General features: G+C 40.8%; 3 protein-coding genes and 1 long non-coding RNA gene across 9 annotated transcripts; 2 read left to right on the top strand and 2 right to left on the bottom strand.

The window, feature by feature from the left end:
* Window positions 1-55,534: 55,534 nt before the first annotated feature.
* On the bottom strand, window positions 55,535-62,740 carry NPS (neuropeptide S). Its single transcript, XM_083439782.1, has 3 exons — window positions 62,638-62,740; window positions 62,433-62,514; window positions 55,535-55,719 (listed from the first exon to the last, which is right to left on the bottom strand). The coding sequence occupies exons 1-3, from the start codon at window positions 62,643-62,645 to the stop codon at window positions 55,540-55,542; spliced, it is 270 nt and encodes an 89-aa protein (XP_083295908.1). The 5' UTR covers window positions 62,646-62,740; the 3' UTR covers window positions 55,535-55,539.
* A 60,426-nt stretch (window positions 62,741-123,166) lies between these two features.
* DOCK1 (dedicator of cytokinesis 1) lies at window positions 123,167-482,991 on the bottom strand. 4 transcript variants are annotated; one of them, XM_083439577.1, is made up of 52 exons: window positions 482,895-482,991; window positions 430,179-430,262; window positions 422,653-422,693; window positions 420,299-420,354; window positions 416,395-416,491; window positions 415,684-415,832; window positions 413,643-413,778; window positions 412,768-412,925; window positions 411,847-411,928; window positions 409,932-410,067; window positions 407,043-407,115; window positions 404,513-404,655; window positions 402,892-403,017; window positions 400,575-400,699; window positions 399,218-399,316; window positions 394,865-394,937; window positions 391,794-391,897; window positions 391,100-391,283; window positions 387,598-387,695; window positions 386,745-386,834; window positions 384,110-384,210; window positions 381,770-381,895; window positions 381,052-381,160; window positions 372,785-372,855; window positions 370,726-370,832; window positions 365,533-365,660; window positions 361,575-361,670; window positions 267,991-268,092; window positions 260,020-260,114; window positions 223,501-223,579; window positions 220,495-220,595; window positions 217,011-217,069; window positions 206,155-206,309; window positions 191,485-191,570; window positions 191,139-191,295; window positions 188,937-188,977; window positions 187,270-187,360; window positions 182,369-182,488; window positions 173,445-173,534; window positions 171,301-171,405; window positions 168,775-168,916; window positions 168,528-168,606; window positions 166,768-166,852; window positions 165,127-165,213; window positions 160,292-160,468; window positions 159,051-159,134; window positions 154,084-154,221; window positions 150,091-150,236; window positions 148,417-148,615; window positions 145,125-145,275; window positions 139,652-139,797; window positions 123,167-124,335 (listed from the first exon to the last, which is right to left on the bottom strand). In XM_083439577.1, the coding sequence occupies exons 1-52, from the start codon at window positions 482,986-482,988 to the stop codon at window positions 124,240-124,242; spliced, it is 5,697 nt and encodes a 1,898-aa protein (XP_083295703.1). In that variant the 5' UTR covers window positions 482,989-482,991; the 3' UTR covers window positions 123,167-124,239. The 4 variants fall into 4 exon arrangements, with proteins under 4 accessions (XP_083295703.1, XP_083295705.1, XP_083295706.1 ...); XM_083439579.1 differs by having other exon boundaries at window positions 404,513-404,592; XM_083439580.1 differs by lacking the exon at window positions 482,895-482,991 and adding an exon at window positions 467,183-467,393 and having other exon boundaries at window positions 404,513-404,592.
* Window positions 294,772-353,911, top strand: INSYN2A (inhibitory synaptic factor 2A). Of its 3 annotated transcripts, XM_083439699.1 has the most exons (7): window positions 294,772-295,578; window positions 295,974-296,091; window positions 310,530-310,611; window positions 317,052-318,252; window positions 326,746-326,838; window positions 339,020-339,091; window positions 349,645-351,419. In XM_083439699.1, the coding sequence occupies exons 3-7, from the start codon at window positions 310,542-310,544 to the stop codon at window positions 349,826-349,828; spliced, it is 1,620 nt and encodes a 539-aa protein (XP_083295825.1). In that variant the 5' UTR covers window positions 294,772-295,578; window positions 295,974-296,091; window positions 310,530-310,541; the 3' UTR covers window positions 349,829-351,419. The 3 variants fall into 3 exon arrangements, with proteins under 3 accessions (XP_083295825.1, XP_083295824.1, XP_083295826.1); XM_083439698.1 differs by having other exon boundaries at window positions 294,772-296,091; window positions 349,645-353,911; XM_083439700.1 differs by lacking the exon at window positions 326,746-326,838 and having other exon boundaries at window positions 294,772-296,091; window positions 349,645-353,911.
* Window positions 467,452-474,747, top strand: LOC310677210. Its single transcript, XR_014510989.1, has 2 exons — window positions 467,452-467,592; window positions 473,991-474,747. It is a non-coding gene; the product is annotated as an uncharacterized lncRNA (long non-coding RNA).
* Window positions 482,992-505,481: the final 22,490 nt, after the last annotated feature.

Raw genomic sequence — 505,481 nt, 5'->3', positions numbered from 1 at the left:
TACTGCAATGAGTTATAAGTGGGGCTGCCTCCGAAGACTGCTTGGAAACTTCAGCTGATGCAGAAATCAATGGCTAGGTTGTTCACTGGGGCAAGAGAGTGTGAGCATAATGAATCCTGGCCTGACTGCAGTGGCTGCCGGTTAATTTCTGGGCCCAATTCAAAGTGCTGGTTTTGACCCATAAAACCTTAAACGGCTCAGGACCACAATAATTCCAGGACTGCCTCTCCCCATATGAACTAACCTGATCTCCTATTCTGAGGTGGCTCTCCATTTGTGGAATACTCTCCCTGGCATCTTTGTTACATATTTTTAGGCACCAGGCAGAAACATTCCTCTTCTCCCAGGCCTTTGGCTAATTTAAGAATCTATGGTCTTTAAACTGTGTGTGTGTGGGGGGGTGTTAATTGTTTTTGTTTGTTATTATGCTATACAGTTATTATGCTATATGCGCATGCGCAGAAGTGGTGAATCACGACCCGCACATGTACAAATGCACAGACGCGGGTTGTGTTTTGCTCATGTTGCAAACGGGCCCCCAGAATTAATCCCGTTCGCAACCAGAGGTACCACTGTACCATATATTTTTGTGTTAAGTTGACACACTGGAGCAGAGCTTTCTTTTCAGTTGGAACTCACAGGACCTCGGTTCCGGCACCTCTCAGGTGGGCACCATTGCCATTCTAAGAGAACAGGGGAGACGTTCATGGTGAGTTCCGGCAACTCTTTCCCTTGAAAAATAGCACTGCACTGGAGTGGGGGAAACAAAGTCCATACGAAATTGAATTCACCATGCATTAGCAGATGTGTGTTTGTCTCTCTATGTGTGTGTATATACCCTACTTTTTGCAGGCTTCAAGTGCACTGGCCAGTTTCCCTGAACCAAACAAAATGGAACTCAATTCTGCTTTTTGTGGCTGTGTCACTGCTACTTGCCACACACCTGATGTAACATATGATGCCAAGTGTGCAGCAGGAAGGTGTGGTTTGGGGAGTCAGGTGTGGCCTGTGGGTCACTTTTCACACCCCTGGTGTACACAGTGCTGATCTGGATGAACCAATGGACTGACTTGTTCCTGTGTTGCATGTTCCACATCAAGCCTGTTTCTCCCAAATGGAATTTATTGTCTCCTTTGCAACTATGAGTGCCAAAGCCCTTTGCGCCCATTAGTAGCCATTTCCCCAAACAGCCACTGCTTTTGCCTTCCTTCCATTGTCAGCCCGCCTTCCTTTTCCACCATTCTCCTTCTTCCAGCCCAGCTGCCTTTCCTTCCCCAGTGGGAGCCTTTCATTGAGAAAGAGTGCCAAGCACACCATTTACCAAGTTGCACTTTACTCCATGGTCACTTTTGCATCCCAATAGTTGGTGATGCTTTTCATAGGCATCTGCTTGGTCATTGTGAGGATAAGATGGTGAGCTGGATGGGCCTTTGGTCTGACCCATCAGGACTCTTGTTACAGTTCACAATCCCATTCTTTTTCTACTTGGAGGAGGAAGATTTGCTTCTGCAGACAAGCAGGGTTCTGCTATATCTTTCCTCCCAAGAAAAGCAAAACACAGACTGCTCTTTTAACACCTCACCAAAAGGAAACAATTGCTAATATAAGCCACATTCACACCATACATTTAAAGCACAATGATACTACCTTAAACAGGCATGGCTTTCCTCAAAGAATTGTGGAAGCTGCAGTTTGTTAAGGGTGGTAAGAGTTGTTGAGAGACCCTTATTCTCCCAACAGAGCTACAATGATCAGGGTGCTTTAAAAATCAACCCCTCTTCCTATCCCTCTATCAGCTTTGCTTGGCCACTGCCATTATTGCTGTCAATTTTGGTTTCTTACATTTTCAGTTTTAAATCCAGTTTTCCACATTTCCACATCAGTGATGAATATTTAGCAGCAGTTTCGTGCAAATTTCTCCGAATATATACATCGCTCTAGTATATGCATTTTTGTATGCATTGCTTGGCTTGAGAACTGCATTGCAAAATTTGGAAAAGTGCAAATTCTGAAGGGTGGCTGTGTTTCTGATCACATCTTGTTTTAGAAAGTGTACATTAGGTAGGCTTGCCTTTAAATGCAAACTGAGCTTAATTCCTCTGCCCTCCTTGCACGACACGATCTGTGCATAATCTTCTGCACAATCTGTGCAGAATTGTCACTGTAGGGAGGTCACCAGAAGTATGAACTGGTGCTGAAGTATGGATTCCGTTCACCAATTTCTCAGAAGGCTGCTTCTCCTGCAAAAGAGGCTTCTGTTTTTCTTCTTCATTTGAGTTTTTCAAAATTAAAGTAAGAAGTAAATCTTCAGTCTTATACATGTCCTCTGTGTGTGTGTGTGTGGAGAGAGAGGGGGAAATGAAGGCATTAAAATTTCCTGGAATTAAAGTTTCAATGCTATGCTTGATTATCTTTGAGTAAGCCTAGTAGGACTTATTTTCATGTACACAGGGGAATTTCTAGGAATTTAAAAGATGCAGGACACAGTCCTACAACACAAATTTGCATTTTTAATCTTTGAATACAAATTTAGTCTCCAGGTAAGTTAAGCTGATAGGTAGCCAGGTCTGAGCAGCATGCCCCCGAGTCCTGGAATAATAATAATAATAATAATAATAATAATAATAATAATAATAATAAATAAAGTGGAAAGTAGAGGGTAGAGGAGGCAAAACATCCAGAGCTTCATTTCCTGCTATGCATTTGCAGGTATGTGGGCAACCTCATCTAAGGGCTTTCCTCCATAGAAGGACTACAGCTAAATCATTAAATTTTTCATTGGCATGTATGTGGATTTACAGGGTGCATCAGAGGGCAGGGAACATAATCATATGAGCTAATACCCTGCTTTTCATAAAAGAGAAGGCTTTGTGTCTACTGTGCCTGTCCCTGTAATTCAAATCACTCATTTGGGTGTGCCCCAGTGATAGAAGTGAATGAAAATCTACATCAGGAACGGGGAGGGTGGTGGTGAAATCAAATCAACATTAGCAGACGGTTGAAGTGGGAATCAAAGGCCATTGCAATGGTGAGGTGACACTCGCTGAATCTTGCCGGGCAGGTGCAGACCTCCGGAGACCCCAGAGGCAGCCCCTGCCATTTCCTGGAGTACCTGGAGTACTGTGTTCACCTGGAGTACTGTGTCCAGTTCTGGGCACCACAGTTCAAGAAGGACACTGACAAACTGGAACGTGTCCAGAGGAGGGCAACCAAAATGGTCAAAGGCCTGGAAACGATGCCTTATGAGGAACGGCTAAGGGAGCTGGGCATGTTTAGCCTGGAGAAGAGGAGGTTAAGGGGTGATATGATAGCCATGTTCAAATATATAAAAGGATGTCACATAGAGGAGGGAGAAAGGTTGTTTTCTGCTGCTCCAGAGAAGCGGACACGGAACAATGGATCCAAACTACAAGAAAGAAGATTCCACCTAAACATTAGGAAGAACTTCCTGACAGTAAGAGCTGTTCGACAGTGGAATTTGCTGCCAAGGAGTGTGGTGGAGTCTCCTTCTTTGGAGGTCTTTAAGCAGAGGCTTGACAACCATATGTCAGGAGTGCTCTGATGGTGTTTCCTGCTTGGCAGGCGGTTGGACTTGATGGCCCTTGTGGTCTATTCCAACTCTATGATTCTATGATTCTATGATTCTATCCTCCCTAGGAGTGGGGGGAGACCAGCAGCACCTCCTCTTTACCAAAAGGCCACATGGCGAGGGGCTGCTGAGGAGATGGAAGATCTCTGTCTTTGAGATGTCTCTGTTCCTAGATGTGGCCTTCCATCTAATGAAGTTTGGAAATGTCTAATAATGCCAGTCACATAAGGAAAATATGTAGGAGCTGGCTTTGTGATGCAGCTGCCAGAAGTTTCAGTTCACCTCATGGGGTTTTTCTTCCTTCTTTTCTAAATAACCAACCATTTATTAATTATGCTTTGCAATGAGGCCAGTGCACTACTCACATGTGACGATGTTCCCGTGGCAATGAACATGAATGACATGTGCAAAAGTCCTCAAAATGCACCAACTTCTTATGTGAAGAAGAGACTTTAGGGTGTGATTCTATACCCACTAACCTGCTAACAAGCCTGCTTAACTCAATGTGCCTTAATTCTGAGTTGACATGTATAGGATTGCGGTATTAGTCCCCCTTGAGAACCTTTTCTTTGAACACCACAGAACAGTGGAAAGAAAGGTATATTCTTTGTTCAACTTTGATACTGGATATTTCCAACCAGATGTCAAATGAATCTTCACATTCCTTTCTGTGTTTACTCTGGCTGTGCAGTCATTTGTCTTTACTTTTAAAAAACAGAATGGTGGGGGTAAATCCCTGCCCACACGATCCTGGAACATTTGAGAATATCGTTCTTGATCACTGTCCTTTGTTAGACAATTTATGCATGTCAAAGGATGCCTTGGGTGAACCAAATACCTTTATGTATGTGTCAATGAAAGAAAGATCAGGAGCCGGGTATATTGTCGAATACTTTTGTATATGCATTTCTTTAGAGTGCCATCTGCTGGTACAAAAATATGTAACATGAGTAGCGATCAAATCTTAACATTTGTGGAGTTAAATGAGACTATTTTATGCTCAAAATGCATGTGTTGAGGCTCCTGTCTTGCCCAGCTCTTACACTCCCATTTCTGAAAAGAGAAAGATAATTGAGAAGGAAAGGCTAACACAGATGACAGCTATTTATTTTATTCATTAAGTTTATATACAGTGGTACCTCGGGTTACATACGCTTCAGGTTACAGACTCCGCTAACCCAGAAATAGTACCTCGGGTTAAGAACTTTGCTTCTGTTTCTGTTCTATTAAGAACAGAAATAGTGCGGCAGCGGCGCAGCGGCAGCAGGAGGCCCCATTAGCTAAAGTGGTGCTTCAGATTAAGAACAGTTTCAGGTTAAGAACGGACCTCCGGAACAAATTAAGTACATAACCAGAGGTACCACTGTACTGCCCTTCATCTGAAGATCACAAGGAAGTTCACAGCATCAAAATACAAAGCACCTCTGATGCTTGAGGCAATGTGTCTCTGTGTGGCAGTTTCTGGGAATCACAAAAGGGAAGAGTGCTGCTACTGCTGCCTACTTGTGGGCTTCCCAAGGGCACCTAGTTGACCGCTGTGAGGACTAGATGGCGGAACAGATGGGCCACTGACCCAGTCCAGCAGGACTCTTCTACACAGGCAGCAGCAGGCACTGCTCCTGTGGCCCAACAATGGGATCAGAGCAGTGGCAGAGTTTGGGCTTTCAAATTCCAGCAAAGTCTTGTGCAATGCCAACATTTGGCACCCGCCTCCTCTTCCCTTCCATTCTACATTACTGTTGTGATGCCCCCTGCAGCGCCTGTTCGGCTTGATGTCCAGTGTGGGCAAACCAGCCATTTCCCCCTAAATCTGCCTCTGGTCAGAGTCTCCCACCTGCTGCTTCTAAATCTGTTTGGCTGGATATGTTTCCTAAGCACTATGGGTCACTCCTTTGAAAAACACCAATAATGAGTCAAAAAGTGCCATGCTGTGCACAAAATGTGCTATTATGTCTTTATTTTGAGTCTGTAGAATGATCCCCAACTCTGTAGTTTTCAGTTTGATTCTTAGGTTTGCTGGTGGACACCTATTCCCTGTTTTGTTTTGGTTAAGGCAATATGATTGCTGCTGTTTGCTTTTTGCATTTTATTTGTCAGAATACTTTACAGGAATATCTATATTTATTTATCTATATCTAGCTATCATCTATCATCTATCATCTATCATCATCTATCTATCTATCTATCCATCTATCATCTATCAGATTTTATGTTTTAAAAGAGTACCGGGCACCTATGTGGGAGGAAACCAGCCATATTTTCTCTAATTGTTTGATTAGGCTGCCACCTAGTGGACTTTGCATTAGTCAAGATTAATTTAACACAGTAGCCGGAATCCCAGAAAAAAAAAAAATTAGTCCTGCCCACTCAGAAGGCTTCAGACTAGTGTGTTTCAAACAGCAGCCCCTATGCAATCTGGAAAGGCACCTTTCAAAAGGAGTTTGGACACTGCATGGCTCTGTCATTCAAAGCAGAGGGAGAGGAGCTCTTGCAGGGTACTCCAGTGCTCTTAAGGTTTCTAAAAGAGAGACAGAAAAGACACATACTTTTCTAACCTAAAAAAGTCTTTAATATATTTTTTTGCTTAAGGGTTTCTACAATTTGTGGGACCTGAGCTGTACAGGTACTATTCTTCCCATTTTGTTTGTGAGAACTTAGCCTGTTTTCATATTTCCAGTGTTTTGTTCTGCTCAGCCCCACTTAGAGGCCTATGGATGGGAGTTGTAGTCCAACAACTTCAGGAGGCCAAACGTTCCCCACACCTGAGGCTAGCTTGTTGGGAGACTGTTCTTTAGGCTGCAGTACGCATACATATATTATTATTCTTATTAGTTACAAATTTGTCTCATTCACAGACCAAAACTACAACAGAGGGGTTTTAAGGAGTGCTGAACAGAAAGCTAAGTGACCAAGAGGGTAGGATGGAAAGGAGAATGAAATGAGAGAGCGAGGAAGCAAAGGGGAGCAGCCGAGTTGGGTTGGGCCATTGAGAACGTCAGGTGTCGTAGCAATCAGGAGATTGAGAGCTTGGAAGAGAGAGAGAGAGTGGGGTGACAGAATAAAGAGAGAGAATAAAGTACAAATTGCAAGAGAAGGTACACACAAGTGAAATGGATCCTCTTGAAACTACTGTACATAGATTTTCAGCAAACACAGGTCCAAACACAATCAAATTGCAGATTACATCTGTCTCTAATGACTTAATTATAAAAACCATGGCTCTGGTGCCCAGCTATGCCATGGCTCAGAAACATGGATCTGACACACAGATTTATATCCTCATACATTTTAAAGGGATCCCTGCAAACCCACCAACACAGAACAAATCTGCCCTGTGTTCACAGAGGTGTTTTTGTTGTTGAAGAGCATTTTTTTTTTTGGGCAGTGTTGGCAAGCCCTGGGTCTGTGATTTTTACGTACAATCTGCCACTGTAAGCTGTACTTTTGAGAGGCGGGAACCCCATGCAAAATCATGCAAAATCATGCAAATTCAAGAAGATCTTCAGATGAAGGGTGGCATAGAAATTTAAATAATTATAATGATAATTTTAATTCTCTTGGATTTGACCTTTTGGAAAAGCAAAATGTATGTTAATGCTTTCTAGCTTTCTGTCTGTCTGGGAGTGGAAGAGTGACCCATTAGAGGACAGGAAAAAAACCACTGGGAGTGGTGCCCATGGGACTCTCTTAAAATTACAAATGGGTCCCTGGGCCCAAAAAGGTTACTGGTCCCCATTTAATTTAGCTTTCAAATGGTAGCTCCTTAATTTACTTCAGTTAATTGTCTTTCTAAATCTGTTTCTCTAATAATTATTTTTGAGGCTTTTCTTAAAATCTACAACACTTAAATATACTTCTTTCTCAAAACTGTGAGGAATTTGAACAACATTCCATGTTTAATTTGAATATTTTAGTCAACCAATGTATCTATTGCCCACAGATAAGCAGCAGGGACTGGAACAGGGATCTGAAGTAAGCAATTAACTAACCCCCCCTCCATCTTAGACAATTTCCCTCCCTAACCTAAGTTAATTACAGAAAGTTTGAGTAGGAGCTGGTAACAAATGATAAACCATGGTCCAATTATTTGAGCACATGTAAGTAATTAAAGATATTTTATGGAGCAATAATTGTAACCAGGAAAGCCTTTCCTAGGGATGGCTCCTTGTAGTTCATCAGGAGTGAGCTTTAAATCAAAGGCCGTCCAGCATCTGCAGTCTTGAGGATTGTTTTACAAGATTAAATAACAAGGGAATCATTTGTGTAAAAGCAAAATATGTGTTCAGCCAAGTATCTGTGACAGACTGCTAGAAGGTGCTGTAATTCTCAGGCACTGGAGTGTCATCAGAAGTGGGAATGCGAAGAAAAATAATCTCCCTAGTGAGGTGAGAGCTTTTGCAAAAGCTTCCCAAGGTAATGCTGCTGGAGGGCAAAGAAAGAGAGAAAAAATGAACTGACACCTTCTCTGCCTTGAGGGATCAGGTGGGACAACTTACTGAGCTCTTGGCGAAACCAAGCAGCTGAAGAATAATGCAAGCGATAAAGGACATCTTGCATAAAGGGACAGAAGTCTTGTGGCATGCGGCTCTCTCCATCACGGTGTAACTCTATCTTCCAGCCCCTGTAATTGATCAAACATTTGGTCTGAGCCAGGAAAGGGTGTCAACACTTTGCAAAGTTCAAACACACGGATGCTCCTAACAACCACAGTTGGCTGACAGGATTTCTGTCAGTTCTGAGACTGTGGGGTATCACATTGTTATGATTAATCACCTGGGCTGCTAAAGAAGGAAACAAGAAGCTCAATTAAGCTAAAGACGAGGAAAATGATATCGCTATTCCCAACAATTATGTCAGTAAGCATGCCACAAATAAGTTCCAGTTCGAAGCCTGTGAACCTGTGCTACAACAGAGGAATCCAGGGCTAGCTACAAGAACAAAACATTACTCTTGAACCCTTGTCCTAAGCTAAGCATGTGTTTGACCGATATTCAAACCCACCACCAAACTCCCATCTAGATCCAGAAATTCAGGTGTGTGGTGCTGGTGGTATAAAGGGGAAACCAAGTTCTGTGGTGCAGCAAGGTTTAGAACAGATATTTCGAAGTGAACACAGGTTAAGTAAGGCCTACGTGGAGATAAATTCCATTGAATCAATAATAATAATAATAATAATAATAATAATAATAATATTTATACCCCGCCCATCTGGCTGGGTTTCCCCAGCCACTCTGAGCGGCTCCCAACCAAATGTTAAAAACACAATACAGCATTAAACATTAAAAACTTCCCTAACCAGGGCTGCCTTCAGATGTATTTTAAAAGTAAGATAGTTGCTTATTTCCTTGACATCCACAGGGCAGGTGTCACTACTGAGAAGGCCCTCTGCCTGGTACCCTGTAACTTCATTTCTCACAGTGAGGGAACCGCCAGAAGGCCCTCGGCGCTGGACCTCAGTGTAATAACAGCATCAGGGAAGATGGGACAGTCCATTATTTGCATCAAGTAATCACAGCAGGAGCAAAAGATGAACTGCAGCAAGAGCTGTCACTTTGTGGCCCTCTGTCTTGGATGCTTTACTTGAGATTCCTACATTGCAGAGGATTGGACTAGATGACCCTTGGGATCCCTTCTGACTCTCTGTTTCTACGATTTTATGTTCACACACCTGATCCAAAGTGGTCACCCCTGTGACTGCTTGCACCCACCCACCTACCAGAAGTAAAGACATTGGGAACTGCAGTTACCTGCTTGGTCATGTGTGGTTTGGCCCTTGTTACATTATAAATTGTAGAATAATTTTCTCCTCCTAGAGATTCCTCAACAGTTTCTTGACAGGAGCAGTGGTAATGCAAACACACCAGGCTGTTACCAGCCATACCCTAGTCAGCTGGGTCAGAAAGAGCTGTCTCCACCTCCCAAAACATGTATTGCACATCCAAATCCTGTGGCTTCTCTCCACTCCTGATACAGAACCACAAAAAGTGCACAATTTCCTGCAGCAACAAGTATGTTAAGCCCTACACATAAATTAGCATTTATTTCAGATTAGCTGGTACTGATTCAAAAAGTAATGCTCTCATAGCAAAATCGATACGGTGTGATCCCTGCTCAAGAAATCATTGACTTATTTTTTTTTTATTTTAAAAAAGCATTTCCAGATATTACTGCTAGCATTTTAGGCCTATGAATCTATAAACCTAGGCAGGCTTGTTTTGCAAAATGAGAGTAAAAGTCAAATTGTAGGAAAGAGATCTGTTTTACGAGACTCATAAAAATGAAAGAAAATGGCTTTTATCAGTGTAATCTCTTATTGAGGCAGCTGTGAGTTATGATATGCTAGAATTTGAAAGAAACAGTATAGTGCAAAAATATATGGGGTACCTTATGAATTCTGCATATCATATCCACAGCCAAAAGCTTCAGCCCCATTACTGAATTTAATGTAAACCTCTCTCTCTTCTGAACATTGTGGAATTCTCTCTCTAGGGAGACTCTCCTGTTGCTGTCTTTGCCATCCTTCCTGTGTGAGACAAAAATGTTTTTATTCTTCCAGGCATTCGGGCAGCACTAATAGTTTGGCTTTTGGCTGGGGTGGTTATTTTATGCTGCTAGGTGATTTCTGAGGATGCCCACTTTTGGTATACAGTATATGTTTTATTTCAATGGATTTCTATTATATGTTTCCCTTTGTAAATCACGTTGAGACTCCTTTTGTGTGAAGTGATTCATCAATGGAATAAATCTGACTCTGTCAGATGTAGATGAGACCTTCCTGCAGAGCCAGCCCAAGATATTTTGCTGCCAAAGGCAAAGGACAAGATGGTACTCCCCTCTCCCGATGGGTAGAAAGGCAGCTGAATATTCCTTTGGTGCTGGTGATGGGGTAGCATCCTTCCTCATACATTAGGGCAGCAGGCCAGTTTAGGGCTGCAGGACTAGTGATGTGGCAAACAAAGCTCTGTCCTCTAAAGAGGAGATTAGTCAGGGGACTAGTGTCTGCCACATGAGGCAGTCGCCTCACTTTGCCTAATGGTAGAGCCAGCCTTGTGTGCCTGCAAACATCATCTCAAAATTGGTATATCAGCCTGTGTTCAGTAATGTTTTGTGGGTGTATCAGTTACAAAACACCCATTTTAAGCATGTAAGAGCCAGCTCTCACGTTATTCCAGCAGCGTGAAAGCCATTGAATGCCACTTGTTCCTGTACCACCAAGATAACACAGGAAGCCTGGGACCACATTGAAGGAATACTGCTTCTCCACCCCACACCAGCACCAGATGTCTAGAAACTGGGGTAATGTTGGGGGTGCTTCCATATGGAGTATTTACTCCACAATAGCCACACTTCAATCACCCACTTTTATGTTATCTACATGACAGTGTCTTAAATAAGTTGTCATCCTGTGATTTTCCCATGTTTCTTCTGCCTCTTTTTAAATCACAGAAAATTCAACTTCTTTGGAAAAAATGCAACCAACTATTAGTCTGAACACTAGAAATGTGATGGACCATACCCTGCCCCTAAAAAGTGCCGGGATAATTTTTCCAGGTATAAAGTAGCTTTGAATCCCCAGGTCAGCTTCCACAGAATAAAAATATTAGCATACAGTATCTGTCTGGATTTTGGTATTCTCTTTCTCGTTACGTACATGCCTTCTAAGAACAATCTCTTCAAAATATATATATATGCAACACACAAAAGACACTTTCGTTATCTCTTTCCAGGCACAATGTTTCAGTAATGCCATTGCAAAGTTCACAGCATTCCTGCAGGTCCTCAGTATGCTGATTTCTTGGAGCAGGTTTTTGAAAATGACATATTCCTGAAGGCTACACCATGAAATCCTGCCAGCTCTCTCCATTGTGCATGTTCTTTGACTGAGCCATCCTATTTAAATACAGCACTCTCTTTTATAAATTTGCTTTCAAACAGAAATCCTGGTTTTCCTGTTGTAGTCAGATGAATTTGGGCAGCTGTTAAGACCGCTCTGGCTTCCATTACAAGCTGTTCTGCAACCATACTGCTATCACCATGGCACAAAGCCACTGTCCCCTCAATTCTGATGTCCTTCATTGACCACTATCGCCTCCAACATTCCAAAGAGGAGAGATGCTGGGAACACCCCTATTTTTATACAGAAGGTCACTTTGTGACCCTTACTCCTTTTGCAACTGTAAATTGCTGAAGGCTGCATCTTGCATGCTGTGTTCATTTAGTCTGCAACAGTCTGCTCCACTAAAATAAAAATGAAGATGGTGTTTGTTCTTTTGGTTAAAGAGAGAAAACCCCCCCTGATAATTCTTCTACATATTTATTTATTTATTTGAATACATATGGCCCACACTTTCACAATATATAATGAGGTGGCTTACAACATAAATTCAATAAAATCAATCAATATCTGTATAACATAATGAGAAACATCAACAGAAAAGAAAATAGATACTGGTTGGCTGAGGGGGGGAAAATGCATATTGTAAAGGCCTGTCTAAAAACGTGTAAGAGATGTCTGAAAGAAGGCATAGATGGTTCCTGCCAAACCTCCACAAGCAGGGAGTTCCACAGGGCATATGTTATGTTAGCAACAGTTCCCTTGGCAGGTGAAATATACTCAGAGTTTCAAAGTGAATCCATGCTCTTTATTCAGCTCATAGTGGTGAGGAGGAATGAATGAAAGTCCCCTCACAGTATCTGCTTTATATACATTATTTACACAACGGGCTGCACATGATTGGCTAATTCCGGAATTCTACTGTAAGCCAATCAGGTTGTGGATTCACTTCTATCTGGAGCATGATTGGGTGGTCCCTGCCAACCAATCATACTGCTGCATTGTTCTAGGACCAATCAGACTGCTGCATTCTGAATCCTATTGTTCTAGGACCAATCAGACTGCTGCATTTTGGATCCTATTGTTCTAGGACCAATCAGACTGCTGCAGTTTGGATCCTATTCAACTCAGTACATAACAGTAGGCATCTGCAGTGTTGAATGTGGCAGATTGTGCACTGCTTGGTGTGGAGAAGGCGGGGGTGTTTAGGAAAGCCCCTCACGCCCCTTTTTCTTGTTCAACTGCTGCACAACAGCCATGCAGTGCTGCCAGCTGGGCCTTACGATCCACTAGTTGCTGCTACCACCCTCCCACTCACGCTTGCAGCCCAAATGGAAGGAGCCCTGGTATGCACCAAAGCAATTACTTAGAAAAAGAAAAGGCTCTGAGGCAGTGCACCTTGAAGCAGGGCCAGCTCCCAGCTGCCTTATCCCACCCTCAACATCAAAGCAGCATGCTCATTTCCCTGGCAGACCCACCCTCACCTTACTAAAGAATGGGAACTCTGAGACAAACACACCCAGGTTCCCTAGACAGTTTCCTATGGCGTGCTTGGAGTGTGAAGGCAGCCCACACTCCCCAGGTCTTTCCCAGAGCTCAGAAGAATGTGCTGGTCTCTTATGACTCTGATCTTAAATTTTTAGTATGAATTACCAGCATATGGATATTCTAGAATCCTGATGTTGGCAATTGCAGACACTTCCATGGTCAAATCATGAAGCTTCATGAGGAATAGAGGGTAAGGGGAAAGCAGGCAGAATACAAAATAAACCAGAGCACTGTGCCTCCATTATTGGTTCCATCTCATAGGGAACCTCCCTATTTCCCTATACCTGTCTTAAGATATACCTGTTTTGAGAAGCAAATTGGTTGTGTTTTTTTGGGGGGCAGTCACCTCTTGGTTTTCCTGCACCCAGGTATGAGAGTTCCTTGGCACAAAGCTTTCTTAAGCACCCTCTCCTTCATAGGACAGCTTATCTGGCAATGGGAGCGGTGGTCGAATGAGTGCCAGGATGCCTTGGAGCTGTCATTTAAATGTCTGACATGGCCATGAGTGCCCCCCCTCCCCAACATAGCATGGCCCCATAGCATTGTGGGAAATCAAACTGCTGGTCCCACACTGAAATGCTACCATTTTGAATTTCCCGCAATACCCTGGAGTGATGCTACACCAGGGCCATTATGGAGCATTGTAGAAAATGTAAATGGTGGCTCTATGATGCTCATAGACTAAAAAAAAAAAATGGGCGTGTGTGTGTGTGTGTGCATCTAGGGAAGGCATGAGCAGTGGGTCCTGCTAAGACTGGAGCCTGGGGATGTCAGGGGTTGACTTTAGCCCTGCCTTTTCCCCGCAGATTTCCTCATACACTCTTTTGTGCTTTTTTTTTTTTTGGTTATTTGAGATTACACCACGGTTGACTTTACAGACTACATTTTGCAATGAGTGTGGTTATCAAACTAATTTCTTGTCTTTTTATTGTTCATTACACTAAGTATTTTGTAACTTCCCATTTCCCTATAAAATCAATAAAATAAATCTAAAACTTGTTCCAACATTAAGTCTCAAGGCTTCTCATTAGATACTTCACTGTGAAACATATATAACCCAGTTTGAGATAGCACTTTAATTTGATGCATCTTGCAATTTGCAATTCTCACCATGAACACTGCAATACAGAATGAACTTGAAAACTTATCTCACACATTCACCGAGTACATGAATTGATGTTGAAGCATATGCTGCTTAGCTCATATATTACGGAATACTGTAGTCAGTAGCAAGCTTTTAGACTGGTGAGATACTATGCAGGGGGAGAAAAAGACTCAAATGCATTGCTTCCCAGAAAGAAAGAAAGAAAAACACACAGCAAAATATATTTTGGACGAGACTTCAATCCTGGTGTTTCAAGGAACAAAACAATTCTTTAGGGAACTGAAAGATTAACCCACCTCTCTAAAGAATCATTTCGTTCCTTTAAAACAACACAAATCATGTGCCACATTTTCCTCCCTAAAACCACATTCTTTCTATCAGAATTTGTGCTCATATTATTCGTACAAATGTGTTAGGTCATATCATGCTTGAATAATTTGTTCCTTGAGGGGAAAACCTGTCACTGGAGTGGCTTTCAGCATAGAGTAAAGTAGATTCAGACTTGGAAAGAGGAAGTCCCACTTCGATCCCTAGATTTGTGTGAAAAGAAGAAAATAATCTTTTAAGAATCATGAGCCATTGCAAAAAGAACCTCAGTTACCACCCTTTATTCTTTCTACTGTTGTGGTAATATTTATTTTTTTATCTGTTGCATTTGTATCCCAACTTCCCTCCCATGAGCTCAGGGAAAGCTGATCCTGAGGTGAAGGACAGAATGGGCCCACCTCTCGTTCCATGTCAGGAACCTGCCCCAAAGGGCAGTTATGTTGTGTGGTATATGATGCGCAAAAGGAGATGGACTGCAGCCGTTGCTCTTCCCATGACTCAGTGGGTGGGATTTCTGTTGAATGTGTGTTTCAGCCTCAGAGCCCATTCATCATCTTTCCCTCTGCCATACTTGAAGCATCATCCATCAGTTGCTTCAGACTTCTTGTAAAGACATATCTTCTTTGCCCAGGCTTTCCTTGACTAGAGACGACCAAATCTGTCAGTTTGGTTTCTTTCAGTTTCTCTCTCTTTTTTCCCAGTCAAGTTCAGATGGCAACATTTCTGAAGCAGTTTGTGATTTCTTGGTTGTTGTTTTTTAAAGTCTTCATGAAAACCATTCCGCATTTTAGTGCAAATGTCTCCTAATATATATATATTTATATGCAGTTTCACCTGATACATACTTTTTCACAATGAATATATATATATGTATGCATCCAGTGCTTTTTTCTGGGGGTATGAAAGGGTACGCATACCCCTAAACATTTTGTGAAACTAATGGGAGAAGAAACTAAAAAGATTAAATTTTTTAGTTTCTTCTCTAGCACAGTGAATCGTCAGTTCCTTTGCTACCCCCCATGGTGGCCTCATTTCCTGTCACGGTGTTTTCTGAGTCTCAGATGGAAGCAAGTGTTTAATGTGTGAAGCAGTGTGGCATGTGGATGTGTGGTGTTTTACTGATGAAAGTTTGGCCTCATTGAGGGGCAGTATTTCAGTATGAGTAATGTATGTTCAGGGATGCGGGTGGTGCTGTGGTGTAAACCACTGAGCCTTGGACTTGCTGATCGGAAGGTCGGCAGTTCGAATCCCCGCAACGGGGTGAGCTCCCCTTGCTCGGTCCCAACTCCTGCCAACCTAGCAGTTCAAAAGCACATCAAAGTGCAAGTAGATAAATAGGTACTGCTCCGGCAGGAAGGTAAATGGCGTTTCTGTGCACTGCTCTGGTTTGCCAGAAGCGGCTTAGTCATGCTGGCCACATGACCCGGAAAAACTGTCTGTGTACAAACATTGGCTCCCTCGGCCAATAAAGTGAGATGAGCGCTGCAACCCCAGAGTCGTTTGTGACTTCGCTTAACTGTCAGGGGTCCTTTACCTTTTTTAAAAAATGTATGTTCTTTGTACTTTTGTCCATTTACTGTATTTATTTTCCCCTGATTTGAACTATAAAATGATGATTTTCTTGAGTCAAAATGAGAGTACCCCTAAACACTTTTTTAATTGTAAAAAGCACTGTGTGTATCTATGTATGTATACTTTTTCCCCTAAAGAAAAAGTGCCAGAACACACCTCCCTCAGAAGAGCTACCCCAGAGGCCAAAGACGATCTCTTCAGGCTGCAGGGGAGTGTCTCCTCATGAGCCAGAGACTTCTAGAGACTCCTCAGCTGAGGCTTGGAGAGGCTTAATGAGCCCCACCCCCCTCCTGCAAGCCAGGTCAGTGTGGGCCTTGCTCAGCTGAGGTGTGGCTTTCCTGCATGCCAGCTGTTAGCTGGGAGGCTGAAAAGCCTCCGTAAAGCCCCACTCTGCCTCTGGCTGGGGAGGAGCCCATAGAAGATGTTCCCTTCAGGCACAGCGGGGCTCTGCTGAAGCTGGTCAAGTTTCTCCCCACACTTCCGGGGCCAGCTGAGAGGTGTCAGAACACAGTTCTGGAGAGTTCTGTTCTCCTTATACAACACACTTCATATTCACGAGTATAGGCGTTTTTATGCAGACTCATTCTTGATAAGTCCATTTTTGTACATGTTGTCTGGTTGGAGAACTGCGACTTTTGAAGGATAGCTGTGTTTCAGTTCAGATTTTGTTCCAGAAAGTGCAAATCAGGTAGCTTCACCTTAAAATCCCATCCATGCTTTGTTATTTGGCAGCCAACCATGTGAGGTACTAAAACAAAGACCTGTTGTTTTTGTTAAAGAGGAAAACTTATAGCCATGGTTTTCTATCAAAATAATAGCTGAAATAGTTTATAAAGTAAATAAAGATACAATAGCCAAGAACTATGGGAAGAAGAAAAAATGAACAGGAAATTGCTGTAAGCGAGTTGCATCCGAGCTCTGAGTAATGTGCACTCAGGGCTGCCCTCCGTTTTTTTGGTGTGTTACCTCAGACTTACCTGGCAATGGCAGCAGCACCCTAAAAGGTAGCCGAGAGCTTCCAGTTTAATTTCCCACAATGCCCTGGAGTGTCTGACATAGTGTCACTGCAGAGCATTGTGAGAAATTATTACGATGGCTTACATACCCAGCTTCCCGATGTGGAAAGCCTGGGGAAGGTTTTAGTGGTTGGCCCCAAGAAGGTACTGGAGCCCAACAACCGCTCTGGGATGCCAGCTATTGAGGCCAGACCTGAGCAGCACTGATTTACTAACTACCAGAGGTCAGTTGCTTTCCGTCCAAGCACTTAGGTCTCCAATATTCCCCTTCACTATAGCACCTGTCTCTTGCCTATTGATATGATTTTGATTTCTACCTCATTCTGCAGCTAATCATTTTAGGCCTCCTGAAATATCTTTTCACCTTAGTGTTTTGTTTTATTGGTTTTTAAACTCACATTTTAAATTTTACTTGATGATTGATCGAATGTACTTCTGCACTCTACACCTGAAGGAGGGTGGGAGGGGAAAGAAAGGAATGTTTTTCTGCACTGATATTCCCCCCCCCTTTTTTTTTTAATGTTCAGGCAAAAGAAATGAAGGCAATTTATTAAGTAGTGGGTGGACATAGCAGACGACACAGAGATTTCTCCAAGTAGTTCTTTATAAGTAGCTGGAACTGAACTGAACTGAACAGCAAACAGCTCAGCCGGCCTGCTTTTATAGGCAGCCGGCTATCAACATTGCAACAACAGCCCAGGGTTTCCCGCCTAAATTAACTTATGTGAAAACTATATGTATTTAAACCTCGGGTTACATACACTTCAGGTTACATATGCTTCAGGTGACAGACTCCGCTAACCCAGAAATAGTGCTTCAGGTTAAGAACCGTGCTCCAGGGGCGCGGCGGCATCAGGAGGCCCCATTAGCTAAAGTGGGGCTTCAGGTTAAGAACAGTTTCAGGTTAAGAACGGACCTTTGGAATGAATTAAGTACTTAACCTGAGGTACCACTGCATACACAATACCCCCTGGTGGCCAGGGTGAGAACTTCAATACATAACACAATCCTAGAAACTCTCAATAGGAATTGAATGCTACCTTATGATGCCTGACTGTTCGCAATACGTTTCATCCATGGAGGAAGTATAACATATTCTCCCTCAAATTCTTGGTCAAACATGGAAGGTGGCTTGTACTGTAAAACGGGGGAGACAGCTACACAGCTGCAAATATAACGTTTTAAGTGCATTAAACAAATGCCATTAGATGGCGATGGTGAGCGAATGTCAAATTCAATATATCTTTTAAAATATTTTTAAAAGCATTTTTCACAGCATTTTTATATATGTTTCATCATTTTTATTTATGTCTAGATTCAGTCCTGCTGTAAAATCAGTTTTTGATACATGCAGTTATTCAACACTTGCCCTTTTCCAAATATTATCTTACATTCTTAAGCAGCTGTGCAAAGCTCAGGATTGGATTTTAATAATGGGCATTGGTTCCTATTTAATCCATTAAAAAAAAAAATAACAACAACAAGCCTGAATTTTGAATGCTGGATATGACAGGCTTCCTCAACCTCGGCCCTCCAGATGTTTTGAGACTACAATTCCCATCATCCCTGACCACTGGTCCTGCTAGCTAGGGATCATGGGAGTTGTAGGGCAAAAACATCTGGAGGGCCAAGGTTGAGGAAGCCTGGGATAGGAGGTTTCTTAGAAGGTGCTTGGCTAACACCTGGAGATCATCTGTGATCCCTGAACGAGGGACTGTCTCTGGAGTAAATAGGAATTTGACCTTGGTTCATGTTCTTTAATACAGACCTACCTCTACGCCTTTGAGTGACTTGAGAATATCCGTAGCGCTGCCATTAGCACCAGTGCTGAAAGTCTGCTGGTCGTACAACCCCCAGTTCAACATTTAGCAAGGCTTGCTGCATCAGTGCTGCACATCAGACAATGCAAGGTCAGTGTGGTGTTACATTTTCATTACCACTGATTAATCTCATTCTGCCAATGCACTTGTAGTTTTGACCAGATCTCAGTGCAACTGGGTTAAGCATAAAGGGGAGAGAGCTTAGACTAGTACTGGTCCCTCACATAAGAGAAGCATAGGAAGAGGTTGTAGCTCAATCCCTGGGATCCCCAGATTGGGCTGGAAGAGACTGCTGCCCTGGATGCTGAAGAGCTGCTGCTAGTCAGTACTGAGCTATGTGGACCCAATGGTCTGACTCATTATAAGTTAACTGCACAAGTTCATATTCTGTTGGTGGGGGAAAAGCTGCGGTGGAACATTCATTCATGTGGGTTCCACTTTGCGGGCAATTGCTTTGGACAAGTCACCATGTTGTCTATGCAATGACTTCACATGCTTTCCCTGCCCTGAAGCATAAGATAATAAGGGCTTAATACTAGGCGACATATTTCTTAGCATTAACCACTTCTGAGATGGGCATAACAGAGAGAAATGATAAAGGAGAATTGTTTGTGTGAGAGTCACAGCTAGAAGCTGCTCTTATCTAGTTTGTCTCTTGACCAATGACCCAGTCTGTTTCTGTAGAAGAATAACAGCGTAGCCTCTTGCAACCGAAGTGAAACAGTACTGAAAATTTGTCATCCTATTGTCACAAAAACCATTTTAGGCAAGCAGCTGCCATTATGCTGTGTGTATTGGCTGACTTTATTTCCAGTAAAAGTCAGCCAACGGCTTGTAATTATGCTGAATAGTTTCCTGGAACCTTACTTCCATAAATGGTGCCATATTTTCAGCAATATATCATCAGTGTGCCTTGCTCAGATTATTACACTAATATATCATTAGAGCAACAGCTAACTGTAGTGATGGATTAGTCTAATACAACTTTAGAGCAACAGCTCCCTCCGATAAATCTAGGATGCCCACCCCAATCTTGTGTATAATAAGTACTGTGCAACATTGTATTGCAAAGGAGTCTTCTGGGGAGATAGCTCTCAGTCAGTCTGAGGGTTTCCCAGCCTTGTGAAGGCTGTGACAGAATATAATTCTGACTTTGCGTGCAAATGACCACTGGCTAATATTGACTGAAAATGTATTTGCAGGCCATAATCTATGAATGCAAACAATCAAACCTGAAATAAACAATAATGGGTGGTGTAGGCTATGTACAAAGAATCATGGGAACTGTAGTTTACCCCTTACAGAGCTACTATTTCTGGCATCCTTAACAAACCACAGTTCCCAAGATTCTTTGTGGAGGGGTGGGCTTTAAATGTATGGTGTGTGTGCAGCTCTAGAATGCACTACCTAGAAACAATTCCATACAATGGAGAGATGTGTCGCTATTTCATTATTATCACAAGACCTAATAACATCAGGGACTCATTCACCTGCTCATCTTCTAAGGTAATCAATGCCAGCATTGCTTCTCTGCTTTCTATAAAGACTAAACTTTATGCATGGAATGAATAGAAACAAATCTGATATCAGAAAGGGCAATATTAAAAAAACCTGAGGGCGAACATTTCAGTCTCTCATGATAACATTTTCTGTAGCTATCCTGAAAGTTACCAATCTGTAACTGAGGAATTTAAAAGCAGACTTCAGAGTGGAATGCCAGAGTTAGAAATTACAAAGTTGACTCTGGTTATTTGGGCTTGAACAAAAACAGTGATTTGTTTTCCCACTATAGGCATTAATTTCCTTATAGCAATCCTAAAATGATTCCGTTATTATCACCAGTTACTGCAGTTATAAATAGTCACCATGCTTCTTTTGCAAACATGTAAGCTCTGCTTCATGAAATAACAGTTTAATTGGTCTTCAATAATTTGTTCTGTGGCATGTCACTGCAGGCCGCAGCTAAGGTTCGTAACTGGTATGTGTGTGCATGTGAGAGAGAGAGAGTTCTGGCAGCCTGGTTTCAAAGGGCATGTTGCATCCTGCTAAAACACTGACAACATAAAAATCTGTTTAAAAAAGAGAGGGGGGAAGCTTGAGAGCAAAGTTTCTGCAGATTATGGGCTAGATATCTGATACCAAATCTAGCTGCTGCTATATGTGGGCTGATGCACAGTGGTGGTTTGAGATATAGAAGCAGCAAAAATGACATGATGTGTCTGTGCAAATTACTATACCTGTAGACTAAATTGTCACCACCGTTCTGAGTTTCGTAACACTTCATTAATACTTTTCCAGCACCACATGTTGACATCTACTCCCTCCAAAGCTAGCTTTGGCAAGTTTAAATTACATCTTGTTCAGAAGGCACAGGCAAATTCTGTGGCTAAAGAGCCAATTACAATGCAACATTGCTCTCTGTGTCCACTGGAGTGAATTAAAACTCCAGAATCCCACCACAACATCATGGTTGTGGCTGACCCGTGCTTTCTTAAATTGCATACAGAATGCTTCCCCTGACCCAAATCAGGCTGTAGTTATTTTTTAGAGACCAGGACCACTTCATATGTTACATGATGAAAAGCGGAAGATCAAATTTAAAGAAATAAACTTTGAATGAATAAATAAACAAATCCCAAACTAATGACAAAATATGGAGCTCTAAACTTCATATTGGAAAGATGAGAAACTGAAACGAACAGACTCAAATATCTCTAGAACCCCTACAAATGAAAGTGGTACTCAGGGAGCCTAAACCTCTGTTCTAATAGATGATGTCCTTTTATTTTTCTCCCTCTGTGTTGCCTGTTGCTGTACAGTTACGCTGGTGCTACCTGCTAGCCCTAAGCGGATAGCTGTGATTCCGTCAACCTAGCTTGCTTTCTGCTTGGTTCGATCTTGTGCCCGAGGCTGCCACTTAAATCAAATTCTCCTTTCTTGCTGAAACGGATGCTAAGACACCCCTCCTATTCCTGTGGTTAGGTTTAAAATAACCTTAATCCCATATCGTGTTCCAGAAATTTCCCTCTACAGGCAAGGACACAATGAGCTGCTGCTGTTTGATGCCTTCTCAGGAGGGAAAGAGAGGCAATGCCACTCTGACCTAAAATGACCTCCTTCTCCTCTCCAACCTCTTAGGCTAGGGTTGGGGGGAAGAAAAAGTGCTACACTGTTCTGCTAAGAATTGGGGAAGAGCTGGCAGCTTTGAATTTTCTTAAAAATGAATCTGATTTTACAATTTTTCATGCCACGTTCTTCTAAGGAGCCTCTGACCCTAACTTTGTCCTCACTGTCACCTTGCAAAGTAGGCTGGGTCAGTAGGTTGTGATTGTCCCAAGGCCACCCAATGAGCTTCATGGCTGAGTGGGGATTCAAACTCAGTCCTAGTCCCAGTTCCCAACCTCTACACTACATTGTCTCACATAGTAAATAGCAAGTATAGCTTTGTGTATGATATAGCTGCTAACAAACTGACACAGAACCTCTTGGTGCATATTGTTTTTATGTTACAGGTAGGTAGCCGTGTTGGTCTGCCATAGTTGAAACAAACAAACAAAATTCCTTCCAGTAGCACCTTAGAGACAAACTAAGTTTGTTATTGGTATGAGCTTTCGTGTGCATGCACACTTTATGTGTGCATGTACAATTTTACCAATGGTGAATCTTAAAGTGTAATGCGTGCAAGAGATACATACACACACATGTTTTAAAATTATTGTTGGGGTACACACACCTGAGAGCTGCAATGGACTGCAGTGCCTTGTCAGGTTTCCACTCAGCTGTCAACCCAAGTCTGTAACCCAGTAATGTGTGAAATGGAATGTGAAAAGGAGAGTAAATTGAAATAAGCTGGATTCCAGCAGAACGGGCTTCAGTAGAAAGGAATTAGAGGTCAATTAAAGAACAAGCAATAGTATCGAACTGCTCTACAATATAATTAGAAAGGGAAATAAGATACAAATATCCGTGAGATACACATCTCAGCAGCAAGCTAACCCCTCTGCAGATTGTAAGGCAGGATTAGTATTGATTCTCACAACAGGCTCTTTTTGAACACTTATGCAACTGATCTCCACCCCACAAAGACAAAGCTAAGTATGAAATGGCTAAGTAAAAGTCAAGGGGTTGGATTCAAACTTAGTCATGCTTAGAGGAGACCCATTGGAATCAATGGGATTTACATTAGTCATGATCGAATCTGGATCCAATCCAAGAGGGACAATCAATCAACCAATATGAAGTTGATATTTCAAAATGCTGTTTGCTCATTGTGTGCCCTTGTGAATGACTAAGGGAATATAATGCAAGGCTTTGGGTTTCAGTTACTTGTTGAGAATCATCAGATTCTCAGTGATGTGACTGTAATTTTCAAGGGACAGTATTCATCCTTTAGTAGCAAAGTCCCATGCATGTTCATTCACAAGTTAGTCCACCTATGTGTTTTGTAGGGCATACACCCAGGCAATAATGTATATGATTGCATGCAATTCTAATCACAATTAGTTGGGAGTCAGCCCTCTTGAACATAGCGACAGTAAAATTTACTTCTGAGTAACCATGCATACCATTGTGATAATGGTAATTTTGGGGTCTTTCAAATAGCTTCCCATTTCTCCCCCACTCTTAACAATGTGACATCTCTTTGCCAGATGGCATATGCTACTTGTTTATCTGTGTGCTATGGTGATATGCTAAGGCAATTCCATTTCATTTTATACCAGTATAATTGAGGCTGAGCTAAGTAATCTCAGTGTGAGATTTCATGAGGAACCCCTCCCCTTTCCTTCTTCCACACTCATAAATTATTTCTTAACAGTGATTAGAAGTTTGTTTATATAGTGCTATCATTTTTGCATAACAATTATTCACGTATGATACCTAATAGAAAAGAAATTGATTGCATATTTGGGGATAAAAAGGTAGAGAGTTTATTAACGTTATGAATTATGAATCCAGCTAATATAGGATAATATGTGTGTGATGCATTGTAGAAGTATTTGAGCAATCACTATCCTGTTTTCCCCCTAATATTCTGTAGTTATTAGAAAATATAGGGCTACATAAATCTTCTTTGGCCTTCTTCCACAACTTCACATTGTTTTAAAATAACTTGCCGAGAATCTCAATGCAATGACCAAAATCCATCAGCAATTACAAATTACAATAAATAAAACAAACATCATACTGAGACAATAATCCTTCTCTTCTCACTATGAAAGAACCTTCAGGCTTGAGGGAAGGAAATTCATCTAGAGCAATATAAATATCTACAAAGTCAATTTATTCCTGCTGAAAATTCTAAATGTCACCGCTTAGTGCTGTGCAAGGGATTTCACATCCAAATGATTATTAATAACAATAAACTTACCTTTTTTACAGCACTTTTTTATGGGAAGGCTTAGGAGTACATTCAAGCGATTGCTCCATCATGTCACAGAAAATGGATGTGAAGTAATATCCTCCAATGTGCACCAGGGATGCGAGTGTGCCACAAGACGTTGGCTTATATGCCACAATAAATAAAGAGTGCATGGCTATCAGTGGAAGTTAATGGGCCTGTTATCCTGTGATGTGTGCTAGTGAGGACAATGTCGTGTCTTTGTGGCCTTCTAGTTGTGCTTTGTATGTGGGCTAAGGTTAAGGTGATGTCATTGAGGTGTTTCATTGTTACTATGTGTGGATTGGCTCCTTCTGCACATGGCTAATATACGATCATTGCTGGCATTTCAACCCCATGATTGGTGGGCTCTGCAGTTGTATAGATCAGGGGTTGGCAAGGTCTACCTTGCCTGGGTCGGTTCACTCCAGCGGAGATCCCTCTGTGGGGTGGATTGTATGCGTGCGTGAGCATGCACCTGTGATTTCCAGCATCTGCATCTGCGCAGACGTGATTTCCGACACCGCGGAAGTGAGTCCCTGCACCGCACTATGCTGGTTTAACACAGTGCAAGGGGACTCTCCGAGCAGATGGGTCGGTTCGGGGGCAGCTTGTGGGACGCTTAAATGACCCCTGTGGATCACTTGTGGCCCATGAGCCTTAGGTTGCCTGCCTTGGTATAGATGCCTACCCTGGTATAGATGCTATGAGTCTGTCTGTTAGTGTTGCTATGTTATCTCCTGTTTCTAGTGGCATTGTTTTGCTGCTGGCATTTCTGCCAGGAGTACATTAGTCGCTTGGCATAGCAGAACCATTAGATTAGACTGCCTAAGTTATTGTCAGTAACGTAACTACTGATTTTTGAAGGAAGTGTGTTGAAGCTTCTGTGTTGAAATCCAGCTTTCAAATCACAATGCAGCTATCTAAGTCATGTTTTATTAGGCATCATCTCTAAACATAATTCTAAAGAGGGTTTGCTATATGTTAATTTGAAAATATATAGTTTTAGTTACATAGGAAGGATGGAAGAGCCATGTGGTGTAGTGGTTAAGAGCAGTAGACTCATAATCTGGGGAACCGGGTTCGCGTCTCCACTCCTCCACATGCAGCTGCTGGGTGACCTTGGGCTAGTCACACTTCTCTGAAGTCTCTCAGCCTCACTCACCTCACAGAGTGTTTGTTGTGGGGGAGGAAGGAAAAGGAGAATGTTAGCCGCTTTGAGACTCCTTAGGGTAGTGATAAAGCGGGATATCAAATCCAAACTCCTCTTCTTCTTCTGCCTGTATACTGAGCTACTCTGAAATGCTCAGTTTATTCTGCTCTTCTTAAGGAATGCAAAATAAAATGTTTCAGGTCCCTAAAAACTTATGCAAGCCAGGTCCATATGGTATTTAAATAACTAAACAGCTAACATTCTTAATTTTTAAAAAGGACAACTGTGCATGCAAAGCAACTTCCTGAAACGCTCTCCCTGCCCCCCACCCCCGCCACCGCCATGAACAGATTGTCTGGTGTCATAGAGCAATGTTTTAATACTATCCAACTATGTAATTACTAGTCACAAATGTTATTTGTAAATCCATATCAGACAATATCAGCTGACACCCTCTTTCTGTCCTGGTGTCATATGAGATACAGGCAATTCATCCAGGCTTTTAACCATTCCAGCTAAGTTGCCCCTTATTTGATGACTTGATAACCTATATGTGCTAGTGGCATCTTGGGATAGAATTCAAAGCAGGCCGTAGTAACTCCTGGAATGGTGGACTCAGAACTGTCCCAATGCCTATTTTTATTTCAGTAATCACGTTTTCAGACCAAGGTAATCTCAGTAACCTAGAAATACTTGATGGTGGACAGTAGTCCACGAAAGCTTATGCCACAACCACAAGATGTTTATTAGTCTTTAAGGTGTCACAAAACTCTTCGTTGATTTTCCTGCAACACTGTCCTGTCCTGTCTCCAATCCCACTTCCCTTACAGTGACCATTTTATTTCATCCATTCAACCATTTATCAAATTGTATGGTGAATGGATACATGATGGGTCAAATGAGAGTTAAAGTGGACGAACAGTAATTTTGAGTCAAGGAATCCAGTAGTTTGCCAAGTGAGTGCTGTAGTGAACAAACAGTATTAGACAGAGAATCAAAAGAGTGAAAGTAAAGTCAGAAATATTTCATTGTCTTCATTGTGCATACCCCCAACCCTTTTGGTTTCAGGAGTCACTCAGCAAAGAGTGACAAGAATCCATTCAATTTCGTCTGAAATATTTTTTTACTTTATTAAACCACATCCCCCCCCTCCATGGGTTGCTAATTGCAAAAGGTCTTGGGTCCAGCCGTTATCCACAACCGTGATCAGAACAAACATCAGTGATCTCAAACAGCCTGCAACAAGATTACACATGGTCACAATCACTAATTTTTGAAAACAGCATTACTTATGCTAAGGACAATTATTAACACCATCTGGTGAGCATTTTTGTTTTATTTATAATTTATTTGTTTTACTTAGGAATTCCTGATTCCCAACCTCTTCCTCCTCCTCCTCCTCCTTATTTTGCTTCCCACATTGATTTCGGAGGACTCAATAATACACAGTCTGAGATCCTCTGAATTAATCTGTTCAGAGTTGAAGATATTTGACAGTAGAGATGAAGAATGACTGTCATATGACAGAAAGCCCCACCCCCAGCTTTCAATTATCAGAAATAAATAAGAAAATGAAGAATGAATCCTTTTGTGGTTGTGGGTGGAACAACATGAGCATTGTTAAATGATCTAAATACCACAATGAATTAGACATTCTGATTCAGGGCCTTCTGAAGTGTAATAAACAGATTGTTAAAATTCACTCTGAAATTGATGTATTCAGAAGATTTTCTTGTCAGCAGGCAGCTAACGGACAGTTCCAGACATGTGGAACAAAAGCTTTTAAGCACTAGTGTAATTATTTTTCTTCTAGGTAGGAAAACATCCTGGCTTTCTTCTTCTTCACATGTTTTATTTTGATGCCAAGAGAAATATAAGACAAAAAAGAAGGGGTGGCTCATGGCGAGTTTTAAAAAACTAGCTGTTGAATAGACACCAAGTAATTTTCTCTCCATGGCATGTACTTCTGTTGAGGAACAATAGACCTATGCTGTTTAGCATGGAGTCTTTTTTAAAAAGAAAATTTTTCTTATTTTGTGATGGGAAAAAACCCAAAACCCAAAACTATACTATGCCTGAAAAAGAATATTTGGGGTGTGTGTTTCCGCAAAACAGAAGTTTCTAGTCACTTCAGTTTTTAAAACCCACCAGAAAATGAAGTGATCTTCATTACAAAATGACACCTCAATTCTTGGATTGAGGAACAGTGTAGACTAAGTGGGCTTGAAAAATCATTTGAGAAGTAATCTAATTAATTAATTAATTAATTAATGTCATAAAATTAAGGTACTGCTTGAATGTTAAAAAACAACAACACCCCACCTCAAAGTGGTTGGAGGGACACATCTGAGGAGGCAGGTGAGAAGGAAAGTTCAAAGGGGATATTTTCTTGGACTGAGCAATCAAAACCACAGGAAGCCATCATAATTTACCTCTGGATAAATTAATGCCAGGGGTAACATCCCTATTCCAAATCCCATTCAGCAGCCACTGGGAGGGGCTAATGCAGAGGTGGAGCTAACTGCTTCGGCACCCGGAGTGGCGCACATGCTGTGCACTTGGGGGCAGGGCTAACTGCCCACGGGGGTGGGGTGAGCATCCCAGGGGGGCAGCGTGGCGATGTCACACCCCCCCCCAGGGATGACACCCACCACACTCCCCCTTACTCTGCCAGTGGGCTAATGTCAGCTGAGGTAGCCTCAACCTGGCAGAGGGAAAATAAGCAGTTAAAGCCGTGAGTCAGCTAAAGGACCCTTTCAAGAATGAGAGTAGCCCAACAGGTTATGTGCCTTCCTGCTGGTAGTGTACTTTCAGTTTTCTTACTGTTTTATAACTGCCCAAATTTAGCACCAGCTCTGCAGCAGGTGTTTCCTTTCGGCATCTACCTGGGTTGTACTGTTCAGTCACTTAATTATTTTGCTTAATGTACACATTTTTGCAAAGCAATGTCCCCTTAACATTTGAATGCATTTCTATAAGTTGTTTTCATTAACATACACATTTTCATGCACTCTGCTAGGTCCCTTTTTATACTCCTTACTTGACAGGAAAACTTCATTGCAAAATCCAGATAATTCAGAGACTTTCAAAGGATGGCTGTGTTTCTGTTCATGCATTATTCTGGAAAGTGCAGATTTGGTAGATTCACCTTTAAACACAAACCGAATCAAATTTCTCCCTAATTCCTTGTTTACAGCAGCTTTACTTCTTTGGGGAAAGATACATAATGCTTTTCATTGTGCAGCATTGTGAGAGCTAGGTTTTCTGTTCACTCCCTTCTCTCTCTCTCTCTCTCTCTCTCTCTCTCTCTTCCTCCCTCCTTCCACCAAAAAGAAACTGAACTTTTGCAGCTTCTTTTTTTGGTACAAAATCTTCACATAAAATCTGTAAAGAGCAAGGCATACAGGGAATCACACCACTTTATTGTCCACACTAATGCATCTTCTTCCATTGTCAGAATAATGATGGCAAGAGAAAGATTTGGAGAAGTAATTGACTCACTTGTTTTTCCCTCTCCTTTCTATATCTAAGATATCAACGGAAAGTGCTCACTCTCAAAGAGCGCTAGAGAAAAGATTGACTTGTAAAAGCAACACAAAAGGCACCGGTTATGTTTGAAGGTGCCTTCGATAGCAGATTCACAAGTGAGTCATGTTTTGTCTTTTTGTGCTTCTCTAGGTAATATGGGGTGCTTTCAGACAGGGGGCTAGCAGAGCATGAAATATCACAAATGGAGCATTGGCATTTTTTTAACTTATTGGATTTCCGCTGGAAATCCAGACTGAATGGTGGTGGGGGAATACAGCCTAGCATTGGCTAACAGTGACTTTGTATGGATGTGGCAAAAAAACAAACTTGCATGAATGAGGAGCACCAGTCCCACAGTAAGTTCCTAGTTGGAAGCAGCCATGGAAATGCTGAAAAATGAACAGCAGATATGTATGCGGACTTCATACAGCTTGGCACAGGGGAATTGCAAATTCAGCTTGCACAAATACGGTTGCCTTTTGCAACAAACCCACTTTCCCAAAATACTTGACTTTTTACCATAAGTAAAGTGTTGTAGTCACAAACCAGATGCAGAGGGTGGATATTGTTGTTGCAAGTCTGTTAAAACTTAAAATGGCAGATACAGCTCTGATACGCATTTGAATTCCTTAGACAAGCTTCATTGACTGTTGGAATCTTCAGACAACAGGAATAGAGTCAGATCAATTCTATGGGTCCCATTGGCCCATTGGCTACTTTCAGTGCTTTCACTGGCATTGCACCATTGCATGCCCTGCAGCAAATTCATGTCAAATCTGGCCCATTAATGCTCCCAAACTTGACATGTGCTGGAGCGTTCAAGAGACTCCATAATCTTATGATACTATTCTATTTTTACATGGCTGGGTTCTATGCATTTCTTTCAAATGGTTGCATGGCTGTGTCTTCTATAAAAATCCCACCACCTCCTGAGAACAAACCTCTCCCTTAGTGCAGTCATAAATACATCTCAGTACATTTGTGCTGCAGTTCCTTGTTACAGCTTGGCCTTTTTCTTATGCTAATGCAGGCCTACCATTACTTCAAAATGAGTAATGCTAATTTGGCACATAGTGTCCTCCCCTGGAAGTTAAAAAAAAACCCACAAAAATAATAGAAACTAATGTTATGCTGACCTCAGCAGCTGAATACATTCATGCTAGCTCTTATACAGAATTGTCCAAATAGCATTGGTTTCCCCTGCCCCAGCAAAAGGCATTTAAATACAGCATGAGCAGGTTTGCATTTTGGATATATGCCAGGAACAGGGGAGGTGGAATGAATCCAAAATGCTAACGCAGATCACAAGCAGCAGGAGCCTATGGTGATGTATCAGCTCCTTTGGCAACCTGTGACAAGCAAGGAGGTCAGAGCAGTGTGACTCTTACTGCCTCAAAGCTCACTCTCTCGCTTTATCATGTCTCCAGATTGCCAGGAAGAGTGGTAACTGACAAGAAAGGAAGAAACACAAATAGCTTGGTTGCCAAGCTCCTTGACTGCTAGAATCCTAGAGTTGGGAGGGACTGTGAGGACCATCTACTCCAACCCCCTGCAATGCAGGAATATGCAGCTGTCCCTTCTGGGGACCAAACCTGCAGCCTTGGTGTTATCAGCACCACGCTCTAACCAGATGAGCTGTCCAGACAAGAAAGGCTTCCCCAGCCAGCTTTCCTAGCCTCATTTATTCATGTATGTGTTAACTGTTCAAATAAGGGACGCGGGTGGCACTGTGGGTTAAACCACAGAGCCTAGGACTTGCCAATCAGAGGGTCGGCGGTTTGAATCCCTGTGATGGGGGGAGCTCCCATTGCTCGGTCCCTGCTCCTGCCAACCTAGCAGTACGAAAGCATGTCAAAGTGCAAGTAGATAAATAGGTAGTGCAAGTAGATAAATCTGGTGGGAAGGTAAACGGCATTTCCGTGTGCTGCTCTGGTTTCGCCAAAAGCGGCTTAGTCATGCTGGCCACATGACCCGGAAGCTGTCTGCGGACAAACGCCGGCTCCCTCGGCCTATAGAGCGAGATGAGTGCACAACCCCAGAGTTGGTCATAACTGGACCTAATGGTCAGGGGTCCCTTTACCTTTACCTAACTGTTCAAAAAACAAAACACACACCACCTGTACAGGTCACTCCCAGGTCAACCTGGACTAGGGACTTTCTGCATGCACCTGACTGGTCTAGATGGTTTTCATTATTATATATATTTCGTGAAGTTCTAACTGCAGTTCTGTAGGAAAACTTACTTTCATTTATGCATATCCAAGATAGAAACATACTGAATGCATGACACAAAAGGCCAGGTAAATTCTAGTTATTTTGCAGAGTTTATTTAAAAGCCTGCTTTGTTTATACGGCAACAAAGGGTGGTGATTGAGTCAATAGTCAGGGTTTTTTCTTCTCCTTAAGAAATGGCTTGTGCAATCCAGTGAAAATCAATCAGCTGTCAGAGTATTTATTCTAGAATTCCCAGATATCTATTGTAAAATTAATGCAGGTGCCTTGTTTGCAGACGGCTTTGTACTGCAGTAGTTGCTGAACACTAGTGCTGCCTTCATCTAACAGAAATATTCTTGCCAACATTGATATTTGCTAATTTTTATGAAATTAGCTGGGCTATTTTTAAAAACATTCTACTAGTATTTCAGCAAGTGGAGTGTGTTTGTGTGCTGTGCCCTGTTATCCAGCGCTGTAATGACTGACTTTCTCTTCAATCCTTCGTGAATCTGCTAACAAAGCTATAAACATGCCAACTTATATATATTTTGCATCGCTAACCTTGACAAGGGCTTCATAACGCTGTGATGATGTATGTAAATATTTTTTAAAGAGACGGCTTCATCTTTTATTCCATTAATTCGCTTATCAAAGGGGAATGAGAAATGTAGGCTTATTTACACCAGCTCATAAAAGGATCCCCGTTCTTTACAGCCCTCCTTAGCAGAAATCTGCCAGATAGATTACAGTTAGCAACAGCCACTCTGAAATGTGTGCAGAATAAAACAAAAACAAAAACAAGATCAGAATGAGGGAGAGAAAATATGAGAAAGAGGGAAGAGGAGTCATGCTATGCGAGGAGAGAGATGTGAGCTGCACTTCTCTCTTTGTACTTCTGGTATTATATGTGAAAGGGCACCAATGAAATATTTCTCTAGCAGGAGCTACTGACCACTGCAGTGGTGTATTTGAAGAGGGATGGAATTTCTTATAATTGCTACAAGTATGTGGCATTACCTGACGCAGTCAACCCAAGGCTTCATAGAAATATAAAAAGCTGACACCAACAGGGGGCAGCACCTTAATACTATAACAGCCTCTCTGTCTGTAATGAAGAGTTCAATCAGGTATTCATGTAGCTGCCTAGCACGGCCATGTAGTTAACTGGGTGTACAATACTAGGGCTACTAATGTACATATTAGTACTCTCCCTGCCCCTCCACAGGCACACACCCTATTGTTCAATCAGTGTTTCAAAAAGACTCGTGTTGGAGAGGATAATGCATACGTTTCTCCGCCAACCACACTTGTGAATAACAACACTTTGGGAAGGGATCAGCAGTTCACAGGCTTAGTTTTGAACCACATGTCCATATTACTCATTCTGAAAAAAGCATTTTCCTAGGCTGGTTCAGACCCTTCAACTCCGGTGCTGGAAACAGCCCTTAAACCTGTGGTGCATCTGAAGTTTCATTTAGGGATGGAAATCGATTACGGTATTTCTGGTGAATGTATTTGGAAAGATAACCCCCCTGATTTCAGGAGTTACTTGTGAGAAATGCTTAATGGTCTAGCCACCTTGATTGCACTGAGATGTACTGCTGGGATTTCTGGACTACAGACGGTCATAGTAGGGTCAAAATGCATATAGTGCAAGAGATCTGGAATCCCCTCTCCCAATGCCTTTCTTAAGGCACAAAATCAGCTGTAGGGCAGTGAAAGAGAAGGTTTTTTAACACTTTACTTCTGCACCATTTCCCAGTTCAAAGTAGGCACTGTCCAAGAGTCCAGTGGGGGGAGGGGAGACAAGTACCAGCATTGCATGTTTTAATTCCCCCCAGCAGGGATAATAGCAGCCTTTAGATTTAGCCTGAGGAAATGGTTTAACCTCAGAAAGGATTGCAGACCCCCTTTCTCTAGCACTGCTTCCTCAGTCAGATTAGGAGCACCCCTCCCAATAAAATGAATCAAAGGAAATCTGGGAGATTTGGTTTCTGTTCTTCTGGTTCATGTGTAGGATGGAAAATGAGTAAATCAGGAGTGAAGTACTTTTGAGCAAACAAACAAAAATCTTGACTCACTGCATACCCAAAGTTTCAGCCTGGAGCAACAATTATATCGCAGTTATAAGTATAGATTTTACTGCCAACACAGAACAACAAAACCCTACCGCGGTAGATAAGAACAAAAACATGCTAAATGTTTGTAAGGTCAATGAAAGAAATGGTTTTAATTTTCACATGCTGTAAGGTCCAGCGTCCAATGTTGTTTTATGAAAAATTAGTTTCCAAAAAGGCTCCAAGCTCGGCAAAGTGATCTCTGGTGGGGGAAACAATATTTTAGTGTTTCTTAATGAGCTGAGAGACTATTAGAGGATTGCTAGCATTCCAGGTAGAACAAGAGCAATTAATTTAATGTTGAACGATATACAGATTTCTATAGTGCTACAAGAGCCGCTTCCTCTGGAGTGCTTCTGAGGCACAAAGCCCGATACAGTATTTGTGGCTTAATGAAGGTGATACTATCTGTGGAGAAAAAAACTTGTTGACGCCGTTTTCCTTATGCAGCTACTTCCCCAGATCCCATGCCAGCAGCAGAGGTGCTGAAATTTACTAAATCACAATGGGTGCTGTGGAATTGTAGTATTTTTTAAAATTTTAACTTCTTTTTTTGCCTGCAATCTTTCACATTTTCCTACTTATTCTGATGATAAATTGCTCACTGGGTGACATGCCACAATAATTTTAATCTTTTGTTTCCATGAGGTCTATGATATCTATTCTAGAGTATCAGTGAGCAGACATGTCTGTGTCTCCAGGTTCGAAGATCAGCCAAAACCCACTCACACACAGTCCCTTGGCCTAATGTTTTCCAGCCTAGTATGAAATGGCATCCATCCAAGTGTGGTGGGAAAGGCCCACCTATTTGTCTCTATGGCTGCCTTTTTGGACTTAACTGGCCAACCAAGGCCATTATTACGTCAATAAAAAGCCTAATTGGACTGGTTTCCTCTTACAGATTCTAGCCTCACATATACAGGATCACAGCTCTGGAAACAACCCATGGCCATCATCCAGACTGACCTCCCCAAACCCACAACACTATTTAATAATTTTACTGTAAGCTACCTTAAGAAGAACTCTGCCTTGTTGGATCAGGCCAAAGGTCCAGCTAAAAGAGCATTGAAGCAGATGCCTTGGGAAGTCCAAAAGTAGGACCTTTGTGGGGTCAGCAACAGCACTTGGGGCACTCTGGGGCAGACTGCCTCCAACTGTGAAAATAGTACGTAGCTATCATGACTAGTAGCCAGTTGTGCTTTTATCTTGTATTTTTATCTTGTGAACAGTTCTGAGATCTTTGGATGAAGGGAGGTATATTAATTTAATTAATATTAATAATCATAATTATTTATAACCTTATCCTCCGCAAATTTGTCTAAATCCCATATACGTAAAGCCAATCAAATTGGTGACCATAAACTACCTCTTGTGACAATGTACTCCATAGTTCAGCTAATTAACACCTTACGGCCTTATGGTGGCCTAACTGGATTGTTGGGGGGGGGGGAGAGAAAGAGAAGAGAAAAGAAACAAAGCTATTTTAATCTCAGAATGCACGGCCCCTCAGCCTGTTTTGCAATTCTAGTTAAAGAAACAAATGACTTGTTAACGTGCCAACAACCTCAACAGGTAGAGGGGCCTGCAATCCCCCAACTGAGAAGCCTCTCCCATGCATTGATCTGTCTTTGGCCTGGTTTGCGCATCACAGGAAGCCCGAGTATCACCCATCACGACTGTGCAAAAATGCTAACTCATGGAAGGAAGATCACAGCCACTTTGCTCCTCTCTGGGCTTTCTAAGGCAGCAGACACACCAACTAAGTCCAGTTTTTTTTATTTAGTGCATTTTTCAAATCTAGGACCAGGCTTAAGTTTTCCACACTACTACAGGCAACAGGTGAACAACCACACTTTTCTCTCCTATGTATATAGAAGCATATAACTGGCTGGTCTACAACCTTTCTTCCCCACATGCTAATTTTCATGTGCAGGGTTTTTCTTTTTCTACAGGGCAAAGTGTGCAATTGTGGTATGTCCTTCCTGCATCCTGAAGTGGTGCAGTCCACTCTTCCAGCTCTTCATTCTACGGCAAGTGTAGACCACATATTGGAGTTCTGCAGCTGGCAGAGGCAAGGAGGCTCAGATTCTTTCAATAGGAGAGCAACAAATCTGCTAAGTGGACCTCTTAGAACTTAGCATTGTGTCCTTGTTCAGATGTATGTGAAGGAAGAGAGAGCTTCATAGCCCTAATCTCCATTGACTTCTGGCCTTATTATCAATCAGCCCCACAGCACTTTCGTTGTGAAAAGCAGCACTTCATCATTCATATAGCATTAATTCTTGTGTAGGGGGGGACCATCCTTCTATGATTATGGGTTGCTTTTGCAGATTTGGAGCAGTTACAGCCTCTTGTCTGGGCCATGATAGAACCAATTTCATTTCTAGTGTCCTTGTTAAGGCCTCTGTAATCTACAGAAGAATGACAAGAATGACTTGAGTGAAGCCTCTGAGACAGGAAAATATCTGTTAAGCAGAGAACGTTTATCTACTTTGCCTTTCCTCCCCTACTTGCAGAATTGTGGAAGATCTCACTGCATAGCAAAGCTGACTAGAAAAGACACAGGGGATAGGAAAGTTCATCTGAATTTATCAGTGACCGGGTTTCACACCTGCCTGATATAATCTTTCCTCAGGGATGCCTTGCCAAGGCTGATCTCACGCATTTCAGCTAGAGCTGCTCAGAATGGTGCGCTAACATTCGTTCTGTGTGTGCTACCAGCCCTCCTTCTCTGAAGCAAGTAAACGCCGATTATCCTTTTTGAGGTGGTGGTGGGGGTATCTATTATATAAGTTTAATGCAGCATCTCTTTCCCAGAATACATCTTGGTGTAGAAGAAAGCATTTTCCTTTAACATTTAGAACTGCACTCTCTCTCTTTCTCTCTGTAAATCTGCTCAGTGGACTATATTGAAAATGTTATAGGCAGGAAAATAAACTAAAAGCTAGAGGCAGCACTGAGTGGCCATTTAAGCAATATGAAAGATTAAAGGTACCTATGAGAAAAGAAAACTTCAGCATAACTAAAGTAAATGGAGTCAGTGCCAGTTTGCTTCACTGCAGCCTGTCTCTTGAGCTTTGTCTACCACCAGAATTTCCTAGCTAAGGAAACTGACTATACAGTTCCACCCTACAAATAAAGAGGAGCTGGAGGGGGAAGGGGTGTTGAGAGCTCAGAAAGAAGCACATCCGGAGGACCACAATTTGAGTAAAAGTAGAATGCATAACTTAAAAGAGTCTCCCACACTTTCATCTGCTGCCCATGCATTCTCCACTTTTTCTCAAAATTGGCAGTCTCAGTCTGAATCAGGTTTGGGGGGAGCTTGCCCATCTCTATTTCAAATTGCTCTGGATAATTTATTAATGATTTCAGTAGCACAAGTCCCAAAGCACTGCTTCCTCCCTCCCTCCAATGTGGAAACTCTTCTTTTATTTCTACTTCAATTTCCTATTCTTTAACCAGCTACTGATCCATAAAAGGCCTGTCCTCTTCTACCATCATGACTCAGGACTTTTTAGCAAGGAACACTGTTGAAAGCTTTTTGGAAGCCGAAGCCCAACAAGTCTACCAGATCAGCCCAGTCTTCTAAAAGCCAAGCTGCTTCTTTCTTAGCAAGGCTTGTTCTTCCACCCTTCAATTGTTGGCATCCGTCTGCCTTGGGAAACAATGGAGGAATGGACCTTTGGGGGTGAAGTTAAACTGTTGGAAGGTTGCAGTGCCTGCTGTTGCTGCATCTGTAATAATTTCAGATTTAATCATGTTTCCACTGGAACAGATGCTAGATAGTCTGTTATTTCCATTAGTCCTCCCTCATCTTTCTCTTAATTATCTTATACTGAGTACCTACCGGTTCTCCAGTAGAGAGTCTGATTTTAGTGACAAGCTCCATATTTTTGTTAGACGATCAACAATATCACACTTACGTTCTTTAGGCACTCTTAGACATCAAATATTGCAGTCTTTTTAAAACATGAAGCTGCTAAGTTCTTGTCACATTGCTCTGTGTCAGTTGTCTTTCTGATTAATTAGCTTAATTATCCACACTAAGTGGCTTTGCTTCCGCAGGATCAGATAGGAACAGTGTACATGATCAGTTACATATGGCCTCTGGAGTGGGATCAGCAACCTTAGCGGACACTGCTCTGAAATGTGTTGGTATTTCAGAACTAATCTGTTAGGGTTTTAAAGATGATTAATTAAACCGTACATATAATGCTGTTATTTTGATAACTTCTGTCATTGTTTTAAATCCAATCACTTGAATTGCTGATCTCGCAAACAGCTCCACAGGCATGAAATCCAAGAATTTCTTAAGGTCCAAAAGGACAATTGAATTTAAACAGGGCTTCTGAGTAGACATGGTTAAGATTGTGCTGTAATGCACTGCAACAGACACAGTGCCTATATGTGATGGAGCCTGCAATATTATGCTCATTTTGTTGTATGTAAGTTCATGGAACACAGTGGGTAAGGCTGCAGCAATATCTATGAAGGAAGTTTCTTCCTGTGAATTCTTTCCTACAACAAATCAACTGGTCTTATATAGGCAGTATCACTCATATGTGAGAAGGACCCTGCATGTTGAAGTATGCAGATTCTTTCTGTCACAATTTTTCTGTCTGTCTCATTTACCGCATGACCCTTTGGCTGAGGAATTCCAATAGATGATGTGATTCCTGAGATCTAGATGAATTTCACATTCCAGTCCTAACAAGACCTAAGCTCAGAAGCTGTCAGTTTGCCCAGTCCTTTAATCTTCCTTTCACATCCTAGAGCTGTCCCAGAACATTTCAGCACAAAGTAAGTTGATCCGAAACCCAGACCATTGTGTTCCCCCCCTCTAAACTCAAGCTAGGGGTGGGGAACTTGGCCCACCAGGGATTTTAATTTGGCCCATGAGGCTGTTTCCTTCAACCAGGCACACCTGCTCATATGTGATGTCAGGTGTGGGACAGGTAAACTGTTCACTGGCAAGGGAAAGCCTACTTTGGTTCTACCACCCGTCAGCTGCAGAAGCATCTAAATGTTGTGGATTCTTCCGGAAATCATTGTGAACAGAACCCATTTACCTGTCAGGAATTTGACAGTCAGTTAGACTCATCACTAGTTTATACTAAACCCAAAGGTAAAGGTAAAGGTACCCCTGACCGTTAGGTCCAGTTGCGGATGACTCTGGGGTTGCACACTCATTTCATTCTATAAGCCAAGGGAGCCAGCGTTTGTCCGCAGACAGCTTCCAGGTCATGTGGCCAGCATGACTAAGTTGCTTCTGGCAAACCAGAGCAGCGCACGGAAACGCCGTTTACCTTCCCACCGGAGCAGTACCTATTTATCTATTTGCACTTTGACGTGCTTTCGAATTGCTAGGTGGGCAGGAGCTGGCACTAAACAACGGGAGCTCACCCCATCACAGGGATTCGAATCGCCAACCTTCTGATTAGCAAGCCCTAGGCTTTGGTTTAGACCACAGCGCCAGCCACGTTCCTATACTAAACCTAGAGCCAGGCAAATATGTCGTGCACTGGCTTTGCTTTTGGCTGTTTTGGAAGCTGTTATGAACATAAGATGTTGCTTCATACTCAAGTCAGATCACTGGTCCAACCAGCTCAGTATTGTCTACACTGACTAGTGACAGATTTTAACAGGGATCTATTCCCAGCCCTACCTGAAGGCACTGGGGATTGAACCTGGGTCCGTCTTCTTGCAAGGCAGATGCTTTGCCACTGAGCTACAGCTCTTCTCCAGCTATGGCCCTTTCGAACGTATTATGTCTCCCCCACAAACTTCCAACAAGGAGTGGGGAGCACTTCCAGGCAGGTGACTTTAGGTTCCACTGGCCTCATCGCAAGACAGTTTTAAAAAATGGATTTAACATACAAAAGCACAGTCTTAAGTGGCTGTGCTACATTCCCGATTCACTCTCCCAGTTAATTATTTACATCTTTTGAGGCTGCTCTGCTATTCCAGGGGCCAGAAGTTGTGGCACAGAGGAGGAGGTGGGAACCATTAGCTGCATGGCGTATGCAGCCTTGTGTTGCAAAGAGACTGGCCAAAACGTTTAATTGATTTTCCCTCTGCATGCTTGGGTTCAGAAAACCTGATAAATGACAAATACAAATGTTTATCGCAATGTGCCGGGTATTCACAAAGTAAATTCAAACCCCCTAAAGAAGGAAAAAATATTTATCACAGCCAAGTAGCCATTCATAAAATGTAACTTTGCTGAAACAAGGAAGACTCTTGTAGCACCTCAAAGCCTAACACAATTATTATAGGATCAGCTTTCATGTATCTGTTGAAGTGGGTTCTAATCCACGCAAGTTTATGCCGTAATAAATGTGTCAGCCTTTAAGGTGCCACAAGACACATTTGTTTTTGTTGCAAGGGACCAACACAGCAGCTTCCATGTGAATTTCCAGTCAAAGCTATTTATTAACCAGCTGGTGGCAGTGTTTTCTTTAGGAAAAGTTTTTTTTATATAGAATATTGCCTTCATTCCTCTCATAACAGCTTCTGAACATTTTAAAGTGAAAGGATCTCTCCGTTCTTTTATTCCTCCTCCCTGAAATTCCAGGCAAATTCTTACAAGGAGCAAAAGCTTCTCTCCCTCCCGCCCCCATTTGTAAGACTGCCACTGTTTTGAAGAGTTATATAATGCCGGGAAAGGGAACTGAGAAAATAGGCTATTTCTTCCAAGCTGGGGTGTCCTTGTTTTCCGTTGTTTGTTCTGACAGGATGCTGCCTGATTGGAAGGATCCTTAGTCTGCCTGTGTAAGCTAGTTTAGATTTGGAAGAGAGACGTTAAAAGCAATATAAAAGCATGACAGATTTAATACAGTTTTCCATCCACTATTGTGCACTGAGTTTTAGGGGGGAGGAATTTGCTGTTTCGGGGGGGTTGGATGCACTGGAACACTTACTTCTCATTCCCACACATTCACAATGGTGTGCTTCCATTACCTACCTAACTCACATAATGAGAATAAAATGAAAGGCAATGGCAGAGAGAGAGAAAGGGGGAGGGGAGGCGATGCTTTATTTATGGTATCGAATAAGGAAGAATGGCAGTTCTAGGCATTCATCACAAATTATTAAAAGAGCCAATCCAAAATACATTAATAAAACTGTCTCACAATGTAATCCTCACTCATTCCTGAACAACAACACATGAACCTCCTGCTAGGCTGCAGAAGAAAGAAACCTGAAAAACATTTTGATCTCTTTATTGGAGACCATCCTACACTTGCTACGAAGCAAGAAACGAATAGCCATACCATCTGCATCCTCCTCTTCTGGGAATCTTTTGCTTAGATGTAGGATTCTGCTTTGATGCCCATTATTGCCGACTATACTTGCCCTGGCTCATCAACACAGAAATGTCACCACAGCTGAAGAGGACAATGAAGTGCTTGGACTACGTTAGCCTAGTCCTGCTTGAAATGCCCAGATGGGTTCCTCTAACAAAAATGTTGTATAGCAGCCGTATCCAACCAGACTACAACTCCCACCATCCCTGACCACTGGGGTTGATAAGGTCACAATCCAAATATCTGCATAGCACCAGGTTGGGAAACACTGATTTATCGGTTCCCTTCTTTCCCCAGCAAGGACTAATAATTTGTTCTAGGTCTTGGCTTCCCCTCTTTTCAACCAGTGTCAGATACCATGCTGCAAAAGCACCTGTGAATTTGGGCACAATTTATGGAACTTACCTGGTAATTGCTTGCTTGCAACACCTTTCTTTCTACCTTCCCTTCTGTCTTGTTGCTGCTTTGATTGTAAGCCTTCAGGAAACGTCTTTTTTATTCTCTCTCACGCATGAAGTAAATTAGTAGTACCTTTTCTACAGTCACTGATATGATACAGACATCAGTGCTGCTCATACACATTCATCTCCGCTGTTTGAAAATGAACCATAAATTGGATAAAAGGAATCTTCAACCCCACCTAAGAGCAGAAAACTCAGGTCCATCTCCTTCAGATGTGGGGTGTGGACAGGGTCAGCCCAAGACATTTTGCTGCCTGAAGCAAAGGGCAAATGGTACCTTTCCATTTCATGCACAGAAACCAATCAGGTTGACAGTTAAACCTTACTTCAACACTGATGAAGGGACAGTGGAGAGGGAAGCACAGCTGAGACCTAGCACCTTATCATTGCTCCCTGCCTCACAGCAACTACCTAATGGCAGGGCTGGCCTTTAGCCAGGACACTATTAACAACTATGTCACCTGGTTCACATGCCGCATCTTGTTTGTGCAAAACTACTCCACCTGAGGTACATTGAGGACAAATAGCCTTTTTTGTCCATAGATGTGTGAACTGGTTGTCTCCACTTCAGTGCTATATTAATGAAATCTCTCCAAAACCATTTGATTCTTCAGTCCACTGATGAGCAGTACAGAAGCCTGGTGAGAAACCAATCTGATTTTCTGTCTCTCTGTGCAGAAGATGCACCACAAGATTTGGTGATGGCCATTAACTTTGATGCCTTCAACGAGAAGAAGAGATACATTTATGGAGCATAAATCTGTCAACAGCTATTAGCCACCAGTGCAGTTTCCATGTTTAGGGAACATAAGACCAGGTCAAGCTACTTACCCATGCAGCCCAGCACTGCCAGACCTGACTGGCGGCAGCTGTCTGGTGTCACCAGCAAATGTTTGTCCCATGCTTTTTTAATTGATACTTTTAAAACTGTAGAGACCAAGGACTGAACCTAGGACCTTCTACAAGCAAAGCATGTGCACTATGACTGTCTTTGGCCCCTCCCTTATGCGGCAGTGTACCAGTTGTTGGGGCCAAACACAGAAAAGTTCTTGCCTTCATGGCCTGCTTGTAAGTTTACCAGAAGGATCTGACTGGTCATCACTGAAAACAATACTAGACCAGATGCCAGGGCCGGCCCACCCATAAGACAAGATAAGGAGACAGCTTCAGGCGACAGGATCCACAGGGACAGCAGATCCCAATGTCACTCTTCCTCCCTCGTTCATGATGTAGATCTTCACTCACCCCTTCTTCCATGGTAGGGAGTGAGAGTGCCGTTGTTTGGATTGCCTCAGGTGCCAAAATGTCTTGGGCCAGCCCTGCTAGATGGACATTAGATCTGATCTAGATTGGCAAGGATATTTACATGCTCTTTACAAAGTCAATCTCAGTATCTGCTTTCTTATTTTATTTATTTATTGCTACATTTAGATTCCACCTTATTCTCTAGGGAGTTGAAGGAGCTCTACATGTGTCTCCCACTTAATTCTCAAAACAACCCAGTGAGGTAGGTTAAGCTAAGAGACAGTGACTGGTCAGCCAGTGAGATTCACAAATGAGCAAGGATTTGAACCCTAGTTTCCCAGGTCCTAATCCAATGCTCTAACCACTACACCACAGTGGTTCAAGTTACCGATCTCTTCAGAGGATCCTATTTTCCTCATGGTATTCTTGTACTCTGCCCTGTCACTCTCTTTTTAGAGTGTGACGGACAACCCTCTTGTTCACCTCTATTCACATGCTTTGTTTGCTCTGCACATGTAAATTGGAAGCTTTGTCTTTCACGGTGGTGCAACTCCCACTACAATTTATTGTTGTCCTCTGTCAGATTATTAGACACCCTGAAGAAAATTATTGCTCGGTACAAAATCAGTGCATTTTCTGGGCATGTTTTGCAACAGTTTCTGAACATGATAATTACGCATTCAGAACCCCCCTATCACTCGCTTCATGGACTCAGCGTGTTCAGTTTCTGCTGCTTGGAAAGATCTGGATACAATCCTGCCAACTTGTTCCTGCTGGACTTTTCTCTGAAAACCTAGTTACTGAGTAGACACCATAATTACGAAGAGATTCTTTCCTTCCCTTCAAGTTCCACTTACTGAAGAATACTTACTTGGAGGTCAGAAACAGGTTAATAATTCTGGCTTGCTGCTGACCTCCTTCTTCCTGTGGAAATACATCCACTGGATTCAAGAGTATTTCATCCGGCAATGACCTTGAAACAGCAGCACATGCAATTATCATGCCATGAAGCTTGATTACTGTAATTCCCCTTTAGCACTGCCTTTTCGTCTAATGCAGTTTGTTCAAACTGCTGCAGTAGTATCAGCTGCTGCTACTGCCACAAAATTTTGTGTTCAGGCTTGAGCTGACGCTATCATCTTGATCCCGCTCAGCAGGATGCCCATATAATAAAACCCCAGGTCTTGTTGTGTTCCTACAGGATACTTTATTATCACTTTCCCTGCCACCAGTTGCCTCAAATCCCCCCGGAAAAGAATCATTCCCCAATGCACCCCTTGTGAACCAGGAGCAATTATATTTGGGAATTCTAAGCTGGTACTGAATTAGGAACAATTTGGAGGACTGAAATCAGGAAAACTGGAGCAGGGAGGAGTGGGTGGATGTAGCACATTATAGAATCATAAAGTTGGGAGGGACCTCTAAGGTTCAACCCCCACCAATGCAAGAAATCTGACACTACAGGAACCCTGATAGGTAGCTAATTCTATCGATTAGAACAGATTTGATGAAAACTTTGCAAGATTCAAACTGCTGTGTAAGCTATGGTACAAAAATGTTATGTAAACTCTGGCACCATCAATTACCTTTATTCTAGAATAAATTGTTATAACTTCAGTCTCTTGCCTGAGTGAGTGAGTACTCACTCAATCATGAGTGAGTACTGTTGGACTCGTCTTGCTTGTGAGCTTCCTGTAGGCTCTTCACTGTGTGAACAACACGCTGAGCTAGATGGGCCTTTGGTCCGGGCAAGCAGAGCTTTCCTTATGTTCTTATATGCATGTATACACACGTCTTTCTGAGCTCACAATGGAAGGTGAGGAAGCCATGAATAGTGAGGGGAGGGATATGAGAAAAAAATTGACTGGGCAAAGTGGGAATGTCCTGAATGAGCGGAGTCTGACATTATCAGTCTGTTGAATGGCTATTGGTGTTGTTTATTCCGCTCCATGTTTTATCCTCCTACACTAGTTTCCAAAGCCTCATTTGACTGTGTTGATATGATTACAATTAAGACCAGCAATAAAATGTCACAGTGTGGATTGCTTCAGCCAAAGTGCCATTTCCAGGAAAAACTTTCCTGCAAATGGAAAACTATTCCATTCACCCTCCTGAATTCTGCTATTTCTACCTAGTTCTCAGTGGGCTGTTTTGGGGTCCCTTGTTTCTTAGTGTCCCCCCTAAATATTTTTTGCACCTCTACAAATCTAGGAGTTCATACCAGCTTTCTTATGCATGGATGCTTAGAAATCAACATTTGGAGAACAAATATAGGTTTTTATAATGCAGTCTTATTTTTGATTACTGTACTTCCAAACATAAATGAATAATCCAAGGGCTAAGACAGGTGGGACACACAGTTCGAGTAAATCAATGTAATGTTATTTGAAAGATGTTATGCAGGTATATATCCTACAAATGTTTCCTAGACCATTTTTTCCTCAAGAACACAAAGGGTTATTTAAAGATTCCGACATAAAATGTGGTGAATTAATGCAATGTGGATCTTTTGTTCCATTGCAGAATATTAAACTAGACTTGTCTCTAAAGGTGAGCAGCCTGTGTTTAGCTGTGTGATGGTTTTTCCAAAAACCTAAACTTCAAAAAAAAAAAAAAAAATCTAGGGAGAGAGAAGGGGGAAAATGAATTCCAAAACAGAAAGCTGAAATATCTGCAGGTAAAAAAAAAAAAAGTGTTCCTGAGTCAGAGACTGTCTCATAGCTATAAAAGACATAAACCATCTATAATCCCATTCCAACATTCAAAGGAGTAATATTCATATATCAAGGTGCTGAGGCGCTTTTAGCATTCTACTTTTTTTTTTTTTAAGGAAGGCATTCATCTTTATGACAAAAATAATTGTGGAATACTAAACCGCAGTGACTTCAGCCTTCCTCAGGAAAAAAAATGCACAAAATTTTAAAGAACTATGGCCTTGTTCCGGAAAATTAAGGAAGTGCAAAAAATTATATATCTTTAGGTCAGCATGTTAGGAACAGAAACCATGCACTACTAACCAGCCTCTCTCATGTCTGAAGCTTTCACACATGCTCTGTATCCCCACCCCACCCCACCCCCTGGGTATGAACATCTTCATAAATAGTGGCACAGCCTAAACTACTTCCTATACTGAACAGGGGCATTGTACGAAACCATAGTGATCAACAGCTCAATTGTGTCTAGATTGGCATAACAAAGATTGTTTAGGCTGTGGCTAGGCTGGCATAACTCACAGTGAGATTCTGGTCTTCTATGCCAGACTCTCATGCTACAAAGAGTGATGGGTGGGGGACAATTTGAAACAGATTAACAAACTGAAGTTGAGTCCCAACGTAGATGCCAATAAACATCTGCAGAGACAGATGGTTCGAAGGAAACAAGTGAAAATACATGCTAAGTACTGAACAGTTGGCCCAGAATCTGCCACACTTGGCCAGGCTGAATAGTACCTTTAAAATATTCTCACTGGTGTCTTTGGGACAGATTAATAGCGTTGCAGCAAACGCAGAGGAACTATAATTCTGCAGTCCAAGAGGTGTGGTTTATTTGAACATCTCTCCACATACTAAAGTTCATTCACTTCCTAGGTCAGTATATCAGTGAAATTAATAGTTCCTCCGCAGTATCTTATCATGTCAAGTGAGGCATCTCAGCCCATCATAAAAGTCAACAAATGCAGCAGACTTTCCATATCTTTGAATGCAGAAGTGTGCTCTTTTCTGAAATTGTTCTCGCAACGGAGGCAAGGATGAAAACCAAGGGATATTGTAGGCAATAATGTTCAAGTAAGGCGGGGGCGGGGTGGGGGGAAGAACCTTCTGAATTCCTCCTCCCGTATGGAGTTTAATCCCATAAGACCATTGTCCATTGATCGGTACTGTGCGCCGGAAAGCAATACAGTATTTGAAGGCTGCTCTCTGAGGAAAAGAGATAGCAACCTGTACTGTGTTATACACTTGATTTCATTCTGACATCCTAGTGAAGATAAATGTAGTTCATTTCCCAAGTAAAGTATATAAATAACACCTTAATTACTGATCATAGGGAGTGATTTGCAGGGGCTGGAATGCCCAAACATCTCAACTGCTACAATACATTGTAAGGGAAGAGAAGGGAGCAATCTATTCTTAAGTGAAGCTGAGCCATACTCAACCTGCAGTAAGCCTCCGCTTTCCATACCCCTCTCTGCTTGGCTTTGAATAATGCATTGTACGATGATCTGACAATAGTGCATCACTCAGCATCCTAATGCAATAGCAGCTATTTTGCAGCACTTGTGGTTGGTGTTTGGGCTTTTTAAAAGGAAACTTGAAAGAAAATACAAACACATACTGTATGAGATACATGAGAAAACACACACACAGTAATAAATCATTGAAAGGATGAGTTCGGTTCATGTTTGTATTTAAGGAAGTAGCTGAATCATATATTACAAGGCATAGGCAATGGTATTCTGGCATCAGAGTGGGTATGAATAAACCATACAATCAAAAGTAAAGATTCTCTAATTATTATTTTTTAAACCCACAACCTCCATCTTATACTGTACCAAATAAAGGAAGTCACAAACCACCTTCCTAATTCCTTCAAACTCAGTACCTTCCATGGTACACACACACACACACACACACACACACCTTTCATGTTTCAGACCACATCTTTTGTTTTCCAGGAACACCTGTATTTATCATTCAATTAACACCAACAAAAACCCTTTCAGTTTAACATGTTATGTTAACAGCTTTCCATGTTCATTCAAGCTCCAAAATGACAGGAAATTACAGTACTTAAAGACCATGCACTTAAAAGACAAGTTGTTTAGGCTATGTGGATATAGTACAGTACCCTATTCTGTGATCAGTTTCAACTTCACCACTACTTTAGAGCAGGATAGTTGTTAGTGGCAAAAGTGACGGACCAAAGTCCCTGATTTCTCTGTTTGCTGGAAGAGACTTATAGAGTACAAGCAACTGTCTGAAACTATCTTACAACTGCAGAACCTCATTCCATTACAAGTACCCAACTGGCAACCAATACCACCCACTAAGCCACAGCATTTTATTCTAGAATCAATGCAAGCTGAGTACTTGTATTTCCACATAGTCTGCCCCAAAGCTAGATCTATTGCACATTCCTTGCCCCTGAAAAGTGCTTATTGACAATCTGGTTGCGTTTCAAAAACCAAAGCGCATTCCACAGAGTGATTCCACTTTAACCCTCAGTGTGTCCATTGGAAAACAGATGTAGGAGGTTCCAGCAATGCAGGGAGCAATCCATACATGCCCAGTAACATTGTGGGTGAATGTATACCAAGATTACAATCACCATTTCCTTCTCCATTCTCCTGCAGGGAGGAAAAAGCATGGATCAAGTGACCAGAGCCACCCTTGTGGATGGCAGGATATAGGACTCAATTTAGATTGAAAGCAGCATGTTGAGGGCAAGCATGAATGATTCTGGTCTGCACTTTAGTACAAATGATTTAGTAGGTACACAACTATATAATGGTAGTTTGGGGCCAATAATGGCAGGAGGCAATTCAGCCAACTCACCCTTAGCATGGAATCACAAATTACTGTAGGCTATAAAAGCTAAGCACAATAAATGCTTGTCAAATCCACTGATGCTTTGTTTGGGGGTGGGGAGGGAAATTAATATTGAGTATACAGTAGTTTAGAACTGACTTTCTAACCTTCCTGTTAATTTTACCTCAATTACTTTAATAGGGCGTGGGGGTAGGTGCTGGTCTCCAGTACTAATGCCTGAACTTGTTACTATCCCCTGACTGTTAGCCTCCACCTGTTCCATATCCCTCATAACTACACACTGGGCACCATGCTGCAGGGGGCGCCACAACAATACTGTAGAATGGAGCATGAGAGGCGCCAAGTGCAAATTTTAGTGTCGCTCAGGGCGCTAATGGAATTTGAGAGCCCAAAGCCCTCCTCTGACGGTTTTGCACCAAAGCAAAGTTGCCGCTTTACCATAGCTAAACATTTATATCTTTTGCATGCAAAAGCTCTCAGTTTCAGTTTCCAGCACTTCCAGTAAGAGTTGGGAAATTCTTTTAATAAAAAAGCAAAATATGTGAAAGCAAAAAAGAACAGGAAAGAAAGAAAGAAAGAAAGAAAGAAAGAAAGAAAGAAAGAAAGAAAGAAAGGAAGGCAAGGGGGAAAGGCCATGTAGCCAGCAAAGAAAGAAATCAAACATTGTCTTCCCAGCCCCCCTCTCTTTCTGACTGTTCTTTTGTTTCATTGCATAGTCGACTCTCTGCCAATTCCTGTCTAATTATGTGACTGACTTAACGCTCTTATTGACATGCTGTGTCTAGCACAACACAAATGTTGCCATATTTTTGAGCATGAAAATGAACCTAAAACTGTGAAACATAAAGTAGCAGGTCGCAGGATACACTTTTTGGGCATCGTTGAACAATAGTTAAAATATGCTTGTGAATGCAGTGCTTTCATCGCCCAAGAAACTAACAAGATTCATTTTGCCAGGAGAGTGGAATAGCTTGTACAGCAAGCTAAAACGAACAAACAAAGCAAAGGAGGCCAAAAGGAAAAGCCTGTTAAAACACTTCACTTGTCATAACACTGGAGAGCTGCTTATTAAGGCAGATAGAACAGAGGAGGACCTCTCAGTCCAATTGGCTGTAATGGTGACAAGAGGAAATAATACTTTGTGGTCAAAGAGGTATAAAGGACCAGCAATATTGTTAAATCTAAAAAGGTTGCACAACACTTTATTGAATGTATAGTCTGCTGTTGGGGATCCTGAGTTTGCTTGACAAGGCTACTGCCATTTTATAAAAGGCACAATTGGCCAATGCCTTTATGAGGAGGACCAATCAACATTTTACAAAATCATGGCATGCTTGCAGGTTCTCCAGAAGTCTTCATTGGGCAAGATATTACACAAAGTTGGGTGAATGAGGAACACACACTTTCTCATCCTCTGTTTCTTTCTTTACTGTAAAGGTAAAGGGACCCCTGACCATTAGGTCCAGTCATGGCCGAGTCTGGGGTTGCAGGGCTCATCTTGCTTTATTGGCTGAGGGAGCTTCCAGGTCATGACTAAGCCACTTCTGGTGAACCAGAGCAGTGCACGGAAACACCGTTTACCTTCCCACCGGAGCAGTACCTATTTATCTACTTGCACTTTGACGTGCTTTCGAACTGCTAGGTTGGCAGGAGCAGGGACCAAGCAACTGTACAAAGTACAAAAGTATAAAGCATAAAACAAAGGACTGTGGATGTCGTAACCATAGGGTCAGCTTGTAGACTCTATTCCCAGATGGATTTTGCAGGTAGAAGCCTGTACTAGGTGTTAAAGGTTACATACCTTGTGTTGTAAGCAAGACCTGTATCATGTCTTATATAAAACTCACCCATTCCAGTTTAGACAGAAAGTAAAAAAGAAACATGGCAGCTCTGGGTTACAAACCAGGTTTATGCCCCCAAAATACGGCAGCTATTGTTTCTTTACACCAGACATCTGTAACACCTAAAAGACTAAACACTTATCCACACTTGCCTTTCCAGGTTCAGTCCACGCTTTAAAGCTCCAGGTCTGAGTGCCCCCCCCTTTTTTGCTTTGGAGCTTTCCCCACGAAAGCCAACTCTTTAAAACTTAATCTGCAACAAACCTGAATTGGCGTTTGCTCTGACAGAGAGCTAAAGAGCGTGGGTTTGTTTTTTTGCAGGGATAAAGTTCTGAGGCCCCAAAAACACACACAAACACTTGGACATGGAGCTTTTGAGAATGGACCTGTGTCTAGAAAGAGCAGGGCAAAAGGTTTATTTAGTCTGCACTCTCCACTGCAAAACATCCACATTTCTGCTTGCCCTGTGCTTTCTAGGCCACAGGTCTGAGTTGCTTTTTGTTTGCCTCACTTTCCTGGGGAAAACCTACTGTTTACCACTGAATCAATGCTCAGAAAACCCAATTGACATTTGTTCTGATTCAGCAATAACCATCAGGTTTCCCTGGAGGAAAGCTGTGGAATAAGCAGAAGTGTGGATGAGCCCCAAGTCTACAAGCTGACTTTCTGGCTAATTTCTCCTACTTGTCCACTTGCCTGATGCCTGTTATAGAGTTCTGCAGAATTCAATCCATTTATGACATTTTGGCCAGTCCTAATAAACATATTGCCTGACTGTCTATTGGAGGCCCCCCCCCCTTATGGACCAACATTACCTTTGCTTTCTATGTGCCATTTTGCATGGTCCAGACTGCATTCTGAAGGAGTGTACAGTGTTTGAAGCTTGTCTGTACACGTATGACTGCACCCAATATTAACCATCCTCAAAGCAGACCCACTGGGACCAATGCACTTGTCAAACAAATCCATTGTTTCAGGGGTCTATGCTGACAGAGCAGGACCCCACAGCCAGAGAACAGAGGAGGCCACCGTGGCTAGAGCCACACATTATTACTTCTTTTGCTGCTGTCATCTTTTGTGTCATATTGTACTGCAGGCTTCAGTCTTCTGGGTTCCACATGCCACTAGTGGGCAGGGGCAGGGGCAAAAGTAGGTGGAGCAATTGATGTTAATATTATCATTGTACAGTAGGCTAGTTTCTACAAAGCAGGGCTGGTGAGGGTGCTCCACTGGGTTTTCCATCATCTGAACATCTTGTGGCAAGCCAGGGGAAGAACCTTCGCTGCTGTGGCACCCAGCTTTTGGAACCAACGTCACCCTGAAGTACAACAGACACCAATCTTAGTTGTGTTCTAGGTTGAAAGCCTATTTATTCTGCCAAGCACCTGCTGGTTTTTTAATACATAGCTTTAAGTGGTTTGTTTTAATTGATATGTTTTCTGCTGTGGATTGTTGTATTTATTATTTTAGTTTATTGTTGTGTTAATGCCTCTTGTAGACTACCCTGGAATTATACAATGATGGGTGGTGTATAATTTTTTAAAATAAATGTATGTTCGCGACACAGATCTTGATGTTTTGCAGCTGAGATTCCTGCCATACATTGCATTAACAGTGAAGAAGATAGGGCATTAAATCTAGTGAGTGAAAAAGCTAACCTAAGTAAAGATTAGGGCATGTATAGTGAGGCCCTCATGTGGGGTGTGTGTGTGTGTGTGTGTGTTGGCCAGTACCTTTGTCCTCAACCTTTTTTGCATGAACTATTTCTTTTCCAAGGGTGAGCAAGAAAAAAGATTACTTTCGACCTGCAGTCTAAACTAGTACAGCCCACTCTTATCACCTCTTTCTGTTGCATGCGTAGACAAGGCTTCATGCACAGATAAGGCATTGATGCCTACAAGTCAGCCCTACTGACTTCTGCAACAGACTTAATTCCCAGATCATATCCATAGGATCAGGTTGCATGTGACGTGGAAACCAATTCTGGGGATTAAATGGGATTTACTTCTAGCAACTGTCCTTAGAACTGAGGTTCTAGCAGTTTATCCATCATCTAATTCCCACATGACACTTCATGTAAACATTTCGCTTTAAAAAGCTCATGCGTCTAAGTCCTGGAATACACAGGGGGTTAGCAGTGGGGTGGGGTGTGTTGATTTGCTTTGTAATATATGTGCCAGTTTCCTTCCATGCAGTGATTTTTATTTGTATTTTATTGTGCTAATAATAACTAATATACCCTTTTCACATCTGTCTTGTTCTTTCCTGCAATCAAAATGACGTTTAGATCTAAAAGTGGCAGGAGGCTCTTTCCTATTATGCTTACAGTGGTTTGTGATACTAAATTACCCATATATATGCAAATAAAAGCAAATTACCATATCGAAACAGAAAGAACCTCCTTTTCAAAATGTGCATGGCAATAATCAAATTGCTGTATGCCATTACAATAACTAAATTTCAATCTTGTAAGTTAAATAATGTGCTTTATATATCTAGTTATCTAACCGCCTATTTTGCCTGTAAGCTGCAAACAGTAAAAATGTTCCCTTTCCCCATTTCTCATGTTGTTTCAGAGGTTTTATATTCGGGCTTGGTGTTCTCTCACACATGCACACAAAAAACACATAAGTTGCAATTTGAAACACTACTGTGAACAAGAGGCTATTTGGATTGAGGCATTGATGCAGGTTATGACAGGGCAAGGTCATTCAATATTGGGCAACGCTGTAATTTGTATCATTACTTGCAGGGAAATTGTTAGAGGAGTGGCTGACAAGAACCCAGCCTCTAAAGTCTGACCCAGAGGGAACTGCTAAGAGAAGCAGATCAATCGCTCGCAGCAGCAATCTCATGCCCAGAAGAGACCGGTATGATTAATCCCCTCTTGGAGTCTGATTCACCGACCTTGGCTGCATACTAGACTTCTCTGCTCATAACCATCCTGTCATGCTTCGAGTCAAAGTGGTGAAGCAGTAATAAAAAGAAACAAAAAGCTGGACATTTCCCAGTCACATCACTGCATGATTATGGGTTGACTAGAGTTTTTCTAAACCACATTAGGGCCAGTTCTTAAGATACAGGAGAACTGCTGCTCCCATATGGATACATTCCATGCTACTCCAAAACATTAGAACTACAAAACATCTGGGAGTATTCAGCAAAGTAGTGTCCCCTCCCCACTCTGCAACAGAGAAGGACAACACTGGCTTATAAAGCCATCCTGCTCCTTGGCATCTCCCATGTGATCTCACTATTTAAATATTATAGGAATGAATATAGGAAAATAGGAAGGACACTCCTTCTGGGTGGCAAAAATTAATGATTCTGTGTACAGAACCATGGATTGTAATTATTCAATATGTACCTAAATACTAACCTGATCTCAATATAGATAGTTAGGATGATGGCTCATAGCCTTTTCTGAAATAGTAGAATTTGGCCCAACCCAAACCAGCCATCTGAGCAGTTTACTATAAGTAAAGATTGCAATTCAGCTGATAGTGAGGGATGAATGTGAAAAGATTATTATAGGCTGGATGGCATTTGGGAATATAATAAACCATCCAGGCAATTATGATCTCAAGTCTGCTCAAGCTGACATGAAGAAAGAAAGAAAGAAAGAAAGAAAGAAAGAAAGAAAGAAAGAAAGGTAACCAAGTGATATTCTAGGCTTCCATTTGAATCACCCCAACAATTTTCTGTGCTTGTCTATTGCTGTGTATGGAAGCCACTCTGAAGACAGACTTCTAAATCAATTGTTGCAATTGGTTTCAGGCGTGCCTGGTTTCTAGTGTAATCCAATGGGTAAAAGCTCACAGTCTTCCCTTTCTCTGTGTTGTAAATGTCCCCATTCCTGTCTGGTCCCCAAAGTTGCTTTGTGTTTACATCCCAATATTGGCCTCAGGGACTCCCATGCAGAGTTGGCAACATTGGGTGCATGCTGAGGCCCATTTGCAATCTGTGCATCCAACTCCTGGCCCTGCTGCTCTTCCTTCTCATTGATGTTTGCTGTTCACTTGCCCTCTCCAAGCAAGCACTGAGAGAAGCGAGGAGAAGGCTCTGCACAGTAATCTCAGCACACCTTGTCCCCTGTCTTGAAGGGTACTGTTAAATGACACCGGAGGGAGAAGCAAAGGTATGTGCAAAGCAGCAGAGTAAGGAAGAAGAGAATGTGTGCCCACTGAGGGAAGAGGCCCACTGGTAGCATCTTGCTTACCCCCCCCCCCCCAGTTTGAATTAGCACTGTTCCCCTGCTGACATGGGGATTCTCCATACATAAAAAGGCTCTTAGTAGTGTATGTACTTCTATGCTACCAGTATATTGTACTTCCCAACCACTGGTATCCAAAGATTTGGGAGCAAAAGAACAACATTATGTGCATTTTTTGTTGGTAGTATTGTTTGATGCAGTGTACATAATTCTGGCTAACATAGGTTAGTTGGAGTGCCCACACTCCCCCCCCCCATAGACCACTTGAAATTTGTTGAGGGTCTTGGTTGACCACAATGCCTGATGTAGCTATTTTGATGTGCTGTGCTACATCCTAATGATTTTTTAAATTATATTTTTATGGACACACCTTGGACCACGTGAATGAAGCTCACAGATCTTTGGTGGTCCATGGACCAGTTTGGGAACCCCTGCATTGGAAGGAAGTCTGCATTCTAAAATATACCAAAGATGCTCCTCCCAAGTGGCTTCAGATAAATCAGAAATCTCCAACTCTTGTTGACAATTTGTGCCACAAAAAATGTCCACCCTTCAGCTTGTACATAGTTTTTATTCATATGAAAACAATGATAGATGATGCTGTTTCTTTTTATGCACTTAAGACAACTCAAATTTATTATTCAGATTTTACATCTGCTTTTACAAATGTAATTATTACTGTTGAAAAGCTTAAATGGAAGTTTTGAATTTACCTTATACAATGATTAACATGTTTGCTTTGCTTTCAGAATGCAGCTAATCGAATGCCTTCATAACATCTTTATGCCAGCATGCAGAAATTCTTACATCACTTCTCTGAGGAAATGGCCACAAGGTAAAAGTCACACAAATAATGTAACTCAGCAGATGACCTTTTCTTGTTGACAAAATCTACAATGTTTTGAGACTGCACAGCTAACCAGGTCTATTTTTGTACAGCAGAGGAATAAACGCATAGACATAAAGAGGAAACTAGACTAGTTTCTGTTATAGCACACCCATTAGTTGATAGTTGGCTCATCTGAATATATGATTCTGTACATAGAGGATAATCTATATAATGATTAGGGGAAGAATATGTCATGCACATTAATCTACTTTCACTGGCGTCAATACTGGGACTAAAAACTTAACTTGTCCAAAATATAGTTCAAAACACTTTCTTGTAGAACCTGTATTGAAGAACGCTTGGTTTCCTGACACCCCTGCAGATTGAATTTGGCTTTCTGTTCCATGCAACTTCCATTTATCCAAATACCCAGTGCTTTCTATGAATGAGATTGTACTAAAATGGTTTCATGTAAATGAGCATTGTGTCAGCAAAATTACAAAACAGCGCTTCTGTGTACTAGAGATGAGCACATTCAGATTATTAAATTGGTTTCTTCACAACAGGTTCCAAATGGTTCATAACAAAACACAAGGCCCATATTTGTGTTAAGACATCTGTTAACAGGTGGAATGAAACCAAAAACACTTTTTATATCAACGCAAAAATGTATGCTGTTATTTTTTATTTTTTTAAAGAAATGCCTTTGAACAATCACATTTGCTTCACTTGGCTTGTACCATTTCAAATAAACATCTGTTTACATTATGAACACGCTGATACATTTGTCTCTGTTGGCTCCATTTCTCATCAAAAAAATGCAGTACAAACAATTTTAAAGCACATTCAGTTTAACTTTATACATTCTGATTTGTAGGTATTTCCTCCAGCACTTGCTTATGACTTGGCTCTTTGATAGGAATTTTTTTTAATTCCTGAGCCAACCCCATTCCGGAAGGACCTCTTAATATAAGACTTCTCCAGAAAAGGCTTTAACAATGCTAGTTCTTCGGACCCATCCACCTTGGCTAGGCAACTATTGAGCAGGAGGAGACAGTAATCAGAGTTCCCAGACAGCTGGCAATTCAAAGAAAAAGGATTATTTTGGTTTGTTTGTCTGTTTTTTTAAAAAAATAACAGATAAGGAAAAGCCATGTTATGGATTTATATGCTTGTGACAGGGGCACATACGTACGTATACACACAAACTCATTTAGGCTTAAAAAGACATGGATGAATTTGTATTAGCTGTAGATTAAGGGTATAGAATGTCAGGTTTTCATAAGGTCCATGGATATGAAAGCACAGCTTACCTGGAAGAATTGTTAGTATTGTAGACTGTGCTCAGAAGCGAGCCATTTTACTGTATCATTAATGATGTTCTATTGTTCTGGCTTTCTTTTAAGATAGGGCTACTTTTCCTGTCGCTGATTTTTGTGTGCGTGACTAATCATCTAACCGTATATGCTGACAGGGAAAAAAATACCTTTATATAGTCAAACTTCAGAGTGCACGGCTGATGCTTTTTAATGAGGCTTTGAGGTATTATCTTTCCCCAACCTTGTCTTAAGGGCTCAGGGAGACACCCAATAACACCCTTTTGACATGTAACCCTTACTAGCACCCTTTGAACTCAGGTAGGCCGACAAATTTTTGTGCCCTGTGAAATTGCTGACCAGGGCTTGGAACCTGGGTCTTCTCCCTTTAAAGGCAGCCATATGCTTTGTCCACCACAGCTTTGAGGGTTAAGATGCTATACGCCTTAGCTGACCAGGCCCTCAGACATGCTTCAGCAATGAATGCGTGGCAGCACTTGTGAATGGCCCCTAAGCTTCCATTCAAAAGTGGCACTGCTGTCCACTGCTGAACTCACCATAGCCAGTGAATGGTGTCATGGTCAGGTGAGGCTGCTAAGTAGCCCTTCCAAGCCATGGGACCAGTGGATAGGGTCTGACCTGGTAGACTGCTGGCCCCAGGCCTGACTCCTTGCCCTATCACATAGTTCACACAATCTGGCCCCTCCTCAAAACCAGCATGTGGAAAACAAAAACAGTGGCTCTCATGGCAAGGTAGGACATGGGAGATTTGTGGCAATGCAGCTGCCAGTGACAGGTACTCATGGGAGACTCAATGAGCCCCAAAGCAGCACAAGCTGTTTGTGGGGAGGAAATTTAAATACTCTGACCAGCAGACCTTGCCATTTTCTATCCACTATTTAAATTTCCTACGATGTCCCAGAGCAACACTGTGTTGCAGGCAATGTTGGAAATTTAAGTGGATTCTAGGTTAAGTCACCCAGTGCTACCCAAAGGACAGGACTAGTAAAATCATCTAAAGGAGGTAGGCTGGCATCATTAATGGGCCGAGGCAGTGAGGTCCTGCAGCTGGCCAAGGGTGCTGAGTGCCTAAGCCCAGCCTGATGACTTCATTTTAGCTGAGACGCATGAGCCGCCTGCACCTCCAGGCTCGGGCTGGACTAGGTAGATCTAGTTTTGGACTCATGGGTTAAAAATTAAGTTGTACCCCCAGTGGGGTCCTGGGATCCCCCAAATCCTGGAGATTTCTAATCATAGAGCTAAAAATCTCAAGGGAGATGGCCAAACCATCTGTGGGCTTTCCTCGCTTTCCAGAAATACCCAACACTTACAACATGCTTAATGCAAAAGCTTTTGAATTTCCAGAGGTATAATAATAACCACACAGGGTTTGGAATATTTTATAATATATTTTAAAGGCAAATAGAAAATGAATATGGTGTGTGCGTGTGCGTAATGAAACCATTAATGCATTTAATGATTCATATTCTCGCAATGAGATCCATTAAGAATGCTATTAAAAATGGATGACCTCTAATCAATATCCTGGCCAAACAAAAAACAAAAAAACCCCAACAACAAACCTCATAATTATTGCACAGAAACAGAAGCTTATTGATATTTAATTGAAATTCAATACAAGGGGCAGACTAATGGGTCCCTCTTATACAGGCAATGCATTTTATTAATTAAAAGGTGATTGCATAACTGTAATATGAAACTACTTTTAGTTTACAGCTCTATAAATATAAGCACAGAGCAATCCAAACTCCCACCTGTTGAAGGTGGAGGGTTAGGATGTGCCAGATGTTTTGCACAACCTTTTTTTTTTTTTTGGCTAGGCTACATGATAGAGCCCCTCTGCTCTCCCTCTTGGCAGAAGTGGCTGTTAACAGACCACCTCTTGCTTCTGTTGTACTGACTAGAGTTGGCACAGCAGAAAAATGGGGGGGGGGGGGACTGTGTTCATCATCTGCCCTGGCCAGTTTGAGCAGAAGGACTTTGGATGGAGCAGGGTTCCACCACTGACCACCCCAGTTGGGAGTTAAGTTTGGTAGCTAAGTCTCTTTGAATTCATTGAGTCTTATTTTTGAATGTATAGGATTGCACTGTTACATCCATTTTGATTCTCAGGTTGTCTATAAATCCAGAAATGGCCCTGGTCATTCCATATAAGGTGTGTGTGTGATGGAGAACACTCATATTGAAAGATGCTATCTGTCCCAAGTTGGATCCAATTTATCCTTGCAATTAATGTTTTAGTGCTGGCTCTGTAAAAAACACCATCGATGCAGAGACGGATTATATCATTTAGAAGCATATTTACTCATTTCATTTCCTCAAAAGCTTGTCTTCATTTGTTTTAACGATAAAGCTAACTTTTCTAATTACATGCTCTAGACTCAAGCTCTGCGATACCCACCTATATACAGAGTATATTACTTGTCTGAACAGGAAGAAGTTCACTGGACACTGAAATGAACACTCCCAAGTTAGGTGGAGTTACGAACCTGGACCATTTGTCCATCCTGCCCAGTGTTTGCTGCTTTACTGACTGGCGATGACACTGCACAGTTTCAAGGCCAAACTAGTTGCAAAATTAAATGTGTATTTGCATTGATGGCAATGGGGCATTTCCTCCTTATGCAAATAGCAACTTCAGAGGATGAAGTTTCCTCAGGATTGGAGCTGGGGAGGAAATGGTTACATTCCTTCCCCATACCTGCTGAGATGCTGCTAATGATCAGATCCCTGCTCCATGGGTGCTATTTGCATATATATAGCCATTTTAAATGCACATTTAACATCATGTCTTCCTGGAGATGCTAGGACTTGAACCTGGGATCTTTTGCAAGCAAAGTGTGTGCTGGACCACTAAGGTATGGTGGGTCTTCCTTCCTCCTAAGCCATCTTTCAGAGGCATGCCACAACTTGGGAGGAGAAGGTACTGGAAGAAGCACTGTAACACTATGGTAAAGTCTAGTGGAGGAAGCTTCAGTCAGATTACATACGACCCAGTGTAAAATGAGTGGCCAAATTCCCGCAGGTGGTGGTTTCCTGACAATATTACACATAGCTAGAAGAAGAAAAGTGGAGAATGAAGAATTCTACAAGATATTTTTACAGCTGTGGGATATACAGAAACACGGGACTTAATTACTGTAATAAAACTACAGTCTAATTGAGTATTACAAAGCATCGATGATCATCCTGGACAATATATCTGCTTTTTCAGTAGTAATTTATTTTGATTCGCAGAAAATTAATTTATCTCACTTGTCATTTGGCTTTGGTCCAAAGAAACTTAGGAGCAGCAGGATCTTTCAGCGCACGGTGTGTTTGGAGATAAACCGCATCTTGTATGTGAGGATTGGGCACAAGGGGACCCTCTGGTGCTAATGAATGCAGTTGCTCATGGTCTTACTCTACAGCTGGCTGTGATGCTGTTCCCTCCTGCCCTGTAGGTATTGCAAATCCACACAATCTGTTTCATTCCATGTATTCTTATGGATCTTGAGGATGCTAGTGACTACAACAAAAGGAAGCCCTTTTGGTTGCGCCACATGCTGCAGATGTTCCTCACGACTCCTGTGGTGATGCCTACCTTGTGGGTCTCCTGGAAACCCTTTGGGGAAGAGAGCACTGTCAGATTATGGGAAGGGAAATGAGTCGCTACCTGGGGTAGCCAAGCATGATTCGGAGGGGAAAGTGGGTCTGGTGCTCTTTCCCAGGACAAGGCAATACCTCCTAGAAAGGAAGGAGTCCCATCCACCTAGACGTAGTGCCCACTTGCAGGCTAGACATTCCCACTGGAATAGAGATTCACACCCCACCTTTGCTTAAAAGTTTGTCACTGATCCTGGACCCGTGAATCATAGCTCTTTCTTCTAGATCAGGTTGTTCTGCCTTGTGGGCTGTATTTACTCTTTTCCTGTTGCCAAGTCTGTACCATTCTCCTGCTTTAATAAAAATCTCCCCCTTACATACAAGTCAGAGCATCTGCTGTCATGTTTTGGGATGGGAGCAAGGACAACATATCCCACCCCACCCCTAAAGGTAAAGGGACCCCTGACCATTAGGTCCAGTCGTGGCCGACTCTGGGGTTGTGGCACTCATCTCGCTTTATTGGCTGAGGGAGCCGGCGTACAGCTTTCCGGGTCATGTGGCCAGCATGACTAAGCCGCTTCTGGTGAACCAGAGCAGCGCACGGAAATGCCGTTTACTTTCCCGCTGGAGTGGTACCTATTTATCTACTTGAAGTTTGACATGTTTTCGAACTGCTAGGTTGGCAGGAGCAGGGACCGAGCAACAGGAGCTCACCCCGTCACGGGGATTCGAACCGCCAACCTTCTGATCGGCAAGTCCTGGGCTCTGTGTTTAACCCACAGCACCACCCGCGTCCCCCACCCCAGCCCTAGTCATGCTTTAAAAAATATATGGCAAGTTGCAGTTATGTTGAAATCACTTTTGTACCACTTTAACAGCCATGACTTTCCCCAAAGAATCCTGGAAACTGTAGTTTGTTAAGGATGCTGAGAGTTGATAGGAAAGCCCTCACAGAGCTACAATTGCCAGCTCTGTTAACAAACTACAGTTCCCAGGACTCTTTGCTGGAAGTTGTCATAAGTGTTAAATTAGTGTAGGAAAGGCTTTAGCAGTATGGTGTGGATGTGACCATAGTATGGAAGGAGATGCTCACCGCATCCCCTTCAAAAGCAATGTGACTAGAAGGTCACCTTTACTTGAAATTGGAGCCCTGGCAAAACTACACATGGTGTGGTGCAATGTGTGTGCCTGGATCTACTAATGTCTTCGTCCTTTTCCAAAAGCAGATGCTGATGGGGCAGTTTTGATTGGAGTAAAGACCCAAATTGCTTTGCCAGCCTAATTCCCCAATACAACTCATTTCCCAGAAGCTGCTGTTCACCACAGGTCCAATCCAACTGCATTTATGTTTTCTTCTGTTCAGCTAATAGCAGCTGAGTGGTGATGATTTATACTAGAAAATCAGCACCAGCAAAAAGGCTCTCAGTTGTAGGGAGATGGATACAATGGCTTTTATCCAACCATTTCCTTCATCTGACAGAGCCTTTTGTGAAGGAGTTCTTCTGACAGTCTAAGACTTTCCTTCCAGGGCAGGGAACCTTTTAATGCAGTCCATTTAGTATGGGAACCCCCATTCAGATCCCTTCACAACCCCAGGAAAATCTCTGGCTGTTCCTTCAGAGAGTTGTGGAGAATATAAAATATAAATTGCACGACACAGCGTGCAATATTAAATATACCGTTTCCCCAAAGTCATAAATAATCCCAGTGAAGCTTTTGAGAATGAATTCCCAGAATTAAGCAAGTGCTGAAATATCATCTTTAGTTTCCTATCGGAATGTTGTGGTGTTTTAATGAGATGTTTTTTTAAAGGCTCAGGTGTGGAGTAACAAGAAATAATAATAAATGTTTTTATTATTACAAATAATGGAGCAGCTGCCCACGTGTATGGAAGTGATTTCCCCACCCTCCAACAATATTTTGTCTAACACTGAGATTGTACTGTTAGTTTTGAATGTACAAACAACACATTTAAAACATATTCAAAGCACACACACACACCCGCCAAGAATCCTTAGATGCTGGGGGGGGGGGGAGTATGTTAAAGGTGCTGCGCATTGTAGTTCTGTGTGAGGTAAACTACTTCCCAGGAATCATGAGTGGGATGCTTTGCATTATTATTCAAATATCTGCTAAATGAGTTTTGCACCTGTGTATCTTAAGCTTTGAGAAATAATTGGTTTAGCACTCTCTCTTCTTACCCAAGTTGAGTCTTTCGCTGTTAGATACAGCTTTAACTTTCAGAAAATATTAGTACTGTGCTCATTTGTTAAAATGTGATCCCCCACCCGCACCTCCACCCCACCTAAACATTAAAACCATTCTGTTCTCTTCAAATCTATAACTGGTCTCCATTATAGAATCACTGTTTTAAGTTAATAAAGATATAAGTAGTGCAATCCTATACAGGTCCTACACACACTGATCTGGGGGAAACTCCCATGGAATCCAAGGAGACTTAAGAAATAAATATAAGTCAGATTGCACTGCTAGATAGATATATTGGACAAAAGTGATTGGGCGGGGGGGGGGGGGGAGAAGAAGCCATACTAAATCAAGTTTATAGCATCGAACACATTAATTCTCAGTTTCACGCTTCAATCACTGGAACAGCATCCCTCACATAAAGTGACTAAAGTCTGGATTCATGGAAATCAATAAGTGGAAGGTTGTTACAGCTTTTGTAGGTGCACAAAAATGCTTAACAGAACAAGTCCTATGTAATGCCATAGCTAGACTTCCATAAAGGGCATTTGACAGAATTAAGTTGAGTATGTTTAATAATGTTGGTGCTTAAAGGAGTTTTATATGATATTTTAAAAATTAATTACATAGTATATCTCTAGCTAAGTAAGGTTTATTGCTTACCGTAGAAGGGACAAGAGGGTAACATCTCCACATCTGCATTGCCGAGATCCAGAGAATTAATAGAACATTTAGCCTGAGGAGACTGGATAAAAAACACCCAAAACGGAAAAACCACCATGTATTAGTTTAACACCCATTCAGAAGACAAATGGCATTTTATACACGATGCTATAATTTTCCCCAAACATATATCTGATATATTTACCTGGTCATTTCTTCTATTCTATTTTATGAAACTTTCAGCTGCAAGTAGAAATCCACAGCTGTATAAGCACTCCCCTTATCTTACTCCTAAACAACCATTTTATACCAAAGGTTCAGGAGCAAAAATGTCACCAAATCGCATTTATGTCTGACTAATTGGTCACCGGTTGGCCTTTATTCTTGTTAAATGGGGGTGGGGAGATGCAAGGAGGCAGCTTCACTCCCAGCATGGAGATACCAAGTGACTAAACTGACAACATTGCCATTAAAACCATGGCATTTTAACGAGGCATTTAAAATCATTCACACCTGGCCTTTGTCTCTGTGGGACAAATTGTCCAATGTCTACACTGTTTTATAAAGGTGTACACTGTATGCTAAATTAGTTGTACCTGTTGTATATAAGGCTTGGGAGGGGGAAAAGGGGGGGATCCCCACACCAATTTATTAAGCAAGAATATTTTAAAGAATTTTTATTCCAGGTTGTATTTTTAAAATTTGTACATTATATTTGCACAGCACTTTGCCTACTTCCCTAGTGCACAATTTTTAATAGGAATGGGACTAAATCTGGTCAGATCTTAGATGGTCAGCTTAGCAGGTGTGTCATGGACCAATCTGAGGTAATCCTACAGTAATGGCATTCTCACAGATGTGGATGGAAGCATGTAGCTCAAGTGACAGAGCACCCACCTTACATGCAAAAGATTCCAGGTTCATCCCAGGGGCCTCTCCCAGCCTTGCCATGTGTGTGTGCGCACACACACCAACCCTATTTCTTTCTTCACCCTGGCCTGGCCACAGAAGATGCTCACAGGTTGCAGTGTCAAACTAGTCAAGGGAAGGAGAGGAATTTTGCTGCTTGGCTTCATTGGCACAAAATTTGCTGTTACACACATAGTCACCTAGACAGCATCTTAAAAAGTAGAGACATCACCTTGCCAACAAAGGTCCGTATAGTAAAAGCTATGGTTTTCCCAATAGTGATGTATGGAAGTGAGAGCTGGACCATAAAGAAGGCTGATCGCCGAAGAATTGATGCTTTTGAATTATGGTGCTGGAGGAGGCTCTTGAGAGTCCCATGGATTGCAAGAAGATCAAACCTATCCATTCTTAAGGAAATCAGCCCTGAGTTTTCACTGGAAGGACAGATCATGAAGCTGAGGCTCCAATACTTTGGCCACCTCATGAGAAGAGAAGACTCCCTGGAAAAAACCCTGATGTTGGGAAAGATGGAGGGCACAAGGAGAAGGGGATGACAGAGGACGAGATGGTTGGATAGTGTTCTCGAAGCTACCAGCATGAGTTTGACCAAACTGCGGGAGGCAGTGGAAGACAGAAGTGCCTGGCGTGCTCTGGTCCATGGGGTCACGAAGAGTTGGACACGACTAAACAACTAAACAACAGCAACACATAGTCACATAAAGGACACAGAGCCCTTGGAAAGAAGGGATTGGTTCACCAAAGGTTAAACAATCTGCCATGTTCCTACTATAAAGCTCTGCACTCGCTTCTGCTAATCACGAGCATTCGGCCAGCTCTTGGTTAGAACGAAGCTTCTCCTTCTGTTTCTCAAATTGTCTTTCTCTGTTGTTTCTGTATCTTGCTGGGATTTCCATTATCACAGAATGAGAATCAGAACTGCAACTTGCCAGTGGTGGCTCATTTTCCAGTTTGCACCTTGTGATGGCCTGAAGCCAAACAAATCGATCAACAAATTCCAGAAAACTAGTAAGCAAGCTTGTCTTTATGCCAACTTGGCACAGTGAAAGCCAATGCAATATTTATACAGAGATACTCAGTAATTCCAACCAAATGTTGGAAGACAAATGTCGCTGTGTGGTGAGATGACCCACATCAGTTTGTTTGTTTTTTAGTAGAGCAAAGGTTATATGTGCTCTGGCTGTGGACAAATTCAGAAGAAAGCCAAACAGACAAGCTCTTGCTCATGACTAGAAACTCTACAGACTTGGCACAGCTTATTATGTGGGTGAGCCAATTGCAGGGAACCCCTCCATGCAAGCAGGAGCTCATGGGGCTTCTTCTCACACAGCTGTATCACTTCACTGATAAATAAACTTTGTGGGGGTAGGACAAAAGTGCAGCCCACCTGTTCACTCTATACTAGAAGTGGGTAACCTCCAGCCTATGGTACCCAGCAGGGATTCTCAGTTGACCATGGGGCCATTTCCCCCAAATTATGCCCACCTGCACCACCCCAACATCACAGGTTCTGCGAGGTCTGGGGCACATGACTAGAAAGGAAAAATCAGGATTGTCCTGGTTATTCCTTAGCAAGTGAGCCTTGCATTTGGTGCCAAATTCAACCCCTGCAGGAATCAGCGGCATTGTTGTGTTCCTAGTAAACAACCCCAAGTGCAGCCAATCTCTGTTGCAAGCACTAATCAGCAGATTGGGACTGATCGTTGTGCCCACACCTGCCCTACTCACTCCTGCCCTGCATATGCCATATTCAAAGGGCTATTTACAAACCAGACTCCAGGTGATCCTTCAGTGACTAAGTTGCAGATAGACATTTCAATAAATACTGAAGTTGTTGGAAAGCAAATGTCAAGAACACCAGTCTTTAATATCAAAATAAACCTAGTGGGGTTTTTTCCTGTTATGCACTTTGATGTGCTCCTATTTTGGTTTCCTGCCAGCCATGCATTCCTCAAGGAGTACAGCATTCCTTTTGCCCTTTCCCTAGTTTTCTTCCTTTGCAATATTTTGGAATCTGAGCTCACTGGGCATGCTCAGTTCTCATCATGTCTCCTCCCCACCTACATGACTGTGTTTTCCACCAGCAAATATATTTTGTACCTTTGAAAAAGTTAACCCAGTCCTGCTGATAAAGATAGGTAATTGGGGAGTGATTTTGCTATGATTAGTATATATCAGGAGTGGGGAACTTGTGACCAATCAGATGTTGCTGTATTCCAACTCACCTCACCCCTCACCATTAGCCATGTTGAGTGCAGCTGATGGGACTCAGAGTTTCAGAACTTCTGGACTCTTCACCCCCTAGAGAGCCAGTGCGGTATAGTGGTTAAGAGTGGTAGACTCTTAATCTGGTGAACCAGGTTCATGTCTCCGCTCCTCCACCTGCAGCTGGTGGGTGACCTTGGGCTAGTCACACTTCTTTAAAGTCTCTCAGCCCCAGTCACCTCACAGAGTGTTTGTTGAGGGGGAGGAAGGGAGAGGAGAATGTTAGCCACTTTGAGACTTCTTTGGGTAGTGATAAAGCGGGATATCAAATCCAAACTCTTCTTCTTCTAGAATACTGAGCAGCCTTTCTCCCAAACAGGTGCCTTCCAGCCAGCTTGGACTACAACTCCCATCAGCTGCAACTGGATGCTGATACAGAATACAGTGCTGGAGCAATGGAGGATTTCGCAACATGTAGCTAAGGTCACTTTCTATTACCTCTTTCCTTTGCTTTTAAACTGGCTGTTAGATTCAGAGTGCTAGCTAGGTGTTAATTTTGTGACCAGCAATTAAAAACAGATATCTTTAGGAGACAATTAGCTTAAACCACTTCAGTGGAACGTCTTCTAGCTTTTACTAGCTGATGGGTTAAGAATGTCTCCTCGATAATGTTTCAAGCACCATCTGTTTATTTGTCCATGAATAAGGTCTAATAAAATAAGTAAAGCTTAAATGGATGCACAGAATGGGTAGGGGAGAAGCAACAACATGTATTTTAAAAGATGAGAGTAAATTGCTTTAGAGGAAATGTAAGGAATAAAAGAAACATTGACAAAGCCTTTTTTTTTTTAGTTTGACTATTGGAACTTTAGAAAATACAGGTGTCACAGTAATAGATTGTCCTTGAGACTTCAGTGCTGATAATGTTAAAACAACAACAAAAATCCCCCCCAATCCATAGTTCTAAGGTTTGTACTTGAGTGTCTTGGATCATTACGTTTTAAGAGCTCTACACACAGTTCATAGCCATGGAAGCTTTTTGTTCCCATGTTTTGATATTTTTTCATTGCAGGAATCTAGGATCTAGAGTGACTTTGCATTGGGAATGCAAAGGAAAAGCATAAGTCAACAACAGGTTCTGCCCCGTGAGAGAATAACAATAAGAGATGAAAAAGAGTCAGATACAGAAATGGGGGGGGGGGGGGCAGGGACAGATAATGTGATGGACTATTTAATAACATAAATATGGATCAGGCCATTGGCCCATCTAGTCCAGTATCCTGTTCTCACAGTGGCCAAACACTACCTATGGGAAACCTGCAAGTGGAACGTAAGTGCAACAACACTTCCCTTCCTCCAACTTTCTTCTCTTTAAAAACTTCTAACCACAATAAACAAAACAGAAAAAGGTGGTCTTGCTGATGCATCAAACTTAAGTCAAGGCACGACTCACTTGTGGAAGATCAGTGTGGTAGCAGGTACACACAGAAAGCATTGTTGACTGTAGTGTGCACTGCTCTGAAATCTGACATGGGCAAGGGTGGTGGAGGATGAGGTGTGCGGGAGGAGCGCACTGCCCCCGGCAGCGCAATCCTGGTGGGGTGCCATCACAGCTGCCCCCTCCCCACCTACGGGCGGTGCACCATGCCCCCAGGATGCATGCCATGCCCCTATGGGCAGCACACCATACCTCCAGGACGCGTGCCAGCCCCGCCCCCGCCTGCTGCCCCCCCCGGTGCTGGAGCACGAAGCTCCGCCACTATGCATAAGTGCTTAAAATACATAACGAAGTGGCTGGGAGCCATTACAAAGAAGGCTTAAAATGGACAATGGTGCTGCAGTTAGTTCAAGGATGGGGAAACCTTTTGAGACAGAAGGCCACATGGCCATATTTCTTTCTTGACAACCTTCAGGAGGGCCAAACGCCAGTGGTGGATGGCATCAGAGGCTAAAGTGGGTGGAATGATGAAAACCTGTGCACAGTAGGCAAGTTTACACACACACACACACACACACACACACACACACACCTATCTCTTTATCCTCTATCCAGACAAGCGAGAGGCATTATTAGAGTCCAAGGACACGTCTCAGCCAGGCAAAAACATTCATAGCACATAGCAGGGTGTGGAATGGGAAAAGTTCTGCGGGCCACAGGCAGGACCCAGGAAGGCTGCATTCAGACCCTGGGACTGAGGACCTCCACCCCTGTGTTCATCTATTAAGACAGAATAGGGTGGCAAAGGAAAGTGTGGAGAGAAGAAAAGGAGGAACAAGTCATGTGGTCACCTGCTTGTTCAGACCAGAGTACTGACTCAGTGTTGCAAGCTGGAACCAATTGGATAAGTGTTTGTGCATGACCTATCAAGAACAGTTTCTGAATAGCTGCAGTGCCAGCAGATTTTTGACAGCTGGCCAGCACTGAGCTGTGTCAGGAGGATTGCGCTATCTGTATCATAAATCTACAGGCCCTTGCTCAGGACTTTTGGAGGACATGGATCATGGGATGTAAGGGATTCACAGATGCCTTCGGAAATGGGAACGGAACCCATGGTGAAGTGCACACAACTGAGTCTGTGACACTTTCCTGCTGTTTGATCCCTCAAGTCCTTGCTAGAGCTGAGTTCATGAAGAGGATATCAACCTTAATTTGCATGAAAATGGAGCTCAGTAAACGCAGATACAATTAAAACCAAGGCTAAACTTTATTAAAGAAGGCTCAAACCTATACAACTTTTCACTGTACCAGAACCATCCAGTTAATCCGCTTATCTCTTAGGGCTGAACGTAGTGTACCTGCCGAGGCTTCAAATGACAGGATTTACTCTCTGAACAAGGCTTGATTTGCTGAATATGTAAATAGTCAAATATTCTCCTGACAGTTTGCATGACTGAAGTTACTTGTCAATGCTCGTAAGAAGCATAGTATTAAAAATGCATATATTCAATTGCATATATATATATATATTTGTCTTGAGATTGTTCAGATCGATAAGACTCTTGCAGTTCAATCCTGTGCATGCTTACTCAGAAGTAAACCTAACAAAATTGGATGGGCTGTACTTCCAGGTTAAAAGCACAGGATTAAAACTGCTGCTGTAATTTAGAACCACTTTACAGTGGTACCTCGGGTTATGAACTTAATTTGTTCCGGAGGTCCGTTCTTAACCCGAAACCGTTCTTAATCTGAGGTGCGCTTTTGCTAATGAGGCCTCCCGCTGCTGCCATGCCACTGGCGCACGATTTCTGTTCTCATCCTGGGGCAAAGTTTGCAAGCCGAGGTACTACTTCCGGGTTGGCGGAGTTTGTAACCCAAAGTGTTTGTAACCTGAAGCGTTTATAACCCGAGGTACCACTGTACTTAGGTTGTGTGCAAATTAGACATTTAAACTACAGTTCCCACAATTCTCTGGGGGGCGCCTTACATGTATGGTGTGTACGCATTCTAAGAGAAAGGAGTCAGCTACATATTTCATGGTGTGAAATTCAAAAAATAAAATATAATCTGGTAATACCCAAGGACAAGAGAAAATTCATTTCTGCGCTAGCACTGCAGCTGTTAGTACAATATCCATTACAATAGTAATAGCCTATTTATTATGAATCATCCCCAGTGAGTACAGTATATCCCCTTTTAGTCTGTCAATGATAAAAAAACCAGTGATAGTTTAAAGCAATGCCCCCAGCAGGATAAGCTTCCTTAACATCAGAAAAGGCTTGCCTAAACAAATAGGTTTTCAACAGATGTTTGAAGCACCCAATGCATATAGAGCTTCCCAAACCAGTCTAGTAAGGCATTACAGAGGTTGGTGCTATAGCTGGAAAGGCCCATTCTTGTGTGGTTTCTAAACAGCAATCCAATGGCTATGGTACGGCCAGCAGTCCCTCATCTGAGGAACATGAAGATCAGCAGTTCCACTTAGCTGATTGCAGTCTCTGGGAGCTTGTGACCAAGAGCTTGTGACCAGGACTTGTAAACAGGGGCGTGGGATTGGTGGAAGAGACTAAGAACAGTCTTTTGGATGAAGGCTGGTTGCTTGTCTGAGCTGTTTGGAGGCTTGATTGTGCATTTGTTTGTGGATGTGACCATGTACTCTGCTAGCACCAGGTTGGGGGAGGATGATCTCAACATGTACCAGTGGTGTTCAGTCTCCCCATGGTGTCTTCTAAAACTAGCCCTTTGGGAGTTTTATCATATCTAAGGTATAAATATATCCTCTTGCACAGGAGGTTGCAAGACAGTGGTGTTGCCTATAGTCAGACATTTCAACAATTTGCCGCAAAATAATAATAATGTTCCATTGTCAACAACTGACAGCAAAGGCAGAACATCTTGCTCCTAAATTATAACCAGGCAAGTAGTACACCCCATGACATGACTGTTTTTACCAAAGTATCTGCTCTGAGAATGACAGAAATATAAATTACTTGTCCAGGTACGTTTTGTGGCTCCAGCCTTAAGAAGATGCAAAAATACTGTTTAATGTGTCTCAGTCATAGTTCTCTATTTATAAACGTAATTCCTAATATGTAAGTATATTTTTCTTTCCATCTCCTTCCCCATCCCATTATACTTTAAATATTCAGGAAGAGTGTGGGAAGAAGACGTATATGCTCTTTTGCATAATTCTCACAATACGAGTCAAGTCTGCCTTTGCTCTGTCTCTGGGCAGAAACTGCTAATTATGTCCATTGCACCCAATCCATGACTGACATAAACATTAAGAGATGCATCTTCTGCATCTTCTGATTCTTTTTGCAAAAAGAGACAATTTCCTCAGGGACATTGGTGGAAGCAACCAAACCTGTATTCATAACGTTTCGCACACAGCAAGAATAACCTATTTTCTTAAAATGAAATAAAAATCTTAACCACAACCAAGCATTTCAACCCCCAAATGCTATCAATATTTTCAGCATTCCAACGGACAAGGAAAGTTTCTACTTGATTTGAACACCACAGAAGCAAAATATGATCTGGGGTTTGGGTGCATTTTTATTATTTGTTTATTTCTGGAATTCCAAAAATGCCGGTACTTTTTTATCTGATATAATAAAGTATCATTTTAATATGGAAGACAACACAGGCAGCAAGAGGCACACAACAAATCTGAGAGCCATAGAGAAAAGCGATTAGCATATCTGCTTGGTTCTCCTCCCCCCTCCCTTCCCCGCCCGCGTGTCAATATAAATTAGACTTGGTGAAGCTTCTCATATGGATTACTAAGGGAACTGCCACCTTGGAAGGAGATATCAGCCTCCAGTTGAAGACACCTGTCAATGCTGAAACTTAATTTAGGGTCAGGCGGGAATAGATGTCCCATCGGTCATCTGTGAAATGATGGCAAACAGTTTTGAATGGAACAGCAAAGATGAGTACCCATACAATGACAAGAAAATTCGGCATAGCACAACCATGAAAATCAATATTTCAAGCAGTGGCAGAAAAAACTGCTGTCATACTGGCAGAAGGAAGCAAAATGAGATCCCAGTACAGCCGAATCTACAGACTAGTTAAGCCAAAATGCCAGGGCTGAAGCCAATCCTGTTCCTACTGAAGGCATGGGTGCTAAATCAACTTAAATCCAAGTACTTCAGCTAAACCGGATTGAACTACAACAAAAAAAGCAATAAAAAGCATCTATTAAAACTGTGCTGGAGAAGGCCTAAATAACAACTTGGGTAAATACGTTCAAAGTAAAGCTTATTACGAAAGCAAGCATTGCTACATGCTGGATTACATCCTGTCCCCATCTGTTCCAAGGCAAATGTTGAGTAACTCCTTGGCTCCAAACAGATTTATACTGAAAATGAAAGTCTCAACCCAGTGGGAAATTAGTCTAGCATCAGTAACACTGCCACCTGGAGCAGGGTGGGGTTACCTAGGGGGGTGTTAAGAGGCAAGCAGGTAAAGGGCGGCAATGGAGGTGTAAATGAATATCAGACTTTGAAAAGCACTGGTTCATCAACTTTGTTGAATCAATTAAACTAAATAGTTTTAAGTGGATTTTGAATAAATGTGCAATTAATTGTTACTGTTTTGAATTTTATTTTACCATCTTCCTTGGTAGCTTGTGCAAACCGCTATTCTGAAGGATGTTTTATTGCAGAGTAAGGAAGGAGGAATGAGGAAGAGTTTATGGAATCAAGGGAGGGGGCATAGTCCAAAAAGGTTTGGGAACCACTGCTCTATTTCATTGCATCCCCCCACCCCAAACCTTTGAGCTGTGCAAGATTCCAGAGGTTCCAGGCGCTTACCCAGGGTTTTGGAAATAAGGCACAGCGGAGACTATGATGTCTTTATGATATATGGTTTGTTTGCACATATATATCATATACGTTTGATTTTGCTTGAATCCGAGGCTGTGGATATGGGACAAGCAAGGCCCTCTTGGGTGTTAATGCTGTGAACCCCTCCATTGTAGGCTCAGCTTGCATATATGTGTAAATAAACCATATATCATAAAGATACCACAGTCTCTGCTGTCCCTCATTCCAAAGTAAACACAAACCCTGGGTAAACACCTGAAACCCACTGAATCTCACACTGCTTGGGGTTTGGGGGTGGTGTGCAACAATATGTTTCTCAGGCTATTGCATGGGTAGGCAAACTAAGCCCTGGGGGCCTGATCCAGCCCAATCGCCTTCTAAATCCGGCCCGTGGACGGTCCAAGAATCAGCATGCTTTTACATGAGTAGAATGTGTGCTTTTATTTAAAATGCATCTTTGGGTTATTTGTGCGGCATAGGAATTCGTTCTCCCCCCTCCCCTTCAAAATATAGTCCGGCCCCGCACAAGGTCTGAGGGACAGTGGACTAGCCCCCTGCTGAAAAAGTTTGTTGACCCCCTGGACTATTGGTTTCAGCACAACTACATCCTGCTTTTTCACTCAGTAGAATGGCCTGTGTGGTTGTGGATTTGGCTGCCTGTCTGAGCTGCAAATGTCACTTCTGCCCATTTCCTTAGCTTCAGGCCACCTGTAGTTAATTTGGCCCTGCCCCTGCAAGGGCTCAGATACCGCTGAAACACTTGGTTAATGTGTCCCTTTGTCTCTTTGGAGGCACAATGAAATAGTTTGGCAGAGTCTCCAATTTGCGAAGGAGGGTGATAAAGAAATGGAAAAGCTCCCTCGAGTCTTGAGAATGTCAACAGCAGCATCCCTTTCAGTCTGCATGGATCCTTTCAGCCTCTCACTTAACACAGCAGGCCAACTGCTAGCCAACGCTGCCACTTAGAGACCCCCTACCCAAGTCAGCGCAAAAGCACCTGGAGCTATTTTTCCCCAAAGAGATGGAAAGGGTGCAGCAAGCATGAAAGGTTCAGAATGCCTCTGAGGAGTTTCAAGTGCCCACTTAATATCAAGGAAAGTTTCCCGGCGAGCAGAGGGAAGGCATTTAAAATATATATTTCTGCTGAAAATGTGGAAATCAAATCCTTCATCGGCCTTGGCACGTTTCAAGCGGGAGACGGAACACCAAAAACTGGTGCGTGAGGAAGGAAAGAGTGAAAGCAGGTAACACAAAGCCTACACATTTCCAGTCGTCACTTATCAGATGCTACCCTTTGTTAAATTGATGAGTGACAGCCAGGAGCTTTACTACAGCTAGAAATGTCAGCACCAGATCATTATTTGATGACTATCATTGCTAGTATAAAGGTCCTCGTGTAGAATAAAGCTAATGTTGCTGTCGTACAATTCAGTGCCCAGCCTGACATGCCTTTTGTCTGAATATAAGCCACAGAGCCTCATCCAATGAAAAGGCTCAGCCAAGAATATCATATACCAAGGGATGTTAAGATTTTTCCTTTCTCCTTTACACTTGTCAAAGGTGATGGAATGCTATCTTGTTGTATGATGTGTACATCTTTCAGCAAATAATGACTACGAGAGAGAGCTGCGGCTCAGTGGAATTTCCCAGGTTCAGCAAGTTGGCAGAATTAACCCCTTAAGATGCAAACTGAATGATCCTTGGTGCAGCAGCTGCAGCACTTCTAACACTTCCCCTGCCTAAATTAGACTGCTGAAAATGAAGTGAGTTAACCAAGACTAGGCTTCAGTCTGAAAGGATTGTCAGCTCAGCTCTACTACTGAAAGCTCAGAAATAATAATAATAATAATAATAATAATAATAATAATAATAATAATAATTTCTACCACGCCCATGTGGATAGGTTTCCCCAGCCACTCTGGGCGACTTTCAACAGAATAAAAATAACAGAAGTGGATTTAAACTTCAAACATTAAAAACTTCCCTAAAAAGGGCTGCTTTCAGATGTCTTCTAAAAGTCAGATAGTTGTTTATTTCCTTGACATCTGAGGGGACTGCATTCCACAGGGCAGGCGCCACTACCGAGAAGGCCCTCTGCCTGGTCTGCACTTTGTTTGGAGCTTCTCTCTCTCTTTCTCTCTTTCTTACCTCTTGTAAATCTCTCTCTCTCTTTATTTCTTTCTTACCTCTGGTAAATTTGACTGGTAAATTTGAGGTCTAAGTAAAAACGAAGTAGATCTGAGAAGCCAACCCCTGAAAGGTCTGCCTATCACTCATGCAGACATTACTGAGCTTAGATGGACCAATGGTCTAACTCTGTGTAAGGCCACTTCCTATGCTCCTAAAATCATAGAATCATAGAGTTGGAAGAGACCACAAGGGCCATCGAGTCCAACCCCCTGCCAAGCAGGAAACACCATCAAAGCACTCCTGACATATGGTTGTCAAGCCTCTGCTTAAAGACCTCCAAAGAAGGGGACTCCACCACACTCCTTGGCAGCAAATTCCACTGTTGAACAGCAGAATCCTTACTCTGCTGTTTTCACATATTAGTGCCACTTATTTAATAAGGGCCCCTTCACCCACTATCTGTTATATAACTTTGTTCTTATTCTTTGTTATCATTTCTATTCTCCTTAATGCTGATGTAAAGCTTGAGAGTATTTAGATGATGCCAAAATGTAACATTTACTACAATGCATGTATATTGCATTTTGTGATGTTGCACTGGTGCAGTGATTGAAATGCCACATGCTCGGCACTTCTGTGCTGATGTAAAGTAAAGGGACCCCTGACCATTAGGTCCAGTCGTGGCCGACTCTGGGGTTGCGGTGCTCATTTTGCTTTACTGGCCGAGGGAGCCAGCGTACAGCTTCTGGGTCATGTGGCCAGCATGACTAAGCCACTTCTGGCGAACCAGAGCAGCACACGGAAACGCCGTTTACCTTCCCGCCAGAGTGGTACATATTTATCTACTTGCACTTTGATGTGCTTTCGAACTGCTATGTAGCACATCTTTAGACCAGGCTGCTAGTCAGAAGAGTGAAACATCATTACACGGCTTCTGTATGCAAGATAATATAATATAAATAGGACAGAGCCAATATAAAATGTCACAGTCATTTCAGAAACAAACATAGATAAGAACTTCATAATCCGCTCAGAAGCATTTTGTCGACAAAGATAAAGGTGTTATTGGACAAATCATTTGTTTGCTCTTAATTATCCATCCCATGCTCTACACTCATTTTCCCCACAACTCTCTAGGATGAAATCGCTTGTAAATCTTATTTTTCATGTTGGAGATACCAGATTAAAGTCTAAAGATGGAAACAAGGATGGAAACAAATGTCCCAGAAAATCTACTCATTCTGCTACTTGAAGGGTCACAGCAGAACTAAGATGCCTATAAAACTACACCTGAACCTGAAATCGTTATAATGGGGAGCATATTACGGTTGATAGAAGTGCTCTGCTTTTTTTTTGTTTTCTTGTTTTTTACAGTCAAACATCATTAGTACTACTGGCACACCTCTTCTTTATGTCAAGGGGCGATGGCAACTTTAATACAAAAGAATCTTCCAGTCAGGTGTCTAGATTTGAAAAGAATCGTACCTGCAAGACGCAACCATATTTCTCTATTAAACCGAGTGATTACCGTATTTTTTGCTCTATAAGACTCACTTTTTCCCTCCTGAAAAGTAAGGGGAAATGTGTGTGCGTCTTATGGAGCGAATGCAGGCTGCGCAGCTATCCCAGAAGCCAGAACAGCAAGAGGGATTGCTGCTTTCGCTGCACAGTGATCCCTCTTGCTGTTCTGGCTTCTGGGATTCAGAATATTTCTTTTTCTTGTTTTCCTCCTCCAAAAACTAGGTGCGTCTTATGGTCTGGTGCATCTTATAGAGCGAAAAATACGGTATAAGTGGTGCTTGGATAAATACCCACCCACACCCACCCACAAAATGTGGGGGATTATTCAGTGACTTCGGGGGGGGGGATGTGAATTTATTTAAAGGGGGGAGCTTATATTTGTGATTCCCAATTTTTGGGAGAGAGTTGCTGCACTCAGTTATTGCTTGTGGGCTTCCCATCGATATCTGGCTGACCACTGCAAGGGTGGCAAATCTGCTGTTTCTAACATTACATATTTTATCGGCTATACTAATTTTAGAAGGCCTTGTACATGCTGGCCCAAGCCATCAGACTAAATTAATTCACATGACACTTGAGAAATGATGATGTGTGGCTGTTGTCCTGCACAGGGAAGATCTTTACAAAGGGGGGGGGGGGACTCCACATGTGAAGTGGAGTGTGCAGTCAGCCCTACACATTATCACTCAGAACTGAGTTCGGTAGAACTTATTCCCCAATAACAGTTCACATTTTAGCATCATTTTGGAAAGCAGTGTCTGGGCAAGAGCTACATATTTGCTGTTTAGGTCTGACCACATTACTGTGGAGTTACATCTATCTGTCTATCTATCTATCTATCTATCTATCTATCTATCTATCTATCATCTATCTATCTATCATCTATCTATCTATCTATCTATCTATCATCTATCTGTCATCTATCTATCTATCTATCTATCTATTGGAATATGTAAACCACAGTCAGAAAAAGTGGTGCAGTGCTGTTTTCCCTAATTGCTTTGCTCTTTTAAGCCCCATTGCAACAAGCCAAGATTTCCTTTAGGTTTGAGCAGAGCAAAGTCTAAGTGATGGGATCAGGCAAGCTCCTCTACCACCAACAAAAGTAAGACATTCATTTCCATGTTATGCCAGCAAGAAGGTAGCAGCTCCCTAAATATGAAGATGTTTCTGTTGCCTGGGAAACTTCCCCCTTTTGTCTGCAGTATTACAAATGACATATTGTGTATATTTGTCTTCAGTTACAAGATTATCATGTTGCCTATATACTGTATGCCGTAACTGAAGGAGGCACCCTTCCAGAGTGAAATCCACTCAAAAACATAGTGTAATAATAAGTACATAAAACAAACAAATAAGTTATTAGATGATCAGGCATGGCAACAGATATGTAAGCCAAAGGACTGGCTAATTTGAAAGGAAATGTTAATTCTTAAGGAGGTTGGATGGCCGTCCATCATGGATGCTTTAGCTGAGATTCCTGCATTTCAGGGGATTGGACTAGATGACCCTTGGGGTCCCTTCCAATTCTACAATTCTATTATTCTTGACTGTGAATGAAATGTTCACCAAATAGGATTCATTAGAAGCATCAATTCACCATACTGGGAAATCACCTTCTCCAAAAGCTAAGCCAACAGCAGTGCTCTCTGCTCACCCTCCAAACACCATCTTGATTTACCTTTAAATGTCAAGCAAATTCTGACCTAAGTGGCTCCTCAAAGGCTGAATGCTTGTTGTGTACAGTGGTACCTCTGGATGCGAACGGCATCCGTTCCGGAGCCCCGTCCACATCCTGAAGCGAACGTAACACGCGACTGCGCGTCTGTGCGTGCGCAGGTTGTGTTTTGCCGCTACCGCGCATGCGCGTGACGTCATTTTGAGCATCTGTGCATGCGCGAGCGGGGAAACTCTGGGTCGCTGCGGAGCGCAACCTGAAAATGCTTATCCTGAAGTGTATTCATCTTGAGATATGACTGTACCAGTTTTAATAGCAGTTGGGTTTAATAGCAGTTGGGTTAGTGTGAGGATTCAGAATGGTGTTGTGGAAACTCAATCAAAATACGGTATCAGAGTGAGAGATGTCAGCTGACATTTTGGACATTCCAGTTTCAGAGGAACAAATATAGCAGCTGTCATTGTCCAAGGAGCAGCTGATACTTCTTTCTCCAAATAAAGGGTGCAAAATGTTGCACTCACTGCTCATAAAAATAGGCTAATATGTATTCTCCTGTGCATTGGAAGTTAAGGGTTGCATCTCTAGAAACTACCTTTCTTCTACCAGGTACATTGATGATGTGGTTGATTGTGTACCTCCACCCTTTGAAAATCCCTCTCATTATATATCAGACAAGTACCATCTCTATGGTCTTTTATGTGCTAGTTTCCACGTGCACCAAGACTTCTAAGTAGAGGCTGTTATCCCAGTTGGTATCTGCATTGGATTTGAAGTGGATTACACACACACACACACACACACACACACACTAGGTTGTTCCTTTTAAAATTGTTTTATATGTAATGTTTAGCTCTTTTTTATATCTGCAATTATTTTAACTGTTTTTATTTTCTTGTAAATTGTTTTGAGATGCCTCATAGGAAGCAATTCATAAATGAAGTAAGTAATAAAAATAGACAATAAAGAACATGGCACTTTTGAGCTGCTACATATTATACCCAAAACCAACATTAAATGGAGGAGCCATTCCTTAAAGCCTAAATCTCCAGTATGGTTCCTACTTGGGGTTTCTTAAGGGAATGGAGGGGGAAAGGCTCTTCCATTGACTACTTAATACAATAGCTGTGGGCAGGGTACTGTGGTATACTATCTCCTTGAGCATTTGAAATTTTTGAGGATGGCTTCCTCCTCTGATTGGCCCCAAATGGCATAGTTCTGGGATGGATCAAGCACAAAGTGGCAGTAATGGTTCCCTCTCATAACTCTCTTCCTAGTCATGAGGGATGATATCATTTAGCATTGCCACACTTCCTGGCATAATGCACATAAACACACCGGAATGGAGTAAGGGAGGATTTTGATCTGAGTTATTTTAGGGTAGCCTGCTTCACCCTTTCGGAACCATGCCACAGGATGGGTCAAGCATCGTTATTAAAAGAAAAATAAACGGAGAGGCTCTGTGAAATCACTTTTCACCCTGCCTGCTTTTGACTCTGCACAACCACCCCGACGGCTTCTGCATACTGATAAATGTGTTTTGCAGGGTGACCAGCGAGCTGGTATTTTCTGAGCTACAATGAGTGCCTTCTGAAAGAGTCTGGACATTGTGAATGCAGGCATGGAACAGCTTAGCTCCAGACACACATATTTTGATGACAAGGAATGAAAGGAAATGCAATAAAAGGTAGATAGAATTTTATTCAGCAACTGACACCAGTTTCTGCCTTTGGCATTCATTGGTAGCTTTAGCTGGCTGCAGTGGGAATTGCATACGCTCATCCTGCGAACAAAAATCAGCTGTGTGTCTTATGCCCTACATATAATGAGCATACAGTAGGGAATTTTCAAAGCACTGGGAAAGGCTATGGAAGCAGAAGCAGCTTGTGGAAAAAATATATACATAGCAAGTAAGGAAGAGAGATCATCTTGCTTCCACCAAAAGCACAACACAAGATTTCAAAATGTTTCCAGAGTGTATCATTGGGCTCCTTACAATTCGGATATATGTCTCCATTTTATCTCAAGCATAGAATTTAGGAATAGAGAGAAAGAATAAAACCTAATATATCACACCTTATGGCTTTGTATCAGTCTCATGGCCCACCCTGGAACACTGCATTGGTGCAGAGGCGTGCAATTGGATGAGGAGGAGGCATGCAACGACATTATAGAAAACTAAAATAGTGGGGAAAGGGTTTGACAGGTGGCAGGGTGGCAGAATTGACCCACCTGGCACGTCAGCCGCTCTGCAGCTGGCGAAATTGGTGCATTCCAGCATGCCTGCTGTACTGTGCTAAGATGCCTTAAGAGGGGATGCAACGAACAGGCAGTTTTGGCTTGCATATCACAAGCAGGAGGCCACATTAAATGCCATAAAAGATTCTCTGTCACATTGGATGTATTTCCTTGGCTTGGTATATGAAGCTAGGTAATTCACATGCTCACCTTCAATATGAGGCAATCAATAGCATTACAACTCTGGAGCTCTTTCTCCAGTTCAGATTTTAATCCAAGCCAGAGAAGAACAACCCCTACCCTCCCACCATCTGCTTTAGGAAGAGAAGTAAGAAGGCAGATTTTTCTCTCCTGCCAACAGTCTGCTGGTGCTTAGGGAGCTTCTATAGCAGGCTCTTAGGCTCCAGTATAGAAAATATGGTTTCTCCAGGGCTACTGATGTTGATAGGAATGTTCTGCAAACTCCCGCCCTGGGGACATTACATTTCCTGGATCATCAGGTGCCCAAGGGGAAAGGGCATGACCATAGCAGAGATTCTCTGACTCCCTCCCTCTTCTGTCCTGCTAGGGCAGAAGCCAGAGAAGCAAGTGAGAGACTAGGAAGTGAGTTTGGAGGCTGACAACTGAGTGGCCAAAAACAGATATGGAGGCTCTTAGTTGAGTTGAGAAAGGGATCAAAGATATGCATACTCCCAGTTATGTCAGCTGGTGTTTCCAATAGCTGTAGGTCTCCCCCAGGTATTTACCCCCAGCAACTGGTATTCAGAGATAAGCTGGGTGTCATTAAACTAACTTTTTGTGCTAGCTCAAGAATTAGCACTAGCGCATGGGGAGTCCACCGTGCATGCCCATGCCATCTCCAAATCTTCTAAGGTGGGTTGGCAGGAAACCCAGAACAGATTCAGGAGGAATTTGTAGAGAAGGGAGGGGAGGAAGAACATTCTGTCATTCACCTTAGCGCTATGTTGAATATAATGCACCATCTCTGTGCATGGAGATTCCAAGTATCCTATATAGGTAAAAGATAAAGGACCTCTGGACGGTTAAGTCCAGTCAAAGGTGACTATGGGGTTGCGGCACACATTTTGCTTTCAGGCCAAGGGAGCTGGTGTTTGTCCCCAGACAGTTTCCTGGGTCATGTGGCCAGCATGACTAAACCGCTACTGGCACATGGAGGACCGTGACGAGTGCCAGAGCGCAGGGATCACCATTTACCTTCCCACCGCAGCAGTACCTATTTATCTACTTGTACTGGCATGCTTTCGAACTGCTAGGTTGGCAGGAGCTGGGGCAGAGCAATGGGAGCTCACCCTGTTGTGGGGATTAGAACTGCTGACCACAGCGCCACTTGCATTCCTTTATCTTTTACCTTTTCCTTTATAGCAGTGGTGGGCAGCCCTTTTCAGCCAGAGGGACACATTTTCTTTCACAAAGCTTTTAAGCGGTGGGGTTGGGGTGGCGATGGCTGTGGCTATTGAGGCCAGAGGTAAAACTAGGTACTGTAAATCAAATAAATCAACAAATGTAAATTTCCCCATTGTACAGTGGGGAACACACACACACATCCATCCTCCACCCAGGGAAGCAAGAGGCATTTGTGCCCCCCACCCTGTGCTTAGGGTCCCCCCTGCCTGATTTATGGCAACGTTGATTCCTAGGGCCAAAATGCAGGCTTCTGCTTGGCACTCTGCATTCTGTAAGCTTGTCTCTGTAACAGTTACCATGTTGGAACACATTGAATTTCACATCTTACATAAGATTCCCAACCTAGCTACATATGCTTAGCCCAGCAGCTTGTCTGCTGCTACCGATGTTCTTTGCATCTGGAACCTCCACCTGCCACAACCAGTTATAATTACAAATGTAGGGGTGGGGGAGAGAGAGAGAGAGAGATGATAGGAATAAGACTATAAAATTGGGACTTCCTATGCAATAACTCTGCCATTAATTTGAAGGGTTTCTCTGCTAGCACAGGTCACTTAAGAATCTATTAGGCTTAGCACAGAAAACTTCACACCCTGTAGGCAGCTTAACTGCAGGATAAAAGAGTGCATATTCCTTCGGAGTTGATTGGCAGGAGTCACGAGTGCTCCTCTAGCCTGTATCTCTCTCTCTCCCTCCTCACTTCCTATTGCAAAGCCGTCTCAACAGAACTGCTACAGGAATTATTGGGATCATGCTGTTAGCACCGCTTAAATATGGAGAATAAGATGCTTAAAGGTGTAACATTGATAGGTAATTTGTTTGCCTGTTTGAGGTGCTTTTAGTCCATTTTGTGGGATTTTCATAAGCCGTTCGATGATCTGGCACTCTATAAACCACAAAATATACTTGTGGCATGGGATATATACATCAGTAAATATTATCTACCTACATGCTCCATAAGATAAGTCATTTCCATTTCAGATTCATCCATTTCTCTAGCATATCTCTATATAATTTCACTTGGCTAAGAAGGAGCAGAGAAAGGAGAGGCAAGCATAACCTAAAGAAGGGGCACGTACAGATTTAACCCCCTCCATCACTGCTACTGGGAAGGACAATTTTCTCTGTGTCCTTTTCCAAGAGCACATTGTTTGCACCTTCAGGGCTGCTACCAGTCTTAGAGCCTGACGTCCAGGCCATGAGCTCCTGACAAAATGAACATTTCACTGCTGTCGGTGGGGCTCAGAGCACAAGTGCAAGGACCCTGGTTGGTTCACTGCAAATCTGACAAGGTGAGTGTAGTGGGGTAAAGCATGGAGTAGTTGGCCCAGCCAAATCAATCACAAAAGATGGAACCACTTTCTGGTCCTCTCTAGGGGGAAGCGGTAGAGCACATGCTAGCTATGCAATAGAGCCCAGGTTCAGTCCCCAGCATCTCCAGGTAGGACTGGGAAAGGATTTCTCTTGGAAATCCTGAATAGCTCAGTTGGTTAAAGCATTCTGCTGATAATGCCAAGTTTGCAAGTTTGATCCCCAGCTGCATATCCCTGCATTGCTGGGAATCCCTTCCAACTCTGCAAGTCTATGATCCTGGAGATCCACACCCAAACAATGAAGGTGATGCAGAGATAGGTGGACCAAAGCAGCATCACGTTGGGATTTTATTCCCCGCTGCTCTTAGGGGTTTATGCCCCCCATGACTTGCATTATGGTTCTGGCATGAGGCACTGCAGTATCTTACTCTCTTGGTTTCTCTCCAAGCCATCTTGCTCCTGCTCACCTGGCTATGAAATAACTGTGTCACATTCATACATGTCATCCTCAGCTGCATGTGGAGTGTGGCTCAAGGTTGCTGGAAAGGTATTACTAGCAAGCAAAGGGCAGAGGACAGCAAAACACAAAAAACCCTGCCAATGGCAAGGTTCTGATACTGCATTTTGGGAAGGGTGTTAGGGGAGAAAACCCATCCAGGATAGTTCTGGACTTCTGAGATGGTTCAATGCTGCTGCAGTTAGGTTTGTCTGTGCAGCAAGACTCTGTGGGGCAGATGTATGGAACCCGAAGCCCCAAGGGCACAAGGCCTCTCTGTCCAGCACTCACTGGCTTTGCTCCATGCCCTCCTGGGCTTCTTATGCCTGGCTGGAATGCAGCCTTGCATTGCCTGTTGCTCACTTGGATAGAGAATGGGGAGATGTGTGTGCACATTCATGGGCCGCATTCAACTAAGACCCACAAGCATAAGTTCACACAACGGAGTTCCCCCACTCCTCCCCCATGTGTCCCAGACTCCCCAAATTGGCTCTGGGAAACTCCCAGAACAGTACAAGGCAGGGAGTGGATGGGGGATTGTTCCATCTGGAAAGCTGAAATGCTTGTGGTGAGGGAACAAGTCTCACAGCGCTGCGATAAATTCCTCCCTCTGACTTTTATGTGGCTGGAACACAGTATTCTGCCAGGTGAGAGTTCCATCTGTTGCTATGCCCACTTCTGACCCATCCCTGGCATTCAGGCCCTGGAAAGTTGCCTAAAAGGCAGGATGTGGCCTTCCAGCTGAGAAAGGTTCTCTTCCCCTATTGGAGGAATTGAGGACCAGCTTGCCAAATTCAGGATCCCATTCTGGTTGATTCAGGATTGGACATTTTGAACAAATCATGCTCTCACTTTTATTAATTTCTTGAAGAGTTATAATTATAGGGCTCTCAATAAGACTATCTCTTCTCATCTATCTGAGGGAATGCTAAGTGGAAATTAAGGTAAGCCGTGTGGACAGTTGGAAAACGCATACGTCCAGCGCCATAAAAGGACAAATTAGGCAATGTGGTCTGTGGGCTTTGCTATATTAAATTTAGTCCCAGGTTAGTAATCATGCAAACTTTATTCTCAATTAAATGAGATCTTTTATGTGGGGCACTAAGACTTCTTTTTTCTTAAGCATTTACCATGGTACATTGATTCCGGGTTTTAAATATTTTATCTACGGCTCTTTTTTACCCTGGCTTGATTTAATTGGAATCCTAATACTGGACTGAGTGAAGTGCTCAGAATATAAAAGAGGCCTGGAAATAAATAAAAAAAGATGATTATTTCAAATGACAAGCTAATGCTATAACAAGAGAGGGGATTTTGGAAAGAACAAGCATTTCTTTTATCTAAAGAAAGTTCTTGTTTCAAAAGCTGAAATTAAAGGGAAACAACAAACACAGAACAAGGCTGTGAGACTCAGTTCCAAATCTTGGCACTTCTGGGCAGGGCTAGGATACGAAGAAATCCCTGCCGGAGACCGATGGAGAGCTATTGCTAGACAGAGCAGTGGTCTGAATTGGTCCAAGGCAGATCCCTATGCTCATAAGCCAATGATTGTTATGTTGTTGCCCACAAAATACTTGCCAATACCAGCCCAAGTCATTTTGCTACCCCAGGCAAAGGACAAGATAGCAATGGGACATGGCAGGTTGCATTCACACACACAATACTGCCCACTCCTCACTTTTTAGTATCTGCTACTAGAGGTGGCTGCCTCACTTTGCCTAAAGTTAGCACCACAAAAAATCTACAATTCTGTGAAGAAATGTCCCAGTGAATATGTGGCCAATGTAGCCAATGCTACAGTTCTGCCTGTGCACCAGAATCCCCCCTCCCTTTTACCTGCAACCCCCTGCCAGCTCTCAAAATCTGCTCCAAATTTTTTGGGGAGCAGATAGAGGAGAGGTTGGGGAATTCTTTCATATGAGTGGATTGTCTGTTGTGCAGCAGTGGATGCAGCTCATAGTAAATGGCTGAAATGGTTAAGCTAAGCTAACTATTTCTTTTTCATGAACACAGAAAGCAGACTTTTTTGAAGAAACTGTGTTCTCTTATTAACTGTGGAAGAGAAATAACTACAGACCTTATAGTCTCCATTGCTTCACATTGTGTTCACACTACATCAAAAGTTTAAATATTCAGATTAATTAAAGCAATGTCTTAGACATATACAAGCAGTTGTTTTCATGGGATCTATTGTGGCTACTAGCCATTGTTAAATACTGAGGTTAGGTTGGCTTGTCTGTTGCAGTTTGTACTCAAAGCAGTGTGATATATTAAAAGAACTGGCAGATGTGATCTCAGAACCACTGGCAGTCATCTTTGAGAATTCCTGGAGAAGAGGCAAAGTCCCGGCAGACTGGAGGAGGGCAAACGACTTGGATGATGGACTCAAGGGCATCCTGATCAAATTTGCAGATGACACCAAACTAGGAGGGGTGGCTAACGCCCCAGAGGACAGGATCACACTTCAAAATGACTTTGACAGATTAGAGAACTGGGCCCAAACAAACAAGATGAACTTTAACAGGGAGAAATCTAAAGTATTGCACTTGGGCAAAAAAAATAATGAGAGGCACAAATACAAGATGGGTGACACCTGGCTTGAGAGCAGTACATGTGAAAAGGATCTAGGAGTCTTGGTTGACCACAAACTTGACATGAGCCAACAGTGTGACACGGCAGCTAAAAAAGCCAATGCAATTCTGGGCTGCATCAATAGAGTATTGCATCTAGATCAAGGGAAGTAATAGTGCAACTGTATTCTGCTCTGGTCAGACCTCAACTGCAGTACTGTGTCCAGTTCTGGGCACCACAGTTCAAGAAGGACACTGACAAACTGGAACATGTCCAGAGGAGGGCAACCAAAATGGTCAAAGGCCTGGAAACGATGCCTTATGAGGAACGGCTAAGGGAGCTGGGCATGTTTAGCCTGGAGAAGAGGAGGTTAAGGGGTGATATGATAGCCATGTACAAATATATAAAAGGATGTCATATAGAGGACGGAGGAAGGTTGTTTTCTGCTGCTCCAGAGAAGTGGACACGGAGCAATGGATCTACTACAAGAAAGAAGATTCCACCTAAACATTAGGAAGAACTTCCTGACAGTAAGAGCTGTTCGACAGTGGAATTTGCTGCCAAGGAGTGTGATGGAGTCTCCTTCTTTGGAGGTCTTTAAGCAGAGGCTTGACAACCATATGTCAGGAGTGCTCTGATGGTGTTTCCTGCTTGGCAGGGGGTTGGACTCGATGGCCCTTGTGCTCTCTTCCAACTCTATGATTCTATGATTCTATATGAACAGCATGCCCATGAAATCACCAGTTCTGTGCGTGCTTTATATTTAAATATGTATATCATGCAAAAAGAAAACCCCAGCTATCCCATTGTATTATATCACACAACCAAATCTGGGCATTTTGTTTGTAGTTTGAAACCAGCCTTCTTGCTCTATCTGTTGCTATAGTCTGCCATAAATGATACTTTGTTTGTGTGTTTTCTACTTAGGAATTACCTGCACATGAAAGACACCTGTGGCCTAACAGAATTCTGAACTGGGTAGAATATTGGTCTGAACTTGCAAAGGCTTCAACTCCTTTTGTAAATATGTTAATGATTAAACAGTAAGCCCTAATTAAACATGAATCCGAGTCAGCAGAGAATACTGGAGCTGCCCCTTGCAACCCTTTCCGTATGGCTCATTTGCGACTGAGAGAGGTGGCCCCTATGGGTTGGATAGTAAGTCAGCCTCAAAATCTTTCTACTCGGAGAGATAGATGTTGAATGTCTAATTAGCGCTGTCTGTTGTGTCATGTTGTGACACGGGTGCCACTCCACAAGGCCAGCAAATGACCTTGGATCACGAAGCTCCTCCATTTCATGCAGACAGGATTCAGACTAGCAATCAAGAAGCAACTGAATCAATATCCAATTACTAATTGCACAATGTATCCAGCTTCTCTCAGCTGGCTTCACTTTTAATAGGGGCCAGGCATCATATGACACCCACGAGACAAAGATATACGCATCTCCTCAAAAGGGTTTTGTATTTTGTTAATAAGCTGCCTAAGATCAGGATGGTTTTTTTATTAAAAAAAAATAAACAATGGGCTGCTGTTTTGTTACAGGTGAATGGTTGTTTTTATAGGTACAAATTTTCTGTGACAGTGAGCAATAGCGACTAAATGCTAAAGATGCATACCATCAGGTGTGGTCTAGTGTCAATAAGTGAGACAGTGTCCTCCTTTTCTTCTACTGTCCTTTGAGTATTTTCTATCCCATAACCTGGTTACACAGGGAAACTATTTCACCACCTGAAGGCAATGCGGGGGGCGGGGGGTAAAATCCTTTGTGTAAACTATAATTAGGAGGGTGAATTTGGAATAGGGAGAACTGAGAAACTTAACTTTTCTAGCCCAGAAATCCTGTCCTCAGTGTGAACTGAGCCCAACCTTCCCCTAAAGTTCAGCTCTAATTCACAATGAATTCATCCCCAGCTATCTCATCCTGGCTCTTTGTGAGAGCATTGTCTTTGCAAAGGTGGAGAAAACAGTGACAGAGAAGGCCTGTTGAGGCAGGTGAGCCCTTCTAGACTTGGATGCGGAAGTTTAGGAGGATCATTTCTGCTCAGGTACATGGGAGTTGTGGTTTCCTATGCTTGCCATTTCAATGACGAGCTGGGAGTCAGAAGAAACTACAAATCACTTGGACCCTAACTATCATGAACTGGCAGGACACTGAGAAAGGGAAAGAGGATCCCGGTGAGGTAAATAAAGATGGGGAAGTGGTGGTTGGGGACTCAGGAGGTACTCAAGGGACATCAGAGGATGTTGAAGGGGCATGGGAGTTCATGGGAGCCAGCGGAAATGGACACATCACTAGAACCAGAAATGCCCTCGTCTCCGTGAACATGGCAGGCTCTGAGGCACCGGGAACTGTGGGGTGTGCACTTTAAGAGACTGAGGCAGGAGATAGAACTCAGCCCAGCTTACTAGTTGATCAGGTGAAGATGATGAGAAGTGTTAGGTCTGGGAGGAGTTTTGTGGCCTCTCAGTAGGATTTGGCTCAGGCAGGTGAGGATCACATGCTTCGTTAAGAGGAGAGACCCAGCTACTTGTGGGAACAAGCCCAGGTGTGTCAAGGAAGATTTGGAGGGAAAGCATGAGAAGCGAGACAGAGACTCTGTGTTTGCTCAACTTTTGCTGTTGATGGACGGTGGCTTAGCTGCTTCAGGAACTCCTCTGGGCTGTGCTTTTAGGACTGACTCCCTGCCACCAGTAAGTTCCCTGAAACTTGATAATTCTAAGCCTTTTGGGGGGGTGGGGGGGCAAATTGTGCATCTTTGAACATCTTGTATCTACATCTAGTGACTACACTGGGCCATGTGTGTATGGGTATTTAATAATGTGTGTAGATGCAAATGTAAAATACACTGGGCCTTTTCTGTGGCTGTTTGTGGAATTCTCTCCCTGCTTCTGGAATGTTCTCTCCGTTCATTACATATCTTTAGGTGCCAGGAAGAAGCATTTCTCTTCTCTGATGCCTTTGCCTAATTAGCCAGTCTGTTGCCATTTTAACTATGTGTGTAGTAATATTTTTGTTTGCTACTGAGATATGCATTTTGGTGTCTTTTTATTGTAAACTGCCCTGTGATCCTTGGATGAGGGGTGGTATAGAAATTTTATAAATGCAAATACTCAAACATTATACATTTGTTGAAGGAAAAGCTGGTGTAATATTACTGGATCGCAGCAGCGCACATAATATATGAAGCTGCCTTTATTTTATTAGATCTTTTAGCATTGAAATTTGGGTTGTCTTTTCTAATGATGGACAAGTAAAAGCCTGAAACTCACATTGAACTTCACTTCAAACTTGGAAGTAGATTCAGGATACATTGCAAATTTCCTAGGATGGGGTTTGGCAGGGGAGAGGGATAATAATAATAATAATAATAATAATAATAATAATAATAATTTATTTATACCCCGCCCATCTGGCTGGGTTTCCCCAGCCACTCTGGGTGGCTTCCAACAAAGATTAAAAATACATTTAAAGTTGAGGGGTAATTAACCTCCTGCTGGACACCACCTCTTCCTTCCAAGCAAATTTATTCTTTCAACAGAATGGGGAAACTAGTGTCAGGAAAGGCTCATTGAAGACAGAATCCATTTTGTTTGTGAGAGCAAAGAATCATGGGAAGGGGGGCTAGCTGGCTGGCTGGCAGCAGCTAACTCCATTACAAGCTGGGACTGAACCTGGAGACATCTGGTCCTGCCTTGAAGTGGTGCATGTGAAAGTCTGGACGGGGAAGTTAGTAGTTTGAAACCGCTAGTTCTGATATTGGCTCCATCATCACTAATCTTGTTGGTATGGGGGGAGAAAGATCCGGTGCTGTTATGTATCAGCACTTAAAAGGACTAATTACATCCTTGGGCATGAGCCAACTTCATATTGGATAGTCCTGCTGTAGTAAAATCATTTATCTGGGAGAGATCTACTAAAGTCAGATAACTGAATTAAAGGAGGGGAATTCAAATGGATTTCAAATTGATAGGAAAAGTCCCGAGGGACTAAGAGTTAAATCAGGAAGCTTGTGTAACCAAGTTTCATATAATGGGGCTTTTACATTGCAATCTCTCCTTGCCCTTTCATATTTCCTTTTTGATCTACATGTTGCGTGTGTAGTATGTTCTTATGCACATCAGTGAAATAAAGATAATTTTCTCGCAATATGAAAACTCCATAGTAAGATAAATTTGCTGGAATCAGTAAGTGTGGGAAATGCCAAAATATTGGCAGCCGGTACCACAGAGACTTTCTATAGTATCGGCAGCAACCCCCAATAATGGAATAACATATTTTTGCTGCCTCAGAGGTTGTTCTTTCTCTTATAACAGAGGAGACAGGCAAGAACTGGCAAGACAATAAAACTGAGATTATAACTTCGCATATCAACCTTTATAATATTAATTGGAAAAGTCTGGAGATGTGCAGCCTGATGAAGGTGGAAATGACAGATGCAATTAATGATTGTGTTGCAGAGGCATTATTGGAAGCAGTTAATGCTAAGATCTCGTTCCAGCTAATGACCAAGACAGTGCAAGGAAATTAGAAAGAGTTGAAATCCAGGGGTCATGAAACCACACTGTGATGAATATGATGCAGCACAGTAACCATAAACAGTGCCAGAACTCAAAAGGCATGACTTGGAAAGAGGCAGACCAGCAAGGAATGGAACATTAACAAATTGATGAAAAGCACCAGCAGATCCGGGGGGGGGGGGGGTGTCATTTGGAGGAGATGGATGCTATGATCTGAAACCAGGCAGGATAGGTCTTGTCCAACTGTGGATTTTTCCCCTTATGGATTAATGCAGCTTCGTGTGTGTGTGTGTGTGTGTGTGTGCGCGCCTTTAATTTGCCTCTGAATACAGTACTCATAGGGACGCGGGTGGTGCTGTGGGTTAAATCACAGAGCCTAGGACTTGCCGATCAGAAGTTGGCGGTTCGAATCCCCACAACGGGGTGATCTCCTGTTGCTCGGTCCCTGCTCCTGCCAACCTAGCAGTTCGAAAGCATGTCAAAGTGCAAGTAGATAAATAGGTACCGCTCTGGCGGGAAGGTAAACGGTGTTTCCGTGCGCTGCTCTGGTTCCCCAGAGGTGGCTTAGTCATGCTGGCCACATGACCCAGTAGTTGTATGCCAGCTCCCTCGGCCAATAAAGTGAGATGAGCACCGCAACCCCAGAGTCGGTTACGACTGGACCTAATGGTCAGGGGTCCCTTTACCTTTACCTTTACTGTGCACATTGCCTTCTTAGGCAGTTTTTTTCTTGTTAGGAGAACAAAACCTTAAGATGCTACAGGTTGAACATATACAGCAGATGTGTGATGCTGGATAGAATTGTCCGGGTATCCTTGGAATACATAGTCAGTGCACTTGTTTTTAAAAGTCATAGCAGATCTCATCATAAGAAAACAGATTGTTTCTGTTACAGAGGAGAATGAAATAGTTAATCCTATAGAGCAATGGTGAGAAGCAGTTAAATAGGGTTTGTGGTTTGCTGTTTGTGATTTGTACACCATGGGGGAGAAAGCAAACAAACCTAAACCAGAGTGATAGATTGAGACTGAATTATGGAGTACTGGGCAAAGGAGGAGTTGTTGTTGTTTAGTCGTCTTACTCGTGTTCGACTCTCCATGACCCCATGAACCAGAGCACGCCTTGGAAACTCTCACTATCTTCTCAAAGCTTCTCCTTTTTTATGTCCATGGAGTTTTCTTGGCAAAATACTGGAGTGGTTTGCAAGTTACTTCTCCAAAGGGAGAAGTACTGGGGATTAATTTGTAGTTTCCACTGTGGCTGCTTATGTTGCTGAAGAGGCAGGATACTTTCTGAATTTAAGAGCGACCTGAAAATAGGCTTCCCTCTGCAACAGCTCAAGTGTCTAAAGTGGGGACTGCTTAGAGTCCCTAGCTGTGCTCCCAGTGCTTGCTGTGTTGCTCCTTCTGTTTCCCATCACATCTTCCCACTTCCAACCCATAAGGGTTTGTGAATAATTTTAAAAGCCTATTATATTTGCCATTGGCTGTTGCTGGATCTGTGTTCTTTTATTCAGAGCAATATATAAAGTGCATAACAGTAACTAGCAGTGCATCCCACAAAGCACTTAAAGCAGCATACTTGCTCTTAACAATAAGTCGATTTTGTTGGATTAAGTACACATAATAAGCGGTTTGTTGCTCGCATCTTGCTGCTTCGAGCCCGATTCCTTTTTTAGTAGGGGCTTGACAATTAATTGGGCTGCCTAACACAGTTGAAGGGCTCCAATGACATCATCTAAAAGGATCCCAGCTGAAGCCCAATATTTTCTTTGGATATACTGTGTTTCTCTTACCACAACTCATTCTCAGAAGCATCTGTAGTAAAGCTTTTATAATACAAGTAGGAATCTGTCCTGTAGGGACCATGAGTGAAGACTTTCTTTCTTTCTTTCTTTCTTTCTTTCTTTCTTTCTTTCTCTCTCTCTCTCTCTCTCTCTCTCTCTCTCTCTCTCTCTCTCTCTCATGTGTGTGTTGATAAAAACCTAACATTAGAAAATCCTGAAGGTTCCTTCAAGCAAAGGGAACATATGAAGAAGTCTAATACTAGGCATTGGTGCGCAGAGGTCTATGCCCAGTTCACTCACTAAGCAGATCACCCAAACAGACACTTTTTGCTGCAAAAATCATTAATACAGACAACTTGTTTAACTTGTTTACCTCCATGTGTGGCAGGAACTGGCATGAACCAGCAATGGTTCTAGCAAGGGCTTTGCACTTTGCAAATTGTCTACTCGCATGTGGTTCCCAGCTGGACTAGGGGTTCTACTTTTTTGAAATGTGCATGAAGTCAAGTAAGGATGGTGTACAATACACAGGCTCATAAGGCTGCTGTAAGACCATGCAGTGATGTTAGAAAGTCCTTAAGCAGTTAATATTTTTGCTCCTGGCAAGACTGGGGGAAGGTATTTTTCTCATTCAAATCAGTTAGCAGAACCTTGATAGATTCCAGTGCTGCCGCAGAATGATACTGCAGAAAACTATGCAGGTGGTGTTTTGTCAGTATATAAATGAGAGATTACAGATGCATATTTACTAACTGTGTTCAAAATTGTGTGCTAAATTATGCCAGAAATTTTTACAGGCCTCAACAGCTTGCTAGGCTCCAGTGTTTAAAACAATGGAAACACTATCAGGAAAGCAAAATGAGAATAGTTCATGTATACTAAAACTCCAGAAGGGCATGATCAGCATGGAGAAACTAGCTAATGGTCTTGAATTCCTTAAGAGGATTTAAGACAGTGATAATGACAGCGCATACATAATCGTTTATTTTGATTTGCAGAAAGACATTGATAGACTGTTCCTTCTGACAGGGTCTTACATAAAATGTGAGCTTTTGGAATGAAGCTCCAGAGCATGGAAAATTGATAAAGAGCTGGGTCATATGATAAAACAGATGTTATTTATCTGTGGAAGCCCCTAAATGAAAACTTTGCCATGGAAGCACATCAGAGGAATTGCAAGCATAAAAAATGAATCAAGTGCTATTCAACAGGTTTCAGAGCTCATTAATAAATGGAACAAGTGGCACTAATAAATGTGAAGTGTGGCTCAGACAGAGTATAAAACTAATCAAATGAAACTCCAGTGGAGGGAAAGCTCAGAAAAAATCTTGAAGTATTATTTGTGTGCCTGCAGTGGGAATAGAAAGGAAAGCAACAGACCAACAAAACATAATTGGGGTGAAAACAGGCATCACTCTTTAGTAGTTTGGTAGATGAATGGCAGTGACTTAGGCCTGATGATACCCAGTATGGCCTCTGGGTATTGAAACTGGGAAATAGAAGAAAACGTTCAGCATCGGTCCATCCACAGACCCAGAGCCAACTTCCTGGGCATGGCTCCTTGCTTTTCCTTAGTTATTCAGACCCGCCAATCACCCGGAGTCCTGACTTAAGATGCCCAAAACAACATGCTGCTAAGGGGAAACTCCTAACCAGAGGAAACAAAAGATTCAGTTGAAATGTACTGTTTTGTGTGCGCGCACACACACATTATCTTTGTACCTCTCTGTGCTTGAAACCAGTATTAACCATGAAGTTGAAATATTAAGAGTCAGCAGTTCTGTCATTTCATATCACATTCTTGTTAAACTTTTAGATGAAAGCCACTGGGGTCTGGATATCTATTTCTGCTTAAACTATCAGTTTGCTCTCAATCATCTTCCGAACTCAATAAGTGAAAATTGTGCAGATTTGATACTAAGGCATTGACATAGTTTTATAGCACACACATACATAAAGACGTAGAAGCACCATGGTGTTTTTAATCTAGTGACTGGGAGATTATTGTGCATGGGAAAATATTGATCAAAATGGATGGTTGGATTAATAACGCTGATAAGGTTTGCATGGGGCTAAATGGTTGTATCTTTCAAGCATGACACATGCTCAGTTTAGACAGGAAATATGGATAATGGAGGTATAGATAATGAGATTCTACAGTATAATTAGTGATCTGTACTATTGTAAACATATTAATTGAATTACTTATTTAGAGGCCATTACATGCATCAGGAAACACATCAGGCCTTGACATGGCAAATTTGCCTTATAATAGTTTACAATGAAAATAATTGTTTTAATATTACACAGAAGGTAGCTGTGATAGCAACATTAGATCACATTTCATTTCTGCCTTGGCATGATAATTTGCATAGTCTTGTAAGATTTTTTTAAAAAACCAACGTATAATTTTCAAATATGCATGTGATAGGTACATTAAAATTGTTGGGAAAACTCCATTTAAGCACAGGCTTCCAGTAGTAATGAGAAATAGCAGAGAATGCTTCTGCAGCAACTAGAATCAAACAGACCTTTTTTTTTTCTTTCTGAAGAAATATAATGTGAAGGCATGAGAATATGTTGAGACATAATTGTCTCTCTTGGATGATAAATTCAGGAACCGTGCAGGAATAACAAGGTCAAATGATTCAGGGCGTACAGCTCATTCATAATGATCTATCCAACACTGAGCAGCCGGAGAGCATAATGACTTGAAAAAGCATAAACATTCAGAACAGTGCATTGGCAAACATATAGGCATCATCCAGACTGAGATGAGAACATTGACACTGACATGTAAACCTCCATGCAGAAACACCTAAGAATTGCAGAAGACCTCCTGCAGCCCCACCATACCCTCATTTAAAATTACCTTGCAATGGTCCTATTCCTAGCCACATTTGCTTGGAAACAAGCTCCAACTATATGAGACTGGCATCAGTTAACACAAGTATGTCCATCATGTGATAACTGTAACATTGAGTGATGATTGCCATGTTTTGCAAATTTTCACAATTATCATAATTCAGTTTTTAGGCAGAGAACATTCTCATCACCCAACGTCAGACATAAGACAGCTAATGGTGGCAGTAATAAGTATTATCTACCCTTGGCAATTTTTATTGTACATGTGCAGCCATGGCTGGTTCATGCTGTCAACTAATGGAGCTGGCATCGCTTATATTTATGCACAGTGCTCCCTGTTCACCATGTGTGTACATACATTAAGTTAGAAATGACAACAATGGCCAGCTGCAGTGCTCAGCTGCAACAACAGCAGCAGCAGCAGCTGGAAGGATGAAGAAGGGGAGAACAGCCAGCTCCAAAGACCCAATCCTTTCCCAGAGTGTTCTGGAGCTTAGCAACTTTTGCCACCTCCAAGAAGTAGAAATGCAAACCACCTAAGAATGATTCCAAAATAAGTATCAAGGGCAATTTATGGTAAATGTACCCGAGGCAAAATAGGGGCATGTGAAAATGTTTATCTTTTGCTACGTTCCTTGTGGTTTAAAACAGAGAATCATAATTGGCAATGCCATGTGTGAACAACAAAATAATAAATCTAAACGCTAAAGCAATTAATCTGAACCCAATAAAAATGTAAAGGTTGTACTATGCTGCTTCTCCCTTGGCCTCTCCTAAAATGTAGGTGAATTTGACCTCAAGCTAAGTAATAAGAGCCTTGATTCATTTCACCTTTAACTGGGAAAAGCCACTTCTATGATTCAGCAGAGGGCAAAGCTGCCTCAATTACAAGCTGGTAAAAGTAAATGTCTCAGCGAACTGCAAACTGATTACTTTGTTCCCTTTGGGCATTATGACTGTCACAGAATTACAAAAGGCACAAGGATCTAGGCCAGCCAGATTATCGCCATATTGTCCTTCCAGGGTCTCTGTCATCTTTGTCTAATGATAAAACAGTTTCTAACACCCACTGGCATCAGCTCACCCCACATTCTCTATAATGGATCACTAAACCCAACATAAAACCTTAGTTTGGAAATAGGATGTATGAATGTCAGGGAACATAAAACGCCCAACCTTTGAATTAAAACTCTGCAAGAGAAGTCTCCATAGCTTGTATTCAGTGTCTAAGTGATGGCAAAAAAATTCCAAACACACTTATTCAATACTGGTTTAACTAGGACCTGGATATCTGATAGAGTACCTTCTCCCTTACGGACCCGTCCAAATATTAAGATGTAGCAGGGATGTCCTCTTGATGGTGCCGCACTTGCCTAGGATTTGACATGTGACAACCCAAGAAAGGGCACTCTTGTTGTAGGCATCCTGATTGTGGAACTCTGGGCCTGTTGACATCAAGTCTACCCAGTGCCAACTGAAGACCTACTGAGTCACCTCGGCTTTGGGTTGGATTTGTGTCGTTGTACTGTGTAAATAGTTGTTTGACTGTTGGTGCTCTTGCCTGTTTTGTTGTTTATTGTACGAACTGGAATTATTTTATAATGGAATGCAGGTGATAAATTTTACAAACAAGCAAAAATGCTGGGATAGCTCAGTCAGTAGAGCATGAGACTCTTAATTTTAGGATAATGGGTTCAAGCCTCATGTTGGGCAAAAGATTCCTGAATTGTGGTTCCTTCCAACTCCACAATTCTATGTTTCTGTGAAATATGTTCATTTTGAATAATTCCTTCATTGTACAAAACAGAAGCTATTTGCTGCAATCATTCAGCTAGTTTTGCTAATGAATAAGATGTCTTAACAATAAGCACAAGCCTCATAACCATGTGTGACTCTGTTCATTAGATAGTGCTATACATTGCTGAATTTCCCCCCTTCTCCCCATAAATCTACTATGCACAATGAACTTACAATGTCAGCAGAAATTCAGCTAATCCTATAGCACAGAGAGGGTAATTTCAAAAGGTAATTGATGTCTTTTTAACCTAGAAATGTCAGATTGTATTGAGAATAATGGGGCCTGACAAGTCTAAAGTTAAAAGAGAAATTGCAAAATTGATCCACTTTGGGTTCTGAATTTTTAAACTAAGTTAGCATTGTGCTCCTACCCAAGTATTATTACATGAATATTTCCCTCTAGGTTTTAAGGCTATCTCTGGAATGGCATGTGGCCTGCTGAATGGGAAAATGCAATAAGACTTCTTTTTCTCTCTTGCCGAGCTCTGGAATATTGGCTTAAAGTCCTGCTTTATAGGGTAGACCCTCACTGCTGCTTTTTTGACACCAGGAAGTGATTTTGCTGGGATGGGAAGCTTCAGGGAGAAATTGGCCTTGTTGAAATGTTTTAGGAAGCAGAGATGGCAGCTCTGATGAAAATGTGGCTCTGCTCTCTGATCTGTCCTCTGTAACTCCATGGAACACAGAGACCACCTCCCTTCCCCTCCCTTAAGCCTCCAAAGAGTCACCTCTGCCGCCAGACTCTGATGGATGCTCTACAGCAGGGGGAGGCAACCTAAGGCCTGTGGACCGGATGTGGCCCAATGGTATTCTCAATCTGGCCCACGGATGGTCCGGGAACCAGAGTGTTTTTACATGAGTAGAATGTGTGCTTTTATTTAAAATGCATCTCGGGGTTATTTGTGGGGCATAGGAATTTGTTCATTCCCCCCCCCAAAGAAAAAGCAGTCCGGTCCACCACATGGTCTGAGGGACGGTGGACCAGCCCACGGCTGAAAAAGGTTGCTGACCCCTTCTCTACAGGCGCTTGAGAGATCAAGAGAACTTTTAGGAGAGACCCCACAGCTGGAAACCCCATTACTCCACAGGAGCCACCCCACCCCCAATTGAAAGCACAGAACCAATTGCTCAATTACTGTACTGTTGAATTTTTAGTAAAAATTCTGTCTGAACAGTTAGCCTCTAATACTTGCAATAATACCAGTGTGAATTTTTCCATTCTAAATTATGATCTTCTGGTGGACACTATGAGGACTGCAGACCCTGAAGCAATAAATAAGTTATTTGAGAACAATATACATGTTAAGAGCATTTGTTCAGGTATAGATTGTTTTTGTAGCATCCTTTTTTTCCTTGGTGTCAATTATATATATATATATAAATTTCTCTTCCACAGACATATTTTACAAACTTATGTAATATTCACAGAAAACAGTATTTACGAGTCTACAATCCTATACAATGTCATCAGGTCATATGCATGGTAAATATGCTAAACCCCTAAAGGAACAATGTTTCTGCATATGTAGGGAAGACACAACTGAAGATACACTACACATTATACTGTCCCCTGAAGAATGAATGCTTTTGTTTGAGTTCTTAAACAATATATGGATTTTGAGAGTGCTTCATAACTACTGCACAGTCGAGACAACTTTCCTACTTATAGGCCATCTTTGCCTGCAGTGGCTGTCCATAAAATTATAGACAATCGATTGCAGTGTTGTGCTACCAAGATAACTTCCTATAGTATTTAGTGATTTTTGCACACGTGTTTAGACTGAATAATCAGAAGTAGGTTAGGGGGGCTGTTGTTTGTTTTTGCCCTATGAAACCCACTTGTACCCACATTGCAGAGCTTCAAAATGCCTCTTTCAAATACAGTCTTTTTAAAAAGTGTATGTCCACCAGATAAAATATGGAGTCTTTTTGTAACCACTACATTTATTCGTATGATTCTGCTCCTCCCTTATCTGGATGAAAAGGGCTTATTGTTTGCTCATTTCATATTTCAAGTTACTAATGCTGAACAAGAGAAAGAACAACAGATTGGTTTTGTTGGCAGCAGGGTGTGTGCGTGTGTGTTTTGTTTTGTTGGCAGGAGCTGCAATAAATTCTTATCAAAATTCCTGTTGCTTTTACTTCATTGGGAACAGCAGGGAATTCCAGCAGGGCCAAAAAGGTTAGCCGTAAGGGATCAGGAAACTAATCTGCACCGTAGAGCCCTTCTCATCAGAGCTGGGCGATACTCTGCAAAACAAGTGAGCTTTGCAGTGATGCTGATAAACCACCATTTCTGTCATGTGGGAAAATTCGCAGTAGAAGTAATTAAAGCCCACTACCTCACAGTGGGAATTCAGCTCCACATCAAATATTTGCATAAACCTTCCTAGATGGAGATGTTCTCTAAAATAATTACTTGCCTGGCTGAAGACACGCCCACATCCAGGCTACCTTCAGCAGTTCTGTATTAGCTAGATACCATCTGCTGGTGAAAGTATATGGGGGAAAACACAGGAAGAAAGAAACCATAGGAAGATCTCGCCCTCGAGGCAACAGCTGCATGTGATATACATTTTGAGTTGGGGCCTTCTCCCTTTCATACAATCTGACAAGAAAAATAAAGCTGAATTTACACGTCTCTGTATGGAAGGCCACCAGCCAGAACACAGTGGATGTGCTGGGGACGTGGAACTCAAGCCACAGGTTAAGTGTGAGGCAGGTGAACACAATATGTAGCATGGCAGTCAAATGTTCAGACAATCCAAAGGAGAAATGGCAACTAAAGCCATTTGACTATATTAAGCTGGCTAAAAGGACAGAAACAATTAGGAACAGAACAAGCCAAAAGTTCTCAAAGGAAAGGGAGTGCTATAAAAACTATCTAGAAAAACATTCCTCTGAAATAAAGCCTGTATTATGCTTTGATTAATTTAATTTTTGCAAAAGACAAAACAGTTATTATAACCAAACAAGCTGATACCAATAAATGGAAAACATCTAAAGAAGGGCAGTTAAGGAAGAAGAAAAATTGACTCAAATTGAGGTGGCGGACGGAAGCCAAATCAAAAGATTAGAATGTTTAAGGTTTGATAAATATAATAAGTACAGTGGTACCTTGGGTTACATACGCTTCAGGTTACATACGCTTCAGGTTACAGACTCCGCTAACCCAGAAATAGTGCTTCAGGTTAATAACTTTGCTTCAGGATGAGAACAGAAATCATGCTCTGGTGGTGCGGAGGCAGCGGGAGGCCCCATTAGCTAAAGTGGCGTTTCAGGTTAAGAATAGTTTCAGGTTAAGTAAGGACCTCCGGAACGAATTAAGTACTTAACCTGAGGTACCACTGTATGGGGAACGGGTGGGAAAGATATTTAGTGGCTATGTTATTTTTTTCTTTATTTCTTTTCTTATGTAACTGTTTATTCCTAGGTATAGTTCAAATTAAGGATGGAAAATGTATATGGATGTATGCAAAACGAAAGAAAGAAAGAAAAGATAATCCAAATGAGAAAAGATGTTGAAACAGGAAATAAGGAATGTTATTGGTTCTTAAAATCTCAATCTTTCACCCCAAGATCCATAAAACAGCTACAGTTTACATGAAGACCAGATATTTGTATAGCTTTATACTCATCTGTCTTCTATTCTAATGATTTGCTTTTGTTCCCCGGTTTCTTAATCTGAACCTTGGCTTGCTGCATATCACAATCCTGGCTGTCATTAGTAGATTTCTCCGAAATGGCTTTCTCACTTACAAGCGTTGACAGGGGGTCAGAATCATTTACCAGAAGTCGAGTATTGAGTAGTTCTCTTTAGCTCTCACTACACTATTCTTTAATTTCGCTTGTGTTTGAGTGCAAACCCAATTATTTGTACTGATAGAAAAATATCTTTTTTGGATGGTGAAATGTATTCAGCTGTAGCAATAGATAGAAAAATAGATGGATAAAGATAGACGGACAGACAGATCAATAGATGTGACAACTTAGCATCTAAATCTTTACTCTCTAAACATTCTTCTTACAGTGTAGCAACTGAATGGTCCAGTTAAATGCTGCTTCATCAAGATTTCTAAAGAAGTGGCATAGATATGATGGCATGGCTATGTCCGCAGTTATGTGCTGCCCTACTGACATTATGAGTAATCCCATCAGCTCTTTTACTGATCTAACATGACACTTCTATACAGATGTTAGCAGAGTGTTGCCAGGCTAGACCATTCTACAGGGGTGTGCATATTGGTTGAATTAGTACAGAGGTAGGGAACCTCAGGCTTGGGAGACAAATGTGGCCTTCCAGGCCTTTCTATATGACTTTTGGTACTGTCCTCAGGCCACTTGCTTGCCTCAGGCCACTCTCTTGAGTGGCCCTTCTCTGTGCCCTCCTTGAGTGCTCTTGCCTGGCAGGAATGTGTCCATGAACTGTGCTAGTGCCTCTTGCATCCTGCGTGGAGGGTGGGCAAAGGTGTGCAGGTGTAAGATGTAGAAACATCCGACTTGCATGGTTGGAATGTAGCCCACTGTACAAAGAAGAGAGTCACATCTATTGCTTTCCCCATTTTTCTTCTCCCCACCTCTGGGCAAACTGGCATGCAGCCCTTGAAAGTCTGCCCATAAGAAACGTGGCGATCACGCTAACAAAGATTTTCTATTCCTGAATTGGCCTTCTATTCAAAAACAAAACTTAGAGAGCACTTGCCCAAGAAGTAGTAGTGAAACTCCTTTAAAGGTGTGCAGCGTGGTAGCCTGGCCCTTTAAGTTCTAACCTACTGTACAGTCTTTCTTCCAACTAGTGTATACCAAATAAAACCATTAGTCCATCTAGCTCAGTATTGTCTACACAGACTAGTGGTGGCTTCCTAGTGTTTGAGGCAGGGATCTAAAGAGGCTAGGGATCAAACCTGGGATCCTCAGCATGCAAAGCAGATGTTCCACTATGGAACTCTAGGGCCTTCCTCAATCTAGTTGACACAATGTTGACACCATCTCTAAAATACTGTACTTACTTGAGTCTAATGCACCATCAAATCTAATGCGCACCTCAATTTTCAGAACCTTGAAACCAAAAAAGTATTTGGTGGTGAATGTAAATGTGCCAGCGAATCTAATGCGCACCTTAACTTTCGCAATGTAATTTGGTCAAAAAAAGAGAGCATTCAGGCAAAGAGAACGTCATTGGCAAGAGCCTTCACAATCATAACTTTTTATCTACCTCTGTTTAGCAGTTCTCTGAAACAATTGTTCTAGAGTAAGGTTACCAGACGTCCCAGTTTCTTGGGGACAGTCCCCAGATTTACAAATCAGTCCCCTGACAAAATCCTGTCATTCCAACTCATTTCAATGAAGTGTCCCTGGATTCATTGAAAAAAATCTGGTAACCTTATTCTAGAGAGACTTTAATTTTGAAGGGGGCAGGAATTCCTTTTCTAGTACTTCTTTCTTCCTTTTCTTCCCTTCTCCAGTTCTGGCCACCAGTAGCCATCTTGTGGAGAATAGCAATGCAAGCAGCACTACAAAAACTTCCCCATGTGCCTTTTGGAGCCCCACCAGGACAAATCTTGCATTTGTACCATGATACTGAGATTGCCAGAGCTGCCATTAAACCATGTGAAGTGCCTGGATTTTTTGAATAATGCAACTTTTAGTTCAGTACAAACTTAAGCAATTTAGAAGCTTAATTTGTCCACTAAACACACACATATACACAGCCTTGGTGAAAGGGATCAGATTAAATTTAGTGAGCCTTTATGGCTTACTTTTCAATTAGCATCCCAGAAGGAATTTGTTCAAAAATGCTCCAAGATAAAGAGCCCCATAAACCAAGAGAGTTAATAGAGCTCTGCCTTCTCAACCTGAAAATAATTGAGGTGGTCATCAAGGATGGCTGCATGAGTGCATACTCTGGGGCAGTTTGCTAGTTATGTACCTTTTTTATGTTGCTCTTTTCGAAACATGGCTGTCAAAGCAGTTTACCACAAGAGACAATCTGCGTACACATAATTTTCCCCAAACTACAGTGCGAGCATGTGTTTTATTTTGTTCTCAGCGAGCTTTGCTCTTGGCCGGAGGTGCTTTCTTCTGCTCCGTCATTTTCTTGTAAAATGAAAGGAAGACAGAAGAGGAGGGTGTTCTACTAATAGGTAAATTGCCATATATTATAGGTAGGTGCTTGCCTTTTCCCAGTTGTCCTTACTGTAGAGGTGAAGCACACAATGGACATATTGATTTATTATTTTAACAGTGCAGATGCTGGCTGAAGCCACGACTTCAGCTATTTAAAACATGTTCTCTTGATGTACTCACCTGGTGAACTATTTAAGGAGTTTGAGACAAAAGGTCCATTCTGGACGAGGACTGTCTTCCTATTTAATATGTAATAACAGTATTGTGAGCTCTTTCAAATAGTTGCTAACAACTTTTTTCAATCAGGATAGATATTTTTATCTGGGTAATAATGAATGCACCAAATTTACCAGGGTCCTTCAAATGTTGTTAGACTGCAGCTGCCATTAACCCCAGGCAGCACAGTCAACCATTAGAGGTTATGGATCCTCCAACATCTGAAGGGCTGCAGATTCTCCATCCCTGAAATACATAAAGGATTTGGCTGGCTGGCTATGCTCATAATGTTTTTCTCTTTGACTGTGACTGTGGAACCGATCTGAACCAAATATAAATAAATGTAAAGAGATGCCATCTTAGATGAGTTTTCACCAGGGGGCGAGGTGTTTGTCATGTATGCTATTTTAGAGGCAGAGAAGATATGAGAGGATGGATTTCAGTTCCAGCTCCAATCCAGGAGCCTGAAGGGGCTCCTCATTCAGAATCTAGAATCAATGAAATGTGGTGTGCCTTTGAAAACCCCTTTTAAAGAAATATTCCGCTCTCATTGTCACAGTTTGTCTCTATAGGCTCCCCACTGAGTTGCATTAAGCACAGCACAACACCCCAGCAATAATTGGAAATGCTTGTGGAAAAGCACTGACAAACCCACACTTAGGTTCACTTAAAGGCACAATAAAGAGCGCATTTATTCCTCATGGATGACTGCATACAGCAGCTTTCCCCAACTGGATACCCTTCAGATAGTTTGGATTACAACACACATCAGCTCCAGCAAACATGGCTCTGCAAGCTGGGCAGTGCTATTTTTCTAGAAAAAGAGGTGCCAGAATTCACCATGAACGCTTCCCTTTTTCTCTTACAATGCCAATGGTGCCCACCTGAGAGGTGCCGGAACTGCGTTCTGGTGAATTCCGGCTGAATAAAAGCTGAGGCTGCAGATGAGAGTTGAGGTTCAAAACAACTGGAAGACACCAGGTTGGGGAAGACTTAGAAAAGAAAGTTTAATATCTTTTTGGTCACTTTTCTGTTATATTGTATTTTATTATTGTTGCCACTGTCACAAGTGAAAGATTGCAAAAAAAAAAAGGATATAGCATATAAGCTTTCTTGGAGCATCTGATTCCACCCCCACCCCCTGTAAGTTTGAAATTGGGTGGCTTTGAAATATTTACTTCAGAATAAGCTCAATGAAACTTACTTTATAGTAACCATGCTTATGATTGTACTGTGTGTCAAATCTGAGATGAACAGATTCCACCTCAATGCAGCTTGGAATCAGTTCAGGACACTTGGAATCATAGCCAAAATTTTAATCTGGGCTCCAAATGTAGTCAAGATGAGGCCTGTTCTGGGCCTGTCCAGAAGACTCATGGCCTTATTGCTTGACCATGATATTTGGGCTGCCCGCCCTGGATGCCTCACACCCTTCAGCAACCTTTACTCCATCATCCAAACACTTTGCAAAATCTACCAAAGGCCTAGTATGACTCAATTAATGGCAAGATAGCCACAGTTAGACCTGAGGCCTCCAGCTCTTGGCAGAACAAGAAGATCACTCAGCATAGGAAAAGTTTTTCATGCTATGGAGAAGATGGTAAGACCTATTTGCTCTGTTCCCATTCTCTGTCACCACTGCCAATGTATGTGTACATTGCCAGAAACTTTACACTGGCCCCTTTTACAAAGTAGTAGCAGCCAGCCCAAAGCAGCGTGCAAAGTAGTTTCATGCTGTATTTGTATGATGACCCACTTCTGCATTCCATAATCCTTTGATTTTTGATCTTGAACATGCACCCTTAAATGACAATGTCATGCTCCCTTGCTATAGTTAAAGCCAGCTGAGGTGGGAATGACAGAGACAGATGGAGAAGCATCGTCCTTGCTAACATGATCTTAAAAAGAAACTCCCTCCCACGCAGAATTATTTTTTTTGTGGTCACTGCTCACTTCCAATTATGTTGTACCATTGGCTAATGTCTGTTGTCAGCTAGAAACAAAGAGCACCAGAGGAGAAAAAAAACCCCCACAAGTTCTAAGCAGTGAAATTGTTTCTTTCTGGTACTACAATGGCCTACAGAAAAAGAAAACATTCCTGCTGAAGTTACATAATTATGTGTTAGATAACCCTGTCAGAATCCCAGGGGAGGCCCAGCATTGCGGCTTTATTCCCATTATAGATCAGTGCCCTCCTGTCAATTACCTGCCAACTTGAGGTCACACTGCTCTGGGGACATACCTTTCCTGAACTAAAAGCAAGCCAATATTTGTACTGAAGCTCCTTCTAAATAACAGCCTACAGTCAGTGGGAGAGCAGAAGTGGTAAAATCCCTTTTGCAAAATGCAGCTCAATAGCCAGGCAGACATGCAGGTGACAGAACTGGCTGTTCATAACCTTACAAAGGCACATTCCACTCTATTGGATGAAACAACAAGCCCTTTTTGCCTGTAATTCCAAACAATATGTAAAAGAGGAGGGTCAGACATTGATTTTAACCCCCCCCCCCCCCCCAGGATTCTAATTTGCTGGAAGTCTAAAGAGTTCAAAGCATATTATAAAGAAGATTGTGTGTCCCCCCCCCCCTCCCCGGACAACCTCAATTCTGATTTAAAGCCAATTGGAGCAGAAAATAGTTTGGGGCTAAGAGTCAGAATGTAGGTCTAGATTAAACTGTTGTTAGTTTTATTGATTTGGTTGTTGTGGTTTATGTTGGGCCCCATCCTGGTATTGATGAAGTTATAAGTTAGCTAAACATTATAAGCTATAAGGTATAAATCTAAAAAAAATGATGACCATAGAGTCAGATTCAACTCATCATACAATTGTAACATTTTACCTTGGCTGATTATGGACAGTCCAGTCATTTTGTGTAACAGTGGGACATAACAAGCAGAACTTCCAGGGGCTCTCTTACTGAGACCTCTGTGCCATAATAATGAGTAGCTAAATACATCATTCTGGTGTTTAAAAAGATTGTTGGAAAAAAGCAGGTCAGCAATTGCCAGTCATTATAGGCAGCTTCACAGGCGTGAATGCCCAGTGGAATGAAAGGAGGAGTAAGATACACAGTAGCAAGCATATTCAGTAAATGTGACCATATCCTGCATGTCTACAAGCTCACATTGTCTATACCATGTGTGCAAACAACCCACATGTATAGTTTATATGTTCACACCTTTAAGGAGCAAGCAACAATGCCTGTGTAAGTCTCATCAGCAATAAATCAGATCAGCCTGTAAGTCACACCTCTCATTTCAGGATGATAAAGCAGAACTGCTGAGGGAGAGGTGCAGGCTTCATGAAGAATCAGAAAGAGAAATACTGAGAGAAGTAGGAAAGTGGAGAGAAGGGGAGGGAGCTGTTGGGGCATGTTTCATCTTGCTCAGAGATAAAGAGGGTGGAACTCTCTAACGCAGCATCTAAAGAAAGGTGAGAGGAGAAAGGAGATTTGGAGGCGGGGGGCCCTCACACTTTGAGTAAATAATAGTCAACAAAAACAGATACTGCATTCAGGGTGTGAGACAAAAAGTTCTGGTGGTGAGTCTATAACGAGATTGGTGGGATATTAAAACCAAAAATTAAAATAGGAAGCAAGTTAAAAGATAAAGGACAACTCCAGGGTTCAGTGATGAAAATGGAGTCTGAGTTCTTGTAGCTATGGTCCCACCAGTATACTTTGAAGGAAGAGTATTTCATGTTCTGAGGATCCTCTGGCTGGGAGGTGAAGGATAAAGCTAGAGTGAATCTAATGATACCCAGTGTGGAACTCACATAGATCAGGGTCTTCTACCATGATCCTGCTCCTATATTTATTCACTCTACATGCTTTGAACATGTGAGTACAACTATAATCTTACTATTGTGGTCATATACTCTGCCACACAATAATTTTGCTGCCAAAAAGTAACAGTATTATGTTGTTTCTTTCCTTAAGCAGTGAAGGGCACAAGTCTTCCCAAAAAGACAGGCTCAAAGTGATAGACATAATTCATATGGAATATATTGGTTATGTGTTGGTGGAATTTTTGAACTACCAAAGTAGGAACAGATCTCATCCACAGTATGCCTAGGCTGGATTCATGCTGAAGTGAAATCAGGACCCTGGACAGGAGCAAGAGTACCATGGACAGTGATCCTGCCATTGAAAGCAGGGAAAACAAGTTACCGAACCTTACCTTTGGCTCGCAGCAATTGCCAGAGGTTTATTGTATGGCTTAGGATAAAGACTGAAGGTGTGCCTTCTAAGTGCTACACCTTTCTCCTCCTCCTCCTCCTCCTCCTCCTCCTCCTCCTCCTCCTCCTCCTCCTCCTCCTCCTCCTCAATATGGCTCAAGGCAGCTTACTCTTAAAGGGCTAGAACCCTTTAGTTGGTAGTCAATTGCTCAGAATCCATAGACAAAGATGTGTCCTCAGGAATCTGGTGCCAGCAGATCTACTTCAGCTGGTCCCTGGTTCTGTCTCCTCTTTGGAGTTACTATTGTTTGGGAACTATGGGGCCATGAGAGTATCGCTTTGTTGTACACTTACTTGTTAATTATCAGCACATTGACAGCCACAAGAATTTGTGAAGGGATCAGAATAAAGCTACACAATTTCACACACTCAGATATTAAGGCCAATCTTACAAAATCGTGTCTCTTTTTCTAAAAGGAAAATCAGCAGCCCCAAAACATAACTTGAGGAATTTTCATGACAGCCAAGGGCAAAACAACCACAAGAGTAAAAAAAAAGACACAGCTATTTCATCTGCATAGTGCAATGCAGTTGTGCTTTCAGAGATACACCTTCTTTATGATTTCAAACATTTCAAAAAGCATCTTCATGTTTCAGAGCAGAGATGTGTTTATATTCTGCTATTCTTTGAAATGTTAATTTGCAGGGCCTTGTTTTAAAAAGGAGTTTTTAAATGCCCTTCCTTTAGGAAGAAGTGGAGATGACGGTTGCTTACCATATTATACTGCGGCAAAGGTTTTTTCAGCTGTGTGAACATATGCAGCTGGGAACTACAGCCAGCCCTGGCCCACTGATTCATGCTTAATAAGTACAATTGCATGCATTCATTGAGTGCAAATTGCATGCATGTAATTTTACATGTGTAAAAATGTAACATGTGATGCTAACAGCAATGACTTGAAAATAAAACCAGTGAGACATCCTTTGCAAAAACTTCCAGCAGTTGTTGAACCTTAGAAAGAATTAGTAAGTGTTCCCATTCAAGGTTCCAGCAAGCCATGCCCACTTCCAGGACACTCCAGTTCCCATCCCCATTGGGTTCTACCTGTCTTTCAGTGGCCACTGAGCCATAGCCATGGGCTCCCATGGGGAAGCCCTCCAAATTACTTTGTCCTTCTGCAAACCTTGAGCTTCCTCCAAAGCTGCTGCTATCTCTGTCTTGTGCATGGATGGTGCCATGTTAGCTATATAAGGAGTGGCACTGGGAGAATTGAGTTCGCTGTTAAACAATCTGGAACAAAGAAAGTGATTATGTGAAGAATGGTGATAGTTTTGGTTTGTGGTTGTTTTTTTTAAAAAAAGCTCAACATACACATTGGTCAGAAAGCTTTTACAATCTCCTGCAGCAATGAATAGAAATGTGGTGTGCAATGGGTATTATTATGCTTTTCTAATGGACTTGCAATTGCACTGAAGCGGTAGTCAGTCTGTTTAAAGGATCCATTTACGTTGAATGAATTCTAGCAACCGGAATAACATGCTACTCTTGGCTATAGCTGTGAATGCTGGCTTCCATCAATTAGCGTAGTTGTGCTTCAGGTGATGAGAGCCTAGCTTAGAAAAATAACAGCCTTACTACAAAACTGGCAGGAGAGAAAGGCACTTAAATGTTTACATGCAGTAGAATGACTATGGGTCGTTCCACTTAATAATTATAGGTTCTCCATAGGCAAAGTTGCAAAGCTGGGAACTGACACTGCAAGTTTGGTCGCAGATGTTGAGACCCAGCAGTCATGAGCTTAGGGTCAGACTCTCCCTCTGCAGGGGATGAGCCTGGGGATTCAGAGCAGGACAGGGAACTGCAGTTAGGGGCAGCCCCAGATGTACCTAACCAAGCAGAAGTACCTGCACGAGAAGAACCCTTTGTGCCAGTACTTTTCCAGCCTGGGGATCTTGTGTTTCATGCCTCTGACTTGGCAAAATCCAGCCCTAGCGAGACTGAAGTAGGTTGACCCCTTTTAAAGGAAGAGGTAGCAATGCTGACTTTAGGCTCAGCCTGATGACTGTTGCTGAAGCAATAACTGAGCTCTGCTCTTATAGAGTCTCCAGCCTGAGCCTTGCCCAGGGTATCATTGAAACCTTGCCTCACCTCTGTATTGCTGAGGCATTGCTCAAAGCAGAACAATAGCTGGAAGTAAAAATGGAGCTCATACCACACAGATTGAGGTAGTCTGCATCCAGATAGGCAAGTGGGCAGAGGGAAATTTCTTTGGAAACATCCACTCCTCCAAGCTACTGTGGGATGTTAAAGTGCTAGCCTCCCTAGGAGCACAGGAAGCTGCCTTGTTCCAAATTAGGCCTTTGGTCCATTTAGCTCAGAACTGTCTGCACTGACTGGCAGCACCTCTCCAGGGTTTCAGATGGGGGAATTCTCAGCCATGCCTGGAGACCTGGGGATTGAACATGAAACCTTCTGAATGCAAAACATACGCTTCAACACTGAACTGTGAATGATTCAGTGTCCCTCACAGTTGAGTGCCAGGCTCTATAGTCTTCTTATTAGGAGGTACAAGACTACACACTGCCAGATATGTGGCTTGTTGAGGAAGTGTTATGGTGGTATGAAAGTCCGGGGAATTTGTGTGTGGTGAATGAACTGAAAAAATTCTGTGAATAAATCAGATTTTCTGCAAATACAGCCTTTGATTATCTCTAAGCATCTTATTGGTTACATTCTTTTTTGTGTGTAAAGGTTATTTACCAGTAAGCTATAACAAAAAGCAGTAAGCTATAAACACAGAATTATATTGAGAGAGAGAGAGAATACATATGCTTGGTATGTATTCTTTTGCTTCTATCCTAGTGGATGATTGAAAAGAGTTCTTTTGACTTCTGTTGTTGCATTCAGAAAAAAGGAGTATGTTGGCTTTCCCCCATTAATTAAGTGCAGAGGTTTTGATTGTTCCAAGTTGTGCACCTGCCTTCAAGCAGCTGTGGATGTTGCTCATCCACACATTCATTTTGTAATGTCCACAGCCACTCTTGCATGAAAGGCCCCAGAATGCATAGCAACCCAGGAAAATGCCATATGCTGCTGCATCTAGATCAGAATTATCTGCAATGAGTGGCAGCAACTCTCCAGAGTTTCAGGCTCTACCAGGAGATGCCAGGAATTGAATCAGGGACCTTTTGCATGCAAAGCAGGTGGTTTACTGCTAAGCTGTGACCCTTTGCCTAATTGTGGGTTGTTTCTCTCCATTATGGTGTTAATCGTTTGTGGGAGACATAAGTTGGGTCCATAAATAAAAACATTTACAAATAACAAGAACCCTGCAAATTTCCAACAAATATTTCAGCTAGCTAACTCCCACCTCCCACAGCCAACAAATAAAATAAAATCTCACTTTTCAAGTGAGAACACGGATCAGGATTTATATTATTCACTCCTGCTCTTCTTTCATAACTAATAGCACAAACATTGAGCTAGGAAGTTTCCCTTTCATTTCCCCCTACAATCTATTTCCTTCTATTATGGGCCTCCCTCTGGAGTAGCTATTGCTAAGTGTGAATAATGCGTCTCCCTCTTGGGTTATATTTGTTGCCATCTAAGGTTCAAAAGTGGTTTCTCTCCGACGCCTATTTAAAGTTTTTCCAACATAATGCCCTCAAGTGAGCCAGGACATACTTTCGAGAGACACCAAATGTTAAAAGGCCTTTAAAAATCCACAGCAAAGCCCTCATTTATCTCCGGAAGGTCAGTGAAGTTATTTATGAGAAATTTGACCTTTGGAGCTCCTATTTACATTTTGCTAACATTCCCTTCTGGACACATATATCAATGGCAGAGAAAATGACAGCACACAAACCACTCCTTAGTAATAGACTACATGGCAAATTTAATAAATAACTGCTGTAAAACGTCAGTGGAAGGAAGCAGGATCCATGCTGGCTTCATAGTAACATCACTGCGTGCTGTTTTTGAATGCTTGTCCTACTGGCAAAGTACTTGCTGGTTGTTGGTTTTTTTTAAAGTACTCCATTAATTTCACATAGCTATTCACTTCCAAGCAAGCTGTGTGCATCACCCTTCTGAACATGTACATGCAAAAAGGGTCCAGGAATAAAACCTTGCACCCAGCTCCTGGGTGTTCATGGTATTCTACAACGGGGTGGGCAGAAAAAACAAAGCAGGCACCACAATCTTGAAACATGTCCATTCCAGTTAGAGAACTGTGAGTAGCACCAGCCAAATTAGGTTTAGCATTGTAATCTCAAGCAACATCTTTATTTAGGGTGGGGACAGAATCCAAGCACTCCTTACCTATCTTCTTCCCCCTCAGTGATCAGAGATGTCAAGTGATGACAGTGCTGATCATGTTGTTGTTGTTTAGTCGTTTAGTCGTGTCTGACTCTTTGTGACCCCATGGACCAGAGCACGCCAGGCACTTCTGTCTTCCACTGCCTCCTGCAGTTTAGTCAAACTCATGCTGGTAGCTTTGAGAACACTGTTCAACCATCTCGTCCTCTGTCGTCCCCTTCTCCTTGTGCCCTCAATCTTTCCCAACATCAGGGTCATTTCCAGGGAGTCTTCTCTTCTCATGAGGAGGCCAAAGTATTGGAGCCTCACCTTCACGATCTGTCCTTCCAGTGAGCACTCAGGGCTGATTTCCTTAAGAATGGATGCGTTTTATCTTCTTGAAGTCCATGGGACTCTCAAGAAGAGTCTCCTCCAGCACCATAATTCAAAAGCATCAATTCTTTGGCGATGAGCCTTCTTTATGGTCCAGCTTTCACTTCCATACATCACTACTGGGAAAAGCATAGCTTTTACTATACAGACCTTTGTTGGCAAGGTGATGTTTCTACTTTTTAAGATGCTGTCTAGGTGCTGATCATAGCAGTTGTTTATTGTTGTTGTTGTTGTTGTTGTTGTTTGGGTGGGGAGATCCTCATGTGCAATGCACAGAATGATCTGTGGGTAATAATAATAATATAATAAATGTTTATTTATAACCTGCCCTTCCGCCAGAGGGCGGCTAACACCAGTAAAATTACAATCAATCAATCAATCAATCAATCAATCAATAACCAATTTAAAATACAGGTTAAAATATAATTTAAAATGCAGCCTCATTTTAATAGTAGCCCATAGATCAAAACCATAAGGGTAGGGAAACATAAGGGTCAGACTGAGTCCAAACCAAAGGCCAGGTGGAACAGCTCTGTCTTGTGAGCCCTGCGGAAAGATGTCAAGTCCCGCAGGGCCCTAGTCTCTTGTGACAGAGCGTTCCACCAAGTTGGGGCCAGTACTGAAAAGGCCCTGGCCCTAGTTGATACTAATCTAACCACCTTGTGACTTGGGACCTCCAAGGTGTTGTCATTTGTGGACCTTAAGGTCCTCCGTGGGGCATATCAGGCAAAACGATGCAGTTGGTGCTCTTTTGACATTCCCCAGCTCGTATCTACCCGATGTTATAAAATGTGACATCATACCAGCGCTGAGGGGAAATGTGAGGGTATAATGGAACTTGAGTGTTCAGCATGATCCTAAGACCAATTGCCCCAGCAAAATGTGAAGAATGTCACAGCAAATTTATTGTCAAAGCCATATGTCATACCAAAAGAATTGCAATGTCATAAAACAAGATGCAGTGCAGGTGTCATCAGTCTGTTTTTCTTACCTTAGAATGCAGGTAGACTGCTAAGATGTTTAGGATTGTGGATGCCAGGCTGTTTTTTAAAAAAAGATTTTACAACTGAAAACTTAGCACTCTTAAAAAAATTAATATACTGTTAACATTAATAGAAAAATAAATACTCAGCATTAGCTGATCATAAATAATCTGCAGTGACTTTTTCCTAATACTTTCATTTGAGGTGCTCATAATGTCAAACTACTGAAAATTCTGAATTAAGCTAGTTTAGAAATGCATTCTGAAGCTTTCACGCAGCAGCCAGAAACATTACAAAATGGCTACACTTCTATATTTACAAGGTTTGATTAAATGCAGCAATGCATGCAAAAGTGCCTGAGAATGGTTTTGGTTGCCCATTAATTTCCGCTCATTGTTTTTCAGTCCCATGGTTTTGTCTAAGTGTTTTTAAGTTAGAACAGATCTGGTTGCTCAGTTTTGCTAAGTTCTACACCACTGCTAGCATGATCTGTCATTGTTTGCCAAAATGACGGGAATGGAAAACTTAAATTAAATTGTGATTACAGCGCTCAGTACATAACTGAGAATAGTCATCAAGAAGAAGAATTGCTTTGAAACCAGAGTAATACCCAGGGTGGGAGCCCTGCTGACAGAACAAATATATTCATTAACCAAAAGATGGTGAACCAAGGGAGCCAGATAAACTTATTTAGCTGAAAAAGGCGTGTGTCAAATACCCTCCAGCTAACTTCAGTGCTTCAACAAGACCCTTTCTCTCCTGTAACAACCAGGCTTTGATATCCACTCTACAGACCCAGTAGAGCTTGGAGCTGGTTCCACTGTGGCACAGCTGTATGCTACAGAGCAGACTGGCTAACTCTTTCTATTAGCCAGCAGCTGGATTAGCAAAGGCAAATCATGAACCCAGAAGGCTGGGGTGGGGAGAGATTTGGCCAAATGCCTCACCATGCTGTCCAAAATGTGCTTGGCAACCAGCCAGCCACTGCTGAAGCAGCAGTATCAATTTCTGCTCTGTCCTGTTTCTCAGGCAATGCAGCTGTAAGATTAATCCAGTTCTGGCTAGGTTGGCCAGCAATTCCCAGTTCAGTAATTCTCTTAGATTGGGTGCTTTACTCTCATTCTTTAATTTCACCCAGATTCGAAGGGGAACCTGGTCTGCTCCCAGGGCATCAATTAGAAGGCCATGTGTGGCTTCACTCATCAACATCTGGGCCTATTAAGGTGAAGACCATTCACTTGGGCCAGAAGCATCACAAAGCACATAGTGTTTGTCATGCTGATCAAAATGGTGTACAGGGCCAACTCACTTTTGCCCTTCTTTGGCAGTTCCCCCCAATAGTTGCTTTACATTGCATACTGCTTGCCAATTAACATTCACACTCAATGGGTACAAGATGACCACTAGCAGCACTTTCCCCAAAACATTAATCTAATTAAATATAACTTCATGCATAAAACAGACTCTTTTGCACTTCTAATTGTCACTTTGTATGGGTCTTAGGGAATGTGATGTATGTGACTATCTCATGCATATTGAGGATGGAGGTTAATCTGTGAACAGCAAATCATTTGCCTGAAATGTAATTTCGCTTCCTGGCAACATATCAACATAGGTCCGATTCTAATTTTGAATAGCTTTAGTATTAACATTTATTACATACTAATTGTAAGCTATGTACTATTCATTTTGAACTGTTTGGTTTCCAATCATTTGTTTATTAATTTTATTTATTGCTTACCTTGTCAGGTTTGCAATTAAACAAGTGCTGCTAATGAACATTATTCTCAAATCAACATGTCACCTGCAGAAAAAAAGCCAAGGTTTTTGATCATAGAACCACCATGCAGGGATAATAGCATCCCAATTTTGTGTGGACAAAGCATAGGATTTGTCAGAGAACAGAAAACTTCCAGCAATATAGGAAAAGTGTGATCTGACTGATGGTGCTGGTTATACATATTTTCTCAGCATATACTGCAGCTCCAAAGTTTGGTACTTTGCTGTTTCCTGGTCTAGAAATTGAAGGAAATGTAGCATCCCATTCAGCATGAAATAAATCATGCAAGGATATCATTGGCAGTACTGACATGAAACAATATCAGGGACAGTATGGGCTACCAACATGTTCGCCAGGCCTTGTAGATGCTATAAGATCATTGGACTCTACTGCAAAAGGACAAATCCAACTTCAGTGTATTTATTGTGATAGATGTAAAAAGGTTCTACTGACAAAAGCATCAACATTCAACCTTAACTACTGAGCGATAAACATTGTGAGAGAGTTCAGAGACACCAAAGTCTCACAAAACTGCCATTAGATAGCAATTCATTTGCAGTTGGTGCAGGTTATTCTCTCAAGTGGTCTTACAAAGTTATACAGGTGTGCAACTCCAAGGCCAAACTTTCAGAAAAAGGAACATAATGATAGCGCATTATGTGGTATTGCTCTATTTGTATAGATAGCATGAAAGGTCTGTTTCCAAGTTGTCCAATCTTAGTATATACATAGCTCAATTAAAAGAACTAGGTGCCAACATGTTGAGTCCTGTGATTGAAATATCTAGGATTTTTGATATCTCTGAATGTCCTGGTCCAACCTTTGTGGATTATGCCAGTCACCACAAGCAGAATGGACTCATGGCACAAAATTGTCTAACTGGTGTGAAGAGGGTAATGCCTTTGTTTGAAGAACTGCACAAACCTTTTCTAGAAGACACTGAAGAAGAGAGAGCTCTTCAGGGTGGCAACACTACAAAGACATTCAACGATGTGCAGGATGTTGAATGAGCACAGTTCAGGAAGCTTTGGCAACGCAAGACTTATACACTGAGTGAAATTACTGATACATTCTCAAATAACTATTTGCTGCAGTTTGGAAAGAGTGCTGTGTCCAAACAGAAGAGAGTACTGCTGTGAGAGTTCTGAAGTGAAAACTGTCCATCACTTGCTGGTCACACTCAGATTGCAAATATTTATTCAGACATGGCAGCCAAGCTGCTGGAGAAATCAGGTATGGAACAAAGCAGCAGTTTTTGCAGAAACCTCTAATAACCATCCCAGTGTTAATGCATTGGTAACTGGTGATTTGACTTCATGAATATGCTCAGCACTGGTGTTTCTCAGACCTTTCAGGCCTGACTTGGTGGCTGTTGTTTTTTAACCACATATATCAAATCAGGCTTTGACTTTCAAACAAACCAGGTGCTGTACAGTGCATGGACCACAAAGACAGCCTGCAAATAACTGTGTGAAAGAGGAGGCACAGGTGTGAAACATAGATCAACTGCTGCCAAACTATTGACATCACCTCTAAAAATTGATGAAACCAAGAGTGATCTATTCATGTTTATTGCAGAGATAGCTGCAACAAACTTCTGACCAGCACATGTGGAGAGCATATTATTAACTAGTTATTTCCAATGTCAAGTCTTTCTGACACTAGTAATGTTGCTCCTCTCAACCAGGAAGAGGCAGATTCTAAAATTATACTCAGCATTTGAGATTACACTCAGTTTCCTTCAGAATACTGATCAGGACTGTTGATTCCAATACTGTAGCCCTTGCCATTTCATTTTTCTGCTTATTCTCTTGGAAGCTGGAAGAACTTCACATACCCGATATAGGGAAGACAAATATCTTGCAAACCTTTTATACATTTACTGGTGAAATACTGTTATCACCAGAAAAGGAAAATCAAAGAATGGGCAATCTGGTGAGATTTCAGATGTAGCAGGGAGTTCTATTGTTTAGGCAACTTCAAACAGCATACTGTGCTTATGTATGACTGCAGCAGTGAATGGATATCAGTTAATTAAGAGACAGAAGTGTCCTTTTCAAGTGGACACATTCCACTTACTTGAGATAGCATATAATGCATGTCATTTATTATTATCAATAAAGGGTTGTATTTGGCTAAGTTTTACTCAGAGTAAGCTTACTGAAAGTAGTGAATGTAACTAAATTACATGACCCGGAAGCTGTATGCCGGCTCCCTCGAGATGAGTGCCGCAACCTCAGAGTCAGCCACGACTGGACATAATGGTCAGGGGTCCCTTTACCTTTTTACATGCTTTTATTTCAGTGGATCTCCTCTGAGTTAAAAGTACCATTGTACCTACCTGAAAGGTAGATTTGCTTGTCCAGTGCAGCATCACTGGGTTGTGCTTACTTGCACGTCTACTGGACGAAAGCAGGAACAGGTATTTCAGGAAACGGGATGCCCCCTCCTCCGTTTTGCATATTTGCCAAGCTTGAACAGTCTGGAACTCAGAATAGTGTTAACCTATTTCCTACAACAAGTAAAGACCACAGAGCCAGTGGGTCAATCAGAAGTGGAATCAGTGTTGCAGACCAAGAAAGGTGTGGTTCCAGTGATGTTACAGTGATATTGGGAGGTGAAGCAGACAGGGATGGTAGGATGAACTGAGGTTTAGGATGACTTATGAAACCTGTGGGAGATGCTATTCCGAAGCCATTGGTCTTCGTAGAGTATGACCAAATCTCTATGAATGCTTGCAGAGGTTCCTCCATCCAACTACTGGTGGCGTTGCTGGCAATTTCTAGAGTTCTTTGTGGGCGGGGCAGGTTGGACGAAATGAATTTGTTTCCCTGCTGCCCCTTGAGGGAGAAACTCAGTTTATTCCAACCTTGTTTAGGTTTGCAGTCTCTTGGTCCACCTTCCTATTTGTAGGAACGAAAGGACTGGTTCATCTGGTATGGAGTGCAGCACTTGAAGTAGCAGCGTTCCTCTCAATTGGGTGACAAGCACTTTCTGTTTGTCTTTAGATTCTAGGAGGATATCTTTGAGTGCCTCTTCTCCAAAGAGATTTGAGCCTTGGAGTGACACTGTGGAAAAGTTTGTTTTTGATGCAGTGTCAGCTTCCCACTTTTTCCATTCATAAGGTTTTAATTCATATGGAACATGCAGCAAACTGAGAAGCATCCATGGTGGCATCAGCTATAAAGGATGCTGCTTAAGTAAGGTTTGGCAAGCGCATGGAGGATTCTGTTCTGGTTTCGTAAGGAGATATTTCATCCAGGCATGGAATGCTCTAGCAAACATTGACACTTCAGATGATGAGAGAGGGCTGCTGCTTTGTGAACACGCCTGAAGGCGAAATCAAGGCTCCTATCAGTGTGGTATCTTTAACTGTGCTTCTCTATCCTTTGGTAAAAGATCTTTTGAGGAAAGTGAGTAGACTGATTTGTCCACTAATGGGAACTTCAGGAGGTCCATGAATTCTGTATCCATCATGTAATGTTTATTGGCAAGCTGTACAGACTTTCTAAACGGCATAGCAGTGTTTCACTCTGCTTTAGTAACTTTCTTGATAATTGCAGGAGTGGGAACAAATCTAGGAGTTGGCTGGCGGTCTGCTGAAGAAATAGTGTCAGCAGTTTGCTCTGTTGACTTGGGAGCCAATCCCAGAGTAGCTAGGGTGCAGCATAGCAATGACATAGAGAGTATTTTGGAACATCCTGTCCAGTGGGGGTTCTTTGATTACTGATCCCTCACTCCATCCATCATCATCTTGCTCTGCCAAGGCAAACAAGTCAAGCCCCAAGGATTGGGAGGTTTGAGCATGAATGGAGTCATTCCCATAGTGATGGTTGGGAAAGGTGCTAGGTGAAGATGGAGCTGTAGATTCTCCAGATAATGCTTGCTGCTGGCTGTGATTCTGAATTTTTGCAGATTTAGCAGCTCTGCATGTGGAAGCAGATTGGGGCTGTGAGGGCTGCTGCTGCTTTGGAGTAACGATGCTCACCTGCCTTGATAAGGATCCTATTAATATTTCTTTAATTTACCATAAAATATACTTAGATAATTGGAAGAACTGAGCTGGGGGAAGGGGAGGGAGATCCCTGTTCCTTGGGTGAGTTGTAGAAGGACAAAAGGGATGATCCTCAAAACACAAGAACCCATCTTCCCCAGAGGATGGAGGGGATCTAAAGGCCTGTGCTACAACATGAGCTGGGCTAGCCTCCTGTAGATCACTGGGCTGTGCAGGCCGCGGCTGGGAAGCAGCAGGGGGAGCAAGGTCAGATGGTCTTACCTTGTCTCCACAGTGATGGTCCTGTGTCCTCTTCCAACCAAGACTGCAGTTGCACTGCATTAGCAGTAGGCCTCTGGAGATGCTTGGTACTACATAAGTCCTTAAGGGGTTTCTGAGTCTCAACATTGCTCATCAGGGCCTGATGTGTGCCCAAGAAGGGCATCTCACCCTATAAGGGAGGGCAGAGACTTAGGAGGGATAAAGGGATGCCACATGCAACCACTGTGAGGAAGCAGTGGGTCCAAAGATCTGGCCTGGCCTGCTCATGAACATTGGGCAAACTAGGTCTTGGTGGGAATTGCAAAATATTGCAGTTGGATGAGTGGGGGGAGATCAGCCCATTCCTCTTAGAAGTCCAGAATCAGAGACAGAAGCAGGAGAGGAGGGAGGCAGAGATTGGTCAGGCTTGTGAAGAGGCATGGGTGCTTCCCCCTCCTGTTGTTGCAAGATCCCCTTCTGCTGGTCTCCCAGACCCAAGACAGGCATAAATCGGTAGGAGCAAAGACACATGCAGGTGCAGTCTTTGAGTGCTTGGGGGAAAACCCTGGAGCGGAGGGTATAGCCAGCTGTGGGGAAGTAGGGATCTATAGTCTTGGCAACTGCTTCACGGGGGCCAAGACCTGAGTTGCTGTACTCATTAGACCTGACACTCCTGTGTGGATCCTGTTTTGCTAATAAAGAGTTAACTCAAGATTTCTCTGTGTGATTTACTGCTGGCTTGCTTCTGTCATTAGGATTGTTGTAGACTTGTTTCAGAACTTCTCTGCGCCATGCACTCTCCCTGGTAACCAAGCCCTGTTACCTCTTCAGCTTCTGACACCTCCTCCTCCCAGTCTTCTCCCTCATCTCTCTCTGACCATGCATCATTGTCCCACCTCCAGTCCCTTGGCTCTGAGACTTCTTCCCTTGGGCGGTGCCCCAGCTACTTCCTCCTACCATTCCCATGTCCAACCAGTCTCTGATACCTAAAGCCAAAACTGAGCCTCCACAAAAGTAAATGTAGGATTACAAAACTGTAGAGCTGCAAAGGTCCAAGTTCCAGGGTGGAGGGTGATCACCACCACTGCTTCAATTGGTCTGTGAGGAGCTTCTGGTGTTCCAGCCTGCTGTGGATCACTGCTAAAAATATCCACTGCTGCAATCTGCTGCAGTGATCAAGAGGTTAAATTGGGGAAATGGTAGCTGCTCACGTCTCCCTTCCCGAAGTCAGACAGTAGGGAAGGGAAAGAAGATCTAAAAACTATTTTTTGTTTTGCTTTTTAGAGGCAGAATATAAGAATTAACAAGGGAATGGGAAAAAATGAGAGAGAAAAGAATAGAAACTAAGCCAAGATGAGGAAGAGAAGCAAAAAACTGAGGAGGGGCCAGCCTATTTCATGAAAATCCTACTCCTGCCTTCGTCCACTAGAGGCACAAGTAAGCCCAACCCAGCGCTGCTACACTGGTAAGTGAAATTTTAGTTGAATGCCACCTATTCTTAATAATGGTCATAATATTAACAGATATACTGTTTAATGCCAAAATAAGCTTCCAGGTGGTTTACAAAGCATAAAAACTGATTACACATACATTTAAATATAAATATCCATAATTAAAATACACAGTAAAGCAATCCCATTAACATAACACAGGAGATGCAAGTCAAGGGAATTCAAGAGTGCATTACATAACACTGGTGCTACTAGTAAAAATAAAACTCTGGGTCTGCACAAGGTGATGAATCATTAGGCCATCACAACGCTAACCAGGTCCCGTTTCTAGGTTGCTCATATTTGGGGGGAAATCACTGAAGGAACAAAAATGTAAGAGCAGCTCTTTAGGATAAGACCAGAGGCATATCTAGCTCAGCATCCTGTTACTCGGCGTGGTTGATTTGATGCCTGTAGGGAGTCCAAAAGCAGGACATGAGCAATAGCCAGTTCCCAGCAACTAGTATTCAGGGACACACTGCTCCTGTTCCTGAAGTTGGCATTAAGTCATAATGACAAGTAGCCACTGATAGCCCCTATCCTTCAAGAAAAGCAGCCTTATCATGGGGTTGGAATCTGAGTAACATGGGATAGAAACCATTGCAGGTTACTCTTCCACAGTTTCAGGATTCTTGCTGTGAGCTAATTCACATTGAAACAAGAAAGACAAATCTGGAAAGTCTGTTTGTTAGAAGAATGAATTGCAACTCCATCTTTGCTCAAGGACCTTGTTGCGATCAGATTTTTATTCCACCGCTCCTTCCAAAAGAGCCCAGTAACATGTCATTGACGACAATGAAATTATACTATGTGATGCTGTTATGCATCTTGTTACTTAGTTGTTAATGCTGATAGTACCTTAGGATAGCTCACTTCTATTTGCCAATTTCCATGACAAATTATTTGAAATTCACTTATCACCCAAGCAGCCTAGAAAACAGTTATTACTACCTAAGAAAGCCAAATTTATGTTGGACCTGGATCCGGTATTAATCCACTTAAAAATTATGAATTTGAGCCAAATGCAATCATTCATAGTGTGAGCAATTCTTTTCAAAGGTGACTTGAACAGCAATACTGGTGTGTGTGTGTATGTGTGTATCCATGGTCACATTGAGCCTAGTGAAAGCCATGGCTTATGTCAAGTCAGTCTAAAACTTACAGCATCCAGCATATGTAATTGATGGATAATGTAAGACTTGTGTGTTAGGGGAGGAAAGTTTGAATTAATACAAAATGTGATTCAGTTATTTCTCTTCTTCATGGGCCAACCTCATTAACCATAATTATTTGAGTCTATGTACTGAGATTTTCATTCCACCAAGCTTTTTTGAAAAACTGGGGGAAAGTTAATACTTGCCATCAATGCTATCTCAAGTAGAATAGCTCCCCTATTATTGCAGCTACCATTTATGAAAAGGCTATTTATCCCTAAAGCCCCACTCTCAGGTGTCACATGAGAAATGGCGATTGTAAGTCCAAAACTTAGTTTAAATCCATACACAAAATACAAAATTGGGAAGAAAGGAAATTGAAATGTCAGGGCGACTGGACCTTGCAGATAAAATGCAGCGTATTAGGACTGAAAGTTGAAGATTAGAATGGGGCTGGGGGGGGGGGGAGAAACACCTTTAATATTCTGTCTCCTTTTTATACTTCTGAGGCAAGTTCTCTCTTTTGTGTATGTGGCATAATTTATAGTGTGGCAGAATCCAGTTGGGAAGTGAAGAATGCTTTGCTTGTAAAATTCCATATCCATGGGGTTGGACTGAATGTCACTGCTGCTAGTGAAAAAAACAAAAGCAAAAGTGATCTAGTATTAATCCCCCCCCCCAAGGAATACTTGGGATCAGGAAATAACTGTTGTTTTTGTTTTAGCCACAACAAAATAAGAACCACAAGGTTGCCTTGCTGGAGCAGATCATCTGCACAACTACACTTAAAAATAATGTTGGAAAACACTCAGAAAAAAATTCCTCCTATCGAGGGTACTAACTTTGCTCGTGACTTTTCTGTCAGTGGTGGATATAGCAGCAGGGAAGTAATATCTCCTCTTTCCCCTGATGCTTGGAGCACTCCTGGAATTAAGAGATCAGGAGAACTATAGTTCTTGCCTCACACTGAAGCAAGTATTACAAGTTGCTGAGGTTTCACTTTGGAAGGTTTGCATTCTGTCTCCAGCAGGCACCTGTGCTGAAGTGGACAAATAGGACATAAAGATGATGCTCAACCTTTATTGTGTGCTCTAGCATTGACTGCTCAGAAGTGTAGTCTCTTAACATAGTGGTTCTGTTTACTTATCATGGCTAATAACTAGGTACAGATAATTCTCCATGAATTTGCCCAGTTATTTTTAAAAAGAGACGAAAACTCCCTGTTGATTCTATGCTGTCTCCTCTCATTGAACGAGAAAGAAAATGTGTCTTTTCAGTGATGCTGGTCCTGCTGTAAATTTAACAGCTAATCCTGTTTTGGTGGGTGTTTTTTTTTGTAGTTGGTTTTATCTGCTGCAATTGTCTTTTGTTGTTGTTTGTTTTGTGTTGTGATATACTGTTTTTTAGTTTTTAAGTTATGTAAGCAGCCCTTGGCATTGCGTATATGTGGGATACAAATTTACAAAAAACAAACAAACCCAAAACTTTAAACCTGCAACTTTTCTTTAAAAAAGAGTTTAAATATAGGGAAACTTTCAAAAGTAACTTGGGATATGGCATGGGACTCTGATGTTCAAAGGTTAGAAAAATTCAAGAATCCTATTGGCCATGCAGAAGCGCTTGGGCACATCAGATCTTTGGATTCCAGTCTTAGCCTTTATGACGAGAGGGATCTAACTGAAGAAAGCATTGTAATACATTAACTGACTTTTGTATGCTTCTTCCATTAGCTTGCTGTGAGTTTTGAAACTTGCCTAGTTTTCTGTTATTTCCTTCATTTATACAGCCACCATGTAACAAGAGTTCTCTCCCTCTGAAGCATCTGACACCCCTTTTGGGGTTGCTCATGAATAGGGTGGGCTGTGGCATGGGGTTTTAGAAAGAAAGGGGGAGTCACCCCAAATCAGAAGGGGTCACCTTCCATGAGCAGAGCCAACTTCACAGCCATGCCCCTTCCAGTACTTTTTGGGATCCAAGCCATTACACTAGTGATTTTACAATTATAAAATCAGTATTCTGTGGTTGATGAGAGCCGAAAATACTCTACAGCTGATTACCATAATGAATTAAATAACTGTTAATTCAAACTAACAAGAAGACTTCTTATTTACTTAGAGAAAATATTTTAAAATAATTCTTTATTTCTGAAGAGAGTGAAATATTAAAACTATTGTTAAGGTTATAAAGGTTGTTGATGATAAAAAAGAGGTACATTGACAAGTTTTAAAAAGTTAGTTTTTTTCAGGTCTTCCTCATAATTGCCCAATATTTTCTGAGTTCAGTTACTGGGAATAACACACATGTTAGCAACTTATACATTTTCAGTGGTTACCGACATTTAAAATGCTGTAACACATTTGAAAGTACATAATACCATCATTACTTTAAAAGCAGGCACAGTGAAATGAAACAATTTGCAAGTCCAATAATATATACAAAATGGCTGTACATAATGGCACAACTGTAAATCAAGTACAACTGTTAGGTTTGAATTTTTGTTCCCAAAAGCTGTCCCCTTTCCTATTTTTTTTTTTTTTTTGAAAGCTCAAGATTTCTTCATTTGCATACATGATATTTTCCATAAATTAACAACTTTCCAGGAGCTTAAAACACATTTAACACTAAAATCCACACAAAATCAGGCTCAGCCAGTGGTTGGTCCTTATTCTGTTACAATGGAACTTCAAAAAGCTATTGGCCTATGAGAGTCCAACATTAATGGTAGCCCAGAGCAATTAAAAATACTCTTCACAAATACTTCTGTTTTCCTATTTCCTTGACAAAGAGTAGAAACCTATGATACTAAGGTACACTGCTTACATTAGGCCAATATTTTAAAAAGGCTTGTGAATGCCAGTGCAATGACAGAGTGGACTGTTCCTCTTATTAGTCCCAATGCAACTTCTTAACTATAGTTTTAAGATTAAAATTTCAGAAGCCAGCAGGAATGATTTTTTACATTTTTAAAAAATGGCTGCAATAATATGTTGTCACTTAACAATACACCCAGGCTTTGGAATACAGTTTGGGTTCATAATTTGTGACCTTATGTAGAGCTATCAATCTTGCTCTGAAAATGAGAACTATTGCACTATGTTAGATGCTCTGATGCGGAGTGGTGTTAAAACACTGTGTACATCTTTAGGAAAAATAAATTTTACAAGCTCAGTCTTTGGAGGTATCCGCTCTCTTGTTCACTGGACAATTCCAGAATCCACAGAGGTTTGCTTCCGAGTAGTCTTTGGAGGAGGCGGAGGAGGAGTTTTGCTTGGTAATGGAGGTGGCAATTGCTGGAAGACAAATTTGGAACAAAATAGTTTATTGAGGAATCAATTCTATAGCAACCGGTCATTTCAGATGTAATTTCTTACACACTGCTGTGACGTGCAAGATAAAGAGGTGTACTCATTTAATTCCGTTCCAACTTTGGTCTTATGAACAGTGTTTTGCTGCTTGATGTTAAGTCTAGTGTTTAATACTGACACTAACAGGCTTCACAGGATTTATTAACTAACTTTGTTTCAGAAAGGTCTGCAATATAAGCGGCTAACTTCTGACTTTATTGGTCTTTATTAACCATCTTAGCCCTAAGCATTATCGAGTTGAGAGACCGATGCTGGAATATTTTCTCTTCCCTTCTTTTATGACCAGTTTCAGGTCTGCTCTTTGAGAAATGTCTTTTTTTTTTTTCTGTACGGAAAGGGTGGACTAGCCATCTACTTGCCACCATATAGTAATTAAAGCTTACTAAATGTTAAAATATTTAGCTGCTGTGAATGGCATTATGCTTTGAACTCTAGGAAATGACAGGAGCCACCAGTTGGCTTGATCAAATTAAAGACAGGAGCATAGATTAGACCTGTGATAAATTACTTACTCCCATAAGGATCAAGCTATGTGGCCGATGACAAAAATCTATACTGTCAGGATAATGTCAAGCTATTGCAGAATTGCGCACATGCTGCTTTCAGGTTGATTTTTCAACAGCTTCATTAAGAATGCAGCCAATGTTGCTTCTTTGCTGGAAGGCTGTAGTGATACTGCAGCATCCTATCTAGCAGTTATCTTTCATGCAATCTTAGCCCATCAAGTGAACATAAACTCTCCCTTTACATTTTACTGTCTGACATCTTAATACCACTTTTACTACTTCACCCCCCTCCATTTTTTATGTTTTCTCCCCCTCTTTTGCATTTCACTTTTCATATGGTAAATCCATTCAACACTTTTCTCATATTGCTAGCAAGCCTGCTTCTAAACAGAAAGTTATAAAAAATGTTATCCATGCTACACAATCTCAGTGACTATTTTAGGGATGTATCCAGACACGTAGAGTAGACCCACTGAAGTCAATGTCAATGATTTTAGTGGGTCTGCTCTAAGCATGACTAAGTCTGCATTCAACCCACAATGTTTGCAAAGTTTCTTCATAGACTTGGTACAAAATGTTTGCAGTAGCTGGAAAAATCTTACTGTATCTACTTTTGTCTTGATCTTGATTTTGTCTTTTTAATTCTGAATTCAATATACAAACATTTATAGATCTTTTAATAACAATTCATTAATTATCAGTGCTTTCACTCCCATTTAGTGGATGAAAAGAGTACCTGGAAAGGGAAAATATTAGAGGAGGGGATGTCTTCAGTACTGGGGAATGTTCTTTATATACAATGTATTTCAGACCATTTCCTAGGACTGAGGCGGGTCTGGCAGACCACTGTGTATGTACTGGAGCCCTGCTGAACCGCAGACCATGAACTTCTTAATGCTTCAGTAAAACCTTTGTGAAATGTATCCTGGTTATAGGAACCCAATCATTCAGATAAAGAAATTATATTTATCAAAAATGTGAATTTTGTAAAAAAAATAAATCTGTTTTTAATGAAAGTATCACTATGATACTATCATAGTAAACCAGGTCCCTTGTGGACCCCATCATGTCACCACACAATTCTATCTACTTATCTCGGTCAGAGAAACCTTAGATTACGTGTTCAGTAAATGTACTCACAAATGAAGTTGATCAGTTTATTAAATGAAGCACCGGGTTGGGGGGGGGGAGACAAGGCACAAAATGGCTATTACCTTTCAGGCCAATAGCAAATTGTTTTAGTATAGGAATAATTTCATGCAGAGCCTAGAGAATAGCTGAATAGCTACATCTGCTAGAGGAGGGCCAGGATTAAAAAACAAAACAAAACGTATCTTCCTAGATGCATCTGATTCTTTACTAGTATTTACCTGCATTCTCTGCAAGTCCAGTTTTATTTTCTGTGCTCTAAGTCTAAATCTGAACTGGGTCTGGTTATTGCTCATGGTATTTTATCGGCGTGATAAAAGACCGCATCAAAAAAGCATTATGTACACCTCAAGCATTCGTTCAAATGGTCACACCGTTGTTGTACCATGAAATTCTAGTGCGTAGTGCAATGCAGAAACCCAGAGGTGAAGGTCTTCTTCAATCTAATAGTTTCCTGGGACAAGGTATGTGTGGGGTGTGGAATAGACAGTACAAGGGTTCAGGACACGAAGGGATCCCAGACACAATTTTGACAGAAAGCTACATGTGCTTCATTCCGTGCTAACCAGTGGGTACAAATGTAGTAAGCTTGTTGTTTTAAGCCAGAAAGGGTCAAAAACACATCATTAAAAAGAGGCCCTAATAAGTAGCTCCACACTTACTGCCTTTGTTTGTTGACATCCCTGAATCTGAGAGTAAAAAACAACATACATTTGAAGTCTAAAGTAATGGATGGTAGGCTATTTGCTATATATTTGTTTTCATTTCTAAAAGCCTATTGTATACTATGAATGATACTCTGGTTTTGTTCATTTAAAATTTAAATTGACAAAAGGGCTATTTAGAATCTCAAGAATAATATCACAGGTGCCCGAATCATTTCCGCTCAACAATGTGGCTGAAATGCAAAACCAAATTTCGCTTAACTTTACATTAATTAAATGTCTGTGTTTATGTTTCAGTAGTTTCTAGGGTGCTTTTCAGGTTTTAAGAGATTGCTTTCTCTCTAAAATAATTATAAGAGCCTGCCAGTTCAAATTAAACCCTATTCTAGGCAGACTTCCCTCAGTCACGTGTACCTCAGGGGAAATGGGAACCTCATGTAAAACGCACATCTGCAACATACAAGCAATCTGTCCTTTCCATTTCAAGTACCAAATTGTTCTCATTTGTTTGGCTTCCTTCTGTATTAAAAGAAGCAATTTTGCTTTAAAATGTCTTGTTTCTCTTCATAGTCTTGGCGGAACACAGCACAATAGTTAAGGGGAAAATGTAAAATATAAAAGCAATAATGATTTCTCTCCTTCAGAATAACCCATGGATTAAAATAAAATTTGAGTTGTGCATTGAAACACTGTGAATGATTCCTTCCATGCTATTAGCCGACCAAAATTCTCTATGTCATCAAAAGTTTATTCAAGAGTTACTTGACTTCCTACAGCTAACTATAATATTTATTATGTCCTCAAAGACACACAGGGATATGCAACTCTTTATCCTTACCATCTAAATAATTTCCTTTTCAGTTTTAATGTAGCACAGGGTTTCTACATCACAGAATATATTGAATGCCTTTTGCTTACCCTGAATAATAGTGTAACAGGGGTAGCCAATATCACACCCTCCAGATGTTGCTGATCAACAAGTCCCACTGTTTCTGATCATTGGCCATGCTGGCTGAGGCTGATGGGAACGAGAGTCCAACACCTGGAGGGGGAGCACACTGGCTACCACCTAGTGGGTTTGATAGTATTATGTAACAATGCTCCCAGTAGTTTTCAAAGCAATATAGATCCTGTAAGCACTTGAACTATAATATATATGTGTGCAATAGCTGGGTGCAAAAAAACAGTGATAGCTTTTATTTGAATTCTATATTTCATAATTAATACAGATCACAGAATAATTGTAGAGTTGGAAGGGACTCTGAAAGTCGGTAGTGGCACCCGCCCTGTGGAATGCCCTCCCATCAGATGTCAAAGATATAAACAACTAATGTTCAGAAGACATCTGAAGGCAGCCCTGTTTAGGGAAGTTTTTAATGTCTGATGTTTTAATGTGTTTTTAATCTTTTGTTGGAAGCCGCCCAGAGTGGCTGGGGAAACCCAGTCAGATGGGCAAGGTATAAACCATATATTATTATTATTATTATTATTATTATTATTATTATTATTATGCTCATCCTCTAGTGCAGCCTCTGCATTTGCCAGGGAACCAAGGGCCACTCAGAGGCTGTCCTCCCTGGTTTAATACAACCTGGTTTAATACATCTGCCAAAACAGCAGCAGCTGGAGGGAGCTTGCATCCTTCCCCCCGCTGTGAGAAAGAACTCAAAATAAGAACTAATGTCTTTTTCCTTTCCTCCCTCCAAGTACTTTTTCCTTTTGTGCCATGTCTTTTAGATTATAAGATGGAGGGCAGGGATCGACTTAGTACTGATTGTTGCAAGCCTTTCTTGGGTCCTTTTTCGGGTGAACAGCAGGGTATAAATACTTAAAAACATGTAAAATGAAACTGCAAGCAGGCAAATCTGTCCAGTGTAATTTCTTCACAATAGTAACACCGTATCTGCAAATAATGGAAAAGCAATAGCAGGCACGTTTTCATGATCTAGATCATAAAAATCTTTGAATTAGGACTTCCGGAGGCGGCGCGAAACCGTGATGGCGGACCTCTTCGAGCTCTGAAGAGGGGCACCGCAGAAAAGGGTTGTTTCGCTACGGCGCAGCGGCAACCCATCAAGAAAAACCACGGACAGAGAGAGTCCGTGGCCGTGGGACTCGGCGGGCACCTGGAGCGACCCCAAATTCGCGGAAGGGACCCCGTAAGGGGCTCCGGAGTGAAGGAGGGGGAGCGGTGCTGTGAGTTCATCGCTCTTTCTGCGGAGGCGAAGCCGCGCGGCTGTCACGGATGAGCGCTGACCTTTCTTCCAAAAAATACTACTCTGAAACAGCAAACCCGTGAGTAAGGACTTAAGATTTGTTACAATAACTTGAAGAAATTTGGCTGAAACCGGGAAACGAGAAAGAGGAAGTCCGTCTTCCGGCACTGCTTATAAGATCAAAGCAGACTGTTTAAAGAGCGGAAAGCGCTGTGAACAGGGAAGCTTTAAGGCTTTAAAGTGGGACTTTTCGTGCACACTTGAAATTCTATTCTTAAAGGAAGAAAAAATACAGTTTAAACTGGACTTGGAGCGGTCCCCCATGGGGCGAGGGAAGACTCTAACCCCAAATCTTCGGGTGGCCGGGTGAAGTTGCTTGACTGCGGAACTGTTACAAATTTCCAGATACTTTTGTAACTGAAGTGCAACTTTTGGGCTTACTTAGTTTGAGTGGATACAATTGCAGGCACCTTGTTGGAACATTGTTAAACGTTTTAAAGTGCTCTGCAGGACTTTTTTCTTAGTGTTTTGGAACTAACTTGCTTTTAAAATTGTTTTTGAAAATGGAAACTTTAATGGCGGAAAAGTTACCTTCTTCTTACTAACTTTTGGTGGCACTCCCCCTAGAGGACATTGGATAACAAAGGCCTGGGAAAAGTTTTTTTGCTTACTTTCTTTCTCCAGATTGTTTATAAATTTGGACTTGTCTTTCCCACGGGATTACAACATTTGACCTTGAACATTGACTGATGAGTGGTACAGGAAAGACAAGAGCAGCCAAAGCTAAGGAAGCTAAGGAAAAAGAAAAAGCAAAAAAGCAGGCACAGCTTTTGCAAACAACTTTAACTCAGGGACGTAGACTATCAGTGCCTGCTGTGCTTGCAACACAAAAAGTAGAAAGTGAAAAGTCTGAAAAATCTGAAGAGGAAGATATGGCATCAGGAGGAGCAGAGGCAGCACTGAAACAAGTTTTGGAACAATTGTCAACATTAAATCAAAAAATTGATAACCAATCAACAAAAATTGACCAAGCTACATCCTCGATCCAGAAATTGACAGATCAGGTTTCCCAACACACCCAAGCAATTGAAAAATTGCAAGGAGCAACGGAAGAGAACCGTAAATTGGCAGGGGAAGCCGTTGAAATTGCAACATCAGCTAAAAAAGAGGTTGAGGAAGTTAAAGCAGAAGTCAAGCCTCTGCATAAACAGATAGGGGACCAACAAACCTATCTCTCTTTGGTGGAACTGAAAAACCGGGAGACTAATCTTAGGCTTAGGGCGGTCCCAGAAATCGAACAAGAAGATTTGATTGGATTTTTGACAACAGAATTTTCAAAGTTCTGGGGCTTAAAAGAAGAAAGTGATTTTAAAATAGTATCGGCTTTTCGACTGGGAAGATTGGTAAGAAAAGATAGATCTAGAGACTGTCTAATAGCTTTGAGATCAAGAGAGGAGAGAGACAAAATATTAGGCCTACACTTCAAAAACTCAATTGAGATACAAGAGAAAAGGGTGGAAATCTACCGAGATATTCCTAAACAGCTATTGGATCTGAGAGCCACCTATTCAGAATTGGCTAAGTTGTTGAGACTTAACTCAATCCCTTATAGGTGGGAGTTCCCACAAGGACTATCATTTACTTACAAACAGAAGAAGGTTAAAATAAGATTACCAGAGGATCTACAAAAGTTCCAGCACGACCACGGAGAAGATCTCCAAAAAGAAGCAGCAGCCCTTTGGCCTATACTTAAACCAGGACCCACTCTGCCAGCAGGCGGAGGGACGCCTAAACCCTCGGAATTAGAGGAAAAAGAAGATACACCGCTCTAGGTGTAACAGAATAGTTCAGGATGTCTCTGCAGCTACTCAGTTGGAATATAAATGGCGGAAATTCCCCGGAGAAAAGAAGGAAACTGTTTCATATATTGAAGAAAGAACAATTGGATATTATTTGTTTACAAGAAACCCATGTGACCAGGCTCCACAGGAAAGTTTTGGTCAACAAAAGACTAGGCCAAGAGTTTATTTCCTCAGACAAGGTAAAGAAAAGAGGAGTGGTGATTTATGCTAAGGAGAGCCTGATACCTAAATTTTTATTCAAAGATGAATATGGAAGAATTCTGGCAATTGAAATCCAGACCCAAGGAGAAAAAATATTGATACTAGGAATTTATGCTCCAAACGACGGGAAATCAGAATTTTTCAAGAAGCTGCATGAGACGCTGCTGGACTATCTGGACTATGCTAACATCATAATGATGGGAGACATGAATGGAGTGGTGTCTACACATATGGATAAGTCTTATAACCAAAATCTAACATCAGACGGCAGACTGCCTAAAACTTTTTTTGAAATGACTGACAATCTGGATTTGATTGATATATGGAGGACAAAGAACCCCCTAGGTAAAGAAGGAACTTTCTTCTCTGAGGCCCACCTGTCCTGGTCAAGGATCGACCAAATCTGGACCTCCAGGGGGCTGGCACCCAAGACTAAAAAGGTGGAAATCTGCCCAAAAACATGCTCCGACCACAACGCTCTGAAATTAGATCTCAGACTTACTCAAACCGGTTCCTTCAGATGGAGAATGAATGACACTCTTTTAAGAGATCAAGAGATTGTGAAAAAGGCCCAAAAAACATTAAAGGACTATTTTGAGATAAATTTGAATACTACAGTAGAAAAAAGAACGATCTGGGACGCAAGCAAAGCTGTCATGAGGGGGTTTCTGATACAACAGAATACAATTAAGAAGAAGCTCTGGAATGGAAAGAAAGATAAAATACTGGAGAAAATACATCAAGGAGAGAAAAAATTGAGAACTAAACCAAAGTCAAAGGATCTGTTGAGAGAAATTAAATTCCATCAAGCAGAATATTCAAAATTGATTAATCAGGAGATTGAATGGAAAATAAAACAGATGAAGCAAAGATCCTTTGAATCAGCAAATAAATGTGGAAAGCTGCTAGCTTGGCAGCTGAAAAAAAGACAAAAGTTGAATACAGTTACAAATCTAGAGATCGAAGGAAGAACGGTGCAGAAACCAGAGGAAATTAGGAAGTGCTTCCACAGATATTTTAAAGAACTTTATGTACAGGGGCCTCAGAAAGAATCAGAGATAGATCATTTTTTAAAGACAAATGGACTACCAAAAATAACTCAAGATAAAAGATCAATCTTGAACTCTACAATAACCACCCAGGAAATTGAAAGTGCCATTCAGAACATGCAACTAGGCAAATCTCCAGGCCCGGATGGGCTTACCTCCAAATACTACAAGACTTTGAAAGACTATTTAACACAACCCTTGTTGGAGGTATGCAATCAGATCATGGATGGGAAGAGGGCACCAGAAACGTGGAAAGAAGCGTTCATCACATTGATACCTAAGATAGAATCTGAAAAGACTCAACTCAAGAACTACCGCCCCATCTCACTCCTGAATGTGGATTACAAAATATTTGCAGACATTTTGGCAAGTAGACTTAAAAAAGTTTTAATTGAAGTAATTCACAAAGACCAAGCAGGCTTTCTCCCTGGTAGACATTTATATGAGAATACCAGAAACATCATCGATATTTTGGAACTTTTACAAACTAACAGGAACACAAGGGCGGTGTTAATTTTTGTTGATGCGGAGAAAGCATTTGACAATATATCTTGGATGTTCATGAAGAAAAACTTGGAAGGGATGGGAGTGGGGCGGGGGTTTGAAAATGGGTTACGAGCAATTTATTCAGAGCAAAAGGCCAAATTAATAGTGAACAATGTGGTGACGGAGGAGTTCAAAATTGAAAAAGGGACACGACAAGGGTGCCCTCTATCCCCTCTTTTATTCATTTCAGTCCTGGAGGTGCTATTGAACATGATAAGGGAGGACCGGCTGGTACAAGGGATAGAGGTCGGAGTGAAACAATATAAACTTAAAGCTTTTGCAGATGACCTAGTTTTGACATTGCAGGAGCCAGAATCCAGTACAAAAAGAGTTTTTGAACTTATATCTGAGTTTGGTCAGGTGGCGGGGTTTAAGTTGAACAAACAAAAAACCAAGGTTTTGACCAAGAATTTGACACTTACAGAAACAGAGGGGTTTCAGAGAGAAACAGAATTAAATGTGGTAAAGAAAGTGAAATACCTAGGGATCTATTTGTCTTCCAAAAATTTGAATTTATTTAAGGACAATTATGAAAAATGCTGGTTGGAAGTAAAGAAGGATTTAGAAATTTGGTCAAGATTGAAACTTTCCTTGTTGGGAAGGATTGCAGCAATTAAAATGAATGTATTGCCGAAAATGTTATTCTTGTTTCAAACCCTACAGATCGTGGACAGAGAGGAATGTTTTGGAAAATGGCAGAAGGATATATCTAAGTTTGTCTGGCAGGGCAAAAAGCCCCGAATAAAGTATAAAATATTAACTGATTCAAAAGAAAGAGGGGGGTTTGCCCTGCCGGATTTGAGGTTGTACTATGAAGCTGCAGCCTTCTGCTGGCTGAAAGATTGGTTTTTGCTAGAAAACACCGACGTCCTAGATCTGGAAGGTTTTGATAATGCATTTGGTTGGCATGCATATCTATGGTATGACAAGGTTAAAGTTCACAAATTGTTTAAAAGCCATATTGTCAGAAAAGCGATTTTTGCAGTCTGGATGAAATATAAAGACTTATTAGAGAGTAAAACACCGAGGTGGCTATCACCGGTGGAGGCCAAAGCTCGAAAAAGACCCAATATGGAGGCCTATTGGCCGAAATATTGGGAATTAATTGAAAAAATTGGAGACGGTTGGAAGTTGCAGAGCCAGGACAAATTAAAAAACAAGGTGCGAGATTGGTTACATTATGCTCAAATTCAAGAGGTTTTTAAAATGGATAAAAAGGTTGGTTTCCAGGAGGGGAAATCGAAACTAGAGACAGAATTGTTAGAACCAAAGACCAAGATTTTATCTAGAATGTATAACTTGCTGCTTATGTGGAACACACAGGATGAGACAGTTAAATCTGCTATGATAAAATGGGCACAGGATGTTGGACATAATATTATGTTTGAAGACTGGGAAAGGTTATGGAACACCGGAATGAAATTCACGGCATCTAGTGCCTTGAAGGAAAACATTATGAAAATGATATACCGGTGGTACATGACCCCAGTCAGGCTAGCCAAGATGCATCACCTGTCTGACAACAAATGTTGGAAGTGTAAGGAAGCAGAGGGGACTTTCTTCCATCTCTGGTGGACCTGCCCAAAAGTGAAGGCCTTCTGGGAAATGATTTATAATGAATTGAAAAAGGTATTTAGGTATACCTTTCCTAAGAAACCAGAGGCCTTCCTGTTGGGCATGGTGGACCAGAAAATGTCAAAGAAAGATAGAACTTTGTTTATGTACGCTAGCACAGCAGCAAGAATACTCATTGCAAAGAGTTGGAAGACACAAGATTTGCCCACGCTGGAGGACTGGCAGACGCAGTTGATGGACTACATGGAGATAGCTGAACTGACCGGCAGAATCCGAGATTTGGATAAAGAAACAATTGAGGAGGACTGGGGAAAATTTAAAGATTATCTGAAAAAATATTATAAGCTGTATGAATCCTAAGAAAGTGCATGATTAGGAAACGTTAAGCTTCTGCGAATATGATTAAGTAAATGGTAAAATTAGTGACAAAAGAGAAAAGGAGACAATTTAAATTGAATATGTTATGTTTATTTTAAAGGTATTGAAATTGAGATATAATATATTGTATTTGGATACATAACATTCGAAAGTTACAACAAGGTATGAAATAAGGTAACAAAATGCTGACATTGTTAATGCAAAGAACGCAGAATCGGAAGGGGTGGGGAAGTCCAAGTTTTATTTTGTTTTTGTTGTTAAAAAAGAGAAAATTTGTTTCTTGTAACTACTTTATTTGTTTATAAACTTATAAAATTATGGAAAGAAACGCAATAAAAAAATTTATAAAAAAAAAAATAAAAATCTTTGAATTATAACTTTAAATTAAAGGAAGAGCTTCCAAAGCTTTGTTATATGAAATCTGCCTGTTAGAAAGTCTTGTAAAAGTAACACTGCTGCTTCAATGAAATAATTATGCCACAGTGTTCATTAACCTGCTTTTAAAGAGGGCTGTTCCAGGAAAGTTCATTACTCTCACCCTTCTGTGGACATCAGGTTTGCCTGAACTTTATCCCCATCTCCTTACCTGGAGATTTAGCAGTCTAGAAATTTGCAAAGCTTTTAATGTGCTAGTTTTTTTTGTTTGGTAAAAGAAGGAATGGTATCTCTGTGCAGGATCAAAACCATAATGTGCAGACGGCTCAGAATCAACAGGCAGGCCCTATTCATACAGCTCTAGAATATAATTATTTAATGACCTTACCCTCCAATTGATCAATTGGCGTGAAATAGGTCAAATCCAGACCTGAACTCAGGTGATTTTCACTTGTGTTGGAGGAATGAAACGAGTTTATTTTTCCCAGTTCCTCCTCCCCCCTTTAGCCCTCTTTGTGTCCCCTGAAAAACTGCTCTGTAGGGTTTGGATTGGCATGAGAGGCTGCATAGGACGCAGCAGAGGGAAAAAGAAACCCACCTTGTCCCACCACTTCTTCTAGCAGGGAGTCTCTACTGCCATCCAGATGGAGCCTTTCCATTCATGAACACAACACATTGGGTTGAGGACCATGGTTGTCGTGCCCATCAGAGTTGTGATGCAGTGTTGGAAAAGAGTAGTAAGGCTATTTTTCGTCAATTCCTTATTCCCCCTGCAGCTCCCCATGCCACCTGAAAAGTAGCTCTGTGGGGTTGGGAAACTTTCTGGAGCACCATGAAAGAAAGGATGGGGGCTTCAGGGGGAAAAGGATTCAGCAATGATAGCTTCCTTCAGTGAGGAGTCTCCACTAGATCTTAGTACCTTCCATGGATGGAAGGAGTCTTTTCATTTGCACTGTGATGAAACTGAATACTTTGTATTCTGGGTAATGTACTGGATAGTTGTGAAGATTTGCCTTGAATCTGGAGAAGTAACAGTATTCACAGAATACCAAAAGGATGGGTACACGTGACTATAACTTTTCCAACTTGCAGAACACAGATGCATATATTTGTTCTCCCATAATGTTTGCTATGAGCAGATTTCTCTGATACAGCATAAAGCATTAGAATTGGAGGAAAACTCTTTTTCTTGCCTGTATTAGTTCTCTTATTATGCATTGGGCATTGCTTCCGCTCTATGGCACATTCATCATCAAGCTTTGTATCTACTTTTGGATTGATGGGAATCAAGCCATTATTTGTGTGCTTAGTAAGCGTTAGAGCCAATGTTACAAATTTAAGTGCTCCATTGTCTATTTCCTTTCTCTTCTTGATTTTGAATGCTAACTATGCAGCTGATTTTATATGCAACGATGTGTGTGAGGCTATGAAAGAACAGGGGGGAAAGCCTTTATGTAACAGATCTTCACCAGAAATGAAAGGTCCTATTTTATGCTCGGATATATTTATTAGGAAAACCTTTCAAAAAAGAGATTTTATAATACTATGTTAGATAAGATTGTGTGTGTGCATATCTACCAGTAAAAAGTTTTGAAATGAGAATAGGTAGGGCAAGAATAATAATAATAATAATAATAATAATAATAATAATAATGTGTGAATAAATCATCATAATAAAATGATTTTTCCTCAATGCTTTCAAAATTGGCTAAAATGGAATTCTCATATAATGGGCTGCAATTGCAATTCAAATATTTTGTGATATAGGCTCATTTTTTGGGAAAGTATTTATTGTGCCATCTTTAACTTCAATAACACTGCATTTCCTGCTTCATTCTAATACAGAGCACTCTCTACTTTTGTGTTCCATATCCTTGTTTAATGTGAATAAAATGAGGTTAGCTAATAATTTCAGTGGGTTATCCCCACAGATACTCAGGGTGGGTAACTGAAAGGCAGCCAAGTCTTCATTTGCCAAATCTAACACTGATAGTTATGTGAGATGCGTCTTTGTGTATGTATTTGGGGGAAGCTCAGCCCTAAACTCATTGGGCTGACTATGGGCAAGTTACTGCCTCATAGCTTCTATTAATATGTAAAGTAAGATTAACAATGAGTCCCACCCTCCTATAGGAGTACATTGCATGGGGGTGGGCGGGTGAAGGAGTACTGAAAGCAAAGAAAAATGGCTAAACATTGTCAAGCCACATGATTCCATTAGCATGCTGGTCTAATGCAAGGTGATCAATGCATGAATAAAGTTCCTCACTTGTATCTGGGGTTCTGAAGATGTCAGAGGAATATAGTTGTATGCAATATTTGACACACTTATAGATAATTGCAGCCTCCTTGTACAATTGGCTGACTAACTAGAATTGTATACTATGATATGCTAGAAGATGAATAAAGGAAACACTGTTGAGAGTCAATTTAATTACATTAGGGACTCCAGTCAGCTTCCTATGCAGAAGGCAAACTAGCTCCTGCATACTAAAGCATAAGCTGGATAAAATGAAGGGGAGAAATCCACAGCTAAAGGAAGTGGAAAAGCTCAGAGCTGGAAACAGAGTTTCTCCTCAAGAGCTGTGCTATCAGTCTTTCCTAATACCACTTTTGGCTCTCAAGAACATTAGTGTATCAATATTTTAAATATCTGATATGGGTTAAAAGTATGATTTAAACAAAAATCTACTATATATATATATATATATATACACACACACACACACACACACACACCCCGTATTTTTCACCCTATAGGACGCACTTTTTCCCCTCCAAAAATGAAGGGGAAATGTGTGTGCGTCCTATGGGGCGAATACAGGCTTTCGCTGAAGCCTGGAGATCGAGAGGGGTCGGTGCGCACCGACCCCTGTCGTTCTCCAGGCTTCAGGAAGCTCTGTGCAACCCTCCTGAGCCCCGCACGAAGCCGCGCCGGGCTCCCAAAGGTTGCGCAGAGTGCCCTGCATTCCGAAGGCTCGGGCGTGCTGAAGAGCGCATCCAGGCTTTGCGCAGCTCTCTGCAAGCCTGGGGAGACCAGCGTGGCTCCCTAGGCTTGCGGATAAGAGGATGTTCTGGGGGCTGGGGTCGGGGGAAGCTTGGGCTTCCCCCGTGCCAGCCCCGTGCCTGGGGGGGGGGGAATATATATTTGTTTCTTTATTCCCCCCCCCAAAAAAAAACTAGGTGCGTCCTATAGGGCGGTGCGTCCTATGGGGCGAAAAATACGGTATTCAGACTTACTATTTTCAGACTTACTATTTTGACTGTGTTACAACTTGTTTGCTTAGGTCAAAGGCTGAAGAAATTTTGACAAATGTTTGCGAATGACTTTGATAGGATGTTAGAAACAGAAATCTAAGATTGTTAAACAATAGTTTCTTTTCACCAGCAGCAACAATTTTTGCTCAAATGTTTCAGCAATCCATTACATAGAGTGGCAAAATTGCTTGCCTTTAGGAAACTGGTGAGTGAATGCCTGCAAAACAAACCTCATATATTAAACTTGTCTGAAATATACTTTATTTTCTCTCCTGAAATGAGATAGGAAAAACATAAAATCTAAGTTTCTACTGGGACTCTCCTCAGTCTTTTTAACAGCCTCTATCAGGCTGTTTTACAATACTTTGTTTTTATGTATAGGTTTCACTACCCGATTAATCTGCGTTCACATACAAGTCACCTAGCATTCACTTCTGCCAATGAAAACATTTTCTGTGGCAGTTCACCAGGGATCAGAAAAAGGAAAGCCATGGTCCTGAAAACACCAGTTGCTTTCCTAATCTACAACCCAGAAGCAGATGAAGGGACAAGTGACTGAGGACTTTGGAGAGTGCAGATTAGCTGCTGTTCTGACTCCATCCACCAGCTATGGCTATTCTTGGTCAGGGATAGCCTGGCCCCAATGATTCATGCATTGTTAACCTCACATCTTGATTACTGCAATACAATACACACCGTGTGGGATTGCTATTGGGTCTGGCCAAGAAGCTCCAGTTAGTGCAAAATACTCTGGGTGAGGACAGCCTGCAACCAGCACGTAGCTCTAGCACTTGAAAGCTTGAACTGGCTGCCTATATGCTAGCATATAGTCCTTCACAACTTGGGGGTAGGACACCTTAAAGACCACCTGGTTCCTTATATCCTGGCCCATTCACTAAAGTCTTCTGGGGAGTCACAGCTTATGTCTCAGACAATGTATCTCGTGCACCAGGAGACATGTGTTTAGTCTTGTGAACGTGATTTTGTGGAACTCCCTCCCAGTTGAAATCAGACAGATGCCTTCCCTGTTGAACTTAAGACACCCTGTAAAGTCCTTATTTTATTTCAGCAGGCATTTTAAATATGTTTTATTTTTAACTGATTTTTTTTTAATCCTATTTTTTTAACCTTGCAAGTGCACAGCTTAGAGACTATTGTGTTCAAACTGTGGACTTAAAATCCTCTCTTTTATGTGGACCTCCTAGTGGTTCAGCAATAAAACGGCTAGCACATTTGCAAAGCTAAATAGGATCCAGTATGGTTTCAAACTGGATAGGGGACTGTGCACTGAGATTCCTGCATTGCAAGGCGTTGGATTAGATGACCCCCCCCCCCCCGGATCACTTCCAATGCTACAATTTCTATGATTCTATTATCCTCCATGAAAATAATTACTGACCACAGAAGTACACAGTACATAGACTTGCTTTGAAGAAAGTCACTTCCAGTTATAAAACTTACTCTTTGAGGTACAGGTGGGGATGTGGCAGGGCTAAGAGATTCATGACTTTCCATGATATTTCCATAATCTGCCATGCTGCCTTTCAGAGGCAATGGGGGAGGAATGTCTGCCATTTCCAAGCTATTCATGCCATTTAGTTCCAGATCTGAAAATAAAAACATATCTCACAGTCATTGAAGTCAACCTTCAAATTCCTAGCAAATGTTGCATGCACATCTCATTGTTTTAAAAGCTTAAAATTGTCAGCGGACTTTTTTTTTTTTTTTTCCAGAAACGTATAAAAGGTAAAGGACTCTTGACAGTTAAGTCCAGTCACAGATGACTCTGGGGTTGCGGCGCTGATCTCGTTTTACAGGCCGAGGATGCTGGTGTTTGTCAGCAGTTTTTCCGAGTAATGTGGCCAGCATGACTAAGCAGCTTATGGCGCAATGGAACACCGAAACCAGAGGAGTGCATGGAAATGTCGTTTACCTTCCCGCCGGAGTGGTACCTATTTATCTACTTGCTGGGGTTTTTTTGGCGTGCTTTCGAACTGCTAGGTTGGCAGGAGCTGGGACTGAGAAACGGGAGCTCACCCCGTTGCTGGGATTTGAAACACCAACCTTCTGATCGGCAAGCAGAAAGGTAACTCATTTTAAAATAATATGAAATAATGATTAATACAACAAAATGGAGTGCACAGGTGCACCTACTGATGCAATTTTTGGATTCACATACCAGAAAGAAAGTGTTGTTTGAGAAATAAAAGGGCCATATCATGTCTCATATAATCAAAAGAAGGGAGAGTCATTGTCACAGGACAATGCTAATCAGGGTTTCCAATTGTCAACTGTTTCAGAACACCACTATTTCAGAAAGTGACTTTACTTGTTACTTGCCCGTGCATATTATTAGCAGAAGCATCATTTCTGTTGTAGCTTCTTGGGCATTTTCCTGTAACTATTGCTGAAAATTCAACAATGTTAAACATTTATTTTCCAAAGGTATACTACAATCTAATCAAACAAACCTTTATTTACTCTTCCACACAATCTTTCAGGAATTAAATGCACACATTAGACACATATATTTATTAAAATGTTAGGTAATTAGTGTAATTAAATGAGTCATTCATTGTTTAAATAGCTTGAAATACCGTATTTTTCGCACCATAGGGCGCACCGGCCCATAGGACGCACCAAGTTTTTTTGGGGGGAAATAAAGAAAAAAATTTTTATTTCCCCCCCAGGCACTTGTGGGGCCGGCAGCGGGGAGAAGCGCGCTTCTCCCCGCCGCCCGCATGCAGACCAGGTCCGGGAACAGCGGGAAGACGCGCTGCACCTCCCCGCTGTCCCCGGAGCTTGCGAGGCAGGCAGCGGGGAGAAGCGCTCTTCTCCCCACCGCCTGCCTTCAGACCAGGTCCGGGAACAGCGGGAAGACGCGCTGCGCCTCCCCGCTGTCCCCGGAGCTTGCGGGGCAGGCAGCGGGGAGAAGCGCTCTTCTCCCCACCGCCTGCCTTCAGACCAGGTCCGGGGACAGCGGGAAGACGCGCTGCGCCTCCCCGCTGTCCCCGGAGCTTGCGGGGCAGGCAGCGGGGAGAAGCGCTCTTCTCCCCACCGCCTGCCTTCAGACCAGGTCCGGGGACAGCGGGAAGACGCGCTGCGCCTCCCAGCTGTCCCCGGAGCTTGCGGGGCAGGCAGCGGGGAGAAGCGCTCTTCTCCCCACCGCCTGCCTTCAGACCAGGTCCGGGGACAGCGGGAAGACGCGCTGCGCCTCCCCGCTGTCCCCGGAGCTTGCGGGGCAGGCAGTGGGGAGAAGCGCTCTTCTCCCCACCACCTGCCTTCAGACCAGATCCGGGGACAGCGGGAAGACGCGCTGCGCCTCCCAGCTGTCCCCGGAGCTTGCGGGGCAGGCAGTGGGGAGAAGCGCTCTTCTCCCCGCCGCCAGCCTTCAGATCAGGTCCGGGGACAGCGGGAAGACACGCTGTGCCTCCCCGCTGTCCCTGGAGCTTAAGGGGCTGGCAGCGGGGAGAAGCACGCGTCTCCCCGCCGTCAGCCTCCAAACCACATCGGGAGACAGCAGGATGGCGGCGTTCCGCCTCCCCGCTGTCCCCCGACCTTGTGGGGCTGGCGCTTGGGTTCTCCTGAAGTCTGGAGAGCGAGAGGGGTCGGTGCGCACCAACCCCTCTCACTCTCCAGGCTTCAGCGAAAGCCTGCATTCGCTCCATAGGACGCACACACATTTCCCCTTCATTTTTGGAGGGGAAAAAGTGCGTCCTATGGAGCGAAAAATACGGTACTTACAAAGAGAACAGAAAACAATATTTTCTGAAATTAACTACAAAATAAGCTGACACCTCAGTCTCCTTCAAAAATTGATTGTATCACAGTACCCTTGTTTTAAATCTGTATGTCCACAATGAACACTTAAGAAATTGGATTTTCCTTTACTATACTTCTTGAAATAATTCTGTAACTTTGAATCGCCTCCAAAGTGCAAAATTCTGTCAGAGCAAGAGCAAAATTAGCAACAAATTGTAAATGTTGTGCTTGGTGACTGGTTCAAATCCCTAGTTGACCTTCGGCCATTCACCAACTCTTAGCTGAAGGTCTCATGGTGGGCTATAACAAAAATAAACAACGAAGTAAAATGGTTCACTTTCATTCTTTTCTAGTCTTTTTTTCTTACCTCACAACAAAAAAGTGGACAATTTCAAAGGCTCTCATGTTCTTAGGGTCTCAAGAAGCTCCACTATTGAGATTTGGTGAAATTAAGGAATTACACCAACGGAGTACAGTCTTGATTTATGCCAAATGGATGGTGGAGCTGATGTTCTGGCACAATCAAGATGCACACAGGCATGTTTGTGCAGATTTGAGATGGAAAACTTGTGCCTTTTTGGATAAAGGAACTACCTTCATCTCCCTAGAGAGGCCTTCACATAGTGATTTTGGTGGGTGATTTATTATTATTATTAACAGAGTTGCTATATGCAACCATGTGCCTTCAAAATGTGAAAGTAAATACAGTAAAGGAGGCACTTTTTAGGATGAAAACATTCTCCCTGAGAGAAGCACCATCCTTAAGTCCTTCAGAAGCAGCACAAAAAAGCTTAATTACACTTCTTTGCTATGCTTTAAGACATGTGTAGGAAACTGCAATGCCACCAGCGGCTGAGACCATTTGGGTCCTTTGGGGGTGTGCAGCAAGCCTTAGGGAATAAAGCTGCCGGGGGGGGGTACTCCTGCTTGCTGTGGTTTTTGCTTTTCGTGAACAGAAATTTATTAAATTCATGGAGCAAAAACTTAAGATCCAAGCCCACGAGAAGAAGCCTAAAACATAACAGTCAAGGGAAGGGTTCAGGTGCCCGTAACTTCAGAACAACTTGTACTGAGGAAGGTCCTTTACCATCACAAAGCAGTTTGGAAGGATGTTTGCTGCTGTAGTGAATAAGAACAGGTGGTTGTTCCGTATTCTTTGTTACAGGAGACTTATTGGAAGGCAGTAGTCAGTAAAAGATAATGGTTTAAGAAACAGCATATACTAATTACTTTCTTTAATACTTGTAAAAGGACTTCATTCATTGTTCTGCACTATAGATTTTTATAGTAGCTGGAGGATTTTCCTATAGCCTTTGCAGTATAAAAATATCATATAGCTAACGCAATAAGATGATTCATTAAACACTTATACAAAAAAATATTCATACCCTTTTTGAAAATTATATATAAAATAATCAGCCTGAATATGAAGCAATTGTAGCTCTTCATTTGTTCAGTAAAAACACACAGGCCCTGATCCTGATGTGGAACAGTAAGCTGAATATCTGCTGGTACATTGAATTAATAGCCTGGTTCCCTAAACAAGGAAAGGATCCTTCTAGCAGCGGAGAGAGTGTATAAGTCTATAGCACATGGCTGAGCCTCCAACTAGAGGGTTGGGTCTGAAGACCTATACTCTATTGGCAGAATGCTGTGGCAAAATTAACTAAATAATATTCTAAGTAAATATTTGTATAGGACGTTTATATAAAACTATATGCACTACATGGTGAAATTACTGGATCCCATAGTAAATTTTAAGGAACAAGGGTGGCGCTGTGGGTTAAACCACAGAGCCTAGGGCTTGCCAATCAGAAGGTCGGCAGTTCGAATCCCCACAATGAGGTGAGCTCCTGTTACCGTATTTTTCGCACCGTAGGATGCACCGGACAATAGGACGCACCTTGTTTTAGAGGGGGGAGAACAAGAAAAAAAAATCTCCCCCTCTCTGCCCAGCGCCCCTTCAGCGAAACGGCAGGAGGTGCTGCGCAGAGAGAGGGAGAATTTTCCCCCTCTTGTTTTCCCGCTCTAAAACAAGGTGCCGTTTAAGGTGCGTTCAGGTGGCTACCTTGGAAGCCCGGAGAGCGAGAGGGGTCAGTGCACACCGACCCCTCTTGCTCTCCAGGCTTCAGGTTCCTTTCAATCTGCTCTTTGGTGCTGGCGGGGGGGGGGGAGCCCACCACCAGCCCCAAAGAGCAGGTCAGAGAGCAGCGGAAAGGCGCGGCGGAGAGGTTCCTGCCATAGCCACGCGTCACCTCTCCAGCTGGGAGAGGGTCGCGGGGCTATGGCTTCTTTAGCCCTGCACACGCTCTCCCAGCTGAAGAGGTGGCGCGCGGCTATAGAGGTTCCTGCCATAGCTGCGCGTCACCTCTCCAGCCGGGAGAGGGTCGTGGGGGGGCTGCTTTAGCCCTGCGCGCGCTCTCCCGGCTGGAGAGGTGACTGGCGGCTATAGAGGTTCCTGCCATAGCTGCGCGTCACCTCTCCAGCCGGGAGAGGGTCGTGGGGGGCTGCTTTAGCCCCGCGCGCGCTCTCCCGGCTGGAGAGGTGACGGGCGGCTATAGAGATTCCTGCGCGTCACCTCTCCAGCCGGGAGAGGGTCGCGGGGGGCTGCTTTAGCACATGACCTGGAAAAACTGTCTGCAGACAAACGTCGGCTCCCTCGACCAGTAAAGCGAGATGAGTACCGCAACCCCAGAGTCATCTGTGACTGGACCTAACGGGGGTACCTTTAGTAAATTTCCCCCTTAAAACAGGCCACACAATTATTCTTCACATAAGCCAAGTGTGGGGAACATTGTGGCTCTCTAGATGATGGTGGGTTCCAGCTCCCATCACTGTTGACTGTTGGTCATGGTGGCTAGAACTGATGTGAGCAGGATCATAACAATATATCCTACTCAGCCCTGATGAAAGCAACAGTCGAACGGTGAAAGGAATCCTGATGGACATAGTCTGATTTACTCTCTGGTTAACCTAATTAGCCAGTTGATCATAAAACATTTCAGAGATATCAAGTTCCTGATATGACCTGGCTTGTTCAAGTACATCAGAAAAAAACAAAAGTTTGGTAAATTACTATTTCTTACCTGCCCTTCACCCAACGGTCCCGGGGTGGGGTTATAGCAGTGTTAAAAGATAAGTTAGTGTGATTAATCAGTTAAAGCAGACTTACTGGACTGTAAACTGAATGAAAGCTTGGTCCTTGGAGTGACTGGTGGAGGGATGGTTTGAGAAGGCGGTGATGGGGAAACAGAAAAACGTTTTTCACTCCCCATGATGTTAATAACTTGGCTCTTTGGTCTTTGTGGTCTCAATGGACTGATCTGCATTTGGTTAAAAAAAAAAAAAGCAAGCAAGACTCAATTTGAAGTATATCTTCCAAACATACATCACACAGTCCAAGGATATATAATTTGTTCTTACAGCACAGCTGCTGGAAACAAAGGAGGAAAGATTTCTTAGTGAGCCGTTGACCTTGTGATAAATATGTTCTTAATGTAACAACACAGTGATAAGGAAAAAACGGTTTTTGTCTCAATGCAGTATTCTTCTAAAATATATCCTTGGCTTGTTCTTTCTTAAACACAGTTTTTGTGGCCTTGAATGTACAGTCAATTTTTAAAAACATACTTTTTAGGTGTTTCCAGGTTTTATTTAACAAAATGGCAGCTGGCTATTCCTATGATAGTTACACCTTGTTATAACCTTTAGGAAAACTAAAAGATATACCACTAACACCACTAGGTTTTTGTTTTATATACACTAGATTGTTTTCATGAGAATTCTCTGCTAGAAACATATTACTATATTTAGAGTATTTCTCAAAGCACAGGCCACAGTGCAAAATATGCTTGGTGGAAACATATCTTACCATCATAACACACATGTTTCTTTTTCTTCTTAAAATACTGACTAATATTTCTAGTTGTTGATAGGATTTCTTTATTCTTAGAGATACTGAACTAACTTCCTGTGCCTAGTGAACCATAAAACTCCTCAAAAGTAACTGCAGAGGGGTAATGATCCATACACAATAGAAATGTACTTAGAAGACTCTTGTGGCTTTCATACCGCTGAATATTGTTGCAGATGATTTTGTGTTCTGTCACTTAAAGCCAAGTCACTTTGAGCAGGAAGCACTGTAAGAATGGACTTTTATGGTCTACAGCAGGGATTCTCAAACCTTCTACCCCAAGGGCACACTTTAAAGAGCTGAAAATTATTGAGGCCCACCAGTCACAAAATGGTAGCAAATGAAGACAGAGTTTAGTACAATCAGCTGGCAATGACTAACATCCCTTTCTACTGATCTCTAAACCATCTTTGGAAATTGCTAAATTCTTTGCTGCAGTTTTTCCCTTATGGCAACGAGTGCCATACCTCAGCTTTCCTCAAGCAATTTGTTCTAGAGCTAATGACCCCCCCATTTAGGCAGAATTTACAGATTCTGAGGATGTACCTCAAGAATAATTCTTCATTTAACTTTTTTTCCCTTCCAAGGTCCACATTTCTCAAAGAAATTTTACTGACTAGCTATTGCCTTCTCACATTCAACATGTGCCCTTTTCCTCACCCCTCAAACTGCTTGTTTATTTCATCCCTGCTCCCTGGCGCCTTAACACTTACTTCTTCCTCCTGTAACACCTTTTCTTGCTTATCCCCTTGCTTTTAATTCCCAGTTAACCTTCTGTCTCACTTTCTAAAGGAAGGAGACTTTCCTTCCCTCCTGCTCACCTGAAATTCTCCGTCTCTCGGCCACCTTTACTCAGTATACTAGGAACTGGTGGTACTGGTATTGGCCCAACTAAAAGGTCTGGCTAGGGGTTGGGGCAGTAAAGTGAGAAGGCCGTGGGCAGGCTGTAGCACTGTGGCCTACTGTTTGAGAAACACTGCCTTAGAGGAAATCATCTATTCTATTCTCTTGCCTACACAGTTCAGAGCATTTTAATGTACTTAAGTCTCCAAGCTTGCCTAGGTAGGTCTGCTTTGGTAAAGAAAAACTACAGGAAACTGCTGTTAGCAAAGGAATGTTGGAAAGTACCTTTCACTGCTCCAGGCAGGAAGTTTTTTCTAGCCCTATAAACAAACAAAATTGCTTTCTATTTCAGGACACAGGTTTTAAACCGTTTGTATAATTTTCATGGTTACTTATGTTAATTAATGTTTTTCTACAAAGAGCACTTCCCCAGTTATATAGGAATCTCAGTGAATCCAGAATAAAAATATGATTTTTATTATTTTAGCCTAATTTAAAAAAATACAAGGGGCTAATAATACTACTTGTCCTTGAATCAATGAAATGTTCAGCCAATTACGCTGATGTTTGACACACTTTCTCACAGTCTTCTTTTAATACTTTGAACTAGTCTGAGCCTCAGCCTCTGGAATGAATGAATGAAGAATGAGAGGTCATGTCAAAAAATTTGGTCTGCTATGTAGAAAGGATCTACACAACAAATCCAAAGAACTATTGTTGATAATTGTAAATACTGAAGCATTTAAATAGTCTTTGTAGAACAGATCAGAAGCATGCAAGAACGCTTTAATTACGAACAATTTTCTCTTCATAAAGTTTATATCTTTGTTTTTGATCCCCCAGTTAAATTACCATGGTGATTTACCAAGTGCATAGCTGAGAAAGCTTCCTTATTTTGTATTTCAAGAACTGAGGACTTCTCTAAGATTAAATAAATTGATGACAATTCATTAAAAATACTGATGAAAAACTGGAAGGGTAGATTCTAAGCACTGGCAGACTGTGTCTATAAGTTTACTGTACGGCTGAGAGCTGCTGAGATGAGGAATTTTAGCATGTCAACGGGGCAGCCCAAGACATTTTGCTGCCTGATCCAAGGAAAAGATAACAGCTCTGCCATTCTATATGCAGAAGCTGACCAGACTGACAGCTGCAGCTTATTTCAACCCTAGTTATGGGATAGTACCCTCCTAGTAATCTAGTTAAGAGACTGTAGGGCAGGCGGTGTGGCCCAAGCGCCACTATCGTTTGCCATCTCACTTCCATTCTCTGACCCTGCCCCAGCATCTGAGATGGATGCCTCACCTTTTAATGTATCATTTATAGAAAGTAGTCTTCTTCCAAGTAAAACAATTTAATGAAAGCTGTGTTTTTATCCCTACACTACTTGGCATTATATTACTGATGCCCCTAAAGACATTGAGCATCTGTAAAAGTAGTTTGATTAATTAACCTTTTCAGAGCATTTTCTTTCAGCTACATGTCAGAATAAATCTGCTACCTTTTAACTCCAAAGCATTTAAAGTTCGCCTGAATGTTATGTCGCTTGCCAAACAGACTGCAAGTATTTGAAATGTGGAATTTACTCTTTTAAACTGGATACTGATCCAGCAATAGTGTCAAGCACACCATCATTTCCCTGCAATGTTCGTTGTGTTTAGGTGTATTGAAGCTATTATCATTTTACACATAGGCCAGTTATCATTACCGTTTCTGAAAGTATCACTGCTTCAGACTGTTGCAAAGAGATATCTGTCGACTTGAATTCCTTTTCAAATATCTCTTGGTGCTTGCTGTTTCTCTTTTCTTTCTTCTTCTCCTTCTTTTCTTTATCCGGATCATCCTTGTCCAACTTGTCTTGTGACCGAGAATGCATCTTCTTTGGTAGAAGAGGCTCAAGCACAAACCTGAAGGGTATAAACATTTGCTGTACTAAGTGCATCGCTATATCAGTACCAATCACTACATCTTTAGGTGCAGCACCACTTTAGTGCTCCATCCCTTCATCAACCAATCAAACTTAATGATACTATAACGGGGGTGACAGAACAACTAATTCATTTTGGCTATTGATCAAAAATTTCCGCAAACTATTATGGAACAGCCCCAACAATTCATGTAGTAGACTAACAGTGCAATTCTATAAACATCTACTCAATAGGTAAGTGTCATTGTGTTAAATGAGACTTACATTCCAGTTAAGTATGTATAGGAATGCAGCTTCGGCACTCAATTCAAATTCACAATTCAATACACTTTATGAAGTGAAAAACACCTGTATGGATTTTTTTTTAATACACCTGGAATTTATAACCTCTCAGGGCCAAAGTATATGTTATATTTATTTACACTGTCTGCTTTTCTTTTGGAGAAGCTAGAAGTTGTGGCATCTCTATCTGGAAAGTGATCCCGATTCATAGCAGAGGTGCATGGTCGCTGCCTGCAAGAAACCTCTCACCTACTGCTGTTTGCCACCAGAGTTGCTGTTACCTTCAGGAGCAAACAGCAGCTGGGTTTGGGGGAGTGGTTTCCAGTGGGAAACTGGCAATGGCCCTAATGCGTTAGAAGAATGAACAGGGTCAGTTTTAAGCTTCCCCCACCCTCCCAAAGCTGGTAGTTTGGCTGGTAGAAACCTAAATCTATGAAACTGTGCTTGTGTGAATGTTGAAGTAAAGAACAACGGAAAATATTTGTACAGCCACCATATGTCTTTGTAAATGTGTATCGCATGTCAAAGGTAGCAGACATGTATATGATTGACCAATACAGGGCATGGTTTTCTTTCAACATGCAGGCGTATCTGCATAGTCAACTGTCCCTTCTCTCTGCAAATGGCTATTGGCTGTTGTGTGACCCAAGGGGAAAGGGAGGGGCATGTGGAACGTAATGGAGATATGCTGCTACAGAACCACTTAGGGTTCTGCTCTACGTCTAAGTGCCCTCTCAAGTCACAAGGTATCTCTGCTCTTTGGAATGCCCTCTCTCTCAGCTTTGAAGAGCAACTGCAAAGAATGATAGAAACATTGTGAAGCATTCCAAAGCTTTTTAAAAATTAACACTGCAATTAGCATTGTAAGTGTCAAGAACTGCAGGGATTCTTAATAAGTTGGAGACCAGTGTTCAGTCTCATAAACTGGCCTTGATGAAATCTTAACTTCAATACTTTAAGTAAATAGAAGAGAGTGGTAAATTCTCAGGCTAAGGAATTTTATTGCTAACATCTCAACACAAGATTTTTTTTATAAAAAAACCCTACCTGAAAATTTTAATATATGGATCAAAAAGCCCAAAGAAAATGTGAAGCAGGCATATTTATGAACCTTAGGAGTATGAGCTAGTAGAGAAAATGCTACAGAGTATGCATGCAGTAGACCACACGTACCCATCAGAGCCTGGTCTCGAAGGTGCGCTGTCAGATGAAATGGAGGAAACTGAAGCAACAGACAGTGGCCTTGAAGATGAAGGCATCGTGAATGATCTAACCATGGACCTTGGCCGACTACCTCGTCTGTCATCCACGCTTGAGGGCTACAGAAAGAGCAAGTATAGTTCTTTTGTTGCCAGAACACTTCCAAATACATGAATGTTATAAAAGATGCACTTTTCCTTAGGTGTCATTCATTTCATTCAGAAGAATGAATAGGTTTTTCTTGAGGAAAGTTATTTTGAAAGAAAATTATATTATTCAGGGCCACAGAAATTATAATGCTATCATTCCTTCATATGTATATGTAACCTTTTTATCAGAGTGGCTAGGTTGGTTCAGATGTTGCTGAACTACAACTCTCATCAACTACAGCCAGTGTGGCCAATGATCAGGGATGATGGGAATTGTAGTTCAGCAACATCTGAAGGGCCAAAAGTTGGCCACGTTGCTTTCAACAACTGAAATAGATAAAGATGTTTATTTATTTTATCTAGTTAATTTATATACCACTTTCTATTTCAACAAAACTCTCTAAGTGGTTTATATATTTCAACAAAGAGGAATCAATATAAGAAATACAATATGAATTCTACATTCAAAACAAACAAAAAACCTACTACTCCTATTAAATCCACAACTCTGCCCCCCTACAATACGGATATTTATCTCTTCCTCATCATTAAGCTCTCACCCTGTAGGGAGTCTGGTACACCACCAACACCCAATTCTTACTACCTCACAGGGAGAACCCCAGTCAATCCGGCAAAATAAGTGAAAGCCATCGCCTTTACAGAAGCACACATATTAGTACTGAGGCACACAAATCTAGTTTCACAGATGGAAGAAACAAGAAAGGCAGAATTTACCGTTCTGAATATTTATTCAAGGTTTGTTACCCATTAATAACTAATATATGCACAAAATAATTGAATTCTGCCAACAAAAATAGGAACCCCATGCTGTTTGATCACAGGTAGATTTTCCACCCTGCCAACTAGTAGGAGGCTGGTGCTGCACGAAGACAGACAGAAGTGATAAAACACTATGTGTTCTGACAGAGCTGAGCTGCAGATCTGTGTGAGGCTGAGAAGATAATATCTGGATATAAGCATAGCAGTCAAATACCAGAATATGTTAAAATGTTCTACTGAAACAAGTGACATATAAACAGGGCTTATATCAACGTCTCTCTTCACACGGGGAGCACATTATCATCTAGGGCAGTAATTTTATCTGCTGTCTCGTGGCTTTTCCAATGTTTTCAAGTTGTAAGAAAGAGAGATATTCCAACATAATGTAGGGCTGGCCCAGGACATATTGCCACTTGAGGCAGCCTCCTGCCTCTTCCTTCCCTCCTCTCCACAGCTACCTGGAGATGGCCCGGGTGGGGGGGGGGGGGGAGAAAAGGAGGCCAGAGAGGAGCAGTCACTTCAGATGGCAGCTCCAGGTCTTACTGCTAGCTTTGCTGCCCCCCACCCCGCACCTGTGGCAGGTGGCAGTGGCAGCAAGCACTGCATTGCTCAGACCTGTATCTGCCACCTGAGGTGGCACTCCAAAGGTTATGTAGGTTTTAATAAGATTAAACATTGTTGACTGCTCTGCTCACTATGAATTATGCACAGTAATGAATTAAGCTCTATATTTAAAGAATATGTAATAGAAATGGGTTTTGCAATTTTGATAAGCAGCCCACCCAGCATGGCTGATACCGCTATAAGGGAAGCTGTTTTTCAATTTTCAAAAAAGAAAAGAAACAAAACTATACAATCAAGATGTGTGTAGCAAGACATTAGTGAGACTTAAGCAATTTCTAATTGCATACATGGACACAAATTATACCAATTGTGACGATAACGTATCTCTTAAATGACAGGAGGGTCTCATTATTTTGCCTAGCTTCAGTGTTCATACATGATTTGTGTGGTTAATAAAGCTTGAAAAATCTACTCCTCTGTGTGGGACCAAATACACAACATATGTCACAATGACAAAAGCAGAGAGAGCAATATTGAGCTTGTACACTCAAGATTTACAGTTATACATTTTCTGAGAAATTTTGGAGTGCATATATTTGTTTTATCATAAAGTGTGGAAGGGGGAATAAATTACATGAGCACTTCTATGTTTTGTTTTGTTTTAGTGCATTATAAATTCCATTTCAAATATGCAGCTATTCCAAACAAAACATCCAAGACCAATATAAGGAGTTTTACTTAGTTAACACCCAAAGCATAAAACCAATAAAGCCACTCAAATAGGCCCGATGCAGATATAATGCTAACTCCCTGGGAATGGTATTTCACAAATTTTATTCCTTGACTTCAAAGGGCGGATGCTTCAAAAAGGTGTCAGATACCACCTGAGGATTTAATCTCATGACAAAACTGTAAAAAAATGCATACTGTCTTGATTTTAAACCAAGCAGGTCTCTCACAGTGAACCTGGAAAGTATACTGTAAAATCTAATGTTTCTGGTTACCTCTTAGGGTTTATATTTGGTCACTCTTAAATACTTGAAAATGTTGTTATGTATACTAATCTTTTCACAGAATACTGAACTGTCTCCTGCAAGCACTCCTGACTTCAAACTATACTTCAACGAAGAAACTTCAAAGGAACATTCCAGCATTAAATTGCTTAACCATTATTTATTTATTTGGACCCAGCTGAAATTGGGGTTACCTATCTCACTACAGAATGTAATTGTCCATTTCTTAATGTTATGCTAGCTTCCCAGCAGACAAGTCTCCGGAATGGACATGGATAAGGCAGTGGGAAGGTTGACATGCTCTTGCTCTGACCTTCCTGCAGCCTCCCCATCTCCCTCCGATTAAGCAATAGTTAGCCACCTGTTGGGAGGCTAGCATAACAGCTTCACCCCACACTGTGAGCTGCTTCTGCTCTGAACTTACCCAGGGGAACCTGGGGTCATCAGATGTCAGTGGACAACAACTCCTAGCATCCCTGATGACTGGCCTTGCTGATAGGAGTTGGAGCCAAACAACATTTGAGGGCTACACATTGCCTAACCCTGTTGAATAGATTTGGCTCAGCACAGAAATATGACAAATCTATTGCTTACTATTGGTCTTTTGGTCCCACTATGTATATATTTCTCTTTTGACCCATTTAAGTGTAAATATGTAATATGCAAACATATAAACATATGCATACGCCTGCCAATTAAAGACTTTATCAGACTAAAGACTGTCCTAACCCAGGAACATTTATGCCACAATAAACTGAAAAGATGTTAAGATTTTATGAGCCTCTGTTGTTTTTGCTACAATGGATTATCATGACATGGCTATCGCCAAATCTTTAATTGAGTTGTTTTGATACTCTCAAAATACTAGCATTTAGGCCATCCACTAAAGCTGAATGTTGGAAGATTCAGGAGAAACAAAATAAGTACTTCTTCACACAGTGCAGGAGTTAAACTATGGAATTTGTGGTTGTAGTAATGAGTTTAGACCAATCCACGGAGGGTAAAACTATCAACGGCTTCTAGTCATAAGGGCTGTGTATTGCCTACTTCAGAGGCAGTATGTGCAAGTGGAAGGAAAGCAGTTGTGTTCATGCCCTACTTTCAGGACTCCCATAATCATCTGTCTGGCCACTGGGTGAACAGGATGCTGGACAAAGTCTTTGATCTGATCCATTATGGCTCTGCTTATGTTAAGTACACCTGTATGTAAGCCTGTTCACAACTTCTGTCTTACTTTTATGGATAATTTAATAAAACACAGAATTTCACTTGACTGTATCATTGATTTTCTCATATTAAATAGAAATGGTACTGGGTTTAAAACTGAGCATCCTCTGAGAGGTTCGAGACCTATTCTGCCTCAGAGCCCCTATAATAGTGCAGAATCTACAGGGAAACAAAAGGTTTAACATTATTTACATTTCCCATTCTAAAACCGATATTTTATGAGAACTACTTACAAGACTCCTGACACCATACTGCTTTTCAACTTTTTCTTTCAGTTGCTTAAAACAGGCTTCCATCCTCTCATGAAATGGCCTAAGTGCTTCTGTGACTTTATCTCCATGAATTCGGATACCTTCTGTCAGGAATGGAATCTGAAACAGAAATTTATATTTCCATTAATTTTCTGGTCTCAAAAGAACAAAAAAGGAGCAAAACAGGAATTTCATCTTAACATATAAGGTGCTGTGGAATTGTAACACCTTTGAAAACTATACAAGAACATGCACAATCTCACTTTTGCCTCCAGTGACTCTTAGGGGGAAAATGAGTTTGTGCAAGTCTGTGCAGTTGCTAATGTGGTTAGTCAAAAAACCCCACAAACACCCAGATATTTACAGTTTGGGCATGTTCTTGTTCAGTTCTTTGTCTTTTAAAATAAATGGAGTCATCAAATGTTGAGATGCACAGCTAAATTAATCAGGATGAATAAATATTCCATTTACATTATGCTCAAAAGAATACCAAGGCATACCACGCCTTAAATTAGCATGCTGATGAATGCCGACGCTCAAGCTACACTATTAATGTCAACTCCAACAGATTTCCAGAGAATAAATAGTAAAGAAACAAAGCCTGCTTCTGGTTAACAAATGCTATTTATTACCCTTTGCATCACACTGAAAAACAAAATAAAATACTCTGCTGCATTTTGTGCACATCAGTATTTGTTAATAAAACGTAGAAAACTACGTGTTCAAGGCTAAACCTAAATTTCTAATCGGAAATTGGTTTTCCAATATTTTAGAAGAGGGAGAGATAGAGATGACAAAAGGCAAAATTATTCCTTTTTTATAATTGAAAATAATCATTTATGTGCAGGGCTGCTGTCAAAAAATACCCATGCCAAGGTAAGATTACATAATTAGATGGAGTGTGGAGATGTGACTGACCTTTAAATTGTTTTAAGAGTGATATTTCATTCCCAAAGCTATAGACCTCCTATTAGTCTCCTCTCCCTCAAACTTAAAAGTGGGTGGGGGTTGAAATCTTTTACCAAGATACACAGTTTTGGAGTTTGATATTCTCCACAGCAATCAAGCTAAGAGGTTTCTGCTTAATAATTCATAATTAAACCATAATACTGATTAAAAACAGATTCCTCCCTCCCCCCCCCAACATCGCTGAACATCCATCTAAATTAGAAGATTTACAAGTATGGAAGACAATATAACTGAACTGCATTTTATACAAATTCAATGAATCTTGTCAGGATGAAATCCTGAATAAAATTTGTTTTCTTGACATTTAGCAGCACACAGCTGCTGCTTCTCTTGGCACTTTTGAAGGAAAAGACCAAAGAAGCACAATATTTCAACTGTAGCCACGGGTATTTATAGCCCATATGGATTTGTCCTTGGCAGCGGAAAAAAATAAACATTAAAATTGCCACTTTGATTAGAACTAATGAAGCATATTTTTTGTTAATCACCAAAGAGCAACTTCCAGCTATCTTCCATATGGCAATTAAATACAGGGAACCACAGTTGTGTTATTTTTGACCAGGGAAAGATAAGCCACAAGAGAAGCTAGCTTTCCTAATGTATTTGCTGCAGGGTCATTCCTGACTTTTACGGGTTAAAAATATGATAAATGATAAATATGATAAATGCTCTCTCTAATATGAAGCTTAGGTAAAAATATGAAGCTTATAATAAGGAGAGAACCCTGGCAACACCTCACATTGAGGAGGAGTAGAGGTTTGAAGAAAGGATTGACCTTTTCTTCCTTGGAGATCATGAGATTGAAACAGTGGGGAGAGCCAGTGCTGTCAGTCCTTGACAGGCCCGGTCCATCCATGAGGTAGAGATAAGCAGCTGCCTCAGGTGGAGGAAGCCATTGAGGTAGTGCTGCCAAGGCAGCACCACGATAGACACTGAACTGCACTGGGCTTTCGCCATACCAGATAACCACATCTTTACTTAAGCATTTATTTGAAGTTTTTCCTGCTCAAATGGTTCGCCACGTGGAACACACTCCATGCAGTTGGTGCTGGAAATGGCCATTGCTACACTGCTTGGTTGATTAACTTCCCCTTGCTTTTGGGCAAAGAGTGTGGATGGGAATCATGTGAAGGAATGTATTCATATCTTTGGGGTGGGGTGGGGGGATACCATGGCATTTTGTCACATTTTTGTGAAGCCACCAATTAATTTAATTAGCAATTTAAACTAATTAAATGGCACTTTTTGCCTTCTGGAACAAATGAAATAATTTACAGAAAGGTTTAATTCTGGACACTCTGATGTGGCATTTAAAACTCATCGCCTTGTCTTCCTAGCTGCAGCAATATCAAGGGGGGAAAAGTTTGCTTCTGTTAATCTGGTTGGTTTATGTTTCTTGGCTTTAAGCAAGAAAACATGGAAATGCACAAGAGAGGTGGAAATGATGTGCATCTGTATTAAAATAAATGTGTATTGTTAAATATGCAACCTTGCAATAATATATAAATTTTGCTAGCATGCTAATTCTCTTCTGGGTAAACAGTGTGTCCATGAGCACCATTAAACTTCATTTTTAACATAGTTATTAGGGGCAATGACACAGTGCTGACATTAAGTTAGTCTCCCGGGAACAAATTATTTTTCTCTGTAGGAATGAAAACTCCTAAAATCCAATCTGTTGTAAAAGCTTACCAGGGTGGGGGAATCAATAGAATTTCAGAGGACCACACAAGTTTTTGTTCAGCAATACTTTCATGGTCCATAGAGAATTTCTGAATATTATATCTTAGCTTTCTTCAAAATCTAAAATATAGGCCTCTGGAAATTTAAATTATTCCTCTTATAATAAGGACACAACTGAATATAAAACAACATGAATGTAGCAGTGTTGTTGTTGTTGTTTTTTAAAAAGCAGTCAGTCACATCTGTGAAATGCATCATAAAATTATCCTGAGGCCAAACACACAATATTTGCATATAACTATACAACAGATGCTGGAATGAGCTTTCTAGTTTTCCTCCCTAATACATTCAGCATTTGACAGTAATAACAGCAATCCTTAACAAAAAAAAGACTACTGTACTTGAGCTTCACAATTAAAGAGAGAGATCCAAAAAAGGTAGCGCTGCACAATTTTCTATAATTAATACTATTTTTCTTCATAATCTTGCAAGGTGAACAGTGAATGAGAGGAACATCTTACGGACTCCTCTCCTTTATATACACAATTGAGCAGATGAAAACAGGAGTTTCAGAACTATCCTAGTCTTAATCTAGGTAGGTAATAGGCAGTGCTTTTTCCTTCCCTCTCTTTGTTAGAATCAGTTGTGATGGTTACCAATTCCATTTTCCAGGGACCGACTCAAATAGATACAGATACATGAAAGAAATACCGTATTTTTCGCCCTATAGGACGTACTTTTTCCCCTCCAAAAATGAAGGGGAAATGTGTGTGCGTCCTATGGGGCGAATGCAGGCTTTCGCTGAAGCCTGGAGAGCGAGAGGAGTCGGTGCGCACCTACCCCTCTCGCTCTCCAGGCTTCAGGAGAGCCCCACCGCCAGCCCCACAAACTGGCGGGGGGAGAAGCCTGCTCCTCCCCGTCGCCAGCCCCGCAAACTCAGGGGAAAAGCGGGAGAGGCGCAGCGCTCTGGGTCCCGTTCTGGGAGCTGGGGGAGAGGGAAGCTCGGGCTTCCCCCGCCCCAGCCCCGCGCCTGGGGGGGGATTTCCCCCCCCCTTTATCCCCCCCCCAAATCTAGGTGCGTCCTATGGGCCGGTGCGTCCTATAGGGCGAAAAATACGGTATTGGCTGACTGGGCATCCATGATTCCAGTCTCTGCTTCCCAGAGGTGATTTGGGCACATGTCCTGGCAGGGACGCGGGTGGCGCTGTGAGTAAAATCTCAGCGCCTAGGACTTGCCGATCATCAGGTCGGTGATTCGAATCCCCGCAGCGGGGTGCGCTCCCGTTGCTCGGTCCCAGCGCCTGCCAACCTAGCAGTTCGAAAGCACCCCCGGGTGCAAGTAGATAAATAGGAACTGCTTACTAGCGGGAAGGTAAACGGCGTTTCCGTGTGCTGCGCTGGCTCACCAGATGCAGCTTGTTACGCTGGCCACGTGACCCGGAAGTGTCTCCGGACAGCGCTGGCCCCCGGCCTCTTAAGTGAGATGGGCGCACAACCCTACAGTCGGACATGACGGGCAGGGGTACCTTTACCAGGCTGAAAAAGCCTGACATTGCGTTTATTGAAAATACTGTCTTGAGCAGGGGGTGTAAACGAAGATGCACTGGATTTGAAGTTACTTTATTCACATGGCTGCATCCTAAGGATGCATGTGGAGCAAACTGGCTAAAGTACAACAGAGTGTTTTTTATTAATTTATTTCATAAATACACCACTTGTTTCTAGGAAAAACCTCAAGGCCATACATCTGTCCCACTCCAGCTATCAGTCCCTAATGCTTCAGTCTCCATCCCATAACTCTGTTCTGCATCTAGCACACCCTTGGCATAAAATAAGTATTCAGATTGAATGTGAATCTTTAGTCTGGTCCAGCCTTCCTGCATTGCTCCAGAGTGAATATTTACAGCAGAACTTTTAAGCTACCATACCTATCACTTACCTTTTCTTCTTCTTTTGCCCCTAGAGGTAAATCAGTCCCAGCTGGGAGGAAATGCCACACTGAACTAAACTATACTATGATAGTTTCTAAGCTGAAAGTTCCAGTGCTCTCAGATCTTTAAATTGTGAACTTAACAGCAGGAGATAAAATTGTGGGTTAATAGTGCTAGTCACATTTGGGAGTATAAAATGACAAACTATGTCAGACACAGAAAGATGAACTTTAACTCCTGTTTCAAGGCATTTGAAATGCCATAGAAACATATACACTGGAGTGAATTCTTTGATGCCTGAGTTTTGTCAAAAATGACAGCAGGCTGCCTTTGAATGCCACTTGGTTTCTTGACGACGTGATTTACCTGCCATGCGATTAGGTCCTTCAATTTTTCAATTTTTTCATGATCTTCTGGATGGTCATACACATATTTTTCAGTAAAAAAAGCCTAAGGGAAAAAAAAGTCATTTTACAGAAGAAATAATACATTTGACAATGTTTCACTAATAAAAAGTGAAAATACTTATTTAGCCATTTTCATTAGAATATGAACTTTTCAAACTGGAAGTGATATGCAGAAAAGTAGCATTGTTGAAACAGGCACATAGGTGTGCAAGTGTGTTTTCCGTGCTAACTGGCTTTCACTAGTGTGAGGGAACCAAGGAGCTAAGAAGGGCGTGCCAATACAGTGGTACCTTGGTTCTCAAACTTAATCTGTTCCAGGAGTCCATTCGACTCCTGAAACCATTTGAAAACCAAGGCGCGGCTTCCGATTGGCTGCAGGAGCTTCCTGCATTCAAGCAGAAGCAGCGCCTGATGTTCAGCTTACGAAAAACATTTGCAAGCCAGAACACTTACTTCTGGGTTAGTGGCGTTTGGGAGCCGATTTGTTCGACAAGTAAGCCGTTGAAGAACCAAGGTACCACTGTACAGAATTTTATAGCACGAACAGGAGTGGGGGGAAGTGAAGCCAAAATTTGACACTTCCCCTAGTCCTTATGCTGCCTACTCAAAGCCAGGTAAGCTTTGGCGGTTTCGGACTTTGGGAAGGAGGTGTGAGGCTCTGGCAGGATCCTAGAGCCCCTCAATCTGCTTCGCCCCAAGCTGCTAACTATGCTTTGGGAAGGAGGAGGGAGGACTCTAGGACCCAGTCAGAGCCTTCACACCTCCTTCCCAAAGTACAGCACCTTTATGACCTAGGTTTGAGAAGGCAGAACAAGGGCTGGGAGGGACATCAAATGCTGCTGTGGGCAGCCGAAAAAGGCCTTATGTTGGAACTCAGAAAGCTTGAAGAACAGAAATAAACCACAGATGCTGCCCCAATTGATCCTTATTCAACGTGGGTGGTTGTTGGCCCCCAGCTTCAGCAATTCTCAGAGGAGCAGATTGTCATTCTGTCCCTTCCCTCATAAAGATTGTTACAAGAGGCCTATTTTCAGAAGTATTTGCATTAGTAAAGATTTGGAATGGTTCCTAGAAAAGACAAATATTCTGTGGATCATCCATTAATTTAATAATTAGATACACTTTTAGAATATATAAGTTCTAGGTTCCTCATCGCTGGAGAGCCAACATGGTTACACAGAGAACACTGAATGAACATACCTTTTCATAGTTGGTGAAGCCACCCATAACCGCAGGATCTACAATGCCATTTAGCAGCATTGACAAAGGATTGATAGGCAGGTTTGGATCACTCAAATGTTGCTGAACCATATTGTTGATTTTGTCATTTGTTAATTGCATGGTTTCAATTGCATTTTCAAGTGGGCTGATTTCAACCTGAGACAATAGCACACACACACAAAATCATTAGAAAAATAATTACATATTTCAGCAATGAGAACAAGAACCGACATTCTTATCATTCTTAAAACACCAGAATGAGCACACATTAAGCCTTGATCCACATATAACATTTGCATTTGCTTATGCAGGTATTCACTCAAACAGGCCCTGCCCCAGGCCACCTGGGTCCCCCCACCAGGCACTGGCTGCTTTTTTGCTTGAGTTTATAACTTTATTCTAATAGAACTCTTGCTCCGGGTCTCAGACAAGCTCTGCATGGGCCTGCACTTGAAACAGCAACACCACCCAATTTATTAAGATATACAGCCTGGTCCACCTAAGACTCATGGCAGCTAAAAAGCAAATGCATTACATCAATCTGTTTAATCTTAAATCACATTACAATGCTATTACTTAGCTGAGCCAAATCCCACCATCAGCCTCCAAATGAATGTCTTATGACCCTTGACTACATTCACCTGTTGGCAATGTGACTCTTGTATCTAGAATGCTTGCCATGCCAATAGAGGGTTTTTTAATTTTGCAGCTCCATAGACCTAAGTTGAACCCTGGATGTGTCTATTTCCTCCCCCCTCTAAAGAGCCACAAGGCTGTATTCTTTTCCTATTGAGGTGCATTATGCCAGGTGATGTTTGAAACACTAAAGAATTTCTAAAGTGGATTGCAATGCAGCTGAAAAGCAGGGGAGAAATGATTTGGTCAAGACCCTATTATAAGAATCAAAAGGGGGTTCTGCCCATGTCACCAATGACTGTTTTAAAAAATCAAACAAATACTATGAGAGAATAGAAAAGATAAGGGGTTAATTGGAATGTGTAAAAAAATGCAAGTCTGTATTTGATTACAGTCATTTGCATAAACTTTACATAAGAACACTTCTGTCTACCTATCAGTAACATAACGCATTTCTGAAAGGCACTTATAATCAAATCTTTCTAATTGTCACTCCTACACCTGCACTCTGATTACATCTAACTTGCCTTAATTATCATTTTTTAAAGTGTGTTTTGTGCATTATTTTGGAATGCAAAGTAATATGACAAACAGTTCTGTTGCATTTGCCAATCAAATCTCTGCTCCTCACTGCTGCATCTGACACCGTTGAGTTTTAAATGTGGTCAGTATGGGGCATAAATTGAGTTACAGAATGAGTAAAGCCTTGCACGCTGTCCTTCCAAGTGAATGCTGCTTCTACAGTGCCAAGTAGTGTGGTCAGAACAAAGCTACGTAGATGGACAGACAGATTTTATTTGTCTGCTGCATCTTCAAAAATAACAAAGAAATATGTTACTATATAGATAAAAATGCTGCGGTTAAATACGTTGACTGGACACTGTACATAAACATCAGTCATTGTGCATATTCACAAAACATTGTGTAGAAGGACAAATGAAGAGCATGAACAGAGTATTTCACATAATCCTGGTCAACATCCATTGTTTCCAGTAATACTGGGGCATGTGCACAATTAGAATTCTGACATGTCTCCCAATAAACGCCGCCCAAAGGCTGGTTCTCGCCATTGTCAGGTTCATTACAATGCCTAGTCATGCTAATTGTACATCCATGTAATTAACTCTAATCTAATCCTTTCTCTCACTTCATCAGGTTTTTTAGGAAGACCTATACTGGCAAACCAGAGAGAGGGGAATACGGAATGACTAATGAAAAAGCTGTTCGGACAAAAGGATTAATGAGTTCAATGAATGGTTGGGAGGTAAGGAGGACTGAGCTTGCTGGCCAGCCGCCCCATGCTGCCGACATCTTGCTGGCCATACTTCACAACAGTCATGAGTTTGGCACCTTGACTGGCTTCCTGCTTAAATGGAGGAGCTGTGCATAGCCCCTTCCCCATGTAATATTGAACATGCGGCCATAGCTACTGCATGTGATCCCACCCATGCCTCATGCATTCAGTGTAAATGTGAGGACTCACATCTGAACAGCCCCATAGAATTGATCCTTCTTTGGGGAAGGTCAGTATAGTGTTCCAGGCTTCAACCTGACCTTGAGCTCTCAGGGAGTTCTAGCATAAAGTTGTATCTATCAACAGAAGTGGTTTACGACCAAACGATAACATATGAAGAAAGTAAAATGTTTCCACAGTCATGGCCAAGAAAAATTTGCTGGATTAGATGGGCCTCTGGTCTGATCCAGAAGGGTGATTCTTACATGCTTAAAGGTAAAGGTAAAGGACCCCTGACAGTTAAGTCCAGTCGCAGACGACTCTGCGGTTGCAGCACTCATCTCGCTTTACAGGCCGAGGGAGTCGGTGTTTGTCCGCAGGCAGTTTTTCTGGGCCATGTGGCCAGCGTGACTAAGCCACTTCTGGTGAAACCAGAGCAGCGCAGGGAACGCCGTTTACCTTCCCACCGGAGCAGTACCTATTTATCTACTTGAACTTTGACGTGTTTTCGAATTGCTAGGTGGGCAGGAGCAGGGACCGAACAATGGAAACTCACCCTGTCGCGGGGATTCGAACTGCCAACCTTCCGATCAGCAAGCCCTAGGCTCAGTTGTTTAGACCACAGAGCCACCCTTGTCCCTTAAATTTCACCAATCTGAGCCAGCAGTCTTGGGGGTGCTTACCATCTCCATTAAATTTGCATGATATCCTGGGTTCAAAAGATTTATTAAATGTCCTATACTTATACATTCTCTTGAGCTACAACTTCTTATGTAGCACCAGAACCATCTCTGATTATTGACTTCTGCTGATTTCTTAGCTTCTTTGATCCAGCTCCTCTTTATTGCTCTTGGTTCCCTCTCCTGTGAGTTTTATTCAGTGTAATCCTGCTTGGTTTTGCCAGCTGTTTCTTTCACTCAAAGTCTTCCAGCCCTCTAGAACTCACTGTAGTACTTGCCGTATCACCTTGCCTTATATTGCCTAATTCTGTCAGCACTTCCTGCCCTCCTTCTCGTGACTAAGAGTAATGGATACCTTCTGGAACCAGACAACCTTTTCCAGGTTAGTGGAAAAATATAAAAACTGTCTAAACTCACGTGGTACCTGTGATGAATCACAATACTGTGAATAAAAATATATGTATCTGACCCACCAATGTTCTCTGGATACCTTGTTCTTTTAAATCCACAGACTTTGTTTAACTGTAGTATCATAAGATTTGAGGGATCATTTGGCATTGCAACAGTATTTCTGGGTATTAAATGATCTTATTTAATCTATCAACACAGATATTATAAAGAGATCACACATTTTCAGCCAACTGAAGCTAAGCTGTCTTCTACTTCTTTCTCAAACAGCACATTTCTGAAACGAATGTTTGATATCAAGGAGAAGTCATCTCTGAATCAGACAGTGCTGTCTACGAATGCCATGGCTACAAGTTTAAGAGTGCCTTGGTAAAGACTTCTGGTATTTAATATTTGATTTCCTTACACTAAGCATAGCAAATGGCAAGTTTCTTCTGCTGTTTGCTTATGTCTTGATTTATTACAATGTAAATCTGTCTGTGTTCAAACTTTCAAGTCAATGTTTATCTGAATCCTTACCTCTCTCTTCATTGCAAATGCAAACAAATTAACCTGGACAGCATAATGTGTGTGTAGTCATATGAAATTATATGTTAATACTCCCCACCCCCCTTCTTTGAGCTACAAAGAAATATAGACAGGTGGCTGGTGTCAGGTTGGAATTAGCAGAGTTTTAAATTTAAACATAAAATGCTTGCAGTAAATTATTATAATAACTGACTGCTCAAGATTCTTCCCTCTGCTCCCAACCTACCATCAAGGGAGTTTCCAACTACTCCAACCTTTGCCTTTGGAAGCCATATACCAATCTGCTACAGGAGAGGGACACTGAGCAACATCATGGGAGGGCTGTTTGTAGGTTTAAGGTGAAACTGTGCAGCTCCCTTGTTATTTTTTTGCACTGGATGTTGCATGTTGTTTAAGTAATTTTGTTATATTTATAGTATTGGAATGTCTTTTTTCTGGAAGGTTACTATATTTGTTGTTTAGCTATGTTACTATGAAATTGTTTTAGTAGCGCTTGTTTGAAATACATCCCTGATTCTTTGCTGTAAGCCATGTGACTTAATGCTGCATGGATAAGACGTCGGTGCTGACTTTTTACAACTGCCTAGTTTGTGTTTTTAATTAATAAATTTCTTAAAATAAACATGAACATGCATCTCTAATTAAGGAGACTAAACAAATCACACACAATGCAATAAAATGCATAAAAGGAAGTGCTATATCACACCGGGGTCTCCAAAGCTGAAGCTGAGGAGGACTTTTTTGTGATAATTGTTCAAACTGTGTTGTATGGGACTATTGGTCCTCAGTTGCTAGAAAATAATAGATAGAAAATATTTATGACTTATTTGAAGTTCACTGTTGAACCCACTACAATGAGATTGGATTTGCCATGGTACGAAGAAATTAACCAGTGGTGTCAACCATATTATGGTGATCAGGAGGATCACAATGTACCATGCCAGAGGTTCCTGAAGCAGAAGGGCAGGAACTTAAGCCATAGCATCAACATCAGAAGCAGTATTCATATAATGTAAGATCAGCAAACTGTACACGTTCAGTTTTTAAATAAAAAAATAGCAGCCATGTGATTAAGTGACCTCAGTAAAAATCTTCTGAATTGATCTTACCATAAAAACTGATTTGACTTCAAACCATCTTAAAATCCCAGGTAATTTATATCCTGTCACATAAATGGTTCTCTCAATCCACATAGTCTGCAAATTTAAGAGAAAAGATTTGAAGTAGAAAGTTAGCAGATTGATAGGCTTTATCCTAACCCATCATTTATATCTCCATTATCACAAAAAGCCTAACTGCAAGTATACAGATACTACAAAGTTGGCTTTTTTTAATGCACCAAAAGAAATCTCATGGATTGCCTGTATGAGCTGGAGGAGTACTCTTCCATCTACCATACTAGATCAACTTTATGTTTCTTCCCTGTGAGTCTCTTTATGTGCACACATGTGCTTGCATGCATATGCTAAAAATCTCTCTCCTTTTTTACCCAACCTTGGGTGCATTACAATCTGTTTTTCAATTCTTGTTATCTTGTCACTTTTATTACTTTGGATAAACAGCTGTGTAATTTGATTTGCAGTAAATTACCAAAGATGGGACAGCAGAGCATATTCTGTTCTCCTAACATGGAAGCTGGTAACTGCTGAAAGTTTTCACAACTCCTATCTTCTCCGTAGAAGGTGAACTTCTTAAGTCTCCTTTGGGCTCATCAAGGTCATAGCCCAAAATCATGGGTGGGGAACCTGTTTCCCTTAAGGTGTTGTTGGACTACAACTCCTACCACCCTAACCATTAGCCAATGCTGACTGGGAATGATAGAACCCAGCAAATTGCATCAGGTGAGGCAAGGTTGATAATGAATGGGATCAGAGCTGTCAGCTGACATGGAGAGGAAGTTTAACCTTTTCTTCCCCTACTACAGTCCTGAGGAAAATTCCTCGTCTGAAGGGAGAAAATTTTGGAGAAACACCAACAATGCCAATGGGAATTTATCCCCAAAGCAAATATAATCTTCTGAAGATGGATTTTCCTCAGGACCACAGAAGGGAAGGGTGTTCCCCCCCTCCCCCGCCATGTAAATATGCATTCAAGGCCATCTGCAATTTGGTCCTTAGAAAGCATCAGCTCTAGCGTCTATACACAACACAGCTCAAGATCTCCCTATAATACGGTTCTGGCCTTTAGAAAAACAAAAATTGAAAGTTTAGTGATCATTTAATAACATCTATCATTATGTTTTTTAAAAAAACTTTCAAGATTGTGGATTGTATTCAACATGGTGCTAAGCAGATTTTCTATCAGCACAAGCATTTATTCTTGTGTAATGAAAAAAATCTCCAGTTCTCCTCCCTAAATCTGTTCAAGTAGTCTGGGGGATAGAAATGGGGGAATCTCCTTGCACTAGTGCTAATCCTTGTGTTCATGCAAAAATGTAGTTGAATTCCACCCACTGATATATAGGATTTGAAACATAAAGACTGGCTTCAAAGATCAACCATATGGTTTTGTGAAAATATTATTGCTGCCTAGAAGACAGAAGTTAAATCTGCATGGCTATTAATGAAGTCAACTTTCAGTAACCAAAACCTGTATTTTCTAAGTGGATGTGTTCTTTGTTTCTTATAGTAAGGATATAACATTTTAAGAGACAATACTCACATCCATGAACAAAATTTTGGTCTCCTAAAATATGCATGCATTTATTTCAAGATTACTAATTGGATCTCAGTTTAACATGCAAAAATTACCGCAAATTCGTTGTCCGGGTTTTTCTCTCCTTTCCGAACAGGCCGTGAATACTCAAACCGCTGAACCTCATTCACCCTATAGAAACTGAAAGAAGGAAGATACAAAATTGCATACATATTTTCTTATAACACACATGAACATTAAAATGAGGACTGCAGCACACAATGAACCCACTGTGTGGCTTTAAATCACCAGCCGCTGCATGAAATTGCTCTCCACACAGTGACAGCTGCAGAGTGATTTAAAGTGACCTCTATGCATGCTCCAGTCCTAACTGAATAAAAGGTTATTAAAGTAACTTTTGATTAAAAGGTTGGATACAAATGATAAAAGGCTTAGAATAAGACTTGCAAATAATAACAGAAATATAGGGCCACAAGGAAAATTACCAGCCCCTCTGCTCACACTTATTGATCTTCTGGCACATTCACATATAAATGCTATTTACACATTTGGCTTAAGAAGCACCTTTATATATCTCATTCTGCCCTTATTTCACAAAGGCCAGGGCAGCATGCGTAATTCTCATCTCCTATCTCCACCCAACACTAAGCAATCTGTAAAGCAGATTATATAAAGTGTGTGTGGCTGGCCCAAGGTCACTTACGTGTGCTTCACAGCTACGTGGGAATTTGGAGCCTAGATACTACACCACACTGACTCCTTCAAATAAGTAATAAACACCTTAGTGAAATGTTGCTTTTAAAACATTTTGGGAATGGGATGAAGTAGAGTAGTTGCTTATATCTCCTTGGCTCCAAAGACCCTATGGTTAGAGCCATGACTATGATTATGAACTGCAACTGTTTCCTTCAGTTTGGGCCCTGGTGGCATTTAATTCTTTCGATGGGAGGTTGTCCATCATACTACTTTGGAAACTTTGGGTAGCTCAGATTTCAAGGTCAACCCAGAGAGCATATGAAAAGTTAAGCGAGATCCTGAGCACCCATGCAGTCAGTTTGGGACAGGTATTGCTTTTAACAGGGTAAGGGGAGAGCAGAGAAGAGAAGGGGTCCAGTCCAAAATTCATTTCTTGAACCACATTGAAAAATGTAATGCAGTTGAAAATCAAGCCTTTATCAGGAGAATCTGGCAACTCTCCCAGGCACCCGGCTTGGTCTCTTGTTGACCTCCCTGTCTGCTTTCCCGGCAAGATCCAGGCAGACGTCGCGATAGGCGATCCTTCTCAGCTTGAGAAGAACACCCACCCTCTTTCCTGCCCCCCCGGCCGGGGAAAGAGATAGACAGAAACGTATTTACACGCCTTTATTTCTGTCTTTGCAGAGTTACAAAAAACATGACTGCTCTCTTCAAACTCCAGCAGTTGAGAGAGTAAACACTTCCTGTACAGATCATATTACACTCTGAGCTAATTCCGGTGCCCTCTGTTTCCCACGGACAGTCCCAACATCATGTGATGTTGTTTTCAAGCAAGCAGCTCCCAGCAGCATTGTTTCTATATTGTAACAATGCCTGATTTAATTATATGTCCTTGGTGTATATTTCATCTTTCTGAACAGGATTGGCTCAAGGTGTGGGTATATAGTTTAGCAGGTCATTTATCAAGTTATCTATTTAATCAGGTACAGCCTATTAAGCCATAAACAGTAATTATTTCCAGAGAGGTAACTATGTTATTCCTTTGCAGCAAAATCAACAAAGATTCTTGTGGCATCTTAAAGACTATAATATTTATTACGGAAGAAGCTTTCACAGGTATTTGCTACATGAGGTGCAGTGAAATTCAAGACATTTGTACCTTAAAATCTGCTCTGATACCGGCTTGTGAAATCTTGATGGTAAATCAAGCTTTGGCTTTACAGTGAAGCACTGAATATCTGAATTACAGTGTTAAGAACTGTAATGATAAAACTGTTAAAATTACGTATCTGTAAAATTTAAATATTCATACAGTAGAGTTATCAAAAACGACATAGGAAATGCAGTGGGTCTGTGGATTCTTTGAAGGGACTCCATCACACCAATAGAGCACATTTAAAGGATACATTGCGCTGGAGAGTTTTTAATGTTTTCTCCTGGAGGAGAAGTTGTCTTCATTTTCTCAGCATTAGGAAACTGAGTTAATAACCTGGCTTCAAAATCTTCACGGCGCTCATATTCTTTTCCTCGGTAAATAAAAACTTTGTTCTATCAACAAATATATAATGAAATTTGGGTACATTATAGATTCCATTAGAAAAGCTCACATATATCTTGTTTAAGCATACCTGGTATTTGTTTAAAAACCTATTTCTACAAATGTTGAAACTATACAGTATCCAGAAAACAATTGAAGATAAAATCTGACATAAATTAAAAGCTTAATAAAATAAATTCTGCACGAAGAGCATATTAAATTAGCCTGATTAATTTTCTATTAAAATTTTATTTTTTTAAAGATTTTGAGTTTGGGAACATTGACTTTTAACTCAATACATATATTACATTTGTGATGTGAAAGTGAAAAACAGGTCCTTATGGGAGCCATTCTTTGTGGGAAGTTATTTATGATAAGCAGTTCCCCATACAAGAGCAAACCGCTTAGCATGTGTGTGTGTGTTTAACTATCAAGTAGTATATAAATTTTATTAAATCAAGCAAGTAAAATAAAATGTAACTGCAACCATTCAGCTAAGAATGAAATTCCCTGAAAAAATGGAATGGTCCTTATGTATTTTGGAAACTATTGTGGAAGAAATGTATCGCATGAATCATGACTTCAGAGTGGCTGCAGGATTGACAATTATAGAAATAAAAAATGGCAAAGACACAGGAAATAGTTAACTATTAGGGTTGAGAAGCCAAAGAACAATTGTCATTGCAAGAAAAAAAATGGGGTACCCGTAAAGGCCCACATCTGACTACATAACCCAACCCAACTAGGATCCTTTTTGGCTTAATAGGCCTTGGGATAGGATAGGCTACGAATGAACTATTTTTTAAAATAGAAAAACTATATCCAAGCACTTTAAAGAACCCCCTGCGAAGAGTTCAGTTCAGTATCAACACCAGTGATTAGAACAGAGCTTTTATTTTGCATTCTATTCCTTTGCCTACACAGATTATGCAGAAAATGGAGTATGCTAATTCAGTTCCATTTTAGTAAAATAATTCAGGCCAGCTTTGCTACTTCTCTTGTGTTTCCTAACAATTCTCCAGAGCTGTATTTAGCAACTCTAAATCACTAGCAGATAACTCTGCCCATAGAGAGAAATGTGTACTGTATTGCAAATTAGTCTGCATGTGACAAAATGCTTAATAAATCACAGGCCTTGCTTTTGTAAAGATGGCAGGGAAGTTGATAGATTTCCTTGTCTTGCTTCGAGTTCAAATATGCTCTCACCCCACAACCCCAAAATATGGGGTCCCAGAAGTCTGAGAAAGGTAAGGTCCTGTTGCGCAAGCAGAAGACCATTTCTCACATGCATGGACAGCCCTGGATACAACCTATATCTTTCAAAATTTTACACAGAAACATGTCATCTTCTTCTTCTGCTGCCGCAGCCTTGCTCATATCAGGAGATACAGAAATTTCCCTTGCATTTAGTAAAAAGTGGGGTTGAGTTATCAAACTCTATCCCCCATAGCATGGGAATGCTTTAAAATGAGATACAGCTCTGTGCCAATGATCCAATTCCTATGCACTTCAAAGAGTCTTGAGCATGTCATGCATGAAGCTGTGATTGTTTCTGAACCAGTAGTGAATCGCAGGGAAGCTGTTCACAGTGCGGCACTCATTAAGGCTCACTTCTGTGACCTTCCTTACATTAATGAGTCTGTCTGAGCCTCATGTTTTGGGGACCCACGAAGAAGAGATTGGGTGCTTTCACTTTCGAACAAACCACAGTTCCCAGTGACATCAAAACTCAGAGAACTATAATGTATTAGAATAAGCCAAGTTGTAAGAGGGAAGTGTGCACACTTTGGGCCCATGCAGGCTTATTTGCATACTTCCCCATTATGTCTAAATCAGCAAAATGAGGTGTTCAGAGTCTATAAAATTGTATGGGGGTCATTCTCTCTCAATGTAATTCCATTGTTCAGGTTTTGACATAAAAAGTAGCAAATGGTGGTGATCTCTGTAGCTATTTGATGGATGAATTCACTTGGGGGGGGGGGAAGGAGAGTACATTAACCACTCAATTGTTAGATTTTATTTACTGTTATATCTAATATATCACAAATCAGATTTGGGAGCTTCAATCTGTATGAACAAATGTCACTATATTTTTCATTTTTTATAATTATTATTACATCTGCAAAATCAGTAATTTACATCTAATGCACATTGGTTCCATATCATCCTTTTCAATTATTTGAAAATTATATGATTCGTAAGCAGAGATCTAGAGTAAAGCAAGCTTCTTCTATATAAAATTGTGAAGTCAAAAATAGATATAAAAAGTAATACATCTCGGGGAGAAAAGATCCTAAAATGTATTGGATATTTCATCAACTTAGCACACTGAAAGAAGATGACATTTTCAAGTATAGCATCTATCTGTTACCCATCAAAAGCTGAAAACATTTACCCGTAGAAATGTTGGAAATCCTTGTCCATAGTATCCAACAGCAAAATAATCTGGTTTAGGTCTGATTACTTTCACAATATTTTCATAGAACTGTGCTTGCTTTTTCTGTGTAGAAAAATATATAGTTAAAAAAAATATCTTTCAACAGGAGATGACAGCATTTTCTTGTTAAAACTGCATTTTCCATTTCTTTAGAATCCTAACACATGCACTTCCTGGTTATCTGCAAGTGAACATATTAAAGTATTTCAATCTGGTTTGAGAAGTCACTAGTGCGTGTATGTTAAAAGAAGTTTGACAGATAATACCCTCTCTCCGCTCAAGTACTTGGCAAAAATACAGTGGTACCTCGGGTTACATACGTTTCAGGTTACATACGCTTCAGGTTACAGACTCGGCTAACCCAGAAATAGTGCTTCAGGTTAAGAACTTTGCTTCAGGATGAGAACAGAAATCGTGCTCTGGCGGCGCGGCGGCAGCGGGAGACCCCATTAGCTAAAGTGGTGCTTCAGGTTAAGAATAGTTTCAGGTTAAGTACGGACCTCCAGAACGAATTAAGTACTTAACCCAAGGTACCACTGTACTTTGGTCTGTACCTGGAAGTCTTTATCTCTGGTTCAGCAATTCTCAGAGGTCTCAATTTCCTTTTTGGAACCAATCATATAATAAAATATTCATTATTTGCATATCACTTAAAACACAAGTAAGACACAGGTGATTATATCCAACTAAGTCATACTCAGAGCAGACCCTGTGAAATAAATAGACTTCTGCTACTTAAGCAATTGATTTCAACGAGACTCTGGGTTTTGACTAATGTTGGATATCATCCACTGAATTTAAACTCCACATCTTAACACAATCCAACTGGGAAAGGCAGGAAGGACAGAGATTATAAAAGTACAGTACTTTATAAATTATTTCTACAAATTCTAAAGACAGATACAGTGGTACCTCGGGTTAAGTACTTAATTCGTTCCAGAGGTCCGTTCTTAACCTGAAGCACCACTTTAGCTAATGGGGCCTCCTGCTGCCGCCGCACCGCCGGAGCACAATTTCTGTTCTCATCCTGAAGCAAAGTTCTTAACCCGAGGTAATATTTCTGGGTTAGCGGAGTCTGTAACCTGAAGCGTATGTAACTCGAGGTACCACTGTATTGTTAAAATCAAGAAGAAAGAGATATAGCAGAGAAATGTTTAGGAAGGTAAAGAGTAAAATCTTGAAACTTTTAGAGGAAGAAAGCAAAAAGCGGTGGGGTGGGGTGGGGAATTGATGTGTAGGGAGAAGAAAAAGAAAGTGAAGAAAAATCAGCTAAGTTTGAAAAGCAAGGCAAATGAAACAGAAACAAAACCCCAACACAGTTAAGCTACCTTTGTCTGATCTTAGCTTTCAGAATCCTTTCTTAAATGGAAGAGCAACTTAGAATATATATATATATAGAGAGAGAGAGAGAGAGAGAGAGAGAGAGTGGTTGATGGAAGCCCATAATTGTTTTGTCAAGTACACACAGGGCACACACACTCTTCAGCAAATAGATATGGAGATATCCAAGTGTCTTTCCATCAGCAAAACAAACCGAAAAACCTGCCTTTCCTCTCCTCCCTCATGCAGCCACCCCAATGCAGTCCCACTAAATTAGTTCTTGAGATGTGGGAGATCCTTTGGACAATATTTGAGTGGCTGAAGTGGGGCTTGAGGGCTGGAGGGAAAGAGGACGTTCACTCACTGAATTATTACCCACACATTGTAGGTACAATAGGCTTTATGTATAACAACAAAAGCGTTATTAAGACAATGCCTTTTTTTGTTACCTGTCGGATTCAAAGTATGCATGAAATTAGCTCAACAACAGGGCTGATAGAACATACACAAGGACACGCACTGCAAATTTTTTATGACCTAGTTGTTCAACAAAAGCAATTTGCATCTATGTGTCACATATGCTACTCATGAAACAGACACAAAACACCAGTCCAACTGTGGAAGTCTCTAACACAAATTGTCTTCAGATTCCCATTAGCCTCTCTGGTTGGGAAACTTTTCCAGTGGCCCCAAACAGTTTGAAGTGGTAAAACTTAAAAACAGGAATTCTAGAAACAATCTTATGTTTTTATTAATTCACAATGGACTGAGAAGGAACCTACCAGCAGTTCACTGAGTTGTTCATAATCAAACATTTCGTTTTCGTACTGTTCTGCAAGTTCTTTGCCCAAGGCAATGGCTTCTTCCCACATCTGTTAAAAAAACAGCACACATCTGAACCTCAGTCACAGTTGCAAATCTTTTTTTTAAATCCAAAACCCAGTAATATATGTTGCAATTCATGGTATGTATGTACGTACGTATAGTCTACCTATAAAGCAACAAAACAAGCAATGTAATAATTAAAAAAACCCAATTATTACATTTGAACAGATAACATAGGCAACTTTTCAGATACCTATATTCCTGCTGCCTTCTCTCTTGACCGATAAGCCAAGAGAAAGGAAAAAAATAAGATTAATTTGGTATGGTTGTTGTGAGGTCGTTGCACGAGAGGGCAAATTGGGAAGAGATGCTGGATGCATGGCATGCAAACCTAAACATGAATGAGCACAATGGACTCTATTCCTCCACCAACATACATCACAATGCTATGCATGTCATTCAAGGAAGAGGGGGCTGCAAATACTGTTAATTAATGAATTAATTAATACGGCTTTTTAAATGGCTTCTGAAGGACAGAATCACATTCAGCTTGGCCATATTACCTATTTAACTTAGGCATTTGTAATATAACGTAATATATGGTACCAAACCGCTGGCACAACTAGATGAGAGAAATGATTAGTCCTCAGGTAAATAAACATGTGCATGTGCATGCGCACGCACGCACATGCACACACAAACAATAATAGCAGCGGAGAGGGGAGATTAGATTAGATTGGGTGGCATTCGTGTATGCTTTTTTAACCCTTTCCCCCTTGTGTAATTTCTTGATTTGTAGCTCTAGCAGCTGTTTCCCCCCACAGATACTATATAGGTTCTAAATGCTTTTATGGTATGGGGGTTTGGTTTTCAATCTGTGTAATAATCCACAGCATGTATGAACCTCAATTTTCCTAGTACCCTGGTACAGATCCCAGCATTCTTTTTTATTTATTTTAAAATACAACCATGTGGAATTTGGTATGTATTTATTTAAATATGTAGTTTTGAAATTATTTTACCACAAAATATGGATTTTAAGCATATTTTCTCTCAAACTCCACATCTTCCAAATATATTTTATCCTAAAATATGCACTTCAATATTTTTTGAGCTATGAACTGCATCACAAACTTCACCAGCAAAACCTGAAGGATAACCAATCCACACATTACCCTGGTAGGTGCAGTTCCTATCAGAAGACATGAAAAATAAAATCCTCCAGCATCCCTACAAGTTACCTGCATGTTTTACTATGTTAAAAAGACAAAACCCAGAGATCTAATTACAGATCTTCTGCTATGTCACCCAACTGTGATCTAATATATTTGTTGTTAGAAACAGCTGAAACTTATCAATGCCAAGACTGAAAGACACCGCAGCAAAGGAAAAAAACTCTGGACATTCTGTGTTCCTTTCAGAACAGTGAAGAGTATTTATAGCTTTAAAAGCACACTAAGAATACGCCAAGTTCATCAATTTGAAGAGCCAAAGGCTGATACTTCTCTAAGGCACAGCACCAACTGAACAGAAAATACAATTCTTGAAAGACAACTTTATTTTCTCATTTGCAATACTAAGGCAGGGTTAAGAGTATCTTTAAAGCAGGAGTTTGTCCCCAATATGAATCTTGTTTCGTAATGTAGTAAACAAAAGAAAAGAAAAGCCATTATGCATCTATTCAAGAGATTAACAATCACTTTTCTGTCATAATAGTAATACAATTTATTCTGCTTTCCTGTTAAACAACGTAACTGAGAAGTTTTAATTTCTTGACCATGCCTACACTGGAGTTTTCTCAAGAAAATAATGTGTATATAAGGAATTGTTTGTGTGCATGAAATGTAGAAAACCTATGACCAGGAAATAAAACGATCTTCTCCCTATAAGGCAGGAGAATTGCAGAGTGCTCCTGGCACAAGAGAGTGGTCCCTAGAAATGCGAAACAATAGGTTGGAATCCACATGATGCTTGAGGAGATTGCTGGGAACCACATACAAGGGCCATATTTAATTGTGTCTCTCAACTGAGTGAACCAGACAGAGGCTTTTCATAACCTTTCCCTTTCTCCTGTAATCTCCCTCACTGTCCAATGGGTCTAAAAACCTTCTGGAGAAGATTGGGAGCGAGACCCTGGCAGATGCAGAAGTAAAGGGGAATCGGAAAAACCATCTCTTTCTAGCCCCCTTTTCCACGCAAAAAAGTCTTCACTAGATCAAAGAGCCTTCTGTCAGTGGAAGGACACAACTGTATACAACCACAATAAAAAAATGCCATGCAGCACTGCAAAAAAATTGTACAGCCAATCTTTTTTTAAAAAAGGAAGTTGTCTCTAAAGTCCTGTGAAAACTCTGAATAAGTTTCCCATGTTCACTGCAGCAAATTTATTTGAGAGAGAACAGTGCAATTGTCACAAGAGCCTCTGATAACTGAAATCTATAAATATTCTTGAAGGTCAAAAATGTCCAATCTGCTGCCTCTCAGATTTCCTGCTTTGGAACTTTTCCCAGCTTTGCCTAGGACATGGCAAGTCATCTAGAGAAAAGAGAATCAGTATATAGTGCTTTGTTTGATGTACGTTTTTAAAAAACACACCCTAACAAAGGCACAAGTGAATGACGTTGGGGATACTGCAGTGAAAAAATATGCCTTCCTTTCACTGAAAAGATGAGATGTACGGTCTGTGTCTCAGGGACACAAACATTCAGCAACGCTCTTTTATGGGAATGGGTCAGCTTCCAAAAGGGAGACCTTATTTTTATATGGAGGCAACTATAATTTTAAAAGTTCACATTCAACAGTCACAGTCTTAAAAATGAAATGTGGGGTCTGGTTTCACGTGTGTGTGTTTTTTTTAAAAAAGAGCTCTCAGCAGTAGAAAAGAAGTGTCCTTTTCAGTGCCCCTGAAATGGTTTCAGTGGTACTGAAGTTCTACCCAATGTAATGCTAGGTTAAAATGTTATGTTTCAGAAAAGGAATATTATTTTAGAAGAATGTAAACTCCTGGAAAAAGTCAGGGTTTGAAAGATTACACTGCATGGTTCATATTTTGTCCTGAGTTACAGGGAGCATTACCCTAGGGTTGGGCACCCTGTGAGTGTGCAGAATTTGAAAAGCTTATGGGTGCACATTTGTACATGTTCTGGACATATGTATGGCTTATCCAGTAGCAGAAGAAGAAGAGGAGGAGTTTGGATTACAAGTCTACCGCTCTTAACCACTACACCACACTGGCATAGAGCGCTGCTCTGCTCATGTGACAACACTCTGGCTGTGTCGCTGTTTCATACTGGGATGGAGAGAGCTAAGGGCAAGGTGGTGACTAGGTCCATGTGGCATCAATGTACTGGTAGGAGTGCCAGATTGGCTTCAGTCCGACCTTACTGCCACCTTGCCCTTTGCCCACTCCATCCTAATATGCAGGAACAACTTAGATGCAAGGAGGTCAGATGAGTGGCACAGCCTCAAGCATGCCATCTGCTACTGGCCCTGCCCATGCAATGTATATACCCTACTTTCTCCACGTGGCCCCCTACACATGAAGTTGAGGCACATCTGAATGCATACGACTCCTAAGTATGAACTAGTCCTAAATCTGCACAACACACTAAATATATCTATAGAGAATAAGGCTTACATATTATTTGTTGAATTTAAAGTGGAATTTTAATGCAATTAAGGGCCAAGCTAGATGCGATGTTAACAGTGTTTTTGTGTTTTGTGGCTCACAAATATCAGGATCACAGCAGGTAGAGAATTTAACCCTCTCCTTGCCCTGCTGTGGTCCTGAAATGAACCCCTCCTCTCAAGCTTGTATTTGCATTGAAGGAAATTCTCCATTGGTACCAATGACACAAGGAAATTAGATGAATCTGTTATTTCTCTTATGGTCCATAACTTAGGACTACTTAGGAACATTGGAAGCTGCCTTATGCTGAGTCATATCATTGGGCCCATCGAACCTAGTACTGTCAATCCTGAGTAGCAACAGCTTTCCTGGGTCTGAGCAGAGATCTCTCTCAGCCTTACCAAGAGTTGCCAAGGATTGAATTTAGGACCATCTTCTAGGTGCTCAACCACTGGGCCAAGGACCCACTCAATAAATATGCTCAATAAATTTTTGTTCTGTATTATTTTATTTTTACTGCTTTTGCGATGACAAATTAAATTCTCTTATTTTGTTCTCATTGTTTATCAAGTAATTGGAAATAATGTTAATATGGATAGGCAAATTATCCTGCTACAGTATACTTGTAATTACTTGTTATCCCAGTAAAGTACAAGATGTATTTCAGTTGGTGATTAGAGAATCTCTGTAGATTTCTAATCAACACGAGCAAATGATGGAATGAAGAGCACTCTCAGGAAGTCAGTCTTTTAAACACATCTAATTTAGCTTTCTCATATTATCTATATTTGGATGGAGGATTCTCAATTGGACTTCTCAAGCAAAATGTCTATGTCTCACAAATCTAGCTGGATTTCCTGGATCACCTTCCCCAATGACAACCTCATAAAACAGAAATTAAAGTGGTCTCTCTTGTCTTACTATTTTTATGCTCTCCGACCTAGCTGTTGATAAGTGAGATTTTCTTCCCTCGTTAGAAAAACTTCCTAACATGCCACTCAAATCCTTATACAAGTTTCCACACACACACAAAAATCTGCATATGGTCCATTAACCTTATCTTGCAGGAAAAGTTTTGTTTAATATGCTCCTGACTAGCACTCTCAATCTGATGTTTCGTATGAAACCACTGTCACCATTTAAAGATATTCATTGGCTCCCAGTACGTTTCTGAGCACAATTCAAAGTGTTGGTGCTAACCTTTAAAGCCCAAAATGGCCTCGGTCCTGTATACCTGAAGGAGCGTCTCCACCCCCATCATCCAGCCCAGACACTAAGGTCCAGCGCCGAGGGCCTTCTGGCGGTTCCCTCGCTGCAAGAAGTGAGGTTGCAGGGAACCATGCAGAGGGCCTTTTCGGTAGTGGCACCTGCCCTGTGGAACGCCCTCCCAGCAGATGTCAAGACAATAAACAACTATTTTACTTTTAAAAGACAACTGAAGGCAGCCCTGTTTAGGGAAGTTTTTTATGTCTGACGCTGTATTGTTTTAAATATTTGGTCAGAAGCCACCCAGAGTGGCTGGGGAAACCCAGCCAGATGAGAGGGGTATTAATTAATAAACAACAACAACAACAACAACAACAACATGATCAGTTCCTGGCAATGGGAGTCTTTATACTCAGGCTTAATATGTGAACTGTTCTACTAATCTCTTCCTGTTTTCCTACAGTTCAATTCTTCAGCTTCTTCCTTCCTATACATCTCATTTACAGGGTAACCAAAGCCACATCCAGCATGTTAAGCAGGGATTACAAATGGAAGGTTAATTACTTCTGAATTATCTAGAGTAAAGGTGGTTCGTTGGTGCAAGGCCTGCATATATGTAGTAGCCTTTTAGTAGAGAATGTTGAGTCTTAGTAGGAAAAGAATCACTTAAGGGAGAGCTAATGTATGCTGGAACTACATATCCACCAATACTTTGCTTTGCAGCAGCTGAGGGAGGATGTGTGGGGATGGATACATGGGGTTGCAGGGCTGCTGCCTAGCAGTTTTCCAAGCCATTTCTTCCCAGCTAGGTTCAAGGAAAGACAATAATTCTGGCAGGTGGATAACGGGTTGTTTAGAAAAGGGATAAGAATTAAATATTCCTCCTGTTGTTTGAAGAATGCCCCCTACAAATAAATGTACTTGCCTTGAAAGTTCATTACATGGTTCCAACCCACGTTTAGTTTCATAAGATGGGAAATCAGAAATAATAAACCGGACTATCTACTGTTGGGGCTGCATTTTCAGTGTTAAGAGGCACAGTGTTTTTGCATAGCCACGTCAAGCCTTCCCGAATTTAACATTTTACATGATTTAAGATGATGATATGGTGTGACAGGAGGGTGAAACACTGGGGAAAGGAGCGGCTTGTGGACTGTGGAAGGAGCAGGTGAATGTGAGGGGGGAAATAATTTCTCAATCGCCAGCATGATGTAGCAGTACCTTTAGTGTTAAGTGTTGTTGAGAAATACCTGACTACAGATTGCATTAGTATCTGCGTTTTCAGCAACAGAGGGAATTCAGTAGCCAAACACTGATTAAACTGTGAGAAATTTAAGACTAAAATCCAGGGCATTTTCAAGAAGCACATGGAAACACACACAGAAAAAGAACAGAGGCTGAGTATATCCTGCCCTCTATAGCTAGCAATGCAGCCTTAAATCTTTATTCTCTATTCTACTAGTCCTTTTCTTTTGTCATTAAACTTTGCTTTTAATTCTACACTTGAATTGAGCTCCCCCCGCCACAAGTTCTCTCAGTCTCAAATATATATGGCCTAGATATCAAAGACCTATGAAGACATTTTACTAAAAATACAATGTCACGCCAAGTAGCCAAATGCAGCTTCACCCACAAAGGTTTTCTCCAGTCTTGGTCTGCTCTGCTCTTGCCCGCTAGCTTCCAAGATGTTGCTATAAAGCCAGCAAACAGCTTTGCTATAAGCCAGCAAAAGGATGAGGAAGAGACACCAGCCCATGTGTCTAGTGCCACAGTTTTGGAAGTAAACACGCAGTCATGCCTCAACACTGTATTACCTTGAAAGGAAGGAATTATCTTTCTTGCATCATCAGGACTTTTATTTTCTGGCCATAATCCCAGTGGGGAAGGTATGGTAGTTAAAAAAGAAAACTCCACAGACCAAGTAGTGGCAACTCTTTGAATTGTGCCAGGTAGTGGTTGCTTTTATTTCTGTGTAGCCAAAGGCTGATCTAGGGGAATGCAACCAGTTTGGTCGCACCAGGCGCAGAGTTTCTGGGGTGCCACAACTATGAAGTTCAACAGAAGGTGAAAGGGGGGGGGGCACCAGATTTTGGCATCATCCAGGGTGCCACTGAAATTTGAGACTCCAAGATAGACCACCGGTATGGTTCTTGTACAGGTTTTTGTTTGTTTTTTAAATTAGATTATAAACTGCTTTAAAGTCTATTTTCAGGGTTGTGAAGCAGCTTATTCCTTTTCTTATATATTTAAACTATAAACCCACAAAGTCAATACCTGATATCCCTGAGCAAAGGTGTCCCTGCACATTTAATTTTCTTTTTGGCCCATTTAAAATATACTTGTTTCCATTTACTGCCAATGTTCCCCAGATATGGACTCAGTCTGCACATATTTTTCCTGTGTACTAAGGAACATAGAACGCAAGTCAGATAATGTGAATTTTCAGTTGGAAAATTCGAGAACCTCTGTAAACAATTAGGAGCTCTAAAATTGTTCCTTGAATGCTGACAACACAGATAAGAATAGTACAGATTTTGCTTATCTTTTTAAAATGGAACCGAAAAGGATACAAAGCAAACATTCAGCAGTTCTTTAACAAACCGACATTTACTTTCCGTTTTCCATTAATACCCACAATTGGTGTTAAAACCAAAACCAGATTGTTCTACAAAACAGTGTTTTTGCAAACTGTGAATTTCTCATTTTGTAGAGCCATGCATGGTGAAAGCATCGTAAACAGGTATTTTGCCTGCTGCTCATAAACAGCCAATTAGTGCCATGGTAGCAGAACTGCACAAGTCTGTATTTAAAATAACATGGACTTTGGAGCTGATTTTCCCTTTAAAAGCTGAAGAAACTAGAAACAGAAATGCTGCAAAAATACTGTGGTGTCCTGCTGGTTTCATAACACCCCATCACACAAGCAATGACATATTTCAAATCTGTGCCCCTCCTTTTAGCCTGTTTCATGTCAAGCTTCACATGACACACTGAATACTTCTGCTGTCTCTCAAACCATTTATTGTTTATTATATCCTGTTTGTATCCTGCTTTTCATCTAGAAGTCCAAGGAACTCACAATTACATTACATTAGGGAAAGCCCTAGAATGAGCACTCCATTTCATAACCAGAACCACCCAGTATATTATCTTGAGTGTATAAGGTAGCTTAGACTGGCTCAGGGTCATGTTGTGAGCTTACTGACTGAGAAGGGATCTGACCATAGGTCTGTCCACTTCATGTCGATCTGCTGCACACTAGCCATTAGCAATTCCCCAAGCATATTCACAGACTTGACTTGAGCCCATGCACACTTTAATTAGTCACAAACTAATCTCTGCAAAGTAAATACCTATATGTGTATGTAGGAGTGTGGGGGACACATTCTTCCATATACAAAACTCCTGGCTCTTGTCAGTGAGGCCACCTGAGCATTCTAAACAAAAACTTGAAAAAGCTCCTTCCTCCTCTTCTTCCACCATCTTCCTTGCCCCAAAATGTATCTTGGGACAAGCAGACATGGCTCATCACAACCCTTGAGGCAGAGTTTTTCCCTTTCTGAAAATCACCTCCTGCCCCTCTGTCTGAATCCAAGAGCATTACTTCAGGTTTGGGACATCATTGGACACAGCCCTTTTTTAATTGCTGTGGGAAGTCCTAAAGCTACCAGCTGGATAGAGCAACTATAATAAGGAGCTGCCAATTAGATGGCTAATTGGTCATGCCATCTTACTCTGCCCCCTGCCTTAAACTCTCATTGTTTTTACCAGTATCAGCTTATCATCAATAAATCCCTTTAGAATAAGATGTGCCTTTCCTTCCTGGTAAATTGCACACTAATCTATGCCCTTTCTGTTTATTCAACGTTTTATGTATCTCCTGTCATCGTAATTAGGCTCTAGCTTCCAGTTTCTTTATAAAAAACTTTGCAAATCTCAACTTGAGAGCTCACGGAAGGTCATTTGATGAATTCTTTCTTTGTCATTTTGGCACATTTGTAGCTTGCAATTTTGCAGTAAAAGCAATGGAACATGCTTCCTTATTACCTTGCCCTTGTCAAAATAATGGATAATTTCTTGATAGAGCTGATCTTTTAGTTGTCCTTGTGTGGCCGCCTGGTATCCATCCCTCTGTGTAAGATGCGCTGCGCATGGTTCTTCTGACCACTAAATTAAACCATGGAGAAAAAGAAGGGAATAACAGGTAAATGATGTAGCTATAACTGTGCTCTATTTTAAACAAGCCCATGTGATGGATTCGTAAGTTGTTTTGTGGGTGGGAAATATGACATCAGTGTTGACACCTTGGAGTTATCACCCACTTTTGCAACCAACCAACCAACCACTCTTCATACATTCAGGTTAACTGATCAACCACAGACCAGAAAAGACTTTACCTACCAGAGCAGGGGCTAAATTAAAAGCTCTTTCAAATAAAATGACCTTGCATTCTTGCTCAGTGCACTCAGTTTTACATTGCAAAAGACCCTGCCAGCTGTAAGGCGCAAAAGGAAAAGAGGCAGATGTAATGTGGGCGTATAGGGGAAAGAAAAAAGTTACGGATGGAATTACAGAAGGGGCTCATCAACATGGAACGTTCTTGTCCTCGAGAGCTTTGCAAATGGCTCCGGCCACCACAAGTTGAAAAAACTGTCAAAGGCATAGTGGATAATATATGCCATTCAGTTAATAGAAAAAGACATCACTGACCACAGTTAACAGAATCAAACTTCTATAGACTTCAATAATGGTGTGTTTGTGTTTATGTAATGGGGGGGTGGGAGAGTGGTGGTGCTTTTATCCTACTTGAAAAAGATCCTGCATTATTTTAAAATCAGCAATGGAATAACACTATACCATTTTAAACACAGCAAGCCTGTCTGATTTATAGGTTAGAGCTAATGCTCTTTTTACTTTTTAATTAAGTCTTACATTCAGCAAGGAGAAAGCTGTTATTTTTCCAGGTATCTGACTTCAAGTAATTAACAGCAGCAAATTAAGAAACTTATCTTGATTTTGAAATTTTATAAGGCAGCAGTAGAATCATTATAAAATTGAAATTCATTACGCTTCTATGCATGATAGAGGTATTGTGTTGTAGCCTCAATTAAATAAAGAGAGGAATTCAGGAAGAGAACATGATTTGGCCTAATGTTCTGTGTATGAAATATACTGCTATATTTTAAAACTTGCCATGTCTTACTTTTCAATTCCTCTGCTTGGAAAATGATGTGCTTAACATATCTGGTTTATAATTCAAATTTGTAACGGAAAGCGATTGAAACAGAATAAAGTGACTTTTATTTAATTTTCTGCTATTTGCCTAGAGGTTCCTAACACTGCAATCCTCAAAGCACTGACTTGCCTGCATGTGAGCTATGGGCCAGATTCAACGGGTCAGTACTTGCGTACTAAGCTTTAAATGACCCAAGTGACTGTACCTGCTGTAATCTGGAGGAGAATGTCAACTTGTCCTCATCAGATGGGGAGACAAAGAGGATGGTGACCGAGGACAGGGCACTTTCAGTGGTGGTACCCTGTTTATTGATATCCCACTGGGAGAAATCAGGCAGTCCTCCATTCTGACCATATTGGAGTAGAAAATCAAAACGTTTTTATCTGGCAACCTTTGCACAACTCTTGTACTGTAGGTTTTTAACTGCTGTTGTTTCACATGTGCCTTGATTTCATAGTTTTAAAATGTTTTATTATTTTATGTTCTAATCGATCCTGGGTTTACTCTTGGGAAGAAGGGTGGGATATACATGAGTAGGCAAACAAACAAATTTTGAAATGTGTAGCCAACCAGCCACTTAAAAATAATGAAAGCTTAGCTTGCACAACACTCCTCAAGGTTAATATAAAGAATACAATTCTCTGTAAAGGTGTGTGGGGTCATCATTGGATCCCAATCTTATGGATGCTTAGCTGGGAGTAAACTGTACTAAACTCAGAAGGGACTGAGTTAATATGCAAAGGGTTAGGCTGCCTATCTTCATGATTTCTTTCCCTGCACATTGTACCTCTCATTAGCAATTTAAAAAACTGCACACACTTTTAATAAAAGCTCTTCAGTGACAGCTTTATCCTTTAAGTGTCACCTGAATATCATTGACATTTTCTCTCTCTTTTTTAAATAAAAGACTTACAAATCAATTTCAGAAAATATGAGTATATAAACTTGAAAATGTCTTTGTATAGGTCCTACAAATATGCTCTACACTTTTTCTACTGCTACATTAACAAGCTTTGGCTGCTATCTATTCATCCCCACCCACCATGCATCCTGTTTGCCCTATACTAAATCTTTGTACCTTTAATTTCCCCCCTTAAATATTTTCTTCTAGAAGCATCAAAATAAATCAGTGGCTACCAGTGTTCATACCAGCTATTTTTGAAATGAATTATACAAGGGCATGTTGCACATAACATTATCCCCATCAGAAAATTACTTTCACTACCATCTAGAAATATTGATGAGTTAGAAAGGGGGCTTCTGCTTCATAATTCAATATTCTACAGCACACTCCAATATCGCCAAATGTTTGGTTCTGTTCCGATAGAATGGCTTGCTAATTTCGAGATCCAAGAAACTACTGTGCTGAAGTTATGCATCTACACCTTTAACCTTCTGTTTACAACTATTTTTTTGGAAGGCCTAGTAGTCTGAAAACCTGATCTAATGTTTTGTAGGACAATGTTCCACATCTATACAGTGGTACCTCTGGTTACGTACTTAATTCGTTCCGGAGGTCTGTTCTTAACCTGAAACTGTTCTTAACCTGAAGCACAACTTTAGCTAATGGGGCCTCCCGCTGCTGCCGCGCCGCCGCTGCACGATTTCTGTTCTCATCCTGAAGCAAAGTTCTTAACCCAAGGTAATATTTCTGGGTTAGTGGAGTCTGTAACCTGAAGCGTATGTAACCTGAGGTACCACTGTACTTCTTTGTTACAACTGAATGGCATATGTTTCTATTCCTTTAATTTTCTGTCTAGAACTATTCTTTCGGGAATCAATCAGTTGATCCAAACAAGTAGAAATATGGAATATTGTCTAAAGATGCACAGTATCATTTACTATAGCTTTTCAATACTAGGCAATGCCACCAATGGAGCTTGTTCTGACTCAGCACAGTTTCTTCTCCAATTTTGCAAAAAAAATTCAATGAATATTACGTTTTTCTTTCTTTCTGTTTTCTGCCTTCCAAGGGTCCCAAAATTCCAAAATATGCCAAGGTCAAGCAAACCCTACAACTGCTTATTTCACAACTACCTCATCACGAGATGTCTTTGTTTAACTGGAACCCAACCAAAAGGGATCCTGAGAGATTCACATTCAAAGGGCCAACTGAGCACAGGAACATAGCAAGCTGCCTTACACCTGTCAGACTAGCTCAGTACTGTTGATATTGACTGTCAGTGGCTCACAGACAGCCTTATCAGTCTGAGACTGAACCTAGGACAAGACAGATGTTCTACTAACTGAGCTATGCCATTTGGGAACATAAAGAAACATCATCTTCGATACTGCATTCCAACTACAGTGGTACCTTGGTTTAAGAACAGCTTAAATTTATGAACAACTTGGATTAAGAATGCTGCAAACCCGGAAGTAGGTGTTTTGGTTTGTGAACTTTGCCTTGGAATAAGAACGTGTTTGCTTCCTGTCAAGTGTGTTCCATTTGTAAATTGAGTCCCACGCTACTATGGGAAAGCACGCCTTGGTTTAAGAACACTTTGGTTTAAGAATGGACTTCTGGAACGGATTAAGTTCGTAAACCAAGGTACCACTGTATATGACTTTGTCTGTTTGCTTATTTCTCCATGTCTACATCCTGATCCAGTATTATATGGTATATTATCAAATACAAAACTCTGTGCACATAGGTAATTTATAAGGCTGTGTTAGTTCTGTAAGGCTGTCTTAGTGGTGCTTAGACCACTGGGGCTTTGGAAATCTTCAGAAATCTAGATGGGACAATGTTACACAAAGGCACCTTGCTGTGAAGAAAAATGTCTGAACAAATCTAGTCAAAGTATTATTTGGGCAAGGGAATAACATATACCCACTGTGAATCAATTTTCTGCCTAAGCACATGCAAACTCCTCAGAGCAAAATAGAGATAACTATCACTTCTTTAAAGAACTCAAAATGTATTTACTGGAAAAATCCCCTTATGGAGGAAAAACTTTTTATAAGCAAATTATGCTGTTCAATGTGTTTTTCCCAATTCATTGCATTAAAAAAAAAAAGTGAAAAATAGAAGTGAAAAGAATTTACAGAAATATACTGCTACAACTGAAGCATATTGTGCTTGTCTCATGAATGTACAATGCAAAAAGGATTGGAAAAAGTAATTATTTTGTCTTAACAGAACATATCTAGCTTAACTAGAAACCTCCTCTGGTTCAATACGGCTCCACAAGACATCAGTCAGCAGAATGGAAGAAGGAGAAAATTTCTGGAGATTCTGCAGGCATCTGTACTGCATCAAAATTTGGTTTGGATGGTTGAGGGTCTGTTTAGAGCATCTTTTAGGGAGGAATCTCTGATAATTATTTCGCTCCCCCTTCTGCTGATGAATTCAGTATCAAAAAGATATTGAATTCTCTGAATTAAGCAGTGGATAAGAGAATGGGCTGTTAGAAAAACAGTAAGTTCTCTAGTTCTGAATCTCATCAATACTGAGAACTGTATGGAAAGTTTCTTCACCAACCCAGGCCCTTCAAATGTTATACAGTGCTGGTAGGCGGCAGATGACAAAGCACACATTGACTAACAATCCGCATTCATATTTTGTTTGTCCCACAAAAATGCTGCAATTCTAGACCTAAGCTTTCAATTTTTCTGAATCATTTAGTGCGTTTTACAAGGGAGTGTTTCAGACTCAGCGATCTTGCAGCTTGCAAAACAAATGCTTAAAGACAGTACATCCGAACTATTATACCTTAAGCAGCTTTGCATGCAGCAGTAAAGTGTAGGCAGCTTCAGTGTAGTTATCACATTCTTTGTGCAGGTCACAAAGCTTGTACAAATACCTACAAGTAAAAAATTAAAATAAATTCTCAGTAATGTCATAAAACAAGGTCAAAGGGCTTAGCAGTTAAGATTCCTATGCTCAAATAGAACAACATATAACTGATGTACTTTAAAACTCATATTTTATTTCATCTGATCAGTATGTAGCACACAGCATGTCAAGAAACTCAACAACAAACAATAATGTACTCGTGCATTTTATAAGGTTGTAACTTCAGTGTCTATAAAACTGAAACTCTTTTTTGATAGCTTGGTGTCTGGAGATATGCAACAAAAAAGTTATGATGTTGGTATAAATGTGTGTCTTTCCTAAAATGGACAGTTAATTTGTTGTTTCAAGAAGCCCTCCAAGAAAACCACTGGGGACTCCCTAGCTAAATTGCTACCACAACTAAGGCTACAATCCTATACACTCTTCCCTGGAAATATGTCCCAGTGAACTCAATGAAACTTACTTCTGAGCAGACATGCATAGGATTGTACTGTTAAAGGGGAAAGAAATCTATTTTTAAAAAATCTCTAAAATTTCTCTTAACATATGCATGGTCAAAATGGAAACTACAAATGCATAAAAGGCTTTATCTCAAATATGTTCTATACCTTTCTGAAGATTTGCTCAAAGGAATGTAGTCAGATGGTATAAAAAACCTTTTGGTAATTAGTAGCCTATCCTGGGGATACAAGATTTTGCTACCCACCAGAGAATGGGAGAATGCAGTTGGGACAATAAAAAGTACAATAAAAATTAATGAGCAATCAGTCTAGCTGCAAAGAGGAATCAAGTAATTAAAACACCCCCCTGCACCCCTAAGCAACGAACAGAAACAATTTCAGTGAAGGGGGGGGGACGACAAAATAAAATAAAAGGGCCAGTATGCAAGAAGCAACAGTGCCTATGAAAGAAGAGGAAAAAGAGGAAAAATAGCTACTTAAAAGGCTGGTAGAAGGGAGAAACATAAATTCACGTTTTATCCAGTACAGCTGTGTTTTAATTACAAAAAACCCCAGGTTGGGGCGGGGAAGACAAATAGAATGAGAAGACAAATAGAAAAGACAGGGAAGCAACCAATCACTAGCAATTCTTGGATTCTCTATTAAAAAGTAAGTTTTATTCATAACAGACTTATTGAAAGTAATGGACCTAAGTTATGTCCATCAATTTTAATGGGTCTACTCAAGTATGATTCATGTGGGATACAACCTTAAGCAACAAATGATTCCATTCTGGAGAAAAGTGGTGTGGAAGCAATCCATGAGACTAGACATCTATATATACCTAAAATATACAATATCCTAAATATTTAAACATTTAAAAATCAACCTAATTATAAAAAAACAAGAGGAGCCACACCAATCCTAGCATTTCTCTTAACAGAACACAGACTCAGTTTTGAAGATTGTAAGAACAGTCAGAAATGCAAATTGTATATTGGGCATATGAACGAAAGAACACATTTAATTAATCTTACAGACTCATGTGAGCAGAACAGATTATCTGTTCCTTTTATTAGTGCAATCCCACAGCCCTCTTGCTTTATAAGAAACACAATGTCTAATAAAGTTAGGTTTACAAACCTTATGTACATTTCTTCTCTTTCAATCTCTTTGTAGAAATTCTGGAACAAGAAAAGAAGACATTAGAGATTTGTCAGTGAGCCATACATATATTAGGCATATTTATTATATTAGAAACTCATAGCCACGTAACATTAGCCTCAAACTGTGACATGAAACTTGCTCCTGGTTAAAGGAGCTCATACATTCTTATAACTGTGAAATCTGCAAATAGTACTTTACATTTTACTGCAGAGATTCAGTATTTTCAGGGTAGGGCATTTTCAAGTCATACACCATTAGCTTTTCTCGGCTTTCTAATGTACAAAACAACATAATGTGCTAAAATGAAATTTCAAATTTCAAAGTAGTTTTGGTAATAAATCATACATTCTTGAATATAATACTTTCTTAAGTACTGGATTTTTTAAAAAAAACTTGACAGGACTGTTGTGAGGATTAATGAGAAAGAAAATAACAGAGCACTTTGCATGCTTAATTTGGTAAGGAATAATTCACTTAATAAAAAGAATGCATGTTTCTCCTGCTGTCACACCTTCTAACTTTCAGTATAGCAAGAACTTGATGAACGTTTTCAACCTCGACAGACTGAGATGGAATTTAGAGTGAAATCTGAAAGTGAAGTATACTTTATGCTACAGTAATTCCATCAACAACAGGCTACTGTTATGGAAAATAACGATCCTGAAGGTGGAAACTGCGTTGGAAGAAAACCCCCCAATAGTGTCATTATGAAGTACGTATTTTTTGCTCTATGACTCACTTTTTCCCTCCTAAAAAGTAAGGGGAAATGTGTGTGCGTCTTATGGAGCGAATGCAGGCTGCGCAGCTATCCCAGAAGCCAGAACAGCAAGAGGGATTGCTGCTTTCACAGTGTAGCGATCCTTCTTGCTGTTCTGGCTTCTGAGATTCAGAATATTTTTCTTCTTCTTTTCCTCCTCCAAAAACTAGGTGCGTCTTGTGGTCTGGTGCGTCTTATAGAGCGAAAAATACGTTATCTCTCATTTGAGACACAATTTGCTAACAGACCAACTTAGTAAAGCCTCATGTCCGCCTGCTCGCTGTATCCTTTGCATGCACTGATGTTTCTTCTGCACTGCACATAAGCCTATGAAGATTCCTCTTCCTGTATCTAACAAAGTAGCCTGTGGCTCTAAAAAGCCCGCACACTTTAAAGGTGCCACAGGACTCTTGTCATTTTTTAATAACCAGGCTATTTCACTGAAGTTAGATTTTATCACTGGATCTTCTTTTCCTTGTATTTGTAGTGTACTTAGATGGATTATGACAGCAAACCCATGCTGCAAATGGATTAATACACTTCAGAAGTGAGGATCTGGGGAATTGGAAATAGAGGCAAACACAACAAATACAAGTTATAGAGAAGAGCTAGAAAAATAAACCTCTTAAACTTTTCCGGTTTGATAAATTGCTCTAATTTCCTTTATAACTTTTGAAAAAGTAATGGAAGCAATCCTAGTGCCTTAAAAAAAAAAAAAAAAAATCCTATAAAGTTTCCAACCGGCAGAATCTTGTCACTCTAATTCTACTCAGAAAAGCAGGCAGTCTCTTCTAAAAGCAATCCACATTTCACTCTATGGATCATGATCAATAGCTACTTCCACGGACTCTCTCCCCTCCCCAAATTAAGTAATAGCACTACTACTGACACAAAGGTTAAATAATGAGGCGGATAGCCTCTTAAACGATAGCTCAGTTTACCAACAGTACACTCATGCAGTACAAATACCAATCAGAGATATAGTTTTAAACAGTAAGTTGCATATTCTGCAAGTATTCCTAAGTTTATTAAAGCATCAAGTATGTCGTGACTAAGCCCAATGATCTAAACTTTGATTATCAAACTTTTCTGAACACCTAAGTTCATCTTGCGTCCTCATCCTTAGATAAAAGCTTTCATATTTATCTGAATTTCTGAACATTTGGGCCACACTGATTGTAAAATTGTGCAAATCCGCTTTTGATTTTTTTAAAAAATGATGAATAGCTTTGGTCAAACATCATAACAGTTCTATTTTTCCTATGTGCATCTAATTTCATGACATTTCTCTTTAAAATTGGTTGTGGTTGTTCTTAACTTGCTAAAATAATAAAAGGTATTTTTCCTAGCAAGACCCCACTGTTACATTTACAAATTCAGCAGCCACTCTAAATTCAGCCAGTTTATTTCTTCTCACTCACCAGCACATTGACAGTACAGCTCATGCGGTTTTCCTTGTTTTCATCATGCATAATGGTTCTGTAATCCAGAAGTCTCTCCATCAAGCGAACCACAAGTTTAACAAAATTTTCACCATTTTTGGCAAGGTACTTATGTTTTCTACAGTGTTCCAGGAGACTGAAAGTATAATTACAAAAACATCGTTAATCACACTTGGGAGCAGGCACTTGACTAAGGTGTAATTTTAAATATTTTGTATCATTAACATATTTTAATTATTCCTAGGCTCCAAAGTTCATTATAATCTTATTGGTATCTCTCTCGACTATGTTCTAAGACAAATCTCACTGCTAAACCAACACTTACATTTTGTCAAATAACACTTTATACTGTTCATCTCCTCTGCCTCCTTCTACTTCATGGTCCAGCTTTGTGATGATCTCATTTTCAAACTACAATTAAATAGAACAAGCGTAAATAATCAGCACACAGCAAATATTTCATTTTATTACTGTAGAAATCAATGGGTCATAGATTTGTTAAAGCTCACAACAAGATATATGACCACTGTTTTTCAGCTTGATTGGCTTTTAACAGTTTGAGATCTCTCATATTAGGCCATGTGTAATGATCTGTTGCCCTATGAGGATCTTTCAATTCAGAAAATACTTGGTCATGTTGTTAAATGGGGCTTAGACGATTGCTTTAAGAAAATCTAAATAAGGTATCTGATTAGCCGAATAAGGGGTGGGGAATAACACGCCGAACAGGCACACAATGTCCTTTACAATAATTATAATAGCAACAAATGCAAGCAGTTTGAAGCATCATTACTGATGATATATAACACCTTAGGCAGGACTGCCAATTGCATCATCCAGTTGGATGAGCACCCTAACATCTATTTGAACTAGAGAAGTTGGCTCACCTCAGAACACATCTAATGGATATCTCCAAAGATATTTCATTGGGGGATGGAATTTGTAAGCTGAAGCAGAAAAGAGCTAGTCAGGAGGTTAAAGAGAAGGGTGTAACATGACCATAGGGATGGAAATTTCATTCTGGCAGAAGCATTCTAAATTGGATGGTGGCATTATGACAAGTAACTGAAGCAACAGATTATTATTAATATATTCTTCACGTACATGTATAGTCTTATTTTATTATAATATTAAATCAATAGTTGTACAATTTATCTGACATGCTGCAGCCTCATTTCTAAGAGTTATAAACTAGTGAGTAAGTGTACAGAGAATTGGGCTGTAAATGTGGAAAATGAAGAGTTTTTGAGTTGCAGGTCCATGCTGATGCTGAGAAGTTAAGTGCTTGCTCCGCACTGAAGATTCGGAGTAGAAAGACCACAAATTTTAAAAAATCAGTAGAACGCTTAAAATTCCTAGCAATTATTAACGTAATAATTATTTGTGTGCGAGACTGGACCTAATGGTCAGGGGTCCCTTTACCTTTGTGTGTGCGCACATCACTGGCCAGATGTGATTAATATATGGAGTCGATTCTAATTTTATTTCTCTTGCCTTAACTTTATATAAATGCAATGGTGTTAGGAACAAGTTTTCCTCTCTGTTTCTTCCCCTTCCCCTTTCATGAGGTAACACCCAAACTTCTCCCTGGGTCTTTTTCTATATCATAAAGCTATGGTTGGACATGCATTCAAATAAATGTGCAAACCCATAATCTGGTCTTGATCACATTCTAGCCAGTTCACATGTAGCATGAATCCACGGTTAGCACCAGCAAGGAGTAGTGCCACCTTTTCTTTCTTTCTGCCCATGGCAGCCATTTTCGGCTGACAACCATGACAAGATCTGAATACCAGCACCTCATTTTTCACTCCAAAAAGCTATGGTTAACAATCTGTGCAAGAACTAGAATGATCCAGCATGAAGCATTGTGATTGAGTGCTCCCCCTACCCAACGTGTCATTAAAAGTATGTTGTAATACTTTCAGTTTCAAGGTATCTTAGCTTGTTGTTACATAGGAACCAGAAATTGTGGTTTAAAACAAGCTCTAGTCAGTTTCCAAACAAGTCAGCTTCAAACTAGAGTTTGCTTTAAGACAGAAACTCAGGTTTGTATGTAAAAACAAGTCAGGCTTATTTGGGGTGGGGGGTGGGGAATAGCTGCACAGGAATACCAAAGGAGGGAGGGGGCACTGTGTGAGCCTGAGCCATAGTTTTGTATGTGAACAAGCCTTACGTACAGAAATGAGATTAAAGAAGCACTGTTTAAAAAGCCCCAGATTATCCACATGTTGATAGTTACATAATGAAAAGCAGCTGGGCATGTTTCAATTTGCTGCTGTGTGCCTGGCAGGGCTCTGAATTTTGCAGTTCCCCCACCTTCTGTTCTCCCTCCCCATTTCACAATGCTCAATAAATACCGTATAACTTGGATCTTACTGGTTGCAGTTTAGTATTGGAATTTGCCTAGTGTCTGACTACTATTGCTGGCTGGCTGTGTTTTTGTTCTCTTTGTAGAATTATTGTTTTATATTGGGGTGGCAAGCATGGTGCCCTCCAGATTTTGTTGATGTCTCATCATCCTTGACAGATACTGGTTGGGGCTGATGGGACTTGGAGTCCATCATCACCTGGAGGGCACTGTGTTGGCTATCCCTATTTTACATGTGTACTCCACCCTAAGATAAATTGATATAGGGCTCGTTGGAAATGTTTTAATTAATAGATAAAAATAATTTAATTAGTAGATAAAATAAAAAATAAAGGGCATAAAGACTGCAATCATACACATCTGGGGAGCATCATTATAGTTCAGTGACTAAACTATATATTGACATGCAATGTTAGTGAGGGTGTCAGGGACTGGCTAAACAAAGAATGGTGGGACACACCAGCTGCGGAACCCGCAAGGGAACCTCCAGAGGAAGGCTCAGAGCCTGGGGATTGGCGGTGTGTGGGAGAAGATTGGGAGAAGGGGTTGGATGCTGAAGGGGAGACAGGGTTTAGTGAGCAGGAAGAGCCGGTGACAGAAAGCAGTTCAGACTCTGAATAGAGGAAGGAAGGCAAGTGGCTGCTGAAGAATCCAGGGAATGTCCCCCCTTCTGCTGCGACAAGCTCCCCTCCTGGTCTCCAATAATGCACAGGAAAATGAGGAGAATAGAACAGAGGCCAGAGGTTCGCAGACACAAGGAAGTCTGAGATTCTTTGGGCAACATCCGAGAGAGGAGGAGCCTTAGAAAGAGTGGAAGGCAAGACCTACTGGGAAGGGTTGCTGAGTTGTATGTCGCTTGCTTGAATAAAGAGTTAATTCCACTGAGCCCTGTGACTTTCGTGTTGACCTGTGTCTGACTCCAGCCATGACAGAGTGAGAGAAAGGCAGGCATGGTTATATAGAATCTGTCAACATGTGAGGTAAATGCACTCAAGGCCCAGATACTACAGGGGATCTTGATGTTTATGCTCCTATAACTAGGGTGGTGATTTTTTAATTTATTTATTTTTAGCCCTTGTGTCTTCTAATTCCATTTTGTGCCTTCCAAGTTTCCTCTTACATACACTGATTGCTTCTAAAATCCACTCTGCTTATCCCAACTTTTCATTTATTTCTGCTACTTCTCCTAACTAAAGAGGAAAAAGCCACCTTTGAATTCTAATGAAACCTCAAGTGTTCATATCATAATAAATTATGCAAATAATGTGCATAATTCAAAATGATTACAGGTTTGGGACTTACTTGTCACTAAGATAGTATATACATTAGAGGCATCAATCATTCAAACCGATGTTGCCTAAAAGTAGTCTGGCAATGGAAAATGGCCTCTACCTGGGCATACAACCAAATCTGAAAGGACTTTAAAAGTCCTTTTACAGCACTGGTGTGGTATAAAGGATGACAACACAATCAAGGATGTAAAAATGGTATAGTACAGGGTGTCCAAGCAATTGATTTCTATGGCAAGCATATGCACTCCAACTAGGAGGAACAATATATTTATATATAATAAAACATATATATTTGAGCAACTATATATCAGCGAACGCTTACAAAAATATTTTAAGTCACGTGTAAACTCTAGCTAAATTTTGTTTGCAAAGAGCAGTCAATCCACTTTGGAGGAATGTTCTTGTGAGATGCCACATTTTGGAGAAGAAAATGGAATTACAGTCGTACCTTGGAAGTCAAACAGAATTCGTTCCGGAAGTCCGTTCGACTTCCTAAATGTTCAGGAACCAAGGCATGGCTTCCGATTGGCTGCAGGAAGCTCCTGCAGCCAATTGGAAGCTGCATAAGTCGTGACAGACGTTCAGGTTCCAAAGAATATTCACAAACCAGAACGATCACTTCCAGGTTTGCTGTGTTTGGGAGCCAAAACGTCTGATTTGCAAGGCGTTCAACTTCTAAGGTACGACAGTACATTCCTTGATGCAGCAACACTAACTCACCAAATCAGTGAGGGGGCGGCTCACAAGTAAAAATATGTCAGTTACAAAACCTGACTTACTTAGCTCAACCGAATGAAGTAAACATGTACCTGCCCAAAGCAACTCATGACTCTCCAGACCTTTGAGAAGAGGAATTTATTCTCATTTCAGTTTTGAACAACTGCATAGCTGCAGAGTATTTTTCCAAGGAATTTGAGACATTCATTCTTCAGTCATTACACTGTCACTATGATATACCTGGTATGAACTCTTCCAAAGTACACGAAATGGCAGTTAAGTGTCCATTTGAAACTTAATATGTCATATACCTGCAAGGTGCAAGGACCCTATGAGGATCACAAGCACCTGTGTGGTAAGCACTTGACATACTCATACTACATGGGCACCACTCCAATGAGGGTAGTGTCGCCAATTTTGCAGTAGCTAAGCCACCCCCATCCACACTGCCCCAGTCCTTAATCTACTGCAGGTGGCAACATGGTCCCCTACAGATGTTGTGGGACTCCAACTCCCATCATTCCCCTCAGTTAGCTATGCTGGCTAGGGCTGATGGGAGTTGGGATGAAAACAACATCTGGAGGGCACCACATTGTCTACAGCAATCTAAATCATCTCACCCTACCTCCTGTTTCTTAGTCATATTGTAACGGGGCAAAAACATAATGTTGGGACTAGCTATTTTACATATACAAGTGGAGACCTGAAACAGAAGTTGGAAGTGTGAGAATGTTCCTGCTCAAGGCTCCAGGAGGACTGGAACAGAAGCTTGGATAACACTTGGATAAAGGGTGTGTTCACATCAAGGGTGGCTGGGGGGACATTTCAGAAGGTGGAATTCTCTCCCTTCTGAAACCTGCCCAGCTGCACTATAATCTAACTCATGGTTAGGCAAACTAAGGCCCTGGGGCTGGATCCAGCCCAATCGCCTTCTCAATGTAGTCTGTGGACAGTCCTGGAATCAGGGTGTTTTTACATGAGTAGAATGTGTGCTTTTATTTAAAATGCATCTCTGGGTTATTTGTGGGGCATAGGAATTCATTCTTCTTCTTCTTTTCAAAATATAGTCCGGCCCCCCACAAGGTCTGAGGGACAGTGGACTGGCCCCCTGCTGAAAAAGTTTGCTGACCCCTGAACTAACTAAAAGCTTCCAGATCAAAATATAGCCACTATATTTCTGTATAGAGAGGGGAAGAAAGGTTCAATGTGTGAGAAAGGGAAAATGCAACATTCCCCCCCCCCTCAAATCTCCCTATATAGTAGTGGTTCTTAACCTTTCATGGACCCATTTCAGAATCTGATGGAGGTTATGAATCTTCATGCACAAACCAAGTTCTGCATACAATTTATTGTATTGCATTGGAATTCATTTATCTTTTTTGCACCCGAGTTCATGGACCCATTGAAATTCAACCACAGCTTAATAACTTCCCATATAGTGTAGGGAAGGAAGTGAGCTACATCCACCTAACCTAATCTGCCCCGCCAAAATCCTGTCAACTGTTAGTCGTTCAGGCCTTGCTTTCCGCTCCCACTTCATTCCCCCCCCCCCGACCTACTTACCATTCTCTAAATCTTGGAAGCCTCCTGAACATACATCTCTATCAGACCACTTTGTGTTTTCCTTCCCAAGAAAATAGGGACAGGATCACCCAAGTCTCATATTGGAGGGACTGATGCAGGATTTCCAGAACTTGAGTCTCCAGCTGATTTTGGACTACAATTCCCACCATCCCTGACCACTGGGTCCTGCTAGCTAGGGATAATGGGAGTTGTAATCCCAAAACAGCTGGAGACCCAAGTTTGGCAAATTAAAGGATATTGGCTTTCGGTTCCCAAAGAATTCAAAATTCTCCATGGATCCTCCAAATTTTGTACCTAGGATACATGCAGCTTGAATACACGTGGAGGGGCTTCTCCTTCCCCGCAACCATCACCACAATGTCATCTGACGGACCATTTCCCCCTGAGATGAGTAGAAAAGAGGCAGCAACAGCATCTTTCCTTTCTATTGTAACTTTAAAATAAATAAATCTATGCTTGTTGTTGTAATCATCTTATATAAGCTGCTTTGTGCAATCTGCCTGAAAGGGATATAAAAAAATACTGCAAATAAATAAATAAAGTTAAATTACTTTGCACTATTTTGTTATGTTTCTAGGGCTTCCAAGGAATTTGCAGAAAATGGATAATGATGCATTAGAAGGGCACCCATCTAAGCCATATAAGCTCCCACCTTAAGAGCCATGATTCGGAGTGATTTCTTTCTATCAAGACCACACAGATGTTTTCGTTTGGAAATAGTTGCCAAAGGAGAAGCAAAGGTAGAAGTACAAACCCTTGCAGTTCCACCTCTTGCCAACATTGTCTCAAGTAGCCTTGGCTTTATGACTTTTCAAGCCAGGGGATCCCAGCTTCTGGTGACATTACAAGAAGGCGGGGTGTCAAACGACTGCACAGTGGACACATGGCCATGTTTATGGCGTTCTATACACTCCATATGTATCCTTCTGCTGTTTTAGAAAGTTAAGGCTGGAAAGATATTAAAAAACCGGCGGGGGGGGGGGGACCTCAGTGAAAAAGGATTAAAATGCAACTGCAAGATAAATTGTTATTTGACCTTCTGTGCCCCCAGTAAGGCAATGCAATTCTTTAATGTAATAAATGTACTGGTTCAAGGAAGGAAATTAAAATGAGAGAGAGAGAGAGAGAGGAATAATCCAATCCACTCCTTGCAGTGCAGGCTCAGAGGTGCTTCCCTATAGTGCAAGAGCATGCCAAGTAGTAGTTTAAAGCAATATAGTACAGAAGAGAAGTCACAAATCTTCGCAGATTCTCTAATAGGGTACAAAAATGGAATGGCCTTCTTTGACACTTGCCGCAGAAATTATCCACTGGCTGATTATCTATTCGTATGAGATGGCTGGTATGCGGAGAGGAAAATTATTTGTTATATATATATATATATAAAATCTCTGACATTTTGATGACACTAAAACCATTCCATCATGGGAAACTAAATGCAAATTGCTTCAAGTTCTACTTAAGGAAACTACAGCCATGTTGGTTTCATTTGGGAGACAAGTTTGGTGTACTGTAAACATTGTTTTTACAGCATATTGGCTGTTCTTGAGATGTAAAGATGGGTATATGTGGGTATACAACAGAATCTCCCACCTTTCAACACAGGGCTGATTTGTTCTAGGGCCACATGGCTAGGGCAGCATGTGAAGTGCAACTCTAGGGTTGCAAGTCCCACATTTTCAGCTATAGACCTTCATTCTTCTCCATAGTTAACTTACGGGCTCAGTATGGAAAGGAAAAGATTGTTGAGCTTAAAATTAAATAAAAATGATGGTGCTCCGAAAGGGTTTTTTTCTGCTTTCTGGTAATGGTGCCACAATTTGAAGGTGGCTTTGAAATGCAAACTTTCTCAGCTGAGAAAGCAATCAACAATTATAAGCTGAACTTGAGCATCTTATGCCCTGCTTCTAATTGGTCACTGTGATGTGAGCATTCACTGGTGTCACCAAACCTTATTGTTAAGGCCTGGTTGCTCCTGGATTGTTCTGAGTGTGCTCAAGCCTAAAGTACATAGGCAGAACCAGCAGCAAGAGTTGGGGGTAAGCTCTTCCCAGTTCTTTGAGAAAGCAGTGAAAAATTGAGTTAGCCAGAAGGCAAGCCTGGAGGAGCTCACCCATCACATCTATTATCCAACTTCTACAATGGATAAAGGGTTTTTGGTTTTGTTTTGTTTTTGCTATTTCTACGCAACTGTCTCAAGCAAAGCTTTATGCAACACATCAATGTGCAGCTTAATGACTGCATATCCAGCTAGCAACTGTGTTCATAAATGATGCCTCTCACCTGACATTAAGAGTTCTTATTAATTCTTGAAGCAGCAGGAAGAAAGGGGAATCTGCTTGTTCCCAAGGGCAAAGTCATACCTGCCTCACCAAGGATGAGGTAGGGACTGGTGAAGCAAAGAAACTGAGGCAGCACTTCCTTACGTCTTGGGTTATTTGAATATCTCAGCTGGCCAAGTAGCTGTTTCATGCCATACACACACAGTTCTATGTTTATTATATTATCTCTAAAGCATCAGCTATGGACATTCCCAGGGCTTGACAGCACTTATCAGCACCAGCTTCCAAAGATGGTGTGAGTCAAAGAGAGTTATTTACATAATCTCCAGGGAGGCAAATGCATCCTGTTTTTTTCCTTTGTTTTTTTCTTTCATCTGTCTAATTTCTTTCACTTCGTTCCAGTTGCCTTTCTCTTCTCTCACAGTTTTGCCCTTCCCTGTAGCTATGATTACACTTTGCAGCCCCACTTGGCACCTTCTCGTTAGACTTGTCCTAATATGACCCGTGTGTCTATTTTTTCATTGTTGCCATCCCTTTCTGCTTGCCCCTTTCACATGCTTGGAATTTTCTCCATCCTCATAATCTCTGCGCTTTCCCCCATCTATTAAAAGTCACTTATCTCCTGGTCCCTGGCTTCTTGCATTTGGTGGAAATAAATTTGAATTTATTTATTGGGATATGTATAAGCCACCAAACATTAAAACAAAACACACATATATACATAGGCAACCTCCATCAGTTCTGTAATAGTATAAATTAATTATAACACAGTCTGAATCCACGAGCACTCTGAACCTTTATGCCTAAAGAGTGCCCTAACTGCATTTTTGTATTTGCACAATACTCCTATCAGACTTTACTTTTTAAAAATGTCAGCTGTACTGCACCCAATGCACAGGTCATGAGGGCAGTAGGAGATGTAACACCCCTTCTGTAGTCTATCAAAGTTGCCTTTCTTTTTACATCATGATGGGTGTCTGTCACAGAAGAGGCTGAATGAATAGCCCCCAAAGAAACAGAAAATTACTTAAAACTAAATAAAAGCTTCAGCCAAATAATGGGGCGTGATTGATGGAGGTGGTTAAGACAAATGTGCTGACATTTGCAACTTAAAAAGAAGACAGATGAATGTTCCCATGTTGATCTTGTACAGTAGGGGAGCACATACCCATCAAAGAATGAAAGCAATCAAACAACAACAACACATGCCATTGGAGGTGAAAGTTGTGTCACTCATTGCTAATTACATCACAAAAAGGTCCAAGTAGATTCCTGTGAAACTTGTGGAACCAGTCAGAACCACATTAGTAGCACCACATTAGAACAAAGCTGGCAGTATAATTGCAGAGAGAAAAAACCCTTGGAGTGAAGTATTACACTGTTCAATCCCAAACTACTGTCCCTCAAATATGTATTTTCCCATCTTTTAAAAATCCTATGAAGAATAAAAAATGACATCATGTTGCATTTATTTAGGTGGCAGTTTTGAGGTGGGGTAAGTAAAGACTGGGGTGTTAAACCATAGAGCCTAGGGCTTGCAGATCAGAAGGTCGGCGGTTCGAATCCCTGTGACGGGGTGAGCTCCCGTTGCTCAGTCCCTGCTCCTGCCAACCTAGCAGTTTGAAAGCACGTCAAGGTGCAAGTAGATAAATAGGTACTGCTCCAGCGGGAAGGTAAACGGCATTTCCATGCACTGCTCTGGTTCGCTAGAAGCGGCTTAGTCATGCTAGCCACATGACCTAGAAGCTGTACGACGGCTCCCTTGGCCAATAAAGCAAGATGAATGCTGCAACCCCAGAGTTGTCTGTGACTAGACCTAATAGTCAGAGGTCCCTTTACCTTTAAGTAAAGATTACGATTGCACATAATCACTTGAGAACTTCAAATGCAGTGTCTGATTAGCTATTTCTATAACAGCCAGAAAGCATGAAGGAAAAAGCAAGAAGAAAATGCACCTATCCTCTGATGAGGTAACAGGAGGCTTAGGCTTTCTGTGAGAGTTTGAGGCCAAGGAAGGAAACTTAGAATTTAAACACACATATACACCAACTTTTTGCTGCACACCAATAAATTAATGTAATCTATCAAACTTCTCACAAGCTAGATCTTTGGTATGGCACAACAAGATTGTCCTTAAGATATTTTTGCTTAGTTTTCAAGCCTTCATTTTTCAGATGTTTAGAAGAGCATAAAATACAATGCAAAAAAGCTACCTCTAAATGTATAGAACAACATAACAAAAACATATGAAATTCTTCTGCAAAATAAAATGGGATGGGATTATTGTCATACAATTTGTTTCCCTTTCCTACTTTGAACCCTAGTGGCAGGTCAATAATTTCCATGCTCCATCATAGTTACGGCATTATTGCAGAGTAGCTTACAAAAATCATTATGCTCCATGATTTGATTTAACAGGATGCATCAAAATCTCGCTTTTCCCAGAGCTGTGTATCTAGTGGTGCTGAAATTTTTCTTTGCTAGTGATTTTCAATTTATTTTGTAAATAAAACAACTCAATCAGAAACTATTCACAAGGATACAAATGCTATTGTTTGTCTATTGGCCAATAATCACCGCTAGGACCAAGGGGAGCATTTGTCATAGTCTGCATAGTAGAGGTATACTTATCCTTCACAAACAAAGCTAGAAGTGTTATGCTGAGCTGAGTCTTATTAGAAATTCATGTTAACACCTCTTGGAAGGGAGGCAAAATGTTAGCATCTATAATCCTTTTTAGTCTATCAGATTCAACAAAGTCCATTAATTATGTGGTGCATTTAATTAAGGATAGCTGGATGTCAGACAATGGTAAAAAGACTGATTTGCATGATCATCTTATTTAACCCGTCCTGCAGTTCCCTTAAGACCTGCAACATCATTGCTTTATGACCCCCACCCTTTGCATACCTATTTACATACCGCCCATGTGACTTGGGTTGCAATCCTTTACACACATACCAGGGAGTAAGTCCCACTGAACTAAGCTGGATTTACTTCTGAGTAGATATGTATAAGATTACACAGTTAAGTACTTCATTAGGGTTTCTAAATATTTTATGGTGCTTCCAGGAGCAGTGATATGTACTGCAAACAGCAATTATTAATTTCAAGTCCTGGGGAAATAGAAGTTAAAACATCAACTGACAACTAGATAAGACAGTGCCGCCTCATTGATATTACAATTTATTGTCAACTTCTAGAATTGAATAAAAAGATCTTCTGCTTCTTCTTGCTGACAGTCCCAACCCAATTACCTGCTTTTCATAACAGAACTCTAGCCAGAGGTGCTTTATTTGCATCAGTAGTTTTGTGTTAGCAATCATGTGTATTATCCATTTGTTTATTTTATATCCTTGTGGTTTTTTTACATTTTATTTGGAGGGCTCTGTTTGCTTTATATGACACAAGATGGATATACAAATGGATGTTGCATATTGCTGAAAGATAGATTTGCACAATAATTTTACTTGGTTGCAAGTTCTTTGAGGGCACTTCTCTTAGCTTACTTCTAGGAAGTAAGCTAAGACAGAAAGAAAACATTTGTACACACACACACACACAGAGAGAGAGAGAGAGAGAGAGAGAGAGAGAGAAAGACCGACCACGATTAGATTATTTTAGGGAATAAATTATAACAAAATGGTAACTGCTACTAACTGTTGTGTTTTACACATTAGATGAATTCATTATATTGGCCACGGTAGCTAGAGATTTCATGTTCAGATCTAAATATTGGGAAGGAATAACACGGAAGGCCTTGTCTATTACGGCTTACCTAGGAATATCCATGGGGCACCTGGCTGGTACCTCATTGTGGGTAACAGAACGCTGGACGAGATAGTCTAAAACAGCAGGACTGTTCTTATGTAGTCTCCTGTCAGAAGCCATGGGAATTAAAACTGGGAGCGCTTGGTTCTGTACATGGCTCCCCATGTGGTCAGCCCCCCCCCCCCGAAATGCATTTGGGGGCATCTTTCTACACTGGGAAGTATTCTCAGGCTCGGTATTGGCCCTGTCCACGCAAGTTGGCTAGTGGTCCTCTGAAATAGGAAAGACCTATTAGAGTCTTCCTGCTCAAGTTCTTCTGTGTTTGTTTGCTGATTGGCTCCTGACCTGGTTTCACAGGTGTGGCTCCTGCTTTGGCCTCCTAGCACGATTTCTGACAGCTGCCTATGGCAGATGGATGCAGGCTACAGGCTTGTATGCAAAAACAGTAGGAATACCTACTTGACTTAAGGCTACATCTGGATGATCAGCATGGGGATCGTGACAAACTTTACGTGGCTTCCGGGTATACCAAATCAGTGCACTTGATCCTGTAAAGTACTGCAGCTATTTCTGCCTTTAGGCTTTGGTCTCCTTTGAGGTATGCATCCTGGATATGGAACAGAGCATTGGAGCTACACTAGCCTTGCAAAATGCTCCATGAAAGTAGGAAAGACAAAACCTTTCATTAACATCCCAAATGTGCAAAGCTTTTAGCCTTCCCAGACACTGTGAGTGTGCAGAGTTAAACCTAAAGCTTCTGTGCAGAACATAGGCAGTTAATCATGAGAGACACGGCTTTCACTGTACAACTTTTGCACAGCACAGCTTTGTAGATAACAGCACCAATTCAAGCAAACTTCTTATTTTGACTCCCCCCCCCCCAAAAAAAAATACAGCACTGGTGGAAATATCATCATCTCATGTGCATGATTTTAAATGTATGTGTATGGTAGAAATAATTTGAACAATGAAAATAAGCCAGGTATACCCAATGTGTGATCATCCTCTGTGTGACTGAGGTTCAAAACTCCACACAATTATGTATAGCTTGCTGGGTGATATTGGGCCGATTTCTCAATCAAACCTACCTCACATGAGAAGAGAAGACTCCCTGGAAAAGACCCTGATGTTGGGAAAGATTGAGAGCACAAGGAGAAGGGGACGACAGAGGATGAGATGGTTGGATAGTGTTCTCAAAGCTACCAGCATGAGTTTGACCAAACTGCGGGAGGCAGTGGAAGACAGGAGTGCCTGGCATGCTCTGGTCCATGGGGTCACGAAGAGTCGGACACGACTAAACAAGAACAACGTTTGCTTTTGTGTGTGTGCAATCTTGTAGGCTACCCTGAGCTCCTTGGAGAAAGAGCTTTCCATAAAAATGGAGAAACAGAACAGGGTTTGCCAAACCAAGAGTGACGAAAGATAATTTAGAACAAAAACAATGGCTCACAAAATGGATACTACTTTTCAGGCTTGCTTTCAGATGCCAAAACCACAAAGGATGTGCAAAGAAAGGAGATGAGGTGAAATAAAAGATTAAGATAAAGGACGCAAATTGTGGTGCTTTGATTTCTTCTGACTAGGCTTGTTCCTCCCCTCCCCACCCCACCCCGCCATGAGACTGCTCTCCCTTACATTAGCAGGAGCAGGAACAAACCTGCTAAATCAGTTATTGCTACTTGTGGCTGTTATTCTGCCCGACGACAAAGTGGAGAGAAGCTGTAAAGACGAAGGCAACTCCCATCATAGAAAATCTTTACTTACAAAGTAATTACCTACTCTGGTGCCAAGACTGAGTTCATGTAATCAATTCTCCAAGGAATTGCTACCCGATAGGATTTCCAAGGTTATTTGTTCACACAAACACCTCCCCTCTCCCCAGTTTGGTGAACCTGATATGCACTCTTGTAAAATTTAGCTGTTGAAAAGTAATATTGCCTTACATGTGGTTCTGCCATATATCAGGTGCATTTTGCGCAAGAAACTATGGAAGAATGACATGAACATGTATTTTATTTCCTGCTGGATTAATATTTCCCTAGAAAAACTGATCATGTAAACTCAGTGACAACAGAAAAGGTTTAGCTCTGAGGATTATTAATCTCATGTCATTCTTACAACACACAGTTGAAAGAAAGGAGGAAGGAAGGAAGGAAGGAAGGAAGGAAGGAAGGAAGGAAGGAAGAAAGAAACTGAAATAAGATTATATTTCATGTAACAGTTGTCTGAGAATGATATAGGACTTCATGTTTTCAAATTAAAGTGCTGTGAAATATTCCTCCCTCACACATTGTAGGTCTGCTATAAAAAGGGAGCTAATTTAAACTTTGTTGATATGACTAATAAGGTTAGATAATTGTCTTTCTGGCAGGTAATTTAAACAGCAGGATAGCAATCCCTGTGTGAGTGCCTTTTTGAATGGAAAGAAGACAGTCTAGCCACATTTGTTTCCAGGGCTGCACAGCTGTAACTTGGTGGTAGTGCACATGCAAAAGGTTCTAGGTTCAAAACGCAGGCAAGACTAGGAAAAATCACAGTCTGAAACCCTTGGGAGCTACTGCCAGTGTAGACTTTACTGAGCTAGATCAACCAATAATCGGATGCAGTATAAGGAGCCTTTCAATGCCACTATTAGGGATGAGAAACTGAGAAGGGATGCCAAAGAACTGAATATTCTGGTGGCAAAATCAGGGCTAGACGTATAGCCCACTTTGAGCAGGATGACAATTGAATCTGCTTGCAACATCCCAGCAATGACAGAAGGGAACACCAAGCTTTCTTTGGCAATGTGTTCTGTTCATGGCTCCATTAGTTCCTTATAGGCATGCAGGTGGCAAAACTATAGATGTAGGTCGCAGGTTGTGGGTTTACAAGTTGTGTTGGTCTGCTTCATACAGATAAAATAAAATTTGCTTTGTGAAACTTTCTTGGACAAAAGAAAAGCATAGTTTGGTACTCTGTAAACAAAATGTACTTACCATCTGAAAGCCTCTGGTACTGGTAGAATGAAACTCGCACTGCATCATATCAAAGAATATTGGGATGGTAGCTTTTCTAAGTTCAGTTTCAGGGATCAGTGTCATTTCTAACATAGGCCCCACCATCTCAGGAATGAACTTGATCTTATGTTGGCCTGCAGAGACAAAACCACCTGAATTTAGAAGAAGGGGCTTAATTAGAGCCAAGGCTCTTCAGTTTTCAGAATCAAAATTTGTTCTTAAAAAGAAAGGCAGGCAATAGTAAATAATAGTACTCTGAAGATATACAGAGCACATTTGCCATAGCACAAAAAGCAACTTGCAAACCATCCAGGTTTTACAAAGCAGAACCTCAAAATCAGATGTCTCTTAGCCAGAGTTTAAGCCCTTTAGGGTGGACTCTTAGTGCTTTTTGTAGAAAAAAAATCAAAATAATGAGAAATGATATTTAAACAACACTGGATAATACCTGCCAATATCTTTAAACTAAAAAAGGTACCCCTTCCCCAGCTTAGCTCATTATTGTTTCATTACTGCCAATCTATTCACCATCAAGTTCATCACCTGCTGAGTCAGCATTCTTTTTATCTAAATTTAGTCGGAACTAGAACAAATATTAAGTATCAACACTTAATTCAAATTTCCTAAATTAACATTAAGCAAGTCTTCACAGTAATTTGCCTTCTTTGTCTGTAGTATATTTTGACAATGCAGTTACAAAGATGCCTCCTTATAGATAGACTCTTAGGATAATCTTAAATAACTTCCAACAACTGGAAGACAACCCTTATTCTTCTCAATACAGATTGATAATACAAGATGATGTGCTAGTTTAAGTTACCAGTGGTGAAAGAGAAGGAGAGAGAAATTGAATTCTTAGAAATATTAATTAAAAGTTGTTCAACAGAAGTAGCATTTGAAACATTTTTTGTAAATATATGATTAAAGGTACATACATTGAATCATACAATATTTAAATTACACAAAAACGAAAGATGTGATAAACATTGCTAGTGTTTTCAAAACATTTATCTGCTGTATTTTTAATCATAAGTCTATTATTTCATTATCACTATGAACATCTCAAGATATGAAGCTGAATATAAGCTAGGGCTACAGTAAGTAACACTTCAGGTATTTGATTATCAAAAAAATTAATTATACACCTGTTTAGCACTTACTTCATCCTGACTCACACTCCATACGTAGAAACAAAGTTAAGTTCCAAACAGAAACAATAATTTCAAAAGAGATCTATGTAGGATTACCAATGATTACATATAAGGTTGGCTAGTCACATAGCATAAATCTGATGTTCTTGTAGACTTCTGGACATAGAAAATAAGTTTGAAATGAACTCAGAACTGCTTAAGAATCACTTGGCTTCATCACTTATAAACTTAGTAGTTTTATTGACTGGGTGGAGGTGGGAAGGCTCTCTTTTGATGATAATGTAATTTGCCATGCACTCTTCAAAATGAGATAAGCCAACCCTGCTGCATTTGGGAGTTGTTATTCCGCTGAATGGAATCTGGACTTCTGCCTCAAAGTTGTTTCCTTATGGCACCACACAGCAGTGGACAAGCTCTGAAGCTCTGCAAACACGGCACCAGACAGAAGAGTAGCAGTCAACACCAGCTGGTTAGGCACACAAGATGTACCAAAGTAGAAAAAATGTTTAGGGAACGAAGTAGGAGGGTGAGTCAAGAACCCCAACCATAGCTAAATGAGGGCTGAGCATGCTTAGTGGCCCTACAATGTCTTGGGAAGGGAGGGAATGAAAACTGAGGGAGAAGGAAACTGAAGAGTATTCTGTAAAAGAACTAGGATGAATGGAATACTGAACAGGAGCACTGTACGCAGCAAGGCTTTGTTGCAGGCCCCACTTGTATTTTTATATTTCTTGAGCAATAGCGATCTTGAACTTAAAGCCATTTACATTGGTGACCACCACCACATCTTCTGAGCCATGAAAACTGTCACATCTACGAAACATTTCACAGCTTAATTAGGTTCTCTGTCTGATTCATTTATCTAGGGAACTATATCGAATGCACTGCCTGAATCAAGAAACGTTGTCAGGGATCGAGTCTGGCTTAGATCAGCACTAAAGTAGTAAGTCACCAATGCCAGTGAAGTTAACTCTTTATTTAAGGGGGGGGGGGATACAGCTCACGCTTAGTGGTCTCAGCAACCATTCCCGATAGGTTTTGCCCCAATTACACACTTGTGAGGGCTGGAAGTCCCCACCTTCCCACCCCCCTCTAAGGCTTCTCCTCTCCAAGGTTTCCCCCCATGCAGTTTCAAACTGCATCTGCACACAACTAAACTCTGTTCTGCTCTTTTCATTTGTGTGTGTGTGCGCGAGTTCTTGGAGACCAGGGGGAGGGGAGCTGGTTGCAGCAAGAGGGGGAGACTCCCTGAATTCTTCACCAGTCTCTTGACCAGCCTCAGAGACTGAACTACACTCTGCCACAAACTCTTCCTGCTCACTAAACCCTGTTGCCCATCCAGATTCTGACACCTTCCCCTTAGTCTTTTCCCTCTGGCCATTTGTTGTCATCCTACCACCACTCTGCTGGCTCTAAGGCCTTTTTTGCCTGGGGTTCCCTAGGGAGTTCCCCGGCTGTTGCCTCCCACCACTCTTCTGCATCCAGCCAGTCCATGACAGATGTGCACTTTGCTTATAACTACAGTATTAGCTGTTCATAGATACCCTTGAACAGGACACAGTGCCAAAAAGAAATAAAAGTCTACATATTACCAAAAATAAAAATAAAAAAATGTAATAGTGCTATTATAGTTGAGCATACTCTTAAGCAGAATATTCAGCGGTAAGCCAGGAAAAGCTTTTTTAAAAACATGAAAACAGTATAAAGATTTATTTCTATTTCATTATTACTACCATTCAGTCTTCCAGGTGACAGTTCTTTTGTACTATACCTGAAAACTGTCAGAGAAAATAGATCAGAAAATGAATTATAGTGACACAATGTTATTTGTCAGGGAGACCATCAATGCCACGAAGTTCCTGTTCTGTCACAAGGCTCCAAGTTTAGGGATTGAATTTCAAGACAGAAAGAAAAATGGCTGGTTTCGAAGTAAATCCATGAAAGAAGCATATTGCCCTAACAACGCATTTTAAACCTTTGATTACCATTTTTTTTTAAAATATAGAGAATGCCCTTGGTCCAAAGCGACAGCACTAGCAAGGCTTCCCTATGCAATTCAATCATGCACAGTGTTGGCCAATCCATTGAAGCAAATGGGAGTGGGAGCAGCATGCATGGAGCTCCCATGACCACAAGGAACTGACAAGTGGGGAATGTCTTTCTAATGGGAAACGAAAGGGAATATCTGAGCTTGGCGATAATCATGAACACCACAAAATAAAAGAAAGCTTTACATCCCCATTTTATAAAGCGTGGTGGTGAACGAGCCCTTCACTTGTTCTCTTTGTACACGTTCTAACGTCTAATTCATCTCAAAATTAGAATTTTGTGGGCATCAGAAGAAATCAGGGGAAATCAGCAGTAAAGCACTTCATCCCCTTTTTTTGTCACTTGTGCGGTGCCTCCTATTAAATCCTTCCACGTAGGTCTAACTAGCAGAAATCTTAAATCAATGCAGGAGGAGGTGGCTCCCTAGGAAAGTAATGCTTGAGAAAAACGTGTACCGCGTGGAGAAAGAAAGAAAGAAAAAGCAATTAGAAAATATTACAATGTGTATAATCACACTGCAAATCTTCCTTCCTCTGCTGCCTGAAGGCCATTTAGCTTATCAGTTCAGCTGCAGTGTTTGATGGCAGCTTTCCCCAGAATTTACTTTATTCTGCAGTGGTGGATTGGAGGAAAAACAAGTAGAAAAGCTTATGAGAACTGCAGAGTCAGCAGCCCCACAGTTTTGGATGATAAACATATCGTTCCACAAATCAGCTATGCAGCATATCTGATATCTAAGATACCCTGCAGATTCTCAATCATATTCAGCTGGAAACTCAGGGCCTTTCATCCCCCTTCTCATAACCAATTATCTTCAGGCTACGTAAATCTTTCTCAACCAAGATTGGCGTGAATGATCACCTCCCTTGGGGTTCTGGTTGGAGAAGGCAGAGGATGCAATCCAAAGTCATCCAATGACGCGAAAGAGCTTGGTTTCAAGCTGAAGTAGCGCCTCTTCAAATCCCTTGCAACTTTCCTTAAGAGGTAGTAGTATCCTGGCAGCCACCAATCCTTGCACTGGGCTATAAGAACATTGGGTGGTAGCCAATTAAGTTTTCTTCCAAGCCTTGCCCCACCCTCCGACGATAGGAGTTCTCATAAGGGAGCAGGTCCTGGAGGAAGAACTGTGAGGGGAGAGACTTCATCAGGCAAGGCCTCCTTCCACCTGCCTTGCCCGACCTTCTAGTCTCTGCTTCTCAGTTTGTATTGTATTATTTTATGTACTGTGGCTTACCCTTGTTTTATTGATTATAGTTTAGAAATTATTTATTGTAACTGTTGAGTGGATTTCTGTTTAACTTTTATATGTTATTATTATTTAATACTATTCTAATGATTGTTGAATGTTACTTTTTTGATGTAGGTTGCCTATTTTAAAGTTTTATTGTCTCATTTTTGTATTGCATTAGATTGTTAGAAGATGTACATTTTTTGTTTCTTCAGCTTGTAAACCGCCTACAGTATTGTAAGATAGAAAGACGGTATACAAATTAAAAAGCGATGAAAATGAACTTAGGGCTCATCCAGATTTCTGCTTGCCCTGCCCTGCCACTCACCCCAAGGGAAACACTATCTTTAATGCTGAATTGGCGCAATCAGGTTTTCTGCAGACTGATGTTTGCTTCAATTTCGGTGCTAAAGAGCCGGAAAAGTGACTGAGAAAACAGAAAACAGCTCAGACCCCTGCTTTCTAGGCACACGCTCAGACCCATACCTATGTAGTTTTGCACATTCTCAGGCTGGAAGACAAACATGGCACAAGTGTCACTGCGGCAGCTCCCTCACCCTCCATGTCTCTTGGTTCTATGCAGAGTGTGTGATGCTCCTCAGGGCATCCCCCTCAAGCTCTCCCATAAATGCCCCTGTTTACGAGTCCTGTTCATGAGTTCCCCGAAGCTGCGATCAGCTAAGCAGAACTGCTGCTAGCTGCTAGCTCTTCCCCCAACTCACTTCCTTGCCTTTTATCCAGCAAACTAAATTCTGCAATTAGATGAGTAATTTGGATTCCCCTTGTTGTCAGTGGGAACTAAGTGCCCATACGTGACTGCGTGTAACTTGAGTATTTCTGAAGCCAATGTGATTGAGCTCATAAACTAAGATCTGCTGTGTTTTTCTTGGTGCCTGGTTTTATCAGTTTATAATTTACTCTTACTCTGCTGGAAAACAGATGCTTTTAAATTCATATTATCATTAGTATGCTGCGCCTTCCCTACGCGAATAAAAGCATGGTAATTTAAATTCACAGACTGCAATCCTGCAATTAATTACCTGTGCAAATCAATGGGCTTTTGTGTGTGTTAACTGCATGCAGGATACCAGATTTAATTTGTACATTAAAATGAAATCATTTTCTATTACAACTGATGTATTTTCCCAGCTCCTATGAATTTTGAGTGTCTCTAACCCCAATGCCAGTACAGTGTTATTGTGATTGTTGCCTCTGGGGCAGTGTGGTACAGCAGTTAGAAGAGTGGACTAGGACTAGGGATAAAGATTCACATCTATACTAAGATTGACCTTGGACTAATCATGATGTCTCAGCCTAAGCTGCTTCATAAGGTTATCGTTACCAAGCTAGACATAATGTGTGATACGCAATGTATGCTGTCTTGAACTCATTGGACAAGAAGTGGGATATAACTGCAATAAAGTAAATTTGAACAGATTAACACTGCTTTCTTGGATACTTTTCACACCCACAGCCCACTAAGGTGCACAATTCCCCCTCCCCAGATGTTAGTATGCAAGTATTCTCACTATTCGGAAAAAACCACTCCCTCTTACACTGTCATCAGTCCCTAGCAATAACTCAAAATGATGAATCTTCAGAACCTTGAGCATGTGCACTTGATCTATATCACGATGCCACAATACAGTAAGTAGGCATCACCTTTTAATGAAATGGACCTAAAATCCAGGGTGGCGGGGGAATATAATCAACACTCAACTGCGCTCAACTTTTCCACCTGTTTGGTACTAATAAAATAACTGATCTCACATTCACAGTCTCCTGACCCACCTGCAAAAATGGGAGCAGATTTTCCTGCAGCCCAGCCTTAATATGCACATATGGTTATGAAGAATCCATGAGTGATGTTATTAAAGCAAAAAAAAAGGGGGGGGGGAATCTTATTGGTTTTCTATAGAAGCCACTGTTGGGAAGCCAGAGAAAATATCTAGTTTTAGATATTAAAAATAAAAATCAGCAATGCATGCCAATAACACAAGCATGTCTTTCACCAGGGAATTATGATGGGAATAACCTGCATTTTAAGAGATGGCAATGGTATTAACAGCAAATTACAGAGATTATGCGAGCAAAATGCTGGGCTGAAGGAGTAGAAGGAAATTTACAGAGTCCATGCTGTTCTGGCAAATGAATCTTTTCTTACCATGAATGAGGAAAATGAAGTGATTAGAGAGAAAAGACGCCAACTGAGATTTGACATATCCCACCTGCAGGATCAACTGGCACAGTGTCAGCAGGAAGAGGGAGAGAGAATGACATGAAATACCCTACTGGCAAGCCAGCTCAGTCCAGCGGTTTCATCGACCAACGTATTGCTTGGATACCCAATCGCTTTCAGCGGTTTGAGACTGGCTTAAAAAACAAAACAAAAAACCCCTACTGGCTCATCCTCTGAAACCTACTGAACTGTGTGACAGGGCTACTTTGAACCCTGGTCACTAAACACAGAAGGACAAGGCAATCAGAGTAAAGGTAAAGGTAAAGGACCCCTGACAGTTAAGTCCAGTCGCAGACGACTCTGGGGTTGCGGTGCTCATCTCACTTTACAGGCCGAGGGAGCTGGCGTTTGTCCGCAGACAGTTTTTCTGAGTGATGTGGCCAGCATGACTAAGCCGCTTCTGGTGCAATGGAACACCGAAACCAGAGCAGCGCACGGAAACACCGTTTACCTTCCTGCTGGAGCGGTACCTATTTATCTACTTGCACTTTTTTGGCCTGCTTTCGAACTGCTAGGTTGGCAGGAGCTGGGACCGAGCAATGGGAGCTCAACCCGTCATGGGGATTCAAACTGCTGACCTTCTGATCGGGAAGCCCAAGAGGCTCAGTGGTTTAGACCACAGCGCCACCCGTGTCCCTCAATCACAGTACTATTGTTCAAACTATTTCAGTGAAGCTATTCAACCACTTTGAAAGAATGGAGTCCCATGCCAAAAAATAATTGAAACCTGTTTATCTGGGGGGGTGCTTTTGGCAGATATTTAAAGGATGTTGGTAGCTAGAGGTCTTTCCTCCAACATAAGATGAGTCTATCCCAGCACAGGCATCAGCATGTGAGATGATTATGGTGACTGGGCTAAAGAAGCAAAGTGACAGTTATTAACTCCTGATCACATCTGAGGAAGTAGCAAGATAATTAGTGCAGATATTAATTAACAAAGAAAATAATTCCCTGAGACTGAGATTCTGTGGCTGCCAGGACTCCTAAAGATTTTTCAGGGAAACTTCTCCAGTACTTTAATACTATCTATATACCCTATTTTTTGCTCTATAAGACTCACTTTTTCCCTCCTAAAAAGTAAGGGGAAATGTGTGTGCGTCTTATGGAGTGAATGCAGGCTGCTCAGCTATCCCAGAAGCCAGAACAGCAAGAAGGATTGCTGCTTTCACTGCGCAGTGATCCCTCTTGCTGTTCTGGCTTCTGAGATTCAGAATATTTTTTTTCTTGTTTTCCTCCTCCAAAAACTAGGTGTGTCCTGTGGTCTGGTGCGTCTTATAGAGCGAACAATACGGTACGAACTGTACTTCTTATAAACAGAACCTATATGGATTGTTGCCCACAACAAACTGATTGAAATGGTCAACATGCCATTTTATTATGATTTTATGAATTTATTCATGTGTTGTAAATTAGGTATTACCATGGTAACAATTTATTTCACATGACTAATGTCTTTGGTATTAAATTAGGAATTCAATTCTAATGTATCATTAGTAAAACAAACATATACTAATTCATTCTGTCATTTCAGCATTATCACTGCATCATCTCAATGCAAGGCTGTTGAGCAAGCAAGCGGATGGATAATCTATGAGTATGAAGCATCATTTTTGGTGGACTGGCCATGATCTTAGAAGGTTTTTCTCTGCTTAACAGAGACAGGTGGATTTCAAAATAGCGCTTATCACAGTATGGAAGATTCAATTACGCAACTTTGTATTGAAGAAATTATGGTTTACTTGATCCTAAAGTTTTGCTTTTTAGCAACAACCTTGGCAATTCCTAGATTTTGTTAGTAACATTTTTAACTTTATTTTTTTTTAAACTGCATTTCCCTCCTCGTTTTTCTGATAAACAAACAGTTTACTAATGTTTGTATAAATCTTAACCATAACACTCTTTCCCAGTAACATGTAGGTCATTTGGATCAACTACCATCAACTTTTGAATCCCAACCTGCAACCTGTAATACACTTTTGACATTTTTTAAACCATGTATGTAAGGATTTTTTTTAAAAAAAAAAAACTTTTCTTGCTCTTATTTATAATCCTTCCCTTATTATCAGAAAGAAGGGGGGGAGGCCATTTTAGTGCTGGGACGGTCCCATCTTATGCTGGAGGCAAGAAATCCACCTACCCCAAATTACAGAATAAAAAAAGACTAGATGGTGTCATCAGCCTGTGCCTACTGCCTCAGGGCTCTTCAGAAACAGCATATTTCAGCATGTGTAAGGTAGCAACCATGTCATTTCCCACAAATCAAGTTGCTGCTTGATTTGTGGTGGTCAGCAGGGCCTCCCACCTGCTCCGAGACCATTTGATGGCAACCAGGAAACTCCTAAAGTCAGCAGCTTGATTATTGTGGCAGTCTGCGCTTATTTTTTTTTTAAAAAAAATTGCAATCAGAATAATGAAAACCAGATAGTTTGAGAATAAAGGACAAGACACCAGGATTTAAACCGTATCTGTATACTAAAGCCAACTCTGTTGGCTTTTTCAGTGGCTTTGCCTGGCCATGCCTGGGTAGAAGAGAACATGAGGGTGGGAGTGGTGAGAAGAAAGATGTGGGTTCATTGTACAGAGCTGAAATACACCAGGCATTCTTGGAGAAACAAGTTACTCAGCAGCCTGAGTTCCATGTCTTCCTTTGCTCACATGAAGCCAGTCCTTTTAATGGCTGAACATGTGACATCAAAAGGACTTAGGTCCAAGTACTCTACCTTGGATCAGGATGCATGTGCAATGGAACACTCAAAAGTAGATTTTTTGGTAGTGATTGACTAGAAGAGCTGAGCTTAGTTTACTCTTTTAAAATGAGACATTCTGGGTATATGTCTGTCACTTGTATATTATTATGTATTTTGGTTTATCCTGGTCTCTACTCACTAATGCACTCAAGTCTTTCTTAATAAAAACAGAACCGAGCTGTTCCCCAAAAGGCATTACTAAAGTCTTATTTTCCTTCCCTACATAACGCCATAGTTCAAACAGAGTGCACTTCCAAATCGTAGAAAGATGAATGTGAATTCTCTCTTTCATCACAAACTCATGTATTAATCAGAAGATATATCAGAGTTTGACTGCTTCATTGTTTCGTATTTAACACTCTACAATTATGGCTGATTATACATAAGGGTGCTGCTTTCTTTCTTTTTTTCTGCATCAGAGTCATTTAAGAATATAGCAAGAGTAAGTTAGCCAATGTTCAGGTGAAAAGTAAGTAATATGGCAGTTTTACAATATCAGAAACTTGCAGCTACTTAAGTGATTCAGCTGTCATAATTTATATTATAGCAAATCCTGTATAATTCACGCAAAGACATGGCTAAACATCAAAAGAGGTATAGTGTCCGTATCAATGGAAATATTAGTATAAGGATAATTTTTCTTATTGGTGATTACAGAGCTTTTATGCCAAAATCTGTCAAATCATTGAGAATGCTGCCTCTCCATTTTACCTATGCACTTTCTAAAATACATCTAGAACTCTCTCTTTTTTTGGATGGTATGGTCACTCAACATTTCTAGTGCCAATGGGAAGAGGGCTTTAAAAATATTTCTTCCAGAGAACCTTGGTGTTAATCTGTGTGCCTGTTGATTATTGAAAACCATTAGAGTATCATTACCCACATTACATCTCAGAGGAGTGTATGAGAAAATTTCACTTATGCTATGACAGCAACAAAACAACTAACATAGATATTCAATGCAACACTTATGCAACTTGCTTGCTTAACAAAGCCTTGCCCGTCCTATGAACTGATTAAGAGGGTTCTTTCAGCGAAACCGATCTTAAAATGGATAGAATGCGTTCAAAGAAGAGTTCAAACTAGTGAGGACCAATCCTTATACCGTGGCTGTCATATGAGAAACTTCTGGGAATTGCCTTTGTGCATCAGTCATAACAAGAATCATGGGGGGAAACTGTGCATCCTGGTGGCAGCCACTTCTTCAACATAACAGCTGCCATGCAAGAAATGGCCCTGAGTAGCTGCTGCAATAAATAAAATTAATTAAATGTGTAAGTTAGATACTGCCAAAATATTTGTGTACCCAGAACTTTATACAAACCTTATAAGCACAGCGCTAATGCTGCAAAAATGCAGTGAATTCAGCTAATCAGGATGTGCTGATTATTCAAGGATCAGATAGTGGGGATCCTACTTACCCAGGTTATACCACATGTCACGGATCTCAAAGCCAATTTGTCTTCTCATATCGCCATACCTAGAAAGAATGCAAATTTATTGATAAAAATGCTCTTTGTATTATTTCACCCTTTCAGCATTGTAATCAAATTATGTCTGGGTTGTTTTTTTTTAAGCAACCTAGGATAAATGATTTGCTAGTTATTTAGGAGTCTTATTTAGGAGCCCAATGCACTTTATATCTTCAGGTCTATTGAATTTGTTAGGCAATACAACCATTGTTATGTGTAGGGAAAAGCTTGCAGAAATTAAATTACATTCTCAAATCATAGAGATGATAAAACACACACACAAAAGCTTGCATGGTAGCTCCCAGTCTAACATCTGCATTTCTCATTCTTCCTTGAGGGAAGAAAAAAGCTCTACTCCAGCGTCTATGCTGCATTTTCTGTAAACGTTTCACCTGTGGGAATTTCAGTTTGCCTTATCGGCATATTACATAACTGTCCCTTGAGAGCGTGGGGGTGTTTGTGTAGATTAATGAGAGTATTATCCATTTCTCAGTCTCTAATAGCTGGAGAAAACACACTGCACAGACTTAAGAATGTTTTACTTTTATGCATATTCTTAGCATACATTGCCTGCCCTAGAAAATGAACTAAGAAGAACTGTATTCAGCAAGTACCAAAGGATGCCCCCTCCCTCACAACGACCATGACATCTGCTGAAATACTACAATGGATCTGAATGCCCAGAAAATCTGCAGAAATCAGAAGCGATACTTTATTTTGGATTTGCAACTGGTGAATGCATAAAAAGTGGATGATTCCATGCACTTCTTTATCTCTTTACACACACACACACACACAATTTTGTAAATGCAAGTACTGCCAATGGTTACCATACATTAATGAATCAAACTAAACACACAGTCGGGGGGGGGGAGGAATTGCACCTTCTTTGAATTCTGTGGTTTTACATAGGTAAAGGTACCCCTGACCGTTAGGTCCACTCACAGACGACTCTGGGGTTGCATGCTCATCTTGCTCTATAGGCCGAGGGAGCTGGCGTTTGTCCACAGACAGCTTCCGGGTCATGTGGCTAGCATGACTAAGCCACTTCTGGCGAACCAGAGCAGTGCACGGAAACGCCGTTTACCTTCCCGCGGGAGCAGTATTTATTTATTTACTTGCACTTTGACGTGCTTTCGAACTGCTAAGTGGGTAGGTGCTAATCAAATGCCCTTGCTTAATTGATCATCAGCAAGTGTGCCCACCCCTATAAAAGCTGAAATTTTAGGAGTTTGCTGGTCTGGAACATTCAGGTGTGTTTTAACACAATGCCAAGGAGGAAAGATGACACAGTGCTCTTGTGCTGCTGCCCATGAAACTGGGAAGGGTTCTAAGGTCATCTCCAACCAATATAAAGTCTATCATTCTACAGTGAGAAAGATTATTCAAAAGTGAAAAACTTTCAAGACAGTTGCCAATCTTCTCAGGAGCGGATAGCCCAGCAAATTCACCCCAAAGTCAGACCGTGCAATGCTCAGAGAAATTTTAAAAAACAACAACCAAGAGGTACATCTAAGGCTCTACAGGCCTCCGTTAGCATATTAAATGTTAAAATTCATGACAGTACAATTATAAAAAGACTGAACAAGTATGGTTTGTTTGGAAGGGTTTCCAGGAGAAAGCCTTGTCTCTCTAGAAAGAACATGGCAGCACAGCTTTGGTTTGCAAAATTGCATTTGAACGAACCACAAGACATGTGGAACAATGTCCTTTGGACAGATGAGAATTACATCCACAGCCTTCCATTTTAATGCTCAGGAATAATAAAAAGGTGCAGAACTTTCTGTGGAGTTTACATATTAACATACCATACAAAGCTTCAGTTGCTTGATCGCTTTTGTTGCAAAGACTCCATGAGTCTACTCCAGAGAACAAAAATATCCAGGACAAAGTTCCACCACTCTCTACTATTAACTGTCATCCAGTTGTAAGGTAGTTTGTGAAGCTGGAACTAACCATGGGATAAAATACCATACAATAATGCCAAAACAACATGTTTCTTTAGAGTGTGGTCCTTAACAACTGTAATTTCCTATCTTGAGTGAACATGGAAAGCCCTTAATGCAACATGTTAAAACCGAAGTGTTTTTTCTTAATTCCATATATCCTTTACTATAACCCTTAAAACACATTTGCACAGCCTGCCATCACCTTATTGCCCACTGCTACATCTAATCCTAATTCAGGGTGGCCTAAATTCTGGATAACCAAGAGCCAAATTTAGGTTTGTGTAGATGTAAATTGCAGTTAACCATTACATGCTGGTAAAACTTTTATGCAGAATGGTAGGGCTGAGGCAGGCAGGGACTAGCATACAATTTCCTTGGCATTATCACAATCTGAGTATTTCATATTGTTTTTTCTGTGTACTCCATGTAGGAGTGATTCTTTTCCCCCCACTCTGAAATGAACTTCACATTGTTTAAAATTATGCAACGTTTTGTCTTTCTCAGCACAAGGAAACACTGTGTTAAATTCAAAACTCATGCAGTGCGGTTCCATTCACAGAAAGAACACTCATGCTGTTCACTAATGGAAAGGAGGGAGGTGATTTTTGCAGATTCCCCGTTCCCCATGCAGGCCTCTGGAAATCTGGTCTAGAAAAACAGAGAACACTGTGGAACACCATGGAACCTGGCATGCAGGGGGAGAAAGTACAAACTGTCTCTCCACCTTCCATAAAGGGAAAACTTTCACTGACTTAGAGGCCTTAGTCTTGAAGGAAGGGCTCTTTATATGTGATGGAATGGCATCTTTGGCTCCAATCCAATGTCTTTTAAGGCTCAGCCTTACACAAAAAAACAAGTCCTTTAAAAATAATTAAATTAAGGAGATTTCGCATCATAGCTAAAACCACTGAAGGCAACTGAAAACAAAGGGACAAACCTTCATTCTTCCAAATACCACAGCATGTTGCTTCTTTTTTTTAATAAAAAAAAATTGCTATGAAATATAGTATAAAATGAATAAATTCCCTGTTGAAAGGTAGGCAAGTTAATCCGTTTTAACCAAGGTACAAGTCTGTGGCAACAAAACATTCTTTAGGGATATCACACTGAAATTCACAGCAGTTATGGAGATTAGCTACAAGACCTGTAGGAATTAGGGAATAAAGCATTCTCATCAAATGAGATTAGGATAAGCAAAAAGCTAAAGTGGCTTTTAAAAAAGATTTCTCTAATATGTTCATTCTTAAATTTCTTAACTCCATGAATATACTACAAGATAAACATTTGCTTTATCCAGTAATTTTGTATCTTCACGCGAGTCTAAAGAATATGATAAATACTTGATTCATGGTTTCAAGACTAACCTTTCATCATACTATGATTGCTTCTCAATGCATCTTGAATTTTCTAAGCAGTTAAAGCAACATTATGTTAATAATCCCTCGTGCTCCTGCTCATGGTTTTATATGTGGAATGCAACTTACTTGTTAAGGATTTTGCATCTTTTAGTACTTGAAAAGTTCTCCAGCTGTAGTGACTCTTGGGTAAGAAAAGCAACAGCAAGGTGGAAATAGTTGTTCCAAAGCTAGAGGTCACAAAGATTACAAGAATCATAAGTATTACATGACTGAGACATCTTAACATACGGTAGTTTTTAAAGATGTAATTTATATGCATAATTATTAATAGTAATAAGACATCAGGCTTGGTTTGTTTTTGACAGAAACTTTGCATTTTGCCACACTGCACAGTTTTGATTAAACAAACTTGCCCATCTGCGCAAATATTGAAATCAAAGGCTTTCTGATGATTCAAGCAAAATGTAATGCGAATTCATGAGTGTCTGTTTATGTTGTACAGAAAGTCAAAGAAAATCACTAACTTTCTCAAATGGATGCTGAAGTATGGAAATATGTGAACTGAACTATGCAAAATGTGCACAAGCAAAATAAAAAGAAAGAAAAGGAACTGGAGTCAGAGGACTTGTCGAAAAGTAAAGCAGTGAAATTTCTAAACATACTGTGTCAAGCAAAGTAATAAATTATCCTGCTTGATTAAAACAAAGATAAATTTATAATAAAATTAACTAGATCCATGAGTATCTCTATATGATTGTGAGCAACAGAACACATTTGTATACAATCCTAAACCATGGTTTAGTGAACTTTTGAAATATTGTTATGATATTTTTGTGGTGTTTCATATGGTCAAACTTAATTTCATTTTTTGTTTGACATCTGGCTGGTAAAAAAAAATGGGGGAGATATTTTTTTCTTGAAAAGTGTATACAAATAAATTAGATAAATCAATGGTTTAGCACGATGTACATGGGTAGGAAGGAGCCTGAGCAAAACCACTGAAAGTTGCCGCTTTTCATCTTCACGGCTTCTGGGTTGTTTCTAAGCAAGATTGTTTCTTAAAGCTGTAAACAGCTTCAGACTACAACAGTGGTTTCCAAATATTTTTTTCCCATGGACCACTTGAAATTTGCTGAAGGTCTTGTTGGATTGCTTAGTGATTTTTCTGCCTGTTGTAGCAACCGTAATGCACTGTGCTAGATGCTGCATGTTTTTTAATTCTATTTTTAAAATATATGCCACAGGCCACCTGAATGAAGCCTGCAGACCATCGTTTGAGAACCCATATAGACTAGGATACCTAAGGGACTGCTTCCTACCATATGAGGCTATCTCTGAATTCATCAGGAGTGACCCAGTTGCTCGTACTGCTAGTCTCTGAGGTTGCGATCTTATACCTCAGGGAAGTGAAACCTGTGGCCTTCCAGATGTTTTGGTACTGAAACTTATATTAGCCCCAGCCAATAGAAAGGGCCACAGGTTCCCCGTCCTTCCTATATCGAATTTCCTAGGAATACATCCCACTGAGCAGATGTGTACTATGTACTATGAATCTCACAATGTGGGTGAGCCTCCTAAGATAGGGTGTCCTAAGTTAGGGGGTCCTAACATTGTTTATTCTGTTTTCAAAATATATAATTGGATGTTACTTGGATATAAAGCATTGGATGGATTTTTATCTCGAACAATGATTGCTTTACATACTGCTTACATGCCATAATGGTTCGGAAGTTGTTTACAGGCATAAAATCAAGTCTAAAATCAATATAATAACAATAATGCACAACAAAAATTACATCAAAGCGTTAAAAATGTCCATATTTAAAATGTGCAACAAAACAAACCCGCTAAAAAAACACACAAACTATTAAACAGGTAAAATAATCAATTAAATAGTTGGATTTTTTAAAAAGAGTTCAAGTTCAGGTGAATAGTTGCCTGAACAGGTGCCTCTTCAAGAGTCAGCAGAATGCCAGTGCAGATGAGGACTCTCCTCTATCAGCAGGGAAGGCATTCCACAACACTGGTGCCACCAGTGGAAAAACCCACTACCGTGCTAACCAATAACCCAATAATCAGGTTGCAGCACAACTAACCGGTTCCCATTTGCTGATCTTTATGCCCTTAATGGGCAATGGAGAGCAGTATTTATTTTCCCCAGGGAGCCAAATCCAACTATTTAGGGCTTATATGTAAGTAGCAGGACTGTAAAACTGTCTCAGTGGCTAATAGGCAGTCAGTGCAGATCCCTTAGCTAGTCTAGGTGACCAATAAGGAACACCATTCACCAGGATAGGCTGTGGTGCTCTGCCCCAACTGCAGCTTCTCGACCAGCTGCAAGGGAAGGAAGCCTCACATAGAGAGCATTATGATAGTCCAAACATAAGGTTTGGCAAAATTATCCCTGCCCAGGAAAGGGAGCAGTTGACATACCAGCTGAAGCTGGTGACAAGTGCTTTTTGCCACAGAGGCCTCCTGGGCGTCCATGGACAAAGATGGTTGCAAGAGCTGCGTACCGGTTCCTTGAGTGTGAGTGCAACCCCCACCCCAAACGGACAAATCCCCTAATTCTCAGTCCTGGGGACAACTTATCCACAGTGTTAGTGTCCTAGCAGGATTCAGCTACAGCCCATCATAATAACTAGTAAGTGGTTTCCAAACTTTGGAACGTTCTGCCCTGGGAGATCCATTTGGCTTTCTTCCTGATGGTGTTTTCTGCCAAGAAGAATATCTTCCAGTTCCAGCAAGCCTTTGGCATAGTTGATTTTTAATTATTGTTCTAGCCCTCCAAGTTTTCTCCCTCACATCTGATGTGCTTGTGACCAGCTACCAGTCTAGGTTGTGGTTGTGGTTGTGTGTGTGTGTGTGTGTGTGTAATTTTGATTTGTTTTTGAATTTTGATCTTGACTGAGCTGCCCCAAGTGCCTCATACTGAGGCACAAATGCAGGATGTAGACGGTTTTTTAAAATAAAGTAAAATGCTCTCCAAGATGACACAATGAGTGAGGAAGTGTGGCTGCAACTCACAGGGATACTTCAAATGCCTTTTTTTAATGACTGCAAAATGTGTGGAAAGGATGTATGCACACACATATACAAAAAATAATAATGGAGACAATATTCATGTCTTACCTGCAGCTCAAAGTTGGTTTGATCAAGAAATTTCTTGTTTAGCATATCTGCATACTGATTAATTGCTCGCAGGAAGACTCTGAAAGATCAAGAGAAAATTACATAATTACACACTTAAGACTTTGGCACCTTTGTAAGTTTGGCATCCAAATTAGATATAAATCCAAGACTGTCTGGAAAGTAGAATTTGCTGCAGTTATTAGGAAAGCAGTGCAAACTTACCACTGTTAAATATGCAGAATTATATGCATATGCTCTCAAAATTAATCAAGGAAATTAGCATATGTAGAATAAAAGAAATAGAAGCAATCCTTTGGAAAAAAATATTCACTTCTATTTAATATCATGATATCATAAAAAGATAATTAACAATTCAATTTACTGATAAGCAAAAATTAATTGCTTTTCAAAGTCACATGTACTAATATTATTGGTTTAGAATTAAACTCTTTACTTAAGTAGAATCAACAGCTGGTGAACAATGGATTGAACTTCTACTTATATATTAGCACATTAAAAAGAGGAGAAACATAGTTTACACTGGGTACAAACAAAACATCCCTTAACAGGTATTATATACAAAACTCTACATTCTTGCAAAGAGTAAAACAATCTTCAATGCCCAGATCTTTGCTTTCCAGGCAAATGTTTCAGCAGCAAATTGTTTAATTGGTGTTATTAGGATGTCGACTAACGACTTGGTAAACCGACATGTCCTTTGAATAGGCTGCAGACACTGTGGGTTTGTGTCATTATCTCTGAAAGGATGGCAATAATAAAGGTCAGGCTCTTTCTAAACGACCTCTCTCTTTTTGCACAATAGTTATCTGTAGAAAGAGTGACTCACATTAGGACACAGATAATAAACTTAATTACTCCTAATACATTTCAGTATCCTGCAATAAAAAGAGTCTGGAAACTGAGGACATATGGCATTTTGACAGGTCCTTTACAAAAAAGTCAAGGATCACTAGGTGAGTTAAGGACAAACGCACAATATAAACTTGCATCTGTGTTCCTTTTTGCTCTGTGCTCTGCTACCTCAGACACTTCACAGACAGGACCCAGCATTTGATATTTGCTCATATATATATATGTTTATTGCCCATGGATTGCTGCTATAACAAAAATATGTAGTTTATTTTAAAATAAAGTCTCAGTCTCATTTTTCAAATGCACATAATTCCACATGCACAATCCTGTTTTGCAAAGGCAAACGTTGTGAGGAAGCTACAGCACTGTGAATGGCACAGAGATGCAGCAAGAAGAGTGACAGCTTCAACAGTAGAAAGACCCTCAAAAGGTAAGGGAGGCAGGTGTGCTAAGTTCCTGTGAAAATTCAACGTCAGGGAGGAAAGAAACAATATCAAATCCCCTTCCTACACCATTAAAATAAACCAGTTGCTGCCTCGGCAGCCGGTGTTTAGACACCAGGTTTCATTTGACCTGTCTGCTTTCTTTAGCCATTGGGTAGCAGAGTCAGTATTTGAGATTTGTTTCAAGTATGCACTGTTTCTATTGTGCTTGTATCGTTATTTCTGTCTTCTGGGAATTTTACTGTCACCCATCCAGAGGTCCATGGATGTGGGGCAGGATATGAATTGACTAAACCAGGCACCCCCAAACTCGGCCCTCCAGATGTTTTGGGACTACAATTCCCATCATCCCTGACCACTGGTCCTGTTAGCTAGGGATGATGGGAGTTGTAGTCCCAAAACATCTGGAGGCCCGAGGTTGGGGATGCCTGGACTAAACCGATAAATCAGCATGGTACTGCAAGAAGCCTCGAGCCAAAATGGTGGAAGACAAGCAACCTACATGTGGTGAACCTATCAGAAACCTAGAGCAGCTCAGAGCTAGTTTCTTGTTTTTTAAGCAGGTGACAGGTCGTCTTGTGTGTTGTTGCCAAGTTCTACCCTACCACCACTTTATGAGTGTAAAAAGCTTACACCATTATCCCAAAGGAACAATATGTCCTCAACTGGATTCTCGCAGTTTCCCCCCACAGAATTCAGATAATTAGAGAAAAGAGGCTAAAAGTACTGATGCAAGTGGACAGAGAAATTGACAAGGAGCTGCAATTTACCTATGAATTTACTGTAAAAAAATGTTGGACACAACTCTTTACTTAACTACTTTTTTTGGAGAAAGGCATCTAAAGGACTAGTCGAACAGAGGTGACAAAATATTAAGCTCTAGGGCTAATTGACAGATTAAACAGTCGCTGGGTCCAGATGGCATACACCAGAGCATTTGTATTCAAATTTGAAATTGTTAGTACTTTAACAAGCATTTACAACTTGACACTATGATCGGCTTCTTTACCAGAAGCCAATTTAGAAAAAGGAGTAAGAAATAAACAGAAAATTAAAGGCAAGTTAGCCTAACAGCTGTCCTGTCCAAGGTAAACTGAAAAGTGCTGATATTTGAATTATTAGCCATATAGAACAGGTTTGCCAACCTAGTGGGGGCTGTTGTAGACTGCAGCTCCCATCATCTCCGACTATAGGTTTTATTAACCGAGGCCAGTTGGAGCTGAAGTTCAGCAATATCTGAAAGGCACCAGTTAGGGAAGGGCTAATATAGAAGGTAAAAATATTGCTGAGGAAGAATCACCATGGATTCGTAAAGAAAAAGAAATCATGCATTACCTTTTTTTCCTCCCTTAGTATTCTTGCAGTGTTTCAAGAAACACACAGATAAGAGTGATGCAGAAAACATAATACTTGGACTTAATTTCCCCCAAAAAATGTTCTTCGCCTTAGGTCCCGATGTAAACTTAGGGGAGGCAGGTGGCACTGTGATCTAAACTACTGAGCCTCTTGGGCTTGCCGATCAGAAGGTTGGCAGTTCGAATCTGCGTGACAGGGTGAGCTCCTGTTGCTCTGTCCCAGCTCTTGCCAACCTAGAAGTTTGAAAGCACACCAGTACAAGTAGATAAATAGGTACCGCTGTGGCAGGAAAGTAAACGGCGTTTCCGTGTGCTCTGGCACTTGTCACAGTCCTCTGTGTGCCAGTAGCGGTTTAGTCATGCTGGGCACATGACCCAGAAAGCTGTTTGTGGACAAACACCATCTCCCTCAGTCTGAAAAGTGAGATGAGCGATGCACCTCATGGTCACCTTTGACTGGACTTAAGTGTCCAGGGGTCCTTTACCTTTTTACCTTTACCTATGTAAACTTAACAGTTAAAGCATAAGAAGAAAGTGGAGTACAGTGGAGTACAGTGGTAAGTAGACGGGATTGGTGATATTTAAATGAAGTAAAGTAGTGGTAGCTAACATAGAAGACTCCAGGTTATTGGGTCATGGTTTGGCATAGTGTTATGTAATACTACAAGAACAAACCTTGGTTGCAGCTCATGGTCTGTTTACAGCAAAACCATAGTGTGGTAACAAGAAGACTGGGGAGCAGGTGAAGCTGCCATATTTTTTACTGTGAGTACCCACATGATCACATACTCTTCCTTAGCTATGGTTTGTCTTACTGTTATGCAAAAAATAAAAAGTAATTGTTAGCTTTTTCTAAATAAATCCATGGTTATGTGGGATTATACCTAAAAATAATGTTGCTATATGACGTTCTAGAGCAGGGGTGTCAAACTCAAATTCACCGGGGGCCGCATCAGCAGTTTGGTCACCCTCAAAGGGCTGGTTCGAGTTCGAGTGTCTTCAAAGCCCATGACACCTTTAACAGCTGGATTAAGTAATGCAAAGCTTCTGGCTCATGGAACACTACACCTTGATTTCATTTGAATACATATATGAACATAAAAATTGTTTCCTGCTTGGCTTGGTGTTTAAGTTACACAAGATGTGCAGGTTTTAATTTTTCTCATTCCCCAATTTTTAATCGAGCATTTGTTTGGATTTCCCCCCCTTTGCTACCTACCCTAAACCTTTGAGGAGGGTGGGAACTGATGGCCGGACCCTGTAATAACATTGAGGGAAAAATTGCATGATGTGTAAATACCCTAAAAAATAAACCAATTCCTTATCAGCTTTCCCCCCATATATAAATTTTTGCAACGCACACCCTGCGGAAGCCGCGCCTGACGTTATTTACAAAACATGCACTTGCGTATCGAATTTGCTTTTGAATCACGAATCCCCAGAGGCGGAGGATGCTGTTCATTGGGCAGCGCGGAAACGCGCCTAAAGAAATAAATAAAGAAAAGCAAAGCAAAAGCACGCCGCCCCGAGTATTCACAGGGCGCGCTCCCGAAACACAAGCGCGCTCTCGGTCTCCCTCTCTCCAACGCACGCGAAGCCGGCTCTGCCCTTCTCCGCGTTCCACCTCGCGCAGGCGCGCTGCACTCCCGCCAGGACTTATTTCACCCCGGCGAGCCCGAAAAGAAGTTGCGAGCAGCAGCAGCGGCCTCCCATATCCAACCCCGCCCTCGCCGTGTCAAATAAGTCTCAGCTAGGTAGCTGGAGGAGGGGGAGGCCTGCGCCTGCCCCTGCGCAGAAGGGACCCGAGGCGCCCTGCGCGCGCACCGCAGCCCAAGCTTCCCTCACAGATATATATATAGACCAGACTACACGGGCCACATGACGAGGTCTGGCGGGCCGGATTCGGCCCGCGGGCCTTGTGTTTGACACCCGTGTTCTAGAGATTCTGCACAATGCTGGAATTTTTTATTTTATTTTTTACAATTTGGAATTGCCTTTAAAACTACAGTTTTATAATGATTTAATCCTAGTGCTTACAAATAAGACTGACACATTTATGCATTGACTGGCAGACAAAACAGCAACAGAAGGAGATACATTAGTCTATAATTTATTACACTTAACTGGGTGACTCAACAATACGCTGTTCAGCAGCACTATTTAGATACAAAACACTAAGAATCAGAACATTAAACGCCTTCATAATATGCACTCTGTTATTTTCAAGAGAGCACATGATTGGGTGCTAGCACTACTGTAATTTATTTAATATATTTGTATATCACTTTATATTGTTATTGGCTTCCCAGGTATCTTAGAAGAAAATATTGCATGCAAGTTTGGGAGGGGGGGGGTCTCAACTCCAGTAAGATCCAAGGCCAGCTGCACATCCTCATGTGACCATCAGCATTGGAGAGCCTAAAGAAAATGTTCTTGCTCCAGTGTTGGTATTCCTCCAGTGTAGGTATTCACATTCTATTATTCTTACCTTAACAAAACAGGCTTGTAAGGATGTGATGAGCCTGGTACAGTGAGAAAATACTGTCAGGAGTTGCTGACCACAGGCCCATGTGCTGAAAAGTATAACTGTGGTCCCTCCAGAAAGAGACTTCCAGGTCTGACCTAGTTCCACCCACCCTCCTAGGTGGGAAGGACTATACAGGACTTTCTTTTCCAGATGAGGGAGCTGCAGCCCAAGAGAGGAAAAGAGCTACTCCAAAGAAATTAAAATCTCCAGAGCCTGATAAGCTGCACTTAAGGGTACTAAAGGAGCTTGCAGATATACCGGTAATCTCAGAGCCTCTGTCTCTAATCTTTGAAAATTCTTGAAGAACAGGTGAGGTCCACATCATTCATATATATATATATATATATATATATATATATATATATATGGGGGGGGGGGTAGAAGATCCAGTTAAGTACCGACCAATCAGTTTGACACTGATACCAGGAAAAGTCCTATAATAGATAATTCCACAGTTGGTCTATGAGCACTTTGAAAAGGATGCTGTGATTAATAACATCTAGAATGGGTTTCTCAAAAACAAGTCATGCCAGATGAATCTCATTTTGGGGTGGATACAGTGACAGGCTTGGTGGATCAGGGGAATGAAATAAATTATAATAGTATTTATTATTTCCAAGTCACCTTCAAAGGTAGCCCCACATAGCATGCATTGCAGTAGTTGGGATTCCAGATTACCATAATGGAATAGAGAACTAAGTCAAAACTAACAAAACAAATTTCAGTAGAGTCAAATGTAAGGTCCTACACTTAGGCAGGAGGAACCAGCAGGATTTAGGATAGGGGTTAGCAAGACAGACACACACACACCAGTGGAGGGAGGCTTCTCTCTCTGGTTTAGTGCGGGGACTGACCGTGAGTGCGGCAGGGTCCTCGGGCCAGATTAAAGAGCCCCTCGGGCCTTATCCGGCCCACTGGCCTTAGTTTGCCAACCCCTGATCTTAGCAGACCACAAAGTTAACATGAGTCAACGGTGTGATGCAGCTGCAAAAAACCCCCTAATGCTATCTAGGCTGAATCAACAGTATAATGTCCAGATCAAGGGAAGGAATAGTACTTGGCCAGACTACGCTTGGAGTACTGTGTCCAGTTCTGGGTGCCACAATTTAAGAAGGATATTGACAAGCTAGAAGGTGTGCAGAGGAGGGCGACCAGAATGATGAAGGGAGGGTCTGGAAACCAAGCATTTGAGAGTGTTGGGTATGTTTAGCTTGGAAAAGAGAAGACAGAGAGGAGATATAATGGCCATGTTCAAATATCTAAAGGGCTGTCACATGGGAGATGGAGAAGCTTGTTTTCTCCTGCTCTGGAGGTTAGGACCCAAACGAATGGATTCAAATTACAAGAAAGGAGATTATGACTAAATATCAGGAATAACTTTTTGATGGTAAGTGCTATTCAACAGTGGAATGGACTCCCCTGGGAGACGATGGGCTCCAGTGGCGTAGCGTGGGGGGTGCAGGGGGGGCCGGCCGCACCGGGCGCAACATCTGGGGGTTAGGGTTAGGGGGCGCAAATCCACGGGTTAGGGGGTGCAAATTACTTGCCTTGCCCCGGGTGCTGACAACCCACGCTACGCCACTGATGGGCTCTCCTTCACCAGAGCTTTTAAAGCAGAGGCTGGATGGCCATCTGTCATGGATGCTTCAGTTGAGATTCCTGCATTGGAGGGTGTTGGACTAGATGACCCCCAGAGTCCCTCCCAATTCTATGATTCTATATCAGTTTTTATCCTCTGTTCCTATTATTTTTGTTATTCTTTGTTAGGCACTAACATTCAAACCATTCTCAGTGCCCAGAGGAGCAAATCTGTCATAATATATAAAAAAAGCCAGATGGAGAAATGGATAGGAATATAAAGTATAACACAGTGTTTTCTTGTCCTTCTCCAAGGGTGTAACAGAAAATAGCAATACAGTTGTTGAATCTGTTCTGCTTTGTTGGTCTGAGAGTACTTGTGCTGCTGACATTGCTGTAAATGGATCGCTAATGCCAGGAAAGAGAAAAACCTTTACTGAAGCTTTAGGTAATCTTCCTTTTGAGCCACACAATAGCTGTCACATTTTAAAGAGATATAAGATCTTTTTAGAGAGTGAGAGGAGGGAGCCATTGAAGGGATCCTGTACAACACAAACTGCATCGGCAGAAGAAATGGGAGGAAGAAAACTCAGTCTAAAGTCCTAATTCATTATAAAATATTGGCCTATACTTTCTTCTCAGTACCAAACATTTGTGATAAAATACAGATTTTATTTCATTTGTTCACAACAAACAAGTTGCCTGATGTGCTCGTTAAGATTTGACAGCTGAAAAGACACACTCTGCTAAGATCAGCTGCAGTGCTAAGCTAGGCTAAGTAGCTCCACAAAACCCTGCTGCCCTTCAAGCTCGCAAGGAGACCCTCCCTGGAGCCCAAATCAGTCCTCTTCAGGTGGGTCTCCTTGGGAGCCACTAAGACTCTCCAGGGTGCTCCCTATTATACGCAATTCCATGTATGTGTGGGGGCCCCTGGAATGGAACCCTTGCGTAAATGGGGAGGCATATGTATTTGTTTCAATCATCTTTGCTATGGAGCAATGGCCACACTGTATTTTTGCCTTTTCCCCAGAGGACCCTCACTTAAGGCATGAAAGCAAATCAATTTGCTACTTCGTCATTTTCTCTCTCTCTTCCCTGCCTTAAATCCAAGCAATACACTGCAGCTTCCATGAATTTATGTGATGTTTCCTGCAAAGATCCCTAGCTATCTATGTAGAAGGAATGAGTGTACATGTTAAAAACAGAAGTCACACCCTAACATCCTAGATACAGTTACTAGATCTGGCTGCTAGGAAAGCATGAAGATCACTTGCAGAAACCTGTCTAGCTGCAAAGCATAACCTACATTCAGCCCTCAGGAAAACTTGTTTACTATGACAAGATTTGAAAACCAAGATGTTAACAAGAAGTACGCACATCAGTTTGGTATATAGTAAAATAACCTTGCCGTGCCTTGCCCCTTTCTTCTCCTAGCAATAGCTATGTGCTGGTTATGTCAGACAAGATCAGAGTATCTACAACATATGGTGCTCAAGTCATGCGCACAGAAGAAAATGGTTTTTTTAATAAACTTATTTCTGAGCTATATTTTTGTTGTATTTGCTCCTAAAAAAAGCAGTAACTTCATACATTTCCCAACATTAACTCATCTACTTTCCATAGAACAAATAATTTACATAATTTTCCCTTCGCATTTTAAAGCAACCCTATAAATAGAAATCGCTGCTATGATAACCTCAAGACATTTGAGAGTTCTTATATTAAACAGTCATGTCAGCTTATGAAGAATGGAAAATACTAGGTATGTACAGGCACTCGTTTTAACCAAGAACATAGATATAGCTTCTCAAATTAACAACTAGGCCCAGTTCATTCACAGGTACTGTTTAAAATATATCCCAGACAAGGGCTAAGAACTACAAGGGCAAAAATAATCCATTTTTCAGGATATGTCAATGAACTTAACTGTTTTTAAACACACAAGTTCAAAGCAATTTTTGGAAAAGCTCTGTAGCGACACGTCTGCATTTTCACTCCAAAATAAAAGGCAACTGTCTGACCCTCCAGTTAAGGTATTGTAGAAGCTCTTGTAGAAAAGGATAGCCCAATGCAACAACACAAATTATTGAGAAAGGGCAGTATAGGATGTGCCTTAGGATTTTCAATTCAGTATTCTTCTGATAACATAAAATTGCAGTGGTGTCATTGATATAATGAAATGTGCATGATTTGTTTAAATAATTTATTTAGGGGACAGTTTTTTTACACTATCAAGGTTATTACCTCATAAGGAGTGGTATGCATAGTGAATGAATAAGAAGGATATATGTTTATTTTGGGGGGCTCCTGATGTCTCTTTAAGTAATCAGTGAGGATTATACATTTGCCCTGAAGGACCACATTAAATGAGTTTCAAAGAATCTCACAATCCCTATTAATTTTAAATTTTAAAATAGGCTGAGATGTCTTACAATAATTCCCCAGTAATCAATCTGTTTAGTAGAATAGACTATTGACTATTGAGTCAAGCTCTTTCATGCCCATTTTCATGGAAAGGACATTGGACCACACACTCTTGGTACGATTATTGAATCTATCAGGGATTGGGTAGCATTGCTGAAATCAAATCATTGTCTGGAAACACGGAAGAAAAACAAGTCTACCTGTGGCTTTAATCATCTTGGTTTACAAGGTTGAGGTTGCGCCCCAGTTATTCACTGGTCAACACCAGACTCCTTGAGAAGTTTTAAGTGTCAGCTAGAAACTAGTGGGAGTTTGATTGAAGTGCTGTTAATGGACAACCTTGCACCTCACCTCTCACAAACAGGAATCATTTGGGTTAAACAAAAAATCAGACGGGGTAAAAAGAAAACTTATAGTAGCATTGACACTTCACACACTTTGGAAGAATCTACTGCTTAATACTTATTTAAATCAGATGTATTTCAAAATAAGAGTTGATCGATTGTTCCAGCGTCTCTCTTAGAGCAAAGCTCCATCTATGTATTATTGCAGTAATGGCTTAGTGATTCTAGATTTCTTAATTAATTATCCAGGGTGTAACAGTTTGTGAAAATAAACTTAAACCCCCTATTCACAGTGGTCTAACACAAAAGTCATTTCATAGTACCTGAATTAGAGTTTCAGGATTCATGGAGTATATATTCTGCACCTGGACCTGAGCTGACTCAAAAAATGTTTCCTCAAATCCATCTACCCCTGGAAGATAGTAGTCTTCTTAATGAACACATTTCTCTTCCTCCTGCTCAAAGAAACTATCAATGATCAGAATGGTAGAACAGGACCATATCACTGATTTTAGGGGGAGTGTTCTCCAGAAAGATAATCCCTTGATGCCTGTCTTCTTCAAAAAGGAAAGGAAAGGAAACAAGAGAGTTGTAAAGGACAGTGGGTTTACCCCTTTCCCCTTGAATGCTGACAGATCAAAAGGGTTTCCTTTTTTAAAGGGAATATTTCATAAACAGAGAATCTGTTGATTAAGTTTAGGACGATATTTTAAACAGTTATATGGCAAATAAAAAAAGAGGGTACATACTACCTTCTGGCACTAGAGCCAATCAAGTCAGTAGTCTGACAAATGTGTCATGGTACTGGAATAAGGAAAGTAACAACTTCTACTACAGGCAATCCTCATTTTGCATGAGGGTTACGTACCAGAACCCCATGAGCATCACCAGAGCGTGAGCAGGCCTCTTCCTCCTTTTTGTGACGTCTATGTTTTGGGGCCACTTTCAGGTTCAGGACTGGGCACGCATGCACAATTGTGCATCATTTGTATGAGGCTAAATTGGTCATTGCCTGCTCAAAGTCCCAGATTTGTGAGCCGTTAAGAACCTCTTTGCTGATCTGCACCAGAGTCAAGGTGTTTTGGACTCTTAGAATTGAGAGCAACAAGCAGGACATTTTGAGCGACCAGAATAGCACCTTCACACAACATCATGAGATGAAGGGAACCCCCACTAGTACCTTATGCTGGCTACTATCAGGGCCTCTGATTTATCTAATGCCCTAGCGCTGCTAGAACATGCCAGTGTTATGTACTGAAAGAACTGTACTTAGGAGTCCAGGAGGATTCCTCTTGATATAGCTTCTTTCTAGATCCTATTTTTTGCACAGTAGCATAGGAACTTTAGCCAGGGGTTAGAATCCTTGATCACATGATCGGGAGCCCTAGCCCATGTCCAGCATCTAACCACTGCGGGAGCCAATTTGCCATGGAAGAGCAAGGGTTCATGACCTCATGTCCCCAGAGCATGTAAAAGCATCTATATATATTGTACACTTTGCTCAGCTTTCCAGGTCATTGACTTTTAAGGTGGCATTGAAGTCATACAACTTCTGCTTGCAAGGTAAAGAATAAGTGAACATGAACCATAGACATTGCATTCACTAGCTTTCCCCCAATGTCCTTAACTTGACTCTGGGGTTTTACTCAGATCAGGTTCTTTTTGAGATGTGGCAGTCTTTTTTTGGAGTTTAGGAAGTAGATATTATTCTCCTGATTTAGGGCTTCCCCTACCTTTTCCATGGCCCAGTCTTCCCATAACTGTCTGTCAGTGAGTTGTAGAAGCAGTGTTAGAAGCAAATTACGGCATTCAGTGCTTTTATTCTTTCTACATTTTAGAATACATTTTAGAATAAAAGCACAAAAATGAATTCTTGAATGAAAAACCTATATGCTTATGCTTAAAAGAGCACAATAACTTGTGAACTGTCCTTTGCATTAATAACTAGCCCCCTTTGTATTACAATATTCTTATCAGGCAAAGAAATGGATGCAGACTGACATTTATTGTGACAAAATGAATGATGTTTTCATGTGCTGGAGATCCTAAATGCTTACAGCAATCACATCACAGAATTCCATCTGCCTGGAACAGATAATTTTATATCATCTATGTATATCTGTCAAATGGTATAGTATATCTATCAGCAATAAATCTAATCATAAGTACAAAGAAGAAGCCGCTTATATAGCCATGAAGATTGGAATTGGATAAAAATTGTGAAAAAATGACTGTATAATCTATATTTTAATTTCCTTTCATTTTCTATATCTTACAGCATTTTCCCCTTTGAAATAAAGCCTAACAGGTGATAAATCACCCACCTTGTTTGGGGCATTAGGAGACTGTAGTGTTATGTTCTGCATGCCTGTTGAAGCTTATATCATTTTGTTTCACAAGTGGGGCATTACAGAGTCTTAAATCATAAATTTGTCTCTCTTTCTGCTCTGTGGCCACTCCTGTGGCTTTGAAAATCCAGTATCAGGAATCATTCTCTATGGTAACTTCTGTAGCTGCAAGCAAAGCAATTTAGAAAACACTTTTATGGGAGCAGTTTCTACATAGTACTTGTAACAAATTGCTTTGCAGTGACAACATTTACAAAATATGCAGTTTAAGTAATACAAATGGGTTATCAAATTACCATGATGTAAACAGATAGAAAAGTAGTTTCCCATCAACAAATCCATTATAAACTAGTACAAAACAGGATTATTTACCCAGCATCGCTGCATTCCTGCTAATCTGGCACAAAGTTATTACAGCTCAAGCTTTAAATGCAAGTTGCTCAAATCTTCCAGCATAATTTACTAATGTAAAACATGTTGCCTATTTTATTAGGGTAGGAAGATGGAAGAAATAACTTTACTGGGGGGGAAATGGGAACAGGAACTCTGTTTATGGAAGGACTGCTCCATTTTTGGTGAACCTTTCCCCTCTTAGTCCTGCCATCACAACTGAACCCACTGTAGTGCCACTGACCATCGAAAGTGGCTTGCCTTCTTTGACAGAAATAATTTTATCCACTATGGAATAGTCTAATACCCATTTCTTGAGAATGCAAGTACTTCTGTAACAGCTTGCAGTCAGTGGCAATGAGATTCTTTCTTTAAAAAGAATCATCACAGGTACTTTATAGATGCATTCCTCCAGGCAGAAGCCATTTATCTAGTGTGATTTATGCAAGCTTGTCATGCCGCATTTTAAATAAGTTAAAATGGCTTTTATAATTGTGAGAACAAAATAATTGAAGGCACTGTATCATAACGTCAAGTAACTTTTTTATTATAATCTCCGACCAGAAATCTACAGGTTAAGTAAAGAATTGAAAGCACGACCATTTCATCAGCTCAGCTCCATCTGGTTCCTTCCCTTTCTGAACTGTTTCCATTACAGTTGATCGTTCTAAGAACTGCTATTTAATTGAGGATTGGTATCTGAGTTTGTTTCCCTCACTTCCCTTCCCTTATCTTCCAATCCCTTTTTCTTCTTCTGTGTTGTGTCTTGGAGCTATTGGGCTGAAGAAGGGAATAAAAATAATAATAATAAATAAAATTTGCTATATATTTTCTCTCACATTTTCAGGAAATGACTGGATACCTTTCAAATGGCTGGAACGCTTTGTGGGTAACTTCTGAAGTTGGAGAAAATATAATAGCACTGTAAGCTAAGGAACAGCATGGTCTCTGTGAGCCTCATTTTTTAAAATGTTCAGAGATCAGCTAAACACAGACATCATACAGCCTTTATTCAAAGTAACACGAAATGCCTATCATCAGAGGCTCTAAAATGGAAGCAGGGATCTTCTGTTTGTCTCTCTGGTAGAAGAATCAGTTCACTAGGAGACAGACACCTTGATTGCAGCTAGAATTGTTTTTAATTTACTAGCTGTTTGAAATCTCCTGAAAAATAGAAGCAATCAGCTCTACTACTTGGTGCAAACAACTCAGATTAATTCTGCAGCTACCCACTTGAAACATTCCTGCCAAGAAGTCTGTGAATGGTAGTGTGAGAAGTGAATACATGGAGCTTTCTGTACACCTCTAGGAAAACCATAAAACTTCAAGGGTTTGGTACTAAAGATACAAATCCAAAGTGAAGGCCTTAGAGCATTCTGACTTTTTAATGTTTTCCTATTTGGTTATTCCTAATCTCCAAACACCACATCGCAGAAATTGTTATACCTTGCCAACCAGTTCTGTGCCACTGAATAAAACCATGCTTTGCCAGGTATCAAATAAAGAGGAAGGAGGTATGTAAAAAAGCCAGTGAATTCCAGTGTGCCGGGCTGCACCCATCAATTGTTGGACTGGTCATGTTGTCCGGATGCCTGATTATCGTCTTCCAAAGCAACTACTCTATTCTGAACTTAATAATGGAAAGCGTAATGCTGGCAGTCAACAGAAGAAGTTTAAAGACTCCCAAGGCAAATCTTTAAAAATGTAGTATAAACACTGACAACTGGGAAACACTGACCTGTGACCGCTCCAATTGGAGAACAGCCTTTACCAAAGGTGTCATGGGCTTTGAAGACGCTCAAACTCAGGACAAAAGGGAGAAACACGCTAAGAGGAAGGCACACTTGGTAAACCCTCAGTGTGATCAACTCCCACCCGGAAACCTATGTCCCCACAGTAGAAGGAGGTGTGGATCCAGAATTGGCCTCCACAGTCATTTACGGACTCACTCTTAACCAGGGGTCAGCAAACTTTTTCAGCAGGGGCCAGGCCCACTGTCCCTCAGACCTTGTGGGGGGCTGGACTATATTGGGGGGGAGGGGAATGAACAAATTCCTATGCCCCACAAATAAACCAGAGATGCATTTTAAATAAAAGCACACATTCTACTCTTGTAAAAACACGCTGATTCCCAGACCGTCCGCAGGCCGGATTTAGGCGGCGATTGGGCCAGATCCGGCCCCCAGCCTTAGTTTGCCTACCCATGGTTAAGACAAACTCGGCTACTAGCAATCACCAAAGAAGACAACGGCCCATAAATCACATGATTCAGTCCCCCCAATTGACAGATGCTGCCCTTAATATGCCAGTTTTTCCCCCCTGACTGCATCTGCCTTAAATTAGAGAGCCATTATTTTTGAAACCAAAAACAACTAAGGCTGCTATCTCCAACATCTTATGCGACATCTGAATAAATAAAAAAATATGTATTTCAGTCAGTGAAGAAACCACTTATTGTTCAACGTAGAAGGAGTTTACATTATGTTATGTTTTGAGTTATAAACACTTTAAAAAATTGTTTAAATACCTAACCTTGAAATGTAACACGAGGCAAAACTATCTGATTTAGACTTATGATCTCTGAGGAGATTACAGAAGCCCTGGTTACAGTTGTTAAGGAGGGCAACCTCTTAGAAAGGCCATGTCTTGGGTATTTACAGAGCTGGTGTAAGAAACTGAACAGCCAAGAGCACACTACCCTACTTCTTGCCTTCCCCTTCTTCCTGACAGCAACCCTGCCTCCCCCTCGGCCTTATCTTCTGCAGCGTAACTTCTTCTTGTTGTTTTGTCACAATGAATTTTATTATAGTTGTTACTTTCAGCCTTTCAGACAAAATGTGTGCACACCAAATAACCTTTTAGCCTCATAAGGTATGTGGCCAAGGGTGGAACAGCTACCAGGCATAATAATGCAGAGAAAGTTGTTCCATTTAAACGTAACATCTCAAGTGAGTTTTGTTCTCTTGCATCCTTTGAACTAGCTGTGAGTGATATTTCTGTTTCTGCACCACATGTGATCTTCTCAGGAACAACTCACCAACTACATGCAGTTCCCTCCCAAGTGATTGACAAACACCCCCTCTTTTTCTTTTGCAATCTTAGCTAAAATCCTTTGTGTGTTTTTTTGCGGAATATAGACCCAGGCTATGAAACAATAAACAACATAGTCTCTTAACACACTGGTCTAGCTCACAGATCCCATTAAACCAAAGTTAAAAACAACGCATCATGGTTTGTGAAAAAAACTATAAGGATGGGTTTGGAATAATGTCACAATAAGCCAGACTCTGGCTTGTTTATCCGTGACTTAGCAATCGTAGAGAGAGGAAGCAGAACTTTTCAGCAGTGTATTTGTGACGGCAGTGGGGGCAGATAGAAGTACAGGTCATTGTCTCTGGGGAGGTTTACCCCACCCATATCTGCCTCACCCACCACTGGAATGCAGCACTTGGGTCAAAACAAACAACAGTTTGATTAAATAAATGTTCTCTTTCCTTGCACTTTAACACCTCTCATTTCAAATCAGTCAGCTAGATGCTATGAATAAGCTGCAAGTCTGCTTTGTTTGCTCAACACACATAAATTCCTCTCGCCTCCTTGCGATAAAGATAGTTCACTGACATATAAAGCAGTACTTAATAGTCTTTGATAAAACAAGACAAACAACACACTTCTTTTGTTCAGCCAGCATCAGGCAATGGTAGCGTCTTAAGGTTTGGTTACCCCATTTCACCATTTCTTCCTTTGTTGATTACTGGCATGTGCCCATTTTACAGGCTACTGTTAAGTGCTGATAGCCTGGCCCTTTCAGCTTTTTCCTGCTAAACACATTTAGTCTTAAAAATGCAAATGTTACCTTATTCATATTTCATTTTGGGACTACCGGTACTTGTAGAGAATCACATGGACATTTATAGGGATGAGCACAAGCCTCATTTCATGTTTACCAGTTGCCTTGACAAGGATCAAAAATAGTATTATGTGTTAACTGGAAGGAGGATGGTGAGAGCATTTGAATAGCTGCTTTAAGTACTATTTTGGTAAGCAACCGTATTGTGTTTGCCTCCTTGTATGAATTTGTAATCACAGAAAAAGTATGTAATAATTGCTTTGAAAATGGAGTACTTCAAAACAAAGAGCACAATCCTAAGCAAGTCAACTCAGAAGAAAATCAATGGCACTTAATTCTGGAAAGTGGCATGGATGGCACCCTGAAGGTCACAATTAAAAAGTAGGACTATTGATGAGGAAGTGGTAAGAGGCAAAAGTCTCAAGTGATAGAAAGAAGAATGAGATGGGAGTGAAGCAGAAAACAGGAGGACTAAGCCAAGACCTGTCAGTCTATGGCACATATAATCCCAATGTATGGTGATCATTTCATTAGGCGTTGCATAGTGCATGTAATTAACACACTTCTTTCCAGCACTGTGACAAGAACTATCACCATTGTATTATAGTGTTGTGTGGCATCAGATACAGGTTCTTTGGCGTACACTTTGATGTGGGTTCAAACACACACCTTGTAATGCCTTGAAGATAACAGTCGCATAAGATGGAAACACCCGAGACTTGGAAACAGCAACAACCCCAGAGGACAGAGTGGAATATCATGGGCTGACTGTATGTTCTACAAAAATGTGTTTGGGAGGTGGTAGGCATAAGAAGTATGAGTTTGACAAACTGCTGGAGACAGCGGGAGACAGGAGTGCCTGGCGTGCTCTGGTCCATTGGGTCACGAAAAGTCGGACACGACTAAATGACTGAACAACAACAACAAGGCATAAAAAGTAGAGATGGACTTCTCTAACTTTGCACATTCCATCTTACCCACATCATTTTTATGTCATCCACATTTAATTCAAAGAAAAAGTCTGATTGGCATTCACATCACTATGTAGAATACCATCTGGTGAACTCAATTCTCAGTGTTTTGGAAAACGTTTTAATTGCAACCCACAGTCATGCATGTTAATAACAAAAAACTTGTCAATAGCTTGCCCATTAGCTTGTGAATAGTATAGGGTTGGGACAAAATGATGTAGCTGGGGAAACATGGTTAACGTTTGTTTTTTTACCTGCAAGAAGTTCTTCCCTTTTCAGTGATGGGAGGTTGGAGATATAAGAAGAGGAGGAGTGTGCTCTCCCCCTTTCCCTTCCCAGTGCTTGGTATTCTTCCACAATGAGCTTCCTCACAGATCCAATCAGCTGCTGTTTCAGAAGTAATTTTTCATGACAGATATCTATTATTCTGACAAGAGCAGTGCCCAAATCTGTGTGATGCTGCTTGAAGGTCAAACATTCCCAGCTGACATGGGTTATCTAGATCCATGCCAGCCTAGATTTTGACAAAGGTCTAGAACTGATACTGCTTTGGACACTTTGGTCAGTAACTTAATGCTTAGCTGGGGATAGGAGCTGTAGCTCAGTAGCAGAACATATAGTTTTCACACAAAAGGTCCCAGGTTCAGTTCCTGATGTATCCAGGTAGGGCTGGGGGAAAACTTGTGCCTGAAATCCTTCAGAGCTGCTGCCAGCCAATGCCCACAATACTAAGATATATGGACCAATTGCCTGACTTGGTACAAAATAATTCCTATGAGGTAGAAAAAGTAAAAAGTGTGACCCTATTTGTTTCTCCTTGAATTCTTAAAGCTATAAGAACAATGTCAAAAGATGGTGCTGGGAAGATTCTGCTCCAGCCTGCAGTTTTTGGCTTATGCAATACTGCAAGGTTCCTTAATCTCCCATGCTATCTACAGTATATGAAACCACTGGGTAAGATCATTGAAGGATATGGTTGAAGTGCTTTGTATATTAATGATACCCAGCCCTGTTACTCATTTTCATCTGGTTCAGCTGTGGTGTTTAAGGTTCTAAATAGATGTCTAGGATCATGATGAATTGAAAGTAGGTGAATAAACTCAAACTTAATCCAGATAAGATGGAGGTATTGATGGCTGGTGGTTCAGATGTCCTTGGGATTGGTGTTCAACCTGTTCTGGAGGGGCTGCACTACTCCTGATGGAGTGACCCCCCACAGCTGGTGGAATGCCAGCTGTGTCCCCTCCTGGGCTGGAAGGATTTGGTCACTGTCATTCATGTCCTAGTAATCTCCAGAACAGACAGTGCTATGGTGTCTGCATGGGAATGCCTTTAAAGGACTGCTATAACTTTATGAATAAGAATCATTTCAAGTTATTGTGTTGACTCGAGGGACCTAAATGGTCTAGGGCCAGGACATTTAAATAGCCCTTTTAAAACGAATTTGCACCCTAACCAAGACAACCAGATATGGCATCAGCTGATGTTTTAAAACAGCAAATGAAATAGCAAACTGGTTACTAGTTTGCAATGAAAGGGCTACCCCTTCCATTTTCTCTTCTTTACAGCTACATTTTGCTCAGATATTTACATAAAAAACTAAGGTAATATACAGATGCAGTTGACATCAGGAAATTTTCATTTCACCAACTAAAATGATTTCTATTGTTGATAACATGTTTAAAAGAATATGAAGAAAGGGGTGCACAAATGTATCTCCTATTATCATCAATCTGAACAGCTGGAAAGTATCCAACATGTAAATATAGTTGCTTTGTCCAAAACCTTCCCTAAAACTGTCTTCCTTTTCTCTCCTATATTGAAATCGTACTCAAAGGAAAAGAAAATTTTCTTCCAAACTCCTTACATAATCCAAAGAGTGGAATCCTTAAAAAAAAAGGAAAAAGTAAAAAGTTTGGAAGCTCTTCGCACACAGACAAGGTATAGCCCATTTATGCTATTTGCTATTCTTCTCTGGATTTGCTTCAAAACCTGAAATGTGCTGCCTGTATACATCTATTTACTGGGATCAAAAGTTTCCTAAATTGGGCATTATGTGATGTGGAGTCTGGCACTTAGCTCTTGTGCCAGACAATCCACATCACATAATGCCCATGCAACTCTTTCAGTCACAACCCAAACCACTCACTTTTCTAAATTGTTTAGCTTAACCTCCATGGATGTCAAGTGCAAAAACATCCTGCCGGTTTTTGTGTTCAAAACATAGAGCTGTGGTCACTCTAATAGTGCTATCTTACAAGCTGATTCTCCTGCAATATTGGTTCCATTTAAGTTTTCAAAGAGGAAAGGCATTTGTTTAAAAGCGCCCCTGTGCTGGGACAGTGTCAGATTTTAAAATTTACTGCCACAGAGAGGAAACTTACCTATAAAAATGTTCACTCTGAACTGGTGCAAGTTAGGAACATTTTTTCCAACACCTGAAGCACTTTTGATCAAGCAACATCTCGTGTGAAAACTGATCTCCTACACAAAACAACTCAGCAAAATAATGCTTGAATGAGCCCAAACCTCAAATAGATAGGGAAGGAGCATACAAAGAGCAAAAGTGCTTCTGTTCTCCAGAGGAGGAACAAAGTACTGTTGCTGGAAGCTCTGCTCTTGGAGCCAATATGTTTGTGTGGTTCCACTAAGCCAGGTGTAGGAACGCTTTTTGGCCTGGTGTGCAGCACTTCCCAAATGCCCAACAACTAGCTAGCTGTTGGTCATTTGGGAAACACTGCACAGATCACTTCCCAAGTGCCCAAGCTTTGACTTAGAATATCTTGTGAACCTGACCAGCATAAATTCCCACTGCGCAACACAAGCATGCTGTGCGCTATGAGTTGTTAAACTCAAGCCATATCATGTGTTGATTTTATAGGACCAATGGTTTAATCTTTCATCTGAGGATGTTGCCCATAGTCATCTGATACACTGGACTGTTGACAATAGAAGGGAAAAGGTGCAAGGGAGGAACTTCAATAAAATAGATTAACACACGAACCCTGCTTCTACATGCAACACTGACATATTGAGCAGAACATTTAGCACATCAGACAAAAATACTTCAGACATTAAAAACCAAAAGGGAAACCCAACTCCTTCTACTATTGGCACCCAAAACACCAACTCTTAGCAGCCTTTTTCACATACTACTTAATCAGCCTATTTCTCTGCCAGATTCACTCAATAATCACACACTTCACTGTTTTTGACAGCAAAATCACTTCAGCTGAAATGGAGAGAGGTTTGTAATGAGCTGGCCAGTTCAAATAGTGTAAGCAGCAATATATGGTCAATACTTCTAGAGAAACACAGTGCGAACTCCTTGTTCCAATTGATGCCTGGCTTGAAAGTCTTCTCTGTTGGCCAAAGAAGCATAGCAGAAGCTTTTTTTTAAAAAAAGCAAAAACACACACACACAAAACCATAGGAAAAACTAACCCTTCTCTATTTCTGATCTATTAAGCAACAAACGATACAGAAAACTCGTTACTCAAGAGAATGAGAATGCTTGTTTAGAGATTTCCAGGCTGTCTTTTGAATCAGATGGGTCCTATAATCTTTGTTGATCCTTCTTATAATGATTACCTGTCTCTCAGATTGAATTGCAACATAAACTGAATAAATAAAGGAGGCAATTAAGAAACAAGCTATCAAGAAGGAATCTGGTATTAACAGACACATTACATTGCTTTAGCAGGCTGTGCAATGTTGCCTTCCCACAGTGCCTACATGACCCAGGGTCCAAGAGAATGAAAGAGCTCCATTTTCAAAACAACTATCCAGTGAAACTACTAGAGAAGGAAAGGCTATTAATCCAGAAATATCATTGTTCCAACAGGGTGAGAAAGCTAAAAGACTACTTTTAAAGCAATGATTCAGAGGACTATACGTAGCTTTATCACAGTTTCATTAAGGTAACCGAATAATTCTAACAACTATTAATATGACTATTACAACTATTGCAGTAGCAGCAGTATTTGGAAAAATTGAAGACTGGTTATCTAAGATCCTACATACTTTGACTGATTCCATTGGTATGGACAAACACTGTACTCCATTGGTAATATAATTGTTATAGTTATGTTTTCTGATCGCTACTTTCCACGGTAGCAAGTATTTTGCTAACATCTCATTTATCCTCACAAAACTTCACTGATGCAGCTTAAAAATATATTTTTCCAAAACCACCAACCGAGCTTCATTTTATTGTATGTGTATATATGTGTGTGTGTGTGCGTATGTGTGTGTCATGTGTATACACACACACAAACTAATTTTGCATAACCACCCATAAGGAAATGTTCTCTGGGTGACTTACAAAAATTAAATGGCGAAATAAAATATTTAACATACAATACAAAGCAATAAAAACAGCATAAAATTTGATTGAACAAAGACAAATAATAAAATTGAGAAGTCCAGATTATCAAAAAACAAACAAACACTTGTTTAACAGGCTTCAAGTGAAAAAGTATTCATCTGGAGATAAAAAAAACATAAGGATTGCTTGGGAATGGATATGAACTTGAATCACAAGTGGAGCAAGCTGGATATTATTCAGGAATTAGTAGTTAAAACTGAAGGCAGTTGTGTAGCCATGCCGAACACTATGAAACAGTTGCTTAATATAAAGTGTGTATTAGTATCCTGTGATGAGAACAATACCTGAATGCAACTATCAATACTAGAATTGATGCAACATGTGGAAATTTGAGATGTCTCCAAGCATCTTTGGCTCTAGCATTCAGGGTAGCTAACCTGTGGTCCTGCAGATGTTGCTAGGCTACAAACTCCATCTCCCCTGATAACTGGCCATTCTGGCTCGGGCATGACAGGCAGCACTGTTTTAGCTACCCCTATTCTAGATGATCAAGTCTCAAATGCTCCAAAAGATAAATTGTCACTCACGGCTGCTTCATTCTGTACAGGGAAAGAGAAATTGCTTGTCTGCAACGTACTACAGAATGCCCAAGGAAAGAACCTGTGCCCAAGCAGTTTCGAACACCAATAAGAGTGTGACTGAAGAAAAGAAGCACGACCCCATCATAAGCAAGAGAAGGCTTGTGAGCCTTTTGTGTCATGGTTTTAAAAAACAACAACAAAGAACTTTCAGGCCTGGTAAGGTTTACATGTAAGCATTTCAGTTTCTGCTCAAGTCCCTTTGCTTAAAAATATAAATCTGCTTCACATTTTGGAAATTTGGGCCTACAACTACTCACCCTGATGCTCTTGCAGCATAGAATTTGTCTAGTTTAGTAGGAAAAAAAGAATAGTCTGTGACAGCTCTGCAAGTTCTTTTTTTGTTGTTGTTCAAAATGCTTAAGACATAGAGCAGGTTTAAAGCCTTTTTCCTTTAGCGCCATCATCAGAAAACTCATTTCCTTATGTTCTCTAGTAATATTCTTGGTGCATACAAATGTGAAACACTAGCACCTTTGCCTCTGATATTTCCCAGTCATTTTCACTCCTCGTGATCAGCAGAAAAGCAGTCAATATGGCAGTTAGCCAAAGTACTATAGCTTTGGAAGATTAAAACTGATTTGCCCCAAGAGGAGGCAATCTTGCAGTTCATTTTCTTTTGGATATAATTTTCCATCTACTTTCCTAATGGCCTTATAGATGTAAGTATTAAGGAATAAATTTACTTTCACTTAAAAAAAATATGGGCATAGAAAACCTTGCAATTTTATTTCCTCACTAATTTTAAACACCCCCCCCCAGCACAATATCCTGTATTTGCAAGGAAAATGCTTATTATTTTTATTGATAATCTTAAATTGGGTCTCTTTTCTGAAAGATGGAAGAATGCTTAACCTACTTCGTTGTTAAAATCACAGAGCAAGTCAAAGAGCAACTTGTATTAAAATTACAGCCTCAAGTTATACAGAACTCTTCCTTAATATCAGGGTGTTCAAATAAGAGATGGGGGGGGGGGGACAACACGAGGTTGGTCATGATATCTAGCATAGATTCTTTGTATATAGAATTTTCTAGTCTTGAGAGGAAAAAAAGAAGGCACTGGCATACTTAATTAGGCAATCGTTAGAATAATAGAAATGGAAATAATCTCGGCAGTTGTCTAGTCCATCCTCAGGGCAAAATCTGCAATGCAGGATACAACTGCAGCATCCTGGACAGATGGCCTTCTAACCTCTGCTCAAATACCTCCAGTGGAGGAGAGCCTGCCACATCCTGAGGCAGTTTTCTCCATTTCTGAACAGCTCTTACTCTTAAGATGTCTTTTCCCAACTCTTACCTGAAATCTGCTTCCCGAAAATTTCCACCAACTGGTTCTACTCCAGCCCTCTAGAGAAATGAAGAACAAAACTGGTTCCTCTCCTATGTGACAGCCTATCCAATATTTTAAAAGCTGCTACCATGTCTCCCCCTTAATCTTCTCTTCCCCATGCTAAACATACCAAACTCATTCAACATTCCCCATATGACTTTCCAGGCTCCTCACTATCTGGTTCCACTCTTCTGCACGCATTCCAGTAACTCAATTCCCTTCTTAAAATACAGTACCCAGAAATGACCAGTGCACAACTGAGTGATGTTTATACAATGTGCTTCTTAATACAGCCTAAAATAGGGCTAATCTATATGCCAGAGTTACTAGCTACTGAGAATCACCATGGAGTTCACTGGAATTTTCTACTGCCCCCACTTCCCACCCAGGTATAAGCAAGCAACTTATGGGTCTGGACCTTATCTACCTACACGGCTTTCATTCTAAACATGCAATCTGGCCTGCAATTCTAAGCAACCAGTACACTGCAAGCTGTGTTTGGTGAGGAGAGGGAAGGAGGCAGAAGATTCCTCTATGCAAATTTTTCTCCAACTAAATTTCAACTGATGCAGTTGAATCCAGACTGGTGTGTATGTGTGGGAACTCTGCCCATGTTTTCTAATTTCCTCATTATTTCTATCATCAACACAAGAACCTATTACCAGATAAGAGTATGGTGTTTGGAGCGAAAGAAGATGGTGTGAATAAACTCTGATTATCTTTGTTATCCTGATTTTGTGAACAAATCCTAATATTCTGACAATCTGAATGGTAATACAGCACTTAATTTCCTGTGCCATGATGCCAAGGATCAGCAACAGTAAATGTTACAAACATCTTTTTTGTACAATTCCTGTACTGATATAGTGAAAATTGCCCCTGGAAAAACAAGTAAAGTATTGCAGCCACTTTTCAGAAATAGCTACTACCTGATAATGACTTATGATAAACTTTCTGAAGTAGTTCTATTTTAATTTAACACATTTGCCTCTATTTAATTACTTAGTTCACACCATAGCTTTTCTAAGTAACAAACACATCAACGCGTTCTTGCTCCTGACACTTGCTATGACAGAGTGAAAAATAGCAACGCTTGCAATGTGACTAACACCAGTTCAATGGCTTGCTTTGTATAAATAAAGAACAAGCTCTTGCAAAGCTTCACTTAATTCAGAGGTATTCAAGCTGATTTTGCAAAAAACAAAAAACAGCCATACTCAGAAATTAGACATACCAGATAGGGCTAGTTCCAGAGAGGTTGAGAGTGCATCCCCAAATAGCTCACCATTAACCCTCTTTTGCGGTATCCCAATGGTGATCAAAAGCAAAGGCACTTTTCCCATCCTCAGTGCTTTTCTTTATCATCTATATCAGGAATGAGGAATGGGAAACCTGTGGGTCACAATATGTTGTTCCACTAACTCATTACCCTGACCACTGGCCATGTTAAAAGGTAAAAAAGTTAAAGGACCCCTGATGGTTAAGTCCAGTCAAAGGATACTATGGGATGTGGCACTCATCTCACTTCAGGCCAAGGGAACCGGCATTTGTCCACAGACAGCTTTCAGTGTCATGTGGCCAGCATGACTAAACCGCTTCTGGCACAATGCAACACCGTGATGGAAACCAGAGCACACAAAAACACTGTTTACCTTCCTGCCACAGTGGTACCTATTTATCTACCTGCACTGCTAGGTTGGCAGGAGCTGGAACCGAACAACGGGAGCTCACTCTGCCATGGGGATTCGAACCGCCAACCTTCCAATTGTCAAGCGCAAGAGGCTTAGTGGTTTCAACCACAGAGCCACCTGTGTCCCATATTAACTGAGGCTGAAAGACATCCAATAACATATGGAGGACCACAGGGTCGCCAGACCTAATCTACTATATATTTTTGAAAGTGGGTTGTCTGCTTGTTCCTCTTGAGATATCATTACCTGACTTTGCGTGAGGATTTCCAAGGTGGAGGCAGAAGTTTTTGTTGACGTTCAGGTGTTGGCTGTCACTTTGAATGAAAATGGAAGAGCGAAACATGACTTTGGTGTGGCTTCACCCAATTTTTGGCGTGATGGCGTCCAAACTCAAAAAATTAAACTCACAAATTAAACTATCAATTTAAAAATCACAGTGTTCTTTGGTTTATAAAAATTCAGGTCAACCAATATATAAAGAACAGTATCGGATAGCTTGTTAATTCCAGTATTGTAAGACTGACTCAGTTGAATGCTGTTTTTCAAAGAGGTGAAAATTAACTATGACCCATAAAAATAAATAACAGTGTTTGTTTGTTTGTTTTAAACACAAATCCACTCAATAAGACAACATTTTAGGGAAAACATTTCACCTCAGTTCCTCTGCTGAAATTATTTCCTGTATGTTTCAATTATTTACATTAATTTTAGTAACAAGATAGCTGCCTTCCTCCACTCTCTAGCATTAAAAGTACAGTGAACTAAATTTGCATGGCAATATTTTCCTGACTTAGGGCTCATCCACACTTCTGCTTAGCCTGCAGGTTTCGCTGGAGAAATCCACTCTTTACTGCTTAATCAGAACAAACGTAAACCAGGTTTTCTGCGGATTGATGTTTGCTCCAATGCAGCCATAATTTTTCATAATGTTTCCAGGGAAAGCTGTGGGGCAAATGGAAAAGCACTTGGAGTCGTGCTTAAAAAGCACAGGACTGTGGAAAATCTCTTGGACCTCTGCTTTCTAGGCACGGGACAAACAAGGTTTGGGAAAGCCCTGAATCTGAATGAAGTGCTGGGTGTATTACAGGTGCCTGTCTTCCCAGACAGAATGTTTCTCAAGTTATTTTAGCAAAATATTTCCTGAAAGTGTCATCTACTGCCATATAATGCAATTAAGTAAGTGGGCCAGAAGAAGCCTCCCTTTGTTAAATGATGTTGAAATCTTTGCTGACTAGAACTAAACAAAAATAGAACAATAGCAATTCATCTGGGAACACTCATACCAGGGAACATAGTTTAGATAAAGGGCTCAGATCCCTTAGGAATAAAAATGCTCAGAGATTCTCCTGCCCCACCAATACAAGTCCAGTAGTCCTGAACCCCTGGCCTACCTGGCAGTATGTCAAGTCTAAGTCCAGGGATCAAGCCACACGAGCAAAGGTCAGAAAACGCAGCCTAGGGTCAGTTCAAGTAGTCAAGTCTGAAGTCCAACTGTCAGAACACAGTCCGGAGCCAAACCTGAAGCACATTCCCGCATCATCCAAGTCAAGGTCCATCAACATGGGCAGTTTGAGCAGACACAGCACCTCAGCTCTGCTTTCCTTTCATACTTTGCAAACTGATTGCAGCATCTGGGCTTGATGAGGCACATGACCCTCACCTGTTCTGAGCCTACTGAGGAATCACACACCTCCTCCCAGAGCTAATAAGCCCCACCTGGCCAACTAGGGAGCTGGGTGTGGGCCCTTACCTGCCAGCCTCCTAGAGTGCCACTCCTGCTATTCCCTATGCCTCAGAGCCCAGATGCTGCAACAAACTCACAGTTTTCTGTATTAGTATAGTGAAATGGGGTTTAATATGTAAATATTCCACAACACAAATATTTCAGAATTTAAGCTGCACCTGATTTGCTTATTACCATTTTAGCAGAACAAGCATTGACAATAATAAATAAAAAGTACTGGAGAATGTGACTAAATAAGATCAAGTAGCAGCTGAGCCCTCCAGCAATACAGACACAAAAGATCATATATAAAAAGAAGGGATATACACGGGAAGTTCACTGAACTAAAGAACACTTTAATTTTATAGATCTCATTAGCTTCATAAAATACATTTCACATTCAGAAGGTCTTGAAAATATTATACCTTCCATCAATCTTTGAGAAGAAATCACTACTGAACACAGAGGCTTCCAACTCCATTTCTGTGATCACCTCATTGATTAATTCTCTGCACAAGCACAAAAATATCAGATTGTGTAGGATGCATTTTATTTAGAAGTCAGTTCCCCCCTTGCTTTTTCAAGTTTTAGAAATGTTACAGCTGCTGGTTTTTCCTGCAAAGCATATTTTTACTCTCATTTATCCCTTACATTTCAAGTTCAATCTTTACTTTCATTTCTAGTTCAATTAGCAATCGATGCAATCTTGTTATGGGAAACCCTGATGTGTCTTGGAAGCTTGGAGCAGAGACGTTACGCTAGTTTTATCCAGCACGTGAGTCACTATTGCTTATAGGGGAGGATGGGAGGGAAGGTAGGCACCATGCAAGCACATCCGTGGAGTCAATTTGCTGCACCTGCCAGTGTGTTTGCATTGTGCCAGTCTCCCTGCTGCCTTGCCCCTCTCCTTTTCGGTAAGCAGCAACAACGCACCTGCTGAGAAGCTAACGTACCAGCTCTGCCCCACCTGGCAAGCTGCTTCTGCCTCCATCTTAACATAAGCACTGTTGGGCAAGCTTCACAGGACAGCTTCTCTGTTACTGATCCTAAAAACAGCAACCCAAATACCACCTTTTGAGAGTGTGATCAGGACAGAAGGGGGTGCTTAACCTTTTTGTTTCCTGACATGCATCTGCTCAAAATCCTCCCTTACTAGGTCTGCAACAGTATAATAAAATTCATTGTTTTTGCTTTTCAAAATCCCCCACCGCCACTTTTCCACTAACAGGAGAAAATATACAGGGCCCATAATCGTTTTCCATCCAGAGAAAAAAGCAACATGGGGAATCTCCTTTCCCCCTTCTGCTCTGTCCTCACTTGACCCTCACGGAACCAAGTGAAATGTGGGAGCCTCTAAAATGCCAGTAAGATTGAGGACATTGAGAAAGTGATAAGTTAATAGCTGTAGATTCAGCATGGCCATCCACAGACTTAACAAAAAAGGCCAGTTCCAGTACCAAGGAAACAGGTGCCCTGCTCAAATGATACCAGACGCTGTCCAAAGGGCAGAAGAACGCTAAATACTATTCTGTGGGGTGGCGGGTTTAAGTAATTTAAGTAATTAATGTGGAAACTAAGGGAGCCTATAAGGATTAAGAAGGGAAAGGGATCGGCTTAGATCTGTTTCTGAATCTCATCTCTACAACAGTACCTCTGACAAGTTCAATTTCATTGATGCAGAGTTATCACTTATAGGCTTGCTACGATAAATCAAAGTTCTAGGAAATAGATGGCTTAAGAAACAGATCCATTATAGTCCACACACTGCTAGAATACTAAGTCCCTAAGCACACATGTGATGTCATTATCAACAGGATACTAATGTCAAGCAGAAAACTGCCTCAATCTTGACTGTCAAAGATAAAATTTTGGAACAGGAGCCTTTTTTCACTTGCTGTGTAACTCCAATTGAAAGAAGCACTGCACCAAGGTTTCTTTTTCTTTCTTTCTTTCTTTTTCTCGTTAGGTGTACATAAGAAAAGCATCAGGAGAAATAAGGATCTAAACAACATAATGTGTGTGTTCACTTTTAAATGTTAACATGACAGCTACAACAGAAAAGAAAGTGCTGCTAAAGGTCAAGGGATTGTGGAACTCATTCCAAAGCTAGGATTCTTTTAAAAATAATGATAATGATAATCATCATCACAACTTATTCTACATACAAACATTTAGTATATTACGGATGATTCTTGTCTGCACACAAAAAGATCCACACAGAGCTTCATAAAGTAGGGTTACCAGACATCCCCGGTTCCCAGGGACAGTCCCCGGATTTGCAAATCTGTCTCCGGACAAATTCCATGCCCGGAATGTCCCCAGATTTGCAATTCTGTCCCCAGGAAATGTGGCAGCCGCCACCTCAGCAGCCTGGAGCCAGCCTGTTAGCGCTGCCCACTGCTGTGGCACCCGCCATTTTTCCTGCGCCACGGCAGCGAGCATCTCCTGAAGCCAGCCAGAGCCAACTGCACTACCAGGCTGGACCCTCCTGGGCAATGGCCACCCGCCCATGACTCCCGAGACTCCCCTGATCTGTCACAACAAAGGGGGAAGGAGGAAGGGGATCGGGGCAGGCTCGGGAGTCACTGGTGGGCGGTGCACCATTGCCCAGTTTTAAAAAAATCTTTGCGCATTTATGTTTCAAAGGATGCAAAAGAAGGGCTTTGCACCTTTATACAATATGCATGTGTGCTTGGGCCCAGGGTCTTTTGCCTCACCATCCCCACTACTGACTTCCTGTTGCTACTCAGCTTCAAAAAAAAGTGTCCCCGGATTCATTGAAAAAAATCTGGTAACCATATCATAAAGCCCTGCTTACTTCTCCTACTCTCTACTCCCCCAAGTATACATGTATGGCAGAGTTGTCTCGGAAATAGAAGATCTGTATGCATCCCTTCCGATCTGTCAAGTTACATAGAAAGCTTGCCTGAATGATTGCACAGACCACACCATCTGGAACATGTACACCAAAGGGGAGGAACAGGAATGTCTTTATCTGTTCAGGAGACACCGACACAGAGAAAGATCATGCTCACAGTTTTTAAGATCTATAAATATATTAAAATATTTATGGCATGTGAAGAATAGTTAAAATGTGGGCCACATTTCTTAAGTTTCAATGTACAACTGGTGATAACCAGAGAGTTCACTTCCTACTACTCTTCTGAGTTAATTACTTGATTCGCAGTTTTAATACAAATAAAGCATCTTCCAGGGTGTTTTGGCTGCACTCCCATGTCCATTATCTTAAGTCATTCTGAGGTCACTATAAACGCTTGCCCAGCTTCCCATATACAAGGTATTAACAACAGTATTCTTTTCACCATCTGGAATTTAAAGAGGAGCTTGGAAGAAGGTCAAGATGGGTTAGCAGAATGGGACATCTCACTACACCACAATCTTGGACAACAGCCTGAGGATGGAACAAGTACAGGCAGCAGATAGAAGGCAGAGGATCTGAGACAACCCTGGCTAGATATGCAGGATTTAGTTATTTTCATCTCCTGGCTAATTAAGTGATAGAAAATTTGGTCGAGGAGAGTGTATCGGAGCAGTAGATCAAGCTTGGCATAAATCATTACTCTAGGTTTAAAATATGACAACAGCAGAATTTCAAATGGTTGAGTTTTTTTTATTTATTTAGTAAATTTGAATACTGCCCTTCATCCTTAAATCCCATGGTGGTTGTCCCATCATTTCCTACTTGCTCTGACCTACAATTTAGGGTCAAACTAGACATGGCATTAAATGTGTCTTTGCATTTAATGTGCACACTTAAGAAAATTCAAACAGTGTGGGGGGGAGGTGTTTGCTTAAAATTAAGTTAACCCTTTCATCCCTTGCTGCAGTTTTGTCAAAAACCCTTTCTCTGTCACTGCTATTTTCACTGGAATGAAATTTCCATTGATATTTCTCATCAGCAGAAGCAAGCATCCATGTGCTACAATCTGACAGGAGCTGCTCATAGGAGCAATAGTTCTTCAAGTCCTGCAAATTAATTCTTGTGTATTATGCATTTATGTTTCCAGTGCACCCACATGTTGGGGACATGTTTAATTAACAGTGAGAATGATATGAAAATCCTAAAAATAAGCTCCAAGGAAGCATCTTTTTAATAAATGGGTTTATGATATTTGGGTGCATATTTAAGAGCAGAGCACACACAATATTGCATCTTTCTGCTGTTTGTAGCAACAGAGTAGTCTATACTATACTCTTGACATCAAGACTAGAATGAAATGTGATGTTGAACAGAGATTTGCCACTGAAAACAACAATACAATCAACAACCATTTCGCATGGGGGTTCAGTTTCTGGCCTCCATGCATCGGCAGAGAGCGTGTAAGCATAGGCCACCCCCGTTCTGCCCTTTTTATGAGCTTTTTTCATATACCACTTTACATTTACTTTATATTTACATTTATATGTTGATGCCATCATTTTTGTATTTTTTTAATGCTGACATTTTTGAATTTGGTATATTATGCTTAATGATTTATAAGCCTTCCAGGATGCAGTAAACATTATATGATACTTAAGAATTTGTAACCTTCTCCCCAGATTAATTTGCATTGCTGTGTCAGCTGTCAGTCACAACGGAACCAATCTTGGCCAACTCACCAACATAATCGAGAGGAGAAAGAAAGAGGTTGGAGGGGGGAACTCAACTGCAATATTTTTATTTCTTAAAATGGATAGGAACTGGAACCTAGCTTGAAGAGGTGAATAACTATTTCTCAAAGGGCTCTTATTTATTGACAAAAAAATTATGTTATACATAATGTACAGCAAACACAGTCTACAAATATTCCATCACGTTAAAAGCCATTGTAATTGGCTTTGACTTATTCATCAATAGGAACACACTAGGGGACAAAAATCAAAACAGGGATTGTACAATAGACTATATACTTTTTACTTTAGCATTAGACAGATTGTGACAATGTTTCTAAATAATGCTGTTGCACATGGTTGAAGCTGCTCTTGTTTGATGTTGATGTGAAGACAACAGACCCTACGGGTTGAATACCACTAAATCACTGCACAAACAAAATAACTGATTGAGCAACAAAATCTGTCCCCTCTCTTCTCCATATATATCCCCAGCAGTGTCCCCCAATCTTTCCTGGATGGTTGGTGTGTGTGTGTGTTCTGGGGCACATGTGGGTAGGAAAGAGAGTGAAAGTTCTGTTCAAGCAATGTTGATCTATTTTGATTGTATCTGTAAAATCTTTTAACTGAATACTAAAATGATGATGATGATGAAGAAGAAGAAGAAGAAGAAGAAGAATTAGAAGAATTTAACAGGCAGGAGAACACCAGTAGGAAATTGGGGAGTGCGTGATGACTCAAGACAAAATGTTCTGGACAATTATGCAGAGAACTTCATCCAAGAATGCATTGGCAGAGACTGTTCCTTTTAATCATGATGATAAATGTTTTGCTTTATTCGGTCAACCACCACCAAATAAACATTTCTAGAGCATATTGGTAGCAATCAACCAGGACAAAAATCTAGTGGAAATCAATTACATCCTCTAACGTAATTCCTTGATGAATAAATTTTTTTAAGCCAGCTGATGTTAATTCGATTTTGCAAGCACTGTGCATACAGAAGTCATTTACAGAGAAAGCAGAGTCTTAAGGCTGAAGTCCTATGAACACTTACATGAATATGATGTGCCATCAAAATTTAATATATAAAAGCAAAGAATTAGTGTTGTAAGGGACACAGAAGATATACAGAAGATGCTTACTTATCGCTGTCGTGGTTGGGGATTACTTTGAGAATTTGAAAAACATATAATGCTCAAAATCTGCGGGTCACTAACAAAGTACTGATAAGGGGAAGAGGGGCTACATTGTATGGCACGCTTGTTTTGAATTCTGTATACAAGTGACTCCCTACTTACGAAGGGGTTATGTTTTGGGGAGCCGCCCCACAAAGGAAATTGCATAAAGTGGGGAGCACCCGTTAAATGCCCTCTCTCTCTTCAATCCATACCAAAATGACTGTTCCAAAAATATCCACAACTAGAATTGAAGCTCTGGGGCCGGCAGGAGGTTAAAGGACATGTGGGAAAGTGGCTTCTGCTGTGCTACCCCACACTTAAGCTGTTAGGTGAGGCGGCTGAGCAGCATAAACAAAGCCCTAGTGTCCCTCCGGTCTTTCGGGGGCTTCTTCCATCGTCACCAACATCCTCTTTGGGCTCTGGGGTCTTCTTCTGAGCCCTGAGGACTCTCCAGCTCTCTCCCGCCATTTCCAGGTTTGAATTGAATTGCTTAATTATTTCCCAGTGCTGCACATATACATGGTCATGCATGAGCCCGCCACTCCAAAAAACTTATTGGCCAGATTTTACTAACATGGTACACAAGCAGCACAGAGTTTTCTGCTAGCACAACAGGGCTTCCTCCTTTCATGCATGCCCATGCCTCCCTGAAATCCAATCTAGAAGGTCAGAAGACTCCTCCAAACAGTACATGGCAGGGGGGAGGAGGACAGGAGGTATCATTCTGTCTAGCAAGCAGCAATTCTTGCTCTGGCAGAACAAACGTATTAGTGAGACAGTGAATTCCACCCTGTAGTTTTAAGTCATTAAGCAGCACTTCCCGTTGTCCACCACGGGACTTCATACATTTCAAAGATTATACCGTATTCCATAAATACTTATTGAGCACTGATATGTCAAGCACTGTGGATATATTGTATTCTGTTTTAAAGAGAGAAGTAGTATATGGCTATGAAAGTCTCATAAACAAAAAGAAAATGAAATGTGATCCCCCACCCCTTAAATGGATTAGAGCCCCATTTACTTTTGACAACATGAAGCTCTTTCAGTTTCAATGCACATTTAAAAACGAATGTAAATACTGACATTTCACAGTGGAACAAAAGGTTTAAGCTATGACTGAATAATGTTTTTATATTTTTGCTTTGTCATTAAGCAGGTAATGGAAGGAGCAAACAACAACAGTTATTTGGTGGACATATAATTTGTTGAGATGCTTCCGCTAAGAGTTAGTGACTAGTATGATTAAAGGGGACAAAGGTAGCATTTTATACAGTATGATACAGCATATGAAGTAAGTTGCCCAATGATGCTCCCAAACATTTTAATTAAGAACTCACCCAACTGACTTTTGTCTTGGGGTCTTTCTACCTGAACAAAGCTACCATGCATTCATATACATCTTTCAATGTTATGCGGTGTTGTATTTATCTATATTCAGTACCAGCAATCTACTAACTAAGCATTCTGACTTGGAGTATTCTCCCTGCCCTTGATTTCCTCATTAGCGTTGTTGAAATCCTTCATTAAATGTTATTAAATCAGAATGTCTTGCTCCAATACAAAAAACCAACCACCTAATTTCCCTCAATTAGTAAAAATGTTGCTAACTTCCTGAAACATGGATCAACAATTAAAAATGCTTGATTTTTAAATGGCAACTTCCTGGCTACACGGTTTTCCTACTAGCGTCACAGAGCACACACTAATATGTACAAAGGGGGGGCGGGATTCGTTTTCCTTGTGGCCAAGCAGATGACAGTTACTGTGGGCAACTAAGATTTATCGTTAATGGCATTTTGGGGGAAAGAAACATGTTGTATTCCTCATCAGCTTTCTACATGAGTACAACAAGGCATTGACAAGAACTCCTGTCCAGTCTAGCCTCAGAGCTGTTTCTCACTGCCTTTGAAAGACACAAATACATTCTTGGGAGTTGCACCCTTGTCTTGTGCCAAGAAAACAATCTTCCAATGACAACTGTAACATGCACAACTGTGTCAGGTGGAACTCATGCGCCCTCCGGAGTTTTGCTCAGTTTCTTCCTCTTTAACCCACAGCCTTCTCTTTCATGACTAATGTGACAACGCTGCCCAGAGTCTCCCTCAAAAGAAATAATGGACAGGTGATAGGCTAACAGCTTCATAAACTGCTGTGGGATAACAAATGCAAATTCTGTAAAAGCTTTCTCAGCCACTTACATGTATAAATGCAGTAAAAATGCTAAAGCAAACAGAACTCTGAAGAGCCTCCACATTAAAATCCCAAAAAGTATAATCCCATGCATGGCAACGTGCAAATATACTTCATCAATTTTTAATGAAAATTGAGGGCCACGTCACATGAAATAGCAACTCAAAAGTACACTACCATACACAAGCTTTTGGCCAAACCTCCAAATGTACATATATTTTTTAAAAGATGTCTGTCAATAACAAGTGAACATAGAATTCAAATATGCCTCCTTTCATTTTAATTAAGTTCTATGGCACAATAAACTTAATTTGAGAGAAGCTTTTGTAACTTCTCTGCCAAGGCATCATAGTTTAAATATTTTGGCACAGCTGCAGCTGAACTCTATGGCAGAAATAAAAACACACATAAAAAGGATTTCAAGTGCAATAATCTTATATCTGAGGAAGGCACTACAAAAGCAAAACTTTGATACAAGCACCTATTGTGTGTTGAATACACCACTCAGGCAGTTTGGCTTGAGAACCTGCAAAAAATGTGGAAGTGAGAGGAGCGGAGGGCAAGGGTGGATAATCTTCCCATAACATGTTTAAGCCCCCGTTCACAGAACATTTCCAGGTAGCTAGTAACAAAAGAAGCACTCAATAGGCTTTTATAAGAGGTTTTCATGTACTCATTTAGAATGAAGGTTAAATGGCACTTAGAAAACACAAACATAAACAGTTCAGTAGCACTAAGGGAGATCTGATTAAATTCAGTGGTGGTCAAGGGTATTAGGGGAATGGTAGTACGTCTGGTGGGGGGGACACTATGCTCCTTCTGGAAAAGTTTGTTCACCTTTGGACCCGACCCTGCACTCACCTTTCACTGGTGGGCTCCTGTAAATGACTTTGACTGGCTGGCTAAAACAGGTGAGGGTAATGGAATTCTAAACAGACATCCCCACTAAATTTATTGCAACAGTACAAGTACATCCATTTTACAAGAAACAGGTTTCATGGTTTAAAGAGAAAACACACAAGGACCTTGTGGCATTTGCCCTCCTAGGAGTGTGACATCATAGTGGGTTCATAAGGAAAGGGTTAACTGATTGTAAAATGGCTAACCTATAGGAACCCAAGGGGAGGAGTTAGAGTTGTTAAGAAGTCAGTCTGGGGTTAGAGAAGAGAGAGGGAGGATAAATCTGTGGGTTGGGCTAGTCTGATGTGAGAGAATCGGTTAAGAGGAGTCAGTCAAACAGTTGAGATAATCAGTCAGAAGGTATTAGAAAGGTATAGGCTGGTAAAGAAACTAAGGTTAAGAAACTGACAAGAAAATTATCTGAGAAACCATAAACTTGTTAATGCTTATAAAATAAACTTGTTTATTTGGTTTAATTTTAACAACTGTCTGGACTCAGTGTGTACCCGAGAGTAACAGGTTGGTGACAGCGGGGAAGTGAGCACAGTGGTGGCACAGGGATCAATAGACCGTCAAACGTCCGGGACCCTGTGTGATTGCCACAGACCTGTACCTGATTGTTCGTTCCCTTGACTTGTGGCACAACAGAGAAATCAATGGTTTGTTGAGAAAACATTAAACAAAATGAAAAATACACATTGGAAAAGGGAAAATTAAGTTTAATAGACTGAGAGCGTGCAGATACAAACACTGCACATCAACACACATCAGTATTGAAATAGTAATTTCAGGCAATGTTCAGTGATTTTCATTTGTACTTACTTATTCTGCATCATGTTCATGATAACCCAGTCAGAGGGATAGACGTTCTTTCCAATGAGATTCTTGAACATGATAAATGTCTCCATCAAGAAGTCCTGAAAGAATAAGGAAAACATATGAAGAAGAATGTGTGTGTGTGTGTGTGTGTGTGTGTGTGTGTGTGTGTGTTTGATGGAAGCTGGCTGATGAAAAATTCACTAGATTAATGACCAGATTTCAAAAATTATGGACAAATATGGCAAAACTAACCAGCTCTAAGCAATGCAATAAATTACTGCGATAAATGAGTTACTGTAATAAACAATAATTAATTACTTGATTACATAATATGATACTGCTGAACATAATTAACTTGCTGGATTGATGACCAGATTACAGAATTACTTCTTGCCGGACAAATACAGCAGAACTAACCAATGCTCTGGCCAATGCCGTACCAAGAGCAGACGGTTGTGCAGCAAAGTTGTATTGCAGGAATTTATTGCAAAATCACAACAACAAAAGCGATATAGACTGAAAAGAAAAAAATACAACCATGCAATGTGTAATGGATGCCTTGGATTACTATTTAAGGAATGGTGGAAAATATGAAGAGCTAAAGTGCAGCTGATGTAACAGATTCATTTTAATTTGCCAAGATTTTTAATGTTATGTTGCAACATATTAGCTTCTGACCCAACAGGAGTTTGTCATACATATAAGAGGCCAAAAGTTTCAGTAGATGGGGGCAGAGGGGGTGGGACCACACACACATATACATTGATTTTGAATCAAATCCTTAAATTCAAAGAGTGACTATTGTGCAGTCACCACTGTCATGACTCACACCCAAGACATTGGTGAAAAACAGTATTTTGACAAGAATAGAATGACCTTGCATTGCAGACTTAGAATTTGTGATTGACAGTGGTTAACATGTGTTGTTTGCGTTACATAAGGGAAATGTTTTATTCTAGGCACATACTTAACAAGCTCAGTAAATGTGTCCTCACTTTAAATGATCAAACTGCATACTTTACTACTCTTCCTCCCCTGTATCTTGGTAAAACCTTAACATTTCCTTTTCCAGATCAGCCTAAATAGTTTGCTGACTGAATTATCATAGAGTCTTGCTTTCATTTAGTTGCATGTTTTTCTTCTGAATAAAACGGTTTGCTTCCTTGCTACCTTGCTTCATAACTTAATAATCCGAGACTTCAGTAGGATTTATGCTTATGTGAATGGGGGCAGATCTGGACCTACATAGTTAACTCTGAATATTTTATGGTTGCAGATGCATGCTCTCTTAAAGTAGATTTCATTTCATACTTTATTAGTTGTACGGAGTGCTTCTGCTGTTGGATTTTCATTTTTTTTCCTGCTGCGTGCAAGATATATTTCCATATACTTTGCAGATTAACTTGAATATTTTACTAATCATGAAGTTGAAGGAAAAGATTTTGGTATTGATTTGCTGATTCAGCGACACATGCTTAATCTGTTTGCATTTATGCTTAAATGCTCTCAGATTATAATCAGAAAAAACAAGTTTAATAGCACTTTCATTCCATCAGGATGCATCAGACAGAGCTCCTGCATTCTCCCTAACAGGTTCTGTTACAACTTGTAATTGGAAGAAATTATATACTTTAAGGAAGTGGTGCCTGAATTTGCTGTTTTTCTCTTCCTTCCTCATTCCCTTTTCCTTTTGTGCCATGTCTCTTCGGCTGTAAGCCAATAGGCAGTACTGTCTTGTTTTTATTTATCTTACATAAGCCACTGTGGGAGCCTTTTTAGCTCATAAGCAGGATAAAATTGCTTATATATTGCTATAATATATATATATATATATCTGGGGTTGTTTTCCTTATTTTAAGAATAGGAATGCTGGTACCTGTTCTCCCACTGCACCTGCCCTGTGAAGCTCACTGGGCACAGATGTCAATCACCTTTCTGCCTTCCCTCAATTCTTGAAATAACCAAAAGGATGGGGAAATAATAATAATAATAAATAATTTTAATAATGTTATTATTTATACACCACCCATCTGGGGTAAATAATTTAAATGAAGTCAGGGTGCTCCTTTCACTGATACTACTGCTGGTTTTTAATTTCCTGTCTACTTTCTTCCAGGGGAAATCCAGCCAGGCTGCATCAGGAAAAAAAGGTGGACATTTAGTCTTCTATCTTTTCTCATTGCCCACAAAAGAGGGAAAATACTGACTAGAGTGTGCTAGGGTGAAAAAAATAACTCTCATATCTTTTAACTATTCTGACATGTTTATTTATCATTTTCTTTTGAGAGGATTTCCAAAGAAGACCAAGTGCTCAGATTGGCAAAAACAAGTTTTGCTTTTGTTTTATAAAAGCCTGGCTCTTCGGGAACATTGGAAGATTCAGGGCAGATAAAAGAAAGCAATTCTTTGCACAGTGTCTAGTTAAACTATGGAACTTGTTACATCAGGAAGCAGTGTGGGCCACCAACTTGGATGGCTGTAAAAGAGGATGAGAGAAATTCGCAGAAGACAAGGCTATTAATGGCTGCAATGACTATGTGCTGCCTCCACAATATGCCTCTGAATACCAGATGTTGGGAATCGCACGTGGGCAAAGTGCTGCTGTGCTCACGTCCTGCTTGTGAACTTCCCACAGGCATGTGAGAACAGAATGCTGGGCTGGGTGGGCCTGGTCCAGCAGGCTCATCTTTAAGCTGCTTAAAGGTAAAGGGACCCCTGACCATTAGGTCCAATCGTGGCCGACTCTGGGGTTGCGGCGTTCATCTCGCTTTATTGGCCGAGGGATCCGGCGTACAGCTTCCGGGTCATGTGGCCAGCATGACTAAGCCACTTCTGGCGAACCAGAGCAGCGCATGGAAACGCCGTTTACCTTCCCGCTAGAATGGTACCTATTTATCTACTTACATTTTGATGTGCTTTCGAACTGCTAGGTTGGCAGGAGCAGGGACTGAGCACTGGGAGCTCACCCCGTTGTGGGGATTCGAACCACCGACCTTCTGATCGGCAAGTCCTAGGCTCTGTGGGTTAACCCACAGTGCCACCCGTGTCCCAATCTTAAGCTGCATACAATGCATGCAACTTTAAAAAACACCACTCTCACACAAAATAGTAACACCAACGACAGATACAGCAGATTAGAAACAGCTGAATAGAAAAGGGGTAATTCCATTAAAATCCCTCCATCTGGCAGATCAAATGCCTGCCAGGCAGGAATAACAAAGACTGCACAGCATACAAGGTAGATGATCCTTGCCTGCTTCAGCATGTCCTTTTTTATTTATTTAAAAATTTACACCTTGCCTCATCCACAGCTACTCAAGATAGCTCCAAAAGAAACCAAAACAGCATTATAATTATAACACCAGATCTAATACCCTACTTATACCACTAATAATGTTACAGCACAGTCAGTGCAGAATGACAATATACTAGAGAGAGTGTAAAAAAAAAAGAGTGAGGTTCAGAACATATTTGGAAAGGCATTCAGCTACTCCTCTTTTAATGGAATTTGTTGATGCTGTGACACAGAAAAGCAGCATGATTAATATTATAAACTATTACTCCATCCTGCCTATCAATTTACAATTTTGTGCAACAGGAAAGAATATACTCCCCCTCACCCTTCCATCAGGCTCTCAAATGTTTTACACGCCATGTAACATGGGCTTTTCCAGCTTAAAGTGTTTTGTTTATTTACTTATTGTTATCTACAGGCTGGCCTATAAGAAAGGCTCTCAGGGCAACATTACAGGATAAAAACAAATCAAGTTAAAAACCCAATTATAATAACATGAACAATATATTAAAATATGATGCCGCATAACACAAACAGTGGAAAAATAAAGCAATGTCTAAAACAGATTTTAAAAGCTCCAGGGATGTAAAAGGCCTGGACACCAAATACTCATTTAAGTGGGTGCGGAGGTGAAGCACAGCAGGGGTTCCTCTGTGCCTCTATGGACAAAAATGGATCAAAGAAGGGCAGCCAAACCTGAACCTCGTTCTTTGGGGGAATTGCCATCCCATCCAGGACAGGTTGGACTCCCCTCACATGAACAGACAATCTATGTGTTAATGTTGAGAGCAGTAAGGAGTTAATCTGCTGTGCCTCGGAGCTGAAGGGAAGAGCTTATCAGGCAGGACATGATGTAAACAGCCTGCTATGCTGTGTGTGTTCTGGGGAAAGTGAAAGCGTTAGTTGAACTGCCCAGCTCAGACGGAAAGGAGCTGGGAAAATGCAGCTACACTCCAATGGATGCTGATATATGTATATATGTGTTTTCGGAACAATAAAGAACTTTAAGAAACAGGAGCTGCCGTCTCCGGTGTCATCCCTTATCACACGTGAAGCTGCGCAATTCTGCTGATGATTTTACGACCTACAGAGGCCCGCGCAGAGGAAACGTGCCGGCCGCCATTAAACAACAAATCTGTCTGAGGAGATTTATTGGAAGAGACCGAACGCAATAAATAACAGTTAATAATCATTCTACCTTATTTGGACTAAGCATGTCAGCTGGGTTTGGTGAGAAGGCCACTTTTTGATGCAACTGCTTCCTGAATACAGTGTGTGATGGCCTGGGACTCAGGCTTGGACTCAGAACCAGAGGAGACGCAATCTGCACCGGATCCTTTGCCTCAGGCATCATCTGAACCAAGTCTGGGGCCTGATCCTGAAGAGTCTCAGTCTATACAGGTTCCCCTGCAACAAACACCAGCTGGGCCGAGTCAGGGGCCTGAGCCTACCCTGGCTCCAGATGCGGGGATTACCTCATTGCCTTCAGCTGCGCCATCACTTACAGCTGCTCCACTACCAGTTTGGTCAGGGGAGGCTGAGGCAGCCCCTGGGTCTAGTGATGATACTGAAAACTACTGAGGGATCCAGGAAAGTTAAAAGGATGACACTTTGCCTGCCGCTGTCTCAGCAGAAGTTATCCCATGGTAAGACCAAGGCAGTTTCTGTAGCAAAAGCAGGGCCCAAACCTGATAGAAATGGATTTACAAAATCAGTTTCGGCCATGAGGATTTACAGTTGGCTGCCCATCACTCATTCACCGCCTGTCCCAAAGAAGGAAAACTAGCCATTGGCCAATAGTTGTTGAAACTGTCAGGTGCACTGTAGGTATTTCCCCCCAGGAGTGGTCATTAACTTGAGAAAGAGCAAACATATGTGCTAGGCTGCAGAAAGAATTTAGCTCCATTTACGCCACTAGTGGTAGTCTTCAGGATAAAATGGAGTTTACAAAACGAAAGAAAAAGAGGCCAAATGAAGCCAAAAGATCAACTGCTTTATAGCAGGAAGCAGCAATGAAAGTAATTTCCACATTTCCCAATAGTATTGGGGTCAGGGTAACAGACTTCCAAAGCAATACTTAAACGGACACAATGGGCAATTAAACTCTTAAAATGAAAGTACAAGCTTGACCCTGACTGAATAGGATCTACATAGCAAATTCTTTTCAGGCTCAGAAACAGCAGAATATGTTCCTATAACAATTCATGTGAGCAACTAAAGCTGAAAATCCTAAGTATAATTAGAGGGCATAAATCTCACTGAATCCAAGAGGACTTAATGTAAATATGCTTAGAAGTGGGCTGTAAAAGTCTCACAATTATTGGCAAAATCAGGGGTACCAATCTGCGACACCCTAATCGTTGTGGACTGCAACTACCACATTCCTGACCGTTGTCCATACTAGCCCAGGCTGATGGCAGTCAGAGTCCAACAACATCTGAAAAGCAGCATGTTGGTTACCCTGGCCTGATTTAAGGAAATGGCAGGAGAAAGAATATACAGTTCAGGTTGCCTCATATCTCAAAGGAATTGTAGAGCTTGGAAAGATGCAAAAAAAGTGGCAACCAAAATTTTCAAGAAATTGGCACACTCAGATAATCCTTAAATAAAAGGAAGCTTGTATTGTATTGTATTGTATTGTATTGTATTGTATCGTATTGTGAAATAATCATTCATAAATAAAACAATCACTTTATTTTTCATGTGTCCAGGAGGAACAAAGGGATTGAGGCCATGAGCAGTGTCAAAGCAACAGTGCGCCACTATAACTGGACCAATGGTTGTAACAACTTTTTAGGGATTTTTTTTTTCCATTCGAAAGAAGATAACTTGTTTTTCGTATCAGTACTGAAAGCTCTTCAATAATTGTCATTTTGTTTCTCAGCACAATAAAGTGCTGGCTTTCATCTATAAGTCATAAACTGCCTGGAATAACATTCTGAAGTTCTTACTGTCACACAAACCTGCTCATTTGCTAGGAACTTCACAGACCCCACATTCAGAGGCTAGTTCAGTGGCTTCGAAGGCCTTCTCTTAGGTGCTTCCTAAGTTTTTCCAGCTATCTTTTAGATACCAGGTGCACAAGGTTTTGTTCTCTCAAGCCTTTGGCAGCATATAGTTATGGTAGTGCTTTCATTATTTCTACGTAAGCCACATGGAGATATGACTGGTGGAAAGGAAAGGAATGAATCTTTAAAATAAATATTTTAATTAATTTATTCATTTAACAAAAATTATATCTCTTGATTGTAAGCTGCTTACATAGAACGGTAAGGACAAATTACTTTCACTGTCATTAAAAACACACACTAAATTTAGATTTACTTCCAAAGCTTAGGTAATGTTTTTTATTTTTGGGGAAAACAATATAAACAAATCTTTCAACCCTCAGAAATATCGTTTGAAGCCTAGTTGGATTCTAGACTGGTTTTTTACTTTTTGCATGGGTTTGATAATATAGGCAAAGGTGTGTGTTTTTTCTTTTTCATTCACAGGTTGAATATGAAGCTGTCTTTGTAGAATCAGCCCTATTATTCATAAATCCTTACTACTGGCACATGGTTACAAAATATTATTAAAATGGCACTAAGTCTGATTTGCTGTAGCTGAAATAGCCAGCCCAAAAAGGCACCACCACAGAAATGATAGCTAACTATAGTTCATTAACACAGAAAGAAACCACCATGGTTTAATTGATTTGACTGCAGGATTATGCTAAGAAAATGGTTCTTTATTCTTCTCCTATTATATATATGCTCAAACAAATGGTTATAATTGGAGAATATCTGAATCACATCTGCAATAAACTGAGAAATCTTATGTCTGTTCTTTGCCTCCACAATGTTGTCAGAAGATTCAATTCTCTCTCAAACTCTTTAAAATGCTGTACCACAGAATCCAACTCCCCTAGGTAACAGAATTTGTAATCTAACACAGTTGATCAGACTTCAGGTCATCTGCTAATTAATGGATCTCAGCCAACAAGTTTGGTTGTTACTTTGCAGCATGCATTTGCCATATGGCAATGATAGTTCCAGGTCATTAGAGAGGTATCTACTTAGCTATAAATTCCCTTCTATTATGCTCTAATTAAGTTGTACTATGCACTCAGAAAGAAAGATTATAAAGAACCTTGAAGAGTTTCACTCATTACGGGCATTAACAATAAAACATATATTTAAACCTAGCATGTGAGGTTATATTGCTTAAAATGGCAGATGCACAAATAAAAACAAATTTAACTAAACAAAGTAAATAAATCTGGCATATAATAGCAACTTAAAACAAGGTAGGATGATTCCAGTAGAAAAACATTAGAAGAGGAAGTTCAAGGGAATACCCCGAGAATAACTACTGAAGCTTATAGGTTGGTTTAAGGTTAGGTCTAGGATTCAGCTGGATAAAATCTTGTTTTCCCACCCCAACACCAATTCCTTAAGCCATGTTTTCAAATTCTGATTTTCCTTGAGTATCAGTTGTTTCATCATTTAATATCAAGGCAATGAAACAATATTTGCTCTTCACTCAGGAGGTAAGCAATGCTTCATCGATTTTTATGTCAGGTCATGAGGAACCCATAATTTTTTTATATAAGCTTTATAACTTTCTTTGTCAAATAGCAACAAAAACAAACATCAATGCAGGAAGATGGGGGAAACAAACTTTCAGGTTGAACTTACAACAACATCCGATCTCATCTTCCCAAAGGTCTTGATTAAATGGGCATAATGATAGTCTTCCATTTGTCTTAAAATAGCTGTCATACTTGCAACAAAGTTTCCCTGTAAAAGAAGAAAGACAATTAGTTAAATAAGTAAATATGTAACACAAGACACAGCTGTACTCCGGAAACTCATGTAGGCATGTTGCAACACGTACAAGTCAGAAATTCCTTAATATAACCCAAAACTCATTCTCCCATGAAACCATTGGATCCTATAAACTCAAAAGAGAATCCTGGAGTTCAGAAGGCTCCCCAGAACAGCATTTGCTATGCAGGAAGGTACATATGCAAGACAGAGTCTGAGACAGGCACCCCCAAACTCTGCCCTCCAGATGCTTTGGGACTACAACTCCCATCATCCCTAGCTAACAGGACCAGTGTTCAGGGATGATGGGAATTGTAGTCCCAAAACATCTGGAGGTCCAAGTTTGGGGATGCCTGGTCTGAGAACATCCACAACTTTCCTTCCTCGCACAACTGGAAGTGACTGCAGCTCATGCAAAAGCTCCATTAGATCCAGACAAATCAATCCAAAAGCATGCATATTTTGTTCCTAATTAGATATAGCATAAACTTCATAAAAGTACTTTCTACCTTCACTACAAAGTGTTACAGGAAATTACCAAAACAATAAGGGCTCACATAATCTCACTGTCAAATAAGGGCAATAAAATGATTCTTATAAGAAGTATCCTTTGAGATGTCTATCATTTTTCATGATATATTTATCTGCAAGGTCACAGGATTTATAAAACTTGCAATCATTGTAATGTCATGCATAGCAAACATATTGATCCACACATATGAGATGAAACCAAAACACACTAGTTTCTTCCTGTGCTCGGTGCCTCATCACACTTAAAACAACCAAATGGCTGATACAACTACAGCATTTTCTAAAACTACTCTTTTAAGGTACAACCTCATGACGGTGGAATTGTTTGCTACTGACTACACTCAGAAGTTATGGGTACAGTTGTGATTTGCAAACTCATGGCCTCAATGACTAATTATCTACATTTATTTCTGTTTCTGGTTAACAGCTTTGATCATATGCATATGCTAGCCTAATTCTGTTTGTTTAGCAATTTAAATTATGATGAAGAAGGGCAACAACCAAGAGATTAATATGGGGCCTGAGGGAAAATAATATGCAAACTTTCTATATGAATGGAAGCTTAGACTGTATGGAGTTCTTCAAGTGTATCAATACTAAAGAAATATACTTAAACGGACTTATCTTTCATGTACATTTGTGACTTCTTTTCTCTTTAAATGGCTAATTATTTAAGATTAATGTGTGTAAACACAAACCCTCTCCTTCAACTGCCAATACCTTCAGCATTTATCAAGAGATCCTAATCCTCTCTTTTGTAATTGCACAGTATTTCTCTATGGGAATTACTACGATTATGCTGATAAGCAAATAAAGAAGATGAATCATTGCAGAGAGAGACAATTACATTAAAAAAATCTTATTAATTAGCATGGTTAAGAGCTAGAGAGATGAATAGGTTAATCCCATTAGCTAACTGTTATAGTTCTGTAGAAATGGAGAATAAAAAAAAACATTTTTTTAAAGAAAACCTGACTTCTATAAAATGGGTAAAAGGATAACATGTAAAGATGGTAATGAGTTCATTACCGCACAGTTGTTTTTTATTTTAAAAAAACTGTTTGCATCAGAAGAGTTCAGGGATGAGGCAAATGAAGGCACTTCTATACTTTCTGTATTTTTGGATGGTGTTCAATAACATACCGGCAAATTAAGGTTGCTCAAGTAAAGCTGATTTGGTGCAACAATACCAGATTCCCCCCCCCCCAAGGACCGGATTTTTTTTACAATAAGGAAAGTGATGTGAAAATGCACTAGAAAGTGTGAGATAACATTTGCTTGATGCAAGGTCATCTTACCTCCCTGAAAACAAATTAGAATGACCGTTCAGTAAATAGGCAACATTATCTAATATCCCTGCAAACAAAATCAGGGTAAATGCTCACCTTAAGACTAACCGTGCAATCCTATTCAAAATAAATATGCTGAATGCACTTCAATTAGTGAAGAAAGTAAGGTATATAATAATAATAATAATAATAATAATAATAATAATAATAATAATAATTACTTATACCTCACCTATCTGGCCGGACCTCCCTAGCCACTCTGGGCAGTATATGGAGGAGGGGCCAAAATTGCCATAATCCAGGCCCTCAAATCTGGTAAGCCTAATTAGCACTGTTTAGTTTCTTCCAATAGCTTTTCTGCTTTTGGCAAGTACCACACACACAAACACACACAAACACGAGTCTATCATCTGTCCTAGCTTTCTTTTTCACTAAGAGCACAACAGAACATGGGGGGGGGGGGATTGTGGTTTTCTAGCTGCTCCTCAATTAATGTGGAAACTGATAGCCGGAGATCCGGACCACCCTACACCCTACACTGGGTAATACTTATTTATTTCCCACATTTTAATCTTGCTTTTCAGACAATTATGATATCACAAAGCAGCTCATGTGAATAAAGAAGAGCTGCCCTACCAACCAAGCTTACAAATAAAAAAAGATAAGGCACCTGATGGGAGAAGAGTGGAAGGAAAAGATGCCACAGGGAGATATTCAAGGCTAGAACCAAGTGGTGAGTACAACCATTCATACGAAATCTGAGCCAGATTGATCTTCCCTTGTTAACGTTCTTGCCTGAATAGCAGTTGGTGACTCTTGGCACGCCTGGTTTCTGAGCAAAAATCAGCTAATAAGTCCATATGGCAACCACAGGATAGACTTTTGCCTGTCATATGTTCTCTTTGCCCCCGGGAAATGTCAATAGCAAACCATTCTGTTCTGAATGTCATCATCATCATCATCATCAACAACAACAGCTTATTACTTGTACCCTGCTTATCTGACTGTCCCCCCCCCCCCAGCCACTCTAGGTGGCTTCCAACAGAATATAAAAACACAACTGAAACATCAGACATTAAAAACTTCCCGATACAGGGCTGCCTTCAGATGGCTATGAAAATATGTCTAATGCTGATACCAACAACCGGGTGCACATGCTCCTTCCCACTCAGGTACTTAAGGGTTGACGGCAAGGGTGGTATTGAACTAAGGTTTACTCAGAGTAAAGGTAAAGGGACCCCTGACCATTAGGTCTAGTCATGGCTGACTGTGGGGTTGCGGTGCTCATCTCGCTTTATTGGCCGAGGGAGCCAGCGTACATTTTTTGGGTCATGTGGCCAGCATGGCTAAGCTGCTTCTGGCGAAACCAGAGCAGTGCACGGAAACGCCGTTTACCTTCCCGCCGGAGCGATACTTATTTATCTACTTGCACTTTGACGTGCTTTTGAACTGCTAGGTTGGCAGGAGCTGGGACCAAGCAACGGGAGCTCACCCCGTCGCAGGGATTCGAACCGCTGACCTTCTGTTCAGCAAGTCCTAGGCTCTGTGGTTTAACCCACAGCACCACCCGCATCCCCATTTACTCAGAGTAGACCCATTTAAATTAAAACTGAATTGAATACCATCCACTGCATTAACTGGGCTGCATCAACCTCAAGAGTTGTGCTAGAGGGAGCCAGTACAAGTCCCCACCCACACACAGAAATGCCTGCGCTGTTGGAACATTCTCCTTAACGCTACTTTGAATTCACCCATTGCCTTTCCCTCTCTTATGCTTCTGATCTTCTATAATGTGTATTATAGGTGTTGTTATATTGCAAGAAGCATTGAAAAATACATATAAAGGAACACAGAAATAGATTTCCCTCGAGTGTAAGTACTAGTTTTTACAACATAAAAATATTCCATTTTCTTCTATTTCACTTAGGACAGCGTAATTCAGGTCAAAGAAACTGGTGTTTGATGCTAATTTAATTTTTATTGTAGCGTTCAAGACACAATTGAACCTGCTGTCAGATTTAACCTTTTGTTTATATAACACATTTATACTTCACTTTATAATTCAAGGCATATGTATTGCACAATGGGGTCTTTTTATCCCAACACTGTTGTTAATTTTGGAAATTCATTTCAAAGCCCTTATATCTACAATCTGACTGGTTACAAAGAGGAGTCCTTGATTTTCAGTTCCGATGAAAAGCAAAGTATGTAAAATTAAACCACAGAAATATTGCCTGTTTGGGTTTTCAAACTGGTTATGTTCCTCCTTCAACCAACAGACAAAACCTGCTGGTTAGAAAGAATAATTTAATGGGGAACTATTCCTGAAAACAAGCTTTGTGCCAAGAATACAGAAATATAATTGTTGCTCCAATTTCTATTGTAATACAATAATTACAAGAAGCATTTACAATAAGTATCCTAATCCAGGAAGACCTCCATCCCTTGCATTTTCCCTCCTATGGGACATCTTCTGAATAGAGCTATTTTAATTATTCTAGAATCTCTAATTTTTTCCACTTAGCTTTGCTTTATTTAGTGTGTAACTTGCTCATTAACTATGCTATTTAATGATGCTAAAAGAAATGACATATCTGTAGATGTCTGGAAGTGTCTCATAGTATATAGCAGCTGATCCTAATTTGTAGATACATTTTGCAGAGATGACCAAGTTATACAATTCCAATAACTAAAACTGCCAAGATTATCTCTCATGAAACACTTTATATATGAAAATACTCCAAAAGATAGCCTTTAAGTTGTCAATTTCTCCCGTCTGTTTTTTTGTCTAAATACATTTTTTTGTCTATATACAAAGAATGCAGTTTATTTGTGAATTTGCAAAGCAAAATATAATCTTTGTTGAACAGCAATGATCTATGAAGCTGACTTAATGTAATTGTTGCTATTTTCAATTCTTGCAAAGGAAGCGATATGAAGGGAGAGAGGTTTTGTAATTTATATATTTGAATTACATTCCACCCAAAAATCCATTTCGAATAAACTGTATAATCCAGGTTGTAATAGAATCCTTTATGGACAGAAGTCAACATTTTTTTAAATGGGCTAAGATATTGATCCTTCTCCCACCACAGAGAAGTTATTAAGACTGAATTACTCTTGCTTCTATTAAGATCTGGTTGAAGGCACAGTACATCATGGAACACAATTTAAGTAATCTTGATATTTCAACTATCTCAGTTGGGAGAGAAAGTTATTTAGCTGCTGTATCGTTGAAGGTTCAGGGTCACATTGTTAATTATATGACGAATTATATGCCCTATCCATTAACATTGCCGTGCTACAATGGCTCAACTACTCCTACTCTGTTCATTTATGTCCATTTACTTTATTATATTTGTACCTTTTGAGTATGGAATTCCACACTTTGTAAGTATGGACATTTGTGAAGCACTTAAAGTTTAACATTGCTTCTTTTGATAAATAGGGAATAACTGTATGCGGATGCCAGAAGGCCATATGTTGACCTTTGTTGTGGCTACATAAATGCACCTTTACAATTACTCCTAGTGTAAAATTGAAATTGATTTTCAGAAAATTAGATTTTTCTTTGTTCTGCCTAGAGCAATATGCTATATTAAGGGGATGTGAGAGGCGAAACAGCACTTTAGTATGCTATGGATCCAATTAAGTATTAAAACCAACTCAAGATTTTAGAAAAATTAAAGATATAAAACATTACTTGCTATTGCTCTCTAGTGGGTAGGCTGATGAAATATAATCCACATCGTTACAGTTCTAAATTTGGTTGAACGTAATTTAGACAATAACACCAATAGCTGGTATCGGGGCTTAATATCAGTGGTGCATTTAGATTATTGTAGACTGTGGACTTAAGGGCTCTTATTTCACTTACTTCAAATTGTGTTAAGCCAGCCCTGTTACATTTGGGGACCACCCTGCTCATTCTTCTAAGTGAGACTCTGAATCTCTGCTTAATCTCAGAACTCCACATATCTCTTTCCCCAGATTGTTCAAAACAAGCTGCAAGACATGCAAACAAATAATAATGGGAGTACCCCTGAGCATGTGTAGAGTGCTTTTCCCCATCGAGAATGAAGGAACATGTTTTGAAGTCAACAGCTGTGGCCTTCAAGGTTTAATGTGGCCCCCTCTCCTTTCAGAAATGAAATACCTGCTAGCTTGAGCTAAAACCCTTTTGAGAAACGTAGTGACATGATGTTGCTCCAGCTGAAGGAATTTAGAGGTCTACTTCAGTGTGCTCTGAATATTAAATCAATATGATACTAAAACTCTCAATAATTGGCAAGCATAACTGCAGGCAAAACAGGCCTGAGACTATTTACAGTTCCCAAACCCGACTTAAGAAAGCTTAGCTCCGATACGATCTGCTTGTTTCCTCAAGCATGCATAGTTTCTAGCAGATCACCACTGCACAAGTAACCCAAGCAACTGCTTGAGACAGCAATATTTATTAGGTGTAGTGGGGATGCACCACATGAGAGTTGTGTTCCAAGTTCCCTTAGAGTGCTGAAAAGGATACTGAACACAACTCATGAGCTACATGGGATGGTGCAATATTTGCAAATAGCAACATATGAAAGGGATTCTGGGGCACATCAGTAGATTGGCACATCTCTTTTAAAAAAATTGCAGGCTTCGTGTGGAGAAAACATGTCTTGCCAGCTCAGACTACAAATTTAAGATTGTATGATGTTTTAAACTGGCTGCTTATTATTTTATTATTAATGACTATTTTATGTATGCTATGCCCTGAAAGGCAACCTAAAATAGTTGCTTAATTTCTTAATTAGGGACTCTCTTTTTGGCATCATCTGCTGCGAAACCAATTTATATGTGGTGCTTTTAAAATATTGCTTTTATATATAACTTATCCTTTCCAGTTCCCAATATTCCCAGAACCCTTTCTATAAACAGCAAGTATACACATCATGCCCCACTTTCCAATTTAAGAAATTGAGGGTTGAATTTTGAACTGACAAATATGTTTGGTGCTATCAACAAAAGGGACTTTTATTCAACTTTGTTTCTGCATTTTGTTACCAATTAAAATAGTAGCTTGAGATGATTTAGTGTTGTGCACCCTGAAGTGCACCCGCCCTTTTATTGCTTTAACTTGGTTGATTTCATTCGAACAAAGCTATGTATCTTTTACCGTCAAGCAGATGTCAGAACTTTAAATTGTGACACTTCAAACAACTTTGGAGAGTTCCAGGGAATTGCAGAGCTAGCTTTGTGAAAGATAAGGACATAACATTTACCTTTCAAGTCTAGTGTATACTAAAATTTGATACCTGACAGCTAAAAAATAAAAGAGTCATTGTCACTTTGAAATCTGAGTGTGTAGTGGCCAACTGGCTATTGACCTATAAGTTGTCCTCAGATTCTCTAAGCGGCAGTCTACAAGACAAATTGGTTACTCAGACCAGTGGGAAGCAGACTATATAACAAAACCGAGTAAAAACTGCTTGTAAAAACACTATGGCCCTCCATGCAGCCTCCAAATGAACTCTTCCAAGCTGTAAATAGCCACTGCTCACTATTAATTCCTGATAAGCCTAACTCGAAGAAGCCAAGATGAACAAAACAAAGAAGACCTCAGACACTGGAGATGGGAAGTTATCCCTCCCCGCTGCCCGGCCTCTCTCTTCTGAACAAGGAGTATAGAATACTCAGGTAAACAAGCCTTTTCAAATTAAAACAAAACAAAAAAAAACCCCATGATGCTGAGAAAGAAACTGTGCTCTGTAGAACTGAGTGAGACAAATTACTTTCCTCCATGATCCACGTAGTTCTTGCACCCCCCTGAAGTGAGCACTTGAGAAAGAGAGGTGGGTGAAGACAGGTTGACAGTTTTCTGTATTTTCTTAGGTGCCACTCCTTGAGATGGATGGTACCAAAACAATAGACTGCTACAAGTGTGGTACAAACAGCACTGGATTTTAATGGTGCTATTCTATGCACGTCAACTATTCAGAAGCAAGTCCCACTGGGTATAGTGTTGCAGCCTCAACCAATGACGGTTCCATTATGGCTTCCAAAACAGAACACGTAAATATTATCTAATATATTCAAAAACAGCCACAAGTGAAGCTTTCTATCCTGCAATTCATCAACAATAGGAATAGCTGCCCTCCAGGAAGCCCAGGACTGCCTGGCCTCTAAGAGTGGGTTGTATTCTGAGCTGTGTGAGAACCCCCAGAGGCTTCAAGGCTTCTAGAATGCAGGACTTTTCTCTACTTTGTTGTCATTCTGACTGTAGTTAATTTGCGCTACTTAACCACCAATGTAGTGTCTATCCTAAAAAATACCTGGACTGAAGAGGAAAATGTTAACTGCTCTCTTAATACAGTACCTAGAATGTCCCACTTTTCTTCTTCAGATGCTGGGGGTTAGACAATGATGATGAAATGATGAAACAGAGAAATCACCTTCAGCTTAAAGGCTGAGTTGGGTCACTCTGATGCATGATGCACAAACTGATCACAGCAGTGCATCAAACAATTTAGGGCACATAACTGTGTAGCAAACAGAAAAAAAAGCAATAATAATGTTGATATTAAAATGTTTCACTGATGGCACCCATTAATTTAAACTAGATTCTCTGCTAAATGCAATTGACAGGATAACACTTTCAGAGATGAAGTGGGAGAATACCTAAAGAATACACAAATTATTTCAAGGTATTTTGTTCATCAAAAAAGGACTCGTTTCATAACCGCCACTTTCCTAATGGATGCTAAACAAAACATTCCTGATATGTGTTATTTTTGCACAGCTGTTACAGTTAATCTCTCTGGATTCAATTCTGCCTGGACAAAGTGAAAAAGTTGAATAATAAAAAATGACCTAGTTTCTCTATATAAAGTATCTGACTTTAGAGCAAAAGTATAATATCAAAAGCTGGAATTTAAATGCAACAACAATCATACACACATACACCTTTCCCACCTGCATTTCCTATTTCATACTTCAAAAGTACACCTCAGAGCTCCCACGGTGTGGGCTGGTTGCCCATATTTGCATGCCAAAGACTCACACACAGTAGCTGAGAGCCTGGTTCAAATGTGTAGCTGAACATGTGGAATGCCACACGAATAAGCATGTTGTGCTTGCTGAGGATCACGTTTAAGATCTTGTCTCAGCGAGTGAGTTGCAGCTGAAAGGTTCTCTACCACAGAACTTACATAAGATTGAAATCCTATTTTCAGTCTGTGAGGCTGGATATAACATTCAAAAATAAATTGCTGCACCACCATAGTTTGGGACAATGAAGAGGATGGAAATATGCAAAGGTTCTGTGGCCTGCTGCTAATCCCGCAGGACTCAATTACTACAACCAAGTCTCAAGTGAATTTTGGTGGCTGACAGGTCATTTTAGTTCTCTATTTATGCATTCTGATTTATAAAGCTTGAGAAACAAGGAGAAAAGAGGTGTAGCACAGAATAAATGGGTAGCTGATGCATTGGTTTGCTAGATCTTTGCCGTGGTCAAGCACCTGTTGTAGCAGTTCTGAACTCCCTTGCTCTGTTTAGATCCTGCCTCTCTTTAGCACACCCTGTAATCTCTGCCTTGCTCTTCTTTCTGCTTTTATTCAGTGTCTAGGCTCCTGTTTCAACACCTTGATCCCTCTTTTGCTGCGTCTTATTAAGCTATTCACACACCTAGCTGTATTAGACCAAATCACATGTGATTTCGTTTTGCCTCCTTTACTCTCATGGTAATGTTCATTTAGAGGTAACAGCCATGATGTTACTGTGCAACTATCATAAGCAAAGGAGTACACATAGCAGGATTGAGCAATATATCAATATATCGTCCAAAACCGATTTGAAGTTCATGTTGTGATAGTGGATTGATGGCTTTTGACTTGGCAATATATTGCGAATCATGATGTGTGTGTGCTATGCAAAAATCACAATGTGGAAAAGAACATGAAGTCAGCCAATGCTTCTCTTGATTCCTGCAGCCCCTGTTAACTCTGCGGGCTCAGCTCTCCCCTGCCTCGTGCAGGGGGGCAGCAAATTATAAGAGTAGGCACCAGCAAAAATCACAATGTAGGAAAAACCGTGAAGCCAGCCAATACTTCTACCTAGCTCCATCCAGTGCTTTTTTTCTTAAAAAAATGTTAAGGGGTACTCTCATTTTCCTATGCATATTGAAATACTGCCCCTCAATGAGGCCAAACTTAGATTCACAAAATGTTTGGGGGTATGCATAACCCTGCGTACCCCCAGAAAAAAAGCACTGGTTCCATCCTTATTTCAAATATCATGCTATATTGGCATATTGCAAAGTTTAGCTGGTGATATATTGTGATACTGAAAACCAGGTTATCGCCCAGCCCTAACGCATAGTAGCAAAATTGTGTATTTGTGTGTGTGTGTGTGAATAAACACATGCAAACACACACTCATGCCTGTACAGATAGTTTGCCCATTAGGAAAGGTACATAGTATAAAACGGGAGGCTTAGCCACTGTCATTGATTAGTTATGGCTGGGGACTGGACTGGTATAAGAAGGTGTCAGGAGTAGGCTCACACACAAGTAGTGTACTGCTCTTACTGTTCTTTGTGCAGCAGCAAATGTAAGAGCCACTTACGAAATCTCCTACTATAGATAGTGGCATCAATGTGCTTCTAGCACCGCTTCAGGGCTTTGTTGAATCAGTGTCCTGACCATCTTATCAACAGAAGCAAAGCCTCACTGAGGCACATATTAAAAAAAAAAAAATCCACCAAAAACAACATAAAGAGAAGCCCAAAAATATTGATCTGAGTAAACAACATAAAGCCTAGAACTCCTACATTCTAAGCCTAAAAGAACAATTCCTCATAGAGCCTCAGGCAAGTTCTTATGTTCCCTACCTTAAGCTTCCCTCTAGAAATCATTAATACCACTACTTCAACTTACAATGTTATGAGTAAAAAATATATTACTACACCTATCACAACTGCTTTGAAGGCAAAAGGCACTATATAAATCAGTGCTGACAGTCAATCCTAGAGGAATCCTACAGAAAATATGTAGAAGGATATGATTCAGAATGTCAGTATTGCAAAGAGTTTGCAATATACAACACATACAAAGACAGTGTAAAATCATCCAAATGGGGCAAAGTATGCATAAGGCATCATCACATACACAAAGCAGCACAATAAAAACATTCCCTTTTGCATTCCTTCCCATTGATGCTTGTACTGGATTTTCAAAATGCTTGCTAAAGCATTGCAGTTGTATGGATGACACATCATCTGGGACTTTAACTAATAGACAAGTCTTTGTGAACCAAAGAGCTTTGCAGGGATTGTTTTTGAACTCTTTCGCATATGCTTCCACAGAGACATCTGTAAGCTTCCTATGCACTATGAAAACAGCATATAAAATATGGCTGTAATTTGCTCTACTGCTTTACTTGCTTGCCTCTGCATATACATTGATTGCATGTATTGTTGAGACAGAAAATGCAAGAAAAACAAAGCAACATGTTTCCTTTCCGTGGAGGAACTAGTAATACTGTGATTTGAGGCTTAAATATCTCAGTAGAAGGTATGACAGTGAGACAAATTTGCATGCTCCTTTAAGCCCTCACTTGATACAGCTGTGAATTTTTCACAGATGTGATGACTGAACAGGTATACGTGTGTGTATCTAAAGAGGACCCATTTCTTAAAACACTTGTACTAGCACAATTCCAACATGTTCAATGGCATGATATTTCCCCCCAAAATGACACTAGCAACTGGTCCACCCATGTTTACTGTCTGAATAGTGAATGCTCATATGCACTCTCTTCCTCCCTCTCTCTTCCTATATATGTATGTACGCATGTATGTGTGTTTGTGTGTGGGAGGGGGCTCTTTAGGGTGTGCTGCTTCTTGCTTGTTTTCCCCTTGGAGTACACAGACTTGTGAATAGTCCCTAGGAAGATAGGAGTGGAGTTCTACCTGGGGGCTGACAACAGCTCTCTGTCCTGGACTTCTCTTTTGCTGCTCTTTGAGGCTGTTGGGTTTTCTGGGAGACAAGGAAGCAGCTACCCTGCCATATACAGTAGTACCTCGGGTTAAGAACTTAATTCATTCTGGAGGTCCGTTCTTAACATGAAACTGTTCTTAACCTGAGGTACCACTTTAGCTAATGGGGCCTCCCACAGCCGCTGTGCTTCCGGAGCACAATTTCTGTTCTCATCCTGAAGCAAAGTTCTTAACCTGAGGTACTATTTCTGGGTTAGCGGAGTCTGTATCCTGAAGCGTTTGTAACCTGAAGCGTCTGTAACCCAAGGTACCACTTTATAGAGTAGCATGCTCCCCATTTTCTCAAGTGGTGAGAAGTTCCTGGGGTTAATGGTACCTCACTCCAGTTTCCTTTGCATGGCGGAGAACTGGAGACTTTGGTTGTTGCTTAAAAAAATAATAGTTGTGTTATCTGTTTATTTCAGTTTTAAAAAATATTTACTTACAATGTGTATTTTTAACATCTACAACCCACCTTTCCTCCAATGAGCTGAAGGCAGCCTAGATGGTATTTTCCCCATTTTGTTTCAACATCACCACTGTGAAATGTGTGGGGTATTAGGGGAGGGGCAATACCTCTGGTGGAGGCCACACTGTGCTCTTTCTAGGGTATTTCGTCCACCTTTGGTCCCCTCCCTGCACTCACCTGTGGCTCCTAGAAGATGTCAGCATGCGACAGTGGCCACACCCAGAACGGCTTCAACTGGCCAGCTAAACCAGATGAAGGTAGCCAATGGGACTTCACACCCCCCCCCCCGACATGCACTCCACCGTCTCTTAAGGCAGACAGCTACCAAATGTTAGGCATCAAAGACTGACCCAAGGTCATTCAATGAGCTTCATGGCCAAGTAGAGATTTAACATGGAAATCCCCAATCTTAGTCCAACACACTCTAACCACTACACTACACTGGTAGCATGAGCTCCAAGAATGCAATAAATTTGCAAATTTATCAGGTTCCCAGAGAGAAAGGCCGTAAATTCAAGGTGCCTTCAGCCAACTCACTCTCACTCTCTCTGCCACTGCACTTTACAAACTGCAAACTGTTTGTCTACACCTACACACCCCTGTTCCTTTAACTCCATTGAGTTGTGACCTTCTCCAAACTTCAATGGGTATCTTGTTCCCATAGAGAGGGAGATTGCCAACTCTCATCCAACCATTAGTTCCCATCAGCAGATTATTCTGGGTTATTAACTTGCAATCTACACAGCAAAAGAATGGTGAGGCAAGAGTCCATAACAATATAAAAGAAGATCAAGAAAGATTAGCCTAAAATGAATGCTGCATCATCCCTTGCAGTACTCATAGTGCCCTAAGTTATAGCAAGTTTGAATTTTAAATTCAAGGAGTTTCCAGCAGTGCGCCATTGCCTCGGTTTTTGGAAGCGATATCCAGTTGTTTCCTTCCCTGTTTATAGCCAACTGGAAACTGGAATTTTGGAACACAGGTGGCTAAATTCTAAGAATGCACATTTCCATAAAAGAATATTTTTATTTTTAAAAAGTTTGTTTATTTAAACTTTCCTTCAATTGGAATGATACCTCCATTGAAATGAACAGAGTGATTTTTAAAAAGGCTTCAACCTGAAAATTCCGTGGGAATTAAATCAACTCACTGCTGAAAACCTTGGGAAAAGAGAGTTTCCAATTGCGGCCTGTCCTTTGCTACTCACCAGGCCTTTTTGGAAGCTGCAGCCTTTTTCAATCTGCCTACATATTTCATTTTGCATTACCACACTATTTAACTACCCAACTATTTAACTGCCCTCAACATTACCTGATTTCACACCTTTTCCAAACCATTCGGGGGGGGGGGGGGATCCCCCGCCACAGTTGTACTCCCACAAAATAACTGAAAATACCCCTTCAGAATTGGACTGCTGAACAGATTTTACCCTGCCAAGTTCTGATCCAGAACCATAACAGAAATTTTCAATATTGTCTTTTCAACAAAGACATTTCCAGATAAATAACTACAAAATATTATGTGAACAATATTCTCCAATATGTTTTAATGTTTTCATCTGCTTCACATATCACTACATTAATGCCTTTTAAGATTGACCTTTCTCTTACTTCAATATTGCTCTACAGAAAGATAAGGCAGCGTATCAAAAGGATTAAATTTTAAAGTAGAAATGGAAAATTATGCCTATAATTTAGCTTCTCTAAAAGTATAAAGCCATTTTAAAGAATGGAGCATTCAGTACACAAAAATCTTATTCAGTGGGTTATAGAGCACGTTGTTATCATATCCCAGTTATTAACTACAGAGTTTCACAACTAGAACAAACCCAAGGATGGTTTTAATCAACTTGCATTACTTGCTTTAATGCAATGAACAGTTTATTAGACGACGTATGAAAAATGTTCTTGCTCTTTTTTCCATCTATCGTTTTCAAGTGCAGATTTGTGGGGAGGGAGTGTCTCTAATAAAGAACTTCAGCTCATTTTGAGCTAATTTTTGTTTGTTTGTTTTCTTTGGGGAATGCTGCTACTTTTCAACTGGGCTTCCCCCCCTAAACTTTTCTGTCAAACATGAAACAAAGAATGCACTTTCATTTTGTTTTCATAAAGCTCAGATCAAAACCAAACCAAACTGTGCCACTGAGACTCGTACAAATTGAATTGAAAAACAGACTCAGCAAATGCAATAAAAATTCATACCACATTACAGACAGTACTTTTTTCATTCAGGTTTAGCAGCAAATCTTGTTTTTGATTTTGCAGTGTTGATGCTTCATGGTAAATTAGTAAATGAATTATCATCATCATCAACAACAATAAAAGTCACAGGTGAGAATGGCTCTTTTAAGAGACAGATGAAATTGCAGAATCCTTTCCCAAGGAGAAAAGCCTTCGAAAATTAAGAGTTGACACATAATATGACTATGGAAAGTTCAAAGTATTTAAATATGTGATAACCTCGAGGCCTTCAGAATTCTCTTCTGCACTGAGGGCTCGCCAGGAAATTAGTCAGCGCCATCTAGGAGTGCCCCAAGGCATTTGCTACCTGAGGTGAAGGACAAGATGGCACACATCTCCCAGCCCATGTACAAAATCTAACCATACTGGCAGCTGATTCTTACTTCAACACTGATGAGATCACTCACTGGCTTAGGTGACATAGGCAAGTCTATTGGCAAATACAGTTCTGCCCTTCAAAGGCTCACTGGTGCGCCCTTCCTAGGAGCATCTGTCACCTGAAACAGTTGCCCCAGTCTACCTAGCGGGAGGTCCTGATTTGGAACTATCTTATATCAGAGGAAAAATTATTTTAAAACAGTACTAAATAAATTCAACTTATATTCACCTCCAGAATCACCTATTAGACATCTTCCCTCATTAACTCAACCTTGTGGGTTGGATTTTTCTGGAATCCACTTCTAGCTGTTATATGATCCTTGGCATAAGATAAGACTATTTACATTGGTTGAGAATCACTTACATGCTTTCATTTCTAAATGCCAAAGGGTCTCAAAAGTACTCAAAAAGGGTGGGGTGTAAGACTAAAGGATAGAGAAATTCAATATACATGTATTCCACAACTAGTCCACTAGAGAGCCTTTATGGAGTTTGGGAGACTAGCACTAAACAACTAAGACAATTTTCTTTTTCAGAGAGAAATTTCCTTGGCTATAAAATTTAAAATGTTGCTTTACCCTATAGCCTGTGGCAAGGCTTCCTTGCCTGAATCATCTAGGAATAAATTGACTAACCCTACAGCTTTCCAAACTGTGTGTTACGACACGTTACTGTGTCGGCTGCAGTGTGTAGGTGTCACACAAACGATCCCCACACTCCTCCCAGGGCTCAAAAAGGGTTAGTTATCCTCCTCTTTAGGATATCCTCCTCTTTGATAGCAAAACTGAATTACTGTGTCACGAAATGATGCATGTCTAAAACGTGGGTCACCAACATGAAAAGTTTGGAAAGCTCTGCCCTAGTCTAAGTAAGTCTTCACCACCCACTCATATTGCTGCAATATAGGACAGAGGGAAGTAAGTAAGGGTAAAACATGTTACTTGCTTTACTCTGAACCCTTTGAGGGCTGTAGCTATGTGAGTGAGCCCATCAATCTGTCATCTCAGAAAACAATAATTTAGGTCCCTGTCCAAATTGCTACTGTGTTTTTCATCAAAATCTCAAGAAAACAGTAAAAGAGATTTAAAGGGGAAAGGGCACTTTCCCTCTGTAACTACCATGCAACAGTGGTGTTACAAGATTGACCCAAAGCTATATTTGGACATTTTTATATTTATAGGTCAGACAGTCCTCTTTCAAATACACCCCCGAGAACTCACTAAAAAACAGTATTTTTTATCTTCTTATACTGGTGTAACTTCCCAAAGTTCACTGAAATTAGTCCTTATTTTACAATTTGTGGTCTGTGGGGGGAAGGGAATAAGGTACCCTTTTGATAGATATTAAGTTGCTGGAGAAGTGAGGGGAAAGAAAAATGTGATGCATTTTCACCAAGATAACCACAATCGAAAAGAAAATTAGATGTTCTAGCAAGAGAAACAGAACTGTGAATAAAAGCACTCAGTGTTGTAAACGCTGAAATGAAAAGTTTTAAGAAATATCTCTGGGGGTTTAAATGTAAGAAAATGGTTTACTTGCAGCAAGCTGAGCGCTTAAAAAACAAGAGGTTGAGATACAATCAAAGAAGGGAGCTTTGTCTGCTGTGCTGTGCATATGAAATGCCTCATCCACTGAGATACCTTGAGGTTCCGGGTTCATCTCAGAATGAAATCACCATGAATACCATATTAGCAAATAAGGTGCAGGCCAGGCATTGATCACTGAAAACAATGAGAACAATAGAAGTATCATCTACTGTTGGGGAACTCAACAGACTGCATGGCGACAATTTCTGAAATGTACACTTGCACCTGGTAAATTTGTCTGGAGGAAGTGAAAAGCACTTTCATCTTGGCTTTTTTCTCAGTAAAAACAAGATTACAGTGGTGCCCCGCAAGACGAATGCCTCGCAAGACGGAAAACCCGCTAGACGAAAGGGTTTTCCGTTTTGGAGGTGCTTCGCAGGACAAATTTCTCTATGGGCTTGCTTCGCAAGACGAAAATGTCTTGCGATTCCTGGGGGGTTTTTTTCGCTCCCCACCCCCTTTTTCTAAGGCACTAAGCTGTTAATAGCCTTTTAGCAGCTAATCCGCTAATCCCTTAAGCCTTTAATAGCCGCTAATAGCCGCTAAACCGCTAATAGCGCTAATCCGCTAATGGGCTTGCTTCGCAAGACGAAAAAACCGCTAGACTAAGAGACTCACGGAACGGATTCTTTTCGTCTTGCGAGGCACCACTGTAGTTCATTTGGGGACTCTAAAGGAAGATTGCTGTTAACATGAAAAATAAGTGGCATGGCGTGTCAGTAGAGCCATCCCACATTATTCAAGCATGGGCATGAAGAGAAGGCTTGCTATACTGAAGTTCTGAAAGGAGAGCTGATATGCCTTATTTTATAGAACTAGCAAAATACTGAGTTGTTTATTTTATGGTGTTTGAACAAAAAATAATTATTATTTTTTTAAGGGAAGAATTTTAAAGTTAATTTACCCACATGCAAGAGCTGCTGGATTCTAAATGTCTATATTACATTTCTCTTGAAAAATACAACTTATGGCAATCAAGACTTCTCAGAATGAATGTTTTTCTGAGTATGGGTAAGAAAGATAGAAGATTTATAGCCATAGGTCCCTCAACATACAAAAGTAATAATAGATTTTGGTCAGTTCAACACCTAGAAAATATAAAAGGTATATTTGCGGAGAAAATAACCAGTTGTTTCAAAATCCAGTGTTATTGAATTTAAACTTCGCCAGACATAACTGATTTGAGCAAAATGAAATAAATTGGATATGATGTTTTAGAAAAGTGTTATTGGTTTTGCTCTGGGAACAAAGAAAAGGGGGAGTGCTGAGAAGAACAGCTAATCTAAAAGAAGACTGGCTTACACCCAAAGACAACCATTATGATAGTGTAAAATATTTCTCTTCATGCAAAGGAGAATCCCCAGTTCCACAGATTATTCATTCCTGCTGCCTGCCATGTTATTCCAGAGGGTTATCCAACCTTCAGGAACAGCATTTCAGAGGTTCATTAGGAAGAGAAAAGGTGTAAAATGGTTGCATATACGATATGAAGAATTTCTTACAACCGACATGGACAAATATGGCATCTGGAATTGACATGTCTGGGCATCTGCTGCATCCATGTCTTAGCTGCCCACCACTGACAGAACTGAACATATCTCCTATGGCACATCATAGGCTCAGGGACAGCACAGAGGAAGCACAAAGCTGGTGAAGATATTCATGTTTCCCCACCACCACAATCCAGTTCAGCTAGCAACTGCACCAAGAGTCCAGTAGCAGGCAGCCCCAGCAATTTTATTTTAAGGGAGCCTAGAGAGCATAAAGCAGGTTTAGCCGTGAGATAATGGAGGATGGCCACTGGCAAGAAGCCTCCAGGAAGAAGCAAAAGGAGGAATGACAGATACTCCTGGGGAACATGAGTAGGAGAGTGCTGGTGTGCTTCCCATAAATGTCTGGCTGACAAATATGGGAAACAAGGTGCTGAACTGGACAGGTCTTTGGTCTGATATACCAGGGCTGCCCTTATGTTCAGTTCAAAGGCCTTTCCCTCTCTTACACTGAGAGAGAGCCATCTTGTGTTTGTATGGAGAGTCCAATGGAGGTGGAACAAGAACCTACTTCTGGTCTCTTGCTTGGACCCACATAAACCTGGATCTAGTCTTGGTACATGTGTAATTTATATGTTTATAATTTATATGTGTAATTTAATGTTTTATCACTTGAGAACTCACAACTGAACAGCCTCCACTGAGTGTGTTCTGTTTGAGAAGCACTATCCAGTGATTGGAGGGCAGGTCTGTCCTCTGTGACTGCTTAATTTGTAATAGGGGACAAGGTGTCTGATATACAGTTTAGCCATTATCATTGCAATATGTTCAGCATATTCTAGGGCAATTTGGTTTGCACCAATCAACAACTAAACAGACCTGACCAGCAGTCTCTACAGTTTAGCCATTATCATTGCAATATGTTCAGCATATTCTAGGCCAATTTGGTTTGCACCAATCAACAGCTAAACAGACCTGACCAGCAGTCTCTACAAAATGACAGTCAGTTCTCATATATCCTCTGAATTCCTTTGCAACATGCATGCATTCTTCAGAAAATAAATAAATTTGGAAAAGATTTGAGGAGCAGAAAAAAATAAGTCAACTGTTCTAGTATTGTTCTCCTGCAAATCTCAAAACAACCATCCTCAGGCAAGGTCCATATGGTTTTAGTTCCTATAGCAATCGCCCCAACCACTTCAAACTTTAACACATACATACTGACATATAGAAAGCTATAAGGAAGGAAATTTGACCTCTGGGATGCTGCCCCTCTAATTACACCATCTTTAAATATGGCCTCCTTTATAATCTTTCAATATACCATTACAGGACAAACATAAAAGAGGCCTTTTCCATCTATGAGATCTGCACACCCATATTTCTCATGGTTGTTAAGCAGATGCTTTCTTAGTTTAATAGAGGTATAAATTCCTTTTACCTCATCATGTCTCACCACAGTGTTAAAGGCTTCCATGCTGGTCATTGAGGATGAGGAATGATTTGGATTTTGCATTTACCGTATTTTTTTTTGTTCTCAACAATAGTATGTTTTTCTTTGTGTTTTGTTGCCAATGAATCTGTTCTACAGCTGAATATCAAGCCTTAATAAATTCCTTAGCCGTGTGGGTGTGTGAAGTAATAAAAAAAAACCCCAAACCACTTGTGCACATATTATTGAAAATGGAACACGACAAGATGTGGCATATATTATCATCATCATATAACAAATTTAGAACAATTGCCACAACTATCTTCTATTGAGGCACTGTGACATTTTCTTTCCAGTGTTCCTTATTACAAACATGGATACTGTAAGATAAAATTTATGGCACCCTTATGGTATTGGAAGAGGCAGCAGAGTACAATGGCCTGGGCACTACAGCATTCAAATTATGTGACATAAACCTCTGGAAAACCTACAGTGACTGGATATAACCAGATGGTCATGAATGGATTCTGGTTCTGTGCTGAGTCACTCACCAGCATTCTGAGCATCTTAGGCCTGGTAAACATGTGCAGCAAAATGAGGCAGTAGACTCCTGAACTGATAGAGGAGAAGGTGGATAACTTGTAGCCCTACAGAAGTTGTTGACATTTGACCCTCATCAGCCCTAGCCAGCACAGCCTCTAGTTAGGAGCTATGAAAGCTGTCATTCAACAACATCTGGAGGACTATATATGGATAGTTATTTTTATTTTTATTTTCGACATGGGAACGCAATTTAAAAAGTTACCCCCACTACCACACACACAGTCAGACATGACACAGTCCATTTCACTACCTAATTCCTACTGCATTCTGCTTCATGCAAAGAACAAGCCTTAGTCTTCTAAACAGCTCTTTCCTGTAATGTGTTTTATGTATGCTCTCCAGCTGTAGCACACCATGCAATCTTAACACAATTTCCCACAAGATAATTCAACAAAAATAATTTTGTGTTTGTTCTCATAGAGCAAATTAGGGAGGGAAAAAATATTTATTATTCAGATGGTCGAAAATATTCTGTACTGGAGAATAGGTCTGCAAAACTTACAAATCATCCATAATGGTGACAAGCTAAATGGTTGCTCAAGAAAGAGCAAAATGTAGTCATTTAGGGTACTATATTTCATGCTATTGTAGATTCTTAGATCTTCATTTATTTCCTAACTAGACAGGCTGCATAATAATTTGGATTGTGAAATATTTCACATTTGTTGAAAGTACTGTGCAAGTATTCCTTCAACCTTTAGAGCTACATTCCGTTTCTTAGATAGAAAAAAGTAGGTTTTGAGATCTAACACGTTTGAAATCTGACATTAAAAATGAAAATAACTGAACTTGAATAGAAATAGTGTCCATCTGCCCATTATAAAGTACTGAAGATGCAGGGGAATGGAGAACAGAAGCACTGGATACAACCCAAAAATAATAAATATTGATAGTGTATTCCAATGTATGTTTGCTCCTAAGTAAATCTTTCTGTTTTAGGATTTAATCTATAGTGAACTGCCCTGAGACCTCCGTGAATAGGGCGGTATATCATCATCATCATCATCAACAACAACAACAACAACGAAGTGTTAGTATATTTAGATTTTATGTTCAATATGTCAAAGTACCCCAACTGCACGAAATAGTTTAGCATAAAGGGGTACAAACTGCTGCACACACTTTGCCAATCTACTGGAAATCTACCATTAGATCCAGTTCAACCTTCTGCCTACTACTAAACTAAGCAATACGGAGCTGTGTTTGTTATGAAGATATTTCAGCATTCATTTACTTATCATATGAATTGAATCCTGGTGAACCCTGGTGTGGCCCTGGGACAGCAAAACTTCCACCATTGAACCTTATTCCTTATGCCAATTTCTATCATGCCTAGTAGTATTTTGGCCAACGTGATAATATATTGCTATGTCATCCACAATCCAGTCACCACCACTACACCACAGCTCTGCACCAAAGAAATCACTCATAGCTGCCTAATGACAGTGCCAGGAGCCTTAAATTAGATTCACCAAGCTGTTCTGCCTACACAGAGACTGGCGGTATCAGGTAATTAGTGAAAGAGCCTAATTTTGACTGCATATTTGACAAAGTAATTGACAACTAACCAACCAGTCCACCAAGAACGTTAAGGGAAAGCAACACAATTAACCGCTGATGAATCCAAACCACAGTAATAACTTTGCTTTTCAGAAAAAGTGTCAAAGGTAACACCTGTGCCATCCTCCATTCCAACTGTAGGCAGACTGCGAAAATTTAGAGCCGGAACCTATGCAACAACAGTAGTGCAGAAAACAAGCCAGCAGCTTATTTAACATCAGCAATTCAGCAATATGAAAATAATTGCTTTCAACAGAACATCTAATGATGTTGCGGGTCCCAGATGATTACAGAAATGAACAGCCAAACACAGTTCATCTCTGAAACAAAACCCTCTCTCTTTCCAATTTAAAGAAACCAAGACTCTTGATATGAAATCAGAACGGCCCTAGTGCAACTGGAGTAACCTAGATAATATTGTAATGCCTGCAATTACACCCACTCTGTCGGAATTGCTCAAACTATATTAGACTGTAAGTATTAGGTGTTCAAAATAAGACTAAGCAGCACTAAATATCACTCATTTTGATGAATATAAAAGATACTGGCACCATTTGATTTTGGTAGCTGGTTAATTTAAATTATCTAGAAGATTAAATAGGAATTTCAATCACAAGCAATGATACAAACATGACAATTTACATTTGACATCTACATGTACAGTGCTGATACCTCAACCTGGCGACTGCTTGCTCTCATGCAAGGACAGAAAAGACTCTCACAACTGGGAATTGAGTGGACTGGTGCGATTTCTAAAGAAACCACTAGGGTGATCCATTTTGTTTCACATTTGACATCGTTCATAGATTTGGAAATGGGAAGAAAAATGTTTCCTCCATTCGGAACTAGCAAGTGGTGTTAAATATTTACTAATGATCTTTTAGCTAGACACTGCTAGATATTGGCCCGGTATGCATGTTGTGATAAGCCAAACTATGAGAGGAGCTGCATAGTCACTAAGGCTTTTTCTCAAGCCACAAGCCTGAGTTTGGAAAGCTTAGCTCATTGTAGCATGGCAGTAAAAAAGCCCAGGGAGGAGCAAAATAGCTACAACCTGTCCATTCACAGTTTGGCTTACTGTGACGTGCAAACCAGGAGATACTGCCTGCACCCTTTGCATCATCAATGTGTAAAGAGCTAGATTCTTCTGTTCTTGCTGTCGGGGGGAAAATATACTATGCTTCTGTGTTATGATTTGGTCATAATGCTGCATCTCTTCTTTTGACCTGTCAAATCCAAGAGTTGGGCATCTTCATAACAATTTGAGAAAGGACATTGAAGATGAAGAAATCTGCAGTGGGATTCATTTATAAGTCTTTATACATCAAATAATGAAGAAGAAGGGTTGACTTGGCCTTATAATCAGAAGTTAGTTATCCCTGTCAGTGAACCCAAGAAGGCATAGTGACTAGCTAGGTCTGAGACATTTATACGAAACCCAAACTAAAGACATTTCTTTGGGGAGGGGGGTGTCATCGGAGAAATATTCAGTGGTACCTCGGGTTAAGTACTTAATTCGTTCCGGAGGTCCATACTTAACCTGAAACTGTTCTTAACCTGAAGCACCACTTTAGCTAATGGGGCCTCCTGCTGCTGCTGCGCTGCCGGAGCACAATTTCTGTTCTCATCCTGAAGCAAAGTTCTTAACCTGAAGCACTATTTCTGGGTTAGCGGAGTCTGTAACCTGAAGCGTATGTAATCTGAAGCGTATGTAACCCGAGGTACCACTGTACAGCCTATCAAAGCTGCCTTAATAGACAAGAAAACCGGAGACAGTAACCAGCATTACTGAGATGCTGTAGAAACTGCACAGTAAGGTAACTGTGATATTAAACCTTGGAACAATGATAAGAAGCAACAATGACCATCATTTGGAAGGAGGGTCATTCTACATCCACGGGATAACTCTTAAGTGATCATGTGGCTCAAGATGCATGATAAACTAGGTGTTGTCCTGTAGATGCAGCAGCCTCCCTGTTCTTATCTTGCCTGTGGATTGTGACAACAGATAACCAACTCCTCATGTGCTTAGTGTTGCAGTGGAAAACCACTGGATGGTGGTGACTCGGAAACATGCATTTTCTGCTATTGCCCTATTCGTTGGAATGCTATTTCTTCTACCAGGGGCACCAACGCCAGGGGCCAAGCATTTTTGGAGCCCCGCAATATGGGGGGCAGCCCCCTACTGTCAGGGGGTGGAGGAGGCCGAGCATGGAGCTGAGCACAGCTTCAGTGACCAGCTCTTCCTCTTCCTGCCATGCAAGGCTGCTGAGCATGAGAGAGGAAGAGCTGCCAGCCACTGCATTTGGCTCAGTCCCCTGTCTCCTCCTGAAACACCGCATGACATAACACACATGGTGCAGCTTCCTCAATCTTCAGGGCAACTTGGCACCTCTTTCCCCTACCATATGGAAAGCACCACCAGTTACCTACTTTATACAACTTTTCCCCCCTCCCACCCAAGCTCCCCAACATTCGTCCCCCAGGCTTTCCCTGACCAGTAAGCTGACCCTGTCTTTTTATATATTGCAATACTTTGCTGCATTTTTGTGCTTTTAGTACTCTTAGTTTGTGTTTTAACTGTTCTACACCACTACAGGTTTAAATAAACAAATAAGGCCTTCATTTTCATCCTGTGGCATGCAATAAAAGTTCGCCATAAATGTTCAAGACAAGGCAGCTGCTACCCGATGGACCCACTCTAGTCACTAGAGCATCCAATCCCTGGCAATGCAGCAAATCTACCTCCACTCCTATGCTTTAACACCTTTACTGCTAACTCTGGTGAGTTTATTGTTCAGATCAATTCATTCCTGCCTGCAGAAGACACCTAACAAGTAGGAAACTATACAACAGAATGATTGGCTGCCATCTCTCTGCCCCAACATTCAAACACATCACAGCGTCATCTTATGGAGATCACCAGAACAATTATACCAGAGGCTGCATTGGGCACTGGAGCTGGCATTATTCTGCGAACTGTGTCCTGTCAAGATCATTAAAGCTAATCTTAGCTTCTCTATGGAAAACAATGCAGTGAATCGGATGACCAGGCCTTAAATCTACCCCATAAATCTCCCACCCTGTTCCGCTGACCTGTTTAATGGCTGCCACTGCACGGCAGAATTGATGGCAGCTTTTGCTCCAGTGCAAAGTTTGAACAGTTCTTGGCACCAGAGCAAAGGGGAAAGATTTCCCTTTGCCTTAAAGCTAAAAGCACAGTAATGGCACTATTATATGCAACTACACAGCAAACAGATAAACAGATTTATATTTATCTGAGAATAATCTTAAAGAAGGGACACGGGTGGCACTGTGGTCTAAACCACTGAGCCTCTTGGGCTTGCCGACTGGAAGGTCAGCAGTTCAAATTACCGCGACAGGGTGAGCTCCTGTTGCTTGGTCCCAGCTCCTGTCAACCTAGCAGTTTGAAAACATGTCAAAGTGCAAGTAGATAAATAGGTACTGCTCCAGCGGGAAGGTAAATGGTGTTTCCTTGTGCTACTCTGGTTTAGTCATGCTGGCCACTTGACCTGGAAAAACTGTCTGCAGACAAACTTTGGCTCCCTCGGCCAGTAAAGCAAGATGAGCGCCGCAACCCCAGAGTCGTCCGTGACTGGACTTAACTGTCAGGGGTCCCTTTACCTTTACATCTTTAAGAGTCCAGCCTGAAACACATATCTACATATCCAAACCACAACTAATGATTGAAGGCAAGCACTGATAATCACCTTCCACTGATCCTACTGTTTAATCATATATGAGGAGACCACTAATTCACCCCCACCCAGCTTCCAGAGTATGAACTACAGGAGCTTGACCCCCTCTCTGCATGAAAGGACACTCTGCTCCAACTGCAAGTTACCTGGACCAGAAGAAAGGCCTATGCTGGCCTCTACCACCATAGGCCGTAGGCAGTAGGAGGCTATACATGTGCCTTCCAGGAAGAAGATCATGACAAGGGGAAAAACCAACCTGGCACTATCAATTGCTCCAGTGCTTGCTTTTCTCTTCCCTACTATTTCCCTTTTCCTTTTGCATTGTATTATAGAATCATAGAACCATAGCGTTGGAAGGGAACCTGAGGGTCATTCTAGTGACTAGTCCAACCCTCTACAATGCAGGAATCTCAACGAAAGCATCCATGACAGATGGCCATCCAAACTCTGCTGAAGAACCTTCAAGGAAGAAGAGTTCACCACTTTCAGAAAGAGTCCATTCAACTGTCAAACAGCTCTTACTATCAGAAAATTCTTCCTGGTGTTTGGTCAGAATCTTGTAACCCGAACCTGAAATCCTTTTCGCATGCACTACCGGCAAGCCAAGTGTCTCCCATCTTATATTTGAGCATCTGGTTATTCCTGCCTAAGTGTAAGCCTTACATTTGTCCCTGTTGAAATTCATTGCGGGGGGGGGGGGCAGTTTTCCAATTTGTTAAGTTAAGGTCATCTTGAATTCTGATTCTCTCTTCTGTGGCATTAGCTACCCTTCCCAGTTTTGTGTCATCTGCAAATTTGATGGGAATCCCATGTATGAAAACGTGGGAAGAGACTGTGCTATATTTAAAAATAAGTGCACTTGTTAATTTTTAGGCATGTTATAAATGTTACAATATAGTAACACACTTTAGAAAACCGAACAATGAGAACAAAAAATCATTTAATAGCTTAAAAATACATGCACATACAAACCCCAATTAACCAGAAAATGTGAATTATGCAGAAATTTAACTGATCTTTCCAATGCACTCAAAATGCCACACTGAAACCTATGCATATACATAAGTCGTATTAACGGTACAGTCATAAACCCACTGACTATTAAGTCCCATTGAACTCAGCCAGATATATGTCTTAAGAAAGCTTGCTTTAGAACTTATTGCCCATGTCAGCAATGTCCTACTGAAAAATTAATGGAAACCTGGGGTGGTTTACTAAATTCTGAAACTTATTGACTAAAGTTTTTCATTGTTTAAAAAAATAAAACAATTCTTGACTACTTTTTACACTACACATGTATAATTGGCGGAGAAACATTCCCCCTCCTCAAAGTCTCAGTTGCATCTAAAACAGGTAAAAACCCCATCTTTGAGAACTGAGAAATTGTAGCAACTACTCTACCCCAAACACATGCATCTGGGGTTGCCAGAGGTCCCTTCTAGGTCATAACACGTCAGCCAGGCAGGTCCAGTTCCAGAATAATTTGAAGCAAAATTCCATTTTAAAAAATTATATAAAAAAACCCCAACAAATTAATTGCGGGGTGTTTTACATTTTATAGTCAAACAGCGTACACAGACTTAAGTTATAATCAAAACCGCTAACTCTGCTGTATTCCTTTTCCGATTCAGCCTCAAGGTAATGTAAACAGTACTCTATGTCCTGAGTCTGGAAATGCATTTAAACTGTAATGACAAAAGGGCAACGCTGTAAAGAGAAGGAGAATCCAGATCCATTCTGGAAAGATCCCATCTCCCTTCCCCAATTTCCAAAGGGATCAAGAGCATGTGAGGTCCGTCCTCCTCTTCCTTGTGCTATCCCTGGTTCCCCGTCCATCACTGGAAGAACTGCATCCTGAACTCAACAAGTTCCCGGTCACACCGGCTTCCTGCATCAGAGGGAACACGAGAACTCTCCCTAGCGGAGAGCCAGCGCCAGTTCTCGTCTCTTCTCCGCCGAGCTACACACGCGCGCACACTCACACACACACGCGCGCACGCACCGAGCGCCAGCAAAACAGCACACGCTCCCCTTTCTCTCGTGCATTCCCAAAAGTAGGAGCGGAGGGAGCTCGCCCGAAGCCTCTGCCTGAAAGACGGGAGGACTACAGAGAATGCTTCAAAGTGAACACATCAAGAAGCCAGGTTTGACGCGGGGGCTGCTTGAAAGGATCCCCGCCACCCCCTTCCTCCCCATAACAACCTCCACCCCCCACCCCCACCCCACCCCCCGCACCGGCTTCCTTTTTATCGTATGTGAGATCACATCGAAGGCACTGAATTGCAGTAAATGAGGACATTTTCTAGACTGCGTGGCTCCTGCTGCTGCTACCCTGACAATTGCTTCACGTAGTCACGGCTGAATTAATGTTTCACTGCGAAATCTAACGAGGAAGAAGAGGAGGCAGCGGCTGTGCTGCCGGTTGGCTGGCAGCGGTGACCAAGTCTCCGGGAAGCAATTCCACCCCCTTCTTCTTCTTCTTCTTCTTTAAAAAAAAAGAAAAGAAAAGAAAAATCCCATTGGTGTTATCTTGCAGCAGATGATCTTACAAGAGTGGATCGTTGCTCTGCAAGCTTGCAGAAGTGAGCCGGGAGAGATGCATCATCGCAAAGGAACTGCACAGACCTTTACTTATTTGTAAGGAAGCGTAGGAAAAGGTAAGCATCGCACGGAGAATCAGCCCAGATTTTGTGCGGACACTACTCGCCCCCCCCCCTCTAAAAAATAACCCCCACTTTCCCCCCAAAAGCTGCTCAGAGATTCCAGAGGGATCAGAGTGCTCGGGAGCTTCGACATCTCCTTGGAACGAGGCTTCATTGCAAAGAGTGAGTTACCATGGCTGCCTAATTAAAACTTCACAAGCAGAAGTGTGAGCAAATATGCGAAGCGTGAATTTTGTTATAAGGGGGGGGCGAGTGAGGGGGGGCAGTCGTGTTATGCAATAGTAGTACGCGGCTGCCTGGTAACGCGATTGCATCTTATAAGTTTCACGGCAGAAGCGGGGGGGGGGGGGGGAGGCGAGCTGGGAGAATACCACTTCACATGTCCTAGAATTTGAGCGTTCTAGAAAAATGCCATAAACCTTGGCCGGGTCGTTCTCAGTTCACATCATACAAACTGCTGAAGTGCTCAGGTGACGGTGTTGCTGTTTAAGGGGGGTGGGGGTGGGAATGGACTATCCGCGAACTCCTCCGGGCTGTTGTCTCTCAAGACTCTAGCCCCAAACCACCAGCTACCCAGCCGTTCTTTCTCCAGCGAAACGACTAATTAGATTTTGCCACTGATCTGCATGATAATGGAGAACACTACGAGCAGATCTCCTGCTCATCGGTAACTTGCGGTGCAGTAGATTAGTCACCGCTAGCCAGCCTCCCCCCCACCCCCAATCCTTAATCATATGTTAAAGGGGTGCAAGCGTGTTTGCTTGCTCCTAAAACATCGGATTCTGGTTTGACGCTGCCCTTTCCCCACTTCTGACACGTTCGAATGGGGAGTCCCGTCCACCTGCACCAGGCGAGCAAGACGAAAAGGGCAATAGCGCGCCTCGGGCTCCAAAGTCACCGGGGCCATATCGCGGCGGGACCTTGCGTCCTGCAGCCTCATGCTGGCGGGGGGGAGCGGGGTCCGCCTTGCGTCTTTAGCACTCGAAATAAAAATCCTCTCCTGTGACCTCGGTCTCTCTCCACTTCATAAAACGCTAGAGCGAGCTCCGGCAATCAGGGGGCAACATAGATTGCAGCTAGCAAGCCAGGGGTTTTTCTTTGGGGGGGGGGGGTTGCTGGAGGGTTGAAAGATAAGCCTCTCCGACCATTCTTTACAATCTGGAAAGCCCTGGAGCAGACTGGTGTGTGTGTGATGGGGTCTGTCCCAAAGGAGCAGCAACTCTCCCTCTTCGCCCTCTGTACTACAAAGCTAGGCTAGGCAGTGAAGCGGTTTAAATTCGACCTTGTCTGTCTAAACAGCTTAAATCCTACACAGGCACATAGTGAGGGAGTGTTTAACTCCTTCGGAACTAGAAAGTTTGGACAGATCCATTCTCCTTTCCTACCCTAGTTCCAGAAATCGCGTCCCCTCCCGCCACCAGTATGTTGCTATAGTGTAAAGCAAACTGACACAGAAAGCATCGGTGCATATATGTGATTCGTTTCTGTTCCCCACTATGGGGATGCCTTTCATATATTCCGCTTCTCTGATTCTGTGCACATCAAGGTTAACACCAAGATGCTGGATGAAAAACTACTGGCTAGAAATCGTCAGATGTGACCATTGCAATGCATTTTAATCACCACAATCCACAAAATGTTTCGGCAAAAATTCGAAGTATGAAATCAAAGAAAAATCATGTGTATGTTAATGTTTATGCACTTTGTTATTAGAAAATTAGAAAGAACATAAATGGGAAAGTAATGCTTGAAATCAAGATATACTTCATTTTAGCATTTATTTTATACTCCTGCGTATAAGCAGAAGTAAATTCAAAGCTATAATACGTGATGAGAGTAATGGTCTGTTGTCCAAACAGATGACATAAGTACATCTGGTAGGTTGTTTATGTATATTGGGAGAATTGGTGTTACACTCTGTGCATAGCTTTTTAAAAAATCAGCATGCTGTGGTGTTGACTTAACACATGAACCTGTGTTATAAATAAGTTTTTTATAGTGGAATGGGTATCAATGGAACCTTAATCAAAATGCTGTGAAGTTATCCCTTCATTTAAAAAACATGTAAGAACAAAATGGGCACCTGCTCCTTTCAATAAATTAGTACAACTTAATTATAAGTATGCAGAAGTATAGCCATTTAAACAATAGAAATCATCAATAAAGAATCCATTTGTTACTGATGGGGGGGGGGGCGTTAAACTATTTGCCATTCAGTGCACAGGCTTGTTCATTAAGCTAACAAGCAACCACTCTTGCAGGACTGACATCCAAACTAGAAATCAGGGAAAAAACTAAACTGAATTCAGCCAATGATAAAAGGGTGCAAACAACAAGCAAGTAGAGCACGAGCCACAAAGCAGTGATGGGTGCTTAGCACTGAAGATATAAATTAGCAAGCTGAGAGAGCAAAAGGCAGAAATGCATGCCATGCAGTCTTATTAACCCCAAATGTACTTGAAAATGAAATATTCCTCACACAACACATATAATTATAATTTTAAATTCTTCATAAATATGCATTCATTTATTAAATCAACAATTACAAATGCACTCAGCGGTATATTCTGATTTCATTATAGTTTTAACTCATTATTAGGTGTATTAGGTGTCCCGTAAACCACTTCGAGATGACTGTGATTAAGCGGTATACAACTGTTGAAATAAAAATAAATATTCATTGGTATTTGCCAGTTTGGGGTTGGTGGCAGCAAGAGCTGAAAGCAGACCATCAACATGGCAGCAAACTAAATGAAGGTTTTATGTTGCCTTAGATGTAGGCCTCAGTGTTGTCTTGCACAGGCAGAAGAAACTCAATCTTTCTTAAATAAAAATGCTCTTTACAGTTTTATAATGCAATTAGATTTTCAACATCATGCACGGCAGGGGCAATAAATAGTAACTGTAGAGCAAGAGTACCTAATTTGGAGTACAGCAGGATTAGAACCCCCATCATCCCTGAATGTTGGGCCAGGCTGGCCAAGGGTGATGGGAGTAGGAGTCCAACAACATCTGGAAGGTCATATGTTCCCTGTCCTCCTTGTATATAAATATTTCCCAGTAAATAATATTTTCTTGAGAACAATAGTTTCATTTCTCAGACTCAGAAGTAGTGTGTATTACTTGAAAATGGGGGCTGCAGGGGTGGGAACGAAAGCTCCACCCCTTGCTATGGTCACTAGCTCTCATGAGTTATAGGATGACCTTCTGAAGGGGAAGCCTCTAATACTTGTGGAGACTCCCTGTGCATTTTAGAATCTGGGGAAAAGTGAGGGAAGGGGGCTAATAAATCTCCACCTCCCCTTGCACATCTCCATAGTATACTTTATGAACAACTGAAGAGGCCTGCCGTATGTGTCCATCGCTTCTTGTTCTGAACGTTATCAATGATTTTCACATTGCCCCATTGTTTTCGTGCACATATTTTTCAAACATTCACCAGCTTCTTCCAAAAGGAGTCAGACTGCGGTATCAAAGATTTTCCACCAGGTTGGAGGGGCAATCTGTTTGGCAGACACTCTGAATGCACTCCTGCACCAAATACCTGAAAGATGTTCTGCATGTTATAAAGCCCTTTTCCTACATCATCCTTTGAGTGCCGCTCTGCCTGTAATATGCAGTAATGCCGTGACAGTCTTCTCATCAGTCACATTACTATTTGAATCTGGGGCATAAGAGCTTAGCAGTAGAGTGAACTGGCTGTACAATAATAGTAGTATTTCGCAGAACTGTAGAGTTGGAAGGGACCCTGAGGATCATCTAGTCCAACTCCCTGCAATGCAGGAATATGCAGCTGTCCCATATGGGAATCGTACCTGCAACCGTGGCATTATCAGCACCATGCTCTAACCAACTTGGTCCAAAAAGGGAAATAATATTATTATATTCTGCCCTTCTCCCCTATCCACCATTGCCATTCAGGCTATGGAGTAACTCCATGACCCAACCATACAAACACGCACACAGACAATATTATCTTGTTGCCTGGAAATAAAAATTCAACAAACATTGTATGTAACAAAAAACAAAAAACCCTCTTTTAATTATCACAGAACAGTTCTAATCATCTTTTAATTCAAAAAAGGGCTAGTTAACATCAATTGTTTCTTAAAGTTGATCAGACAGAATTTGCTTATATCATAGATAATGCTCTGCATCATCACACAATAAATTAATGCAGAAATCCCATTCTAGGTATTAAGAATAGGCAGAGAACTAACAAATCTATATTCAAACAACTAATTCCACATGCTTTATGGGACCTTGGACTTGTGTTTCTGAAATATCTGCCTCTCATACTACATGGCAAGTTGCTTTTGAGACTAGGGGTGAGAAAAGCTGCTGAAAATAACCTAAATTCCAAGTAAGAATTTAGCTTGGAAGCATTTGGCCCTAGGATTCTGGCCCTCATCTGTAACTCTTGATGTGGACCAGCCAGAACAAATGCTCACTTGCTTAAGCACTCCAAAAGTAAGGATTTTAAGGACTTTGGTGCAATATTAACACCATGTAGGCCTTCCCCCCACCAAACTGGGGAAGTGACATGGAGCTGCAAATAAGACACAGTGTTACATGACAACATGCAAGGTTGTACAACTAGTCTGGTATTCACATTTACATATTTTGAAGCCCTAAGATTCATTATTAATTATACAGAACATGATGAGATGTTCTTCTGTGGCACTGCGAAACCTATTTACTGCACTATTTATCACCTTCAGAAAGAGTAAGAATAACAACTGAATGCATGTAGCATAAAGCTAATCGGCAAAAATTTCACAGGCAGGTCTATTTTGTGTGCATACTTTTTTGCATAATATCCTCACTGGGTTTTAGAAATCAAAGCCCCTTTACCTTCCCCGCCATTTCTTTTACTGGTCGCCCACTCACATCAGTGCAGCTGGTAAAGTCCACCACATGAGACTACATCGCCAACTTGCAAAGAGATTTATGTCAAGATGCTGTCAGTGTGAACACAACATGTTTAATGCTTGAAGATATCATCATTCATGAGCCACCTACGAGTGATTTAAAGCCCAAATACACTGCAATATAATTCACTTATAACTAAACTGTTGACTAATGGTATGACATACATTCCCAGGACAAAATTATTCCAATGACAACTGTAGACTCATACATGAGGTAGAGCCAATCAGATCTCTCTAGCCAACCTTTTAGACTGCACACCTCCAAGTAGAAAAAGCAGCCGCTTTTAAAGCAACCCAAAGGAATGAAAGCTATTCCCAAGATAAACAAATGTTTGAATTTCCCTCCAAATTATTGCACAGCTTAGCATTTCACAAGCCCTGGCATGTTTTATTTCCTTTTAATATCTGCATCCTTACTAAGTAATCGACAAAATGAATCTACAGTGTGTGTGCTGCGCATGTGCATGTTTGTGTGTGAATACTACACAACTATGAAAGAGACTGGGCCTTATTTGACGTTTGCAATCCAAGGAAGAGATGAAGAAGAGAAAGTATTAAATAAAACCAGGAGCCTCTTTACCTTGCATCTCAATAACTCATTTGATCATTTTGCTTTATTAGTTGAAATTATAGTATTGTTTTGTAAATTTAACACCATTGAAAGTATTCGATTTCTCTTCTTACGCTTTTCTTAAACTGTGAAGGAACATATTATTAAGGGTGCAGTCCTAACTCCAGGGTGGCAGCAGAGGGTTAAGGGAATGGCACAGTCTGCATTACATCCACAGCCCTGCTGCTTGCACCAGTCAGAGTGGAAGGTGGCAAAAGGATAAACAGCCTTTCACTGCACCAGCTCTCAAACTGGCACAGCATAAAAGCCCTGATCAGGCCAGCTGTAGTCACATGATGACAGCAGGGTCAGTGTAAGATCCAGTAGCCGTGATCCCTTTCCACCTACACCCACCCCCCAACATGCCCAGCTTTGGGGTTTCTGCTGGTGAATATACCAATCTTTCAGTGGGTGCATGGGGGGCTTCTCACAGGCAGGACTTCCCCACCGATGATAAGAGCTGCTCTGTCAGCAGAGGCTGCCCGAGCTGGGCAGGACTTGGCAAAAGGACATATCCACTCCATCAAAAGTCCAGCCAGCATTTCCAGGCTGTAAATCTGGATTGCTCTATTAATCTTTGGTTGCTTTTCGTTGCACTTTTATTAGTTTAATGAAGATGTGTTCCTTTGCAAAACACACACACACACACACACACACACACACACACTGCACCGTAAACATAGCTTATTAAGTATTAGGGAAAACTGGTTGCATGGGAAAGGGCAATGAAAATATAGTTAAGAAATTAAGCAAGTGTTTATTAAGTATTAGGGAAAACCGGATATGGAGAGGGCAAAACTGGAGGAAAACTTGACTAAGAGATTTGTTTTATAAGAGCATATGAAAGGTATTTTAGAAACCATTATTTCTGCTGTTCACCAGATACGGGTATGTGATGCCACACGTTTTGTACTGTCATGTAAAAATAGCTCCAACATTCCAGGGGTTTTAATCTTCCCTGACATGTTAATGTTTAAAGCTGTCTCTCCCTATCACAGCAAGATGAAAAGGACCTAGCCTTTTGCTACTTTTTTTGGACTCAGGAATAAGTTCCAGACTTGCAAGCAGAAGGTCATCTATCCAGGCTCTGACCAGGACCAGGACCAGAGGCATACCTAGGGTCCCTTGAGAACTTGGCAAGTAGCTGAACTGGTGCTTCCCTCTTGAAAAACAACAACACTTTACTGCAGTAGCCACATTAGAAATTACAATAGTAGTTTACAATAGTATCTGTTGTCCTCTTTGACCCTATAGAAGGTATTAAAACAATAACCCCTAGATGCCTGATTACAGATGATTTTAAGCATCACAGGTTTGTTAAGAAAGCCCTCTTGATTATTCCAACAACATCCTAAAGTTTGTAAAGCAGGTCTACCTGTTAGCCAGAAACCTGCCATAACAGGGACTCCTGGAAACCCCATAGCAGCTCCCTAGTCTGGCCTGGTTTTCATGACATACTAAGCCAAACTATTGCTTTCTGGGACTACAGGAACATGCGAGCTCCTGGGCAAGAGCTCACAGCTTCTTTACTCCTCCCTTGTCTTTCTTTGCACATGTGCTAAGCTAAGCCTGTCACCCAAATCTGGGCTTGTTGTTAGGCTCTCTCCTCACTAACCACAAGCCCTGGGACCAAGGAGAAGCAAAGCAGCTGCAAGCTTCTCTCCAGGAGCCCCAACATTTATGCTGTCCTAGTAAGCCACAGTTTGGCTTACAGGGTTGTGAAAACCGGACCTATGTTTTGATGTCCAAGGTTAAACTATTAACAGGAAATGACTTTTAATATTTTTTTATCTAGCTGACTTTAATTTCTTAGGTATTGTGTGTGTTTTTGTAAGCTGCCATAGCCCTTCAGGCCATGAGATTTGCAGCAGGTCCCATGATGCTTCATCTTGGATGTATAGAATTTGTCTCAGATGCTTGAATTTGCAAAACAACTCTCCAAAACTAATCACTGGAATTGTGAGACTGAGAAAACATAACATTAATGTTTGCCCAACTGAATCAACCTAAAAGTTCCTTCTAGCCCAGTGCTCTGTTTTCTGTAGTAGCTTGCCAGGTGACTTTCGAAATCACACAAGTAAGGCATGAAGGCAAGAGCTCTGGAATAGCCAGAGGATCAGAAAATGGCCAGGAGGAAGAAACAGTAGTGTATTGGCTAGAGTGTTGAGTCTAGATTAAGGAGACTTAGGATCAAATCCCAGCTCAGCCAGTTCCTACCTCTTAGTATATACCTCCCTCGCAATGTTGTGATTAAATAGGAATCCCATGTAAGCTACCATGAGCTCCTTGGAGAAAGGGCAGGATACAAATGTGATAAATAATAGAATAGTGGTGTTAGGAGCAATTTCACACCCTGACCTCTGTAAATCCTTTCAGACCTTTTGGGTTTTCTAACTCTCTCCCACCCCCCACCCTGCCCCATATTTCTGTGACTCCTGAGGGCTAGAAACCTACAGTTTCGCTCTGTTTATTTGAATTTGAAAATGCTGCTGGGTTTAATTATAGAGACCTTATTTTACACTCCGCAGTCAAATTGCTAACTAGAGATTTTGGGACACCTTGAAAATAATACACCTACTATTTTGGAATCATATATTTGAATACTCACTGATGTGCGAGTGCCACTTGCAACGAGCAAAAGATTAGAAAAGATCAAACAGGAAGAAAAGAACCACTACAACCTCTATTATCCAGCAACTCCTCTTAAGACGTAATTAGCATATGGACCAATAACAGATGTTAGAGAATCCATATATTGCTGTATCCATTAAACTTCCTTACAGGTGCCTGAAAGGCATTTATCCATAAGCTGCTCCTGTGAGGCAGAGGACATTTAAATGACCACAAACACATGGGCTGCACACAATTTTGTAGGCTATTTCCATGGAATCTGCACTTCTGCAGTAGGGAGGATGCAGAGTACACGGGGAAGATTCATAGGATTGGCGTGTGAGGCATGGTCATTTAAATGTCATTTCCACAGATAGGAGTTTCCCATACAGCTGGGAGGATGCCTAAAGGACACTCATATGAGCAGACAATGCGCTATAAATTATTTCAAGTACCTATCAAAGAAAGAGCAGCTTTCCCCAGCATTCTTATTTAAAACATAATTAAAAGTCCCAAGATATCAGTGTCACATCTATGTATGCTTTTTGTGATTCAGAATTTTAAAAATAAAGCATTTCTATTAACCCAAGATGACAAATGATTATGCTACTCTAACAGTCAGATCTCCTCTGCATATTTTCTCAATATACAAACCCCACTGTGTCCAATGGGACTTCTACTCAGATATATATTCATATGATTGCAGTCTAACTCTTTTAAAACAAGGAAAGTATTAATTTCTGTGACAGCTGAGTACATAGAATGGGCATGAGATTACAATTATGATGTTAAATATTTAGGACAATCAAAACAATGTTCATCTCAACTATGCCTGTACTGAAAACTTAGCATAGAATTCCCTAATTTTCTATAAAGAAAATCAAGCCTCTATCAATGTGCCCACAGCAGAAACATGTAGTAGCACAAAACTTGGCATTTTATGTAAAGTTCCTACATCTGGCACCTGGTTCAATAGATATGAAAGGAAAACCTATTTGAAGCATAATATGGAAGTAGTTTCAAGTTTCTGCTTTGGACAAAATTCTAAAGGTTACAAACAAATTCTTTTCAGTGATGTAATGATTTATGAATACCATCTATCTCATTTAACATAATGTCAAGGATAACCCATTTAAATAATTTCACACTAGTTCAAAGGTTGAAAAAACAATATGGGCTGGTAGGCTGACAAGAAACTCAAAATACTGGTGCCTTCACTGTTTTCTTTTTGACACCTGCTAAAAATGCTGATGCGAATTTCAATATGTTTTAGTAATTTAACTTTTTGTTATTTGTTAGTAATTTAACTTTTGTATGTTTTAAAGTATTGTTTTTTGTAAACTGCTTTGAGGATTCTTTTTTAAAACAACAACAATCAAGCAGTATATAAATTTTATGAAATAAATAAATAAAAATACTTGAAATGGCTCAGATGTCTAAAGAACAGGGGCTTAAATGCCAATAATATTTTACTCAGGATATTTGCAGTATGGTTCTCAAGCCATTCCACCCTGTCAATATTATTTGCATAAAGTTGTGTCCAAAATAGCTTGATCCAAGTTATAAACTGCTTGACAATTCAGACAAGTCTATCCTGCTATATACTGCCTTTACATTTTAGTAACACTTGTAAAAGACTCCCATCAAACAGACACACACTTAACATTATTTGACTTCACGGTAACCCAAACTAGTTGTTTCAAATGACACACAACTTGATATAAATGGCCAGGTATGTGCTGTACAACATTATGGTATCCTTTGCCAAAGCAGTTTAGAATATGAAGTTGTCTAACTATGCCAGAGCAATGCTACAGGTGCAATAGCATTAAAGCATTTGCAGTCATGCTGAATGTAAATTTGCTAGGGTGGTTGCACATAGTCATGAAGGTGGAAATGTATCCAAACTCGCTGGGGGGGGGGGGAGAAGCTATATTTTATCATCTGAATCCAGGCTATTTAGTAAGTCTAAACTTAAAGGACCCTTGACAGTTAAGTCCAGTCGCAGATGACTCTGGGGTTGCGGCGCTCATCTCACTTTATTGGCCAAGGGAGCCAGCGTACAGCTTCCGAGTCATGTGGCCAGCATGACTAAGCCACTTCTGGTGCAATGGAACACCGAAACCAGAGCAGTGCACGGAAACACCATTTACCTTCCCGCTGGAGCGGTACCTATTTATCTACTTGTACTTTTTGGGGTGCTATTGAACTGCTAGGTTGGCAGGAGCTGGGACCGAGCAACGGGAGCTCACCCCATTGTGGGGATTCGAACCGCCAACCTTCCGATCGGCAAACCCAAGAGGCTCAGTGGTGTAGACCACAGCGCCACCCGTGTCCCTCTATTTAGTCAGTCTACTTAGCCATTAAAAGCATAATGTATGCTTCACTGTGCTGAGTAGCCATAGGGAACTTCAGAATTCCAAGCACTTGTTTTGCTTTCATCCTCCACCATACGTTCTCATCAGATAGTGTTGGGGAGGGTTATGTGGGAGTGCTCTCTCATCAAGGTCTTTTTCATGGACCATCATAATTTTTTATGAATGCTGTTCAAGCCCACGCTTTGAAAAACTGTTTTATTAATTCATAAAAAAAGAATTCACAGATTGTCCAAAGTATCTCTCAAACAACACCTGCTTTCCCTCTCAGCGTGATGCTGCTCATCTCCTGAAGATGTAGTTACAGGCTATTTGAATCCCTAACAAAGGGCAAAAGTAATATTCTATGTATAATGTCTGGCCTTCTGGTTTCCATGGAGACAGAGCAAGGTTGAAAAATATGGAGAGTAGCTTTCCTCTTTGGAGTCATTCAACTGGGGGTAGTGGATATGGTGGAATAAGGTGCAAGTCTGGCCATGGCTGGAGTTTAATTGGATTGAGGTACAATTTAACGGGGGGGACGGGACCACATGATGTTTGATACCTTATTCAACTTAACGTGTAGAGGCTAAATGGCCTGTGATAAATATAAAAAAGGTAAACTGAGCATGAATTCAGCTAGTCATGACATATATTAATTTTTTTAAAAAATAGCAACATTGGGAAAGACTCCGGGCTGCTTCTTAATCCATTAAACTATATCTCATTTTATGAACAAGAGGCAAATGCGCACAACAGGGTGTGCAAGATTGTTCTGATGTGAATGATCTTTCTAAATCCACTTGTCAGAAAGCCCCCTATGTCAGTGAAATGTGTGATTAGCAGAGATAACCCTCCTGCTGCTGGATATGACATTACACCAATACTTGAATAAAACAGTATGAAAGATGGTTAGCTCATCATTAACTCCTCTTTATTGTTCCATACATATCTCCAGTCCGGAGATATCCTTTTACTCTTTCAGTTCATGACCAAATTTCCTGCAGCTTTGTCTTGCTACCGGTTGTCCTCGTTGCTTCAAATTTAATTTGAGAACACGGTTTCACAGTCTGAATTTCTCTTCCTGCTGTTATTATTTACTTCTAAATCATACTTTCATAAACACTTTTTTTTAAAAAAAAGAGGCTTCGCAAAATAAAGCCGTAATGTATTATACTCTCCAGTAGAAGCCTTGGAGAATAGTAGTGGAACTCAAACTCATATTTAATCCCCCTCCCTTTTCTATTTAACATCCATTGTTTTTTGGATAGTCTGCTCAGTATTGCAAAAGGTTGATGGTTTGTTGTTGTTGGGAGTTTTGGAGGGGAAGTAGCTGAGTGCAGAAGCAAGTCACCCTACACCAGCTTCCTGGCAGGTGAGATGCTGTTACTTAACAAGAGAGGGGGGGCAAAGTGGCAAGGAGATCAGCAATATGAAAACACACCAGTAGAGTCAACCTGGCACTCCTGCCAGTGTGTTTGCACTGCATCGACCTCTATGCCCCTCTCACTCCCAGTAAGCAACCCACCTGCCAGGAAGCTATGGTCATGGCTACAACCCACTCAGTAAGCCACTTCTGTCTGAAGGGAGACAGGAATTGGCTCAGTGGGACCAAGTGTTAATTCTGCATGAAACAGCACAAACGCAGGTAATGGTTTGCAATACAATTATGATTGTTAGGGAAATCTTGTTCTCTAATGTAAAATGGGCAGGCTTAAAGGATCTGAACCATGATATCCACCAACCAGAGTCAGGTGCCACACAATGAATGGAAACAATGTGAAATTGCAGTTCAAAGGGTCTGGGGCAATTCCCTGCTACACTATAGTCATACACTGAGATAACCTGCAAATACATATACAAATCTACATCTGTGTCATTACTATAGGTCAAGACTGCCTTCACAAAAACTTAAAACTGGCCAGCAGAGCCACACAAGGAAAACAGTCCAAAGTAAACAGTTAATACATTTCACAAGAGTGGGAACAGGAAGACTGAGAAGGAAGGGAATAGGACAATGACTATATTTTCGTAATTAGCAGCTAAAAGGAAGAGCATTAATGTGACATGACTTGTAAGTATGAAGTCACTATAGATGAGGAAAATAGACGGTCAGGGATGCACAGTTTGCCCAAAGATCAAACAAGTTTTGCTGTGCCTTTCATCAAACAATTAGGAATCAAAAACCTTACTGATGTACTTTAAATGTGCCACTATATCCCAATCTACCGTCTGGCCAGCGCTGCTCTAATGAAAAGCAATCACATTTTAGATGAGAAAGTGTGACCAAAGTCCAGGGGGTGAAAAAACCACCTTTAAGAATGCCCAAACGCAAGACTTTTGATTCCATATGCCTTCTTCTTTTAACCTAGAGCCCCTATTCCATACTGCTTTCCAATATGCTTTTGAAGCTCTTCGAAGTATCAAAGGCCCCCTCTACATGAAGAACATGGCCTACTAAGGTCCAAAGCCTATTGGGCATGCAGAGATCATCACACAATTCTTATGACAAAAAAGTGGTGTTGTGAAGTGTCAGACTTCAAGGCTAGAACTGGTGACCTTATGGCCCAAAGCTTAGACCTAGCCAAGAGAGCTTTCTGTCTTATTTCAGCACATAAGGTGATGGACATGTAACTACTTATCAAATGCTACTTGGAGCTATGATGTTGTCTCAGTGACAATTGGCCCTATGCTTGACAGGCAGTGTGAAGCCTTTGAGTTGGTAAGTTATAAATACTAAGAGTGTGGGTCTTTCTAAGTTGCCTGGTCAGTAGATGCCACCTGTCTGTTTGCACTTCAGGCCCTAGGTTCAAATTCCTTGAGATTTGGCTCTTCTTCCCAGATTCAGCTCAAAACACACCACCTGTTATTTTCTATGTTGTATGGAACAGCCATACAGCTTGGTTGAGTGGAAGAGTCAGTAGGATAACTATGTGAAACCAAGCCAGTTTTATTAAGCACCTTGAATTGCATGTGAAACATAAGCAAGTAAATCTGTTCTTCTGAGTAAGCCAGCTGTTACACGTCAGATTCCACTTGAAAGTCTATCAGTCTTTCAGTGGGGTTGTCTGTCATTTTCTTTGAATAAGAAACTGAGCAAAAAAAATTCTCGCAGCTCTACTGCACTTGTTGATTATAACCTGCTAATTCAAGCATAAGGTTAAATATAGTTTCTAATAAAAATGAGATACAAGTTAATCAATAGTATGTTTTATGTCTGAAAATGATTTATGTTTGGCAGGATGTTTTCTATTTCTAGGTATTTATATAGTTTGTCTACTAATGTCTTAAAAATTAGTTTCTAAAAAAAAACTTGCCAGTTTATGAACTGCACATTATAAATTGCAAATAAATATGAGATGTCTGCAAATGTCATTCAAAGCCACGATGAGCAGTTTTATCTTGCAAATGAGCAAGGAGATCACATTCATTTTTTAAAATACCAGTTGCAATTCTAATGGCAACATATTATGTTTCATACTGCTTTTTTTACATCGGGCTAATTCATATGCTGTTTCACTTCATATTCAACAGACCTTGGGTATAACTGCTAAAGGTGACATACCTGTCATCTTAGGTTTGTTCCAACAACAACAAAATGCACAGGGCCCATTTAATAGTTTGTATGTGGCTGCAATAATCAGATTGTATTGTACATACTTTTTTAAAAAATGTATTTTTTATAAATACATTTTTTATTAAAGTTCAGACATTCAAGGAAGAGTTTCATTGAATAGACACAAATATTGCAGTGCCAGAAGGCACAACACAATAATAGTGCCACCTCTGCTCTCTTGAAGGGATGGGGTCAGTGCTGTTCCTCTGTAAAGTAGTGGATTTTGCCATAGGTAGATTGTAGTACAACAAATTAAGCTTCCTTGAGAGAACATGTAACCTATCAGTAATGGAATATGCCCTGTATTTTAGGTGAGTGGCAAGATGGCTAAAGGAGCTGATAATGAGATGTGGAATCTTTCGTCTCCAGCCTCACAATCCCTTAATAGTGACGGTAAGTAATTAGTCATGCCATTTTATGATACCACTGTCTAAAGTCCCACATGTCTTTCTGCAAGTTTAGCCTTCCTTACAATTTCACTTCAAAGGCCCTTTTTCATTGCAGATGGTCAAAATGTGGACTGCTCAGCTACTTCATTAACCCCTTTTCCTTACACCAGGCATATTGTCCTTTTAATTTGAACAAAATTTAAATTTTAAAACAGTGAATCATCTTTTTTTTAAAAAAAAAAAGGTGTTGGTGATAAAGTCAGGATAACAGGATTCACCACATCCTTATCAACAGTATGTAGGAACAATGGGATTTGCTGCACAAACCTGTAATATGTACTGCAGATGTACAGCTTGAATGTAGACAAATAAAACAACACCGTGAAACAAAACAGCATAGAACAGGATTTCTTATACCTGCACATAGATTGTTATGACACAAGAAGTTGCCAGTCCACACTGGTTTGTCCATGTTGTCCAATACAGTCGTACCTTGGTTCTCAAACGGAATCTGTTCCGGAAGTCTATTTGACTTCCGAAAACGTTTGAAAATCAAGGCACGGTTTCCAATTGGCTGCAGGAGCTTCCTGAACTTGATCGGAAGCTGCGGAAGCCACATTGGATGTTCGGGTTCAAAGAATGTTCGTAAACCAGAACACTCGCTTCCAGGTATGCAGCGTTCAGGAGCCAAAAGGTTTGAGTCACAAGGCGTTTGACAACCAAGTTATGACTGTATTGTGTACTCTTGACTGCCAGTAGCTGCCCAGGTTCTCAGACAGAGGGGTCTTTCACATCACGCGCTGTCTATCCCTTTTAAGTTTAAATGCCAGGAACTGAACCTGGGACCTCCTGCATGCACAATATGTGCTCCCTCAACAGCACACGCTTCTTTCTGAACATCACTTTGTCCTGTTTAACACTGAGCTTGCTGCCTAAAGTCACACTGTGCAGCCTTTCTCTAATACTAGATATGTGGAGCTAATGATGATTGCTCCTGTCACATACTGAACCCTCCACACACACAACATTTCTCCCCCATTTATTGCTGCTTCATAATTTCAGGGTTCAACTCAAGCTCTGAAATGCTCTAAAGCTAAGATCTGTGGATCGTGGTACATATCAAACTGCACCATATCCATGTTCAAATCACCGGAGTCCTTTTTGTTACTGTATAGAACACCAAGATCTTTAAATGGGCCCTCTTAATAAAAAATAAAGAATATTAACATAAAAATATATACGTTCATTTTAGGATATTCTTGTCATTACCCTATGGATTTGTCAAAATATTCAGTGTGAGAGCTTGCTGTACATTGTTTTCAAACACAGTTTAACACCATTAAACCCTAAGTAGTGGGTTCCTGGAAATTCCTAACATGACATAGATCACAAAATTTGAACCACTCACCTCCTGACATAACTGAACTGCTTAACATTTTTCACCAGCTTGTATCACTGTTGTTCTTAACTTTACTGCACATGGCTTAGCAGAGTATATTCTTTTTATACATTTGTTTAAAACAATTCACGCAAAAGTGTGTGTTTTTTTGTGCAGGAGTGCCAACCTCTTTTGTGCAGCTTGCATGTTCTTGCTGGCATTCTAAAAACAGGAGCAGCCAATTCTCCATCAGCCACTAGCATGGCAAAAAATCAAAGATGATGGGAGTTGTAGCCCAACAACCTCTGAAGCTACCACATTGGCTACCTCCGCTAATACATCAAGTTTTATGGTGAACTGTAGCATGAGGGTGTCTTTCACACCCTGCCACCTACATCACACATTTCTTCTTAAGAAAACAAAAACCCATAACCTGAGCTATACTGCAACTCGGTTGGAAACCTTAATAAATACACTGGGTTCCAACTGAGTTTAAAACGTTAAGATCGGAATGTGGAAAATATGAGAACAACAAGAGGAAGGCAGAAATGAAAATATTAGAGATTCAGAGGTCCAGAGTATGGGAAGCCTGAAAAATTAATAATTTGGATTGCAATTTGGCTGTTTTTCATTATTTTTTTAATTGGATTATCATTTGATGGATTTGTTAATTGGATGTTCTTATTGGAAAACTAGTAAGAATGATATATATATAGGAACCCTTAATAAATACACTGGGGAAAAGAGGTCAAAGCAAAAACTCTTTTTTAAAAAAATTGGCAACCATGTGTTAAAGGTTTAAACCAGAAGTCTAGTAGTAACTCCAAAAACATTAGTTTCCTTATCCAACTGGAACTTTCTACAAAAATCTACAACAAGGCTTTGAATTATGAGTAATCCCATTATTAGAAACTAGCATGAATAATAGAAATCAACCATTGATTACTCGTGCATGAGTTTGCTACAACTAGCATATGGTAGTGTTTTCCAGAATTAGAAAGGGTCTATCTACAACAGAATATGGGTTGTACCCACAGCAGTACCAACAGAGTTCTGCTGCCACAGCAGCACTTCCATTTCTTCTCTTCTTCCCACATGCTTCCAAAATCTCCTCCAGAGTGTCCCCCAACCCTCTGGAGAAGATTTTGAGGGCATACAGGAGACTACAGAGAAGAAGGGAAGGTTCTGTTCTACTAGCACATGTCCCTTGTGCAAGCTCATGCACCAAAGACATTAGCTAGCCTAATAAATTATCACCGAAATTAACTATCAGAATAGGACTATGGTCACTTTGTGACCCAGGTATATTTTACAAATATCCAATTTATTCCTAAACATAGTTAAAATGCACAACTGGGATAGCTCAACTGGTAGATCATGAGACTCTTGATCTCATGGGTCATGGGTTCCAGCCCCATGTTGGGCAAAATATTCCTGCATTGCAGGGGGTTGGACTAGATGACCCTCGTGGTCCCTTCCAACTCTACAAATTCTATGATTCTGTGCTTCTTTAGATTAGTTAATTCAAATTAATACATAGGTAATTTATAAATTATCAGTTTATTGCCCGGTGAAGCCATGCTACCCATATTACTATACTGTAATACTGCCTTTTGAAAGAGTACCATGAAGTCCAGTAGAATGCCAATAATGGGATTTTGTAGTGTTAAACCAAATCAACAGACTGTTGTACTCCAATATCTCTAGCTGGAGATACAAAACTATGTATGAGAAGCTGCCATTCTTCACACCCTGTATGGAGAGTTGACTTGGTTTGCCTTGACGGCTCTAGGCCTTCTGCCTTCCATAAAACAGGAGACATATTTAGAGGTTTCCCAGGAATGTGGTGATGTTTTCATGGTAAAGTATTCTGAGGTTGCAGCGCTTGAAAGCCAGTACAGTTCTAACTGATTCACTGCCATTGTGTTGTGCTGAGGCAAGAAGAGAGAAAGGATACAAACAGGTAAAAGCATGAACTTTTGGGTTGGAACCAGAATTCATGCATGCTGTTGAGGGAGGGAGGGAGGTAACCTTTGCTGATTCACTCCTCCAGCAGCAGCTTCCAGTGCCACATCCCAGGAGCATTGGGGACTGCAGTGGAAAGAAAGGAATCAACAAAAGCCACCTCTGCCAGCAGGTTACCTCCCCTGGATAAAAGGCCTTCTGCCAGTAGAAGAAGCTTTTCCATTTTGATCCAAACCGCTGTCTTTTTCGGATTAGCCAAAGTAAAGTTTGCGACTCCTAAACCCTTTTAAAGTTAATTCTCTTGATCTTGGTTGATATTCAATGCATCTGTTGCATCTATTTCATCTTCAAGTTGTGGGTTCACCTTTCAGAGGCTATATGCAAGCACATAATACTTTGCTTAGGAGGTAAAAACCTTAAGATCACTCATTTCCCTTTCCCATCCAACTAGTAATTTATCCTGTCCACCATTCTTGCTTCATAGGTAGATCAGCTTGTTTTCTTATGTGCCTTTTTATGCTACTACTTGACTTAAAGCAGCAGGCATGGTGGCTAAGGGAGCTATCCCATTGGGGGGGGGGGGACGGACGTGATATATAAAGGGCCTTCACTCCTTCCCGCCACCCATTTATGTAGCCGCCCAGATCCTTCCACATTGAAGGGATTGCTTCCTGCTAAGATTTGGACTGTCTTGGCTAAGATTTTTGTTTTAAGCCTAGGCCATGTTTATCTGCAATGCTTTATTCCTTAGGGAGGTGAAAGAAAAGGCAAACAAGCACCAGCAGCTGTTATTCCACCTGAATTGTGTATATATTATTTTATTTTGAAAATGTACTCTACAGTAAAACAAGTGTTAGTTTTTTGTGATTTTTCAGCTAGTTAGGGTTTTTTTTTCTTTGATTTCCAGCTACAGTTTTTCCTCACTGTAAAACCCACAAAAAACATTATAAAAATGGATAAGGAATCAAACATGGCTGAATTCTCTCCTCATACAATTTGGCACAGTTCCTCTGAAATCAGCTTTTATTTTCTTACTTCAGCAATCAAATAAACTTCACCATGTGTATAAAACAGCTGTGAGGCAGCATAATAAACTAAGGTGTGACCCTCTGAGTATTCCCTGAACAGAACAGAGCAGCCACCTGCATCATCTTAGCTACTCTTAATAATTGAACACAATATGAATATTAAATATGCAACACAAGGTTCTGTATTTTGCTATTTATAAAAATTTCCTTGTTTAAATGACATTTTAAATGAAAAACATGGAGTGCATAGTGCAAAACAGTATTTTCACCATGGAACACTAATTGTTCAGTATTTAAAACCAAATAAATTTTGATGTTTCCATTGAAAGGAATTAACAAGATGCATACTTTCAGAAACATTGGATTTGCTTACAAGAAAGCACTTTTTTAAAAAAAGAAATCTTGATGACTGCTCAAGCATAGCAGTGTATCCCCTAAAATCATTCCTGTCAATATGATGCATCACACAACCAAACCCCACTTAGCTCCATTCTCAGTGTAAAATGACTGGTCACACATGCACATCTGTGCCCACACTATAACACCTAGACTTTGTTTTTAAAGTGTTTTATCTTTCCAAATGTTAATAATGAAATTATCAAAAATTCAGTATAGCCAACTCAATTTCAAATCTAATAAATGAAAGACCTCTAAGGACCGAAAAAGCACCTTAAAGAAATACAGAAACTCACCATTGTTTATTGACAATCACTCTGCAGAACAAAATATCCCCCTTTAAAAGGCTTTAGACAAAGGAACATTATTTATCACCCGTCTTGCAGTTCATATTTGGAACTGTTCCAAGAGGGGGAAATGGTTATTCCCACCTTACAGAAGAATGCAAAGTTAACTGTATATAGCTGCTTCAGTGCACTTGCCCCAGGCTCCAATACTCTCACTGACGTATGTATGAGTAGGGACTGACCAATCCTTTTAATCATCATGGAAAATTAATAATAATTTATTATTTATATGCCACCCATCTGACTAGGTTACCCCAGCCACTCTGGGTGGCTTCCAACAAATTAGAACATGATATAGCAGACACAGATCCCCTTCTTGCACAGAAGCTATCTCATACGCGGCTCAAACCTGCAACCTTGCTATATTTTGGATTACAACTCCCATCGTCCTTCACTATTGGCCACGCTGGCTGAGGCTGATGGGTTGTAGCCCAAGACATCTAGAGGCATCTAGGCTGGAACAACTGTTCTTTCCAATATGCCATACTGGTACTCACGATAGAGGCATTAATACTGGCATTACAGAAGAGTTGCATGGGAACCTAAGATTATGTAAAAAGCTTTGGACCCCCTGAAGTTGTCGTGCTGCCCCCTCCAACATCAAGACCACATTGCTCACCTAAACTGATTCCCCGCCCCCTGACATTACCCATGAGATTACACTGAGTGGTATTCAGCTAAGTTTTACTCAGGGCATACCCAATGAAATTAATGGACCTAACATAGTCATGTTCATTAATTTAAATGGGTCTACTCTGTGTAAAGGGACGTGGGTGGCACTGTGGGTTAAACCACAGAGCCTAGGGCTTGCCGATCAAAAGATCGGCAGTTTGAATCCCCGCAATGGGGTGAGCTCCTGTTGCTCGGTCCCAGCTCCTGCCAACCAAGCAGTTTGAAAGCACGCCAAAGTGCAAGTAGATAAATAGGTACTGCTCTGGCGGGAAGGTAAACTGCATTTCCGTGCGCTGCTCTGGTTCGCCTGAAGCTGTTTAGTCATGCTGGCCATGACCTGAAAGCTGTACGCCGGCTCCCTTGGCCAATAAAGCGAGATGAGCGCCACAACCCCAGAGTCGTCCGCGACTGGACCTAATGGTCAGGGGTCCCTTTACCTTTACTCTGTGTAAAGCTGAGTTGTATACTATCCATTGTTTTACCAGAAAACTAAAACAACGTAGAGAACAACAATATATGTACATGTGGAGATTCCCAACCAACCAACCAATAGAGACCCTAAACTTACTCTTTTTCCTTCGAAGTTTCAGATGTTTTGATTAAACACCTACATACTTAGTGCAATAAAATTCTTCCTAAAAACTGTTTCTGAATACAGGAACCATGGAGAGTAAGGAACCCAGCAAGTGCTTGCTTACAGCCTCTGAAAGTGAAGTTGATCCAGCTACATCCCTTGCCTTAGAGATGAAATACGCACTGGATCCCAACCGGCAGATCAAGAAAAGAAACAAAGCCCTGCAGGTGAGATTCAAAGACATCTGTGACGCCCAAAACGAGCAGAGAGATAAACAACTCTCTACATTACAGCAGAGTGACAAAAAGGAAGCAAAGCCCATCTCTTACAGAGCAGCTTACCGGAAATATATGACAGTGCCTGCTCGGAGATCAATCCCTAACGTTACTAAAAGTACAGGAGTTCAGACTTCGCCTGAACTCAAAAAGTGTTACCAGACATTCCCCTTGGACCGGAAAAAGGGGAGTATCATCAAAAGCATAGCTTCTGTTGACACTTTTCCAAGTCAAAACAATGGATTCCTAATAGATGTTAAAGATAAAGACAGCAAAATCTCAGGGGAGGCTGCTCAGTGTAGCAAGAAAGTCACTGGATTTGTGACAGCTGAGTTTATTTCACATACTAATGAACGCATGAATGCAATAGAGCAGCCTTCTAGTGACAACTGTTCGGAGACATGTAGAAGCACTGATTTGCACAGCTGTACTAAAGAACCTCCTTCTCTTCAAAATTCAGCAGCTTCTGTTTTAGAAGAGCCTGATTACCAGCTGCATGACAAAGCAAAACACCACAGTGGGCCGTTGGGGAACGAGGAGGCTAATCCATCCACCCATGGAAAAGTGTTCAAGACAGAAGTAGCTTCTGTCTACTTGCCTGCATCCAGTTCTCACGTCTCACTGACGGACCTGCAAAAATCTGCAGCAGGGAATGACTGGTCTCTGTGCCCGACCGAGGAGGACAAAAAAAGAACAGTGCATCTTAATGGTCTGCAATCACAAGCCGTAAGTGCAGCTCAGGCCTGTTCGACGCAGGCACAGTGCCAATCAACCGAATGTAATGAACAGACCCTTCAGATACATGTTTCACCTATGGAAGGAAAACAGCCTTGTCAGACAGCAGTTGCTGTGAGTGAAGGATGCCAACAAATTGTGCCTCACACAGAAGTGGTAGACTTGAAAGCACAGCTACAGATGATGGAGAACTTGATCAGCTCAAGTCAGGAAACCATAAAGGTCTTGTTGGGTGTTATTCAGGAGCTGGAAAAAGGAGAAGCTCATAGAGAAGGGTAAGCTGTTTTTGGAATCTTCCTTAATATGCATGATCACATCATTTGTTAAAATAGTTAAAATGAATTCTACTAAGCAATTTACAGTTCCATTTATATGTTTATGTGCCCTTAATTTTTTACTTTGAATGTGTTAGAACTGCTGTAAGTGTACATTCAACTGCATTTGCATCATATTGCTGTATTAATTTGGGGTATTTTCACCAGATGATTATACCTGATTCACCATACCTGCAATACATAATTCAGTGTCTAGCTTGACACTAACATACTAATGCTGCAAATGACCTTCAGTCTATTTCATTTTGTTTCTAATGCACATATAATAAATTAGGATTTTTGAGTACAACTGTGCTCCTAAGATAAACATACTTTTGATATCAACACAACCGATTCAAAAGAATATTGAAATTAAAATATAATCACTTTACATATTGGTCTCAAATCAAAAAGTCATTAAAAAATAGTAAAGTTAAGAAATCTTTGCTTAGTTCTTTAAAAACAGATTGCTCTGGGAGGCTAACAGGAAAGCATTCAACGGAATACTCAAACAATCCAAAATATACAGCAGCGTCATTTGACAGAAAGGGAATGCAGAGAGTATTTTAAACATGAACGCATGCGGTCCTGCTTTTGTTCTACAATTTCCTATAAAAGTGTTACTCAGTGTTATTTGTACCAGCATAGCTATTTACTCAGGCTCAGCTAATTAAGTCTTTATCTGATAATTGCAACTTTTGTGCTTTTGGCATCTCATATGCATCCCCCTCCTTCACCCCTTTAAAGATGCATTGTCTTCATTTGCTGGTTAATTCAGCGACTGCATTCTAACACACATATACTTTTCAAATTAATGATTGCATGCTTCAAACACCTCCATGCTTTCTAACTGTTTTATGTAGCTCTTGCTGCCCCCACTCCAGTAAACATTCCCCCTTTGACTCTTTACATTGAAAGTACCACTATGTTCTGTGCAAAGCTCCTGGTGCTACTCTCACCCTAAGTAAGCAGCTGACTAGTGTACACACCCTGATTAAAATGGAAGCAGGTTGCTCCCTGGAATAAAGTTGTTAACATTTAATCCCACCCCAAAGGTGCTTGGACGATCAGCTTTACAGAGTTGATTTAAATGTATAGCCTACCATATCCCCAGTGGTTGGGTTAGGTTACACAATTTTCAATACAGCAAGACTCATTTCCTGCTTTTTAGCTGCTTAAATGTGAACTTTTTGTTGTTGCACATCCTTTGTGATTATATACAGTAATTCATTCCTTTCACTGGTGGTGTTAGGTTTCTCAGCATAGTATCTTACTACCTTTCTACAATAGGAAAATTCTATCCAAGTTCTGTTGCTTGTGAACAGTCTAAATATATTTTCCCTTCGTATTATTAAGAACAGAGAGTTTTTAAAGTACTGAGGCTGCAATTCTGTATTCACTTACTGAATTCAATGGGATTTACTTTTGAGTAGACTTGTGTAGAATAACTACTACCCTTTTGAGATTTTTGCATCTATTCCTATACAAATCCTAAACTAACTCAGAAATCTGTGCCAGTTTATTTCATTCAAAACCTCAGCTTTCAGATAACGGAATGCATTTCTCTTACATATAGTCTAATGATCAGCATATTTTCAAGTCAGTCAGAAACCCATCTACTTGGTGATGCTTTGATCCCTTTGATTTAACTGGTTATCAGTGGATGATTTATCAGTGCGCAAGTTTTCAAGATCACAGAGCTCTGCTTCAGATAGATTGCTATCTCACAGTTCTTATTCTGCCTGCCTGAAGTATTGTGCGAAAGCTTAAAGCTATCACCATGCAAATTCCAACAGCATCTGACTTCATTAGAGAGCTTAGTTTAAATAGGTTCCATTATTATTATTATTATTATTATTATTATTATTATTATTATTATTATTATTATTAATTGTTCCCTGCTCTTCTGCTTATAGAGCATCCAAAGCACCTTCCATCAATCCAAAGCAACTAACTACAAAAGCAGCAAAAATTTCCTCTAATTGCAACAATCAAGTGTGATGTTTCCCTCACTATCAAACCTTTTTAAAACACCACTACCAAGAAAGCCCTGTTTTACAACCAAGTTGATGGCCCAGGAAGTAGAGCCTTCAAAGCTCAGGCAGATCTATATGGGAGCAGTGTTCTACAGATAACCAAGTCTAAGACCTTTTAGGGCTTTCAACTCTGAAACCAACACTTTAAATTGAAACCAGAAATACATAAATAACCAGAATAGAATAGCAGCCTTTTCAGATGCTTTGCTGGTCTACAGCCAATGCATTTTGGCCCAAGTTACATTTCCAAGCTGTTTTTCAGGAAACAAGAGTTGTTGTAGTCCAGTAAGAGATAATTGCAGTAGTCTAGTCTGGATTCATTTATTTTAAAGTGCGGGTGGTACTGTGGGTTAAATCACAGAGCCTAGGGCTTGCTGATCAGAAGGTCGGCGGTTCAAATGCCCACAACGGGTGAGCTCCCATTGCTCTGTCCGTGGCTCCTGCCAACCTAGCAGTTCGAAAGCACAAAGTGCAAGTAGATAAATAGGTACTGCTCCGGCGGGAAGGTAAATGGCGTTTCCGTGCGCTGCTCTGGTTCACCATGCTGGCCACATGACCTGGAAGCTGTACGCTGCCTCCCTCGGCCAATAAAGCGAGATGAGCACCACAAGCCCAGAGTTGTCCGCGACTGGACCTAATGGTCAGTGGTCCCTTTACCTTTACCTTTAGTCTGGAGTCATTTATTTTAGAGTAAGTGTGCCTACTAGGAACTCAGTCTAAAGCACGGATAAGTGAAGCTGTCTGTCTTCTCCACAACTTCTCATGCACTTGAGATTAAAACTCCTTCTCCTCTCAGGTGCAAAATCTTACTGACTGGTTGAACAATTGTATTTATATATTGCCCTTCGTCAAAATTATTCTGGGGTAGGTCACAACAATACAAGAGTTAACAATATAACCATAGGACGCAGGGATATCAGCAGCAGATTAAAATGCCTGAGTGTGGGGTTTTTTAAGGCCTACAATATTAATGAAAAAGGCCTACAACCTCAGTGCCTTGCAAGCTACTGTGTAACTGGGGCAGCTCATCAATAGAAGATCATAACCAGCCAATAAATAGGCTTTGTATATTGTAATTTAATCATATATTCCAGTGGTTTGAAACAAATCTTCACAGAACCTTCACAAATCTCAACATGTGGCAAGAGTTCTGGAGCCAGTGACCGTGTGAAACTGAAGCACTGTTATTTGTGAACTGAATGCATGACATAGACCATGCCTGAATATTTCACATCAACAGTACATTGGAGGGGAAGACAAGTGACAGTGGTGCAAGCTCTCTTTGAAAATGGGTTATTTGCCATTACTGATGTTCTCTTTGAGGAGACTATACTAAGCTCTTCCTGCCTTCCCCAAAAACTGCTTGATCCAATCTAACTTCCTTCAGTAAAGCAAGATTCTTCATGTGCTCCGGAACATGCCACACTGTTCAGCAAAAGAGGACTTTCCTCAGTTCATATGGGTTTTTAAAAAATGAAAATTCCATTATGAACTAAATTGTACACATTTCCCAAATACTGTACTTAAATGAGAGGGCCTTTTCTGTGGTGGCACCCCAATTTGCAATGTCCATGCTAGGGAGGCTTAACTTGTGCCAACATTGTAAGAGGGAGGGGGGTTGGTATCAGGTGAAGAACTTCCTGTTTTAGATAGCACAAGTCCTAGTCTGTGTTTAGCTTTGGGGGGGGGGGGTGTTAGTCTTGGATTTTTATGAAATTATATTTACTTGTTCTATGCATGTTCTGGGAAGAATATGCTAAGTTTCACCCTAGAGTGAAACCCTGTCCCTTTTACTCGATCTCTTAGCAGCTTTCAACACCACTGACCATCCTCCTTGATCCAATGTTCAGGATGGGAACTGTATTGTGGTGTTTCCATTCCTACTTGCGTCCAGAGAGTTGAGGGAATGCTCCTTGCCCACACATGCAACAGCACATGGGCTATGAGGTTCCACAGGACACTATTTTGTTCCCAGTACTATTTAATACCTATGCAAGTAAGGCAAATGATAAAAAGGTAAATGACCAAGGATACCTTAAGGACTGCCAGAGCTCTTATATCCCTGCTTGATCACAGAGATCATCCAGAAAAGTGGCTTTTAGTTGTCCCCCATGCAGAAGTCAGGCATTTAGTTTTACATGCCCCATGCTGTGGAATACCTTTCCAGCAGAGATTCAGCAAGCACTGCCCCTGTTAATTTTCAGGAGCCTCTTGAAGACTTTTTAATGCTGGCAGGCCTATTCAGTTGTTTAAACATTTCCAAACGACTCAGCCATTTTTATGATTATTTTAATGGCATGTTTTATTGTACCTGCTGTATGCCACATTGACATTTTATATGAGTAGGTGGTCTATAAATATTCTTTATTAATAAATGACCCACTCCCTTTCGTGGGTCATATCAAGGACAAGTTTAGGTTGGCTACCAAGGTCAGCCAAAACGCATAGACCTCTGGTGATTAAAATACTGTAGTACAACTGCTTGTATATCGAGTAAATAGATCTATGTATTACAGAGAAGATCATGCTGGCCAATGTTATTGTGAGGTTTTTCATTTACATTAACAACTTTAATAGGAAATGTATTTTGTTTGTTTGTTTCATTTATGGCACACCTTTCTACCAGTGAACTCGGGGCAGTTTATCCTCACAGCAACCCTGTGAGGAAGGTTAGGTTAAGAGACAGGGACTGGCCTGAGGCCACCCAGTGAATTTCATAACTGACTGGGGGGATCTGAACTCTGGTCCTGCATGTCCTAGTTCAACACACCACACAGCACTTGGCTTTAGTAATATTAGAAATACAAAGGACTCCAAATCAGGGCTGGCCAATCTGTGACCTTTCTGATTCTGCAGGACAACAAAACCTAACATCCCTTACCATTGGGAATTCAGGGGAGTTTGAGTTCAACAACATCTTGAAGGCCACAAGTTATTTACCACTTTTCTAAACCAAGTGGGATTTTCTACTTTTTCTACTTTTTTCTGTAAGATTGCCTTCTTTTATGAAATCCATGGCCCTTTTGCATAAAGATTATATACATGCTACAATAAGGGCTTTTTGAAATGCTATTTCAAAGGCGAAATAAGACCCCTTAAGTGTAGCAGTAAATATGTTAGGAATTTTTCTAATTATCTCACAAAGTAGATATATTTACATCTGTAGTTTATTTTATTATGTACAGGTAGTTACTCATTTTGGATCCTTGAAGAGAAAGTATGTTATTGTTAAGTAAGATTGGACTATTTGAAGATATTTTAACATCATTGCAGATAACGTCTAAGGTGGAAACCTTTTCCTATATAGGAAAAACTAGAAAGATTATACCATTGGAGCAAGATTTTAAACAACGGAGCTCTAGATTCTAATAAATGCAGCATTCTGTCAATAAACACAAATCAGAGCAGCCATTTTCATTTTTATTCATGAAAACTTATTTTCCCAAAGGAGGATCAACTCTCCTTTACCAACCTGCTTGGTTTCTATGCTATTGCATTTATATTCCAGCTTTTTCTCCAAGGAGGTTGGGGTGGCCTACATCATTCTCCCCTCTTCATTTAATCTCCACAACCACCCTGTTAGGGAGGTTAGGCTGAGAGGCAGTGACTGCCCAGTGACCTTCATGGCCTAGTGGGGATTTGAACCTTGATCTCACAGGTCCTGGTCCAACACCCCAACCTCCATGCCTCACTGGCTATCAGTGACCACTCATGATTCCCATTGCCCACTTCAAGGCTCATTTTGTCTGGTGCAAGTTCTACCACACTGTGTCCCCTTCGGGCTACCAATAGCACCTTTAGCAGCCTGCACTAACCAGTGCTGTCAGCACAGGAATAGTGATTTTTAATCGGTGTATGAACTGAATTTTATGGATAACCCATAAGCAACCTATGTATTAAGAAAAGCTGCCAAAATTTAGAACTTTCCATTTTACAAGCCTTGAATTGATAGTTAGCATACAAACCAAGTATTAACAAATGTTTGTGTTAGTTATTGTTGAAACAACCAAGCACAGCAGACGCAGTAATTGATCCTTTCTCAGTTCCAGTTCATAAGTGCTTTAATGAGACTGGGAGATCTTAGTGCTTAGCAGACTTCTTTTCACAAATCCACTGGAGGCCTTGTATGATGCTGATTGTGTCTATACTTATAGCAGCTATATCAGCAGGCTAGGAATACAGGAAATCATTCTTCAGATATCCCTGCTCACCTTTCTGAAAGTCAGTTATATGCTCCCAGTTTGAGGACTGATGAAATAGTAACAACCTGCTGTACTGAAAATTATTTTGCAGAAAAAACGATGAGAGAGCGAGAGCAAGCAGTTGTTACAGCAGCAAGCAGAGGGGGCTTTTCTTTTTCTTTCCAGTTTGTATGCACAGACTATGCAGCTGGAATAATTTTTTCCCAAGCCTTGGATTATTCAGAACACATTCATATGTCTCTTGTACTCCAAGTCTATTTGAATGCCTATGTATTTTTCAAAGAAAACTAAAACTGGGATTTGTGGAAATAATTCTGATTACAGAGAGCACAATAAGTTGCTTATGAATCGTACTCAACACAGTCTGTCTTGGGGGGGGGGGGAGAGAATGTGAACATTAGAAAAAGAAAGAAAATGCAAAAGGAACCAGGATATATGGATTGTTACAAAAAAAAATGTTGTCTGTATTCCCAAACTGCCTTTACATGCAGCCGTAAAAATATTAAGACTCAAATATTATAATAAATTGATTGGCATGTAAAAAAATCAAATAATCTGTAATCACAGTTTTCCACACAGTGAAGAAAGCAATAATTTCCTTTATACTACTCACCAATCACAGAAAAAAAATGTACGGGAGGAGGAAGTCAATTTCATTACTTAATAACATCAACTGTTTATTTAGTTCACACAAACTGCTTTCCAATGCATTAATCTAAAAATTAAGCAAACTTTCCTGAGTATGCCTACTATGTGACTCATGCAGGAAGATGCCATAAAATTATTATTTAGCAGACTATTCTTTGTGTCATCAAGACTCTAAAATCAAATCAATCTCCAATTTATTAAATCGGAGGCTGAATGAAGTTTACAGACACATTGAATATTTAGGACATCTTAACTAATCTCCCTTTCACCTTTGGATAAATGACCAAATAAGCAATACCGGGTTTATTCTCCCAGTATGTATCAGTGCAAGCATTCAGTGAGCCAAGACAGTTAAAAAGGATGCACAGATAGAACCTGCAAAAAAAAAGGTTACTGTGTGGACTGCTTCCAGTCAATCAGCAGTGCCTTCTTCCAGAATCCCTCTCTCCCAGCAGAGAGTATTCCACACACCCTAAAGTTACTTAGGCATCACTGAGTTAGAGGAGGGAGTGTTAGGGCTCCTGCAGCCCATTCATGTGTGGTGCCATGTTGGCTACAGAAGGACAAGCATTCAAAGAATTAGTTGACTTCATCACATATGCATGCAACAAAATTCTCTTCCTGAATTGGGGGGGGGGGGGAATGCATAATCACAACTAGAACCACTATGAGAGAGAGCATGGGAAGTTGCCTTACACCAAGTCATACCATTGGGTTCATCTAGTTCAGTACTGTCTATACTGACTGGAAGCAGTTCTCCAGGTTTCACACAAGGGTAATAAGTCTTGAGGATGAAACTGCAGCCTACTCTTCAGCTTCTGAAGAGCTGAGTTCTCTATTTCAAAATGAACATCTAGCACTGTCAAGACTGAGTTTGCTGTGCCCAGACTATATCCAATGAAAAAGTGGCTTATTGGTGGGAAAACTCCTGATAAAACCCAGATCATGTGCGCACAGCATTCACATCCATTTGAATAGTAATGATCCTAGTTCTAATGCACAGCCAACAAAGTGGTCAGTTTTTGCAACAGACAAGAATTAAAGCTAATCCTCAAAATTTGAAGCTAATTATGTGAAATTGAAGTAGTTAACCCCCAAATTGGAGCTAGCTCTAGACTTAGGCCTGATCCTTGACTTAATATTACATCTGGCTTGCCTGCGGTGCAGTGTTATATTGAGGACATTTCCTTTCTACTAGGAAGTGGGACATTGTGATTTTAAACTATCCTGCAGATAGACTCAGGAGAGGGACATTCTCTCAACTGCTCAGGCAGCATGCATAGACTTCCTTATGATTTTTCATTGCACTTTCCTCTGCAAACGCTACATTTCCTACAGGAACAGCTGATAACTATAATAATTAAGCTATCAGCTCTTAGCCCTTTTTGTCCAAAGTAGTGTTTCTCCACTGCAGAAAAGAAATGTTTGGCGAAATATCTGTGAAAATCTGTGGGTTTGCAAAATTACATTGCTGCTCACTCCTGTCCAATTCCCTCCCCCCTTGCAAAATCCACATGGATTTTGAATCCAATTCCCTACATAATTTTTTCACATGTATTCTTTCACAGATATTGTTCCATGGGGAAAAACCTTTTGTCGAAATCGGACCTTGACTATGTAATGAAAGCTTCTTCTCATTTGTTGAGACTTGATCCATTAAAGTAAGTCTTCTACTATTAGTGCAACTGGACTGTTATAAATCAATTATAAATTATATTAACCTAGTTCAGATATAGGAACAATAAGGGGAGGGGTGGAATCTATGACTTTATCATTGATCCAATAATTTAAGGATGACTTTAATTAAACAAACAGAATAGAAATATTAATACAATCCTCATAGGAAGTTCTTACACTGCCAAATTCTGCACCAAGTTCAGCAACATACTTGGGCATCATCTAGCCAGAATACCCTGGGAAATTTCACACTGAGTTCCCAAATTCCACTATGGTACATTATTCCTCTTTCCCCCCTCTACTGAACATGCCCCCTCCGCCCCAAGTCATATCACAATGAGACCTGAACACAGCTTTTCACATTGGCATAAAATGTCGGCATTGCATGCTTGTGCAAAGCAGGTGTAGAAGCTTCTAGTTCTCTAGTTGACTAGTTCCTCTGTGTTGCTCTAAGAGTATTAGCAAGCACAGGAACAACTGGGACAATGAAGAATCATGGGTCAACCTGTTTATGTAAGCATAGTCCTGGATGCCCTGTATACACGCACATAAAACCTCTTACAAAACACCCAAATGCCTTCCTGGAAATAGCAGGGAGGACTCAATTATCAACAAGCAGAAAATGCTATGTGCAGTAGGCATGCCAGGTATGATGAAAGGCAAAACAAATTCATATAAGCTAAATCCACATAAGTTATTTTTAAATCCACTCCCACAATTCCAGGGAGTGTATTATACCATTGCAATGGGGGGGATATACCAAATATTGAACTAAGAAGTCCAAGAGCAAAAATAAATCACTTTAATGCATATTCATACAACTAAAACAGGAATTTTTATGACAGCTACAAAAAAATTATGTAACCATTTATGAGTATTCTACCCCAACAGTAAATAACTGAATTAATCTAGACCAAGTCGTTTTTTATCTTTGCATTTAGTGTTGCTTTCATATGCCTTTATGGTTAGATCAACAAGAGTATAATCTAAAATACTGAAGTTTACGTTTATTTTGTCCAAATTAGCCTGGCCATAATACTGAGGGTGCACTTTTTATAGATACTTTCTTGAATGCAGATGTGCTAAAATGGCTCAGAGGCTGTAACAATTCACTGTTCTGCAGCAAATACTGCAAATCTATTTAGACATCTCCCCCTTGTCAAGACAAGAATAATTCTGTACAAGCTAGTATTACGCTGACTTTTGCCTGCAGTGGCCACTTCCTTGAATGTTCTTTCAATCGTGCTGCCCCTTTCGCTGTCATCACAAACTTTTGTCCTAGGGGTCTGAACATTTCTAATGTTTTTCTGTGATATTGCCCATGGTAAAAGCAACAGCAGTTGCTCTTCTAATTTTGCACTCATTCCAAAAAGAAAATACCTTCTCCTTTTTAAAAAAAACAAAAAAATCTACTCATCAAAAATGCCTCTCAGCTAAGATTTTCTTAACTTCAGTTTTTACAATAATAATTATCTGCAAAGCCCCCCCAACAAAACCTTCATTATTTTAGATGCCTTATAAGCAGTTGCCTTGAACTTGAGAACGGCTGATTCCTTTTATCCTCAAATCAAAAGCTAGAATTCGGCATCCAAATGATGTAATTGCTGTCTTTTAGCTTCAAAGACTTATAGCTTGGTAAGGAATACTGATCCACATGACTGCACATGACCAAAAGCAGGAACACGTACACGCACCATTGTCCTGCAATACATTGCCCCCAAAAGTTAACCCCATTACCCAGAATATAGTGTGCCACAGGTGCTTCCACAATTCAAGAATGAGTTAAATAAACACCATTCTTGATGGTTAAAGCAACCTAAGCTATAGGGAAGCACACATAGAATCATTAGTATGTCTGTCCTGGGCAAAATTATTTCAGGAAACACAACAGGAGGCCCAGATAGTGTACAAAGAAGTGAGAAATTTTCCTTCTCCCATACTTCCTATGGTGAAGTAGCACAACATATTGATGTGCAGGATAACTGAAAGCCAGACAAATGTAGGCTATCCTAGAATTAATTGGTTACAATGCCTAATATATATTCAACTGTATAATGATGGCAGTACCCACCACTCTTGCCCTGTGCACCAACTAAGGCCAACTGGAAAACATATCCTAATACTATCTTTTTGTATGCAAGTCATATAGGATGACAACATATTGCCTCAGCCAGGTTTATAAATATCACTGAGTAAGAAAAAAGGGTGCCACTGCTATCACAGAAATTACAGCTAGCCATGACTTCTCTGTTCACTCATCACATTTGACTGCAAAAGCAAGGGAGGCCCATGGCTCAGTGGTATATCACTTACTTGCAGCAAGTCTCAAGTTTATTCCCTAACATCTCCAGTCAAAGCATTCCAAACAATAGGGATAGGATAAACTTCTGCCTAAGATGTTGGAGAGTCACTGTCGGTTGAAATAGACAAGTGTGTTAAGGCATTGTATATGTTTGATGCTAGGGAAAGCTAAGACTTTGAAGAGACATAAAATGTGGTATCCAAATTAACCCGAGTTTTCTGTTATCTGGATGGCACAGCTTCCCCGTAATGGATATTAAATCAGGCTTGTGGCCATGCTACATGAAGTAGTTATAGTTTCTCTGTGGGTAAACCAGTCTCAAAGACCTAGTCAGCTATGTGCAGTGGGGGACCTAGGTAAAGCTTCTCTCTCTCTCTTCAGATTATTGTGAGACTGCAATGAAGTCCTGAACTCTTTGGTGAAAGGCAGGATACCAATGTAGAAAATAAAATTTGTATGGGTGGCTTTCCACTGTTTAGGCTTCCAACTCTCTTCTGCTTTAACAGCTTATACCTAACAGACATCTTTAAAAATTCTGATTATAGCACAAAACAATAATTATTTAAGTTAGATAGAGAACAGCTGTATGGAAATTCAGATGATTTAAGGGGACCTAAGAAGTCTGCATAGATTTTATTTCCAGAAGTCCTCATTGTTGTTCTTTAGCATTATAACGTCTGAGTTATCTACTCTGATGAATTCGTATTAGTTAAGAAAGATAATACAAAATGGGTCAGTTTGACCTTCAACCACACACGAGTAAGAGGAGCTTTAATTATGAGACTTTCAAAGAGATTATCACTTAAGAAAGAATTTTTTGCTCTTTTTTATTGAAAATTACCAATGCAATCATTTAATTATGGCTCACAGAAAGCAGCCAAAAGCTTGTGTAGGCTTTCTAAAAACAGGCTTTGAATGTGTGTTTTGAAGTAATTTGCTGGAAGCCGCTCAGAATGGCTGTGCAACCCAGTCAGATAGGCAGCATATAAATAAATAAATAAATTATTATTATTTATTATTATTATTATTATTACTACTACTACTACTACTATTACTATATAACTTACACAGGGTCAACAAAGGACTTAAGTAATTGAAGACTGCTCTGCTCTTAACTATCTCATGTCAATAGCCCTTAATTAATAAAATATATATATTCTGGAGGAGAATTGTCGAAAGTATATTTATTTGTTTCTACCACCAACAACTTTTGGTATACATTGTCAGTGATTTTATTCATTCGGTTGAACTTCACTTGAGTAGTATTCTACATGTTAGCTGCTCTTCATCCCATGGGCTTTCAGTTGGGAAGTGAACATGAGTGGGCTCTTTCCCCACTTTCATGGCTCTTACTGTAGGGAGGTATGAAAACTGAATTAGTAGTGGGTTAATCTTATAAACTCAGATGATACTCTACACTCAAAACTGCCACCTTCCCCCCAATCTGGGTATCAAGTAAAATAAACAGGAGCTCCTGGTTTAGTTGTTCAGTTTTCTCCAGTGAGTAGAAGCGAAGAAAGAAGAGTAAGTGTGAACTTTTGGCATATTCATCTTTTCTGCCTCAGAACAATCCAGGAAGGTGGAGAATAATTTGTGAATGGCCCCTTAGCAGTTATACTGGGTTGTTGTTGCTACAGTGTGAAACCAAATACTTACTGGTACTTAGATGTTTAACTGCTGTACTTTCAATTCATTCTCGAAAAACACATCTGTTCTTAGTAGTGATAGAGTTGAGCAGGCAAGAGAGATTCTTTCCATTTCTTCAGGCTCATAGATATACAAATTTGTGCTACCTATTTTATGAGTCTTGATCTCTGGGATAGTGCATTCTCTTGGTTGCAGGCATATAGAAAAGAGAAGACTTCATGGTTCATGTTGACAGCTTGGTTACACCCAGGAACCATGATCTCCTCGGTGAGTGGAGTGAGACTAGCATTACCTCCACCTGCTGTTCCTGAATCTTCTAAATGATCCAAAGAATCAACTTGAAAGAAGGAAAGTAGAACAGACCAGTCAGAAAATCTCTCACAAAGACATCTGTCCCAATGGATTTTTGTATTTAAGAGAGAGAAAATGCTTATCCGAAGATTTAAGCATCCATTCCACCTGTTTATCTGCTCACCTAGTCACTGTTGTGTTTTAACCCACTAGCGATATAGACTATCTCTGTGGATGGCCAGTCACTTTTATCCCAGTATATTGTAGGCAGTCCTTCAAGGAGTCATGGAAGACTATTCTTCAGTGTTGTGATGAGTACTGCCTTGTTGGCTTATGCATGCTTTGGCTATGTTATCATTGCTATGAATCAAGATGTCATTGATTCCAACATGAAATGCTAGGAGAACAGCCTGTATGGCATTCAGTTTAAGCCAGCTGACACTTATCCCAGCTTCAGGCTTGGAGCAGGTCCATTGTGCCACTAGATTGTAAAGATGATCCCCCAAAACAGATGATTAGTATTGTAATAAGAGTGTGACTTGCTTACAGGAATTAGCCGTCATTTGGGGGGCTCCAAAGTTCTTTGATGAAATAGCCACTGACAGGTGAAGTTGTTGAGCAATTTGATTCTGGAAGGGTAGAGGTAGCAATTGCATGGCTATAGTAGGGAGATAGGTTTGAAGGGGCATTTGCTGAATAGAAGATGTCAGTTATAACCACCAGAATAAAACAAATATGTTTTGGAATTCTACAATTCAACCACTACAAATGTAGAAGTTAACTGAAAGAATGATGTTATTGTAGGTGAAGCACTTTACCAAACAAAACATCACTTCTAGGAATCCCAATCTACTCCAGGTACAGCACCCATGTGTCAGTAGCGGATGATCCTTCCATGTAGTTGTGAACTCCAACACACTGGTGATTTACAAGATGCTTCCTGCACAATTGAGGCACAGTTATAATAGGAAGTGGATCACTGTTTTTTCTCTTTTCCCACCTGAACGGCTATTTTCGCCTTTTGTGACCTTTTTTTTTAAAAAGGTGAGATTGGTTTTCCTCATCATCACCACAAGAAAGAAAAGGATTGATCATTGCATCTCATGGAAAGTTTCTACATCTAGAAGTGGCAGGGAAATTCCAGGCAGATCCCCTTTGATGAATTTATTCGCTGAGCTCCATGTGCCAGACAACATGCTTCTGCACAAAATGGCAGCCACAGATAAAATAGGGAAGAAGCCAAATGGCGCAAAGACCAAATCACATCCCCTGAACTTCCCCAGCCCCTGAAAAGGAACAGCAGCAACTGATTTCATGCCAGCCATTCCATATCATTTCTAGATATGAAGGTGAGGGGATAGGCAGAGCTGTCCCATGCAAGGGAGTGCACCAAGATGCTGATAAGAAGCACCACCCACCCAGTTTCTCTCCACTAGTGAAAGATTCCTAGAGTCATGTGTCGGGAGACTAATGACAGAATGTTTGTTTGCTTTTTTTTTTTTTTAATGGATTTTACATACCGTTACTGAGGGCTTGAAATTTCGGAATTGCCAAGCATATGAACACTGCAGGAACTATCAGCTATATTATTTAAAAGGTGTCAGTGGTGGTAGTAGTTGTATGGCATGCTGTAGGATTTCATAATTTTTCTCCAAAGAATTAGTGGCTGTGCAAAACCGTCGAAGTAAAAGAAGTCATATGATGACCAATTTAAAAAGCAATATCCAGAATTGCTAAACCTATACATAGAAAAACTAAACTCAGCATTTGAGAATTATTTTTGGCATCTTTCCCCTAAAGGTTTCCTTGTTCTTCTTAGCACAATATGTTTCTTACCCTTGTTTTGTACATCTTGATTCAACGATACGCAACCCTCTTGCCTTCTCTATCTGGTCCTTAGGACAATATCTAGGTCATACACCAGGCATAGGCAAACTTGGCCCTCCAGATGTTTTGGGATTACAACTCCCATGATCCCTAGCTAACAGGACCAGTGGTCAGGGATGATGGGAATTGTAGTCCCAAAACATCTGGAGGGCCAAGTTTGCCTATGCCTGCCATACACCCTTCCCCAGCAATGCACCATCTCCCAAGGCCACACTCTTTATAAGCTCATTGCATCCTCCTTGAGGGTTTTAGCCTGGCTAGAATGTTCTTGAATTCGAATCCTGTTTCTTCATTGCCAGCAGAAGGTAGCAGGGGTGTACGAGGGATGGGTAGAAAAAAGCCTACTGTACAAGGGTGTACAGAATAATTTACATGCAACACACAGAAATAAGCATACTCCAACGGGATAAAAATGCTTTCAGCTTTGTTCCCCTCCCCCCCATAATCAAGTTCCAATTAATGGAAGCTTTTGTAGCTAAATTCACTATATTCAAAACAATTGCTGTAAACATAGAATCATAAGAGTTTGAAGGGACCTCAAAGGTCATCTTTTCCAATCCCTGCAATGCAGGAATCATAGCTAAAGTGTCCATGACAGATGGCCATCCAACCTCTGATTAAAAACCTCCAAGGAAGGAGAGTCCATCACCTCTCGTGGGAGTCTGTTCCACTGCCAAACAGCTCTTACTGTCAGAATTTTTTTCAAAATGTTTAGTCAGAATCTCCTTTCTTATAACTTGAAGTCATTGCCTTGAGTCATACCGTCTAGAGCAGGGATAGGCAAACTAAGGCCCGGGGGCTGGATCCGGCCCAATCGCCTTCTAAATCCGGCCCGCGGACAGTCTGAGAATCAGCGTGTTTTCACATGAGTAGAATATGTGCTTTTATTTAAAATGCATCTCTGGGTTATTTGTGGGGCATAGGAATTCGTTCATCCCGCCCCCCCCCCCAAAAAATATAGTGTGGCCCCCCACAAGGTCTGAGGGACAGTGGACTGGCCCCCTGCTGAATAAGTTTGCTGACCCCTGGACTAGAGCAGGAGAAAGCAAGCTTGTTCCCTCTTCCATGTGACAGCCCTTAAGATATTTGAAGATGGCTATTTTGTCTCTTCTCACTCTCCTCTTTTCCAGGCTAAACATACCCAGCTCCTTCAACCGTTCCTCATAAAGTTTGGTTTCCATCATGCTTGCCCTCCTCTGCACACATTCCAACTTGTCAACATCCTTCTTAAATTGTGGTGCCCAGAATTGGACACAGTATTCAAGGTGTGGTCTGACCAAGGCAGAATAGAGTGGTATTATTATTTCCTTTGATCTGGACACTACAGTATACTTCTGCTGATGCAGCCTAGAATAGCATTATTTATTTATTTTGCTGCTGCATCACACTGTTGACTCATGTTAAGCTTGTGGTCCACCAAGACCCCTAGATCCTTTTCACATGTACTGCTAGTAAGTGAGGTATCCCCCATTTTATATTTTTGTAGCTGGTTCTTCCTGCCTAAGTGCAGAACCTTACATTTGTCACTGTTGAAATTCATTTTGTTAGCTTGTGCCCAGTTCTCCAATCTGTTAAGGTCATTTTTAATTCTGATTCTGTCGTCTAACAGAATTAGCTACTCCTCCCAGTTTGGTGTCATCTGCAAATTTGATGAGCATCCCCTCAATTCCTTCATCCAAGTCATTTATAAAGACATTGAACAGCAACAGGTGCAGGAGAGAACCCTGTGGCACCACACTTGTCACTTTTCCCCAGGATGACGAGGAACTGGGTTCGATCAGTCTACAAATCTTGTTATCTCATTCAACCCACATTTTACCAGCTTCCTCACAAGAATATCATGGGGGACTTTTTCAAAAGCCTTACTGAAATCAAGATACACTCTGTCCACAGCATTCCCCTGAAACCTATAATTTTTTTTAAAGATCAGTCTTTTAAAAGCACATGACAATCATTCACTGCAGTAGCTGCTGAAATTAATCCAGTTAACCCTTTCAAGCACAGTGAATACAATGCCTACAGTACTAAGTGTGTGTAGGTACATATACATGCAAATTTCAGCACAAATTTTAGTGGTGGGGTAGTACTGCATATGAAAAGAAACGCAGAGACAGAAATTGCTGCTCCGTTGAACAGAATGGCAAAGCAGACACTGAAGAGTTTTGTTTATACAACAACAACAACAACAACAACAACAACAACAACAACGCATCTGGGGCTCTCAGTAAGAGTGACTTGTTCTCGTATTCCTAAAGAGCAGGCACCGTTGTCCTATTTTTTTTTGAGGGGGGAGGGGAATTCTGAGTGGTGACACTTCCTTCAAGCCAGTAATTTTTTTCTCTGTGTAATTACATAGATTCTAGTTTCACTCAAAACATTTTATTGTCGAAATGCTGTGCTTTACATGCCCACTGCAAACCAGATAAAGGAGGTGGCAGTTGTAATTGTACTTAAAAATCGCCACATTCACTGTTAGCATACTGAAATGGAACTAAGCAAACCACAGCCCAAGGATATTAGAGTCACTGACCCCTAAATGTACTCAGTTGTGAATTTCAGCAGAATCCGATTGGATAAGGCAGCTTTCATTTACATAATAACTAGGATATTATTAATCCCTGCACTCAGACTGGCTAAGGGCTATTAGCCACAGTCCATGAAGTAGAATAATCACTGAACAGTTGAGATCTAATTCAGCTAGGGATTCTAACTGATAGGTACTTGTGAGGGTATAAGCCAGTCAAAAAGAATTTGCATAACAGTTATGCCATTAAACTCATCAACCTGCCTAACCCTTGAAAGCAAAGTAATTCATGTTTAAATTAATTTGGCACAGGGCAGGGGTGAATTGGTAGGGGCCCAATGGAACGTATAAGGCAACCGTTTCTACTTGGCTAAGACCAGTTATGAAGGAATGTATTGACACTGTTCAGTTATTGGTTAGTTAGCTGATAAAATTCAGAGGGAAGTAACATGTTTGATATTTGCTCCAAAATTTAGTAGCCAGAGACTGACCCACTTTGAACTTCATTATATTAAATTCAATGTGATGCACAGCAGTGGCCCACATAGATTTATATGAAAGGGAGGGGAAGGCTTGAACCTACTGCCCGCCCCCAAGTAAACAAAAGAAGTGTTATTATTTTGAGGAACTGAAATGGCACTTTCATGAACTATTTGAGTCACAATCTATTACAAGGCTTCACGTTGCATTCTTCAAGGTTAAATGATGAAATGCAGAAATATGGCTGACTCTATAGGAACACATTCTCTCACAGTGACAGCATGAACGGACCTCATTTGGAGGTGACAGTATCCCAGGACACAACTGTTAAACTGTCTCAAAGATTTGGCAGGCAGAACTACTTGAAACTTGCTATACATTATAATGGGCAGAAACATATTATGGCAAATATTTACAGTAACTAATTGCTGCACTAATGTACATTAGAGGCTTCGGTTTATGGGTTATCTTTGTATATAGACAAGTCACTGTTATCTGTTCAAAATGTGGGTGTTACTTGATCCCATCTGACACCTTTATATGTGGTGAGCATGTTTGTAAATATTATTACTGAAATACAAAGTAGGAGGTGGAATATAATGATATATATTCCCATCTACTAACATGCCCCTGACTCAGACAAGATAAGTTTTTCCAAAAGCTCTTCACTTCTTTCAAGAACAAGGCAGATTAAGGGCCAAAGTATATGTGGCATTAAATGATCTCTGCATTTCATGTGCTAGTTTTTAAACTGTAAATTGCATCCATGAGCAAGGGCAGCCAAATGCAGGAGTCCCAGCATGCAAAGGGGAAATTCAGTCCCTCCTTCCCTTGTTGTATTCCTATTCTAAAACTGCAATTTGCTTTTGGGCAAATCGCCCATTGGAGCTAATCTGCCATTGGTCCAGTTTGGACCTAAAAGAGCTGACTGTTCCTCTAAGTGGTAACAATGAGTAGAACCAATGTTCTAAGGAAGCAAATATGATATGTGACACATTTGAGACCTCTTCAGACCTAGGATGCACTTTTAGCACAAACATTTGGGGACTCATTTATTAATCTTTTACCATATATTTGCATGGTGGTATTGCTCCTGTTGAGGCCCACCTCACCTTGCATCAGGCTGTGACCCACTAGTGAATCCTGACCCACCAGATGAAGAAGAGTGCTATGAGATACAGAAAAATATGCACTCTAATATTAAAATTATATATAGACTGACACTTTTGTGCTTGTTGGTAGATGTAAATTTGTGTTTATAGTTCACAATGACATAAGAAGAGCCCTGCTACAAAAGGTCTGTCTAGTCCAGCATTTTGTTTCCTACAGCAGCCAACCAACCAGAGACAATAACTCCCCTTCTTATTTTGCTCTGTTTCAAACATTAGCACACAGAGAGCATTTGGGATAATTTGGGAGTCAATAATTGATAGGCTGGCAGGTATACTTTGGCTAGTATCCAAAGAGCTACTTCAGTTGAAGCAAGTCATTTATAATAACACAGTAGAGCATGTATTATAAGCTGAGCCTTATTTCATATCACAAGCTGCTTTTGAAATTCATCTCACTTGCTGAAGCAGATGACTAACATGATGTGTAACTCAAAAGAACTACACATGTACCCCTGTCTCCCCTTCCCTTGTTTTCCCAGAGTATAAATTTTAGATTCCAAATTCCCCCAGGGCAGGGACCTATCCCCTTGTGTTCTGTAAAGTGCTATGCACACTGATAACTGATATAAAAAAACAGATAACTGATCACGGTGCATTGGGGTGGAGGCTACTATTTAAAGAGACACACACACCCCGGCTCATGGAACCACTTTCACAGTTCACTGGTGAATGGATTGGATTTGAAGTGCACCCCAGAAATGGAAAATAAAAATGATAAGGCTGAGTGTACACTAAATGGCCTTGGCAGCCAGGAATATTGAGCATATTTCCTTATGCTCATGCTGCTGGACCTTAAATGTGTCATGTGATACAATCCTCTGCTCCCCACTTTTTTGACTGTGAAGTATTTGCCACTGGGTTCAGTGGGACTTACTCCCAGGTATGTATAGACTGTGGCCTGAATAGCACTGAGATTCATATGAGTACATAAGCAACAGCAAAGTCACCAGTGCTGTTTCTGGAGCACTGAAGTTTTCCACAGGATTTTATATGCAGGCAAGGTAGGGTAAATACAGAGTTCAAACTAGATCATCCTTGCACACATATTTATATCCAAACCACAGCATTCTACACCTCACCTCATTTTCAAGTGGCTTACTAAATTAATTGTTAAACTTGCTAACAATCTTTTTTAAAAAAAACCAAACTTACAGAATTTGGGATTAAAACTTGCACCTAATTTGGATGTTTAACAACTTGCTTTGCAGTATGCAAAGCTACCTGCATCTGGCTTGTAACCTTAAGCTTTCTCAAAGCTTCACCTGCATTACAGATATACAACAATTAGTTAACTATATTACATTAGAAATGGACAGCCCACAGGCCACATACAGCTCGTGGAAGGCAGTCCCTTCAAATGTTCAGGTGCTGTATGTCGTATTTCCAGAAATAGTGTCCAGGAGCTAGAAAGCAAATTATAAGAGAGAGAGTGATTTGTATGCCTTTCCTCATAATAAAGCCCTGCTGCTGAATAATGACTTTGAATATTTAGTTATGGTAATAGTCTTCATTCCTGTTGGCTACCACAGGCGACTGGAATATTCACCTGATGGGGGTGGACAATGCACATCACTCAGGGCAGAACTTGTCACCCACTATGTTTTTGCCAAGCATGGTAATCTATAATGTGCAAATTATAGGTGAACATCCTGTTCATTTTACATATTTTAACCACAGCCATCTGCTTAAACTGTCTGCCCTTGAATATCAAAGTTCATAGGCATCCTTATATTCCAAAGCACAGGTGTAGAAGTATGGCCAGCAACCCACTGGGGAAAATAAGGTGTTAATTGCTGTAGAAAACAAAAGCAAACAAGAAATAAGCAAACACTTTTAATCATTTCATGTTCTTATCTTTGTAGGCTTTCATATCGGACTGGTCAAGACACATCTAACTGTGACACGTGCAGGAACAGTGCATGTATAATCTATAGGTAGGTTAATAATTGCCATGTTCCTTTAAATTGGGTAAAAATGATTTTATTCTCTAGTGGAAGATCGAAAGCAAGTCAATGTTTTAAATTGCCATTTCAGCACGAATGCACAGAAGACTAGGAAATTAATGTTTATTGCACTATAAAATCCAATTTATAAAGTATTTCAGATATAAAAAGAGAAATGAGACGAGGACACGTGTGTGTTCTGTATTTGCACCAGGCACATGCAGAAAACTTCAGCATCATGAGAACGTTGAGCTTAGGGGCAATGCTGATGAACTTGAAAGCAATACTCAGTGAAATCTCAGGGGTGCTTTGCGCTTCATGTTCCAGACTTCTTGTATGTACCTATTAAAAGTGTTAGAAGTAGACACACTCATTTTGCTTTATGGAAGGACAGCCAGTCACAGACCTTCAAGTCATATCTACTTGATGAACACATGATAACATGCATGTCTCTACTTCAAACACATTTTCAGTGGGTAGATATCACAGGTATCAATTAACATGTATTCATTAAAAATGCTAAGTGAACTCAAACTGAGAAACTGAAAGGATGAGGCATTGTGGGTGGGTCTGCAACATAACTAGTAGAATCAAGATAAATTATAAGCAAATGAATTTTAAAATTTGAAACACTAACTTTAAAATAATGCAGAATTTTAATAGCTTTAGCACGCTACATAGATAATACAGCACTGCATCAGAGGAAAATATGTGCCACTATTCTTTGCAACAATGACAGTGAGGACTAGGTCAGTAGGAGGAAACTGACTGCAACAACTGAGTAGCTCAGGGAATAATTGTGAGATGCTTAGAACACAAAAGGCTATATTAGTGACTACTATTTCATATTTTAAGTCTTACGGTGTCTGTTTGCACAATATATCAAACACAAATTGAAATGCAGGAAGCCTAATGCTATCTCATTCATTCTCCTTTGTAATGTATGCTGTTAAAGAAATTAGGGGCTCTAACTTCAGAAGTTCTTAAGGGCTCAATAGCTTCAGGTGGATTTTGTTCCCAATTTTCCAATTGCACATGATGTTTAGGTGAAAATAGCAGCAAATCAGATATGCTTTTGTTGCATCATTATTCCAAGCTATTTTTGTTAAAAGTTAATATATGGGGACGCAGGTGGCACTGTGGTGTAAACCACTGTGGTGTAAACCACTGATTGGGCTTGCTAATCAGAAGGTTGGCGGTTTGAATCCCCGCAACGGGGTGAGCTCCCGTTGCTCGGTCCCAGCTCCTGCCCACCTAGCAGTTCGAAAGCACGTCAAAGTGCAAGTAGATAAATAGGTACCGCTCCGGCAGGAAGGTAAACGGCGTTTCCATGTGCTGCTCTGTTTTTGCCAGAAGTGGCTTAGTCATGACCCAGAAAAACTATCTGCGGACAAACATCGGCTCCCTCGGCCAGTATAGCGAGATGAGCACCGCAACCCCAGAGTTGTTCGCAACTGGACTTAACTGTCAGGGGTCCTTTATCTTTTTACCTTATTTTATATTAAGGTGAACTAAAATAGTAACTTCATAAAGAAGCATGGACATATGTAGAAACTTATACATCAGATACATTAAATACTACATTTCAGTTTGCATTTTAACACTGTAAAGAAGAGATGGGGAACTTGTGGTCCTCCATATGTTGCTGAATACAACTTCCATCGTCCCTGACCACTGGCCATGATGTCTTGGGCAGAATGCGACTTGGAATCTAACTATAGCTGGAAGGTAACAGGACACCAGGACACCACACCCTGTGGTGAAGAATGTCCCAGATTATTATTTTTTAGAAAACCTTTTTCTTTCCTTATTTTTCATTAAATCCCCACTTTCAAATATTTCCACCCATGTAAGGGCTCCGGACCAATGTTTACCTTAAAAAAAAGGTCAAATCATTTTTTTGGGGGGGGGGGTGTCCTGGAGTAAAGTTTCTGGAATAAAGGAGAGAGTGGAGAAAGAGTTGCACATCCTACTATTTCCCTGCTGCTAATCACGCTTTCCAGAAGCAGCTGTTTGGTTAATGTTAGACACAATTGTGTCTAACATGTAATATGTTGCTTGGGTAGGTGGAAAATGAAACAGGAACCATAGTAGTTGTTTTATTTTTCAGTCAGCACTCAGAACCATATATACCAGCATGGGAGTCTGAGCTCATTGGGAAACATATATAAATACCCTTGTTCTCTATCCTGGTGATACATACAATCCACTACATCCAAACATTAGACTCAAACATACGTAAAGTGTTAAACGTGTAAACAGTGCATCCAAGATGAGTAGACATGAAACTTTCTGCCAGCCGTCTAAAACTTTCTCCTCTTTTTCCTGTCCCTGCATATTTAGACTGCATCACCTTTCACTCCATCCATATTTTTACGAGGATAAACTTCATTGTCCTATTCCCATCAGGACAATAATAAAGTCCAAAGAGCTGGAAAGAGGGCTTTCCTTTCTGGCAACTGTAATGTAAGAGGCAGCAGAAAAAAGCACTGCGCTGTTCTCCAGAGACTATTGCCTCTCACGCTCACTCTGTGCCCAACACCACAAACACACACACACAGAGACAGTCATAAACACATAATCAAAGGAAGTTCATTCATGTGGCAAAACCACCTCAACATACAAAGAGGAGAACCAGTCTGAATGTGATATAGCAGACATAAGAGAATGGCCCTCTCTAAGCACCTCCACTTACAGACAAGAAACAATTTTCTAAATCTGCCCTGATTAAAGCATATTTTGTTTTGAACCAAGGCAGCTATTTAAGAGGTACTCATAATGTGCTTAAGAGGCTGTGTATAAACTCAGGAACATAATCGTAGGGTAGAGGTAAGATGTGCTTAGAAAACTCATATAAATGAAACTCCTTTAAACTGGCCTTAACTGAAGCATAAAAAGCAGCCTTACAGCAATAAATCTATTGCCCTCCTGACTACCCAACTGCATCCTCTAATGTCAAGTACAGCAACTGAGAAAGTGAAATGTAGAAATTATTAAATGTAATTAATTTTTCTCAATATGACATTCTTGGAATGTTAATGTACCATGGCACAATAGCTGGTGTCTAATTAAAGACCATCATGGCATGAAAGATGAAGATTTCAAACAACTTAAATCTTCTTTTCCTGTTTTTCTTTTTCTTTTCTTTTACTGTTCATCAAAATACCTGATTATTTTGACCAACTTTATCAGTGCCTAATATTTTTAATATACACCGAAGCTCTTCTTCCTACTTTCTGGACAGATTTCAAAGTAGTATGCAGTTGGCTACTTGATTTTTATGTAGGGGAATTTGGTTTGTCATATATAACGAGGATTTATTTTTTAAAAAGAAAAATATGTGCCCTTGATGCCACATTGGAAAACTTGCTCAAAAAAAGGGGGTGGGGTTCTCACTGGTGATTCCCCAAATACATCCTTTTAAATATATTCTTTTCTTTTTTTTAAGAATGTGTAAGGTTGACTTGGGGTAAAAACTGTAGGGAAAATAATAAGTGGACAGGTAACTAAAGCCTCAAGCATATATCCAAAGAGATAATGGAAATGAGGCTTGTGCTGAGTGTTCTGTCCAAGATAGTCAAGAATCCCCAGCCTGCTGGCTCTCCTGCTTCATATAGTCTTATATCCCCAACCAGGGCCGGATTTAGGTTTGAAGAGGCCATAAGCAACTGAAGGTAATGGCGCCCTTTATATGCCCAGCTGTCCTTTGTCAACAACAAATTGTCAGTGTTTTTGTGTTGAATATATGCTATATGGTAATTTGTGGACTTAACAGGTCCATATACAACACAAAACACTGTTGCTGTATGTAGGTTTTCTTTTATTTGTTTTTTATCTAATCTTTTGGAAATGTACATCCAGGTTTTTTTTGGGGGGGGGGGCCAAATAGAGTGGGGCCCTAAGCTATACCTTGTTTAGTTTATATGTAAATCCAGCACTGTCCCCAACTAAATTGCTGAAAAAGGCAGGAGGGTAGCAAGGATAGCCAGCCTGCTCTTCCACAAGGAACATTGTCTAGTACTCAGCACTATAGAACACTTTTTGCCAACCTATGTGGGCTTCAGATTGTGAGGAGAGGCCTGCAAAAGTATGTTGTGATGGGATATAGGAGTCAGTTGTTCGGTACTTTTTAAAAACAATGACAGTGTGCTAACCCAAGCAGCCTTATGGATCCCAGTATCAGTTTACACTGCTCATTTGATTTCACTGGTAGAAACTTATAACGAGTTACTGACATTCCCATAGCATGAGCTGCGATATAGTGATATTACTGGCTGACTATGAATTAGGAGGGTAACAAGCCTGGGGGAGAGAAGGTTGCACTTCATTTAAGGAACAGATTTGTAGTCCAGGATATTCCTGGATTCTTGTTCATCTAGGCATGGCTGAAATATACTGTTCCTGGCAACCAATGGAATCATATAGGTGTGAAGAAGCTTGATTTTTAAATTTGTTTAAATGTATTTCATCCCCCCCCCCCGTGGTTTTGCTCTTATTGTTTGCCATCCTGAGTTACTTTGGGAGTGACAGAAATTTAATAAACCAACCAAGTGTCTCCCTGACCAAAGTCTAACATCTTACACATTCAACTCCTATCTATAAAGTAGGGGGATCTAAATCCAGAAAAGTATGATAGCATAATGCAATGCAATGCATATATATAGAAGTGTAGAAGTGTAGAAGTGTCTACTCCTCCCTCTCTCTCTCTCGCTCTCTCTCCCCCCCCGCATATATATTGTAAGCAGACACTTCTACATAAAATATATCGTAAGCAGACACTTCTACATAAAATTAGTTAGTAGCAAAATCTTGCATTATCTATCTGTAATTTGTCTTATGAGAAGATACTGTTAAATGCACTGACTCACAAGCTAGAATAGATGACCAAGCCTCAACTTTATAATGTAAGGTTGCCCCAAGCCCATTAGTGACTAAATGAATTCTTTAAAAAATACAAATTTATTTCATAGCTGAGGAAAAAATGGCAACATTAAAAATTCATAATACACTGGAGTGACAATTCTTTTTAAAGTATTGATTAGAAAAAAACCAGATAAAACCCCTAAAGCTTTCATATAATGAATATAATAAAATTATTCTATTGTTTCGCGCCGACAAATGTTCAAGCTGAGAAAATCTATCCCATTAGTATTAAGATCACAAAACAGAAGATCAAGTATATCCTCCATTCAAAATCAGTTATATTTTATAGAACAGCAAAGCAGAAGTACCACCAAATGAGATTAATACAGCTAAAAAGTTATACATTATCACCATTATCAAGATAGAGCCAGGAGCTCACATATTTCTGCCTTATTATGACTTACTATTGAGAAGTAATGGCATTTGTATGCAGGAAAGGTATTAATCCGATTCCTAGCCTGTCCAAAGTAACTTTTAACAAAAACTGAAAATTATATTCATTCTATGATTATTTCCTACTAGAACTGCTCTTTCTACCCCAGTTAAAAACAGCTTTTGTTTAATATTTTGTACACTGATCTTGGGCACTTACCATGAATTATCTTAATGGAAGAACCGTCTAAAGCATTCATAACAGAATTCACTTTTGTTAGAAAGTCAGAAGCACTCTAAGTGCTCATTCAAGGCTATTTCAGGTTGAGAAAAGATTTTGTATCTAAAGCATACTGATTAATTTCTGCAGCAAAAAAAAAAAAACCTAAAAAAAAAAACCCTGATTAAACCAGACTACAGAAGTTCTTGAGAAATATTCATGAAAGCCATGCTAATGTATCATTTGGCTATTTTCTGTTCCTCTGAATTTTTTTTAAAAAATGTATTTGCTTTACGCAGTAATTTAATTTTATCCTAGGTATTATGGTACTCCTGGTGCTAAATTCTGACTCAACTAAAAACAGATTATTACAATCTGAAATACAATCTTCAAGTCCAGATCAGCAAATGAAAAAGTTAAGACGATCTTAGTAGATGAAAGCTAATTAGATGATATAAAATTACCACTAAGTTATGTCTCAATAGGGCATCTACACGCCTAAGAGATTTGAGGATCAGTGTTTAAAGTTCTCAAAGCATGACACAGTAATTCTTGAAGCAAAGCCTGTTTAACTTAGTTAATGCAAACCACAGAGAACAACCCTTAAAGAAAAATTAAAAAGATAAAAAGGATACCATAAAGATACATGGGTATATAGACAACAGACCAAATTCTCCCTTTGTCCCACAAAGTATGCTTGTTCCTGTTGCTTATCTCATCAACTTTGACTTGGATTACAATCTACCCTAAGTAGGAGACACTTCTAAAAATGTAGCACAGATGATTCTCAAAGAGTTATTAGGCTACATCCATATGATCAGCTTAAAGTGTGTCATTATTTCAAGTCACAGTTAAAAGGCAATAGAATGATATTCAGCTCACGGACACATTACAGATAAAAAAGTATATTGGTAGGGTAAAAGTAAGGGGTTGATCTGCTGCTGGATTATGTGAACATCAACAGACAAAATAATAAGCACTTTGCCTGCACAAAGTAGGCTTATAAGGGACATCAATATGATAATGTGTTGGATGCAAGATAGATAGATAGATAGATAGATAGATAGATAGATAGATAGACAGACAGATAGAATTGATAAACTAAAAGGGATTTTCCTTCACACATTCAGGTAAGGGGTGTTTAGTTGGCAGAATTAAGGGAAAGGATTCTAATTTGGTATGCAATGTTATTTTGGAGGCTAAGCAATGTCATGTGAGAAAGGGGCGTGGATGTTGGAGCTGTGGCTTGCTTAGATTTGGGCAAGCTAGGAAGAGCTTGCAAATGTGAGAGTCAGTGGCGCGTGAAATAATATAGGTGAAATGTTGGGAGGAACTTTGGGACAGGATTATTTAGGGCAGTTTCAGACACCAATTACTTGGCCTATCTATAATTGTCCTACCCGTATTCATCTTTTTTCACTGGATATTTTGGACTATGACACCTGAAAAAGCTGCTTTGTGTGTAAGCATGTCATTCCATGGATGCACAATTCAAGTCTAGCTATGTGCTTATTTTCCTGTCATGAGATCCGAAAGAAGAGATCCATGCTGCTTAGAAATGTTAATGGTTAAGCGGTATAGGCATATCCATCTACCCACAGGAAAAAACCATGTGCCCAGCTGGAAATTTGGTACATGATTTCCCACAGCTCAAGAGGCAAATCAATGTATAGGTTTCTATTATTATTATTATTATTATTATTATTATTATTATTCCTACTACTACTACATATATAGCAACACTAACAAAGTAGTTCAACAAAAGAAGAAAAACATTGAGCATGGTCAGTGGTTTTTAAAAGCAGTTTGCCTATTCACCATGCTTCACATGTGCTATCTATATCTCTCCCTATAACAATTGCTGGTCTGAAATTGATTGGGAATATTGAATTGTCAGCACCCAACACAAACATGGTGTCCTAGCCTTAACAACTCAGTAGCTCAGGCCACTGAACAGCAAAACACTTGGCCAAACTATACTGGTTTGTAAACAAACATACCAACAAAAAAGCTCTTTAAGCCTGATGCAAGTATATTCAACTCCCTTCTAGTTGCATGCATACTCTTTAACTTGGGTCCTTTCTGATCCTTGAATCTCACCATTAAGTAACTTAAACTTAGTCCTGTATTCCATCTGTTAACCAGAGATTTAAACATACATATATTTTTGTACTAATATTTCAATAGAAGCAAAAACACAAGCAATGTACCATTGCTCCAGCCATTGCTTTGGCACAATTCTGTCCAATATATTGGATACTGGGGGTCAGAGGGGAGAGAAAAAAACAACAAAACCCAGTCCAAGCTCCAATCTGACACTGCAAATTTCATTGTAAAGTCCACAGATAAGTCCCCCATTCCTTACTTTTGCCTAAAGCCATATGCACCCTGTCTCCTTCATAAAAGAGCCTCTCTGTGTGGTTCGGAAACCTTCTGAATAAGGGCCTTGGGAGCAGGGCTGCTGGAGTGGAGAAAACAACAGGAAACATACTTTCCATGAACTTCCGTCTTAAAGCATTTGAGTTCAATCCTAAATTTAGACAATCCCTCTCTCCTCCAGTAACCCCCCTGAACGCTACCCCATATTGTCTGGGAGGGGACCTCCAAGCCTCCAGAGATGCTTTGCATGGAGAGGGGGCAGTGAGATGAAGGGAGGTTTCTTCCGCAAACCTCCTTAAGTTAATGTATCTTAGAATCCAGGCGAAAATACATGAGCAACACTTTCTCTTTAAATCTTACATATACAGCTGAAAGATTCCTGTGTTAATTAATTTATAATATCATTCGAAGTATCTCCTATATCTTAGAAGCTCTGAAATGTATCGTGTAAAATAGGATTACTGTTAGATCGAGTTTCCACACTCAGTTTGTACAGGGATCTCACAATGGGGTGACAAATCACAATGGTTACTTGTTCCTGTATCTCAGATTCTATCATCAAAGAATCCTCAGCCCTATTTTTTCACATGGATATGCAATGATAGGAGCGAACAAATACGTTAGATTTAAAGGGATATGTCACCTTGTGTAATATTTACCCATTTTTTGTGGGTGGGTGGGGGGAGGGAGGTTATAAACCACATTAATTTTTCCCTTAGTTATGAGCCATGCTTAAGTTTATGATTGTTTTGCCTTTCCATCATTACTTTTGCATTCTTGGATCCATGAACAGGTGAGGAAATTTGCTATATAATTAACCTACTTTGTGTTACACAAGAATTGCCGTTCCAAAATTGTGTGTGTGTGTATCTCCTTGCCCAGATTGCTGTGCATTACCATTACTAATTGCCCTTTTGCTACAGCGTGAAATCATGCCTCTTTGTTTTTATAAATTAAATCTGAAATGTATTTTACTAATGTATGTTGATCTCTTAGCTATAATTTCTTCTGAATCTTTTTTCCTTCACTGCAGGGCAGCCAGCAGGGCTTTCCACTCCACATACTGCTTACAACTTAGGATGCATATTTTATGAGCTTAACTTTACTTTTATGTGGCAATTTTAAACCTTCAAATGAGTAACAGATTTGAATTTGTTTCTCCCTTGCAATCTTTATGTTTCAAAGTTCTGTTTAGTAACATGATGATCTGTGCCAATTTGACAAGCTTTATCTTTATAATTGGCTGAGCTTCAAGTTTGAGTTACGTTATATGCAGCCAGGATTTTGCCTTATAGAGACAAAGCATAAGCAAAGAGGTCATTATTTCAATATGTTTGTGCAAAGCTTAGAAGACAGTCTTTTTCAAATACATATAAATCAGATTGTGATGCTCATTCATTCAAATGATGTATTCAGAACCCTACAGTGCTGATCCCTTTCATGTGTGTGAAGTTGGTAGCTTAAGAACAGCTAGGCAAGGGTTTTCATCCAGTTGTTTACCCCAAGTAGATGGAACTTCTTAATTTATCCCTCATTAGCTGCAAGCTTACTCTGTCATGGTTTCAGAGGTAATTCCCAACAGGTAATTGTGAACCATCCAAGAGGTTGTTGCAGCATACTTTATAATCCAAATCAGAACAGACTGCAGCTACAGGGTTAAACTATTTTATCCTGGATCAGGATATTGTTCCTTCATTGCAGGGGGTTGGACTAGATGACCCTCTGGGTCTCTTCCAATTCCACAATTCTATGATTCCACGAAATGTCAGAAACACAATGTGTTTAACATAAAACCCTGTATTGTTTTGCACATCCCTCTCCCAGAGGGAGTTTTGTACCTTTACTCCAATGTCTCATAACGTTCTGGTATTGGATGCCGTGCATTGAATGATGATATTTTCTAAAAGAGCAACACAGCTTTCATTTCACAATAAATCTCTTTAGGAGTATAATTTCTAAATCTTAAAAATATCCCCAGACACACAGAGATCCCATACAGTTAGCAGGTGCATGAATTACCATGTTTGCACAAGGGACTACAGATGGCAAAACCTCAACCCAAACAGAGACCCAGTTAGTGTCAGATTGCAAAGTACAAGAACATCTTACACCTAAATATTTTGGGGAGGGGGTAGAGGAGGAGTCAGCAGAGAAGGGGCGTATATCTTAAAGGTAAAATGACATGCTTTCAATGCAAAATATCCCAGTTTTAATCCACGGCATCTAAAGTGGTTGTGGGATAGACTTCTGTCTAAAACTCAGAAGAGCCTTTACCAGTAATTGTAGTCTGGGGTAGTCAATATGGCCTGTTTCAGAAATTGTGGGCTCCAACTCCCATTAGCCCCAGCCTGCATGGCCAATGGTCAGGGATAATGGGAGGTTTAGAAAATACTGACCCAAATGGTCTGACTTGGTATGATGCTATGGGGTACCATAGGCCTCACATCATTATTTAGTTGACACATTTAAAGTTTGTTATACATTTCAACCTTCGTAACTATTTTATAATATACTTGTCAATGTGTTCTGTTGAAGGAATGTAGACATTTGATTTTCTTCAGCATGTCACACTCATTTTCAATGTTGACTAACCTAAAATCTTTACCTTGACAACTGATTTTGGTTTTCTTCTTTTCCTTCCACTATTTAGTGTGGAATTAGATTTTAAGCAGCAAGAAGACAAACTACAGCCAGTTCTGAGAAAACTTCATCCTATTGAGGAAACTCAGGTTGCACCTTTGCCTTATTCCCAGGAGAGTTACTCCTCAACTCCCAAGCAAAAATCCAAAACTGAATCAAAAAAGCACGGAAGATGGAAACTCTGGTTTCTTTAACTAACTCCGTAATATATGGAATTTCAAGGCCTTCTTCAAAAAACAAACAAACACATCCACACGCAAAGTTGTGGAATTTTAAAAAAAGGGATCTTGGTAATCTGAGCAGGTGACTGTCAGCAAGTGTTATACTGACAATATTAAAGAAACATTCTGTTCTCACCATATGTACCAAAAAGGCCTTTGTACCTATGAACTAACTTTCAGGAGCAAGGCGTTAAATCACACCTTGCCAACTTTGTATTCAAATTTCACCAGTGTGGGATGTAAAAGAATTTTAAAAACCAGGATAGAAATTTAGGTTAGAAAAGTAAAACTACTCTCCCCCAAGTCCCTCAACCCACAATCATTTTTTAAAGAAACATTTTAATGTCAAACTGCCATCTTGCTCACATCTGAGTATATCAATTCAAGTAAGATTTGTTTTGATTTGTTTTTGTGAAGGCGAAGAGCAAGCCTTTTGGTTCCAAAGGCCTTCGTTGTACATCTAATTTTCCAAATATGCTGGGGTTGGGTAGTGCCATTTTCAGCACATAAAATCCTGAGGAAAGCACAATATTTTCAAATGGTCTGAGACCATGAATAATCTTTAAGATGTGACTATGTGTAAACTTGCCTTTATGTGCTGTAGCATTAAGCCAAGTGATTGCATCTCAGTTAAATGCTGGCACCTTTTATTTAGTGTCATTTTCATTGCCAGACCTACTGCTCACTTTATATGGGGAGCAATGAAAAGCCACCCAAAGTCAGGACCATGCCTTTAATCACTGAAAAGTTGACAGGGTCAAAGCTAGGGGCTTTTAGCTCTCTTAGATATCATTTTTAATCTGTTGGTACCCAACAGCTAAAATTATATATTCTTGGCACCATATTTTGGGAGGGGGGGAGGAGAAGAGATGGATAACATTAAAGTAACAGATCATTGGCAGCTGCCACAATTTAATACTCTTTTGTAATTCAGTCTTGAAAAACACTATACACTATTGACACACTGTGCCAGAAATTTTATAATGTGTTGTGCTTTTTAAAAGTTCACAAGAGCCTGGCAATTTTATTTAGTTGCGCGCATTCAAGAAAGACAGCCAACCATCCTGACCTCCATATTTCGTTCAGTATTCACAGATCAAAACCTTGAATGAAAATGTGTAAACAGACAACTTTAAGACAAGGTTACAAGATAAGGTTACGGATTTACAAATCAGTCCCCATACAAAATCCATTGAAGTTGAAAAGTGTCCTGGGATTCATTGAAAAAAAACTGGTAACCTTAAGAGTAACATTTAAAATTCACCCTCAACTGTAAACCTTGGGCATGAGCCATCTACTTTCTTTATTACCCACGAATTTCAAGAGGAGGAAGCTGAAAACTAAATTCTCACCAATTTCAAAACAATAAGGAAGTTCTTAAATTTGGTTGTGTTGTATCCTGATTTCCCCCCATATTTTTAAATCATGTCTCAAGAGGAAAAAAGTATGTTATAATGACTTTCTTTGTAAACTTTAGGATTAAGTCAGAATTCTCAGATCCTTTATAGTTTAATTTTCAACAGGGTATATGCAAGGTATTAGGTCTACAATTTCATGTCTTGAACAAGCAACAAAAAGGGGAAACAATTTTACTGGTAGAATTCCACACAAAAAAGGAGAAACAAGTGTGTGACATGCTATACTCCACTTACTTCAATCTCAAAGTCATTATTTAAATATTGCCATTTTTATATGGATCCCCAAAAAAGCAATTTGGTCATTTTCAGGGGAAAAATAAATGCTTCACTTAATGAGTTATGAAAATGTAGTATGCGATTGTTACCGTCAGCTTCAAACAGTACTTCCTATTTATGCTTTAACGAAAAATTCACACCTTTCTAGTAAAATTCCAAGAGGGCTACAAATCATTGTACATATTCCAAAATATTTTTTTGCGAAAGCTGAAGGATGAGAAAGGCATTTCCGTGCCATGAAGGAAAGTGCAATTGTTTTATGTTGGACGGGGGAGAATGAAACAATGTATTTTATAATGTTTTTAATTAAAGTTCAAAACCTGTTTACAAAAGATCCCACCATAAGTATTTTAGAATTCCAAATATCTCAGAACATAAAATATATTATTTTTATGAAAACAAAATCCTCAAATATAAGCATATGTATATTAAACCAAGATGTTTATTATGATACTGCAAACAACTTCACAGACAGAGCAGCTCACTTCCTATGACCATTGATGCATGGTCTTAAAGAGGATCATGGCCATTACCTTGATCCAGAGAAGTGCAAATGGGAAGTCTGCACATGTAGAGACTTCTGTTTACTTCCGCTGACACTATAACCCATAATGCACCCCAAACCGCATTTTAAAATTCCCCCAAATCTAAAATATAGTTTGCCATCCAAGGCAATTAGTTACCATTCAGTGACAGTGACAGAAGCCCAGCTATATACATTCATCCCCTCAAACAACAATAAATTGGGTCAATAGCCCAAGCTCTACAGTCACTATCTCACAAGTTATAAATGTGCTTGCTGAAAACTGCACATGCATATGTGCACTTTCTCCATTCCCCTCCCCCTCCAGCAGCCTTCACTGCCCCTTCGCCTCACCCAACCCAACCAACACAAAACCAGGTTAGGACTTAAGTCAATGCAAAGGTTGTTGGGCTTAAAGATTGTTAGCTGCAAGAAATGCACAACGAAAAAGTGTGCAGTCTTCTGGTATGTATGGTAAATATCTGCTGGTTTACAGCCCTTAACAAGTTGAAGTGTTTTCGTACCCGGGCCAAAATAAGGAAAGTATACAACTACACATATTTTAAACAAACAGCTCTCTGATATTCTTAGCATTTGATCTCTGTGTTACAGAAATAGCCCATATTCTCATGGGTTTCCATTTACATACAAATCTACAAAAACAGTATTTTGCTTGTTGCCAAGAAACACAAAAGCTACATTATACAGGTATCAAGGTGGAAAAAGAGGTGCTGGGAAACCATTTTGGAGCTGAAAAAATGAAACTAAATTAAATGTTCTATATACATGAACGGAGTATTTTTCCTAAAACGCTGACAAATTTTAATTCCTACACTTCCTCTATTCAAAAAGGTAAAATACATATTCTTGCTCAAAATTATTGTGTTATCGTACCATACTATGTAACTTGTAATAAAATGTTCTCTGCAAGTGTGTAAACCGTATCATATTGTATTACATTTAGGATCACTCAGGCACAATTTAGAATTTTATGGAGGGACAATTTAATTCTTTAAAATTTGTAGCCAAGTACAATACGTGATTGAGATGTGAGATGACGATAGTTCCACTTTATTGAGATCTCGTATAAAACCAGGTAGGACACCCAAAAGTAAGTGTATTTTCATTCTCCAATATGGCATACTTCATAAATTGCTGCTGTATTCATTAGCAATATCATGTGGTTACAACCACTGGTTTATTTATAAACACACTTCCATATCATGCTTTGATTCCATTTCAAACCAATAAATGCTGCAGTAATTTTATATTACTTGCTATTTTCATACTACAGGGACAATATTTTCTAAGTTTGCATAATTCCCATAAAGCAACATAGTTCTTTGTTTTGGAATTATTGGGAAACAATACATGTAAATATCACTTGTTTTCTTAAAAAAAAATACACCACTGTAAGATACTTTACAGAGTCAGGATAAAATGGAAAAAAATATTAAAATTATAAACACTAAATATATGAATTGTTTGCTTTTATTTTACATATTTTTGCTTCCGAAAACTTCTGTACAACAAATTACTGGCTGTGCTGTCTCTATTCTCCCCGGCAACATTTCATTGCTATACTGTATCAAGTTTTCTAAATCCAACAGATTAATTTTTCATGAGCAATTTAAAACTGAACTAGTTGTCAAGATAGCATTAGCCCAACTGCACCTCTGCAGCAGCACCAAGCTCCTTCTCTGTAAACTTAGTAATTATCATTGCCACTAACGGCATCATAAAGGCACAGTATTCATTGCATTAGAAGGAAGCAATGGGCTTTCAACATTTCTTAGCATTATTTACATATCAATAAAGTATGGGTGTATGCTATTTAAATTAAATATACTCCCCAATTCATTTAGCTGAATGCAGCCTGTTAAGTTTTGTGGGTTTTTTATTTTTTATGGAAGTACAGGTACACCTGAACTGCTCACATTCTGCAATAGATGAACAATTTCATAGAGGGAAACCAAATATGACTTGATTGCAATTATAGTATACCATAAGGCAATACTATGCCTCCTCGTGTATGAAATAAATCAGACAAGGTTCGTATTGCTTGTGTAGCGCCATGATAGTCAGATAGACTACTGTAAGTGAACTGAACCAGAAAGTCCAGTTTTAAACTTGCCTCAATATTAAATTCAGTAGACAGCCGTAGCCAAGCCATTATTTTATTACCTTCAGCCCCCCCCCCATTACCTCCTACAGTACACAAATGATAACACTGACATATCTTACAATATTTTAAAGATTACCAAAGTAATTGCTCTACTACATAGTCTTGGAAATGCTGGCACACTGGAATCCTATCATGCAGTACTAGAATCCTAACTTGTCATTGAGCGGTCAACTGATGGAGGTCAGCTACCCACTGCAGCTCCCCTAACAACGACAGCTAGTCTTCAGTGCCCTTGTAGGTTCACTGGTTGCCTGTATCCTCAACCTCCATGCAAAATCAGTCTTCAGGGGTAAGGATCCTTGAGACAGAAACAGTGGGTCACAGGTAAGTATGTAGGAAATTGCTTTATTTTACATATACAGGAAGCTTGCAACATGGGAGAGTACTTTTCAACATCCTGTTCTGTTTCCAGCTTCCCTGTTCGGGTACTCTTAGGGTCAACCTAGATGAACCAAAATGGCTGACAAGAAATGCTAGCCTAGATAGCTGGTACAAGCAGAGACCCACAGCAGACAGCGGTCAAGATTTTCCTCAGGGAGAAGGGTGGCAGCTACGGAAGGGTGGGCAACTGGCAGTGATTTGCTGGGGACGCCAGTTTCTTAAGGGGAAGAAACAGTGGCAGTCTCGCAACCCCATTTCTTTCCTGCTGCTGGAGTCCTCCTTTTTCTCTTCAGTTGCTCTTAACACTACAGATCTGACCACATTGTCCCACAGTAGCCTACTAGGAAGGAGACTGGTCTCTTGCAGCTTCACTGAGCATTTTCCTGGTTGTGGCATCCAGTCCTAGAATCAAGGAGAGCCCTTGGCTGAAGGAAACCCTAAGCCCAGGTCAGGCCCAAGTTCTTTCCCCATCATCAAGACCCCCAAAAAACTTATAGATGGGTGGTGCGGGGACTAACATGATAATAATAAATTTAGAAGACAAATGTGAAGATGCCATGCTAAAAGTACTAGAGATTATAGTGACAGCTTCACAATAAAAAGATTTTTCCAAAGGATATTACTTAGATAAGAATGGTTAACCAAATCCACTAATCACAGAAGGGGGGGGGGACCCACCCACACACAAACATTATTAGGTTACATATTAGAGAAGAGCCTCTGACCTGTAAAATCAAAAGGGTAAGTGGCTGTAAAATCCATTAAGCAATGGGAGTATAAGTAAGACCTCCCTCCAAGATGACATAGAGCCATTAAACAGTTACTGGGTATTATTAGAATCATAGAGTCATAGAATCATAGAGTTGGAAGAGACCACAAGGGCCATCGAGTCCAACCCCCTGCCAAGCAGGAAACACCATCAGAGCACTCCTGACATATGGTTGTCAAGCCTCTGCTTAAAGACCTCCAAAGAAGGAGACTTATTGTTTAATCATTTTTGGATCCATCTAGCAACAGTATCATGCAGGTTACATTTTATGAGTTTGTCAACAAGGATATCATGGGAGACTGTCAAATGCTCTTCTGAAATCAAGATATACTATGGCTCCAACATTCCCATGATCTACCAAACTAGTAACTATATATATATATATATATATATATATATATATATATATGAGATAAGGTTTGTTTGACATGACCAATTTTTGATAAAGCCATGCTGGTTCCTGGCTATCAGCACATTCTTTTCTGGCTGTGTTCAACAGAAAAGAGGAGTACAAAAAAAAAAAATGCACACATGCTGCAAACGGCTAAAGATGCTATGCAGAAAAAGGGAGGGGGAGACAAATACAGGCAATACAATATTTAGCATAAGTAATTTTGCCTGTAAATTAGAAAAAGCATTTAGGACTGTAGACTCTGAATTTATGTTCATTCTTGAGGCTATAACTTCACAAGGCTCAATTAAAAACTGATTAAATGAACAGACTGAGACTACATCCCAGCTAATAGAGATCCATATTATTATATTTCCCCCCACATGAAGCAGCATGACAGATTTTCATAAATTATGAAGTCTAGAATAAAAAGTACAGTGATGGCAGGAAGTATGATTTGGTTGGGAATAGATCCATTGCCATGTTTGGAATAGTGTGACTAGGACTTTGGATCAAATTTCTGCAAAGCCATGAAGGCTCACCATTTGCTTTCTCAGCCACAATATTTTTGTGAGGGTAAGAGGAGCAGAACCATGTATAGGATAAAAGCAACCAGAGTCCTGTTTCATTCTGGAGGGAGGGAAGCAAGTTGGTGACTTTTGCTGAATGCTCTTTCCCACCATGTCACTTGACAAGATGCACTGCAGAGATAGAAACCCTAAGCAAGAGCACAAGAAGCTGCACTGGCAGGCTGGAGGGAGAAGTTGGAATTGGTGAAAATAACTCATTAAACCCTAGTTATTTCTGTGAATGCAATGAGTCCTCCCATTCATAGAAGGGCAAAACTCAGCCCAACCCATAAAATGCCTATCCAAACCTAAAGAAAAACAATAGCTTATAACTTTTATTTAGTTCCAGGTTCCAAGTAAGTGTTTTTAAAGCTTGTTTTCCATAACTTTCATTTTAAAGTAAATATGAACAAATAGAAGGGCATATCCAGCAGTCTATCACGGCTGGTTTATACAGCAGCAATACTGTGCAATTTGGATAAATTTCTATTCCACTTAATAGTTTTAACATGTGATAAGCCAATTTGCCTTCCATTGTCAGTTCCCTCATTCATAGCACTAAGATGCAGTGGTTTGAACAATTACACAAGCAGAATCATCGATTTATCGCAAAATAGCTGCAATCGTCTGTGAAGGAAAAATTATCAGAAAGCACCCTTGCAATATGTCGAACACATTTCTGTGAAGATTTTGCAACAAAATTCGCCAAAGACATTGTGTGCACAAGTGTCTTCCTCTGCATCTTGCTTCTTCATCTGTGGGCTATCCTTAGAACCTTACAAAACCAATTTTCTACTCCTTTTGGTAACTTTATAGCCCTTATGGTTTCCAAGGAATAATGTGATGGTAAATGCTGAATTTTGTGGGTTGAATATGCTGCCCATTATTTTGGACCTTTCCCCTCTGCCCTTTTAACATCACCTCTCAATTTGCACAACAGTAAGGTTAAAAGGCACAATAATTAATAATTTAACGTTTCTTAACAAATCATTTGAATTATGCATGTCTTTTTGAATAAGTATTTGAATTATGCATGTCTTTTTGAATAAGTAAATGCTACATGCACCACTTCTATACTAGGATCAAATTTTCTGTATCTGGAGGAACAAATAGCACCATTCAAACTACATTGTTCTAAGTGTGTTTTAATTCTTAAGGACAACTTGGGATTTTAGAAGTATCAGCAAGCTGAGCTTCCAGTCTCCTTACCTTTCTCATTTTTGTTCTTCCACTGTAATAGTGAAGATCAGTTTGTACATTCAAGTGGGGAGCCCCTGCTGTACCTGGCCATGGCCCACTCCTTGTCCAACATCACATGGCCTATTGTCACACAATGGAACTTGCAGTGATGGCCACCAACTTGGATGGCTTTTAAAAAGACTAGACAAATTCATGGAGGAGAAGGCTATCAATGTTTTGTCACCTTAAGCTCTCTACAAGATACCTCAAGATTCTATTGTTTTTCATTTCTAAAGATTACCTTGAAATACAGGGAATACCCAGCCTCATCTTTCGAATAGTATGCTTCTAGCTGATTAATTTCTTTTTGTTATGAAGAATGTTCACAGGACAAATCACTAACTCTGATGTGAAGACACCATCAAGTCTGGGCTTCCTAATCCAGGTGTATAATTTGTTGCCCTAGCTGTCACAGGACTGGAATTATGAGGGCTTTCATTGGAGAAAGGGAATGCCTGACACTGGGAGTGAAAAGAATAGTGTCAGCTGCGGATTTAAAATAAGGCAATGATTATTCTGAAAAGGCATCTCACCAGTATCACTTTGAAGTATGTATCTGATGTTATCCTACAACTTTGCATATAGTTTACTTTCCCACAGATACGTTAACATTGTGATCATATATATATATATATATATATATATGCAGGTTTTGGTGTCCTCAGGCTCTGTTCCAGTAACAAGAAGCCGAAAGCACCAGCCTGAAGATGACGAGTGAGACCTCGTCGAAACGTCGCCTAGACACCCCAACTTTTACACGGGAAGACACCCGAGGACACCAAAACCTGCATTCCTGTACCCGTGAAAATCTACGAAAGCATATATATATATATATATATATATATACACACTAAAAAAAAAAAAGACTTCACTGAGTTCAGTCTGGCTTATTCCCAGGTGAGCATATATAGAATTGCAAGGCCTATTTGTTAGTAAATAGCTGCAAGCTCAAAGTTTCATATGGCATTTTATGGGTGTGATCCAATGCAGATTTTCCTAGGAGTAAACTCTACTGAACTTGAGAGTAATCCCCAATTGGCATTGTGCTATAAACCAAGCTTCTTCCTCCTCAGCCATGTTAAGAACTGTCACAAAGCTTCTTGAGAAGAATTTAAATAAAAGATCAGATGCAAAACATGACTTCTCCCTATTTATTTTTCTATATTTGAATTTTCTTGAGACTGTACAAGGTGAACCACATTTGTGTAAAGGTACTATTCTAGCTGCTGTAGATTTAGACATTCAGTTTCATGACCATTTTGCCACCGAATTATGCTGTACCAGTTTAGCGTAAAATCCAAATTCGGTGATGACCCCCCTCCAAAATGGAAAAAAGAGAGAAGAAAAAAACCCTAAAAAATAAATATTAACACATAAAGTTCAATCTGCCATTGATGCATGAAAGGTAAGATGATGCAAAATAAAGTACCTTCGCAGTGCAGTTTTACTACTTTATTGACACTATAAAAGTGAATCATCTTCGGTTGACTGGAATGAGTTCTTTCAGAAATTCAGTGAATCTTAAATGGTAAGTGTCCCTTTAAAAATTCTTGGTACCAGCAGCGTTCATTAAATAATTATAATATGTTCAAATGCAATGCTTTTATAATGCCATGTTCATGTTCACAGTATTCATTTTTAATACAACGTACTTGTTTGGCCAGCGTTCAAACACAAATTTACCGGATTTCAGACAATAAAAGAAAAAGACTGTGAAAACCATCAAATTTTCAGAATAGATCAGAATAAATCATTTAAAAAAGACAGTAACTACAAGGTCAAGTAATATATTGCCCCTCCCCATAGCTACAAATAATATTATGTGTGGGGGGAACAAGCTAAAAATCACATAATAATAATAATTATGAACAACCATTTAAATACTTTATCTGCTGCAATGTTTTGTCTTTGTTGAATTGATTAGTACATGTCCCATTGCTGACATCTCCAAAGAGGAAAACATCTAAATAATGCATCTCATTTAGGTAAACAGGTTTTCATGAGTTGCCTTTCCTAGGCTTAAGGACGTTTACTTCAAAATGAATGAAAATAATATAAGACTATATTTATAAAATAAAGCTATGACAAACCAACAAAAATATAGCAACTAAGAAAAAAGTCCCTGATCAGACCAGCCTCAAAATGCCACCTATAATACTCAAGTCAGAAGATATCCTTTCTTTAAAGTACACATTCATAAATCTATGACAATACTTTAAAAAACCCAAACATGTAGCAAAACTGGGCTCAAATTGTAACTGTATCTCAGGATACTTCTGATTGTAAGATACTCAATGTATTTTTGCTGATTATGTCAAAACAAAATTGTTTATATATTTGAAGGCCACGTCCTCAGTTTGTTACGCTAAAATTAATCTGGACATAAAAGAGCTGCTTATATGCAGGAATTAACTTTTTTCCTGTTATATATGTGCTTGCTCATCTTAGCTTTCCAACCAGGAAATTCTTTAATAGGCCAACAAATGATCATCTTTGTACACGTGGATCAAGCCAGATTCAAGACATTGACAATATGCCCTATACTGTCCTTTATGCAACTTTATCTAGGGATAGATTCCTCTATTCATTTCATAATTTTCCAGGTCAATCAGATTATTTCAAAATTAGATGGTTGCTGACTGTTGCAACAAGGCATATAAGCCTTTAAGAAGAAAGTTACGTTTATTGGTCCAAAACAGTGTTGACTGCCAAGGGAATTTTTAAAATTTAAATAATTTGGGAAATTTTATGTTTGACAGCTGACATTTCTGAAAATGGGTATGTTTAACTCACTCTTTGATTATTTTTGTGAGTTACAACATAAACACTGGCAACAAACAATAAAGGTCTGAGCAACCATATACAGCAAGCTCTTGTCTTTTTCTGTCCGTCTGTCATAGGGACAATTCCAGGCCATGTGGGCTGGATAGGTAAATCTTGCAGGACCTACAGAACAGAGGACTTTCTGCTCACCTCCTCTAGGGGTCATCATTCCAGAGACTCAAAAGACTGCAGGAAAAGCCTTGCTCCCTGCTATTGCTAACTTTACCTGATGCAGTGCAAATATATATGGAGAAACTTAACTAGAATATCTTAAAGGGCATAGACGTTTGACTGCTGCAACTGTACCTGAGTATTTGTTGGGAAACAAGCCATTGCTGTACTTGTCAGCTGTGGCATCTGCACTAGCTACAGATTCCAAGCCCTTTCCAAGGTCATCTCCACATAAAGTATATTACATGGATCAATCCTTGAAATTACAAAGGCATACATAAGTGGTGGCAAGGTCTCTCTCTGCTCCGAAAAGGGTCAAGCCTCCATAATAAAAGCAGCTCATATGAATGTATCTCAGCCACTGCTGGTTTCAGCTTTCCAGGGACAAAGCAGGCAAATACTGCTTCTCCTAGAGCAAGCATAACTCCTGCGCCAAGAGTTATACTAACCAATGCTGCCTCCTTTTTATCTAGCATGGATTCAACTTGTTGTTTTAACCTCAGTCACTTCTCCCCAGGCATCAGAAACTGGCTAAGGACTAAAATAGCTGCTCTAGGTTGCTCATAAATAAGCACTAAGTATGGACCATCCAGTTAATCATTAAAGCATTTTTGTGTATATCCAAGAATATTTAGACCACTGAAATGAGCTTAAGATTTCATCATTTAAAGAGAAATGCAACTGAAGTGAGAAGAGACATCTGTCATAACAAGAGAAACACAACAGAATGTCGAAACAAAATAAAAAAATTCCTTCCAGTAGCACCTTAGAGACCAAGTTTGTTATTGGTATGAGCTTTTGTATGCATGCACACTTCTTCAGATACTTAAATTAACTGGGCTAGTTCATAATCACAACAAGGATCTTGCATAAATGTTGTGCAGTACTCCACAGAAGAGATGTCCAATGGATTATGCACTTTTGTGAACAGTAACTGCCATAGTATTTTTAGAAGTTTGCCAATAGGCACTTACTATGAGTTCTGAATCACGTCCCATTGATATGACTGTTCTGTTTACTGTCCTCAGTAGCTTCTCCATAATAATCTGTACATGTCGCTGTGTCGGTCCCTATAAACCAAAGCAGAGCAGAACATTAAAGCAAATCATTGAAAAACCAACCTAAGGCTACTCCAGAAGTTTGTTATAAAAACTGTGTACCCTTAAAGCAGCAATTGTGAATACAGTGTCAAATAATTTAGATTAAGAACTAATTTGAATTGTTGAGTTACTGTTCACTATGGGAAGTCCAGTAAAACTTTCCAACACTGTTGTAAAAACAAACTGATTAAGGCTGCGTACAAGGCCTTGCATCTAAAGCAGGCATAGGCAAACTCGGCCCTCCAGATGTTTTGGGACTACAACTCCCATCATCCCTAGCTAACAGGACCACTGGTCAAGGATGATGGGAGTTGTAGTCAAAATATCTGGAGGGCCGAGTTTGCCTATGCCTGATCTAAAGCATTTTACTTCCCCCAAAGAAATCTGAGAACTGTGTTTTACCACTCACAGAGCTACAATTCCCAGCACCCTTAAACTACAGTTCTCAGATTTTGGGAGGAAGAAGCAATATGCTTTTGAGAAAGTCTTGCACTTTAAAATGTGAGGCATGTATGCAACCTTAGACTGGGGGGAACAAACTGGCACAGAAGAAAAGGGGAAAGCACGCATAGCTAGATACACAGCAAGCACAACTTTGTACTCGTCTCCATTCCACTTTTTTATAGCTGAAATCTTTAATCTCTAACAATCAATCCTATGCTCCAGCTTCTCCTTTCAATGCCATGGTTTGGAAGCTGCTATACAACCATTCCATGGTAGAGCCCAACATAAATGATAAGTTGGCTTTTGCTCATTTCATTATAAAAGAATGTAAGGGCCTGCAGGAGCAGGCCAAGGGCCCATGTAGTCCAGAATCCTGTTCTCACAGTGCCCAATCAGATGCCTGAGGGGAAAACTCGATCACAAGAGCTCTCCCCGCCTCCTGTGGTTTCCAGCAACTTGTATCCAGAAGCATTCCTGCTTCCAACATTTTCACCTGTCTTTTAAGCTTGGAGAAGTCCCCTGGTCTACACAACTACCTGTGGGGCTTTGGGTTCTTCCTGGACTTTGTTTTCAGTCCAGGAAGATCCTTGCCATATCAAATATGGCATGCAAGCTACGTTGTGTGACTCTCAGCCATTACATACCACAAAGCAATTCAGTCAGAATTACTTCACAATGTGACTTGTAAAAAAAGAAAAGAAAAAAAGCCACCGATTGTTGCATGAATACCCAGAAACCTCTGCTTGTGCAAATGGAATAAGAAAGATTGACGTAATCTGCCCAGTTTTAAAGCTTATATTTGAATCAACATACATTCTCTGTCTAGATTGATATGCTTCTCTAGTGACTGCATGAACTGACAGTGAAATTTTCAGACTGAAGTTTAACCTTTCAAAAGGCCCCTCTGTCCTATATAGTCAAATAGATTATTTCTTCTGTACATCCATGTGCAGCTCCTCTTTCTGAAACACACATTTTAACAGCTTGGCCACAAATGATGATTACATTTCCAACAATGGAAACATAATGTAAGGGTTGCCTCTTAAGATGTCTTTCGCCTCCCCCCGTTTAAGGCACAGAATTAGCTTCATTGGCCATAATAACAACTTCTTTTATTCTGCCCCCTTCCTCCCTGCTCTTGATAATTAAACCTTCAGCCAATAAATACCCTCTACCATTTCCCAAAAAACCCCTTCAAAGTGTCTCAATTCAGCCAACTCATCTTTTACTTTCTTTGACTTCTAAACAGGTATCACTGACAGTTTCCTAATCAGAGGGCCCTCAAGTTTGCTATCTCAGCAGGTAAGGAAAACAGCAAGGTACCGTATTTTTCGCCCTATAGGACGCACTTTTTCCCCTCCAAAAATGAAGGGGAAATGTGTGTGCGTCCTATGGGGCAAATGCAGGCTTTCACTGAAGCCTGGAGAGTGAGAGGGGTCGGTGCGCACCGACCCCTCTCGCTCTCCAGGCTTTGCGCCTGAAATAATTTTTCCCCCTTTATTTCCCCCCCAAAAAACTAGGTGCGCCTTACGGGCCGGTGCGTCCTATGGGGTGAAAAATACAGTAATTGGTTGTACCCCCAAAGCATACCTCAGTTCAACTCTCCTTTTGGGGGAGGGAGCAGGGAATTAAGTCCTGCTGTTGGACTGTGCTCATCAAGGCCACATTTAGCCCAGAATGCTATAATATGATCAGACTGAACAGTATCACAGGGCAGCTTGAATGGTACGGAGTATGTTTAAGACAACTGTCCCCTAACCTTTATGAGCTAGTGAGCCAATAAGGTACATATAAAACTTCCAAGTTGAATAAGCAAAATAGTCTTTTCATAAACAAATAAATTTGCTTCATGGGAATTTTGGAACAATGAAATATAACACAATAAAAAACTCACCGACAGTCACACCCATGGACATACATATATAACTACAGTGGTACCTCTGGTTGCGAATGGGATCCGTTCTGGAGGCCCATTCACAACATGAGCAGAATGCAACCCGCGGGTCGCAATTTGCTGCTTCTGCGCATGCACGTGACATCATTTTGTGTGTCTGCGCACGCATGAGCGGCAAAACTCGGAAGTAACCCTTTCCGGTGCTTCCGGATCACCACGGGGCAAAACCTGAAAACGCTCAACCTAAAGCAAACGTAACATGAGGTATGACTGTATTTAAAAATCCCAACCCTGTAAACTATAGGACATATCCTACTGATTCAGTGACTCAGAACATTCCATGTTACTGTTATGCTTAATTCAAAGGGAAATCATCCTCAGGTCATAGTTCTCAAAGAGCACTGCCGTTCCCATTGTTTTCACTTGGCTGTTTGAACAGGCATCTATGCTAAACAAATTGTTTTAAGATGGTAACATGGAGTTTTGCTGTGCATTATAAATTCCTGATAAATAATTCACACTACCCATCCAGCATTCTGACTTTCGCCATGTGTAAAATAATGCTTGTGGCTAAGAAATTTTGTTTTTATTTTCCAACAGCTATCCCTTTTCGAATGTGAAGTCAAAGCGTGGACAGACATCCTATAGTGAGACTTTAAAATGAGCACACGCAGAGTTCAAACAAACCTATTTGCTGATAAAACAAAATTAAAGCCATCTTCAGAAGACTGTATACACAAAACACTGAAGGCCTCGTCTTGCAGTGCAGCATGGATATAATGCAGCAGTCCACACTGCAAAGTTATTCATTCCTACACTGACAGAAACTGGGAATGAAGTCAAGAAGCAAGCTCAACTCCTGGGCATTGTTTTATTAGATGAGGTTCTTATTGAGTTTTCTTTTTATGCCTCTTAGGAATGCAAATGTGTCAGGGATGACAATGTGAAAGTAAGCAAGTGCCTACCCAGCACTTGAACTGAGCTGGGAAGCAAGGAAGCCGTGCATTCAGACCACTGAGCAAAGAAGTAGGTATTTGTAAGAGCCCAGTCTGCATCTGGGCAATGAACTGGTCAAACTGAGGAGGAGACCAGAGCCGAAAACTTTATAGGACCAGGTGAAACTAGTCTCGGCATCACCTGACTCCTACCAAGACAGTAGTTTAAATATTGTTTGTTAGCAGTCTTCAGGGGTGGTGTTTAAATGCAGCAGAGAAGCCCCACAGCTCCCTCCTTTTGCAAAGTGCCACAGCAGCACAGAGAATTAAAGTGCTTGCATCCCACTTACCGGCTCCAGATCTCCTACCCAGTGATAAATTGTGTGATAAAATAATAAAAATTAAATACTTGTCACAATGCCAACTTTTAGCTTTTCCCCTTCTAAAATAGAACCCTAAGGCAAGAAGAAGCTCTACTTCTTTTAGCCTTATGCCCACTCACAGCAGTACTGAAAACTTTCAAGATTTCAGTATTAAATATACACACTTAATTACTAACCACATCTTTCCTGTAAAGTACTTCCAGGATGTTGCTGACCAATTGGCAACAGGCTTCCAGGTCTTCCTGCCGTTCCAAATGGTACTTCAGCTGATCTGTCATCATTGGCAGCAAAATCTCTCTACAGTCTGCATATTGAACAGGGAAAAAGTAATTAAGTACTTAACCTTGAAAACACAAAGCTTATGACAAATTTCCAAACTGAAGCCTAATGTGTTTAAAGTGCACGATCCAGGCAATGTCTGGTGGGTAGTCTCTGTGATTTTTGACAACTCTATTTTATTCTTTCATAGTTATATATTTGTGTTTCAAGAGGCAAAGCCATTTTTTACTTCATTTTGAGTAAATAAATATCCTAGTCATATTAAATTATCACTGCTAATTCCCCTAAATGCTCATGTGATATTGTGTGTGTTTTTCAATTTTTGGTTAATTTCACCCACTGATGCAAGGTTAAATTGGTGTTTCAAAGATCATCTTGCCCAGTGCAATTACGTCCATGGTGCAGAATGATTTCCAGTAAAACTTCCCAAATGAATACTTGCAAAACATACATGTAAAATATGGATTCATATGTCTATATTTGCAGATACTAAATCACTGAACGGGACTACAAATGTGCCACAAGTTATAACCATGTAACTTCCTGCATGCTTCCACATTATAGTCCAACAATTAATTATCTACAAGATGTGGTTATAGTGCAATTACATCTGGAATGATTTCTGAAATGATTTTAAACTGTGGTGGATGCCATGGTTTAAAATGATTTTCTGTATTTATATTCTTTTCCGTTTGGCGTTTTTGAGGCCAAACATTATTGTTTTACCAGCAATACATGTCAGTTGAATCAGAAGCAACCAGTTAGAAATGCAGGATTTATTGCTCTTCCCCAAACCCTCTCCCCATTTTTTCCTGCGTGTCTTCTCTCTTCGCTTGGTTATCCAGACATCATGATAAAGAAATGGTGCATCCCCAAACTATAGTCATATGCACGTCACTACAATGATTAATGAGTGACCTTGAAAAAAATCTGTTGCCTATAGGATTATGCACTTGTTCACAATACCAAGGCTGAAGACAGCTCATAAGTATGAGACAATAACCACAAGCAACAATACTTCAGCATCTGTTCATCTTCTGCTGCACAGATCTAACCCAAGATGATTAATGTCAGGTGAACATGTGCAAGAATAAAGTATTAATCTTTTTTAAACAGATGCTCAGCAGGGCACCATTAACTAAGCAAAACTGTTCAGAGCAACACAGCCATGTTAAAGCAAAATGTAAGCACTCTGATGAATCTGAACTTAAAACACTTTATGAACATCATCTTCTAAGGGGGTCTAATATTTTGCTAGCCATGTTAAACGTGTGACCCACTGAACCATGCTGAATGTTCCCTCTGCCATCAAGAGCACGCTAAAATATATGAACATTTTTAATGAGGACTAAAACAGCAAGAGCTTGTTCTCCAGTCTTTTATGGACAAGTAATTTTAAAATGCTTGGATTTTTAGTAATCTGAAAACACTGTCCATGTGCATCTGTTTAGTTGCAACCTGACGGCCAAATAAAGATTCAGACACATAATAAGCTAGGTGCAACTAAGGTAAAGGTAAAGGGACCCCTGACCATTAGGTCCAGTCGTAACCGACTCTGGGGTTGCGGCGCTCATCTCGCTTTATTGGCCGAGGGAGCCGGCATACAGCCTCCTGGGTCATGTGGCCAGCATGACTAAGCTGCTTCTGGCGAACCAGAGCAGCGCACGGAAACGCCGTTTACCTTCCCGCCGGAGCGGTACCTACTTATCTACTTGGTGGATTTCCAGTGGACTGCATCTGTGAAACACTTTTTGCCTTTCTGTAACCTTGAAGCTGGAGCCCATCAAGCTTTCTAACAAACCAAAATTCTATATTTGAAGTCTTAACCTTATTTAAGTGTTACATGGCTTCAGAGAAGCTGTTGTCGTGGTTCTTGACTGTTTTAGATATGTTCTTTCGAAGTGCTTTCGAAGTGCTAGGTTGGCAGGAGCAGGGACCGAGCAATGGAGCTCACCCCATCGCGGGGATTTAAACTGCTGACCTTCTGATTGACAAATCCTAGGCTCTGTGGTTTAACCCACAGCGCCACCTGCGTCCCATGGGTCACACCATGATGACTAGTGGATCCAACTGGGATCCACTAGTCAGTGAGCACTCTGCATAAGATACTTACTCATAGGCTCAAAGGCAGACATGAAGATTAGAATTTAATCAGGGGGACTGAGCAAGTTTAACTGGTACAGGAGATCTTACTGGGAATTTTTCTGATGAGCTCTAAGATATGCCTACCTTGACTAGAGACCATTAATTGATTGATTCACCCTAAGTGCATATTTAGGATAAAGGTTTATAACAACCGTACAGGATAAGGCAATTTATCATTTTACCAATCTAGGTCTAGATCTCCATAATATAGAATTGTCATGACTGACCAACCAAGGGACTTTGCATAGCATACTGAAGACTCAAATGAGGTCAAGGTTCGAGCTACTCCATCAGTACCTTATTCAGGGTCTTCCTACCTGAAAGACACAACTCTGTTTCCACCCTCTTACTAAAAAGGATGAGTCCCCTGCAATAACTTGTAGCTGACATAGCAGAGCCCATGGGAGCTATCTGAGGTCCTGCATGTTCTGTGCTCAACACAGACTGGAGACTGCCTCTTTTCCCTACAAGCCTTGTACCCAGAACTCACCAATAATGCAACCAATAATCTAGGAAATTCAAAATACAGGAACCGTATTCATAATCATCATCATCATAAAATCATTCTAAACAGTCTTCCCAGTATGAAAATTTTAGATAGAAGTTCATTTTTTCTTTTCTTCTTTGGAGTGGAGGGAGGTATTTTTACTGAGGCATCTTCCCAAATATCTGAGCATAATTGAAATGCAATTTTTAAAAGAATTAAGAATTCTGTTGAAACTGGAAGACAAATATACTGTCATTTATAATTTTACAACGTACTACATCCAAGCAGAATACTAAGTTTTAAGCTGACATTGGTAGGGGTATTTGTGGCTTGCACATCTTTCAACATCAAGGAAGCCTATTTATCACAGTCCTAACCTGTGTTCCGGTCACCAGCTCCACTTGATTCATTTTTCAAATATGCTGACTTCACCTCTAAGTAAAGTCCACAGTGAAGAAGAGAAAAATCTTTTACGAAACTTTCAGACGCTTAGTTCCGTTTTGACCTTTTCCACAACCAGACACATACAAGTTACAGGGTGTGAGAATAATCTATAATTCAATGTATGTAATCCATATTAAAGCCCCTGCCCATATAACCACAACGTTCATCTCTCTGAACACTCAATTACCAAAATGTGCTCATTATTACTATTATTACATTGGTAATTTTAGGGTGTCAATACAAATCCAGAATCTTTGCTGGCATGATCATAAGCTTTATTAAAAAAATGTATTCACTATGGCAGGTCACAGCGAATACTAAACTTCAGCTATCTGCCTCCACATAGTTTATACGTGGTACTATAAACAAGAAATTATAGGGAGAAAGAATTGCACAAAAACAGAAAAAGAGAGAGGCTTTGTACTATTACATTGTCATAACTTATGTCAGAGAGTGGCAGTTTATTCTTACCTATAGCTAGCTATCCATATATGTTTTACACAAAAGGAAAACGTTGAAACTCAAAACCTAGTGTAGGATTTCATTAAACCGTAAAAAATAGTTTTATGGGTCCTCAAAATCACTAACAGCCTGAAAGCATGAATGACTCGATGTGCCTTAAATTCAATGAAATGTACTCAAGAACGCAGCTTGAGTCACCAACGGAAAAGAACAATATTTGTTGGACTGTGTAGTGTAATCATACTGCACAAGCAAAGTGTAGCATTAGGTACAGCACTGCACCCCCCAGGACACTGAAAAGAATCACCAGGCATTGGCTCTCATAGCAAATTCAAGTGGCTATGCATCTCAGAGTTTTGAAGCAAAAAGGGCTGGCCCAAATAAAGGTAGTGGTTTCTACACAGTGAAGGGAATATATGCTTGTAAATTAAAAAAGGGAATACCATGGCTGATGATACTGAAACCCACAGAGAAGATTAGCGGGCTTGTGCTCCCCCTGTTCTTTTTCTGGCAGAGGCCATTCCTTGGGGCAACAAGGACCAAAAACTAAGCTTAAATCCAGATTGAATTGAAAGTAGATAATCGTCCACAAGATCTTGGGAGTTGCAGAGCAACCACCTACTATGAGCACCTTGCTCAGAAAGGGAATTTTTACAAGCAGCCAATAGTTATTCACAATCTTCCAGGTCCAGAGAATTTTCAGAAGCAGTCTGACAAGTGCTGAAAACAGCTACAGCATCAACATCATATGTCTGGGAAGTGGACATTTTCCATCTTTTGTCCCATCCTGAACTTACATAAGTCACCACGGCCTCTTATGTGTTGCTTTTTTCACTGGCAGCCTCCTACTGTCAGGCAGAAAGGTATGAGTATATCTATTTTTAAAACAAGTAACTTCCGAAAGGGCTGTTGAGACCACACTTCTCGCAAATAGGGCGTAGCTAATCAATTCCTGCCTGCTCCATGTTGTAAGGTAAGAGGGACAAGGAGAAAGCATACGAAAGAAGGCCATATTTATCCAAGAACGTCATTCATCTAACAATACAAGACTAGGTTATGGACACATCTGCATACTGACCCGTTATCTTGCCCGGAGCAGCTTTTATCCCTGAAGTGCTTAGCAAACATGCCACTTCATTCCTCCACAGTCTCTTTGTACTGTGCAATTAAATGTATAATTTAATTATGGGATGCCACAAACCGAAATATGGTTTTCATGTCGGATTTGAAGGCAAACCATACATATAGCCAACATATAGTTTGGCTATAAGACAACTGATCAAATAAATAGGTAGGAAATGGGAAGAAGGATGTGAGCCTAAGGACAGCCAAGCTAGGCGTCACTTTACATGTGGACCAACCTGATAGTTCTATAACTTTTACTCTACAAATATATACACATTTGCACTTGCAATGAAGGTTGTGGATCCTTGGCTACAACCTCAACTGCTATCTGCAGTAAGAATTAGCTGGCCCTGACAAAGATTGGCAGATAGCAAATAATGAGACAATTTAATGATTCTTTAAAGATTCTGTGATTTTTTTTCCTTACCATGCTGAGTGAAAAGGTCACTGTGAACTATTTCAATCAAACAATATAGCTTCTGAATTGTGAGACGGCCCATTGGAACATTCAGTATAAAATCTGTGAATAGCTTGCTGGGACGGGGGGGAGAAACAAAAATAAAATTAACAGAACGAAGGAATTAACAATTTCAGTAAAATGTTTTTCAAATGTGAATTTAAGAATTTGGGAGTTTTGAAAAGCTTTTTTTAAAAAAACATTTTCCCGATATAAATATATTACACCAAACTCCTCGTTAATTTGCAAGACTCAGCTCAAACCACAAAACACATTTTGGTGCTCTTATATGGCTTCATGAGCCTGGAAACTGAACACTTCACAAATCTCAGAATTTCTGCAATCATTTATTCTGGTAAGACAGTTCCTAAGATTGCTGCAGTATCAGTCTATTTTACATGATTGAAAGGACAACTTCAGACTTAACTAAAAAGGTGTGATTAATCAAACCCTGCTTATTCACTTTGACTGCAATATCAAGACATACTTAGGTAGAAATTTGAAGATATGCCCAGCTTTAACCCTTCTAGCTTGCTTGGATTCTAAGGTTGTTACTATGGAATTTAAGGCAACAATACTAGCATCTCCTAAAAACAAACTGGAAGCAAGTATGTTAATATACAATAACAACCTCGAACTGTGGTCTAACATGACCCTAGACCCTCACTTGTGTAAACAAGAATTCCATGGCAAATAACTTTTCTGACCTGGAGACCTCATCATTTAAAAGTCACACAGTATTCCTATCCGGTTATGTAGCAAAACAAACTAAGAACAACAGGCTGGTTATAGCTCTTCATTTCCCTTCTAATCTGACTGGAGTCTTATGCCCAGAAGGACTGAAATTCCCTTCTCGCCCAGCACAACTGCCATACAAGAATTCCTGTTTTTGATCCCTTCTCCAACCCTGCCCCATAATCTCTTTGAAAGTCCAATGCAAATAAAGGTTTCTGCAGGTCAACTGATTGATTCACATGAGGATCTTGGCTCCTACCAGTATTTATGTCATAAAATGTATACACCGCTTGACTGTAAATAAATAAATGACTCGAAGTAACATCATATGCTTGTCTACTCAGAAGTAAGACTCAGAGTTCACTGGGCCTTACTCCCAAGTAAGTGTGTAAGCTGCAACACACCCTTGTATATGCATGCACACAGACACATTAAGGCCATAATCTTGCCTAGGAGTAAGGGCAAGTGAAGTTAGTGGGAATTACTTTTGAGTAAGCAAGCGTAGGACATCACCATAAAATAAATATTAATCTCACCCAGGGAATTATTTGTTTTTTTTAGTTTAAAAAGCAAGCTTTGATGCTTTTATCCACCCCACCCTGGTCCACTGTTTTGGAATCATTTACGCACTCCATCTGGGGCTCTCCTAGTTCTACTCATCTATGGTTATAATGCCAAATAAAATAAAATAAAATAAAATAAAATAAAATAAAATAAAATAAAATAAAATAAAAGTTATATTCATAGAAGTCATTTAGACTTGCATATTGAAACAATAAGAATTGTTAAACTTAATAGCAATATTAGAATCTGCTCTGAGATGTCCTTGATAAAGATAAAGCAATAATTAAAATAAACATCAGTACATTTGTACTGAAAAATATATGTATAATAGCACAAAACCAATGCACATTTACTCAGAAGTCCTGCTGAGCTTAACAGGGTTGTCCCAAGTAAGTGTGCATATGATTACAGTCTAAAATGTGGCACGTAACAAAAAAATTAAAGATTCTGATGGCTCAACATTTTAAAAAATCTTTGACACTCATTGTATAATCTATAACCTATGAAGGTCAACAACATTTATCTGAAAAAATATGTATACTAAAAATGAAATATGTTTGCTCCGTATGCCTTCAGGAACTGATTATAGTTAATCATTTTGGGTGCCAGATTTCTACTGCAGCAATAAAATACCAATCATATATAGTCTTTACACACATACAAAAACAAGTTGAAAAATTATATATCAAGGACTAAAAGCTAAAAGCATAGCAAACATTTTGACTCTTACCTAAGTTCTTTGGGGTCAAAAACAAGTTTCACATCATTCACAATAGTTGGCAAATATTTAAGTGCAGCTCCCTAAAATGGAAAAGAATAAATGTACAATTTAATGGTAAATGTGGTGACTGTTAGCTAAGCAATAAACGATTTGATTTGAAATGTAATGCTAAACTGAAATCATGTGCAACTCAATTTAATGTTGAATAAAATAAAAAATAAAAGCCAATATTACCACTAACATAAAAATCTTTACCTCTATAGCATTTTGATACTGCAAACTGCTTCATGATATCTCAATAACTTTTACAATAACCCTTTTATCTCTTACAAGCAGTGAGGCTCACAAAGATGGAATACAATTATTTGGTTAATTGAGATCATGAGTGAAACAAAATTTGAAGTGGGAACTTATTGGCTCTTACATTCTCAAAGTTAAATCATTTTTCTTAATATATGAATCCACCAGATTTCCAGCCAAGCATTTAAAACAAAAGGCTAAAAAGTAATATGGAACTTGTTCCCAAAATGAAGAGTAACACTGTAATCAGCACACAGAGCCAGCCAATAGTGGCAACTGATCCATCCTCAAGTCCACTCTGTTTCTTTTGACTACAATTCAAATCAAGCGATCTGCCAAACTTTTTCTATTATTATTATTATTATTATTATTATTATTATTTGCCAAGGATTCAGCCTGACACTTCTCTGAACCATGATCACTCTAGTACCCTTGTTTTCAGCAATGCTTTCACCCGTCAGTCAATTTGCCAAGATCACTTTCTCCATTACCTTCTCTGTTGATCTCTGGACTAATATAAAGCAAGTAAAGTTTATGTGTAAGATTCCCAAACTGTCTCTTCTCCTTTACTCTTTCCTCCTCTTTCCATTTCATTTAAGTCGATCTGCTAGTATCCTATCTTCAGTTGTGCACATTCTGTCATCCTGGTTCCTATACTTCGAAAATGTCTCCTCCCATATATTTACCAGGCTACTACTTCCTTCAGGATAGGCCTTCCTGAACCTATGCCTTGAATCTATTTCCACACCTCACCATCTATTATCCATAAATACTCTTGTCAATCCCCATCTTCTTCCTTCTATATCCTTTAGCATCAGTAGACTCAGTCTAAACCATCAGGAAAAATATTATACAACTTATTATACAACACCTAACGCACGTGTGACAGTAAATAAACATTATAAAAATAGATATTTATGGTGTTTTGTACAGTGCTCTCATACTGCAACTATGGAACAAAGCAACCTTTTCTGCACCACTACCAGACAACCCCATATTTATCTCCTATGCAACACGTCTGTGGAAAGAAGGGACTTGATCTAATGTATGTATTGTGGATGGCAAGTCAGGTTCCCTCAGAGTCTCATATGCAGTTGAGACTCACTATAACTTCACAGTACCCAATATTTGGCATTCATAATATTGACAGCTAAGGAAGGCTCTATTTTTGCTCTATTATTACTGCACAAGATGTGGCTCTCCTTTTATATTTACTTTTCAGCTTCCTTTGTGAACAAACTTTCCGAGATGCCTATTTCCTGCCTTCTTGCAGAGTTTTGTTTCTTGGAGGATGAGTTCTTGATCCTTTAGCAGTACAGTCTTGTACCTTTTTATATTCTGCAGTGTGTGTTGTATGCAAGAGTAACTTTCCCAGTAAGAGACGGTCATCTTGGTCACCTTGATCTATATTTTGCTTGCATGTTGAGGTCCAATGTGGGTTACGCTAACTTGTGTTTTCTTTTGTCTGAGATGGAGCCTAGTTCTAATTATATTTAATATACCCATATTATACCTATATCTCCATGGCAGGAAACAGTGCCCCACCAGAGCCTAGGCAGCCATGTCTAGAGTAACTTAATCATTCTCTAAGTTTTTGTTATCCATTAACCATCAAATTTATAATTGTCTTTGTGACTAAAAATATAGCTGTGGATGCTGATTAATATGAACTACTTTAGGGTAAAGTTCAGGGTACATTATTCAGTATAATTATTTTAATTAAATCCATTAGCATATCTTTATATAAGATAAGAGCTATCAATGATACAAAATAAGCTTTTCACTGAATAATGCATGAAGTAATTATTAATTTACATATTTCTCTAGATGATGCTTGTTAAACTGATTTTAGTTAGCAAAGAATGAAAAAAATTCACACAAACCATAAATATAGCTGATCTCCCTCCACTGATGGAGAAGCATTCTGGTTTTTTCAAAGCACAACTAAACACGCCTTGATCCGCCATGTTTGTGTTTCCTCTAAATAATTATTTTATGTTATAAAGAATGTATGTAGTCCAATTGCAAATATGTCTGTTAGATGTACAGTAAGTAATTGCTCAACCTACTCTATGACAACCTAAGCCAATGAATGTTTATTTTAAATTCAACGATAAGTAAAAAAGCTTACTACTGAACTGCATTTTAGGTTAACATTCAGAATGAAGATGTCCATTGCTCATAGTTGCTTCATCTTCTAAGAGTCACTTCAGGCATTATTTTAAGTCCCAAAATCTTAAGAACTATTTTCTGTGTTAAGTCTTCTGCGAAGTGCTGTGATTCCAATTTCCAAATTATTGTTACATGCCTTCCAAGGAGTAAGATGTTCAGCACATCTCTTGGTTTCCTTGAAGTAAAGGTCACTGGAAACTTATGGAGCTTCTGTGATATAAGGTTTATTTTTATATATTCCACGTTAGCGTAAGAAGGAAGATTTGCAGCATTAACACTGCAAGAGATCCTGCTGCTCCACTCAATATGATAGGAGAACCACCAAGGCCATAGCTTTGAGCAAGTCAGGTCTCAAGTTCTAAGACTGCTAGACCTCTAGATCATAGGTAGGCAAACTAATGCCCGGGGGCCGGATCTGGCCCAATTGCCTTCTAAATCTGCCCCGCGGACGGTCCAGGAATCAGCATGTTTTTACATAAGTAGAATGTGTGCTTTTATTTAAAATTCACCTCTGGGTTATTTGTGGGGCATAGGAATTCGTTCATTTCTTTTTTCAAAATATAGTCCGGCTCCCCACAAGGTCTGAGGGACAGTGGACCAGCCCCCTGCTGAAAAAGTTTGCTGACCCCTGCTCTAGATTATGCCACCTCCAACCAAGGCAAGGGAAGGGAAGACATGCCCCAGCCCTGCTACCATATTCAGCTGTCTGGCGTCTATGCCAACATTTTGCATCACTGAAGGCCCATGCTATCTACTTAACAAAAGCAAATGAAGATAGATAGATGATAGATAGATAGATAGATAGATAGATAGAGCCTCCTCTTCTGCAGATTCAAGAATTACAACTATTAAATCAAAGGGCTGGAAGGTAATCCCAGAAGGCATCCAGCACAACCTCAATGTTATAACAACATGACATTTAGGTCACTAAATTTATGAAGTTTAAACATTTAAGAACATCTGAAAGTGATCTAAATGAAAGTATAGCTTTTTTTTATTATAAATGATAAAAGAGGGTGCTTAAGAGACTGTGGCTGCATTTGGATGAATAATAAAGCAATTTATCATTACAACAGGGATAGGGAACCTTTGGCCCTCCATGTGTTATTGGACTTCCAAGTCCCATCCGGCACAGTCAGCAAAATGGCAAGCTGCAGTTAGTCAAAAACAGAAGTGAAAGCTTCCAGTCTCCTTGTGACTGAACCAGAGGAGGGAGGAGCACAAAGCTCATTTAGGCTTATTTCTGTAGTGAATAGCCACAGCTTATCATTACATCTGGATGAGGTATCTGCATTCCTTCAGGGTGGCTTGCTTGTCAATATTTTCACCAATATATTCGTTCCTGATGACTGACCAGGCCAAGGGGAGTTCAACTCTAATGCTACCTCATAATGCAAATAGGTTTTGTTTTTAGCATAAGTAACACCGGCTGAGAGTTTCACATCAAACTGTGGTTGTTTCCAGGTTAGAATGAATGTATGCTACATTGGTGGTATGAAAGTAAGGCTTTTTAAATGGGTAAAAAAATGCTGTGTCAAAGTTAAACTAGCTGCTTAGAGAACATCCCACGTATTTCCTTATTTATATATTCACTTTACTTATGTATATTGGGTATTATTAGGCTCTACAATAGATCATTTGGAAGGAGTGGGGGCTACACTATATCAAGGAATTATAAAAAGCCATTAGAAGCAAACATTTTCAATTAAGGAATGGAATAGGTTCCAGGACAACAGCAATTTCCCAAGAGGGAATCCAGACCTTGAAAATCTGTGCTTTAGCATCAGGGGGTGAAACATCAGCAAAATATTACCTGACTCCTCAGTAAACAATTTTAAAATCAGAAGAGTTTCTAATATTGTATTTGGGGGGGGGGGGGTCATGGTTCAGAGGAAAAGGAAAAAACCCCTCTGTATATCCCACAAGCCTTTGGGCATATTTAAAGTAGGTATTTGGGTTACAGCCACAGAATTCTGCATGGAAAGGTACATTATAAAACAAACTGATATGGATTTCATTTTAACTGATGGCCTAGGTTTAAGTCTTTTATTTTTTATATAATATATATATAACCTATTTCTTTATATATATTTGGTCATTAAAATAAAAGAATAGTACTGCTGGGCTGTGTTGTAGTTTCCTATTTAATCATTGTTTCAGTGCATCTGAAATAAAGGGAAATCTGGCAAAATAAGCTCTGACCAGAGTACAGGCAGTATTTCTCATCTTGTTAAAACTGTAATATAGTTAGAAAAGGAAAAGGAAAGAGAGTGACTCTAAACTGGTTTAATCAGAAAGCCAGCTAATATTATGAAAGGTCAATACTAATTCTTATGAAAGCTAAGCAGAAAATGCAACCTTTTACTTGGTTTGCACGCTGTAGCTGAAATGAAACCCCGCATGATTAGTGGCATCATTACTATCTTGGCTATTCCCAGATGCTGATATACATGAGCACAGGGATATTAATTTCAGATGACAATCATCAGATACCAATGCAACATCAGGAACAATTACCGACAATTAAGCAGTTTGTTAACTTCTTAAATTAACGTTTTTAATTAGAATTACTAACATATTTGAACAGCACAGAGCCAAAGTTTGTGCCCCTGTTCCCATGATAACAAAAATGACAGAGTTTAATCAACCTAAGGATGGCATGTATTGCCAGTATCACCAGGCAAATAAATGAAAGTTTGGTCCTCCATCATTCCTAGGTATCACGCTTAGACCCTATGAAATTCCTGTTCTGCTTTATAGGAAACTAACAGGGAGGGTCTGCCACTGCCTGGAAATTTTTAGAATCCAAAAAATATTATGATTTTTAAAAATGGATTGTGGAATTTGTGAGCTTGGACCTCTCATGCCAAAAGTCTGGTGAAATCACACCAATGTCATGTTTGGCCAACCATCTTGATTCAAAATCATGCCTGGCATCCAAACATCAATGAAGAGCCTAACCTCAACTTCAGGCAACCCCAAGCCAAGTTTGGCAACAATATCTTGCAAGGCAGAGGAAGCTATGTCAGAATTCAGGCAGAATTCAAAATGTGTCTGGCATCCACATGGTGATGAAGTCTGCCACACCCACCTCTGGAACCTTCATGCTGAGTTTGGTGATGAAAACTCAACAGGCAGCCAAAGCTATGCTATAAAACGGGAGAAGTCACTCCAAAGTAATTTTCTGATCTCCCATCTTGATTCAAAATGGTGATCAGTGTCGAAACATCAACCAACACCGCCCCCCCCCACCTTGGGAACTTTTGTACCAAATTTGGCAACAATATCTTTAGAGTTATTCAAACACACGGAGAATGAACAAATGGGCGAACACATAAACCATTTTTCAAAATATATAGTAAATTAAAAGGTTTCGTTTGCCCTTATTATATGCTACTCCGTAAAGAAATGAGGGGTTTCAAGACTCAAGGGGGCAAAACTTAGAAATGTAGTACCGTATGCATAAAAAGCAACAAATTAGAGAAATTTCAAGGAGGAACTGGGGTAAGGATACATGTTCTGAGAAATTTGTAGCTAAGCACTCCTATCTCCTCTGTAGACATGTCAAAAATACACTTTTTCTTTTTTAGCTGATGGCAACTTTATTTCAGTCTTGTCTTGGCAGAGATAAATTTTTATCTTTATCATCATCATCATCATCATCATTAAAATACTTCTACAGAAGTATAGCCAGCCAACCAACCAACCAATTTCCAGTCCTTGTTTTTCAACTCCAAGTAACTAACTGCTCTAACATGGACTCCTAACCCTGAGTTGGCTCTCAGGGATGCATTAACCTTCACTGCTTAAATATAAACTAATTTTTTTTCCTGTGGCTAGAGTGAATTGGATTATGAAGGTAGACTTCCATCAGGTGAATAAATGTCAGGTAGTCTCCCAGGCAGAGAGCTGCTCTGATAGATAACTGGGCTTCCATTCTGAAGCTGTGGTAAATGATGAACTAGTTGAGGTATTTTAGGTCCAGTAAGGAATCTCCCAGTTTTGCAATTGTGAAGAATTCTCTAGAGAAGTATTCTGCAAGAATGGCCAACAAATGATGTACAGTATCTCCTGATAAATCCTCATTTGTTTTTTTTTTTGCGGGGGAGGGGGTAATTTACCAAGACCATAGAAGGAAGGATGATTGGGCAGGGAAGCTACCTCTAGATGTAAACCCTCCCTGAGAGTGTCCAGTACTCAGCAGTCCGATTTTAAGAGTGGCACCTCTCTGAATACCAGATAAGGCAGCTTCTCACAAACAGTAGACTGTTAGGACAAGTTACTTGTTGTTTACTGTTGTAACAATTGTTTTCTCAAAATTTATCTTCTGTACCATGAAAATAAAGAAAACCAGTGTTAAAAAAAAAAGAATGAAATGGTGAGAGGCTATCTAGTCATTTAAATAGTTCTCAAATCCTATTTTCCCTTCTGTTAAGTGAAGACAACATGCTCACCATGAAACATTTTCTGTATCTTTCAAGGTATCCTATATATTGTGGCAGAAGCTCAACCACCATAAAGTTAATAATTCTTTAATGAAAATGACACAGTTCGCAAGCAGAGTTATTATAGGAAACAAATTTCTCATTTATTTAAATGACTAACTACTCTGTAACAGAATATGGAAAGGTATTTTCTAGGCTGATCTAAATTAATAGAACTACAATTTCACAAATCGCCAATTGCTCAAAGATCACCAGTGTGGGGATCTAGATAAGTGAGGAGAGACTGCAACATAGGAGAAGGGATGTGTGTGTGTGTGTGTGTGTGTGAGTGTGTGTGAGTGTGAGTGAGTGAGAGAGAGAGAGAGAGATGCTTAATTTTTATTGTGGAAATATTTAATTATTTGTGCAACTTGTTTAGAGCGTCTTTTGTGGCTAAGGAGTAGGGTATGATTTTAAAAAAAAAAATACAAGGAAATTAGGAACTATAATAAGCAAATGTGAATAAAGGTGCTAAACGGGTGTGTGTGTGGCCACAACTGATGCATCTACCTCTGTGCAAAACACAGCAAAACCAAACCTGTACCACTGCAATATCAGAAAGTAGCATCAGAGTTCTATTGCTGTACTCCATATTCCACTATTAATGTTCTACTGATGTATCTTTTTCTAGCTTCAAGAGAGAAACTTAAACAAGGCTTCAAAAGGACATTCCACAATACAAAATTCTACTTTAGCAGACAGATTCTCAACATAATTCTGCAGAACAAGGAATTGAAGCCTCTCATAATAAGCATACTTCTAAAGTTTTTTCTATGGCTTCGGTAAAGACATACTGGCTGCGTTTACACATTACTAAAACACAGTTGAGCATGGTGTGCATGAACTAGAATAAACCTAGGCAGGAGCAAGAAACTGATTGGGAGCCAATTACATTCCTGAAGAGTTTTCCTCCTGTCTCATCATCAGGATGAAGCCTAAGCCCAACCCAATAGCCCAGCTACACCCTCCTGAAATCAGCTGCCTAAACTACACATTATGCTAAATCTTTAGTATGATTTTTTTTCTTTTATTAATTAAAGCCATGGGAAGTCCTGCTTCTGATCAGGACGGTCCAGGGAGGGAGGTTAATCCTTTCTGATCTCCAACTGCAGTCCTGACAACCCCCGCTTACATGGCTGTGAGGTTTGAGGGATGAGGAGGTACCACGGACATGACATGAAAATACATTCAATACCTTAAGCCTCTGAAAAAGATCTTAATGCTAATTATTATTTGTATATTAAAATCAAAATAATGAATCTCAAACACACTTAGTACACAGTATTAAAAACCTTGTTATTCTACGTTTCCAAATCATACCTTTACTATAACAGTCTGCTCAGAGGCACTGCTCATCATTTCATTGATAGACTTAAACAGCTGAAGTAAAGATTCCCTAAAATCAGCTTCGCCTTTGTTTTCATAAAGTCTGAAAAACAATATTATTATTATTATTATCATCATCTTCATCATCATCATCATCATCTAAAAGGCCAACATGGGGCCTCCAAATGTTGTTGGAATACAACTCCAATATTGGGTTTAATGGAAGTTGCGGTCCAATAGCAACTAGAGGGCACCACATTTGCTACCGCTATTATTTAGAAACAGTACAAAGCACAATAAATGCAAACTTACCTTATCCTAACATAACACTAAGCATTTTCCCTATAGCTAAGAGATAATCTTAACTCTATGTCAGAGTCAATGTTACCTAAGCATCAGTATGATCAAAGAGGATAGGAGTTGAAGAATGATCTGTTACTGCATCATTAAAATTTGGAGACTTTGCCTACTTATTGAGACAAACTACATATTATCTTACCAGAACCATCAAATGAATTAATTATGTCAGCAGGAGAGAAAAAATCTGAACACAGCCTAATAATGGTCAACATGCATTTAATCAGAAACACGGCAATATTTTCAGTATATCCAAAATAATAATATGCCTCACCTTATCTAATATTAATAAGTCGTTAAGAGAAGAATTAAATAATTTAAAAGCTATAATAATAATAAAAACTACTATACATACTGGTTGAACAAAATTCTTGACCGTACAATAAATTTGAAGATGTATTCCAAAGATTTCATAGCTTTGAATAGTTGATCAGTGACAGCAGCATTATCCACATAGGTTCTTAAAACTTTTGTCAGTTTTCTATACGAGGAGATAAAAAGAAGTAGGTTCTGAAAAATGAAAATTATTTACTGGCATGCAACAGTCACAATCAAGTATACCACGGCGATGGTTCAAAGAACTCTTCTGCACCATGACAGCAAAGATTACACTGGATACATAATTTGTATGGTTCAGTCCACAGAGAAAAATGTGATCTGATGGTGATTGGGGGACCCATGAAAAAATTATGCAATTTCAGAAGAATCTCTCGCACTCCTGAGGCACCCAACTTTCTCCCCTCCTAGTTTCTCCATTTTCTTCTTCTCACTTTGTCAGGCCTCTCACCTTTCCCCCCTTCCCTTTGAAAGATGGCTTTCCATTCAACTGCTGTGGTGCTACTCCCAAGCCTTGAAAAGCACACAGAATTGAAAGAGGAAATAGATCTTCCAACTTCCTCCATCTCTATTGACTTTAAGGGGGAGGAAGGTAACTACATTCACCACCTAATGAAGAAGGGAGCAATGAAGGAGGGAAGGCTCAAGAGCCTTTGTGAAAACCAGGTGAAGTCCCAAAGGGCACAACTGCGCACTTGAGCACTGCACTGGTGACCCCCTTAGTGTGACCTGAGAATGCAGCCATAAAGATTGCTGGGCTTGACTTCTTTAGTGGGGCCTGCATTTGAAACAGCCCCTTTTCACTGCATTTACTTTTTATTGTGCATTTTGGGGGGGGGGGTTATATTGTATTTTTACGTTGTGAACCCACCCTAAGATCTATGGGGTGAAGGGCGGTATAAAAATTTAATAAATAAATATTCATTTTGCAGCCCTTTGCCCAATAAATAAAAGTGTTGCAGTATCCTAAGTCAATTAATTTACAATGGTATTACCGAAAACTAAGATTTAATATGTAACACTATTCTGTTAGCAGATTCCACTGTGTTAAGGATGTCATTAATACTGACAAAATCTTCCAAATGCAAACTAGCAATTATTCCTAATGGATTTATATGTTTAGTTATAGAATTTTAAAAAATAAATAGCTCTTTCCCAAGAATAGCTATGAGTAAAATCCAATACTACACAAGGCAAATAAAATATTTCCCTTACTTCCTGCATCCTCCTGAACCCCTCCCCCATCTGCTCCAAAGCACCACTCCCACAACCCACAGATTTTGGGGGTGCAGTCCTTTACACAAGTGGACATCTACTGTGCAAATGGGATGCCACAACTGGATATCCCTCAGTGACAAAAATTAAGCAGGTATTACAATAAGGAAGTCATATGTGTGTACTATTATTATTATTATTATTATTATTTTCTCATTCAATGAACAGACTTGTTTTATTCGTGCGTATTTGCCTCCCAACTAATCATTCAAGGTAGTAATATTAGATTAAAGCTACATAAACACACATAAGTCTCAACATTATTAGCACCATTCAGGACAAGCATTAACTGATGTAATTTAAGTGAAAAATGAACACTACAGAATGTTACACAAGTTGTGTGTGCATTAAACGAATAGCCCTTTCCTGTCACAAGAGCTTGTGACAGTTAACATTCTTAAAAATTAGTTACTGAACAGCTAAAAGTAATGATACAATAAATTAAAATAACTCCAGACTATAAACTGCTGACCCCAAATATAGAATAAAAAATGCTACAGCTCAGGTTTTGGTGGACATTCAGGGAAAGAAAAGCTTGTGAGAAAAGTGTCATGATACCAGTTTTTAATATTGCCACAATTATAATCTCATCTTACTCCAATCAACTCCCATTTATAAAGATGAACTGCATTTTAACGCCTCTGAAAGGGAGGAAATGGGTAACTCCAACCATTACCAAGATTGACCTGCCATACATAATTCAATCTTTAGAGTCCGAAAGTAACCATAGGAGTAAGTTGGCACATCCCCTCCAGTAGCCCTGGGATGCCACTTGGGCTGGGATACACCATACATTTTAAGCCCATCCCCCAAAAATGAATCCTGGAAACTGTAGTTTACCACCACAGAGCTATAATTCCTAGCACCCTTAACAAACTACAGGTCCAATGATTCTTTAGAAGGGAGGGTAACATGCTTTAAATGCATGGCAAGCACCCAGCCTTGAACTTCAAGAGTTGATAAGCCGAAACACTCCACCAAGCTAACATAACCAGACATCACAATTGTAGCTTTTAAACATTCTGAAGCTTACAACACATACTACTTGGTCAAAACAGAAGAAGAAAAAGAATTAAAAGCTTACGTGTAGGCCAAAGTAGCGCTGAAATGTTTCTTAATGTAGGTTTCTAAAACAGGGTTAAAATGTTGGAACTTCCGGTCAGCAATTAGTCCAATGATAAATACCTGTTCAGTTTGAAAAGACACTCCATTATCATGAAAATATACTATTCTTAATGTTTACATTTTTAATGGAAACAGATAGTTAGAAGGGACCTCCAAAGTGCCAGGTATACTTGTGAGGGGGATTTAATCTCCATACATTTGATTTCAGAGAAGGAGGGCAGAGTGCAATTTTGAGGAGGCACTTAAAATTGTCACGAGCCAAACAGAGGGCTTCAGAAGGTGAACTCAAATGCTGAAGAGATAGCTTTTAAAAGAGGCCTCGCCCTCTTCACCGCTGATGAACCAAAACTGGATATTTTGAATTTTCTACGGAATTTAAAACACATTGTTTAGGTTTGCTTGCTTTATCATCGTTAGATGTTCACTTTTAATTCTTTACCTCTTTAAATGAAGACATTCTGGCTCAGAAAGTCTAACTTTGGACACAGTGACATAAACTTTTCCACTATCAGGGATCTGGAAATTGTACATATTATTCCCCAGGTGCCCAGCGGGCAGTTTTTTATATTCAGAATACTATACAAAGGCGATTTAAGTTCCCTATATTGGCGTGACACACTAGCATGTGACACCCAATATTACCTGGGGAATAAAAGAAAATAATAGAAATGCCTTTTTAAAAGAACATTTTCTGTGAGACATTCAAATAGATCTCTCTTGTACTAAAACCAAAACCATTTCTCTGTGTGGAGAAATGCTGTGTGTGTGTGTGTAATTATGGCTCTGTTTAATAAGAATATATATTCTGGGACCCCTCTGACTGCGAGGAGGTCTTGTATCATGAAAGCAGAGGTTGTTGGGTGAGGAGTTCTGACAGAAGGGAGAGAGGCAAATTTCACTTCCTGGAGGTCTGAGTCACATGGATGGTTACTGGTCTGTTGGGGGTTAAGAGTCAGGGAAAACAGGACTCAGTTGGAGAGAGCTGAGGTGTGGAAGTAAAGTGGCTTGAGGTAAAATTGCCTTGAGGGAAAAGCCATGGACACTGCCAACAATCATCTTTGAATCCTCTGTATCTGTATCCATTTCCCCATATGCATATAAAATCCACCTAAAAAAACTAGTTTAAGACACAGGTACTTGTGGTGGTGGCAAGTGCGGCTGAGGTTGCAGGGATTCCTGTCAGGATGAAAGACTTCCAGAACCAACCACAGCTTCTTGAAATTAATGGATATATACTTTTGTTAGGAACAAAATGGAAAAATGTTTTCTTGTCGGGGTGGTATTTCAGGAGAGCAGCTTCCTGTACTCAGGTTCAAAATATGCTTTAGGAGAATGTAACATTCCCTGCCAGGTCACTAGTGTGAGACACCGCTGCATGTTATTAATATTTAAATGAAACTATTTAATTTGGTGTGCATGCCAAAGGGTGTGACTTTCCTGTGTTGATAACAGTGAGAATTCTGACATATAAAAAGGAAAATAATAACAACAAATATTCTTACTGCCTTTTTGTTGTTCTTGGGTTGTTGTTTTTGCAATATAACCTTAATGTATCCAAGAGCTATCTTTTGAACCTTTGCTAATATTGCACTCCTGCTCTGAAGTGAAATCTGAAAAGACCACCCCACCCCCCGTTCTACCTGCAAGATTCCTTTATCTGAGAAAAAAATCAGCTACCTCTATCTACAATGTTCCTACTTTGATTTCACCTCTAGATTGAGGGGCTGCTCACACACGGCCATTTTGTACACGGCCAATTTATCTTTGTCATCACATTGGACCGTACATCCTCAAAATTCGTTCCCTTGTATCACCTTCTGCTCCATACTATCACAGAATCCTACAACACCTTCAGATTTAACAGCTATACTAGCACAAGATATTATGAGCTCAAGCATCAGCGTGCCTCTTATGTAACATCCGAACATATCATAGTAGTTCTCAAATCCAGAGGTACAAACTGAGGGCCAAAGATTATGAAAACCCACCAGCAAATGATGTGTGAAATGTTAGATAAGGTTAAACTCCTTCTTTATCCCAGCACCACAGCGCTGATAAACCCCATCCCACAGGAATTGATATTTTGCCCTTTTAAGAGGAACTTATTTTTTTATTTAAGCTAAAATTCTGTTTTTACAATACAGAATGTCAGAAAACAAATGGGAAAAGAAACAAGTTGGTCCCTGTGAAGTACATGGGGCTTCATAGACTGAAATGGTCGTTTTTGTTTCACAAAAATGGGAAAAACACAATACACAGCTACACTGAAACAAAAATTGTGCTCTTTTATGGTATGTATTTTACTCAGCCATCCAAACTCAGTTCACTTCCAGTTCTAGATATGAAATTACAATTATTTAATTAGTCCATCAAAATTCATTTAAACATAGATTTCCAATCACTTTGTGGAAATAGCAGTATAAATACCCAAAAGTTATTTTTACCAGCCAAAAACATCATTGGTCACCCAAAGGCTAAGGAGCTGCCAAAATGAAAAGGCCCTACATGGAAACCATGTGAAGCTCTATATTAGCTACTCTGCTATTTCCAGGGGATAATAACATGAATAAATTAAATGAAAATCTATAAATTACCAAGGCATCAAACACCAGAGTGTCAAATGTTTCACTCTCAGAATTTTCCATCATTATGTTGAAGAGCGCATCTAGTGTGTCTTGGAGAAACTGCAAAGAAATATTAAAATTGCTATTTTAACAAAATACAGGTATACAAAATACTATGTAATAGTATAACATACTATATAATCATATATAATTATATACTATATAATAGTATAAAACTGGGGTAACCAACCTGGTGTCTTCCAGAAGTAGTGAGATTACACATCCGACATCCCTGACCATGCTAAGTGGGGCTTGAGTATTGTTTACAGGGGTTTGTTGGGGGATGTTTCTTGCTGTTATTAATTTCTTGTGTGGGCTTTGCCAGTATAAAAGATACTGTACATATGCATATGCATACCCATGCCTATCTAATCTGGCCAAACACTGCTCTCTCATGTTATTTTACTATGGTAAGTTATCAACAGCTTGACCAAACCTTGGCAAAAACCCTATGCATCACTACATGCAATTAGGTTTTATCTGAGTTGGTGTGCGCATAAATCAATACACAATTTCTGTTACCTATCAGCATGAGCCAGACTTAAAACTTCCAAGAACATTCTCTGAAATGCATTTTTCCTCTTCAATATCAAGTGGAGGTAAATAATCAATTTTATCAACAAATAATGAGCAGATTGTTTCACTTAGTAAAAACCATAAAGCACTTTTACAGAATCACCCTATTATCATATATGTAATAAAAATGTATACATTTAAAAGTAATACTGCACGGCGGTAGCTATATTAGATATAGAAACAAGAGTTAAATATGCTTTCAAGTCAATATATCAGCCAAACAGCTGCTGGAAAATGGATTTGTTACCTTAACCACTTCACCTCCATCAACCTTCATCAGTTGTCTCAGATTCTGTTGCAGAAGGTTTGTGTTCGATCGCCACTTCAGCAGCCCCAGCAAGTCCACTAAGAGTAAACAACACAGAAACAACCAGAAAAAGGCAAATCTGTTAGCTCTAATGCCAATAGAATACAATGCAGAGATGGAAACAACTGCAAGAAAACAATATTTTAGTGTGGCAGCACATAAACTTTGGAACTCCCTGCCTCTTGACACCAGGCAGACACCCTTACTGTATTCTTTTCAGCATCTGCTTAAAACATATTTGTTTCGGCAAGCCTAACCAGACATACAGAAGTAAAATGCATCTTGTTTCCTTTTAGCTAGCGTAGTTCTTAATCTCTTTTATTTTTAATACCAGTTTTATAGATAATTTAAATGTTTTATTTTATATTGTAAACCACTTAGGTGTTGTTGTTGTGTTTACAACCAAGTGGTATATAAATTTAGTTAAATAAATAAACAACTCAGGCTGCAATCCTATACATTTTTTTATCTGGGAGTAAGTCTTATTGAACTCAAAAGGACTTCTAAGGTAACACTGCTAATCTTTTTAAAATCAGCAAATGTGCACAGCGTGATTTGGACAGACATAAAGATATACATTATGTGATAAATAAGAAAGCTAACTACATGGACAGAATATAGCATGCCAGATTGAAGGGAGCATTAAATCTTGTTATTTCCTTCATGTATTCCAAAATGGTATATAGTCCAACAACACACTGGTAAAATCTGAAGGGCAAGTAAGTAGACAGTGTGAGAAATTTTCCTTATAAATCAGCAATAGGGTGCCTTTGGCCTTCCAATGTTGAACAGCTCCCGGGTGAGGGATTATAGGAATTTCAGCCAACTTCTGGAGGGCTATAGGTTTCTACTCCCCAAAATAGGCACCTCAAGAGATGGTGGTAAGCATATGGACTTTTACCATGATTTACCCAACAAACATGATCCTGTCATTCAAACATCACTAATGCAGTATTAGGATTATGTCAGGGAAGGACAGTGTCTTTAATGTTATGAATCCAGCTACACAGTCCTAAACATACCGGTAATGTCTGAAAGGACTGCAGGTCAACTGGTAGAACAATGGATTTTGATCCATATTTAAAATACAATGCTGTCCCATGAACCTCTATTTAAAGGTCAGTACACTCCTTTAAGGCATGAAAAGATAGGATTAGTCTTTGATTTTTGCTGTTCTGCCAGGATGAAGAAAGCATAGGGGCTACAAATGAAATATTAGGGAGGCTTTCCACTAATCAGCATGGGATGCCCTGAAACATTTGACTTTTAAAATTAATTTGGAAGAGAAACATTAGGTTGAAAAAGAAATTTTTTAGACCACTGCCATATAAAAATAAATTCAACATGCTTAGCTTCCCAAGATCCTACCACAATTAGCTGAATATATACAAAAATGTGTCTGCAAAAATGTGCTTAGAACTCAGTACTTATGCAGTAGCCAAACCAGTGCAAACATACATCCAGATCAGCTGACATATGGAATGCATAACAGCTCAATTTCAAAGATGCTAAAAGTAACCATAAAACCTTATTTAATGTACTGAGTAAAACTTGACAGAAAGAGTACAGGAGAACTTCAAAAATGAAGAAATTACTCTCTAAAGTCAATTATGGTTTTGTCTACCAATAAAGGCAGCTTCAACACAGACTTATTGTCGGCTTTAACACATGAATTACAAATGTAAGCGTTTGTTTAAATATTGAAAATGCTTTAAGAATTACCATTGCCTCAACAATGCATGAAAATCATTGTGGAGCTGAACACTGCAAAATAACACTGCAAAATAACAAAAGCTTTTCCTTAAATGTCACATATGTCAATCAGATCCAAAAAACATGAGGCAGTTGCCAAAAATGGCAGTCAGATGTCAGATTTCCATCTCACCAAGAATAACAATTTATCCAGTGTCCAGATATCATTACCTGTGCATTTCTTCAACCCAGCTGAACAGTAAAACCACCTATGTTCATTCCTTAATTTTCTAATACAATTTTTAACAGAACTGTTTATCTAGAAGCTGGTCATCAAAGGTTCTTATTTGCTTTCCTGAACAGCAGTTCCCTATCTACTCCAACCCCTGCATTACAAGATGTTGGGAGCACTTCTTTATTTCTTTTTCCTAAATTCATAATCATATCCTGAAGCAAGAGTATTGCTTCTAACAAAGGTCCCAGTGAACATCTAAAAGGAAAAAAGGGGGGAAGGAGATAACAAAATAATAAATGTGATTAAAAAAACATTTATGGGTATAATTATTCTAGAACAGGCACATCATCTACATGCAGAGCACTTAACATGGGACTCAGCAAAGCTGTTTCTCAGAGAACTGCAGAATGATGGGTTCATCAACATGCCCCCACATAATCCTCATTCAGTTCTGCTCCTTGTCTGGGTGCCTATTATAACCACAGGGTGTTTGTACAAAGTGGGAGTGGGAAAGAGAGGTATCTATTAAGCGCCACTAAACCAAGTCCTTTCCTTGAGGATGCAGGTGAAATCGTACAAAGAATGAACAGACTAAACAGAGTACCATTTTATTTTGGTGTTTCAGTTCAAACTGTTTGTGAGACTTCAATTTGCATTTTGTGAACCAAGTTGTGGGAATCTGTGACTAAAAAGCATGCTTAAATAACACATCCATGTTGAATTCCAACAAGGCAGATGCATTGTCGATGGATGATTCTCATGCCAGGAAATTTCAGAAAACTACCTGTAGGGCATTCGCCCTGAAGGACCAGTTACTCCTGAATTCAGCTTTGTCACTCAAGGCTCAAGTGGCTTCCAAGGCTAGGAATACCTACTTTTAGCTATGCATGGTTCACCAACTATGTTCTTTCCTAGGCCAGCATAGCCTGGGCACAGTGGCCAATATCCTCGTTAGAGTGCCATAAATGTGTTCTACATCGGGCTCTTCTTGCCACAGGAGTTTTGAACAGCACAGTGAAAAAATGTCATAGAACACCAACTTCCCAGGAGCTGTTCTGGGTGTCTACTTGCTACTGTGCCCAATTTAAAGTGTGATCTGCAGGGGCAGCTTCTCTTATGATCTGTCAACCAGTAAGGCCTGTTGTAAATGTGACTCAGATTAGGGACTCCTCCGTAGCGGCTTTCCGTTTGTAGAACTCCCTCTCACCTATTTCCTCTCAGTGTTTATATTTCTTTTTTTACATCAGTGTATCTTTTCATACATTTGGAGTGGATTATAAGCATGTCTTATGCTTGCTGCTGAACTGTGTTTCATTTTTTCCCCAAATCTATTTTTACATTGGTTTAACTTGTGTCATTTTTATATTGTTTAACTCTTGTCATCTGGCTGAAAGGCAGTCTAAAGGTAAAGTAAGTTAATAAGATTAATTGCTATGAATAAAATAAATTTGTAAGAAGCATACCCTCCTAAAATACATCAGATTTTTTATTCTAGGATGTGATAATCTTCCTCACCATTTTGAGTTAGCTTCGTTGAACAAACTAGAGTAGAAATCTGAAAGGAATCTTTACTGATGGTGCAGCTTCCAAGATTTTGCATGCCCTTGCCAGCCGTTGAGTGACCTTTTTCCTCCAATTCTATTTTAGTAGAGGGCAAGCTTAAATAAGTCGAAAAATCTTCTAGCTTCTTTGCTTCTGCCTGCAACATTATTCCCAAATAAAATGCAAATATTAAATATAGCTGCTGAAAACATTTTTTATTCTGCATTTAATCACAGCTTATTTAATCACAACTTGAAGACACTTTCCCCCTCAAAGCTTTCAAAGAGTAGATCAAAAACATGTCACACAGCAAAATTAATGGCTTTTCAACACCTGTTAAACCCACCAATATTCCAAGTTACCTACCTAGAGGGAAGAATGAACAAAAAAGGAAAATGTTTCACATTATCCATTCGAAAAGCTCCAAACTAAGATCTAAGCTAAGAAAGCGTAGTGGGCTCAGTAAGTTGTTTTAATTTTTTCTTAAGCAGCTGTATAAAAGTGAAGTTTCACTCTTCTTCCTTATAACCCACATTATTTTTCCGTTACTAAGGGAATAACATCTGAATATAGGCAAAAGCTATACTTCTACATCACACTGTACAAAATAACAATTCCTTAAATATTTGTATTCTCAAAGTACTGCAGCATATGGTTAGAATAATACCTTGTACACTATAAGATCATGCTCTCCATCCCGTAGTGTTGTTCCATCATATCTCATCAATTTAACAAACGCCAGGGCAAATATTTTCTCAGATTTATCTTTGGCTGTTTAAGCACAGAAACATATTGTAAATCAATGATAATGACTACAGATGAAGACATTCAAGAATGCAGACACAGGTTGTTCTAATACCACACATGAAGTCTAGTAAATAGCCTTATGTTAAATAAGGCTGTCTGTGTTCAGAATAAACTGGAAATTTAGAAATACAGGGTATATCCACTTGCCTGTTTGCACTCACAGAATGCAATGTATAAAAGTCTTCTGTTAAAATTGGCTCCAAGATTAAACTCAACCCCCCCAGCACTATGCGCCAGATTGCAATGAGATGTATACGTAACAGTGACCCGGATGTGCCACTCCACATAAGGCAGCTCATGAGAAGTTATCCACATTTCACAGCAAGGCATCCACATTCAAATGCCTAGAAAACCAGCTACACAAGCTATTTACCAAATCCCTGATTAATGGAACAAAAGGAGTCAGGTAGAATAGTGAGCTCATGCTCCCTTATGCCTCCTTCTCAATCTCCAAAATACAGGCAGGGCCCTTGGGCCCTTTGCACACCCTTAAACTGGCTCTCTCTCGTTATGTGGTATTCTGGCCCTGGGCCCGTCATAAGACTATACAGTATCACAGGGGTAGCCAACATGTATCGGTCAGATGCTGTCATCTGTAAATCCCATCAGCATGCCTAATGATTGGAGAAAATGGAAGTTGTATTCCTAAACCTCTGTAGGACACCATGTTGGCTACCCATACACTACGTGGCACAAGACATATAAGCTAGAGCAGTTTTTCCAAACCTGGTCTCTTTGAATATTTTGAACTACAACTCCAGACAATGTAGCCAATAGTCTGGAATGATGGGAATTGTGATCCAAAACATGTGAAAAGCATCACTTTAGGAAGTCTGGGCTACAGTGTGCTATTAATCTTCAGGCGGCTTCATATGCTCATGAGAAAGATTATTCAAGAATGTACACATAAAGAAAAAGTGCTGCGAAAAATAATTATTATAACCAGGTTAGAAATACTGACTTTCTAAGATACAGTGGTACCTCGGGTTAAGTACTTAATTCGTTCCGGAGGTCTGTACTTAACCTGAAACTGTTCTTAACCTGAAGCACCACTTTAGCTAATGGGGCCTCCCGCTGCTGCCGCGCCGCCGGAACACCATTTCTGTTCTCATCCTGAAGCAAAGTTCTTAACCTGAAGCACTATTTCTGGGTTAGTGGAGTCTGTAACCTGAAGCGTATGTAACCCGAGGTACCACTGTACTGGGTCTTTACTCCTTAAAGGGAGTTTCCGTGATAGTGTTTAACTAACTGCAAACAGTATTATTTATTCCGGACTATCTCAACTCCTTATGCAGAATGAAATTCAAGTGCTACACTCAATTTAACCAACCTGGACCCTGCAATCATAATGAGAGGCCCTTCTTTGTGTGCCTCCTCCACGAGAGGTCCTGAGGGTGGCTTCCCATTTGTGGAATGCTTTTCCTGAGGAACCTCGCCTGGTGCCTTCATTGTATATCTTTAAGCACCAGGCAAAAATATTTCTCTTCAATCAGGCCTCGGACTGATTAATATTCTATGGCCTTTTAAATGTGTTTCTGGGAGGGAGGGTTATTGGTTTGTTTCTATTTTTGTTTATTATGTATTTTGTATTCTCACTTTTTATTTTTATGTTGTGACCACCTTGTGATCTTCAGATGAAGGGCAGTATACAAATTTAATTATTATTATTATTAATAATAATAATAATAATAATGCCTATTCTTAAAGCCTATCTTCCTCAATTTCTTAAGAAAGAAAGCACTTTGGGGGAGGGCTGTGATTTCAGGATCTTTCTCCACAACCCCTTAAAACACTCTATCTTTATAATAATGTAAGGAAAGCCCGAAATATAATCTACACAGCAGTAGAAAGTTCATGTTTCCTTTTGGGTCAACAGCTGAACCCAATGAGCCTATAATCAGCTACTTCCATTTTCTCTCATTAATAATAAAAGAACCCGCTGGTGTGAGTTCAAGGAAGCAAAGTGACAGGGCAAGCAGATGAGAAATAGAGACAGAAGGGCAACACTCATCAACCCTATGGCAGTCCAAAAAATATATGAAAAAGCGCTGTGGCAGTCCTGAGTCTTAACCCATAATGAATGCAATAATCCAAAGCTCAATAGGTCTGGCCACCCATGAACTGCTGCAAAGTAATGTGACTGCTTCCTACTGAATCAATTTGTAGTTCACTCTCATAAATATGACAGTAATTTGCCGCATATTGTTTTTCATTAGTGAAACTGTTAAATATTCTATTAAAGGAAGCACTACTTTCATTCTTATGACTAATTTTTATATCAAAATAGCAGCTTTTAATTACACAAGCATTATCCATTATGGAGTAGGTGTCAAATATTACAAGTTCTTAAATACATTCAAGTGAAGGTTACACGATTAAAGCTTTGATTCTTATGCTGATGGCGTAATGAAAATTCAAACTGCAACTCTTCAGAAAATACAAGCACATTAGTTAAGAGAGCCAGTCTAACTCAAGCACACAAGCCATGCTCTTTTTTCCCCCTTATAAATTGTGAGAAATTAAAAGTCCACACAAGCCAGATACAGGGAATGTAAAAAATATCAAACTTTAATAAGAACATCATCATAAGCCTATGGAGCCGGCACTTGGCTAACAAGTAAGTTACTAGCAAGCATTCCTCACAACTGAACTTCACGACCAATGAGGATCACACAAATGCAAGCAAGCTAGTTTATTTTCCCCATAAAAATATCCTTACTTACCTGCCAGCACCCACTGTTGACAATTGACTCACTTGTGAAAATGCAAAGGGGAGGAAAGTATAGCAAAAGTCAGCTAAAGTGAGGTCAGACGGAAAAGGCCCAAATTCAGAAAGAAAAAGGACTCCAAATCAATAATAAAAATTAAACAGAGACTTCCTTAAAGTAAACACAGACACTACAAGTAAAATGAGAGGGGAGAAGTACTCACAGTCCTGGGATGACCTGTGCCGAAAGGTAAACCTTAAGTGACTGCGGTTTACATCTTCAATGGGAATTGCAACCTTCACAAAAGAAAATGTACACAACCATTTATTTGTAAAAATATTTATACGCTACCAACTCTCATAAAATATCAAGGTGGCGGGCAACAAAGCTTATAAAAACAAAAAACAAGACAAGATTGTAATTAAAGTGCCTGCCTAATCAAGAAAGAAACATGCGGTTGAAAAGACAGAGAAGTTTTTATAACTTGGAAGAGATGGATTCTAAGTTATAAAAAAATTTCTGCATCCTTGCCTGCAGGCATTCTCCACTTGCCGCAAATCTGATGCAATGAAGAAGGCATGTAAATAGCTATGCAGCTATTTCAAAAGAGTTTTTTTCAAGTATGTTTTTTAAATACTTATTGCAGTTTTAGAAACTGTATTAGTAAACAGAAAAACAGCATCAATCTTATTCAATGCATTATTATTTACAGAGCAAAAAATGTGATTTTTCATAACTTTAAAGAAGCAACCTGTCCTGTATACCACAAGGTAAAGGTAAAGGTACCCCTGACTGTTAGGTCCAGTTGTGGACGACTCTGGGGTTGCGGCACTTATCTCGCTCTTTAGGCCAAGGGAGCTGGTGTTTGTCCGCAGACAGTTTCCGGGGCATGCGGCTAGCATGACTAAGCCACTTCTGGCAAACCAGAGCAGCGCATGGAAACGCCGTTTACCTTCCCGCCAGAGTGGTACCTATTTATCTACTTGCACTTGACATGCTTTCAAACTGCTAGGTTGGCAGGAGCAGGGACCGGGCAACAGGAGCTCACCTCCTGGGGATTCGAACCACCGCCCTTCTGATCTGCAAGCCCTAGGCTCTGTGGTTTAGACCACAGCGCCACCCACATCCCTTATACCACCAGTACTTTTATGGAATATAGGGGAAAACTGACCAAGACCATCTATTAACTTTTTACTGAGGTATAACTTTGACTTTGGACTCAGCCCACTTGGGATCTCCCCATACAGCATATAGGCACAAGGTAAAATCGTGTTTGCTCCTTTCAGCTTCTATTTTAGTGATTCTATCACTTTAGTTGATTTTTCGGAATGCTTTTAATGGATCTTGTTTTAGAGTTTCCTGTTGCTGGTTTTTAATTCTTCTCAGTTTAATGTTGTTGCTGTTGTTGTTAAAAATGCACGTTATAAGCTGCCTTGAGCATGGTTGTTTTTTAAAATGGAAATAGTGTGGCTTTTCATTTAACAAAATAAACACATAACTTTGTTCCACAACGCAATGTAGAGTCTGGAAAAGTCATTTAAAATGAATCAGTTCAACTATGTCCTAACTCAATCTGGGACATTAGTTAAAAGGTCTGGATGCAGGTGAGCCCCCTTCAGAACAACGTACTCATGATTCAAGCACAACTGCGCTAAGACAACAAGCTGTGAAATCATTTCTGAATGCCCACCTTGAAAAATATATTAAACTAAGACCACTTGTTTGAGCTATAATACCAAAACAAATATACTTCGTTCCATCTTGCCTTTCCTCCAGATCAGAGCACTGGATGGCTTAAAGCACAGCCTGAGATGTAATTCTATATTGTTTTGATACTGTACCCAGAAGTATAACTCAGGGATATGGAGCAGGCCTTCCTTCCATGCCTTAAAGCCTGATAATACCAGAGGGGGAAATAAAATAATACCTCACACTGTCAGCTTTCAGCTCTACAAACCAATAAGGAATGAGTGCTATCATTTGCTGCAGAACTTTACAGCAGTCACAAGCAGGCCAGACAGATTCTAGTGTTTTGACGCTCCTCAATTTCGGGAGCTATGTTCACCTTGTCTACCTTGACATTTACATCACACCTGTTCCATCAATCCATATAGGCACTCTTTGATCCAGCAGCTCAGTTTTGTTGCTGTCCATATGTAGCAGAACTGTCAATTCAATTTAACCTATGTCTCACCAACATTTGCCCTTCCTATTCACCTGTTTTCTCTTCATTTATCACATCCCTATTTCATAATAATACACTATCCCCTGCCCCAATGTCAGAACACTTCATGTAAGCATAAATAACCCTATGCAGATATTTATTTCCATATAAGACAGCATTTGTTTAGCACACGTTATCACCCTCACTCTTTCATATTATAATTTTTTTTCTAATGTACCATTTTTGCTGCCTGAGATTTTATTCTCTAGAAAAATCCGATCATCCAACTTCAGATGTACTTCCAAGATGGGGAAAGAGGTTTAAATCCCTTAGTTTGTGCCTGTGTTGCCTCAAAAGCAGTATCTGTAGATGTTAGATATTCCTTTTAAAACCCACTGTGCAGGAAGTGAAGTTAAGGCAGCTGCCATGTGTAACACCCAAGTGGCTTCCTGGGCGTTGCCAAAGGTTAATTTGCACTATTATTTAGTATCAGTCCCTCTTCAATGCCATCAAGGACATTTTCCCACTATCATGTGCCACATCTACCTCCCCATGGGGATTAACACCTACAGCTAAAGCTTTGGAGCTGCCACAAAGCAGTAGCAGAGCACACGCTTTGAACGCAGAAGGTTCTTTGTCTATGATCTTGGAGATCTGCTGCCGGTCAGGGTAGATAATGCAGAGTTAGATGAACAAATTGTCTGACTTGATAAAAGGCAGTTTCCTATGACAAGCCTGTTGCCTTGACTACCTACATTCTGCTTTTCTAGTGCTACACATACATTCCTTCACTTCCATGCCAAAACTTGGCTGCTTATATTCTAACTCTGCTTCACCATTTCGATTACTTTTTCCTTCATTCCTTCCACGGCACTGAGCACAAATCTTACTGCCATAAAAGATTCCCATGGAAACCTACTGCTGTCAAGCCCCTGGACCTCCTGCTTTTGTTAAGAGAATTCAGACATTCTTTCAATTCTTTATACAGTGGTACCTCAGGTTAGAGACGCTTCAGGTTATGTGATTTTGGGTTGTGCACTGCGCCGAACCCGGAAGTACCAGAACAGGTTACTTCCGGGTTTCGGCACTCGCGCATGCGCAGAAGCACCTAATCGCGACCCGCGCATGTGCAGATGCAGCACTGCAGGTTGCAAACGGTGCGGGTTGCGAACGTGCCTCCCACACGTATCACATTTGCAACCCAAGGTTCCACTGTATCCAGAATCCATGTGTTCTGCTCACATTTTCCCCAGCCATCAAATAGTTCTCTAGATACTAAATTTCTTCCAACTCAACAGCCATATGACAGAATGCCCTATGGTTGTAACTTCATCAAATGCACATGCAAATACATAAGTAGCTGCATTCAGACAAGATGCTAAACCAGTTTAGTGTTACAAGAAAAGCCTAACTGAGCTCTGGACTATTGTTTCCCCCTCCCACTGTGCACAAAAGCAGACCAAACGTTCCTATTTTCATTTCATATTAACTGCTGAACCCTAAGAAATTATTAATCTTATCTTTGAATAGTTGAAATAAGCCAGCTTTATAAACTGTGGTTTGACTTTACTATCCATAGTAAAGATAGTAAATGTAAAGGACCCCTGGACAGTTAAGTTCAGCGACTATGGGGTGTGGCACTCATCTCGCTTCAGGCCGAGGGAGCCGGCGTTTATCCACAGACAGCTTTCCAGGTCATGTGGCCAGTATGACTAAACCGCTTCTGGCACAACGGAACACCGTGACGGAAGCCAGAGCGCACGGAAACGACATTTACCTTCCCACCGCAGAGTTACCTATTTATTTACTTGCACTGGCGTGCTTTCGAACTGTTAGGTTGGCAGAAGCTAAAACAACAGAGCAAGCTGTGATTAATCTAGAATTGAAGAAAAAGTTTCCTTAAGGCTGTGCTGGAGGAGGAGGAGGAGGAGGAGGAGGAGGAGGGATATGTGATCCCAGGCCTGAATTTTGAAACTGGGTTTAAACCTTTGGGTTTACAGTACTATTAATATGCATTGCTTTTACAACAGTTAACATTTGCTGTGGTAAACTGCTATCGCAATTCTAGTTTCATTAACAATGTATGAGAAATCCCAATAATTCCACAGTGCTTTTGTGCAGTTTACAGTAATACATTTTTATCTTACATTGCAATCATTTGCTTTACTGTTCAGTTTTCTAATTCAAAAGAGGTGAAAGACAGATGTTGGAATAATTCTGTCAAAGCTGTCTTAACCAGAAGACCGGGAGATAAATACATTCAGTCAATGTCTTCATCTATGTTGTTTCTTAGCAACCTTTAAACATTCTCTGGCATAGATACCTCTTTTGTCTGACAGCTATACAGCAAGTCTATCAACCGGATTCTCTCTTACTCATTTTTTCTTTAAGGAATCCTAACACTGGACATACCTTTACAGTTTCAAACCAGCGAGGTTGTTTTACTTGGTAATATATCACAGACTTATATTCTGAAAGCGCTTCATCTCCAGCACCAGGAAAAATGACATTCTTTTAAAAAGAAAGAAGGAAATAGTACACATTATATAATTTTTACTTGCATGTATAAACAAATGCTATTGTTACACTTAATAAGAAAACACAAGGGGGAAACGTTGAAAATTCATGTCACCAGCCTCAGCAGGGTGACAGAGAAACAACAGGCAGAAAATGGATTTGTCATATCTGAAACAGAAATCTTCCATTCAAAAAATTTTAATTCTGCTGTTAATTCTGACAACTGTTTCCTACATGTTTTGACACACTCAGAAGATACAGGAATATCAGGATTGGTATATGGGTCAACTGACCAGACAAATACTGTCAATTCACTGTCTACTATTTGACAACAGTAGGAGATTGTCAAATATTCCACTAAACCAAAGATGCCACTGTGTGGGTGGCAACTTACTGTTTTCATTTCATTATGGTGTTGATTGTTAGCAATGGCAGAGTGGAGGCTTCCTGTCCCCTAAAGATGGAGCCGTCAGAACAAAACACAGCAGCATAGCAAATCTTCTCCTGCTAACCACCTGCTTTAACTGCAGGCAACTCCAAACAGGAACACAGATAATCATCAGTGACTAATCTCTGAATATGACCACCCATGATTCTATCTTGTTTTCCACAGAACCCTGCGAGTATTCCCGGCTTGTTATCTAGCTGCCCGCTCCATAAGGTTCCTGAGGGAGGTCTGTATTAAAGTCTAGAAAAAACAGCAGCTCTTGATAGAACTGGAAGTACTATCTGAAATAAAACATATGACATGCTGTTCCAAGTTCGCACATGCTGTTCCTGTTCGCACAGCACAGGAAGCCAAACTATGGCTTAGTGAAACGCTTATAAACGTGCAGTCTCCTTCCTGGAGAGGAGCTTGCAACCATGGTTAGGCTCCCTCCTTACTAGCCACAAGCTGCAGCCAAGAACAAACTTTGGCAACAGTACATTGTTAGTGTGGAGAGAGCTTAACCAGTCCTGATCCAGAAAACATGTTAAGCCAAAGGGGACTGGGGTGGAGCAAAGCAGCTGCAAGCTCCTATCCAGGAGTCCATATATTTTCACAGTCCTGAACAGATGTGTACAGTGAACCAGGTCATTAAATAATGGAGTCAGGAAATGCAAAACTCTTTTCTGATGGTGTACATTAATGCTTTACAAATACCAAAATATTTGGCAATATTTGATCACATCCTATTTTGACCAGTCATAAGCCATACACTAAGGAAAAGGTTTCGAATTAGCATGGGAAATAAACCAGCACACAACACACCTCCAATTTTTTACCATCTTCGTCATAAACGGATACTGTAACCTCTACATTCTTTGCTGTGGTTTTACTGCCTTTGTCAAAATCTCCTTGAACTAATGTTACATAGATATCATTACGGACATCACCTGAGGCAGAGAGAAAAAGAGAAAGAAAGCAAAACTATTAGTACAGCATTTTACGGTCTATCAATAAATAGAAAACAAATCTTAAAATTCCTATCATTTATATCTTCTTAATTTAACCTACTGTTTTGTGTTAGGGCTCCTGTCCGATGAAAATTTTAAGAGTTTAGTTGTGAAGTAGGAGTTTTATTTACTCACAAGGTATGCATATGGGGGGGGGGTGCATTCAAATGCAAGTACACCTGGTACAACTGCACCTCAAAGCTGCAAGTGTTCCTGGATGACACTTCATTTGAATCCACTTCAATCTGGGTTTAGGCCTGTTATGGGGACAGGATCAGCCTTGGCCGTCCTGATGCAGAATGCAGTGCCTAGACTGTTGAACTGGACAGATGGACAACAGTATGTTACACCTCTGCTAAAACATCTACACTGGCTGCTCATATGCTTCCAGGCCAGGTTCTTGTGCTAATACGCAAAGCTCTGAATAATTTAGATCTGGGATATGTTAAGAAAAGACTGAATCCTTCTATACCAGCTTAATCACTAAGATTATATAGATGAGCGCTGCAAGTTGCTCCCTGTGCTACAGATGCCCAACTGGTCTCAACTAGAAGTTGGGTATATCACATCACCGGTCCTGTGCTATGGAATACTTTTACAGCAGAGATCTGGCACGCATCCTAATTTTTGACTTTCCGGCATCTCCTGAAAACTTTCCTCTGCAAAAAGGCCTTTGCTGCTGTTTAATTTTTAAGTAGGCAGGCACCTTAATGATTACCTGTACTTTTTAAAAAAAATTGACGTTTTTACAGTAAACACCACCTTGATATTTCATGATATGACAGTATAGAAATACTTCTATAAATAGATAGTATTTCGTGTCTGTGTGTGCTTTTTGCATATATTCAGAACAACGCAAGTTTAGGTAAAAGTTTCAAAATTTATCATCTAAGATAAACAGAACATTTTGGTTTTGACAAATCAGCTCCAATCCGCATTCTACTCTGGGAATAAATTAATGCCTGCCATATATAACAAACAAAAATGCCTAATGATGCAGCACTCTCATAAACAAGAATGGAAACTGAGTTATACCAGAAAGAAGGACAAATTCCTAAACAAATTCTGATTTGATCATAAGCAGAGAGGATTACTTGATAACACAGCACATAGCAAGGAATGCTAAGATTTAGCATTCCTGAGTACTAGCAGCCTTTGAATCCTGAGAACTGCCCTTCCTTCTTGCCCCATTCTTGAGTCTGGAAGAAATGTTGTTGAATGCTCTATTCTCTTCTCTATATTCAAAGGGCTTCCTCAGCATCGCTTTCTACTTATTGATTCTTAATGAGCCTGAGTACCTATAAATATCTCCAGGTCACCTTCCATTTATTTTCCTGAAGAGTTTAAATCTGCATTTGTGGCTTGCTTATATTTGTGTCTTATCTCTGCTTCTATCCTTCTTATCTTTTGCAGCTAACCTTCTTGTCAACTTCCTTCCCTTCAGCTTTTCTGGCTCAGGAGGCCTAATTCTGCCATCATTTTCTGTGCTCCTCAAATGCATACAATTGCTTGGTCCAGTTGGTTAACTTTCCTACAATGCCTATCCCATCTTCAGAATTTTTGGCGTTATTATGAATGAAATGTAATTGAAAAGGTATAAATGCTCCTCAATAAATGCTCCTAAATGTTTTTCTTATAAACCTGGACTAAATGAACAAAGCAAGCATTTCTCAAATACTGAGTAAATATTTTTGCAAAGATGTTCACACATCTGTATGCAATAATGGATAAGCTACACATTTGATAGCCCATTTGGACAAGCAAGCAACAGAGCCGCTTTTGAAGTCTGCCTTTATTGCTTCATAGATTCATTTATAACATACATTAAAAGCCCAAGTACTCAAAACACACCAGGAATCTGAGTTTTGAAACAAAATGAACTAGACGTTCCACCATCTGTGCACAGTTAGTCCACAGTGTTTACAATAGTGCTACTACATTATTAATAAAGAGTCTGAAAGTAGATTGAAAATATAATTTTAAAGCCAAATCTCATGTAAACACTAAAAAAACCAAAACCAAGTCAATTCATACTTTCCCATGAACTGCTTCTTATTCACCTTGAAGAAAAGAACATTAACAACATCTCCAATGTTTTAAGCGCATCAGATCAAGAATTTGTTGAAGCTTACCAGGCATAATAATCTCAGGAAACCCCATTTTGCGAGCCACAGCTGTGGTTCTATCAACTAAGTGAGGGAATTCTTTTCTTATCTGATGAATATCTCCCGGAAGAAGCTTCAACGTTACCCATAAACCTGTAGCATTAAGTACAATACATTAGTTCAGAAAAAAAGCTGTTTATAAAACAGTATTCTTCAAGTACAAAACTTAACATTTCCTTAACCTTTGGTGGTAATAAGGTGACAGAGCATCTAATTACACAAGCCCTTCTGAATCAGACAAAAGGACTACCTTGTCCAGCATCCTGATTAGCACAGTGGCCACCCAGGTACCACAAGCGCATAGCACTCTCCCATTCATGGTCCTAAGAAACTGGAACTTAAGAGGAACACCAACTCAGATACTGTTGGAAATACAGGAATTGCAGCCATTGGTGGCTTTAACAAATGCATGGGGATAAAGCCGTCTAAAGTGGGGGCCATCCATCACCATATTATGTGGAAGCGAATGCCACAGTTTTATCTACTGCCGTGTAACTAGTCCTTTTCTATTTCTTACTTGAATCTCTCATCGTGCAGTGATCCCAGGCGGGTTGCTATTATTATTATTATTATTAATAATAATTTATTTAATGCCATCACTTCATATTATGTGAGAAATGGGAAATATTGCACTCTTGAAAAGTATCACTATCTGGTAAAGAAGAACCTTAGAAAAGTAGAGAAGGTATGTAGTAGAGCTGGGTTACTCTTTTCACACCCGCTCATAAGCAAACCTGCAAGAAAAAGGTCAAATGCTTGTGGTGGCTGAGGGAAGAAACAAAGCGACAGATGCAATTCTCACCATGAACGCCTCTCTTGTTGGCAATGGTGCCCACCTGAGAGGTGCCAGAACTGAGTTCCTGCAAATTCCAACTGGGGGGAAAAGCCATGATTCACATCTTTATGCAATAGGCTACATTCAAGCAATGGAAACAGGACCTTAGACAGGCATGCATACATCCACCTTTTCATCCTCCACCCAAGCAGGATCACATCTCATTCCAGCCATGCAAAAGCACTCAAGGATGGTGCAGAGCAGGGCAAGCGAGGGGAGATGAAGCATATCCTCGCAGGGTCCTGAAGGCTCAACAGAGATGAATGAAGGGCTACATTTGGCCCCTACGTTTATAGGTTTACAATCTAAATGCACACATACCTGCTATGGCAGGTCTTGGAAACTAAACAGCAAACATGGACAGAGTATTGTAGCATCTCGAAAAGATTAAGTAGAACTTGTTGTGTTTGGCACAACAGGCTAACACGACTACCCAACTGGAAATGTTCACTATAAAGAGCAAGCAGTAACTCCCTAAAATGACAGGTATGCCGCGTGATAGCGAAATGGCTGAAAGACTTGCGTGCAAAAGTACTAAAGTGCATATATCAAGAGTAGTTAAGACTTTCATCAGCTGAGTAATCAAACTTCCCAATGAAGCAAGGAGGTGCCCATGAAAAAAAAAAGGCAATGTCACCATGCTGAACACAATTCAATCAATTCCCTTCAGATTAATGTCAAAGTTATCCGACAAAATGGGAGGAATTACATAATTTCTAATGCTAACAGTGTAAAGTAAAGCGAAGTACCTACCCTGACCCTTGTGGTTAACTTCTTTAGCAGCAATCACTTTGTTTATTACAGTCTGAAGGAAATCATTCTCCCCTGCCACCCTGGGTGAAAAACGGGATGATATGTTCAACTGCTTGTGTCGAATGGCGTTATCCAAGGCTAGCCTGGAGGATGCACATGACGACCAACACCAAAAGGTAACAATGGATGGGGGACAGAAAACCAGAAGTCACAGTAACAAGAAACAGAGGAGCGTATCACATAGTTGACAAAGAGTGTTCATTAGTCAACACGAAGACGAAGGATAGGAAAGGGAACAACACACATAAGAAGATAATCAGGAAGATGTAAATCTAATTAAGAGAAGTAAAGCAAACTTGTGATTCTAGAAACGTACACCAGATCCCAGCTCTGTTTGCAGATGAAAGATGAAAAGCCTGAGAAATTACATATAAAATAACAAAACACCAAAATGTAAAACATGCTACTCCATGGAATGCTCGAGACTAGCTTCAGAAGTGACGTGAATTAAGCCGTAGCTTAATGAGAGTTAACAGAAGGGTGAAAAGCAAAGCTACTATGCACAGAAGTAGCTTCGAGCAAGGGAGAAAATAAGAGGAAATTCAAGAGACATTTTTACTATGGCTGAACAAGATGAAATTGAAGTTATAAATGAAATGCAGCATTTTGAAAAATCATATCTACTACGCCATAGTGCCATGTGACAGCCGTTGTGTTTGTATTCATTTCACTGGCTATGAAATAACCAGGATATGAAAAGAAAAATGCCAAGTGGCACAACAAAGGCACAACGTGAAATGAGTAAGGAAAAAATTGCTTCGCATGTTCAGCTCTTAAGTCAACATTGGGAATGACAAAGCTATTCATCGCCAGTGCACGTTGCTCATTCCTGATGCAGAGTTTTTCTGAAGAACATTTTAATCTACCATGGGAGAGGAGAGGGAAAAAGAAGAGAGAACCTTGGCGCATATTATTCTGCATCCTTTCAAAATTCTGATTTATGCATACTGCTATAAATCAGATTTAATGGAGCAAGAGACTTGTAAGCATTTCACTAATATCTACTTTTCTTTATCCATAAATATGCATTGTCAGTGTTCATCCTCATCTCCCAATACACTTGTCGCAGCTTAGCTTATAACTGTCACAAAGCATGAATGGAAAGTACACTTCTTCCAGGGCCCCTGAATTACACCTAACTTCATTTTAAACTACAATACTTTATTAACTTGTTATTAATCATAATTACTATAAAAACAAAAAATCTGAAGGACCCATAAATTGTCACCCTGTATTGACGCAGCAATAGAATATTGTTTCATCTGCCCTCCAACATCCCACTTTCTTATTTTATCCAGGTTTCCATGTAAACTTACTTCAATGTTCTTATGTCTACTGGTTTTTCCTTTAAGCAGCATTGGTTACCAAAAGTAACCTGATTACAAGCTGCATAAGAAAATATTGCCAATGCCTACACAATGCATAACCACTGTCCACAATGTGCGTTATTTGGAGATTTATTGATTTACTTCATGAAATTTATATACTTGACTAGAAAGAAATCTCAAAGTGGTTTTACAGAAAGACTTAGGATTCACCCTGTCCTGTCAGTGGAAGCCACACGGAAGGTCTTCCACCTGCACAGTAGGGCTTTACCTCCTCTCCTACCATGTGCCACCCCCAGCAAACTGGCTTGGGGGGCCCAATAGTACCCTCAGAACAGCACATGGCGGGGGGAGAGAGAGAGAGAGGAATCATGGCAAGCTACAACGCTTGGAAAAGTGAAACACTGAATTCCACCTTTAGTAAAGTGCCCAAAAGCATTCACCTGTAAGCTTACTGAAAGCCCCCAAAGGAGCAAAGCTATTTCTCACACTGTGTCATCAAGATTCTGTATCACTGCCCTTAATTATTCCCAGAGAACATACCTATGGCTGCTCAACGCTCTCACATCTCTACAAACTAGGAAACTCGTGCTCAATTTAAATTTCTTATTCAGGCCTTGACTGCAGTCCAGACATTTCTGTGCATGCTAAGCTCTTGGGAGTTATGTGAGGGCTCCCATCTATTTCAGTTGAGGTGACCAACCAACACACACAGCACCTTCCTTTCATCCAGAGAAATGGATGGGAAGCCCTTCCAAGTGGGGAGCTCTATAGCTAAATTGGAGCTTCCTTTCCCTTAAAATAACAATCTGGAAATAGCAGCAACAATTGCTTCCTTGTGAACTATACAGGTCAATTATACATCCAATGTGTCCTCAGCTTATGCACATCTACACAAGCAAAAAGCTACACAGAAGTTCAAAGCTATTTGATTAATTTCCTCAACAAAACAGGCTAAAAATAAGTGACTTTATTGCTAATTTGCTGTAATATTTATAGCTGCCATACACAGTACTATTTTTCCCTTTCTTGGCATTCTCATTATCGAAACCATCTGAGCTAAATTCTAATCTGGAAAGTCATAATCCACTATAATATGGCTGGAAATCTCCTCTGACATTACTACTGCATTACTTTATACTTACGACTGAAATGGAATGAAGTGTTGTTTGTCCTCGTCATCTACTTTCCCACTAATTATGTCAGTTACATCCATTACTGAAATCAAAAAGAGAGAAATGTCGTTAAAGAGATCAACATCTAAAGGGAGGGAAAGTGGCAAAGAGGCATAAAGACATCTTTGTGCTTCACAACAGACAGTTTGGAACTATTTTACGACAAATATATTCTTATGTTCAAAGATAGCCCTGCTATATTCACATCAGGGAAAAAAGCAGAATCTTCTGAAGCTAATAATGGCTATGCATTTGTGCATCACATACTGAAACATGTTACAACTGATAACCCACTTCACTGCAGAATAAATTCACACTTTCATGGCAGATGCTGTGAGACTAAAGATAATAATGGCTCTCAGAGAGAAACTTGCTTTATTTTCTTTTTTACAACCTTTTACAACATTTAGGTGTATTCTCCTGTGGGCATACAAATATGCATGCAGAACAGAATATACTTCAAAAACTCATTTGCAACTTGAAATATCCTCTACCAAGTCTTCAAACTTATTTATTGAAAATACCTATATGCTGCACATCTTGTTATAAAGTTCTATAACTGCTTACAGAAACATAATCAATGAAACTCAATATTAACATTAAAATAAAATTTGTAAAAAACAAGAAGAAGAAACCGATACAACCATTCATTAAAACCAGGCAATGTGGAATGCTAGTTCAGTATGTTAGTTCAGTAAGGCAATTAGCACCAGACCAGACATGGGTTAATGAAAGAAATATCCAAGCCCAAAGAAAGCGGAAAGGTTCAGAAGACAGCATGCCATGGCTTGGTAACACAGCACCAGGAGCAAACAATCTCTGAAGAGACAGTTTTACTAGCAGACATCACCATGATCTAGCAGTAAGGAGAAATACATTGTATATGCCAGTCCAGCACTGCCTCTGTCGGCCACTTGTACCTGGATGTTTGTGGACAAATGCCCTGCTCAAGTATACTGTAAGGATCTAATGCACTAAAACCAGTCATCCATTCCCTTACATCAGAGCCATGCTGTCATAACTTTCAGTATCAATATATTCTCTTCAAGCAAAGTCCTTAACATCATTTTCCATCTTTTTTCAACTCTTCCAAATGGGAAACTCAGTAACGAAAACAAATCCAGTACATTTCTTCAGCCTGGTGCCGGAAGAGTAGGGATCAAAGCCAGCTTTTTGGATCACTGTAGTAAAGGAGTAGAGGGGTAATTTGTCCACCTTTGGTCCCCACGCTGCACTCAGCTCTCACCTATGGCTCTTAGAAGCTGTCAGCATACAACAGCAGCCACACCCTGGGAATGGCTTCAACTGGCCCGCTAAACCAATTGGGGTAACTGATGGGTCTCAAACCCTCAGTGAGTTAAGGACTTCCCCTGCATGTGAAGACAGATTCTGGTGGATTGAAGAGACAAGTCTCATTGTGAGTCCAACTGTCAAGAAGACGGTTATTACATGTGCTGTAGAGGGAAATGAGGGACAGAGGGAGCTCATCAGCCTGGGAAGGTAGCACATATAAGAGAAGGAGAACTCTGATCCTAAATCTCTGCTGCCTTGCAGCTATACTCGTTCACAAGAAAGTCTTTGGGAGTAACCCTGAGGAAAAATCTGTACCTACTGCCTTGTGGGACATCTTCAGGAGAAGAAAAGGCTAAGGCCTACACAAATCTAGAGTGGAGTCTCTAAGACGGCTGGATGGTGTCTTGTAGGCCTCTTTCTGGAAACACCTGCAGCCAACCTGGTGCCAAATGAATTTCTCTGCTTTCCTTTAGACCACCACAGGCAGGGCTCTTGTCGCCTGGGGAGCCCATGCTTGCGTCTGAGGGAGGTCACTACTCAGACCCTGAGATTATTCTTTGAGGCCCTTCTTCACATGCCTCCTCCAGGAGAGGCCAGAAGATGGCAACATGAGAATGGGCCTTCTGCAGTGGCTCCGTTTGTGGAATGCTCTCCCCAGGGAGGTTCGGTTGGTACCTTCATTATATACTTTTGGGTGCCATATGAAAACGTCCCTCTTTAACCAGAGCTTTGACTGATTGACATCCAATGCCCTTTTAAGTATGCTGAGGGAGGCAGGGATTACTGGGTTGTCTTTGTTTTTATTTTCATTATGTATTTTGATATTGTAATTTTATGTTGTGAACTGCCCTGAGCTCTATGGGTATAGGGCGGAATAACAACAATAACAACAACATCTAGAGGGCACCAGGTTGTCTATCCTAGCCCTGGTCAGTATCACATGATGATTCAGCTCTACCATCCCTATTAAATGCTGCATGCCATTTTCTGGAATCCTTATCCAGTTTCATACTGCATCATTTCTCCGCCCATCCCCTTCCATTCTGGGAAATTAGCACTTTACATTTTATGCAGCAAATATTATGTTTGCCATAGCTACCCTGCTTCTGCACTAGGGATCTTCTGAAACAAATACAGTGGTACTTCGGGTTAAGAACTTAATTTGTTCTGGTGGTCCATTCTTAACCTGAAATTGTTCTTAACCTGAAGCATCACTTTAGCTAGCGGGGCCTCCCGCTGCTGCCACCGCGCAATTTCTGTTCTCATCTTGAAGAAAAGTTCTTAACCTGAGGCACTATTTCTGGGTTAGCGGAGTCTGTAACCTGAAGCGTCTGTAACCTGAAACATCTGTAACCCGAGGTACCACTGTATATAAACATGTGAAGGGCACATGCACATTCCTTGGCAAGCTTCAAATGATCTGGGCATAAAATTCAGTAAATATAACCAACAGGCTGAATAATTATTCTCAAAACTTCAATATGCCAAGTCAGCAGTTGTTCAATACCAAACAGCTGCTCTTACTTGCAGAACATTTTGACAGTGCACCTAAAGAGAATGGATTACCTGCTACGCCAAAAGGTCGCCGGAGCCCAGAGGTTAGCTTTCTTGTGTTGTTGTCTCTTAGTTCCATTCTGCCTACTCGTACGATCTGACAGACGAAACTGATTTTCTCTCTTTTCAGGTCTTTGCTGCCAAGGTCCTAGAAACGTTAAGTTTTCATACCTTTACTTTGCAAACTGCACTTACATTTCCACATAAGATTACATAAGAAGAAATATCTTTTGAGGTGCTAGAGAGAACAGAAAGCGACCATTTCCCATTATTAGTTACAATCTACCCCGTTAGAATGCCTCCCCCCTTCCAAAGCCAACAAATGCCACTGGATTACATAAGAAGAAAGATTATTTGCTGTTTAGCCTTCTCAGTTTGCCATCCCTTCAACCGTTATTTGCATGACAAAAAGTTTCATAACGATCAAGGAATACATTTACATGGAAATGTTTAAAATGACTAGAGAGTCCTGAACAATTCCTAGTCATTTAAAAATGTATTTCCCACACAATCGTCAAAGAGTCTTCAGAAATGGTTCACATGACTTTTTTTCCCCAGTGCAAAAGCATCAAAAATCTTAGTGCCCTTAGCAGCTCAAAGAATTTCCTGCAGCATGTGACAGAATTGAGCTAAAGCCACATGAAAGTCCAAAACTAGGAGCAAGTGAAATACTGCCTATGAGACAGATATGGCCAATTAAAGCCATACTCGGATGCTACAGGAGTGCTGTGCTGAAATGTGTATACCAAGACAGGAGAACCTTTTTTTTAAAAAAAAAAAGTCCAAAAACTAAATCCCCTCAGGGCATAATTCTCAGCACCCTATGCCAACGGTGAGCAGAGGGGAAAGTGGGTGGAACAACAGAGGCTGACCTTTGTACTAGGGCTAGGCGACATCTTGTTTTTCAACATTGTGATATATCACCAGCTGAACATCACTATATACTGATATATCACAATGTCTGAAATAAGGATGGAGCTATGTAGAGTCGTTGGCTGGCTTCACAGTTTTTCCCACATTGTGATTTTTACATAGTACACACATACACATCATCATTTGCGATATATTGCCAGGTCAAAAACTATTAAACCAATATGGACGTCAAACCAGTTTTGGATGATATACCGCGCAGCCCTACTTTCTACTGTAGGCTACATTCCAGTGCTTCAAAAGCCAGAGGTTTCTGCACTCACACTTCTCTATCCTCCATACAGGCAAGCATTAGTGCTCAAGGACACTTTATAGCTAGGTAAAAGCACTTGCGGGGGGTACCGAGAAGTGCTAATGAGGGGTGTGGCCTGGGAAGAGTCTGAAGGGCCACATTTGGTCTCTGGGCCTGAAGTTCTCTGTCTGCAGTGCAGAGCCATGCAGTCACATTTCTTCCTCTCCCACTATGTTCTGCATGTGGTTGAGTGAGCTCTTGCTTACTTGATCATTCAAGTACCCCAGTCACAGCTTTCTGCTTACACAGCTGTGTGCAACATGTGGCTACCAAGAGAGGCCAAGGGGACATGGTAGGGCTAAAGCACAGCTTTGCTCCTTCCTGTATATACCTACGCGCTGGAAGCAAGGAATGCATGTCTTCTCCTAACCCAGCTCCAGTCCTTGAAGGCAGAAGCTGGAAGGCAAATAATGCTCATTTCTGCACCAACCTGAGGCTGGTGTGCAGCCGGGCCAAAGGAAACTTTGGCAGGGGCATGGGAAACGGCACTATACCAGATCAGACTGTTGGCTGATCAAGCTCAGTACTGTCTCCAGTAGCAACCAAGCAGCTCTCCAGTCTTTCCCAGCCCTAGAAATGCCAGGGATTGAACCAGAGCCCTTTAGCAGTGCTCTGTCACAAAGCGATGGCCTTCCCCTGCTGGAGATTTCCTGTTGCCTCACAAACTATTGAAGCAATAGAATACCTCAAAAGTTGCAAACTTACCGTGAACACTGCTCGAAGATTATGTAATCTATCTATGTCTTTTGGAAGCCCAGAACTCGACCACCTCACCAGATAATTCTCACTGCGTAAATAAACATATCAGTTTATCAGCTACATCACAATTTTACAAGCAAAAGCTAAATATGTCACATTGTGACACATTAAAACCTGCATTTTAACAAGCATACAGAGATTCTACTCAGCCAATATTGCCTCTGTTAGACAACAGTGTTTTGTACATGTGTAACATACACAAGAACACACATTTAAGCAGTAACAGGAACTAGGAATACATGGATTTGTTTCATTTTACATTCCATTTGGGCTGCAGAAGAAATGTGCTCTGGGAGAGTAAGGAGAATCCTGATGGATTCCCGCCCCCCCATACATTACAAAAAAGGGCATGTTATCTGAAAGCTGAAAGAATTTAAATGGGCTTCTGAAGTTCAAGGTTTAGATTTTCTGTATCAATTCACGGTGCCATTTTTCCAGATGCTTGTCAAAATGCGAGCACTAGGCCCACTTATACTTGTAAATGTGCTGTGTGCTTTACAGCCTTCGTCTTTGCTATCCTCAACAGGCATTTGTGATGTTCATCACTATAATTCCACTTTAAAGGATTGAAGAGATAAACGCTGTACCCTCTCACTGAGAGGACTGCAATAGGAGTGTTTTGTGCGGTTCAAAAGAGAGCAGGGTGTTGAATGTATATCATGGGCACTCAGATTCTTTACTATCACCTATATATCTTCAGGAAGATGCATTTCCCTGCCATTCACAAATAAAGTTTTTGGTTTTGTTTTTTTTAAAGTAAAGAGTGTATATTCATAAGACTAGTCCTGTGCCTTTGGGATTAGGCAGTCACTAAACTAAAATTTAACAGTTAACAAAGCAAACAAAACATTCCCGTACAGCACTGACCTGATAAACTTGGATTCTAAAGGGTCATACAAAGACATCAGGACTTCAGCATCTTCTCCGATTTTGCAGACAACGTTTTTCAGGTTTACAAACAAGGCAAACGAAGGTGTCGCAGCAAATTTGGCTTGCCTACTAATGTCAAGATTCTGCTTTTGAGACTGAAACAGGAGAGAATTTTTAAAGAATTTACCAAGTACTCTATGATGACAAAGAAACAAAGTGACCCACCACGATACAAACATTTACATAAATCCAGCCCTGCAAATATTTGTGCATTTGGCTCCTGTTCTTAGCTCACTAATCTGCTCCCTCTCCACTCTCACTCCACGCATCTTTTATGTGTCATAGGCAGCATGCAACTAGGCTAGAAACTGGGGGGTAAGAGAAGGACGGACAATTACAGGGTTGGCAGAGCTGCCTTTCTTGGTCATTTACAAGCAAGACATCCATGCAGGCAAGTGCCAAATGCTGTGGTTGCTGCAAACCTTCTCTCTTCTCATTAGAAACAGTAGTCTCCCAGATCTAAAAGATTCAGAGAGGTAGGCAGCATAGCACTGCAAGGCTGATACAGAGGCAAGGGAAGGTTCAGTTCACCAGTTTTATCCTGCCCCAGGTGAGCAGACTAGTGACTAATTAAACCCTTGGAGGTTTTAAATCTATGATCTATGAATTCAAATGCTAAAAGCTACAGTGCCAACTAAAAAACTGCTTATGTTCTTTCAGGACTGTAGCAAAGGCTATAGCCAGGAGAAACGTGCAATGTGTTTTTTGAAAACATAATCTTGAAAGCCATTCACAATCTAAATGTCATTGCTAGTCCTTAACACCATTTACACATTTCATAATGTATACTAGTATGCATTATGTTTTATTACTTTTTCTTCCAGCAGTCTTTCCTCCACTTGCTTGGAAGCTATTTCATGAGCTCTGAAAAGGCTGATGGTGCTGGTTTGCTCAGGATCCAATATATTGCCATCTTCGTCCCTTACCACTAGGTCTAAATCAAGAATTCTGTATGAAAAGGAAAACAACAGCAAGTGAATCAACAGCATTTTCTTATTAATCTGAACTTGACACAATTAAGCAGTTTGGTGCTTTAAAATACTCTGGCCTTTTAGACAAAGCTACAAGAAGATTCATAAACCATTTACAGAAGCAGAAGTTGAATTCAAGGACTTTTCCAGATCTATGACATACGTCTATGATAAAGCTTAAATGAAGTTAGCTACCTCTGGTTACTAATAAATAATAATAATAAATTTATTTATACCCTGCCCTTCCCAGTTCAGAAAACCAGGCTCAGGGCGGCTAACAACAAATTTAAAACACTTAATTGATATTGACAACATGTGGTTAATTGATTACAAATCATATATTGGACTATAAATCTTGTATGATATAATAATGTTGGGAGGCTTGCAAATCATTTGTAGCCAGTCTTCAAATGTTTAAATAATCTATCCAGAGCCAACTTACCCAAATGTTTGTTACTGCAATTGGAATTTGAATCAATTAATTGGTGAAAAGTTAGTAAGCTTAAGCACAAAAATCAGCAGTACATCTCCAGCTTCAAATACTGCAAACAGCCTTCACTTAACAATTTGAATGCAAAAAAAGGTCTCAAGGTAATCTTCTTAGGCAATATTTTTTACAAACATTCGCTACAGAAAGCATATATTGAAAATGACATGGCTGTTTCTCTTAATTTGAGTTAGTAAGTCCCAATGAAGGAGCCCTCAAAAACAATATGTTTCACACAAAACCTGATGTTAAAATTCGCTCTCATAACAAGTTTGGCAAAACACTTACAATGTCTATAATTATATAACAGATCCAATTTCTGGCAAAACTTTTTTGTCCCAATTCCTATTTGCTGCAAAAAAAAATATTGACTGGTATGTTAGTTTTTGCTGCTTTGGAGCAAATTTGCTAGCCAAATCTCAGCCCTCTGGTAAACAGAGGTTAGATTGTACTCTAGAAATTTATTTGGACAGTAAGTAACGTGAAACATACATCTCTAATACGGAGGACTGGAAGCTTTCTTCGAAAAAAGTAAGAGTGAGAACAGACATGAAATTTTCAATAGGTTGCAAGTGGTCTGAACACAGATTTGTTCCATTCCAAGACATTTCTTTTCAGAGCACCGAGTGTTCAAACCAATCCCATCATATCAAAAACATTACATCTGTCTTCACCTTAAAGTTCAGATTCTCTCAGTTCTAAGATTAAAAGAACTTCCAAGGGTGAAGACCAGCATAACATTTATACCTTAGTAGGGCTGAGTTGGAAATGAACTCATTGTGTTTAATCTCAGCACACATTTCCTCTCAAGTTCTGAAAATACCAACTTTTCACATTTGCAAGAGAAGCCAGTTATAGATAGGGGACTGCAAATCTTTTTATATCATGTCTGCCTTTACCTTCAGCTCCTTACATTCTTACAGTGAAGGAAGAATATGTAATGGCTAATTAATAACACAGTCCTAATCATAGAATTGAAGAGTTGGAAGGGACTAATAAGGAATTCAGGTGCTGAGTTATGACCACTACATAGCCAAAATGGGGTTATGGAGAAATGAAAAGTCAGCTTGGGGAAACCCTAAGGTTTACAGAAGCTGAAAAAAATATAGGGGGGGGGGGCTAAGAAGCCAAACCCCCCAAATTATCTAATTAAGACTGCACATGATCAGTGGTCACAGAATGCCATGTCTGTCTGTCAGGGGCAGAAAGCCCAAGGCAAGGCAAAATGAAATGGATTATCCTGGTGGGGGAAGCATGACTGGTAGACTAGAACATTGAACAGGAGTACTCCGCAATGCAATGGTTTATTGCAGGTTTATACAAGTTATATGCATATGACTTCTACGTACAAAAAGAAAAAAGAAAAGGCTGTGCATTTCAGACAACATCACAAACCTGTTTCCGTAGTCAATTTTGGCAGTGACTTTCTTTTTAAGTTCCTTGAGCTCATCCTGGGGTAGGGTTCCAGAGAGTATCTGTGACCTCCATTCAATAAGATCATATATCATGTGCCTTACATTATGGAACATTTCTCTGTTATCTTGCTGTAATAGAGGAAAACAGCATGCATTTAGTTCTGTTATTGGTCTTCCTCATAATGAAGTATAACAGCCAGAGTGGTACAGCAGGAAAAGTGCTGGGAGTTGGATTTAAAAAATAATAATAAACAAGTATCGATTCAATATTCTGTTTTTATCCTCGGGGTACGAATGCTATTGGGCCTGCCTCTCAGCCTCCTACAGCCTTGCAACGTGGGTAAACTGTCTGCCTTGCAAGGCATTTGGAATTTTCTCTGCCAAGCCTCCAAGCCCAGAAAAGGTGATGGGAATCCGCAAGAGCTTACCAGACTGAGGAAAGACCATGAGGCTGAAGAAGAGTATCTGCACCTGAACTCTGCCCCATAAGCTGCCAGGTTCCCATAGCAGCATGAAGGCAGCATGCACTGCTGGTATATACCCTTGAGCTACTGGCATCATGGCCCTTGGAATATTTTTAACTGGTGTATGTAGCTTGGCTGATTTTGTGAACGGAGCTACAGGCCTTTTCAAGGACCAACGGTACAGGACCCTCAAAAATGAATTATCTTAGGAAACCTTCTATACTTACAATATAGAGCTGCCGCCATATTGTAGACCATTCCCGTAGCGTGGTGGTAACCTCCTGGATGAGTGGTAGTTCGCTGGGTATAACAGTTTCATGTTGTCTAAGAAGCAAGCCAACATAGAATGTCATTCATATGGAAGAAGAAAAAAGGAGGGGAAATGTAATTGCATTCTAATTACATCAGCTGTTAGATACCAATGCTGAATTGTCCTGTTCTACACAACCTACCCAATTCTTTTTGGTTTAAAAACTCATAATCACAACTTAAAAAAAAAAAAATCATTTCCAACATTATAAAATGGGTACACGCTTGAGAGAGTAAGTATTTGGTATTCATAAGCACACACAAACACAAAAAAACCTGCCAACTGCACATCACCTGTCATTACAAGGGATTCTGTTCAAACCCAAACACTGCTAGTTTCAAGGACAAGAAAAGCTATTTTGCAAGTCCTCAGTGTTTGTGCCTCTAAATTACTACATTTAAATAAAGCATCATCTGAGTACTATAGAACTACCACACTACACAGTATGTCTAAAGTATGGTGCTTACTGAAGGAGCTATGCAATCAGTCAGGAAGGTGTCATTATGCAGTAATCAAATGATTAGCGCTTTCATAATTTACATATTTAAAAAGGCATAAAAATAAACCAGGCACAGAAGAATGGTTATTTTACATTCAGGCTTGTATCTGGCAAAGCTGGTTTTTTTTTGGGGGGGGGGTAGATCTTATACTTTTTGCTTGATGGTTTTTTTTTTAACCCTTGCCAGCTAATGGGATTTCTGTGGACCCCAGTGGCTGTTTAAATCATCTGTAAAACTTATCTTAGGCAAACCTGAACCACTTCCTACTCCATACAGCCCTCAAGAATTATGGAGTGAGCTGTCCTGCAGTATTTTATCACAGCCCCTTTCCTTTTTATTTTAATTTACATTTAACTTACTTAGCCAGGAGTGACCAGATTTCCATCAGCCCCAGACAGCATGGTCAATGGTCAGGATGAGCAGAGGTGGGAATCCAGCCCAAGGGCAACACTTTAGCTACCTCTGTATTAAAGTATTGGGATCTGGTGTGTTCCTATTGAAATCATGGTATCAGAGCAAGAAGGGACCCCATGGAAACTACTAAACATCTAAACTAGCTGAGGTCCAGCAACTTCTCAAAATCAGATGCATAAAGTAACTTTAAATTTATCAAATACACAAAATGCTACTTTTGTGCTTATACTACTGCAGAAGCACTGAATCATATTTGTGTGTGTGTGTTATTTTAATCTTGTACATTCCACTGCAAATGCACACATATGCACACTACAGAGCAACTCGGGGGTCCACTGGACCCAAAGAGTAAATCTTATCTGAGCGGTTTAATTCCACTCCATGTTAACACAGGCGTTATTATTCTCATAATGCAAACCTTCAACACTGATTTCAGCCTTTATTAGGGTGCTGGGATAGACTGTACCACCTCAATTATCTACCATGTGCCAAATTTTTTACCTATATGATTTTATATATCTGCTTTGTTTTTTCTCTTCTGTTATGAGCTCCCTGATTTAAGTATAGAGTTTCCTGTTCTATAGTTCTGTGTTCCTTTCAGAACATCTGGATTGGAGTATAAAGGTTTAAATCAAAGACACGGTATGTACCATATGCCATCTCATTCAGAAGTAGATGCCAGCTGCTTTGACAGACACATGTGTCCAGAATCCTGGGATGGCAGCACAAGCAACAGCTTTTAGCCTCTCCTGCAATCCCCAGGATTTATCTCCAATCTATGTTTTCCTGTCACAATCCCAAGTACTCTCTCTCTCTTAAACGATCACGTCTCACCAACACTTCCTGTGACTATCAGGACAAGGTCCATGTGCTTGGCTGGTCTTTTCGGTCAGCCACGTAAGAGGAAGTCCACATGGAACCCTGCTATTTCACACAGAACTGGCAGAAAAAGTCACAAGCAAATAACAGCTGAAGCTAGAAAAATATTGCTTTGAAAACACTCTTCTCACATCAATGAGACTTTCCTTGCAAACATAAAAAATGTCATAAATTGTAGAGTATGTTATTTCTGGAGATGCTGCATAGACTGGAGATGCTGGAGATGCTCCAGATTCTGGAGATGCTGTGTAGATGCTGCGCCAAAGTCACAGAGGACATAGTTTCCACTGTCATTCAACAAAAGGTTCTCAACCTTCAAATCTCTATGAACAATGGGAGTTTTGACTTGATGCAGCCTAGCAACAGCTTCACAGGCATCACAAAATATCCTTAGCACTTCTGGCTCAGTAAAGCCTGTCTGCAATCTCTGGTTCATCTGATTCACTACCTGCCCAGATTGATATTGGATATTGGACAGTCCTTTTTGGCAAGTTTAAAGGCAAAGTAAGAAACTTGAAAGATATCAGGTCTCTGTTCTTGATCTGGTTCAAGCATATACCTTATCAAACAATGTATACCATGGGAGTAACGTGAATTGTCTGGGATGGTAAAGCTTCCATCACAAATGGCAACCTGACTCTCACCAAAGGGAAGTGTGAAGAAACAAAGCTTATATAGCAAGCAACCAAGAGCCCAGATATCTCCCTTGGTAGTAATTGGTTTCACTCCATACAGATTAATCATTTCAGGAGCTCTGTATGATAATGTAGTATACTTTTTAATTTCTTCTTCAGCTACATTAACTCCATCTTTGCTTAATATTAATAAATATTTGCAACAATATTATTAAAATTGTTGCTTAATATTAACAATAAATCCTCTCAAACATTGAAATGAACTCAAGATGGGTTTCAAGAGAGTTACTGGGTAAACTGGCCGTTATCTTTTTTTTCCAATTTTTAAAATTGATTTTCCAAAACGTTTTAGACAAACAAACTGTACTTAATCCAATCTTAATAACATTGTTAAGTGACTTCCTTGAATCCCCCTGGCTGAGTTTCAGTGTATATCATTGTAACAGTTTTCCAAAACCAATTTTCTCATAAAATTAACTTAATCACTTAACATCTTTCTTTCTTTCTTTCTTTCTTTCTTTCTTTCTTTCCATTTTATCTTTAAACATATTATGCTCTAACATTACAGATTTAAATCCTAAGCCTATCTGGTATTTGCAAGTTTTTCCAATTAAATTATCTTAACATATTTAACTAAATAGTCTTTGAATTTCATCCATTCCTCCTGGTACTCCTCCTCCTTCAGGTCACAGACTCTTCCAGTCAGGTCGGCTAGCTCCGAAAAGTCCATCATCTTCATCTGCCATTCCTCCACTGTTGGGACTTCTTGTGTTTTCCAATTCTTAGCTAACAAAATTCTAGCTGCAGTTGTGGCATACAAAAACAAACTAACATCTTTCTTGGGCAATTCCAAACCTGTTATTCCAAGAAGAAAGGCCTCTGGTTTCTTAATAAATGTATATTTCAACATTTCTTTCATTTCATTATAAATGTTCTCCCAGAAGTCTTTCACCTTGGGGCAGGTCCACCACATATGATAAAAGGTACCTTCTTTTTCTTTACATTTCCAGCATAATTATGATATACCTTTGCCAGTTTTACAGGGGTTAAATACCATCTATACATCATTTTCATAATATTTTCCTTTAACACCGTACAAGCATGAACTTGATCCCTTTCCTCCACAATCTCTCCCAATCTTCAAACAACTGGCCGTTATCATTCATGCTTTCATTCAACTAGTTATCTCAAAACCACTGCTACCCTACTGATTCACATAAACCCTAGACCACAAAGAAGTGTGATTGTCCATTCTCTACTTGTTCCTTTGCCCCCACCCTAAGCTTTGAAAGAATAAACCTTAGACTTAATTTCCTGTGCATCGGCATTTATTTATCTAATGTGCAAAGAAGCCATTATGAAAATATTTCCATCTGTTAATTTTGTAACTTACCCTTTTCCTTCAACTATTGCTTCCTTAAGCTGTATATAGGAGGAGGGAAATATGCCCTTAAACAAGAAAAATAAATGTTTTAATAATAATAATAATAATAATAATAATAATAATATCTTTATTGTCATTGCCCCCTTCGGGGACAACGAAATTACTTGGCTGCTCCATAAAAACACTAATTAAAAAAATATAGTTAAATACAGCAAAGGAGATTTGATGACTTTCAAAGTCCGGGCTTCCCATTCAGGGCCGAGATCGCTCTAGAGAAGAAGCTGTTCTTAAGACGGCTTGTTCTTGTCTTCATCATCCTGTATCTCCGTCCCGACGGCAGGAGCTCGAAGAGACAGTGACCAGGATGCGATGGATCTTTTACTATGTCCAGTGCCTTCCTATGGCACCTTGTGGCATAAATCTGCTCTAAGGTGGAGAGTGGGCAGCCAACAATGCTCTCTGCTGCCTTCACAACCCTGCGCAACCCCATCCTGTCCTGGGTAGTACAGCTTCCGTACCACACACATAAGCCATAAGTAAGCACGCTCTCAATGGCACAGTGATAGAAGGCAAGCAGCAGTTTCTGCGGAAGATGGTTTTTCCTTAGTATTCTCAAAAAATACAGTCTCTGCTGCGCCTTCTTCACAAGCCCCCTTGTGTTGACACTCCAGGACAGATCCTCTTGTAACTCAATGCCCAAAAATCTGAACGTTGTTACCCTCTCCACACAGACCCACATTGCTGGGGGAGGGGGTTCTGAATGACCAATAAAGTTCAGAATTACATTTCATTAAATATTACATAGTTATACATCCCTGAAAGATTATTTATGATTATAAGAACAAGCCTAGGCAAGCCAGGGGGAGTAGGAATTCAGAAGTATTTACTTTCACTTTATACTAACTAGACGAGGTTAGCATTGTATGTGAACCCAACTAACTGGTTTAATCATAATCATAGTTACATGAAACAAACCTGTTTTAAATCATGGGGCATTTCAATTAACAACAGCTTGAGGTTAGGACAGAATGCTGAACTGTTGTTAACTGAAATCTAAACCAAAAGCTTCTGATATTTTCATTGGAGGACCATTATTAGAAGAGCAGAGGGAAAGTAGGATGGTACATATATTGATCAGTGGTGGACCTTAGAGTCTCAAATTTCAGCAAAGGCCTGTGTGATGCCAAAATTCAATGCCTGCTACCCCACTGCTCATGCGCCATTCTAAATACAGTGGTACCTCAGTTTACGAACTTAATCCATTCCGGAAGTCCGTTCTTAAACCAAAACCGTTCTTAAACCAAGGCGCGCTTTCCCTAATGAGGCCTCCCGCCACCGGTGCCCTTCCACTGTTCGGATTCCCTTCTTAGACCAAGGTAAAGTTCTCAAACCAAGACACTATTTCCGGTTTTGCGGAGTTTGTGAACCAAATCGTTCTTAAACCGGACTGTTCTTAAACTGAGGTACCACTGTAATAGAAGTAAAATGAAGTACAGTGGAACCTCGGGTTGCGGACGTAATCCGTGACGTAGGCACGTCCGCAACCTGCAGCATTTGCACCCTGAAGCGCCACATCTGCGCAGGTGCCTGTGCGATTTGGCACTTCTGCACATGCGCAAAGAGCAAATAACAGACCTCCAGAACGAATTAAGTTCTTAACCCGAGGTACCACTGTACTGCCTAGGTCAGCCAACAAGGTGAGTTCAGCTGACAGGATTCCTATAAACTGCCCACTTACATTTTAATACCTATGGAGTTTCTTGAAAGAGAAGCTACTGAAACTCAATTTTAATATTAATTAAAATTAAAATTCACAACCAGCAAGTTATAAACTATTCCTCTTACCAACCTACAGTGGTACCTCGGGTTAAAAACTTAATTCGTTCTGGAGGTCTGTTCTTAACCTGAAGCACCACTTTAGCTAAAGGGGCCTCCTGCTGCTGCCGCCATGCCGCCGCCACGCGATTTCTGTTCTCATCCTGAAGCCAAGTTCTTAACCCAAGGTACTATTTCTGGGTTAGTGGAGTCTGTAACCTGAAGCATCTGTAACCTGAAGCGTCTGTAACCCGAGGAACCACTGTATTTCTATAAACAAAATATGTAAGTATGTGTGAAGGCTAACCACCACCCATTTTTGTAGTGAAAGACAGAAAATATCACAAAGCTACTTATGTTTTTCAAAAAGCAAATTCTATTTCGGAGCAACCCATTATTTTAACAGCATTATCCACAAACTTTTTTCTAATTTACCTTTCAGTAAAAAGTTTTGAAAGGAAATAGAATATCTTAAGTAGTTACTATGAAAAACCTAAACCATCAGACACAAAAAAAGGAATTTGCTACTATGGAAACGAAATACTTACTTTTTTGGATTTTTTCCTTAAAGTATAACCTCTGTACCAACCTAGAAGAAAAGATTTCTTCATAAATTTTTATAAACTAATTGGTAGACAACATACACCCACAATCCACACACATCTTCATGTAAAGTACAGATATATTACAATTCATTGTAATACATTGTATACAATTTGTATACAATTCATTGTATATATTACAATTCATAAATGGCATCAATCCCACATAACCAGTCCTTCAGAAGTGGTATACAACGTAATAGCCACCCATGGTGCAATTAGCATGTCAGTTTTTCAATCCACAAATGGCGTCTTCCTCTTTTATAACTGAATTTGAATGCTTGGCCCCAAGTAGTTTACTGGCTCAAATGCCAGTACCAGCATTCTGAACTTAGCTCAGAAGTAAATAAACAGCCAGTGTAGCTGGTGCAGAACTGGAGTAAAATGGTACAAAGGCTTTGACCCAACAAACATCCAGGCTGCTGCATCCACTAGCTGACACATCCAAAACAGCCTTCAAAGGAAGCCACAGAAAAAGCACATTACTATAATAATATAATGTAATTTGTTATTTATACCCCACCCACCTGGCTGGGTTTCCCCAGCCACTCTGGGCGGCTCCCAATAGAATATTAAAAACACGAGAAAACCTCAAACATTAAAAACTTTCCTAACTTTGAGGTGTTTTCTAAAAGTCAGGTAGTTTAACCTGGTATAACCACAGGATAACCAGAATACTGTATACAGTCCTACATATGGCCGCATCATATATTTATATAAGTGGCATTGCAATACCCACCATCTACCAGAAGTGTAAAGGAATGCTTTTCACCTGACCATATTTGGATTCTGTATGTATGGTCAGTCCAGTGGTCTGATTAATAGCACTAAAAACAGCTTGAAACATCCAGTCATTAGTGTTTAGGCATTTAAAAATGCCTTCTATCTGCCTTGTTCCTTCTGATGGTGATTGGTGGCCAATCCCAGTGAACAGAGCAGGGATTTGCTATATTGCTGCATGCAAGACTCTACCATGAACCAGGTGTAGACATTTCTGAAGGCAGCTTAAATATTTGCTGCTCATGGAAGTGGTCTGTTTGTGTGAGTAGTGCAATGTGTGTGGCAGATATGCACAGATGTTCATGTTTCCAGTCCTGTGATTTAGAAAAACCAATAAACCACCACCATTAGCCATTTTGTGTGCTTAATCTAGCTGCTGCTACTACTACTACTACTACTACTACTACTACTACTACTACATAAATCTGTATGCCGCCCTAGACCTGTAGATCTCAGGGCAGTTCACAACATAAAATTACATTTTTTAAAAACACACACACAAAAGTACACTATAAAAATAAGGACAAATAAACCAATAATCCTCCCTTCCACAACACGTATAAAAGGGCATCGGATGTCCATCAGCCCAAGGCCTGTTTAAAGAGGAACGCTTTTGCCTGGCGTCTAAAAGTGTATAATGAAGGTGCCAACTGAACCTCCCTGGGGAGAGCATTCCACAAATAGGAAACCACCACAGAGAAGGCCCACTCTCTGGACCTCTCGTGGAGGAGGCACACGAAGAAGGGCCTCAGAGGATGATTACAGGATCTGGGTCAGTTCATATGGAAAGATGAGATCCTTGAGGTATTGCGGTCCAGCACCGTTTAAGGCTTTATATACAATCATGTATATATTGGCTTTTCTGTGAATGGGTGCAATAAAAATTTCTTTCAACTCTACAGAGCAGCCTTTCCCATGCCTTGTCTTCAGATCTTTGTTGGACTACAACTCCCATCACCCACGACCAGTGATGCTGCCATCAGGATGATGGGAGTTGTCTCTGCCTCCCCCCCCCCCCACGCTTTTTATCCTGCAGTCCTTTTGACTGTGAAACAGCCTGGTGGGCAGGAAAGAAGAGATCCTATATCCTTTCTCAGGTATATGTGGGTAATTAGCTGAGGCAGACAGTCCCTCTACATAGCCTACACAAAAGCATGGTTTTAATGGGAAGAAATTAGCGGTGTAGATACATAATGAAACAGAGTAGTCGTTTTTTATAATCTTTGTTGTAAAATTTGTCTGTGGCCTCTCCAGAGGATCAGTGGGTGGGGGAAAGGACCCATATTTACTGAGAATGACAAGCAGAGCAGTTTACAATGCAGGTTTGCTTGCCAGTTTTGTGCTGAATTGGTTAGAGTTTGTATGGAAGATTCCGCCCAATTTGGCGCAGCACTATCACTCTTTTTGAATGACTATTATGTGTGATTGGTGTTTTTTGTTTTTGTTCTTTTGATTAAACAGTCACACTAAACCAGAATAGGCTTGGTAGCAATAAAAGCACATAATGCTGATCGCTTGCAGATGTGTTGTGGATCGGGGGGGGGGGGGCAGAGTGAACGAGAAATTACCTCTTTGTTTCCCTGAAATGACATCCTGCCTCCACAAATGTGAGATGTTTTGATGGGCTGAAATAATTATACTACAACGGGGTTGTCAGTGGCGAAGATTTGTAAAGCTAGATGAAGAAGTGGGAGATGTGCTTATGGCACCTTTACTCCCAAGTGCTTTGGAGAAGGGACATTTGCACTGCTGTAAAGGTAAAGGGACCCCTGACCATTAGGTCCACTCGTGACCGACTCTGGGGTTGCGGCGCTCATTTCGCTTTACTGGCCGAGGGAGCCGGCGTACAGCTTCCGGGTCATGTGGCCAGCATGACTAAGCCGCTTCTGGTGAACCAGAGCAGCGCACGGAAACGCCGTTTACCTTCCCGCCGGAGCGGTACCTATTTATCTACTTGCACTTTGACGTGCTTTCAAACTGCTAGGTTGACAGGAGCAGGAACCGAGCAACGGGAGCTCATCCCGTCGTGGGGATTCGAACCGCCGACCTTCTGATCGGCAAGCCCTAGGCTCTGTGGTTTAATCCACAGCACCACCCGCTGTAGGCAATACAAAAAAACACACCCAACCAACAAAAACCAACTTGATAAAATCTACTAACTTAAATATACCCATCCAGTCATCAGCAAATATATTTGTTTCAGTTCCTATCTGTGATGCTAATCAGACAAACAGGTTTATCTGCTCTACCTGTGTTATAAGGCACATAAAGGTGTAGAAAGTGCTGCCGGGTGCAGCTCATCAAAAGTAGAAGAAGAGGAGGAGTTTGGATTTGATATCCCGCTTTATCACTACCCTAAGGAGTCTCAAAGCGGCTAACAATCTCCTTTCCCTTCCTCCCCCACAACAAACACTCTGTGAAGTGAGTGAGGCTGAGAGACTTCAGAGAAGTGTGACTAGCCCAAGGTCACCCAGCAGCTACATGAGGAGAAGGAGGGAAGCGAACCCGGTTCACCAGATTATGAATCCACCACTCTTAACCACTACACCACGCTGGCTCTGTAAAGTAGGTTTATAAGCATCTGTCTAGCTGTTGGAACCAAGAGCTGCTCTGCACTGAGGGTAACTAAGAAGAAAAGCGAGATATATTGAGCTGCAAAAGAGCTTTTGTTTAGCAAAGGAGGTCTTGTTGCCTTTCTTCTAGCAAAACTTGCCCCACCAAGGATACCTTTCCCAGACAAACAAACAAAGGGTTACTCACTACATAGGGTCCCTATGTCTTCATTTAAACATCAAATCATAGTTTGAAGTTCTGATATAAGAGCAATCTATGTTTTAAGCAAGCCAGTGTTTGCTGCCTTCAGGTGCAACAGCCAACTGTGGTCAGTTTAGAAAATCTCTGGCACGGCTCTTCTCAGGTCCACTTTCACATTTAATGAAAAGCCAGAGATTGACATTAAGTCTGAACGAAGACTATATGTCAATAGTTGAATTTATGCTGCTTCTTTATTTGCATATTTCATTGTCATGAGGCAGCATGCAACAGCTAAGCCTGGCTTTTGAAAATCGCATAAAACAAATGAGGTAGAGAGAGCATGCCTTTCACTATCAAGTGTGGTAGAGACCCCTTACTGTGCATTTTATGCAAGTAGTCTTTCTAGGGTTGTAAAGTGTCACTTGGAACAGCGCAACTGCATCCTTCATTTGTATCTGAAAAGGTCAGAGGAAAAAAGCTAGAGGAAGAGGAAGCAAACATACATATTGATGAGAAAGAAAATAAGGTCTCAGTCCTGAAAGGAGAAGGCAGGGAGCGGGGGAAGGGAGCGAATCAATAAAACTTATGCACCTGCAACTGTTAAGCAGCTGTGGTGTTTTCTATTTACATCCAGGGGATTGAAAGCAGATCAAATATAAAGTCAGACAAGGAATGCTGAACGGTAGATAGAAATAAACACAGTAAATTCTTACTTTAGTTGTTCAAATGTCAGACAAGGACTGTGGAGACTTGGTTCAAAACTGAACTCTGCTATGAAGCTTACTGGGTTGCCTTGGGCCAATCACTCTCAGCCTAACTTACCTCACAGACTTATGTGGGGATAAAACGGCAAAAATCCTGCCTTAAGCATCTTGGGGGAAAGGTGTCATATAAATACAAAATAAATATTAATAAAGGATTATATAGGTCAAAGACAACCTTCAAATATTTGGGGGGAAGAGGAGATTATACACATATCGCTGTATATAAAAACTAATACTTCTTTAAATCCACTTCTTAAGAAACGTTCCCTGAATTCGGAAAACCTAATTAACTACGGGCCAGTTGCTAATTTCCCTTCCCTGAGCAAGGTTCTAGAGCAAATGGTCACTGACCAAATCCAGGCACTTTTGGAAGAAACTGATTTTCTGGATCCGTTTCAATCAGGGTTTAGGCCCAGTTTTGGCACAGAAACTGCTTTGGTAGCACTGTATGATCTCAGTTGAGAGAGACACACAAGGGAAACATGTCCCTGTTAATTCTCCTCCACCTCTCAGCGGCTTTCCATACCATCGACCATGGTATCCTTCTGGAAAGACTGTCCGATTTAGGGGTGCATGGCACCGCTTTGCGGTGGTTCCAGTCCTACTTGGATGGTTGTTCCCAGAGGGTGTTGCTTGGGGAATGCTTTTCAACCCCATGGAGCCTTCAATGTGGGGTTCCACAGGGCTCAATCCTATCCCCTATGTTTAACATCTACATGAAACCACTGGGTGGGGTTTTCCGAAGGTTTGGAGTACACTGTCAGCAGTATGCTGACATCACTCAGCTCTATTTCTCCTTTACATCTGCAGATGAGGCAGTGGAAGTGCTGGACCAATGTCTTGCCTCGGTAATGGACTGGATGAGAGCTAACAAACTGAAGCACTGACGGAGGCACTGTTAGTGGGTGGTTCCCTAGACCGGATGGGTAGGAGATAGCCTGCTCTTGATGCGGTTACACTTCCTCTGAAGGAGCAGATTTGTAGCTTGGGGGTACTCCTGAATCCTTTGTTGTCGTTCAAGGCTCAGGTGAAGAAGAAGAAGAAGAAGAAGAAGAAGAAGAGGAGTTTGGATTTGATATCCCGCTTTATCACTACCCAAAGGAGTCTCAAAGCGGCTAACGATCTCCTTTCCCTTCCTTCCCCACAACAAACACTCTGTGAGGTTTGACCACAAACTTGACATGAGCCAACAGTGTGACGCGGCAGCTAAAAAAGCCAATGCAATTCTGGGCTGCATCAATAGGAGTATAGCATCTAGATCAAGGGAAGTAATAGTGCCACTGTATTCTGCTCTGGTCAGACCTCACCTGGAGTACTGTGTCCAGTTCTGGGCACCACAGTTCAAGAAGGACACTGACAAACTGGAACGTGTCCAGAGGAGGGCAACCAAAATGGTCAAAGGCCTGGAAACGATGCCTTATGAGGAACGGCTAAGGGAGCGGGCATGTTTAGCCTGGAGAAGAGGAGGTTAAGGGGTGATATGATAGCCATGTTCAAATATATAAAAGGATGTCACATAGAGGAGGGAGAAAGGTTGTTTTCTGCTGCTCCAGAGAAGCGGACACGGAGCAATGGATCCAAACTACAAGAAAGAAGATTCCACCTAAACATTAGGAAGAACTTCCTGACAGTAAGAACTGTTCGACAGTGGAATTTGCTGCCAAGGAGTGTGGCGGAGTCTCCTTCTTTGGAGATCTTTAAGCAGAGGCTTGACAACCATATGTCAGGAGTGCTCTGATGGTGTTTCCTGCTTGGCAGGGGGTTGGACTCGATGGCCCTTGTGGTCTCTTCCAACTCTATGATTCTATGATTCTATGATTCTATGATTCTAGGTGAGTGGGGCTGAGAGACTTCAAAGAAGTGTGACTAGCCCAAGGTCACCCAGCAGCTGCATGTGGAGGAGCGGAGACCCGAACCCAGTTCACCAGATTAGAGTGCCTTCCATCAGCTTCGGTTGGTGGCCCAGCTATTCCCCTATCTGGACAGGGATAGCCTAACTACTGTTGTCTATGCTCTGGTAACCTCAAAGTTATATGACTGCAATGCATTATACATAGGGCTGCCTCTGAAGACAGTTCAGAAACTGCAGCTAATGCAGAATTCAGTGGCCAGGTTGCTCACCAGAGCAAGACAGCTTGAGCGTATTACAGCGATCTTGGTCAGACTGCACTGGCTACCAATTAGATTCTGGGCCCAATTCAAAGTGCTGGTTTTGACCTATAAAGCCTTAAACAGCTCAGGACCGCAATACCTCAAGGTATACCTCTTTCCATATGAACCTACCCAGATCCTGAGATCATCTTCTGAGGCCCTTCTTCATGTGCCTCCCCCTCGAGAGGTCTTGAGGGTGGCAACACGAGAACGGGCCTTCTCTGCAGTGGCTCCCTGTCTGTGGAATTTTCTCCCCAGGGAAGTTTGCCTGGCATCTTCATTATGCACCTTTAAGCACCAGGCAAAAACGTTCCATTTTAACCATGCCTTTGGTTGATTTGATTGACATCCACTGCCCTTTTTAAAATGTGGGGTGTTTTTTTGGGGGGGTGTAACTGGGTTGTTGTTGTTGTTTTGATTATGGATTTTGTGGTTTTATATTTTGATTTTATTCCGTAAACTGCCCTGAGACCAGGGGGTATAGTACAGTGTATAAATTCAATACATAATACATAATAATAATAATTAACTTCATTTTGAAAGGGACGCAAATAAAATATTGGGGGGTTTTTTAGGACAGACCACACAGCAGAGACTTACAGTTTAGAAGATAAGTATCTTTTATATTTCAGCATTCAAGATTAACTCCTTTTAAAAGGACCTTGTATATTATCTGAAGTCTGAGGGTTTCTTAGGGATATCTTACCATTCTAACCGCTCAACAGATGCTACTAGAGATCCATACAAATTAAGCTGCACAAATATCAATCTTTGTGGGGGGGGGTTGAGGGGGGGAGGGAGAGAAAAAGAAAAATTTCTATCTTAGAAAGGTTATTCTTCAGCTATCACAAGCCTGCTCGTTTAATGTGCAGTAACTGTTAATTCTTTGCCCATTTAAACACTTCAATATTTCATTAGGTTTCAAAATAGAACTCATCTGCTAAAACAGGCACATAAAACCCAAATGCTGACAGTCATGACGGGAAGAATAATGGTTACGGAAGAAACATTTGTTCCACTTGCCTTCATGTGTCTCCAATATGTGGACGGTGTCTCCTATTTGTAAAGACAGCTCGTCTGGGCCCCTGGCATCATAGTTGTAGAATGCTAGAGGGAGGGAAAAGTCAAGTTTTTAGCATCAAAAATGCTGCCAAAAGAAACCCACCAGCTAATTAGATTTTTTTTAAAAAAAGTAACAGTTCAGTATTATTTTGTTGGCATAGCTGAAACCACTATCTGCGTATAAGAAGCCCCTCTGGAATTTAACCAGTGTAACTGCAGGTATCACCACTTTTCATTAAAAAAAAAAGATCACAAAGCAATTATGGATTGAATAAGCAGCATCTTCTCCCACATGTTCCTCCAAGAGAGGCTCATTCTATGTATTTGTCCTATCCTCTAAAACTTTGCAATGGAACACAGGATCATACAGGAAGAAGGAATGCTAAATGTATAAACTGGTCCTGTGTTATTTATTTATTCATTATTTACATTTTTAAAAAATGTATCTTACTTCTCCAACTTGTATCATGATGCTCAAGGTGACAAAGATCAACAAAAATTAAAACTACCATACAAAATGTTAAATATGAAAAACAAGCTACATAGCATCATAAGTTTAAATTGTCAAGGAGCAAGGAGAAGAATGGAAGTATTTAAGAGCTGGTCGTCACAAGTACTCCAAAACAAGAACATCTGTCCTGTGCCTAATGTCTTTAATTAAAGGACCGATCTGAAAGGAAGTTCCAGAAGCTCAACACCATGGAAGAGAAGATTCTCTTCCACTGACCACAGCACTGATGGCAATGAGATGCAGGCCAGGGCTTCTGACAAACGTGAGTGGATATGCAGGATCATATATGAGCTGCTGTTTTGAGTATTATAATTACTTATTGTTTTATTGTGTATTTCTCAATATTATACAACTCTTAATGGTCAAGGCATTATAATTGTGATATTCTTATCTGCAAGTGTGATGTTCTATTCTCACATTTATTCCTGTTATTTATTGTTTTGTAAACCACTTTGGGATACACTTCAATGGAAAGCAGCACAGAAACTCAGTCAAAATGGTTGTAACATTTGATACGTGCCCTAGCAAGGGCATGAATGGAGCAGACAGGGTGCAAAGAGGAGAAAATGGGAGTTTCTAAAAACCTAAAACAGTTTTCTTTTTGTCCACACACGCTTCCTCGGGAACAGGTGCTGTTGGTGTGTCAACCTAAGCTGTGCAAGAGCATTTCTCTGTTGCTCATTTGATTGAAGAGCTCTTACCAGGCAAGTTACAAGATTTCTAAATGTTGCTATTTTCCTTAAATAACCAATGATTGTTTTGCCATTTCTCTTTCCACCTTGTTATGCATTCTATAATCTGCTACTTTTTATTTGTACTCAGTGGGCCATAAGTAAAATAATATTAGAGAATGCCTAGCCACAGCTATCATATCCTGACTGCTTAAGAGTAGAGCAGAATCCAGGAGCACTCTAAAGCTATGAATCTAATTAATTCAGAAGGAATGTAAGTCCATCCAAAAGAGGGTGCCACCTAATCTAAGGATCAGCAGCCCTGTTGACCAGAAACACTTCTGTCTTCTGTCTATTAAGTCTCAACCTGGTAGTTTACATTGAGATGTAGAATACTGACATCAAGCATCAGTTCATACTGGCTTGCTACGCGAGACAGAACGAATAATAAACAGTTGTTCCACCCAATTAAACAGATTCAACTTTATTTATTAAATAGAATATCCAAAGAGAAATTAAAGAACAAACAAGATTCATGAGTCTGCTCTTTGAAAAGGAAAGACCAAAATACCCAGTAGATTTAAAACCATATAATGGACAGCTTTGGACAGCATTCATCTTCACATCGTTAACAGTGTTTTGGGTTTTTTAATATATATATAAAAAGCTACATCAGCATTTTCTTCTAGTAGTTCTCTTTCGTTCTCTTATAATCTCACAGAATTTCATGAGAAGTGTGGCCTTGCCAACACAGCTCTAAATTAACATTTGAAATGGCACTATCTTTCTTTAAGAAAAAAGAAAATAACACCCACTCTTCTTGGACATGTATAGGAGACACACAAATTGCTACAGATGCATTTTTCAACTGACTCACTTCCTTGTTTACACACAAATTTCAGAACACAGATATTTGCAAGAAACAGCCTAAAAGTTTGTGTGCTGGAGAAGAGAAGGGGAAAATAGGAGACATCAGCATTATATTAGAGGAGCTGGGAAACTGTGGGGTGGGAGATTTAAATGCTGCAATAGAATCATCATAAAAATAAAATTGCTAACTGATCTACAATGCAATTCTATACAAACATAGTAAGCCCCACTGGTACTTATTTCCATAATGTGTATAGAAGGGTTGCAGCCCCAATTTCCCATTTACTTCAGCAATTCATATTGTAAACCAAGAATCTTTAACCTATGACCCTCCAGATGTTGTTCAACTCCCATCAGCCTCAGCTACAATGGCCAATGCTACAGGCTGATGGGAGCTGTAGTCCCGCATCATCGGGGTGGGTGGGTCACAGGTTAGCCACCACTGATACTACTATGTGTGAACTTTGCATATAGTTTACATGTGCACATTGTACTTCCACTGCAATTAAAATTGTTAGAAGTAATTATTTTTAGTATTAAAGACAATATCTTTTTCTCCTTTTGGAAATAAAGAAACCTAGTATTAAAATACAGCATTCAAAAAAACAACAACCCCATACTGTAATGGCTCTTTAGCAGTTATTCTAAAACACAAAAAATAAAAGTAAGTGTTCTGTCACTTCTGGAAGAAGAGAACAAGAGCACTGGATATAACCTAACCCAAGGTTTCCCATGGGACATGGGTGGCGCTGTGGGTTAAACCACAGAGCCTAGGACTTGCCGATCAGAAGGTCGGTGGTTTGAATCCCCGCGACGGGGTGAGCTCCCGTTGCTCGGTCCCTGCTCCTGCCAACCTAGCAGTTCGAAAGCACCTCAAAGTGCAAGTAGATAAATACGTACCGCTCTGGCGGGAAGGTAAACGGTGTTTCCGTGCGCAGCTCTGGTTCACCAGAAGCGGCTTAGTCATGCTGGTGACATAACCCGGAAGCTGTACGCCGGCTCCCTCAACCAATAAAGAGAGATGAGCGCCGCAACCCCAGAGTCGGCCACGACTGGATCTAATGGTCAGGGGTCCCTTTACCTTTAAGGTTTCCCATACTTGGGTCTCCAGCAGTTTTTGGACTACAGCTTCTATCATCCCTAGATAGCTGGACCAGTGGTCAAGGATGATGGGAGTTGTAGTCCAAAAGCTACTGGAGACCCAAGATTGGGAAACCCTGATCTGACAGTTAAGAAATTCTATGCTTGGAGGCACAATACAGCAATACAGACCACCGTATGCCAAATTTATTTGACAAAGCATTTGAAAGGGGAGATTAATACAGCCTCTCTCTGCTGACTGCTTATTTTCTTTATGTTTAAAAATTATAGACTGTTTTTCACTTCTTCTTTTTTTTAATGAAATGACAGGCCATCTGTGTTTTAAAAAAAAATTCATTACCATACTTAAGACTACTGTATAAAAGTGACTTACAGGGCAATCCTAAACATGTCTACTCATCAGAAACAAGTCTCACTTTCAGTGGATCTTTCTCCCAACAAAGAATGCACAGGAATGTAGCTTTGGTTCTCTCTACTCTTGGCCATAGATACAACAACGAAGGACCAATGGAAGAGGGAATTCAGATGTATTTATAGTCCATATATAAACTTTGCTTCTGAGTCCACAAGTTTGGTACCACCAATTTATCCAAAAATAAACTCATGTGATATAAATATATTTAGTTGCCCACAAGCCTTTCATTTCCAAATCACAACCCACTACTAAGTAACATATAATAAAGGCAGCAGAGCAGAAGCAAATTGCACTGGCCTGTAGAACAGCGCTACTCAAAGTGTTGGCCCGCAAACCAGCGCTAGCCAATGAGCTGCCAGTTCACAATGACTCCACCACAACTCAGGTTGGGTGGGATGTTTGAGGGACCAAACACGGTACCAGTCCCTGGCACATGGGGCAGTGGGAGGAGTTGCCGGCCCACAACATCAGATAGTTTGAGAAGCACTGCTGCAGAGCACAAAACTAGCACTCCCAAGCCCACATATAACTGTCCCTGATTCTGATTCAACACTCAATCTACAAGACTATGAGAAAGAATGCTAGTAAGTTCATGGCAGTTTGATGCAGACACTCATTACAGCACTTTGCTCTTCTGACAGACAACTCCTTAAATACAATAAACCAAACAGCAATCAGATCAGAGCTGTCAGTCACTTTCCGTGCTGAACTCTTGATGAATTAGGAACATTGATCTAAGGAACTCTGCAATGGGATTTTAATTAAAAGTCTTTTTTAAAGCCAACTTGTGAGAGATATGACTGGGAACATACAAAGCTCAGCAAAGTTGGTTTTGTTTTTTGTTTTTTACTTGAAGCAGTCCCACAAGAGAGAATAAAGCAGAAAATCTAATTCTCTTTGGGAAGGGAAATTGCAACTGCAACCATTTATAAGAGCAGTGCTGATTTATAATAAAGGTACAAACCCCATGTAATCTAAAGTACACTGTAAAGAAACACATGCAAAAGCCTACACCAAATACCATTTGGGGGGGCCTTGCACAGAAAGCTGTATCAGGCGGTGAGTCTGATTTGATATTTTTAATAATCATAGTCATAAGGTTGTTTTAAAGCAGAAATATTTGTTGAATTTCTTTTGAGTATTTTGTACCCCACTCCAGTCTCCAAAGAGGCTCCCAGATTGCGAAGTGTTGGGGGTTTTTAAAAAAAGAAAAACCAACAACATGGAAAACATTAAAAAGCAAACAACAATAAATAAGAACAGCACGACTTTAGCATGTTCAATATTAGAAACAAGCAGAGATCAAGAACAAATCAGGAGATATAAAAAGCCTAGGCAAATGAAAATGTCTTAAACAGACTCCAAAAAGATTTGGGGGCAGCATCCTAGAGCCAGGTAGCCACAGTTTAAAAGATCCTATCTACTTATTACTAGGGACCTGCTTCACCTTAAAGACAAGGAAATCCAGAGGAAGATCCTAACGTTCAGGCAGTTCCAACTGGAATTGGCAATCCTTCAGTTAACCTCCCATTTTAAACTTATCCTACAACTTTAGGAAGCACTAGAAATAGCCTCTGTGCCAGAGATGGAATGCTAGCAAATAGTCCCTGAGGGACCCAACATAGGATAGCAAGCCTAAAGAGGACCCCCAAGTTGGTTGGTGTTTAAAATCACAATGTAGGAACTCTTTGGAGACTCATATGCCAGTGACAAAGGTGTCTTCTGGAACTTCACATTTCTTTAACTTGTTTATGGATAAGTCATGTGAGACAATGTGATACTGGAATCTAGCTATGTCACAGCTGCAGTCTTTCTCTCCCGCCACCCACCCTTTCATTCAAGCAGCTTATGTATACATCAGAGCTTTCCAAACTGTGTGTCGGGACACATTAGTTTGTTGGCTGTAGTGTGTAGGTATGTCACACGAACGACCCCCACACTACTTCCGGAGCTGGAAAGGGTTAGTTTAACCTCCGCTTTGATAGTAAAACTGAATTACTGTGTCACAACATGATGCATGTCTAGAAAGTGTGTCACCAACATGAAAAGTCTGGACAACTATGGTATATGCCTAGTTTTTTCTTCTTCTGTAGTCTATTGCAATCATTCATGGCACAAATAATAAGGCAGCGGTTCAAATGCATTTTCATTATGTGACGTGTGAAAGCAGCCAGACATATTTGCTCCATTAATACCCTTTCTGGTATTGGTATGGATGCTAGATTGAATGACATATAGTTCTTCAGATTAAAGGGATAATGGTTAATGGGTGAACCAAGTATGAGACTAAGATCATTGCTTACACTATGCTACACTAGCTCTCTAAGGCTTATCCAGTTAACTGAACTCATTTGTCTTGTTAAATTGTCCCTTCCCTTTTGGGAATTACATGAGTTAACGTAAACATATCATACTCTGTCCACAAATGAAGACCAAGAGGAAATATAAGGCATCAGAGTTTGTTTGTCCTAGACAAGAGACAAGATTCTCCTTGATATTCCAGCATTCACCCCTGAAGAATCAGAGCCGTACCCAAGATCTTAATGAAACGAAAGCATTTCCAAAGCTGGGCAATATTTCTACTGGTAATAGTCATCCACATACAGGTTCTAAAACCACAGTGAACAACAGTTAACAAGCCTCTAGCTTTCTGCTGAAATTATAAAACAACATGTTGTGTTCAAATCGCTCCTCACCATTTTTAGAAATCTTTTCACATGCCTGAATGTCATTCTGTGCTACAGAAGCTATGGGAATTGAGTATTTATCACATCACTCCAAGTTGTGCCTCCTCCAGCTCATTATGCTTTCTTTCTGGTCCTGCTTATTTTAACAATCTTGTAGAGATAAGCCATGGGGCTTACAAATGAAATGAAAGAACAAGAAGCTTTCACACACAAACAGGCATCTCCCAATACATGAAAATTCAGCACAATATTGCCCCTGATTAAGAAGATACGATGTCACTGCAAACTTGTGAAGCAATTTACTGCATGCCGTACAGTGCGATGTCTTAAAACAAGCAGAGATTAAATAGTAATTATTTCTTTAAAAGTTGAAAGGCGGATTATAAATCCATTAAATAGCATGAACAAACAAAAAGCAAGCATCCTCCTTATGAATCTTTAAAAGTTGAACTGATATGTTCAGTCGTTGTTTGGGGTGGTCTAAACACAACACAGAATTATTATTTTTTCCAAAGAAAAGGACTCGTTTTTTCCAATAATCACATTAATCCAATACACACGCAGCACAGGACAGTAACCACAGCAAGATCTTATCTCTAGTACAGCATGTAATCAAATCCTGTTCCACACAATTTCATAAGGGTAGCAAAAAGAATGGCCACAAGCCTGAATGAATTTATAAAAAGGCCACCAATTTCCTTTATTCGGAGGGTGTCCTGTTCCACAGGTCCAAGACCAGTGGTGGATGCACTGCCAAAGGAGCTGTCCATAGAATGACATTCCGAACAACACAAACAGCAGCAGCAGCAGCAAGCAGCCCAGCTCTTTCAGGCACAAACTTTAAAAACTGAATGGTGTTGACAACACAGCAGGTGCAAGACACAGGTGACAAGATCGGAACAAGAAATCAATACACCTTGCTAAAGGCTTATCTCAGCCACTCACTGCCAAATTGACACTCTAAATGGGTTTGCACTTGTGTGACCACTAGAATTGGATTCAACAGTAGTCAATGATGCCTGAAATCAGTGAAAGTGGATAGGTCAATGTCAAGCTAGATATGCTTTGAGTCATAGCCACCACAATAAAAGCATGAATGTGTTGAGATATATATATATATATATATATATATATATATATATGAGAAAAACTGGGTTATTTGTAATTTTCCATTATACAGAACATCTAGTATGTTAGATAATTTGTATATTCTTGCACCAGCTGAATTCGCATAATTTCTCTTCATGCCCACTGGTTTCTGCTTTCTAGACATCACCTGTACCGTGACAAATGGGTATAACAAATAATGCAAAAAATAATGGGTTTTGGGGGAATTGAAATGGGGTGCTTCCAAATTATGTTAAAAGCAGCCAGGCTCAAAAGGCCAATACTAACAGATAAATAAAATAAAAATATTGATGAAAACTAAGGAGTGGGGTGGTCTTCAGATCGCTGTCTTCAAATACCTGAAGGGCCACTGCACAAAAGAAGGAGCAGGCTTATTCTCTGTTGCTTGAGAGGGCAGAGCTGGAATGAATGGATGGAAATTGTAAAGAAGCAGATTTTGGTTAAAAGCTGACAAACTTTCTAAAGAGACTGTACTGGAAGATGTTCTTCTTCCATGGAAGTAGAGCTTAGAAGATTCCTGCACTGAGCAAAAGGATGACCTAGATGAATTCCCAAGATCCCTACAAGCTCCAAAATTCTATACTTCTGCACGACATGCAAATGGTATATTATTGCATTTATATTCTACCATTCCTTCACGGAGCTCAAGATTGCATACATGGTTCTCCTCATTCCATCTTCCCAACAACCCTGTTAAGTAGGTTGGACAGAGAGACAGTGACTGGCCCAAGGTCAGTGGGGTCAAGTGGGGATTTGAACCCAGGTCTCCCAGGTCTTACTCTGGCACTTTTAATCAAAATTACCACTCTTACTCTATCATGTGGTCTGAGTAATTTACAGATTTTTTTTTCTCCAAATTCATACCATTCAGTCTTTAAGGACCTCTGTCTATATAATTAAAGTGTAAATGGTGAATTTCAAATGACCTTTTGCAGAGACAGAAATTAAAACAAGAGAAAGGCCTACCCCCCCCTTTGAAGCACACTCGCACATCCACACACACACACGGCAGAATGTAATTGCTAAATACTATTAAATACTTCTAGGTTCTAAACAAATAGATGCTTCCTGTCCAAGAAAGTGTGTTGCATCCCTGGAATCAGTTACCATAAGTAGGGTTGTGCTAGGTCCCAATAAGTTCATTTTTAGAAAACAGAAAGTGTCCAGTGCACCAAGTCTCCTGCTGTACAAGCATTTCTTCACCTCAACCACTGCAAGAAGACAGGGTTTTGTTATGAGCTCATCATATCTCTAGCACTATGGTAGTGAACTCAACGAGCTAAGCTATATTATTGACTATTGCCCACCAACAGTTCATCACAGTCAAAGTTGTACCGTACCAAAGGACAATACCCACTTACCTAAACCTCAGTCTCAGCAAAACATTCAGTACCAAACAGAACTTATGCAACAAAGCAAAATGGAAGTCTCTGAAAAGTAAATAAAAAAATAATAAAAATAATAAAAATAATAAAAATGCACTCCTCCTATGTGTGAACATCTCTTCTACACTGACAAGTTCAACCCAGGGTCTTGCTTTGTGAAGGAGAAGAAGAAAGGAGGGTGTTCTAACTTTTATCTATCCTTAAAGTTCCCCAAGACCTGGAGGCTTGTAACAACCACTGCGGAGCAAAAGTCTGCTCCAGCAATTCCCCCAGCCTCTCCTTTTCATTTAAGCCAATTGTCAGAGAGAAACTTTCTGCAAACAGCTGCAGTTTCTGCCACCAACATTTTCTCAGCCAGCTGCAGAATAAGGAATTATATTGCTCGCTTGCAAGATAGCATTTAACCCCTAGAAATGTAAGTAGACGTTTGAACAACAGATGTTGTCAGTAAAGCATTAAAGGAGAGGAGAAAACCAAGGTGGGATTTTCCCCCCTGCAAAAACAAAACAAAAAAGTGGAAAATTGTTCACTCAAAATCAATAAGAAGTCACATGACTCAGCCTGCTTTCTCAACAGCAAAAGAATTGGCTTGGCTTGGCAACTAGCTCTAACAAAGAGCTACTGTACGCCTTAATCAGAGCTTCAGAGCACAGTTGCTCTATAGCAACCAGCTCTTTTCACATCCAGTGTGTTATCCATTTAAAGGGACTTCTTTTGCCATAGATACAATTCCCATTTTGGAGGAAAGTGACAAGGAAGTCATGATTGATGGTTGACCACTCACTGAATACATCTTTCATGATCTTCCTTCTCCATAAAGCAAATACACACCCAGCCAACCTTCTGCACTTTGAAACCCTACTGGTTTCAAATGCAGAAACTTGAACACATAATCAAATACTGGCAGTGCTTAATTTCACAGGATCTTACTCACAGTAGCTAAAATATGCAATGCAACACAGTTAACTAAAACACATCAGCAGCATCACTCGCCGCAATAAAAAATCATAGTGAAAAATTAAGAGGCAATTCCACAAATGCACATTTGGGCTACCAGGCAGCCATGGATCTGGGGGGGAAATGAAGGCTACTGATTGGGCAGGGATATGGTCTGCGCTATTTATTTTATTTTAATTTTTTCCCTTACATTTATATACTTACATTATATGCATGAAACTCAAGGCAGCAGGCATGTGGTTCCCAGGCAGTTACCTGTCTAGGAACTGAAAATATCCAAGACCTGCTTCGATTTAGCAAGGTGGCTGCTGGAGGTGCGTCCACAAAATATCCTAGGGTGCTCTACGTAGTATTTTTTATGTAAGCAGAGATGCTGAAGATACATTTGAGTGCTCTGTACTACTATCAAGGAGACAGGAAAGGAGATTACCATTTCATTGGCTTTTTTTCCCTTCTTCAGTAGTTAAAAAAAAAAATAAGCAATTGGTGAAAATGCATTCCCATTACAAAAAAAGCATCAGTCTTTGCTTTCACTTTTCCAACTTTTCCTTCCACCAAACATTTGCTATCAGCTGTGAGAAGACTGTAAAAGAGCATTTCCTTAACATCTGTACTGCAGACTGATCACCCAAAGGTACCACACAAGAAGTGGGGCCTGAGAACTGGTTCCCTTTCTAACAGCATTTCCCAAGACCATTACAAGCTGTGGTATCTGCAACTCCACTGTGTAGTAATATTTTGTAAGTTTTGCATACACAGCAGCCAGCTTGTGCTTTAGGTGCAGGTATTCACCTAGTTAAAAACAAACAAACTATATCATACTTCATCTTCAAGCACAAGAAAAAATGAAAATTACAGTATCAGAGGCTGTGTTATCTCTCAGCACACCAAATATCAGCTGCTAGGAATCCCGAGTAGGAAAAGGCTATTGCACCCTAGCCCCACTTAAGAGCGGCATCTGGTTAGCCATAGGGAGCGAAGAATGCTAGCCTAGATAAGCCTTTGGCATGATCCAGCAGGGCTCCAGCTAGAAGCTCCAGTTGGCTGTGGGTGAGGGAAGTCAAGAAGTTGGGGAAGATTGCCTATCCCCTCTCTGGCGAGTTGCACAGCAATGCATCTGGCCATGAACCCAAAGTATTCCAGGGGAACTTTTCCAAGGGCCACTAATACTGTAGCTAACCTTGGAGAAAACTACATTTCCAATGGGTGCTTCCACCTGGTCTGGTGCACTGCTAAGCAGCATGCTAGATGGGAAAGGTAAAAGAACGAGATCTTCCATTTCTCTCTTTGCAGCATGACAGCACCAAGGAAGTGGATTGCCAGCAGAATTCAGTTAACTGGGGTGAGGAAGAAGGACCCTAGCGTGTCCAAAAGGATGCTCAGTAACATTTTTCTGAGTCAGGCTGACACACGTTGGGAAGGGGTGGGGACTACTGGCAATTGTGTAAAATGGTCCACACAGTGCTTTGGAGTTGTGCTCTGCTGCCAAAGAAACTAAAGAGCTGAATCTAGCATTTCTCCTCTTCCACTCCAATAACAAACAGACCTGGAGATTTGCCTAAGTCAGCTTGAGCTATCTGCTCAGCAAGCACTTTGCTCCTGTCGTTCCATACAGCTTATTGCAGGTTTAGATTACGTGCAACTGAGGTGATATTTAAAGAATATTTCCCTTCAGATAATATTGAGCTTGCTTATACTCTTGTCTCTTTGCGGCCCTCTCATTTCCTGGACTCCACGCTGCTCTAACACCTGCTGACTTTGTCTGCTGGCCAGAAAGTTCCAGAATGGAGCAAATATTCGGGCAGTCTCAGCTGAGGACATTCCAGTCGCACCTGTGCGACATGCCCTGTTCTCTATGCTAGTGAAGAACCAGGGAGACTTCAGCCTTGAAGGATTCACTTTTTTTTAGTAGAACCTGAAGTCTGCCAACCAGAGCCAGGTGCAACATTGAGGTTTTATCTACTGCTTTCTGTGCCACATACCCAAATGAGCTGCATAAACAAGTACAAATCTACATCTCATTTACCTGAGATCAGGGAAACAAAACAGAAACAATAAATTATTTCCCCTAAAAGGAATCGGGGGGTTGTTGCTGCTACTCTTAGACAACTGGAATTGGAAGCCCCTTGTCAACTTACTGCACATCATATATTGATCTACTAGCAGATCCAAGACTAACTTCTGCCTGCTCATCATTCACTTCCTTGCTTGGAGTAAGCAGCAGTTGCCAGCAAGCAAGCCGGCAGACAGTAGCATTTGATCCTCCCTCCAATACTTGTCAACTCCAGAGTTAGAGCTGGGATGGTTGGGGCGGGGGGGGGGGGGGAGAGATGCTGTAGGCACAGCATAGGTGTGCCCTAGGCATTTAACAACAAAGGATGCTGCCAGAAGAGAACTTACTTGCTTAGGGAAGCACACAGCGATGCTCTCAAAGCCCTTTCTAGTCAGAGAGGGTTGAGGAAAGAACTGTCATTTCCAAAAGTGCGCTACAACAGAGCCATGGCTGTAAGCAGGGGCAGGAGAGAATCCCTTTACAAGGCCCCAGTATGCTCTCAATAACTTGGTAAGGAGCAGATTAACATCCACAGAAGTACTGGGTAAAATTAGCGCACTTAAAACATATAGATTCCACTGCCTTTTACTGCAATAAAATGAGCGGGTGAGAATTTGCTTTTGGTAACGACATCCCTTTTGTAAAATTGCTTTTGCTATTTATCTGGCTATGTGTGAATATTGTAAAACACAAATACCCTCTCCATGACTCCAAACCGCCATGCCAGCTGCATATATAAGATAATTGCCGAACGGCACCTAAAACCTAGGCTATGGTCACCACAACCGACTGACTGGTCGCCTTTCTTTCTTTTTTGGCAGTGCAATTTATTATTATTATTATTATCATCATCATCAATTTCATTTCTATGCCGCCTTATATGTTAAAAGAAAAAAATCTCAAAGCGGTTTACAACACACTAAAACATCAAATAAAACAATCTAGAATAGCGTGAAGACATCTCCACAGATTGGCTTGCCAGCGAGCATGCAATAGATGGCGGGGCACTGGGGGGTGGGGGGAACGTGCAGCAGCACAAAATTCTGTTGCGCACCAGACAAATGGTGGAGACCTCAGTCACCAAACATGGCAAAAAGACATCTTCAGTTGACCTCAACTGGACCTGCACCAGTCGCAAAATGCACCTGGCACCTGGGGAATGTCTAACACTGCATGCTAGGGATGGGGAAGAACACTGAATACACTTGAAGAAGAAAGGTAGGTACTTCCAATAGAAATGTGAAGAAGCAGTTGCAAATGATGCCCCCCCCCCTTCCCAAGCAGTAATGATTCTACATATACCTGTGGGGTGGAAGGAGAGTTCCCATGAGTATATATAACCTATAATACTTGCTTGATACACTTCATGCACCTAATTTGTGAAGAGCCACTGAATTCATTCTTCATCTTCAGTTCACAGTCTTCCAAGACTATTAATGAAGCCAGAGGCGAAGGCAAAACAGACGTTATGCTGTTGATAATGCAAGGCTTCTGTATTCTGAAATGCACTTTGCTTTTCAGTGCATATATATCAGCATGTTTGTGTGCTAGAGTGATTAATGTTAAATCGCCATTTAACATGAAGGTCTCTCACCTTCCTTCTAGTGCTCAATTGCCTCTGGTTTCACACAAGTATTTAAGAGTTAGAAAAATAAAAGAGTCTGGAGAAAGAAAATGTTGTGGCTATTCAGCAACCATGGAAGCTAGGACCTAGTTCCTATACTGTTTTAGTAGCAGGTACAGCGAAGTGGAGTAAGGAATGTAATGTGTAGAACTTCGAAATATTTTTAAATGTGTTTGCAATATAGGTATAGTGGGGCAAGGCACTACCAAATGACCTAGATCGCTCCACAAGGTGTAAACCTACACTGGGAATCCTGCAGTGGCACACTGTTGGTTTAGGTATATGATTTTCACTTAGGAAACAAGCTCCAAATCCTGGAGCCCTGATCAAGAGTTTGAGATCACTGTTTATTTATCTCCAGGCAAAGCAGCAGTGGGAGAGGACCACTGTCTTTATGCCTATGGCTTTCCAGGAAGCATCTGCTTGCTGATTAAGTGGACCTCTGGTCTGATTCAGGACAGCTTCGTTCATTTAAGTGGTCACCTGTCTACAGAAACAGGAAGCTTACTTGATTGAAAGGCTACACTAAACTGCAAATAGATATATGCACAGGAAGCCCTATACTTAGTATTGCATATGCAGACTAGCTCATACCCCCTCCACCCCACAAAGAAGCAAAGCATTCAATTAGGAAATGTGTGAAACAACTCCAGGGTGGAAATTACTGCAGTACTTCTAATAGTAGAGAGGAGGGAAAATGCTTCTCCCCTTTTGTAGTTCTTCATCCTTGCACCACCTGTGACACAAAGCCTCTTTAAATCAAGCTTTGCCCAACTCCCTTGAAAACATCTGAAGTTTATGTAGGCTCTGGAGGAAAATTTGATCCACATCATAAGCAATGTGGGGCAACATCATTGGAGATGCTTTTGACTTTCAAGGGGCCAGATAGTGAAGTTCATGGAGTCTGACCAAATCTACCAGCCTGAGGCTTCCAAGCCCAATTTATAGATTTCTTCCAAACATTCTTAGCTTACATATCAAAATGTAGCCACAGATTGTGGGCATACAGGTAGCATAATTCAAAACCCTGTTAAACTGAAGCACTTAGGTTTAAATAGCATTAAATAGGCTTAAAATCTAAGCACCCTGGCTTCACTGGGTTGTAGGACACGCTCACTTTATGCAAACATTACGCACTCAGCATTTGCATCATTGATTTCAATACCTTCAAACCGCATGAAGTCAATGGAACTAAATTGGCCTCATTCCAACTTAATTAAGATGCAGATTGAATGTCTCAATGATTGTGGCATAATAATTTTTCATTATCTACATTACAGTTGCACTCTGAAATCTTCGTGTGAACCTTCAAGAAAAGGATAGTTCCTACCTCAAGAAGAAGTGTAGTAAACAGAATGACATCAAAAGAATCACTCCAGACATCAGTGGTGCTTTCATTAAGGCAAGTGCATTGAGTAATGGCCTGTTAGCCTAAGAGATTTTTTTACAACTCAAATTCAAATGCTAAATCACCATCAAAACGAAAGAAACAAGAAGAGGTGCCAAAACGGAAAACCTTAATGCCTTTCCCCCCCAAATCAGTTCTCCATCTTTCCCTCCCTTTGATGAGTGCTATTCAAAGAAAACAGAATCATATCTAAGAGAGTATAAACTTTTTTTTCTTTCCCTTCACTCCTTTCAAATCTTGCAGGCATTTGGCAAAGCAAAAATTCAGTCGCTTGATAACTATCCTTAGCAACCATCTGACTCACAGTTCTCTTTGCAGCTGTATTTTAAAGAATAATAATTGAGCTGGCCCTTCAGAGAATGCTTATCTCCCTTGTTAACCTGTTGGCCTAGGAGATTACTAGGGTGGCTTCTGGCTTGCCCCAGCTTTGCCACTGGAATGACACCTTATCCAAAAAATATCTCCCCAAAACTAACCGCTGCAACAACATATGCAGAGAAGTTGAGGGATGTGGCTGGGGCACCAAGACACCATTCTGCCAGCTCCAATATGTACCCCCAAGTGAACATCCACTTCTTCTGTAAATTGACAGAAAAGCTCTCTACAGCAATGAGGGGGAGAATATAATGGCTATTTCTACTCCTCAAGGCTTACAAACCTGTATGTGCTCTTGCTGTTATAACAGGCATTCTCTCCCTCACCCCCCCCCCCACACACATAGCAAAATAATTACTCAAGGAAGCAATTAAAACAAAAAAGGTCCATCCAGGCAGAGGAGCAGCATGGACCTCAGAAGGCATGGTCGGGTAGCTAGTTCCAGCTGAAGGCTGGAAGCTGGGTATTACTCAAACAATTATTTCAGGATATTTTGCAGGGTGAAACAAATGTCAACCTGAATTGTTATCCCCTCCCAAAAGCAAGAAGAGGAAGAACAGTGGCCGAACTTACACAAGCATTTCCTACAAATTAACCCCAACTCCCCAACACTCTATTACAGTCCTGTTCTCCTTTCTGGTTACTGAGATTTTTGCAACAGAATCAAGTACAGGGACTATGAATTCATCATAGAACTGTAGAGTTGGAAGGGATTCCAAGGGTTCTCTAGTCCAACCCCCTGCAATGGGAGTAGAAATTCAAACCCCTGATTCAACTTCAACTCTAAAAAGGCAGAAAGCTCCTGAGTATGAAACCATCAACTTTGATTTTCTTATAGAAAAGGCAGGACACAAACGTGATTTTGAAAGGTAACATATAAATATGGCAAAGTAGGAGAACCAAGCGCAACAACCCCTAGCCCTTTTCCTTATATATAGGGAATAATAGTTTACTTTAGTTGAGTAAGAGACAACCAGCCAGCCACTCTGTTTTACCTTAAAAGGCATGCATAGCCAAAAACACACAACTGACCCAACCACAGCGGACACCTCATATTTCTGCCACCTGCTCCACAAATGCCTCTATTTCTAAATTCCTATATTCCATTTTTTAAAATCCCAAAGTACCTGAATGCTTTCGAGAATGCCCCAGCACTCTGCTGATCATGTTCCCCTACATCACAAGGACACAAGCTGGTGCCTGTGAGCTGGAGCCAGGAATTAATCATCTCAGTGCTGCCGCACCGCCAGCCATCACTACTGGCACAGCTTGCCTGTCCTTTGGCCAAGGACAGTTGCATGACACTGGTAGAGACAATAAGGCTATGCATGCATGCGCAAGGGTGACCATGTATCATCCTACTGTACATGATACCCCAAAATCCCCTATAAACTTGGTGCACATGACTTTTCTGGAAGAGGAGGTTTAAGTCTCATTAGCTGTCTATCATTGCCCGTATTAATGAGTATGCCAGGTCAAGGCTACAAAAGCCAACCTGGGTTGTAAATGAGTCTCGCGAAGAACTATACAAACAGATGAGAGGATCTCTCACACATGCCTACTTTTGTAACCAGAGCTAGTTATCACCCGGTTGATGGAATGTTTGGCTAGAAACCTTAGAAATCACTGGGTGGCCTTTGGCTTTTTGTTATCTCAGTTCCCCATATGTCAAACCAGAATTTTAATGAATCCACAGTGAAATAAAGACACTGAAAAGCCTTTAGTGTAGCTGTATCAACCTTAAAGCAACTGTGTACAGGGGAAAAAATAGAGATGTTGCTGCTTGCCATCACAAAGGACAGGGCGGGGGAACAGATTGAATTTCCCCCTAAAGGTCATACAATTGATCACCTGTAATTTACAGGCACTTAAATACAGTGATACAAGCAAGCAGAAATTCTTGAAAAATCCAAGCTATACTCCCCTCTGAAGTAACGGCAATTTCCACAACTAAGAAGATATGAACCAAACACCATCCTAAATTACCAGCTGGCAAATATGAGGACATACAGTGTAATTGCTTGTGGTTTATGAAGCCAAGCGGTGATGGAATGTTGACCCGGTATGTCAAAAATTATGCAGTAAACACAAACCTATTCAAAATTTTAATCGCCAGGATACCACTGCCTCTTCATAAATCAAGTAGCAAAGCTAAGTAAGTAAACAGCCAGCTCAAACAGAGACTGCACAAGCAGACAAAAAACTAACAACCGTTCTGTTCATTTACATTCTGTTCACATTAATGGGAAAGGCATCAATATAACCCAAGGAATCAGTGTAGCTCCACAAAGCCTGATACAGTGATACCACTGGCTTTTGAAAAGGGAATTGCAGCTATACCACACTGAACCCCTCTCTGACTAGTACAGAAAACTGTAAAAGCATTCTAATGTAAGGTAACTTGACCAAGATATGCTGCCTAATATAGCAGATGGGAGCACACCGCAGCACTTCACAAGGGACAATTTAGGAGTCAGTTAACAGGAGACTTGCAGGCTATTAAGAGTGTTAGGAGTCACAGAGCGCACAGAGGCAACAAGAACTCTTCTCCCAGTTCAAGTGGACAGGTGAGTGGTGAATAAAGACAAAATTCTATGAATGTTTAGATCAAAATAATGTGTTGGCCTTCATGTGCCACAAGACTTTATTATTTTTGCTACAGCAGACTAATGGCATAGCTATCCCTCTGAAAACTTTACTAGCAATTTTCTACTAAATTGTGGTAGGGCTGTTACCTGGAACAGCTGAGTTTAACTCATTTCACAAACACTGAACATTCATTTCTATCTAGAAGACATTTGAAAGCCACAGTCTTCCGTAATGCACTGTCTATTTTAAGTTCTAAACACTTGAGCATCAGCTCCTCCCATTTGGTCCACTGTTTTAGCCACATTTCCTGTTTCAAAGTCTATTGGAGGAGTAGTTTGCATATTTCTAGTCCTTCCTATTTCAGCTGATTTCTGATGTTCTCTTCTCTTACCTTCTCCTTCTCAAGGTGATATAAACAAGGCTTTCAAAAATGAACCTCCTGATTCAACAACCACTAGGATACAGGTGGGGTACAAACAAACATGTAACCACTAGGTTACAGGAATAGAACCACTGCTACCACCCATGGAAGGATTGTGACGGGTCATGGGATCATGCATTAGCATGTCCAGTAACCACATGCCTTGCCATCCACATACATTTAGTTCACACGAGAAGGGATTCTACAAACGGATTTCTGTTTGGATGCCTGTACTTAGTTGAGGACGTGGGTGACTTTTAAGTACATCACAGTATCCAGTGCAGATAAAGATATGCAGGGCTGTGACATAGGAATGACTTGCCAAATACGTTTCTGTGAAATGGAAAGCAAACTAGCAAAGAGCCATAGCTCTGTAGTAGAACATCTGCTTTGCATGCAGAAGGTTCCATGTTTGATGTGTTGCATCTCCCGGTACACTAGAAATGTCCCCACTTGATCCCCTGGAGAGCCACTGCCAGCCAGTGTAGAGAATACTGAGCTATATGGACTCAGTATCAGGCAGCTTCCTATGTTCCTAAGCATAAAGGTAAAGCTAAAGGGACCCCTCACTATTGGGTCCAGTTGCGGATGACTCTGGGGTTGCGGCGCTCATCTCGCTTTATTGGCCGAGGGAGCCGGCATATAGCTCCTGGGTCATGTGGCCAGCATGACTAAGCCGCTTCTGGCGAACCAGAGCAGCGCACGGAAACACCATTTACCTTCCCGCCAGAGCGGTACCTATTTATCTACTTGCACTTTGACATGCTTTCGAACTGCTAGGTTGGCAGGAGCAGGGACCGAACAACGGGAGCTCACCCTGTCGCGGGGATTCAAACAGCCGACCTTCTGATTGGTAAGTCCTAGGCTCTGTGGTTTAGCCCACAGCATGGCTTTTAATTCATACAACTCATAAATATTCAGAATTTGTAAAACAGTTAAGTTCAATACATGATCTATTTCATCCTATATAAATGCTTGAATTCAAGTCAAACATTCCCCTTTTTTACTATTATGTGTAGAAGCAGGAAATAATTCATTGTGTTTAATAAAAGCCATAAACTGAGTTTTAAGAGCTAAATTCTTGTGGTAATTCAATTCAAATTTCATTCAAAAGCAAGTTTAAGTGACAATAAAACAAATTTTAAAAATTAAAGATCTGATTAAAACTCATGGGATTTTTAATCATCAATTTGTATTCACCTGCTTAGCACTATTTGAAGGAAAGAACGCTGCAATTTGTCTCAGAGAAGAATTCAAACCAATGCTAATTAACATTAAAATTTTATATCCTAGCTTATGCAAATATCAAAACATTTTTATTCTTGGCCTATATCCTGTTTGAGTGAGACAAACTGCATGGAGAAAAAGATGTCCCAGCTGTAACGATCAGAGTTCAAACAAACCACAATAACTGAGTGGTCCATAAAAATATTAGCAGAATATACTCGCTCTGGAGAATCTGAAAGAACGAATGAATTCTCCATACATCTGTAAGCACAGAACATATTATGCAGCATTCAGTATGTACACTGGCATTCCCATCAGTGTTTAGTATGGAAAGTGCTTGCTAGTCACAAAGACCTGGCCTTTAATTCAAGAAAGTCATTGCAATTAAGCTAACTATATAATTTCTGCCCGGCATAGTTACTGACCCCCTTTCAAGTCACATCAAATTTGAAAATGTATCAATAATTGCATTTCAAATCAGATCTATAATGTTACTTGAACGCATTGTTTTCTCTGTCAAAAACTCATGCTCGGAATTGTTTATAGTTTAATGACAAATAAAAAGTTCCTACTGAACAACATTTTTCTCTATTGTTCCACTGTAACCTTTCCCCCATGTATTAGTGTTACCATATTCGGTTTTAATGTAAAAATTGATATATTGTGGCCTTTTTGAAAAACAATACACTTAAGGCTCTCATACATGCTTGCATGCTGAACACAACACTGCTCAACTTTTTCCACAAAAATATATAGCAAATCCAGGAACTTTAACCAGAAGTAAATCCAAAAATATTCACCAGTCATTGTGTTAATTGCCATTTACTATGTTTCCATGCTTTCCCAGATTCGGCAGCATATCAAAGAAAAGACAGAGCGAATCTATCACTTCGGTATGTTTCTAAAGCTATCAATGAAAATGGAAGGAATACTATAAAAACATACAGAATTATATGAAGAATTAAAAGCTTAGAGATACATTTGAAGTTGATAGGCCAACAACAAAAAAAAACCAACCGCTGATGCAAAAATCCCTGCACTCATTATACATGCTGTGTTATTTACATTTCATGACAAACTCAATGAAATGCACTATATCCACAAGAACAAAACAGCCCCGTTTGGATTGAAAGTAAATAGATGGTGAAATTATAGTAGAGTTGTTCTTGGCACAATTCCAATAGCAACTGGAGTCATTATCCACATGCTCGTAATTGGTGGCAATGGAAGAAACATTTCCTCCATCCAACACATAGCAATAAGGAAATCTTCCAAAAGCAAAAAGAATATTGTACAGATTGCTCCTCCCTAAACAATCACCTTAAAATGTCCAGTTACTCATTGTTACTCATATCCTTATCAGGAGATCAAATGTTCCTACCCACAAAAATATTGAGAGCTACACATGATTGTAGTAATCATTTGTGGCGTGTCATTAAACTAAGGGGCTCATCCACACTTATGCTTGTCTCATGACTAGAAAGCATGGAGCCTAGTGGTTTTCTGCTTGCCCCATGCTGTGGGTGCATTAAGCTCATACTCATCACAATAAATATGTGGCATCCTGCCTCTTAACTTATCTGGAAGTCCTCAAACACAACCGCAATGTGGCACACCCAAAAAAGTTCTGAAAAATCCTCCACTCCTACCCATGCCCAGATACCACATTGTGGTTGTGTTTGAAGACTTCCAGATAAATCAGAGGCAGGCTGTCACATATATATTGTGATGATCTCTCTATCTTTTGTGCCGTCATTCTAGTAAGAGCATGCTCTTAATGCTCCAGTGTTGATATTATGGTTACCCTTGCTGTAGCCAGAAGATTGCTTGTCCTGAGGATTTATATTTTAGTTATGACTTACCCATTAACCTGATTTATTTTTATTACCTGCCCTACTTCTCCAGAATAAGAAGCAGCTTGGAAGCAGGTGCCCCAATTCCTGCAAAGCAGATAGGTATCCCATATACCCACATTTCCTATTATTTTTAATAATTTCAAACACAACGAAAGAAGAAGAAGGCTGAGTTCTGCTCAATAAAATTTCTTCCATTCCAATCTTTGGGCTTCTATTTAGATTACTTTTTTTAGAGCCTCATGAATAACTATGAGCAAAACAGAGTCAATTACAAGACACAACTAAATTCTGAGCCATGTGGTTATGTGTCCATGGTTCAACATGGATATTTCAGAGCTGGTAAGGGCACAGAAATGGGCAACCAAAGTGATAAAGGGCTTGGAGCAAGGTTTGCAATATTTGGGCAATTTAAAACATGTTCAAGTTGTACGCAACTGCAGCAGTGAGAAGTCCCATAAACTGCATCATAGTGTGTTTTGTCTTGAAACACTAATTGTGGCAATCACTAAACATTGCTCAAAAAGAAAAAGAAAAAAACCCACCCTCAGCTAAAATGCAGCTCTGCCATAAAGCTGGCAATAAATGGCACCTAGTACATTTCTCTACTTGGATATTCAAATGAATATTTAAATTCTATTAAGCACTTGGTTCTGTCAAATATAAAAATCAGGGCCCAAAACAAATATGTTTACTCACAGCTATGTTTTGAGCATGATCAGAGATGTAAACTGATACAATCAGAACTGGCTGTGACTATCCAGTAGAAAGATTCTGGGATGAATTGTTTGTTGTCGGCATCCGCCTGCCTCAAGAGACAATAAAATGCACCTCCGAGGGTGAAGTCAAACAGCTGCATTGGCAGCATCAAAGCGACCTCCACACGGCACAAGCCTGGGCAGTGTGCATGGGGGTCCTACACTGCTCAGGTGACAAGACACACATACTCCTCAGCCTCACTGATGTAATCCAAAGGAAAGGAAAGCAATACATTTGGCACTAGCTTGGCTGCAGGAGTTGCCAGAATGAGGCATACAAGGCACCATCCAATCACCTTAGAGACTCCACTCCAAATTTGTATAGGTTAGCTCAATTAAACAAAACATCAAATCAATGTGTAGCAGCAGTCAAAAGGGTAAAGTGCCCTTCCTAAAGGATCAAACCTATCCATTCTTAAGGAAATCAGCTCTGAGTGCTCACTGGAAGGACAGATCGTGAAGCTGAGACTCCAGTACTTTGGCCACCTTATGAGAAGAGAAGACTCCCTGGAAAAGACCCTGATGTTGGGAAAGATGGAGGGCACAAGGAGAAGGGGACAACAGAGAATGAGATGGTTGGATAGTGTCTTCGAAGCTACCAGCATGAGTTTGACCAAACTGCAGGAGGCAGTGGAAGACAGGAGTGCCTGGCGTGGGGTCACGAAGAGTCGGACACGACTAAACGACTAAACAAAAGGATTTGAGGGTCTTTCGGTAACAAAAAAAGATGGCTACAGGAATGAACATGGTAGAGGTGGGCTCTCTTTCAGGCAATTGCCCCATATGGAGGGGCCCATGCTATTGCGGGCATCGCAACCTTGTTGCCAACTCCCCCCCCCCCAAATAATCCTACTAATTTGAGCTCCATTAACCTAATGGGGAAAATCTGAAACTCACTCCACTTTAGGGTGGTTTTATCCTTTCGCCATTACAGCATGAGTAAATAGTGCTTAGCGCTGTAGACAGTTTTAACAGCAGCAGTCCGGCCTAAACCAACCATAATCAGAACTTTCAGAATGCCCTCCAGGATATCTACTCCCCTCACTGCCATATTCTTACTGGCCAGAAGACTCAGAAAAGAGGAAAAGAAAGAACAACTAGGATTGGACACCAAGAGCAGAGCAAAGAGACAGATTTGGACTGTGTTCTCTCTGTCTGTGTCTCTCTCTTGGTCCCTTGGTAGGTAAATAAAGGTAAAGGACCCCTGGACGGTTAAGTCCAGTCAAAGGTGACTTTGGGGTGTGGTGCTCATCTTGCTTTAGGCCAAGGGAACTGGCGTTTGTCCACAGATAGCTTTCTGGGTCATGTGGCCAGCATGACTGAGCCAGAAGCCAGAGAGCACAGAAACGCTGTTTACCTTCCCGCCACAGCAGTACCTATTTACCTACTTGCACTGGTATGCTTTCAAACTGCTAGGTTGGCAGAAACTGGGACAGGAATGGGAGCTCATCTGTAACGTGGATTCAAACTCCCAACCTTCTAATCAGCGAGTACTAGAACTCAAGGCAGCACAGTGAAATTGATGGGCTGCCGATTAAAAAACAAAAACAAAAACAGGAAAGCACAGAAAAGCACCCAGTACATAATTAAATTATAAAACGTACTGTAATAAGATGCAGCCAAGATCACTGGCTTACATGCTCATTACAGTAAGTCTATCAACAGCTATTAGGCTATGAGAGTTAAACAGCAGAGGCAACATAATAACTATGAATAACAGTTGCTGGAAGGGAAACAAGAGGGAAGTATTGCCCTTATGAAGTAAAAAGTTTACCAACACATCAATTCTGTGTTCAAGTAAAGTTTACAGATAATCAAAACTGGGTTGATTTTACCTCCCACAAAACAGAAACCAACACAAAATATCATGCACAATGAAGGAATAGTTGCCATCCATGACGAAAGACCACGTGAGCGTACTATAAGCAAATATCTCCGTGAGGAAAAAGGTATAGCAAGAATCCTGATCCTATCTCACTGCCGTAACAATTTTTATGCCCCCAAAGTGCACTAAATGTTTTACAAGGATTATACTGTTTGCTTCTAGGTAGCTGTCCACTAGCTGAATACCAGACATTCCTTAACGGAAATGGTATCTTAAAACGTCCAAGCACATATACGCATGCACAACACAATTATGAAGAAAACATAAATGTAAAAACTAATGTAAATGGAACACAGATTTTAAAACATTGCATAACCCTGTTTTTAAAACTGTAGGTTTAATCCTTTCCGAGACTCTTGAACAAGTTACATAACAGGCAGAGTTTATGGCCTGAATGAAGAGGTGGGCATGCATAATTAACAACCTTGGCTATGGTGAATCATAAGCCATTGTCCTTAAGGTATATTCAAAATGTATCACTGTGTTACAACAGGAATTTCCCACTTTCATCACTAAGAGAATACAGAATGCAACTCATGAATCAGCCAATCCTCTTCATTTAAAATGTTGTTTTCATTTTTTATGAAGCCAGGCTGCCAGGTACATTTTAATTTTATCTTGCAGGCTAAGCAAGGAAGGTTGGGCATTTGATCATTCAAGACAGACCAACGTTTTGTAATCTGGAAGTAGAAGAACTGGAATGGCCTCAAGGGGTCCAAATCAAGGCCGTAATTGTAAGGGGGAGGGGGATACAGAAATCAGCCTACTGCAAAAATACACAAGGAATCCAAATCACAGTGCACCAGAAGCAGAAATCAGAGTTTGCTATGTATATATCATGAAAGAACCCAAGAATTCCCAACAACTCATTAACTGAGCCAAATATTCGAGGAAACCACCAAAAGAGAAGTGCCAAAACAGACGATAAATAGATGAAAACAACACTTAGACATTAGTCACGATACAAAATGACACTTAAACATCATCATCTAGAAATTAAGTAGATTAGGGTACCTTTAGCCCAGCACAGAGGCTGTCCTGTACCTACTCAGAAGTAAATTCCTCTCGCCTTCCCTTCAGCAGGATTCTTTTCTAATCCAGACCCAAAGACTAATGTTAAACTGCTATTTCAAATGCTGGCTAATCTTAACACACTGTTAACTTTGGTGCTCATATATTTAAAAGCAGTTAAATGACAAAGCACAGAACTGGGGGAGCAAGAGTGAATGTGCTCCCAGGGAAAATGTGGTGAAGAGGGGAGTTGCATTTGGTCCCATGGCAGACTCCCAGTGTCACTATCATTTGAAGCATGTGTGACCAGAAATAGCCCTGATTCTCTCAACCCAATAGTGGCACCCGATATATGGACTTTTCTCCCCGAAGGAGGATCAGATTATATCTGAATTTGATGCCACTATTTAATTAACTGGTTCCAAAAATGAAAATGTCTGTAATTCATATGCATCTTATTAATTTTTTATATATATTTATTACGAACCACTTTAAGCTTCTCTTAGGAAGTGTGATATAAAAATGTAAAATAATTAAAATAATCGGAGCTGGCAACATAAACAAATCCCCAAACACTGCATCTGCAGCCTCTTTCTAAAATGGCAAACTGAGCATAAGTTATCTGGATGGATGTCCACTGCAAAGTATATTAGTATCATGTCCACTAAGCAAAAGACAATACTGTTTCTCTCTTGTCATATCCTTCCTTACTCCCTCTCCCAGCTCCATGACTCTTTCAATAGTCTCTATATCACAAATCAGCGGTGAGACCAGGACAACCGACACCCTGTGTTGTGGGTGGGTAGATTTGGTCAGCCACAACACCCGATTGGTAGGTCCCTCGAAGCTGGGTACAATCTGGCCAATGGGACACAGTCCAAATAGTTCAAGGGACCTATTTATGCCCAGGCACGTGTCCCAGAGCTTCCTCTTTTGGCGTGTGCATTCGGAACACCTGCCCACCTCGCCCTACTTTTAGGGCTTGTTGTGTTTGACCTTCCTATGCCGTCATGTGTCATCTGTTGTTGGGACAGGGGCATGGCAGGAATTTTCCCCACTTGGCTGATTGGCTGTTGCCATTTGGGTTTCACCTGCCGCGTAGCCAATCGTCACAACTTGTAAGGTTGCGGATAGGCTCTGGTTCAGGTGATAGGGATGGGAGAACGCTCTCGCCATCCCTATGTGAAGGGTATTCCGTTAAAGGAATCCAGGGACTCGATGGTTTTGTCAACCCCTGTGAGGGAGTTGTGCCCGTGCCTGAGTCCAGGGGGACATTTGGGTGGCGGAGTTAGCCCGTTCCTGGCTTTCCACTTATCCAGGTGTTCACACTTGGCTGACCTATGCTGGTGCCCTAGGTCAGCGCTACCTGCAAGGCAGGGAGCTAGTCGAAACAGAGCCTATGCAACCAGTCACTTTCTGTAATCAATAAAGTTGTGGCCTAAATTCTGCCAAAAACCAAACCAAAAATTTGAGTCAAGTGTGAATTTATTTAGGGGGGAGGTTTCTGGGTCTGAACACGCAATACCTAAAATGATCTGTATGTAGCCTGTGCAGGTAGATAGAAGGGATATAGAGGGCCAAATTTTAACTACAGCACTACTCACCAAAGTAGTCAATTATTATACAAAGGCACTGTAAAACAAAGCAGTCATTAATCAGAGGTTAGCTGGCAAAGAATCCAATCCGTTAGCATTCTGTACTGAACTGTCAACTTTTAGAGTTCTAAGATGGATTTAGTTCAATTTCTGTCTCCCAAATTCTTAAAGGCATTGAAATTCTGTTATTGTTGTTAATGTGTTTAGATACATCTATGTTTGGGGGGTTTGGCTTTTTAAACATGGGTGATTAAACTTGCAGCCCCCCCACACACACACCTGAGCAAATACAGGATTTTCATCTGACAGTCTCAGCTCCACAGGGTAGAGACTTATCTATTATCCATGCACATTGGTGGTGCTGTATAAATAGCAATAATCTACAGAAATCTTCCTATTACTTACTGCTACCCTAGCCATTAAGTGTATATCACCTGATACTTCTGTCAGCTTGTCTGCAAAGTCAGGAAGCCTTACCTGATAAATTCAGGTGACCATATACTGTGACTTAAAAGCAAGCCATGCAGTGCCCCTGTCGCTCTGAACTATAAAATAACAGTTGTAACAAGGTTAAAGGTAAGTAAAAATGCATCCATTTTTTACCCTGTTCACCTCTACATAAATACATCCTTATTTCAGACACTGAGATATATCTGTATCTCATGATGTTTAGCTGGTAAAATATCACAATGTTGAAAATCAGACGTCGCTCATATGGTCAGATGCCACATGACAAATATTCCATGTGGTTACATGCACTCTTAGTAAATTTACAAGTGGCAACGAGGTATTCTACTATGCATTCATTTTCTGCCCTACTGTTGGAGGGCAGTGCTTTCTAGCCACACAGCCTTGGCTTCCTTCAATTCACAATGGGGCAACCACTCTTTTTGACAAAACGGCACTTATGTAACACTACCTGCTTGCAAAATCCCTAGATCCTTCCAGCTGTCACTTAAAACAGCTTTCTTTTATAAATTTGACGGATTTTCAGAGACACAGTCTAAAATAAATATACCATATTTGTTTTTAAAAAATAAAACCGAAACTTTTATCTGTCCAAGGCCAGCCCAAATGCTGCTGATTTATCAGCAATCCCAAAGTGGGTTAGAGCCAACTCTAGAAAAGAAGTAGGCATCTCATAAAATCCAAGTGTCACAGAGAACCGAACTCCCATATTTTAAAGCAGAGAACTTCCTTCAATTTAATAGCCAGCTTGGAGAAGAAATAGGGTTGAAGCCAAGAATTAAAGGTGTCCTAGATGACTACCTGCCACAGTTGCTATATTTCTGTAGTACTCCCATACACAGCTAAGCGAAAATGCGTTTTGTAAGAAATCAAAACGTGTCTCACAAAACAAGAGTATAAGGATACAACTACAAGTCGTTTCACAGGCCTTAATAAGGATATAACCAAACATGTGTGTTTCTTATATACTCTACTGATGACATTCATCCTGTTAAGAAACAATGCTTTTCCACCCCCTATCACTACCATTTCTGGCCCATCTTTATTCCTGTATGAAGTACTTCAGGATATGAAGCTGAGTCACCCTCACAACTGCATTCTGTGATAATATTTATAAACATCATTACAATGCCTTTTGTTCCAAGGCGGTAATTTCCCTCAGTATATGCAATGGATATTCTGGATGGTTTTATAAATCGCACGCCACAAGATTAGTTTAGCAGAGGGGAAACAGCTTTTCAGGGACATTTATACCCCACTACAGTATCACACTGACAGCACAACCTTTCAGTACAGATACAGGGAATAAGTTATTGAGATGTATATCACAACCAGTAAGTCTCTGGAACATGAGAGATTAGGGAAGCCAGTCACGCACAGGAGTGTATAGCTCAAAAGGAAAGACTATTCTTTGCTGCACTCCCAAGACTGCAGTGGAAATTACAAAACCAATGAATAAATTCAAAGAGTTCTGCAGTTCTGCCACAAACTGATGTCCCTGCTTAAGGGTGGCATATGCATTAAGGAGAGGGAGGTTACAGATTGGTTTACTTTAAGCTGTGGCTTTCGACTGATTTAAAATAATCACAACCTGTTATGCTGGTGCAAAATCAAAACCAATAGTATTGTGCTGATGTGGCAAGATGATCCAGGTTATCCAGCCAGCATAGAAGCATTAATTTATTCTGCTACAGCAGCAACAAGTACCTCTGGCTGGTACATATGGCATAAAAGGTGTAATTATTTAACAACAGACTTTTTTTCCCTTCAAAACATTAGCTGCATGAAGCACTGTTGTCATCACAGAAAGGGTGGTTGAATCCATGTCTGCAAACTAGTCCACCTAACTGTTCTCTGTGCGATTGGTGGATCTGCACACATGATTACATGGTGTAATTTGACAATGCAAGCAGTCCCCAAAAGGAACACAGCATGCCAGGACTGACTCACTCGCCAAGCACAGAAATGTCATTGTGGTTGTGTCAGCATGCTGCTGTTGCAACATGCCAAGTAACTGACCCTGTTTAAGGCAATTTGTTTGTTTCTTTATTGAACTCATATTCCACCCTTCATCCAAAGATCACATAGTACAGTGGTGCCTCTCAAGACGAAAAGAATCCATTTCGTGAGTCTCTTCGTCTAGCGGTTTTTTCGTCTTGCGAAGCAAGCCCATTAGCGGATTAGAGCTATTAGCGGTTTAGCGGCTATTAGCGGCTATTAAAGGTTTAAGGGATTAGCGGATTAGCTGCTAAAAGGCTATTAGCAGCTTAGTGCCTTAGAAAAAGGGGGTAGGGAGCGGAAAAAACCCCCAGGAATCGCAAGACATTTTCGTCTTGCGAAGCAAGCCCATAGCAAATTCGTCCTGCGAAGCACCTCCAAAACGGAAAACCCTTTCGTCTAGCGGGTTTTCCGTCTTGCGAGGCATTCGTCTTGCGGGGCACCACTGTATTCCAGAGGGTACCCAAGAGGTTTTGTATTATACCACATACACCATGGCAGTCATTTTGCAACCAGCATCCTTACAACTTTCTCAAAATTCCAGGTGTGCCCACTGGCCCTAAAACTTGATGACTCCTTATACTAAATTATTGAGAGATGATCAGTGAGGCAGAAAATAAAAGAAGTATTTGTACAGTTCCCAGAACCACATTTCAGAATGTGAATTGTAGGAAAATGATAATGCCATTTAGCATCAAATTTAGTTTCTCTCTTAGCCACAATACAGTGGAACCTCTGGTTGCGAACGTGATCCGTGGGGGAGGCACGTTCGCAACCCGCAGCGCCGTGTCTGTGCACACACGTGACGCAATTTAGCGCTTCTGCGCAAAGCACAATTTAGTGCTTCTGCACATGCGCGAGTACCAGAACTTGGAAGTAACCCATTCCAGTACTTCCGGGTTTCGGCGCATCCGTAACCTGAAAACGCATAACCTGAAGCGTTTGTAACCCGAGGTACCACTGTTCATCTTTTTTTCAACTCTCACTCCCTTGATATTCATTAGAGACATGCCATATTGTAGAGCACAATCATCATTCACAGCTATTCTGTTATTAGTCTATTATGCGTGCAACTTTTTTTGAGATCAGTGGACAACGAACAAATTTTTCATCATATTGCAAATTGAAGAACAAACACACTACAGCAGACTTAACAAGCTTTTCTTTTCTTTTCTTTTTAAAGCAAGGGAGCAGGCCATATTTAGCTGGTTTAAACATCAAATAATTCTTGTTTACCAAAGCTAAATTTCCCAACTCTCAGAAACAGGGGGTTGTACCCAATGCTGGGCCAGTGGGCACCCTGCTGGCACAACAGGTCTTTTGTTTCCTCTCTTTCTATAGTGCTCCCCCACCACCACCAAAAAAAGAAAAAGCAATTCCCAACCCCCTAAAGCTGATTTTGAGGAGCCAAGGGGGTCTGGAGGAGCAGAACAGAAGGAGCAATTTATTTTGAATGCACAGAAGTCCCCTTCACCAGTGGAGCTGCAGCATTGATACAACCCAAGTTTTTTGTCCTAAAATTTATAACCTATTCAGGGTAAGTGATGCCACTAAGATTCCAATATTACTTTATGTCTGACCTCTATGACATTTACTTCAAAGAACTGTTTAGGGTTAAGACCGATGTGACATTTTCCAAGCACTGGAAATTATTTGGATCCACGTTAACCACCCTGAAAAATGCCTCAGAACGCAGTGAAAAATTGTTACATCTATTCCCACCATATGCAAAATGTAACATATGTCTTTGTCTTAAAGTACTTCATCTGGTATTGCTCTTATCAATATATGATGATCAAGAAAAGATTACTCCTGTCCTGCTTCCTCTCAAATAAGTACAGTCATACCTCGGGATAAATACGCTTCAGGATAAGTATTTTCGGGTTGCGCTCCGCGGCGACGCGGAAGTAATGGAGCGCATTACTTCCGGGTTTCGCCGCTTGCGCATGCTCAGATGCTCAAAATGACGTCACACGCATGCGCAGAAGCAGTGAAACATGACCCGCGCACGCACAGACGTGTCTTACACTCTGTTCAGGATGTGAACGGGGCTCCGGAACGGATCCCGTTCGCATCCCAAGGTACTACTATAACTGGTAATCATTTACATTTATATATACATATGTACATATGTACATATATACATATATATACATATTTGCTTTCTGTGCATATATATATACATATATATATATGCACCTTAAATTTTCCAGGCCCATATGCATATTGAAGCAAGCAGAGAACAAAAACAAGCACACCAAAAAGGACGCATGCATGTAGGACAACTGGATTACTAAAGCACGCCTAAAATGGCTACAAAGCTTGAAAGCAAAGAATGCCACTTACTGCCAACAAACTAAATTGACAAGTTATGCCAGAATCACTTTCCACCCTGGAAGAAATCATTTGCCCACCCCCTGCAATGCAGGAATATGCAGCTGCCCCATAAGGGGATCAAGCTTGCAACCTTGGCGTTATCAGCACCATTCTCTAACCAACTGAGCTATCCTTCTGCCAATTCAAAAAATATAGGCCTTTCAACCACAGATACAACACTAAGGCTACAGCCAAAGCCACTGCCCACGAAGAAATCAATCACATTTGTAACAGCGGCTTGCAATTTGAAACGCTAAGTTCAGCTGTGTGTGACTCTAGTTTTTCTGCTGCCATGACTTCCAGTTAAAGTTACTGATGGACCAATTCCAGAAATAACAGTTGACAATGGGACACAGCCATTACTGCATCAGCTCAGAACGGCATATGAACAAGTAACGGTTTGTTACACGTACAAGGTGGTCTCAGATGTTCCAGACAGGAAACAACACACCTATGTAACATTCTGAAAGCACAATGGCTACCATGGAACCAGCTGTTGTTGCAGCCCTAGGGTAGGAAGCAGAAGCAGTTCTTATGCCACTCAAGTGACAGATGAATGCACTTGCGTAAGCTTCATACATATAATAATATGACACCTATCAAGGACCAAAACAGGATGCACTTGCCCACTTACTGATATATTGTGAATAGCCACTTGCAGCTATTCACTACAAGCCATCTGTTGAATATGCTCATCAGCTATAATTGGGGTCTCAAACACTCACTGCCTGTAAAGGCAAGTATATGTTGATGTATTTATTCCAATGCATCTACTGTTAAATGTATTTGAATAAATGCATCAATATATATTTGCCTTTACAGACTTAGCCCTTAGCTGTTTGCAGTACAGGTAGTACACCTATGTGAAGTTTCAACAGAGAACTATAGAAAAAGCAAGGTGGTTGTCACTTTCAAGAAATGAGCACACTGAACACCAAAACCAAGAGTCGTGACTGCTGTTTTGCTGAGAACCACAATGTCCTCTTCTCTAATGCACTCAGTACTGTATTGCATTTCCAAGAATGTTGGGCACTTTCAGATAATTTAGTCTGCAGTCTACATTTTCAAGCCGTATTTTTATCACAGCATTCAAAGTTTTGGGTGCTCAGCCAGCAGCCCATACGCAAATGCAGCATGGCAGAAGGTGGGAGGGGGACCCTTCTGTGCACCAGCTCCCAAGCCAACACAGCAAAGAGGCCCAGATCAGACGTACTGCAGATCCCCACTAGAGGAGGCTGGCAGAGGTGGTCAAGTACAGGGTACTTTAACAACTCCATTCCAGGCAACCCCACCACCATGCTGGAGGAATCATGATTTTTTTTTTGCCATCTGTCCACAATTGCTGATGAACAATCCAGACTGCAATTCAGACACCCCTAAAGTTAGACTTTATTATTTCAATTCTTTAGAGCAACCCTTTATAGTTCAACTAATCGCTCTGGAGCCCAGCAAGACTATTTATTTATTCAGGCAATACGTATCATAAACTCCCTCTTCTACTCTCAGAAATTCTTTTGATGAACTGATCCACTTTGGACATTTGATTCTTATCTGAAAATTTCTTCTTGTTATTCCAAAAAATGTATATTCTAAACCACCTCCATACATCCCATTGGAAAGCATGCCTTCAGAAAGCACAGCAAAGCAATAGTGCAAGGTAGCCTTAAAGGAAGGATAAGCAATTTTTTGCACAGTCCTGCACATATTTGCTCTAGGAGGAGAGTTGTAAAGGTTGGCGGGGCAATCTTGTCCCTTCAGTTTTCATATTTCAGTATGAACTGCACCAAACAAATTGTATTTGCAATGCACAAGTAGAAGCTAAGATGAATTTCTAGAAAACATCGCTACAGAATGCAAGACATCAAATCATCTATTCCCCCATATTCTATTCAAAGTGTAACAGGAAAGCACACAGCTTCTCTTGTGGAGCAGTTAAAACAGAAAACAGGCAGTGCCATCAAATTACTGAGTATGTGCATAAGGAATATCATTCATATCAAACATTTATTAATCTGCTGAAGTGGGTTATTGCTTACAAGAGTGCAAAAGACTGGTCTGTCTATAAATTACAGTTCTAACTAACCCAAATACAGTGGTGCCTCGCAAGACGAAAAGAATTCGTTCCGCAAGTCTTTTCGTCTTGCGGTTTTTTCGTCTTGCGAAGCAAGCCCATTAGCGGATTAGTGCTATTAGCGCTATTAGCAGTTTAAGGGCTATTAACGGCTATTAAAGGCTTAAGGGATTAGCGGATTAGCTGCTAAAAGGCTATTAGCAGCTTAGCGCTTTAGAAAAAGGGGTTGGGGAGCGGAAAAAAACCTCAAAAATCGCAAGACATTTTCGTCTTGCGAAGCAAGCCCATATCGAAATTCGTCTTGCGAAGCACCTCTGAAAACAGAAAACCCTTTCGTCTTGCGGGTTTTCCGTCTTGCGAGGCATTCGTCTTGCGGGGCACAACTGTACTTATTTTTAAAATGGCCATGTGAAAAGTTAATGAGCAAGGCATTTTTTTCATATGGTAAAATGTGTGAACGCTCCCCCATATGGTAAAAAATTTTTTTCACTATATAAATGATACTGAAGGAACAAAGCCATTTTTCAGCCATTTTTCAGGATTTTGTCATTCACATCAGAGCATTCATTAATAGCTTACCAGCCATACCAACAAAGGAAATACTCTTTCAAGAGTTGTTAAGTACAAGAGTGCAGAAAGTAACCTTATTTGGACCACTTAATTAGAAAAAATATCTATATGCCTAATAAGAAAAAACTTTTAAAAACTAAACTGTAAAATACAGTATAACTAACTAAATTATATATATAAGTAGGCTTGCTGAAAAAAGTTTTGAGAATTTATGTAACAAAATAAAGCCGGGGTCAAGACATACCTTACTATATCTTAAATTATCCCTAACACATGTTTAAATAGTACCATAGAAATTGTACCATAAAAGCAATCACAGGCTATAGCCCTTAGAAAGGACCACATCTAGATTAGCTAAATCCCATTATGCACAGGACTTGAAGATACCTGTAATTAGAGCCTATCAAGTCAAGACCCTACAATTAGGATCTACAATAGATCAAGATGATAATATATAGGCTATGGAAGACCTGCCAGGTCAAAGGAGGCAAATCTAAAACCAGAAACAGGAGCAGAACGTTTTCCAATAGCATCAATTACAGAGCTATCCATAGCACAGCAGGGTATCTAATCTCCTTGTACAAAATTGCATCCCAAATAGCAATATATCACTCTTCACACAACTCCTTTATTGCATTACTTATTGAAATTTGTATTTCCAACCAGGGGACTGAACAAAAAAAAGATACAAGGATACTCATGTGCTTGTGCATAAACAAAAATACTCTGTTCACAAGACAGCAATAGGGGCCTTTAAATATTACCCTAAGTACACAGCAGAACCTATGCACCTGGGATCTTTTCAAATGGCTCACCTGCATGAGTGAGGCCAAATGCAAGAAACTGACAGACCCTCTTCCTGGCAGATGATTCTTCTACAATCAGGAACCATTGCAAATAGCCCCCTAATTGCACAGGAGCCACTCATTGCAAATAGCCCCCTAATTGCACAGGAGCCACTCACAGAAAGACAGCAGGCACACAGGGAATTTCTACGCAAGTTATTTCATTAGCTGACCTCACAGAGATGTATTTTTGGTCAACTCCAGGTGTACTCAACATCCACAATACACTGAGTATCATCTTCAACACATTAATTCTTAGCATTTTGAGTGTTCCAGCACTTCTTGTGCATTATCTGTCACGTAACCCTCCAACAAGCCTGTAAGGGAGAAAAGGAATGCTACAAACCTGATGTACCGTCTCCCATGTTTGTTTTTTTAAAAAGCAACCCAAATACCACTTTTTGAGAGTGTGATCAGGACAGAAGGGGGTGCTTAACCTTTTTGTTTCCTGATATGCATCAGCTCAAAATCCTCCCTTACTAGGTCTGCGACAGTATAATAAAATTCATTGTTTTCGCTTTTCAAAATCCCCCACTGCCGCTTTTCCACTAACAGGAGAAAATATACAGGGTCCATAATCGTTTTCCGTCCAGAGAAAAAAGCAACATGGGGGGGTTAAGTAATTTCTCCTCTCCTGACCGGCAATTTGAGTGCAAAAGCAGCAATCTGAGCATCAAGATTTAATCATGGCTTGCCTAAAGTAACTAGTGGATTAGCCAGTAGAATTTTGGCTAAGGTTCAGTTTTGAACTGAGGGCTTTTTAGTGCACACTCACAGCCATTACCCTCCAGCTGCTCACACGTATGAACATCACAAGGACCCTTGCCAGGGTAAAGTAAGTTTGTTTGTTGGTGGGGTGAAATGGATTTAGGGTAGAGAAAGAGGCAATGCCGCCCCCCCAAAAAAAAGTTTGTATGAAAGTAGTGCGCTCTTACACAGGAGAATGCCTCTTCTGAGATAGCACCAACTGTGTCACATGTATGTATAATTTAATAACAAATAATGCTTTTTGTCACTCACAACTATTCTTTTAATCAAATGCCAATATAATGCAGATTTAATTGATAGAATCAAGTGAGATTTCATTACTCTATAGTGACAGACTTGATACTAATCAATACATCCACTGCCGGACTATACAGGATGAAATGCTGTCTACATGTCCAACAAGTAGGGGGTTTTTTGAGGGGGGAGGTGTCAGTCGATTCAGCTGGGTTCCTAGGAACAGCAAACAAGGATTCCCCTAGGTTTAGCGCAGTGCACAAGAGTCGGCTGGGAGAGCCAGGGCTAAAACAAGCCAACTGAGCATCAAGTTCCCACTCTCTCTTCTTAAGGACGCACAAAGAATCTTGCAAGTTAGTAGGACAGGAAGCTTCGGAGAATGGGGTGCACAGACCTCGACCCGCTTTATCGGAAAGAAAAGAGAGGCAAACTTAAAACTAGGGAAAGGGCACAGAGACGCCTCTGGATCAAGATCCCCGCACAAAATAACGACCGTGGCTTTACAGAGAACCAGTCTCAGGGGGTGGAGAAAAGCAGAAAGGGGCGGAATTGCCTACAACGGGACCGAGGGATCCCAATAGTTCTGCCCGGAGATCAGCTCTCCAGAAAGGGCGGGTGCGAGGGAGAGAGAGAGGGAGGGAGTCCCCGGGAGGCAGCCAAGGGGCAGGAAAACACAAGCCGCTCCTTCAAGAGGAAACGCGCCTTGCAATGTGGATGAGAGAGAGAGGCGACCGCCCGTGCGCACCCCACCCTTCCCCGCGCGGGCCTTTCTTCCAAGGAATCGGCTCTGTCCCCTCCGACGTTGCTCATGGCAAGAATGCCAGGCTCTGCGGGGCAGCCCGCGGAGACAATGAACCCAAGGCGGGCGAGGGAAACCAGTGTGTGGCGGGGGGCACCCAGGCAAGGAGAAGGACCACGACAGCTTTTGTACTGTTCTTTTATTTGTTGCCGCTCTTGAAGGCCAAGCGGAGCCTCAGCAGTTTCTCGCCAGCCGAACTACCAAACTTGGCCGGGAAGTTCGCAGCGCCCGGCGAGGAGAAGCGCAACAAGCGGGAAGAGCCCAGGGGAAAAGCCCGAGGAGGAGGAGGACGGAGAAAGAGAAAACGCTCACCCACGCCGTATTTCTCCTCCCGCTTGGTGGGCACCCAGCGCGTCATGGCGCACGGGAGCCCGAGCCTGCCCGCCGTCGGGGGAAGCCGGCGCACGAAGGCAGGGATGCGCCCAGCGGCGAGTCTAGCGAGCCGCCATTTTCCAGCCTTGGCCGCGGCCGCAACGGGACAAGGAGGAGGAGGAAAAAGTTTGCAGGCGAGGGAGAAGTCATGTGGTACAGGCGGAGTCAGGGGGTTGGAGGCCCTCCCCGCCCCTGGCCGGTAGGAAACCCAGGCTTGGCTTCACTCAACTTCCTCCGGCGGCCGCCTCCGAAGCGAGCCCGCGCAAACGGCGCCCCGCGCCTAAGTTTAGCCCGAAGTCAGTCCCACTGAGCACAGCAAAGGAACTTGACTCATATGCAAGCGGACGTGGGTGAGTTTACATAATTGGCAGTGGCGCCGCTTCCAGTAAAACTAAAAACAAAACCCGACCAATAAAGTATTTACTGTACAAGGGAATTTATCTGGAAAGGCGGGATTTTAGACAGTTTTGCAGCTTTTCACTCCTAATCCGGGTAATGCTGTCCAGCACGTGCTCTGGCATCATTGGCTCAACGTAGAGCTTTGCTTCTGAGTAAAAGTGTTTTGACCCTTAAGAGACTTGCAACTGCAGCTGTCAAGCTTCTAGCCCTTAGGGAGGAGAGACCATGAGCAGGAATATCTACAAGTTGCCTCCCGCCACCTCCTGTCAATGCACCCAACTCCCCGCTCCCCGACATTTACCGAGGGAAAAACTGATGAGCGGGCACTGTTGGGCACTGCTGCCCAATGGCACTCTTGAGTCACCGCATCCAATACTGGCTCCAGCTGGCCTCGCCCCTAGGCTGTGATGAGAATGTGCACAGTTGACACTGCTTCCGAAAGCACCCAGTGCCTTCACGGGAAGTCAGGGCAGGAGCATGCACTCTTGGTCAGTACTGCCTGAAAGCAGGACCCACAGGAGACATCAGCACCCAACTCTTCCCTCCCACAACAAAGGTAAGGAAGGGGAAGGGGTTATATTGTGTGGCTAAAACTGTTCACCCACATCTGCAAAACTATCATCGACCCTTCCTCCCAACTTCAGAGCTGGCCAGAGATCACACTGCAGCTGGTTAAGTTAACTGAATTTATGTATTGTTTCCAGCAACAAGTCCCAAAGCAACTTACAACAATAAATATACATAAGCATATTGAAAACAGTAAAATCATTTAGTCACTGGTGCTGCCCAAATGCTGCGGAAAACAACATCATTGCATGATGCTGAAACAATGACAAAGTTGTTGCCTGGTGGGCCGCTATGGGGAGAGCATTCCATAAATGGAATGGGGGCTGTTACACACAAGGCCTTTTCTCTAGACACCACCCTCCAGGCCTCACTTGGAGGTGGTACTATCTCAAGGTGTGTGGGCAGCTTCCTATGGGGTAGCTTTAGCTATAGGGGTCCTGAGCCATATAAGGCTTTAAAGGACAAAACCAGAACTTTTAATTGGACCCCAAAACAAATTGGGAGCTAGTGCAGTGGGGCCAGAACCAGAGTTATATGTCCATAGGGCTGGGCGATACCTGATTTTCAACATCACGATATATTACCAGCTAAATATCATGATATATACTAAGGATGCGGGTGGCGCTGTGGGTTAGACCACAGAGCCTAGGACTTGCCTATTAGAAGGTCGGCGGTTCGAATCCCCGCGACAGGGTGAGCTCCCGTTGCTCGGTCCCTGCTCCTGCCAACCTAGCAGTTCAAAAGCACATCAAAATGCAAGTAGATAAATAGGTACCACTCTGGCAGAAAGGTAAACAGTGTTTCCGTGCGCTGCTCTGGTTCGCCAGAAGCAGCTTAGTCATGCTGGCCACATGACCCGGAAGCTGTACGCCGGCTCTCTTGGCCAATAAAGCGAGATGAGCACCGCAACCCCAGAGTAGGTCACTACTGGACCTAATGGTCAGGGGTCCCTTTACCTTTACCTTTATCACGATATATATCTGCGGCAGCAGAGGGCCTTGCCATACCTCCCCACGGTAGCAGAAGGTGTGCCATGCTTCCTTGCAGCAGCAGAGCTGTAGTTTGTTGGTTCTTAACCAGTCCATCCCTGAGGCCAGGCACCAATGCAGAATGATCTTGCCGAACTCCGAAGCTTCAGAATTGGAAATAAGTGATGCCAGTTGTCATGCTTGCCAAAGGTCAGCGGCAGCAGTATACCATGGCAGGTATATTTCTTCCTTTCCAACAGTTTCTGCTGCTGTCTTCCCAATGTAGCTATATAGCAGTCTTCAACATTCTCTGACCCAGAACCCACATTAAACTGTACTCTGTAACATAGTAGAGCTATACAGCAAATATGTGGAAGAAAGGTATACTCCTCCTTGCAAAAACTAAAAGAGGAAAGAAAATATCCTGAGGAACACATAACATTTTCTAGGAAATAAAGCTATTTTTATAGCACCTTTGGATACAAGTCCTTTCTTGTATTGGCACTGGTTTGTTGCAGTCCTAAGGCCTGGCAGATTATAAATGAGACTGGAGTTCCATTACTAGTGCAGAAGAAACAGAAGGGAAATATGGAGCCATTTGCAAAATGCCAATCTGACCTTTTCCTTAACTAAAACAAAGACTTGAAAAGTAAAACTGCAAGAATAAATTCTAGGGAGTGGGGTGGAGAGGCATAAGCGCCTTATTGTCAAAGGGCTTTCAAAGCAGAAGCTTGAGCCACGCTACAGTTTTTCAGCCTGTCTATTTGTAGAGTTCACAGCTATATCGTATCATTTACAATACTGTAAATCATATTGAGACTACTTCGAGTAGCTGAGTCAAGTCAGCTGAGCAGGGTGGAGTCACTTTGCTTACCTGACTTCCCAGTACAGAGGTCACTGCTGGTTAGGCGGTGGGGAAATTGGCATGGTGTACGTGCAGCAGTAGTAGCTCTGGATTGGCTCCGCTACCCCCCCCCTGACCCTCTCCCTTTCAGTTACTGGGAGCAACTTGTGTGTTGAGAAGCCATGTAAACAAAGCTACTCTGCCCTCCTGATCACTGCTAGAAACAGGCACCTGAAATGCCCTGCAGATCCAATGGAGAGCTCACAGGAGTTCTGATATGCAGGAATTCCAAAGAAAGGTGCCCAAACCGCCAGAGTGGTCAGGTCTAACAATTTATTAAAGAAAGGTACAAACTTACAGCAAAGGTCTAATGGCTCCCTTCTTGCCCCTGCTCACAGCCTATCGTGGGTCAGACACCACAACAGGGAACTGGCTTGTCCACACCTAAGGAAAGATACATACATTCTTTATAGGCCCAGGCAGACTACATCACATGGGAACACAGGTGGCTGGTATTAACCATTACCTCCCACTCTAGCTATGCTTGGGACCTGTGGGTACATCAAAGCATGTGAAACACATATCAGCTCAGTGCTACCTATTAGGCACGGGTCATCTTGACCATCAATATGCTGCAAGCAGGGCTTCCAGAAGAGCTCACCTTTTCGGGTCAACACAGCACCTAACAAGTTAAATATATGATAATGATGCTGAAGCTGAAGCTAGAATCTTAATTACATATCGGTTTTCACATACATTTTGGGTTCAGTTGGACAATCAGTTATTAGACACAGGAAAACAGGCGTGATGGAGTCTGATAATGCAATTAACGCCAAATGCAGGCCTTCTGTTATACCTTTTATACCGCTTATTTTATCTTGGTGCTCCGATTCATGCCTATATGACAACAGTATCCAGGTCTCTCCCAGTGCTTTATCACATTACATTACGGTATATCTGCCAAAGAACAGACTAAGATTCCTACTCCTGTTAATAAACGAACCTTTGAATTCAAAGACCATTGTGATGTGCTGACTTGCTCTACACACCGGCATTTTTGCCTTGGGGTTGGGAGATCAAAAGTCTTTTATCCTCAGTCTTCATGGCTCGTCATCTACTGTATTTAAGTGATTTCAGTCCTTAAAAGACAACTTGTAGATGAGAACAGAAACTTTGATCTAAAGTGTTCGTCTTTCATTTTCTCTAATTTTTGAAAACTCTTGAAAATGAAACAAGTGCTCAAATCACCAGTGTGAAAGGGAAAATTGAAAGTTTTTCTATTGTGACTTCAAGGAACCTGAAGTTAAGCAGAATTGGCATTTACCTAAGCAGTTAACTGGCAGCCACAGACTTTTTTCTTTATCTCAGAAGATTTTCAAAGCAACCACCAACTTGTAGGACCATACTCATTTGTACTGTACTGCCCTTTGTACTTTCCAAGTATCCTAACCTCAGGTGTCTGACTTCGCATCTTTGAGGAAGAAGGCAGTGGACATGGAGAAAGAATCAAAGGGTAAGAGGACCCAGAGCTGGTCACAGTGGTCCCTGCTAGACCAGAAGCTCCAGTACTGTACAGGAGGAGGACATGTGACCAACACCTTTCCATCCTGAAATGGCCCACCCACGATGGCTGTGTTTCACCTTCTCTTGGAGGCAGTACAATCTTCACACTGCTGCTATATAGAGGCATACTCAGAGGTTCTGACTGTAGGCTTCTCAGAGGCATCTGGTTGGCCACAGGGAGAACAGGATACTGGAGTAGGTGGGCCTTCTTTGGTCTGGCCCAGCAGGGTCTTCTTATGAGGAAGTTCTGGCAGGTGTGGGTAGAGCTAACAAGCTATACTCACTTGCTTAGCTCTTTCTGCATCCCGAGCTTTATATCGAACTACGTGTCTAGAACACCCTGCTCGCTTGTCTGCTAGAGCTATCACCTGGAGCAGAATACACAAGTCGTCTTGCAGTGATGATAATACCCACTACTTAATAATAAGAATCCAGAAAGGTAAGGAGAAATAAACACAACAGACTTCAGAACTCATAAGTCATATGAGGGCAATGGTTTCCACTAGTTTCTGACTAACTCTTCTCATATTGCTTTTACTTCTCACTTTCCTGGATTCTTATTATCACTCCTTGGATATCATTTGTTCTTCACTCCTCATGACTTCTAAGTTCTGCTCCTTTCATAGCGCAGCATCAGTGACAAGCAGGCCAAACACCCAACTTCTGCCATTCATCTTGCATACTCCAAAAAACAATTTCATGCTTTTCACTCAAGAAAGAGGCATAAAGGCAATTGTGGGGGCTTTTCTTGTATTCAGTGTTTGTTCTGGCTTTGTGGATAACATTATTCTGTTCACATTTTTTTAACTACCGATACCAATCCTGACGCTAAATACACTATTTCATTATGTCCTCTGTCATCAGTAACAACTGAATCAAACTCTTAAAAAACTCACATTGATGTGTGGTTAATTTCTGTATCAAAACCCATGATCAGAAAATTGCTAGTATTGTGGCAAAGTTCCATTTCCCTCCCCCCCCCCCATTGTCATTGCCTTTATTTTTCTAAATAAATCAAAGTCACATGAAAATGCAAACACACTTGTTTCTGTGGCTCAGTGGGCTTAGGTACAGTGGTACCTCAGGTTAAGTACTTAATTCCTTCCGGAGGTCCGTACTTAACCTGAAACTGTTCTTAACCTGAAGCACCACTTTAGCTAATGGGGCCTTCCGCTGTTGCCGCTCCACCGGAGCACGATTTCTGTTCTCATCCTGAAGCAAAGTTCTTAACCCAAGGTACTATTTCTGGGTTAGTGGAGTCTGTAACCTGAAGTGTATGTAACCTGAGGTACCACTATATTCTCATGACACCAATCAGCCTGAGGAAATCTGAAATATACTGTATAGATAACTAGGATAGGACTGCCATATGTCTGGATTTTCCCGGACATTACCAGAATTTTAAAGGCGGAATTGACACCTGGAAATTCTGAAAGGCGGTACTTTGTCCTGGATCTTAGAGAAGTCAACCAAAAAAAATCACGGTTTCAGAATCACGTCAGCAACTTTGGGGTTTGTCTAAAAAAATCTCAACAACTTTTGGGTTTTCCTAAAAAAAATATGGCAACCTTAAACTAGGAACTCTGAAAAATGAGACTGGAGCTAAGTGGTGAACAGTGTGCCCCAGAATTAGCACAGAATTTAAATTATGATAGCAAATATTATATTCTGGGTCCACAAATTTTCACGCAGCACTTTCTACCATCCATGGGAACTGAATAAAAGAGCATCTGTAAGGGAGGGGGACTTTGCAGTTTGACATTACTTTGAAACTGAAAGAATAAAAGCTTCCTTAGACTCCAGCAGTCAAGAAAGATTAGGTAACCTTGGGAAACCAATAATATATATTTTTTCCCTTCAGACTGTGAAATATATTAGTAGATTTTACACAGTGCATTTCTACAAGTAATGTCATTTGCATTATCCTGTTCCACTGCTGGGTAACAACTAGAACAAGATTAAAATAATTTATTCTAATCATACAAACTTCAAAAAAGAACTGAAAAGCAGGCCTGTCTATAGTATCTGCATATTGTATCTCTGCCTCATTTGTTTGGAATTACAAGCCATTTATTAATGTGCTACATGAAATTAAGGGTCATCTTTCTAGAGCTACATAACATCATTTTAAATATTAAATTAAATCCACCCCCACTACTTGCCACCACCAGTATTTGAAATTCCTGGTCATGCAATTGGAAATATATTTGTAATGGGGTGAACTGAAGCAGAGCTGTCAATCTAAGTTGAAAAATCTTTGTAATAAACACAGGAGAGATGTCATATGAATGTTGGGAAATAATCAAGTTATTTTGTTATAATAAGCAGAACTACACAAAATACACACTTTTAACTCTCTGATCCAACTCTCCTGTGCCTAATAATTTGCTTTTCCAATTATTTTCAGCTTGGATTTGATACATGGAGAGATCAAGTGTGCTGTAAAACCATAAATAACGTTCTGCTGGAGAACATATGAAGAGCCCTACTGGATCAGATCGAAGACCATCCTGTTCTCACTGTGGCCAACTAGTTGCCTTTGGGAAGCCTGCAAGCAAGAACATGAGCACAACATCACATTCTCCACTTCTGTTTTTCAACAAATGGCATTCAGAGGCATGCTGGAAGGAGTTCATAGCTCTCGTGGCTAATAGCCTTTGACAGCCTTATCCTCAATGATGTGTCCAATCCCTTTTTAAAGCCTTCTAAGTTTGTAGCCATCATTACACCTTGTGTAAGTGAATACTGTAGTTTAATTATGTACTGAGTGAAGCAATACCTCCTTCTGAATCTTCCTACCTTTGGTTTCATGGCTGACCCCTGGTTCTGGAATTATGAGAGAGCAAGAAAAGCCTCTCTCCACTTTTCTCTGCGCCAGGCATAATCTAATACACCTTTTGTCACGTATACAATCTTACATGTAATCCTTCCTTCAATAAAATATTTTTTTAAATTTCCATCTCATCCAGCATACATTCTACCAATCCCACTTCACTTGGTAAGGTCAAGACTCTGGACTGGGTGCTATGAAGCCAGGGTCTTTGTGCAGTTCTTAATCTCTTTCACTGCACACCTAATTATAATTACCTGGAAATTGTCTTAAATTAATGGGACAGACTTCTGAATGTATGGCAAAGAAACTCATAAACAGACCTGGTGATCATAGTGTGAGAGTCTTTAATGCAGAATGTGTGGAACAAGGTGATGTTATCAAGAATTAAGCATCGCTCCACTTTTCTGTTTACATATAAATAGGCTCTAGGATTTAAAAAAGGAATCTGTTCATTGAATTAAAAGAGAGTGAGTTAAGGCACATACAAATTCACTCATGCACCCAAAAGCATGGAAATTATAAGTCAATGTCATATATATATATAATTGTTTTTCATAAAACATGAAAACAGACTGACAGAAGGGAACGTGTTCAAAATGTAATGTCCCTCTCAAAGGTCATTACTCATTACAACCCAGATAATGACAAACTAGAGCAGTGCAGGCACAAGATGAAAATATAAATTATGTCTCTGAACCATAGTTTGCACTTTACATTCCTGAAGCACTATACCAATATTAACTATTATCTTCAAAGAACCCTTGAGAGATAATAGTACATGTATCTGTATTTGTGACTGAAATACAACAGAGTGAAAACCAACTATTCCAGAAATGGAAGGAGCCTACATACTGAAGGACCCCTTGCTAGTCTTTGTTCAGAGTAGTTAACGAAGTCCTTACAAACCACCCTTTTGAAAAATGTAGGAAGATTATTATGAAAAATGTAGGAAGATACTTATTAACTACAGTGGTACCTCAGGTTACATATGCTTCAGGTTGCAGACTCCACTAACCCAGAAATAGTACCTCGGGTTAAGAACTTTGCTTCAGGATGAGAACAGAAATCGTGCTCCGGCGGTGCAGCAGAAGGAAGAACTTCTGACACAACTCTTAGGCACTGAGATTTGGTCCTGATGTTGTGGAAGCAGAAGAAGATTAAGGCAAGGGGTAGCCAACATCTGTACAGTGGTACCTTGGGTTAAGTACTTAATTCGTTCCTGAGGTCTGTTCTTAACCTGAAACTGTTCTTAACCTGAAGCACCACTTTAGCTAATGGGGCCTCCTGTTTCTGCCGTGCCGCCAGAGCATGATTTCTGTTCTCATCCTGAAGCAAAGTTCTTAACCCAAGGTACTATTTCTGGGTTAGCAGAGTCTGTAACCTGAAGCATATATAACCTGAAGCGTATGTAACCCGAGGTACCACTGTATTCTCAAAAGATACTTTGTTCTCCTATAAATTATCTGGGGTCCAGTAGTGTGATCTTCTATTCAACTTGATCTCTTTATTGCTGATCAAACTCTACAATAAAGGTAGAGTAGGTTAGCGGTAAGAATATAGTAGTTATAGAACATGTTTGCTCATGCATGGACAGGTTGTAACAAAACGAGAAAGGCGAAACAGCTGAATGAGTACTGTCTCTTCATCAGTAAATAAATTTAGGCAAGGACAATACTTAAATAGCATGGTCATGTAGCAGCACAGATCCTAACATTCCACCATGCAGATGGTGTGAACCAAGCCACATGAGACCCCAGCTAGAAGACTTTTTACATGGTGGAGGGGAGATGCTCACATCACTTCTTTGGCACAATATTTTTGAACATGTGCACTAGGGCTTAGTTTCACTGGTATATCCATGGTTTCCCAGGCCACTTAGAGCCCCCAGTCTACCAACTGTTCATTTTTGCTGTACGTTTCAACATGTGCAGCTTTTATCATATCAGTTTTTTACTCGGGACAGCTGATCAGGTGCCATTTTAGAACTGTGATTTGCAACCAAGAGTTTGTCGACACAAATTCCCAAATGATACTTCAAACTGTGCACAGATCATAATTTGATTGGTGCCATATGGATACTAACACTTTTATGTACTTTCTGAGAAGAAAATGGACCTATCAATCCCAGCCTACTTGGAAGAAACTAAGCTAAAGATGTTGTATTCAGGTGTTTTATTTTGTTTTAAAGTATTGTTTGGACAAGTTTCTATGAGAGCGCATTCATTTCCAACCTGTGGGATTATGGTCAGTATTTACACAGACCTAAGACTTGTACTGTTACATTTTATTGTGACCCCAATTGGTACACTGTTTACACAGCTATAAAGGCAGTCTGCAACCTTAAACATACCAGGGAATAATCCTATTGAGCCTAGTAGGATTTGCTTCTAAATAAACATGCACAGGACTGTGTTGGCTATCTTTTACTATAATTGCACCAGATTGGCAATGAGGCTTATCTGGCAGCCTCTAAGTGTGCACCATATGGCAAAAAGCCTTTTTGTTTAGGCAAACTTTTGCCTTATCAGGCAGATAATATTTTTGCCTCTGTTTCATCTGCTGCGCCTGTCTTTGTTTTTTTTATAAATAATAATAATAATTATTATTATTATTATTATTATTTATTTTGAAATATAATTTTTATTACTGTATTTAAAATTGGTTTTAGCTGTTTTTAGCTGTCCCATGTTTGCTGTTGTGCATAAGCAGTAGAAAGGTAGATAAAAATCCTTGGATAAAATAAATGAATAAAAGTAAATGCCAAAACCCCTAACCAGCACAATCCTTTGGCCACACATTCAATGTTTTCTGACTATCCTCTGAACCTTCACTTTGTTCCAGAGGTCAGCTATCCTTGACATTATTATGTCCAACTTTATAAAAGCATTCATTTGAACTTATCATTCAAAATCCCATTAAGAAAAGATCCGTCTAAAAACTGTTCGTGCGCCCATGTGTTTATATATATCAGTCTTCAGAGCAGACAAGCCAACACAAGGGCTGCCTTGTGAAATTGTAGTTTTGTCTTTAATAAGCCATTCACTGACAGGCAATTATTCACAAAGGTTGCTCAGTGCTAATTTTTTCTTCATGCTGTGCCTTCCTGTCCCTTGATTGTGGGAATGTGCTCCTGTGAATTATAATTATAAGCAAACATGATCTAGTATGTTTGAAATACTGTGCCAGAGCTTGTGCTCTTCCTCTATATTGATTCTGTTCATTATAAAGATAAAGGACTTCTGAAAGTAAAAGTTTGTCTCTGAAAGGAAATGTATTTGACATAAAGCTGCAGTTCTTGGTAAGACTTGCTGTATCGACTAAGGAATCACAATAGAGACCAAGTCTATTGAAGTCAATGAGATTCTCTTGCCAATAAGGTTTTTGCATCAGGCACTTTAGCATGGAAGATTTTACAGCAAGCACAAAAGTCAATATTGGAATGGCATTGGCAAGACTAAGAAGACCATATGCTCCTCTAATGCCCTTTTCACATGATCTGTGGCCATGTATAACAAACAGAGAGGGGGAGCAAGAGCATCGAGTTAGACCCCATGCAGTCCTCATCTCTGTAAACACAGAGTCTATACACATATAAGATATATACATTTTGTCTTACTGACACAAGGGTCTCACAATAACAGCATACGCTTTCTCTGCCAGTGCACAAACATTTAGAAGCGATCCTACCCAACCCAGCCAGTGTAACTAATAGTTAGGATCATCTACTTTCTGTCTCTTACTCATTGAACCTTGGATTGTCCCTTAAGCAAAATTCATTACAAAGCAACCCAAGTTCCTTTCTATGTGAGCCACTGTTCACCATGCCCGTCGGAATTAATTCTATGTTAAAATGTGGCTATCATTAAGGCAGTGGAGAAACTCATATATATATATATATATATATATATATATATATATATATATATATCTGTATATTGTGGCACATCAACCATTGACCAAGGCTGACAGCTTTAATTTAATTTGAATATTCTGGGTTTTTAGCTCTCCCTTTGGGCATAATTTTTAATATGAAGCCCATTTGACCAAGGAACATTTCACATCATATGCCCAAGGTATTGCTCATGAAACCACTAGATTATAAAAGGTTGAGATATTCAAATAGGTTATTGTTTATAGTTGCGTTATGCATTTTTAACAGTAGCACTGCACATTTTTATTCGTTTTTAAACCAGGCTTGTTAAAGCATGCTGTAGTACTGAAGAATTTATGTCATACGTGGTAGGAAAAAAATGTATTGCAGTTTTCTGAAAGAGGAATTTGTATTCACAAATTGCTGCTGTGTGCATGGGTTCCTGCTATGATTGATAGTGCCAATCATCTGTTTATATTGGAGAGGAAACAGGGAGTGTGGTTCAGTCTTCTCTCCCAGCTCCCAAAACAGATGATCATTGTGATTTTTGATAATCTGCATGGGGCTGTATATTTGCAGCCCTGTGGAAGCAGGCACACTGCAGCCTAGTGCTATTCCTTTGTGCAAAAGGACTAGGGCCACAGAGTGCAACGAACTGCCACTGCTGCTGCCCTATCTTCTGTACAGTACTTCCATGAAGTAAATAGTATGGCACACCTGCTGCACTTGTGGGCTGACTCTGAATACAGGTAAGATGACGCCTTCTATTGAAGCGCCGCCCACTGCTGAAAGTGCAAGCCCTCTTTTGCATTTCATAATATCCTTTTAGGAGGGAGAATACAATCTGAACAATTTTTAGATTTATTTATTTTTTTAATGTAAACGCCCACAGATCAAAAACGCTTGCATAATTAAATTCCCTACAGTTCCACAAGGCTGCTTCAGAGCAAGTGACATCCAAGACTGCAGCCTGACAGGGATATTATCATATTTTGCTCGAAAAGACACAGCTGCACTAGTTTTTTTTTAATCAAAGCTAGAGGTATGAAAGCAAGCAGGGATAGACCACAAGCTGGCTCTCAAGAGTCAGGCCAGTCAGAATCAGCAATTTTATGTAACCATGTGAAAACTATTCGCCCCTTGAGTTGCCTGATCCCTGCTGGACTGGCAACTGCAACGACCTTCTCTGGCCATCTGTGGTGATTCAGCTCCAGTGCAGCGAGGAGCAAGTGAGCAGCTCCCTTTCCCAGCAAGTTGCCATAGTGCAGGGGTGTCCAAACTTTTTTCAAAGAGGGCCAGATTTGATGAAGTGAACATGCATAAGGGCCGACCAAAGTTGCCGACCTTTTTTTTTTTTTTGAAAGGATTTTACCCCTTTTTTTTTGAACCACAGGAAGGAACTGCCTGTGGGGGCCGGATTAAACTGACCGACGGGTCGGATTAATCCCCCAAAATGGACTTTGGATATGCCTGCCATAGTGGTACAAGGCATAAGACATCTACAAAAAGTCCTTGCTTTTGGACTCTTGGCATTTTGAAATGCAACAAATATATTGTCGATGTTTACTCTCACTTTGGTTTGTTGTGGTTTAATCTGTTGCAGTACCTACCAATTCATGAAGGTATGGTCAATGAAAATAAAAATCCTTTCCCTCTCCCTGTTGATTTCTCTTTGTGTGTTGTGGTGGTTTTAGATTGTAAGCCTGTGGGTAGGGACTGTCTAGTACTTACAGCATTCTGAGAGCCCTTTTGGCTGAAGAGTAGGGTGAAAATGCTATAAGCAAACATACAGATTGAATATGTGAAAAGGACATGTTGCAATTTGATAGGTTAAAAAGTGACATACGAGTCCGATCTGATACGGATTATTTAATAAATATATCTAGCACATGCTTATTTCCATATTTAAACATCCAAGTATACATTTACACTTAAAAGCTATACAAAAACCAGCCACACCACAGAAATGATAAATTAAAATTGATTCCTTTTATGACTAGTGCCAGCTTGCCACAATAGTTTTACAAAAACAAACTGCATGGCAGAGAAACACAAAGGAAACACAATGGTACAAATATCACATTGGCTTTCTGTAGGTATGAAATGAACTGTAGTCACAGGAGGAAAAGTATGCTCCAAATTCATCAAAAATGCCATGCTGTCTCTCAGTAAACATTGTTATATAAGGTCATATAAGGGACAGCAGTGGCAAATAGTGATACATTTCCAAAATTATATTTAATTTGAAAACTAATGTGTTTCTACATGGGTTTATAAAGAAGAAATCAAGCCAGACAAAATTGATTGCTTTTTTAATTGAATTACGAAATTAGCAGATGAAATAAATTGTCTGCATGTAAAATATCTAGGATTCAATAAAGCTTTTCACACAGTGTCTCACAGAACCCTGCTTGGAAAATGAATTAAAACAAAACTGGAAAGAATGTTGCTTGAAAGTAAGGGGGGGAATCTGTGGCCCTCCAGATGTTGCTGGTATACAATTTCCACCATCCTTGACCACTGGCTATGCTAGCTGTGGCTGATGGAGTTGTAGTTCAACAATATCTGGAGTGCTCTAAGTCCTCCAATCTTGCTCTAAGCACAAGGCATATTAGATTACCCTTCCAACTTATAATTCTGTGATTGATTGATTGATTGATTGACCCTATCCAATGTGCCCCCCATGTGTGCTCTCTTTCTCTCTTTACAGACTCTAAAATCCAGAGATGCCAATGAGGTGCCCATGAGTGCAATGGCACCGTTGAGATCTTTCCCTGGCGGCCAGAGAGCCTGTGAGCCCTCCCCACCCCCACTGTTTCCTTGTCTTGAAATGGTGATGGTTGTTATCTTTTTCTCCCTTGAAAAGTACATAGAGGTGAAGGAGGAAGTTGCAAGAGTGACCGTTGTGCCCACTTCCTTTTTCAACTCAATGCTTTTTTAGGTTCAGGTTAATTCTACTGGATCTGACTTTCTAACCAGATTCTTTGGGAAAGCAAAGTAGGTATACACACTCTTCCCAGGCAGGGGGTGGGGTTGATCACAAGGGGAGGAGAAATGGCCAAAAAGGTGGCACTCGTGGCACTCAAAAACCCAAATGTACCTATGGTCTAACAAGTCTAGCAATAGCCAGTTAAAACCCTGTAAGACCGCAGCATCTTACAAAAAAGCATCTGAAACTGACATAGGAGGGCCTGCAAAGAAGGTGAGATTTGCATTGCACCTAAGTGGGGCTTGCATTTTTGTGGAGCCACTACTGAAACAACCTTTTTCTGTCTTCCACTCCTGTTGATCACACTGGTAGGCTTACAAGGAGGGCCTCTGAGATAGCCATAAACATTTTATTCGAGAATCAATGGAGACTGAATAATTGCTATTTCCTACATAGTCCACACACACAGTGTAGATCTGTTGCATTCCACCCCCACCCCACCTCACCCTGAAAAGCACTTCTTGAGAAACTGGTTTCATTCAAAAAATAATTGCTCATTTTAGACTGATTCTGCATTATCTCACAGTGTGTCCAATTGCAAACTGATGAATACAAATGTAGACCAGCACAATGACGTTGTGGTTGAGATCACAAGCACCACATGTGGGGCATGTGCAGAAAGGAAATAACATGGCTAACCTAATGAAGAGCCACAATTATGGATCAGAATCAATCTAGATTGAAAGCAGGAAGTTGAGGGTGAGCACAAACAATTCCAGACTGAGAAAAAGCTACATTTTTTTGCTCTACAAATGGATTAGTGTGTCCACAGCCTGAGCTTAAAATATAGGCATGATGACAGTAGCAAAGACAAGTCGTCATCTCTTGACTGTTGGTCCTCATGTGAATTGCCAGTCTTGTTCTGTGCTATGCATGCTTTTAACTGGGGGCACATATTTGCCCCTCTGCAAATTGCTCTCTTCCATTCCCCTTTATGATGAGTGTATTGTTTTCATTGCAACCCAACACAATACCTCAGAGATGACAACAATTTAAGAGCTGGTACCAAGGTTACAGGAACTGGATTACCCATAGAAATACCTTCTGATGAGAGTTAATGTCAGAAGAGTTTATGATCCGAAAAATTGTTTATTATTATGTTTTCTTATAGTGCAAGTTTGATCCTACACTTTTCATTGCACTTGTAGTTTTCTCATTTATTCCCACAGCTTTCCAACATGTATCTATTTAATTTACTTTTATTTAATGGAACTGGTACACCTAATCATAAAGACCTCTAAGTAGCTTACATAAAATATAACGGTAGATATCACAGAGCACTGTTATTTCAGACAGAAACTGCGGGTCAAAATAGACATTACTTTAACTGTGTAGTTGAGCAACTATGTCAGAGGATTTTAAAAGATTAATTTTAGTTTATGGGGTAACTTCCACTGGGACAGTAGCAAATGGCATAGGGAGTTATCCCACCCCAACACAAGAGCAATGAAAATCATTTTACACAGCAATAAGACTTGCAGGGGGGGTGAGAGGAGAGTTCCCATGGGCCCCAGAGATGAAAATGTTGACTATGGGGCATCTGTATTACATTTTTCAAATCCCTAAGTATGGCTAACTACACAATTAAAGCAACTTCTAGCTTGACCCTAAGGCCTACCTGAAAGTCTGATTGGAATGGTTGCTACTGTCTCTTTAGTTGTTTCCACATCAATCCTGCAAGGCATAAAAGTTTCTACCATCATGAATTGCATAGATACACCATGCCCATTACACTGGTTGCTTCCATTCCTTGAGCTATGTGAGAGCAACCGTAGGGCGCAGCTAGCATATAAATGAGTCACAAGGGTACTTATGACACCAGCCACCTTATATGTCCCTATGTGGGCAAGGACTTTAGCCTAGGTTATGCAGGTCTAAGGCTAACATTGCATTAATACAACAATAGCACCAATCTTTCTACACCTAACAAAGAATACTGTATTAGGGAATACAAGACAAAGGGTCTTGTAGCACATTAAAGACCAATACATTTATTATGGCATAAGCTTTTATAGACTATACGCACCCTGCTGGATGTACGGAAGTGTTTTCCCGAGCCACACATACATATATACATGCTTCAGGCAGGAGTGACATTTCAAATAGTAAAGTTAGAAGGAAATGACATACAGAGTAGTACAGACAGCGAGAATTGCATTATTAACAGTAGCAAAAATTAGTTGTGTTGATAACACAGTTATCTTGTCATTGGCAAGCCAATTAACACATCATGTGTTTTTTTAAAAAAATCCATGGCACCACAAGTAAAAGTACTGAGCTTCTTGATCAGTTGTAACTTGGTGGTGTTAGGTTGCTTTCTTTGTTCCAATATGACTCCTTTAGGTAAACTGCAGAATGTCTGGAGGCTGAGATGTTCCTCCATTGGTTTTTCCAATATTTCCATTTCTGATGTCAGATTTGTGCTCATTAATTCTTTTGCGCAGAGACTGGCATGTTTGTCCTATGTAGAACGCAGAAGGGCATCCTTGACAGATGATGGCATATATCACACTGGAAGATGAGCAAGTGAACAAATCCCCGTTGTTGTGGATGACAATAAATATATTGGAGAGAATTTCAAACAGCAACACCAGAAGAAAATACACCCACATGCCCATGTCTCTTCCGGCAACACTGTTACAGGGACCTAATAATGTCATTCACAACAACAGGAATCTATCTATCTATATCACGATAACATTTCATGTTTCTGATGGAGGTGGACAATACCACAGGATTCTATTGTTTCTGCTATGTTATATGAATATGGCTACACTTCTGGAAATTGTAGGACCTGTTGTTAGAAATTACACTAAAGGTAATCATAATGTTTCTATCATTTTTTCATTGATCTTAACATCATTATATATCTTAACATCATTACGTACCTGCTTCTGGTTAATTTTTAAAATAATGTACTGGAATAGGCAATCTGCTTATCAGTACTGTTGTGTAGGGGGTTCCTCTGTGCCGGGCACCAAGCTGAAGGGGCACAAATTAACAACAATTTATATTTATATAGGCACCTACCAAAAGGAATAAGAAATAGGGGCTGGGGGGTAAATTTTGTCCTTGCTCAGGGAGCCATATTACCAAAGTCCGCCCCTGTGCTTATTAAGAAACCTATGTAAACAATACACTTTAGGAATTCTGCTAAATTATATAACACATTATTGTTTTCTTTATGATCAGTCTGAGAACATACTGTAATAAAATGTAACATTCCATAAATCATTGAAATGCAAGTTCCCAATTGAATATTGTAGGCTTCTGGTGATGGGGGAGCCTATTATATCATTCAGCCTCAGTGACTATCATTACTCAAAAAGACACATACAAACTTTTCAAATGAAAAAGTATTAGGAGTAGTCTTAGCTATTACTCTCTGACACATCATTGCTTTGCTCCATAGCAGCTTTTGCTTAGGACTAGTGCTATAAGGGTTATGCCTCTTGGAAATGAAGGAGGGGACAGCTGAAAAAACCTTGCAGGAAACCACTCTAGGTCTGACCCTACTCATATCCCCTAAAGTTTATTTACACCAGGGATGGGGAAACTGTGGCCCTCCATATGTTGCTCAAATACTACCAGCCGCAGCCGGCATGTCCCATAGCATAGGCGCCATATCTGGAGGGCCATGGGTGCCAAGGCACCCACAAAATTTTCACTCTAGGTGCCCGTCCAGGCAACCCAACGTGTTGCATACTGCAGCAGGGCACTCTGCCGGGCTCTCCCACTGCAGGAGTGATGTCACGCGTGTGTGACGTCACATATATGCACTGGGCTCCCACAGTGTTGGGTGGAACCTGGTGTGCCTATCTCATGGTCAGGGATGATGGGAGTTGGAGTGTGGTGACATCCATCTCTACAATTCTATGATTCTATGAAACAGAAACAGTCTATATTGTGATCTTTTCTTTCTGATACTTACTGGTAGAACCCTGCTAGTGAAGTCAATGCTGTTTTATTCCTTTGAAGCATTTTTCAGTTATGCATTTCCTCTTGTTGATTACCATCTTGCATCTTCACTCGAGATGTCACTTGTCTTTAACCTTTCTGGTAAACTGGACAGTGTAGAGGGATGCTTGCAGATCTTGTATATTTGCTTCTCTACGTTTCCAAGACCGCAAAGCGTGTTCTCCCTAAAAGAGAGCACGTGTTGCGGTTGGGGGAACAGGCCACCCTGCCATGACTTGGCATTTTTGGAAAGGAACCCAGCCGTTAAATGGTTAAATGGGTTGCTGGGGAGTATTGATTGTTGCTAATTTGGAGGAGGGGTTAAGTCTATAAATACAGGGGACAGACGTTACCACGGCCTCTTGGCCGTTTTGCAGCGGATCAGGAGCATTGGAGACGGTTGTATTGAACTTACCTTTTGATTCCACTTTCGTTTTCCCTTGGCCTAAAATAATAATAATAACAATAATTAGAAACTTCCTATTGATTTTAACCTTGCTAGCCCTCCCCCCTCTTCTTCCTCCCTTGCCTCCCCATTCCCCCTCCTTCTCCTTCCCCTTCTAGCAAATAACCCCCCCCCCCGTTTTCCTTGACCCCTTATTTTGCCCTATAAGTATTAGAAGCGGGAGGAAGAAGGCTCGGGCGTTGAGGGTGGGTTCCCCCCCCCCGCCCCCAGCCAGGGGCAGGCTTGCCCCCCCCCCCCGTTTAAGGAGACCTGTTTATGTTACGAGGAGGCTTAGGCCCTCGCCGGTCCCCGGACTAGCCTGCTGCTTTAGCCTCCGAGGCCCGGCCTTCGGCGGCCTCCGGCAGGAGCGGACTGTGTCGGCCCTCCCGGGCCTCCCGATCGGGCGCTTGTCGGCCGCGGGGGGCGGCTGGCCTGTCTGGCGCGCTTCGCCGCGGCCGACGGCGCTCCGGGCGGCGTGGCGGCACCCCTCCCACCCCCCCCCCGCTTGGCGTGGCCGCGTGATCGGCTGTAATTTCGCCGTCCGCGGGGCCTTGACGGGGTGCCGGTTCGGGCCTCGGCGCGGCGGCGCGCCGTTTCTAGCCACCCCGCCCCCCCCCCGCGACGTCCGCGCGGGGAGGAGGGGTGAAAAAATCGAGTGGGCCTGGGCGGGCGCGCCCAGGAACGGCCTGTGGCCGGGCGCGGCCTGAGCCGCCTCCGGTTGTTTCTTGGGCCTACTGGGCGTTCCGCCCGACTTTTTGTTAGCGTGGGGCTATATTTTTCAGAGTCATCCCTGCTGGGAGTTTTTTCTGACCTGTTAGCCCTTTGTGGCCGCTGAGTGTGGGTGCAGCCTAGCTGAGCGCTTAGGGCTCCCTCCAGTGGCTCGTTTGGACATTGCGCCCTCCCTCAGTTGAGGCAGGGTCGGCTGGTGACCCCTGCTGGCCAACCTGGGAAGGTGCACTTGTAAGTGCCTCGTGACCTGATTGCAGGTTATTAGCAGGCAGTTGGAAGATAGATAGATAGATAGATAGTTGCTCAGGGTATTGCCCAAAAAACTCCGGAATCAGTTCCTTGTTCGCTAAATAGCCTAACGGTAGGGCCTTATTATTTGGGAAAGCACTATTAACAATCCATTGTTCATTGTCTGCCATAAGAAAGGTGTACGCGGGAGCAGCGGTGTATTGTCCTGCCCGGTGCTGGGCAGGTTTTGCCTGATTCCCTCCCGCAGGTGGTTTTGCTTGAGCGGTACCCCCCTGGGAGGACAATTGTATTGACTTACCTCCAATTTTATTAGCAGATATGGCTCCAAAGAAGGACTCTGCCCGTCCTGGCACTTCCATCACGTCAAAGCGGCCTATTAGAGGCCCATCACAGGCTCTTCGTTCACCTGACCCGGTTCCTCCAGTGGGCCGGGTGCAATCATTGGTGCAAAGCATGGCTGGCGATCCAGCTGCATTGTCTCGCTTTGCAGCGGATATGGACGGTTTCCTTCAGCGGTGCTCCACCCAGCCTTCGGTACCTTCCAGGTCACGTGGTCCGGCTGTGACGCCTTATCCGGCATCTCCATCGTCTAGCGAAGACGGGGGAGAGGGGTCTTTTTCCAGGGGGCTGGTCACTGATCCCCAGTTAGCCCAATTCCCCGTCCTGCCTGAGGTCCGGGGCCGTTCGCGGAGGGCGGGTCGCTCCTCCAGGGGGGCCTCTGGGCGCGGGGGCCCTTCGGCTTCCTCCACCCAACGGGTTGACCTTGCCCACACTCCGGCGGCGGCGGCATCTGGGTCTAGCCTCTCACGTGTGGTGTCTTCACAGTCAGTCCCAGGTACATCACAGCCGTGTCCTGAATCGGAGTCTTCCATCGATGACGGCTTGCCAGTCCCCCCCAAGAAGTCTTCTGGCGGAAAGCGTCGCCGTGGAAGATCTTCTCGGAAGCACGCCAAGCGTAGGAGGGACGACACATCGTCTTCCTTTTCTGGTACGTCTTCTTCCAGCTCTGATGAGGAGGGGGGTCGTTCGCTGGAGCTTTACTGGGGCTTTGGCGAACTGGCTTCGGGGCTTCCTCGGTGGGCTTGGGAGCGAAGAGCCAACTCTCACCGGGCGAGGTATGGGGCTGTCCAAGAGTGTAGGGATGGTGTGTTGGTGCCGGACGTTAGGGTCTCCACCAATTCAGCTAGGGACATCATTCCTGGCTCGCATCTGTCTGCAAAGCTGCGTTCCAGGATATTGAACGGCCGCTACGTGGACATTTTCAAATTGGCCCCACCCTCTGAGGAACAAGAGAAGGGGAACTCCTCCAAAAAACGCCCACTGACGGACAGGACATTCGAGCATTGGCTCGATTGTTTCCAGGTCTTCGCTGGTGTGGTTATGGCGTGTTACCCACGGAGATCTCTTCATTTGTTAGTTTACCTATCCATTGTCCGCTCAGCCTTCACCAAAGCTGGAGAGAAAGCTGGGATCAAATATGATGAGAATTTCCGGCGCCGTGCTGCCAGGATCCCATCGGCCCGCTGGGATCGTAAGGATCTCGATGTGTGGACCACTCACGTGGCTCCACTCATCGAGAAGAAGGTGCAGGAACAACCAAAGGTGAGGCCTGCGGCTTTTAGGTCTAGCCGTCGCCTCCTCTGCTGGGATTTCAATAAAGGCTCCTGTCAGCGACAGGGGTGCAAGTACGCACACATGTGCGAAAAGTGTAATGGCCTGCATGCTGCTGCTTCTTGCCTCGGGGGCCGGCGGCCCTTTCGCGGGGGCAGGGGCGGCTCCCAGCAGCCCCTCAAGCCAGCCCCTCTCCCGTCAACCTCAGGAACAGGGAAATAGGGTGTTGACATCTTTGGCTCATACCCCTGTTTGTTTGTCGGCCCTACATACTTGGTTGCAGTCGTACCCTGATAGGGAGGCGGCATGCTATTTAAGCAATGGTTTTTCAGCTGGTTTTCGGATTCCGGTAGCCATGCCTCCCGTGGCACGGAATCCTGCTAACCAAAAATCAGTTCGCGAGCTACCTGAGGTCGCCCGCAAAAAGATAGCAAAGGAGTTAGCTATGCATCGTATGGCTGGTCCTTTTGGTACTCCCCCTTTTCATAATCTGCATATATCCCCATTGGGTATTGTGCCAAAGAAAGCCCCAGGTGAATTCCGTTTGATCCATAACTTGTCGCATCCCAGAGGTACCTCCGTCAATGATGTGATTCCTCCGGAGCTTTGCTCCGTAAAGTATGCTTCATTGGATCAAGCAATCAAGATGATTCGGAAGTTTGGCCACGCCGCCTTGCTGGCCAAGTGTGATATTGAGTCTGCGTTTCGTCTCCTGCCAATTCATCCGGATGATTTTTGGCTCCTAGGTTTCCAATTTGAGGGCAATTATTATTTTGATAAAGCCATGCCTATGGGCTGTTCTATAGCGTGTGCGGCTTTTGAATCATTTAGCACCTTTTTGGAGTGGGCCCTCAAATTTAAAACCGGGCTAGGCGGAGTCACGCACTATTTGGATGATTTCCTGTTGGCCTCGGCTTGCGATACCGGCGATTGCGCGGTGTTGCTGCGGGCGTTTGCTGACCTTACGCGGGAACTGGGGGTTCCGCTAGCCGCAGAAAAAACGGAGGGCCCGTCAACCCAGCTCACTTACCTGGGTATCCTCTTGGATACGGTTGCTCAAACTTCCAGCTTACCAAATGACAAGCTAGTGGCCTTGAAGAGGGTCATAGAGGACTTGCTTCCTCTGAAAAAGGTGTCTCTCAGACAGCTGCAGTCTCTTCTGGGGCATCTGAACTTTGCTTGCAGGGTGGTGGCTCCTGGCCGCCCCTTCTGTTCTCGCTTGGCACGACTCACTGCGGGGTTGAGGGCCCCGCATCACAGAGTGCGCCTTTCCAGTGGGGTAAAGGCTGATTTGGGAATTTGGCTGGAATTCCTGAAGGATTTCAATGGGGTGTCGCTATGGCAAGACACTTTAAATGTACATAATGATTTCCAAGTGCAATCGGATGCTGCAGGGTCCCTGGGTTTCGGCCTTTACTGGAAGGGCCGTTGGTGTGCCAAGCGTTGGCCGCCTGAATGGCGGGGAGGAGAGATTACACGGGACCTAACTTTTCTCGAGTTTTTTCCCATTGCAGTGGCAGTGCATTTGTGGACAGAGGAGTTCAGGAACCGTCGTATCTGCTTCTGGACTGATAACCAAGCGGTGGTTGACGTGCTGGCCAAGCTGTCGTCACGCTCCCCCAGGGTGTCGGCCCTTCTACGGGCCTTTGTGTTACACTGTTTGCGTTGTAATATAGTGTTTTCAGCGCGCTTTATTCCGGGGGTGTCTAACGAAATTGCTGATGCTCTGTCCCGTTTGCAGATGGAGCGGTTCAGACTCCTGGTTCCAGAGGCGCGGATACATCCGGAATATTTCCCGGAACATCTCTGGAACCTTGGCAGCATTTAGTTTTGCAGGGAGTAGCGGCATCTGTTTCCCCTTCTACCCTCAGATCGTACACTAAAGCCTGGACTGACTTTTTGACATTTATGCGTCAGTCAGCATGTGAATTAAAAGGGGTCTCGCCCAACTCCTCACAGGTGTTAAGATATTTGGCGCATTTATTCCAGTTGGGGCGCGCAGCTAAGACAATTCGGATACAAGCGGCTGCTATAGCGTTTTTCTGTAAAACGCTTTTCAATAAGGACCCTTGCGCGAAGTTTATTGTGCGCAAGGCCCTTGAAGGTTGGAGTAGACTTGCTCCTTCACGGCCTGCCGCAAGGCGCCCGGTCTCATTTGAATTGTTGAGCAACATGCGCAGCAAGCTGCGGGGGGTGTGCTGGTCCAGGTATGAGGCCCGCCTGTTTTCGGCTGCCTTTTCACTGGCCTTCTTTGGAGCGTTAAGAGTGGGCGAGTTGGTGGTGGAAGACCATAGGGATGGTCGTTCCAGGGGCCTGTTGCTCCAGGACGTGCTGTTATCCCCCGCTGAGCTAAGGATCACAATCAGGAATTCCAAGACGGATCAGAGGGGTAAGGGGGCCCTCATTCGTCTCCCTGCTACAGGGGAAGCAGGTCCCTGCCCTGTGAGAGACGTCAGCAAGTTCCTGGCGCTTCGTGCTCCTGGGGATGGTCCTCTGCTCAGGCATCAGAATGGGTTGCCTTTAACACGGCACCAGTTCACCAGGGTGATGCGTAAGGCAATTCTGGCCTGTGGTGGCACGGCCGAAGGTTTTGCGCCCCATTCATTTAGGATCGGGGCTGCCACGACAGCAGCTCATTGGGGTTTGTCAGCCGCCAGAATAAAGGATTTGGGTCGCTGGAAGTCGGATGCGTTTAAGGGCTATGTTCGATAACAAGTGGTGTTTGACATGGTTTTGCTTTGTCTATCTTAGGAACGGCAGTTGTACGCATCTGGATGGTGGGGCACAGCATCATCCATTGGGCTGGCGTCGCTGCTCGACAGTCCGGTTTGGGTCCAGGTCTTGGCCTTCCTCCATACGTGCGGGTGTCTTGGCTGTCCCGACGGGGTATGCGCTGGTCAGAGTTCCTGCCGCAGATTCGGAGCCAATTGCTGCAGGAGGGGCCACCCACGGCTATTGTGGTACAACTGGGTGAGAACGACCTGGTTTCCATGGACTGTTTTTCATTACGCTCCGCAATCTTGACGGACTTGGAGACGCTGCGAGCACTGGTGCCGACAGCAAAAATATTTTGGTCAAAGCTGTTGCAGCGACGCGTTTGGATGGGCAGTCGTTGCCCAGCTGCCATGGAAAGGGCCAGAAAACGCATCAATTCCGCTGTGTCCAGGAAAATTTTTGAGTTGGGTGGAGATGTGATTTCTCACCCGGTTATTCTTTTTCAGGCTGCATCCTTTTTCAGAGCGGATGGCGTGCATCTTTCTGCCTCAGGGAATGAGGCGTGGCTGGGTGCAGTGGTTGCCAAGCTGAGGGCTTGGCTGGGGTTGTGAGTGGTTTGGCGGTGAGCCATGGGGCTCCGTGGCGGTTAGGCATTGGTTAAAGTGGTGCTTGGAGGGGTAAGTGCCTACCCCTCCAAATGATGTGGAAAGGGAATTCCGTTAAAGGAATCCAGGGGCTTGCCATTGTTTTCGTCCTTGTCCCTGGCATCGGACCTGGGCCGTGCAAGCCCCACAGGAACATGAGGGTGAGAAGTGAGGGACTGATGCCCAGCTTCATTTTCTCACCCAATACTTGTTTCCCACGCTGGCTTCCGTTGGAGTCCGGAAGACCAGCTCTGTCCCTGAGGGCAAGGACAGATAGTCATAACCAATGCCTAAGCAACCACTCACATTTTTTGTATTTGAATAAAGTTGTGGCCAAAATTATGCCAAAAACCTAAACAAAAATTGATGTGTGAAGTGTGAATTTTTTTTAGGGGGTGGCACTGTGGGACTCAACACGCAAAGCGTGTTCTCCCTAAAAGAGAGCACGTGTTGCGGTTGGGGGAACAGGCCACCCTGCCATGACTTGGCATTTTTGGAAAGGAACCCAGCCGTTAAATGGTTAAATGGGTTGCTGGGGAGTATTGATTGTTGCTAATTTGGAGGAGGGGTTAAGTCTATAAATACAGGGGACAGACGTTACCACGGCCTCTTGGCCGTTTTGCAGCGGATCACCCGCCCTCCCTCCCTTTAATAGGGTGGTTTCGGACAGCTTGACCTTGCTATTGCCTGTCATGGGGTCGTCTGCCTTGGAGCAGGGGCTCGGTAGGAATTTTGCCATTTGGCTGATTGGCTGGTGCCATTTGGTTTTCGCCTACCGCGTAGCAAATCGTCACAACTTGTAAGGTTGGCGGTTAGGCATTGGTTAAAGTGGTGCTTGGAGGGGTAAGTGCCTACCCCTCCAAATGATGTGGAAAGGGAATTCCGTTAAAGGAATCCAGGGGCTTGCCATTGTTTTCGTCCTTGTCCCTGGCATCGGACCTGGGCCGTGCAAGCCCCACAGGAACATGAGGGTGAGAAGTGAGGGACTGATGCCCAGCTTCATTTTCTCACCCAATACTTGTTTCCCACGCTGGCTTCCGTTGGAGTCCGGAAGACCAGCTCTGTCCCTGAGGGCAAGGACAGATAGTCATAACCAATGCCTAAGCAACCACTCACATTTTTTGTATTTGAATAAAGTTGTGGCCAAAATTATGCCAAAAACCTAAACAAAAATTGATGTGTGAAGTGTGAATTTTTTTTAGGGGGTGGCACTGTGGGACTCAACACGCAACAGGGCCTATTAAAAATTCATTGCAAATGTTAGGCATGCACCATTTTGCACTAGTATAATAAGAGCGTGCAAAAATAAACCACAGAGCCTATTTAAAATGTTATGTCAGCATTTATATGCTGCTTTCTTGCCTACAAATGCAGCTATACAGTTATTTTTAATGTTTGCATTTATTTGGATAAGGAACTTTCTGCTTATTGGCTTTCATAAGGTCACAGCAAACCAGTATGCATATTATGTCTTTGTTTGCAGTTCTGTACTTAATAAAAGATCCATTTTGTTCAAGAAGGGTGAGAAGAAAGATTTCTATTCCTGCAAAAACATTTGACAGGCTAGGCTACAAGTTGCGCGGGAGATCTATAATTAGATCTTCCAATCTTGGCATCTCCCACATTTTTTAAAAAACAACAACCTTAAAGTGCAGCTACAGAAGATTGTGAACTCGCTCACATTAGTGACAATGGAGGAAGTTGCCCACCTCCATCCCCCACAATGTTTTCCTGATCAAAATGCTCCTTTGTGTGCTGCTGTTTTCCTTGTGACCAATAAAATAAAGTAAAATACAGTTCTTTAGTTTAACACCTTTTATCTCCCCTTCATTTATATACCACTCTTTTCTTTGCTGGAGCTCAAGGGTTGAGTTTCCATTCAGATACTGAGCAGAGAAATCCCCGCTGAGCTTTGGCAACGTTGCCATTTCATGTGCCTCTAAACCAGTGCTCCCCCCCCCCCCAGGCAGTACTCAATGGCATGCAGTACCAGCACCTTCCCCCACCCCAAATCTTGCGATGACCATCGTGGACCCTTCCAATTCTACTATTCCCTCCGCAATCCCCCTCTCCCAGTTCCTAAGAAAAGGCTGATTAGGTGGAAAGGCAAGCATCAAAGCTTTTATCCCCTTGCCTTTCCCAGCCCTGCAACAGGGCAAGGCTTTGAAGGCACCCCTGGTGCCTGCACCTGCCTGTTGCATATACACACTGCCTTCCCACCCTTTAGCCAGCGGCCATGGGGGGGGCATAGGGGTGTCAGGGGGTGGATGTGGCTTCTGCAAGCCCACAGTGCGGCCCTGCTGCTGTGAGTGGGTGGGACAGGGCAGGTGGTTGTTCGTCAGGCTCATTGAGTGTTGGACATTGGGCCTGCACATAGCTGGCAAGTGTCCCTTATTTGAAGGGACAGTCCCTTATTCCAGCGCCATGTCCCGCTGCTGTCCCTTATTGATGGATGTCCCTTAAATGTCCCTTAAATGATATCCCTTAAATTTCAAAGGAAGCAGCTCCTCTCCCTCCCTCCCTGCCAGCCAGGGAGGAGGGAGGCTCCAACTGTGTTCCTTGGCTGTGTTGCTCACCCAATAAGAAGTCTAAGAATGACTGGGGGGTGTAGCTTGCATGCCTTGTGTGTGGCTAGTTAATGCAAGCTGAGGAGGTTTTTGAATGCTGGACGCCATTTTGGTGCACGTGCTGCTGCAAACTTTGCAGTGCAAAGCCAGGCCGGGGAGCCAACTTAAGTTGAGGCTGCATAGGCCTTGTGGTGCATGTGATTCAGATTCTATTCAGTTGAACCTCTGGTTACAAAGTTGTTTGGACAGTGTTCTCGAAGCTACCCAGCATGACTTTGACCAGACTGCAGGAGGACAGGAAGACTGGAGTGCCTGGAACAGGTGAGGCCGCAGGTCCCTTATTTTGGCTGCTGGTCCCTTATTTTCAAGGCTGCTGGTCCCTTATTTTCAAATCTGTAAGTTGACAGCTATGGTCCTGCAAAGCACCCCCGGTGAAAAGGGAGGCAGTGGCAGAAGGTGGGTTGCCATGAGCCTGGTGAGTGCTGGCAAGGATAAGTACCGTAAGTGCAGGTAAGGATATTACAGTCAGGTCTGGAGTGCACAGAGAGAGGAATTAACTCTCCTCTGCAGCAAGCCTTACAACATTTTTATTTTTTAAAAAATCCAGACGTGTTAAATGCAATTACACATATGAATTATCATCTGGTTCAGAAATTTGGAGAAAATGGGAAAAGCTGCCGTCTTTCATGCTCTCTTAGCAAAAGACTGGGGTGATTGCCTCATGTGGAGCTCGTATGGGGAGGGGGCACCCTTCTTTCTTAAATATATTTGTGGCAATCAGTGACCACGGAGAGCATTTTACTTCGAACATTAATTATACCCATTTCAGCAAGACTTGGGCACATTTAGCTTTTGCTAGGTTGTGCTCATTTCTGTGTATGCAAAATAAAGACACATTTCCCCTCTTATTTTCTCTGTTCTCTGTGGCAGCTCTTTATGCTTTGTAAAATGACTGAAGTGTTCTTAGCAAAGCAGGATCTCAGTAGGTCATTCTCACCCCAAACTGTTATGAGAAGTAGGCACTGTTCTCACGAGTTGACTTTTTAATTAAATGATTTTTTAAAGTTATATCTCTTTGGCGTGCCTTCATGAATATGCACGAGCACAATAGATGTAAGCAGATTCATGGCCCATTGTTCACCTTAAAAAGCCATAAGCTGCCTATGAGCAATATACTGTGTTTTTTGCTTTTCATGTCAGAATTAGAATAACTTGTTTTTGCCTTGATACTTGCTTCAAAATAGCACAGTAGGTTACATGTTGGGGAAACCTTCATGATAGTTTCCAAAGATTGTGCACAATTCTTTTGTTACTCCACCTCTTTCATCTTTGAAGGAGTCTCTAATTTTCTTCACGCTTCTATCACATCTCCATATCCCTTGAGAACTTCCCCCCTGGCAAATATAACAACAGAAAATGTCTAGTAAAGAGACTTTTAGAAAATTAGCTGTTATATCAAAAATGCTTGAAATCCTATTTTGGAACTCAGACTTTCTACCATTGAACACAGAAGTAATCTCTGCAGTTCTCCCCCCCCATTTCTTTTTTCTTTTTTTCTTTTTTTTTTTTGTTTATGGATAACTTTGAGAGAATCCACAGGCACAATTCTTAAGCTATCTGTCACAGGAAATTAGGGGGGGGGTCTTCATTTCGAAAGTAGATTTGCAAATTTCTAAATTGTGGCACTGGGAATACATGTTTAATTAAATTCAATTTTTAATTCTGACAATTATCACTAGTATTATTAGTTATTAAATCTGTATACTGTCCTTCAACTGAAGATCACGGGGCAGTTCATAACATAAAAATGCAAAATGAGAAATACAAAATACATAATAAAACAAAAACAAACTAATATCCCCCCAACACATTTAAAAGGCCATAGAATGTTTAATCAGCCAAAGGCCTAGTTATAGAGAAATGTTTTCACTCAGCACCTAAAGATAGGTAATAAAGGCAAAAGCTGAGCCTCCCCAGAGAATTGTGGGTATATTCTCAGTTGTTTTCCCATCTGCTTTCCCATCTAGTGATCTGCTATTCTAGTGCCAGGTTAAAACACAGCAAAACAACTCTTGCCCATGATTTGATCATGGATAAGGTGGATGACCTGATGCATATTAGCAAAACCTGAGCAGGTGACTTGGAGGATGCTGACCAAGTATCTCCCAGATATTCAGTTCAGCACCAGTCCAAATCAAAGAGGTGTGTGTGCATGGCAATCACCTGTAGAAGTCTCATCATTCTCATCAGGAAACCAGTCCATCAGGGACCTGGATGTAAGAGTTGCAGAGAGAAAGCAGAGATCTCATACCTGTCCACTGCCCCAGAAAAAATGAGACATCCCATTTTTCTTGCAAGAGGACAGCTGCCCAAATGGCTGCTGTGATCTCACACAATTTCGGGCAGCACTTTTTTTCAGGCATGGCACACAAAAACTATCATTTTGGGGCACTGTACTAGATCATTGTCCCCAAAGAAAGAAAGAAAGTGCTTTTGGGGGGCTGTGATCTTGTGCAGTGCCCCAAAACATGTATTTTTGGGCACTGAAAAAGCACTTTGGGGGCCCCCGCAATGCCATCTGGGTCATGTGACTTGTGCAGAAGTGCAAACCTGGAAGACAGCATCTCAGATTTGGGCCACATCATGTTGGGAACTTCAGTGTTAAAACCAATTTGGTCTTGCTTCGGGCAACTCAGAACTTTATGGCAACCCTGGGTCTGTCTCAATACATTGTTCACATTATAGCAAATCATAATCTTGATTTGGTGTTTGCTACAGAGAAAACAGAGCGATCAGGTGGTGCTGGTGAAGTTAAATTGTCTACATATTTGAATATTATAAAAATACATTTTAGGCAACAGTTTCATGTAGAAAGCTGTTTACAACCCTTAAAAGGAGTCAGATCAATTCTAATAACACTTTGAACTTCTCACTGGCTTAACGTTTTAATTAATACCTTTGCCAAGATCAGTTAAGGCTTTTGATCCACTATTTTTCATTTTGTAAACCTCTTCAGAATATTAATCACTTCTGAGTAACTTCTTGGTATCTTGGTTTCCAGACAAAGTCTAAAAGTCACATAAATCATGAAAATATAAGCATATTTAGCTTAAAAAAAAATTAAGTCAGCAAATTCCATCTGCTGGAGTCAGATTTAAAACTATACAGTAAATGTATGTAAACCATAGTGAAATAAAATGAATTATTTAATATAGGTTCTTTAAGGGGCTCTAAATGTTACAGGGATTGTTTTAAAATTATGGAGAACAGACAGTTCATAGGAACTAATAAAAGGACAATCAAAACACACAGAAACAGTGTGGGGAAACAATCACAGGAAGAGAAAAATAAACCAGAGGTTAAAAGACTGGGAAACTAAATATGCGTTTGCCTGGCATTAGTGTGTTCACCTGGCAAGAGTCCCTGGAAGGAGTTCCACAATGTAAATGCCATAGCCAAAAAAGCTTTCTCTCAAACTGTCTATTGTCTCATTTCGCAGACCAATCAAGTTGCTGTAATCAGAGGGCAAAAGAGCCTTAGACACTTACACACCACACACATACAATATCCCATGCATTGCCTATTAAAGATGATTTGCAAGCAGACAACTCCAGAGAGGTAGGGTTAAGTCCTGGCTCCTGCCAAGCCTATGGAGACAGAGGCTCTTATCTGAGAGTGAGAAGGAAATCTTTATTGAGGCAGAGAAGAGATGCCACCTTAGGTAACAAGTCTCAGCAGCAGCTATGCTAAAGCTCAGGCTTCCTCAACCTCGGCCCTCCAGATGTTTTGAGACTACAATTCCCATCATCCCTGACCACTGGTCCTGCTAGCTAGGGATCATGGGAGTTGTAGGCCAAAAACATCTGGGGAGCCGAGGTTGAGGAAGCCTGCTATAGCTACATGACAGGAAAGGTGGGGCTAGTCAGGCTGGAGGCAGTGGACAAAGTTCAAGGAGTCCAAGTTGAGAACAAAGAGGAATCATAGCTGCATGGAAGCAATGGAGTTGGTCCCAATGTGGGTGGCACACCCAGGTCCGGGCTTTTAAGATGAAGCAAGGCATACTCATGAGGCTGCATGAAGACTGCAGAGTGTGCAAACGATCACTGTGTCAGGAGGGTTGCATCTATTCCCAGTGAAAGGAGCATCTCCTGGGTCTGGGCCTTCTGACTTCCAGTTCTTCCACCCCCAGCTGTGGGCTGCTGCTTTCCCAGGTTCTGTTGCTGGGCTCCTTTCCCCAGGAGGGTAGAAGGGAGATGGGAGTCCTGCTGATTTTGGGGAGGGGAAGTAGCTGTCTTGTCCAGCCTCTGTTCCCGAGTCTCAGCCTTGCACTGCTCCGCTATGTTATCCTCCTGTTCTCTCTCCTCATTCATCTCAGCCTGCTACTTCACCCCAAGCCCAGCAGGACCTCATGATTCATGGCAGGCTTGGGTTGTAAGACAGAGGAGAGGATTACAGGTTTTAACTGTCAATTGATCCACTAAAAATTATCTCTTAACAGATAGCTTTACTATATTTGCATACTACTATCCAAACTTTATTGATGTACTTAAGAAAGTATGAGATAACATATCCGACTACATTGTTCAAAGACTATCTTAAATGTGTTATTCTTCATACCTTCTGACAGCAACACTTCAGACTCCAAAAAGCTTCACAAATAAAGATGTGTGATGATTATAATCTGCCCTGAAAATTTATTCATTGGCTGATATACCAATTAAATTGATTAAAGGTACAGTCCTATATACAGTGGTACCTAGGGTTAAGAACTTAATTCACTCTGGAGGTCCGTTCTTAACTTGAAACTGTCCTTAACCTGAAGCACCACTTTAGCTAATGGGGCCTCCCGCTGCTGCTGCACTGCCGCCACGCGATTTCTGTTCTCATCCCAAAGCAAAGTTCTTAACCCGAGGTACTATTTCTGGGTTAGTGGAGTCTGTAACCTGAAGCATCTGTAACCTGAAGCATCTGTAACCCAAGGTACCACTGTACACACATCACAATAAATCCTATTGAAGTCCATAAACAGGCTTACAAAATATCATCCTTTAATGGGTGCGTCCTTTGTTTTGAAGCAATGGTGGATACATCTGGCTCATGTCCTTGATAGTAGCTCACAGGGTTCAACCCTGCCTTTACGGAACTTCATTCTGTAAACATCCTGCATACTTTGTCATCTTTGATAAGAGTTCTTCTAAACAACTCAGCCCTGAGTGCTCACTGCTCACTGGAAGGACAGATCCTGAAGCTGAGGCTCCAATACTTTGGCCACCTCATGAGAAGAGAAGACTCCCTGGAAAAGACCCTCATGTTGGGAAAGATTGAGGGCACAAGGAGAAGGGGACGACAGAGGATGAGATGGTTGGACAGTGTTCTCGAAGCTACCAGCATGAGTTTGACCAAACTGCGGGAGGCGGTGGAAGACAGGAGTGCCTGGCGTGCTTTGGTCCATGGGGTCACGAAGAGTCGGACACGACTAAACGACTAAACAACAAAAACAACAGTGGCCGATTTATTCAATGTTGTAAATTAAATTATAGCCATTAGCACATCCGAATCTCACAAGCATAAAGACTAGCCAAGGAGGAAAAGGAAGAATCCCATTTCATGAGAAGTTACAGTTTTCAGATAGAAAAATATGTGCTTAGCTATCAGTTTCTTTTGCCTCAGTTGGTCTTGCTTTGAAAGATCTATTTAATTATCCTCTTTGTTTAACCCTGCAGGGTGTAAATTCAAGCATAATTTAGGGATGATTGCTCAGAGGAAATCAAACTCTTATTGGCAGAAAACCAGTTCCTGTCTTTCTTTTTAATATGCTATTTTGCTGTTATGGTTAAATATCTCTGTTAATGTTCCATCCAGAGCACCCTATCTCCAGATACTTATTTATTTTAACCATGTCTATGATAGGTTCATAAAAGTTACCCTTAAGCAGTATCATATGAAAGTTTATTTGGAATGCATGCTCTTCTGGTGTGTTACAAACAGGGACAAGCATAAAGCAGGCATTCAATGAGTCAAAAAATAAATACGGAAAAAAATAATTTATAGGGTATTTATCTTTCTTATTGTAAGAGGAGCTGAGCGTAATTACCATATAGCACGTTAATTCAATTGTACTTTCCAAACACAATTGAAGAATGAGTTACGCATAAGGCACACTACATATGCATCATCTTTATTTGCAAATCTATTCACCACAGCAAACAGACTCATACAGAATAGGAAACAAACAAAAGAAAACATTCACACTGATAAATGGGCTTCAGTGTTTTTGATGACTTTGTTAAACAAGATAAACAACACAAGCAATAACTTCATATTCATAATTTGGGCTGGATGAAATATTTGGGCAATTCACTGCCTGATTTAAGATGACCCAATGGCATCTGGGCTGCACAGGCAGACAAGACCTCAATCACAGTTTGTTGCCCATGCAAAGGATAATTTTTCATATTAGAAATGAGAGGATGAATGCGTTTGACCCAGTTAAGTAGAAAACTTAAAAGAAAACAAACTTCTGTGAAGTCTTTAAGCAAGAATAAAGATATGCACAATCAGACTCATGGATGTTCTTTCAGGTTTTGTATTACCCAGAACCTTAGGGATCTTTTCTTCCTGAAACATGCGTCATCTTATTCACATGTGAGCACTCTGAGCAAAGTCTCTCTCATCATCTTGAACTACTCCTAGTCCAGCCACAGTTTCTACAAGTACAGTAATGAGCCCTGAGATCCATGAGAAATATATCAGACTTGACAAATCCACAAATGCTTTCCTCTCTATATCTACTGTATAGAGGCTACTGGTAGCTACTTACCTTGGCAGCCTCATACTTAGTCTTGTGATCTTTAATTTCAGGTCTGTTAAGCAGGGTAATCTTTGCTAATCGGCTACCAGGCATTCAAACAGGTCTGAGATGTAGGTAGCAATTGTTGCACATGACCCGGAAAAACTGTCTGTGGACAAACGTTGACTCCCTCAGCCAGTAAAGCGAGATGAGCACAGCAACCCCAGAGTCATTCACAACTGGACTTAACTGTCAGGGGTCCTTTACCTTTACCTTTAACCTAGAACTCAGCTATACAGCTGCAAATAAAAAGTTTTAAGTGTGTTTTAAGTGCAATATACAGTGTGACACTAGATGGCAATGGTGAGCCTTATGGAAAATTAAATGTATTTTTAAAAATACTTTAAAAAAAAGCATTTTCAGAATGGTTTTTAGGTGTATGTAGATTCCACCCTAGAGTAAAAAGTTGAGAGCTGGAAAGGCAGAGAGAGAGCGTGTGTGTGTCATGGCTGATTTCTGCTTGAATCCAAGGTTGCAACTACGCTAGAAACAAGACTTTTGGGGTGTTAAGACTGTGAACCCTTCCACTGCAGCCACAGGTATATGGTAAATAAACCATATATTAAAAAGACACCACATTTTCAAAAGGAAACACAAACCCTGGGTAAATGCCTAGAACCCCTGGAATGTTGCACAGCTCTGAGACTGGGGTGGCATGCAACAATATTTTACACATTAACTGGTTCTTTTAATGGTCAAACATGCTGAATCCATATAGCAAAAAACTATTACAGTATTTGTTGAGCACAATTTGTTGAGCACAAACAGTAAACACCGTTTACTGCTATCTTGCTGACTTTGAGGAGTGCACACCTTTTTCAAAAATGTTTGAAAAGATTTGTACTGTACAGAGTCATCAAACTATAGGGCTGAAAAGAGCCCAGTGGATTATTTGGTTTTGCAAAAGCTCCAAGCATCCTATTCCCAAAGCATTCCTGAAATATATGCTGGTCAGCCTTTGGGACAATCTACCAGGAAGATCTCTTATATAAAACTCATTTAAATTAATAGGTGATGCAAAGATTGCAGAGGGGAAAATGAACTGCCTGAAAGGGTTCTCTCTAGAGATCCAATTCTTCTCTCATGGGCCACCTATTTCTTTTTACTCTACACCTTGGAGAATGCTACTCTCCTCATATTCTCACTTTCTGCTCATCCCTCAATGCCCATGGCACTTTATATACGGTAATCAGCCTTTATAAAGAAAGACCACATTCAGAAGCTCTGACGCAAAGCAAAATTCATCAGGTCCATTTTTCTCTCCACTCATGGGGACAAGTAGCAGTTGTGGGAACAGAATTGCTGTATGTTTAGAGAACACGTGATCGTTGCTTTCCTATTAGAATGCAAGTTTAACATTCTCACAGTCCCTGTATCATATTCTGTATATATAGGGAAACATAAGAAGAGCCTGCTGGGCCAGGCCACTGGCCCATCTAGTCCAGCATCCCATTCTCACAGATGCCTGTGGGAAACCAGCAAGCAGGATTTGAAGAACCACTAACTCCTGTGGTTTCCAGAAACTAGTATTCAGAAGCATTGCTAGTATTCAGAAGCATGGCTAGTAGCCTACAACAGTCCTCTCCCTTCATAAATTTGTCTAATCTTCTTTTAAAGCCACCCAAGATGGTGGCCATTACTGATTCCTGTGGCAGTGAGTTCCACAGTTTAGCTATGTGCTGTATGAAAAAGTACTTTTTTCCTGTCCTGAATCTCTCAGCTTCCATGGATGTCCATGAGTTCTAGTGTGAGGAAGAAAAAGTTTACTCTTGCCACTTTTCCTAATGTGCACATTTTTTAAAAAACTTCTATCCGGTCTCTCTTACGTTTTAGTTTAGAAAAAACAGTGAGTGACAAATGCTGCAACCTTTCTCCATAGTGGAGCCGCTTCATTCCCCCTTGATCATTCTGGTTGTCCTTTTCTGAAACTTTCCCAACTCGTATAATATAATTTCCCTGTGTCACACAGTCATAATTTATATTAAAGTTTGATATTAGCTGTCTGACCTGAAGCCAAAAGTTTTCTAGTCTTCCTTCCTGACAGGATATGCTGGAGGGCTTCTGTCAAGCACACAAGGTCTATTGTCTATTGTAATCAAAGTTTACTTAAATTGGAGCTTGTTCTGAGTAGACAAAATCTTACTGTCTGCTAAAGACAGGTTATTCTAGGTGTTCTTTTTTAAAGCCGTTATTTTGTGTAGAGAGGGAAGTTGAGAAACTGCAACATTTTCCAAGGAAAGCTTTAAATTAGTAGTTGTCACCGAGAAGATTAATTTGGACAGTTAGGAAAGATGCTTCTCTCAGTTTTTGAATGGAGGTCTCATTTAAAGATGGATTGGTCCCCTGTGTCCCTTCCTTGTCCAAGAGTAAGCTAACCAAGAAAGTGCTCATCGTTATTGTCGGTTATTGCTTGCAACTTAGAGCTGCAATCCTATATGCACATAACTCAATGAGATTTAGGGCCTATCCAAACTTGCATTAGTCCCATGATTCCAAGTCACATACTGAGAGGTGTTTTAGCTTGTCATGCAGCTTCCCCAGGGAAAACCTGCTGTTTACTGCTGACTCTAAACAGATTCTCAGAAAATCTGATCAATGTATGTTTGGGACAACGGCCCTTACTTCTGAATAGGCAGACGACAGGGGTGGGCAGCCTGCAGCTCAGGGGCTTGCATTCCTTTATTGCTGGCTGAAGAACCTGCAGGAGAGCTTTCCACCAATGTTCGTTTTCATTAACAATATTAAAACTTATTATTACTGAATAAGGAAATGCTCCTTAAAGGGAGTTCCACACTCACCCCCAGCTCTGACCACACCCACCACTGGCTTTGTCCCCTCCAACAACTGGCATGTGGCCTCCAATGGAGAACCTCTGTGGAAATGTGGCCCTTGACTGAAAATGGTTGTATCTTGCACTGCAAGTATGTAATTTTAACATGTAACCTGAAAGCTGTTTCCCATTTTCACAAGACATTCAACCCTGTACCATGCTGTCAGCCACTGGTGAGAATTTAAGAATGCCTGTTGAGAGTAACAGGAAAACCTCGCATCCACTTCAGTGACCGTGAGGAATAGGAATCATGGGATAACCATCCCTGAATTCGCTCTGGTCCCTGACTCCTATGCATATATTCAAGGGGTGAGTCAGAGGTTGAAGGGAGTGGAAAGAGACCAGCCTTTAAATGGGCAGCTTTTTAATTGGAGAACCTCATGAATTATTTAACACAGCCAATTGTAAATCAATATTTAAATATGCTGGCCTGTAAATCAGGAGCCAGTTATTGGTCCCAGTTCTGCAATAACTGGAAGCTTGCTAGTAACCACTCAAATTACTATTGACCTAATTTGGGTCTTCCCACAGATGTAATATTGTTCTTCGAAGTTTCTAGGATTGCACTTTGGGGAATCATCATTCTGCAAGCACACGTTCCTTGCGTTTCTTGCTAACGTACCAAGATAGTTATTTACCCATATTATTTGTCCAAAAGGTTATATGTAACGATTTCCTGATACACTAACAGTAAACCGCAATGGTTGCCCAAGAAGTTAATATGTACTAATTTCCTATTATACTAATAGTAAATCAGAATAAGTAAAAATCAGGTTTAATATCTTTGAGCTGAAGTTAATCTCACTCAGTTAATAAGGGTTTGTCCACACTTCCACTTGTCCCAAGCAATTTTCCACTTCTCCCTTGCTTTCTAGGCAAGGGTCCAAACAATCTGGCATTAGTACTGCATTTCGCCCCTAGAAAACACACTCTTTATTGCTGAATTGGAACAATTGGCAATCCAAGGAAAATCTTGCTGCTGCTTGGTCCGATTCAGCAGTAAACTGTGGGTCTTAAATTACTGCGGATGTTTTCTCAGTGGGCAACTCAACTGTGTGTATGGTGGGTAGGAAGACTGAGAAAGAGTGAGAGGTGGTTCTTGCTGTCGGGATAAAGAGATATTTTCCTTAGCAGGACTTCAACTGAAACTGGGAGACAGCCTTCCTTGGAGGGTTCTGGTATGCAACAGTGGGATTTGGGAATCTGCTGCATGCTGGAGCAATTCCATTTTGGAGTTAATCGATTGTGTGCGGATTATGTTTTGAAATAGTTCACGCACATCCATTTTCCTCAGGTAAAGTGCTGGAATACTTGCAACAAGTTGCCACTGACTAATCAGCAAGTCCTATGCTCCAACATGTAGTGGTCAAAAATACAGGCAGATGTGTTGACATAGATATATGTAGATATATGAAGATACACACAAATGCACCAATGAGCCGCTTTACATCATATAATACTCAATTTATTTAGCTCAGCAATCCTATGCGTAGCTTCCTGGAAGCAACCTCCATTCAACTTCATAGTCTAAACTTGTAAAGCATGCTAACTAGGCTTTAGCAAGCAATCTTCCTCCAGCTGAAATGTAACCATTAGCTTTTAATTAGC

This window comes from Podarcis tiliguerta (genome assembly GCF_965153285.1).
Source record: "Podarcis tiliguerta genome assembly, chromosome: 5".
NCBI classification, from domain to species: Eukaryota; Metazoa; Chordata; class Lepidosauria; order Squamata; family Lacertidae; genus Podarcis; species Podarcis tiliguerta.
Note: the sequence above shows the minus strand (reverse complement) of the source record. Positions and strands in the feature narration are given on the sequence as shown.

What these genes read in the sequence shown, in the direction of transcription:
- NPS (XM_083439782.1), bottom strand. An exon ending in ACCCTCTTGTCCCTTCTACG is followed by an intron (nt 55,720 to 62,432) that starts GTAAGCAATAAA and finishes TTGAATTGCCAG; the next exon opens with CTGTCTGGGAACTCTGATTA.
- INSYN2A (XM_083439698.1), top strand. Translation starts at nt 310,542, where the DNA reads ATGGCTAAAGGAGCTGATAATGAGATGTGGAATCTTTCGTCTCCAGCC. An exon ending in ACAATCCCTTAATAGTGACG is followed by an intron (nt 310,612 to 317,051) that starts GTAAGTAATTAG and finishes TTCTGAATACAG; the next exon opens with GAACCATGGAGAGTAAGGAA. An exon ending in GGAGAAGCTCATAGAGAAGG is followed by an intron (nt 318,253 to 326,745) that starts GTAAGCTGTTTT and finishes ATTCTTTCACAG; the next exon opens with ATATTGTTCCATGGGGAAAA.
- DOCK1 (XM_083439577.1), bottom strand. Translation starts at nt 482,988, where the DNA reads ATGCAATTCATGATGGTAGAAACTTTTATGCCTTGCAGGATTGATGTG. An exon ending in AAGATGGTAAAAAATTGGAG is followed by an intron (nt 399,317 to 400,574) that starts GTGTGTTGTGTG and finishes TCTTTTTAAAAG; the next exon opens with AATGTCATTTTTCCTGGTGC. An exon ending in AGTATGGTGTCAGGAGTCTT is followed by an intron (nt 150,237 to 154,083) that starts GTAAGTAGTTCT and finishes CTCTTTCTGTAG; the next exon opens with CCCTCAAGCGTGGATGACAG.